Source organism: Arvicola amphibius, chromosome 2 (assembly GCF_903992535.2).
Source record: "Arvicola amphibius chromosome 2, mArvAmp1.2, whole genome shotgun sequence".
In the NCBI taxonomy this organism is placed as follows: Eukaryota; Metazoa; Chordata; class Mammalia; order Rodentia; family Cricetidae; genus Arvicola; species Arvicola amphibius.
In genome coordinates, this window is record NC_052048.2 from 185,833,127 (window position 1) to 186,308,973 (window position 475,847).

General features: G+C 44.9%; 3 protein-coding genes, 2 long non-coding RNA genes and 1 other non-coding gene across 9 annotated transcripts; 2 read left to right on the forward strand and 4 right to left on the reverse strand.

Annotated features, from left to right (window-relative positions):
* Nucleotides 1-99,678: 99,678 nt before the first annotated feature.
* Nucleotides 99,679-266,711, forward strand: Tbxas1 (thromboxane A synthase 1). Its single transcript, XM_038318530.1, has 13 exons — nt 99,679-99,921; nt 128,669-128,762; nt 132,563-132,615; nt 165,314-165,410; nt 186,881-186,997; nt 201,421-201,509; nt 204,620-204,768; nt 205,798-205,928; nt 211,021-211,335; nt 257,375-257,466; nt 263,257-263,394; nt 264,964-265,126; nt 265,535-266,711. Exons 1-13 carry the CDS (start codon nt 99,833-99,835, stop codon nt 265,610-265,612), a joined length of 1,605 nt encoding a protein of 534 aa, XP_038174458.1. The 5' UTR covers nt 99,679-99,832; the 3' UTR covers nt 265,613-266,711.
* On the reverse strand, nt 266,585-307,800 carry Parp12 (poly(ADP-ribose) polymerase family member 12). Its single transcript, XM_038318529.2, has 12 exons — nt 307,328-307,800; nt 302,472-302,607; nt 299,429-299,729; nt 293,800-293,901; nt 290,368-290,491; nt 285,596-285,791; nt 282,466-282,607; nt 278,435-278,531; nt 272,070-272,145; nt 271,031-271,161; nt 269,280-269,431; nt 266,585-267,746 (listed from the first exon to the last, which is right to left on the reverse strand). The coding sequence occupies exons 1-12, from the start codon at nt 307,663-307,665 to the stop codon at nt 267,421-267,423; spliced, it is 2,121 nt and encodes a 706-aa protein (XP_038174457.1). The 5' UTR covers nt 307,666-307,800; the 3' UTR covers nt 266,585-267,420.
* A 171-nt stretch (nt 307,801-307,971) lies between these two features.
* Nucleotides 307,972-338,674, forward strand: LOC119806666. Of its 2 annotated transcripts, none has more exons than XR_005284253.1 (4): nt 307,972-308,333; nt 317,836-317,945; nt 318,380-318,450; nt 338,356-338,674. It is a non-coding gene; the product is annotated as an uncharacterized LOC119806666 (long non-coding RNA). The 2 variants fall into 2 exon arrangements; XR_005284252.1 differs by lacking the exon at nt 338,356-338,674 and adding an exon at nt 320,325-320,584.
* On the reverse strand, nt 331,581-433,409 carry Kdm7a (lysine demethylase 7A). 3 transcript variants are annotated; one of them, XM_038318527.1, is made up of 21 exons: nt 433,331-433,409; nt 409,136-409,220; nt 369,042-369,127; nt 361,487-361,604; nt 358,699-358,859; nt 356,638-356,779; nt 356,107-356,293; nt 354,836-354,998; nt 351,531-351,618; nt 350,053-350,159; nt 344,594-344,685; nt 341,730-341,819; nt 340,109-340,318; nt 338,295-338,407; nt 337,955-338,106; nt 336,752-336,849; nt 336,137-336,285; nt 335,796-336,004; nt 334,405-334,490; nt 333,213-333,486; nt 331,581-332,506 (listed from the first exon to the last, which is right to left on the reverse strand). In XM_038318527.1, coding segments are annotated over exons 3-21 (2,535 nt in total). In that variant the 5' UTR covers nt 369,043-369,127; nt 409,136-409,220; nt 433,331-433,409; the 3' UTR covers nt 331,581-332,411. The 3 variants fall into 3 exon arrangements, with proteins under 3 accessions (XP_038174455.1, XP_038174453.1, XP_038174456.1); XM_038318525.1 differs by lacking the exons at nt 409,136-409,220; nt 433,331-433,409 and adding an exon at nt 392,100-392,403; XM_038318528.2 differs by lacking the exons at nt 409,136-409,220; nt 433,331-433,409 and adding an exon at nt 387,278-387,389.
* A 22,328-nt stretch (nt 433,410-455,737) lies between these two features.
* LOC119808524 lies at nt 455,738-455,846 on the reverse strand. The gene has a single exon (XR_005284461.1). It is a non-coding gene; the product is annotated as a U6 spliceosomal RNA (small nuclear RNA).
* Nucleotides 455,847-470,964: 15,118 nt separating this feature from the next.
* LOC119807838 lies at nt 470,965-473,319 on the reverse strand. Its single transcript, XR_005284360.1, has 2 exons — nt 472,793-473,319; nt 470,965-471,115 (listed from the first exon to the last, which is right to left on the reverse strand). It is a non-coding gene; the product is annotated as an uncharacterized LOC119807838 (long non-coding RNA).
* Between the last annotated feature and the right edge of the window lie 2,528 nt (nt 473,320-475,847).

The following is a 475,847-nucleotide window of genomic DNA, read 5'->3' on the forward strand; positions in this document are numbered from 1 at the left end:
TTCTCACTTGAATGTTCACCCAGTAAATTTCTGTCTCCTGCTACATCAAAGATGATCTTCAAGCTGAACTCCTTGGTTTTCCCAAAACATAATCATCTAATCCTCCATTCTAACATTTCCTTTTCTGTTAATAAAGTATTTATCTAGATGCTTGGTTCCCAAACTGTGGATTTACCTTGATGAGTCTTCATTACTTCAATAGGCAAAAGATACACTCAGTATGATAGATTTCTCCTTCCTTTAAAATGTCTTTTTAAATTAAAAGTATTTAAATAACCCTATAAGGCAAAATGTCTCTTGCAATCCATTCTTTAATCCTGTTCTTTTTGCCACTCCCAAGTTGAAATTATTACTTTTCTTTCTTTTTCTTTTTTTTCCCTCCAGACAAGGTTTCTCTGTGTAGCGCTAGCTGTCCTGGAACTGCTTTGTAAACCAGGCTGTCCTTAAACTCAGAAATATCCGCCTGCCTCTGCCTCCCAAGTGCAGGGATTAAAGGTGTGCACCACCACCACCCAGCTAAAATTATTACTTTTCAAAAGTAACCCTAAAGTAAATATAGGAACCTGATCTACCTGAATGATCTTTAATGTGCCTGTATCTGGCCACCAGATCTGTCTTACTTCGGAAACCTCTGAGCATTGTTCCTCTGTCCAAAAGCTTCTTGTGACGCCTTAGTTTTCCAGAAGATAAAGTTGAAGAGACAGCATACATCTTGATCCCAAACTCCTGCTAACTGCATCTTCAAGCACTGGTTTCCCAGAAGTCTCAAATCTGAACTGGTCCCACTCATCTTCCTAGAAGAGACTGCTATGTACTTGCTTCTTTCACTCTCCAGCACATGTGCCTTCTGGAACAAAGTCACTGCTCTTCTCCAGTTTAGAGCCCCAAGCCTGAGTTTTTGAGACAAGTCTCATATAGTTTCAGGCTGCCCTCAAACTCACTATGTAGCCAAGGATGACCATGAACTTCTGATCCTCTTGCCTCCATCCTCCCCAGTGTTAGGATGTGAGCCACCACATTTGACAAGTAGTTTCTCTCTTACATTATCTACATGTTTAAGCCATTGTTTCCACAACTAGACTATATTCTGGCACCAAGGACTACAGTTATACCTCACACCTCTTTGCTTTTGTCTCATACTTCTTGTGTCTTCCCATAGCAGGGCCAAATTTAGAGTGCATGGTGACCACTGCTAACTGAAAAAAGTCAGTAACTGCCAGTGTCTTTCTACACAAATAAAAGATTTTTAAAAAGCAAGAAGGAGGGCCGTGTATGTATGTGGTCCATGACTACACTTGCAGTGTGTGGAAGGTAAGACAGAAGAATTGAGAATTTGAGGATATCCTGGGTTATATAGCAAAACCCCGACCCAAAACAAACAAATCTTTAAACTCTAAAATGAAAAAACAAACAAGCAACAAAAACCTACCAAAGCAGAGCCTAGTCAGCGCCTGTCATGTGGAGCCGTGCTCTGCTGTGCTCTGACTTCTTAGAGGCAGGTCCTGCTCCAACCCAATCCTACTCTAAATTCGCCTTTACCCATGACAACAGAGACTTCCCTCTGGTTTGAAAGCTGACTCCAACCTTGACCTGGGTACTATGACTAATATGCCTGTATATGTCTGACATAATTATTGTCTGACATGATTATTTTAGTTTGTTATACAATCATATTGTCACCTGATTTTTATGTCAATATCTTCCTAATACTACAAGTAGAGAAAAGTATCACTTAATGTTCATATAGTTATAAATGCTATAAACCAGACGTGTCCAACCTATGGCTCACAGAACTCATGTGTTCCAGTACAATCTATGAATGTGGCCCAACACATTTTAGATGACATTTTGTTACAATGTCTAAAGTTTTGACATCCTTGAAGCAGTAGAGGAAAGAACAGTCCTTGGCTTTTAGCTACCTGTCCCTGGAAAAGACTACACAAAATTAACATCTGGTTCAGCTTCTGTCCCTTGAGTGTACCTTGCTCCTCTCTCTTTAAATTACTGCTAGAAGAAAAGAGAGGAGGAGGTGAAGGGAGAAATAAGCTGATCACACACAAAGCTCCGGAGGCATTGGTCCCTGTCCTCGCTGTTTCACAAGTTCTTGGTGGAAAGGCCACATTGCAGAGTGGAATTTTACAAAGGGGAAGAGGGTAGCTTATGACTTATTTGTTATTGGGATGATAGCCAAGGGTCATAAAACTGTGGAAATCATCACTGGCTGCCTTGGGTGACAGATGCCCAGGATCAGCAAGAAGACCTGCATGGCTGGAACCTCCCTGCACCCTTCACTGTGGCCAGCTGCCTCAAATTCTGGCTGTGGCTGCTGTGGCTACTGCTGAGGTCAACTGTCACTATTCCAAGAAGTAGACCTAATATTTCTAACAAACTTTTTACCTTTGTTCTACAGCACAGTCCATTTTCCTCTGGGAAACAGAATGCTGAAACAAAATAAAGCTAAAGAAAGATATTAATGATGTTTTTTAAGCCCTAAAATCTTTATAAGAAATAAAACACTGGTATAGTTTCATTTTAAAATAATCTCACAGCCACAACCAAACTTATTTCCAAACATTTCTCCTTGAAATGATTTTCTGGAACAAACCTTTCTAATTAGTTCAGATTTCTGTGAGTCAAGCTTACAACCTTTGCCACTCCATTTATTTAGATCCCTAAGGCAAGGTACAAGGAAGAGGGTGGGAAGACCTGTATGTTTTCCACTCGAAAGGAAGTGCTAAATGTTTCCTTTCATTTCTTTATGGTCTGACCCCTGTACTCTTCAAGGACTACTGGAAACACAAAATAGTAATAGTAATAATTTCCCCCCCAAAAAATGGCAGGGGCTGACTGAACATTTTCAGCTTGATCCTATTGAAAACTTCAATCTCTGCCCCTCCTCTTTGGCTTTTAGAAGAAAAGGTAGATTTGTCCCTCTTTAGTGGGAGGGTAGGTTTTAACTCCCTGGAGGGCAGTGCGAAAGACCAGGAAATAACACAATAAATCTGCAATAACTACACCTGCTCCTTAGAGGCGTAACCCACCCAGACCTCTCTGTAAAGCCTTGGTGGCCTCTCAAGATAAACCATACCCAATGCATTGATTGCTGAGACAGAGAGCGGAGCATCTACAAAGGAGTATTCTTACTCCCATGCTACTGGCTCTTGAGCAGGCTAAAATCAAGGGTTGGCAGAGACTTGACTCTAGAGGGGTTCCCAGGTGTCCAGGAAGACGCCCCCAGCTAGTTCCTTGGGCAGCTGAGGAGAGGGTGCCAGAAATGTCCAGATCCTATTGTCATACTCATGAATATCTTGCATATCACCATAGAACCTTCACCTGGCATTGGATGGAGAAAATGACAGAGCCCCACATAGGAGCACCAGACTGAGCTCTCAAGGTCCTGATGAGGAGCAAAAGGAGGGAGATCATGAGCAAGGAAGCCAGGACCGCGAGGAGTGCTTTTACCCATTGAGACAGTGGGACAGATCTAACGGGAGACCACCAAGTCCAGTCGGAATGGGACTGATGGAACAGGGGACCAAAACCGGACTCTCTGAATGTGGCTGACGGTGGAGGAGGACTGAGAAACCAAGGACAACGGCAATGAGCATGAACTCTACAGCATGGACGGGCTCACTGTGAGCCTTGTCAGTTTGGTTGCTCACCTTCCTGGACTTAGGGGGAGCTGGGAGGACCTTGGACTTAACATAGTGAAGGGAACCCTGATGGCTCTTGGTCTTTGGAGAGGGGTGGAGTGGGGGTATGGGTGGAAGGGAGGGGAGGGAAGGGGGAGGAGGAGGGGAGGAGATGGAAATCTTGAAAAAAAAAATGAGATAAATAAAAAAAAAATCATGAGCACTGAGCACCAGCTCTTTCCATGTTGTAAGGCTCATGGAAAAACTATCAGTAAAAAAGATTTATTTACAAAGTTGCTACAAATTAAGTCAACTTATGTCACACAATAAATTCTTTGCTGCATGACAAATAAAAAGAAGTGCCTATAAATCTGATTAAAAACAGTCACAACAGAATTAAAAGTGCATCATTTAAGTCATTCCTTATCAATACAAAACGACAGACTGCCTCATACGCAAAGTAACCCAGGTCACACAAGTTTAGAGTGTGTTTTGATAGCTTGTATGTTTAAATGATGAAGAGTAACTGTTCTTTTTTAGGCTTCCCTCCACCCAAAATGCCCACTTTACATCAAAAACATATGTAAAAGTCTGTATTTCAAAATACTATTTTTCAAAGCATTTGCCTTGTAGCATTGGCCTTTATATGGAAGCCGTGTATGTCCACACAATGCTATCCCACTCAATTTCAACCCCTATTTAAAACCATGCACCATTCTCCAGGTTTTAAATTACCAAATACCCAGTCCACACCTGACTCTAGGCGGGGTGTCTTTGAGGCAGGGTGAGTGAGCACCTTTGCCTGAGACAGCCTGGTTAGCATGGCATGCTCACCCCATTTACACATGTCCTACACAATCTCATTCTCACAAAGCTGAAAACTATCAAGTCAGAGGATGGTATAGGCTCCTAGAATAGGGAGCAAAATCAGATGTGATCTGACTTTCAAGCCTACATAATTCTGTGTGGCTCTTTGTTTTTCTTAATCTTCAAGGTTCAATGAGAAAATTCTTTTTTCCAGAGTTATACACAACCTTTTTCTGGCATTTTGAGACAGGATCTTCCTATGCAGTCCAGACTAGCTTCAAGTAGGAGCATTTGCCTTGAACGCCAATGCTGGGATTACAGGTGTTTGTCATCATGCCCACCTAACTTTCTTCATTTACAAAAACAAAAAAACAACAACAAAACCAAAAACAAAACAAACAAACTACAAGAAAAGGTAAGATCCTTCATGATCTTGAGTTTTTAACCCATTATTTTTTAAAACAACATTTTTTGGAAGATTGTGTCACTTAGTGTATTTTTCCTAACATGTTTGCTTCATTTCTTCATAACTTTTTATTTCACAATTGGATGAACCGAAAAGTTGCTTCACATATGAGTACATTTCCTTTCCATTTCACCACCCCAAATTATCTACTGGAAGATCAGACTCTGGCGAAACTACAGGGATGAATGAAGGCTCAACTATATGATTAATTTTTTTCATTGAATTAATTTCACTGAACTTAGCAAAGCTCAAGAGAAGGAATTATAAGTAAAATAGGCATCATTTTATCAGTATTTAAGGTTTAATTTAGGCCTGGCAGATGTAAAATAGACTGCCACTCAGAATCCAGTTATAGTTAAAGAGTAGAGTCCAGATCACTGTAGAGGTACCAACTTCCTCACTTCCTAAAACCTTCTGGGCATACATTGACTGAATAATGAGCTTCTGATGGAAGCTACAATGTTATTTTGGTTTCCCTACAAATACAGAACTCAAAGGATTAATTCCCATACTTAACAGAATATCCTGTCTTCTATATCACATTTTGTACATAAGATATGGAATAACTTAAAATAAATCAGTGTTAGAAATATATATATCTACAGTCGGCCTTGGTGGAGCATGCCTTTAATCTCAGCACTTGGGAGGCAGAGGCAGGGGACTCTATGAGTTTGAGGCCAGTCAGGGCTACACAGAGAAACCCCATCTCAAACCCTTCCCCCCAAAGAAATATATATCTAAATGGAAAGTTTTAAACCCCTAGAGTAGGGTAAATTTGTATAACCCTTGATAAACTTGTGATGATTTAATGCCTCCCGAGGATTGAAAAGTATTAGAAAAATTCTTCATTGATATACTACAAAATATTCATAAAATTGTAGCAATTATTCTGTGTGTCAAGTCTGTATTTTAAAAGAATGTGAGGCAATTCCAGGTTAGCCTGTTTCTAAATGACAGATTTTCAAAACAGTGTGTACTAAATATCTTTGGGGCTTTTATATAATGTTCAATCAGAAGGTGTTTATCCACTAGTTGTATAATGTTAAATATATGATACAGTTCTACCAGAGTAGTGTAGAATTAACCACAAGCTCTAAAGAATCCCTTTTTTTATAATGACAGCAGAAAAACTATTGCTGTAGCACTGAGCATTTGAAAAATAGAATAAATCATTCATCAGATGTGTATTACAGGTCCTCTATATAAAAAAGACCAGCATGAATTAGAATGAAAACACAAAAACCATCTATGGCATCACCATTAGCTGGGCATGGTAGCACATGCCTTTAGACACTCAGGAGGCAGAGGTAGGCATTTCCCTATGATTTGGAGATCAGTACAAAGTAAGGATCCCATTTGTGTGCATGAGGGGGGCATCACCACTGTCCCAAAGGAGCTTAAAAATCTCATAGCTTCGTTAAGTCCAATGCCAAGGACAACTGGCAATTGTAGCCAACATAAACAACTGCCAAGGTAAACAGCATAGTTGAGAGCAGGATTCACCCCGGTTATAGTCACGCAAGATTTTACAAGAGATGAGCTGTGACTAAAAAGATAGATGACCTTTTGAAAGGTGAGGCTGGCCTTCCAGATCCTAGTAGGAGGGTATAATTCGATCAGTCTCACAATGGGGAGTAACCATCACTGTTGTCTCTGTCCTCAGGAAGCTTCCGCTTTGTTTGGAAACAACGGAAGCCCATTTGCATATCAGTAATATATTAACAAACGCTAAGGCAATAATTAACCTCTAGTAGACATTGTGCACACCAACTGCCAGTTTACCTAATTCTAGTAACCCCAATAGTCTAGAAATAATTCTAGACATTTGAAGCTGGTGTGATGTCCCAGCTGTCTCCTGACCCACCTTTGGCATTGACTCTTAACTTTCATGACCTCTCTTGCTCTTTTCTGGACTCCAGGTGCTTATTCCTCAAGACTGTGCAGGAACATGCATTTCCCCTACTAAACAAATGGGTAGATACGTTTTAGGGAGATGACATAAGTTGCCCAAAGTCAATTTGCTACTATCAAGGTTGAGTTTGGAACTGAGGTCTGCCTGGGTCTCAAATTCATGTCATTACTCAAGCTTCTGCTTCATTTGTTAGGTTCTTAGATTAGAAGCATCGAACATGAGGCCAGGCAGAATAGCAACCATGGACAGATAAAAGTAACAAAAAAGAGAACATAGATCTAAACTGCAAGACATAGCTGACTACATCAACCGTGGCAGACACCCACAACAATGACCATGGCTTCTATTTCTTCTGTCTCCTCTGGTCAGGATAACAACTGAGAAATGCATTAAAATTATTTTTTAAAAAATGTATCTCTTTTAAGAGGCAATCATCTCCTTTTTAATGTACAATGGAACAGTGGCCAGAACACTGGTCTTGAGTAAGAAGACTTAGACTAAGTGACCTGGAAAGGTTGCATGGCAAACAGGAAGGCTGTCACAAAAGCCCAGAAGATCTGAACTAAGAAACTATCTGAGAAAACAGAAAGTAAGCAGCAAAAATATAGGGCTTCACAGAGAAAAAAATAGTAATACAGTGACAGGTTTCAGAACATACGGGCAAAAGATGGAGAGGAATCAAATACATCTGAGAGATGCAAAGAAGTGGGTCCACAGGTGGCAGCAGGGGAGGCGGAACATGGTGTCAAACATTTTTCTTGAGAAGAAGAGGATGGAATGAGTTTTCAACAAGTTGAATGCCAAGCACTGACAGGATATCTATGCTGGAATGTACAATCATTACTCCTACTAACACACAGAAAAAATAATTGCTTGATTGAAGTGAAGTTAGTGTCAAGGGTTGCTGGTGTTTGACAAGCAGTAGCTAGTACTTTTGTGCAAAGTTTGGTGTGAGTGTGTTTGTGCATGTGCTTGTGCATGTTTAAAACAGGGACAGAGAGGTGCGTCTGTGTGTGTATAGGCCAGCAGCTAATGTTAGGTATCTTTCTTAATGGCTCTGCACTTTATTTTTGTGAACAAGGCTTCTCACTAGACCCAGAGCATACCTAATTCAACTAGATTGGCTGGCCAGCAAGCTTTAGAGAGCCTCCTGTCTCCACTTTCCCAGTGCTGGGATTGCATGTATCTGCTCAGCTTCCTAGAGAACACAGGTTCTCATGCTTATGCAGTGGGCACTTTACCAACTAAGTCATCTCCAGTCCCAGGTTGACTCTTAAATGAAGATAAATCATTTTGAAAAGAGAATGGAAACTGATAGAATGGGCTGAGTGGGCACAGGATTAACCATAAGGAGAAGAGGGCAAGGTGGCCCTAACCTTATTTATATATAAGCCAAAAACAATGGGATAGGTCCAAAATATTCAAGGAGAGCATGTAGGCAAACATCTAAAAGATAGAAACTGCAAGGAAAGGCTCTTCTGTTAAAGACATTGAGAGTCACTGCTGACTGTAAGAGTCCAGCCCAGCTAGGGGACTGTACTCAGAGAAGGTTCTTGTTAGGTGTCCGGAACAACAAAAGGCTACTTACTATATGAATCAAGACAAAACCCAAGTGAGAGAATGGGCAAGAGGTTGCTACCTTGAAGAAAATGGAATTCATATGAGTAAAGCTGTTTCCCAGGAGAACCAATGTAGAAAGCTGAGCAGATGGTAAATAAGGTAATCTTTGGAGGGCACAGACAGTGCGTCCAACAGTATGAGGAGGACTCACGAGCCATGGGAGATGCCAGTGTGAGGTGAGAATAAACACAATGGGGACTGATCCAGGAGAACGAGAAAAGAGGAGGAGTGGTGAGAGTGTGCCTGCAGCTCTCCTTTCCCCCAGAGACCAGAGGAAAAAGAAGGAGTATCCTCCTGGGAAGACAAACAGACATACCACATATGCCCCTTGCTTTTCCAAGGAATATAATTCTCTTAAGAACTTTCAAAGCCTTTTATATCATCTGTCATAAATTGTGTTTCTTCAAATTTTACCATAAGCTGTGTTTAATTCAGAAAACATCTTTTCCCTGCTATTTGAAAATTTCTTATACATCTACCTACCTACTGGTTCACTATTTGTCAAAGCCAGCCCTTGTCAGTGTTCAAACTCTCTTCTCTTTTTGAAAGTTGTCAACCTTGCCAACAACTCCAAGCCTCTCTTTAGTGACCTCTTACAACTCCCCTGTATTGGACTTGCATAAAGTCAATGTCAATCCAAGCCAGCACTTCCATACAGTAGATTAGTACCTGTAGTCTAGAACGATTATCTCTACAGTGTTGGTATTTGCAAGCAATCTGAATACTCTCAATTTGGCAAGGCCTAGGAAGACAGCTCAGAGACAGAGCACTTCCCTACCATGTGCAAGACCCAGATTCCATGCCCAACCCCACGAATACTAATGATACAACCCCATCAGTACACCCAACCTGATGCTGCTGAAGTAAAGAATGACTGCTGATAAGATACACACATTTTTCAGTTTCTACAATAAATAGTTGGCAATAGAGAAAACAAGCTGGTAAAAAATAATTCCAAAATACTTTTAAAACTAGAGTTGAAATAATGGAGACCCATTTAAAAACAAACAAATCCCAAGAATAATAAATAGTATGTTTTGCTTGAGACAGGGTCTCACTATGTAGCCCAGGATAACCTAAAACTCGAAATTCCCTTTCCTCAGTTTCCTAGAACTACAGGCATGGATCACCAAGCCTGGCCAACAAACAGAAAGCCAGTAACTGCTGAACATAGGCAGGTTCGCCAGCTACAGCTCTTTAACCAAGCACTATGGCAGGCTGCTGAATGGCTTCTATCTCTAAACAAGGTCATATTCTGAAGTCCTAAGGGTCAGGAATTCTATGTATGAATTTGGGAGCACACAATTCATACTGTAACAGTAAGTTTAAGAAGGCCAGAATCATTTTACTAAAGTATAATTTTGTCAGGATGTCATGATATACACCCTTTGCTTTTTTTCCTTCGAGGTAATGTTTCATTTTGTGCTTTCCCTAAATCCTGCCTTAAATAACCTGCAAGTATATTTCAGTTGTTTCACACATATGGAAACAACTAAGAGTAAAGTAGTTAGTTATACCAAACTATGTTCTGCAAACTTAGTTTGTCACTGTGCTTCTGGAAATGGCCATACAAAGATGCTATCTGTGCATGTGAAGAAAGCACTGCAGTCACTTGGGTATCAAGGACAATTGCAAGAGGCAGGTTAATAGCATCCAAATGAGGGTTTGGGTTATGAATCTGAATATGTGGAACAAGTCTGAAGTCACCTGCATAAAGAACCTCAAAAGGACAGCTGTTAGAGCTGAGTGTGGAGGAGGCTGAGGCTGGGAGGAGCTCACCTCATGCCCACTTTGGTGTTAATGATAATGAGCCTCTGTTAATGAATTCTCACCTGTTACCTAAATTGTCCTTTTTATCCAAAGGTTAGTAATTTTTTTTTCTAGTCTTGTATTTTATTTCTAAGCAAGGATCTCAAAAAGCTAACCTATCAAACAAACAAACAAACAAACAAAAACAGCAAACACCCACAAACTGTTAAAAAATAGAGTAGCTACAGCTCTGACCTCAAAACAGATGAAACCCATTTAAGTACTGGCCCCCAAACTCCAGACAGACTGGCCCCAGGATGTTCTAAATGAGAATGGTCAGACTTGCAGCGGGCTCCTTTCAGGTGCTGAGTCACCTGTCTTCAGGAGTTTCCTCCCTGACCTCTTCAGCCCCTCCCTGCCACTTGCAGGTGGTGTACTGTCCTCTGTGTGCCAGCAGCTCTCAGTCCTTAGTGACCACCTCAACAAGCCAGACTTGTAGCAGTCACTGAGGAGGCTGAGTAGTTGGCTGGTAAGTAAGCCTCACATGAATTATGCTATCCCTTAGAAATGTCTTATAAAGCATAAACTAAGATTCATAAACTGGTGGACTCTTATTTCCCTTGTGAAGAAAATCAGATATCCCCAGATGCTTGCTTATTCCATGCCCAGTCCACTACTGAGTTGTTTATCCAGGAAATCTGACACTCAGAGACAGAGCTCGTTTACCATTCCCATGTGGGGTCTTACACTATGGTAAATTCTTTCCATTACGACCAGTTCATCAAAAGGGTGTATAGAACTCCCAGCCCCAAGCAGCTATCTATGAATATGGCCTTCTTTGGAAACAGGGTATTTACAGGTGTAGTCAAATTAAGATGAGGTAATCAGGTGAGTCCTAACCCAACCTGACTGGTGCCTTTACAAGAGGAGGAAATTCCACAAAATGACACAGACAGGAACTGAATGAAGCTGCAAACCAAGATACCAAAGACTGCAGACCCACAAAACCCTAGGAAGAGAAGAAAAGGAGTTCTACTTGTTGACACCTTTATTTCCCACCTCTGGCTACAGAACTGCAGAAGCTTTGGTTTCTGTGGTTCTCAGCCACCTGGTTTGTGCTACTTTGTTACAGTTGCCCTAGGAACCAAATAAACTCTTTATCACAATTCAGGGTGTATTTCATTGAAAAGAAAATGCCTACACTCAAACTATGACAAAATATTTTTAGCTATTGAAAAGACACTATTCAATACTTAGCTATTGAAAAGCTGCCAAATGGCAACTTGTCCTCATGGCCTCACAGCCTGTATTTGTTACCTATAGACTGAAAAGCTGTAGAGGCATCCACAGCCTTCCTCCCACATTCTCAATCCCATTCCTCTCAGGATGCTCAACAATTCCTCCTTGATGAAAATACGCCAGTGCATCATGACTAAGGTCTGATTTAGAACAACATGAAGCCACATGAAAATTCACTTTGTCTTCACTGGGGATACCTAGGACATAGACATCAGCAACACCACCTCACCTTTCCCAACCTCAGCTTCCTGCTATCGTAGAAAAAGGAACCAGAACACAGGATCTGCTGTTAGTGCTATACCTGCTTGCTGCCTCTTGGCCTCCCTTCCATGTGCATCTCTGGACCCTTTCTCAGATGCTGCCCGCTAACTGCTCACAGAACTGTGTGCAGACTGTTGCTTAGACACAGTGAGTCTGATGATGGGAAACACACAGGACCCTCTTCCCCTAAGCTGTCTCTCATTTTACCTTCCGTCTGAGAATTACAACCTGCCACCCTTGCTGCTTTATGTGACAACCCTATTTGCTACAGCAGCTCTACCTTCCAGCTTTTATTCTCTAGAGAACTCTGCCATTCACCTTAGCTGCTTTCAACTGACTAAGCTCAGTTGCAGGAAGCAGAGGAAGTGTTACCTCTGTGCTGTGACTGAAAGGAAAATGAGCAGGAATGAGGAAGATAGAGGGAAAGAGTTAGGGAAGGAGAAAAACAAAAGAAAGGGTGAGAAAATAAGAACCCCCATATCAGGAACACACTCAGAATAATAAAGAAACATTGCTATGCACCTTGGAAATTATTAAGTGTAATAATGCAATGTGTGGTAATGTGTGTGGATTTGTATGTGTGTGGATATGGAAGTCAGTTGGAGTCCCTTAATCATATATCCAGCAGTCCATGCTCAAATGGGCAAGTTGAAGTAGTTTCTGTGGTCTTTTGCAAGGACATTATAATACTATGAGTTGTTGTCATTGAACCTAACCCCTGAAATTATTACTTAGCAGCTCCATTATGCTAAGTCACTTATCCCATTTGCTGGCAGAAGTGCCTACTCTCACACGAGTCCTTACCACTGGTATCTTCCTCTTAGGTCATGGCTGAGATGTCTGATGGCATTCATGTGTACAAATGTGGAAGACAGGATGGCTGCTGGCAATAACAGCAAACTCCAATTGGTCTGTGCTCTGGGCTCCAAGGGCTTGTTTTAGATCATTTTTGAGTTCCCAGCATCTATGTCAAAAGCAGTTCTACCTGTATGAGCACAGCAGGCCACTTAAGCTCTTGGTGCTCCAATTGCTTCATCTAGAAAGTGGGAGTAATTACAGTTTGTCACAAGGGTTCTGTGTGGGTTAAACAAGTATATATATTTTCTATGTGTGCAACTCTAGCACACAGTAAACTCAAGAGGGTGGACAGCAAAAAAATGAGGAGAGGGAGGTTGGCTAGCTTACTGTGGTTATCTAACACATGAGGGTATGATGCACTAAAAACTGGTGCTCACAATACACAGTGCCATGCCTGGCAAAGGGGAGGGGTGCAGCATGCTGTGTTTAATGAGTGGGCAACAGAAACAGAGACAATGAGATGGGAAGAGACGTGTGTTGGAGGAAGTGTACAAGTAAGTGTTCCTTCCCTCCAGTACTGTTCCTGAAGGAAGGTAGGGTTAGTCCACAAGATTCTGAGGAGGGCAGGGAGACTTGAAGAACATACAAGTTTTAGGTTCAAAGTATATTTACTTAATTTCATTTCATAAATTTTGTGTTTCTCAAAAGCATTATTCATGGTCACAAGTGAGACCTGGATTCTATGTGTGATGTGCACACTACAGGTTTGTATCTATCATATAAACTGATCTCAACTTTTTTGATGACATACTTTAGGGAAAAAATGAATACCCACTCCTGAGATAGGCAGTATTTATCCTTATAAATTTTATGTCCTCTGTTAATGCCTACTAAAAGCATAAAATAGAAAAGTCTTAGAAAAATATGAATGTCTGGATTTTTCCCCTGAATCTTAGTAACTTTTCTTGAGCCTTCCACTCAGAAATCCCCTGCTAAAACTCAACCAACTCAAGTCATACAATATAAGAGTTAGGGATGGCACTGAGTAAAGCCTTAAGCCAGCAAAAAAATGAGAGGCATTGCTTCTGGTTCAGAACTTAGAAGCCAGTGTGACAATTTTGTCCTCTTTACGTATACAAACAGCCCTGATCCAGGGAGGAGAGGCTGTGTGGCTTGAGCAACTGAAGGAGGGCTGAAGGAAGTGAAAACCAGTGGCCCGAAACAGAGCATGCATGTGAACAGTCTGTTGCCTCCACATATCAAACCCATCTTAACCAGCACTGTAATTTTCCTTAATGTTGCCATTAAGAATGAATGTGATTATGTCTTGAATGCACAAGATGCTTACCCATCAAAACCAGAGCACACGTTTGTCAGGATGACTTTAAAACTTCTAAGTAGTTTGATCCCTTTCTTCCGTATTTTTATTTTAATGTAAGAATGCTTCAACAAGGTTAGGGTGTAAATATTGGGATTGCATGGTCATTATAAATGTTAGTGACTTCAAGTATACACACACCAATTACCATCTAGTAGTTTTCTGAACAAGTGGAAGGTACAGGATTGTCTTTAAAAATGCCTTCTGTTTGGCCTGGAAACTTTGAGGCAAATCAGCTTCTAGTGACTAAACAAGAAGCTATTTTCCAAACTGGCCACAGGGAGTGGGCACTGCTGATCACAGGCCTGAGTCCCCTCAGGGGACTATCTGTTTTTATCATGTGCTGGTGTTTGGGCCTTCTCATCATGCTCCAGTTGCATTCCTCAGCTCCATGATGCAATGGTTATCTTTCTGGTGAAGAATATTCAAGTTCTGACATCATGGTAGTAAGGCTATTACTCACAGTGTGCTCTCAAGTCCAGCAAAGCACCCTCTGTACCCTCTTTATCACTGAAGTCAGCAATAGGTTTAAAAATAGTGTTGCTTACACACCCAGAGCACCACTGATTCATTAATAACTGAACAAATACTACTCTGAACTACTAAATTATACAGAATCTTGGATACAGGATTTTGAGACACGTGCATTTTTCCTTGCCCTAGTAGGAGTATTATGTTGTAAAGACTTACAGATCTTAAGGGAATGAAGCCTTAAAAATCTACAGATTCAGGATTTAACAAATCATCTGATTTCTGACTCCAGATTACCAACCTAAAGTGTAATTAATGGGAATATCCATAAATTTGCAACCCCAACATATGAAACATACCAAAATAAAGGCCTTATAAGGATAACTGACAGTGGTCATGGTGACATCTAGAAGTAAGAGTCTGATTTCCCGCTGATAAAGGATCTAGGGGTATTGGGTTTTAGAAATCTTCCTCAGGTTCTTTAAAGACAAACATTTCCTCTACAGCAGATGTTCTGCTTAGACATACAGATGCCTTTTGCTTAACCTTGTGCTCAATGAGCACCTTCTGTTCTCGAGATTCCAGAAAAGGCCTTGAACTATGAGGGTGCCCTCTTGGTTGGATGTTAAGATTATCTTACTTTAAATGATCCAGGCTGAACAACTAACCAGCCTTTTAGAAGATTAATTAGCTTGATCCAGACTTTCAGAATCAAACAATCCTAGAATTTGTGGTCAAATTTGCTAAACTAAGGATTCTATAGGCTATGGTGAAAAGCCAAAACTATCTGCTGAGAGCCTACGATGTGCAAGCAATGTGGAACAAAAGTACTGCTTGTTTTTAAAAAGACAAGCACACTGTCGGGCAAGACCAGAAAAGATAACCAACCACAGAAGGCAGCTCGCCAATCAAATGTCACTGACTCAGAGAAGGAAACACTCCCAGTGGTGGGTGTGATACAGTAGAGAGCGGCCCAAGCAGAGCTGAAGCATCAGGGCTAGGGACCTCGCCTTGTGGTGAGAGAACAGATTGGATCTATTTTTATTTAAGATTTATGAGTTACCTATCTTCTATAGAACCAGGAATGGTTTGCAGTATAAAACTGAGATGAGATGACGCAGGACCAAACATCTACAGGGAATACAGGGAAGGATGCAGATGCTGACCATAGCTGAGCTCTTGCTAGGACAGCAGAAGATGGATTTGGAGAAACAGGCTGGTGTCTTTCGCACCTGGTTTCATTCTATTCTGGAGGCATAAAGGATATGGTAAAGAAGGGAGTTAGATCTCTGAATGGGAAATGGGTGTATATAGCTAAAGCTTGATGGCTGTTAGCATCTGGAGATGTCTGTGTGTGAGGATGATAGGAGCCTGTATAAAAGATGGTGCTGAGGGGCTGGAGATGGCTCAACAGTCAGGAACACTGGTTGCTTTTCAGAAGACCTGGGTTTGATTCCTAGCACTGATATGGCAGCTCACACTGGCAATTCTGCTGGCCTCTTCTGACCTCTACAGGCAGCAGGCATGCACAGACACACGTGTAGGCAAACCACCCATACACATATTTTAAAAGAAAGATGATGCCCCAGAAAGGTAAGGCCTAGCCAGAGACAGGAGAGTGTGGACCTGTCTACAGCCTTGAGACTGGTGGCAGGAGAGAGCAGGCTAGAGAAGACCCAGGCTCACATGGCCACTTCAGGCGAAGCAGCTGGAAGAAGAGGGGAGGGCATGCCCTGGAGTTCAGGTGCCAGGCTGAACAAAGGCACTCTATGCTACCACCACAAAGAGATGAGGCACAGCAGTGTCCAGTTAACTGAGGTCCCTCCCTGGGGGAACACGGGCAGCAGACTGTAGAGGACATACACTTCTGGCCAAGCTTCCATCCAGTCTGCCCTCATTTTCCAAGGCCAAAGTTGATTGGAAACTAAATCAGCTTTCATCCTGGTCCCAGGAGTTCTGATGACCATGTTCTCAGTTAAAGCCAGGAGACAGTAAGAAAAGGACATAAACATCAAGTCCCTAGGTGGGAGTGGAATTTAAGGGGGACCATGGTCCTGAAGGGGAAACACACAGCAACAAGTCCCACAGGGTGAATCAAAACAATGTGCCATTCTGGGTGCCTCTGCTGCCCATAATATAAGGAAAGACATACAAGTCTGTGTTCCAACTGACAGTGGATACAGAGGAGGCAAGTTGAAATGTCAGTGCTGTCTTGTACAGTACCCGGGTGGTTCTCACAAGCTTGCTCTGGAGCCCTGCGCCTGTCAGCCCAGCCCTTCCGTTCTATTCTACTTAGGTACAAATGAGTTATAGGCTCCATTCTCACTCTCCCTAAAGAAACCCCGTTCCCTTTTCTGCCCTGACTCAAATGAAATGGTTCATGCACGAGTCTGGCTGATTTCTTCAGTGACCCTTACCTTGTTAAATAGTTTCTTTTCTAAAAATTGCTAAATCAAAACAAAAGGTGGGAATAGGTATGAGAATGCATTCTAAAGAGAAATAGAGGAAAGAGGAAAGAATATACATGCTGATGTGTCTAATTTCCAAGCTTTTACTCCACAAAATCCTAAAAACTGGGGTAAGGAACTTCAAAGGGAAAGGTCAGCAGCCCAGGAATCTATTTCCCACAGTATTCATCCCCTTAAAGTCCCAGGAAGTTGCCAGAACCCTTTACCATGTCAGTTAGTTCTAGAGTAGAAAACTATTTCTGCAGGTGCTTATTTTCCTAGCTCTCTACCCAAATCATGGTAGAAAGCTGCTGGGACTGCTTCTTCCCCTAGACTGCAGGAAAGCAAGCTGCCAATCAAAGGTCAAATGACAATGGCCAGGTAACAGGCAGCCCAGGCTCCTATAATCTTTCTGTTGTTTGAAGTTATTTCCAAACAAAATATTTTTAACTAAAGATTGTCATTTATTCATTAGCCACTGTAACCTAGCAGGGTCCCACTAAAACTTAGCTACAGGCAGGGATTGGCACCAAGAACTGAACAAACACCATGGGTCAGAGAGAACCTTCCATGCTCCCCCTCCCCCACTGTACCCTCCACATCCCCGTATTGTTTTTCCACCTGGCTCCTCTTTACAGTGGACAGAATCAATGCTTGTTCCTTCTAGGACACACCTTACCCTCTTAAAATATTCAGTTTAGTGGTTTCAAATAGAGCTATGTGACTGTCATCACTAATTCTAAAACATTTTCATCACACTCTGAACAGCAATCCCACACCCATTAGTAGTCACTTCCCATCTCCCCTTCCCACAGGCTCTGACAACCACGGATCCACTTCCTGCTCTGTGGACTTTCCAATTCGAGACATTTGGTATAAATGGAATTATACAACTTGTGGGCTTTGTTGTCTTCTTTCTTTCACTTAGAAGTTTTTAAAATTCCTCCATGCACATGTCAGCATTTGATTCTCACTTACTGACAAATGAGAGTCCACAGAATAGCTACGGCAAAGTTTGTTTCTCCACTCCTCAGCGATGGACATCCAGCTGGGTATTTGTGCTTTCTGACTGTAATGCACAATGCTGCAATAAGCTAGAGCCCAAGTCTGTGTGAACAAATGTTTTCATTCTTCTTAAATTTATCTGTACAGGAGTGGAGTTGCTGGGTCACGAGAGAACTCTATGTTTAACCTTTCGAGGAACTGCTACCTGTTTTCTAAATTAGCTTTCTGAACTCTCCAAGAGTCCCAACATACATGCTTCCAGGCAAGACACACGGAAAGCAATTCCACAGAAACAGCTGTCCTCCTGACATTATAAAAGATAGTCTAAATTCAGAGCAGGAGTCAGGGTTTCTTCACCTCAAGGTAAATGAGCAAGAGAAGCTGTGAGGCACTGGTGTCAACAGTACATCCAGCCTGTATCTTCCAAGAGCCTGCCAGCACCTGGCATGGCAGTCAAGGCTGGCACAATATGCACCGGGCTGCCAGCTGAAGAGGTGCTCTTTGTAAGGAGCAGCTGCAGCAGGATGGAAACTGGCATGTTCTCACTGTCCCATCATACGCCACTGGTCAGGACCTTGGTGAGCTATTTACCCTTTTACTCTCGATTATACTCCTAAAGGTGCCTGCTGAGAAACTAGAAGAGAGAAAGACAGAAGGGATGAGGGGCAGGAGAAAGCAGAAACACAGTAATCCAAGGCAAGTGTCAGGAAGACTGGTGCTCTAGAGTCCTGGTATATTCCAGAGTGAATGAAGAAACTGTACCCATATGGTCTGGTGACCAAGGGAGAGGCCAAGTCCACCACCAGTACCAGACAATTCAGTGCTGTTCCTGGGTCCTCTCTGAGCTGGCAGTAAGCAAATGCCAGAGCTAGACAAACTGGGGTGGGCCAGGCTGGTGAGGTAAGAAAGACATCCTCCCAACAAGAGAGAGACTAAGGACCTGTGCATCGGCGAGCACCTTTCAGCTTCTGCGCAGTCGCTGTACTGGCCCCACTCCTGTGCCCTCACTGCCCTGCTCTTCTGCAATGCTCCATTCGTCCTTCAGCCCACTCTCCTCAGGACAGACTTTATTAGCAGGCCTGCTTTTAAATTGTGTTCCAAAGGCACCCTGACATCTCAAGCACATTTTTACCGGTGGTGGTAAAGAAAAGGGAAGGTGGCTTGTGAGCTGGAATTTGTCCCACCATATACAGCTAGCTGTTCAGCTGGCCCCAGATAATCTGCTCTGCCCTGTCATCCCTTCTGTGTCACCTCCAATCCCATGAGTAGCTGCCGCTTAGCACAGCTCTGCACTTCCCTAGGCAGTCATACTAGCTGGTGTGCATTCGCTTCAATACCATGCAATACACACCTACTACAATTACCTTCGCCAGCTTTTAACATCTGCAATATGCTCAGCTTTTCAAGTTGCAGGTTACTGAGCTCAGCCCTGATATGATGAAGAAAGTCAGAGGAAACAAAGAATGCAGTTATGATCTTTATAGATACGCTCTGATCCAATCCTCACAGCACCCCTGGGAGGTTGTCCTTGCCATCAGTCTCTACAGAAGGAACAGATTCAGGGATACCAGCAGGCCTACCTGCCCAAAATCATAAGCTGGCAAAAGGACAGGGAAAGGCTTCAAATGCTTTACAATCTCACTCTAATGCCTGTGTGTATTATTAACACTATAAATGAAGATATGTTTTAAAAATAATTTAGCTGGCTCATACCTGAGTTCCTAGCACTTAGGAGACTAATATGGGAGGATCAGAAGGTCAAGACCAGCCTGGGCTAAATGAGGCACTATCTGGAAACATAACAAATAAAACTTATTCCCTTATTCAAACATAATGACTATATATTCAAACATGATGGCAATAATCTGTAGCAACAGAGTAAGAGTTAAGAAATGTAGTTCCAAGTTTGACTTTATGTTGACTTCAAACAAGTCACTTAATATTTCCAAACATAGCATAGTTTCCTTATGTGTAAAGGAGAAAGAGTTTCCACAGTGTGCTTAGTATCCTATAGGATATTAATACTTATGGGGGAGGGGTGAAAGGAATTAGGATCAAATAGTTTCTGAAATGTCAGGCTAAATAAAATTAAGCTACTGCCTTTACTGCAGAACTTCATAGAGCTGTTAATATTGTTGTGCTCACTGTGAATCACCAAGAGAGCCATGCAAATATACCCCATGGCCCAAATTTGTTTATCAAAGACACACTTTTAAATATACGCAAATATTTAATACTTTTTATGAGGAGAAAAGATTGGAAAATAATGGATTTGGATTACAATCCTTTGTAATCCCTATCCCTAATATCTAGATGTCCACAGCACAGGATGGAGGACTCTCTGGCACAGTTGCAACAACAACAGAAAGCTGTACAATTGCCCTGTAACCCCTCCATGTAGAAACTGAGTCTGGTAGCAGTTCTAAATGAATTCAGCCAGTCAGCATCATATCTTGCTGCTATGAGTTTGCCTTGGACAGTATATAAGGTGAAGGTTTAAGATGATTCAGGATCAGGAAAATTAGTCCTAGAAGTTACCTAGAAGCTTACAGATCTTTATGAGAAAGCTGAGATGAGGGGCAAACATAGACTGAGGGTCTGTTGCAAAACCCAGGCCCACTATCCACAACATACACAGAACTCTTACAACTCAACAACAGAAAGACAAATACCCAAATTTCTTAATGAGTAAAGAATGTAAAAAAGCGTGGTGGTGGTGGCACACACCTTTAATCCAGGATTTGGGAGGCAGAGGCAAGTGGATCTCTGTAAGTTCAAGGCCAGCCTGGTCTACAGAGCGAGTTCTAGACAGTTAGAGCTACACAGAAAAACCCTGTCTCAAAAAACAAAACAAAACAAAAATGTATTATATATTTCTATAAAGAAGACATGAAAATTACTAAAACATATGTACACCATCATTAGTCATTAGGTAAATATAACCCAAACACAATGAGATGTTAAAAAATTTGAAAACGTTATGTCCACACAAAAATTTGTACACAAAAACATTTAAACCAGAATTACACATAATAGTCCCAAAGGAGAAACAACTGGACAAACAAACAAAATGTGGAACAGCTATAGTATAAAATATCACTTGGTAATGAAAATCAAAAGAGCACTGATATATACTATAATTGGAGAAATTGACAATATTGTGTAAATTGTAGCACAGAAGGCTATACTTCCATTTACATGCAAAATTCCAGACAGACAAATCCACAGGGAAAGTAGCTTAATGGCTACCAGGGACTAGGAGCCATTAACAGGAAGTAAGTGTGAATGCAGAGGTTTCTTTGGGGGATGATGATGAAAATGTTCTGGAATTACACAGCGCTAATATACAACTATGTGAAATAGTCTAATATTCAGTAAGTTAACTGTATACCTCAACGGGTGAACTTCATGATGTATGAACTAGATCTCAATAAAGCTGTTGTAAAAGTAGGCCACAAAGTATAGCAGCCCTCCCAATCTGCTTCCATAAGCTATGTTGTACCAAGATCTGAAAATATTAAATATAAAATTCCAGAAAGAAGCAATCCACAAGGCTTAAACTGTATATTATCTTGAACATGACAAAAATCTCGAGTTGTCCTGGTTCCAGTTCTTGCTCAGTGTCCTCACTGTATATACTACTTGCTCTGCAGTCACATGTCAAACACTTCAGGCAACATGACTGTGCTCATGTTACAGGAACTCGGGGTGGGGGGTGGCCTAATGCTTCATCAAAGGGTCATTCACCTCACTTCAATTCATCAGGTAAGCATCATATAATCTTACATTATAAATATGTGAATATGATACAGTGATATTTTGCGAGAGAGGCTATATTCATATGTCTTCATTACAGTACATTGTGAGTATTATTTTATTATCAGTTTTTTACTGATGAACACTTATTATAATAGCATACATGTAGTAAAAGCATCATCATGTGTAAATTCAAAGCTGTCTACAGTTACAGGCATCTATTGGTCTTGAAATCCTGGGTCCTCTGTGGATAAGGAGAAATTGCTATAGTGCCTGGTATACAATATCTCCAATGATCCTGAAATTCAGGTCATCACCCATTTTACACATGAGGAAACTTGAGAATCGATGAGGAACTGCTAATTGCCAAGGGCCACAATGGAGCAACATTATAGACAGATGGACAGACAGACAGGGTGAATTTAAACTAGCTTTGCCAACTCCTGAGGCCACATTCCATTTACCTAACCATGCTGCTTCTTGCCAAAATAATAAGCTACTGTGGAATGACTTGCTGAAAAAAAGATTACTCCCTAAACAAAAGATCACTGAGCAATATAAAATGCTAGCGTTAGAAGTCACATTAAAGGACATCCTTGCCAAATTCCTTCATTTTCCAGATGAATAAGTAAAGAGATCACTGAACTGACTGTCCCAACCAAAGTAGCGAGACTGGTAGGCACACCCCTCCTCATGTCACAGAAGCAAGCAGCTGTATGGCTCTCTGCAGTTAGCTAAGAATTAAAAAGTAGCCAGAGTTCACTGAATACTGCACACTACTCACCAGGCATTCCCAGCCTTCAAATGGGTCAGCCTTGTCTCCAGGCCCCCACTAGAAGACCACTCGGGTGGTTATAGCTGTGCTGCTCTGTAGTTATCCAGAAATTCTTCTTCCAACCCCAGGAGTGCTCTGAAAAGTCCCACTAGGGTGCAACTGTTCCAAGGATCCCTCAGAGCCTTTTTAACTATTTAGTAGAAACAGGGGGTTTTAGATTTAGCATTCAAGTGCAACAGCAAAGGCCAGGGAGACAGAGGAAAAAATGTCTCTCCCTCCAGATTAATACGACTTGAGATTTGTTGGGGAAGCACTTACAAGGGAGAACCACTTAAGATAGACTGGGAGGAAAAACTGGAGGCCTCAGAGCTGGAGTTTTTGTTTAGATTTGTTTTGCTTTTTTTACTATCTGCCTATTGTCACCATGGGATGTCACATCTCAAACTTCAAAAGTTCCAAATCAAGCATAAAGTCCCCATGCTCTCATTCCACAAGCCTGCTCTTCCTGTCATTTCCCCTTTCCCCAGTCACTTCCTTCACTCTCCAAAGGCCCAAGTTGACTGCCTAGGCTTACTACCTCCCTCATCTGGCTCCTTCCACCCCAACTACTGATAAGTCTGAGGCCCTTTGATAACTACCTATCTCAGTAGCCATTCACTACAGTCAGAGTCCTGTAGACACAATAAATGCTCATTCTACCCAGAAGTCAATCCTGTAGACAATTAAGCAAGACCCTGCAAGTCCTAGCCAAAATTATTTAAACATAGAAGAGATGGATGATCTCATGTAAGCAGGTGACAGCAAAGTTATTAAAGCTCAGCTCAAGCCCGGGAGCACAGAGCAGATGGGGTTGGGGGCTGCCCTCGGTGTGTATCCTGCTGGGACAAAAAGGCACATGGAGACACTAAGGCTGCCAACTGCAGCTGTGAATTATTCATTATTTCTGTGTGGTCCCTTTGAACTCTCCATCTGTGATGGCTAGTTCACTCAAATACCTACATTCAAGTGAGAAAAACCTGTGACCAAAAACTTGGTCCACTCATGACAGGCTGGATGCTCACTGTCCTATGACCATTTGAGGCAAACATGGGCTCCACTGGTCACACATCTTTCAGAGCATCCCCTGGACACTTGGGACTCAGGGCTTTCTCTTTGTGCTTTTTGACACTACTCACTGTATATTACTTGGCATCACTTCATGTCTTTTGTTGATTTGTTTAATCTGTCTTCAATGAGCTGATAAATTCTTGGAGAAGAGAGAATCTGTACTTAGGTAGACTGGTGCATGTAAAGCAGCATGCTCGGAACCCTCTAGGCACACTGCAAGCACTAACTAGATAAGGACTACCTACTCTCAGCTATTGTTATGTATTGATGTCTCCCAGGTCCCCCAAGCATAAGTGTCCAGGACCAAAGCTGCTAAACTTGAAAGCAGCTTTTCTTCACCCTCTTCTCCCTTTCTAACCTCTTCTAAAAACTAAAACTTCTGCCCCGCCCAAGACCCGGTGGTTCTGGCTGAATACCATCTCTTCTGGTGCTCCTTCCAAGCCATCTCTCTGTTGCCTAGAGTCCACTCTGCCAGATGGGGTGGGGCCCAAGAAGAGCAGGTCCCTCTCAGATACACAGCATTTCCAAATGGTACTCTAGCTGGTCTCAGAGTTCAGAGAAAATTTAAGACTTGAAGAGTTATTTGTTTCTATCTGGATCAGAATGATAACTATGTAGAGCAGGAAAAAGAAGCAATTTTTAAATTATACTGGGCATTGAGCCAAAGCCAGTAGAGATACAATGACAACAGTCATTTGTCCAAGATGGCCAGAACAGTCACAAGGATTCATTCTTTTTCAGTGTGAAACTGCATTTAATGATGCCCAGTTGGGATTCCATTTTAGATTCTGAAATATCCCACATGCAGTCTATGCAGCAGCATCCTGAACTTATGGGCTGAGGGAGGGGAGTGGGAGTGGGGGAAAAAGAAAAGCAGTCCCAGATGAGTTTCAGTTCAACGCCACCTCAGGGCACAGCAAATCTAGTAGCACAGACACTACAGGAACCTGCTGAGAAGTGGTCCAGTTGCATTTCCCCACCTTCCTAACACACTGACACCAGAGGCCCCTCAAAGCACATCAGGAGCTGGCACACAAACCCTGAAAAGAAACAGCTCTGTCTACGTGTACCACATGCTTAGCCCCTCACTTCTCCAGTCTGCCACTTTACTTCATCTCTCTGTGAAGTAGTAAACTGGCCTAAGACAACTTGGACTTCGAGAAGGAACAGCAAAGCCCCATATTAAATATTGTTTTAGTAAAGCATTGAGAAATTTTGCTTGTGTTGTCTCCTTTCACTCCCACCATCTCCTGTACCCAAGGGCAATTCTGCACACATGTCAGGCAAGGGTGAGTCTAGGTGACCTTCTCAAGGACTCCACAAAGCGTCCAGGCACCCTGGTTCTCCTTGGCCTTATGCCATAGCTATTTGTATGTTTTAGATTAGAAACACCTAAGACAGTAGCCATTAGCCATCAGTGGTTATTCTTAAATTAAATAAAATGAAACATTTATTTCCTTGGCTCCACTAGCTACATTATTTCTAAGCACTTTGGTGGTAAGTGGCTACTGTATAAGAAAGTGTCGATCCAGAATTCTAGTATCACTGCAGAAAGTTCTGTTACATGTTAGTGTTCCAGATGGTAACATTTAAACTATAGATGGCCAATTAAAACAAAACAAAGCTAGTCAGGTATGGTAGCAAACACCTGTAATCCTAGAAGCTGAGGCAGGGAAGAAATTTCAAGTTCAAAAGCCAGCCAAGGCTACAAAGCAAGAGCTGTCTGTTTCCATTCATTCATTTGCTCACTTAAAAATCTCTGTTCCTTGTGGTCTTGAAGAAAATATATTTCCATCTCTAATGAACAATACTGCTTTCTGTAATGAGGTAAAAGGTCACCCCAGAGCAATGTCCTCACATAACAAGCACTTGCATTCTTCAGAAGCTGGTCTGTTAGTCTGGGTTACTCCTTTCTACTTCCTGAACCCTCAGTCCTACATCCAAACTCCCATGCTGCAGCGGAAACTTTAATCAGGGCACATCAGGGGCTCTCTTTTCTCTTCTGGAGTTTGCAAATTACTATTTCTCCAGGGATCTGGTATTAGTCTGCAAAGGCTGCACAAACAATACTAAGAACTGGGTGCCTTGAGCAACAAGTTTTACTGCCTCACAGATGTGGAGGGTAAAAGTTCAAGATCAAGGTGTTGGCAGGACTGTTCCTTCTGGGGCTGTCAGGGATACTATGCTAGGTCTCTCTCTCTCTCTCTCTCTCTCTCTCTCTCTCTCTCTCTCTCTCTCTCTCTCTCTCTCTCTCTCTCTCTCTGATAACATTTGGTGTTCCTTGGTGAATAGACGTATTGCCCCAATCTCTGCCTTCATGTTCATGTGACATTTTCCCAAATTTCTCCCTTTATGAGGACACAAGTCATACTAGATTAGAAGCTTATCCTACTTTAGTGTGACTTCATCTTAACACAATTGTATCTGAAACAACCATATTTCCAAATAAGGCCACAATCTGCAGTGCAGGGAGTCAGAACTTCAGCAATTTGCCCCATAACAGGCCCTCAAAAGCCTAAAAGAAAAGCGTTCCTCCTGGCACACCATCTGCCTTCCATTATTCTATTAATATGAAAAGAACTGTACGGAATTATTGGCTACTCACTTTGTAGGAGCAGGTGGTGACCCCAGGCAGAAGCTTATGCCACACAAGGCTATTTCCATTATACGTCAAGCAAACTCAAGCCTATTATAGTAGATTAAACAAGGTCCAAAAACCAAAACCAAAACCTGGACTTGAATAAAAGAGAAAGAAAAACTGTCACAACCAACAGTCACAGTCTTTGTGAGTCCTTCCATGTCCATCTTATGGATCTGGGATAGTCTCTAAGCAAATGAAACAAACACAAGTGGGAAACACGCCTCCTGAGGCACATGGAGCTTGCCACAGTCCTAATGTAAATTACTGCCTGAGCTCATCCAACAAGGTCACAAAGACAGAAGTCACCCACCAGTACTGTAAGCACCAGGCACTATTTATGTAGTAAGCTTCTAATGAGGACGTGGTGAGAAAGAGTTGTGACTTCAGCTTTTCATCTGCTGTGGGGATGTTGAACACCCTGCCGGCTGTCTGAATCACTGCTTCCTAGACATAGCCCATATGCAAACTTCAGCTGAAAGGGGTTAAAGGAATGCTTGTTTCTCTTGAAATCCTGTGTCTCTTCTCTGACGCATATGGCACAAATGTATCACAAGGAAAAGGAGAAGGATGTTGGCAGGTAACAGGGAAGACCAATAGGCTCTAGGTAAGGAAAAAAAATTTAGTTTCAATCTTCTTTGACACTTATCAGAAGAAAGATATTGGACAAACATCGTTTTGTGCAATGTTGTGAATGAAGAAACGAGCTTAGAGCCTAGAACCAAGTCTCTGACTGGAAAGCCACAGACCTGCCCATTTCCTGACATTCTCAAAGGAAGGCAGTGGAGGAGCAGTACCTGGGCAGCAGGGAGTCCCTTTCCACTAATTCTGCCTCTCTCTTCTACCTATACTGTATAATGGTCCACGCTGTGCTTGCATTGGTCATCCCAAAACCCTCACAAGGACAGAAGGTCATCAAAAACTCATTTAGATTAAGTAAGTACTCTGTCAGGATACAACCATTGTCTCCTCCGACATTTGCTGAACCCTCTTCCATGCCTCTTACCCAGTAACAGTCACAGCAGCTAGACGCCTGCCATCCCAACTCACCTGCCTTTGTCTCCCTGTTCATTCCCACCCTTGTTCACCCTCTGCTCAACCCGACAGTCTGGCTTTTGACTTCTGTACTCTTTTTAAATACTTGGCCTGTATAGAGATGGCAACGAGGCATCTTAGTTATGGCTCCATGGTTTTAACAGTTAGACTTCGTCCCCAGGAGTGGTTAAAGATAGACATTAGCACAGTTTTCCACCCAATTATCCTATTTACAAAAATAGAACTCTCCTCTGTGAGTGTTTCAAATAGAGGCCTTAATTCCTAGAGATGTCAACCATACCAGGTCAATTCCTAGACTCAATCAGTGAGCTAGCAAATAGCCTGGTGGGCAATGGAACCTCATTTTAAATAATCTCTCACATACATTCTCATACGCCTGTGCATAGATGCATATTCTCCAGTTCTAGGGAAGACTGTGTGACAGACATGAAGCAATCTTGCAGATGTAGTGGGGTCCTAGTGCATAGACCACCATCAATAGAAGACCAAAGATTGTATTCAGACCTTTAATTTTCAAGTTCCAGAAGATGAAATTTGCTGAGGTACATTCTGATGCTGTATCTTGAATTCCCAATAAAAACACTATGAAAGAAAGACATTCAGGTTTTTAATTTGCTAGGGGGGCAGTGAATACTACTTCCTAGATTAAGGTTCACATACAAAATCCAGTGAAAAAAGAGCTAAAGAAATCATTACTCTTTTTTTAAAAATTCTTTTTAGTTCATGTATCTTTTGTTTTGTCTTTACAAATGTCTGTGCACTATGTGCATCACCACCCTCAGAGGCCAGAAGAGGGTGTCATATCCCCTGGAACTGGGTTACAGAAAGTTGTGAGCTGCCATGTGGATGCTGGAAACTGAACCTAGGTCCTCTGGAGCAACCAGTATTCTTAATTGCTGAGCTATCTCTCTGGCCCCTCACTTTTCTTGAATGGCTGGTGTGTCTTCTCTAAAAGTAGAACTTACAGCACTGACCACTCTGGCCTTTTATCTCTAATGCCATGAAGCTCAGGGACAATGGGAAGCTGGCTAAACATCCTTACAGTTTGTGTGTCTGGGATTCTTTTCTCTCCTGACTTTAATTTGTATTCTGATTTTTCTCCTAAATGCCAGGCTGGGCATGCAACTCAAGTCTACTCTCTAAGAAGGCAGAAGAGAATGGGTAGGGCCTCAGGGAGTGTTTTCTTCTTTGAAGGCTGCATGGATGAACAGACAAACACAGGAATGCTGAGCCAACTCACGTATATTGATTTGTTTCATCACTGTGTGCTGCTACAAAACTACACTTTGAGAGATACAGACAAGGAGCAATGAAGGCCTGGAGAAGGCCTGCAGGAGCTGGAGCCCTCCTCAAAAGGTGCCTCAGAGATGCTTTTCTCCAGATTCTACCCAGAGTCATGGAGGTGGGAGCCTAAAAAGTTCATCTCTGAAAAACATTACTTGCAAAAAGCTCTTACTCTTCTATAAAAGAATTCAAAAAGAAGGTTGGAAGGGAAGAGAAGAAGTGAGGGAAGGAAGAAAGAAGGAAAGCAGGCGGCCTGGACAGAACAGCTTGGCTGCTCCATTTCATAATATACTCCATATCCTCTCAGGATTAGAAAATTACTTTCCATCTGTAATTGCAATTGGCTCAGAAGTCACCAACAATTGACTTATTTACCTGGCTTTTTTCTCTTTCTGAGACAAGTTCTTGCTACGTAGTCCCTGCTAGCCTGGAACTCACTGTATAGAGTAGGGTGGCCTCAAAGTCACAGAGATCCACCTGCCTTGACTGCTTCTGCATCCTGTGCTAGGATTAAAAGCATGTATCACAAGGCCTGGCAGCCTTTCTTCTTCTTAACGAGAAGCACTAGGCACATATGCACACACATGTACAGATACGCCTGTGGCTGAACAGCAACTGAACTCCAAGCTGCCCACTTCATCTCCCAGCTGCCACTGCACTTACTTCAGAGGCCAGGCACCACCACTTATGTCTACCTTCCTCTTGCTACCTAGGAACATCACCTAGACATACAAAACGCAAAATCACAGATGCATTAACTCCCTTATTCATGGTGAATAAAGTCATGCACTTTCACAGTCTAGCCACCCCCGGCTGCTGGACTCGGCAACCCTCCCCCAGTGTTCCACCTCTGTCCATGCTTACTCATTACTTGTGGTGTCTACTTGGAACTTCCGCACCCGGCTCTCTCCCTCTGCACCATGTCAGGCCTATATCCTTCCAAGAAACTGAAAACCAAACTCTTCCTGAAAGCAGGGAAGGGCATTTCTTGGGTTTGGGCCCATTGTCCCTACTGCTCACTCAGTGCTCAGAACTAAAGACTTCTTTTCCCTTTGAGGACAGTATTTCCCACTGTCAGCTTCAGGAAGCATGTCCTGCTTTCTGCTACTCCATCAGAGGCAGCAGAAGACAATCAAACAATTCTATGCTGAGGCACCTGTCCTGCTGAAAGGCAGGTGCTTTCCTTCCAAAGTTCCAGTTTCACTCCTAAACTTCCCCCACTTGTCCTGAACTGCTATCAGCTGGAGCTATGGACATCAGACCTCATCTCAGAGTGGACTTATGTGACAAACAGGAAGAAATAAGCCCAAGTTGTCCTCACTACCAGGAAACCAACTCCAAGGGTAGCCTCTTGGCTCGGAATGCACAGGTGTGCAAATGTCCCAAGGCTCTTCTGTGACTCTTTAAAAGTGACTCAAGAAGGCACCATGGGTTCACTAGCTTATTCTCAGCTGAACAACTACCACAGGAATCCACATACAGTGTGCCTTAATGCAGTTCAGAAACTGGCTCCTGAAAGTGAAGTAACAGAAGTTAGCTGGCCTTTGTGGAGCAGAGGGCAGCAGAGGAACCAGAATGCCCTTGAAAAAGACTGGCTGAAGTTGAGTGGTGGGTAAGAAAAAGCCAGGTTCCCAAGAGCTCAATGGAAGGGGCTGGCCAGGCAGCTGCACTGTAATCAGGGAAGACAGTAATCACTGGAGACTTCCTAAATGTCATGCTGTTTACTGAGAACAGCACCAACTCTAAGGATGAATATAACATGGTACAGGCCATAGCACAAGTGCCAGAGGAGGGAAGAAACAAGGATATGGAAAGATACCCAATGTCATATGTAATAGAGAAAATCCCCACCTGGGACCATAAAGAGAATATATTTCAACACAGCATGTAAATTTTTCCAAAAAGGTAGATAAAGCTTTATGTATCATCATAGCCCAATTGCTTAGAGAGACAGACAGATGGATGGACAAATGATGGAGTAAGAGAGGAAGGGGGGGAATGAAGCATGTTGGACATGTAGGAAAATGCAGGAGAGCTTCTGGAGACCTACTGACTATTTAGTTCTTGTTGAATGACTTTTCAGAGTGGAGAACTGGTTATCTGTACACACGTGTAACATGTATACTACCCCAATAGGCACTGGGCCACCTACTGTAATCCAGTACACTACAAACAGCTTAAAAAATACAAGTGCACCTGTCCCTTTAACTATGCCAATTGTGGAATGGGGAAGGCGCCAGTGGAAAAGGCATTTAAAGCAGATTGCCCCATTTAGGGAGATATGATTCTTGGAAATGAAGACTGGCGCTTTTCCTAGACTAAAGGTTGCACAGAATAACCAAAGACAAGGGGTGCAACCGCCTCACCTGTGGGGCTTCCACCTGACTTAAAAGGCAGGAGCCACACAGGAGCCAGACATGGAGAGCCAGAGAGATCAGGGGAAAACTCAAGGCCCTAGGCTGCTCTCTGGGGTAATTCAGGATACCTGATATTTGAGGTATTCAGGATTTAAAAAAAAAATTCATGTTTGCCCAAGAGACACCCTTAGAAAGAGAACTGGGAGAGAATACTGTTAAGCTGTCATGCCTGAAGACAAAGAAAAAGGAGAACCTGTCCTTCAGGCCCTCATCTTTTAACTGCAGAACTATTTGAAGAAGGTTAATTATTTTATCTAAGTCTCCAATGGCGGAAGGTGCACAAGTAGTAGATGATCTGCAAATATCTAGCTTAGTGTCAGGGAAAGACAACTCATGAACCATTCTGTGTCAGTGGAGAGTGCAGCTGGCTATGTTCTGACTGCTTTGTGAAGTAGTGAGGTAAGAGCTAGACCTGCACACCAGACAACTCTCTCACAACATGATTACAGCCATCAGAAGGAAAGGAGAGATCTACCTGTAGAGTAAAAAACCAGCTCCATCAAAAAAGTCAGGTCAGAATGTACATACAGAATGTATGTGTGCAAGCATGTACAGACACATGGGAAGGGTACATGCTAATAAAATCTATAGCTGCTCAGCTATTCCTGGATTACTGAAAGGGCTGGGGCTGAAGTTCAGTAGCAGATAAGTTGTCTACCAAGGTTAGATTCCCAACACTGAAGAAACTAACAAACAAACAAGGAACTTAAATTTTTCTAAAAATGAGCCAGTTATAGTAGTGCACATCTATAACCTCACACTTGGAAGGCTTAATAGGAGGCTCTCAAGTTTGAAGTCATGCCAAGTCACATAGCAAGACTCTATGACAATTAAAACAAAACAAAACAAAAAAACCAGCTGCTGGGGAAAAAAAGGCAAAGGTGTGGGGGAGGGGGGACAATAATGGAGCTCTAGAACCTGAGGGGACCAAACACTCTCACTGCCCTAGACAGGAAACACAGATGAGAGTTTCTTGCACGTGGAGTCTATGGTTCTTTGACTAGAAATGAATGGTGCACATGGGTGATGTAATCAAAGCACAGAGGCATCCCTACCTATGCAAGAGCAGTTGGCTGTGGGGATCACTCTGATCAGACGGGTGCTCCCAGCATTGTGGATACACAGCCTGATTGGTTTGAACCCACTGCCTTTGCTGTTATCTCCTGACTTAGGACTGACATGTGATAAGGAAGGTCTGCAGGAGCATCTAGAAAAGGTGTTCTTGCTGGTAAAAAGGTCTAACTAGCAAGAACTATTATCTCTTTCATATGAACATTAAGTTTGGATATGACACCTGGATGGCAGCAGCTATCTCCAAAACACATCTTGGATGGTGAAGTAGATTGGAAGGAAAAAAAAAAAAAGGTGGTTTTTGTTTGTTTGTTCTTTATAAAAATTTTTATTACTATGGCCAGATATGGTGGTATGTGCCTTTAATACTAGCACTAAGGAGGCAGAGGCAAACATAACTCTGTGAGTTTGAGGCTGGTCTGGCCTACATAGTTGAATTCCAGGCCAGCCAGGAGACATCACAAAAAAACAAACATTATTATCAGCAGCAACATCACTATTATTATTGTGTGTGTGTGTGTGTGTGTGCGTGTGTGTGTGTGTGTGTAAAATATGGACAGACAAATGGAAATCAGAAAAGAATTCTGTGAAGTTGGTTCTCTCCTTTATGAGTTCCAGGAACTGTATTCGGGTCATAAGTTTGCAAGTGCTTATACCTACTGAGACATCTTGCCAGTCTAGTTCTTTATAACTAACTCCAGAATTGACCACATCAGAACACCTTGGTAGTAGGACAGTGAGCTTTCCTTTATGTTAAGACTCTGAGTATGGTTTCTGTTCCTTAAAATTAAAAGCACCCCAACCACTATTCCAAAACACAGCACAAAAAAGCCAAAACAGAACATTTTCTACCACCCTACTCGTCTCTAAAAAGATATGCCTAACCAACAAGGGAGCCATGACTCTTTTCTCACTTCTTCCTGTCTTCCTGGCAGAGAAACATTTGGGGAGGCTGTCCCCTCAAGTGATCTGTAGAGGTCACCTAGCCCACCAGCTCCTTTATGCACCCAAAGGTGCTCATTCATCTTGAACACCTCCAAGACCAAAATACGCTTCTCCTCGGGGCCCGCTGTTAAGAGATTTCAGCATGGTGCCCCAGTTCCAGTCTGATGAGATACGCTTCCTGTGGCTTTCTAACCCTTGGTTCAGGTTAGACCCACAGGTAATCCTTCTACCTATCTGACCTTCAAACACTGCTTCTCTCCTTGTTACTGTCAGACAAGGATTTCCTGCAGTAAACACAGGAGTCATGTTTTACTCTTCTCAACTCTCAGGCCAAGACACTTTAGGGAAATCAATTTGTCTCAGATAATCAATGAATGAATGATCAATTAATCAATCTCTCTCTTCTTCCTTCCCTTCTTCCCTATTTCCCTCTTTCCTATCCCAAGGCAAACATGCCTAATGAGTAATAATCATGTTTACACTCATATATTTTGAAACAAAATAGAATATAAGAATTTAAATATAAATATAAAAAATATAAGAATCTAACATTGTATATCTTTTAATCTTTGGACCATGTCCAAAAGTCTTTGCCAACCTCTGCATACATATAATTTGACCTAATCAAAACATCTTCCTTAAAACATTTGTATTTTTAAAACATTTTTATATTTAACTATTTCTCTTTCTTACAAAATACATGTATTTCAGTTATGATCTCTTATGTTCTTTAGTCTTTATTTTTCTTTCGTGTGTGGGTGTGGGTGTTTAGCCTGCATATGTGCATGCAGGCCAGAAGAGGGCACCAGGTCCCCCGGATCTGAGGGCACAGGTGGTTGTGAACTGCCAGAAGGCAGCTGAAACCAGAACCCAGGGCTTCTACAAGTTCAGCCAGTGCTCTTAACTGCTGAGCCATCTCTTTAACCCTCTGTATGTTCTTTAAGACTAGCTTCACACCCAAATCTTAACTGGCATCACTTTTTCTATAACCACCTTACAAAATAAATTTAGGGAAAAAATGCAGAAAAAACTTTGGAGGGGCTGGAGAGATGGCTCAGAGGTTAAGAGCACTGACTGAGGTGCTCTTCCTCAGTCCTGAGGTCCTGAGTTCAATTCCCAGCAATCACATGGTGGCTCACAACCATCTGTAATGAGATCTGGTGCCCTCTTCTGGCATGCAAGCATACAGGGAAGGAATGTTGTATACATAATAAATAAATAAATCTTTTAAAAAAAAACTTTGGAACAGTTCCTGGTAATCCTAGGACTTCTGAAATGCATACAGCTGGTCAAGCTCATTCAACACTCCCTATTCCTAACCCCAGAACAACACCTTTACCCAGTTTCTCACTTTTGGTTTTTTGTTTTTTGTTGTTGGTTTTTTTTTCCTAGCAACTTGTTCAGTACCCACAGTCTAGTAGCAAAACCATCCTCCGAAAAGATAATGAGACTCTCAGACATATGTATCAGCAACTCACAGTCATTTGTTTTAATGTAAGAAAAAGTAATGTTGATTATCACAAACCATACATCACACAAAATTACTTTTGCCAGGCTGCTGGATATTACACATGACTTTCCCTGAGGAGAAAAACAACCCTCCCTCTAATTATGTTTTGCCTAGGGAAAAACAGAAATTAATTTATATGCTCTAAAATATATTTTAACTTTAAGAAGTAGAGTTGGCCTAGAAACATAACAAATCCAATCACTGACTCAATAAGCATTTATTAAATACCAAATATTTGCCAGGCACTGTGTCAGCATTGTGGCTTTAGAGTTGAAAGCCTGTTCTCTACCCTTATGAAATCTCACCATGTGAATTACAAGTGAGAACTAATATATAGAGAATCGGGGTGGGGGAGACAGCTACACACAATGAGATATTACACACAAGAATAGCTAACATAAAATGCAAACACATGCTACAACATGGGTGATGCCCAAGAACATTACGCTAAGTCAAAGGAGCCAGCTGCAAGAGACCACACGTTTTATAACTCCATTATAAGAAGTGTCTAGAACACCGAGCAGATCAGTAGACCCAGGAGGGGGAGGGTGAAAGGAGAATGACTGCTGATGAGCACAGAGCTCCTTTCGGGGATGAGAAAAATGCAAAATTTCAAAGTAGTTATGGACACACAGTCCTATGCATATACTAAAATTCATTTAACTATATACTTTACATAGGTGACTTGTGTGAATCTCAATAAAGTTGTCAAAAACGTACACAGAAATCAACAGTCTAGCTATGCAAATAACCAATTAGAATAAGAAATTCATTATTTGCAAAAAGTAGATTGAAACTTACGTAGGCTATTAAAATAAAACTTTCAAAATTATTAACGTACACAGGAAAGAATCCATGGGGAAAATGGCATTAGCTGGGAAGACTCACTTCAGAAAGATATTGGTCCTCCTAAGTACTTTCTGAATTGAATGTGATCCCAATGGAAAGGTTCACGGTTTTACTTTTTCCTGGAATCAGGCTATGTTGATTCTAAAGTTTTAACGGAAAAACACACATAGGGAGGAGCCAGGGCTACTCTGAAGAGGAAGCACAATGAAAGAGAATGAGTCTTTCCAGACACTGAAAACCACAGGCTTCAATAATCACCAGTCAGTGGAAACAGAGTCCAAAAGCAGAACCCCAAACTTACAGATATGTTATGACAATACGATACCATGGCAAGAAATATAAACTTTTAAACAATGGTGTTGGGACAGCTGAGTACTGGGAAAATGTAAAGCCACATTCAAACCTCAGGACATATACTTTCCTAGTTTAAAAAACAAACTAACATATAAATGGGAAAAAAATCAGATTTAAATAATACTTGAAAGGAACTTAAAATAATACACAGGAAAAAGTCTAACTCAAAATACAAAAGTAATTTTTAAAGAGGTAAATTTGATTACATTAAAGAAATTTCCAATGAGCTAAACATCACAACTAACTAGAAAAACTTTTACAGCTCATATAGAGAACAATTAGAAATAAAGAAGTAAAGATCAACAAAATATTGAGAAAATGTGTAAAGTTCAAAACATAGTTTATATAAAACATAAAATGCCAGTTAAATATATGAAAACATACTTAATCTTATTTATGATAAAATAAATATAAATTGAAACTAAATTGAAATGTTATGTCTCACTACCAACAAAGCTCCAAAAGTTTAACATCAGACAATGTGGGTGATATCTCACAGAAATACATACTTTAATGTATTGCTTGTGAGCGTGGAATATGGTACAACCATGTCATTGCCAATTGTGGGTCTTTTCAGAACTACAAAACCAGCTCTGGTGTGCTCTAGTCAGCTTGACTCTAACAAAACCTTGTGCATAGTTAATTAGGGAATAAAGAAATAAGCTCATCCCCCCTCTACAAGAGACTCATCCTGCTCACTGAGCAGGTGCAAGGGTCTACCCAGCAATTGCTGTGTTCTTTAACAGGAGACTGCACAGGACTAAGGGATTATAAGGAAGTTCACAACCAGACACAGGACAATATCCTATAGTGAATGCTGATTTCAATGTATCAGATTCAAAAGACATTTCAATTATGGAAATACAGTATGAATAAATTATTAAATAAGATAAGCTTCACTGGGGCTGGAGAGATAGCTCAGTAGCTAAGAGCACTGGATGCTCTTCCTGAGGTTCTGAGTTCAATTCCTATCTGTAATGAGATCTGGTACCCTCTTCTGGCCTGCAAGTATACATGTAGACAGAACACTGTATACATAATAAATAAATAAATCTTTTTTAAAAAGATAAGCTTCACTGAAACATAAAGTTAGCAGAAAAAAAGCAAAGTTTGAAATGATTAACATTATTTTATCTAAAAATAAAACTTCACATTCCTATTTATAGAGAAAGACCTGAAAAGTGTAATTGTGGTAATAACCAGAAAGCATGGATGTAAAAAGCATGACGGAATCTGTGGTAGCAGGATGGGAACATGCGTTGTATACAGCTTGCTTATTTTATAGTGTTCTATACCACACAGTGTTTTAAAGGAGTTAAAGCTTCAAGATTCCCACTAACCTACAAAGCCCACCTGAAAAGTAATTATCTTCCTGGTGGCATGCAGGATTCTTGGATAATTTAGAATAATCTCCACATTGGAACACCATTGTTTAGATCATTCTCTGGCAAATCAAAGATTTCCTTCCTAGATGGTATGATTTTAATAAAAATCAAACATCTACCAATTGAAGCCTAAGAGGGATAAAACTGGAGCAAAGACAGTTTTCACAGGGCCTGATGAAATGCGTCCACAAGCACACTTCGCCTCCACCTCCCCACCTGAAAACCTTGCCATGAAGTCCCCAAGGCTGCTGGGGGAGGGGCACTAGCACACTTCACACAACACTCCTGTCTAGAAGAGAAAGCTTCAACTAGGTAGGCTCGATCTGCCTCAGTCACCCTTTGACAATAAAGTCACACCTCCTACCACTGACATGGTGAGTTTTGTTTTGAATCATCACTGTACCTTCTCTACAGAAGCAACATATAAAATGTGTGTGAACACAACTATATTGCATGATTCTTCACTGACTTAGCATCCATGCAGTGTGTACTTGTAATATGGTGAAGACCACAGAGATTGCCACAAACGTATTCCTCTCCTAGTAGATCTTGCAACCTCCTGTAGGAATGTGGAAAACTGGGTCACCCAAACCAATGACACCTGAAAACTTTACATGCTATGAATAAAAACAAACAAAAAGAAAGCAAAACAGCGTGCTCCGCTTTGAAAATCAGCATGTGATTGACAGTGAGGGCCAGGGAATGTAGGAAGTGACATTTGGACTCTGACTGCGGAGTGAGTAGGAGCTCAACAGGCACTCCTTGCAGAGCAAGAGAATCAGGGTGTGACAACTAGAGGGGACACTGGCATCAAAGGAGAAACAATCAGGGAACGCTATGGCCTATGCTATTCAGAATCTGGGACTGTACTGCAAATGGATGGGAAGCACTTGCATATCTGAATGACAGAGTGACTAATGTACACCTAATATCACTGTGGGACATGCTGGAGAAACTCAAGAATGGGCATGAAAGGGGTATGGTGGCACAGGACTTTAATCCCAGCTTTTGGGAGACAGAGGCAGGCAGTGCGTTTAAAGCCAGCCCAGTATACATCACAAATTCCAGAATAGCCAGGGCTATGTAGAGAGACCCTATCTCAAAAAAAAACAAAACAAAACTTAAAAAAAAAAAGAATGGCAATGAGGAGCCAATTTAGAAGACCAAATCATGGGGCTGGGGAGATGACTGTCTGTAAAGGGGCCTGTGGCACAATCATGAGAACCTAAATTCATTCCCAGCACCCACATAAAATGGGTACAGTGGTGCATCACAGTGCTGGAGAAGCTGAAATAGGCAGAACTTGGAGATCACTGGTTAGCCAGTCCAGTCTGAAAATCAGTGAGTTCTGTGGAAAGACCTTGTCTCAAAAAATAGAATTGTTGAGGAAGACACCTGACATCAACCTCTCATGTCTACCACAGGCACATACACTTGTACACACACACGACAGAGTACAATGGGCTAATTTAGGTCCAGCCTGATACCCAATGCAGCACAAAGTTTAATTTTGTAAATAGAATATAGCCCAACCTGTCCAGTATACAGTCTATGTTGCTTCCACATGGCAACTACAGAGCTGAGCTACTATGGTACACACAATGTGGCTCAAAGTCCAAGAGATATATTATCTGGACCTTTATGGAGAGTTTGCCAGTCCCAGGGTAGGTATGACAGTGGAGAGACCTGGGTTCACAATTCAGTCCACCTTCCTTACTCAGGATTCTGTGCTGTGAATTCATCTACTCACCATAACTCATTTGCAACCCCCAAATTAATACTCAAGGAACTTCTGTCTTTCCCTTGTGAGAGCAGAACAGCTGGGTGGTCATGCTGCCTTCATACGTGTACCTAGCTGAAGCTCAGCAAAGTGATGCTCTGCCTTCTTATTACAACTCTGACATCATGAACAAGTGTCCTAAATACCATATATTTGATGCTTTATGTTTTTTCATCTTTGTGTGTATGAGAGTATGTGTGTGTGTATTTTATTTGGCAATTTTGCTGTTTATAATGGCTGAGGTTCTAAGCACTGTGCTGTGATACTCATATGAGCTCCAAGGTAAAAGAAAGCTGTGGCATTCCTTATGAGAAAAAACAAGCCAAATGATAAGCTCATTTGGACTTCTGTAATAGCACTGTGGGCTGTGAGTTCAATCTTTGTCAACAGAAAGACAGCAGATAAAGCAGTTGTCACAAACCCTGGTAACCTGAGTTCAACCCCTGTAACCCATGTAAAGGTTACATGTAAAGATAGGAGAGAACCAACTCTACAAAGTTGGCCTCTGACCATACAGGAGCCATGGCATACACATGCCCACATATATATGCATTCCTCCTCCTTACCCCTCTTACACACACACACACACACACAGAGAGAGAGAGAGAGAGAGAGAGAGAGAGAGAGAGAGAGAGAGAGAGAGAGAGAGAGAGAGAGAGAGAGAGAGAGAGATTAGGTTGTCTGTCAAGATCTGAGTAAATTGGGAGCATGGAGACCATGGGAGAGGGTTGAAGGGGAGGGGAGAGGCAGGGAGGGGAGCAGAGAAAAATGTAGAGCTCAATAAAAATTAAAAAAAAATTAGGTTGTCTGTAAGCAGAAACATATAAAAACATTGCTATACAAATTTATAAACACATAATATGTACTAACATATAACATCATTACACAGATGTTATTGATGCCATGTAGTGGTCAACTGATGAAAATATGACCAAAAACTCACAGAAAATTATCTCTATATTTTCCTTACCAATAATGGCTCACTGTTCACAAATTTAGTGTTCACAGAACATAACTATAGCTAATAATGAGAATGGCTACACTAAGGAAGCAAAAAAAATCAATAAAAAGTGGTGATGGATTAAATACAAAGTAAACAAAGGCATGGAAAATTCCAGTGTTTCTGAAGTAAGCTGCTGTGTGGAAGGTACCATGTAGAAACAAAGCATGGAACACTAGAGTGTACCTCACAGGGTGACCAAGACTTTTTCTTTAGATGTGTTAAAGTTGAGATGCTTATGAGATCTTTGTATTGAGATGTCAAGTAAACTGTTGTCTTCATGACTCCAGAGCTCAAAAAAAAAAAAAAAAGTCCAAGTACTGATGGAACTTTGAGAGTCACTGACACAATGAAGCAATATTGAAAGTCTGGCTGGGACTTACATGTCACTCAAGAGGAAAAAAAATTAGGGAGCAGGATGCAGGCCCAAGTGCATCCAGGTACTCCTTTACTTCCACAATAAATAGGAGGGATCACTTAAATCTTTATCCAGGTACTTTGATTTGTTTAGCTTGAAAGGGCTTTGAGGAAGAAGTTAATCTAGTGGTATATGTCTAAAATATGACCTATGTTCAAATCCCTTGACCTGGTAAACATAATTTGGACAACAGATCTTAAAATTCAGATAAACTTTAATGTTACAGAGAATTATTCTGAGGAATAATTCATGATGGCAAAGCCAGAAATAATCGTAACATTTGGGGAATGTTTACTCTGACAATATTAATGATATTTTCCTGTGATTTCATCTATAGATTCTAATCTTAGAAATTTCAGCCTTTCCAAGGATTTAATAAATGTCCTATTTCCTTCAAGCTCAAAACAAAACCAAACAAAACCCCAAATGATTATCCACTTTCACTCACTATAACACAAGCTGCACCAGGGTAGACTTTTATCCATTTGGCACAATGCTGTCCACTAGGCCCCTCAAACACAGCGTGCTGATTGTGCATAGTTGACTTCAGTTGAATCTCATGCTTTAATCACATAAGATTTATAAGAATGTGTTGTAAAATGATGTAACTTGTCAATCTGTACCATTCCATTTGTCTAACAGGCTTTCCTCTCCCCATTTTGAGGCTCCTTCTCCATCATTTGTTAAACACTCTCAGGCAGCAGAGTCTGAAGTCTCGTTCACCTATTCTGTTCCACAGATAGAGATGTCCTATGGCCTGCTAGGGGCCAGCTGGGGCTGTATCTCAGTGGCAGATCATTTGCTGAAAATGTGGAAGGCCCTGGGTTTGATCCCAAGCAACATCCCCAAGCACATGCATACATGCATATGTGTGCACATGTGCATAACACTTATAATGTGACAACACAAGCCTATAATCCCAGCACTTGGGAGGCTAAGGCAGAGGTACCTTGAGATCTAGGCCAGCCTTTGTTACACAGAGAGTTTGAGGCCAGTACATAGTTATAGGCTACGTAGAGAGGCTGTTCCAAACAAACAAAAAGTCATACTAAATGAAGTGAGTAGTATGATTTGTTTTTGCACTGGGTTAACTATTTCCTTTCAGGTCTGAATTCTATGCCTGCCACCTTATCTTTCAAGGAAAGCAACATAAATCTGCATGGACAATTTTAAAATACTCAGACTTTGACTGAAACAGAAGTCATTTATATCTGGAGAAGAACCAACATATTTATAAATTCCACCTCATTATCTACAAGGGTAGTGAAGTCTCCACTACATAGCCACAACTTGATGATAAAAAACATCAGTTGGCTCTAGACTGCTGGGGTTGGCCCTGTCTTTCAGGGTGGCCTGCCTCGTCTTTCCATGTCGTCTGTACAACATACTAACAGTCCAGTCAACCCTGAAGAAATGCCACGGGGAAGCAGTGAAGTCTCACAATGCAACAGGCAACCTCACAGACTTGATAAGTCTTTTCAAGACTCATCTCCTTGCTCAAAGTAGGCTCATGGCTTGGCTGCCCCATACCACACCCTCCTCCATGCCAGCTTTACCATCACTACCTTGTCTGGCTTGGCGATGAAGAACATTTATGTTAGGAAGAGTAACAACCCAGCACCAATGGTCTCAGCTTAAGTTATCTCTTTTTAAGAAGGATCCTAAGCCCTTGTTGTGTGTTGTCTGGGCCATTCCATTCTAACAGCCCTGTGAGAAGGAGGGCAGCCTGCATGTCAAGACAAGAGCAGGCTGGAGTCAGGTGTACACAGGTTTAAGCTCTGGCTCTACCATAACTGGTCAGAAGGCTTTGAATACATTATTAAATATTGCTAAGCTTCAATTTCCCCTTCCATAAATGGGAGAAAATAACAGAGCTCTTAAATGTTAGCTAATAATAATATGTTACTGTGTAAATGATAACTGCCCAGTCTGTTCCAGGGTCCCAGGGCCAAACTACACCACTACAGACTAGCCGGCTGTGGAAGGCCCAGAGGAAGTAACTCCTGCACTTGCTGACCTGCCAGAGGAGATGGGAAGGTTTGTGAGGGAACAGAGGCAGCCTCTGCACATTCCTGAGCTTCTCGTGGCCTGCCAGTCATGCTAATGTCAAGTCCCTCCCCCAAACATCTAAGAAAGGCTTCATCAAAATAGCTATCTGACTTTAAACACACTGGCTCTTCGCACGCCTTTAATCCCAGCACTCGGGAGGCAGAGGCAGGCGGATCTCTGTGAGTTCGAGACCAGCCTGGTCTACAAGAGCTAGTTCCAGGACAGGCTCCAAAGCCACAGAGAAACCCTGTCTCGAAAAACCAAAAAAAAAAAAGAATGTAAATTTCTCCAAAACAATGACTTTCCACGGGAGATGCAACTGAGGCTGACCACAAACTTCACAAATGAGAAACTCTAGGCGTAGGGTCACATGTTTTGGCAAGCACTCTAGGTGACTGGTAGTCCTCCAAAATAGTGCCTCACATAGATATACTACACAGAGTTCCATGACATCCCTTAGAAGGCACAAACATGCCCAAGATGCAGAGAGTCAGAAAAATAAATAGGTAGGCAGAGGGGCCCTGTGGGTAGATAATAAGCAGTTAAAGTGGAGAGGAGAGATGCTGTCAAGCATGAGCAGGAGGGGAGGCCCCAGGTGCCAGGGGCCAAAACTTATATAACAGAGTAGCTATCAGATTTCTAGGTCTTCCATGAAGCTTCACTGGTGGGAGGAACATGCTGACTATTGGAGCAACCTTAGCCGCTCACAGGCCATGGGTCAGTTTCATGACTCCCATGTTTTACAAAGCAACTGCAAGTATGAGATGATAGAAGAAGGGAGGGGAGAATGACAACAGAATAGGAGGTGACACAATTAACAGCTGTCATTTGTGCAACAAGAAAATATTTCAAGTAGTCTTCATTTCTGAATTATTTGAAACACAAGGTAGCCCCCTACTAGCAAGGTAGGTCCCTACTTTTCCCCTTTCGGCAAGATTCAAAGAGCCTAGCCATCCCACTCCATGGCTGAGGAGGCCCTGGAGTCAAGGTGTGTGCCCATCCATAGGCTGAGCATCTGCTGTTTCCCATATCCCCAGGGCTTCAGGGCACCCTGTCCATAGATCTCAAGCCTTTCCAGGGTCTGCGGGTGTGTATTCAAAGGCACAACAGGCAACCTTGGGATACCCCAGGTCCAAGAGGAGATAGGATGCTTGCAGCTTGGACTCACCAACCAGAAAGGCAGAATGGAGTCTTGTAATGAGCTTGCCCCAGGATCCTGCTAATGTAAGCCTGTCCTTAGGTTGTGCTTTTAGCAGTGTTAAAGTCTGTGTTCAGAAGTCACTCAGCAGGACGAAAATTCCTCCAAGCCAGGTCAAAACCAACACCACTGCAAGTGTACTCACAGGTCCCATGTGTTGTTACTGAAAGCAGTGGCAAGTCTCAAGTTTGTGGCCATGTCAAAGGGCAAGAATGACTCAAAACTGAACCTTAGGAAGACAAAATTGTTTTAAAAGTTGTTTAATGGCTTAAAAGTGCTTTGAGGTTCTGTGAAACTAATCATGATTGTACTAGTCCTTTGCCTGTGATTTTCTGCTTTTAGTAAGAAGCTCATAGTGACAAGCTGCAAACTTGTTCAGGGAAACATAAGGGATGAGTTCCTAACAGAAAACTAAAAATTCTAGAGCTGAGGGCTCTGTGGCCTTGCTCTCCTAGAGGAAAGAAAAACACACCCTTTAGGTGCTGGCCTCTGTGTAATACTACAGGCTTTCAGGCAGCCCAGGAGGCCAGAAGTCAGTAGCTGCCCATAGGTTGGGGACAACAGGATGTGGCTCTGGTGAACCCTAGGAACCTAGACACTAGGGCTATGCCTAGCAGTGCAGTCCAGTGAAGCTGTCCTCAGCATTCTAGGCTGTTATGGGCTTCTCCACACCCCACCCCTACCTTGGCCTCCCTAGTAAGAGGCCTCTGCAGCCTCTTCATTGATCTGGACTTTAGGATCCTCCTGTGTCAGAGGTGGAACACTAACTCATGAAGGCCCTACCAGGTTGTACTATGGTCCAAGAAGGCCCTGTACAATGTAAGGAACCTACAAAAATAGAGATTCTTAAAGGAATAGAAAAAAAAATGTTTTCTCCAAACCAGCTAGTCTCCTGATCTTAGATCCCTGCCAGAGATACAGGAGGGAAACAAAATAGAACAAAGACTTCTTGAACCACTGGGCCAGACACCACTGACAAATACTCTCTCTGAATGTACTCCTAGGCAACCCAGATGCCCGGCCCAACTCCAGAGTATTCACGCCTCCAACCACAGTACCCAGCTCCCTGGCAAGCTCTCCCAAGTTCCCTCCCTCCTCCTATTACATCCAGGCCACTAAAAATTACCTGGTTCAAGTATCATTTTGATACCAGTCCCCTTCTCCACACCATAACATGTCTCTTGAATTGGAACCCCTTTTAAACCTTTGACAACTGATCCAAAACACTTACTGTCCTCATCTGCTGGTCTATTTTGTGCTTACCACTCCAGCCAAGCAAAAATTACTTTGCAAATGAATCCCATTATACACTCTGCTCATTCACCTTGTTAAGCCAGCACAAGAGCTTTGGCTGTTTCTGTTGTCTTTATAAAGGACTACTTCATTTACCCAACTTCCCTTGAAATAGGCTGATCCACAAAATTGATCTACATAAATTAATTTTCTTCTCTACAGAAACTTAACCCTTTATGTGGTCTTAAATCCTTTTCAGAATAAGTCATGGTATAACCAAATCAAACTTTATTTTGAGCATTTTCATTTCTGTAATACATCAGAAAGCCTCCCCATCTCAGTAAGCAGAATATAATGAATATCAATTAATCATTTCCTTATGGTGCAGGTCATACTTAATGAGTAACAGTAATCACTCCAGGCTGTGGCTGCAGATATGAACGGTCCAGACTGAAGCCGACTACATGTATGCATTCTTATGTGCCCTTTCACTCAGATTCCCTGAAACTTCCTTCCCGTCTGAAGTCCCTGCTCTCAGTGTGGATTTTAATGACTGGATCAGGTACACAATGTGGAGGGTAAACTCACTGTCTTCCTGCAGAATCCCAGGAATTTACAGTTTTGTTTTTGTCAGAGCGCTCTAAGTTCTTTATTTGGGGCGGGAGTCTGAGGGAACCTTCCACAACTAGCAACAAAACAGCTTTCTGAGTCTTTATCATGTGATTTTTTTTTTTTTACAGGCTGTAGGTACAAAGACCACAAAAAAAAAATGGACTTCTTTAATAGGATGATGCCAAAGTTCTACAGAGAACTGGCATGACGGATTTTGACAAACCCTTGGAAAAGTCACTTTATAATTGAAGAATAATTCACAGATTGAATAGGAAATATTGGTATGGAGGGAAATGCCCAGTTTACACAAAAAAAGCCTTTTAAATCAAGATGTGATGTGTGACTGTATAGAAGTGCTTTTTTCACCCCACATTATGAAGCGCTTCACAGTGATTTCTCACTGTAGATGGACAGAACCAGCAGGGGAGGGGGATGCCCTTGTTCTATTATGTATGAGATGGCATTCTTTCTGTGACAGAGGATTTTATAATGTCTACACATTAGCACACACAAAAGAGTCAATCAGTCTTAATTCTCTTTAAACATGGCACTTAATTGATCAGAATGTACTAGAGCAAAAGTAGTTAGGCAAGAATTGTTAAACCAGAATACTACCTAAATCACTACAAATCTGTTTGGTATTATGTTCACAAATATGTGAGACCACAAAATTAATTTTCAGTTATGAAGGTTTGCTAATTTGTTTTATTTTGTTAATGATTTCCCTAACTTTTTTTTTAAGAACAGAGTCATCCATCTGAAAATGACCCAGTGGCAATGACTGTCCATTATTTCTGTGTTCTTTCTGCTGGCTCCAGACTGTCAAGAGGGAGGATACTCTGTAAGCTGGCCTTGTAACCGCTCTCATAAACACCTGGCTCACTGACTGGTAAAACAGGTATGGCTTTCGCTGACTCAGAATCTATCAAGAATCTGACACACCGTCCTTTCTAACCTGGGTGAACTAATATTACACCGGAACATAAAGACACTGCGCACTCTTTCTTCAGTCGAGTGCAGTGCAAGTCATGACGCTTTATATGCTCTGCGTTCTGTCTGCTCTGCAGCACGTAGTTAAGAGAGGCCCCAAGAGCTGGAAACAGGTGGACAGTCAACCAGAAGGTGGCAGCTTGGTAGGGGGTGAGGATGTCAGACAAGAGTATAAGAAATATTCAGGGGGTGGACGGGAAGGCATGGTGGCACATACCTTTAATTCCAGTGCTCTGGAAGCAAAGGCAAGTGGATCTCTGTGAGTTTCAAGCTAGTCTGGTCTATGTATTGAGTTCCAGGTTAAGCAGAGCTATATGGTGAGAGCCTATCTCAAAGAAATAAAAAAATAAAAAAGACTCAAGACCCAAGTGAGTTCTAGCAAGAAATGAATCTTGGGCTGCTGTAAAGTATTGCTTAGATGACATTAAAAAGAACAGTCAACCCTAAGAGAGACATACATGGATCTAATCTACATGGGAATTAGAAAAGACAAGATCTCCTGAGTAAATTGGGAGCATGAGGGCCATGGGAGAGGGTAGAAGGGGAGGGGAAGGAGGGAGGGGATGGAGAAAAATATATAGCTTAATAAAAACAAATAAAAAACTTCGCTTTAAAAAAAAAGAACAGTCCATGCTTTGGATGTTTATAAAGTTCCTACTAGGGTTAAGGAACTGCACAAGTACAACCGGGGTACACACAAAGGTTCTGGCCCTCCAAAAGTACCCCAGGAAGTCAGAGCCCTAAAGTCCCTTTTCTTGTATATTTCATACTAATAAGAATATTATTAAAGAATTGCCCTCAGATTTGATTAGCACCATTTTTTAATTTTCTAATAGAGAGAAACTAGCGAGTTCACAAACAGAAAAAGGAGATGTTTCAGAGACAGAAACAAGTTCTGTGGCGAAAAAGTAGAGTACAGTTGTTATCTTCAAGTATATGAAAGGTTTTAGAGAAAAAAGTAACAGAAAACAAGTTTGACTGAAAGCAGACGAGATTTCCAGCAGGTCCAGGATCTCCGGACCATCAGATTCACAGAATATTAGAACTGATTAATGAAGAAGTTGCTAATGTTCTTTCCTAGATAACAGCTACCAGTGAGTGAAAGATTTCAAGTCAGGGCAAAAGTTTGCATTCATTCTTAGTGATGCCTTCCCAGGAACACAGCTGCAGCCCCTCAAAATCTGTTTTAGGATCTGTGTGCATATTTGTAACGCAGCACAGAAGTGTTGCTACGGAAGAGGCAGTCTCTACCTGAAACGAGCAGAAGCTCGATGAGAATGGACACTCTGGAAAGGTCACGGGGTGGGGGGGTCCTTTCCTCAGAAGCCATAAGGGGAATAGAAAAAAGTGTCATCTAATACATGATCAGACAAGGGTATATCCCCCTACCCCTGACCCTGGAGATTCTGCTGAAGGCAGGGAGGCAACTATCACTTCTCAGAGGCTGTTGCTCCACGGCCCTATGTTCCCCAAGGTAAGGGTGCAGCCAGGCTTTTCCCAGAAGGACCTGCTCCTGGGAAAGGCCTGCCAAAAGCTGCTGTGTGACTGACTCTTCCATCTGTGTCCTGCCAGCGAGTGCCCACCACACGACTATCTGGAATATAAGTGAGCCCGTGAAGCCAGAAATGAATTCTCCAACAGGCACACATGGATGGGGCACAACAGTCTTCAACTCTAGACGTAGAAAACAAAAAATGCCCCAGCAGCATGTGCATGTGAGAACTGCATTTGTGTTGATGAGGATACACAATAAAAGTTAAATAACGAAAGAGGAAAACAGCATTCTATGCAAAAGAGATACTAATATTTAAAAAATTCTAAGGAAATCTGTAATGAGAAGCTTTGAAATTCACACATAATTCTTTTAGTTCAACTAAAGAAAACATTTTCAAATAAAAGGGAAATTGGGAATCTTCCCTTTACACCATAAGAAAACAAAAGTGTGTAAGAACCGACACTCACAAAAACAAACAAACAAACAAACAAGCAACCATTGCATCTGGGTCAGACACACTCCCCAGTGAGTCTGTACACCTTTAAATATTTTGACTTTCACTTCCTCTATTCCTGAACTCCTAGAGGTCAAAGGCCAGGTCTTTGTCATTTCTCCAAACACAGAACCTGCCATGAGGCCCCGGACACAGAGCCTCTGTAAATGTTTGCTCACTGAAAGCATGAAAGATGTACCCTGGTCTGCAGAATGAGGGAACAAACAGGGAGTTCAGCATGTAGAGAGTGTAGAAAGTACATGACCCAAATCACAGTCTAAGTCAGAATCACCATCACCAACCCCTATCATTCTCAGTTTCTTTTAAAGAAAAAATAAAGATCTTCCTGTACTCTGGGTTTTCAGTTTTCTAGGTTTTTTTCTCCCCTCCTTCAACAAGGTATTGTCACATGAAATGGAGCTATTATGAGCTTGGGCCTTTCAAGTTCACACTCTATTAGTGGTTACACAAAGTCTGCTAGTATTATTCTGAATCCAGCCTTTGACTGCAACCCCAAGCGGTTGAATCGTCATACTAAGGCTACCAGAAAGCACTAGCAAAGCATGCATTCAGAGAACAATAAAAAAATGCACAAATGTCCTACCCTCTGATCAGCACTACTTTGTTCCGTGCAAACCTCAAAGGTAGATCCTTAAGACTGGTCTCTATGCAAGAAAGGAAGAAAAAAATGAAGGAGCACGAATCAAAAAATATGAAGAATGTAAGCAGCTATAATTTACATAAAGCCCCAAATTTTCTTTGGTAAGAAATTCAGATTTAATGCCTAGTAAGGCAGACCCTGGCATGTGGCTGAGTAGGAGCTCTCCTCTAAGAAGAACCAGTAAGTAACCACTGGGGACTCCTTACCCAGCCTGCCGCCTTGTATAGTAGTGGGTCCTTGCTAAGGGCAAAGGTTGCCTTTCATTCTTAGGGATGCCTTCCCAGCAACACAGCTGCAGCCCCTTAAAGTCTGTCTTAGAATTTGTGTGTACATTTGTAATATGAAAGAGGCATTCTCTACCTGAAACCAGCAGAAACTTGACAGGAATGGACAGTCTGGAAAGGTCACAGAGGAGAAAAAAAAGGTTCTTTCTTCCATAGCTATGGGAGTTTATTGTTGCTGCTTCCCAAAAGGAATAGTAGATTAATAATTGAAATTGAAATGTTGCTATTACTGATTTTCTAAACTATTTGTGGGTTACACTTTCCCTGGGGATGTCATGCCTGTAAACAACTCAGAAGACAGGGGGATTTAACACATACTAAGGAAATGCCTATTCTAGGCTGGAACTCTACTAAATATCAGGTTCCTCACACAATCTAATAAAGGCTAAAAGTTCTGAAAAGTAAGATACCAAGGTCATAAGCTTGATCCAAACTCCAGCTTCTCTGATTTGAGTGTCCTGCCATCCTGTCCAGTATTAAGAATAAAACTAATGAGTTTTGCTTCACTATTCAAATGTAGCAACAAGGAAAACAACAGCTATACTTACTAACTTTAAAAACATAAAATGTAAACACAGGCCAAGATATTATAGTTGATACGTCATAAAATTCTTTTGAGGGAAGATGACTCAGTTTGGTGACCCACCTGATGAGGGACTTCAGTGTTTACAAACTGAATGTGAAAGGTTTGGTTTCCTCCATGCTCACCAACAAGCCACATCTCAGGTAAGTGCAACATAGTTAACTTGGAATTTAAGTCCCTCTAATTGGAAACCCATAGGGATACAGACCCCTGTGGTTGACCTTTGTACTGCATACTGAAAAGGGCTTGGTAAGCACACTGATGGAGAAATATAATCACAAGGCAAATGTTTAACCTTCTAAAGAAAATAAACCCCCTTTTTTTTACGAGAAGTTTGACTTGATCAGTATCAGGCCACTGAAAACTAGCATGCTGCTTATAACGCTACTCTTTAAGAAAGTCCTAGAAGACTGACTACATTTCGCCACTTATTAATTTGTATTATCAAATATGCTTTGTTGCAAAAGCAGCATGCCTGTCTAAATTTCTACATTCCAGCCTTCACTCAGTATTCTGGTCACACTCCATTTGAGAAATTCCAGCTAAAAAGTCTCATGTGTCATTAGACTTCTGAGAAGAATCATGTGAACTATTAGGGGGCAAAAGCCCTCTTCTCGGAGAAGTCTGCGGAGAAGTCTTGCTCGTTTAAGACACACACATGCATAAGCGCACGCACAAGCACACACCACACACACACACACACACACACACACGACACTCACACATGCACAGTCCCTGGGTTTGGTTAGGATATAATTTAAAAAGAATCAGGTTCACTGAATCCACGGATTGTCACTGCGGGTCAAGGGGGAGGTCACTGTAGTCTTGGACACACACACTGTGAGTGAACGCAGATCCCCAAAGCACAGTCCTTGACTGTGGAGGTCATTTATCAGTCTCACAGCACGCCGAACAGTCCCTCACAAAAAGAGCAGGCCTGAGCTTTGGACTGAGTGGTTCTGGGCTGGCAGAGGAGAAGTGCTGAGCAAGACTAGGCAAAGAGTGATGAAGATGGACAGAGAAGAAAAAGCTACAAACAAAAGAACAGTTAAGAGAACGCACAGCAAGATTCAAGAAAACCCAGGGTTGGAAGGGGTGGCAAATTAGGCTGCCTGGAATGAGAGGGTTGGGAAATAAAACTACAAACGGAGACCCCCAGATCCACAGTCCTACAATGCGGCACCTTACACACCTGTAATTCTTTATCTGACATAACCACAGAAATAACAAAGTCATAGGACCAACCATACTAGGGCTTGCATAGCCCCCCCCCGGGGGGTAGCCCACATTCCTCATGGATTCCAAATGAAATTAACATGATAAATGCAGTCCCTAAGGTGGCTTTGTACAAAGTTGACAAAATACACTCCAACCCACCTACCCAGCCCCTGGAAGAAGAAGAAAAGCAGCCCTCTATCACAGTTGTGAATCCAATGCCAAGTTCCTTCTAAAATGCTCACCCCGAGTGTCCAGCAGAGGGAGTCTCAAGGAGGTACTTAATAAAGAAAAAACTGTTTCATTTTAGCACTCCAGACAGTGGGAGCTTTGACTGCAGCCCCCTCCCCTAGAACAGACGAACAATGAATGGCCGACATGGGCTCTCCTACGTGTTCGCATACCCATTGGCATGCTCCTATTCTATATGGTGGAGTGACCAGAAATTTTGTTTTGTTTTGTGGAACGGTTAAATGGACCTTGTGTTCTTTAGAATCAAAGAGGAAAGCCCCTGGAATAACATTTCTCTGTTGCTTTCTAAACAGCCCCTTTGTTTCTAAGAGACTCTGGAAAAAAATATTTACAGTCCATAGGTTATTTACAGCCTCATTATTCAGAGTCGGGCTGGTAACTTTATTCCGTGCAGAAACCTAATTCATTTGGAGCCCTGGAACTAATAACAGATTTTCTTCTCAGATAAGTTTTTTTTTTTTTTTAAATCAGCCTCTCCTAACAGAGATAAAACTATTAATGAGATCCCAGTTTCGCTCGGCCCCACAGTTCCCCGGGTTTATAGGATTACAATCTCCCCTCGCCCCTCCTCTTGGTTCCTGGCAAACCCGTTTCCCTCTCATTTGCGATTTCGTCCACCGAATATCTGAACAAAACCGAAAGAAAGCCAGATGGACCCACGCTAAAAAGTATGTAAAAGGCTGCTATTTCAATGATTTCACGAGACAAACATTTTCACGACGAAATAACTGAAAATGCAGGCACACTTTGGTTGAAAAGCCCCCGTACTACAAGCACATAAAAACACATAGAAGTGTAAAAACTTAGTTGATTCGGGTTTGATTTTTCTCGCTGCAAGCTGACGGAACTGACTGAAGAGAACCGAAAGAGTGTGCGAGGCAGCTGTATCGCCTTACCTTTTCTTTCTTATGAAGGCAGCCAAACGGGAAAAAAATCAGCCAACGCCAGGTGAAGGTGCACAGCACACAGATCCACCCAGGCCGAGCCAGAAAACCTTCTTTCGTCCCCCTCGGCCCCCAAGCCAAACTACATTTTCCCTGCCACACGCTAATTGCGGGGAGATTTTGAGCCAATTTCATTGTTCTGCCTGGGTCTGAAATGGACTTTTCATCTCTACCCTCTCTCACCGCTTGGCCCCTCACAATCGGATTCCACAGCCGCCGCCGCCACCACCACCACCACCACCCCCCCCCCAAAAAATCGGAGGCTCAGAAAGAATAAAGGAGTGTGGGGTGGGAGTGGAGATGTTTGGAAAAGGGAGCAGAGAGGACGGACAAGTAGGAAGGAGATCATTTAAAGGTACTGGGGGAGGATCGCATCACCTTCATTTATCACAAATAAACAGAAAGCAGTCACGGATCCGTCTTTTCCCACACGCCGCCCCCATTTCTTTTCTTTGGGCAGCAGCCCACCCGGCACACACCCCCCAGCCGCCTTCTCTGCCCTGGAAATAAGATCCTGCTCCAGGCCGGCTCCGGTCCAGTCTGGGCCCGGGATGGGGGCACCGGGGAGGGTCACGAGCCCCCGTGGCCAGGGCCCGGGGCTGCGGCCGGGGGCTGCCGGGCGAGGGGCCGCGGGCAGAACAAAGCTGCGGGGGCCGCGGCCGGCCGAGCAAGCAGGGGATCGCGGGCCGGACGCTCCTTACCTTCGTACACGGGGGCCATCGGGGCCGGGGTGTCCGCGGTTCATGGCAACGGAGAAGGGAACGCGGCGCGCGAGCTCGGCCCCCTCAGCCTCAGTGGGAATCTGCCATCTTGAGCCTGTGTCTCCGCTCTCGGCTCAGCCCAGGCCGCCAGCGCCCGCATCACCGCCTCACTTGGCCGGCGCCGGGGGAGGGGGCCGGGCGGGCGCGTCGCCGCCACCGCGGCCGCCGCCGCCGTGGCCGCGGCCCGGGCCCTGCGCGGGGGGCTCGGCCGGCCCGGGGCGGCTAAGGCGCCGAGGCCGATGGCCGGGCGGGTCCGCGAGGGCGGGAGCCGGGGCGGGCTGCGGCGGCCAGGGCCCGGGCCGGAGCTCAGCTCCGCATGGCTGTGAGGCGGGGGCGCCGGCAAAAGTTGCCCGTGAGGAGCAGGGGGAGGGGGCGGGGGCGGGGCGGCGCGGCCGGGCGCGAGCGGGCAGGCGGGCAAGCGCGAGCGAACGAGCCGGGAAGAGCCCCAGGGAGTCCGCGCGCAATCGAGCGCCGATGGCACGGATGCGAGGCGGGGAAGGCCGAGCCGAAGGACGGAGCCGGGCGTCGGCGGGGGCCGAGCGCGGCCCGAGGGGAGCCGAGCGGCCGTGCGAGCCGGGCCCGGCGAGAGCGCGGTGCGCTGGCCCGCAGCCGCCGACCGGAGCTCCGCGGTGGAGGCGGCCACAACTTTGTGTGTGCGTGCTTGGGAGTGCGCGCGTGAAATGTGCGCGCGCCGGCCGGGCCGGGGAGCGCGATCCGCTGCCGCCGACGGCGGTCCCGGGGCCGGGGAAAAGTGTCTTGGTCCCGGCGCGTGCGGGCTCCGTGCTCGCCGACACGCGAGGGGAATGAATGGAGGGAGTGGGCGCGTAGTCCTCTCCGGAGGATGCCCTGGGAGCCCCCTGAACGCCCGGGGAAAGGCAGCGTCAGGATGAACGGCTGACCCCAGCCGTTCCGAGAGCCCTCTCCTCCATCATCCGGGTGGGAGGGTCCCACCTAGCGGTTCCAGGGTTTCCTCCTCTCTACGCGCTCCGATCTGAGCGAAACGTTCTTTAAACTCTTCCAGCCTGGAGTCCTGCACTGGTTTGCCTCTCCAGCTCGCTCCTGAATGTCTGCACAGGACGCCCTGCCATTGCCTCCAACTTAGGAAAACTTGTTGAGTCCTGACACATGACTTATAAAACAAATTTATTATATAAAACAAATTTAGTGGGTGGCAACATGCTTTTGAAAATCCAACAAATTATTATCAGAATCCAACAAAAAAATAGTAGTGCTAATTGCCCTTAGAAAGGTCAACTGTTGTCTCATAAACCCTTTGTTTTCACGTATAAATACTAGACACCTGAAGTTATTTCTATTATTTCCTACCTGTGGATCATAGGTCAAAACAGTTTAAAAGCTATCTCAAGGGTGGGGGTGTAAAACGACGGCCTCTATACAACTTTAAAAAAAAACATTATTTTATTTTTAAACCCATAATTTTCTCACTGTTCATCCATCCCACCTCTGTACCCCGTGTTCATCAGCTTCCCCGAATAAAAGGCAAGCTAGCTCCTGCACAGACTTAGCTTGTTTTGTTACTGGAAAATAATTTTCTTTTCAGCTTGGGATGGTCCTTGACGGCCATCTTCTCTGCCTCAATATTTAAACCCTGCATAAACTAGTGCTTCATTTAGCCTAATATCGTTTACATTTGGAGACTCATAAACTGCCTTTGGTAAGGGGACCCTCAGAGATCATCTGGGCCTGCCATGTAGTTGGAGAAAAGAAACCCACAATAGTAAAGGAAATTGCCCAGTGACACAAAGTATCGAGCCTTAACCTTAGATCGCTAGGCCCCGTGCTGATCTTTCTTCACACCCTCATTCATCCCTTTCTGTCTCCTTAATCCTTCCTTAACTGGTCTCCCTAGCTTTGTCCATGGATGCTTGTTCCTAAGTACTGCTGCTTTCTCACAGTGCATGGTTCTGGCCACTCCATTCTCCTGCTTCCATCCTATAAAGACTCAACCTCCTGTAGTGCTAAGTTTCTTAGTTCCTTGGCTTTTAGTCAAGACAGGCAGGTTCCAACTTACCTCTCCTAGGACATGATTTCAGCAAATCGTGGCCTCTCCCGCCAGACTGGTTTGCCTGTGGTCCTTTGCCAGCCTTGCTCATCTATGCCTTTGCCCAAAATTTCACTTTCCCACCAGGGGTGCCTTTTCTCTTTAATTTCTAACTGTGAGTTGGCTCATTCCCATCATAAAACGACCCAAACAGCACGTGAAAAAGACAAGCCTGAGTTCAAATCTCAGTTCTCCCATTTGGCAGGTGTGTGAACATGGCCTCATTGTCTGACCTCACCAAACCTTGGTTTCTACATCTTGATTAGAATAAGAATAGCAGTAGCAATATTATGCTCCCCCGCACCCATCCGTCTCTACCACGCCTTTACCAATAGATACTCTGCTTATTGCTTCCTCTGTCCCTTTCCATGCTGACCAACAACAGAGCTTTTGGCCGTGTCGGTGGTCTCCATCCACTTGTGAACACTGAACACACGATGAAATGCAGCTAGTCTGACGGAGGACCTAAACATTAATTTTAATAGACACACGTGGCTAGTGGCTACCAGACTGGGGAGTGTATTTCTGTCTGTAAGCTCAATGAAGGCAGAAACCACGCAGGTCTTGTTTATCTACCATCTTATCCCTAGGCAGCGGGTGATACAACAACTTATTCCATCCTCACTGCTGTCTGCACAACACTTAAGAACTTGATTTCTTTTGTAAAGATAGTTCATATAGTTAGTTCTCCCCACAGTTTCTGAGGTTAGAGTCAAGAGAAATCACTTAAAGTGTGACTGCATAGTATGGGTTCAAGAACAGGTAGTTATTACTATTCCAAACACCTCCCTGTGACCAGCCCCGCTGATTTTTATCTCTCCTTTCCCCGGGCTGACTCTCCCTTTTTGTGTAAATGTTCTGCCCCACACCTGCTTTGGCAGCTCCTTGGGGCAAGCTCCCCCAGCGTGCTTTCTCTGTTAGCCCTTAGCTCAGCATTTGTTCCTGATTAGTAATGGCCTCTCACCTCATCTGAGATGCTGGTGAGAAGCAGATAACCTGGGTAGCCTTATTCTCTGGAATGCTTCACACACGCACACATGCACACAATGTGCAATAAAAATGAAAGTGGCTTGTATTAGCTGAAAACATCTTTATGTTCCTTCTCATGGGAATGCAGACGTAGTGGGCAAAGAAGTGAAGAAGCTCTCACTAAAGAAGAGCATGAGGGAGCCATATTGGTAAGACACCTGCCTCCTTTTCAGGCCACTGTGACCATAACTGTCCCTATGGATGCAAAACTTCAGTTAAAAAATTCAGTCGTGCTAACATTCTTGCTATCAAACAGATGAAAAAAGCTGTTATTGAAATGAACTTCAATTTGTCTTTTACAGACTGCCAGGCTGAGGAGAGCTAATTATCTCCTTTCCCTGTGGTGACTGCAGTCAAGTAGGCGCCAGGCATAAGCAAACTGCAAAGGGCCACTGTGGGGAGGCATTAGGGCAGAAGGGGGATGGTCTGAGATGATGGGCTGAGGAACACCAGTGTCTAAACAGTGGGAAGAGGGGAAAGAACTGCCGTGGATCAGAGAGCAGAGAGACAGGTGCACAGCCGGGCAGGGAGGACATCAGCACCACAAAGAGCATCTGGACAGGCAGAGTGAGTTGCCGCACTGCCGTCCCCAAGAGTCCCTGTGAGACGAGACAGAAAGGAGTGTATAAATTCATTCCATAGACACCTTAGTGCTCTGCATTCTGAGGAGTTTATAACTATTAACTCATTTAATAAATCAGGCTTTTTATAATTCATAGAACTCCAGGTGGCCCAAAAGCAAAGTAACTTCAAAATGTTTAGAAGGGGGGAAAAAGGCAAGAAAACTAGCAAGGAGTTGGCAATCATCTGTGCCAAATACATCTTTTTTAAAAGAAATGTTTATTTTATTTTATGTGTATGACTATTTTCCTGTGTGTACACCTCATCCCTGCCTGATGCCTGAGGATGCCAGAGGAAGGGGGTCTGTATTGGCTAGTTTTTTTTTTAATATTTATTTATTTATTATGTATACAATATTCTGTCTATGTGTATGTTTGCAGGCCAGAAGAGGGCACCAGACCTCATTACAGATGGTTGTGAGCCACCATGTGGTTGCTGGGAATTGAACTCAGGACCTTTGGAAGAGCAGGCAATGCTCTTAACCACTGAGCCATCTCTCCAGCCCTGTATTGGTTAGTTTTATGTCAGCTTGACATGAGCTGGAGACATCAGAGGAGGGAACCTCAACTGAGAAAATGCCTCCATAAGATCATGCTGTAAGCTAGCCTGTAGGGCATTCTCTTAATTAGTAATTGACAGGGGAGCGCCTGGTTCATTGTGGCCGGTGCCATAGTGGGGCAGGTGCTCCTGCGTTCTATAAGAAAGCAGCTTGAGCAAGTCATGGGGAGCAAGCCAGTAAGCAGCTCTCCTCCATGACCTCTGCATCAGCTCCTGCCTCCAGCTTCCTGCCCTGCTTGAGTTCCTGCCCTCATTGTTTTTCATGACCTGTTGCATGGAACTGAGTGAAATAAACCCTTTCCTTCCCAAATTGCCTTTTGTTTCATAACAGCAATAGCAATCCTAACTAAGGCAGGGTCAGGTCCCTGGAACTGGAGTTATGGATGATTGTGAGCCACCATATGGATGCTGGGAACTGAACCTGGATCCTCTGTAAGAGCAGCGAGTGTTCTTAACCTCTGAGCTATTTCTCCAGCCCCCAGCTACCGCTTCTTCATTCACCTTTCTCCAAATTGGAAGAAGCCCTAGCTCTCTCAGGAACTAGTAAATGTGGACAAGCCTTGGCCTCATTTCTGTGTCCTTTTGTTTGCGTGACAAGTGACAAACGGTCTCTTTCTGTATTTGGGCCTCCAGTTGTGAAAACACCTATCGCAGAATCTTCAAGACCACTGGGTAAGGAGGGTAGTCTTTAGGGTATATGTTTTAAGGGTATGGGTCTTGTTACCCCCACCCAGGGTGTTTGGAGCAGGGTGTCTGTATAAGTTGTATCCTATTTTGACTTGGTGTTATGATTCTTGTTTTCCTGAGAGCTTCTTATTTCTGAATCTGAGCCTGTGGTCTGTCTATTAAAAATGTGCCTAGAGGAAGCAGGTCACATTCTCAAGTTCTCGCTCCCAAAATCACCTCTGTGAGCAGGGAGATAGCTTTTTTTGTAAAATGCTTGCCTTGCAAGCATGAGGATCTGAGTTAGATCCCTGGGACCCACAAATAAAAAGAAGCTCATTGCAGTAAGACTATTTGTAAGCTGGTCAGCCGGGTCCCTGGGGCTCACTGGCCAACAAACCAGTCTACTTGGTGAGTTTGTCAGTAATAAGAGAAGTATCTCAGAAAGCAAGCAAACAAAGGTGGAAAGAAGGGAGGGAGGGAGGAACAAAAGGAAGAAGGACTTAAAAATTGAGGTAAAGTAAGGTAGAAACTTCTGAAGAATGACACTGGAGGTTGTCCTCTAAACACACAGTGGGCAATACCCAGACAGAGACACACAAGTCAGATCTCTCCTTTGGTCTGATTTGTCTCTGTTTTCCTTCTGACATTGTGCCCGTCTTTCTTTCTGTCTTTTCACCCATTCTTTACTTCATCAGCTTCGCTTTTCTGTTTTGATTTCTGCTTCTTAACAAATCATAATAGAGCTGATTTTGTTTTCACTATTGTTTTACTAATTTCTCCTCAGTTATTCTTAAGAAATTCACTTTTATTTCCATTTTTGCTTGGCTTCCAGGATCTTTTTTTTTTTTTTTTTTTTTTTTTTTTTTTTTTTTGTCAGAGAGTGGTATTTAATAGTGACAGTTCAGTGACAAATATCACAGGCACAGAGGATTTGAAAAGAGTAGATAGTGCATTCAAATGAGGAACAATAGCAGCTATAGCTTTAAGGGCAAAGGGTAGAACAGACCAGAGGCTTGGCAGGGCAAAGGGAACACGACTGTAAAACAGACATGCACGTAACCTTAGCGGACTTGCATGGACAAGGCCAGAACGACAGGGGAATAGCATTCATTTTCTGCTTCTGTTTATAGAAAAAAAAAATAATCAGACACCTTGGGGGGGGGGGTGTCGGTAGGCAAGTTGATGCCCCAAGAATACTCAGCTGAAAAGAGTTAGGGAGAACAAAATTTCAAGATGTAATCCACCAATGCAATGAAGGCGCGGATAAGGCAGGGTGGTTTTGCTGGAGGAGGCAGGACTGACAGGCTGGGGTGATTTGTCCCTAAGAAGCCATTCTGGGAAGTAACCAGGCCCTGCAGAGGACTTCTGTGATCACAGAAAGGCAGGCAGGAGCTCCTTGCCTACAGGCAGCTCAGGCTGAACATGAACAAATTAGGTAGAGAGGGTACACAGAGAACTTTGGAAGGACATAGCAAGAGAAGGAGGCAAAGGCGAGCGGTTTACAAGGCCAGCAGGCCCCGTGAAATCAAGCCAGCCTGGCCCAAGGATGAATCAGAGGGCCTGAGCATCGCTGTGTATCATGCTTATATTGTAAGTTTGCCCCTGCTGACATGAGCCTGCCCCGTGAGGCAGGTCCTGGAGGGGTTGGCCCGTGTGGCCGAGGACTGTTGGGCTGACACGGTCCTGAAGTTGTTAGTGACCTCTTAGATGCCAATCCCAGTGTCATTTCTCAGCTTCTCCCCCACTGGATCTCCTAGGCAAGCGTCACTTAGACACTGCCATTCCTCTTCAGTCATTGCCCTCTCTCTGCAAACTGTTTCAAATTGCCCTTCAACTTTCCTGGTCATTTCCTTCTTCCTTTCTCTCTCCCTCTTTCCCTCCCCTAGCTCCTCTTTCCTCTTGGGAAGTTCAATTCATCAGCTGTCCTGTGACTGCTTATTTTGTGCTAAATTCTATAGCAAGAGCTGGGAGTATAAAAGCCACGGCCCTGGCTTTTGAGGTACTGAAGTTCAAAGGAAAACCATCAGCAAAAGAACACAATTCAATGGACGAGCACGGTCATGACATGGATACTTGTGGTCTAAAGGTAGCACAAGGGGATGAACGGTAAGGAGTGTGTTTGGGAGCAGAGGTGATGGCACGTCTGGGGCCAGCCTGGGGATTCTGGGAAAGAACAGCAACATAGAAAAGTCTGTGCATCCAGGGTCTGGACAAGAATACTTCGGGAGGCTGTGGTGGAGGAGGACACTGGGGGAGACTATGCCAAACTGAGGAACCTGTGCTTTATCCAATTTGCACCAGGTGTGGGGAGAAAATGAGCTGGATTCTGAACACACTGAGTTCAAGGTTTCTGAGATATTCAGACAGGGGTGCTCAGCTGCAGGTGGGTGTTAGAACCTGGAGTTCAGCCAAGAGATTTTCAATGGCGATGGGCTGCTTTGAGTCATATGTGTATAATATGCTGCTGCTAATCCACCAGGGGGTCGGGGTGGGGGGGTGAGATCACACAGGGAGGTGATGTGGTTGTATTTCTCAAAGTGTGGTCCTTGAGACACCTGCATCAAAACCCCACGGGAGATTGCTAGAGACGCAGGACCAAGCACCTAATCCACTGACTCAGGGATCTAGGCGTGGCACCTGTGTTAGCATTTATTCCCTCTGGCATAGATTTACATAATGATCTTCTGGAACCACTGTGATCTAAGGGGAGGCTAGGGGCTGCTTCCCCTCCTTGCCCTTGATGGTCTGTGTCTTTCTAAGCTCTCCCTGCTGTTTGTGCTCTCCTGACAAGCTCTTGTCCATGCCTTTTAGGCTGATTGTGGCATTGATGGAGTGGTCCTAGATCTGGTCCCACATTCCCAATAGTCTTCTAGAAACCTCTAGCAAATGGAACTCTTCTGCTTTTCTTCAAGAACCAGCATCCTCCTGTGCTTCCACCACCATCTCAGATCCATAGTAATGCCCACTGTTTCTCTTCTTCCATCCCCACCCCTAGTTCATATTCCTCCCTCTCTTGGCTACCAGTGTCCAATCAGCCCTGCTTAGCCAGATACCCTGACTCCAGTCTTTTTTCTTGAATGCATGTAACTTGTTGATAAAATTGTCTTCCTGCAGCCACCATTGCTCAGAGCTGCTGAGTCACCACCACCTTGCCTAGCAGTAAACCTTAATCACCTTGACCATTGCCATCTGCCCCAAGCCGACCTTCCAATCTCGTTCCCCACGCTTGCCCCTCCTGCATCCTGAGCAGTGGCCACACCCCTTAGTCCCTGTGTTCATCTCCCATCTCTCTTCTCCATACTTTCAGACCCAGCCGAAGTTCTTTCAGGAAGCCCTGCCTGACACCCCCCACCTGCAGAAGTTAGTTATCCTTTGGTCTCCTTGAAGCGCATCCTGGGTCCATTTTTTGCTGTACCATCCCACATAGGATTAAAGTTCTTTGTTCAAATGTTTTAATGTTTTATCTTCTCCTCTTTAGAAACAGTTGAACAGGAATGGAACGTGGGAAATGTAGGTCTCAATTCTATCGCTCCCAACTAGATGATGATATGGAACTCATCTAAGTCTCAGCTTTCTCCTCTGTAGGATAGGATAATGATGTCCGCATCATCGCTAGAAATCAGCAGAGCACACAGGCATGTCCAGCAAGTGAAGTGCTGTGACGTCAGATATGAAGGAAGAGCTTAAAAGGCACACTGATTGGTGAAAAGGGATGTTTCTGAGTAATCTTTAAAGTGTGACCTGGGAGTACAAAATGTAAGTGACTGAATGAAACGTAAGGAAGAATTTAGTCTTGGGTGGTTACCTGCTTTTAGCTTAGCTAAGATTCATATATTTCCATGGCTTCAAGTTTCCAGATTCTTTTTGCTTAGATTCCTGGAGCTTTCGCTCTATGGAGCAGACCCATGAGGTATGCAACTTGGGTTTTATTTGAACAGCAGCGTGCCTGCCCCAGGAGTGATAGTCTAAGTCAATTTGCGATAAAGTAATCAGTTCCTGTGGCAACTGTGTGGTGGCCTGCTCTAGCCAAGGAGGTAAAAGGTGTATTTGGAGCTACAGGGAAAGTGGTTATTTTTGATAAGAATATTCCATAGGAACAGATCACTGCCACCCCCCACATACACACACCCACTCTTTCAGCCTGTTACAGTGCATGGGATATTTGAAGTTGCAGCTGGAGGCTTGAGGAGACAGAGAGAGGTGGGGGTGAGGAGGAGACCCAGCCATGGAAGCACTGACCTCTGATCTGATTGACAGAAGAGACTTCTCCATGAACATAGCTGTCACAAGACAACCCATCCTCACAGCTAATAGCATCTTAATTTAGTTAGGAAATCAATTTTTGCCACTTCTTGATAGTATTTTTTTTTATCACAGTTGACATGTAGCTCTTTAAAAATATTTCTACAGCCTCAAAGTGTAAAAAAATTTTTTTAAGAAACAAAGGATCCTTTGTCACATAATCCTGAGGATTTCCACTGTATGTGTGAGAAGAATTGGAATTTTAAAATAATTTGCAATATGGCAATATCTTCCATTCACATTCCATTTGCCCTGGGTGGTACTTAATCAGCAGTCAGAGTTGCCAATTTGCTTATCTTTTCCTTAGGAGACAGACACTGCTGTCTGATTTGAGCTAGTTTATTTTATCTCCTTGAGTCGGATGCTTAAATAGAAAGCAGAACAACAAAAAGATCTCTTTCTTTCTCCCCAACACACACACACACACACACACACACACACACACACACACACACACACACACTGCCCTTTTGACAGTATTTCATCGATTCCCAACGTTGACTGCATGTGATGGTGTACACCAGTAATCCCAGAACACAAGAGGCAGAGAAAGAAAGATCAAGACTCTAAGGCTAAGACTGGGGCAGTGACTCAAAGGCAGAGTGCCTCATAAGATGGCCTAGCTAGATTCAGTTCCTAGTACTGTCCCCACCTTATCCCCCTCCCCCCAAAAAACTGAGGCCAGTCTAAACTACGTAGAGAATTCCAGGTCAACCTAGACTACATAGTAAGATCTTATCTCAACAAAGCATAAACAAGCCTTTGAATGCTAAGTACTTTGAGAAAGGAGAGCAGTGGGAGGTTTTCAGGACGAAACAGGCAGGCAAACAAGATGTCACCTCTGGCACACCTGACTCTGAGCATTAGACAGAGCCAGGCAACAGTTTGAGGATGGCCAGGGAGAGAATGTGCTAGAAACTCACAGCCTTCTCTGCCCTCCCCACTTGACAGTACAGCCTGTTTTGTCACCTCTGCTATCCTCTACTTGAACCCATGTTTCTTTTCCTACTATTTTGTTTTGAGAGAAAGGGTCGCAGATAGGAGGTAGTCTTGAACTCTGTGTAGCTAAGGGTAACTTTGAGTTTCAAATCTTTCTGCCTCCACCTCCTGAGTACTGGGATTACAAACTTCCAAGAGATGCTTATACGTGAGGGAAATAGGGTTGCAAAAGAAACTAAGTGTATTGAGATACAGTTACTAAGTATCTGTTTATTGATACACTTAAAGAACAAGATTTAATCGGAAAATCCAATAGCTACAAAGTAGCAATGAATAGAAACAATAGTTCAAGATACTTGTAATAGCTGCCAAAAAGAGAGAAAAAAAGTCTGATATTTCTGGTAACAATGTTACAGTTGCTGCTACATTCAGGCTTGAGGTTTTAAGATCAATAAAAGTAAAAATGTCCCCCAATCCCTGTCTGTTCAAGTCCTCAGGTCCCCTGATCACAATCTTTGAAAGAATCCTTGTGGATCTGGGACTCTAAGACTTCCCATTGGGGTGGGGGTGAAGGGGAGGCTCACACCTTTAATCCCAGCACTCAGGAGGCAGAATCAGGCAGATCTCTTGTGAGTTCCAGAGTTCCAGGACAGCCGGGGCTGTTACACAGAGAAGCCCTGTAGCGAAAAGCTAAATAAATAAATAGATAGATAAATAAATAAATGAAATTCCCATCCTAAGACACAGCGGCACACACCTACAATCCCAGCATTTGGGAGCAATAGGATCACTTTGTGGTCAAGACCAGTCTGGGATACATAGTGAATTCCAAGCCAGTCTAGCAAAATTCTGTGTCAAAAAAGAAAAAAAATCCTATTCTTATCCTATTTCCCTGGTTTTTATTGGTGTTGTTTGCTTGTTTGTTTGATTTATTTTGTTTTATTTTGTTTCCATAGACTTGATAGTCTTCTAACATAAATTATTTACTTATTTCTTGTTTTTAAAGTTCATTTTTTATTGTTCCTATTAAGATGGAAGTTCCCTGCAGCACTTGCTGTTTTGTTCACTGATATGTATCAAGAGCCGACTTTTCCTAGGGGCTTCCTCAGTGCTAATTAAGCAGCAGAAGCCAGACTGTACCAGCGTGGACAAGGGCGCCGCCACTCCCGAAATATTCTCTAGCTCAAGAAGTATTTAAGATAAAGCAGATTCAGACCTTTGCCCCAGGAGTTTGGCAGTACCTGGGCAGTTACGAAGGGTGTGACTTTTGGAGCTAGGCTAATAAAGTAGCATCTGCTTCTACAACACGGTTGTCGGATGACTATACGCATATTCGCTAACTGTTGTGTGACTTGAGTTTTTATTTCATTTGTTGTGTGCCTGTCTTATTGTACAGTTTCTTTTTCATTTATTAGTCAATCGTTAGAGGGTTTACTACATGCCTGGTCCTGTGATCTGTTCCAGTGGGGAAAGAGACAAGTAAACACGAGTTACAGCCAAGATAGTGGGATCATGCTCTGAGGAACCAATGACAAGACACAAGATGCCTGGGACTCCGGAGGAACCCACCAAATCTAGTCTTAATATACTGCCACAGTCAAGAATAAGACTTCAAATAAGTCCCCTCTCTGTCTCTCTGTCTGTCTCTGTCTGTCTCTTTCTTCCTCTCTTCTTTTTTCTTCACCTCTCTCTCTCTCTCTCTCTCTCTCTCTCTCTCTCTCTCTCTCTCTCTCTCTCTCTCTCTCTCTCTCTCTCTCTCTCTCCTTTTTTTCTCCACATCTGGAACAATACCAAGGAGGCTCTAGATTCACAATATGTGCCAAGAGTTAGAAAATCTCCTTTCTTCCACCCTCAGTTTTCCCAGGGCTTCCTCGTGTAGATTAAATTAACCTCTTCCCTTCTTTCTAGGGGTGAAGGAATTGGCAAACGGAGTAAGGATTTCAGGGTTCTCTTTGGTGGTTAGTAGGGGAAAAAAGACTGTGGCCACCCTCTTGCGCTGATTTTGTCCACACCTAGTAGCATACCGGATAGGGACATTGTAAAGGAAGTGACTTAAAAAACCAATCCCCTAATGTTAGAAAAGAAAGGTAGTGCCCCCGGCAGCATCTGTGGAATGAGAGGTCACAGCACTCAGCTGAGGGACATTCAGTCTGCCTAGAGCACAAAGGATGACCAGGAAGCTGGGGAGAGAGGCCAAAGGGAAAGGAGGAAGGTCAGGGAAGTGTATCAGGCAAGGCCTCCTAAACTGCATCAAAGAACTGGGATTTGCTTGGAGCTAATGGGAAGTTAAGGCGCCACAGAATCAGCTGCAGGTGGTGGGGAAATACTTACTGGCTATAGAGAGGCCCACAACAAAGAGGCAAAGGGAGGAGGCCATTGCGATAGGAAGGGCAGTAGAAATTGCTGGTTTCAAGAGACAGTCCAGATTCGAAGTCTGTAGAGTTAATAACTAATGGTGTGTGTGTGTGTGTGTGTGTGTGTGTGTGTGTGTGAAGGTACACTTAAGCTAGACGTCAACCTCAAATGTTGTTCCTCGGGAGCTGTTACTGAACCTTAAAGCAGGGAAGTGTTACGAGCTTTATCTTATTTATTTTTATTATTGCATATAATGTAATATGTGTGAACACAGGCATGCACATCACAGAATATGTGTGAATGTCAGCGATCAATTTCTGAGAGTCAGTACTCTCCTTCCTTGGTTCAGTCTGGGGATCGAACTCAGGTTCTCAGGCTTGTACAGCAAGTGCCTCTACCCCCTGAGCCAACTTGCCAGCCCTCTTTCTGTATACTTTGAATCATTTCTAGGTTCCTGGCAATCCCTAATACAACGTAAATGTTGTATAAGGAGCCATTGTATTAGACTGCTTAGGGAAAATGATGAAATATTCAATACAGATTCAGTTAAAAAAAAATCCTGGTCCCTCAGGACCTTCAGACGTAGAAGGCCGACTGCCTTCACACACAAGGCCGTATGACACACGGAAATACAATGCACTGGTACACTCCTCCCCCGCAGAGAATGAGCCTCCCTCTGCAACTCCATATGCTCCAGCGACCAGGGGTGCAATACAGAAACAGGCTTAGCACCCCCAACGTTCTTTTTCTTGCTGCAGAACTGCCAAATACATGTACCCAGAACTAAGGACAGTAGAACCAGAATCCATTCTTTCATCCTCTTCCTTCTTTTCCCTTCCTCCTCCTTCCCACCTTCATTTTTTATATATAGAGTCTTGCTATATAATGCAAGATGGATTCAAACTTGTGATTCTCCTGCCTCAGCTTCTTGTGTACTAGGATTCCAGTCATCCACTACCCCATCCAAAAAGAATAATCATGTTCAAAGTGAAGTCCAAGGGCTTCTTCCTACCTCAGAAACTTCAGAGATGGCTTTCAAGACCATGGTAGTAGAGTAAGGGCACAGTCTCTTAGGATGGGAATCTTGTGCCCTTACACCCAGGAAGCCACCTTGCCCAATCCACTTGCACTTTAGAGGGGTAGCAAGACAGCTGACTCTATGGAGGAGGACTGGGATGCTGATCCCAGCATGCAGCACAGGATTGGCTGTAGGAGAGATGAGAACAAACTAGGAGGAGGTAGTGACACCGTATTTGTATTTTAATAAATAAAGCTTTTCTGAAGATCAGCATGCAAAGCTAAACCGCTAGAGGCCAGGGAGTGGTGGCGCACACCTTTAATCCCAGGATTTGGGAGACAGAAGCAAACAGAGCTCTGTGAATTCAAGGCTACCCTGGGCTACCCAAGATCAATGTAGAAACAGATCTAGGAGGTGGTGTCTCACACCTTTGATCCCAGCACTAGGGAGGGGGAGACAGGAGCAATATGGCTGGGCAGAAAGAGGAGTGTAAAGAGGAAGAAACAGGAACTCACTGGAGTGTGGAGTCTGAGGATTCATGGAGACAGGATCTCACTCTTTTGGTCTGAAGATTTGGTAGAGGTAAAAGGTCTCTTTAGTGGTTGGTTACCTTGCTTCTCTGATCTTCAGCTTGAACCCCAATATCTGTCTCTGAGTTTTTATTATTCAGGTTACAGAAGGATTTAGGGGTTAAAGCTGGAATGCAGGAATTAACATGGCACCCAAAACCCATGCCCACAAGATGACCCTGCCCAGACAGCAGACAGCTCTTAGGCAATCATGGGTGCGCAATAGGACTAGATAGTTGCACTGGCCCTGGACTTGGGAGACTGTTTAGTGCTAGGCAAAGGTATTTAAATCTAATTCAACAAAGCAACAGAGAGACAGTGAATATTTCTAGCAGGGATACAAGTTGAGAGAGATACAAAACTGGGAAGGAAAGGTTGGGAAACAAAAACTTTAATGCTTTAAGTCTGAGTAGGTGGTCGGTTTATAAACTATCATCAAAAGTGATGTCCGACCCATTCTCTACTTTTATGTATGTGACAGCCACTATGCTCATCAAGGGTTCTGAGGGGATAATGTGCTATTCTCTGCTGGCTCAGCACCCAATCAGTCATGTAGACACCTTTTGTGCTTTCTTTTTTAAAATATAACATTTTTTTTATTCTTTGATAATTTTATACAATGTATTTTGATCAGATTCACCAAAACTCCTCCCAGGTCCACTCCACCTCCCTGATCACTCCCAACTCTGCCCCCCTCTCCTCTCAATAACCCACCAAATCCTATTCATACAGCCCACATACTCATGGGCACAGGGCTATCCACTGCAGGATGGTCAACCTACCTGGGGCCATACCCTTAGAAAAGAATAAGAAAACTCCCCTCTCCCTCCCCCTCTCCCTCTCCCAGAAGCCATCAATTATCAACAGCTCCTCAGCGAGGGGTGGGGCCTTGTTAATCCCTCTCCCAGGCGCTAGAATGCTAACTGTCTTGATCCTATGATCTTGCACTGTATAGAGACTATGGGTTCATGAGCACAGTGGCCCTCTTATGTCTGGAGGATCCTGCTTAACTCTGGTCCTCCTCACCCTCTGGTTCTTATAGCCCTTCCACCCCCTTCTTCTGCATTGGTCCCTGAGCCTTACTTAGTAGGTGGTTGTGGTAATAAAGATGTTCCATTTGCCACTGACACTTATTCTCTGGTCACTTGCGTGTTACCATGTCAACTGTTATCTGCAGCACAAAGAAACTTCTTTGATGAGGTCTGAGGGCTGCACTCATCTAGGGGTATAGACATATTAGGGGGCAGTTTGATGCTATATCCGTGTAGGAAAATGATAGTAAGTTCACCTCTGGGGGCCATGGGCACTCCATCTTTGGAACTTTATAATAATTTGAGAACTCACACAAATGCCTACAGTTTTAGTGTGCTTGATATACTAGTAAAACCTACGACCCAGTGGCTGTGATTGATGGTTTCTTTTGTATATCCTCGAGTCGTGTATCCTAAAGTGTGTGTGTGTTTTTTTTTTCTTATACTATTTTTTTTTTTTTTTTGGTTTGGTTTTTCGTGACAGGGTTTCTCTGTGGCTTTGGAGCCTGTCCTGGAACTAGCTCTTGTAGACCAGGCTGGTCTCGAACTCACAGAGATCTGCCTGCCTCTGCCTCCCGAGTGCTGGGATTAAAGGCGTGCACCACCACCGCCCGGCTTTCTTATACTATTTTTAGGCCTGGGTCAGTTTCTCCATCAAGCCATACTGAGCCTGACTGTGGCTGTGGATCTGAGCAGCTCAGTTGGTTAGGCCCACGGACAAAATGGTAAAATCTCTTTATCACCCCATGTTTCTTCCTTACTCCTCCCCCCCCACAAACACCTCATGATTGTCCCCTCTTGTCAGTCATACCTGTTACCAAGTGATGATCTATCCTACCCAAACTGCTTCATCAAGATCTTGGACAAGTCCTGCTTATTTTTTAAAATTTCCTTCTCTTTCACTTTTCCAACATCTTTTCATTTGTTCTTTACCCCCACCTTTAAGGGCAAAACCAAAACAAGCAACAAGCCAGGTGTTATGCCTGTAATTCTAGCAATCAGGAAGCTGAGGCAGGAGGATAGTCATGACTGAAAGGCCAGCTTAGTCACACAGTGAGTTGCAAACCAGACTATATAGAGCTGAGAGTCTGTTTCAAAAGTAAAAGGGGAAAACCCAAACCACGAACACAACCAACCAACCAACAAATAAACAAAGAGCCCGTTAAACTGAAATAATTATTTCAGAAGTTTCTACTCCCATTAAATAACAAAATCTGTACCTTTTATGTGATGACTTGGGGACAAAGAACAAAAGGATGGCTCTCAAGAAGAAAAAAATGGGCCCTTCAATTCTTAGACAAAGGAAACTAAATTTTCACTTTGCTTAAACTGGATGAGGTTCTATATTATTGACTAAACATCTGGTTGTCAGGCAAACGTTTTTATTCTTGCTCTTATGTATTTATGTTCATAGATAAGTAGCTGGACTCCAGATTATATTTATATGAATTAGTGGATCCTACGAAATTGTGTGACAAGTGACTACCCAGCTGACTGATATACAACCTGGATTTTAGGTTTGGTTATCTGTTTAAAGCGACAATGAAACAGCGGTATTTAGTGCGACAGTTATCTCAGCGAAACGACACACGCTGCCGAAGGAGATAATTCAAACGGCGGTCGAACACAGTGCGAGTTTCTGGTTCCCACAGCAGACCAGTGTGGGTGTGGGTGATCCTCATAGCGCTTCATTTCCAGCAGGCAGACAGGAGAAGAGAACAAGCCCCCTTCCGTGGGCGGACTCCATGGGTCAGGCCTAGGAGTGGCATCCTATCTTCTGTCCACACCACATGGGCGAAACTCAGTACTGTGACTCCATCTAACCACAAAGGCAGCTGGGGGAATGATCAAACATGATATAGCTTCTAAAAATAATGAGTTTCAACTATCTCTGTTGACCAAGGGGAAATGTTCGTGATATATTAGTGATGGAGTAAGTTCCACAGTAAGATGCATAGTATGATATTTATAAAAGGCATATGAGATTTCCTAGGGGTGTTCTGTGCCTTCACATAAGCCCAGTAGGAAGTGTGGAAGACTGCAATACACCAGGCTCTGCCTAGCTGTCTGTTGGCAGGCAAGGAATAAGGATGCTGGCAGAGATATGGCACTCTGAATCTTTCTTTGCACGTCTCTGAGTTCTGGCTTTTGTTTTATTTCTATTAATGATCATACGCTTACTTTGGACTTTTTAAATATGTGTGATTATAAACTGGATGTAGTGGCAGACACCTTAATCCTAGCACTCAGAAGGCAGAGGCAGCTGAATCTCTGGGAATTTGAGGATAGCCTGAATGGTGTACATAGGAAGTTCCAGGCTAGCCAGGGCTACATAGTGAGATTGTGTCCCAAAAATAAAAAACAACAACAACAAAAATACCAAAACAAAGAAGTATTTTATAATGGCTATGTAAGTCGGTGGTGGGCTCTGTGAAACACAGTGAAAAGAAGCAAAGAGGAAACAATGTATCTCTCTCTCCTCTCTCTCTCTCTCTCTCTCTCTCTCTCTCTCTCTCTCTCTCTCTCTCTCTCTCTCTCTCTCTCTCTCTCTCTGTATGTGTGTACAGGACAACATTTGTCCCTCTAGGAAGATACATATTTTTTTCTCCCCAAAGTAGAGCAGAGTATCTTCATGTATCAGGCTACAGTACACTCTGGAGAAACACAGGATTCTGATTCCACATATTGCAAGTTAATTCCTCTCCCAATATTTACTGTATTAACTTCTGCTATATCAAAAGTTACTAAGTATTCTACACCTAAATATTAGGATCCTAATAGAATTGCTCTCTCTTCCCCCACCTCCCTCCCTTCCTCCTTCACTCCCTTCCTCCCTCCCTCCCTTCCCCCGGTATATTATTATTAGTCTGATTTTGAGAAGAAAAATAATCAGTTTGAGTCTGTGGCTCGGATGGAATGGATCGACTTGTCAGATCCTTGGTAACCCACAGAACAGATTTACCTAGACCTCAAGGCTGAGACCTGGATCCTCCCCATGCCCAATACTCAAAGATTTTTCTAAAAGTCAACCTTTAGGAGGCCTAAAGAGCTAACAGGCCTCATCCACAGCCTGGGTGGTGACTTTTTCCTGGCCACTTTCTTGTCTGTATTTCCTCTGTAGATCTCAGAAGTTAAAGACTGCATATTAGTCCAGGGTGGAGATAGAAGAGCCAGAGTTCAAAGCCATCCTCAACTAAATAGTCAATTTGAGGCCAGTCTGAGCTCCAGGAGATCCTGTTGGAAAACCATAAATCAATAGCCTGGTGAGATGGATCAGAGGGTAGGGGCATCTGTGAGAGTAAGAGGACCAGAGATTAAATCCCTCATAAAAGTGGGCAAAGGCTGCAAGTTTCTGTAATCTTAGCATTAGGGTGGTGGTAGATGAGCAGAGGTAGGCAGATCTCAAGAGTTTTTGGGCCAGCCAGCCTAGCCAAAAGGTTGAGTTCAGTAAGAGACTTTATCTGGAAAATGAGGTGACAGGAGACAGAGGAAGATGCCAAAGTCCTCCTCATGTGGGCATAGGCACCTTCATATACACACCAACCAATCAACCAATACAAACCAACAAGGTTGGGATTCAGAGGGGGGTTTTGTTGGTCTGTTTCGAAACAGAGTCTCAAGTAGCTCAGGCTAGCCTTGAACTTGCTAGGTAACAAAGGATGAACTTGAATTTCTTATCTATCTGCTTCTTCTTCCCACACACTGGGATTGCAGGTGTATAACACCATGCCTGGTTGTGTGTTTGTAAAATTTTTATTTCATTATATTTTTATTTTAGCATTCATGGGGGGGGGGGTGCACATGCGTACCATGGCATATGTGTGGAGCTCAGAGGACAACCTGCAGAAGCTGACACTCTTCCCACTGGCCTCTATCACCACCCTTCAGTCTCAGGCTATGCATGAGTGCATGCACACCTGCATGCATGCACACATGCATATGTGGGCAAGCAGGTAGGGGAAGAGGCACATGGGTCGAGTTTCAGGGGATTTATACTCCCTTAAAAATATTGCTTTTCTAGGTCAGAGTTGGCTGGTACAAACATATATATCAATGTTTTAAATATATCTTTATATTATTTTGTCTAACATATGTCTCACGAATAGATAAAACTTGAGGATAGAACCATTTTAGAAAGTTCCTGTATCTCTCAGTTCTCATCTATATCAGGCTATGGTAGATCACAAAATAAGAACATTGATAAGAACATTGATTAAAAATAACTGTACAAACAAACTATAATTTATCCTTACCATCTAATATCATCCAGGGACCAAAGCAAGCGAGAAAGGAAGCCAGCCACAAACAAAGACACAAAGGGAATTTCTGTGAATGCTGCATCTAAGAGAAAGAAGCCAGCGTGAAAAGGCAAGCCACTAGATCCTTCTAACTGTGACATTTTAAGACAATCAAGGATGTAGAAGCATCAGATTGCTGATCCTCAGTTGCCAGGGCTCATGAGTGGGGAGGAGGAAGGGGTAAACAGGTGGGGCACAGAGGACTTTTTAGCACATTGAAACTATTCTGTTTACTGTAATAGATCCATCATTGTAGATTGGTCAAAACTCCAGAGCATATATACCACAGGAAGAATGAGCCCTAATGTAAACAATGGGCTTCAGTGAATAATACTCTTGTCAATATTGGCTCATTGGTTGTAACAAATGCACAAGATGTTAATGACAAAGGTAAAAAGTGCATGAGGCTGCCGGGCGGTGGTGGCGCACGCCTTTAATCCCAGCACTCGGGAGGCAGAGGCAGGCGGATCTCTGTGAGTTCGAGGCCAGCCTGGTCTACAAGAGCTAGTTCCAGGCCAGGCTCTAAAAAAAAGCTGCAGAGAAACCCTGTCTCGAAAAAAAAAAAAAAAAAAAAAAAAAAAAAAGTGCATGAGGCTGGAGAGTGGACACGAAGGGCTATATGGGAACTTTCTATATTTTCTGTTCATTTTTCTAAAAAAAAAACAAAAACTACCACTAATCTAAAGATTTTGATTGTAAACACTAATGACCACAAGGATAAAGAATGTTCTGTCTTGAAGTGCTGGCTCATATCTGTAATCCCAGCAGTTGAAAGATGGAAGCAAGAAAAGCACCGTGAATCTTGGACTAGCCTGGGCTACACGGCAAGTCCTAGGTAAACCAGGGCTCATTCACACCCCCTTAAAAACATTGCTTTTCTAGGTCAAAGTCAGCCCCGTTTCAAAACAAAACAAAACAAAGCAATCCCAAACTAAAAAAGAAAATATGTTATATCTTCATGGAATCATCGGTGTGTCTACTGTTTAAACTCACTTAAACTTGCTGCTTGGTAGGGTCTTGATACAATACAATATCCAGGAGTTCAAAATGAACCGAATGAATTGGTAGAAAAGTATACAAAAGAAAGATACATTCTCACCATACAGGTTCTTTCCTATCCCAATGCTGAAGAAAACCTCAGCATTTAGCACACAAATTTTAATAGGGAGAAAATCCATTATAATATGATCATGGAGTTCTACCATCAGCAGAAAGAGAGCCTGCACACATTTGTCGTTTAAAGGCTTCCTTCCTTCCTTCCTTCCTTCATTCCTTCCTTCCTTCCTTCCTGTCTGTCTTTCTTTTTTCATGGGCATGCACACAGGCATGGGTGTGGAGGTGAGAGGCCAAAGTCAGATGTCCCCTCAGTCTCTCTCCATCTATTATTTTTAGGGACTCTTATTAAACCTGACTTGGCTAGACTGGTTGGTAAGCCCCAGGGATCCTCTTGCTTCTGTCTCCCCAATATTTGAATTACAGATACATGCTGGCTTTCTGTGTGGGTGTTGGGGGGTCAAACTTAGGTCATCATGTTTGCCCAATAAGCCCTTCACTAATGAAGACTTAGCCCCAGCCTGAGACTTGAACGTACTATGTATCTAAGGATGACCTTGAACTTCTAATATCCTGCCTTTACTTCCAAGGGTGCTCATCTACGTCTGATTTCCTGTTTGCTAGGCAAGCACTCTACCTACTGAGCTACATCCCCAACCCCCATGCTTGTTTTTATATTCTTTTGTTGTTGTTGTCATTTGGTTTTGTTTGTTGGTAGTTTTGGTTTTTGTTTGCTTGTTTGTATTATTTTGTTTTGTTTTTGTTTTTGAGATGGGGTTTCTCTATGTAGTCCTGGCTGTCCTAGAACTTGCTATATAGACCACACTGGCCTTGAACTCACAGAGATCCACCTGTCTCTGCCTCCCAAATGCTGGGACTAAAGGCTTGCATCACCATGCACAGCCCTGTTTTTTTTCTTTTAGTCTTAATAGATGATCTGAGGAAAAGCCATATCTACTTAGAATGAAATGAGTATCTGAAGTCATAGGCAATCAGCTCCGTTATTAACAGAGCCCAGTTCACAGTGTTGTTTTCAACTTTGAAAGAATATACTTAAGATAACTGACCCAGGAGACTTCTCCCCTGGGACTACACCTGAACTGTTTGTTCTCAACCATCTGTAGCCACAGCTTCCACATCTATGAATTCAACTGAGGGTCAAATTCATTCCTTAAAAAATCCATCCATACTAAACATTTCCAACTTTCCTGTCATGATTGCCTAAACAATGCAACATAATCGGATGACTGTTTGCCTAGATTTTCACACTGTGTTGGGTATTGTAAGCAACCTAGAGATGATTTTAAGTAGACAGAAGAGGCATGGGGGGCACTCTGATGTCTGAAGGCTTTAGTGTCTGCAAGATTCTGGAACTAATTCTCTGAGGATATCCAGGAGTGACTTTCGGGGTCAGGCGAGGATTTGGACCCCAGAGTCGGCCATTTCCCTCATGTAACCTTGAGTGGGAACTAATATCATTTTGTGTGACAACTAAAATGGCTGAACTGATGGATAAAACCATCCAAGTCCTTTACTCTCCGTACCTTGCCTAATAACCATGGAGAACCCAGCTGGCTGAGAGGTTGCTCCATTTTTAGCCAGGAAGAGAAAGGCTTCCCCCTCCAGTTGGTCAGTATTTTCTGTACCAACTAAACAGCACCCACCAACTCCTACCTATTCATGAATCCTTTGTTTGTTTGTTTTGTTTTGTTTGTTTGTTTTTTGAGACAGGGTTTCTTTGTAGTGTTGGAGCCTGTCCTGGAACTACCTCTTGTAGACCAGGCTGGCCTCCAACTCACAGAGATCTGCCTGCCTCTGCCTCCAGAGTGCTGGGACTACAGGCATGTGCCACCATCACCTGGCTATGAATTCTTTGTATTTGGAAGGGAGGCAGAGAGACAGGAGTGTCAGTAAACAAGGTATCAAATGTTACTGGTCACTCTTAAGTGTCTACCTGCAGCAGAGACTATTCAAGCACCATAAAAGGGCTGTTCCAGACTCCCAGAATCCCCCTAAATCCTGAGCATTGGTCTGGTCTCATGAAGTTCATTCGATTCCATCCATTACCTTCTCAAATAATTATGAGCAGCGTGTTTACCAACTAAAGCAAAGAGACACTTGCTTAAGCTCTTCCCAGAACACTCATGCTCAGCATTCCAAGCGCTTAGCCTGGGGGTCGCCATTGTGTACACACAATAAACTCAGTGTACTGGGAATCCAGGCAGTCAAGAAGCTCAGGGAGGGCAGTCAGACAACGAGACTCAGGCAAAGAACGTCCTGTATCTCTGAGCTGTGTGGGGGCGAAGATGGATGAAGCAGGAATTCTGAGAAAAATGACAAGAGGCAAGCCAGAAAGGAAAGAAGTTGGTGAAGAGGAACAGAAGAAGGCACTGAGCTAAAGAAGAGTGAGGGATGGAAGTTCATGTGTGTGGAGAATGGGGGTCATCAAAAGGGGAGGTGTACCGGGCAGAAACCTGGGAGCCCTGGGTGGGAGGAGCCAAGCTTCCCCTGAGGGAAAGCAGGTACATTATTCTTCAAACTGCATTACCTGCTGCCTGCCATCTGGCTGCCGAGGTGCACGAGGAAAGCTAGAGCAGAAAACAGAATACCAGTCAGCGGCCCTGGCAATAGAAAATTGTCTATAGTGGAGATTGGCACCTTCGTAAACATCACACGTTGAAGCTCAAAGAGAATGTTTGGCTACCAAATCTTCATGGCTCCATTCTAGACAGAGTTTTTAACGCACCTTCAAAAAATTCACTGAAATGTGACCAAAAACAAACAAACAAAAAACAAAAACAAAAAAAACTTGAAGGAAACTAATTTTCAAAGAAAGCTTGATTGTGTTAAGTATAACAGAGCAGATGCTGTGTGCATGTTGCTAGACCCAATCATCATCATTATCATCATCATTTTCTGGTACTGGGCATTAAACCTAAGATCTGGCATATGCTAGGCAAGTGCTCTACCTCTGGGCTACCCTTAAAAAACCCAAAACCATCCGGGTGGTGGTGGCGCATGCTGTTAATCCCAGCACTCGGGAGGCAGAGGCAGGAGGATCTCTATAAATTCGAGGCCAGCCTGGTCTACAAGAGCTAGTTCCAGGACAGGCTCCAAAGCTACAGAGAAACCCTGTCTTTAAAAACAAACAAACAAAAAAACCCAAAACCTTTACATTTTGAAGACAGGGCCTTATAATTATCCAGGATGGTCTTAAGCTTGTTATGCACATCAGGTGATCCTCCTGCCTCAGCCTCTCTAGAACTATAGGCCAAGGAAGAGTGAGTCAATTATTTGAGAATCAGACTAATCCTTGCTGACCTAGGATGTGGTCCATTTGCCAGCCAAGCTGGGTCTAACACTTTTGTTCTGACCCTAGAGGGACAATTGTCATTGGGTGTTTGTACCTGGGAACCTGGCTACCACTGGAAGCCATGACCAGGGCTGGCTGCCACCCCTCTGCCTGCCATCTTCTCTGACATCAGCTTTATCATCTTCCACCCTCCCTTTGATTCTCACTTTTTGACCCCCATATCCCACCACCTTTTCTTCAGATTATCTCTTAGTTCCTCCTTTGCTCTTCTCAGTTCCCACAACATTATTAGCCTCACTGTGTTCATCCTGCACATCATTTAGAGAAATGTTCTAAGCACAGCTTTGAGCCCTAAAGTCCCTGAGGTCCCCCTGCTCTCTATGGCAGGAAGCCTAGCCTGCTTCACAAAACTCAGACATGAGTTTGCAGAGACTTGGGATCATTTCCCGGTCTTCCTTAACCGGTTCTGTAGATTGTACTTCTACAGTATTAACTTGCCCCCGTCCCAGCATCTCCATGATTACGCCCTTCACTGGGGCTTACCTCACACCTTAGGATAACTACAACCTACTCCCCACTCTTCTTCATCCCTTCCAACTCATTCCCCACACAGTGGTCAGAAGTAATCTTCCAGGACAAGTCGGGTTGAACCATCCTGTCGGTGTCTTCTCATTGCACCAGAAGAAAGTCCCAGGTCTTTGTCAGAACCTCCGGGGTCCTGCCCAGCTCACTGCCTGCCCCCCTCTACCTGGACATCTGCCACCACTGTTCTGACTTCCTGTCAAGTGTGCAGGAGAAGCATCCATTGTCTTCCTTCTTCCTGCTTCTTGGCTGGCAGAACCCCCTCACCTCTCTGGTCTTGGGTGCGCATCTTCAGAAAAGTCACTTTCCACCACCATTATTACTGTTATTTGTCTGTTTTTTGAGACAGGTTTGCTCTGTGTAACAGTTCTGGTTGCCCTGGGACTTGCTTTGTAGATCAAGCTGGCCCCGAATTCATGGAGATCTGCCTGCCTCTGCTTCCCAAGTGCTGGGATTAAAGGTGTGTGCTACCATCACCTGGCCTTATTACTATATTTTATTCCTTTGTCCTTTAAAAACATTAAACTTTTTTTTTTTTTGAGGCAAGGTTTCTCTGTGTAGCAGCCCTGGAACTCACTTTGTAGACCTGGCTGACCTTGAATTCACAGAGATCCACCACCGGCCCAGCCAGAGTGTTAGGATTAAAGGTGTGCCACTGCCACCCCACCCGGGCTCCTTTGCACATTTTAATCACTATCTGCAATTGTTTTGTTAGTTTCCTTGTGTCTAATCTGTCTTTTCAAAGTCAAGAGGCTTGAACTCCTGAAAACCCCCCTTTATCTCCTAGCAGGAAGCTCACTTTTACTGTTCTTCATTGGTTCCAATATTCTCACACTCTCCCTTCTACCTCTGGTTGCCTGTGTCCTTCTTATGTCCTCTAGAACTCTCTGTAATGGTCTATCCTGTCCCTTTAAGAGACAAGCCCCCCCCACCCTCCACTCCCCCACCAAGCAGATCTTCCTTCTGCTTCCAGCCTGAGTTCCTTCCTTTCAGTCTCTCTCCCAAAGAGGCGGCTTTTGCCTTTCTCCCTTCTCCTCACTTCTCCCCTTCATCCTCCTCTCTCTCTGTTTCTTTCTCTCTCTACCTTTCTCTGCTCTTCTCCCCTTCCCTCTTTTTCCTTCCTTTCCATAACCCACTAAATAAATATCTAACCTCACTCTGCATGGCAAGCCTATCATCTGTCTGTCTCTCACCTACCATGGCTGCAGCTCCTCGTGGGACTGGCTGCTTTCATGGCCCTCCGTGGTCTTGCGACCTGCTGCCTGCTGCTGACACTGAGGAACCTGCAGCATTTTATTTTTGCCATAACACTCCCTCTAGTTGACTGTCCTAAATTTTCAGTGTTTTCCCATTGGCTGATTAATTTCTTCTTTCATTCATTTCATTTTATTACAAACAAACAAAAACCCCACACCAAACTATCGATTCAATTCAATCATGCTTCTTCTTGTATATATAGGAAAATATATTTTAATGTGTGTGTGTGTATGTGTGTGTGTGACTTGTGTGTGGGGGCACACTTGGAGGCCAAAAGAGGACATCATATCTCCCAGGAGTACAGGCAATTGTGAGCTGCCCTACATGGGTGCCAAGAACTGAACTCCAATTACCTACCAGAGCGGTAGAGCCATCTCTGCAGCCTGGGCTTCCTCCTCTCACAGAAATCTGCTGTGGGAATTGTCTTCAGCTTGCTGTACTTTCTCACTTCCATTTAGTTCTTCCTGTACTCAACTTCTTCCGGTTTCTTTATTATTCCAAATTAATTTCAGAAATAGTTTTAGCAGCCTTCAAAACCAACCCTATCACACTAGCATTGAGGGGAGAAGGCAGAGTCAAGTGGGTCTTTGAAGACCACTGGTCAGCCAGTCTAGCTGAACTGACCAGCTTTGGGTTCTGTGAGGCACCCTGGGCTAGCCTTGAGCCTTGCGCTAGCAGATAGGGAAAGAATGGTTTCCGCGATATACTCGGTCCAGACCCTCTTGACGTCAAGAGTTCGGTGGAGAGACAGATAGGACGTCAGGGAACTATAGGTGGAGAGCAATCAAGGAAGACATCTGGTGTACACTTCTGACCTCCATTTGCCCATGCACGCACGTGCAGCCTCACACACATCTAACTCAGCCTCACAGCACATCTAACTCAGCGTCACCCTTGGTTCCTGCCTCCAGCCCAGCTACCTACCCTCCAGCTAAACAACCTCGCCCCAACGCTCCTCCCGCACTTCTGCAAAGATGTTCTCTTCCCTCCTCAAGTCCTTCAAAACCACAGGCTCCGGGTTTCTCAACAGGCTCTCAGAGGGCCTTGACCTCACCCATCCTGTGGCCGCTGCCTTAGGTTCCCAGCTTCCTGCACAGTTTAGGGTTCCCTGTCCAAACTGGCCCTGCCTGCTGGTAAATGGTTGTGAGAGCTGATCTTCATTGGCGCCTTGATTGGGTTCAGGACTGAGTAGGAAGCACAATTGAGTGTACGAGGGTTTCCAGCGGGGTTAAAATGCAGCAGGAAGCCCCATCTCAAAGGTGGGCAGCAGTATCCCATGGGCTGGGGCTCCAGACTGAATCAAACGGAGAAGCCAAAGAGCACCAGAGCTCACCTCTCTCCTCACTGCGGACGCTACGGGCGGGCGGCTGCCTCATGCCTCGGCCACCACAATTACGGCTGTTTTCACCACCATGCCTTCCCAGCCGCAATGGATTTTATCACCTCAAGCTATGAGCCCAAACAAACCGTTCCTTCCTTCAGCTGCTTTGGTCAAGTATCCTGTCGTAGCAGCGAAGAGAGGTGACTAACAGCGGTCTTCCCCACAGGAGAAAATCCTTGAGACTTTGCACTTCCGTTTTCACTGATGAAGATTCTACTATCGCGACCAGTCTTCAGTGTAAGCACGGCGTACCTGTCTGTGGGCTTGAGAGAGGGGGACAGTAGCCACCATTAGCTAATATGTCTACCAGGTTTGACAGACCTAAGAATATTCCCCCCGGAGCAGAGATGATCATACAAATGTAGTAAAATAATAAATAATAAAAGAGTTTTAGTATTTATTGTCTTTACTTCTCCATTTAATTATGCATTTATACAGTTTAATTTTTAAAAATGGCTACAATTAACAACCAGCGGGTAAGATTCCAAAACATATAGCAATTGTCCCTCCTCAGCCTGTTCTAGACAAACCGGTATGGCGCTTCTCACCTCTAACCCGGAAATCCCTGGTCTCTGATGGTCATTCTGCCCCCACTGGGATGTGCCCCTCTCTCATCCGACAGAGCTCTCACAGTAGTGTAGGGACAAGGGCCTGACGTCAGAGGCTCTGTCTCCTCTGTGCCATCCCAGTTCAGTTCTTGACCCGTGCACAGTGGACACGGAGTGAGCGGGTGTTTTCTGTGGGCAACATTCTTCCTTCCTTATCGCTAGTTCTAATCACTATGGAAAACTGACGCACGATGGAACCATGCACCAGGCATCAGTGAAAAATCAAACGTTGGGGATTGGATGAGGGGACCAGGTGAATAGAGCATTTGTAGGGAGGAGCAGTTTACTTGTATCGATTTGGAGTAGGGCAGGGTACGCTCACCCAAGTCGGTTTCTAGACATGAGGTCCTCATGCTCATGCCCATCTTGACTTAGGCTACAGAATTCAAACTCATTACAAGTGGGAAACTGGTTGTATCCGACAGGGCTCTCCAGGGAAATGGAGTCAAGTGTTTGGAGGCTGGAGGGATGGATGAATGGTGGACAAGAGGGCTTTACTATGAGGGTTGGGTCACATAGCCATGAAGCTGGAGAAGTCCCATGAGAGGTTGTTGGGAACCTGGAGTTCCAGCAACGCCAGTAGTTTGCTCAGCCCAACTCTGAAGATTTCAGAAGCAGGGGACCTTGTGATATAAATCTCAGTGCAGGGCCAAAGGCCTAAGAACTGGAGTCAGGTAGGGGCAGGTATTGAGTCCAGAGTCTAAAGGCAAAAGAGCTTGGGGTTCTGAACCCAAAGGCTGGAAGAAAGAGTCCCGGCCCTGAGCTAGAGAGTGCACCCTTGCTTTTCCTCTCTTAGGCTGTATGGCAGACTGAAGACTAGAGCAGACTGGTTGGCCTGCTCACATCAAGGCAGATTCTTCCAGCTCATTTCACCCACTCATGTGCCAGTGTCTCCTGGGCACACCCAGAGATGATGCTTCAGTAGCTAGGCAGGTATGTCTTAGCCCAGTCAAGCTGGTACCTTTATATATATATATATATATATATATATATATATATATATATATATATACACACACACACACACACACATATATATGTATATATATATTTCCCAACACAAGAATCAATTAAGGTGGTTATACATCTGATGTTATATGGTAAGCTAAGCAGTGGCCTAGTCTCTTTTACTGAATGAAAATTAATTTCTTCACTTTATGAAGGACAGAAAGCCAGGGTAGCCCACCAGGAAGAGTTAGTTAGCTAATGGACAGAACAAAAAGCCGTGATTGAGCATCTTTGGTGTGGCAGGTGCTGTTAACTGCTGCAATGGGATATAACTCAAAGTCTTATTGATATCAATGGGGTGCTTGTTTTTATGGTGACATAGGTTCTAACTTCCAAGCCTTTTTCAAGAGATTCATATTTCTGCAGTCAATTAACTGCACTGGAAGGTGTCTTTGGCTCCTAAGTTGTAACGCATCTTACAGAAGAGCCCAGATCTTACCAGGAACAAGCCGTAATGTACCCGCTAGAGTTTTTCCCCCTAGAATTGTTTTATCTCTTACAAGGACAACTCGTTTACAAAACAGAATCTTCTTGTTTTCTGAGCAGATTCAGCAGTTCCATTAAGCAACAGCTAAAGTCCCTACCGCTTCTCCAGAACAGATTTCAATCTTAGCAAGATTTATATTTCACAGATAAATATTTAAAAAACAAGCCATAACAGAGCTAAAACTCACCACACCACATATCCTCAAACTACGCCAGTTCGTCTAGGCTCGGGTCTTGTAGAGATTGTGTGTTACTGAAACCTGAGAGAAGCTGAAGTTTTTCCTTAAAGAAAAATTTGGGGTCTTTAAGACCCTATCTACAAATGACTTCAGTCTGAAAGGCAAAATCCAAAAATAGATTTTTTTTAAAAAAATATTTCATTCAAATTTCAGTTGGTAGAATAAAAAAAAACTTATTTGAGGGTTGGATTCAACCTTATCCAATTTTTATTTAGATTTCTTAAAAATCTCTGTTTATGCATAACTATTACTTCTTGCTTATGAGAGGTATAGATCTACATGTTCTCCACATTCAGCCATGTTTTGCCAGGCTCAGCATTGGGTCACTTTTGTGGTTAGCAGACATTTCCCAAGAATCTTAGATTCCTGGGCTGGCAAGATGGCTCAGTGAGAAAAGGCCGAGTCTGATGACCCAAGTTTGATCTCCAGGGCCCACAAGGCAGGAGAGAACAGGTTTAAGAAAGTTTTTCTCTGACTCCCACGTGTGTACCATGATACATGCACGCACACACACACACACACACGCACGCGCACACACACACACACACACACACACACTCAATTAAATGTGATATAAAAATGTAAAAAGGAATCTAAGCTTCTTATGCAGAGATGATTTGGAAGAGTGGAGAGCTTACCCAATTAGACTGTATATTTGCTTGCATATGTATGTATGTTATAGTATACACACAAGTACACATGTACCACACAGATGTGGGTGGACATGCATATGTGTGTCTATGTATGTAGAGACCAAAAATGATATTCTTCTCTATTACTCCTCACTTTATTTTCTAAGACCAGATCACTTCCTGAACGAACCTGGAACTCACCATTTTGGCTGGTCTATGTAACCAGCTTGCCCATGGACTCTTCTGCCTGCCTATGTCTCCCCAGTGCTGGGCTTGCAGGCAGACCACCACATCAGCCCAGCTTTTATGTGGGTGCTGGGGATCTGAACTCTGGTCCTCACATTGTTGCAGCAGGCCCTTTAGCCAGTGAGCCATCCCCCTCTAAGTGTTTACTGTTTGAGCCCAGGCTGCCTCGAACTCACTATGTAGCTGAGGATGACTTTGAACCCCTGATCCTCCTGCTTCCACCTGCTCAGCTCTGGAATTATAGAAGTACACGGCTGGCTAAATGAGATTGTGCAGAGCTGTGCACCCCCAAATTGTCCTCACTGGAGAAGTCGAAAGAGAATGAGCAGGTTCTCCTGTCTTTGCGCTATTGCTTGGGAGGATTATTTGGGTCTAAGCTTGATGACTGTAGGCTAGGAATGAGTCCATAGCCTGGCTGAATCTCTTGAAAAGAGACATTGTGGAACTAACTTCTGAATCAATGTCTAGACACATTGTAAAGATTGAATTGGGTAGGAGAGATGGCTTGATGACTAATAGCACATGTGGCTTTTTCGGTTTTTCGAGATAGGGTTTCTCTATGTTGCCCTGGCTGTCCTGGAGCTCACTCTGTAAATCAGACTGGCCTCAAACTCACAGAGATGCCCCTGTCTCTGCCTCCTAAGTGCTGGGATTGAAAGTGTGTGTTACCACCACCCAGCTTGCATGTGGCTCTTATAGAGAACCCAGGTTTGGTTCCTAGAACTCACTTCAGATGTTTCATAACTACCTGTGACTCCAGGGATCTAGCACCCTTTTGGCCTCCTTGGTACCTGTACGCCCATGGTACACACACACACACACACACACACACACGCATACACACACACACAAACAATGTAAAAAGCAATACTCAATCTTTCAAAAAAAATAAGAAAGATGGTGTAACAAACAGAGGGGAAAAGAAGGACAAGAAATAAAAATTAAATAAAATAAAAAGGACGGGCTGTCCCATTCGGACAAGAGTCATACAAGGAGTCCCTCTAAGGGCAGAAATTGCCAGAGCTTCTGGCAGGGATGTTCCAGAACAGACGAAGCAAGGTGGGCTGATCTGTAATCTTGCGGTGTCCTGGAATATGCTCTATTATGATGAGAAAGGCCTCCTTCAAAGTAAGTAAAGCCTGAAATTGGGCCACATGACTCCATCTCTAGTAGGTGGGTTTTATTTTTATTTTTTCAACCTTGTGCTTTCTGGCTTGTACCCTCCAGAGCAATTGCCTTTCATAAATTTCAGGTGCGTGCCTGAAGCAGATGGTTGAAATGTAGGAATGGTCATAAATCTAAGCCCAGTGGCTTCCAGCTCTTATATTCCAGGCTCTCAAACGCTGGCCTTGATATAACCGGAATTCATGTCACAGAACAGTCTTCTACGGGTGGCAGTTCAGTGTGTTATACTTGTTCCTTATTGCCATCCTTGAAAGCGGTAACACACGGGAATGCCAAAATAGCTGATCTCTTCCTCTGGACCATAAAAGGCGAGTGGGCAGCCTCTCCAAAGCAAAGGCGATCAGGCTGAAACACGTGGTCAAGGCTGAATTCCTGCCGAGCAAGCACGCATGGACACAGAGACATGATATCAGCCCCACATTGTGGGGTGACCTTTCCAGTCAGCGATGGGGGAGGTACAGCCCCAGAACATTCGTCTTCAAATCAGGTGCCTTGACCCAGATCAGAAGATTTTCCAGACCTCTCTTCCTATCATAACAGTAATACATGTGAGGGGCAGGAGAGAAGGCTTGGTCAGCAAAAAGTTTGCCCTGCAAGTTTTAAGACCCCAGTACGCTACCCCGCAAGTCAAGTGGGGGGATAAAAAAGCCAAGCATGGTGGTGTGTGCTTGTAAATCCCAATGCTGGGGAGGCAGAGGCCGGCAGATCTTGGAGTCTTTCCGACTAGTCAGCCTAGCCTAGTAAATTCCAGGCCAGTCAGAGACCTTGTCTTAGACCAGTGAACAAACACAGCTAAGATAAACGGTATCCGAGGAATGACTGCAAAGGTTGTCCCTTGGCCTCTGCATGTAGGCACACACATGATCACACACCTGGGCCCTTGCCCCTATAGGAACATACACACACACACTCATACACACATACAGACACGCAAAGCAATGCATGGTCATTCTAAGACAAATATGAGGAAGAAAACACCTTTTGTTTTTGCTGTGTGTGTGTGTGTGTGTGTCTATGCATGCGCACACATGTTTGCATGCACATATGCGCACACCAAGGTGTCTTTTACCCTGTGTGGGCTGTGCACAAATAAAGAATTTTCTCAGAAAACAAGAATAGTAGGACGAGCAGGCAAGAAGAAGTGGAGGTGGAATAAGTCCGTAATCCTGACTCTACCCTCCCACCCCTGCTGGGAAAGAACAGAGAGTTGTAAAATCCCTGTGCGGGTAATCAGGTGCCTTCTCAGCCTCCCAAGAACAGTGGATAGCCAAACCATCCCCACCCCTCCAGACTGCAAGTGCTTCCAAGGTGAATCCCCTGGGGGAGGTCCTCATGCTATTTGAAGCAAATGTGGGGAAGAAAGAACATGAGTTTGATGCCAAACTTGGCTACATAACAAGACCCTATCTCAAAAATTAAAAACAAAAACAAAGAACCAGGGCTGGTTGTGGTGGCACACCACTTTAATCCCAGCGCTCAGGAAGTGGAGGCAGGTGGATCTCTGTGAGTTCAGAACCAGCCTGGTCTACAAAGGGAATTGCAGGCCAGCCAAGGCTATGTAGTAAAACCCTGTCTAAAAACAAAGCAATTCTCCCCAAACAAACAAACAAATAACCCCAAAGGAACCAAAATATGTTTGTGTCTCTGGTCTAGGGTTGGTGAAATCCATTCTACTGAACTAGTTATGGCTTACTGAGAAGTGCTGAGGAGAGGGGCAAATCCAGGCTTCTTGGGTTTTCCAGAGGTTTCTTTCTTTCTTTTTTTTTTTTTTTTTTTTTGGTTTTTCGAGACAGGGTTTCTCTGTGGCTTTGGAGCCTGTCCTGGAACTAGCTCTTGTAGACCAGGCTGGTCTCGAACTCACAGAGACCCGCCTGCCTCTACCTCCCGAGTGCTGGGATTAAAGGCATGCGCCACCACCGCCCGGCCAGAGGTTTCTTACTTAGACCCTATTTCTTGGGAAGAAAGCCCACTACAGACTTCCTATAATCCTCAAGCTGTCCAGACACCCAACTGGGGTCCCTGCTACTGTTTGTCTGTGAGTATGCTCCTGAAGCCATCTTCCCTGTGCCTGTGGACTCCAACAACTCCATCACTCAAGGACTCAGAATTATCCATTGTGACACTCATTATTCACATTAAACTCTAATACTAGGTTTTACAGTGAAAGACATAGAATCTATACTTTTTTTTTCTTTTTTCATTTTTTGGTTAAACCTGTGCCATTTGGGATCTGCTCCTAGTGGAACCTCCTGGTTTCTGCCTACTTCCCTCTCACCAAAGAAGTATGTGCTTCCTTCCTGTTGGCTGGGTCTTGCTTCCATCCCCATCTGACTCCCTTTTGGATGGGTGTTTCTTTGGGATGGGTCTCAGAACTCAATGCTGCCTTTACCAGCATCTCTGTGTTTCCTGTCTGGCCTGGAGGAAGCTCTGCTCAGATATCAGTCCCTTGTTGCTGGAAACCAGGTATCTCGGTCCAGAACGTTGAAAAGCCATCTCCAGGCCAGTGCTCTTGTCTTGCTCACTCAGCCGCAGCCTGGGATATTGGTTTGTTTTTCACGAAGGTTTAAGTTTGGAGCACATGGCCCCATCTCTCTGTCTCTTCCTTCCTTTCTTTCTCACATGTGTTGGGGTGATCACCAGTGTGCCTGACGTATTTGGGCTCTGACTATGCTCCCCACCATGACAGTCATGATGGAGACTGTCAGGCCAGAGGCAGCAACACTTTCTAGCCTTGTCTTCACCTAGGTCACTGAGCGGATCTGCTAAGAGCCTGGCCGAGTGCTCTTTCGGCACAGCTGTGCCTGACTCAGGAGATGATCAATACTGTCGGACCAGAGGACAAATGCAGACGTTCTAGTACAAGATGGCACAAAGGGCTTGCAGAGGCCCAGGGAGAGTCCCGGGATCTCACCGACTTAAGGTCCTGGGGAAATATGACACAGCTGTCAAGGCTGCTTTACAAGGAAGGACAGCCCCAGGCTTGAAGGAATTCAAGCAGAGAGTTGGCAACCTGGTGTGGGGGGATGCTATCTGAGAATGGACTGACTTAGTGCTCAGAGTGTCTGTGTGGTACCCAGATGTCTCTCAAGGATGCCGTTGTTGCCCCTACTCCATGTCCTCACATGGTTGTTCCATCCTGGGATCTCCATTTGGGTCTGATGTTCCAATCACTGGGTCTTCTCCTAGCTCTGTCCTTCAGCCTGCCACCCAGTGGACACCCCATGGCAACCTAGTTAGGTGATGGCATCAAGTCCTTTGACCCCAGATACAAGTCCAAGTCCTGACTTGAATCCGCACTGCACTCCTGATCTAAGGCTGTGAGAGACTCACAGGGGCAGAGTAATGGGGACCGAGCGGTGTGTGTGAGTGGAGAGTGAGCTTGATTGATTTTGCGAAGCAGCCCTATGAGGCTCCCAGACCTCGCCGTGGCAGTTTTCCTATTTTTAGGTAGCCTGACCAAGCAGACAGAATAATGTGGTCAATTCCACAGGGGAGACCATGTCTTCTAACATGAATTATTCTAATCGACAGCTTATTCCAACCAGCAAACGCAGTTGAGTTAACACACCCCAAACTGATTTTGTTGGCAAACATTACCCAACTGTTTTCTTATTAGTTTACCTTGGCAACACCTCTCCATCATGCAATTATGTGGGATTTTAGACCCATATTTACACCCATCCCACACACACCTTATGTTACCTCATCTTCCACTAGCATGTTGAGAGAAAGGACACAGTCTTAGGTTTCTGCAAAACTTCATATTAATGTTATTGGGGAAATGACAAAGATACTTGTTCTAAGGAGAAAAAGCCTGGGACAGCCTGGGCTTGGGGAGAGGCTACCTCCCCCAAGAGAAAAGAGAAGGTGTCCCTTGGAATCTGTGGGGGAGAAGAGCGTCTCTAGGCCAGGTGTTTTTTGGACTTTGATTCAGTTGCTGTAAGCACCTCATACCATGACTCCTGGGAGACAAGAAGGGCTGAGAAACACTGTATCCTCGGAGGAGGGCCCTGTTCATCAGCAGCAGCGCTGGGGAAGCTGCTAAAAATGTAAATTCTCAGGCCTCCAATCTAGATCCACTGAGTCACAAGCTCCACGGTACAGCCCAGATATCAATGTTCCACTTTGCAGGGGTGTCCCACGAGATGAAGTTGGAGAATCAGCGTGCTGAGAACTTCAGATACTCCTCTTAAAAGCAAATGTCCCCAGAGCTGGGGATGGCTCAGTGGGTGAAGCACTTGCTGAACAAGCCCCAACAACTTGAGCTGGGATTCTCAGAAGTCAGGTAAAGCCAGACCTAGTAGTGCCCACATCCAGAATCCCCACACCTTCGTGAGGGGAGGAGCCAGGGCAGTGCCAGGGAACCCTAGAAGTTTAAAGGCAGCCGGCTTGGCATGTATAGTAGCGAACCCTGTCTCAACAAACAAGGACCTACCTAGGGTTGTCCTCGGACCCCCACATGCATGCCAAGGCACACACTCACATGCATGAATGCGTACTGTACATACAGGCACACATCAGACCCTGCTGCCTGCAAAAACCAGGGGTACCCGGCCTCCATCTTTCCTATGACCCTCAGAAGTCCCATCTCTGGCTCCTGCATCCTGCCTTAGAACTCTGTGGTCTCCTCAAGATGGTGTGTTCTCACGGGGGCGGGGGCAGGGGGTGGGACTCAATGCCACAGCATTCCGCCAGGGGGTAAAGAGGAAAGGCTCCATTTTCAGTGCCTAAAGTTGAGTTCCACGAAGCCCGGAAGACCTGTCTTTCTAATGTGCCAAGAAGTCCTGTGTTTTTATCATTTAACATAATGTTCTCTTTTATCCCAAAGCCAGGCCTCTTGCTGGGCACCCTTTTCTCCCCATCCTTCCCTATTGGTCTTCAGCCTCTACAGTTCTACCTAAGGAACATCTCAGAAGCTGCCCAAGATGGCTGTCATACATTGCCTCCTTGAGCAGCCCCAACCCTATTTATGAGACTCTGGCTGTCTGGGTCTCCTGTCTGTGAGTTTCTCCCTATAGCCCCCAACTTCTTAGCATGACACCAGTCAACCCCTACCTAATCCCCTTTCACGTATATTCTTGAACACACGCATACCTGCCTACCCACACATGCACAAACACATGTGTGCCCCTAAGAATCTTAACCAGGAAGTCTGATACCTTCAGGGTAAAGTCTGCTCCCCAGCCTGGTATTAGAGGCCTCTGTCTGCTGCACCTCCCAGTGTCTAGCCTTATCTCTCACTAACCCTCTTTGTGAACCCTGCCCCCGTTGTAAGGGTCTGCTTGGGAATCCTCGATAAGATAAGCAAGAAAACTAGACGGTGAGCCCAGACCGTCTGCGGGCAGCTCCTAAGGCTCGCATTTAGAACAGATTCACTTGGGTCTTTGAGTTGGATAGTACAACCTAGAGAATGTTCTGTCAAGAGAGATCTCAATGGCTCAAGAACTCAGTGGTTCTCTGTTTCTTTCTAGAAGGTTCACCCGTTCTAGCTTTCTTAGAACATCTAGTTTGAGTCGTCACTCTATGGCTCTTGTCTCGGGAACGTACCGGCTGTTTGGGTTGTGGGGACACACCTCCACTCCTCCATGTACTAGTTCAGGTGTGCTTAAGGGCTAACCCCCCACCCTCATAACCCAAAGAGCACTGCTGCCACCTGGTGGCAGCTACCTGAACACAGGCAAGGGTTCATTTCATTTGCTCCTTCACTCATTCAGCATTGTGTGACTATTTACTGAGTGACCAGCAGGCATCTCTTGGCCACCGGGGGTACGTCATTGGGTCAGATATAGTCCTTTTAGAAAGCTAACTCACGCCTGGAGTTGTAAGTAAACATATATATATATATATATATATATATATATATATATATATATATTTATATATTTATATATATATATATATTCCTGAGAAGTGAAGCTGTACAGGAAGGACCTCTGCACATCTACCAGTACAGACAGGGTGGGGATATATTCCCAACAAAGACAGGAGCCTGGCAAGTTCTCTGTATGAGGGTGACTTCACAGTTCTGAGGGTGTGGGGAACTGAGCCTTGATTCAGACAGTAATCACATCCTAATAATCAGGGAGGTAGGCTATGAGAAGGTCACGTGCAGATAGCCCCAGAGTCCCTGTGGGGCCCCAGGAGCAGGTTCTAGGCAATGGGATAAAATGGAACCTAGATATCAGCCCAGCCTCTAGGTCAGTGCTTCTCAACCTGTGAGTAGAGACCCCGCTGGAGAGGTCAGCTAACCCCTTCACAGGGGTTACAAATCAGACAGCCCGCATGCCAGACAATTACAATTCATAACAGTAGCAAGATTACAGCAATAGAATAGCAACAGGATTCATTCTATGGTTGGGAGGGGTCACCACAACACGAGGAACTGTATTAAAGGGTTGCAGCGTTAGGAAGGTTGAGAAGCACTGCTCTAGGCAGTTAGGAAGACTGGCCAGAGGTTGACACGCCAACGCTTTAGGAGCTAGTCCCTTTCCATGCCTGTCCCCTGAACTGGCTATGCAGAGGTAGCTTTGGGGAGGCTTTCGCTGCTAGCCTGTTCTAATGGCTTGTGCCCATTAGAGAAACAAGAGTCTCTGGAACTGCATGTTTAGCCCGTGGGCTCCTTTCCAGTGGCAGGAATGCTCTGTATCTCCCAACCTAATGACTTTTCCTCCTGGGGGGCCTGACTCCTTTCCCAGCCTCCTTTGCAGGTAGGCGTGGCCACGTGTCTAAATCCAGGCCAAGGCAAAGCGCCATAGAGCATTTAAACTACTTTCAGGCCTGACTAGCCAAGCACCACCTCCCAACATCCTCACAGGATGCCTTAGTTTGGACCGTTATGTGAGTGACAGCTTCATATCTGCTTCCTTAAACTGCTAAGGGTTAGCAGATCATTGTTATATTCTTTTTTTTTCAAGACAGGGTTTCTCTGTAGCTTTGGAGTTTCCTGTCCTGGAACTAGCTCTTGTAGTCCAGGTTGGCCTCGAACTCACAAAGATCTGCCTGCCTCTGCCTCCCAAGTGCTGGGATTAAAGGCTGCGCCACCTCCCACTTGGCTGTTATATTATTCTTTCTATTCTTCTCCCTAAACCTAATTCCAATTCCCAAGTCATTCTAGGGCGGGTGGGGACAGCAGGGCTTTGAGATTTTCTTGGTAGTAGCCAAACTTCTAACTAATAACCCATCTTATGCTCTGTGAGTTCTCCTTATTGGTCCTGTGTAGATACCATGGTGCCCTCTCTACCCTGCGGTGTGCTGCCCCAGTGCTGACAACTTCAGGAAGGCCAGTTGTGGTCCTGCTGTCAACCTCGGTAGATTCTGCATTCTGCTTTCTGGGCATGCAGTCTGTTTCCTCAGTGCCTGGCTTGCCCGGTGACTGGGAGCTGACAAATGACTGTCCCAGGCTCTAGCTTGCCAAAAGCTCCCCGACCTGCTGTAAGGCAGTGGAGCCATCTGCTGACTCTGCACGTTCGGAGGCAAAGCTGTGTCTCATTGTCAACATGTGGCTACCCTCAGCCGTGAGGCGTGCCAGAAGAGACTCTCCGGCCATTTAGGAAGCGCCAGCAGTCCACGGGCTGAGATCGTTGGTGACATAAACTGATGGAGAGGCTGGACTGAAAAGGAGGCGGGCTCAGCCGTACCTGGAGAGCAACGTCAAGAGCAGCCTGCGGTTGATAACACTGTCTACTGCCTTCTGATGACACACACACACAGTCACAATCTAAATGATCATGTCACTTCAGCCTCCCTGTGTGATGGAAGGACCTATGCGATGCTGACATATGGATGTTGGAGTATCATCTGATGAAACCAGATGGGATACAATTGGCCTAACGAGCACCTCCTCGCTGCCCTGCTTGAAGCTCTTTAATGGTTCCCCCACTCCTTAGAAGAAAATTAGCTACCATCTCACATCTCTCTACACCATCCGGTCCAGTATCACGCCTTGCTCAGGACCGCTAGCATTCTCTACATTCTCCAGGCCCACAAAGCAATGCAGTCAATACCTTGTACAAATCCAACACGTCGTGGCTGAGAGAATGAATGAGAAGCGGGAGGCCACCTAGAGATTTGCAAACTAGTAAGAGGGCATGGAGGAGAGAGTTGGTAGAGGAGGAACGGGTGGCTCTCGAAATACAAGCACAATGGGATCACAAATCTTGTTCATCCATCAGATCAGGATTCTCACAGCCTAGGTTGCTGTCTGACATGAGCAGAAACCAATGGCACGAACTGCAATGGATGAAGGGGGGGGTGGTCTGTGGGCGTAATGAGAGAGACTTGCCGTGAAGACGTCACAGGGGCTGGTGAGAGGCGGGGGGTACAGGAGGAGGCAAAGGCCAAGGGTAAGCCCAAGTTTCTGCTCGGAGCTCCGGAGACAGAGCGTAGGTGAGGAGCAGCGAGGACGGGGGTGGCAGCAACGCATCTAGTTTTAGGTGTTTCCAGTCGGCAGCATCTGAGAGATAACTGTCAGAGGGGACCCAGTGGGCAGCTGGAAATGCGAATCGAGCTGGAGAGAATAGACCGGGGAGTGATCAGCCTGAGGACGCTAAGGAGAACCAGAGAGTAGAGGGAAGGCAATGGCAGAAGGGTTGCACAAAGAGGTAGAAAATACGGTCCCTGCCCTCACCACCAATACAAAAATCAAGATTTGACATAGACCTTAAAGCTGTTTATGCACCTGTCCACGTCTCCATAGCAACCCCAAAGCAAAGAAAGAGCTCTGCCCTTATCGCAGGCAGGGAACACACACAGATGGTTACCGTCTTTCATAAATCTACAAGTGGAGGTTACATCCCACACCGCGCCAGCCACAGGTAGTGGCTCCTGGTCCAGCCTTTTCTCAGTCCACTTTTCCCTAACTCTGACTCTCCACACACACACACACACACACATACTGCTCCCAGGCCATCATAAGGGTGGCCACAGTGACCCAAATACCAAATTCTAAGACACTTTGGGAGCCACCACATTTGGCCTTTCTGAGGCAGCCATTCTGTTTTTGTGGCTTTTTGGTAAAGACAAGCAGACATTGCTTGCACCGAGCGCTTGCTGTGTCGAAGTTCCACCAAGCCAGCCACACGGCACATGGCACTGTCCCCACACCCCTGAGCATTGGGAAAACTGGGATTGGGAGGGGTGATGTAACTTTCTGAGACCTTCTGAGTTAGGGCTGCGCTGTAAAGACTTGAACTCAGGACATTTAGGAACAAAAAGGTTTGTGTCCTTCAGCATCGAACATGGAGGTTTGCTCCATGGTTTTCTTGTTCTTGGGAGTCTTCTCTCCTCTATTCTTTCCCAGACTTCTCTCTGTCCTTCGCCCTTTCCTGCAGGTTTGCCCTCTGCCTTCAGTGTGTGTGTGTGTGTGTGTGTGTGTGTGTGTGTGTGAGAGAGAGAGAGAGAGAGAGAGAGAGAGAGAGAGGGTCAGAGGTCTGTCTTGGGATACACTGGTCTCAGAGACGGGGTCTCTCACTGGCCTGGCACTTTCTCAGTAGGACGTGCTGACTGCTCAGCAGGCCTAGGGGATTCACCTGCCCCTCCTTTCCCAGCCCTGGGATTTTATTTAAGCTTGTGCCACCACAGCTGTCTCTTTTGTGTGGGTTCAGGGTATTAAACTCGGATCCCCTTGTTTGCACAGCAAGCCTGTTGCCAACTGAGTCATCTTCCGGGCCTTTCTTGTCTTACTTGTGTTCTTTCTGGTCCATTTTGCAACACTGTCTGGGTTCTGTGTGATCTGGGGCTCACCATCCCATCCACATACAAATGACTCTCAAGATGGACACCACTCTCCTGCCTCAGATTCTCCTCCCTGTTAGAGATCTGCTACTTCCTCAGCCTTGTTGCCTGTGGGCCTGCCACCCAGGGTCTTCTGATTAGCAGGCAAATACTGGTGCCATTGCCATTCATTGCTCAGGCTCCTTCCTGGACCCCCTCTGAAGTGCCCCCCATCCTCACTGTGCTGCATGACACCAACAAGGGCTCATTAGAGAAGCCAGAAGGTCAGGGATTACCCTCAACACCCTTCATCCCCCATCCGACACACAGAACGCTATCCATTCTTCCTCTCCAGTGCCCTCAGAGCTAAGCCTCCCCACAAGTTTCCACGCCTCCTGGCTCAGAGCATCATCAGCTCCCACCTTGATGACCCCTGGCTGGACTCCTCCTCAAAGGTATAAACCATCCCCTCTCCTCCAGATGGATATTTCTAGAAGCAAAAGTGATCACATTGCCACCTAACTTTGTATCACCTGTTGCAGGTTATCTCTGACCCCAGAACGAAGTGTAAATTTCTTGGTTGGCCCACAGTGGCTTGTGTGATCTGGCCTGACAGAGGATCTTGCTGTCCTCCCTGTTCAGCCTCAACTTCCAACACCTCTGACTCGGTATCAGCCTTGCTCCTCTGCTGGGCACACCTACGATGCTCTGGATGCTCACCCCAGTCTCCATCCCTCTGATGTCTAAGCCCTCCATGCTCTGGATGTATTCATGTCATCAAAGCTGTACTGCTGATGGAACTTAGGCATTAGGGTCTTCTCGCTCATCCACAGAGATGAATCCCTTGATGGCAAGACCTGGCTCTTCTTGTATGTTGAGATTCTACTCCTGGTGCGTAGTGATTATCAATATGTTCTCCAAAACTGGACAGAGCATCTCAAATATTGGGGGACAACGAGGAGAGGGGACTGAGCTGGGACAGCTGAGGTTTCGCGTTTTCCCAAGGGGACCCATTGTCTTCCGCAAGGAGGAAGAGCAGGCCACTTTCCGTAACTGCACAACCTTGCATTTCAAAGAAGCCAGTACCATACAAAGCCAAATGTCTGACCATGGACTTACTGCATGCACAGTGAATATGCTAAGGCCCAGACTGGATGTTAGTTTCAGTGGAAAAAGAAAGAATCCCTGATGGACATAGAGTCAGGAGACCAGGGCTTGAGCCTGGCTTCTCAAATGTATTGAAAATCTCATTTTCAGACAGTACTGGGTCAGGTCTGACGTCACTAACACACAGTTTCTGCAGCTTGGAGCCCAGGAATGAAAAGCGTTATTCACCTCCTCGTGGGGTTGCTCTGAGGTGATGTGTAGAGGTGGTTACACAGTACTAAAGGGGTACCGCACCCCTTTGCTCAGGGCTTGCCTGGCAGTGAGTGTTCCCTGAAGACGTCTCTCTTCGCCTCTGCCTTGCTTTTCTGTCAGAGATGTCAAGCTTAGCCGAGCAGCTGGGAGCCTTCCACTTAGAAGGAAGGCACGGCTTAGACATCTACACATGCAGTTTTTAAACACGGGGAATACGGAGGAAATATAACAGGATCTACGGAGGGAAGCTTTAAAAAGAAACACAGGCTTTCGTCAAAACAGTTGACTCAACTTTGCGGAAATGTCTGCCTTGGGGCAGGAGGGAGAGAACACAGACTCAGAGGGTAGAGACAAGAGACGGGCTCCTCACTATGTGGTCTCAGTGGATCCCTTCGCACACAGTTCTAGGGATGAGGGGACAGGAGGCCACACTGCTTGGTCATAGGGTAAGTCTTCCCGGCATTTTTGAAACACTTGCTCTTGCACCCAGCAATCTCACTTCTAAGGGCACATTTGCAGTCAAGAAAACGGGAAACAACGTAAACGCCACTCAATAGAGGATCGGCTAATTGACTCCCAGCATATCCATGGAGTAGAGCCATAGTCGTCATTGATATCTTTCTTTGGATGTGGAAGTGACAAATACATCCCAGCAGGTAAAATGATACGGGTATAGGAACTTTTTCCCACGTGGGGAAATATATTGATATTCAGGCCTGTACTTTAGTTAAATGGAGTGTCCCTGTATTGCTCCATTAACTTCAGAACTGTACCAAATCCTTAATTATGCTCCTTGCCCACCGAAAATCCTTTAGGTCACTTATTTCTGACCTTTCCACTCCATCCTGGTTAGTGTATTGCCTCGGTCCTTGGAGTATCATCTCTGCCCCGCAGCAGACATAGAAAGGGTATGGCTACCTGTCTTAGTTTTCTATTGCTGTGTTGAGCACCATGACCAAAAGCAACTTGGGAAGGAAAGGGTTTATTTCATCTTACAGTGTGTAGTGCATCATCCAAGGAAGACAGGCCAGAAGCTAGAGAGGGGAGCTGATGCAGAGGCCCTGGAGTTTACTGACTTGTTCTCCATTGCTTGCCCGGTCTTTCTTAGAGAACCCAGGAGCACCACCCACAGCGAGCTGGGCCCTCCCGCATTAATCACTAAGCAAGACAATAGTACCCCCACAGACTTGCCTATAGACCAGTCCTATTGGGGCAATTTTTAAATTAAGATTCCTTCTTCCCAGGTATGTTTAGATTTGTGTCACTCTGACAGAAACTAACCAGAACACCATCTCTCATGTGTTGTTTCTGCAGGTCACACATCACTTAGGGAGACTACCAAGACTGGCACAAGGATGGTCACATGAACTCGGTGTCCCTAGGGGAATAGGTAGCCCCTCAGAAAGCTGGAACATCTCTGGGCCGGCCACTTGGCAATGAGCAGTGGGAAGAGGGGTATGCCAGGTGTGAGCATGCCACCCCCACAGAGTGACGTGAGGGACACATTCAGGATGAGATGGGTGACCTAGCTTGTATCATGACACAGCCATGCGACCTTAGTCTAGAAAGTCTTCCTTTCTGAGCTTCTGTTTCCTCCTTTATACTTTGTTGCAATCAACATCTCTCAAAGCAAGTTCGTTAGTGTACTCCATCCAGGGTATGTTAATAAAAACACCTCTGAAGGAGGAGTCTGTGGTCAAACGCACTTGGGCCAGGATGCTTGCTTGCCACCTTCCATCCCGACATTCCCAGGGAACACCAGCAGCCTCACGGCTCTGAGCAGTTCTACAGTAAATAAACTTACTTATTGATATTTATACCAGCCTTTCTCACATTTATTTCACCTTGGACTCCTTAGGGGGAAACACACACACACACACACACACACACACATACACACACACACACACACACACACACACACACCACACATTCTTCGCTGAGTGTTGGTCTGACACCTGCACTGAATTCAGTTGTATCTGAGGTCATCCCTCCTCCTCCTCCTCCTCCTCCTCGTTTGAGTCCATGGCCATGAACTTGCTGCTGCTACACAGCGCTTGCTGTCACGCTGCATGGTAGCTCCTTAAGTTGATAGCAGACCATCTGGCCCTGTGGAGGAGAAGCCTGCTCCGAGAGAGGAGAGAGAGAGAGAGAGAGAGAGAGAGAGAGAGAGAGAGAGAGAGAGAGAGAGAGAGAGAGAGAGAGAGAATAGAGACTGATGGAATGGGACACAGCGAGGAAGCGAGTCTAGAAGTGTTGGGACATCTGAATCCAGATGGGCCACTGGCGCTGGGCTGGGGCCACAAAACAGGCATCCACGATGAGAAGGCAGAGAGTTCTGAGAGCCGGGAAAGGACTTGTGAACTGTACTCTTCCATTTCCTCTAGGAATCCAGCGATCCGACTGTCATCCAAATAGCCAGGGTTGTATGGATGACTTCCACATTCTTGAATATCATCACCTGATGAAGAGGTTTTGAAGTCCCATACGAGCCTCAGTTTATTCTACTGTAAAATGGGACTAATCCACAGGCTCACCCCGCTAAGCCTGAGCATGAGGATTGAGGAATTGAAACACATGAAGGCTTGCGGACTGGCGACAGGCATACAGCAGGCTCTCCCCAGCTGGTGTAGCAAGGGTTGACTATTGCGGTTTATGTTCTTACCGAAGTTCCGTTCTGACTAGACAGTGCTCACACAGCCCTGAGCATCTCCACCGTACAGGACCAAGATAAAGCTAAATTTCCCTAGTACTTTTCATCATGCCTAAGCTTTGTCTGACTCTGTATGTCACCACCCCCACCTGGAGCTTGCACGAAGAGTCTGGAGGTGAGAGGTGGTGCCTCCCACTCCCCTTTCACATCGACCCACCCAGATTTTCTGCAGTGCTCACCCCCAAGTCTCTTCCCATCCATCAGCTCGGTTCCAGCTCCGCAGTCTGCACCAAGCTTTGTCTCTGGACGAAGGTAGCGAGCAGTCTCTGAAGTGACCTCTCTGCTTTTCTCTAGGACTCTTTCAGCTGCAGTTTAAAGGACCTGCGGTGAATGAGGTGCGGGAAATAAAGTGAGGCTTCCGGCTGTGGCACATTCACAAATGTGTGACCTCTGCGGACACCCGCTCCTTCTCTCAACTACCTCCCCAGTGGGTCTGTACCCCAGGCTCATGGGTCTTGCTGTAGCCCTTAAATGGTAGGAAGACTTCCCGACCGTCAGGCCTCCATTCGTGTCCTCTTTATACATGGCTGGTGCTCTTTCTCAGGCAAATCTCAGCCCATAGCTTTCTCTCAAGGTTTCCCACACTATACCCGTCAGCAGGCTGCCTTGCAGCTCCATTTTCAGGACCTTCCCAGCATGGTTCTCTACTAGCAATTATTCCTTTATTTGTAGGCATGTTTACTGTTCATCCATCTGCAAAGAAAATTCTCCAGGACTGGGTGCCAGCACCATTTGTGAGTAAGGCAGACACTGGCCCCATCTACGCTGTATGAGTGGTCCCCTCCTCATCCTGCCTCCTATCTAGTCTCAAACTGAAGCACACTGACTAATGAGCAAATAAAACCATCCAGTGGCTTTTATCAGATCAGCTCAGAGCTGGAACAATCAACCCACGCACGACCGACCGTGTGAGCTTTTAGACAACCAAGAAGCCCGCCGACTCACGCTAACAGCGCCCACCCGAGGCAAGATCCCTGCTCTGCGCCAGCGCTCTGAGCACGCTCTGAGCACGCCTCTGAGCACGCTCTGAGCACGCTCTGAGCACGCCTCTGAGCACGCTCTGAGCACGCCTCTGAATCAGGGGCTTCCTCTTGATGACCTATGAACTTTGAGGTAGTTGTCTGCAAAGCAGTGTTTTCTGTGCAGCTGCTGTCTTGGCCCTCAGGTTCTCTGGGACATCCGGAGTGCCCCGATTGGTATCATCCCTGTCGGTATCATCCCTGACGTATGGCTTGACAACGGTGTCGAGAAGGAACTCACAGAGGAGTCCTCTCCTTAAGGAATGCTTATTAGAGCAGCAGTCGATGGTTCCAACCATTTTGCTTCTCGGTGAACACGGGGGGCCCCCGTCTGTCTGCTGCTGTTTCCAGGGAAGCTAACATAAATGTTTATTGACAACACAGTCATCAAGAAAATAAAGTCGCTGATTCATTGCCTTGCCCCGAAACCCGTTGTTTCTCTCGCTGCTTCCTTCCTCTTTATAAAGACACACTCGGGGGAGAGCACATTTGGGGGACCCACTGGATGTGATGTGTCGCTGGCTACCATTTCTTTCTCCACCACCTACACACAGATCAGGACTCCCATAAGGGTAGCAGATCAAGGTCCTCTTGCCTCCAGAGGACCACCCCTCCGGGGTCTCAGAGAAACAATGGAAGTTTTGGGGTTTCTCAAGTGGGAACCGAGCGGCACCGTGGTGACTCTGACCCTGTCCGTGGCTCTCTTGGCCCTCCTGAAATGGTAAGTGCAGCCCACCCTAGGGACCGTGACATGGCGAGAAACATCAGCCTGGAGCCTGTGCTGCCAGATGGGGTGTGCGGGCATTTGTTTTTCTTCTTGTCTAATCTAGAGGGGGTTGAGTGTTAACACCGCTTCAGAATTAAAAGCAAACAGCCAGGTTAATCTTTTGCTAAAATGCGTGAGATCCAAGTGTCAGGAAACGCCGGTGGTTCAGCGACTGAGACGCCACACGTAATTAAGTCTGAAAGAGGCGGAAGGAGAAGAAAATTGGACAGGCATTAGAGATGGCTGAAAGTGTTTCCTCCAACCCTGTCGTATTGTCTCACCTTGCTTTCTGAAATCCTTTCTTCATGTTGAGTTTACAACGGATTCGGCCCCCTGGTTCACAGCATATTAAAGACATGCAAGCTCTTTGGCCGACAGACTCTGCAGCAAGCTGGTGACAGGGATGTCTGCAGGTTTAGGGACAAAGTGACAGAGTGAACGTCCTAATTTTCTGCTATGTTATAGAAGGGAACACATTCCAAACGAGGTGCCAGGTGCAGTGCCCAGGAAGCTGGAGGTCCTGAAAGAATCTTAAACTTGAGCTACACCGCCTCTCCCCTGCGGGTCTGTTAATTCAACAGCAGATTTCTTAATCTGGCCCCAGTGATATCTGTAAAAGAAAAATCTCACAAAGACCTGCGTTTGTGTCTGCCCGGCCTGTCAGCTACCCTCCTTAGCGCTGCCTCTGTATTCCCAACCACCTGGATTTAGCTCTCTCTGGGTTTTAAGGGGAAAGTGGAAAAAATAATAGAGCTGGAAGAGAGTTTGAATTTATGTTTCTAGGGGTAATAAAGCCTCCTGTAGATTAATAACTGGGAAGGCACTTTGAAAAACATCAAGCATTATGCAAATGCGAGGTATTATTCTTCTGGAATTTGCATAGTCGAAAGTGGAATGTGCGTTTGATGTTCTCTGATGATGAAATGACTTCTTGGAAATTGGCTCTGAAACCCGGCTTCAATCCCAGTGCTCTTTTGCTTTTTAACTGGTTTAATTATTTTTTGAACTTTTCTGTCTCAGCATGGCTTATCTGGCACGGAAACCAGCCACACGTAAAGACAAGAGCAAATGGTAGCCACTCACCCCCAAGCCTAATCATCCACTCTGGTGTGCTTTCCTGCTCTGTGGAATCAAACACACAGTCTGTGACATGCAGTAGGAGCATAATAGATGCCAGCCGCTGTGATTGACTCCTGCCAGTGTAACCTAAAAGCAGAGGAAAACATGATTGGGGAAGATAGCTCAGAGGAAGAGCGCATGAATAGCATGTGGGATGTCCTAGATTGGAACCCCCACACTGTAAAAGAAAAGTCTTTAGTGGATGGCTTTATGCATATTCTCATTTCTTACTATTGTTCTGATTATGGGCTGGGGAGGTGGCGGCGGAATCCCTGGCGCCACCTAAATACTGGGTGCGGTGGCGTAAATCTGTAAACCCCCCCCCCATCTGGGGAGGTCGAGGCAGGAGGATGAGAAGTTCAAGGTCATCCTTAATCAACCCAGACCACGTAAGATCTGGTCTCAAAAAAAATAAGAAATGTTTATTAATGCTACTCTCCCTTCATCAGCTGTGTTCTGTGGTGCTCAAATCCTTACTCACGTGAGTCTTCCAGGTGGTCCTGCAGCATCTATGCCTCCCTGCACACACTTCTACATCCCCTCTCGGTGCCTTTTTCATTTCTGTATTCCTAACTCCCAGCTCTGCGTCTGACATATAGCATGGCCTCGATAAATGTTTGATGGGCGAGTGAGCAGGCCGCATATGTTACCATTGCTCTGATCGTGGAGAGGGCCGGTGCCCTGCCTGATAAGCTGCAGGGCTGGGTGTTCCCAATCAGCTTTCTGCAGAGACTCATGGATACCCCATCCGGCACGGCAGCTGTGTGTGCGTAATCTACTCCCAGGCCCTATTAATAGCTGGGTTCAAAGACGCAGAGTGAAGACAGAGGCGCAAAGCACAGGTGGTGAATGGGAAGTAAGAGTTTAGCTTCCGTTTGTTATCACAGAAATATTTATCGACCTGTTAATGTGTGCCAGCATGGTGGGAGGCCCCAGCAGAAGGTCGGGGGGAATGGGAGATCTGGATCAAATGAGTCAGGGAGGGGGCAACATGGCTGTGGTGGGGGTGGGGTGGGGGTTGAGCTCAATGTCTACAAAGGTGAAAGATGCTCTGGGAAGAAGGTGGCCCCCAGTTTGATTCTGGCAAGGCTTCCAACCCTCTGGCTACATTTCCCATGAGCATCTATGTATATATAGGGGTTGTGCCTCAAGGGGAGGGGATCAAAGGCTAGGAATTTGAGGTACAGAGAGACCCTCATGGTCATCTTGTACCCAAGAGCAATTGTAGAGAGTGGTGTGGTCTAGTGGGCTATCTACCAAGGGTATCCACCTTTTGGTATTGACACCCAACATCGTCATCTATAAAGTTCACAGCTGACAACTATGCAACCAAGTTACAAAAGAAAACCACATGCACATGCATGCGTGCGTGTGTGCATGCACCGCACGCACACACACACACACACGTGCGCACGTGCGCACGCGCACACACACACCTCATGTTTTAAGTAGTGGCCCATGCCTTTAATCCCAGTACTAGGGTTGTAGAGGCAGGCAGGTCTCTGTGAGTTCAAGGCCAGTCTGGTTTACAAGAGCTAGTTCCAGGACAACTCAGTGAAACCCTGGCTGGAAATAAACCAACAAATAAATAAATAATTTAAGTAAGTTTAAGGTTTTGTGTTGGGCTGAATTCATGGATATCCTTGGCCATGTGTGTCCCGTGGGATGTTGTTTGGAGGCACCGACCTGACCTCCTTTAGGCGTTCCCTCTGACCAGTCCAGGGGACACTGAAATGGGCAGCCTAAGTGCTGAGCAGATAGAGGCACCAGGGACCCCGAGGTTGCATCATGTCCCCTCCAGTCCGTGAGTTCTTCAAGGCTTGTGCAGGATCTCCGTTCTCATTGCAATTCTGCAAGCATGGAGCTCGTGACAGAGGACTCCTAATGTCTGGCCTGATGAGGTCAACTTGACAAGTCTATTTTCATCAGCTCCAGATTCCCAGAGTGGCCTCTGTCTCTCCCGACAGCCTGCACACTGGTCACACTCAACTGTGCAGTGCTGCGAATGGCAATACCCTTTCCTCTCTTCTTTCCTTTCAACACAGCTCAGGGGTGTGATCCTGGTGGAGCATCCCTCCAAGACACTGAGAAGCCTACCTCTGCCTGCTTCCTATGCCCGGCACATAGATGTCTGATAAATACCGACAGGAGGCCCCAAGTCTACTTTTGCCTTCTGTTAGACTTCATGGTTGCACAGAAATCCAAACCTTCTGCCATGAGTCTCACTGGCTTCCTAAAGACCTCGTGTGTGTGGTGTGAGGCAGCCTGCCTTTATAATTATTGCAGCTTGACTATTTTGACTGCCCTGCTCACCTTGTACAGCCAAGACGATGGCACATTGGGTGCCTTCTTATATTATTCCCTACCTTGAGACAGGGTCTCTTTCTGAGCCTGAAGTCCACTGATTCTGCCATACCTGTTTTCTTACGTCCGATGCTAGGGATCCAAACCAGGTCTTCATGTTTTGCCCACGGAGCCATTGTCTTATCTGCATCAGATGAGAGCTCCCTTGTCATCTGGCGGTACAGCTAAGTGGCAGAGCGCTTGCGTGGCATGGACAAAACCCTGGGTTTCATACCCACCTCTGAGATGGGAGTGGGGGAGAGATGTCACTTTTCTGAATAGAATTGTTTGAAACTCTTACTCCAAGAAGTAAGCTGAGTTGAATATTGCTTAAGGCACCCTTAAGTACTAGTGTGTTTCAACTTTCAAGCAATGCCTCAGGTTTGGCAGCTGGATTCGTGGGGTAGATAAAGATTTCTTTATCCTGTTAGAAAGAGTGTGAGGAAATATTAATAATAGGTTTCTTTCAGTGGTGGTGAGGTTAGGGGAGATTTTTTTCTTCTTTTAGCCTTTCTATAGCTTTCCTATTTCTTTAAGGAGTGTGAATACTTAGCAAAAAAAAAAGAGTAATTTCGCTTTAAAAAATGTAGGATTGGGAAATCTTTCAACAAGTACAGGGCACACAGAAAAAAACTGTGTACTTTGGGCACAGAGGTTTGGAACCTGAGGTGTCACTGTTTAGGGGGAGGGATTGGAAGGGTGGTGTGATCAGGTGTGATCAGCATGGAAGGCGGTATTAAGATGGCGGGCAGCACAAGCCCTGAAACATGAGCATGGTGAGGGGGAGGGGGTCTACCTTGGGTAGGTGGAAGGGCTTTTAATGCCAGGTTTAAAACTCTGGTTTCAGGCCCAGAGGTGTGAGTTGGTTCAACATTTACATAGGAATCTGAGTGAGGTGGTGTGCTGATAAATGCTTCTAAGTCTAGTTTCAATTAAAATGTGTTTGAGGATTATTAGGATTTGAGATTATCACGGAACACCCCACCCCTGTGCTCAGAAGTTTCTCAGAAGAGAGCTTGCTTTCTGTATGGGAGACCGAGTTCCATTTCTAGAGCCTTATCTACGGCCAGGACATATTTAAGATAAAACACTGGGGTAGAATGTGGCTGCCAGATAAGCCCAGAGCATGGCAGAACAAGAAAAATATTTCAGTCAGCCCTCTATATGGGTCTGTATTCGTGGATTCAACCGACCTCAGGTTAAAATACAAAAACAAAATAAAACAAATGTGGTAGAAACTTCAAAAAAAAAAAAAATGGGCTGGAGAGATGGCTCAGGGGTTGAGCCTATGGTGCCTGCACCTCTAATGAACGTGTGTGGATTTTACGTCACCATCATTCCCGGAACAACACAGCATAGTATTTACTTAGCACGTCCTCTCGTCACCATGGCTATTCTAAGTCGTCTAGAGGTGATTGAAAGCACAGAGGGAAATGTGTGTATACAAAGCCTGAATCATTTTCTGTAAGGGACCAAAGAATCTTGTGTTTTGATGTCTGTTGGGGGGTCTTGAAAATTAGGCCATGTGGATACCAAGGGACACTTGTGTTTCCTGATACAATCAAAGATAGAGGAAAAAGTGGCCAGGATCACAAAGTCAGTATTTACAGACCGAAGAGCAGTTTTGGGCACCATTCCCAGTTTTTTGTTTCTGACAAGATTTGGAATGTTAGATCTGAGGTAGGCCCGCCCTTCTTGGAGATTCACAGATCAAAGGCCCTGGAAAATGCCGCAGGAGAGAAGCCTATTCAACTTCATTCACTCCTGGGTGATGCTGTGTGCAGCCATGGTGGGAGGGAAGTCAAGCCCTTTCCCTGGGAAAGACAGCTGGATGCGTCCACGGGCTGCTGGAAAGGGAAGATTGCTACCGAGGGACTGAAAGAGTCAAGCTCCCCTTTTGAGACCCTCAGGTTCCAAGGGTGGATGTGCTGTTCCCTATGGGACAAGAAAGCTAGGGAGCCTAGTGGCAAAATTAGGGCTCACAATGATTTCACAACATCAGAGGAGTGGCAAGCAGCACATTGGTTCAGTCGGGTGGCAGGAACGCTGCTGTGGGAGTGACTCGGTGCCCTTGCCAACCAAGGCACTTGGGCATAGTGTAGGCATCATTCCTTTTGTCTGGACACCCTACTCATTCTAAGTGGCAGTCCTAGGACCTGACAGAGTGCCCCAGAAGCCTGGAAGTACACCCCAGAAGCAGTGTGGGGGCCCTCACTGGAGCCTTGTGAATGACTCTTGTTTCTCAGCCTTTGCTTTTGTTTTTAATTTTTCCTTTCTGTTTATGCATGTTTTGTGCATCTATGACTGTGTACTACCTGCATGCATGTATCTGAGGAGGCCAGAAGAGGGAGTCAGATACCCTGGGACTTGAGTTATGGAAGGCTGGGAGTGACCATGTGGATGCTGGGAACTGGACCACAGTGCTTTGGAAGAGCAGCCAGTGTTCTTAACAACGGATGCCTCTCTATGGACCCTTAACCTTTAGCCTTTGTTTTTATTGCTGCTGTTTTATTTGTTTGCAAAGACAGGGTCTCACTACATAACCCTGCTGGCCTGGAACTTGCAATTAGAGCGAGCTGACCTCAGACTCATACAGATTCCTCTGCCTTTGCCTCCTGAGTTCTGGGATTACCAGCATTACACACTTCCACGTGTGACCTGTTTTCATTCTTTCGAGACAGGGTCTCATATAGCTCATGCTGGCCTCTAATTCACTATGTAGTCAAGGATGACCTGAAACTTCTGATCCTCCCACCTCCGTCTTTTGAGGCATGACAGCTGTGTACCCCTATGCCTGGCTTTACACAGTCTTGGGGATTCAACCTAGGACCTTGTGCGTGCTAAGTAAGCACTCTTTCAGCTGAGCTACGTCTCCAGCCCTGTCAGCCTCTCTGAGTCACCGCCAGTCACCGCCGACTCGACTTTGCCAGCAGATGGGCCTTTAGCTGGGGCTTGACACGCAGGGAAGAACGCAGTGGGCAGTTTAGACGAGGAGGACTATCTCAGGTGGGGAAGGATCCCAGGCAAAGGCCCATTAGAGGTGGTAACTTCCAGGGAACAGCACATTAAGAGTGTGGATAATAGGCACTTTAGAAATATATTTCAAAGGCCGTGGATAATTCCCAGTGCCTCGGAGCCCCTAGAGAAGAATGCGCTCTGCTCCCCCTTTTTGCTATTTTTTTTTTTTTTGCATTTTTGCCTGGAATACAATGGGTACTTCAGTTTAATAAGGCACTGATGAGTGGGGAGATAAAAACCACGCCTGCTTATGAAAACTAGGTCTGCACTTCCTCCAGGACTATTTCCACAGAATATTACGGGGTTTTTTTGGCTTTGTTTTGTTTTCTGTTTTCAATAGTCATGCCTTCTCTGTCCTCCTCACTTTATTGATTTTCCAGAACTAGAGTACGAGGTGCGACTGTAAAGCAACGTGACTGATTATTTTAGCATACACACCAGAAGTTATACAGCCAGATGTATTTTATGACCTTCAAAGGCATTTTCCTGATAGGCTGAGCCCTCACGGCAGATCCACCTCGATCAGGAACTATGTCCTTAGGACATAAGGTGTCTAGATGTGGGCTCGGGAAGCCCCTGGGCACAGTGTCTTTGTTGAGAGAGGATTGGTCCTTAAAAATAGCTCCCAATTTGGCAAATAGGTGATTAAGCTGGCTAATAGTTATTTGCTATCCGAATAAAAGGTGATTATAAACAATAAAGCTTTCGGGCACTATTTGTTCATTGAGCCAAATGAACCAGTTGTGGAAGACTTTGAATTCTGCCTGAAGGCCAGATTCATTGGGCAGATGATCGTTGTTGTGGGTTTTTGTATTTTTAGTTTTTAAGGAAACTGTGGCAATATTCTTGTTCCTTATGGTCATTCCTTCTCTCTGTGTGTGTCTTATTGTTCTTGTATGTGCATATTAGCATGTGTGTGTACACACATGTGGGCATAGAAGCCAAAAGGTCAAAAATCAGGTGTTTTCCACAATTGTTTCTCTGCCTTCATTAAAATAAGAAAATTATGTGTATGAACATGTGTCTGGGTGGGAGTGGCAGATGCCCTTGGAGGCCAGAAGAGGACATTGGATTCCCTGGAGCCGGAGTTACAGGCAGCAGTAGGTTTCAGATGTGGGTAACAGGAACGAAACCGGGATCCTCTGCAAGAGCAAAACATGCTCGGAACTGCTAAGCCATCTCTCCAGCCTTTCCACCTTTTTCTTTTCTTTTGAGACAAGAATCTGGAGCTCACTGGTCGGGTAGGTTGGATAGCCAGAAAGTACCAGGGATCCCCTGTCCCTGCTTCCCCCAGTGCTGGGATTATAGGCACACACTGGTATATCTGGCTTTTTATATAGGTGCTGGGAATCTAAATTCAGGTTTTCATGCTGTGTGGGATGCATTTTCCTGATAATTTCCCATCCTTCCTTTCCTTATCTAGAAAGGGATTTGGGCTTCTGGTGGCATCTAGTCTTGAAGCAGGGGTGTCAGTTGCTTTTATGTTGTATGACCACCCCACTTAAGGGGTGGGAAGGTTTACTTCAGTTCATGGTGGCCCCAGGACACCTCAACCCATGGTGATAGGAGCTTGCAGCATGGCTACTTCCCATCTTGGTGGATCAGTAAGCTGAAACCCAGGCCAGAACCTGAAGTGGCTATCACTTTCCACGTTCACCCCCAGCCACCTACTTCTGTTAGCTAGGCCACAGTCCCAAAGGGTCTACAAGTATCCAGAATAGTGCCCACACTGGGGACCAGGTATTCAAACACACTAGCTGTGGAGCCATTTCCCATCAAGAGCATAACAGGCAGAAATGAAACAAGAATCTCACTTCTTACAGCAATGAAGCAGGTGTCAGTTTTATGCCTGTGCCTACCTGAGCTATTCAGGTACCTGTTTGACGTCTGCTGAGGAGGAAGTGGAGGTGGCTTTCCCAGAAATAGAGCATCTGAGTGTTCCCTTCCCCCATCCCAGATACCCCAAGAGCAAACAAATGGGCTATCCTTTGCTATTTAAGGTACACACTCATCTTTGGGGACCCTGGTAGCCTTTCAGGGACTTGTTCCTTGTGGCAGGGATAACTTGCAGGAAAAGTGTCTTTGGGGAGCCGAGAGATAAAGGGCAGATGATCACGTGGTCATCGTCTCAGTTACTGGAGGCCTCATGGCTCCTGGCTCATCAGAAATGTGTGATATTGTACAACTTCCTGGTAGGAGGGGTGAGGAGGACTATGAATTCAGGGTTCCTCTAGAACTCCTGGCATTTTTGGTTTGTCACCAACTTAAACAGAGTCCAACTCCAAGCCATACTGACGAGCTACCCCATCTCTCTTAGACAGCCTCACACTAAGACAAGCTTCTGAAGTTTCATCTCTAGGGATGGCCGGCTCCTGAATGAAGTCCCAGAAGGAGGCTGCCACCCCCCATTTTTCAAAGGATTTGGGAAAATGGTATCAGAGATGATCCAAAAAGCTAAGCCAGCCTCCTAGAAATAGGGGCTTCTCCTCCACCCAAACCTTCCTTCCTGAGGATGGCACAGACATCCTGGGGAGAGAGCCAGAGAGGGCCAGCACTGCAACATACCACACTAGCAACTGTCTCCACATTCTGCTCAGAGAGCGCCCTAAACTCTTTCTGTGGTACTCTTCTGCCTGGCACACAGCACCTTCCTCCCCCACAAGCCCTCCTGCCAGAAAGTCTCCCCTGGCTGTTACATTACACCCTGTCCACCCTTCAAAAGCCTGCCTTAGAGTTCTTCTTCTATGGAGGACTCTTTGACCAGGCCAGTGTGCAATGAGCCATGTCTTTTTGCCCCATTCTCTCTAAGTGCCACAACATTATCGTGTTGCACGTTACTATCCTGTCTTCCTGACCGTATGCCCTGATGGAAACATCTGAGTTAAAGTCACAAGTGTCCCGTAGTGGCTCAGTAAATGTCAGCCACCGTCCTGATGCCCACCTAACCATTACAGCACCATTGCTTCATGGGATACTGTTACAGGTATGGCCGAATGTGCACGTGCGTGTGCAAGGGAGGGCGGGATGAGGTTCCCTCCCATGGGCCCACTGACGCCACTGCATTTCCAGCACCTGGCAAAAGACCTTGAAAGAGTAAATAAATTCTCTGCTCATTCAAGCAGTGAAGGGTTTTCTCGACAGTGTCCTGGTCTGCCTCGTGGCTATGCTGTGGGCAGGGTTCCCATGACCTCAGGGAGGTAAAGCATTCAAAATGAGAGAACAAGTCTAGGAAAGATGATGGGATGGAATGCAGATGTGGTAGCAGAGGTGTTGCGTGGTAGAGCATCCTAACCCTTGGGGTGGGGAGAAGAGGCACGTGACCACCTGTAGAGCAGGAGCAAAGAGCGGGCATTGCTCTGCATTGTCCTATTGATCACCAGCCCTGTAGTGTAGAGCATTGGCATCCAGACTCTTCCCCAACATTCACTGTTGATATGATTGTCCCCATAGGTTCGGTGCTCCATTGTCCCCTCCACAATGTGTGTTTATGTAGAAATTGATTGATCTCGCCCATTGTAATTATTTAGCTACGAACCAATTGGAAGCCCTGCCAAGGAGCAGAACTGATCAATGAGATAGCCAGCATCTGTGGGCCCAAGTTATCATTCTGCTCCAGAGCAAAAAGACTTGACATTTCGGCTAACCTGCACTCTCTTACTGTCAATAAACGCACAATTTACATCAGACTCCCTGAGATGGAGGAAATACCGCACACACCATTCTCCCACCTTCACAAATCAATGGGCCACGGGCTGCAGAGCGCTGAGGAGGGACCACAATCCGTTACACACCTCACCCCTCTCTGAGCACACAGGCAACGGGCACTTTAGCAACCGCATCCCCTGACAGGAGGGACTGCAGAGATCAAGGGTGGGAAGCTCTCAGGAAACGCGTTGTGCGCTGGGAATCAGCCAGACCTTTCATTTAGGGAGCAACGATTTCCTGCAGAGTGATGTTGGGCAGGTCACATTTCCTTTCTCGTTTCCTGTGGGTAAGGGAAGGTCAACAGCCCCCCACTTCTCTGTACACACACTTCCACCTTGCCGCTCATGGCTCTTTAGGACTCTGTCTTGTTTTCTTGTTTTTTTTCCCTGTCTCTCATCCCTACAGCCAGTCATCAATTCAGCCAGTCTACATTCCTAGGTGGCCCTGGACCCTGTCCCTTTTCTATATGTTCTCCTCTGGCTGAAGACACCTAGAGAATCTGAGGCTGGGAGCCTCCCCTGCTTGCTCTGTCCCCAGTTCCTCAAATTCACCCTATACCTGCAGTCAGGAGACTCCACAAGCAGCTAACTGCACCCCAGTGTGAAAAATAAGCCTTCCCTGGACCTCCTTCCCTCAAATCAGCTCCTCCTGGCTCAGCTCAGGAGGGCTCTTGGGGACCTGTCCTTGCCAGTGCCTCTCCTGTCACCTCTCAGCTGTCCCCTTCTTGTCCCCAGTTCCTCTGTGTGCCACTGCTCACTGCCTAGTTCCTGTTGTTTGTGGTAAGTTGGCTTCTTTGCTCAGCTGACAGCTTCATCCTTTGCATCCCCAGGCTCACCTCACACCTGCTACCTTCTCTCTTCCTGATCCCCCAGCAGCTTCCCCACCTGAAGGTGGGTCCCCCAAGGGCAAGGGCAGGTATTACTCGCTTTAGTTGGAATTCTCAGTATTCCCAAGCACTCAATACACTCCTATTGGGCAATAGGCACTCAGTGACCTGATCGACTGCGCTGAACAAAAAGACACAACCTATAGGACTTTTTGGGGGCACAAACGAACACCCAGTGCACTGTTCACTGTTCTTTGACACTGTGACTGTCACCTTAGGGAATACCACTCAGTTCTGGATGGATACCGCTGGGACCAGCCACCACCCTCATCTGTTAGAGTCGTAAGAGATTTTCCTTTGTAAGCCGTGCTGTACTATAGTGTGGGTTGAAGTCCATCTCTGTCCTGCTTACTAGAGCAAAGATGTGAAGCACCACCAAGTGGGCAGCTGAGCCCACTCAGGAAAACAATACACTCTCAAGGCATTGGCAGTTTGCCAGTCCATAGACACCTTACTTGTGTCTGCCTCTCCCACTTTCTATATTGGCTCAGAGCTTGGACTTTGTGATGACCTGGGTTCAAATTCTGACTGACCTTGACCTTAAGACCTTAAACAAGCTAGGTAAGATACTGTGACTCAATATACCCTAGTGTAAAATGTGCACACACACACACACACACACACACGGGAAGGCAGGCAGTACAGGGGTGCCATAGGTAATTTCACCACGGCCAGAGCGCCACAGCCAGCTTTGAACCTCAGACCTTTGATTTTCCACATGATGCAGAGGAGGTGGCCATATTTTCTTTGAAAGTGGGGGCGTTTTGGTCAGTTTGCTCCTACAGCAACATATACTATTGTCAACCCTTCGTCCCTATCAGCTCTTAATTAGTTCAGAATCTTCCTTGAAAAACTGCTTTGCAAAACAGTCCCCTAACTCCGTCTACTTCCTAGAAAATGTTCACGTTTTCCCATGTCACACTGCCACTCGTCATCCGTCTTGGAGGGAAGAGCGCCATCTCTTTCTGTGTGGTTGCTGGTTTCCTTGCCTTTGGGTTTGAGAACTTGAAGTGTAAATGAGGTGTGGCAAATTGGCACATAAACCCTGTGAAGCCTTCTTCCTTCCTCTCCTAACTGGAGGCTCTGCGTTTCCTGCTCACTGTAGCCCTAGCCTAACTCTCCCCACCCTTTACCACATCGCCAAGTGAATAATGCAGTTAGCTAGCCAATAAACTAACCAACCAACCAACCAACCAACCAGCAAACTAACCCAATAATGAGCCAGCTAGCCAAAGAACCCACAACCCACCACTTACCCCTCTCTCTCTCGACTATATAGTCTATCCGCTACCGCTCTGTTCTTTCTCCCCATGCCAGTGAGTGCTCACGAGGACCCCACACTTCCCAGCTTGCCTTCCAGCTTTTGTGTAGTTTGCTTTCTGTTGCTATGATAAAACATTGACCAAAAGCAACTGGGGAAGGAAAGGGTTTGTTTGACTTATAGGTTACAGCCCATCGTGAAAGGAAGTCAGGGCAGGAACCAAGGCAGGAACAGAAGCAGAGCCCATGGAGGAGTGTTGCTTACTGGCTTGCTTTCCATGGCTTGCTCAGCCTGGTTTCCTATACTACTCAGGACCACCAGCCCAGGCTGGGCATCACCCACAGTGGGCTCGGCCCTCTTACATCAATCCTTAATCAAAGAAGTGTTCCACAGGCTTCAGTGGTGCTGGCCTCTTGTTAATAACAGGTGACTCTTCTGCCCCAGCTGCCCAGAAGTCGCTGGTTATTAATCAGATGATGCCACCAAATGGCCCTGCTAGAGTCTTTTAAAGGCTCAAACTTCCCTCTGAACCCTCACAAACCAGGCTGCATCGCCTACACCACTTCCAGAGTGAGTTTACAAGCTGCCACAGAACTCTGAGCAGCGAGCAGCTTTCCCAGCCCAGAGTTCCAGACTCTTTCCACAGTCTTGCCCGAAGGAACGTGGTCATACCTTACCATCCTGGTACCAACTTCTGTGTGGGTTACTTTCTGTTGCTACGGTAAAACACCGTGATCAAAAACTAAGGAGTTCATTTTGGCATATGGTTCTCGAAGGACGAGAGTCCATCATAGTTGGGAGACAGGGCAGCAAGCAGGCTTGGCAGCTGGAGCAGGAAGCTGAGAGCTCAAATCTTCCATACACAGGAAATGGTGAAAGCAAACAGGAAGTGGTGTGAGACTGAAAGCCAGCCCCCAGTGTTGTGCTTCTTCTAGCAAGGCTCCACCTTCTACAGGTTCCACAGCCTCCCCAAACGGGGCAACAAGTGCCAAGATCCCCAAGCCTGTGGGGGACATTCAAACCACCCCAGCTTTGCAGGGACTCCGGAGACTTTCTCACCATAACAGCTCACCATATATTCAAGATTTTGTTTGTTGTTTGTTTGTTTTATGTGCATTGGTGTGAGGATGTCAGATCCTCTGGAACTGCATTTATAGACAGTTGTGAGCTGCCATGTGGGGGCTGGAAGAACAGCCAGTGCTCTTAACCATTGAGCCATCTCTCCAGCCCCCATGTCCCAAGTTCTTAACCTTGATTAAAATATTCCGGTCCTTCTCTGCCTCTAGCGTCTGCAGTCTTAATCCATGATACATTTAGTCTCTGGTACTGCTGAGGCTAATACCACAGTCATTATTTGTGCATCACGAGTAAGAAGGCTGTGCTTATTGATTTTTGATCCAGTGGTCCCATTTTATAGATGCAGAATGAAGGTCTAGGGAAATTAAGCAAATGTAGCTGTATCAGTCAGCTATTGCTGTATAACAAAGCCCCACGAACTCAGTCACCAACAATTACATTTAGTTTTCCCATGGTCTATGGCTTAGCTGAAGTAGCTCTGTTCTGGGCTGAGAGTGGGGTCTGTGTCTGCTCCTTGTGGTTGTAGTAGCTGAGGCTTGAGGAAGCTCTGTTCTGGATCATCACAAAAACGCGGAACACAGAAGAGGAAATAGCAACACTCCTGTTGACTCAGCAAGTTGCAAATTGAATTCTGATTTGAATGGATTGAGGAAGAAGACCACATGCCTGTAGTGGGAGGTACTGATCTGGCCCGAGTCAAGAATGCTGCTGTGTGATTTTGATACAGAAAATTCTTGAAGAATTGACAGCCTTCAATTGCTCCACATTCCAAGTCCAAGAGCAGACATTTTGAGTCTTATCTCTGGCAAAACAACAACAACAACAACCAAAAAATAAAACAAAATAAAGCAAACAAACAACAAAACCCACTTAAGGCTAAGGCACATTTGGATTTTTATTAGAAGTGAAAATAGTGAATCTAAGTAAACCAGACACTGAGGAGGACTCTGCCAGCTGAGACAGTGACAGGGGTATCATGGCAGTTCCTGCTGTGAAGAGATGAGCTGGCATCAAGAGTTACTGAAGCATAGTCCAGAATTCAGTGCAGGACTTAGACTGGACCTGGGCCTAGGAATTTCCAGCCAGACAAAGGACTGAGGACAGGGCCTGGCTGATGGTGGATGGGGCACACTTAGTTCCAGTCTTGGACAGCAGAGTGAGGGAAAGCGTGTCTGGTGTCTGAAGGTAGAGGCCTGAGGAGACCTGGGTGCAGCACGCTTGCCGTGTTTCGAAACAGCAACCGGTGCAGACCCTTGCGGACTGTGAGCTGTGGTGGAGGACGTGTTCCTTTAACTGTCGGGCAGGAAAATGTATGGATGCAGTTATGCCAAGAACTGGCTGAGATACAAAGTACCAGAGATGCTTCCATAATCTCATGGGTGCTCGAGCGTCCTGGATTACTAAGGGAAAAAAATGTTTATTTCTTGTAACTACCTCTGGGTGTCAGTTGCTGGCGTTTAGAAGAAAGGAGGCATTTTCTTGTCCCAAGCTTGTGGTACACTGAATTTTACGTGGGTTTCAAAGATAGAAAGACTTTCCTGTCACACTGCATGTTCCTCCTTGCCATGTGTGTTGTCCCTTCTCCCTGGGGACCTGAGGGGAGACTGCACACCAGGACTTTGTTATCCAGGATCAGACAGGGGCTCCACTGTCTTTTTTAACTCTAACGGGGTTCTGACTAAACCACCGGAATATAGGTTAGTGTTGTCATAATGTGCAGGAAAAACACGAGAAAACAGGAAAAGCAGGACACTCAGTGTGAGCCCAGAGCAAGAAGGCTCTGGAGGGGGGCTTCTTCTTGCTTTTAAGTACCCGTTGACATGAATTCTGTGGCTTTCAGAACCCCACCCCAACCTGGCATTGGCTTCCTCGTGGCTTCAGGTATCCCTGATTTTTTAAAGGCGGCTATGCTGTGAGGTCTAATACTGCAGCAAATCCACTCTTTCCCGGGCATTTCTTGGTGTTCTGCAGAACTGACTTGGCCCCCAAAGAACCGGAGCTGGCATCTGAAGTGTGACCAGAAGTCAAAGGACACCTGAGCTGCCCTTGGCCCCAGAAGGCGGAAGAAGGGACGATGTAACATGTCCTGAAGGCCTTCAGGAGCCCAAGGGAGGTTTGTCTGAATGTGAACAGGACCTGGGGAGACATGGCCTGGAATTGGATAATTAGTTGGAAACACTGTCAGGAGGTTGGTTTCTGGGGTGCCATCTGGGAAGGCTGGCTCAGCAGCCTGGGGAAGGAAGTTCACTTTGCTGGTACTATAGAAGTCAAGTTCAGGGCAGGAGGAAGTGCTAAGGGGGACATTAGAAGCCAGCCGCTGTCACTAACTTCCCCAAACCCAGACAAGGCCACTCTGACCTCACCATCCACTAAAGTCTCTAGAGCCTTCTCTGTGGGCGTCAGTGGAGCTGGGGACTTGTCTTCCTCGCTCTTGGGAAGTTTGGAAAATACCTGCTCTACCTGCTGTGCTCATGAAAATAAAACACGTGAAAATGTGTGCCCGAGTCCTTTGATACATTAATTAAGAGCCCTGTAGCGTCCTTGTTTAACTGAGGATTGCTACCTCACCTGGGGTTGTTAGCAAAGCCAGAGGGCCTTTGTTGAGCTTGACAAAGTGATTAATACAGACTCTCGGTGAATTTTGGCTTCTCAACAGCTTTTTGATGTGCTAAGATTCCCCAGTGAGGACAACACCATCAATTACCTAAACAAGCCACTACCTCCAGGCCTCCTTTCTGTGGGACTAGCCTGCTAATTGGCAGACTGAGCGAGAAATGAGAAATGGCCCCCAAGGCCACGGCCTTAGCCCTGACCTTTCTTGGAGGAGCAAGGCTCTTTAAGTGACTCTGTGGAGATGCCACCTCTGCCCTGAGATGGCTGCATCATCCTTCATTTTTGCAAAGCCTTGTGTCCTGCTTTCTGTCCCCAGCCCACTTTGTTTGTCCAAGGCTCTGTCCCCTTGGCATTTTCTTTTTTTTTTTTTTTTTTTTTTTGGTTTTTCGAGACAGGGTTTCTCTGCAGCTTTTTTAGAGCCTGTCCTGGAACTAGCTCTTGTAGACCAGGCTGGCCTCGAACTCACAGAGATCCGCCTGCCTCTGCCTGGGATTAAAGGCGTGCGCCACCACCGCCCGGCCCCTTGGCATTTTCTATATGGGGTTGTGTAACTCAGGGCCGGGTGTGTGGGGGGTCGAGGGAGGTCTGAGTTCTTGGAAATTAGTCTTCCTCAGGAGCTCTTCAGCTCCCGGAATCAGCCAGATGCAGCCAGAACTGCACATGGGCCATTGTGGGACATCTAGACTCCTGTCTGCTGACCGGTGCAAGAGGTAGCTTTTAAAAAGCAGGGCCTGGAGAGATGGCTCAGGGGTTAAGAGCATTGGTTGCTCTTCCAGAGGACCTGGGTTCAATTCTCAGCAGCTCGCAACTGCCTGTATCTCCAGTTCCAGGGGTTCTGACACCCTCACACAGACATATATGCAGGCAAAACACCAATGCACATAAAAAAATAAACAAATATTTTTTTTTTAAAAAAAAAAAAGCTAAATGCAGGGACTAGAGAGATGGCTCAGCAGTCAAGAACGTGTAGAACACTTCTAGAGAACCCACGCTCATTTCCCAGCCCTCCTGGCAACACCCCTCACCGCCACAGGCACCCCCCACCACACACACACTTCTAAAAAGTTAAGAAAAAATTCTTAATTTTAAAACTATTTAAGATGCTTGCATTTATACATTTAGGTAAGTCCTCCCTCTTGGTTTTCTTAATCCTCTCAATCATAGAAGAGATACGTTGGGAAGAGGCTTCCTACTCTATCTCTATATCTATTGGGTATGTCTGACCTGGTTTTTAAAATACTATTATAGAGGCTGGAGAGGTGGCTCAGTGTTTAAGAGCTTACACCGCTCTTGCAGAGGACCTGGGTTCAGTTCCCAGCACCCGTGTGGAGACTCACAGCCGTCTGTAATTCCTGTTGCAGGGGATCCCATGCATTCTTCTACTTCCGCACGCATGTGGTACACATGGACTCATGAAAGAACATACACATACATAAAAATAAAAAATGCAAATAGAATCATAATTCACTCATACAATGAAGCACCTTTCTGGGCTGTGTGTGTATGCACACATGAGGGGGAGCTTTTGTAGGTGCACACATGTATGTGCATCCGGTGGCCAGAGGACAACCTGTGTCATTTTTCATTCCAGAAGTGATGGCTAACCTTTTAATATTGTAAAATGTTTTCATCTACAAGGTCCCCACCTGAGTACCACACAATTGAGTTTTAAAAAATCACAAAATAACTCATATCTCCTGCTTTAATGATATCATAGAGAGAGGGTCTCCTTATAGGATTTGAGTTATTTTTGTTTTTTTTTTCATTTTTTTCCAACTATGCTTTTTTTAATTGATTTTTCTTGAGCTATACATTTTTTTTCTACTCCCCTCCCCTTCAACCCTCTCCCATGGTCCCCATGCTCCCAATTTACTCAGGATATCTTGTCTTTTACTGCTTCCTATGTAGATTAGATCCATTAGATCCGTGATCTCTCTTAGGGTCCTCTTCGTTGTCTAGGTTCTCTGGGATTGTGATTTGTAGGCTTGTTTTCTTTGCTTTATGTTTAAAAACCACTTATGAGTGAGCACATAAGATAATTATCTTTCTAGGTCTGGGTTACCTCACTCAATATGATGTTTTCTAGCTCCATCCATTTGCCTGCAAATTTCAAGATGTCGTTATTGTTCTTGACTATGTAGTACTCCATTGTGTAAATGTACCACATTTTCCTTATCCATTCTTCAGTCAAGGGGCATTTAGGTTGTTTCCAGGTTCTGGCTATGACAAACAATGCTGCTATGAACATAACTGAGCTCATGTCCTTATGGTATGATTGAGCATCCTTTGGATATATACCCAAAACTGGTATTGCTGGATCTTGAAAAAGGTTGTTTCTTAATTTTCTGAGAAATCACCATACTGACATCCAAAGGGGCTGTACCAGCTTGCATTCCCACCAGCAATGCAGAAGTGTTCCCTTTTCTCCACAACCTCTCCAGCATAAGTTGTCATTCCAACCTAGTTTTTATAAGAAACAACTTAGCACCATTTACTGTATTTCCTGATTCATAACTCAGTAGTGAGTAGAAAACCATAAAAGAAATAATAGATTTCAGCTGAGGATGAACCCTGTGACCGGGGCCACTTCTTTGCTGCAAGGCTTGGAACACAAATGCTTAATTCACTTTTTCTATCTGTTGTTGAACTTGTCTAGGCTGTGAATGCCTGGGCTCAGGATGTGATGCTGGTGATCTCTATGATGGCCTGGTACCCAGGCCCTGGCACCATGCTGGGAACACACAGGGAGCCATGAAGGGAGCAGCTACCAGCATGGCAGCTCTCTCCATTCCTAACATTCCTAACACACGGGCCCTCTTACACTTCCTGAGAACAAACCACAACCGCAGCTTGGACTAAACCCGAGGTCAAGCGCCAAGCAGCACTTTGTGGTAGCGACGCTATGATGGCACATAGAGGTTCATCCGGCCCAGGCTACCACACCAGCTTCGAGAAAGGACTGAGGTCTCCTTTGCCAGTCTCGTGCCATCGGGTCAAACTATCAGCCAGGCCACACCACAAACAGACCACATTTTACACTGTGCCTTGCTTGGACCGACTTTGAGAGTCCTGTCTTCCCAACAGGGGCTGTGGACCATGGCTGGCACGTGAGGGTCTGATGCCTGCCTTAAGTCCATCACCGTGAAGAACTTACCACCACTTGTCTTGTTTATGAAAGTCGTCCTGGTTTTCACTTAAGGCCATAAAAAAGGGCGTGTTTACAGAGGTAAAAGGAACCGGGAGGTGACCATACTGGTCAGACACAGGCATGGAAAAATTTTTCTCAGGTGTCACACACACGACTAGCTTTGGAAGAGTGCAGTCATCAAACTCGTGGGGCGTATTGGTTCCGTTGGTTTCCCCAGCCTGAAGACTAGTATTAAAACGAAAAAGTAGCTTCCCTCTCTGGACTCTCATAACCATTAGTTGAAGACGTCTTTTTAAAATCGTGATAGCTTCTGGAAAGCGCTTACCTACTTGGCTGTGAAGGCCATGGGCGCGAAAGCAGGTTTGTGCTGCCAGGGCAGAGGCCAGCTCTGGAGGGAGCAGCCTGCTGGCTTCTTGCCACTGCCCCGCAGCTTGCCATCTGCCTTGAGGAACCTATGATGGTTCACGGTTCCATTCTCATCCCGGGCACTTCTCCTTTACAGCGCATCCAAAGATAATGCCTGGCTCTATCTAAATAGGGGTTGGCACAACCAAAGTTGTCCATGTCTTACCCCATGAATGCCACCGTAGATGGCAACTAGGGGTTGGAACTATAATTCAGTTGAGAATCTTAAGAAAGAGAATATTCTAGATTATGGGGGTGGATCTAAAATAATCACAAGACTTCTTTTATTACAAGGGAGGGAACTCTAGGCTTTGGGTGTTTTTTTTTTAGATTTATTTAAATTTATTTTATGAATGTTTTGCCTGCATGTATGTATGCAGACCAATGTGTGCTTGATGCCCACAGAGATAAAAAGAAGACATTGGATCCCCTGGAGTAGGATTTATAAATGGTTGTGAGCCAGACCTGGGTTCTCTGCAAGAGCAGCGAGTGCTCTTAACTGAGCCGTCTCTCCAGCCCTGCTCTGGTCCTAGAAGGAAAGATTTCCGTGAGAGACGTAGAAGGTCACTTAGTCAGCACTCCAGAGAGATGTGGAGGTGGAAAAGCAGCTCAGTAGCCTCTGTGCTATGGGTTTAAAGACTGTTTTATGAATATTTATGAGGTAGGTGGAATATTCATGGCACAGACCCTTTCCCACACTCAAGTCATGAAGGGCAAATCCTCTGTTTTTAGAGTATTCCCCCCCATAACCCTCTAGAAAAGCCCACAAAGTGTGTGTGTGTGTGTGTGTGTGTGTGTGTGTGTGTGTGTGTGTGTGTTGAAAACCACAGTGCAAAAAAATTATAAAGAAACCGGGTGCTGGTGGTGCACGCCTTTAATCTCAGCACTCGGGAGGCAGGCGCAGGCAGATCTCTGTGAGTTTGAGGCCAGCCTGAACTACAAGAGCTAGTTCCAGGACAGACACCAAAGCAAAGAAAACAAACAAACAAACAAACAAACAAACAGAAATCACCATCTTCAGAGGCTGCAGAGCCTTCATTAGGGACACCCTAGTTTCGGATACAGGGGGATGAATCTAACTGCAGCTTCAAGAATTCTTAACCACAAGGGCAGGTTGACCATCCAGAAATACAGCTCCTGAGATGTAGTCCTGCCTGGTCCGCTCGTCTCTGACCCCTTGTCCACTTACCACAGGGACGCAGAGCTCTAAGAGAGGAAGACAGCGAGGAGTGGAAGCATAGGCTGTCCTTGTCACCAGTCCGGGAGGCTCCAGAAGGAGCTGGGCCTGGGCTTAAAGACTTTAAAGGTGTTTGATAATTTGGACTTACAGCCTCTAGAACCACAAGATGGTAAATTGGAATTGTTTAAGCCACTACGTCTGTGGTTATTTGTTATATCAGCAATGGGAAAGGACAGTTGGGAAAAAAACCAGTTTATTTTTAAAAATAGCTTAAATTTCTGACTTGAAAATGGTTTCAATTTCTGACAGGATTCATCATAATGTTTACCTTTCAAAGAAGGTACCACCATGCATGTAAAATAACTTTAATTATAGGGAGCTCAATTAATGAGTCTCTAAGTCTACTGCGGTTTTCAACAGTGGGGGGAAGCTCCAAATATGGTATCAGAGGTCAGTTGGTTCACATATTCTGAAGGTGATGCTAGATGCCTGTATCATTTTGAACTCATGAATTTAAACATGTTTGATATTTTGGGTCACTGCAATTATTACTGATTTGACTAAATTGTTCGTCTGAGGCATAGCTGTGCTTTGCTGGTCTAAAGTTTAGGTGTCAGCTGAGCTGGCAGCTTCTGGAGGCCTTGCTTCTTGCCTGGTTGGGATGGGGACTCAACACTCCAGTCTCGGTGCCAATCACCATTTTGCCTGAAGCAAATGGGATGGGGATGGCTAATATCCAGTTAGGAGGGGTAGTCACAGCCATGCAACCTACCGGGTCTCTGAGATGTGTAGCTTGTACCATTGGTGGACTGAGGTCACAAGGGCTGGAAGCAACTGCTTTAGAGAGAAAATGGAAATTGCTTAGCTATTTTATTTAATGTTTAACTATAGTTGCTTTATCTGCTTTTCTTATTGCTGTAACTGAATACCTGGTAAAGAGCAACTTAACAGAGGAAGGGTCTAATTTGACTTGAGGTTCAGGGGTCCGACGTGGTGGGAAAGGCGTGTTTGTGAGAGGAAGCTCGCTCACATACTGGAAGGAAGCAGGGGTGGGGTACACTCAGCTGGCTAGGTTTTCCCCCTTGCTATTCAGTTCTGGGATCGACGGAGAATCTTCCCGCCTCAGCTAATCTCTCTAGGACCCCTCACTGACATAGCACAGCTGGATCTCACCAATGCTTGGGTGTTCCACAGTCTAATCAAGTTGACAATAGAAACAGTTAAATTTGATAGTTGTGTTACTTACGGCTCTGTTGCTATGATAAAATATCACGACCAAGAGCAACTTATAGAGGGAAGGGCTTTTGTGGGCTTATAACTCCAGAGGCAATAGGAGTCCATCAGGCCATTGACTCTTGGCTACAAGTAGCAGGCAAGGTGGCAGGAACAGGAAGCTGAGAGTTCACCCCACAACCACGAGTACAGAGCAGAGAGAGGGTACTAGAAGGAGCCTGAGGCTTTTAATCTCAAATCCTGCTCCCAGGGACATACTTCCTCCAGCAAGTCTGCATCACCCAAAGTCCCCTAAACAGCACCACTAACTGGGGACCAAGTGCTAAAATGTGAAGACCGTGGGGGACATTTCCCATTCAAGCACTACAGTAGTCTGTGTTTCAGTTGCTGAGTGGACACTTAAAATGTGCAGTTGTGTTGGGAGCTGGATAAAGAGGGGCAGGGCTCAGTGGAGAGAATGGAAACGTAGGAGTGTTGACTTGTTGGTGGCATTGACAGTGACAGGCCAGCAGAAGGAAAGAGGCCAGCAGCCCACAGGCTAGAGGGGTGGCTGACATCCTGGAAATAAGGAGGAAACAGTGTTCCCAAAGTTCTCAGCTGCATGCAAGCACCATGGAGAATTCAAGCAAAGAGACTGGCGGGGGATCATGGGATTGACAATGATAAACTCATCAATGACCTTGACAAGTGCAGTCCTTTCCCAGGCCAGCTTAGCTGGGACAGACAGAGAGAGGATTAAAGATTCAGAAGGGGACAGCACATCTCCATTTCAAGAAACTCTGCTGGAAGGTGGGAAGAAAGGCAGGCTGTGAGTGGACTCACAGGCGTTCGCTCCCATGCTTTAAAGCGGAGAATGCAGGACCTATTTGCATTGTGGTGGGAATGGCAAGCGGAAAGGAAAGATCAATGCATTAGAAAGAGGACTGGAGAAAGTAAGCAAAGGGCAAGGCGGCTCAGTGGCTAAAGGAGCTTGCTGGTGAACTGAGTTCAATCCCTAGGATCCCGCGGTAGAAAATCAAATCCTGCAAGCTGTCCTCTGACCTCCAGCTGTGTACCGCGGCACCTAGGAGCATGTGCATACACTAAATAGATGAATAAAAATAAATATTAAACAAGAGAATCACAAGACAGGCGAGTAGAGATGAAAGGCAGCCCCCAGATACCTGTCAGGTCGTTGGTGTCTATGTTTATAAAGCTTGCACATTCTGAGCATCCCGCTTTTGCTCACAGCATGCTGTCTGTGCAATCTCCTATCGCGGTTGGCCCACAAATCCTTAGCCTGCAGGACTGAACAGGTGAGCAGAGTGGGTGAACCATAACACCTGCTTGAAGAGAGCCTGACCTGGTTTGAACTCTGATTCAGTAGCTGAGCAGCTCTGGTACCTTGGGTACACCATTAAATGTCTCTAAACTTAGCACTCCTAACTAGCCGCAGGAAAATAATACTAACTTCTACTTTCAAGCGGTTGTTGGAGACGGTATGTGAAACGGCATGTAAGCCACAGTGCCTGGGATGTAGGAAGCAATGTGGCCTAGAGTAGATGATAACAGTAATGACTGTATAGCTCTCCCGCGTCAGTGTAAATGTCAAATTGTTTTCTTTTTTCCCCCTCTGATAATTTTTTATTACTTTACAAATAATAGGAATCAAAATTTCCACTTCCTCCCCTCCTCCCACTTCCCTCCCACTCCCCCACTCACCCTCCCTCCTCCCCCTTCAGTCCTAAAAAAGGGCAGGGTACCCTGCCCCATGGGAAGTCCAAGGCCCTCCCCCCCTCCATCCAAGACTTAGGAAGATATGCATCCAAATAGACTGGGATCCCAAAAAGCCAGTACTTGCAGTAGAGACAAATCCCACTGCCATTATCATTGGCTTCTCAGTCTGCCCCAATTGTCAGCCACATTCAGAGAGTCCAGTTTGATCCCATGCTCGTTCAGTCCCAGATCAGCTGGATTTGGTGAGCTCCCATTAGTTCATGCACACTGTCTCAGTGGGTGGACTGACTCAAATTGTTTTCTTACAACAAAACTTTTCGGGCTAATGACTGCAATGGCCACATGTTTTGTGGTGCTTTTACATGACTGGGAGGAAGAACTCAGATCATCCATTAGATGCTATTTACACCTGAGGATCAGAGATGTATTTCTGGGGTAGAACATGCATGGTAGATACATGCATGGTATCGATGCATTCCTGGATTCTGTCCTAGCACTGCAAGAAGGAGGGGAGGAAGAAAGAGAGGGAAGGAAGGAGGGAAAGATGAAGAGAACCAGACACAAGGTACTGAAAGGAGCAATGAGAGAGTCTCATGCACACACTTAAGATTTTATAATTTTCCCACCAGAAATATCCGTGTTAAAACAAGATTTAAGTTCTTTCTGCTCTTGTGCCTCTCTTGCTCTGGGCAGAGAGGAGCTACGCAAAGAATGAGAGGACAATAGGATGGAGATGCAGCCAAGGCTGCAGGTCGCTATTTTCTAAGTGAACAGAGTGAATGAGCCACATTGCTGGCAGAACCCAGATGCAGCATCAAAGAGAAGGTGGTTTTCATAGCTGCTTACCACACGCTTGAGAGAAGCCTGCAGACCAGGCTGGTCTCTGACTGGCTTCTGGTATTCTAAACCTCAGTCCATTTGACCTGAACCTATCAAGCATTCTCCCAGGCCTGGGAATGTAGCTCAGTTTATAGGGTACTTGCCCGGTGCACAGAAAACCCTGGGTTTCATCCCTGGCATTGTGTAATCAGGTGTGGTGGTAAACACCTGTAATCGCAGCGGTCAGGAGGTAGAGACGAGGGTGAGGAGTTTTAAGTCTTCCTCAGCTATATAACATACATACATACGGGGCTAGCCTGGGTCTCAGACAACAACCCCACCCCACTCCGGTGTCCCTCAAGTTACTTCTTTGCCTAAACAATGGGCCATAAATTCTGTGTAAGTTCCATTAAGAGAGTGACTAGTCTTTGAGGACAATGAGAGACTGGGCAACTTGTCACCTTTAAGATTTAGCCTTATTGTGGAAACAATGTATATGGTTTGGTTTACTTTCAGAAGGGACACCACAAGTGTCACCAGTGGCACTGCAAGGTTTGTATCCAGTAGCATGGAATGATTGCCTTAGACGTGAAAGGAAAACCAAAGGATTTTATGTGGGGCAATATGTAAGTCTGCTGTCATTTCCTGACTTGCGTCTCCTTACTATAAACAACGACAGCTGTCCGGAGTGGTAGTGGTGGGCATATTTGCATTAATTCCTGTCAGAGGAAAGCTGTTCCACATGTCACAACACAACGATGGCAGAAGGCTGCATGGTACCTGCTTTCCACAGCCCCAGCCAGGCCACCTGTACTCCCGTTGGTCGGTACAGAACGTCATGACACAATCCAACGTGAAAGACAGATTTCTTTTACAATGACAGTGTTAAAAGTGACAGGAGGAAAAAGAAATTTAGAATATTTTCATCGACTGCCTGGAATGCTTTGGGGAGCACCCTTGTTCTCAGCTTCCATGGCTGCTCTATTTGGGGACGGGTTGTTTCCCAGGTCTAGGAGCTGGAAGCCTGAAGTGAAGCTATCAGAGGGGCCAGGCTCCTTTGGAACCCTGCGGGATGAGCCCTTCCTTGTCTCCTCCTGTTAGAAGTTTGTTGGTGACCTTTGACTCCCTTGATTAGCAGCAGCATTACTCTGGTCTCTGCTCTCTGTGTGTCTGTCTTCACACAGCCATTTTGTCATTGTTTGAATGCGAATGTCCCTCACAGGCTCAAGCCCTTGACCCTTCATTGCCCATCTGCGCCGCTGTTTGTTTTGGCCGGTTGTGGGACTTTAGGAGGCGGAGCCTTTGGGAGGAGGAGCCTTTAGGAGGCGGAGCCTTTAAGAGGCGGGGCCTTTAGGAGGCGGAGCCTTTAGGAGGCGGGGCCTTTAGGAGGTGGAGCCTTTAGGAGGCGGGGCCTTTAGGAGATGGAGCCTTGCTAGAGGAAGTAGGCCATTGGGGTAGGCCTTGAGATTTCCACTTCCTGTTCACACTCTGCTTCCTGACTGTTCTGCCTCCCTGCTTTCCTTTCGAACTATGAGGCATGTAAACAGAGACTGAACTTGCTTGCCTTTCCCGGATGCCCAGACCCAAATAATCACACAGAAAATATATTAACTACAACACTGTTTGGCCAATGGCTCAGGCATATTCCTAGCTAGCTCTTATATCTTAACCCATTTCTATTCAATCGCAATGAGGCTGTGGCTTACTGGTAAGGTTCTAACATTCTTCTCCTTTGGCAGTTACATGGTAGCTGCTTGACGCAACCTATTCTCTCTCTCTTTTTTTTTGGTTTTTCAAGACAGGGTTTCTCTGTGGCTTTGGAGCCTGTCCTGGAACTAGCTCTTGTAGACCAGGCTGGTCTCGAACTCACAGAGATCCGCCTGCCTCTGCCTCCCGAGTGCTGGGATTAAAGGCGTGCGCCACCACCGGCCAGCTAACCTATTCTCTTTTTATATCCCTGTTCTGATTTCCTGTCTGGCTTTACTCTGCTAAGCCATTGGCTGAAAAGCTTTACTCATCAACCAATAAAAAGCAACGCATGTATGGAAGGCTATCCCACATCGGGGCCGGGTGAGCCTTCCTCCTTGGATTTCCTCTTCTCAAGTATTTTGTCACAACGGTGGAGAAAGTAAACACTATGGCTGTCTTCTGTCAAGGACCCCAGTACCTTTGAATGAGAGGCCCCATTGACTTCAATATGATCTTATCTGAACTAACGACATTCACGCTAACCCATCTAGAGTCATGTTCCGAGGTCCTGGAGGCTAAGACTCCAACTTGTCATTTGGAACTTACCACCCCATGGCTGAAGGAATCCATGGACTTGGGTGTCTGGTGAGACATTTGGAGATTCGCCTGAGGCCCCAGAGACCAGAGCACATGAGAACAACAGGTTATAGAGAAGGAAACAGGCCAAGCACAAAATCGTGCCTGCATTGCAGCTCTGCCCCTTACATTGGTAGCGGTAATCTCACACTACAGATCTGGACTCTGACTGATGGTGGTAGCCCTACCTGGTGACTGAAGATGCCCACATTCTGTACCCGAGTCCAGGCTGGGAGTGAAATTTGTGATTGTGCACAGGACACTCTCTGCCATATGCTTGGAAATGTCTGAATTTTGTGCAGAGACACACAGGCAGCCTTCTCCTAAGTGCAGTTACATAATGAGGGCATGGTCTTGCATAATAATTAGCATGTGTAATTAGGCACAGACTTCTTGTCCTTTAATTAGACAATCAAGACATCTAATTACTAAATTAAGATGTAATTACGTGGCCCAAGATCTTCATATTTCTTTTTATCCATCAGAGATTATATTTAGAAAATAATTTGCAAAAACTGATGGAAAATCTCCGATTTAAGAGTGTTCAAGGAAGTGTTCAAGGAAGTGTTCAATAGCTGTGATTCTCCTCTGGCCTTTCCATTTGGGGATAAAGGGAGGCTTTTAAAATGCCACCACTTGCTTGAAAGACTACCTTTGCCAAACGGGGCTACTGACCTTTGACACACATACTAATGAACAGGAATGTGGGCGTGGCTAATCCATGGAATTCACGCACGGCTCTAGCATGTGCTTCATGATTCTCCTCAACTGTGGACATAAATGTGATGTTCCGGGAAGTCATTCAAGCCAGCACTCCTCTTAGACGCTGGGAGAAGCCCTGCTTCCTGCTGGGACCTGCTCTGTGCTTCCCCATGACTGTTTTAGCCATAAGCACAATGCTGTGTCATGTAAACCATACTTAAGAGGCGGCTCCCTTTCCCTGGATATTGGAGGCTTTGCTGAACTGTTCTCAGGTTGGAGAATAAAGCATCCTTCTCACTGCAGAGGGTTTTGAGCTCTAGTATTCATCAGAAGCCAGACTGGAGTGCTATTCTGTTATTTTTTTCCTTGTTCCTAAATTGGGATTTGGCTGATCTCGGCATGATGCTAAACACCCAGTTTGACTCAGTAATTTTTCTGAAGCAACTGAACTTTTGACCTAATTGTCTGCCTGGGTGGATTGGGGCCATATGGCAGGTTTGCCCAGGCCAGCTCTGACTCTAACGGTGTCAACTCTCTGTTCCCGTAAGCTGGAACATCCCCTCAACCCAGTGTTTGGACAGCCAGACCAAAAGCAATACAGCCTCTGTTGGACCACTTTTTCTGGTTTGGGATGGAGAGAACATGCCTCCCTCTGCGTTTAGGCAGGACGACAAAGTCTTACAAAGGGTGTAAGAGGGAAGAAGGGCAGTCTCCTTTCCCTGAGGGGCCTCCACCTCTATTTTTTTCTCAGTGAGGTCATGGCCATGGAATGTGATGAACAAGGAGTTGTATAAGAATAGGGGGTTGGCCTGGACCCAAAAAGAGATACCAGGGAGCTTATGCTCTGCCACTGGGCGGTTTTGTTTTGCCCTCTGGGGTGTAGTTCACGATAGATCTAGAAGGTGAGGAACTGAGGGGCGTGTGTGGAGAAGACTGACGGCGTTCTAGTGGAGGACGGTATCAGACTGCCTTCCTGAGGTGCCCAGACTGCGAAGTGCCTCCCCCATCCGGAGGATGTCCTTAGACACGTTCATTGGGAACTTCTCTCAGCCTCGCTAAGAGAACTCAATAGTTCTGCATTCTAACAGGCCAACGACATGAATATAATCACCAGTTTCTTGGCTTTAAATTTTCTCTTCTCCGTCCACCCAGGTATTCCACATCGGCATTCTCAAGACTGGAGAAGCTGGGCATCAGACACCCCAGGCCCTCTCCTTTTGTTGGAAACTTGATGTTTTTCCGCCAGGTGAGACTCTGGGTCTTGCACAAGATTTCCCATGGGGCATTGCTTCTGTTTACACTTTGGGAGTCAGGATGACCTCCACGTGAAGAATGTGTGTGTGGCATGTTAAAGAGTAGTTTCTTAAGACCGAACAGGGCTTACTCAAGGAGTGTAGGCCTTGAAAAGCAATTAAATATAACTCGCTACATTAACACGTAAAGGAGAAGAGTATATACACCTCAACAGATGCCAAGAAATATTTAATAAATTTTAATAGCCATCCGTGATATCAAATCTTAGTGGACTAGGAATAAAATGTCATGAAATGTGCTGGACAGTGGTGGCGCACACCTTTAATTCCAGCATTCAGAAGGTAGAAGCGGCAGAACTCTGTGAGTTCAAGGCCAGCGTGGTCTACAGAGTGAGTTCCAGGACAGCCAAAGATAGATAATGAGACCCTGTCTCAAAAAAGAAAAGAAAAAAAGAAAGAGAAAAGAACACACGTGATGCGAAAGAACCTTATCCACTGAAATGGAGTTTCCTCCCTCCCTCCCTCCGCAATGAACCTTCATCTTCAGCTTATGTTTTAATGATGTTCATCTGTTATGATTCATCAGTATGCATTCATTCAGTCATTCATTCATCCACCCACCATTTGTTGAGTATTTAAATATACCAGGTTCTAGGAAGCGGAGTAGAAGGTACACTCTCAAGGTCACCATCCAGCAATGGCGTGTACCATCAGTTGGGAGGGGTGTGTGCCAAGTACTGGATTGGGAATTGCAGCTAGCAGCCGTGGCTCTGCTTCAGGGAGAACCTCCAAGGAGGGGTCATTGTGGAGGAGTTCCTAGAGAAGGGGTTCCCGCAGGAGTTGCAGACAAGGACACACACGCCAGGGAGAGAGCCCTGTGCACAAAGAGGGCAGCCTTATGGGAATGGTGGCACCGGTTGGTCAGCAGCCTGCAGGGACCAAAACTAACAGGGGACCCTGTAGGATGTAGCTGTGTGTGACACACGGACTAGAGATTCACTTACAGATTGAAGGTCAAGCCAGGAACCCTTCTAGGCCACCGTTGTTGAGGAGAGGATTGGCCCTGAAAAGGACTATCTCGCAAGGGACAAGAGTTGAGATCAGGGCTGCAGGATCCATGCTGTGGCCAACATCAGGGCTGAAGGGACAAGGGCTTAGTGTGGGGAGATGGTGGCAGTCTGGAGAAGAAAACAGTTGGAGCAAAGTAAGGACCCCACTGACTCCCAAACTCAGAGGATTCAGGGGAAATGAGAGAACCAGCAGTCAGAAGGTTGAACCTGCAGCACAAAGACAATGGCCACGGGGAGACAGAAGGAAGTGGTTGGGAGGGGAAGCGCGGTCAGGGAGAAGATATTTTAAGTGTGTGGTCGTCAGCTCACCAGAATGACATGGCAGTGGGGGTGACCAGGGCATTTGTAGATAGGGACCCGGTATCTATTTTTGAAGGTTATTTTTTACTGCCATTGGTTTTTCTCAGAAGCCTGATTAGCTTGTGGGGACACGGCCTCCAGTTCCACAGCAGGCGCCACCAGATCCTGCACGGGAATTGCCATACAAGGGCAGGAAGGGCTAATTTGGGCCAACCCTGATAGCAACCCTCTGAGCATGCTGGGATTTCCCCACCCCTCCCCCTGCAGGGCCACTGCTTCACCTCCTAGGCAGAGAATGACCTACATCTGGCCTTTTGCCTGCCACTTCTCAATTTCCTTTCTCTTTCTTTCTGCACCATTTGTTGCTGGCTTTTCTATCTCCCCTGCTTGGCAAACACCCTCTTCTCTCATCCCTCCCTCTGGGGTGCCCGGTTCACAACTTTTAAGCCCATGAACTATCGCCCCAACAGGCCTCCTACACCCTCTTGAAGCAAGTGTGAAGGGAGCTAAAAGTGTCAAAATAGAACAAACAAACCATATAGGAAAGTGAAAGAAAATAAATTCCACACGTTGGAGGGTGGGGGAAATGACCAGATATAGTCATTGAGTAAAATGTATTTGTTATTAACATCTGGAAGCAGACAGAATAGCCGTCATGTAAGGAGACCCCTGGCTGGCTGGCTCTGGAGAATGTCTACATCAGTTCCTCTCAGCCCATTGTCCCTGTGAATATAAACTCTCGTGCTCTCTCTAGAGCACAGCAAAGGCACAGATCATTCCTTGGCGTATGCTGAGCCATGTTTGCTTCACAAATGCTGCCACACTGTGCCTCATTCCCTGAACTGGGAAGTCAAATCATTAGAGAGGTTTATCAAAACGTGGACGTACTAATCTCCTGCACACCCACCTGAGGTACTTGTATTTTTGTTTTAACTAAAATATAATTACGTCATTTTCTGCTTTTCCTCTCTCTATTATCTCCCATATGCCCCTGTTGTTCCCTTTCAAAATCATGACCTCGTCTTCTTTCGTTTATAAATAAAAATGTGTAGACACCACTTGCTCAGGCCATTTAGTGCTACCTACTTGTTTGTGATTTCAGCACTGTGTAACCAAGTAGGGGGTTAATCCCTGGGGGGTGGGATGACGACTATTTCTCCCTTCTCTGCATTCCTTCATGGAATGTAGTTCTCTGTCTGTAGGTGGGGCCCTGAATTTACCCTCTATTCTTGTGTTTGTCCAGGCTTTTCTTGCTATAGTCCAGGCTTTCACTGTGAAGTGCAGAGTTACTGAGAACAGGGCATAGTTCCCGGCTGGACATGTGCTTTCTCGAACCCACAGCTCTCTGACCCTCCATCCCTATGACTCAGATCTAGCATTTTCTACCCATCTCCTTCTCAACACATGCACGTTTTCACATATATGTCCTTCCTACCACATCTCACTGACAATGCCTGCCCACGTGGCAGCCTATCACACCTGCTTATGCTTCCTGTCTATTTCATATGTATTTTAATAAATAAAGCTTGCCTGAAGATCAGAGAGTAAAACGGCCCCACTGGTCAGCCTTACAGACCAGACAGCAGTGACACACACCTTTAATCCCAGTAGCCACACTAGTTTGCCATAGAAACTGGGCAGTAATGGTACACGCCTTTAATCCCAGTCCTAGAGAGGGATATAAAATGAGAGGAGCCAGCGCTCAGACACAGTCTCATTCTGAGGATTTAGGAGGCAGGATCGCCATTTGGAACTGAGGTAGAGGTGAGAGCCCGTGGCTGGCTGTTTTGCTTTTCTGACCTTCATGTTGAACCCCAACATCTGTCTCTGGGTTTTTATTACTCGTGCTCCATACATTCATTTCTGCTGCATCCCTACAGCAGAAGGGCTTAGCGTGTTCTGACCTCCACCAATTTCAGGTACCCTAAAGTTTCAGTCTATGAAAAACCATGCTGAGGGCCTTTGTTTCGGAATCCATTGTTTGACACTTACCTCAGATCATGGGAATTTGGAATTTATGGTCATTTGGGTAGATTCAGAAGTTTACACACATGAGGGTCATGGAAGGAGACTTGGCAAACATGAGCCACGTCCGAGAGGGACATTGTAGACATAAAAGCAAATAGTTTTCAGATGTGTGAGCAGCAATTATATGCAGATAGCTGAAGTGCTTGTGGTCTCCTCTGTCCATTAAATAGAGCTGCTGAGAGCTTTACTCAGCAATATTTTTTAAAAGCCATTTCTTTACTCAATATTCTATAGTAATCCAATGCAGTACAATGGTGATCCTTCTTTTATTGTTTATGTAATTGTGTTCTTGCTGTTCTGTTTTTTTTTCCTTTCTGAATAAGTTAGAATCATTGAAATATTGCTCAGTCTTATTCTTACCATGGTGCTGCATTTTTTGTTTTATTTTTCTCCAGGGTTTTTGGGAGAGCCAATTGGAACTCAGGGAGCAATATGGACCTCTCTGTGGGTAAGGGGAAAATTCAGATTCTCTTATACATGTTTTTACTTCTTGTGTTGAACTGATGTGGAAGTCATGACAATACTAGGACTGTCATGAACATTTGAATGTTATTTTTGAAGGTGCCAAGGAGGATAAGTACACTATAGTGCACACAGACACAGAGATGAGGATACCCAAGGAGGATGAGTATACTATAGTGCACACCCACACAGAGATAAGGATACCCAAGGAGGATAAGTATACTATAGTGCACACACACACACACACACACACATACACACACACATGATGATGATGCCCAAGGGAGATAAGTACACTATAGTACACACACAAATGAGGATGCCCAAGGAGGATAAGTATACTATAGTGCACACACACAGATGAGGATACCCAAGGAGGATAAGTATACTATAGTGCACACACACACACACACATACACACACACACACGAGGACAACCAAGGAGAACAAGTACACTATAGAGAACACACAGATGAGGTAAGCCACCAACAGTGATACTATTGTCAGTTAACCTGGTACACATTTGGCACTGGGAGCAAGCTCTGTGAACAATGACATATATAACAACAGTGTTACCAAGCCTGTCCTGGACACACTAGGACACCTGATCTCCTTGCTCACAGCCACAAAAAGTAATATAGTCCTTCCCTTTACTTTTCATGGATTTTTTTTCTCTTTGCTGTCTTTCTTTTTTTCTTTCTCTTAAAAAATATTTGTTTTTTAATTTATATGTGTGTGTATATAGGTACCAAGTACATGCAGGAGTTTATTGAAGCCAGAAGAGGCTATCAGATTCTCTGGAACTGGAGTTACAGATGGTTGTGAGCCAAATGTGGGTGCAAGGAACTGAACCCAGGTCCTCTGCAAGAGCAGCAAATGCTCTCAGCTGCGGAGGCACCTCTTCAGCCCCTCTTTTAAACTTTTTATGACTCAGGATGTGTTTGCTTAATCTTTGCTTATATCATTTTCTATAGTCAAGTTCTGAAAGACTTGATCTTTTTGCATTTCAGCGTGGGTCTATACCCACCAGGGTCCCCACGCTTTTCAGCATGGGTCCATGCTCACCAGGGTCCCCTCCTTTTCAGCATGGGTCTGTACCCACCAGGGTCCCCTCCTTTTCAGCATGGGTCCGTGCTCCCCAGGGTCCCCTCCTTTCAGTCTGTTTTTACATGGCTCCTCCTTAAGCCACTAGGTGACTTTCAGCAGCTTTTCCTAGATCTTCAGGCTAGCAGTCATTTCCCTAGGTGCACAGAGATTTTGTGGAATTGCTTTGCCTGTTCTGACAAGTTCGGTTGTTTGTAAACCTTTCTACCGCAAAGCTCCGTACCTGCATTCTCTCAGCGCTGCTTTGGAAAGGTACTGGCCTCAAATCTTTGTGGACATGGCTCTACCCAAGACAACAAGCGGTTACCGACTTTCTACCCTCTTCTATGGCCTTGAGAAAGTAAAAAGTTACTTGTCTGTTATTGCTGTGTAATACACTACCCCCCAAACTCGGGGACATAAACAACTGACTGTTTCACACTGTCTCACGTTCATCTGAGAGTTGGCTGAGATTTGCCGCCCTGAGCCACCTGGCTGGATTTTCTGGCTTCCTGTGTCAGCCGGGAAGGGGGCTGGGGCTGCTCTTTGCAGCTCTGCCTCTCTCGGTTCCCATCATCCCTCAGGCTAAAGACGCAGGGTGCTCTTGTGGGAAGGCAGGTACTTGAGAGAAAGGCACTCTGCTGAGCACACTTGCCGGCATTCTTCCTGTCAAGTTCAGAGCTGGATCAGGGAGCATGCTGTGGCCGCTGTGAGGTAACAAAGTCCCTTGGCCAAACTTGGTGGTGATGGAGCTTGGAGGTATGCTCCTCTCATGTGGTGGTGGGGAGGCAACAATTGTCTTTAAATAATAACACCCCCTCCTTGGCCCTGCCTTCTTCTCTGAAAGTGTTGCTTTTCATGTGTAGCTTCTGACTCTAAGCAGGATACTCAGTAAAGTGTCAAGGGGCTGAATTGTTTGCCATTTTTCATACCCCGGTGCTGTCTTTTTACCTTTTCAACCTCGTTCTGCAGTGGCCTTGACCCTGACCTGGTGACCACCTGTTTCTGATCCAGAAGGATGCTGTTTCGACCAGAGTTAGAGAAGGGTCTCCCTGATTTTAAATTCTAGAAACTACTTTATTGGAGAATTTTTTTGTTTATGTTTTTAGCATAGAAGCTTTGGGTACATAAGAATTATTTTTAAATGTCAGGTGAAGAGTATAAAGGACGAGAGAGAGAGAGAGAGAGAGAGAGAGAGAGAGAGAGAGAGAGAGAGAATTGGTTTCCTTGACAACAGGCTGTCCAATCAACTTTTCTTCCCAACTTAACTAAGTTCACACAATTTATCCTTTTCATTTCCAGAAAACTTAAATCACAGAGAATGATTTCAAATGAGGTTGTAAAGATCAAAATTGCAGTATCATCTCTATTCTTTGTTCCCACCTCTGGTGAGAAAAGGGAAATGATGGAATAATCTCTTCTCACAAAGCCATCAACCTTTTCTCCTGCAGAAAAAAATGATGGGCCTGCTGCCTCTGCGGGTCCTCTCCCTAAGACACTGCCTGCCGCCTCTGCGACGGGTCCTTTCCTGGTCCCTCAAGTGTGCAGTCGAGTAGGCATGGTGGTGTTGAACCGTCCTCTATCTGAGCTGTCATCAAACCTGAAAGACTCGTCATGATCCTTACCTGTAGCATAATGAGCTCCCTGATTCAGACGTCAGAGGGCTGTAACTGGTCAATGAACTACAAAGACCTCTCTCTCTCTCTCTCTCTGTCTCTCTCTGTCTCTCTCTCTGTCTCTCTCTCTCTGTCTCTCTGTCTCTCTCTCTGTCTCTCTCTCTGTGTCTCTCTCTCTGTCTCTCTCTCTGTCTCTCTCTCTGTCTCTCTCTGTCTTCTCTCTCTCTGTCTCTCTCTCTGTCTCTCTCTCTCTCTGTCTCTCTCTCTCTGTCCTCTCTCTCTCTCTCTCTCTCTCTCTCTCTCTCTCTCTCTCTCTCTCTCTCTCTCTCTCTCTCTCTCTCTCTCTCTCTCTCTCCAGGAAACAATTCTATTTAAATGACATTGATTTTTAGGTTGCTTTTATGGCTAGGAAATGGGGCCTATCATGGTCCTCTTAACAGCTTGAAAAAAAATCCAGTAGGTTTGACTCCTCACTGAACAAGTGAAATCTCACTCTATGAGTGCTGGACGGAGCAGCACCGAGCCCTCCCATGACAGCACAGCCTGTCTGTGGAGAGCGATATGTGCAGCAAAATGCCCAACTGCGCTGAAAGTTAATAAAGCCACCCATGGTGGTAGTGGTTAGGACCCTTACTTACCTGTCATAGCCGCTTGGTCAGAGTCTGGGACTCCTTAAGTGGGGCCAAGGAAGGCAGGAAGGGGAAGACATTGCTGGTGAAGGATGCTGCCAAGAGGGATGGATAGCATCCGTGTTTGTTATGGCTGCCATTGCTATCACTACCACCGCCATTAAGAAGAAATGTTTTCTCCAAGTATCTAATTATGTTGGTGGCTTTGCTGAGTCTGTGAAAACTACATCCTCCTTTGAACTTGAGTATAAACCAGGTAGCCTGCTGTGCACACTTCTGGGCTTCTAGCTCTGGTATTCGGTCCCTTCTGAGTTGCCCTGTACAAGCAATTAACTCACTTTTGGCCCATACTCACTTTTGGCCTGAGGATCTGCTCCAAATCATGTTCCGTTCCAATGTCCTCAAAAATAATATCAACGTCATCACTGGTGATTAAATATAAACAGGGTAGAAATCAGGTCCCACCAATTTTTGCGACAGACTACGCAACGCAAGAAGGAAGGACGCACCGTGACTATTCCTTATAGATACGCGGGCCGTAAGTTCCGCTCATTAGCGATGACTAAAGGCCTCCATCAGAAGCCCCCTTTCCCCACCTCATCCATCTTTCAAGCACTCGCTCTGCAGCTCTGCTTTCAGTGAGACTCCCTCTCATTTCCTCTGGCCTCCACATCATTTTAATTTCGATGTCGAGTGCAAACATTGCTCCCCCTCGTTGGAACGTGCGGCTCATTCCCGGCACCTGATGCCTGGTCCGATGCACCGGTGTCCCTCCATGAAGCCAGCTTTGTTGCTTAACCTCCTGTATTCCCGTAAAAACACGAAGTTATGAATAGGCCAATGTGATTGCTGCGTATCGTCCACAAAGCACGAAGGAGCGTATGGAGACACGCCGACCTGGGTCTATGTTGTACTCTGTCTCCAGCTTCTGCCGTGTGCGTGGAAGGACTGCTCTTCCGGTTTGCTGCGTTTATTAACGGTCTTCGGGAGGACTTTCTCCTCCAACACACTCCTTATTAAATGCTGCGTTATTTTTCAAATGATTTAATTGTATGGAAGTATACTAACTCTAAAAATAATTTCTCAGTTGAGCAATGCCTGCTGCTTTCACAAGCAATACTGCAGTGGAAGTTCTCAAATTCCCGCCATTACTCTCTTGTCTGAGTGTGTCTGTAGGATAGATCCCTGGGAATGGAATTTTTTAGGTCAGAGACTATCTACATTTTTTTATTTTGATATTAGTAAATTGCTCTCTCTAGGGCTTATATCAACTTCTGCGCCAACAAAAAAAAAACATGAAAAAATTGGATTCTTCACATACCTGCCACTAAAATAAGTGATCAAGAGTTTATTAGCATTTGATGGCATATTGCCGCTGCTTTAATTGGTACTTATTTACCATAAGCAACTTTGAACATTATTTATGTATTTAAAATTCATGATGTTTTGCTATTTCTTGCCACTTTGTGTTGAGGTAGTATTTTCCTCATTTATTTGTAAAAGCTCTTTACATATTAAAGAAAGTAGCCCTTTATATTTAACATATGTACAAGGTGTTGTCCTCAGGGTGATGATATTGGGAGGTTGTGGAGTCCCCAGAAAGTAGGACCTGCTGGGGATCCCCTAACCTCCCCCTAGGCACTCTCACAGAGGACTGTGGGACTCCAGTCATTGCCTCTACTCTTTCTTCCGGGTCGCAAGGTGACCAGCTCTCTTTGCTGTGGTCATTCTCTTACTCCTATCCAGCCCCTCACTGGACACTTGAAAGCCATGAGTTATCTGAACACAGACTGAAACTCTGAAGCAGTGAGAAAAAGAAGCCTTTTCCCTTTATAAGTCAAGTAGCTTAGGTATTTGGTTACTACATCAGAAAGTTGACTCATATAAGATATACACCTTGATTTTTTTTCCAGAGGGTTCTCCTGGAAAATCCATCCTTTTCCAGTTGATTTGGTGCCATGTTTTCACGTCTCATCCCTTCAGGATGCCTGTATGTGTCTGACGCCTCTGCCTTACTGGCCTCGCAGATTGGAATGCCTCATGTGAGACCCCTTGTGTCTAGCAGCACCTGGTGTTCCAAGTGCACCTGTGCAATTCTGAGGACCTGAAGCCATCGGTCTCCAGGGATCTATGGGTCCTCACGCTGGAAAAAATATCAACATGGCAAGCAAATATGGCTTTGACAGGGACAGACTGGCAGGTGACCTCAAAGTTCATACCACAGAAAGGGGAAGTGTGGCCTATGCTTCTACATGGAGGGTTAGGACCCTGATTTAATAGTTAGCATGGGGAATCTGATGCCACCTTGTCAGGAGGCAGGGAGAAAGTGGAGAGCTTTGGGGATGCATTGGGACAGAGTATGGCATTCTAGAAGAAGCCTGAAACTCAGATTCCATGGTGTTTCTTAGGAGCATTTGTGCTCTGAAAGTGACTGATGGGTGGTCAGCTGATGCAAGAGCCCTTAACTACTGTGACCATCCAATAGGTGAGGGCCGCGAGTGGCAGAGAGATGTCAGCTCTGTGCAGTCAAAGGGCAATAGCACCAACTTGGGGGAGAGTTCCTGTCTGACTGCCGTGGAGCAAGAACACTGGAATTTGAAAGAATTGGAAGGGCATGACCTGCTGGACTGGCATTGTGGTGGATGATGGTTTTCATACAGACAGACAGACAGACAGACACACACACACAAATACACATAAACACGCGAGACATCTGAATACACTGGGTTTAAAAATGTGACCAAGTGGGTAGGGAGAGGGGTGAAGGGAACCTATGGCCGAATACACAAAGAAATATGTCTTGAGACGGCAGCCGAGCTCCTGGGGCCTGGAGACTGTCCTTGGTATGAGGCTGGCCGGAGCTCTACCAAAAACTGCCGAATAGTGGTAGAAAACAGGCCGTGTGGGTTTGGAACCAGAGTGAGTGTGAGACACAATGACCTTGAGGCCATAGCCACTGGGCGTCACCTCATAAATGAAATCCCAGCGTTCTCATGGGCCAAGATGGATTAGTCACAAACACTAGGCCTATAAGTTCACAAGTTGTAAGTCCCTGGAATTTTTAAACTGTTATTGCGTATGTACTGGCTAGTTTTAGAGCAACTTGACACAGCTAGAGTTATCTGGAAAGAGAGATCTGCAACTGAGAAAACACCTCCATTTTGGCCTGTAGGTAAGCCTGTAGAGTATTGTCTTGTGTTGACCGAGGTTTCTGTCCCGTCTGGTCCCACAGCCGTTCAGTCCCAAAGAAACATACAGAGGTCTACATTAATCATAAACTTGGCCTATCAGCTCGGGCTTCATATTGGCTCTTATAACTTCTATTAGCCCATAATTCTTGTCTGTGTTAGCCACATGGCTTGGTACCTTTTTCAGCGAGGCATTCTCATCTTGCTTCCTCTGCGTCTGGGTGACGGCTGCAGACTGAAGACTGAATCTTTCCTCCTCCCAGAATTCTCCTGTTCTCATTGCCCTGCCTCTACTTCCTTCCTGGCTACTGGCCAATCAGCATTTTATTAAGCAAGTACAAAAACAAATCTTTACAAGGTAAAACCATTGTCCCACAGCAGACTTGATTAATAATTGGTGAGGGACGACCCATCCCACAGGGCAGTTGGTCCTGGTGTGTATATGAAAACAGGGCTAACCAGCCATAAAGAGCAAGCCAGTAAGTAGCACTCCTCCCTGGCCTCTGCATCAGCTTCTGTCTCCAGCTTCCTGCCCTGTTTGAGCTCCTCTGTGATTCCCTCAGTGCCAGACTCAGATATGGAAGTGTGAGCTGAAATAAACCCTTTCCTCCCTGGGCTGCCTTTGGTCCTGGTGTTTTGCCACAGCAACAGAAACGCTACACAAGACAGAATTTTAGGGACCATTGTTTTATCAAGTGCCCACCCTGACAGAACAGGCTGATGTAGGAGACCCTGGAGAATAGGAGGAAAGTGTCCAGCAAGACAACTTCTCCAGGCCGAGGGCATGGCCTGGGAAGTAAACAGTTATCCTCAGACCACACTTCCCTTGAACTTCTCTGAGTAGATTCTCCACTTGCCCTCCAGGGCCATAGCTTCTTGTTATCCCTGGTGCAGACTCACTCCAAACTCCTGTTCCTCTTTATGGTGTGGACCATCTTGTCTCCTGGTCTCCACGCACAGGTGGGGCCCCTTCTCTCAGCACATTTATCTCCTGCCATTCACCACTCCTCCCATCCCCGCTCTGTAACAAAGTAGGGGTGCTGCAGACATTTTTATTATAATATTTAATTGTATAATTTATAATATTTTAATAGCATTATATGTTATATATTATAATATTAATTGTATATAAATATTTATCATAGTATTTATTATAAATATTTTGTTAGCATACTAAATAATGAATTTTATTCTGACATTTTTATGTAGGTGTATCGTTACACCTGTACATATTTGACTAACTATCCTCCTACCCCTCTCCCTCTTCTCAGTATTTTCCTTCCTCCCTTCACATAGTTTCCTCTCTGCCTTCACACCTCTCTCTTACACACACACACACACACACACACACACACACACACGCGCGCGCGCGCACACCTAGATGCTACAGATACGTGTCTCCCTTCCCCCACCAATCACCCTGAGTTGTTCCCTTTCTCGCTTTTTTTGACCTCTCCTCTCATCACGGCCCTCCTAATATTTATATTTAAATATAAATTCCATGAATGAGAGAATATTTTTCTTTGTGAGTCTGGTTTAGTTTGCTTGACATGATGATCTCCAACTCCACAAGTTTTATAATTTCATTGTTTATGGCTAAACGAACTCGAACGTGTGTGAGTGCAAGGGGGGGGGGAGAAATATTATTACATTTTATTTATTCATTCAGCTTTTGCTGGGCATCTAGGTTGATTCCTCACAGCGATAGTCATGGAGCATGCTTTGTGTTTTGATGACTACTGTGTCCCAGCTTTTGTGACTGATTCTCAGAAGGAACAAATGTATACTAATTCATTCTTGGAGTAGAAGTACTCAACAGAATATGAGGGGTGTGTGAAAAATCTCAGTTTCTACTCTTCCTAGCCACCGCTCGTTAGCTTAATGGATTTAGGCCAATCATTCACTTTCCGTCTGTTTGCTTAGAGGTAAATGAGAGGTTTGGACTGGATCAGTGACCTTGACACTGTTTATTATGAACCTCAGTAAACAGAGATTGACCACTGTGATCCAGGACTCAGGCCTGCGTATGGGCACGTGTGAGCACTCACACACAGAGAAACACTCAGAGGAAATGGGAGTTTTGTAAAACGCTGCCTTATTTACTCTGTAAGAACCACTGGGAATGCTTCATGAAAAAGAAGATAAATGAGAGCCGCTCACGATTCTCTAAACTGATTTTATAACCACTGCATTATCCGGCGTCTACTGCTGTGATCAGCACCATGACCAAAAGCAACTTGGGGAACAAAGGGTTTATTTCTGTTAACAGTTTCCAGACCATCAGAAAGGGAAGTCAGAGCAGGAACTCGAGGCAGAAACATGGAGGCGGGCCAAAGAGGAAGGCTTCTGAGCACCACGCCCCCCGTGTCTGCCCTCTGTGTGCTAGAACCCAGTTCGTGAGCTTTGGGAAAGGGGCTGGAGGTTGAGAATACACACGCAGAGACAGACCAACACACAGACCTTCAAACACTGATACCAAAGCCCCTCTTTATTAGCGCCACGTAAGCTTAAATACACTGCAGTCAATGGCCAACAGGTGAAAATCCCATCCTCTGATCCTCTAAGCTAGGCACAGCTTCTAGTAACGTTAATTAGAAGGTTCTAGGAGGAAAGAGCAGCTGAAGGCCAGAGCTCATTAGTCCCAACATCCAGCTGAAGGCCAGGACTCATTAGTCCCAACAGAAGGCTGCTTCCTGGTTTGCTCAGCCTGCTTTGTAATACCACCAGGACCACTTGCCTAGTGATGGCTCTGCCGGTAGTGGGCTGGGCCCACACCACAGGCATGCATACAGGCAATCTGTATGATATGATATCAATATGATAGAGGCAATCCTCGGTTAGGTTTCCCTCTTCCCGGATGACTCCAGCTTGTATCAAGTTGACAAAATCCAACCAGGATAACCACTAGTGTGTCAAGACCATTAATTCAAAAGCAAAAGACCAGGTGATATCCAAAAGTCCTTTCCAGGTAGGAACTAGGCAACCTCCAGCTGATGACTCTTTTCGGTTTATGTTAGAAAAAAATGTGTCTCTGTGTGTGTGTGTGTGTGTGTGTGTGTGTGTGTGTGTGTGTGTGTGGTGTTTACCCCTAGGGATTTAAGATTCTGAGAAAGTTCAGGCAAAGTTAGCAAGAGTCCACTGTGGCCAGCTGCAGCATACCAAGCGCCAGCGTTGGCCCTCTGGAAGGGGCGCTCACACACCTGGGCTTAGAGCCCTGGGCTTAGCGCCTCCTGCTGGACAGCATCATCCTCTTCTTAGTCTTCCAAACCACACAACTCAGCTATTATCGAAACTGCTTTCCAGTCCTAACCCAGAATCTCTTAAGCTAAGAAGTTCGCAGAAATAATGTATCAATTGATGACTTAGGACATCTAAGCTATTTTGCACTAGGTAAAGTTAGCTAAGGAATGCGGGTGGCTTTCCTGGCTCAGTGTAGTATGACTAAAAACTCTCAAGGAAAGGGGGCAGCAAGAGAGTGACCCCTTTCAGCGGGGTGGGAAAGAGTTGAGGCTCTGGACAGGGAGTTGGCTCCAGCCGACGGGTAATGTGCAGTGTCCCACGGGTGTCCGACCTTTTGACATTACAGTATGACACTAAGGTTTACAACTGTGCCTGGCTACATGCCTGAGGACACACACAGCCTGTGGACTATAAGTTGGACATACGTGGAGGGTAAGAAGTAGAAGCTCCGTGTTCTAGCAAGCACTGGCCACAGTGGAATGGGCAGGAGAAGGCTGTCCCTAGAGAAGGAGGTCACTGGACAGGAGTCGGGTGACCAGGCACGCAGCCACCAAGGAAGCCTGTCTTGGCCATTAGGACTCCACCGAGAGGCCTCTGTGCCCGAGAAAGACTGCTGGTGGGAGCATAAGCTGGGCTGTGAGCCCAGGGATGAATCACGTACCAGACTCAGTTCTGAGACTCAGAGCACAGTATCGGCCCGAACTCCAAATCCAGCTCTCGTTCCTAGTACCACTTGTGAGGAAAATGCCCATCCTTTCAGGGCACATCCAGACCAGGGGAACTGGTCTGCCATTGTGTTCCTGGGATCTGACACATGGTAGGGCCTGAAGGTAGGGATGGAGCAGCCTGGAGGGATGAGTGGAGCACCATGAGTGGGAGGATGTCAGTTACGGGTTTTCCTGTTTGTCCTCCTTGATGCCTCTGCACCCACATCTACAGCACAGCCTCACGCACCAGTTTCGAGGTGGGAGGGAGCGAGCTCCTCCAGCGGTGACAGTCAGAGGTAGCATCAATAACTCCTTTATCCCCACATGACAAGCTGCACAGATGTGTTCCCAAACAATAGACTGGCTCACATTAGAGTTTTGTAAAAAAGCTCCGTCTCTAGTTAATCAGTTCAAATAAAAAAAATTCCCCATTTAATTGAATTGTACCTGCAACAAATCCAAGTTGTTCAACCCAAAATGCATAATAGAGTTACATAACACTGTCATGAATCACTGTGACATTTGTCAAGGCTTCTCTCTTCTGGAAGTGAGTCCCGAGATTACCGAGCTTTATGCAAATGTCTCCTGTCAAGAACTCCTGCGCGTAGCCTCGAGTGTCACACATATTTACCCAATTCTGGTAGCTCTTAACTGCAATTAGCTGAGAAATTAAAGAGCATTTCTATTCTATCCAAAAAGATGGACAGATCATCTTTGCTTCCAGAATAAAAATAAAATCACTTGTAAATTAAAAGAAACAGAAAACACCTGATCACATCGAACCTAATTTCCTCTCTGATCACTATTTTGTGAGCAGAGAATCTTTTTTTTTTTTTTTTTTTTGCTTCTCTGAAACTCTTGAATAATCTAGCCACGATAGCATAGAATTTGTAATCCTAGCCCTCAAGAAGCGGAGGCAGGAAAATCATGAGTTCAAGGCCAACCCAAGCTGCGGATGTATAGACTCAGTTCCAAATCTGTATCGATTTCCCAGACCTTGGAATACTTCCTATGCTACCACCAGGCCATGCCTCCAACACAAAACAGCAAAACAAAATAAAACCCTCAGAGGCAGGGGAGGAGGGGGCAAGAAAGGAGTGGGAGGAGGAGGATAGAGAAGGGAAGGAAAGGGGAGAAGGAGAAAGAGCAAAGGAAAAGGGAAGAGAGAGGGAACCCTTAAATGATTAAAAAAAAGTTTGAAACTTTGTCCCTTACCAGCAGAAAATGAACTATAGAATCTCAATGTCTAAAACCAAATCAGCTCCGAGCATTGGCCTAAACACTCAGACACATAAGGCCAAATGCCCTCCATCACACATGTGTGAAATTCTAAATTCTGAACGATCAGAGTTCTTCATTAAAATGGACTGAGTCCTCCTTTCTTCTTCAGGACCCTTAAGTCTTGGGAAGTCTGAGTCGTTTGCCACGCACTCCAATTATTCCTGATCATTCTTATGTGTAACATTTCCACAGCTATGTGCACAAAGCAATTCCCAAGCAAGACACCACCGAGTTTTATGACGCTTCCATGCCTAGGGCGGATAATAGAAGCTTAACTACTAAAATAACTTCCTTGATTGTTCTTTGCATCTCAAGACCCCATTCCTAACAACATCTCCTCCATCTTGTCTTCCAACTGCAAGAATTTTGCAAGCCACAATATGAGGCTTTTCTGTCCCGGGTTCAGTTGTTAGTTGATGGGTCTACCTATAAAGGTTTGGATCTCTGACACCTTCTCCAGACCCCACATTAACCACTAGGGGAGCACTGTTAGCTGGTGGCCCTATTCTTACCTCTTCTAAGGAGGAACCTAATGTTTGCCCCAGATCAGTGGCTGGCAGACAGCCTGTCGTTGTGTGTGAGGTGGATGTGCGGATCGTGGGGCAGATTGTGGTCTTTTGAGCTACGACATCTGTCATCATCTCTAGGTGCCACTCAGTTGCAAGGGGATTAGGCAGTTTGATACTGTGTGGAAACTACCTTTCCCAACAAGTTGACGGTGGGAAGGATCTCCTTCCCCCACACCCCCACCCCCATGCAGCATTTTACATTGTTAATGGAGTGCCTGGTACATAGAAACCACCAAAGAGGTGGTGAATCTACTTTTCTTTAAAGGTTGCCTCTGACTCTTCAGGGTCCTATCTCTTCCTTACTACCAGTCCACAGCCTTGTGTCCAATGTCAACATAGCCCTCAGATTCCTCCCGCAATCAGCCAAAAAAAATGCTCAGGTGTTTCCCTTGAGTCTTTGTATTCTCTGCTAGAGTTAGGTTCTTCAAATCGCCCATGGAGAAAACAGTCTCTCATCTTTGTCCCCCCTCAGCCTGGAGCCTAATAGGATACTTTGTCTCCCTCCTCAGCATCCTGAATCCTGCCCTTCTCCACATCCGAACCTGCTGATAGCTGCCAGAGCTTTGGGACCCAAGGTGCCATAAGTAGCTCAGAACAATGGTTTCATCTGAGCCCACAATTGATCCGGAGGATTGGCTGTTGGACTGATGGCCCCTGCTTCACAGACAAAGCCAGATACTGAAAGTCACACAAAGGCCATTTCACTAAAGGACATTTCTTATTGTGATAAAGTGTATACAAGACAAAATTTACCACCTTGACCATTTCTCATTACAACCCAGCGCTGCTAAACACGTTCACAGAGCTGTGCGGTCACCACTGCTCATAGGCACTGGGGCTTTCATCCCACAAACTGAACTGTTGTCCCCGGCAAACCCTGCCCTCCTCTTCCCCCTCCTTCCCTGGTGCCATCACTGCAGGTTCTAGTTCCTTAACAGAATCACACGCTATTTGTCTTTGTTTGCTCAGAAAGATGTCCACGGGGTTCATCTGTCTTGTACCATGTGTCAGAATTTCCTTCCTCTTCCAGAAAAAAATAATAGTACCCTGGATATATCCTCCTTATTTTGTTGGCCAGCCGTTGATGAACACTGGCTTGCTTCTAACATTTGACTGTGGTCAATAATGAAGACATATGATCATGGGTGTACACGGATATAGCTAAGACCCTGCTTTCAGTTCAATGAGGCAACATGATCACTGGCACGCAAATATTTCTTAAAATTCCTGTTTTCCTTTTTTGTAGTGTACATCCTAAAGGGAGAATTACAATATCAGATAGAAATTCTGCTTTTATGGGGGAGGGACACTTTCTGTGCTGTTTTCCGTAGCAACCCCACCATTTTACCTTTGGAGGATATTTTGTAGCATTGCCGTAGCCTCCCCTTTCCGCCAAGATTAGATGGTAATCATCGCTGTTGTCAGACCTTGAAGATGAACTCCAGATGAAATATATGCTCTTCCTTGCAAAGAGCCCTGGAACCCAACTGGCCAATGTGAACCCTGCATTTCTGATTAGAACATAAGACCCAGTGATTTCCCCTCCAAACGTCCACTGACTGTGAACTGGCTAGCACTTGAAAAAAAACAAAATGAAGCTAGCCCCATTATCAACCAGCACTGTGTGCTGCTGTTTATTCTGTTCGTTTAATCAATTCCCAGAAGTCTCCACTCCAAGTCCTTCTCCTGTCTCCTCTTGGCCAAACTCTTTACGATGTATGTATCTCCTCTTCTATTTTGCCTTCACCTCTTGAAGTTTCCTCAACCCCAGGAGCTCACTGTGGTCTTTGAGTCTCACTCTGTCAAGGGCAGGTCTGGAAGCTTGCTAATGCAGCCTCCGAACTGTTCCATAGACACTTACTCCAACTTTGAGACCATTTGCTAGAGGAGGCAAGGGAGATGCCCCTTTGTACTCCAGAGACCCCGCACAAACATAGTCACCAAGAGAGACTGTCTAGTTCCACATGTTCAAATGCAGCGGGGCCCACAGGGAAGCATGTACCCAGGCACCTAAGCTTTGGAAGGGGTGTAGAGATTTGGGCTAGGATCGAATGGAGAAGAGCAGGCAATAAGGGTATGCTGGGGAAATGCAATATTGGATATTCATAGAGAACATTCTATTAGCCTTTGTGAGAAAACAGAGGTTTGAATCATCAGAAACGGGGAAGAAAACAGATGGGAAATTTTACATACGAAATGTTCTGTAGGAAAGAGAGCAGAATTGAGCAAGGCTTGAGTTGTAAGAACAAAGTGAATCCTCTTGAGACATTGACGTCAGCTTTGTGAGGGTGAACCCTGATTGTCACTGGGCCTAATGGGGCATCGAGAATCTGTTAAGTGAGGAGGGCAGATTTAACACACCCTAAATGCAGGTGACTTCATCCCATGGCTTGGGTTCCTGGAGTAAATCATAAACAAAAAGGGGGTTGAGCACCGGCCCTTCCAGTCTTTGCTTCCTGACTGCCGGGCCTATGCAGCGTGAGCGTCCTCAAGTTTCTGCTTCTCTTCCTGACCTGTAGCCTCAGACTGTGAGCCAGAACAAGCCTTGCTTCCTTAAGCCGTTTTCTGTCATAGCCACAAGAAAAGTGACTAATTCCTGTCCTTAGGATAAAACAGTGACACCATGCACATGGCAAAGGGAGAAGGATTTCATGTCACCATAGCCAGCTGAATTGACTATGTCATAGTCTACCCAGGCTGCCGTTACAAAACATCAAACACTGGGTAACTCACAAATAAGAGAAATCTACTTCTCATGGTTCTGGGGTACGGGAAACTCAAATATCAGGGCACCAGCAGGTCGGGTATCTGTTGGGTCTTAGATTTCTGGTTCATGGGTGGCCCCACATGGTGAAAGACATCAAGGAGCAATTTTGGGATCCTTTTCTAAAGGCACTAATCCATTTAAAAGGGCCCTGTCCTCATGATATAATTACCCCCAGAGGGCCCACCCCCCGAATATAATTACCTAAGGGATTAGGATGCCAACATACAGACTTTGGGGTGCAAACACTGAGATAGTAGAAGAGTTCTTGATGACAGTAGATCCTATGTGATTTAGGAATGAAACCCTCTAAGGATCACATTCGACAAGAGGAAAGGGAAAGGAATGATGGGAGTTCCAGGGTGTGTCTGGACTCTGGAATCTTCTGTCTCTTATCCCTGGATAGTCTAATGGGCTCATTTCTCAAAGCATGTCCTTTGGACCACTTCCACCAACAATAATGGTCGCTACATGGAAAATAAAAAGGAAGGGAGCAGAGCCCAAGGAACACAGCCTTCGTGACTGCGATATCTCAGTGAGCTTCGTGGGATAAGATGCTCGGAAAGTCTCCAAGGGAGAAACTCAGGGCTCACTGCTTATTTGACCACAGGACTCTTCTGTGTCCCACGATATCTTTTGGGGGTAGAATATGGAAAACAGGCTTTGAGTGGAAACAGAGACCTAATAAATGGTAAAATTCCATATAAGACAACAACCTCTAGTCAGACACGGTGGCTCGTTCCTGTAATCCAAGGCAGGTATAGATGGACCAAGAGTTCATGGCTATCCTCTGCTGCATAGAGAGTTGGAGACCAGCCTGAGCTACATGAGATCCCGTTTCAAAAACAAAACAAACCAAAAAACTAAGCAAACAAACAACAGAAAAATATTGACAAGACAAGATTCATTTCCTTGCCATTGTGAATCAGCAGGACAGCCAGTGGGTGCTACTATCTCTATTTCAAAATGCCCTGGGTAGGAGGGAGCATGTCTGTTCTGTCTACAGTAGAGAGGCTGGGGCCGCACTACTGTGTGCTCTGCTTGTGCATTGCTCCCTTCGACCTTTGAACCTCTCTGCTTCCCTTCCTAAGCCCCAGGAGCCAGCCATCCCAGTATTTAGTGTGCATGTTTGCATGGCTGCACAGCCTATTGTCATTTCATGCATAGCATGTGTGGCCACTGTGACATCATAGGTCTCATGCTGGGCCTTAGGCCTTTGTGTTTTTAAGTTCCATCATGTTGCTGTGCTCTTATCAAACCTGTTACGTTTCCCTGATGCCTAACACCTGAGTCTTTACCTGCCCACTGTCCCAGGGCTTCCAGAAAACCGTCCTCTGGACATCCTTTTATAGACTCTTTAAGAACCTATGAGATAACGCTGTGGGCTACCTTTTTTGCTTTTATGACTGTACGAGATGCTTCTCATTGTTCCCAGGGTCCATCCACATATCAAACGTTGTAATTTAAGAGTAGGATACATCCTTCCAGTATGGTCTCTCCTGTAACCACCCAACAACACACTAGCGTCTTTAAGATGAAAAAGGGCATGAGGCAGTAAGCAGTGTGCACCGGATTATATGGTGTATTAGTTTGCTGTCCACTGCTTTGACATAATGACAGGAGAAGCATCCGAGCGTATGGTTTCAGAGATGTGGTGGTTTGAATGAGAAATGTTGCCCATAGCCTCGTGATGTAAACACTCGATTGGTGGCTCTGTTTGGGGAGGTTAAGGAACCTTTAGGACACAACGCCTTGCTGGAGGAAGTACGTCACTGGGGATGGGCTCTGAGAATTGGTAGCCTCGATTTACTTCCAGTTCACTCTCTCTTTCTCCTGTTAGCAGCTGAGGTATGAGATAGGATTTCTCAGCATCCTGTCTCTGCTGCCCGCTGCCATGCCTCCCACAACATTATGGACTCTACCTCTGGGGCCATAAAGCAAAACAAACTCTTTCTTCTAGAAGTTGCTTTGGCCCTGGTATTTTAATCACAGCCACAAGAAAGTAATTGATATAAGAGGTTGCCGACCACGGTGGCCAGTTCTGTGCTGAGGCAGCACACCGAGGTGGTAGCAGGAGGCTGATTATCTCATGGTGGTCAGGGAACAGAGTGAAGACAGAAAGGGTCCAGGGAAGTATATGCCTTCAAAGACATATTTTGACATTTTCCTCAATGAAGCCCTACCTTCTGTAGTTTCCGCTACCTCCAAGTAGCCTGTTAAAACTTTGAATCCATAAATAGATGAAGCCATCGTGAAGACAGAGCCCTCGTGGTGCAATGGCAACACCCAGACCCCCTCCCCAGGTGCCTTATTAATCTAGGCATTTCTCAACACAATCAAGTTGATAACCAGGCTCTACCATTATAAAATTATTCATGGTATTTGCAGAAAAACACATATATCTATCTAGAAATCATTATAGCAAGTGAATCGGTCAGACTCAGAAAGACAGTTGCAGCATGTTTTCTCTCTGGTGGAACCTAGACTTTATATAAGTTTGTAAATATGTGTGTGTGTGTGTGTGTGTAGGTCATGAAACTAGAAAGGGGATCTCAGGAAAGGAAGAGAAGATCTCAAGAGAGGTGAGAGATAGAGAGGGTGATGGAATACATTTGATAGAAAACCAAAAGAAAGGGACAAATGGATAAGGAAAGGCACCAGCTAGAGAGAGGCAGTCTGAGTGTCTGAGCAGGCAGTCAATGGAAACAAACTATAACAGCACATATGTATGAAGATGCCAGGATGAAGCCATTACAGTTTTTTATTTTTGTTTGTTTGTTTGTTTGTTTGTTTATTTTTGGTTTTTCGAGACAGGGTTTCTCTGTGGCTTTGGAGCCTGTCCTGGAACTAGCTCTTGTAGACCAGGCTGGCCTCGAACTCAGAGATCCGCCTGCCTCTGCCTCCCGAGTGCTGGGATTAAAGGCGTGCGCCACCACCGCCCAGCCCATTACAGTTTTTTAAAAGACCAGCCACCATATATGAATCTCTTTGTTAATCTGAAGCTCTCTTCTTCCACAATAAGCAGTTATCTCTTGCCCATCCTGTTATTCCAAGCACCTAGAGCACTGTCTGGCACATAACAGGTGCTTATTAAATATTTGTTGACTGACTAAATGAATTGCCTCTTGGTACATATTTTTTCACAATAAACTTATCCCTAAGGAAACCTCAAATGTTAGGAAGATCTTATTTTCCTCATTTGGGTAACTGGTATCTTCTAGAAGACAAAGGGAACAGGGAGAAATTGCTCTTAAAGTTAAAGCTTAGAGGAAGCTGGATCATGATTGTCCTGATCAGGAGTTAGCCTATTAAAGTACAAATTTGTTGTATACAGTGAAGGCCATCTGGGGATGAATAGAGAAAATGTGTATTTGTGGAGCTAGTGGGCCCCATCCACACAGGGCATTGGTAGGGTCCTTGCTGGTCTGCCACCTCACTCCTGCTCCCAGGTTTGCCATTGCCTGTACCCTACCTCCCTAGGGTCATCTTAGGGCACCAGAAAGAACACGGGATTAGAAGCCATCATCTGGTCTTAACCCAGCTATTCTTAGGAAGTCTCACGAATCTTTCAGCCATTCGGCCACCTTTACAACATCCCTGAGTACCTGTCTCTATCACAGGTCCAGTGGTGTGGGCCTCGGAGGTCACTCCGAGCCCCCAAAGGATCCAGGAGTCCAGCTGGCCTGACTTTCAAAGGCTTTCTTGTAGTTAGTTGGCATCTTGGGGGAGGTCATACACATCAGGAACCCTGCTCAGCTGTTCAAGGGGTTGGTCCCTGAGTCCCTGCATGCGGGTATGTGGGTCCTCTCATTTTTGTGTCTCTAGAGAATCCCTGCCCTGCTGCATCCTCCTGAGTGAGGGGTGTTCTCAGGAGATGGTGCCTCCATCCAGTTGTCTCTAGATGGGATTCCAGAGAAAATGTATTTACTTCCTAAGCTACGAAATGTGTGCCCGTGCGTGCACACGCGTGTGTGTGCATGTGTGTATGTACTGTGTACATGTGTGAGTGTGCATGTGTGAGCACATGTGTGTACGCATTGTGTGCATACACGTGCGTGTGTATGTGCATGCACGCGTGTGTGTGCATGTGTGTGCGTGCATGTGTTTGATCATCTTGAAGCTTACTTCCATTTCTACAAACTATTTTTTTGTGCTTAAAAATTCTCCCTGCCCTTGTTTTTCCCTGGCTGTGTCTGGATCTCTTATTAAAACTTCCCTTTCTTGCTGTCACACATCTGGGCTTTCTAACACCCAGCTCGGGACAGCACATCCCTCGCTGGCGCTGGGTTCTTCTTCTGGCTTCATTGTCTTCGCAGAAGTGGCAATGGCCTTACCAGACTCTCTATTTATATTCTGAACCTGTGTGGCAGGTGATTTTTGTAATATACTTTCAAGTAAGTGTATATTCTATATGTGTCTACATACACAAACACACATACACACACTCCCTCCAGTACCCAAGACTATGCCTGGGTGTAACGTATAGGCAAAAATTCTCAGGGACAGCCAAATGACTATTTTAATGTTCCTTTGTCCCTGTGGTACCATCCAACTATTTATTTAGTAGCTTGATGCTGTTGGCATCAACAACTTTGCCTTATAGGCTGCTTTTCATGTTTATGATTCTTACTGTGAAAAAAATCGCTTGCCTAACATCTGTTCTGAATTTGTTTTTTTTCTTTATTTTTATTTATCTATTCCCGATTGAATTAAATTTGCACAAGGACACTAACTTGGATTGGAATCTTCAGTGTCCTTCAGGATTTCTACACACTTCAATACATCTCTTAATTACTCTTTTTTTTATTGTTATGAGATATACATGCATACCCCGCTCACACAGGCAGATTGGCTTGCAGCTTACCTCTGTCTGTCCTCCTCTGGGGAATACGTTTTATTAACTGAATAAATTAAATGGGCGGGTATACTCAATAGAGGAGGGAGGTTTATCGTTATAGGTTTTGTTTCAAATATTTTTCCCCCCTTTGTTGCCCAATTCTCTCCTGTACCCATCACTCTGCTTTTGGAGAAAGATTTACTATATCATAATGTAGTCATAACTCATCAGGATGTGGTGGGTGGGGGGGGCTTCATCTTTCAGATGAAGACTCTGAGGGCTGGAGCCAGGGAGGCTATCTTCCTGCCTACATCCAGAAACGATGGAGAACAGCCACCTCTCAGCCACAGACTCAGAAGTAGATCATTGCCTGGACCTGTGACTCCCAGCAGACAAGTTTAGGGCCTTTTTGGAAACACAGGCAGCCCCCTGAGGAAGCCTAGACACTATCCACACATTATACCATTGTGGCAGTCCCAGTCTCCCAGAGCAAGCCTCATCCATGTTTCCATGGGCGCCGATGGGGTGGAGTGGTTAGGAGAGCATGCAGAAGGTAGAGTGAGCTTGGTCAGCACAGAGCAAATCATAATGGTGCTTCCTCTTCTTGGGGCCTCCCCAGGTGGATCCGTAGTTCTCTGGCCATTTCTAGGGAGGCTTCATATGACCACAGACACCATGAACCCCCTGTTGTCTCTAATACTTAGAAACCTACCTAGAGACAACATGCATATTCCGAGCAGCCAGCAGGAATGTTTTCAAGAGGGCTGAAAACTTGCTTTAATCCAAGACTTGTGACATCTACCAGATAAACAGACAGTGGTCTAGATACTCTGGGGGCTTGCCCGGTGTCTCCAACAGATCCAACTGCAAGGGTTTCTACCCTGAATTGTCTGCTAATTATTCTGAGATAGGACACCCACTTTGTGACCTCTCCTTGACTCTTCAAGTATTTTGCCCAGATCTCCCAATGGCACAGACAGAGGGGGAAGGGATGGCTATCCCACCTCCATAAGTGCTCCCCATTGGCCCGTCTTTAGGTGTGGTCTACTTGGCGGTGATATCTGTCTGTGTGTAGCGCTCAGCGGACAGTGGTGGCAGAGGCCACCATCCATCCCCACAATCGAGTTTCATTCCTGTCTCTCTTCTCCAAGTTAACATCTAATTTGGAAGGAAAACACAGACGCCGCCCAAGGAGCATGAGAAAGCTGGGTAGGAAGTGATAGTATTCACGCAGTACAGGAATGGAGCATGGGGTCCACGTTGTGAAAGCTGAGAAGGCTTCTTGGAGGAGGTGGTACTTGTCTATGGCCTCGTGGGGAGCATAAGAGAGCACAAGGAGAAGGTGCACTCCACTTGGTAAGAACCATTAGGGAAAGGTCCTGAGGACAGGGGCAGTGGGGAAGGAAGTAGAAAGCTGGAGAAGACAAAGATGGGTCATAGCTCATCACATAATTGGCTTGGCTCCCGACCTCTGAATGTTGCTGGTTGTCCTTGCTCATGGCTATGGGGCTGGTTAAAGCAAGTCTTGCAGGCCTGTTTCCTGACTGACAACGAGATGGGCTTGGGTACAGCATGTTTGCTGGGAACTCGTGTGTGTGATGAGGAGGACCGCAGCTGTCAGGGTCATCTCCCGACAAATGGTCAGTTACATGCTCTGTCATTGGATGCTGACTTTCAGGTGACAAAGCTTCCTGCAGCTGAAGCCAACACACAGGGAGTCAATAGCTGTCTCTGCACTGGACAGCAAACCGTTCCCTGAGGAAATCTCTGGGTAACACATCTCAGCGTCACCACAACATGGAAACTGCTGGAGATGATATTTTGGCAGAAGCCTTGGTTTGAGGTCAAAGGCGATTTGAGGGCTCTGTACATCCAACTCCCCACAGTGACACTTTGTCCAACTAGATCTAGGGCTTTTTTGTATGTTGGCCACCAAGATGAGGGGTACACAAGCTATAAAGGCAGTCAAGGGGTCCATGGAAAGGGTGTCCCCAAGTATTAGAAAATGGTCGGGACTACCCAGCATCAGGAAAGTAGGATAGAGTTCAGTGAAGAGAACTGAGCTCAGCAGTATCGCATCTTCTTCAGGTCCTCCAGAGGTAGGAATATGGGCATCACAGAGACCACGTGATTTCCTGAAGGGCCTCCACAAACCATCCTCATAAACCATAAACCTCCACAAACCATCCTCATACTTCCTCTATGGGCCTGAACTCTGCTGGCTTCTTGGGGATTCCAGAAGAAAAAATAAGGCAAGGTTGTGTCCTCCAAGAATGTGCAGAACAGTGAGGAGCCAATAGGTATGACATTGGTGTGATGTGGTGTGAGAGAGATCAATAGAGGGATTCCCTGCTCGCTTAAGAGCTCCGGGAGTTACAGCTGAAGACACTATGTACTTCGGTCATGGGACATGGAGAAATGAAATCAGGGCTAAGTAGGAAGCCTCTCCCATGCTGCCTAGCTCTCACAGTACTGGAAGGTGCTATGTAGGTTGCTGAGTAGGGTGGGGTGATTATCAAGTCTTCCAACCATGAACCCTGTGAAATGTAGTAATGACCAGCATGGCAAGACATGCCTGTGAGTGCAATAGTAGCAGCTCAAATGTTATGGAGATAACCAACAACTTTATGTTTAGATTAAAGGCCTACTCCACAGGATGAAGTTCATGCTTGGTACTGTAACTCTGGCCAAGACCCCATGATTAGGGAGTTCACAGGCTCCAGGGGTGGGCGGTGGGGTGAACCTTCTACTATCCTTCTGCTTAAAGAGACATCGTTTTAAATTTCCTTCTAAGGTTGTATCTTTCCATTTATAGATTCATGAGACTTTTAAACCTTATCAGAGAAATTTCATGCTGTGGATAGTGATTAACACACAAATTCACAAATGGCCAAAGAGTAGAAAATGTCAGCGGAGCGCTTAGCCACAGATGGGGATGATCCACCAAAAGCTCAGGGACTATCAAGGAAGAGGTAGCAGAAAGACCTTAAGAGCCAGAGTCAGGGAGGACTAGAGAGGAACAGCATCTTGCAGATATGACAGGACTCTGTCAGCTCACAGAAGCTATTGCCTGCACAAGACATGTACAAGATCAAACCAGTCAACATTCCATCATGGAGTTTAAGAGACATATGAGCCCCTCCTAACAAATTATTGGCAGTTGATGACTTCCGGAGGAGGGAGGATCAGTTTTCTTTGAGGTTGTGGCCCCAGTAGGTTGACCACAGTCCAGTGCATGGTCCCATGCCTGCGGGTAGATGGGTAGCACAAATTAGACTTAGGGGGCCGTTTAAAAAGAAGTAGATATGAAGTTGGAAAGGGTCTAGGAGGAGTTGGGAAGTGGGGGTGGAGATGATAAAACACGTTACGTGAAATTCTCAAAGAGTTAATATTTTTTTTAAAGTCAGCTGCAGGAGTGAGGGCCCCAAGAACAGGGTGGGTGGCTGCATGCCTGTAGGGTATCCCAGTGCTAATAATTACTTTGGAGGGGGAAATCTGCACAAAGCAAAGGGATATAAAGACTGAAAATCTAGGAAACCACAAATAACTTTCTCATAAGAAGAGTGAGCGACTGTAATTCTCAAACTGTGTGCTGAGACACCCCACGATGCCACAATTAATCCATAGGGTCATCCTTAAATATTATAAATGTTTATTGAAAAAATACAGTGACATCTATTGGTCGCTACAAGAATTGCTTTCAATCTTCCATATCTGTCCACTGAGTGCAAGAGTACCTCTGTGTGTGTGTTTAAAAGTCCACTAAGTTGTTAGAACATGAGTACTTATTGTGTACATGAGTACCTATTTGCTAACCAAGAACAAGAGTGTTAAGTAACCCTTTAGACCTATAAGATGCTATAAAATGTAAAATAAGGAAAATGTGAACTTTGGTAGAAAACAGAAGAGCCAGCGGTTAAAGGTTAAGAAATTGAGACTTGTTTCAAATAATAGAAACCCGGGGGGGGGAGGGAAGGGGGAGAAGGAGGGGAGGGAGGGGGGAGGAGGAGGGAAGGAGATGGAAATTTTTAAATATAAAAAAATAAACCATGAGAAAAAAATAATAGAAACCCATCAGAACTTATAGTGAGTGAGGTCACATAGTTACCTTCTGTCCCCAAAAGGTAGGTTTGGCCCTAATGGAGCTTAGCTTTGGAGACACAACCCCCCCCCACCCCCCACTGAGAGCCGCTGCAATAGTTTAAGTAAAAGTGGCAAGGCCCAAACACAGTTGGCATGAGAGGTTAAAATGGGATTCCAGCACCCCCCAGAACAATATGGAAACCACAGCTTCTCTATAGCATTGTGGGGGCCTCCATCCCAGGGGCCATTAGCCCAGGAGTTGACTGCCAAGGAGCAGCTGCTAGCCCGGGAGGAACCACTAGCCCGGGAGGAACCAGTAACCCGGGAGGAACCGCTAGCCCGGGAGCCACTAGTCCACAAGGAGCTGCTTAAGCTAAGTGTTCGGGAACTGCAAATCATCAAGCTAACTTTCTCTGAACTTCTTGGAATTTGTGAGTCTGGCCACTCGTCATAGTCCTTGCCAGAACACACAGCCCCCTTTCCTGTGACGCTTCCTGACACTTCCATATGCAGCCAAAGGTGAGGTGTGAGGGCAGGAGAGCAGCTGCCCGTGGCATCTTCTACTGCTGGGAGGTGAGGCCGTCACTGAGGCACCGAAGCCTGATGTCCAGTGGTGTCCAGCAGGTCCCATGTGTTCCCATGGTGTCCGTCATGCATGTGTTCAGATTCCTTCTGCCGATGTGGGGGTGTCAGGCTTCCATCGGGAACCTCCTAATCCCCCCCACAGGCACCTCTAAGTTCATTTTTGATAGATGAGGCTATCACTGTCCACGAGCCCCAATGACACACAGTTCAGGGCTGACAAACTTCCCATTGACCTTCACCGTGACCTCTTTTCTCAAAGAGGCAGGCTCACGATGAGCACGATCTGCCCAAGGTGGCCCGGCTGTTAATTGCAAGCAAGGCCTGGAACTGAGTCCCCAAGATTCCAGTTGCCCATAGACACAGCACTGTCAGCCTCACCTTGGGACCCCTGACAGCCTTGGTAGGCCAACTCAGTGACAAACCCTTCTACGTCTTCTGTAAGTCACACACTCACTGCGGAATCCTGACACATTACAGGACAAAGTGGAAAGAAGAGCCCACAGCTCCCCGCTTCACATACACACCCAGTGCACTGTCCTCCAGACTTCTTAGACTCTGTCAGCTGGATGCCCGGCGGAGTGTGTGCTTGAGAAATACGTCTTCAATGCACCAATTAATACTGGGCTTGACTATTATTCATTAACAGAACCACGCTGCTTCTTTTTACAAGGTGAGCCTACATCCAGCTGTGGAGCCTGGATCTTTCTGTGTGATTGTGAGTGGCAACCCCCCACTCCCACCCATGAACGAACAGTCCCATAGTTTCGTCACCCCTGCCGAGGGCAGGGCCTTCTGGAATAGGGCCGGGTGGCCCCCAGGCTAATGCCAACAGTCTTGCCTGTCATGGTTCCCAGAAAGAAGGCAGCTGTGCTATTTTAGTCAGACTGGTCAGTTGTTTTGTTTTTTTTTTTTTTAAGAAAGAAAGAAAAGAAAACCACTAATTAAGCAAGTCAAACAAGTGTTATTTTTAACTGCACAATACTTCACCGATTCACCTACATTTTCTCTTCGACCAGGTGCTTTGGGGTTGAATAAGCAAATTATTCTGTGCATAAATAAATATAAATGAATAATTGGTTATGAATTTCTGGCCCCTATAGTAGTCAGTGTGCAACTTGGATTAGCAGCGAGCAAGACCTCACCCCCTTAATTAGGCTGGGGGTTTCTGGTCCATTAAAGAAAGAATCTGCTCTCGGTCTGCACCTTTAAGAGAGACAGTCCAATGCGGAGGGAAAAGACACAGACAGTGTGGCTGGAGCGTGCCTGGGCCCTTTGTACACCTGCTTGCACTGGATTTTACAGACCAGGCCAGCCAGCCTGGGAGGAAAGGCAAGGTTGGGCATCTCGGAGAAGGACAGCTCTAGGCAGGGGTCGGAAATTCCTTGTCTTGGTCAAGTCTTGATTTCCTGTTCCGGAAGGGAGTAGAATGGCTTCTTCTTACTTACATGCAGTGACAGGTACTGTAGGAAGCTCAGCATGGCAGGGAGCAAACACTGGTGCTAACCATGCTTACTGCAAAGGTTTTGAGAAGGACCCACGACCTGGGCACACATCACTGACCGGTTTCGTGGTTTGGGCTCTTTCTTTGCACCCCATTGGCTTAACTTTCAAGAACCAGAATTTCATTTCCTTCTAAATTCATAGAATTAAAGCTACAGTGAATTATGTTTACCTTAATTTCAGCCCCATGTTTCAGCCGAAGCATAGAGAGTCTGAGGAATCTGTGTCTAAACTGTCCCCTGCAACGGGACGGTTGGATGAGGAGCGCAGATCGCACCTGCTGAGCTCCAAGGCATGCTGTGCCCTACCATCTCAGGAAGCCAGAAACAGGGAGCAGGAAAATACACACCAAAACACTTCAGCCTGAATGACTTACAAAGAAGATAGGTTTCTCCAACTCACAGTTCTGGAGGCTGGGAGGTCCAAAGTTGATGAGCTACATTTGACTGGAGCCTCATTTGGATGAACATTCCGTGTAGAGTCCAAAACATCACACAACAAGAAAAGTACATCCTGGGAATGGTACCAAACTAGCCTTTTAACAGATCTGCTCTCGAGGTGACCCACTGATTCATCCATTCTGAGGCCGAGCCTCTGTGGCCTAATTAGTCCCTGAAGGGACCACCTGAACACACCTCCGAAGGCTACCTTCCTCCCAGGGAAGATTAAATTACAGCAAAGGTTTTGGTAGAAACATTTAAACCAAAGTACATACTAAAATAACAAGACAGAGAGCATATTTTTTTAAAGGAAGTTTCCTGGAGGCAGAACAACACTGTACTGGTTCAGATTTTGTGATTATATATGATAGAAACCCAAGTCAAACTAACACAATAAGCCTGTGGGATCCAGTGAAGGGCCAGAGGCTGAAATTTGAAATTGTGCTTCCTAGAAAGTCTCTTCCTCCCCCACCCCGTGTGTGTTTGTGTGTGTGTGTGTGTGTGTGTGTGTGTGTGTGTGTGTTTTAAATCTCTGCGGGCATCTCTCAGTTCCTTCTGCAGAGAGGTTCCCTCCATGCAGAAGGAAAAATGATCCCCACATCCCCAGATTCATATAGTGAGCTGAAGTTTTGGCACTCCAGGAGGAAGATGGCACTTTTGTGCCCCAACGTCTGGAAAAATCCCAGTGCATGCTGGATGATGTGTGCAAGCCTTGGACCAGTTACCAAGGATGGGATGCTATGCTCAGCCAGGCCCGGATGATGAAATCCATCCCATGAGCTGAGGGGCGTGGCTCTGTAACCTTGCCTTCAGAGTTACATGGGCTGGGAGGATAGCTTCCCCAGGAGAAGAGGCTCCCAAGGTTCACATGGTGGAGTCATCCCAGGCTATGGGAAGGAAGGCCGCACCTGCGTAAGTCAAATGCATTTTTCCTATTTAAGATCTTGCCAGGAGCTCCTCAAACTACAGATGAGCATTTTTATAAGCATAAATTCACAAGATTACACAATTTACATGTAAAATGGGGCCAGTTTTCTCACGAGGTTCATAAAGCAGCTCTGAGGCAATTCTAAAGGAATTGTTGCAAGATTGGTTTTAGCATTAGTAATATTACTAGAAAAATACAGAAAGACTCCCGTGGCGACTCCTTCCACCAGAATATACAAGTATTATTTTGCTTTTTTACAAAAATCCAGAGGGTGTACAAAATTATTTTGATCATAAGAAACTCGATACAAATATCTTGCCAAAATATACATGCCTCCCATAGTTTAAGGATTTGAGGAAATGAAAATGGGCGTGCCCTCTGCTCAGACAGAGACCAAGGTTTGTAAGGTGGGGCCTCGATGTGTCCACTCTCAATGGCATCAGAATCCCCTGGGAGCTTGTTAAAATAAGCGGGTGACTGGTCCCACCCCTGTCTGAAACCCAGGCTTGTAGGCCTGGGTGGGGCCCATCCTTCCTTGAATGCTCCATTTTTGGCTTTGTCCAGCTGCTGAGGTTTGGGCCACTGTCTTAGGAGGGTGGCCCATCTTCTAGCAGCAGAACCTGAGAACTAGTTGCTCTGTAGGTTTCTGGGGCCCACCCAAGTCTGGTAGGACAGGCTTGTCTGGGAATGGGTCTGTGTCTTTAAAGTTTATTAATTTCCTGAATGAAACGTTACCTTAGTTTGAAATAATTATAGATGCACAGAAATTTACAAGCAAATAAACAAAAAACGCACAGGGAGGTTCAGCGTCTTCATCTCTAAGTTTACCCTATGGTGATCTACACCACATGCAGGTAAAATTGCAGCATGTTATCAAAACCAGCAGGCGGAACCTGATTCATGCACAGAGATCATTCAGATTTTCTCCAACTATATATGCACTTACGAGTGTGTATGTGTAGAATACATATGTATGTATCTCTCTCTCTACCAATATCATGGTTTCAACTGCTACAGTCAAGTTGCTAGTATATTCGTTTTTCCTGCTACGTTCTTCAAGAAAAAAAAATCGGTTTATTAAATCTTTTGTCTTCTCGTACGGATTTTAGAGTAAGTTTGTCCATGCTTATGTTAATTCTTTGTAGGATTTTGATTGGGAATGCATCATGTTTATGGTGAGTTTAAGTAGGATTGTATCTTTATAGTGTTTTTCACCCATGAACATGGTTTGTCTCCACATTTACTTAGGGGTTCTTAGATTTCTTTCCTCAACAGTGTGTGTGTGTCTGTCTGTGTGTGTGTGTGTCTGTGTTTGTCTATGTGTGTTGCTGTCTTGCTTTGCAATGACGGGAAATGAATCTAGGAGCCCATGAGTTAGGCAAATGTTCTATCACTGGGTTCCATCCCTAGTTGGTTCTGTGTGGGTTTTCCCTAAACTTTTAAAATTTTTACTTGCTGTGGTAGTTTGGGTGAGAATAAATTTAAAATTATGAATTCCAATTTTGTGGTCATAGGTTTTCGTGGTCATTTTTGCGGTTTGGACTGTTACTATATTTTTCTTTTACTAATATTCTTATCAGCATGAAAAGGAATGGGCTCCATGACAGCATTTCCACTTACACTTCCTTTATCTTCTGCCACTCCCTTTCCTGTCCTCTGTCCCCTTCTTGCTGCTCTTCTTTTTCTGTCTATTTTGTGTGAGTATGTGTGAGAGTCTGTGCAAGTCATAGGAGGACCTCAGTCTCCCTGGAGCACTTACATGCTTGGGAGGTGCCAGAGGATGTTGGGAACAAAACCCAGGTCCTCTGCAAGAGCAACAAGTGTGCCTAAGAGTCGAGCCATCACACACTCTATTTTTGTTTTATTAAAATATTTCTGTTATTTGTGTCATATCCTTAGTAGTTGCAAAATATGCATACATAACTTATCTTGGTCTATGGGTTGAGTGTGGCTGCCTTACCACTCTGAGTGACTATAGAAGCCTTCCACATGGCTTTGCCTCCTTACATCAGAATGTAACCATCTCCAGCTTTTCCTCCAAGTGTGCTGATCACAGCTGGTGAGGTTTTAGCTCTGCTCCAGCCATCCAGTATCCTTAAAGAAGTTATGAGCAGAGGGATAGATAGCTAACTGTGTTTCACCTGTGGTCTTTGTTTTACGAAATTCCTTCTGTTATCATTCCACTTCTCACTGGAGAATCTCCTTTTAGGTAGATCTACTAGTGATAAATTCTTTTAGTTGTTCTTAAAACCCAATGTTTAACCTGTTTCCTGAAAGACACATTCACCAGGGAGATATTGGAAAATTTTTGCCTGTACCAGCTAAAATATGCCAATTCCTTCTGACCTCCAGGATTTTGGCTTGTGTATGTAAACATTTGTGCATATGTATGTGTACATGTTTGTACATGCGCACGTGTGTACTTATGTGCATGGAAGTCAGAGATCAATGTTGGATGTCTTCGTCTATCTCTCTTAACTTTGTATTTTGAGACAGGATCTTTCCCTGAAATTGGAGCTCACTGTTTGGCAGGATTGGCTGGCCAGCAAGGGACAAGGGGTCTCCCATCTCCAGTGTTAGGATAAGAAGTTTGTGCTGCCATGTCCAATTTTTTCCCCCCATGAATGCTGGGAATTTGAACTCAAGTTCAGCAGCAAGCAGGTCAACTGAGTCATTTCTCCAGTCCTCTAGTTTCCATTCTCTCTCTCTCTCTCTCTCTCTCTCTCTCTCTCTCTCTCTCTCTCTCTCTCTCTCTCTCTCTCCCCCTCCCTTCCTTCCTCCCTCCCTCCCTCCCTCCCTCGCTCCCCCCCCTCTCTCTCTCCCTGTTTGTGTGTTGTTCCTATGTCCTCTCTGTCACTCTCCATCTCTCTCCTTTATGGCAGGGTCTCTCGCAGAGCCCGGAGCTAAGCCATCCCAGCCACCTTCCTGACTCCACACACTGCGATTATAGAAACCCTCTGCCACACCTGGTTCTGGGGACTCTCAACTCAGCTCCTCTTGTTTGTGCAATTGCTCCCACTGTCTCATCAGTCTCGGGCCCCATGATTTCTGATGAGAAATCTTCTGTCCTTTGAACTAATTCCTGACAAGGGCCATGCTAAGACTTTTCTTCTTTCTTTCTTTCTTTCTTTCTTTCTTTCTTTCTTTCTTTCTTTCTTTCTTTCTCTCTCCATTTTTCTCCCAGAAGCGTCATTGTGACACACCCCGCTGTGTGTTCTTTGTGTTTGAGGTTCATTTGGCTGCCTGAATTTTTTAACTTAGTCTTTTTTCAAACTGGGGGATTTTTCAGCTAGCGCTTCTTCAGATGAAGGTGGCTTACAGCACACTTCAAGTCTAAGAGCCCTGTTTCGGGCAGAAGCAAGGGGTCCGCACCCTTCTCAGTGTAGACAGAGTCTTATAAGTGTTCTTTCTTCTGGGTTGGGCATCTATAGCCTGGTTCTCTCTCTGGTCCTCAGAGGACTCCGCGACACCTGCCACAGACTTTATAAAAGTGTTGGTAATGTCTGCACTGGGTTATTTTCAGTGTTCTTGGTTAAAAACAGTAAGGAACTAGTTGGTGGCCTTTCTTTCCTTGTACCACATCTGTTGAATTCCTGTGGTCCAAAGACTTCCCTAACAATTTTGGAAAATATGATCAGTTGGATGAATATTTTATGAGTGCCTAATAGATGCCAGATAAACCCTTTTTCTTTTTCTTTTTAAAAAAAAAGAAGTATGAGCCGGGCGGCGGTGGCGCACGCCTTTAATCCCAGCACTCGGGAGGCAGAGGCAGGCGGATCTCTGAGTTCGAGACCAGCCTGGTCTACAAGAGCTAGTTCCAGGACAGGCTCTAGAAACTACAGGAAAACCCTGTCTCGAAAAAAACCAAAAAAAAAAAAAAAAAAGAAGTATGTATGCATGTGTTCTATGTGTACCTCACTCAAGTATTGTGCACATGTGTGGGTGCGCATGTGTGTGCATGATGTGGAGGCTAATGTTGGGGGGCACCTTTAGTCATTAGTCACTTTCCACTTCATCTTTGGAGACAAGGTCTTTTGCTGAACCTGGGGCTCACAGGCTGGCCGGCCAGTGATTCCAGGAACCCACCATCTCTGTGACTCTCTCCCGGCCCTGGGGAAGCACATGGACACAGACAGCTCTCTTTCCATGACTGCTGGGGATCTGAACTCAGATCCTCAAGGTTGGGTGACAGGTGCTTTGCCAACCGGGCCATCGCAACAGCCCCTTTCTTCTTGTTTTTCCGCATATTTGGTGAAGGGAAAACTAATTTTGAAATGAACATCGTTTTGGCTTACGAAAAGCTGAGTTAGAATCCTAGGGCAAACTCAGCTCCTTTTTTTTTTTTGTTAATGTGGTTTCCCTTTTAAAATCTGACCCACGATGCTCTGAACAGGCGGCACCAGCCAGCCAGTTACACCCAGGAATGCGTCAGCTCATCTGGAAGCATGCCTGACAGCGGCCCCATCATTATTTAGCTTTGCCGTGCACATTTAGTCCGTAGTCACAGTGCTACCAGAGCAGGTGGGGGTGGGGATGAGGGTGGAGGGGTGAGGGCGGGGAGGGCAGGGGGCAGGATGGTGAGGGCAGGGGTGTTGGTGGTTTGGGTCCTCGGTACCTTCATAAAGATAAACCACGTCTGTAAGCACTCCCTCTGGCCAGAGTTCACCAGCAGCAGGTGGCTGGCTGAGGCTGTCCTCCACCTCCTGGATGCCCTCAGTTTCTGCTGAACTCCCTTGTACAGAGCTCAGCCTTTCGGAAGCAGGGTTAATCATTCCTGTGTTCTCCCTGGCATCTGCTTATTCATTCAGCGTGGAATTAGTATAAATGTTTTCATTCTAAAATGCCAACCTCTCGTGTCTGGGAAACTCTTCCATTTCCCTGCCATCTCACTGCTGGATCTCAGGAGCCCTTGTTAGTGCATTGACGTTTACCGACCTGCCTTTTCTCTCAGCCCATAAGCTGCCTGAGTCAGGGACGGTGTCTTATCTAAATCTCCAGTCCTGGGACAAGGTGGCAGTTTGCAGGTGTTGATGGGAAGTGCTTTGGCGACACTTTATCTTGAATCTACTATTGCTCACCATTGGAGCTTGTACTCTCCCATCACTGCGTATTTACTCCCCACTAATTGTTCACCCTTCATTCTAAACCACTATGAGTTCTTTTATTGTGGGGGAGGTGGGGAGACACGGGTAAAAGAGCCATATTTTAAAAGCAATTTGTTTGATCCTTCCTAGGTACTATCTTGGTCGTCGGATGTATATTGTCATTTCTGAACCAGACATGATCAAGCAGGTGTTGGTTGAGAACTTCAGCAACTTTTCCAACAGAATGGTACGTAGTTCCTCTCGGTGTATGGATAAATGGGGGTGGGGTCATCCTAAAATGTAAGAACTTACAGGTATGGAGGGGTGGCTTGCGATAGTTGACCTTGGTTGATAGTTTGACACACTTATGAAGTGGGAACTCAGCAGAAGAATTACCTCCATCAGATTGGTCTGTGGGGCATTTTTTTTTTTTTTTGATGGCTAATTGATGCTGGATGCCCCAGCCTACTGTGGGTGGTACCATCCCTAGAAAGGTAGCTGACCATAAGCCAGTAAGAAATGTTCATCCATGGACTCCGCTTCAGTTTCTGCCCTGGAAGCTGTGAACAAAAACAAACCCTTTCCTCTCCAAATTGCTTTTGGTCATGGTGTTTATCACAGCAACAGGGAGTTCGTCATTTTGTTGCTGCTGCTGTGATAAAATGTCAAGTTCAAAAGTGACTTCTAGAAGAAAGAGTGCGTTTGAGCTTACCGCTCCAGAGGGATTGGAGCTCACAGCAGAAGTGGCAGGCAGTGGCCAGAGAAGGATGCAAACACAAGGTGGAAGGAAGCAGGAAGTGAGGTGAGGCTATAAACACTCAAAGGTTCCACAGCCTTTCCCACTGCACCGGTGACTGGGGACCAAGTGTGCAAATCTCTGCGCCTCTGAGGGGCGTTCTCATCCAAACCGCCACAGACAAGAAGCAAATTACACAGGCTTCTCGGGGCTGAGGTCTGCTCCCCTCCAAACTTAGCCTCCCCGTGAGCATGGGCTTTTGAGAGACGCCCAGAACGCTGCAAAGATGGCATTTACACCTAAGAAACACTCCAAGAAAGCTAGAGCAAAAGAGAAACGGGAGCCAGTAGAAATGCAAAAGCCAGAAGAGTTGGCTAGAGCTGTGTTCAAAGCTAGAGGATCCACAGGGCTCACGCCACGTGAATGAGAAATACTGAGAAATACCGAGCAAGGTTAATAAAAGCCGGTGGGAGCGTGAACTCTGAGGGTCTGCATTTATGTCTTCCTCCGGAACTAGGAAAGCTAGAGAGAGCAGAGAAACACCAGCAGTAGGGAAATTAGTCCCCAAGTGTTAACAGCAGGGCCCATAGAGGACCCAAAGCCAGCTCAAGTCCCCAGTCCACTTCTTGCTTTTTACCTTTAGTGAGAAAGATTCCAAATAAAGGGAATGACAGTGTTCAGTGCTGCCCATGTTTTCCCAAGGTGAGAGACAGAAATTATAACAAAGAAGGGTAGTGACCTTCATGTTAAGTCTTAGGAAGAGTCTCAAGAGAATCAATAAGCAGATACTTGTGAGAATTTGGACAACTATGGTATCTACCATTTTCTACAGGATCAAATTAAAAAGTGTGTGTGTGTGTATGTTTGTGTGTAAGCATGTATGTATGCACGTTTAAGTGCATATGTGTGAGAGCATGTAGGTACAGTGTAGGTGTAGAGGTCAGGAGACAATCCTGGGTGTTTGTCTGTTCTTGCCTTCCACCTTTTTTAGAGAGTCTCCTGTCATTGGCTACAATGTATCCCAAACTAGCTAGCTGGTGAACTTTTAGGACTCCTCCTGCCTTCCCCTCCCATCCTGCTGTGGAAACACTGGGATTGAAGACACCTGCTGCCAGAGCTGACTTTACAGGGGCCCTCACATGCGGCAAGCATTTTAGCTGCTGAGCCATCTCTCCAACCCCAAATGTCCCTTACCATTCTTCCAGAGATGGTAGGTAATCCTTCATTCTTTGGTTGACTATTTAGCAGCCCTGTGCAGACCTGCCATAGGCCAGACACCCCAAGGGTACCAAGTGTAAGGAGGAGAAGACAGCATTGCGTCCTCAGGTCTTGTGGAGCAAGCAGTCCCGTGGAAACATTTGCAGCACACATGGGGAGGCCCCCACTGTGGGAAGTGCAGGATGTTCCACGGTTCAGGCGGCAATACTTAACTGCATGACGCTTGGGACAGAGCGATCAAATGACAGGCATCCTCCGGCATCCTATGCTTATTGAACAACAGAGTGGGTTTTTGGTCATTACAGAATACATGAGGGGTGGACAGATGGCTCAACATTTAAAAGCACTTGCTACTCTCGCAGAGGACCTGGAAATGATTTTCGGCACCCATATGACAGTTCACGATTTCCTGGCATTCCAGTTCGAGGGGCTCTAATGCTGCTTTCTGGCCTCTGTCGGCACTGTGCCCATGTGTTACACAGATGTACATTCAGGCAGACACTCTACACATAAAATTTAAAAAATATATAAGATTGGTACAGAGAGCCTGTCCATTTCACAGACAAGGAAACTGAGGCCCATAGAGGTTACATGGTCAGCCCACTCACAGACTAACAGGGATGGGCAGAGGTACAAGGGCCACCTCCCACTTCAAGCCCAGCACTCTCTTTCCTTTGCTACCACAGCAGGTGTCTTGGGGGACATTTAGATGTCAAAGTCTAACAGAGTCATTGGCCATGCACCCTAAGTCCCAAATGTGCTCATCTTCTAGTTCTAGAACACTGTGCCCAGTTCCTTACCCTACATGCCACTAGAAGGAGGTGACTACCTGGCACCCTGTCTCCGTGTGGAGTGGCCAAAGGAATCAGCAGCTCAGCTGCTTCCTGCTGCTCTCAGAGTCACCATCCTTTCACCCTAAGAACCCTGGCAGACTGCGCCCTGCGGGGACCTGACAGTTCAACCAGGCTTGTGAGCTAAGAATGTGTGTCAAGGGCACAGACCACCAAGGGTCACATCCAAGCAGGCAGCGAGGGAGCCCTGGGTTCCTGCCATGCTTCCTGAGCCCACCAGAGCCCCTAGAGGTGACATGGGCATCATGGTTCTGAATCTCTGACTTCCCACCCACCACACCGGAGATGGCAGGAGAGTACGAGAGCTGGCCCCAAGAAAAGCTGCACTCTGGTGGATCTGCAAGGTGCAGACAGGCCCAATGCGCATGTTCTAACAGAGGCCACTAAATAAAGTTGCCCTTGGCCTCTATCAGCTTCTCCCCCACACTATTTTTTCTACCCCCTTTAATTCCCGCCTCCAAATTAGGCCCTGGCTTTAATTGCAGACTCTGGTTCATAATTCCTTTCCTCTTCCACTTAACAAGGGATGAAGCACTCAGCTCTTGAGGTCTTCCCACAAGATGGAAGAGCCTCCGTAACTCAGAGACAATCCACGTTCCAACCTGACCTCTCACCGCTCTCCAGCACAAGGTGTCCATCCCTCCATCACCCTGGCCTCTATAGTCATTTTCCCAGCTTGCCACCAGATCTTTGCAAATGCCAACAACTCCTAAAACAAGACAGACTATAACAACAGGGCTTGCGCTTTTTTTTAAGCAATGTGAGCTTGAGTAAATCTATCTTCTGAAAGCCTGTGTCCCTCTTTTGGAAACTGGGCGTACATAAGCTACCTTAGGTGAGGCTGTGGTTGAGTTGGACGGGGTCGCTCACGCGAGCCGTGGCCCCTGCTCCATACCCATTGGCTGCTTTCACCTCTTCTGCTCCTACTCAAAGCCTCGCTGTCCTTCAAGGCTCTCGTCAGGGGTTCCACCTCCTCCGAGAAGCCTTTCTGCCTCCACCCACATCTCCCCTTCTCTGCACCCTTATGCTTTCACCCATGTGCCTCATTTGCCTTTGCCACTGACCCCACTGGGACTTCTGGCTTTTGTCCTGTTTTTCAAGCCTGGGGACTGTATTTTCTATACCCTCGTTATGCTTTGTGGTCCAAACACATAATGACTGTCAGGGCGTGGGTGAGGGTGAAATGTCTCCCCGCGTGCTCTTGTGTTTGGACACTAGCTCCCCAGCTGGTGCTCCTGTTCTGGAAGGCTGTAGAATTTTCAGAAGGATGGGGCTTGGATGATGGAAGTGGGTCCCTGGAGAGTAGATCTTAGCAATTCTAAGGTCTGTGTTCTCAGCAGCCTATCTCAGCTTCTGGTCTACCAAGATATAAACAAGCAGCTCCATGCTCCGGCTGTAACCCCAATGAGCGGCTGTCACGGCCGTGATTTCCCCACTATGATGTACTGTATGCTTACACCATGAGGAAGAATAAACCCGTCCTCTGTAAGTTACCTCATGTCAGGTATTTGGCCATGATAATGAGAAAGGTAAAGAGTACAATGTCTCTCATGAATCCAAATGGAATATCCAATGGCCATAAGCTTGACCTTCTCCACAGTATGGGGTAGGTCTGAACTTGGAGATTCCATATCTACTTCCCAGCAAGGTCATTCTCAAACATGTAAGAAGACCCATCATAGATTAGATCTCTAGGAAACCCTGGAGATAATTTTCATTCTAGAATGACTGTGCTTGTCTTCTGCTTTGTTTATGGTCTTTAAGTCAATTCCATATTCATGATAAAACAGCCCTAGTGACTCGATTAAAGAAAAAACAGTCATTAGAGTGGGATTTTCTCACAGGTTTTTGAAAGTCAAATTAAACCGGGTTCTGTGGCTCCCTCTTTCCATATGCTTATTTATCTGCTCAAAGAACTCAAGGAGATTAGCGAGGCGTGATTTCCCCTCACCGATGCCACGCCAGCCTTCCCTTTAATAAGCCGTGTTTACTTAAGTGTTCAGCTTTATTATACATTCACTCGGTAAACATTAAACGCTTACTCCATGCGCGCGTCTACCAAGAGGTCCCCTGTGATACAGAAACACTTCAGCATATTAGTTTGATGCATTAAATGAAAAGGAACTTAAATAACACATAGCTTCATTTTCCACCGTTGAGAGCCCGTCGCTGCTCGTGCATCCCATTTTGAGTCGTGCAGACTCAAGGACAAGTTGGTAGAGAACGGCCGTGTGAAGGTCTGGAATCTGATGTGAGATGTGACCGTCTCATCTGAACGTCTCATGGAGCACAGGTGACACAGCAGGGGACTCTCTAACACAAATCGGTTCTGAGTAAATATTGAATCAAAAGCTCGTTGAAAGAAGTGTTCCTTGGCAGCTGGGAATGGAGGCACACACTTGTAATCTCTGTACCAGGAGACTTAAGTGGGATAGTTCGAGGCCAGCCTGAGCCATATAAAGAGACTCTATGTCAAGAGAAAGGGGTGGGCAACACAGTATTTCTTTTTCAAACTCCAAAATGCTGGACTGGATAGGTCACAAACGCTCAGCTCTTACTTCACACTTTCCCTCAGATTTTATGAGGAATGTCTTGGCTCCATCTTGTCCCTATCCCTCCTTCCACCTCTCTGACACTCCTTGAACCCAGAGATGACCATGAAACTCAAATCAATCTTCTTATTGTTTGTAGACACTCCGTCATTCCAGTAGTTTGGAACTTAGGAATTTTTACTCACATATTTTTCATTCCTTCTTCTTGGTTATCATGCACGCAATAAACTTGAGATATTTTAATATCTCTGGAAACTGGGGCTGAGTCTACATGAGTTGGCAAAAATGTGCACAACTAGTGGATGATTTACTCTTGGGAGGGGTGAGGAGGGGTGGGCGGGTCTTTAGCCTGTTTGGTTGGTCCAGTTGGATGCAGTTATGAAGGAGATGTGTCAGATCATGGAACATGCTGCCTAGGTGCTTAGTTCTTTCCCAAAATGGTAGCATGGAGAGGTGAGGACTATAGGCACGCTGGTTCCTGTCTTGGCTGCTTGGATATGGAATAGAGGAGGAAATTAAAGCCATTGAGCATATGTGTGGAGGGGTGAGTACCAGCCCTTAGGCCCTTATGAATAGTTCAGAGACCACCTCTCTAGGGACAGGTTGAATCACAACAGTCTCATCTAAAGCCATGTGATTGATTCGGTGAGAGTCCTGGCTGCCCCAGATTTAGCCTCTCAAAGGACCGCCTCATCCACTCATCATGTGGCTGTTGGAATCCCAAGGATGAGTCACCATGAGACCACAACTCGGCCACAGAGATGACTAAAGTCAGGAGGCAAATTAGTCCCTTGGAAGCGTTCTACTTCTACATCAAAGTAGTGCACTGTTCAGAGAAACCCAGAGGGCAGTGGCCCCTTAAAGCGCTCACAGTCCAGAAGAGCACCAATCAGAGACCCCAGCAGGTCAGACCTGCCTGTGCTGGGGCCTTGGCGATGCCCGGTCCAGTCTCTACTGATCATAAATTGCCCTCTTTTAACCTGTCCCTACCCCCACAGCTGACACCTTTCTACCCACAGCTTTTGAAAATTCATTCAGCTGCTCCTGATCCCTGTCTGTCCCTTAAAGGAAGCAGCTAGGAAAGAAATAGGCTCTCAGTTCCCGTGGTGAGAATGGTTGTTGCGTGTGCCCCGTGGAAGCTCTTGTCACTTTGGCCAAGCCTGGAAGGTTTGTTTGTTTGCTTGTTTTAAATAATTTATTTATTTTTTATTTTATGTGCATTGGTGTTTTTCTGCATGCATGTCTGTGTGACGGTGTCAGACCTTGGAGTTACAGACAGTCATTAGTGGCCGTGTGGGCACTGGGAATTGAACCCGGGTCCTATGGAAGAGCAGTAAGTGTTCTTAACCACTGAGCCATTTTTTTTCCCTTTATTTCTTTCCTTTCCCTCCCACCACTCATCTCTCCTTGTACGTTTCTTAAGAAAGGTCAACCCAGGCAGAGGTGGTGGTGCACCATTTTGATCTCAGCGTTTGGGAGGCAGAGACAAGGTGAATCTCTGAGTTCGAGGCCGGCCTGGTCTACAGAGCAAATAAGAATAAAAAGAATTAATGAAAGAAGGGAGGGAGGGAGGGAGGGAGGGAGGGAGGGAGGGAGGGAGGGAGGAAGGAAGGAAGGAAGGAAGGAAGGAAGGAAGGAAGGAAGGAAGGACAACCCACATGACAGGCCCACAACTCTGAGCTGACAGTTCTTCCTGACAGCTCGAACCTCCAGAAAGACCACTGAACACCCCAAAATGTGGAGGGACAACCTTGTCTGCACATCTCCCTCTCTTTTGAGGCAGACCTCTGTTTTATGTAAGCACTTGACAATGAGCAGAGGAGTTTGCAGCCTGAGCTGGAAACTGCTCATGCAGACTGGGCTGCCCACTGGGCGTTCTGCCCAACGAGTGGCCTGCTTATTACCTGTGAACTTCCCATCTCATAGCTTTCCTTGGGAGCACGGCTGGTCCTGGAGACAGCTGTGATGTGGGATTGCAGTTATCTGTATCTGTAAAATACACCTCAAAGCAGGTTTTCAACACCATGCGTTGGTTTGAACTTTGACATCTTCTTCCTAGGGCCCAAGTGCCGGTGAGGCCTTGGGATGCAGGACTGGACCAGGCTGAGTGGTATTGATCCGGATGCTCGAGCTTTTCTCTAACTCATAACACTTCTTTCTGAATTTCAAAATGTTGTTGGAGGAGATTTTATATTTTCCATCTTAGCAAGTTCTTTCTTGTTGCGTGTATTTACGTGTGTGTGTGTGTGTGTGTGTGTGTGTGTGTGTGCGCGCGCGCGCGTGCAGCTGGGGTGGGGTGAGGGGTTCTCACAGTGCACGTGTGTCAGAGGAGAACTTGCAGGAGTTAGTTCTTTCCTTCCATTGTGGGCTTCGGGGATTGGCTCAGCCCCAGGCTTGCCAGCGGTGCCTTTACCTGGTAAGCCATCTCCCCAGTCTTGCATTTTTGGTGCTACTTCTTGACTCATCAGAGAATCGACTTTTTAAAAACTAAATGATTAAAATCTTATCTGTGAAATCATGCTTTTTCCCCCACTGACCTTCTTGGCTGTGGAAGTAGAAACCGGTGTGTCAAGCAGGAGATGAATGCCCAGAATTTGGGGGACACATTGTAAAGGCGCCCCAGACGCAATTCAGTCTCACCGCAGCTGTATCCTGAGTATCCATGCAGACAGCTTGGACTGCTTACCTTCCTCATGGCTGGGACAAAGTGTCCAGTAAAAGCAGCTTAAACAAGCAGAGATTTGCTCCTGCTCAGAGTTCCAGGGCGCGGCCCACCGTGGGGGGGGGGGGGCATGGTAGCGAGAGCTCGAGGCAGCAAGTCACTTCGTATCTGATGTGCTCGGCTCACTTTCTCCTTTTTATGCAGTTTGAGACCCCGGTCCATAGGAGGGTGCCTCCCATATTTAGGGGGGGGGCCTTCCTGCTTGAGTTAACCCAGTCTAGAAACTCCCTCACAGCCGTGCTCAGAGGTTTGCCTCCTAGGTGACTCTAGACCCCGGCAAGTTGACTGCCAGTGTTAACTGTCACACAACTCATTGTACAGGCAAGGACTGACCCCATTCCCCCACCATGATTTCCATCTTTGTACCAACCTCTTTCTCCCCACATCCCCGCTTCTTAGTCGTCTGCCAGTGAGCTAAAAGCCTGGGTTTAAATTTATTACTGGTTTTTAGCCGTGTGACCTGTCAGTGTTCTGACCTCTCTGAGACTCAAATTTTTCCTATATGAGTGGCATTAGGATGACTGATTAGTAAAGTCTGCAACAGAGACAGGTCCCCTGAAATCCTGCCTGCACCTCATGTATCCACCATTCTAAGCTCTAAATACAGGGACAAGCTCTCTCCCTCCCTCCCTCCCTCCCTCCCTCCCTCCCTCCCTCCCTCCCTCCCTCCCTCCCTCCCTCCTTCCCTCCCCCTCCCTCCCTCTCTCTCTCTCTCTCTCTCATCCTCTCTCTCTCTCTCTCAATCTCTCTCTCTCTCTCTCTCTCTCTCTCTCTCTCTCTCTTTCTCTTCCCTTAAGAAAATGTTGTCCGAGCTGAGCATAACAGGTGCTGTATCACCCATCTCTGATGCTATTCTATGGAAAGGCTCTGCAGAGAACTATAGAAAACGTCCCATAGGAGGTAGGATTTGACAAGTCCCAGGCTCCCTTCCCATCTCAGGAAGGGCCCTTGCTGTCAGGTGTGGGGCTAATGGAAGATCTAAGTGTATGGCTTTCTACCCCAATATATAAGCCATACTTGGTTCAAATCTTTACATAGATCACAGTGATAGTATTTTTATAAAATCACTTCAAGCAGAGAAATTGGAATAATTAAAGTGACAGGATTCTCAAAAGCTTAATTGACGGGACTCCAACAAGTGAACACGTCAGAGGTTTCAGATAACGGAGAGGAGCAGACAAGCCCATGGAGAATTTCTTCATGGGTGTGAGGTTGTGTGGGATTCAGAAAAGTTGGTGGCAGTAGCAATCATGGCAAACTACATATTGTTGGTATTCTGTAAGCAAACTGACATGCCTAACACGAAACCAGCTGGCAATGCTCAAACAGTGACCACCTGAGTGACGTGGCATCCCTTGGAGTCCTCAGCCCTCATCCCTCTGCTGCCCTGCAACCCTCTTCTGCTTCCTGCCTCTTTGCCTCTTCTAGGCTGAGAAGACACAAGGACCTATATGCTCCAAATAGTGGCCACACCTCAAATGAGGATATGTGGTCCCAGCACTGCCCACTGTGAGCCTGCTGGGAATCCATGTTAATAAGTCAGCTACCTGGACTCCAAGGAAACAAGTGGGAGAGGCAGGAAGCTAGTGTGACTCAAGGTCGGGGAGACCAGCAAAGCCCCGTGAGAGATGAACTATTACAACCCAGGGGACAACCACGTGGTCACTGAAAGGTGGCATCCTCAGCCATAGGCAGAGGATGGAAAGTCTGAGTCAGAATACAGTAACACAGTGGGAGAGTGCTTGTCTTAGGTCTACTCTGTATCATAAAGAAAACATTTTAAAAACCTACTAAATTAGCCAAGGGAATTCTGGGAGGAAAGGATGTTCTTAACTTAGCTCTTACATTGTGGTCCATGTCTGAAAACCATCACCAAGACGACGAGGTCTAATTCTATCACACGTCACAGTGGACACTTCCTGAGACTAAGCAGGGCCCTTATCAGTGGGCCAGGCTTCCTCTCTCCTGCCAGGGATGGCCCAGCCCATCAAGTTTATTCTTGATTAAGGCTTTTTCTATGAGAATTACTGTAGGTTATTCCAGCTCCGAATAGCTCTGTTTAAATGCAACCTGAGGCCTTCCACTTCCGTATTTTGATTCTCATTTTGGTGTTTGCCATCACTCAAGTCCTACACAAATTAAAGATATGTGGCACAATATTGTCTTTTGTTGTTTTGGTTTGGGGTTTTTTGTTTGATTTGGTATGATTTTTTTGTTTTTCTAGACAGGGTTTCTCTGTCGTCTTGGCTGTCCTAGAACTCCATTTGTAGACCAGGCTGGCTTCAAGATCGGAGATTGCCTGCCTCTGTTTCCCGAGTGCTGGGATTAAAGGCATGTGCCACCACCGCCCGGCTATGGATCTTGTTTATAAAACCCAATGTGTTTTTGGGTGTGTGTGCACTCACGTGACTGACAGCCAGCTCAAGTGCAGAGCAGAGCCCATGTTTGGCGGGGACCCCTTCTCTGTTTTCTTTCCAGTTCTCTCCTTCTTACCACTCAGGGGTGACCACTCCTCTGGCTTCTGTTCCCACAGATGTGTATTACCCATTCTTGAATCTTATGTAAATGATAACTTACGGAGTGCATCATTTTGTCCTGGCTACATTTTTCTCAGTGTGTCTGTAAGATGTATCTATACCCGGGTACTAAAATGAATGCAATCTGTCTTGTTTATTGCTGTATAGTTCTCTTATTTACACAAGATCATTTGCTCCTCTGTTGATGGACTCGTAGGTAGTTGCTAGATTTTCACTATTCCAAGGCAAATTGTTAAGAGCGTCCTAAGGAAATGCATTTAGGAACAGATTCCTGGGATCATAACTGCTCAGACACAAGAGCAGGTGTGTGCCTGGCCTTCCTGTTTACACGGATCAGTTTTCAAGGTGGCTGAGCCTGCTGATCCCCTTGGCAGCCTGAGAGACTCTCCGTCGCTCTCCATCTTCCCCGCTCTTCACCCTCCACTGTTTCCTTTGTCTTCTGGCTGGGTAGTGGCATGTCATTGCCATTTTAATTTGCATTTATGAGATGAATAATGACGGTGAGCACTGTTTCATATGCTCACCTGCCGTTTGAATGTCCTCTTGTGCGTGTAAGGTCTTTGCCCATTTTTAAAAAGGTGTTTGTCTTTTTTTCTGATCAATTGATTGCTATCCTTATATGATCTGATATATACAGATATATACACTGGGGATTTCTTCCCCTTGTCTGTAGAATATTTTTTTCTTGTTTTTCAAGACAGGGTTTCTCTGTGGCTTTAAAGCCTGTCCTGGAACTAGCTCTGTAGACCAGGCTGGCCTTGAACTCACAGAGATCTGCCTGCCTATGCCTCCTGACTGTGCCACCACCACCCGGTTGTCTGTAGCATTCTTGATGTGTGTGTGTGAGCCTGGTGCATTCAAACAAAGGACAGTTTTATCTTACACTCAACAGTCACACTCAGTATTAATTCAAAGAGTGTGTTGCAGACATTCCTTGCGCTTTCTATGCTGTTCCTCCATGCCCTCTATAATAAGTACAGTTTTATTTATTCTGTGCAAATTTCTATGTATTTCATAGTATTTTTGTCTTGTCTTGGTGGTTTTTCTTTGTTGTTGGTGGTGGTGTTTGAGACACGGTTTCTCTGTGTAGCCCTGGCTGTCCTGGAACTTGCTCTGCAGACCCCAGACTAGCTTCAAACTCACAGGGGTCCGCCTGCCCCTGCCTCCCGAGTGCTGGAATTAAAGGTGTGCGCCACCACCGCCCAGTTGGTTTCATGTCATTTTATCCATAGTCCATTAGATTTGGTATCATGAATGGCTATCAAAATCTACTATTTCCTGGCATCTGTTGAGATTGTATACATTTTTTCCTTTACTGTGCTAATGTAACGAATTCTAGGTGGTTGCTTTTCGAGGCCCACACTCCTGGAGTAAGTCCCATTTGGTTTTGATAAATTGCTCTTTTAGCATGCCACTGGATCATACTAGCTAGAGTTTTGCTTAAACGACTTTTGGATCTGTGTTCATGAGAAAGTTTTTCTTTCTTGTAAGTTTCTGACAGATTTTGGAATCAGCTATTGTTGGCTTGGGCAATGGTCTGGCTTAATGTTCAATTGTGCTCCTCAGAGCATTAATCTCAGCTTTGATTACTGCAAATCAGTAGTTTATTATGGCAATAACAAATAACACATGCAATTGGATTAGGCTCGGTGTAGAAACCTATGGTTTTCTGCTTGACTCCAGATTGGTAGAGTTTATCTGTCTTTGTTCTGCCAGCCATGAAAACACCCCAAAGAATTATTTACCCACACATTATTTCTCTTCCTTCTCCGTAAGAATGTCCTTGGAAGTAAGTCATAAATGTTCTGTTTCCTCCGTCTACAAATCAGTCCCGCCAGGAAAACAGAAACAGTGAGGTTGCTCTGGTGCCACTCGCTATCCATGAACTTGAACTGACTCTTAAAAGCCCTTCTTCACAAATCCCTTCAAAAAAAAAAATTCTGGCTTCTATATATAAAAGCCTTCCAAAAGTGGGGATGAAATGTATTCTCTACACAGGGGCATGGGAACGAGGTCTAGGCAATGGCGCTTCCTTTGGGAGGTGTTTTCTCGGCTGTGTTCACTGTGGGAACTAGAAGCGAGTAGACAGACGAGCAAGGGGCTTGAGTGGGACCAAGAGCTCCAGGTAACGAGATGAGCTGCCGGGAAGGCTCAGAGCCATGGGAGAAGGTGACGATGGTGCTGACTCAACGATCCCGGATACTGCATGCCAGGGATGTTCTAGGTGTCTTGCTGTATCAATGCAATCCTCCCAGCTGCTCAGTGTCTGCTTTTGTTGTCTTTTTCTTTTAACTAAGGCTAAAAGGCATAATAAGGGCTGGTGGGTGGTTTGTTGAGTGAAAGTGCCCGCCCTTCAGCCTGAGCTCTGTCCCATCCCTGGATCCCGCGTGAACATAGATTCCTAACTTCACGTGCACTCATACATGGCATGTTCACACAATAAGAATACAGTTTAAAACGTAATGATTCCGCATCATAGCGAGGCATCCTCACGCTGTGTGATGTTCAAGGCAGGTTAATCGCTTCTGTTTCTCCCTCATCTGTCATCTTCACGGTAGAATAATACAATATCCTTTCTTTTAGCTTTTGAAACACACAGTCTATGGCTGTCACCCAAAGTTGGCATGCGGCCGTCCACAGAGCCTCCTGCTCCTGCCTGGCTATAGCTCAGAACCCCTCGACCAGCCTTCCTGATCCCTCGCCCCTCCTGCGGTAACCCCCAGTTGACTCTCCAGTCACAGGAGATCAGCTTCCACACGTTGGGAAGTTCCTGCCTGCAGTGTGCAGAATGGATGGACGTGACAAGGCTGGAGGCGGGGCAGACAGCTGGGGCAGAGATAAGGGTGACTGCAGCCAGGGTGGTGGCCATGGTGATGGAGGGAGCTGACTTGGGCTGATCAAAGAGATTTCAGAGTGGTGATTGATAGGCTTTTAGTAGAAAGAGAAGATGACCCAGAGGCTTGGGGTTTGGATTAAAATAGGCTTTTCAAGCTTTCTTGATTAATAGTAAGAAACTGGTCACAACCGACAGTAAGAAATACATTTTTGCTGTTGACACCTACATACACACATAGATACACAAAAACACACCTATGACAAATGAGCTAGACAACAAAATCCCAACCGTTTATGAAATACTTAAGGCTTCCTACTTTATTTCTTGTTTCTCTTTATCCCCTTTTCTTTGTTTTCTTCCTTTCCTTCATTTTCTGTATTTTCTTTGTTGTGTGTTCTGGTTTTTGTTACTGTCTTAGCCTCGTTCTCACACACCTCCCCTGGCTTCAGTCTCCCAGTTTCTGGGGTTATAGGCATGAGACACTACAATTGACTCTTTCCTATATGCTGGTTGTAATTCACTACCCAGATATTCAGTGGGTTCTGGCCTGTAATCTTCACACACCTGGCCTGAAAGACCTTGGAAGCACCTCCACGGACACTCAGCGTACATGGCCAGACCAACAGACAAGAGTCTAGAATGTTCTGTGTCTCTGGAGCTTCTTTCTGAAGACCCAGTCTCCCTCTGCCCAGCCCGTTACCCTTTACTCCTTCAAGGGCCCTCGAGACCTTCCAGGACCTTCCTTAGTAAAGCTAGTGGGAGCAATGCATAGGCAGACTGAGGAGCAAGGGCACGGTCCAGCAGGTCCAGCCGCTTCAGGTTTGCATGATGAAAATCCTTCTGCGTTCCAAGTCAACACAAAGCAGGGGTTTCACATCAGTGATCCTCCATGCGTGATTCACGGTGACTACGTTACAGAATTACATAGCCAACAGCAGAAGGAAGAATAAAGAAAAGGTGATATTTATCCACAACAGAAATTTTTTTTAGCCATAAAAAAAGAACAAGGTTATATTATTTTCAGGATGCAATCAGAGATCAGCACACTAAGCAAATTAAACCTGTCTCAAAAGACAGATTTTTTTCCCTCTCATTTGTGGTTCCTAGATTATAAACAGATACATAAAGCCATGCACATGTGTACAGCATGAGATTAGATGCAAAACTGCCCTGGGAACAAAGGATCAGGCAGGGTGGGAGTGGGTAGCAGGGTATGGAGGTAAAGATGCTCTATATTCAATACACGCTTATATAAAAATGCCCTATGTAACACAGTACCATGTATCCATGTATTATGAATAGATAGATACACATGAGAAATTTAAATATAAAAGAGATCGGTGTGGGTGATGGTGGTGTGGTTGCCTAACAGTATAAAAGCATTTAGCAATGCACTAAACATTTAAAAACGGGTTAATTTTGCATATGTGTATTCATTTTTCAAAAAATATTTTTAATTTTTTAAAATCATGGTTGCCCCATGCTTGTAATTCTAGTGTTCCGCAGGCCAAAGCAAGAAGATGGGGAGCTTGGGGCCCACCCAGACTACACAGCGACACCCCATCTCTAAACAAAATAAAACAAAATGTCAACTGTCCGGAATGATGGTCTGAAGACGAATCCTCAGGTTGGGAGAGTTCTAGAAGGCCATCTAGGTCCCATTCCCCACTCAGGGGTCAAACTTCCGGAACTGTGTTCCTAAGAAGCTGCACATCGTCCGTCCTGGTAGTGGGGGCTCACTACTGAAGGCAGGTTGGCTTGCCTTTGATTCAGAATTTTGATTAGAGAGCTTGTTCCCCTGGAGACAAGTGTGATTTTCCTGTGAGCTCCTTCCAATTCCACACGTCAGGGTCACAAAACACAGTCTAAACACCCTTTCTTGTGTAACACGAATAATCACTGGGCACATGCCAAGTTCCACGGCCTGTATTTTCAAGTTTTTTTCTTTTCCAGATAGACATACTAGAATACGACAACTGGTTCCCACCTGTGTTTTTTGTTTGTTTTATTTTGTCTTGTTTTATTTAAAATGCCCCATGACATGCAGCTCATATTTTTGGATATTTGGTGTTGTTTTTGGAGATACTAGAACCTTTAGGAGGTGTGGTCTAGCTAGAGAAAGTGGTTCCCTATAGGCCTTGGGATTTATATCCCAGGTCCATTTCCTGTTGCTTTTCTACTTCCTGAACCCCTAGAATGTGGACAAGCATCTCCCAAGGCCACAAAGCCACCTTCTGCCTTGCTGTCCCTTATTCTGCCAACATAAGTAAACTCTTCCTTCTATGAGTCACTTCTTGATGGGTATATGGGCACAGTCGCTTCTTGTTGGGCATATGAGCACAGCTGTTTCTTGATAGGTATATGGGCACAGTCACTTCTTGTTGGGTATATGGTCACAGTTGCTTCCTGTTGGGTATATGGTCACAGTTGCTTCCTGTTGGGTATATGGTCACAACCACAAGAGGAAAAGCTAATATAGTAAACTAGTGCTGAGAAGTGAGCTGTGGCTATGACCACATGACCATGTGGTCCATAGGCCTTTAGAACAGGCCTGTGGAAAGAATGTGGAAGAGTTTGGAGTGATGGACTAGGAAAGCCCTAGAACATAGTAAACGGAATATAATGGGTCGTTCTGTTAAAAGTTAGGAAGATCAGCATGCCAACAGAAACATAGAGAGTGCTGTCAGGTTTATGGAGTTTCTAGGGAGAACAAGATGTTGTATTCTAGCAAAGAATATGGCCGCATTACATCTACGTCCTGAAAACAAATGAAGCAGAATTCAAAACTATTACATTAAACTGTTTGGTGGAGGAATTTTCAACATGGCGTAGCATCCAGGCTGTGGCATAGTTATTGATCACTACTTATAGACAAGTTTATAGTGTGAGAAAGCAGATGGATGTGAAAAGATGTAGCTTGGTAAGGATAGAAACACAAAGTCAGTCAAAGTTGCAGACAGGGTAGGTAAGGAGGGCTTGGATGAAATGGCTTGAATTATAAAAGAGATTAGCAGAATCGAGGAGAAAGGACAACAGGAAAGGGACGTGAAAGCAAGATCCTATCCACTGGCTGCTTCAGGGTGTAGCAATGCAAATGTATTTGAAAGTCTTTCATTTGAAAAGAAAGTGCTCAAGCCAAGAGAACCTATGGGGCATTCTGTTTTGGCATGGCCATCTAGGGAAGCTTTTCCCACATCTAGTCATGAAGGCACATGGAGCCTGGTGCACCTGTCGCCCAAGTGGGCTAGGCTACATCTCCACCCAACAGAAGAACTGGATGACTATTCAACACTGTATTGGTCTTTTAAGCATGTGGAAGCCAAGCATGACAGGGTCATAGAAGCTTGCACCAAGGTTCTAGAAAATAGCAAAAGCCAGAGAACGTGTAGCAGAGTTAGATTCCCCACATGAAGCTCTTGAGAAGACGGTGAATGAAGCTATCGAGTTGGAGCCTAAGTTGCAGTGGAGACCCCAGGATGTTTGTTGGAGATGCCAGAAATAGGAGATGTTCACTGAGGAAAACATCAAGTACTGGGAGGAACTGGCCCTAGGGAGAGACCACGTGTATTATAGACAACAGAACAAGAGGCAGGACTTCGCACGTCCTTTGGAGCACTGGTGATGCCATCGAAGTCCCTGATATTAGACACAGAGCTGTGTTGTTTAGTGTTTGCCTTGCTAGGTTTGGGTTTTGCTTAGAACCAATCTTTTGTTGTTGTGCTCCCGTCCCTCTGTTTTGCAGACAGGAATGCTTACTCTGGGTGTCGGAGGCATGCAGCTTGTTGTTTGTTTTACAATGTCTCACAAACTTGAGTCTCAGAAGAAACTTTGGACTTTCGAACAGTTAGAACCGTGAGGCTGGGGGAGCCTTTGAAGCTAGGCTGAGCACATATTGCATTAGATGACCACAAGCCTATAGCGGCCAGAGGCTAAAGGCTTGGCTGTGCAACCTTTTCCTTGGACTCATGCATCTGAACACCTAACCTCAGTCGGCGGCGCGAGTGTGGGAGGTGGGGGAAGCTGCAGGACAAAGGGCCTCACTGGAAGAAGTGGGTTGCTGGAGAACATGACCTACTTTCTATCCCCTCTCTGCTTCCTGATGTACTAAGATGTGGACAAGCAGCTGCCACACACTCCCCCCACTACCACAGAGCCACCTGCTGCAGGCCTCTAGCACCACAAAGAACTATATCCCCTCAAACCATAAGCCCAAATAAACCCCTCCTCTCAAGTTGCCTCTGGTGAGGTATTTGGTCAGAGCCGTGAGAAAAGTAGCTAATACACTTGACATTAATTCCTTCTTGCCATCATATGAAGCGACCACCTTGGTGTTCTTTTTGTTCTAATACATGTTTACACATGAAATACCCCTGTGAGAGTTACCCCTGACTTTGACAAAGAACCCTAAAAGCAAAGCCATGGAGGACTCCAGTAGATCTTTCTAGTCTAAAGCTATAGGAGGCTAAGGGGGTGAGTGGAGAGTCTAATGACATACTGCATGAAGAGTGGGGTAGTTTCCCTTTAAATACAAGATAAAGGACATCAAGAACCCGGTTCTTAGTTGTCTATATACAGGTGCACAGGAGTGTGCGTGCGGAGGCCAGAGGTCAAACACAGGTGTCATTTCTCAGGTGCTATCCACCTTGGCTTTTGTTTTGTTTGTTTTGAGACAGGATCTCTTATTGTCCTAGAGCTTGCTTGCAGAGTAGGCTGGGCTGGATGGGCAGCAAGCCCCAGAGATCTTCCCATCTCCACATCCCCAGTGCTAAGATTACATGTGCATGACCACATCCAAGTTTTTTAATGTGGGTTCTGAGGGTTCAACTCAGGGCCTCAACGTACAGCGGGCATTCCGCTAGCTCCCCAGCCTCCCATTTCTTAAGTCTTAAGGATGGATCAAATCCAGTCAATCTTGACCCTGACTCAGCAACGGAGTTTGTTTTAGCAGAACCATATAAACCTGTGTCTCGCTTTTTTCCAAGTTAAAAAGTCTTAGCAGTGTGGCACAGGCTGGGGCTTTGGCACTCTATAAATATCCATAATGTATGATTTCCTCCTTTGACTCTGGAACCTAAATAAACAGATTATGTTCCAAAAATTCCATAAAACCGTAATTTAGTGGCCACGGCACTCCTAAAGAATCTCATTCTAAATATAGAGAGGTGTTCCTCTGCAGAAAAATATCCCAGCAACTTGGTTCTAATATATAATTAAATCCTCTAGATACTTTGCAGTTATGTTTTACGGCTTATTTTGAGTGTTCATATTTTATCAGAAAATTATAATTTCCCTCTAAATAGGAGTTTTTACAAGGCATTTGAATTATGACGGCTGGCTTCGGGCTTCAGCTATAATTAAAACCATGAAAGGAAATAGCAGAGCCCCATGGAACACATGGTCCTGCGGAGTCCTCGGTCCTGGAATCCCCCTGCATCCTCAGAGCTGGGGGCCACACTGACGAACAGTGAGGGCATCGTTTGTAACCACAGCTGCCATAGGGTGGAAGAGAATGGATTGAGGGAGGAGGGGAAGGAGAAGGTGACCAGGGAGGGAAGCCTCGTTTCTAAACGGCTTATCCTCGGGCGTCCTGACCAAGTAGACCCATTACATGCCCCCACACTCAGTCTTCCCCTTGAGAAACTCATTTTCTCAGAAACTGCGATGATATTCGTCACTTTCTGCTTCTCCACTCGACTGTCAGCCTCATGAGGGCTGTGCCAGTCAGTTCTTTGTCAATTTCACACAAACTAGAATCATCCAGGGAGGAGGGAACTTCAACTGTGAAAATGCCCCCATCAGATTTGTCTGTAGGTAAGACTGTGGGGCATTTTTAAAAATCTATGATGAATGATTGACATGGGAGGGTCCAGCCCACTGTGGGCAGTACCATTCCTAGGCGGGTCGCCCTGGGTTGTATCAGAAAGCAAGCTGAGGAAACTATTAGGAGCAAGTCAGTAAGTAATGTCCCTCCAGGGTCTCTGTCTCAGTTCCTGACTCCAACTTCCTGCCCTTTTCTCCCCAAGCTGCTTTGGGTCATGGTCTTTGTCATATCAATAGAAAACAAACCAATACAGGGGCCAAAGGCAAGTCTTTCCTGCCCAATACTCTCTCCTTCCAGCTCCTGAATATTCCATGAGATTTCTAGAAAGACCACAGCCGAGGATCTTACACTGAGGGACTCACACACAGAAATACGTTTTGTCACAGTTCTGGACAGGCTGGAAGTCTGGTGGGTGCGGGGGTGACATCTTCTGTGACCTGTCCCCTTGGCTTAAATGACTGTCTTCTGCATCCCCCATGGTCTGTGTTCTAATCTTATAGAATATACAGATACCGAGCCCACTAGACTAGGGCTCACTCACCATAAGGGCTTTATTCATTTTAAAATCCCTATAGACAAATACAGAGTTCTAGGGATCAGGATTTTGATAGATAGTGTTTCTGGAGATACAGTTCAAGCTATGATGCCCATATTAGACTTTTAACAAATCTATGCTGATTAAGAATAAAACAAAGACACCCACAGGCCTACCTTCCAACACACGACTGGCATACATAGAAATGTAGATCTCATCCTTTGCTTGATAAATGTATACCTCACCCTTCGTCAAATAGGTTTCCTTTTGTAGTCAACAGAGACCATTGCAGACAGCCACAACCGGTCAAAACCCAGAGAACAACTGACCATGGGGTACCCAGTTCCAGTTGACACATCTATAACACAAATTTATGCACCTAAGCCTTGGAGAACACTGAAGGAGCTGGGATAGAAAGACTGTAGGAACTAGGGAAACCTTTTTGAGATAGTCTCTTCCACATGACAGGGAAGGTGAGTCCAGGAACTCGCAATAATATTGTACCTACACAGGCTCTGAAAGTGGCAAGACCTTGGGAGGAGTAATGGGAGCAGAAACCATAATCAAAAGGCATTGTATGCAAGAAACATATTTTCCCAATAAAAGAAAAATAGAAAAACAACAAAGGCTAAACAATGACACCAGTTGACGCACCAGCATATGTAGGGAGATCTCACAAGATTCCATCCTAGATGAAGAGCTACAGGCAGTCAATAGTTGCAGAAAGAGAGAGAAGCAGGCTTCTCCAAGGACAAGACGCCCAGCAGGTTATCCGATCCCAAACAGTCAGCTCTAAACGCATCTGAGCAATACTAAATGAACTCAGCAGATTGTTCTTATAAACTTAGGCATGTGTGTATTTATAATTGACAAGCAAGAGATCATGAATTTGCGAAGGAGTCAGCCGGGGTGGGCATGGGAGGAGAAGGAGGGCGATGATGTAAATACAGTACTCATAAGTGGAATTTTCCAAATTAAAGTTAAAAAAAAAGAAAAGAAAAGAAAAGCCCAAATGAATGCTAGAGCATAGAAGCATCCCAGCAGATGCTCTTGGAAGCCTCTCTCCTGGGTGCCTCTGAAGGATACTTGTTCAGCAGTCCTTTCTGTCACCTCCAGCATCCTAAGAACACGGATATATAATTCTGGCATCTCGGAGCCAAACTCAGTCAATTCAGATAACTCGAATCTCGTGCCGCAACATCCAGATGTGACCTTCAACCCTAGGAAACCCGCTTTGGTCATCGTCAGAGGGCCTCACAAGGGCCTTCAGGGCACACAGAGGCCACTGTGTTATTTTGATAATGTCCACCCTGTGACAAGTCTAGTAGATCTGTCCATCTGTCGCCTGCTGGCGTGGGTCTTAGATCCTCATCCACGAACATTGTAATGCTTTTCTGTGTCCTTGCACGTGAAATCGAGGTCTGGGTTATTGGCAGAGTTTAACAGGGTGTTTATCATGTCCTTCCATGTTTATCATGCCACCATCCTGGTTTCCTTCTGTCTGTGATGAAACACTCTGACTTGGGGAAGAAGGGTCTGTTTGGGTTGTATTTCCAGACAGATTGCAGTCCATCTGTGATCACAGCCAGGGCAGGAACTCATAGTCTTGAAGCAGAAACCATGGACGAATGCTGGCTGCCGGCTCATTCCTTGGCTCATGCTTATTATAAATCCCAGGACCAGCTGCCTAGGGAATAGTGCTGCCCACAGTGGGCTGGGCCCTCCTCTATCAATTAGCAAACAAGGTAACCTCCACAGACAGGCTCACAAGCCAATCAAGATCTGTCCAGTTCTTCAGTTGAGACCCCCTTCTCAGATGACTTGATTGACAGTTAAGGCTAACTAGGATAGCCACGAAGGTGGCTTTGGCTCCCTCGGTGCTAACCCTCTGCTTGTCACTTTCCATCAGGCCTCGGGTCTGGAACCCAAGCCGGTAGCAGACAGCATCCTGATGTTGCGCGACAAAAGATGGGAAGAAGTCAGAGGTGCCCTGATGTCTGCATTCCGTCCTGAAAAGTTGAATGAGGTAAGAGACAGGAAGCACACACTCTTTCCCTTAAGGAACAGTCTTCTCTCCAAAGGGAAGCAAAGAGTTGGACCAGGTGCAAGGCTTGCCCAGGTGGTACATCAAAGTGCCTTGCCCACCAGGCACTCAGTCTATCCATTATACAGAAGGCAAAGCATCTTCCACATCCCTGGTGTCCCACATGCTCAGATACCATCAATCAACGGTTCAAACTGCATGCCTGGCTCTGTCCCGGGATGCTGCTTGAGGCACTTTGAGGCACTCAGGAGAAACATAGAACAGTGTTTCTCATACTTTCCTGTATAATTGATTGGGGAGCCTGTTCAAATGCAAATTCCCATCCCGGAGGTCCTGGCCACATCTGAGATGGTGAACTTCAAACTACATGTTGGGAGAGGCTGTTTTCTGAATGGTGATGCACTGTCCAGGGCTGAATCACATCTTTGGATTGGAAGTGCTGGCCACGAGTGGCCAGGGAGAGCTCTGGGTGGACAGCCAGGCCAAGGTCATCTTTCAGACAGATTCACACAGGCTCCATCAGGCTGCGCGAGATGTCACAAAATCTGAAGTCTCGGGAGTCCCCTTTCTCGACCCAGGGACACTGCAGGAGTCCTCCCTCCCCTATCAAAGCTGATGTGTGCTTTTCCTCCCAGAGTCTCCAGCATCCATCCCTATCTGCTTGTGGAAGAGGGCCTGGGAGATAACAGACAGGTCAGGCTGCCCAAGAACTGTGTCCTGACTACCTCCTTCCCCGCCAGATGTGACCCTGATGGTTTCTAGATGCTTCCTTGGCCTTTCTCCTCTAGTTCATTGATTCTCACTATGGGACACGGGGTAGATTACAATTTGTTGCCTATAATCCCAGCATTCATGAGGCGGAGGCAGGAGGATTACAAAGTTGAAGTCAGCCTAAGCTACATCACGAGACCTTGTCTCAAAAAAAAAAAAAAAAAAAAAAAAAAAACAAATCAAACAAACAAAAACTAGTTCTTCTTGGCTAATCCAAGTCCCATGGAATCAAAATATCAAGGTGCCTGAGAACCTGTGGGTCCTCCATGGTTCTGCTATAGCCTGAATGGGGCAGCCCCAGGGTGCGAGTGTTCTGTTTGGTGCCCCCCACTTCACTCTGCCTCCTGTCTACTGCTTTCCCAGGCCTTCTCTGTCTCATTTCTCTCTGGGACTCTAAGGATCCATTTAGTTCATGTATTTACCGCGTCTGCCGTGCGTCTCATCCTGCTACATGGATGTTTCAGGGGACAAAACTTTTCCTTTTTCCCGGCACAACTTCTTTTGAACTTTGAACTGCACTCATAAGGTGTATGTATAATAGGTACTCAGTAACAGTAGCTCAGGGGATGGATGAAAAACCAAAGAACTAAGAAACTTTCTGTCTGTTTCAATGAATGCTGTGTGACAAGAAAAAAAAAAAGTCAAAGGGAAGTCATTTTATCAAGAAAAAATTAAGGGACTGGAGAGACGGCTCCATGGTTAGGAGTCCACATGGCTGTCATGGAGGACTCAAGTTTGGTTCCGGCACCCACATCAAGTGGCTCACAGCCCCCTAAACTTCAGCTCCAAGGAATCTGATGCTGCTGGCCTCTTTGGGCGGCCACACTTGCACACGCATAGCCACACACAGACACATACACAGAATTAGAAAAGCAAAGGCTAAGCAAGAGGATGTTGCAGATTGCTGGCTTTCTCCTCACGAACTCACAAGCTGTACACATGAAGGTAGAAAAAGGAGTCATGAAGACCACAGAAAACGAGACGGTGCCGGGATGCTGAGCCCAGGCACACGGCTACCTGGAGAGAGCCACGAAACCTCAATATTTCTCGTCCTTCCTGAATAAAAAGCTTTGGGATTTTAGCCACCAAACTCCAGGGTTTATTATCCCACTCCCAGGGTTTATTCTAAATGAATAAATAAAGAGTCTGCTTTTCTTTGGAATTGTGAGGCTTTTCCTTTGGCATCTTAGAAGCTATGCTCTTCCCCACCTGCACCCACATGCCACGCACCTCCTTTCCCGGCTCCCTGTTGGTTTCTGGAGGCCTTCTTATACTTTAACCACCCACCGGCTTCATCTCTTAGGTCAGGCTGCCTCAGTCAATAGTGCTCAGAATTATTTTACATACACGCGTGTGTGTATGTGTGCGCATGTGTGTTTGTGTGGCTTTTGCTTGTTTGTTTGGAAAAGCAGAGAGTCAAGTGAGGTCACATTTTCATTTAAAAATAAATTGCTTTTGGCTTTAGTCTTAGTGGGGATAATATAGAGAGGTAAAGCCAGAGCAAATATGATTGATGCCTCCCGCTTCAGGAAGAAGGGACCAGCGGCCTCATAGCACGGAGACAGACTAGTGATTAGGATTTATAGGACAGATTACCGAGTGGTGCTTAGAACATAACTGATTTTCGTTGTTGTTAGAGAAAATCTTGCCTGGTTAACTTGCCAGATTCCCCACCCATCCTCCAAAAATGTTTGCGCTTTTAAAAGGGCAGCTGGGAGATTTATTTAGGCCTTGATAGTTTTCACTAGACTCCTTACCAAAGGCTGTGAGTAATCCTGGAGCCGTGTGCAATTTTATTGTGAACCAGGAAGTAAACGGGTTTAATTTCAGGAAACAAAATTGAAACCAAATCCATACTTCTCCAACGGAAACACATAAATAACAGGATGCCCTCCAGGGCAGGTTAGTGCTTTTTTTCATTTTTAAATGTCATAACTAATCGCAAAGAGGGAAGATAGAGTGGAACCTGCATATCTGTGTTTCTCTCCAAACTCTTCCAGCTTGAAGGACTTTCACAGGCTCCTCCTCAATGCTCTCTCTCCTGTTGGGTACCCGAAGGTCACCTGCTACTCTTCCGCTGACTCACGCAATCTTACAGGAGTCCGTGAAAGTCCTCGCATAGATGTGATGATGAGTTGGGCTCCCTTCTATGGCTGGGGTCCAAAGGCCTGTCCCTAGCGTGGCTCTACTGGGAGCCGACAGGAGGTGCCTCCCTGGAAGGGGACTGTGGCATCCTAAACATCTCAGATCCCTTCTCTTGCTTTGTGGCTGTGCCGGCAGAGGTTTTGCTCTGACCCAAACCCTGGTCACAATGTGCTGTCACACCATAGGCCTGGCTGGTCATGGACTGAACCTTCCAAAAATGTGAACCAAGAGAAACCGAGTCTCTGTATAAATTGCTTGTCTCGGGTGTGCTTTCCCGGTGGTGAAAGCCGATCAGTTCAACCACCACGGAAAGGGGTCTGAAAGCACTGAGGATGAAACAGCCTCGGTGGTTGAATAGCTCGATGAAGTACTACCAACTGTTAGATTCGCCACACGCTTTAACACGTTAAGAAGACGTTTAGTTATCTGTTTAGCTTTGTTTATTCTGGACTCATGGTTTTAAAAGGGTAAAAGTCTGGGGAGTTAACGGCATTGTGTGCTGTTGAGCAGAACGGTGCTGTTGGAGAGTGGGTCTCTTCAGTTCCCACTGTGGGCCTCATTTTCCAGGGCTTCAAGGACAACGACCCAGCCTGGCATCACATTAGCCAACTTTGCATTGCTACAGTAAAATAGTCAAGCAGATAACCTATCGAGGTAAAATATCTAGTTAGCTTGCTCTTTAGCAAAGTCAAAAGTCCAAAATCAATGATTTCTCCTGGCTTGGCCTCCAGTGAGAGTGGCAGACTGTGGCACGCTGTGACAAGCGCCTGCTGGAGCAAACACTAAAAAACTCACATCTAGACTCAGACCAGGGTCCCACAATCCCCTTCAAACGCACGCTCACATCTAGACTCAGAGCAGAGGTCCCACAATGCCCTTCAAATGCACGCTCCCTGTAGCCTACCTATTAAAAGTCCACAGCACCCCCTAATGCTTCCGTCCTGAAGACCAAACCTCTACACATGATCTCTCAGTAACGGTGTTCGGTCCCTATCAGGCAGCTTATATATTCTGTCCTCAGAATCTTCTATCAGTGGTGGGCATTTGCTCCCTCGCCCAGATAACCAAGGATCGACCAGGGACTGGGAAACTTCACAAGCGGGACCCTAAGGACGTCGGTGTCACCCAAGAGTGAACAAGCCACTCAGAGAGCAGTGCACGGATGAACAATGTGACACACACAAGGAAGGCTGGCGTCTTGACAGCACCAAAGGCTGCAGCTCTTGGCCTAATTTTTCACTTTCATCCAGATGTTTCCTGTTGGGAAGGCATAGTCAATAATGTATGGGTCTTGTAGACAGGGGCATATGTGCTCATTACTCCCCATCGGCCTTTCCTGCCTGGGAGAAGATGTATGACCCAAGAATGAATACAATTTTAAAAAATTCACGTTGATACAGTCAGCTTATGAGTGAACGCGTGACTGGGACCATTTCAATATGAAAGTCTCTGCACAATTACAGTCATCATTGTGGCTTTGGGCTTTGTTTGGCCCTTAAATTCCCCGCATAAACTCTTCAGGCAGTTGGTACGGGGGGCTTCTACGGCAGAAGAGAGTTTTTCGATAACGCTGGAGCAAGCAGCTTTTACTTGGCAGCATCCCTGCCGGCGGTTTACTTTTAATATTTGCTTTTATTTCTTAATCCTTCCAAACAATAAAAATAAAAGTCATTATAAACCAGAGTAGCTGTGGCAATAAATACTTCAGAGTCCAAAAATACATTGTCCCTGTCTGACCAGTTGCCCATGTTCCAGGCTGTCTGAGTATTTATCTAGCAGTGTGAGACCATTATCCTGAGACTCAGTTATATCCTACTGACACCTAATCTTCTAATTAAAATCAGAATAATGATATACTGTTTAAATTCTACTTTAAAAAAATGTTCATTTTCCATTTGCATTTAAAAGAAAACACACTCCTCATCACCGATACCCCATCCTGGGTTATAATTTGTCTTTCTTTGCTGGAATCATAATGTCACTCCCAACTTGCCGCTGGTTAAATGGAAAGGAGCATCTAAAAGTGCTTTACAGCTTGGCTGTTGCTTGGCAACAGCAGCAGCCGCCTCCTCCCCGGAGTAAGTTCTAATTGGCCACAACCCTTGACGAGAGTCTCTGACTTATTGGAGACGACCACTTGACTATTCATCTAGGTGGCTCGAGCTGCGGCACATCAGCGGGGGACGGTGCATAAAAATGAGTCGCGGATGTTTTTCATATCTGGGTGGCTTTTAGCGGTGGGGTCGTGGATGAGGGAAGTGATAAGTTTCGTTAGCTAGAATTAAGTTTTCATTTCTTAGTCAACAGAGCACTTCAAGGTGTTCCTTTTTAAAGCTGTCTCGGGCAGCTCACCCTGATGCATCCAGATGTTCTTCCCCCCCCCCCCCAACTTCACGTCTCCAACACAGATGCCCTCAGGCCTGCTGGGTTAGTCAGTGGTGAGTTACTACAGCAAATACCAGAGATGATCCCTGTACCAAAAGAAAAAAAGATACTTTATCTCAGAGTTCCAGGGATTCTAGTCCTCAGCCGATGGGCATACTGTTTTGGAGTCTCTGCTCAGGAAAGGGGACAGCGGCGCATCACGGAGGGAGCACAGGCAGGTCACAACCTTTCCGCTGGAGGCCAGGGGCAGAGGCCACAAGATTCCCTTCAAAACCACACTCCGAGTGATCCTCAGGGCTCCCATCAGGCCCCGCCTCTCCAAGTCTCACCACTTCCCAATAGCACCCTGGACAAAACCATTAATACAGAGACCTGCGGGGGCTGTTCCAGATCCAAACTGTGGCACCACACAGGAAGAAAGGTTAGCCTTCAGCATTCATTGATTTCAATCTTTTAAGAAATTTATAGCGTAGGAGTGCAGCGAGATACATAAACACTGCATAATAACCAAGTGGTGGAGGGCGGTGATGGAACCCTTGTCTTGTTTGGAGGCTCACAAACTACTTTGGGGAAGGGGTGCAAGGAATAGTCTTGCTACTAGGATCACTGCAGTCAACGTTAGGAAGAAGGTTATGAGACAGGTACACAGGCATCTGGACAGAGCAGTAGAGAGCTTGCTCAGAGAATAGGGGAATTCGTTTAGGCTGGAACACAGCATGCAAGAAAGACACCAGGGGGAGAAAAAAGAATTGCAAAATGGGTTGAGGCATGCAGAGGTCACGGCCCTGTACCAGGGGAGCCAGGGCTGTTAAACATTTGGAAGTGGAGGAGTGACTTGCTCAGAACTCCCTGGTGGGAGAAAGCACTCCATTTTGCTTTTTCGCCTTCAAGATGCCAGATGTCCCCAGACATATGAGGCAATCTTTCTGGAGCAGTCGAGGAGAACTGTAAATGATACATCTGGTCTCTCTTGTATACTACCTAGCCAAGGGGTGAGGGCAGATTCCCAGAGTCCGGGGATGGGCAGCTTCCCAGGGTCCAGGTGTGGGCAGCTTCCCAGGGTCCAGGTGTGGACAGGTTCCCAGGGTCCAGGTGTGGGCAGATTCCCAGGGTCCAGGTGTGGACAGGTTCCCAGGGTCCAGGTGTGGGCAGCTTTCCAGGGTCCAGGTGTGGGCAGCTTCCCAGAGTCCAGTGTGGATATGTTCCCCAGGATTCAGGTGTGGACAGGTTCCCAGGGCTCAGGTGTGGACAGGTTCCCAGGGTCCAGGTGTGGGTAGCTTCCCAGGGTCCAGGTGTGGACAGGTTCCCAGGGTTCAGGTGTGGACAGATTCCCAGGGTTCAGGTGTGGACAGGTTCCCAGGGTTCAGGTGTGGACAGGTTCCCAGGGTTCAGGTGTGGACAGGTTCCCAGGGTCCAGGTGTGGGCAGATTCCCAGGGTCCAGATGTGGACAGGTTCCCAGGGTTCAGGTGTGGACAGGTTCCCAGGGTCCAGGTGTGGACAGGTTCCCAGGGTTCAGGTGTGGACAGGTTGTTTCCCAGGGTCCAGGTGTGAGCAGGTTGTTCCCAGGGTCCGGGTATAAACAGGTTCCCAGGGTCCAGGTGTGGGCAGGTTGTTCCCAGGGTCCAGGTGTGGGCAAGTTCCCAGGGTCTGTGTGTGAGATCAGGCACAAGCCTCTACTCTGTCTTTCTTAGTATTTCTCTACACTTGGGTAAATGACTAACCAAGCGGTACACCATCAACATGTGGAGCTCATTGCTTTAGCAATGTCATATAACTTGAGACCCTTTCTTTCCTACTCCCTGAACAGGAAATACTTCCTCCCCCAACCCTCAATGAGATGCCATCCCCCAAACTTCTAGATTCCAGAGGCTTTTAAGTGCTGAGGTCTTTTTTTTCTTCTTTCATTCTTTCATCCTTCCTTCCTTCCTTCCTTCCTTCCTTCCTTTCATTTCCTTCCTTGTGTTCATAGTATCAGCTCTGTAGAGAGTGAAATTGTAATCTAAGAATAGATATATTGAGGGGCGAAGGAAATATGGGACCTGCTAAGAAAGTAACGGGAATCAGATGTTCTGATATTCTTATTCCCATGTTCATGAAACTCTTTGAACACAAAAATAACCAGGTTCCATCACCATGAAATTCTGAAGTCAATGTGTCAAAGAGATGAATTTCTTTATAGATAGGATATGTCACTTCAAGTGGATGGGCTTAATGATATGACCTTCTACAGACCCAAATTTAGAAGATGGCTGCTTTTTTTCCTATGGTCCCCAGCAAATTCTTAACCTGTATTTTTATAGTATATTAGTTATGTTTTGCATTACTGTATCAAAACATCAGACAACAGCAACTTAAGAAAGGAAGGATTTATCCTGGCTCACAGTTTAAGGGAAACAGTCCATCATGGCGTGGAAGGGACAGAGGCAGAGGCAAGAGACAGCTGGCTACATTGCATCTGCAGTTAGTAATCAGAGTCCCACCCCCAATGACCTACCTCCATCAGGATCCTACTTCCTAAAGCGTCCAAAGCTTCCCAAAACAGCACCTCCATTTAACCAAGTGTTAAATCATGAAAGCCTACCGGCAGTGATGGTGCACACACCTTTAATCCCAGCAACTTGGGAGGCAGAGGCAGGTGGATCTCTGTGAATTTAAGGCCAGCCTGATCTACTGAGTGAGTTCCAGGACAATAAAACCCTGTCTCAAAAAAAACAAAAAGCAAAACAAGATCAAGGGTTAGAAGCAGCATTCCATGAGACCAAACATGTGGGCCCAGTGGGAGCTGTCCATGAAGAAGAAGAGAGGTTCAGAGGAAAGTATTCCCAGTGTTCAAACAAGCCTGGAGATGGATCCTCCATAGGACAGGAGCCATGTTTGGAGCTCTTGATTGTGCAAGGTCCATTACATGTTTTGTTTCTAATCATTGTTATAACACATCAAGGGAGGCATCATTATCCCCATCCTGCAGGTGAAGATATGAACTCACCAAGTTTCGGCCTTTGGCAAGAAACTACGAAGTTCCAGGGAATGGAGTTATAGCCACTGGCGATGTCTTTGAGTGTTTTCTCTGCTTGGAGCCAGTGTGAATTACCCAAGTCAAATTCTTCCCCCTCAAGAAGAATGCCAAGAGTGGGATTTTGGAGCGATGTTGGAGAATGTTCCTCTAAGCAGGGGATGCCTTGCCCCTCCCTGGCTATCTCCCTAAAGGGTGCCTTCTCTGTCTGCTCCTAAAGATTGGAGTTCACCACTTGCCTTGTGTCTACACTATTCTTCAGAGACAGGTGGTCAAATCCTTTGAAAAACACTGGGTGCTGAATTTATATAATAAAGTCCAAGCTGAGCAAGAACTTCCTTCCTTGGGGAATTTTCTTCCCAAACTGAGGATGATACTTTACTCTCAGCATATGTGCCTTGTCACCAAACAACCACCCAGTCCCATATTCTGACTCACTCCTCTAGGGACAGCCCAGGCTTGACTGTTGGACTGTCACCCTGGCCTTAGCCAACTTAGACTGTAATAGCAAAGTACTATAGACTGGATGGCTTAAACAAGAGATAAGTGTTTTCTCTCAGGCTGCAACTGGAGAACAGGGTCCAGGCAGTAGTGACTTTAGGTGGCTTCTCTTTTGTGGTTTTTAGGGAGCCACACATTTTACTATGTGCTCACAAGATCCCCTTTTGGAGACAGTGTCTCACTGTGTGGCTCAGGCTGGCCTCAAATTCACTATTGTGGCGCAAGCTAGCCTAGACATCCTAATTCTTCTACCTCAGCCTTCTGGATGCTGTAATTACAGGCACACACCATCACCCCTGGATCAAGGTCTCTAGCCTTAACATTTCACTTGATGCTAATTCTTTCCTGGGAGGCTGTATCTCCAATCCAGCTACACTGGGAATTAGATCAACAACATATGGGTTTCAAGGAGGACACAAGCACTCAGTCCACAGCAACCCCCAGAAGAAATCCATTTTTAAAAACCAAGCGGTATCAATATTTTATGAGATTAAAAGTACAACATATGTGCATCTTGAAAATGTTGGGTAAAACAAAAATAAAAATCACTCAATGTCCTACAAAGACGAAAGACAACAAAGCAAAAGCCTTAAGATGTGGGTGGAAGAGCAAGGGGTTCCTTCTGGTCTCGTGGCCGTACATCTGCCACATTCACCTGCTTGTCTGGAAACTCAGGGAAGGAGCTGCGGGGCTCTTTCCACAAGCCCAAGCCACCGAGACTTGGCTTGTATACAGCCCATGTAAGAGAAGGCGTTCTATAGCAGCGGTACATAGCACAAGAGGAGAAACGGAAATGATGGCTGCCAGCCAGCACACAGATCATGCTCCACTCTCTTGTCGTATGTTCTCTGCATTATTTCTTAAAACACTTTCATATGGCATGCCCCATCTCATACCACATTAATCCAGATAAAAACGTCATTATCCATTCAGTTGTGACTGATAGCAGGCATGGCATAGTAGGAAATTGCAACCGCATCACTCAGCAACAAAGCATTTTAGTTAAGTGCATGTGGGAGAAGCAATGGTAGGCAGCTGGCCGTGGCTCCTGAGGAGAAGTGATGGTAGGTGGCTGGCCGTGGCTCCTGGGGAGAAGCAGTGGTAGGCAGCTGGCCGTAGCTCCTTGGGAGAAGCAATGGTAGGCAGCTGGCCATGGCTCCTGGGGAGAAGCGATGGTAGGTGGCTGGCCATGGCTCCTAGGGAGAAGCGGTGGTAGGTGGCTGGCCGTGGCTCCTGGGGAGAAGCGATGGTAGGTGGCTGGCCGTGGCTGCTTGGGAGAAGTGATGGTCGTGGCTCCTCTGAATTACCCAGGTCTGTACTTGGATTCCGTGTAAGAGAGCTCTCCTAACACACAGGGCATGCTTCTAGCCTCTGAGTCGTTTGTATAAGTCAAGTTGTATATTGCATCTCTCTTACTAGCATAAGGATATTTAAGCTTGATGTCTAGGGAGACTTTCATTCTGACAGGTTTTTATGGGTGGTGGTTTGGTTTTTTTTAATGCTCCTCTGAAATACATTTTAAAAAAAGTTTTCTATTTTTAATATTTTATTAAAATAATATTCACTTGAAAAACTAAGCTTACTAGGATAATTGAAGGAGCTACAGTGGCTTAGCAGGTAAAGGCGCTTGTTGCCAAGCTGACTAGTTTCTTCTCTGGGAGCCACAAGGTAGAAGGAGAAAGCCAGCATGTGCACACCCACGCATGCATACTGAGTAAATAAACAAATGCCTTAAGATAACTTGGGAATGGTCACCAGAGAAGCTAGCAAGAGAGATGCAGTTTAGATAACAATGAGTTCTCCAAATATTAAGAAAGTCAGATTTCGCTGGGCGGTGGTGCCTCATGCCTTTAACCCCAGCACTCAGGAAACAGAAGCAGGTGGATCTCTGTGAGTTCGAGGCCAACCTGTCTACAGAGCAAGTTCCAGGGCAGGCTCCAAAGCTACACAGAGAGGGAGAGACAGGGAGGGGAGCAGAGAAAAAATGTATAGCTCAATAAAATCAATAATTAAAAAAAAAAACTACACAGAGAAACCCTATCTTGAAAAACCAAAAGAGAGAGAGAGAGAGAAAGAAAGTCAGATTTCTCGGGAGTGATAGTCTGGGAGACATTTTTAAGGAACCCATCTACACGCATTCCTGTACAGTGGATTATTCAGAGGAAGGTTTGTGAGAATTTAGAAAAGAATGCCTCAGTCATGAAGAGTTGATACAGAGTCACCAAAACCAAGTCAGATTCACTTTGAGCATTTCTTTCCTGAAGGGATGTAAGGACAGACAGCTGGGTCAATGGCTCTCCTGCTTCAGTCAATCGCTGACAAGGCCTCCTCCTGCCAATTATTGGGAAAGTGGTACCAGGCTGAGTATTTACTTGGGTTCATCCAGCCTGGCAAAAGATTTTAAAAATTTGTGCAGATACCTGAAGCTACCGTCCAGGGAAGGGTCCCAGGTCTGCGCTTGAGCAGGTCGTTACAGCCATGAAGTAAAAGTTGGAAGACGCATTGCCAAAATTGCGATGGAGCAAAGAAGGAGTGGCCACTGTCCCGCTCTGAGTTACAGGAAGCCCTCGGGCTTCTCAGACCAGCTCCCTCCTATGGGCTCCCACCCCAGTGCAGGGAAGGAAGCCCTGGAGTCATAAGTCTGTCCCCACAGAGCATATGGGGCCAGCTGGCAGGTAGCCGTGATGTCAACGGGAGGAATCCAACACAGCCATGCTGTCCCCTACCATCTCAACATCTGCTCAGACTGTCCCACCGTGCTCAGGGTTTTAGGGCAGTTTAGGGAGTTGTTCTTCCCAGAACTGCTGAAGACAACTTTTTATGGAAATAAAGGCAATAGAAATGCAAAGCCTGGGGCTAGAAAGAAGGAGCGATGGACCAGAGCGGAAGACCAGGTCTTCCAGAGGACCTGGGTTTAGTTCTCAGCACCCACATGGCAGCCCACAACTGTCTATAATTCTAGTCCCAGGGATCTGACACCCTCTTCTGGCCTCCTCAGGCAGTGCACACCCATGGTTCATAGACATATATGCAGGTAAAACACCCAAACAGATTAAACTTTTTTAAAATACAGAGGAAAAAAATTTTTTTAAAAAAGCCTTTCTAATGAACAGACCCTAAGGGCTAATGCAGTTATGATTCATGGGAAAAGACCTCGTGACTTTCATTGACCTGAACCTTGATATTTGTTTGTGGTGTGTGTCTTCTGCAACAGTCAACATAAACCTGACCTTGCTACTGGCTTACAATGGGAAGATCACAGAAAGTGATTAATTTACTATTTACTAGATAGTGTCTGAAGTAGGACCGTGCTCTACCTATGGGTTGCTATTCGAGAATAACTTATTTTTTCTTTCTTTTTTTTTTTTTTTTGGTTTTTCGAGACAGGGTTTCCCTGTAGTTTCTAGAGCCTGTCCTGGAGCTAGCTCTTGTAGACCAGGCTGGCCTCGAACTCAGAGATCCGCCTGCCTCTGCCTCCCGAGTGCTGGGATTAAAGGCGTGCGCCACCACCGCCCGGCTCTTTTTTTTTTGTTTTTGTTTTTGTTTTTCAAGACAGGATTTTTCTGTACAGCTTTGGAGCCTGTCCTAGAACTCGCTCTGTAGACCAGGTTGGCCTCAAACTCACAGAGATCCACTTGCCTATGTCTCCTGAGGGCTGGGATTAAAAGTGTATGCCACCACCGCCCAGTATAACTTTTTTTTAAAAAGAGAAGCAGCAAGAATAGAGACAGGTGTACAAACCTTTGAAACCAAAGAGGTAGTTGTAGCACACATGAGTCTGCTTCCCATCACAATAACAAATACTCATAACCATCAACTCAAGAGAAAAGTCACTATAATACAGCTCACAGTTTTTAAGGTTTCAGTACATGACTAGTCAGATCCCTTGTACTGGCTCTCTGGTGGCCCATGATGGCAGCACTTGGCAGAACAAAACCACTCACCTCAAGGTCAGAAGTAAGAGAGAGAATAAGGAAAAGGCCAGGGCCCATAGTCCGCTGAAGGGCACATTCCTAGTAGCCTAGAGAGCTTCCTCTAGGCCCAGCCAGCTAAGGGCTTACCACCTCCTGGTCAAACTGTCCTATGGGAATGCTTACTGTCCAAACTGCAGTAGAGGGGGCTGAATTTTTCCTCGATTCAATAACATATCTGACAAGTAGATTAACATTTTATGAGTTCTCCCCAATATCTTAAGATTTAAAGAGCAAAAAGCAGATACTGCATAATCATTGAAAGTCATCTATCTGCCCATCCATCCATCCAACACAGAATCGCATGTGCCAGGTTCTGTTGCAGGTTCTAGAGATTAAAAATATAAATAGAACAAACAGACAGAAACCTCCCCTGACTTCTGGCACTTCATAGTCTAGCATCAAAACAATGACAACCAGATGTTGGAGAGACGGCCTAGGGTTAAGAGAGCATATTGCTCTTGTAGAGAGCCCATCCTTAGTTACCTGTGCCTATGTTGTGTGGCTTACAACCTCCTGTACTCCAGTTCCAGGGGATCTGCTGCCCTCTTCTGGCCTCTGCAGGACCAGGCAGGCATGTGGTGCACATACACACAGGCAAAACACCCATGCACATAAAATAAAATAAACCCTGATTTCTTAAAATTTAAACACAGCTTTAAAGTTTCTTAATAATAATAATGAAAACTAAACATTAGGCACCATTTCAAAGTATGATTTCCATAAATGTGCAGAAGAACCTACAATAGCATGTTGCCTCTGCTATGATAGTCTTCTAGAATGTGCGCCAGTTCAAATGATCCCCCTTGACAGTTCAAGCATGACCTCTCAAATATACAGGAGAGGGCAAAAGACCATAAGGAATTCTACCCATCTGATCTGTTGGAAGTCAAAGTGATGGGCAGCCAGACCTGCAATCTAAATGTGTTAGAGCCAGTGGGCACTGCACAGGTGTGCACAGCACGGCTCTCTGGACCTTTCTCTTGGTGATAGAAATTGTCCCCAATCAAGTATTTTAATATTAAGAAGCCAGCGATTGCCTTGTATAGGCCAAAATTTACCCTGTCTTGGAAGGAAGGCTCAAGCAGATGAAACACAAATGAGAAACCATTTCTCAGAAATACCATCCAGATAACTTCTGAGTTAATTAAGAAGTTCGAATGGCTGACCCTGAGCTCCTCTGGATACTGTTCTATGTTCTGCTGGGAGATCTGAAAGCTTCACTGGAGCAAACACGCCTAGAGTTGGGGTAGTTCCAGGGCCAGGACATAGGGAGTGTGGTCTACTTGCTCGCTAATACTAACCACATGTCGGGAAGCTGAGTGCTGATTCGACGTTTTGTCTAAACAGTGATCACTTTCATAATTATTACACCAGATTTACTTTTGAGCCTTTCTTCTTTTGTGTTTCTGCCACAGAAAGCTAGCTTAAGCTTTAAATAGGTATTTATAGACACTGTATTTACAGATATTGCGGGTACTTCCTTAATCTTAGCCTTACGAAAAGTACCTTTGAAGTACAGTCTGTTTTTCTAGAAAGCACTGTGTGTAACCTTAGCCATCATCTGCAGCTGATTTAGGCATGATGCCCTAATTACACCTCTGCCCTCTGTTGTCAGATGACACCTCTCATCAGCCAAGCCTGTGAACGTCTCCTGACTCACCTAAAACGCTATGCGGCATCCAGAGACACGTTCGACATCCAGAGGTAAGGACCCCCGTTACAGGTGAGGAGTCGCAGCCCTGAGTGGCTGGTTCTTGTGACTGTACATAATTGCTGGACAATTATCTTGGGAGTAGGAAACTGGAATTGCCAGGCATTCCCAACGGCACAGATGGGCTGGTTAATGAAAAGAAACCCGCTTAAACCATGACACAAAGCAACTGGAGCCAGGGATGCCGCCCGCTGAGGAAAATCCCAACAGGCAGTGCTTAGTCCCTGAATAGACCTGTCCTCTGCCTCCGTGGACATGGTGGGCAAGACATGCCAGGGCAGAAAGGGCAGGGACTTTGAGCAAAGTTCCTGATCTCTCACATCAAGAAAAATTGTGAGGCCAGCTGCGGTGGGACACACTTTTCATCCCAGCACTTGGGAGTCAGGAACAAGTAGATCTCTGTCGGTTTGAAGGTAGCCTGGTCTACACAGTGAGTTTCAGGCAATGGCTGCACAGTGAGACCTGGACTGAAAAAAGTGAGTCTTGAGGTCGAGGCTGTAGTTCAGTTGGTAGAATGTTTGCTTGGGATGTTCAAAGCCCTGGGATTAACTCCCAACACCACACCTTACTACACACCTGTAGCTCCGTATTCTGGATACTGGCTACATGGGGAATTCAAGGCTTCCTGAGATACCTGTGATTCTGACTCGAAAAAAAAATTAAAATTATAATAAAGTAAGTAAGGCATATGATCTGACCTGCTCAGGAAATGAAGGCAGGAAGATCACGAGTTCAAGGCCTGTCTGGGCGACTTAGTGAAACCCTATCTCAAAATAAAAAGCTAAGAAAATGGAGAGGTGGCTCCGCAGTTAAAAGCACTTGTTGCTCTTCCAGAAGACCTGGGTTCAATTCCTATCTCTCACATCAAGTGGTTCACATCTGTCTGTAACTTCTGTTCTGGGCATCCAATGCCTTCTGACCTCTATGAACAATGCAGGCATGTGGTGGTATACATACATACACTCAAGCAAACACATATGCACATAAAACAACTAAATCTCTAAAAATTATAAATAAATAAAAAAATAAAAGTGGGGGAATGGTTCAATATATAGTTCAATAGAATAGAGTATTTGCCTAGCACGTGCAAGGCCCTGGTTTCAATTCTCAGTTGAGCTAAATGGATTAATAAATAAATAAGTAGTGGATCATTTATGCATGGCAGCCACAGTTCTGTGGCGGGCAGGAGGGCAATGTTAAGTATATACAGCTGGCAATTCAAGTGACTGACTTTTCTCCTAGCAGCCTTTAGATGCTTTATGCTAAATCATGGCTGGCAGCAGCCTGGGACCAGGATGGCTGCAGATCAGCCCCAGCTGACTCAGAATTATCACCGCTAATAAAATCACAGCGTAGTCGACGCCAGCATTTCCGTGGTGCCCAACTGTTGACAGAGCTTCTCCACACGCTCTCAGATTGCGCAGAAGGTGGAAGAAGATAAGGTGGCCTTCTCGGCTAGCAAAGCAAAGCAAATCGTTCTTCAATCCTGGGATCATTAAGTATGAGGGGCTGGTGGAAATGCCTTCAGTAGTCATGCGTAGTTATTGCCTCAGTAGGGGAATCTGTGATCGATTGTCAGAATGTTTTCAGTAAGAGCAGTCAAAATTTTAGAGTCATCAAGTCACGACACCCATTCTCCACTGACAAGCTGGTGACTGCCGAACTCGTGCAGAAGAGGATCTAAGTGTGTCTGTATCCATGACACACACAGACGTTATAATTATAGAGGAATATTAATAACCCAGCTATTAGCCTCCTTCAAAAGACCTTAAGATGGCAATGCCTGAAAGAAAAGGAAAAGGGAGCTGGAGAGATGGTTCAGAAATTGAGAGCATTGGCGGCTCTTCCAGAGCTCCTGAGTTCAGTTCCCAGCAACCTCATGGCGACTCACAACTGTCTATAATGGGTTCTGTTTCCCTCTTCTAAGGACTGGTGAGGTGGCCCAGAGGTCAAAGGGAAGCCGGGAAAGCTTAGTGATCCAAGTTTGATCCTCAAAAACCACACAAAGGAAGAGGCCACCTGACCCCACACAAATACGTGCTGTTTCGATGTGCCAGTGACAGAGATGACAGGGTGGGAGGTGGAGGAAAGAACCAACTCCACAAAGTTGTCCTCTGACCTTCACATGTGATGTTCACTGTGGTGCCATGCCCCATCATGCACGCACGCACACACACACACACACACACACACACACATACACCATGCACAAACGTACACAGTATCAATACATGCATACCATTTTATGAAAGAATAATGTAGTTTAAAATGGCCTTTGGGAGGGACGGGCCTCCTATCCTGAGGTTAAATTTTCTATGGCCACTGGAAGACACAGTTCCTTTTGTTTGTTTGGAAAAGGCAATGTGTGTTTTCAGTAATAATATAAGTAGATCCTGAAAGCCTGCCCAGAGTTTTCTTCCACCCCACTCGAGTGAGAAGAACCCTTGCTTTTGTTCGCTTTGTTTGCCGCACTTTCAAAAGCTGCAAAGTCACCAGGCGTAGTGGAATAAGCCTTAGTCCCAGCGCAGGGAAGGCAAAGGCTAGCCAGGGTTACAGACGTCTAAAGAAGGGAGGGGAAGAGGGAGGTGGGGGAGGGAAGGAAGCCAAAACAAAAGTCTTCCAAATCATTGGAAGGGAAAAGGGCGGGGAGTAATGAGTTAATTGGGGTCATTCATCAATGCCCGTTTGACAACTGTCAATTAATTATTAGATTCTGACCTGAGAAGAGCTGTGCACACATGGGGGTGAAAGCCCCTAGGTTTGGGGGCTCCTATTTCCCTCCGCACAGGAAGGCCCCCTCCCCTGGAAGGTACGCACCTTGATATTCAATTCAGTCCTAAGGCTTGAGAAAGTGATGCCCTCACCTCTCCTGTAACTCCTCGGTAAGGCTTTCCCTAGTCCTCTGCTGCTGCAGGAAGCTTCCCTCCCACTGCCCAGCTCAGCTCTGCTGGAAGTCCCTCTGTGGTGCTTAGACCTGCCGTGCAGACCACACAGACCACGAGGGGTGCACTCTGGGAAGGTCAATAGGGTATCTTTCAAATGCCAGTCTCTCTCTCTCTCTCTCTCTCTCTCTCTCTCTCTCTCTCTCTCTTTCCCCCCACAGGTGTTACTGCTGTTACACCACAAACGTGGTGGCCAGTGTGGCTTTCGGCACCCAGGTGGACTCCCAGAACGCTCCAGAAGACCCATTTGTACAACACTGCCGGCGTTTCTTTGCCTTCAGTATCCCCAGGCCCCTCCTGGCTTTAATCTGTGAGTGCATCCCCTACTCAGGGTGGTGAGGCCAGACTCTAACTCATGGAAAAGCTTGCAGGGTAGAGTCGTTCCCCCCCATCCCCCCCCAGCTAGGAAAGGTTCCTCAGGAGTCTCTGAGAGTTGACTTGCAAAGACACTGTCTTCCTGGTGACTTGCCACCAACACAGGTAACCTTGGTCTCTGTCACACCAGGATCAGAAAACTGGTACATAGGAAGGCAAAGCCAAGACTAGAACTCCAAGTCTCTCGTTTCCTACGGCTTTTTGTTTTGTTTTCTTATCTCCTCACTCGAAATCCCGTCTTGGCCGGGCGGCAGTGGCGCACGCCTTTAATCCCAGCACTCGGGAGGCAGAGGCAGGTGGATCTCTGAGTTCGAGGCCAGCCTGGTCTACAAGAGCTAGTTCCAGGACAAGCTCTAGAAACTACAGGGAAACCCTGTCTCGAAAAAAAAAAAAAAAAAATCCCGTCTTGATCCAGGGAACCCTGTCCTAAGGACCCAGGCTGCAATATTGCAAGACAGGGGAGTGTCCACAGTGGATGGAACCATACCCCTGCCAGCAGCTGCAGCAGCATGTCTTAAGGACAATTCCAGTAACTGCTATGGGGACACCGATTCCAGAGAAAGACAAATAACAAATGGCCAGAAAGTTAATAAAGTTGATGTACTTCTACCCTCTTGTTAAATCTTGACACACTGTCGGTCACCTATTCTGTCCCCCAATCTCTGAGATTGGAGATAGCGATTGCTAAGTGCGAAATTGGGTTTGCAAGGCCAGGTGCACATGAGGACTGACTTTATTGCACGAGCATTCAGTGAGGGCTTACCATGCGTGGGGAATGGGACAGAGAGCAGAGCTCAAGTCAGCTCGAGCCTTGCTTGCTATGAGCAACGCTGAGTCTGTAAGGAAGACGGGCTCCCAAGGACACCGGTTCAAGACTGGCACTTGCTTCTTAGTGACAGAAGTCTAATGGCCCCGGTTCATTATCACTCCCCCTTCAACGCCACTTTTGTTTTTCTCTTTCAAGTATCATTTCCATCCATAATGGTCCCATTGGCCCGGATTCTGCCCAATAAGAACCAAGATGAACTGAATGGCTTTTTTAACAAACTCATTAGGAATGTGATTGCCTTACGGGACCAGCAAGCAGCAGAAGAGGTAACTATCTTAATAGGACGCAGCCTGGAAACAGAATGGAGCCTAATTTGGCATCACTCTCTCTTTTCTTTCTCCACCCTCCCAGCCCCTCACATCGCATGGGCCCATCCTTTATGAGTCTCCCGTTCTGAGCTTTCCGGGGCCAGTGGAAAGCAATAGGTATCAGGGAAGGGAAGAACAGTAGGCAGAAGTTCCTATCGATGTGCCTATTCCTGCTGTGAACTATCGAAGAACAAATGCCAGCCCCTGAACCGTCTCCCACCATCTAGACATTACCCCAAGCACAGGTTGCAGTAGCCCCACCCACTCCCAAATTTTGTTAAGTAAGAGCCTCATGTAATTTTCATGAGCATAGTCTTTCTGCCGAAAAATAGCAAGATGGGGATTCATAGCATGAATAGCATAAATATTAGCAAGACGTTTGGGCAACTGTCAATCAATCTTTCAACATGAAGATTCTTGCTAGAAAATTTGTGGTTGACGCCCCTGCTCAGTTTAGCACGTTCCTGGGTTTCCTCTTTCCCTTGCAGGCTTACCCTCTGCTTGGCACATAGTAAGGATAAGTAAATATTGGTCAGACTTGACTCTGAGTGGAATGCCATTGTTGGTGTGATAGAGCATCTTTCACCATCAGGAGATGCTCCTGCCCGTGGTAGAGCTGTCCATTAAGGGATTCATTGCATTAAAGACAGTTACGAAAATGAAAAAATGGGCTAAAAGGGCTTTTCCTTCGCTGCCTTGAGCAAGATGGAGCTTTAAAAGGGTTTTCTCAAAGACAGTGGCTCAGAGGGATTCATGAGGCCTGATGGTTAAGGCATTGGCCTAGAATGAAATCCAAGTCAATTAGTAGTTTGATGCACTTAGCAGCCTTGGGCAGCAGCCTGTCCTACTCAGCTACACGCCCTGGGGACGTGTAGCAACGTTTCTCTGCATCAGAAAGGTGTGGGGACAGATACGAGCTCTCAACCCCTTGGCCCACACCACCATCAGCTCCACTTGAATGCCCTTAGAGGTGGGGGAAATGGGCCAGCTGGTCTATCTGGCCCCACTAGAAAGCAAAGAGAAAAGACAGGACAACTTCATTCAAATGGATGTTTCTGGGCTGTGAGGAAAAAGCCTGAAGGACAAGAAATAACCATTTTCAGACCTCACGATTGCTGCAAAGGACTGTGCTATGAGAGCTTACACATATGCACAGCCATACACACATGCACAGCCATACACACACACACATGCACACCATACACACAGCACATAGCCATATACACACACATAGCCATACACACACAGCCATACACACACAGCAGCCATACACACACACACAGCCATACACACACACAGCCACACACATACACACACACATAGCCATACACACACACAGCCATACACACACACAGCCATACACATACAGCCATACACACACAGCCATATACTCACACAGACACACACACACAGCCATACACACACCACAGCCATACACACACACAGCCATACACACACAGCCATACACACACACAGCCATACACACACAGACACACACACATAGCCATACACACACACAGCCATACACACACAGCCATACACACACAGCCATACACACACACAGCCATACACACACACAGCCATACACACACAGACACACACACACAGCCATACACACAAGCCATACACACACACAGCCATACACACACACAGCCATACATACACACAGCCATACACACACACAGCCATACACTCACACAGACACACACACACACAGACACACACACACAGACACACACACACAGCCATACATTACACACAGCCATACACTCACACAGACACACACACACAGACACAGACACACACAGCCATACAAACACACACACAGCCATACACACACACACAGCCATACATACACGCACACAGCCATACACACACACAGCCATACATACACGCACACAGCCATACACACACACAGACACACACAGACAGACACACACACAAGACACACACACAGCCACACACATACAGTCACACACAGACATACACACAACCACACACACATATACACACACAGACACACACACACAGCCATACACACACACAACCACACACACAGACACACACATATACACACACAACCACACACACACAGCCATACACAGTCACACACACACAGCCATACACACACACAGACACACATATACACACACACACAGCTATACACACACACAGTCACACACACACACACACACACACACACACACACACACACTTGCACCCAAGCCTGAAACCCACTGGCTGTAGAACCAGGCTGAAAATTCAGAAACCGTTGTACTGAGTGACTAAGAGGTGAGAGGTTATTAAAGAGCCAATTACTGGGATTGCCTCAAGCTTTTCCTTCCACAAACTTTACAGCTATTTGTTTCAAACAATGAGTTGATCTGAGAAAAACCTCCCAACCACAAATCCAGGGCTGCCTGTGTCAAGACAGAGCTATACAGTTACTAAGAGCACTCACTTAGAACCCTTCTGAACTCTGTATACATTCCATCAAACAGATGTGTGTTTGCACAGCGAAAATGCCGCACAGATGTTAAAAGGTAAATATTTTTCTAAGCTCTAGCCGATGGGCGGATTAGATGCCTACATCTATCAGGGCATGTATTTTCCTTGGATATAACCGTAAACCAGCCCTGTTTCCATCCTAAATGGGCAGCTTTCGCATGGCCTCCGCGACGCTCTGGGAATGGAAGAGTCCCATCTGCACTCATGTTCCTCTCTAGCTCATGGGCCCTGGAGAGCGGCCCTTTCCCCTGGCCTCATCAGCTGGCAGTTAAGACAGACTTCTGCAAGACTTCACCAGCCCTTTTTGCAGTCTGGCTGGGCTTGCATAGGAGGGGGGAAATGCCAGCCGCCATGCTGCTTCTGGGAAAAGACTTGGTGTGGCTATGGCGGGGAGCTGCCATCACTCGGGTTCCACCCAAGAAAAGCGACAGCCGAGCCTCAGGGGCTAGGAACATGTCACATCCAGGCACCCAGGGAGCCTGGGGTGTCACGTTCCCCTGAGCCATCTTATTCTGCCCCCCCCCCCACCGTGACATGTGGGACCACAACAGCCACCCGGATGTTGACCAATAACAGGACAGCAAAATGAGCAGGGTCAGGGAACGGTGAGGAAACCCAGGCTTAGCTGTTTCCTCTGCTATTGAAGTGGGAACAGCCTGGTGGGAAATGGAGACCTTGCCTCCTTGGCCTCAATGTGTGTTCACCTGTAGTGGTGAGAGCCCTGCCAGGCTCCCGGCAGACACCTTTGATGGTCCCTACCTGTTCATCGGCTCCCAACAGCAGCTGAACAGTTGAAAACAAACCCACTGCTCCCATCCCCCAAGGGCATCTGTTGCTTTACATTCTGATTTGAAGAAGATTCTATTGCGTGTTTAATATGTGCTCAGCATAATACTTGGCCCAGGTGGGGGAAAAGGGAGGGTCTCACCCTGGGGTTGCTTTGCATCTCCCGGAGCAGAAAAAGTAGCCACACGTGAAATGCCAACAAAGTTAAAAGGTGGAATGACATGCCGAGGTGTGGGGCATAGATTATTCATGCAACAGGGGTTCAGAAGCCAACGAATTGAGAAAAAACGTCACACAACTAGGGAAGTCCTTTGAAATTATAATATTTTCCTGTTGGAAGTTCTGATACTCTCCTCTTGCTGTTTTAATCCCATAAACCAGAAAAGAGCAACATCCTGGTTGTTATTCTTCATTTAAAAAAAAAAAAAAAAAAAGAACATTTCTAAGAAAGGACATGCTGGGAACACCCTTCGCGAATGCCAGAGCAGTGGGTAAACACTCTGTGGTCAGGATTAGTGGTGGTCAAATTGTAAAGGATATGCAAATTACTGATAAGGAAGGTGGGGGAAATGATAAGGAGCCTTTAACCACTCAAAGGAGATTGAGGATTACTGGAGAGAAAAAAGAGATCCCATAGGAAGCAGGCTGCCAAGTCTGGGATCTTTGAAGACAAGCCGGCTCCTTGCTACGTGCCGCCATCCCGTCCTGTTGACTGTCTACTGTAGGAGAAAACTTAGAGCCGGCCACTGTGTCCTTGCATGGTAAACCGTAGACATGTGCTCTGATTTAAATCTATCAGGTGTTTTCTCACTGGAAATTCAGCCAGTAGTACACACGTTTAGAAAGTGCTAATCAGAACTAAAAGACTTGGCTTTCCCACCTCCTTTTGCTCTAGGGATCGGACTTGGCCAATGTTACTACACGTGAAAGATGCACATACGTCTCTAGGTTGTACACTTACTGTTTTTAGGGAATGAGATCCCACTGTATCTGCTGCTCTAAAACTTGCTTTATTTTAAGCACATTTGGGGGTGGGGTAGGAATCAGCCTGGCTGGAATGGCCTCATCCAGAATAGACGAAGGGAGCATGAGACATAAACACAACAGAATACTATTTAACCTTATAAAAGAACGGGATCTATTGGTTTTCAGCTACATACATGGATAGAAACTGGAGGGCATTATGTTAAGTGCAAGAAGCCAGGAACAGAAAGACAAACACAGAATGCTTGTTGGGCCTGTGGGAGCTGAAAATCTGATCCCAGAAATAGAAAATGATTGTCAGTGGAGGCTGGGGAGGGGAGGGAGGGAAGGGAGGCGGTTGGGTACCCAAACCCTGATGAGTAAGAGTTCTCCAGCTCAGCAGGAAAATTACATTCACAGCTAGGTGTGGCTGTTCTGTACATCTCCAAAAGGAGAGTTTGAAGATTCCAGACCTACACAGCACATACATGATATGGAAGACTCTGCTCTTGCCATCACACGTTGCATGTATTAAACTGTCCTACAGTTGCTCCGTAAGTCTGTACAATGGCAAAGAGGACAATAGCCTCATCTTCCATTGGAGAATCGGTCTGCCCCTCGCTGCTGTCCTGAGGGTCATTCTGGTGACCCCCAAGCTCTCACCATCTCAGATAACCCAGTGACAAGAACCTGCTCCTCCTGAGCTGTTGAGAAACTCCACCCAGGAGTCTCCGCCCTGGTCCTCCAGCCTCACTCAGTGACTCTAATGTGCCGTTTCCTCTCTTGTCCTCAGAGGCGGAGAGACTTCCTACAGATGGTGCTGGATGCCCGGCACTCCACACACTCTGTGGGCGTGGAAGACTTTGACATGGTCACAGAAGCCCTGTCCTCTGCCAAGTGCACAGTGGACCCTCCCCAAAGAAGCCGCCCTACACCCGTGTCTAAGCCTTTAACCACGGATGAAATTGTGGGCCAGGCCTTCCTCTTCCTCATCGCTGGCCATGAGATCATCACTAACACACTTTCCTTCGTCACCTACCTGCTGGCAACCCACCCTGACTGCCAGGAGAGGCTTCTGAAAGAGGTGGACCTCTTCATGGAGAAGCACGTGAGTAGGGCGGGGTCCAGGCGCCCGTGCACATCCACACGGCGGTGGATTCGGTGAAATGTCGCCTTAATGACTTGTTAAAATCACATTCTAAGTTTGTAAGATAAAATAAGGTCACACGCACCTTCGCCATCTCTCTGGGCTAGCAAGTAAAATGGGGTGTTCAGAGGAAAGTAAAGAGCCTGTAAGACTGGCTCCGGGGGCCTGCAGAAACCCAGGAAAAAATGGGGGGGGGTGTCAAAAGGCAGCCATAGGGAAGGAGTCTGTTTAAGGCATGCTTTGACTGTGAGCTACTTCCTGAAGAAGACAGGAGAGGGGAGTCAGCAAAGAGAGCCACGTCTGGAGAGGGATGCATCCAGAGACAGGTGTAGACAAGGGACACCAGATAAAGCAGGAAGGAGAGGGCAGAGGAAGAGGCACAATCCAGACAAGAAGGTAGGATGTGGCTGGGAGCCCCAAGCACAGGTGGAGTCTGGGGTGTCTTTGGAGATGAGGCCCCTCTGTAGTAGATTGCAGCAACCTTTCCTGGGTATTGTGCTGGGCTGCTTTCTCACCTCGTGGTTTTCTCGGGATGCTGCTGTGTGCATTGCCTTGAATCACTTTAAAAGTCCGTACTTTAACTAAGGAAATCCCCACAATGGAGTCTTGTCTGTTACACCCTGACGTCATTAGTCAGCAGTCACAAGTTTGGGATGGAGCTTATTCTGCTATTGGAAGCGTTAGGATCCAGAAACTAATTCTTAGACAAGTTACTTTGTCCTACCGGGGAAGTAGAGGCAAACTTAGTCTTTCTTCTCCAAGTCACTTTATAAATCTTCGGAACTCGAATAACTGCTACTAAGTGCCCCAGGATTTAACTCCATGTGAGCCTGTGTGGTCAACTTCAAGTTCTTTGATGTTATGATAACTGACAAGCTGGGTCTCCCCAATACCCTGCTTATACAGATTGATCTTTTGAGCCTAAATGCATGAGTTTGTATTTCTCCTTAACACTGTTTCATTCAGTCAAAATAATTTTAAGTCTTGATTCCACCATCTGTCATATTAGGGTTTCCTCCTGCTCATGCCTTCTGAGACTTGCTAACCATGTCTCCCATTTCATCCAAGTCATTGACTAAAATGTTGAACAGGACAGGGCTTCCTCCAGACTGACATTGATCCATTAATCAATATTCTTCGAGCATGGACTCTAAGCAAGCCATGAATCCAGATAACCCTACCACCTGGCTCCGTCTGCTTTATAGGGAGTTATAGAGCGTTTGGTTCCAGTTGAGTGGCAGGGGAGAAGAGAGGTCAGAGATGATGGGGTACATCACAGTGTGTGTATCTTATGACATATTTAGTACCAGGTAACAAAACTCTGAGTCAAACTGATTTCTAGCAAAAACAAACATTTGTATCTGTGGGTACGTAACCTTGCTCCATTCAGGAGTGAATGAGACTTCAGGAGTGAATGAGACTTCAGGAAAATATTTAGTGAAACCTCAAAGACACCCTCAGACCTTAGTTTTTCTGACCTCAGTTTTGACTGTTTCTTCCTGTTGGCCCCATGGTTGACTACACTATCCTTGGGAAGCCATAGGAAGCCTGCCCAGAGTGCCTGGGACCACATACTTCCTCACTCCTTGCCTCCAAAGAGGATCTGTGACTGCGAATTCCCTGTGAAAGTCGTGAAGGTCGCTCCAATCAGAATGCTGAGGTCACGGTCCACCCATGGGCCAATTATTGTAGTCAGGGCATAGGGACACAAATATGCCTGAGCAAACTGACTTTAACCCCAAGATCAAGTACGCGGAGTCCCATGGCTGGGGACTGGGGAAGATGCCTTCCTGAGGAAGGTGGCAGAGGGAAGTTCAGCCCATAGTCTCAAGCCAAAAGGCACGTTAAAAGAAGAAGTGGATGTAGAAGTATCTGCAGGGTGCCCTGTGATGGGGTACATATGAGAGAGGCCTGGGGAAGGCGCAAATGCTCCAAGAAGTGGGGTGGTTATCTTCACCCCGAGGGGGATTAAGAGCCAAGAGTCTATTAAGCAATAGCCCTTCCAAATGACACCTTCCAGGGCCACATAGATGTGCATAATTAGTTCTAGACTGTTGTGTTATAGACAGTAGCAAAGCCCTGGGAGTCTGCCAGGTTCATCAGCTACAGCCTGCATCAGGTCTGGGTAGGGAGCTGTGGACATAGCCAGGCTCCCAGGCAAAACCCGGTGACATTGCCCTCACCTCTACCCTGACCCAAACTGGCCCTGACCTCAAGGAAGGTGATGCCAATTCACCAGACCCTGGCCTCCTTCAACCTCTGAGCCTAGGATCAGGACTTCCTTCCCTAAAAGGCCACCTCCCTTGGGGCTGTGCTCAGTGTCCCCAAGCCATGGGAAGACCCATGGGCACACGAACTGATTGCACCAGGTACGGGTTTTCCATCCTCTGAGAATGGTGTGAATTGCAGACTCCGGGGCCCTGAGCAGAGACATTCTGATTTTGCTACAGGCTGGGAGGGGATTGCATCAATGATCAACAGTCCCACAGGTGCTGACGCACTTGGTGTTCATTTTGAGCCTGCAGCATCAGACACTGGCACCTAGAACCATCTCCCAAGAAAATATGATCTATCTACCTGTGTAAGTCCTGAGGGTCATTTTCTTCCTCTGGACAATATTTGGGGTCATTTTTTTTAATGTCTCCAGGCTGGTTTTTTTTTTTTAAATAAACAACAAAAAAAAAACCAGTAAGTAAGATAGTTGGAGAACACAGTGCCCTGTGCAGCCTCGTTCACAGCACCCACTCCGTGAATACTTGTCGGTTTCTTTTTCCTCTCCTTCCTTCCTCCTCCTCCTTCCTTCCTTCCTTCCTTCCTTCCTTCCTTCCTTCCTTCCTCCTCCTCCCTTCCTTCCTTCCTTCCTTCCTTCCTTCCTTCCTTCCTTCCTTCCTTCCTTCCTTCCTCCTCCTCCTTCCTTCCTTCCTTTCTTCCCCTTCCTTCCTTCCTTCCTTCCTTCCTTCTTCCTTCCTCCTCCTTCCTTCCTTCCTTCGTTCTTCTTTCCTCCCTTCCTTTCTTCTTTCTTTCTTTCTTTCTTTCTTTCTTTCTTTCTTTCTTTCTTTCTCTTTCTTTCTTTCTTTCTTTCTTTCTTTCTTTCTTTCTTTCTTTCTTTCTTTCTTTCTTCTCTCCCCAGAACTCTGTTAATATAGGCCATCTGTCAGGACATGAAAATGCAGATTAGCTGTTCACACATTATTTTCCCGAAAATATTCCTGAAAATTTGCATGTAAAGTATGATTTGTTATAACTTTCCTGCTGGTTTCCACTCAACAGCTATCTCCTGAGTGCCAGTTAATGCCGACTTCCGTGGCTGCAGGCTTTCCCTGTGCACAGGGGGCTCTGGCCTAGCTCTAGAGGGCAGGACCCCTTTGGGTGACCTGTCATTCAAGTGGCTGGATCCTGGCTCTTGTCCCTTCCCCCAGCACCTTCTCTCCTCCAGTAATGCCTTTTGGGGATGTAGTGAGAGCCTCCACCCTCCTCTACAATTGAAAAAAAAACAAAAAACAAAAAAACAAACCCTGTGTCGTCTGGGACTGCTTCTTGCAATGGTAGAAAATGTCACCCCCAATGGGCAGTCGAGAAGGTTCAACTGGTAAAGCCACCTTCTGCCAGTTTGATGAAAACTGGCTCAATCGTCCTCCACCAAGCTATACTATAGAATGAGAAAAGCAGACCTCACACTACCACCCGACAGCCACACTCTAGCGGTGGCACCTCTACTCCTCCCCCCACCCCCGCTGCACACAATAAATAAATATAAACAACAACAATGAAAGCAGGTAGACCCCAGGGCACAACAAACTCCAGAGGCTGCAAGTGTTCCAACCCTGTGCCCGGTTGCTCTCTCTGTCTCTTGGTTTCAGTCCCTTTGGGCACACTCGTCCTTCTGACTCTCCCCTCGCTTCAGGACAGCCGTGTCACCTGGAGTTTGAACAGTGTGAATTAAGTGAGGTCCATGAGAAGGTTTTGTGTTTTCTCCCGTTATTACTTTAAATGTACTCGTCAGTGTTTCCTCACGTGTGTGTTGTATGTGCGCGCACGTATGCGTTCACACACGTGTGAAGGCCCAAATTGGCCCTGGGAGCCTCCCTCCATTTCTCCCCATCTCATTCAGTGAGGCAGTGTCTCTCAGCTGAGCCCAGAGTTTCTGTATGGATAGTCTGTCTAGCCAATTCGCTCTGAGGATTCCCCATCTCCACCTTCTGAGAGCTGGAATCATGGGTAAGCTGCTACGCCCAAGCAGCCTTCCACGGGTTCTGGGATCTGGACTTGGATCTTCACACCTCTGCAATGAGCTGCCACACCTTGCTTGCATATAGAGGTTAGGGTCCTTTGCTTGTACAGCAGGTACTTTATTGACTGGGCCATCCCCCCAGCCCCTGGCTGAGAGTTTTAAGTATGAGGTTTCCTGGAACTGTGAGGTATTAAGTACCCATCTCTAGTCTGCTGAGTCGTGATCCAGTGAGCTAGCAGTAAATCCCTCTAGCACTGAGCTGCATCTGCACAGCTCTGACCTCTATATTAGGAAGACGGGGGCAGCAGAAAGCAGGTACAAGCCCAGCATGGAGAAGCATGGTTCTCCTGCTGAAATGCTCACACAGAAGCCCATTGCTTCTCAGGGACAGATCCCTCAAGCAGCCACTGGCAATGAGAACACGAGGGCCTGATTATCTTAGACCCAGGTCACCTGTCCATCTCTGCAGTTAAAGAAGGTGGGTCTCACCCCTTCCTCTAACCTTTCAGTGGGGGAAGGGTAGATCCTGGGTGTGGGGTGAATAGCAAAAAAAAAAAAAAAAAAAGCCCGTTCAGCATTGGGCATAGAACCCATGGTCCCCCAAACCCACAAATCCAAAGCTGCAGGATCTCCGTGACACAAAGCAACAATAGGATGTCCAAGAGGCGTCCCAGTGAGGGCCCAGTATCAAGGGTGTAGTAGAAGCCAGAGGCCTCAAACCAGACCAATGACTCATTGCAACGAACACTTAGAAGTAAAGATGTATGGACTAAAGGGTGCAATGTGTGACTCACAGGCCACACTACAGCTCCCGTGCCAAGATTTGTTTTATTTGGTTTTTTGTTTGTTTGGTCTTACCTTTAAATTTGGGGGTTTCTGGGGGCAGGAGGGCAGGCTGCAAGGGCAGAGGGTAGAAGCAAGGGGATGGGGGGATGAGTGGCATCAGGATGAATGATGTGAAATCCACAAAGAATCAATAAAAAGTTTTGTTTTTGTTTTTTTAAAAAAGGATCCATGGTCCCCCAAATAAGAAGTTCCCTCTCTCAGTTTCCTTCCCTCAGAACTTCTCAGAGCAGAGTCACGGAACCAGGACAGGGACGTGGGTCCAGCAGTGCCCAGGCCACCTGGCTCCGTGCATTTCTCCTAAATGATGTGGCTGCTTCTTGTGACTTCCTCGGGGCACCTGATGCTTCCGACTGCTTACAGTGGAGCCCAGGTTGCCAGCTGCCAGCTTCCGTGTGCATCCTTTACCAATCTAGAAGAGACTTATCAGCCATGAAAGTCAAGAGTTTAAAGCTTCACTTTTAGCAAAAACAACTTAACTCATGCGCTGCCCCCTTCCTGCCCTCAGCTCCTGCTCCCACCCCGTTGTTGGGGAATCAACCCCCGCTTCTGCCTAACAATGCTCTATTCCTTGCTCCTGACTCTGACCCATTTGGCCTCAGCTGCCTCTCTCCTTACAGGGACCAGGTTTCTGTTCCAGTGTAAATCTGCCCAAAGCTCATGTCTCCAGCCTTCTTTCTAGACACACATATTTTCTTCCAAATCATCTGTCTTGAGAATTTTGCTCAGCCTCTCTTCCTTTTGCTTAGAGCCTTCTCTCAGTCTGTTGCTATAATAAAAGACTTGAGAATAGACAAGATAAAAGAACAACTAGCAGAACATTTCACTATCACTCTGGAGGCTGGTGTACCAGAGTCTGCTGGCGGGTGGCGAGGGCCTTCTTGTTGCTTCGTGATATAGCAGAGAGTGTCACGTGCTGAGACAGCATGCATGCTAGCTTGGTCTCTGCTTCTTTGTTTTTGTTTTTGTGTATGGTTGTCTACATGTATACACACATGTACACACATGCACACACATGCACACATACATGCATGTACACACACACACACACCTATGGAGGTCAAAAGTCAGTGTTTTGTGTCTTCCTCCACTCTCAGCTTTATTTTTTTGACACAGAGTCTTTCATTGAACTTAGAGGTCAATCCAGCTAAACTGTGGCCAGTGAGTCTTGGGGACCCACCTGTCTCTGCCTTCCCACTCCAGGATGATATGTATGTGCCACTGACCCCAGCTTTTTACGTACATGCCTGGCATCCACACCAGATCCCCATACTAGCATGACAAGTGCTTTACCAAATGAACCACGTCCCAGCTCCTCTGCTTCTTTCATCATAAAACCACTCGTACCATTTTAGGCTCACTGCCCTCATGACTTCACTTAATCCTAATCTCTCAAAGGCTCCACCTTCCAATACCGTTGACATAGAAAATGAGAGACCAAATCCCAAGACATGGATTCTGGGAGCTGAACCACAGCGTTGCCCTTTTCAAATCACTGGGCCTTGTGGAGAACTCGTCTTTCCGCACCTAAGTTGTCTTGGTCAGTCTGAAAAGGGGGTACACTCATTCACTAGTAGCAGAGGAAGGCTTCTCCCATCTGCACAGTTTAGGAGACTGCAGAAAGCACTTCAGGATTCTAATCAGGCCTTTGCCATGAGGCTGTGCCATTGTTCACTCCAATGTGTAATTTTTTTTCCAATGTGTAATTTTTAAAGGGTGAGAGAGAAAATACAACTCGTTCCTTTTCGACTGTTTTGCTATAGCTTTAGCACTTCATGTTGAGATTATTGACTTTTGATCTGGCTAAACCATACTCCTTCTTCCTCTTTTGGTGCTGGACTATGCCAGCCAAAATTTATGAGCCGTTTTCCTTCTGCTTAATTGTTGATATAAATCTGCTCCGCAGAACCCAGTTATAAATTTATCACAAACTGGACGACAGTGATATACAGCCCCTGTTCAGGGTAGTCTGAACACAGCTATGACTTAGAAGGACGATCAACTCCCTGGAACTCTCCAGCAGCTACTTTGTCACATTATAAAGATCTAATTAAAACACATCGTCCTCTTCCTATTTCTCTTAAGGATCAAAGAACATCCCACGCTGGTTTTTTCAGCTGATTAGCTCATGCTGCTTAATGTGAGCAAAGTTGGGAGTTTGCTCCTTGAAGCAGCCAGAGGATCTCAAAGAGCCAAACATACCCCCATGGTTACAAAAATAAAATAGCTGTTAGCCACCAACAGCTATTCCATACATACATGTGTCCCTTTGTCACAGAGGGGAGCCCTGGGTTGAAAACTATTTAGACAGACTAACATAAATTTGCCCTCACTTTGGAGGAAAAAAGGTCTCCCAGCTAGAATCGCATCCAGGGTCACGCAGGAAGAAAGATGGAGCTGAAACTGGGCATGTGGCTCTCGGTCAGTGGGGGTTCCTCCCCTTGCCCAAGTCTGCTGGAATGCTGACAGAGCTTGGGCGCTCTCTGTCAGCTCCATAGCAAGCCACACAGTCCCCACGACTCCTTAGAATTCCTGCTTCTCTTTGGATCTCTCAACAGTGCTTCTGAACATAAAGCAGCCATGTAGAAGAGAAGAAATAAGAACACCTTAATATCCAAGCATAAAGGCAAGAACCAACATGGGGGCAGTGTGAAGCAGGCTCAGGCCATAGCACTAGCAAGAGGCTAATGTGTCTCTGGGGAGATGGCTCAGTTAGGAAAATGCCTGTCAAGTCAGCATGAGGGCCTGAGTTTGGATCCCCAGCACCCATGCAAAAATGTAGGTAGGGTAGTGTGTGTCTATAATCCTAGCACTGGGGAGGCAAAGACAAGAGACTCTGTGGACCCGTTGGCTGGCTAGCCTTGCCCAGTTGGTTAGTTCAAGGTTTATTAGAGACCCTGTCTCAAAAAACAAGATAGAGCTGGTGTGGCGGCGCACACCTTGAATCCAGTTCTCAGGAGGCAGAGGCAGGCAGATCTCTGTGAGTTTGAGACCAGCCTGGTCTACATGATGAGTTTTAGGCCAGTCAAGAAAGAAAATAAAATAGAAAGCAACTGGCTAGCACAAATGTCCATCTCTGGCTTCTAAACATACATACACACACACACACACACACATACACACACACACACCCCAATAAGCACACAAATTTAACATGCATAGGAACCGTGAGGCTAAACTTCAGATTCCTGTTGGACTGAACCTGGGTGGGGCTCCATGTGCATACAGTTTCCAGGGAGCATTCTCCAATCTGAGGTCTGTCGGCAGCTCGCAGGGTAAGAGCCAGGCCCTTCAGTTGCAGATCCTGCTCCTGTCGTGATGGCCTGCAGCCAGTGTGTGTTTATTCCTAATGATAATGAAGGCCTCGAGGAGGATCGACAGTGGCTCGCCTTTTGTGAATACATTTTAATGGTTTCTAGATTATTCCAGCGATGATGCCAGTCACTTTATGGATGGGAGATAAAGTGTGGAGGGATTCATTCCATTCTAATCCATCTTGGAAGTCCGTTAGTCCTAAATGTATCCTACAGTCTTCTTGCCTCCTTAAGTAGATCTCCGATGGGAAGGGAGGGCAAGCTTCTGGTTGACTTAAAGCCATGTTCAAAGCAGACAAAACGGTGAGCAGGAGGCAGTGTGCTTGCATAGACATTCATATTCAACATGCACCCACTAGGTTGTCCCCCTCAAGCAGGGTGCTCTATCTGGTCCTGAAGCTTGCCCAGGATTGTCTTGGTCACCTGGTGGCCCTGCCCAAAGTGTTGTTGACGAAGGGAAGTTCCCCTATACCATTTCTCTGCTGTCACGTGAAAAAAGGGAGTCTTCGTGAGGGGGTTGCTTAGAAGTGAACCTCAACTTGCCTACTTTCCTGTCCTTTCTGGGAGCTTTGGACCCTAAGACATAGCACCCCAACAATGACTGCTAGGTGGGGAGTCTTCATATGTATGAACGGGGGTCTCTCTAGAGTGTGCCTGGGGCTCTCCCTGCCACCCACATGACAGTTTCTAGAGAGAAGACAGACAGCTGACACTTCTGTGTGGGCAATTAATGAGTCCCTAGAGCAGAGTGGCCAGTAGACCAGGATCCAGAGAAACCAGCCCCATGGCTTTTACACAAACAGACGGGAAGGGCAGATGGTACCTCTCAGGGCCTGTCTGGGCGGTGAATGGTCACAATCTCTCTCTGTCACCATCCGGGACTCCTAAACCTTAATATACAGATACCCAGTGCCTACCCTTACAGTGCTCCCTGGGAAGTCTGACCAACCCTGACTGTGACCAGCCTCCAGCCTTCCCAGTCCCTTCCCCCCTCAACCATCTCCTTTCCCTTCTCCTACGGTGCCCACAGGACTGTCTTCTCTCCTTCCCCCTTCATTCTTGCCCTAGCTCTGTTCCCCAGATCCAGAGAGATCCAGAATCCACCCCCCTCTCCCGCCTTACCTCCTGGCTCGCTGCCCACTAGCAGCCCCAACCATCAAGAGACCCTGTCACTGGACACTGAGGTAAGGAAGACAGGGGGAAGATTGAAGGACAGGAAAGATTGAGGAGCAGCTTTTCCGAGCTGCCCCACCTCAGCAAGCATAGCACTTCCATTCTTTGGATGTTTAGCAATGAACGCTCCAAGTCCAGCCCACCCCACCCCTGCTGTGTCCCTGCAGAACACACGGAGAGGAGAGGTGACCTGTGATGGAACAGCTCTCCCCGGACTGCCCCACACCAATCAGCCTGGGATGTGTCCCTTTCCCATGACAACTTAGAGTGCTGTATATTCAATATCCGGGGCCCTAGAGGATTCAGGCTTTGCTAAGAATGTTAGATGGTAGGGTGAGCTGCAGGCCGGCTGCCTTCCGCCACCCAGCTCCCGGCCGTCTGCTAGCTTTTGCCCCGAAATAACAACACACAAATTGTATTCTTTTAAAACACTGCCTGGCCCATTATTTTCAGCCTCTTACTCACATCTTGACTAACCCATATCTAATAATCTATGTAACACCACGAGCCGTGTCTTACCCGGGGAAATATTCAGCATGTCTGACCTGGTGGCTAGCTTCATCGCATCTGTCTCACTGAGGAGAGGCACGGCAGTCTGACTAAGCGATCTACCTCACTTCCTTCTTCCTGTTCTGTCTACTCCACCCACCTAAGGGCTGGCCAAGGCAGTTTCTTTATTAATTATCCAATGAAATCATCAGATAGATAGAAGACACACCTACATCATTTCCCCCTTTTCTGTTTAAACAAAAAAGAAAAGCTTTCACTTTAACATAGTAAAATTACATATAACAAAACAGTTATCAAGCAAGAATTACAGTTACAATATTTATATCTACTTTATCTTTTATCGTATCTAAGGAAAACCGTAACTATCTATCTATTCTTCAGCTCCATCAAAGACTCCAGAAGGATATAATATTACCTAAGTAAACAAGAAATAAGCAACTTCCAAAACTCTATAAATGACCAAGACATCTTGCTGCCTGGACAGTCACCCAAAGTTCTTTTGTACCATTGGGGCATCCATCTTCGGCCTACAGGCCCATAGTATCCAGAAGACTTTTCCATGAAGCAGGAATTTTCAAAGGCAGTTCAGTCACTATCTGCTGTGTCCTGCAGAACGTCTCGCAGACTCTTTCATGAGTCAGGAATCCCAAAGAATCATCTTACATTTAGGCAAGTTCAGCAGTCCTCTCTCTGCGGGTTCTTTGTGTCCAGTCTATGCATCAGTCCAGGCAAGAGCAGTTTCTTGCCCAAATGGCTACCAAACTCCATAAGGAGCCTCTTCGATGCCCATCTTCCTCTTGAAGTAGATTGGTGCTGCCAGGAGCAGATGTGTCTCATTGTCATGAAAAATCTAAGTTATTAAAACATTTAAGTGGAATATTCTGTAGTCTTTAGCGGAAGGAGCTCCTGCAACAGTAGGGTCAGTTCACAGCAACCCAGAAAAGCAGGAATTCAAAATAAATGTGAGCAAGCCAGAGCCACAGGTGGAACTCAGCGTTCTGCGGTCCACTTGGCTTTGAGTTACACTTGAACCAAGTGGTTCTTAATTATTGTGCACACCAAAAAAAAAAATGGATTTTGTTCCCTAGAATTAGCTTTGGAAGTAAAAGAACAAATGGAAACTTGGTGTTTTGACTTCCCTGGACACCTTTGAGGAATGCCATTTTACACAGAAGTTTCCAAATAGCTAAGTCTGGTGAGAATTTAAAAACCTGTGGTTCTTAAAAGACCTCCTGTAAACCCACTGCCAGATTCAGAACGCCACCGTTTTGTCTCAACATATTATCCACTATTAACCTGCACTTCTCCGGCAGGGGCACCAGAATCAAGCCCAAGCAGGATGCCAGCCCTATCGGCATAGGAAATCACATCTGCCAGGCCCACTGGTCCAGCCCAGATCCCACAACAGCGCCCGGTTCACACCAGGCCTGTGAGATGCTGGTGCCCAGAGGAGCCATGCATGGAGGCAGTGCCCTCCTCCTCCAGCTAGAGGCAGATCTGAGTGAAGATCTGGGATAGGGTTGGCAGGGACGCACACCGGATAAAATCCAGTCGGTTACTGCCTACTGGGAGGGTGAAGTTACTCAGGACAAGGGCCACAACTGAGGGAGAGGATGTAGGCTGAAGAGTCTGCGCAGGGTGGGACCCACAGTCAGACAACTATGCTCTCACAGGCTCCTGTGGAGCCTCACACAGAACTATCAGGTGATGGCTAGAACCTTCCGAACAAGGGGAACCTGGGCTGTGGCAGTGACACACCCAGAAGGACAGATCTATGACAGTAGCTCGTAGGGTCAGGCTTGACGGTTCCAAAACAAGGGACTTTCTACTAGGGTATGAGTTTCCCCTAGAAACTAACGCAGTTTTGGCCTGGGGCTCCTCTCGGGCTCTGTCCAGCCCTTCAATACCTTAGAACCAAGGGGAGGGGGTGGGGGTGTCAGGGAGGCACCACAGAAGGAGGGGCCTCTCCAGAGTGTTTGTGTTGCAGACTTTCTGGTAGTCTGCTCCTCCCCAGGGCTGTGAGCAGCGTTGTGTTTTGTGTTGTGCTGTTGTCTGCTTGAGATGTTTCGTAACTGAACATGGCATGTGTGAAAACGCCAACTAGATGAGCATGCCCGTCCAGGCCTATGAATATTCCAGATCAGAGGGATGCTCCACTCTCCAGTGAGTGGCAGTGTGGAAGGTTTATGAAGTTGAGCGGTTAGAAATCTGTCTTTTACGTTTAAATATTTAGATTGGGTCTCTAGGACTCAGGAGGCAAAGCCCCGTTCCTCACTTGCTTAATTTGATTCCCCCCCCCCCCCTTTTGGTAGCACAAGTTGTTTTTCAAAGGCTCATTTCTTGAATGTTCCCTATAGGAAGGATGTAATTAAACTCCGCTGGCCTCCTCCTGCTGGGACCAAACTGGGGCAGGAGCTGTGGGGAGCCCACCACAGACCCCCTGCCAAGGCTTCTTGTTATGGAGATGAGAAGGGAACACGTTTCCCCCTGGCTATGAACAAGGAGGGGTGGAGAGCCACCCAGACTCCTGTCACCTTGTGACCCCTGTCCTAGACACTCTAGTTAGTTGGTGAGGACCAGGACGGTGAGGAGGAGAAGGGAGGCACCGACTCCTGTCTTCTCTGTGGCAGGCAAGGATTTGAATTACCTGAGTAACTGACACCAGTGTCTGGCACGAGGTGAGCCGGGTCAGGAGTGGCGGCGCGCACCTGGAGCCCCAGTACTCCAGATTCGAAGGCAAGAGCATCTTGAATTTAAAGCCAGCCTGGGTTAAGCACTGGGAACTTGTCTCAAAAATGCCCCAAAGTCAACCAACCAAGAAGAGATGGTCCAGGATTGCTGTTCTTTAAAACATAAAACTTTTCCCTGAAAATGCATCGTTTGGGGTCCTGGCCCTCCCTCCCATCAGTCACTGGGTTTGCAGTCCACCCCTCTCGGATCTGGGGTGCAGCTGTGTCATTGTTCTCAGCTGGCAACAGGGTGAAGACGCGTAAGTTGTACCACAGGCCCCCAACCACACTCCACCAAAATGGACCAGAGCAAAGAGTGAGCCTTCCAAGCTGGGGGGGGGAGGGGAGGAATGGAGGACAGAGTGGTGACCATCACTGGATCTGTGACAGGACACACCTTTTTGTCCCTTGGTTTTCCTCTCCCTAAAATGGGGATAGGTCCATATTATAGCTCATAGGTTGTCACGGAGCTGAGTTAACACACGTGTGATATTTGTGACAGCATTAACAATACATGAGTCGGCTGTTATCACCTGTTCTGTGCCTCAGTTTCCTTATCTGTAAAAGGGAGGGATTGGAATAGATGGCATCTCTGCTGTCAATAACAATGGCATTGAGTGTTCTCAGGGAAGACCCAAGCTCCTGACTTTGCAAACAAGCACTAACCTGGTCCTCGCAAGAACGTCACAAAGTCAGAGCTGTCACGGTGCCTCTGGCATTGACAGGGAAAGAAGAGCCAGAGCGAGAGAACCAAGACAGAGCGAGGCTTATTTTAAGGAGTTGGCTCACGCCGTGTGGGGGCTGGCAAGTCTGAAGTCTGTAGGGCAGGCTGGCAGTTGGAAGCTCACACAGGAGTTGATGCCGCCGTCTGGAGACAGGGTGGCTTCTCCAGGAAACAGCAATGTTCACTCTTCTGCCCTCGACTGAGCAGATGAGGGTCAACCCGCCAGCCCAAGGTCATGCCCTTTATTTAATGTAGGATAGACGCTAATACTGTGGGGCAGACTATTCCATAGAATACATAGTGGGGGGGGGCACAGCCTAATCAAGTTTTCAAAAGACTTGTCATGATAGAGAGAACAGCATCCAAAGATAAGGGTTCCATTGGGAAGGACCCACCCAGGATCCTTCTGGCTTTCCCATCTCCTGACTTGTACCAAGGATGCTTATCAACACGTATCTAATGTTCGGGGTTCCATGGCTGCTCCTCTGAGCTCTGGTGTTTCTATTGACTAGGTAGGTGGTAGTGGCTCTAAACATACTGGAAAGGGAGGACTTCAAGACTACCTTCAGAGGTGGAGCTTGGGGCTGTATGTATTTCTGTTTCATGGAACCACGGAAACGCCAGTTGTCCAGGTGGCAGGGGCATCCCTGCCCGTGCTCGTCTGTGGCGAAGGAGCCCAACCCTGCATCAGCCCCTCCACCAGCACCATCTCTGACCCGTCATCCTGTTTCTCAGGACCGCGGAAGGTCTTAGGTTTATTGTGATTTTCCTGACTTCATGGTCTACTCGCTGAGTTTCTGGGTTCTCTTTCTGAGTGGCCTGTAATGGTATGAAATGAATGGCACTTAGGCAACTTCACCCTCCTGGCCCTAGGTACCTGGATATTTCACCCACACCCACAAAAACATCCTGGAACCTGAAAACTCAGTCCTGGGGCTGCTTTCTGCTTCAACAGACACTCTGCCTGAAGCCTTTCTTGGTCATCATCATCATCATCATCATCATCATCATCATCTTGTATATGTAACTTTGTCGTGTCTCTCTCTCCTTCTGCATTTATGTGGTTGTGCTCAGGGGTGGGGAGTCACCAGGCTTGACACGCACCTTTGCGTGTTGAGCCTTCTTGTGGGTCCCCTTTCTCATTCTCATTTGGAGATGGTATCGCCTCATTCTTTACAGAACATTCTCTGGCTCTCCTCCACCTTCTCTTCGGGGTCTGCCCCACTGGAAGTTTACACTCTGGTTGTAAACTGGGCATGTAGTTAAATCTATTAGGCATATACAAGAGACACTTGGCTTGTGGCCACATTGGCTCTCCCACCCCCGGGGCCCACTCCCTACCCAGCACTGCACTGCTCTGCCAGAGCCCTCCCCATCCTCTCTCCTGGGTACCAATCAGAGGCCACCTTCTCACCGTCGACCCTGCCCTTGGCTGCTGCCGAATGCTGTTTCCTCTCAGTGTAGAGAAGGCCTGGAAGATGGTTGGAAAGGGAAGAACGGCCCAGAACTCTGAGACTGTATTCCCCATCTTTCTACCCAAAAGGATACAGGACCTCCAGGCCTTACCAAGTCTCATCTAGATTCTCTAGATTCGCTGGTGTTTGTCACAGTTTGGCAATGAAGTGGCCCCCAAAAGGCTCATGTGGAAGGTTAGCTTTCTACCTGACAGTGCCCTATGAAGGTGTCTGGACCGTGAGACTTCTGATGGATCCATCATTCAGAGGGCTTGCTGGGCAATGGTAGAAACCAAAAGTGAAGGCTGTTTGAAGGAAGCTTGTCACTGAGAACAGGTGTCTGGACAGCCTCCCCCTCCTGCTCCCCTTTCTGGCTGCCTTGTGCGCAGCTTTCCTCTGCTATGCCCCACCATGCCTTGCCACCATGTTGTGCCCTACCGTATAGGAAACCACAGAGTCCAGTGAGCAGGGACTCTAAAGTCTCTAAAACCATGAGCCAAAATGACTCCTTCCTGCTTTTAAGTCCCTTCTTACGGATAACAGCGACAGGAGACTACCACACCTGCTCTGCACAGCCATTCAACACGGTACAGTCTGACTTGAGACAACTAGCAGCCCAGGAGGCTTCTCCCCACTCCAGCCATTGTGCCCATATGCAAATCAAGACCCCAGAACAGCCAGAAACTTCCATGTCCTCAAGAGCTATAAAAATGGCAGCGATTGGGATCCACTTCTGACTTAGTTGGTCCAGAGTGAGTCCCGGGTTTCTGAAAAGACCCTGGGGATCTCAGATGCAGCTCGGGTGAAGGCTTAGTACCATGGGTGCTGTGAGGAGTCTGCACCAAACGATCTATGTGACCCAAAGTCACTGTCAACCTCAGGAGTGTTTTTTGTTTGTTTGGTTGGTTGGTTGGGTTTTTTGTTGTGGTGGTGGTTTTTTTTTTGTTTTGTTTTGTGTTTTTTCAAGACAAAATTTCTCTGTGTAATAGCTCTGGCTGTCTTGGAACTCATTCTGTAGACCAGGTTGGCCTTGAACTCACAGGGATCCACCTGCCTCTGCCTGGGATTAAAGATGGGATTAAAGTGTTGGGATTAAAATGCTGGGATTAAAGGCGTGTGCCACTACTTCCCAGCTAGGAATGGTTTTATAAACACCCTGTGGGGCCTGGAGCTGCTCATAGCATTTTAGAAAAACCTCAAGTCAAGTTGCTAGGAAGCAGCAAACTTTCTGAGACAGTGTGTTGGTCACACCCAGTTCCTCTCACTTAGCTACAGTCCAGAAAGGCCTTAGAGATGGCTGGTTGCTCCGGCAGGGCCAGCAGGTGTACTTATCTGAAAGCGTCTCGCAAAAATCACATCAAAGCCAAGACTGGGAGGTCACCTGGTCTGTGACCGACTCTAGGACTGGGAGGCCCATTTCTCCCTCTTATCCTCAAGACAACTGGAGCTCAGGGGTATCCCTTCACAGGTTCCCACCCCAGCTAAGAAAGAAGAGTAGCTAAGTGTTCCGGTGTGGTGTGGAGGGGTGAGCCAGCTCTTTGTGTCTCTCCCACCCTCTCTCTCTTTCCACCTTGCACTGTAAATCTCACTTGATGAGTCCCCAGCTTGGCTGCAAATGAGAGATTTGTAGATCCGGAAGATGTTAATGATGGTTCCTACCTCCTGAGTAACGGTAAACATTTATGGAGCATTATAATTAGTCATAATCACTTTTATGTGCTAAATAAATCTGACCTTGCTGTAAAGAAGTCGACCCTACTAGCCAAGAATCCTGGGTAAAATGAAGTCTCCTAGAAGCACCTAATGCAAGAGACTCTCGCTCAATAATACAAGAGCCAGGTAATCCTAACAACCAATTCTATGTTTGGGCTTCATTTTAATGACTAAATCAAACAGCAGCTTGGAGGTAAAGTAACTAAACTAAGTTAGCGACAGAGACTTAATTTGAACCCAGAACAACCATTCCCTGGTACCATCTTGGGAATGGCCCCTAAGTCTGGGAGACACTGTCCCGTAAGAGCAGATGTCAAAACTGGGGGACCTGTAGTCAGATGCACATATGACTTCTGTTTTGTTACCATTGTGGCAGCCAAGTTCATGGCAGGATGTTGGAAGTTCCCAGAGTTGTTTCTTCCTCTGCCCCGAATGTCCCCTTTCTGCTGCCACCAAGCCTCAAAGGACAGTACTAGAAAAAAAAAAATCACTCTTTCCTTGGCAACAAGGAAGTATCAGTAAGTTAAGATGCATTTGTTTTTACCAGTAAGAGATTGATTAATTCAATAATTAATAAACTAATCAAACAAGTTAAAAAAAATCACAGCAGAAGAAAGAAAAAGGAGGGGCTGGAGAGACGGATTGGTTGTTAAGAGCCCTGTTCCCAGTACCTGCGTCAAGTTGCTCACAACTGTCTGTCACAGAGGAACCAATGCCCTCTGGCCTCCAAGGATGCCCGCACACTTGGTGCATCTACATACATATACACATAAATAAAAAAGCAGATTTTTAAAAGCAAACCTAGGTTGATTAGAAATAGGTTCTCTTTGCTTTGCATTTAATTTACATTCTCCTTGTCTACCCTTGGGTCTCTTAAAATTAATCTCTATAGATATCTCCATGTATTATTAGCTTTTATCCCTATGTAAAATCTTCCCTATCAAGAATTCCTCTATTCTTTCTGTCCCTTGGGTTTCCGGCAGACAGTTTCTTCCCGTTGGGAATAATTTATGTGTTAAGCCTGTCAGTTGTCACTGTATCTAGTTGTATTTTTCTCCCTGTCCCTCAAGTTTTTCCTTAAATCCTCCTTAATAGGGCCCGTAGTGTCTGTCTGGAATTCTGTGACGTGCTGAGCTGACACAGACCCTAATTTAGCAAAACAAACTCAGGCTATGTCTGGCATCTACGCAGTAGCCCGTGACCTTTCTATCCTTCTGTATCTTCCCCAAAGTTGAGAAGAGGAAATGTGAATGTCACCCCTGCCCCCTCTCCCGCCTCTGGCCTCCTATGTCAAATTTCAAAGTTCCGCTGGTACTCCTCCAGATTCCGTCTTTCATTTGCACGTGGACCAGCCATAGCCAGAAGAGGTCCACGAGTATAGCCTGTCCTTGCTGGGGAGGCATCTGGGATCCACATTTCCAGAAACCAGCACCTTCCCCTTGCTCAGGCCTTACCCTCTTGCTTTTAACTGGCATAGCCCATGACCAAGCAAGTCACAGACTTCATACCACACACACACACACACACACACACCTGGAACATTTCTGCCTCCATCATTTCAGAAAGGAAAGAAACTCCAACCTTAGAAGTTTCACATCTCATCCCCTCGTTCCCTAACCCTCATCCCCTCCCACTCCTGCACATCTTCTCACAGGTAGGAGCCTCTTCTGCTTGTGCCCCCTGGGCAAGCCTGACTGTTCCATCACAAGTGCAGGGTCTGCCATGGTCACCAGTGGCCAGGTGTTGCCAGGTCCTTGGCATCTTAGTCAAATAACTGAAATAAAGATGCACACACATTGCAAAATAGCAAGGAAACTTTATTCAAAGCAGTGCAATAGAGCAAGTTGGGAAGAGAGACAGATCACGTACATTCAAGAGTGTCAGCAGACCAGACCACATGAGTGACAACAGATCACATGAATGAGGGAACTCTAAGGACCCTGCTACTGTTTGGGACCTCCTTTTATGGGGTTTAAGGAAGAATTCGATAAATCTCTGCTCATTGAGTATGTCCCTTCCCATGATGCATCTGACTTGAATCACAGGTGTGCGTAACTATGGTAAGTGGGGAGATCTCCCTAAACGTTCACTCAGAGGATACAATTTACCTGACTCTGCATACACTCAAAAGCAATGTAAACCACACCGGGCCACTGCCTTCCATGCCCAGACACATTCTGGTACATGTTTTAGTAGAAACTGTTCATGAAAGGGGAGGTTTCAATCCTTGTCCAGGGGAGGAAGAACCTCTTCCATGGTTTGGAGTGAGGTGGACATGCAGCCTGATAGGTCAGGAGGTGCATTGTTAGGAAAGGGATATGTGCTTAGCCCAAGCCAAGGAGAGTCGCAGGTTGCTAAGCTAATCCCTGTGCTTGTCTGCCTCACCACAGCCAGACATGGATGCTCAGCAGTAGTCAGTGGTGGTTGAGAAGGTGATAATCAAGGGTGGAAAACAGAGATCATTCACTCTAATCCCCCTTTGAACCTACGAGAGAGAGAGAGAGAGAGAGAGAGAGAGAGAGAGAGAGAGAGAGAGAGAGAGAGAGAGAGAGAGAGAGAGAAACTATAGGAATTCAATTCAGGGTTTTACACAAGGTAAGGCAAACACTCGACTACTGAGCTACATGCCTTTGTTTTGTAAGTAAGCAAATGGGGAAAGGACATTAGGATACAGCCCAGAATCACACTGTATTATAGATTATAGTTTCCTGGCCAAGACCCATGCACACTTGTCTGTGTGCACTGAGAAACCAGCATCCTCTCTAAGAAGGCCAGTGGAGTCTGCCAGATACTCCCAAGCTCATGCACCTTTAGAGCAGAGAGGGCCTGCGTCTGTAGGATGGCAAGCATCAGCACCCCTGGGAATCCCTGGGACTGCTCCTCAACATTCCCTGCTTTCCATTCCAGATCATTCCAGGTCCTCTTAGCGGCCTTCCTCCCTATAGCTTACTTCCACCAACAACCATTTTCCAAGCCAGGTCTGGCTTGCTGCAATCTCCTGAAAGCCATCTGGCTTCCTGTCCTCCAAGCTTTACTTGGCACCAGGTTAATGGAGGTCACATTCCCTTTGCAAAGCTTGACCCTCCCTTCCAGAACAGAAAGGGGCACCTCCTCCACAAGCAGTGCCTCGACTTTAAGAAACAGTCCTCCAAGTGTAGAGGTTCACCTGAATCCAAGCACCCAGGAAGTAGAGGCAAAAGGATCAAAAGTTCAAGGTCATTCCCAGCTACGTAGCTAATTCAAATCCAGCCTGGGCTATATGACATCCTGTCTCAAGGAGTGGGGCAGGAACGGAAGAAAAAGAAAAGAAGTTAATTTTAAAATGATGGGATATACCGGGAACCTTCAGGAGGAAGCGATAAATGATACAGTCAGGTGTATTTGTGTAAGAAGACCTAACGGCATGATGTCACATATGTCTGCTTGGATATTAAATTAGCCAGCTGGTGGGATGTCCTTCTCCTTTGGTATGACCGCTCCAGGACAGAATGACAGAGATTACAGATAAAATCCCTCCTTCTGGCATGCCCTGCAGCTCGTGCACTCACTGCCAGAAGGTGCCATTCTTGAGCAAAGGGCAGGGCTGTGTGTCACCCGACAATAGAAACCACCACTCCCGGGACTGTTCTTCAGGGACTTAGACCAGAAGGAACTCCGTGAGTCACTTTCACAAGGACCTCTTGGGAGGGGTGGCCACAGTGTTCAGTCACAGGTAATCAGCTGCACGAAAATGCAGAGCAAAACTCTTATCAGAAGATGTCATTTCTCCCCTAAATGTCATATATATAATTTTTACTGGGGCGTGATGACAGAGTGAATAATTTAACATAAATTTGCATAATGCCATACAGCTGTTAATTTATGCTCATATTAAAGCACAAAGTTTTTTAGTTGGAGGCATTTTAAAGTCTTAATCTTATAACTTTCCCTCCTATTTGCTCTCTGCTTATAACTTATTTAAAGCTGTCAGAAAAAAAAAAAAAACAGGTATCTGGTTAAATTTGAATCCAGATAAATAATGACTATTTTTTTTATTGTATCTCATTCGGTATTTGGGATATACTTTTACTGAAAATGTAGTTGTTGTATTCTGATACTTAGTTAACTGAGTGTTTCTGTTTCTATTCTAAATTGGGGGTGTCTGCACTTAAGCTCAGGGATGGCTTAACCCCCAGGTATTTGCTGCCAGAGCAGAGGGAACAGTAACCAAGGACAATGCCCACTGTGGGGGACTTGTTTCTATATGTTGTGAGGGAGGCTGGTCCTCTGAGGAGTACTAATAGAGAAATGAATCCAGCTCTACAGGGGTGTCCGTGAAAGTGGGGATACTGAGGCAAACAAGATATGTGGGCATTCCTGTCAGCACCTGGGTGTTACAGCTTTGGGTTTCAAACTTTGGTTCCCATCATGAAAAATGTAATTTATAATTCAGTCTGGTGTTCATTTGCCAGAGCACACTCACTGCATAACAGGGACAGAAGTTTCACAAAAGGACATGTAACTGTCTATATGTGGTCTGCTCTGGTCTACTGTGCATGTGCATGCGTGCATGCATGTGTGTGTATATGCATGTGGCGTGCATGCATGTGTGTGTCCATGCGTGTGCACACTATGCCCTGCATATATTCACTTATTTATTCATTTATTTATGTTTCATATTTGCTGTGTTTCAGATTTATTTTGCTTTGATTCAGACAGAATATATATCCCTGGCTGTTCTAGAATTGGCTATGTAAGATCAGGCTGAGTGATTCTCCTGACTGTCCCGCCCTCACCCTCTAGTGACAGGATTACAAGTGTGTACCATCATGCCTGGCTACCACATCAGTCTAAATTTTGGCCTTCACCCCTTAAATTGAATGTATAGACCCCTAAAGGATCACAGCCCCTGTTCTGAAAATCACCGAGTTCCAGGGTTACCATCCAGGAAAGTGAATGGGGAGATTAAGACAGAATCCATGAGGTGGAGAGATGGTTCAGGGAGTGAGAGGGCTTCTGTGCAAGCATGGGGACCTGGGGGTGGGTGCCAGAGCCCACCTACAAAGTGGGGAATAGTGCGTGCACCTGTAACCCAGCTCTGTGGGAGACGGAGACAAGAATCACTGAGGCTGGCTTGTTGCCTGTGAGAGACCCTTTCCCACATGAAACAGGCAAGACATCAGAGGTCCTCCTCTGCTCTCTGCATGCACAAGTACATAAACACACGCACACACACACACACGCACACACGCACACGAATCCACTTTACAAAAGAGGAAATATATCAGAGCAGTTAAGACTTTATCCATTTGTGCTTGTTTGTGACAAAGAAGGGGCTAAAACCTTCAGAGTTGGGGTTCCCTGCAAAATAGTCCCTTACCCAGCCACTCTGGGGACAATATAGACCCTTCCTGAGCCTATGTCTCCATCTGTTAAAGGGGACTGCAACACACACACACACACACACACACACACACACACACACAGCAACCAGTCCTTCCTTTGCCACTGTATATCATGCCCTCCTTATTACTGGGAACTTTTTCTACTCTACTGCTCTAAATCTGCCTCTGACCTCCCATTTTCTCAGGACGTGATTTCCTTCGAGCGGCCAACAGAACAATGCTTAAATCAGAGCATAGGTGGAACCCACCCACCGGGGTTCCAGAACCCCCTCCTGGGTCTGTACTAGAGATGGTTCTGCCCACTCCTGCCCACTGTACCAGGAATAAGAAACTCATCTCTCCCTGGGGGGAGGGACAGCTTGTGACTGGACCAAGCCAACACCCTTCCACCTGTGGATCGAGCTCCCCTAAAGAGGCACAGACTGTACCTTCTGGCATTGACAGTCTCTCCCAGAGTAGCAGGATCTCATGTCTCCTGCCCATCTGTGTCTGCCGTGACTACCTATATCCCTCTGGAAGAAGCAGCAGACCCCATATGGGATGGCGTGATGCAGAAGCTAAAGGTTGCTTCCATGATCCCAAAAGGTAGAAATGAGAATTATCAAGTCACCAATGTATCTGTCTAAGTTCATAGCAATTATTGTGACTGTGTGTCCTGAGAAGCCCTATACATTTATGATACAGGGAGTGAAAAAACACTTCCTTTATTTCCTCCCTAAATTAAGTCCTTCAGGTATTCTGGTATTTTGTGAACAATTTTCCATGTACCTCCCTCAAATCTTCTCTTTAAAACATCTCATTCTGTGCCTCTGCATTTATTGGCAGGAATCATCCTCCACGGGCCAGAAGCTCCATGGTGGAGCAGGGCAGGGCAGGACACCTACTCAAGCATCCCCAATGCCCAGCACAGTCTGCGGTATCATGAGCTTCCTGATGGGCCATCTACCACCTATATCCATACTTCCCCCATCCAACTTCACTATATTTCTATGTGTGCAGGGCAATCAAGGGTTCTCTACTTGAGGTGCTGATCAGCCTACTTTCTAGAACCTGTTCTCAAAGTAGACTTATAGAGGTCCCCCCCTCCCCCACTTGTAGTGAGGGTGTGCGGTGAGCATTTGAGTAGCCTCTTCAGAAAGAGAGCAAATTCAAGGTTTGGTCGGGTCCATCTACAAAGGTTGCCTGAAGGGAGGCAACCCTGGTAGGACACGGGGAGGCTGAACAGAAGCGAGTGTCCACTGCGCTTTCTTATGTAGACATTATTTTCTGAGCTACCCTTGAATGGAGACTTGTGCTGACACAGCTCCGAGCAGCGAGGCCGGCGTGGCTCTCTTCTGCTGGGTGAGAAACTGCAGCTGCCAAAGTCGGCTCAGGCCGCACAGCTGGCAAAGCCATGAAACAAATTTAAACTCACTGTGCGCTTCTAGTGTTCAGTACCGGCTCCTGAGGGGGAATTTGAAGTCGAATGCAGGAAGCCCTGGGAGAATTTCCCTAGCAATCTGTAAGAACTAGTCTCGGTCTAGGATGAGGCTTGGGAGCTTAGACTGACAGCGATGGGCGAGCCCTCACAACGCCAGCCTCACAAAAGGCTTCCCATCCTTGGTGACAGCCTGGACTCACCCTGGGAAGCCTGTTGCCTACGGCTCTCTGCAGCTTCTGTGTCTGTAGAAACTGGCCTGTGCACTGGCTCCCTCATCTCCCCAGGCACACTCAAGAATGGGAACCTCCACACAAGGGGAAGCTGTCCCTTCTTCCTGTCCACCTGAGCTGGGGTCTCATTCCTACACTCCCCTCTCTGAAACCTCGTCATGCAATCGCGTTGTGCATTCCCAGTATCATTCCTATGTTTGGGGGCCCCTGAGCCTAAAGCCATCATGCGATTATAAAACACGTGTCTGATGATGGTGGAATCATTTCTATGGAGACCGCTCATCAGAAAGAAAGGCAGCTCCAGGGATGTAAAGAATCCCTGTGAAATTAGTTCCAGACAGTTTTGTCTTTGGTCTGTGTGACTTTGAAAAAAACAAAAACAAAAACAAATAAAACCCTACTTTTGGACACACTCATCTGTGGATCCTGAAAAGGAGAGCAGGCAGACATGGTCATCCTTGCCTTGACCTCTGAGGGTCATGAGAGCCTCCTAGACGCCACAGAGGGGCGATATGCCTGAGAAGGACTGGCATCTTCCTAGCAGGTGCCTCCTCATTTTCTAAGATTCAACACCTAAACCAGAAATCCACCCACTTGCCAAGTCTAAGTTTGGGGAAAGAATGTTATTTTCTTAGCCAAGTGTGGAGACAAATACCACAGCATCCTAGGGACTGGGCCAAAAGCGAGCAGACATCAAATGATACAGCAAGGGCTGCCCAGCCCACAGAATCCAGTCAGTCACCCCTGGAGGACAGGGGTCAGCGCAAGGCGGCCTAGTCACTGAGTCTAACTACAGAGGTATTGGTTTAGCTTTTAAAAATGTACTAATTGCTGAATTTAGGAAATTAGAATTCTATAAAAATCTAGATGCTCGCTTTTTCTTGAAGCAGCGGAAGCTTAGACTACCTTCAGCCCATCCCTTCCGGCAGCATCAGACAATGGTGCGCCCTCAGTGTGCCTTGAGTAGCTCCTGCCTACAGCCAGGCCAGATGCTGCAGCCCATCCCTACCACACCCGTGCCCTCTGGACACCAGCTTACAGAGTCCCGGTGCCTCCTGGCTCCACGGGCATCTGGGTTTTCATCACCCTCTGAGCTATGTGATCTTACTCTTGCCTCCGCATCTAGACTCCCAGAGGCAAAGGCAAGGTCACAAGCTTGTCTCCTTTTCTGCTCCGCACCCAACCTCCTCCAGACAAAACACCTCTGCTTGCCTTTGCCCTCTACAACCTCCGAAGCTTCCTCTGGGCCTTAGCACAGGCCATGATGACCTCTAGAATACTTACGGTGCTGGCATGGCCGACATGGAGTTCTAGAGGATTCTAGACACCAGCTCATAAGCTTGCAAACCCAGGGTGCAGGCCAGAGGGCAGAGGGTTGTGTGGCAGGCTGTGTGGCAGAAACAGGGATGTCTTTGCTCAGGGGTGTACAAAGACAGCCTGTGGTGGCTGTCCCTGCTTGTCTGGCTGGCAGGGAGAATTGAGTTTGCTCAGCCATCTGTTCCAGGGCAGTGTGCCCACCAAACTAGGACCAGTTAGTCATGCTTGGTGACCTATAAGAAGATGAATGAAGGAGGAACCTTTAGAAGAGGCCACTGATGTCCCTCTCCTGCTCTCATTTGGGTCCATTTCCTCTGGCCCTGCAGACCCTGAGCAGAAATAAAGACAGTATATAGTGTGCTATTTTCACTGCTTCCCAAGTCTGGCTGAACCTCTGAAAAGTGACCCCTGTTGGCCCAGGGACAGTTCTTTGAGGAGCAGCTGTGCTAGCTGAGGTCACAGAGAGGATGAACACATTGGGATGGGGTGTTCCCACTCCCAAGTTAGATTGTGAAAATAATAGGGAGGGTAATTACCATCCATGTGAACGCCACACCAGAGGAATCTGCTGATATCCAGGGGGGCTGAAGTTCAAGGCTAAGAAAACCAGAGCCAAAGCCCCACATAGCTAACCACAGAAGCAAGGGCTGCAGAATTCCCAAATGGCTTCCTGCCCCTTCCAAGCCAGCTGCCAGCCCTGGGCTACCTGGGACCTGCCCTGACCAGCCAGAACAGGCTGTCCCATGCCTTGTGCTGGTCCAAAAGGGAGAGGTCCTAGATTATCTTTGTGGTGGCTTCTACAGCGGAGGGAGCAGAGAACCCACAGCATCTTTCCTTCTCTTGGCCATAGTCCTGCTCTCTCCTACTCACCTTTAACCTCCCTGACCCCGAAGACCCTGGTCCCAAGAGGGCCCTTTCCTCTGCTGACCTGGTTTATGTTCCATCCTAAGAAGCATCCACCACAGACTGCCCTCCTGTGTCCTTCTGTTGTGCCCGTCACAGGCCTTGGAGTCAATGTTTGGTCTGTATTCACTCTAGAATGCTACATCCCTCATTTCCAGATGCCACCATCTGTGCCTACTGACCTTACACACCAATCCCGAGCCTCGGTTCCCTCATCTACAAGCTACACCTCAGTTTATACCCGGCACAGGCGAAAGTCATCCACAGAACACAGCGAAGCCTCTCGACAGGCCTAGAACGTTCCTTTCTCATAAACGATGTCATTGGTTCTGCTCCCACGCCTCCCCCAGGCTAGGCATCTCTCCATCCCAACCCTACCCTTGTTATAGCCACATCTCCCTGCCCCTCGCTCAGAACCAAGGTTCTGAAGGGCGATCCTACAAATGCCTGGGAAAAAGGGTTTCCCAGCTTGTGGGGTGTGAGGTGTGAGATACGCTTGTCCCCCCAACACCTCCTCCTTTTTCCACTCCCCGCAGCAGCTCAGACTTAGAGGTGTGCATCTCAGCTCGCCCCCTGCAACAGCAGCCCTGCAGACCAGCAACCTGTCACTGACATGTGACTCTTGTGTTTGCTGAAAATTCATCCTACATCCTGGTTCTGACCCCTGGGACCTTCCGTCTTGGTCCCTGAAGGGATCTAGCTCAGCTGTGCCCACCCGTCAGGATCGCTGCCCTGGCTTCTTTGACCAGCTGCCCCCACACACCACTCTTCCTTTCTTGCCCTCTCTACCACCCCATCTTCCCCATCTCTGAGTGCGTGGTCCATAGACTTGACCTCTGCTTTTGGCTGCCTGGACCTTTGATCCTGATGGGGAAAATCCTGCAGCCAACAGGCCCTCCCCTAAGGGCCTCCCTGGAGTGACCTGGAATGTCACCTCCCATATCTTCCCAGCCACTCTGACCTTCATGCTTAGCTTTGCCCCTGTGTGCAGTAGGAATACTCTGACAGCCTCAGAGCCAGGCGTCCACGCGTGCACGAGGCCCAGAACCCGGGCAGCAGGCAGAGAGACAAAAGAAACATAAGAGTCTAAGATCCCCAGCCAAAACAAATTGCCCTCATTAACACAGGCCTCCGCCACCATCTCTGGGCTGGGACCAGGCTGAAGTGAGGCAGAAACCACAGAAGAGTACGTGCCAGTAAAATGGCAATAAACATGCAGCAGCGACGGAACACGGTGCAGCGTTGTTCCAAAACCTTGTTTAACTGCTTTTATTGTTTCTGTGTGAAAGAACACAAATGTGTTTGGAAAATTGCTTCAGCATCGGGCTCCTGTTCTCTGGGGAAGGCTTCCCCGTGTCCCCACCCCCATCCAAGGCAGATCCTGACCTTCACAGTGTCCCGTGAAGGCCAACCCTCACTTCCTGCAGTCACTAGAATAGCCCTGTGCCCTTGGCCCCAGGGACTGTGCCTTGGCTAATCTCTAGCCATGTCTGCGTGCAGAGCAGGTGCAGGCAGCACTCTGCCATAGGGAAGGTGGGGCACAGACCTGAACGGTCTCGTGGGTAGCTAAGGGGATCCTTGTGAGGCAGATAAAATTATTGTTAGGGGAAAAGAGGGGGTTATTTCTAAAAGAATCCATCACTGAGATCAAAGCATAAAAGCACTAAGAATCTTTTGTCATATGAGACCGTGGGACGACTTGTTCTCATGGAGTCACAGTCACCCCTGTGTGGTTTTTCCAACATTATAACAACCCAGTCATAGAGATAAGAAAACCAAAAGAGTGTACCCAGGGCAGGACCCAGAGCTGGGACTGGTAGAGGCCTATGCCAGGAAGCTTGTAAGAGGCCTATGTGGGAAGCCTTGGGTGCCATAGGTCCAGCTGACCCAGAAAATGAGGAGGGGCTTTTTCTGGGGCTCTGAGAAGAGGGAGGGGAAATCCTTCCCATTCCATGGAGGACGAGAAAGCAGAGTTTCTCCACTGCTCCTGCAGTGCCACGCGGGTGCCACACGGGAAGGAGGAGCGGGAGAGTGTACTAGGGGCCAGTGTCTCCCCAGAGCCCACTGTGATTCTCCACATCTCTGGCAACATGTCGTGGGGAGTAGAGGGGACCCACAGTCCCTCTGGACAGGCCTGGGGGTTCTATGGGCAGAGCTGCTGGTAGCCCTCCCCCATTCACTGAGGCTCTGCCTGAAGTGGGGAGTCTGAGTCCACAGAATGGCTACTTTGGGCAGCCACCAAACTCTCTATGCTCTATGGGCAACGACTCCAAGGCAGGGGCTGTCCCTGATTAAGCTTGCCGCCCCAGTTTAATTAAAAACCTCACCATAGGCATCTACTTCCAGCTGGAGAAGGGGCATGCCATCCTTCTAGCTGGTGCCTTTGTGCACTGAGTTTTGCTGTTGCAGAGGCTACTCTTGGCAAGAAGTCCTTCTCACGGGAGCCACCAGCTAAAGAGAGAAACCTCAAATAGCGCCAGGTGGAAATGGGGGTGACTGCAGTGTTGACAGAGGACCCAAGCACTGTGGAAACAGGTTCAGCCCCAGCTCTCCCATGCCGTCTAAGTTCTTCCCGTGGGACATGAGCAGCGCCTGGGGAGGCTGTGTTGGGTTACCTCACTGTTGCTGTGACTTAGAGTTTATTCCGGCTTACAGTTCCAGCAGGAGAGTCCTTAACAGCAGGAAGCTAAGCGATGACAGTTGTATAGGCAGTAGAGAGGGGCAAGGTTATGGCTCCCAAAGCCCACCCCCAGTGACGTACCTCCCCCAGCAAGGCCGCACCTCCTAAAGCTCTACGTCCTCCCCAAATTCATGACTAACAGGAAACCAAGTATTCAAAATCCATGAGCCTCTGGAGACATTACTTGTTCAAACCAACAGAGGCTTCAGTTGTCTTTGAGACAGGGGAGTCACTAGCCTTACCCAGGACCTGTGGGTAATAAAGTACCGTGGATGGAAAGATGTGAGACCACCATGGTACTCCTCAGGAATACAGGGTTGCAGACAGCAAGGAGCCCGGGACCAGAACCGATCATGAACTTGGGAGCACTGGAAAGATTTCCCACAACCAACTGACCCGGAGCCAGGAAATGATTGGACCTAGGTCCGTCTGGCACACTGAGCTGCAACCCTGCCTCATCTTGGAGGATTTACCCAATAACACCTACCATCCTCCTGCCACCAGAGAGGACCTCCTCATAGCCTCTCCCCCAGAACCCCCACCTGACATGGGAGTTCATCCTTGGTACAGCTGTCTCCTATCTGAGCTAAGATGGAGCTGGGTTCTGTGGAGTCACAGGGCCTGAAAAACAGCCTTTTATATTTGTGTGCTCATTCCGTGTCCAAGGCAGAAGAACCAACCACAGCAGTGCCTCTTAAGGAAACTTACAACCAGCACTTAAGAGGGCAGCCTGGCAGTGACTCTTGAGGTTGCCCCATTTTCCACACTTACAAACGGAGTCTCAGTGAGGCCAGTAACTTCTCTGCTATCTTCCAGCTGGATCTGCTAGACTCACAGTGGCTCAGAGATTCTGTCAGCCAGTCATGAAAAACCTCTAAGTATTCATAATAAAAGAAAACACAATGAACTACTCTTTAGACTTCTGGTGTGTATGTGTGTGTGTGTGTGAGAGAGAGAGAGAGAGAGAGAGAGAGAGAGAGAGAGACTGGTCTTCATATGTATCTCAGGTTGGCTTTGAACTTGAGATTCCCCTGCCTCAACCTCCTGAGGGCTAGGATTACAGGCCTGCCACATCATGTTCCATTTCTTTGGCAAAAACAAAACAAAACAAACAAGAAAAACATCTTAATAACGTACTTGTAACTGTTGTAACTGGGGCTGGGTATATGTTAAAGAGCAGCTGATCCCATAGTGTTTTTTTCCAGAAAGCAGTAAATAGACCTTCTGTGTGAGCAGCTACACAGTAATGCAGTGGGGTGTCTGGGTTGAACTTAAAGGACCTCTGAGTTTCCTTCCTGTTTTTTCGTGCACCTGAGAGCATTGATCCAACCACATAGTTTTCAACTTAGCATGGTAAGAGCCCTCAAGCTGCCAGACTGGCAAGCAAAAATAAAGATATCCAGTTAGATCTGAATTTCAGATAAGCAAAGAGAGCGTGATATTCTTATATCACAAGAATGTCCCGTGCAATATTCCACACATACACACAATCAAAACAAAAAGCATTTTTGGTCCTGACTCAGGTTGCTGGAGCAAAGTCACCATAGGCTGGGGACGGATGGGGACAACAGATAGCACTTTCTCACAGCTCCAGTGGGAAGTCCTCAGAAGCACCCGATACCTTCTCCCTGTCCACTCACATGGCTGTCCTCAGTGCCCCCCAGAGAGACAGGGAGGGCCAGTGCACCTGGGTTTGTCCTCTTTCTTCGTGCCTAGGGTGTTAAGAAATGCAAATACTCAAGTTCACCTCCTATTTGATCTAGAACAGGCTCCACGTCATTCCGCAAGTGCATTGCTTTCCCTGGGGTTTCTGTGGCCACTCCAGAAGGAGGTGCCGCTGCACTGACTCACACTTGGGCACTGAGAACTGGAGGTGTGGCTCAGAGACAGAGCACTGGTTCAGCATGCCTGAAGTCCTGGGCATCTTAATCTCTAACACTGCCAAACAAGAAAGGAAGAAAGGGGGAGCAGGCAGAACAGAGAAAGCACATTCAATGTGTGTAGTTGTTTGTTTTTTTCTACTTTTTATTCTTTACTCTCTAGGGGGCCCACCACCCAGCTCCCAAATAATCACACAGAGACTTATTTTTCTTTCTTATAAATGCCTGGCTGTAGCTTGAATCATTTCTGGCCAGCTTTTCTTTCTTTCCTTCTTTCTTTCGTTTTGATTTTTTGTTCTGGTTTAGTTTGGTTTTTTGAGAGAGGATTTCTCTGTGCAATAGCCCTGGCTGTCCTGGAACTAGCTCTTGTAGATCAGGCTGGCCATGAACTCACAGAGATCCACCTGCTTCTGCCTCCCGAGTGCTGGGATTAAAGGCATGAACCGCCACCACCTGGCTATACCCAGCTTTTCTTAATTTAAGTCATTCTGCCTACCATTGGCCTCCGGGCTTTTCTCTTTCTCTATTCTATATACCTTTCTTTCCTTCTTATTCCATGTCTGATTGTATGGCTGGCCCCTTCTTTTCTTGCTCTTTGATCCCCTATTCCCAGAGTTCTCCTCCTATTTATTCTCTCCACCTGGCAGCCCCGCCTAGCCTTTCTTCTGCCTAGCTATTGGCCATTCAGCTCTTTATTAGACCATCAGGTGTTTTAGACAGGCACAGTAACACAGCTAAACAGAGTTAAACAAATGCAACATAAAAGAATGAGAAACATCTTTGCATCATTAAAGCAAATGTTCTACAGCATAAACAAATGTAACACATCTTTAACCAGTATCCTAAGGTAGTGGTGTGGCTCTGGATTTTCTTCTCTGGTTTTTGTTGTTTAATGCATCCATCTCTAGCACCATCAGCAGAAAGCATACTGTTGAGCCATGGTCTACTGGCCTATAGTCTGATGCTGCCTCTGCCCCTCACTTGTTGAGTACTTTGAGCAAGCTGCTTCACCTCTCTGACCTATGGTTCCTCATGCAGGGTTACATTTCTTGAACCTAGGTATCTCCTCTTTCATTTTTTTTTCTTTGAAGTGTTTCAGGACTGATATCCAGTGTCAGCAAAACACTAACATCTAACTCTCTTTTCTCCTAAGCTGGCGCACAAAAACACCTTTGGGGCTGGAGAGATGGTACAACAGTTGAGAGCACTGACTGCTTTGGCAGAGGACCAGGTTTTAGTTCTCAGCACACATGGTGGCATTTAACTCCAGTCCCAGGGAATCTCCTGCCCTCTGCTGGCCTCCACAGGCACTGCATGCAAGCGGTGCACAGATGAGCAGGCAGGCCAACACTCATACACATAAAATCAAAATAAATTAATAAAATACTCCTAAATTTTCAGCAGTCCTTAAAATGTGGTCCCAGCCCAGACACAATTTAGGCCTCTAGATATCATTCTTGGACAAAGGAGGATTTTTTTTAATGAGGGAGGGGGATTTTCTTCCAGCTTGGGCGCGGCCCTCCCTACTTACATCCTGTGCAGTCAATAGGAATTTGAAGATGAGTGTGTGTGTGTGTGTGTTGTTGGGGGGTGGAGGCGGGATCCTGCTACAATAAATCACATCACAGTGGAGATCTTTTTCCAGAAAATTCTGAACCCAGACAATGGTGCATTTATTTGAAGCAATATTCAAAACAACGGAACTCTGGGTCAACAAAAGGATTTCTCTGGATCTTAGAGTTGATTGCAAAGGGATTTATGCCACATAGAAAGAAAAAAAAGGAGAAGAAAAAAAAAAAAGGAGCCATTCAATGATAGATTCCAGGCAGGTGGAAGGTGACCTTGTAAACCCAGATGGTCTGCTGAAATGCTGTGACATCCCGATCCCCTGGGGTGCAGCCCACCTAGACAGTGTGAGACAGAAGCCCGGGAGCTCCGCCTGGGAGGATGTTTGGGTAAATATTTGGGCAGCCTTTGGCTGCTGCTGCTACACTGGCGAACTGAGCTGGAGACCAGAGGAAGTGGCTCTTGTCTCCCAGGACCTCCAGTGATACATTCTGATAAACATCCAGACAGGCTGACTCTGGCCCAAGCCCTGTGAATACATTACATATTCCACAACCAGCAGAGGCCATGCTGTAGGCATGGTGGCAGAGAGGGGGCAGGAAGCAAGAGGGCGGGAGGGGTCTGGAACCGGCTGTCTAAATTTAACCCCAGTGGCTTTTAGTCCAAGTGGATAAAAAAACAAATTCCAGTGCTTAGAGCTCTCATCTTTGTTTACCATTTCTCCAAACAAGGAGTGACCTGAACTCTGACTCTCAGAGTAGATTATCAACAAAAAGTACACAGGAAGTAGGGTGGGCAGGGGGGTAAATCGTGGCCCACTCTGCCTTCCCATGGCATTTACTTGTTCTAAAATGTGCTGGGATCCCAGAGCTGTCTTTGAGCAGATGAGGTGTGGCCCTAATACGTCAGACCTCGAGGTCACCCACGTCACCCACCCATCGATGAGGGGACATCTAACAATATCCTCTAGTGACCTTTACAATACCCAGGGAGCCACACAGCGTTTTTCTGTCACGTAAGTTACCTATGGCATATGACACACTTTTGTTTGTCCCCTGTGTTTGACCTGTCCCTAGTCCTTCCAGGACACAGGACACATGCTGTGTGGGTTTCACATTGCCCCGGTCTCTCACTCCTCTCTATCTTTGTCCCAGGGGTGTCTGTTCTGACCCCTCTCCTCCCCAAGCTGTCAATGCATTAGTCTTCCCTAGTCCTTAACCCCTGGACCCTTGATGGGGGCAGGGGTGACCCAAGTACCAGTCAGCTTTCTGTCACTACAGCGAATACCCGAGACGATCAGCTAGAAAGGGAAGAGGGTTGTAGGCTCATAGCTTTGAAGGCTTCCATCTTGGTTGTAGGTCTTCGCTGCCCAGAGTAGGCAGAAGCCCAGGCGCTCTGTGGTCGAGAGAAGCCTTTACCTCATGACCGAGATGTTAATGTAACAGAAGAGGAATAGGCTGTGGATCCCACTCAAGGTCAACCCCTCCAACGACCAGATGACCTCCTCCCCACTAAGCCCTAACTCTCAAATGTCCCCCACTTCCCGAAAGCACAGGATGGTGCTTCCCATGTGAGCCTTTAACACATGGACCATGGGAGCCGCTTTAGAGCTGTGGTCCAGAGTCCCTCACTTTCCAGTGACCCAGCCACCTGTGCAGAAGTGACGTTTCAGTCCCTTAATCCCCGAGGGCATGGTCACTTCTGTATGACTGTACTCCATTGGCCCACTTCTAGGCACAAGTTGCTGTTGGGGTGGGAGTGGGGGGCTCCAATACAGATCTTCAGATGCCGAGCTCCTACCCCACACCGCGGATGGATCCTGTTTCCATCTTTTTTTCAGTCGCTAGCAGTAAAGCCGGGGACTGACTTTAATCTCCCTTCCCCTTAGACCCTTACATCCCAAGCCTCCCCTTCCCTCCCCTCTAATCTTTCTTTATAACAGTGCTTGTGATATCCAGGCTACACATGATCATCCCTCAGGGAGCTTGGGAAACAACACGGATCCCTGTAGCCATTCCAAGCCAATTGAATTTAAATGTCTTGGGATGACCCCACCCCATCCTAGCACCAGCAGGAGGTACCAAGATGGAGGCACAGAGCTTACATTCTCAGGCTGTGCCTGGAGCTCATCGCTTCTGCCCCCGCCTGGTTCCCCAGTTCCTCCTGCTCCATCTATTCTTCCATTCATTGTCAGATCACAAAAATACCATTTTCACTGCGTTACCTCCACTCTTCAAAAGCCCTCAGCGGCCCCACCATAACAATAAATCTTTGAATGAACAAATGAATGGCTTCCCCGATACACAATGAATTCCATATGCTCCGGGATCTCATCTTATCTCCCCTTTTCTGCCCTCCCCACCTCCCACAGGCTGCTAAGCAATGCCCGTCTGTGGAATGAGTGAATAAATGCATTTCCCCCCGCAAATCAAATGCAGTCCACTCTTCCTCCACACAGCGAGAGCAGGCTGGGTGATTTAACTATCGTTTACGAAAGGGCTTATTTCTCTAAGCATCAAATACAATCAACTGTGAATGATTCATGCTAATGGAGAGAACAGAATGCTAAATATTATAAAAACAGCAGCTAATTCAAAAACGTAAATTTGCTTGATGCCAGAATACATTTTTGCTCATGAGTGCTTGCATCTGATAATTGGGACGATTTTTTAAATTATGCAATTAGACATGTCTTATTTGTTCCCATCCCTACCTCCCTACACCCCCCTCACGCTATCTGAATAATCCAACTCCTAAAATAGTACCCAAGTTTGTTCCCTCAACCCTTTCCCGGGATAGTTAAAATTGCTAGACTTCAGAATATCAGACAGATAAAGGAAAGTCATGGGGAAAAATCTGCACTTGGAGGAAAGAGAGAAAACTAAGATGTCAACTTGCTGCTTTTTGATGGATTCATCCCCAAAATTTCAGGCAACACAAACGATCTGTAAAGCTGTCTGAAATATCTCGTACAGCTGAGCCCATCCAGCCCTTAGGACCCTCGAGTCTATTCCTAGACACATTCCCCAGAAACCTGTGTACAAGCTCACCCAAAACCATCGGCAAGAACGTTCACGGCAGCTTTGTTCTTGATGGCCCCCAAGCTGGGGGCAACTCGAATGTCTGCCCACAGTGGAAAGGATGGACACATGGTTACACATCCGTGGTAAAGTCGTCACACATGAGAGTGCGCTTAATAGTGGCACCTCGGACCAGGATGTGCAGTGCCCTGGTTTCCATCCCGAGCACAAAGGAAAGAGAAACAGCAAGAAGAGGAAGCATCGGAACTCCAGCACACTCGTGACAGACCTCACATGACACCGAGCGAAGGACAGCAGATGTGGAGCCTGCTTACGGGCTAGCTCATTGACAAGCACGCAAAGGGAAAGGGCAAAGCCACCTCTGTGTCACACGTCAGGTTCTTCCGAAGCAGCTGTGACAGCAGTGGGCACAGTCACTACAGAGTTCTGGAACGTTCTGTCTTGGTCTGGAAACTCTTACAGCAGTAAAAGTTCATTGAGCTCTACACATCGGTGTGAGCTATGTTTTCTGTAGGATGCTATTTTTCCATACAATGTACAAGAGGGAAGCAACGAAGAGAAGAAGGAGGGAAGAGGGGAAGAAGGCAGGGCTGCGTAGCAAGTAGGGAAGATAGAAAAGGTGTGACATCTGAAGGCCTGGGCTTGGTTCCACGTCTACCTTTTACTAGACGTGTGACCTGGATCTTTAACCTCTGGGACTCTGTGGGGGAAGGGGAGCCATCCATTACAAGATGGACAACAAAGGCTGCCCTGCCTCTCTCAGGGTAGTTATGGGGACTGAGGGTATAAAGATGTGGACTCTGATGAGCAGATCGGAACTGCACAAGATGAAAGCCTGCAAGTCTTCATCTCTATGGGTAGGACCCAGCAGAGGGTTGGCACAGCTGATGCCATTCACCCTGGGGCCTTAGGTGGAGAGGACTAAGGAGGAGGGTGTGTACGCATGCACACGTGTGTGTGTGTGTGTGTGTGTGTGTGCATAAGTGTGGTGGGGTATGTGTGCATGTGTGTGTGCACGTGCGTGCACATAAGTGTGTGGTGGGGTGGACGGGGTGTGTGTGCATAAGCATGTGGTGGGGGTGGATGTGTGTGTGTGTATACATAAGTGTGTGGTGGGGGTGGATGAGTGTGTATGTGTATGCATGCACACATGCACATAAGTGTGTGGTGGGGGTGGACGGGGTGTGTGTGTGTGTATGTATTATCTTCTTTCATTTGTTCCCTCAGCTAATCCCTTAATGGCCTGGGCCTCTGAGCCCGGCACACCTGAAAAATAATCCCTTTGTTTGTGTGAGATGAATCCTGACTCTTTTCTCTTCATGTGGATATAAATAGATGCCATGTACACGCTCCTCGTGGCTTCCTCTGAGCTATGAATGGATTTCTGCCTCTAACGCTGCCAAATTCTCTAAAACTAGCATGCAGTACTCTCGGAGCATTGCTACGTAAGCCAGGAAACTTGAGAGAAGATTGCTCGTGTGTGTGTGTGTGTGTGTGTGTGTGTGTGTGTGTGTGTGTATGTCCGTGCATGCAAGCACGTGGGCACACCACACACACACACATTCAGGCCCTTGTGGCTTCTCATTCAAAATCTGAAACAGCTCACAAAACCCACTAAGCTCCTGTGAAATCTCAGAAAAGAACCCTCAATGTTGGAAGAAGTTAGAGACCCAACCTGTGAGGAAGCCAGTAACATCCCAGGCCAAGTAGTGAGACCCAGGCCAGGCAGTGAGACCCCAGGACAGGCAGCCAGACCCCAGGACAGGCAGTGAGACCCTGGGCTATACACCTCAAGGAAGGCTTTGCTACCCAGTTTTTAGTCAAAAGGGCAACGCTAAGGTCACCACATTTCCCACAAGCCAGTCCCATGCTATGGTCTGTGCTCACTGGAGAAGCCAGGTGCGTGGAGCCCTTTTGTCACCTGTGTCTGTTGTGCCTGTGTGTCCCCACAACTTTCCCTCCCCTTAAAAGATTTCTAATTCTCTGCTTCTAGAGAGAAAGGCGACATCGCTAGGCTCTGTTCGTACAACACAGAGGCAGCACTGGGGTGGGAGTGAGGGAGGCCCTATCCATGCCATGTGAAGCTACTGCAGCAGAGGGGCAGCAGGGAGCCGGCCACTTCTAGTCCCTCTGACAAAACAAGAAAATCTTCATTTTTCTATTCGGTCTCTGAATCTCCAGAAGAAAAATCTTTGCAAACCAATGCCCTTTTATGTCCTTATTTTTATTTACACTCCAGGTCACATCTGTGCACACACCTGGTGTGTGGATTTATGCAGGTCTGTAAGTGTGTGTCTAGCTTTCAAAGAACATGATACACACACATACACACACAATGTAGAAACACAGGGCTACTATGAAAGGGAAACACTACTTCCCACTTAAAAGATGCATCAATAGCCTGGGTGTGATGTTATACATCCAGCACTTGGGAAACTGAGGCAGGAGGATCCCAAATTCATGGCCACCTAGGGCTCCAAAGTAAGAGCCCCTATCTCCAAAAAAGGGGGGAAACAAATCAAAACAAAAGCAGTGTTTAATAATGTTTAATACAGGGAGCTAGTGAAATGGCTCAGCAGTTAACAGGGCTTGCAGAGAACCTTTTGTAGAGGACCCGGGTTCAAGTCCCAGCACACATGTGGCGATTCACAACCATCTGTTGACTCCAGTTCCAGGGGATCCGACACCATTTTCTGAACTTGTAGGGGAGGGGAGCAGGCACACACACTATGCACATGTGTACATGCAGGCAAAACATACACATAAAATAAATGTTTTTTTAAAAGGCTAAGAGGCCAAAAATCTAAGAAATAAAAGTAGAATTTCCTGCCTTGTAAAGATCAAATATAAATGAAGCTCCCTGGAAGTCAAGGGAGCCTGACGTGAGAATGTAAACACAGGGCAGGTCCCACGCACATTGTTCATTTCCATTTTTCCTGATATTTCATTCTCTCCTTTCTAAGAGCACAGAAATTCATTTCATGAAGCAAATCTCAGCTGAAATGACTTTGGTCAGCCCTGGGAATGGCTTTTTTCCTAACACTCTTTACAGAGGACAGATGTCTCCTTGGGAGACCTGCCAGTGGGCGTGTCCCAATAGAAGTGTCAATAGTTTGTTGCTATTTCCAGAAACTGCCATTTTCATCATCCATTTGCCCTTCCTGTGAATTGGGGTGGACATCCAAGGTGACCTGTTGATGGTGCCCTGCCAACTGGGCCGCAGCCGTGGCTACTGTGTGATCCCCTCAAACCTGTGCCCTATGCTTGTGGAATATGGTGGCTCCACAAGGAATGGCCAGGGACAGCGGGACAGACGAGGCTACTTCAAGGGAGAGAGGTGGGTTTCGGGTTCCTTACAACTCCACTTCTAAGTCTGGAGGTCGCGGAACCCAGGTGACTTCGTAATGTTATCTTTTGGAAAAGGAGAAGCTTGACATGTCGCCTGGCTTGTTCTGTTCTACTCAGTCCTCAGTTTTCCCAGCCCTCCAAGCCAAGCAGACCACACCCTACTACCTTAATTCTCCCGCTGCTGCCCTCTTCCTATGGACAATATGAAAAGGTTAGAAACTGGGCCAGCAGCCTGAGGCGGGCCAGCTAGAGCTCTGTGCTGGCTGTTGCTCTAGCCCCTCCCTCCCACTAGCTAGGTAGGCATGTGTGTGTGTGTGTGTGTGTGTGTGTGTGTGTGTGTGATTTGCATACATGAGGGCATGCTTACTCATGTTCGCACATGTGAAAGCCAGAGGTCAACATCAGGAACTTGTCATTCCCCACCACCCCCTCTTTTATTGAGACAGGGTTTCTCATCAGACTGAGAGCCTACCATGTCCACTAGACCATCTTGTTAATGAGCCCTGGGATTCTCAGTCTCTGTCCCCAGTGCTGGGGTACAGAGTGTGCTGCCATGCCTAGTCTTTATATGGGTTCTGGGGATCTGAATTCAGGTTCTCGTGCTTGGACAGCAAGCACTTTGCCCACTGAGCCATCTCCCTGGCCCCAACAGATGCAGAGTAAGCCTCCAGCCTTTTCTTCCAAGGACGCTTTCGTGTGTGTGTGTGTGTGTGTGTGTGTGCGCGCATATTTTATCTTTACAAAACAGGGTCTTTCACTTAACCTAGAGCTTGCTTGCTAACTCAGTTAGACCAGCTGGCCACTAAGGATCCTCCTATCGCTTCCTCACTAGTGTTGGGATTACAGGCACGTGATGCCAGTTGTAGGATAAGCACCTCACAGACAGACAGACAGAGCATCACCACAGCACCTCACAGACAGAGCGCCACCACAGCGCCTCACAGACAGACAGACAGACAGAGCACCACCGCAGCGCCTCACAGACAGACAGACAGACAGACAGGGCACCACCGCAGTGCCTCACAGACAGACAGACAATGCCACCACAATGCCTCACAGACAGACAGAGCACCACTGCACCGCCTGATGGACAGACAGATAGGACACCATCGCAGCGCCTCACAGACAGACAGGGCACCACTGCAGCGCGTCACGGACAGACAGACAGAGCACCACCACAGCGCCTCACAGACAGACAGACAGAGCACCACTGCAGCGCCTCATGGACAGACAGACAGACAGACAGAGCACCACCGCAGCGCCTCATGGACAGACAGAGCGCCACCGAAGCACCTCACAGACAGAGCACCACTGCAGCACCTCACAGACAGACAGACAGACAGACAGAGCACCACCGCAGCGCCTCATGACAGACAGGGCACCACCACAGCGCCTCACAGACAGACAGACAGACAGACAGACAGACAGACAGAGCACCACCGCAGCGCCTCACGGACAGATGCTTCCTTCACCAGGCTTCTCATCCTTCCCTTTTGTCAAATGAATCCCATCAACAACCGCAACAGCATACACCACTTTGTGTGTTTCTAAATGCCAAAGAAAACCTTCACCTAGAAGGCCCGCCGTGTGCCACACCCTCTCACCCAGCAGTTACCTGCTACTCTTTGGCATCTTCTCTTGGAGCAAATGGTACCCAGATGGGACTCCTTTCTCCCTCCTGTGCACGGCACACTGTCACCCACCCAGGGTCCATGACCCCCACTTGTCAAGCCTGCCAGAACCGTCTTAACTCTTTGCACCCCCCACCCCGAGAGTTTCTGTAGTCAGCCCCACTCACTGCTGCAGGGCTCACATTTTTATTTGGCATTTTAACTTTTTATTATGGAAGACTTTACTAGATACAAATTAGAAGGCTAGGGGCTAGAGAGATGGTTCAATAGTTGCCTATCCAGAGAACCCAGGCTCCGTTCCTAGTACGTACATGTTGGCTAACAACTGCCTGTAACACCAGTCCAAGAACATCCAAAACCCTCTCTGGCTTCTGTGGACACTGAACACACATAGGGCAGAGACATATATGCAGGCTAAACACCCATACATACAATCTAAAAATGAACTGCTAGGCCACCGGTGGTGGCCCATGCTTTCAATCCCAGCACTGGGGAGGCAGAGGATTTTTATGAGTTTGAGCTAGTTCCAGGAGAGCCAAGGTTACACAAAGAAACCCTGTCTCAGAGGGAAAAAGAGAGAGAGAACAATGTCTGTAAATTACAAGGTTATTTAAGAGACGCCAGTGAACCTGTCACCCACTTCAACAAGTACTATCTTGTGGGCCATTCTGGAGTCACCATTTACCTAACTATTCTCCACTCGCAAGATGTCTTTTAAGCCCCATATTCCCTCTTCATGTCACCTGCAAACATTTTCGTGTATTTCTCTAACATGGTCAGTGTATTCTGTCTGTTTCTAAAACTCAATCGCAATGTTATCATCACACTAAAAGCAAAACAAACCGCAATTCTTTCAAAACGAAAGAATCCCCTTGGGCTCAGAGTGCCCCAATTGAGCTATCTTTGGGCTCAGAGTCCCCCAATTGAGCTATCTTTGTTTCGTCCCAGCGAGAAGCCCCATCCCCACCCCCATCCCTCCACACACCTGACTTTATGAAGGTCAGTGGGAGCGTGGCTCCCTCCTGGCAGCTGTCAGGTATGTGTGCACCTCTCCCGTTCTCCCATCCTGCCCTCTCCCACTGGCTTAGACCCTAGCTGACTGAGAGCTCAGGAAGGTGATGGGCTGCTACTGCGGGGTGGTGTGTCCCCTGTGCTTACAGCCTGGGTGAAGAATCGGGCGGTTTCCCAAGCCGAATGGGCTCTCTGTCCCTCCCAAGCCTATTCCACAACATCGGTGACATTCAGCTTTGTGATTTGTTAGATATGTGGTTCCCCAAAGGACAAGCCCTTGTCTCCCTGGGTCTCTGGCATCAAGCCCAGCAGCATCTGAGGTGTTTGTTCGCTGTTGGAGTGTTGGCTGCAGGAGTGCTCAGAACACCCCTCAGCAAGACTCCCAGTTCGGCGACAGCCCTTCTCTTTGGGTCTCGGCTTTTTTTTTTTTTTATTTTCTCTCTCCTCTCTATCATGAAGAAATCAGTCACAATGATTTCTGAGGCCCCTTCCAGGAACCAGGGAGTCCCCCATTCACCATACGCTTGCTGCCCTCTGCTGGCAGGCTCAGCTCAGGACCTTTGTGTCGCTGAGATGCCGGGAACAAATAGGGATGAGTCCACTGCTCTGTGAGACAGAGCTTGCGATTTTGTTGCCTGGCCTGGATTTAACTTAGATGAAGTGTGTGTTTCTCTTCATCGCATTGGCCTACTCTTCGTGTGTGATGGGCACCTGAGGTTCCAGGAACCAGGAAAGCTCTGGAAAACCCCACCACAGGCCATCACGTCCCCAGAGAGTGGGCCCAAGTGCCCACATAGACTGAGAACACTGGGCTGAGGTGATGGTCACTGGCGCACTTGAGTCAAAGTTTAGGGGTAGTGGAAAGGCCATGCAGAGAAGAACAAATGAAGGGATTGGCTTTAGAATGAAGGTGCCACTTAGCCTGCCTAGTGATCTTCTTGTTTGACAGATCCTGACAGTTTATAATCCACACAAGTTTACCAGCACCCCTTACCCATCAGGGACGCAGCTCCTAGATAACACACTCACATACACACACACACACACACACGAGCACACACGCACGCACACCCCCATGAGCACACACACACACACACACACATGCACACGCATGCACGTACATGTGCACACAGTTCTAGACTGTGGTATAGTCCCCACGTCCCTCCCTCCCTTCCTTTCTACTTCCCTTCCACATTTTTACAATTGTTGGAACACCTGCGGTTGCAGATAGCAGGATTCAAAATGCCAGTGACTTTGTCCAGAGGTGAGAACTTGGAGCAAATGGCAGTGGGAACTGGAATTCTAATAGGCACCAGGAAGTGATCTGCGTCCTTTGCCCCCTGCTTCTCTCTTTATGTGTCATTGGTTTCTTTCTTAGAACCGACTGGTGCCGGATGGTGGTGGTGGCAGTGGTGGTATATGCCTTTAAGATCCCAGCACTCAGGAGGCAGAGGCAGGTGGATCTCTGTGAGTTTCAGGCCAGCCTGGTCTACAGAGCAAGTGCCAGGACAGGATCCAAACCTACACAGAGAAACCCTGTCTCAAATAAATAAATAAACAAACAAAGACCAGCTGGTGCTTTGCACTCACTAATCCATGAGGCAGAAGGTGGCCACCAACAGTGCATGACTTACCCTCCCACAACCTCTGGCTCCTTTTTCTTTACCCCAATCCAGATTTCTATACTGGTCCCCTTGAACCAGCTAACCAAATCCTGCAGAGCCGACCATATAGTAGGTGAGTCCCAAAGCAAAATGCAGACACTGGACTCTACTCAAAGGGCAGGAGGAAGTGCCTACCAGGCAGGTGTAACGCTACTCCCTTCTCTCCACATTCTCTTGGTGGGTTTGTCAGGATGCTGTTTCATTTCTACTCAGTGTTAGCCTTAGTAAGGAAAGAAATCTAAACTTCCAATTATTTACTTGAATTTTCCCCATCTTCACATCATGCAAAGTCAGTTACTGAAGTCGCATCAGAACCACTGAAATGCACACTTCATGTTTTGTGAACTCGATGGCCAGAGGACACAAATACAAAGTGAACCCCTGAAGATGGAAAGCAGAAGAGAAATTGTTCCCAGAGCCCCCAAGCTCCCCAGACCTAGGCTGTGCTGAGGGAGGCCAGATCTTCACAGCATCCTGAGCCCGAGTCCTAAGCCTGGATGAGAGGTGGGGAAGGATGAGAGCCGAGTATAGTGGTATATTATTTGTGTTTTAGGAAATAAAGCTTGCCTGGAGATCAGGGCAAAGCAGCCACACTAGTCAGCCATACAGGCTGGGCAGTGATGGTGCACACCTTTAATCCCAGCTCTAGAGAGGATTATAAAATGGGATAAGACAGGTCTCATATCAGTCTCAATCTGAGGATTCCTGGAGGCAGGATCACCCATTTTCGGTCAGGGGTAGAGGTAAGAGCCAGTGGCTGGCTGCTTTGCTTTTCTGACCTTCGGATTGAACCCCAATATCTGCCTCTGGGTTTTTATTACTTGTGCTACAGCTGGGGAAGTTGGTCCAGGTGTCTCCTTTCCCATAGTCCCCACGGCAGACTGATATTTCCAGGAGTCTTGAGTCGCTGTGCCTTTGGCTAGGCCCTCCACTTACATACCCTATGCTCCTCCAGCTTGAAGATAAGACAGCCACCATGGTCACCCCAAGATGCTGTAACATATATGAGCCCCATTCGCACCCTCTGTGTCTGTGTCCTGGAGGCAAGACAGCCACTGAGAACTCATCCATGGGAGGAAGCCCAGGGGGCAGGGATTAGAGCCCCAGAACACAAATATAGCAGTGAAGTTGTTAGCAATCTCAAGACAAGGGCGCAGTCACACACACAGGGCCTAGGATGGAGGTGGAAGTGTGAAACCAAGAGCCTCAGCTAGGAATAGTTCCCCAGCAGAGGTGGGAAAGGGCTGGGAAAACCAAGCAACAGTTGACATTTTATATTACAAAGTGCAAACACATCCCTTGCCTTCTAAACACATTCACAGACGGATTCGACTCAGCCTTACCGAAGCCTGACTCTTGGTGGGCCATCACTAGCGGCTGTGTTGAATCTAGTGGCTGAAGCATCATAGATGAGCTTCAGTATTTAATATGGACTTCAAGACTCCAGGTGCCCTGACCCTGCCTCCTCTCCCACCACTGGCTTTTCTGTATTTATTGCCATTTCCCAGGTAACATCGCTGTGGCCCCAGCTCACGGGGGTGGGGTGGGAGGGGGAACCAGTTGTGCCCCACCTAGCCATGTGGCCTGATGGTCACTCCTATTTATGAGCCTCTTTCCTGCAGGGCGAATGAAGTCACCTGACAGCCAGCAGCAGGATGAACTTGGTCACGGGGCTGCCTCAGGCTGCTCTGCAGGGGGTAGGGATGGGGCAGAAGAAAGTCCTCCCCCAGGTTAGGGATTCTGCTAGGATGGCTGTCAGTAATTCATTGAAGGCAGCCAGGCTGTTACCCGCTATGCTGTTACTTTTCCCGTTGCTATGACAAGGTCCCTCACAGAAACCACACTTAGCAAAGGAAAGGCCGCTTTGACTCACTGTTTCAGAGAGTTCAGTCTGTCACTGTGGTGGCGTCGCAGGAGCTGCGGCGCTTTGCTCACCATAAGGACCTTCAAGGTCCCCCTCTAGTTACCTGCCTCTGTAAGGCTCTAAATAATGTCACCATCTGGAGAAACAAGCATTCAAAGCAAGAGCCTATGGGAGCATTTCAGAGACAAACAGCAACACCTGCCCAAACAGAACAAACCCCACCCCGACAAGAAGCGCAGTGGCAGGCTGGGAGTGCCTGGATCAGACCCTGGCCCACCCACGGGGTACCCACAACCTGCTGACGACACACACCCATCTGTCCCTGTTCCTAACCAGGAGATGTTAGGAAACCTGACAACTGCACTCCCCAAATTTAATCCGTCTTTTCCAACTTCTTGTCTGATGTGAGACTATTACTATTTCGCAGCTTTTTCTCATCTTGACTTCTGTTCCTCCTCTTGGGTTTTGCCTTTTCATACCCTCTGACAGCTTTTCGCCTGAGCTGTCTCCCCTTGTTGGTGTATAATAGCTTTGGGGGGGGGGGTTTCTTAACTGTTCATCCTTGCTAACCATTGCAAGCGTTTATTCTTTGCGACTTCTCTCTGTCTTTTTGCTTTATTGCCATACCAATTACTATGCAGGTGACAGCCAGCCTGAGCCTCAGCTTCCTCATTTAAAAGACGAGGAAATACCTGCCACCTCGGCTTGCTGGGAGGATTAAACAAGCTTGCATACTTAGCCATGCCACCTGCTCCTCACTGTGATTGCCGGGGTTGCTCAAGCTTCGGCCTTTGTTGCTTTTCCTGTGGCTATGGTAAAATACTGACAAGACTTGAGGGGAAGCGTTCATTTAAGCTCACAGATTCAGGTTTACAGCCTGTCACGGTGGGGAAGTCAAGCCTAAAGCCGCCAGGTCACAGCCCTATGAGAGCAGTGAATGCACGCATGCCAGAGCTCAACTCGTTTTCCCAGTTACGCAGCCCAGAATCTCCTGCCTAGGGAATGGCGTCACCCACAGTAGATGAGTCTTCTCCCCTCAGTTTACCCTGTCAGGATTCTACACTCCAAGCTCATCTCCCAGGTGACTCTCCCTTCTGTCAAGTAGACAATATAAACCATCACACCAGATCTCTCCATGTTACACCCAGAGATTCCCCAAGTCCCGGGCTGCACTTCCTTGTCTTTGATAATGAAACAGAGCAAGCAGAATATGCTGGGGGAGAGGGGTAATGAGCCGGGGAGGCAGCCACGGAGAGGCCATCTGGATGGGAATTTCACAGAAATGTTTGCTGAAGTTGGAGCAAGAGCTCATGAAAACAACCAAGAGCCGTGAGAATCCTAACGCAACCTCCGTTTGCTCCCTGCCTCAGCCAGCCCCTGAGTACTGCAGCCTGCAGGAAGGCCTGCCCTATCTGGACATGGTGATTGCAGAGACCCTGCGGATGTACCCTCCGGCTTTCAGGTATGTCCGCGGCCCCTTGAACGTCACTGTTTGGGGCCTTTTCACTGATCCCCCGTCTATGGCTGCCTCTCCTCGCACATGTTCCTGGGTTTCTTTGTATCCCCTGGAGCACCAGGTCCTTTCTCCCGCAGGTTAACTATCTTTACCGAACTTCACTAGCCTTTCCTACCATGGCCTTCCTCCTCTGCCCTGTCCCTTTGGCCTCTTAGCCTTTGATGGAATCTGCCATCACCCCTGCCCACTGATTCATTCATCCATCCATCCTTCATTCACCACCTACATAGTCAGTGCTAAGCACTAGAAAATTAGCCGATACCTAAAGCAGGCTAAGGCTAAAGGCCTTGCCCTGGGAGGCAACATTTGGCAGAGGACCATCTAGGGCTAGAATGTTCTGGAATGTTAGTGTCCAACAGCCCCTGCTGGAGCTCTCGCATTAGACTTCATAGCAAGGGTTTCTTTTTTCAAAGACTTGTGTGTGTGTGTGTGTGTGTGTGTGTGTGTGTGTGTGTGTGTGTGTGTGTGTGTGTGTGTGTGTGTGTCCAGCACTTCAGGCTGTGACTGCACTTCACATTGCATTCTTGACACGTCTCAGTACTCACAACATCACACCAACCTGCAAATCAGATCAAGAGCCAGGTCTGCTTCTTTCAAATTCCTCCAGACCAAGTGCCCCATGGGGAAAGGCATCTTAACCAGGGTCCCTTGAGGGCAGTGAACTAGCAGTCACAGAAGTGGCAGGAAGTATTTAATTGTGTCTCCACTCATCACTTCTTCCCATACCACATGGATCATGTGGAGATACCTTTTGTCATTTTCAAGAGAAAATGTGATCTGAGGGTAGCTCAAAGGGAGTTCCAAACCACAAACATGACGGGGCATGTGTATAGCTACAATCCAAAATGTGCTGGCCCAGAAGCAAATATTCAAAGTTGCTGTAGTGTGAGCTGAGGGTCTCTTGATACAGATCAGCTCATTAATTCAAAGGCTTCCTTGTTGCTCTTGATCCTGGCAAAAAAAGACCCAAGTGTATGGCCCTGCTGTGGCATTCTTAGAAGCCACAAGTAACCTGATGTCCAATCCTTTTTCCTTCTTCATGATTTATATCCAGCTTTCCTCCCAGGGGACTTGGCAGGCAGCTGGTATGCACTGCAAAGTGCAAATTCAAAACGAAACTCAAGACTAAACACTCAGTAGTAAAACAGAACAAGGCTACTTCAAGGACCATCGCCAAGTCCCAGCAATGAGTGATAATGGGGTCAGGTCTTTCCATAGTCGCTGAGATTCCTGGGAAAGAGGGAACTTTCTGAGCTGAACAATGGTATCTCCCCAGGAGGAAATTAGATAAACTGGTCAGTTCTCTGTGAGTCCCAGGACAGCTAGAACAGCATAGTGAGAGCTTATCTCAGATTTTAAAGAAAATGGTTCAATGGTAGTTGACATGCCCCTCCATAACGAAATAATAAACAAACCCAACCTCACTGTGGCAGTGTGAATTTAACTGGTCCCCATAATCCCAAAGGCAGTGGTACTATTTGGAGGTGTGGCCTTGCTGAAGTAGGTGTGTCCTTGTTGAAGGAAGTGTATCCCTGTGGGGGTGGGCTTAGAGGTCTCTTGTGCTCAAGCTTTTCTCAGTGTGACAGACACTACACGTCCTGTTGCCTTGGAATCAAGATGTAGCCAGCACCATGTCTGCCTGCATGCTGCCATGCTCCCTGCCATGATGATAATGGACTGAACCTTTGAAGCTGTAAGCAAACCACCCCAATTAAATGTTTTCCTTTATAACAGTTGCTGAGGTCATGGTGTCTCCTCACAGCAATAGAGACCCTAACTAAGATAGCAGTTGGTACCAGGGACTGGGGTATTGCTGTAATAGGCCTGACCATGTTTTTGTTTGGTGGGATTTGGACGTAGGTACTTTAGGTTAGGAAAGCGGTGGACTGGTTAAGTACTCTAATGGGCCTTACTGTTGGGAGCATGGAAGACAGTGGAGCTGACTGTGATCTGATGAACAGTGGGGGGTGCTACCTCAACAGGTTTCAGAGGAGACAAATTTTAATATGTTGCCTAGAGATCATTCTAGTGATATTTTGGTGAAGAATGTGGCTGTTTTTTGCCCTTGTCTGAAGAGTCTGCCTGGGGCTAAAGTAAAGAGTTTTAGATTAATTCCATTAGCAGAGAAAAATCTCAAAACAGCCTGGTATATGTAGTGAGGAGCAGACGGGCTGCGTGCCTGCTGCCCTGGCTCCCGCACGGCTAGCTTTACACGTGAAATATCAACACACAAATTGTATTCTTTTAAACACTGCCTGGCCCATTATTTTCAGCCTCTTACTCACATCTTGACTAACCCATATCTAATAATCTTTGTAACACTACGAATGGTGTCTTACCGGGAAAGATTCAGCACGTCTGACCTGGTGGCTGGCTTCATCGCATCTCACTGAGGAGAGGCACGGCAGTCTGCCTAACTTAGGAGAGGCGTGGCATCTGACTGAGCCATCTACCTCACTTCCTTCTTCCTGTTCTGTCTACTCCGCCCACCTAAGGGCTGGCCAAGGCAGTTTCTTTATTAAAACAGAAGAACTCTCCCACATCAGGTATAGATTCTGTCATGTGGTTATTAGTGATAACTCTAATGAAGGTTTATAATGAAAAGGAGCAAGCTGTGCAGATAAAAATACAACAGGTACAGATTGAGAAAAAGGGTACCAGGAAGTGGAAGAGTTAAATCCTGTGTTCAGTATGAGAATTCTGTCAACTTCTAAGTGTATCTATTCCAATTATGGGAATATCCTGGGAATATGGAAATAACTATGGGATGAGTTTAGGGACCTACTGTGAGTCAGACATCAGCTAAAACTCCATTAATCACCTGACCTCCATAAGCCTCTGCTTTAACTGGAGGGCCACACTGTTTCTTTTTTTTGTTTGTTTGTTTTGTTTTGTTTTTTCGAGACAGGGTTTCTCTGCGGCTTTAGAGCCTGTCCTGGAGCTAGCTCTTGTAGACCAGGCTGGTCTCGAACTCACAGAGATCCGCCTGCCTCTGCCTCCCGAGTGCTGGGATTAAAGGCGTGCGCCACCACCGCCCTGGCTCCACACTGTTTCTTAGAAGCTCCTGGAATCAGCATCAATTCAGAACTAGTATCCAACACACTCTGATTGTTCCTCTCCCCCAGTCTATCCTGCCCTTGTAAAAGGCCTCTCAGGTCCCTCTGGGGAAGAACTGGAGCAGGGCTAACAGTAAACCTTTTAGGTGTTTTATCAGGATCTTTCCTCGGGGCAAACCCGTCTTGCAAGTTGTAAGAAACAGAGTTCATTAAGTAATGGTTGCTGTGAGAAGTTGGGGTAAGACAAGACACAGAACTTCCAGAAACCAAGGACCATCATCATAGCCAGGCTCGTAGTGGAAAGCCAGTGAAGGTGGCTCAGAAGAACGGGCTCTGGTCTCAGTCCTAGCGCCACACACCATGCAGCCAGAGTAGGCAAACACCTTCCACTGTAGGAACAGCTTCCACTCACCTACTCATGGTCTTAGTCCCAGGTACCCATCCCAAGCTAGCTCTGCCTACTCCCTGCTCCCAGCTTCCTGGTTTCTGATCCACTCTCTCCTCCTTGTCACAGCTTTATTTCATGAGATACAGTTGCCTTTGTCAGGATTCTCTAACAGAACAGCTAACAGAATGAAAATACACACATATGGAATTTATTAGCTTATCTTACGGTTGCGGTCTGAGCGGTCCAGCAATGGCTGTCTCTTGAGAGAAAGGCTGAGGATCTGGGGGTTGTGCGGTCCATGAGACTGGATATTTCAGCAGTCTCAATCTGGTGCTGGAGTCCCAGGGAAGTCCTAAAGAGCTTAAGGTTTTCAATCTGCACTGGAATCCTGAAGAAGCAGGTTCTAACACCAGCGAAGAAATGGTTCATCAACAGCACAGATGACCTTGCCAATGAGAGTGAGGAGAAGCAGGCAAAAAGCAAAAGCTTCCTCCTTTCATGTCCTTTTATGTGGGCTGCCACCAGGAGGTATGGCTCATATTTAGGGGGTATCGAGGTTTATATTGGGGAGTTAATCCCCTTAAACCTCTCAGGGTTCAGAAGGATTGCTATAGCAGGTGAAAACCTGACTAATAAGGTCTGAGGGTAAACAAAATAAATGAGCTCCACGAGTCTTTTTATCACGTCCCATTTATTCTTTCTATGCTCTCTCTAATGCTGTCTTGATGTTTCCCTTTTGATGTTCTTCCTCCATGTTCCTTGCTGTTCTTTTCATCCCACAGGGTTTCCAGTTTATATACCCACAGAGACATACCTAACAATTCTCTGGTAAATAACAATGATCCCAAGCAGGCTTTTCTTAGGGCTAACAGGTTGGCGAAAAGACTGACAAGGTATGTCTCAGAAGGGGCGGGGCTGTGAAGCTACCCAGCAGACACTGGGAGGATTAGGATGGAGCTCGGCCCCCTGGGCTGTATCCAGTGCCACCCAGGTGAGAAGGGATTTCTTTCTCTGGGGCTGATTTAGTGACCCAAGGTTTTTTCCTGTATATTTTAGGGGTAAAGGTACCAAACAGTTAATTTCCTAGATCTTGTGTCAAGTGAAAGGTGAAAGTACAGAATATTAAGAGCTCGTTAGGGTAGAGCAAAGGACAGTAGGTCATCCTCTCCTAAGTTGGCTGTTAGAGAATTCAGGGCCACCCAGACCTGTTTATCAGTAAGGGCAGACATGCTGTCTCTCCTGCTCAGTGCCTCCTGTTTAGGGCTCCTTTCAATAAGGATAACTCTGGGGGACTAGCTTTATGTAAATTTGACTATGAGAGCAAAGGTTTGGCTGAGTGAATGCTTTCACACGGGGGGCCTCACCGTGTGGGAGAAGGTATACAGTTGCCAGTACAGGAAAAGTCAGGTTTAAAGAATGATTTATACACTGCTAGGATACTTTGGGATGAATCCCATTATGGTAGGAAGAAACGTCATGATTTCACAAGACTTCTACAGAACTGAAGAGTGGCTACCCAAAAGAGTGGCTACCCTAAGCTTTGCAAATCGGGTTCCTCATTGGAGCACACTCCCGTGAGTCTGTCTAGTGATCGCTCAGCTGTACTTTTACTGTATAATACTTGTGGCTCACATCAAGGGTGGGTCTCCGTCTCAAATAATCCAACCAAGAAAAGTCTCACAAGTGTGCCCAGGTGCTTGAGTTTTAGTTAATTCGGATGTAGTCGTTAACAATCGAGATTATCCATTAATTAATTAATCAATGGCATTATAAAGGCGAAGGTGTAGGTTGACAAGTCCACAGGATGGGCCGCCCAGTGTTTTCAGGATCTTAACATGAGAACAGTCCACGGAATGAAGAGCAGAGGGCAGAAGCCAGACAACAGGGCTATCCTACCAAATGAGAGGAGACCAAGTGAAAGGGAGGATGAGGGTATTAGAGGAGGCTTAACTGTGAGCAAGAAGACATGAGAGGGAATAGCTGAAGAACAACCCTTAGCTTAGCCAGAATGTAGCCCCTGGAAGCCACCTCTGCAATCCCCACATACGTGGAAGGCTCCCCAGGGCTCAGCCCATGGATGAGGCATTATCTACAAGGGCCACGCACATCACAAGGGCCTTGAGATTGAAAGGAGTGTATGGGACAAAACCTTGGTTTCTCTCTGGCACACCCTGGTAAAAGGGCTAGTCCCCGTCTCTAACCTCACTCCACACCCCATCTTGGGTCCCATTAACACCTACAGCCCTATCCACTGGCACAATGGCAAGCCTTCCTGCCTCTTATCTCCCACAGATTCACTCGGGAGGCAGCACAGGACTGTGAGGTACTGGGACAGCACATCCCTGCAGGTACCGTGCTGGAGATAGCTGTGGGTGCCCTACACCGTGACCCAGAGCACTGGCCACACCCTGAGACCTTTGACCCTGAAAGGTAAGTGAATTCTGTCTAGAAATGGGTCCCTGAGGGATGTGAGTGTATGGGATAGAATTTGCCATAGAAACAGCAGCTAGGAGTCATGGGCAAAGTCGACCCCAAATGAAGAAAGATCACAGTCATTCAGACAGACTGGGAGGCACCATTTCCAAAGGAAAAGCTGAATTCAAAGATCTAGCATGACAGCAATAACGCACACAAGAATCAGTATCTTTTATTTGTCCAAGCCAGGACACAGGAGGCAGAGTTGGTTTTTGTTTGTTTTTATTTTTTTAGATTTCATTTCTAATTATGTGTAGCGTGTGTATGTGTGTGCATGCGGGCATGCATGCAAGTATGTGCATGTGAGTGGAGGTACCCAGGGAGGTCAGAAGAGCATCAGGTCTCACAGAGGAAGCTATAGGCAAGAGTGAGCTGCCCAACATAAATACTGGGAACTAAACTTTCGTCCTCTACGAGAGTGGAACATGATCTTAAGCACTGAACCATCTCTCCACCTTGTGGGGTTACATTTTGCGCACAAAAAAGCAACAAAGCCCATCACTTTCATTCAGTGCAGTTGTATCAGCTAGCATAACTGCCCTTCAAGCCTAAATTCATGCGATCCAATAGACCTGGATCTGCTTCTTTCTGTGGACATGGATCTACCGCCAACTTCATTTCTAGGCGAGGTGGTATAAGACGCCTGGGCATCGCTCACACCCTACCCTGACAAAAGCAGTCACTTCCCTTCTGCGGCTCAACAGGGGAGGCTGGTTAAGGAGCCACTGCGCTCCATTTACTGACTCCATCTGAACCCAGCCCACGTCTACAACCTGCTCAACGGGAGATTGTAGATTGCTCATGTGAGACTCAGATAACTGACACCCTACAGTTCAGCAAGTCCTGTGAACATGGTAAAGATTCATAACCAGAAGCAGCAGTCGTGGGGGCTCACAGCACGATAAGAAAGCCCGGAAGTGGAAGAAGCAAGCTGGCCATCACAGATCGGTGACGGTCACCTAGCTCCACAGAGCCAGGAAATGAGAGAGGCTGTGTGGTCCGATGTGAGGGGAGGGGAGGCCTGACAGGGTCAGGGTGTGCTGGTCAAGCCTTAGGAGTTTGGATCATCTCTGGGCTTCACATACAGGGATAATAATGACTTCCTAGACGAGGCGAGAGGGTACACTCAGCTGACTGAATGAAGCCGTTTCTGCGACGGGGCAGGGCAGTGCTGAGGAGAGGGACCGAAGTATGGCAGTCAGAGGCCACTAGCTACCCAGAACCTTGAGGACAGTCCTGGACACAGAAGCTTCTTGTCCCTGATGGAGGGAGGGGATTTCAGAAGAAGGGGGTGACCCAGCCAAAAACGAGACTTTAGATCAGTGGTTCTCAACCTACATATCACACATTTACAGTATGATTTATAACAGTAGCAAAATTAGTTATGGCGTAGCAATGAAAATAATCTTATGGTTGGGGAGAAACTGTATTAAAGGGCTGCAGCATGAGGAAGGTTGAGAACCACTGCTTTAGATGGATGGAACAGCTGTTTCAGGCCAACTGTAACCTTCCCCTGACCTGTAGGTTCACAGCTGAGGCCCGGTTTCAGCAGAGGCCCTTCACATACCTGCCCTTTGGAGCTGGCCCCAGGAGCTGCCTCGGAGTACGGCTGGGGCTGCTGGTGGTCAAACTGACACTACTCCAGGTCCTGCACAAGTTCCGCTTTGAAGCCAGCTCTGAGACTCAGGTGAGGGTCTGGTACTCCAGGGTGGTGCCCACCCTGTTTCTCTGCCCCAGAGTAGGTCAGTCTCTGCCCGTGAGCCCGGGCTGGCCCCTCTCCTCCCAGGGATGCCCCATTTCTTGATCAAAGTGTGTGATTAAAATCTGCAGCTCCATCTCGTCCCACATGTGAAGGGAGATGAATGCTTTGCTCAGCTAAGTATCTGCCCATAACTCCGTGATGTTTTCTTATCAGCATCACATAAAGCTGTCATAACTGCCCCTGAAGGGTTTGAGGTGCTCAGCTTTTCCTGCAGAAGCCAGGAACCCTTCCTCTGGCTTCTGACTCCTAAGGTCTTTTCTCTCAGCCCACAGATTTTCACGGGCCATGCTTCGGGTTAGGTTCTGACAAATATTTTAATTTACTCTATTTTAGGTTCCACTTCAACTAGAATCCAAATCTGCCCTAAGTCCCAAAAATGGAGTCTACATTAAGCTTGAGTCACGCTGCTGACACAAAAGGCAGTTGGAAAACAGAGCCCCTGGTGATGATGACATCTGCGAACCATGTTTGAAGGGCACCCGGGATGCAAACAAAGGCCTCATGTGGAGACAGAAATGTTTAAGGAAATATATATAGACAATATCTTAGGGTGATTAAAAGGGTATATGGCATGCAAGCATGTTATTTATGCCACAGTTCCTGAATGTTTACTGTCTGTCAATTTTCATTTTGACAGTGGGGTTCCAAGCATGGTTTTCTTGGGACTGAGGTTAAATAAGAGAAAGGTCATTTTGATTAAACTGAGTATGGTGTCAAAGGAGGTCCTGGCCTCAGGACAGTAGAGGGAAACAGGGACACTTGGGTGAACAGGTCCTGATGACACTGGTATGGGCTTTTTCAGCTTCTCATGATGAATGGGTTTCAGAGAATGTGTATGGACACTCAGCCTCAAAGTGGTTCCACAGCCTCATTATGCTTTGACTAAGTTAGGGCAGAAGAAATTAACTGGAAGCTTCCACAGATGGAATAATCCAGGCTAAAGGATCTTTTTCTTTAAAGAGCACCCTGTTGGCTCTCTTCATGCTTGGCCCTGGGGTCCAGACAAAACCCAACATTCCTGGAGACCTGCAGGCCTACAGACCTACTCCCCTGACAGCTCTCCCAGTTTCTGAGCACTCATCGGCCACTGCAGGAGGCACAAATAAGCATACAGACCCTGCTGAAGGAAGAATCCAAAGCCGGTACGGGAGGGGAGTCCTCTGATGGAGGTGGCAGAATGATGCCTGGTGCAGAAAGGGTACAGAATGCAGGGCGAAAACACGGAGATGCCACCGATCAGAAGACTCTTTGGGGACCCAGTGGGGATATAACTGAAGATTCTGTGCATATATAATACGCTTTATTAGCCCACAGGACCCAGGAAAGGGCCTGCTGCCTATCCAGTTCTCTTTATAAACAGACACTGAGGAATGAACGCCAGCCTTCATCTGCTTCAGAGAGTCTTTTATTTCCATACTCTTATGTGACATTTGCAGCACAGGTCATTCGATCTCATTGGGATATAAAACCCACACCTGGAAGGTGTCCGATACTTACGGGATTTGGGTACAGGCACTCATAGGGAGGGAGGGAGGGAGGGTGAGCACACTCATCCATGTCTCCTGTCAGGGGAAACTGTGCTTCACTTACACCAAAAATGCCTGGGTTGGTGCAGAATTGACAGCGCGGCCCGAGGCCTTCCCTGTAGTCTTCTTCCCCAAGGGCTGACAAAAAGGACCCTCCAGAACCAGAATTGTCATACAGGCGTAAATTCTTAACAATTAAAATCCATAAAATAGTATGTAGGAATTCTGTGCTTAGCGTTAATAAACATCAAAGTCAGCAAAGAGTTAAAAATACAGTGCCTAACATTACTAAAAGACAAACTTGGGCTCATGATCACTACTGATGAGATCATAAGCCAACCTGAAAGGACCTGAAAACTAAAACTGTTATCAGCCAAGGATTAAGACTGTAGCTTCAAGTCAGGCCTGAGAGCATAGGCCTGGAATCCCAGCTGCTCAGGAGACTGAGGCAGAATGTAATTCTGCAAAACTCTGCCTCATAATAAAAACATTTTAAAAGGGCTGGGGGCATAGCTCAGTGGTAGAGTGCTTGCCTAGCAAGCACAAGGTCCATCCCCAGCACTAGGGGAGAAAAAAAAAAAAGAATGTAACTTCACTGAGAAGCCACATTAAATGAGAGTTCATTAAAAGTTTTGTTAATAAAAGACTTTCCAAACAGCTCCACCAGAAAGGTCTACTGCATCCTGGCCACACTCATTGCCGGCTGGTGAACAAGGAGCCCAGGGTAACAAAGATAGAGGGGGAAGCCAGGGGCTTGGAGGAAGTGGAGTATTGAATGAGGTACTCAGGGTAGACTTGATGCTTCTCAAAAACCACAAAGATGGTTGGGTCAGACATGCTGTTTACACAGCTGTCATAGAAGGCATTGCTCTGGCCTTCCTTGGCGGGAGGGCGGACGAAAGCAGCATTGCCCCTGGTGAAGTCTCCCACCAGCACCCGGGCCAGGAACATGGTGTGGGAACTTGAGTCGGATTTGCTGTAGTGGTGGGAATAGGCAGCATCTCTCGCGAAGTAGCTCCCTGAAACGACACACACAGGCTGCACAGGCTACAAGAGCACATCCTGGCAACATGGTGCCAGCAGCCTCTGCTCTTTCAACGCCACACCCCTCTTCTACTCCAGTTCTCTACCTTCTTCATCAATCGTGAGGCCATCGACACCTCTTGATGTGGCAGGGCACATAAGGACATCACCTAACTCAAACTATCCTCAGCTCTGAATCCAGCGAAAACCTGGTCTGTGAATACTTAGTCCTAGACTTCGGTTTCTCATCTATATAGTGGGCTGTCCTACTCAGCCTCAGTGGGTAACATGGAAAATGAGTAACATTCCTCTTACTGAACCATTCTACAGACACCAGTAGCCCAACATATAGAACAATGATTCTTCTCAAATGGGAACCTGAACTAAAAGCTGTTCCCTCTACACAGGGTTTACAAATCTATCATCAGTCTGTCCATCCCACAAATGTCACCTCATCAGACTGAAACTGGTAATCAGGCAGTTCATGAACTTAAAGTCATACAAACATTCTTTTTGGGTTCTGCTTGTTTCTTGAGATAGGGTCTCTCTCTGTATAGCCTGGCTCTCCTGGAACTCATGTAGCCCAGAATGGCTTCAAACTCCAAGATTCACCTGCCTCGACTCCTGAGTGTTGGGACTAAAGGTGTGTGCCACCACACCTGGCCAATGAACAGATTCTTGAATTTTCTAAATTTGGTTACCACACACGAGAAGCCCTCTTCTTAATGAGTGTTGGAGGGTGAAAGGGAATCCAGATGCCAGCTACTTGAAAATAGTTCAGAAAAATAAAAAGATGAAAAAAGCCAACATGGCATCAGGTTAAAATTGAGGAATGTGGAATCAATTTATGCAAGAATCATACATACATGTGTATATAAATATATAAACACACAGCTTGCAACTTTACTGTGAGTTTGAAATTACTACCAAATAATATTTTAAAATAACCAAGAGAAGCTGGGCCGTGGTAGTGCACACCTTTAATCTCCAGCACTCTGGGAGGCAGAGGCAGGCGGATCTCTGGGAGTTTGAGGTCTGTTTGGTCTATAGAGCTAGTTCCAGGACAGGCCCTAAAGCCAGAGAAACCCTGTCTCAAAAAAACAAAACGAAACCAAAAATAACCGAGACAAAAATGCCTGGAGAAGTCCTATGTGTGAGATGGAACGACACACTCTTTGGCTCCTGTTCTAAGGATGTCATTAAGGCCCAGTCTAGGGTGCTCAGCAAGGTGGGAAAGGTGGTGCTCTCCTCTCCCAACTCTCACTACCTCTTAGAGCCTCCATTCTACCAGAAACAAGACCCAGTGAGCAGGACCGCCTGCCGTAAGCTGATTGAGCTCTCGATCACGTATAATAATGGAGCTATCAGTAGCCGGATTACTACAGCTCAGGGCTGAGCTGTCCCCACAGAGGCCATAAGGCAGTGCACTTGTCACTAGCAGCGTGGACTACTGGCCAGCAGCTCCTGCAGCCTCTGTGAGGCTGTCTTCAAGCAGTTCCCAGCTCCTGGTGGAGGTCACCCTGCCTTACCTTTGCCATAGGATGTGCCATGCAGACCACAGACCCGCCAGTCAAAGTTTTGTTGGCAGATGGCATCCACGAAACTGGTGTTGGTACCGTGGAACAGTTGCCTCTCATCTACTTCCTTCCCCCCGTTTTGCTTCTGCATCTGCCCTTTTTGCCTAGAATGGTAGAAACATGCATGCTGAGGACAAAGGTGTTGACCAAAGAACAGCCTCCTGAACCCATTTTCTTTAAAAAAAAAAAAAAAAATCACATGACCAGAAGGTGGCTGTGGCTTCCCTGGCCAACCCCTGAAAGCTTAAGCCACAGAGCACAGAATGGACATAAGATGGATTGGGGCCTGGTCAAAGAGCAAAAAGAAAGCTTCCCCTCTATGGCAAAAGGTTCTAGGAGCTAAACAGCTTAGAGGAAGGCATGGGTCCTTCTTCCATCGAGCTCCTTAGTGGAGCTGAACCTGGGAAGCTGGAAGGAGAGAAAAGCTGCGAGGCTGGGGAGCGACAGCCCACCTCCCTCTCTACGAGGACTCGCCCACCCTCCCTCTCTACGAGGACTCGCCCACCCTCCCTCTCTACGAGGACTCGCCCACCCTCCCCTCTACGAGGACTCGCCCACCTCCCCCTCTACGAGGACTCGCCCACCCCCCCCTCTACGAGGACTCGCCCACCCCCCCCTCTACGAGGACTCGCCCACCCTCCCCTCTACGAGGACTCGCCCACCCTCCCCTCTAGGAGGACTCGCCCACCCTCCCCTCTACGAGGACTCGCCCACCCTCCCCTCTACGAGGACTCGCCCACCCTCCCCTCTACGAGGACTCGCCCACCCTCCCCTCTACGAGGACTCGCCCACCCCACTTTCTACGAGGACTCGCCCACCCCCCCCTCTACGAGGACTCGCTCCACCCTCCCCTCTACGAGGACTCGCCCACCCCACTTTCTACGAGGACTCGCCCACCCCCCCCTCTCCGAGGACTCGCCCACCCCCCCCCCTACGAGGACTCGCCCACCCTCCCCTCTACGAGGACTCGCCCACCCTCCCCTCTACGAGGACTCGCCCACCCTCCCCTCTACGAGGACTCGCCCACCCCCCTCTCTACGAGGACTCGCCCACCCTCCCCTCTACGAGGACTCGCCCACTCCCCTCTCTACGAGGACTCGCCCACTCCCCTCTCTACGAGGACTCGCCCACTCCCCTCTCTACGAGGACTCGCCCACCCCCCCCTCTACGAGGACTCGCCCACCCTCCCCTCTACGAGGACTCGCCCACCCTCCCTCTCTACGAGGACTCGCCCACCCTCCCCTCTACGAGGACTCGCTCCAGCACTGCAGAGTGCTGTGATGCCCCAAACATGGGAAGCCAAGTCAGCAAGCCCTAGACCGCCATGGAGGGCCATGACGAATTTCTACCCTGTGTGGAGAAAAGCTGGGTGGCCATGAGCATGCGGGTCCTCATGGGAAGAATAAACAAACAAACAAATGCGGCCACCGCACTCTCTGGCTCAGCTGTAAATTCGCTCTGCCCCACTGATCTTCAGGAAGTCAGAGTAAGAGTGGAGTCTGGCTCTGCTAGTCACAGTGCGAGCAGGATCTGGCCAGTGAAGCTCCGGTCCCTGCACCTTTACACAGGGCTGCCACATCACACAGACAGTTCACAGCACACAACAGCCCTGGGTGAGCATGCCGCCTCGGACTGTCCTGGAAAGGCAGGGATGTTGGTAAGCAGCTAGCAGGGTGTGGAAGATAGTTATCAGTCACACATACCACTGGTAGACTTCCCACAGGCCCAGGTTCTGGATCCGCTCGATCTTTTGAACAGAGTAAAAAGGCAGTGTGCGGTTGAAGAGGTTCCACACCTTCTGGTACTCTTCTGAGGAAGAACTGAGAAGAATCTTCTACAAAAGGAAAATAATTTCCATATGTTATTGTCATATGATGCAAATACATGAACAGTTCCTGAGACCCCTGGGAACCTCTATAACGTCAAGATAAAGCCAAAGAGTGTGATGTGGCCTCTTCCCTGAGATGCAGTCTCTCCAGAGAAGGAGTATTTTCAAAGTATAGTAATTTCCCTCTGGTGGTACCTAATACACCCATCTTAAGTGTCTCCAGGGTGTCATTTTTTTTTTTTATATCCCACATAGGCCAAAACCAAAAAAGAGCACATGGCCTGTGAGAATTAGAATTAGCGAAGGTGTGTGAGCTCCTCTAGCCCTTCACATGCTGCCTCCCGCTACTCTGAGTGCTCTGTGCTCTGTACGAGACATCCCCCCAGGACAGGCTCCATACTGGAAAAGTCTGTCTTCAGTGTTTGGCATGTTCCTAGCACTGGGAATCAGCCAAGGTGCCTCATACTGATGGAGCAATAAGGACACTGGTTAGCACAGCGTTCTGCTCAGCCCCACTCCCAGAAAGTGGTCCTCAAATGAGCTACTAAATTGTCCTCCTGTCCACTGCTGTCTAGTATCTTCCCCTCTAAAAGTCCCTCATCACACTCAAATAGCCCCCTTGTTTCTTTTTATTACTTAGTAAAATAGATGAACTACCCCAGTCGTGCTTGGAAGCTCTCCATAGCAAAGGTCACAGTTCATCTTCCCCTACACTAACCACCTCCTTTCACGGAGACTGTCAATCCACAGCCACCCAGCCTTAAAATCCCCAAGACCTACAGAAACAAAAGAGAAAGCCCACATGCATCTCTACCCTCTGGTGCCATGAGCCATAGTTTTATAGTAATCATTTCACACTCATCTGTCTTCATAGAACCCCTTCTGTCCAGTTCCAGGGTGTGTGAATCCCATACCTTAAATCCTGGGTCCGGCAGGGCTGCAGGGTCCCAGTAGTCTGGGATGTTCCTTGGGCCTTGTAACTTAGTATTGCTACAAAAGGTAAACAAAACCATTTACTCCTTAGACATATGAAAATCCTTCACAGGTGATCTCTACTCACCAACATCACCAGTCCTGAGTCTTAGTGTAATATATTTTAAAAGAGAAAATATTTTAAAAGATAGCAGAATATCTACAACACAAGAATATTCATCACGCCTGCCAGCCAACCCACAAAGCCATCAGTCCCGAGAGACGCACTTTCACCTGCATCCCACCACCCACACAGAAAGGACAGCACTCAGGCAAGCGGTACACACGGGCCCCAGCCTTTACCCAAGTCTTGAAATTCAAAGACACCAAAGACTTTTTTGAAGCCTTAATGATATACACTTGACATAGAGAAAATATTTTTTAAACTGTAAAATTAGCCCTCAAATCCACTTTGTAACAGAAATTTGAGTTAAGAAGATGAAAAAGGTACTTGTGGTCTGTTGTTTGTCCTTCTTAAATGTGCATTCTTTTTTACAATACACACACACACACACACACACACACACACACACACACACGCGCGCGCGCGAGTGTTAAATTAAAAGGTATCATATAACAGACACATTACATTACCTTCTAAAAATATAAACAAATAAAAGCAGTCGTAAAAACCATGACTCAAAGGGCTTAGGACCATCACTGTGAAAACTACAATCCAATTGATTGTAGTTAAATTGAAACCTCCACTGTCCTTCCTACAGCAGATCTACCTTCTATTTCTGCTGCAAAGGGACAGCTCTTCATTCCAAGCCTCCAGCAAATCCCACAAATAATTTTCCTGGGAAAATGTCACAGTTTAAAATTAACCAAGAAGGATCCATCAGCAAGAGCCAGCCACAAGATTCTTAGTTTCATCTATTTTACCTATTACGATGGTAAAATTATCAGATTAGAAATCAGCATTTATTCTTCTTATGATTAAAGAAAACACTTGGAACACACATGTCAGAAAACCATAAGATCTTCAAGAACCTAACAAGAACCAAGCAGAGCTGCTAGAAAGATAAAGTGAATCCTCGACAATAAAAACTTGATGGTTACCTCACAGCTTCACCCACCTCAAGAGTGAAGTGAGATGTAAGATACGTGGAATGAAAGCATTCAGAAATTGGTCCAGAGAGCAAGGCGGTGGGAAATGTGGGAATCCAATCAGAACCTCAGGAAGCTCTAGACAGAACAGAACTGATGAGACATACCAACCACAGCTTTAAGAAGCCCAGACTCTCAGGCAGAATAAACATAAACACATGCCTAGACACAGCAGAATGATGTACAGTCTCCAAGACCTTTAAAATTGGCCAAAGGGGTGGGGAGAGAGTGTGATAGCTTCAAAAAGTACTACTTTGACCTACAATGCTACTGCAAAAGCTACTGGAAAAGGCAGAAGACAGCAGAGTGTAGCTTCAGCGCTCTAACGAACAGTAAAGCAACTACAGCCTAACAGTCTACACCCAGTGAAAGCATCTTTCAGACTAACTAGAAACAACCACACCTCTCTTCTCTTTGAAATCTTATCTAAGGAATTTGAAGAAAAGTAAAGATTAAAATGTGAGTAATTTAATGAAGCCTTCACAGTAAAAAACAAGTGTCTCTTAAAGTTAAAACAAAACCAACAAATACCAAGAGGAGAGTATGAATCCTTACAGTAGGAAAGCAAAGACATCCATTCATTTGTGCCTAAGTGAAGAACCCACAGAGTTTCTTACATTGTCTCTAACACAACGAACAACTTCCAAACTAGTAGAGAGGAAAACAAAATATATATATATATATATATATATATATATATATATATATATTTTTTTTTTTTTTTTTTTTGGTTTTTTCGAGACAGGGTTTCTCTGTGGCTTTGGAGCCTGTCCTGGAACTAGCTCTTGTAGACCAGGCTGGTCTCAAACTCACAGAGATCCGCCTGCCTCTGCCTCCTGAGTGCTGGGATTAAAGGCGTGCGCCACCACCACCCGGCCAAAATATATTTTTTAAAAAGTCAAAATTTTTTATTTTTTCTTACATTTGTGTGTATGCATGTGTGCACATATGTGTGCATGCACAAGCACTTGTGCCACAGTATGCATGTGGAAGACACAAGAAAATTTGTTTCTCTCCTACCACCACATGGGTCCAAGAGATTGAACTTGGGTGTGTGTCAAGTTTGGCAGCAAATGCCTTTACCCACTGGGCCATTTTACCAGCCCTGGATTATGTTAACTGAAAATGTATCCAAATGCAGTTTTAAATTTTACATTAAATGATGCCCCTACAGACTAAGCTATGTCTCATTCGTGCCCAAACAGCCATTGTAGCTATAGCTATAGTTACTAGGTTACCAGCTACTGTCATAAGGGTTGAGGAAGGAACTAGGCACCTTTCCTGTATGGGCAGGATGCAGGACACAGCACTCAGCTCACGGCACACTGAAGAGTAGGACTTGAATCATTTGTACCTTATTTTGTATTTGATCAAAATAACTACTTTTTTGTGGTGTTAGGAATCAAAAGCAGGACCTTGCCTTGCACATACTAAGCATAAGTCTGCTTATAGTCCCCTAAAAACTAAACTAGAATGATGACACAAGAAATCCAGAAAAGCCGGGCAGTGGTGGCTCACGCCTTTAATCCCAGCACTCAGGAGGCAGAGGCACGTGGATCTCTGTGAGTTCGAGGCCAGCCTGGTCTATAAGAGCTACTTCCAGGACAGGCACCAAAGCTACAGAGAAACCTTGTCTCAACAAACAAAACAAAACAAAAAAATAAAAAGAAAAAGAAAGAAATCCAGAAAAGAGAAAGAAAAAAAGACTTCTAAATTTTGCTTAGGGCAAAGAATAAAAAATAAAATATCCCTGGCATAGGGAAACAATAAAAAAAAAAAAAAAAAACTTCATGTAATGTGATGTAGGACCATCACAATCAATCACAACTAAACCTAGAGGCAATACCAAAGAGATTGGCATTTAACCAAAACAATAAAGTTAGAAAACAAACAAAAAACAATTCTAATGAAAAATACCTTATGAATACCAACAAAATAAAGCAGGTAACAAGCCAGAGGATGTATCTGAAGTTTACAGAAGCAGTCAAGGGCTGAAAGGCCCTAACAGATGAAGAAGCTCTTGGCGCTGGAAAGCTGTTTCCTTCAGTAAAGTGCTGGTGTGTAAGTGTGAGGACCTGAGTTTGAATCCCAGGCACCCATAATGGAAGGAGGGAACCAGCATATGCAAGTCTGTTTTCACACACATGCATACATGCACACAATCATAATAAATAAAATTTAAATAGTAAAAAAAAAAAAAAAAAGACTCAGGCAGTGGTGGTGCATGCCTTGAACTCCAGCACTCAGGAAGTGGAGGCAGGTGGATCTCTGTGAATTTGAGGCCAGCCTGATTAAACAGCGAGTTCCAGGGCAGCCAGGGCTACACAGAGAAACCTTGTCTTAAATAAACAACAACAACAACAACCAACAAACAAAAAGACAGTCCACAGATCCACAGAGGGAAAAAAAAGGAGTTGGAGAATCACCCCTATGTTTTATAAAATATATATATATATATATATATATATATATATATATATATATACTCAATCTCATTCATAAAGGTAAGCAGACTAAAGACTATTGACTATTGAGGACGGTAGAAACCCAAGGGCTTGATGATTCACTAGAGGCAAGGCCAAGAAAAATCAGTAAATTGTGATCTTGCTGGATGGTCATAGTGGTACAAGTTTATGGAAAGGAATTCAGTTTGACTTCTGGCTATGACCTGACAACCAACCTCCAAATACACCATAGGGTTCTCCATAGCATTGTATTTCGTAATAGCAAAATATTGAAAACACAAACATTCATGAAGGGGAACAAATTAATAAAGTATGTTATATACAAACACTAATGAATCACATGAGCAGAAGCAGATTAAAGAGTCTTCAGTGCGACACTACATACAATACACAGCTCCAGAGAAGTTAGAGCCTCCTTCGGGTAATTAATGGAGCCAGATGCAAAGACCCACAACCAAGCACCAGGTCAAACTCAGGGAATCGAGTCAAAGAAAGGCAAGGAGAGAATACATGAACAAGTGAGATCAAGATCACGATGGAGAAATCTGCATAGGCAGCTGAACCAAGCTCATGAAAACTCATGAACTCTGGACAAAAAGTTATGTAGCCTCCACTGGGTCCAAACCAGGTTCTCCGTATGTGGGAGTCAGTCATGAAGCTTGGGCTAGCTATCTGAGGGGCCCCTGGCAACAGGTAATGAGAACAGGAGAATTCTGGGAAGGAGGAAGTTGATTCCTCCCACTCCTGCCCAGACCACCGAAGCAGCAGGATGTGATCTGCACCATTGAAAAAAGGTACTGAGCCACATGGCTAACATAGATCAGAATAATGGGTTAATCAAGTTGTGAGAGTTAACCAGTGAGAGGTTAGAGCTAATGGGCCAATCAGCTTTATAACTTTAGAGACCTATGTGTGATTTTCTTTGGGACTAAACAGTTGTGGGGTACCAAGCAGGACAGAAACCCAAACAAGCAGGCCTGGCCCATTCATTGTTACAACAGGACTAGGACCTATCCCTGGTGCAGGAGCTAGCTTGTTAGAGACTATGAGGAGATGCCATACTCAGACTTAATGCAGAGGGGAAGGGCTTGGCCTTGCCCCAAATTAATGTGCCAAACTATGTCAACACCCCATGGGAGCCCTTACCTGTTGGGAGGAGTGGATGGGGGTGGTTTGGGGGGGCAGCGGGAAGAGGGATGGGAGGGTGAACCTTGTTTGGAATGTAAAATGAATTAAAAATAAATGTTTAAAAACAAAAATCAAAAAAAAAATTAGGCAAGTTTAATTAAAAAAAGAGAAAAGAAAAAAGTTTTCAGTGATTTGAACAGAGCAATTACACAGGAAGTAGGCAGATGTCTTTATGGGTACCTGTGCATATATACACACTATTTTATTTTTGCAAAGATAAACACAGAAAGGGCAATTAGAAGCAGACAAAAATGGTTACCACAACTGGAGCAGGGTAGTGATAACACAGGCACAAACAACTGAGTATACTGTGTTACAGAGTTGGACTTTTAAACACGCACATTTTTTACATTTCATCAAAAGTAAACTTTAATTATAAGAGAAAAAGGAGGGCATGTTCTCAGGAACTTACATCGTTGTATCTGACTCTCAAGGCATTGCTAATGCACATTTCCTCTCACTTACACCAGATCTTTAAATGACCTCTCTGTTTTACAAACATATCAATAAACTTTCCCTCTGAAGTTTTCAGAGAACCAATAAAACCAAAGGGACCCCGCTTTGGGGCTAAGAAAGCTTAGGCAGCTAACAATATTGTTGTCTGAAAGTCCCGGCATGGCCATGGCAAACGGAGACTCTTAAGGGGAATTGGTCATCTTCACTATCCAGGCCATCTTCTAGTACACAGCTATGTGGTTTGGCTAGCTCCAACACATCAATCACAACTGTCCAAGACTAAACTACTTTTGTTTTAAAGAAAATTTGATCAGTGCAGAGCAAGAATTTCCCATTAGCTGCAGAAAGTCTCCTCTATTGTGTACTGCCTATGGGTTCAATTAGATGCTCTTAGCAGCCAACCTGTGACAAAGAAACCCACTGTGAAAGCGAAGCTGGTTTGCTAATGGCTATTATACCAGAAGTTTCTTTGTTTTGGTTTTCTTTTCAAGACAGTTTCTTTGTGTAGCCCTGAATGTCCTGGAACTCACTTTTGTAGACCAAGCTGGCTCTGAACTCACAGAGATCTGCCTGCCTTTGCCTCCTGAGTGCTGGGATTAAAGGTGTGATGTTACATACCCAACAACTTAAACATTTTTTAAAGATTCAGGTCCATAACTCAATTATCACATTTAAAGACAAATGATAGCCTGGCTTCAAATCTAGCCAGGTTTGCACATCCCAACAGTTTTGTGATTTCTTTGAGGAAACCCACAATGCTAATCTCACTATGGCTCACACACTTTCCCAACTCGTTTGGGTTTTGCTTTGTGAAACAGGGTTTCTTTGTATAGATGTGGTTGTCCTGGAACTAGCTCTGTAGATCAGATGGACTCGAACTCACAGAGATTGCTTGCCTCTGCTTTCCTGGTGCAGGGATTAAAGGTGTGTGCCACCATGGCCCGATTCCCATAGGTTTAATGACAGTAATATGCTAGCCATGCATGTCAGTCAGTACCCTTTCATGTAATCTGAGAAGCTCTTGTTTCTGGCAGCAAAGCATTCCTCAACTGAAACCTACACCAAGTAAGCTCACAAATGCTACTTACCAGGATTGCTTCATTTGGACATCCTGGGGAGACACATACTTGGGTCTGCGACAAACCTTTCTGACAGTGCCATACACAAGGTTTTTCTGCAAAAAGGCTGGAAAACAAACAAACAAAAAACAATCTAATGAAAAAAACCACATGTGTATGTGTGCGTGCGTGCGTGCGTACGTGTATGCACAGCAGAAATGTTCTGTAAACATAAATTAAATGGGTTGGACAGATAATCCAACATGTAAAACCCAAGATCAGTTTTAAAAATAATGTGATTTTACACACTTCAAATAGTCATAAATAAAGCTGGTATCCTTAGGAGACTGAGTTTAGTGAATAGAGAAATGATTAGTAATTGGTATATCAATTACGCATGAATGCTTTTGAATTGTTCTTTCCAATAATATTTAAATTATTATTTTGCTTAGCAATTTTTTCCAGCTTGGATGTAAAGTTTCAGCCAAGCCTGATACCAAATTACCACATCTTGAGTTAATACAATTTATAGGTAATAATTTTGTCCTTATGACTTTTCTTAAATTTGAGTAAGCAGACTCTACAGCAGTGTTTATCAATCTTTTCAAATCCATGTGCTCCTTAATAAACAAAACATTTGACCCACCCTCAATCTCAATCTCAGGTTCATCCCAAGAATAGAGGGTGAATATCCATCCACATTTGCATTGAAAATGACAAATATCTAGAAGTTATACTACCTATTAAGAAAACCCTATCAAGTGCTACTTTTATATCTAAATATATAAACCAATTTTTATTTTAATTTTAGGAATATTTTAATACTAAAGCTTATAGATGTCTGAATTTACCTGCCTTTGAAGGTAAACTATGTAGTAATTTGAGGACGTGCCCCTTCCACTACAGCTGTCCTCACTGTCTTCTGGAGTCCACACTCACTTAGCTTCCTTAACCTTTCTGTCACTCGTCATTCTACATGATGCTTTGCTCATGAACACACTGGCTTAATAACCATATATAATGAATCTTAAATGACATTTCAACAGTAAAAATGGCTATTCAGCACATATGGAGTAGTTAAGCATTTGTTAGACAGCTTCTCTAATCTTTCATTGGGAAAAAAAAGAACCCCCTTCCCTAATAACTTTGTTGTTTCCTTAACTTACCCTGGGACACATCCCTAAATGAGCTTGCTGTGGGGGATTCTGCTGTTGACAGTCAGGGAACAGGATGTCATTGCTCTGCTTCTGGAAACTTGGCTATCACTTTGAGTTACTCTTTCATGAGAAGAAATCTTACCAGAGCTGGTCATTTGGGCTGCTATGTAACATACATTTTGAAAGTGTTTGCTTCCTCATAATCAGTAAGTGTAAGTGGCAGAGTTTGGCGTGAGACTCTGCTTCATTGTACATAGTAAAGACAGTGCAGGTAAAGCCAATGACTTCAATCCTTTTCCTTTACAGATACTATTATCTACCAAAAAAAAAAAAAAATCAAGCAACAGGCAAACTGTGATCACTGTGAGCATGCTTTTTCTAGCTACATCCTTGTACTGAAAGTCTGCTCTGTCTCCAGGGACTGAAGTCCAAGTTGAGAACTAGAAAGGTATGTTTGACATTTTCCAGATATTTAAAAGAACTCAAACTGTGGTTAGCAGCAGTCAGGAGGAGTGAATGCTGCAGAAACTGGGTCTTCACGGCAGTCCTGCCCTTTCTATCCCCCTGTACTCTTCTACACACTGCCATCAATTACAGTGACTGGCACTTGGGACACTCCTGGCTGGTTTCCTCCAGTAGAAGTCATTCCTCTGGAGAACAGAAGAAACTTCTCTGAGGGGCAAGAGCATCAGGGAGTCTTCCTTAAACAAAACCATAAGTGACATAAAACCCTAAGTCAAAAATAACTGAACAGTTCCAATGACTTCGTAGCTGCTAATGCCCCACTGAGGAGTCAGAGTGAGAGGCCATGGTGCCTGATCTGCGGGACCTGCTGACACTGCTCTGCACTGCAGGGCACTGAGCTGCTTCCTGATGCTTGGGACCCACACAGCCACACTGCAGTGACTACAATTTTCTGCAGTCTGAATCCTGCTTGCTTTGGAGTCAAACTAGACATGCAGACCAAACAGTCAACTGTTTTAAACTTTGGGACACAGAACTCATTTTGATTAAAATATTGACCCTCAGAACTAAGACCTAAACTTTCCTCTTAGGGGAAGAAAGACTCAAAATAAGGAGTGACTGAAGGCCCTCTTCACGTAGAAAGGGAGAGCCTAAGGGCTTGACTGACAGTAACAATGCCATTGGACTCTCACCCATCAAAAAAACTTGTCTTTTGATTAGAATGGGTTTAAGGAAATTGTGATATGTCAAATTGTGGAATGATTATTAATTCCCATTCTAGAATTATAGTATTGACTTGGTAATGTTTGTAACTGCTTATAAGACACTGAGAAAAGTTTGACATGCACTATAAATGCACTATGGATTTAATGCATATGTTAAGAGTTCTAGATTTTTATACAGTGTAAAATTGTTAAGAGGTGCTCTAGACCAGCTGAAGAAAACATTTTCAACTCAGGTGCTCCTCCTCTCCTTTAACTAGGCGACTATAGCCTTGAGGAGCATGATTATTCATAAAACATTATGATCTCTCCTAACAAGAAAATATGGCTCTGAGACACAGAGCCCAAAGGTATTTCTCTCCCTTAATCTCTTTTGTTTCACAGAGGTCAGCAGTCAGAGACAGGTTTGAAGCTTCTTCTCCCCAGATACCTAAGACAGGAACTTGCATAATTAGAATGCCTGTTCTGAAGACGGGTAAGTCTGGGTAAATGAAGGAGTCTCTGCGTAAGACAGATGCAATCTTCTGTCCTGTTGCAGAAGCACAGGCTTTATTAAAATTAATAAAAAGTGGGGAAGTGTGGGGGCTGAATTATGCAAGTCCATATTCCACATTGTCTGGCGCTCAGAGAATGCTGAACAACTTCCAAAGTGCAATTTGCCCCTTCCACACAGGAGGTGGTTGCCTAGCTCTGTGGCCGCCTAGCTCTCTGATAGTAAACAACCTGACACCATCCTAACAAGTGGTCAGGATGTGCTAATGTCGTTCTGCTCCTTCTACTGTAAATTAGGAGGTCACCTGGGGAAGAGGTGTTTTCAGTCTGCTGGACACAATAGGCATGGACAGGACGTGGCCTAAGTCATCCCCTGCTACCTAGGGAACAATGCTAGGAAGTTTGTGTTACCTGCCCCCCTCAGTTTATCTTGATATAAAGATGTTTGGAAAATAAATGCAGATGATCTCAGGATATGAATGATTCCTGAACTCCCTCCAGGGAAAAAAAAAAAAAGTAACTGCCGAAAACAGACACCAAGTGGTTTTCGGAAAATTTGCCAATGGCACCTTGCTGCTTTCCACACAGAGCAGGGCGGAGACACTGCACCAAGGCAGGTCCTCTGACTCCCTTGAACATGCTGGACTTGTGAGTGTAAGGTGAGCTGAGCAGAGCTGGATGAAATGTTTGCATGGAGATGGTATGAAAAATTATTGTGCAACTAAAACTTGAAGCATTCTCACAAATCAGCCACTGAAGAACTGGCCAATGGGTGACTGCTCTGCTTTTGTCTGTTAAGATACATGGGGGAAAAAAATCACCTCAGCTCCAGCTTCTAGACACTAACTAAAAGGACAGAACTTTTAACTAGTGTCCTAGAGCATCAAGGCTGAAAGTACCTACAGAAAATGCAGTAGCTTTGGTGCTATGCCAGGAATAATGAGATGACACCTCATAGTAGAGTCATGTGGGCCTTGGAGAGCCAGAGGTTAACCTTCAGATACAGAACAGCCACACTGTATTCACTGGCCCGATCCCTCAATGTCCGAAAAGCTCCATCTCCTAAAACCCTCGAAGCACATCTCCTTGAGAGTGCAGGGCAGTAAGTATCATCTGTTGATGGGTCTGACTGCCTTTTGGGATAGACACACCCTCCTTTCCTTGCTTATACCAGCTAGGCCCCCAGGTTAATATGGGAGGGCTCACTCCACAAGAAAAGGGGTACCTTTGAAGTCTAACTCGTAGTTGTGCTTTCCAGCCTGGAACTTCAAGGTAGCTGCCTGGGAATCAGCCCCTGGGACACAGAATGCCAGGTAAGCCTTTTCCACGTCACTGCTGCTGATGGTGGTCACAGGGTGCATTGTGCCCTGTAAGGGGAAACCCAAAGATGTCAGGGAGGCAAGAGGTTGTGGTGATAAACAAAAATGCTGGTCAATCCAGCCCCCATTCTGGACAAATGATCCTGTTATAGGGAAACAGGAGGTGCCAGGGAGCGGGGTGACAGGATGGGGGTATGGAAGGGAAGTTATATGACTCTCTTGAAGCTACTATAAATAGATGATGGTACATATAGGTCCTGCTAAGTAGGGTAACCAGGATGCAAGCAATAAAAAAGCAAAAGAACAGCAAGATGACTTAGCAAGAAAAGGTACTTGCCACCAAGGCAAATAATCTGAGTTCAATCCTTAGAACACGTAATAGGAGAAAGCAAACTGCCACAATTTGACCTTTGACCTCCACATCCATGCAGTGGCATGAGCACACCCATATATATACATACATACAAATAGATAAACAAGCATTTTTAAAATTCTTCAGACTAGATGTACAGCTATACAAATGATGGCAAACTATCAACGGCTAATTCACCTAGGCCACTTAGCTGGTCAGCTCGAGAAGCACTACCTCTTCTACAGCTATCTCATTCCCTTAATCCTCCAGTCAGGCTTCAGTCCCTTTCTGTGATTTTCTGGTCTCTTGGAGGATCTCCCCAACGCCCCCCAGTTATTTATTTCAATTCTCATTTTCTCTGCAATTACCTACTAGATAATACTTGGGACTGGATGAACTAAATTTGAATTCTGCGGCTTTGCTATGGCTTAGATGTGGTTTGTCTCACAAGGATTTATGCTCTGAAAGTATAGTCTCCAATGTGAGGCAGAACTTTAAGAAGTAGGACCTGAGGCTTTGTAGGGATGGCTCAGTGGTTAAGAGAACTTGCTGCTATTGCTGAGGACCCAGGTTTAATTCTCGGTACCCACTCGGCAGCTAACATGTCTGTAACTTCAGTTCCAAGGGCGTCTGAGGCGTCTTCTGGCCTCTGCAGGCACCATATGCATATGACGCACAGGCAAACATGCGGACAGAACATCCACATATGTAAGATAAAAATAAATGTACTCTTCACTAAGTCACAGTTCTACAATTTAGGGACAAAACATTAAATAAAACAGAATCTGTCCCTGCCTGGGAAACAGTACAGCAAAAAGGGAGGGAAAATAAAAAGCAAGCAGTTAAATCGATACATCATGCTCAAACGTCCCACGGGGCTATGTGGGTGACACAGAAGCTACAGGCAGACTAAGTGAGACACAATCCAGCAAAGTTTCCTGAAGGAAAAGAAGCATGAGTCAAGGCCCAACCCCGAGAAGAATGGCTTGGCTCTATGAAGGCGGTCGGAGAAGGGGTAGTAGGTATATGGTTTTGGAAAGAAGTATTTTATGGTTTTATAATAGTGCTTAGTTTCTCCTTTTAAACTCTATCATCCTTCAAAACTAAATTATTAGGTTAAAATTTGGAAGAATGAGGAGGTGGTATAAAAATCACTTCCAGACAGTGAAGGGAAAAGAAGATAAAACAGGAAATGAAGGAAAGAATCAGCAGAAAGGAGACAGAGTCAGACATATAACTCAAGCCCCAGCCCCAACCCTTAAGGTGAAAAGCCCTTAACACAGGTTATCACAGGGAAGAGAATGAAGGCAGCCAAACAGAAAGCAAAAACGAGGGACTTTGGCTGTAGTCTGGAGAAACCAGTGGTTAAGCTGAGGAAGCCCAAGATTAGCAGCACTTGGAGAGTGACTAGTAAGATTTGAAGGAATGAAAAATTTCCATGTGTTCTAAGGCAGGTCTGGTTGATTTTGACATTAAATTTTGGGGTACATTCTAAACTCAGAAACAAAGCTTTTCTGAAAATCAAGAGAAAACTAGTCTGAAACTGGAAATTAGAAAAACAAAAAAACCAAACAATCCTAAAGAAAAAAAAAAACAATTATATGAAGGGAGAATGATCCCAAGGCTATACAGCTAACACTATAAAAGGAGACCCCAAGAACTCATCAAGTACACCTATGTCTCCAAATCCTTGCAGCATGTGGGCACACCAACGGCGTCCACACGAAGTTCATGTCGAGAGATTCCCAAATTGTCCTAAACAAGTTTATAGACTGCAAACAAAAACATACACAAGCAAAGTGTTGGCGGTTGGAAGAGAAAGTCTCCACCCCTGAACTTGACGGGTGCAGTCTGGGAAGACTTCTTTTGCATGAGTGCTATCAGAGCTCTTTGTGTTACATCAACAGGGCTGCCCCTGTCTCCCCCTAGAGCCAGAGGGATCATCAAGTAAAAAGTGACTGTTGCCTTTGGTAGCCATCTATTTCTGAAGAAGCCGCAATATATCATTCTAAGCATGGAAGATGCACCCATGGAAAAAGAGAAATGTCCTGTCCTTGTGGAGCTTACATAAAAATGTGATCAGATAAGGGCATTCTGCATATAGTTAAGAACAAGAAACCCAAGCCTCAACACAACCTCCAACAGGTCAGGGAGTGCAAGTACCATCAGGTCCCCAAGATAATTTTCACTGTTGAAAAGGATCTCTACATAAGTGACTCTCTCCACATACTTTATTTCTGTAAAGTCCCCAGATCTCTTGATCCCAGCCTTTGTAGACATCTTCATATAAGTGACAGTGAGTTACCTGATTTGGGTTCCAAGTCAACTGCTGATATAAGTCATATTCTCATACATTGCTATCTTCTGAAATTGCAGAAACAGGCAAGAAAGGCAATTTGAAAGCCTTCAACTTTATACTACAGTTTAGGCACTAGCTCCAGAGTTTTCTATTAACTAATAAAAATCAATGAAGAAAGCCGGCATCATCACAGTTATTTAACATTCAATTCTCATGAGCTAAGATATCTAGTCATTCAAAGACAGGATTGTAAAGATGCACTGTCATCCAGGTATCTGGGGATCCTGATGTCTACCAAGTACACTCCCTGGCATCTTTGTGCTTCTGTTTAGAATAGATGTTTCATCTTATACAAAATTGCCATCCTTTTTATTATCACACTTACTTGTCGTCCATATTCCTGCCAAGAACCAAACTCATCCATCCAGTACCAAACCCAGTCAGTAGTGAGGATGAAATGCGGGGGTTTGGTGACTGAAGAAGCGGTGGAGAGTCTGCGAGCCACAGTACTACCAAACTTCATGGAACCAAAGTCTAAGTTAACAAAGTGTAAGCCAGCAGCTGACTCTGTGTACACTATCCTGGAAAAGAAAATGAAGAGCAGATTAAAATTTCACCAATTAAACAACACAGGTGATTCTGCTTCCACCTATGAGAATATAGGATGTGTGAATAGTAAATGTGTCGTACAGTTTTAGAAACGTTTCCAGAGGCAGGGAAACCTGTGTTACAAGATTGTCACCTCTGCTCTGTGAAAGTCAGGATGATACAGAAGACGGGTTATCATGAAAATCCTTTCACTGTAAAATTCAGAAAATTTTGAATCTTCTTCAAAATAATTAAGACTGGAGATGTGGCTAGGGAAGAGCATTGGCCTAACATGAACAGGCCAGTTTGATCTGCAAGGGTTTGATCTCCAAGACTACAAAAATAAAATGCATTCCTAAGCTGTTTAAAAAAAAAAGAGAGAAATCCTTAGAAAACAAAAGCAACAATAGTTAGCATATACTGAGCATTTGCCAGCCCATGCATAAAATAATGTATAGCATAGTCAATCTTAACAGCCCTATGGGATGAGGCTAGTATCTCCATGCAACAAATGGAAAAACAAAAGCCCATGAAAGCTAAGAAACACATCTGAGCAACAACAGCCAGCAGACACAGGATAAAGGAGACAGTCTGGATGCATAGCCTGCATGGCTAGCCACAGTCCAGGCTCCTTTCTAAATGTGATACTGCTCCAAGACCAAGGGGAGTAAGAACAGGGTCAATGACTAATGACATATTATTAGCAGCTAAGGAAAGGAAGTGGGGGACACATGCAAATGCAAAATCCGGGGAAGAAAGGAGGCCAAATCTAAGGAGAGATTTTTTTTTCTTCCTTCTAGATACTGAACCGGGGATTTCACAACATTCCTCAATTGAACTATAACCCAGCTCTCTCTTCATTTTGAAGTAGTCATTAAGTAGCAGGCAGGTCCTGAATTTGTGATCATCCTCCTGCCTCACCTTCCCAACTAGATGGGATTACAGATCTAAATCAACTCAGAAGAGATACTTCTAGCCAGACCTGGTAGCACACACCTGTAATCCCAGTACTTGGGAGGTCTAGACAGGGTCAGAGGTTCAAGGTCATTCTCAGCTACATAATGAGTTTGAGGTCAGCCTGGGTTACTTGAGAGTCCATCTGGACAAGAGAGCTGGCATGTGCTAGAAGGAAAGGACAGAGAAGAGAGAAGATAGACAGATTTCTGTATAGCTAGGTCCCAGGAATATGCCATGCTAAGGCAGTCAGGAAGGACATTCACCTGTATGCACACTGGCTTTGGAGAGAAGAGGAAAACTCCCTCAGGACTCTCAACCAGTCAAGCCTCACACAAGTTTTAGACTGTTTCATACTTCTTTGTCAGAATTAGCTGTAAAGATATTGGTTTCCAGAAAAGCGAACATCAATTTCTTGGAGGAACTCACCTCACAAAAATTTCCACATATAAAGTTTCATCAAACATATCTCAAAATCAAATCAAACAACACATGTGGGAAAAGACTCCATGAGAAAATGTAGCTGACCAAAGCAAATAGAATCAGACTACTGAGGCTATCAACTAGATTCTAAGATACAAATATGTGTAAAGTGGTTCTTTTTAGCTAGTTATCAAAAGTCTAAGTTAGAATTATAAGACTAAAAAAAATTGATCAGGTAATCTTGATGAAAAACAAGAACATTTGAATAAGTAATATAATATAGATTTTAAAGTCACAGACGGACTCACTGGATCTCATATGGGGCTGACTAGTAACCTGGGACTCTGAAAATTCCCCTAAATGCAGCAAAGAAATGAAAAGTAAATGAAAGAGATGGTAGGAGAATAAAGGGTAAAGTAAAGAACTCTCAGTCTACCACTTCATCGGGATCCCAGCAGCTATTCTAGAGGAGACCAAGGATCAGAAAGTGGGCATGTCTGCATAAAAATTATAAAGACATAATTCTCCCCAAACTCACAACAGTCAATGGAATTTCAAATTAAAAATACAGCAGAATTAACTGTAAGCTGAAGAAAAATTTAAATTCCTAAAGACCAAAATGGCAAGAACTAGAAGCAGAAGCAGCAGCAAGAGGAAGAGGATGAGGAGAGTAACAGGATGAAGAGGAGGAGGAGGAAGAGGAGCCTTTGTCTTCCCAGATACCATGACTTAGTATTAGGCTCCAGTGGGTGAAAGAGACAGTGTGGGACTGCTTCAGACAGACACTGACCAGAGGCCGGAAGTAGACGAACACAGTGCCACCACAGGGGGCACTGAAGACGAATGTAGAAAAGATAATATTTGACAACAAATATCAAAATGAGCTGAAATGAGCTAAGGTGTGTTAACATTTTACCAAATTTGGCTCTCTTCTGGTGGTTTCAAAAATAAACTTCCAGAAATGAGTAGTCATGAGCTTGTATAATGAGCATACTCAGCAGTTTAAATTTTATGGCAAGTATTTTAATCACGAGCAAATTAATTAAAAATTTTCAAAGTAGGTATTAAAGAAACTGGTGATTCACCTAAGAATGAAACTGAATTCAAATTTAATCACATAAAAAGAGAATTTAAATATAGTGTTATACTTAAAATGTTCACTTTTACAAGAAAACTCAGGAGAATTTTTTTGTTTTTGGAATGAAGGATTTCTTAAGATATGTAAAGTACAAAACCATAAAGGGAAAGGTGGATAAATATTTCTCTGCATTAAAGGCACTATCAGCTGACTAAAAGAGCTGATTTTTTAACTCACATTTAATATGCAGAAATGTAAAGACTGCTTCAAAAATAAATGGATAGGGGAAAAACACGGCTCTCTTTATTTGCAAATACAATTAAGGATGAACACTGCACAGCGAATGAACCCAACGGCCAACGGACACGTGGAAATCATGGCTATACAAACTGAGAACACATTTTACACTCTTGCCTGGTTAGCATGTAAGTAGTCAACAGTACCAGTATCGGGGGACACATCATTAAATACTGCTAAGGGACTGGGAAGTACTATGATCACCTGAAAGACAACCTGTTATCATCTGACAAAGCCTAGGACAAACACAGCCTATCTCCCAGGAGATCCCTTTGGAAATTCCCCCAATAGAAACACATGTATGGTGCACAGAAGATTGGCCCAACACAGTATTGAACTGGTATGGTGGTACAACCCTGTAATGCCAGCCCTTGGGAGGTGTTGGCTAGACTGACAGTTTATGGGCAGCCTTTGCTGAAAAATGAGACCCTGCCTCAAAAAGGAAAAGAAAAGAAACCACAGTGCTGTTAGATTCCAGGCATTTCAGCACACAACAAACAGTTCAACTTTTAGGTCCAAGAACTAACAAAACTAATCTAAGGTGAAAGAAGTCAGTGAAGACAGCTTGGGAAAGTGAGCTGAATGAAGAACCTTCTAGAGTGATGAGAAACTGTATCTCAATCAGACTACTAGCTGGCTACACAAGCAAATGTATTTGTCAAAAGTCACTGAGATGTATACTTAAAATATTTATGCACAACACTGTCTAAAATTTTCTTCAAGTAGGAAGATTATGGGTGGTATGTGAGCTATTTAATCTTCCTAAAGAGAACAATTTGTTTCACAATTTTAGTCAATAGCAATTTGCACATATGCACTCTAAGTTCAAAATCGTTTTAGACATTCAAATCCTCTTTTTAGGAGGCTCAGCGGTTAAAAGCACTTACTGCTTTAACAGAGGATAAGGGCTTAGCTCCCAGTACCCACAGTGGGTAGCTCACAATTGCCTGTAACTCTAGTGCCAGGGGAGCCAATAATACTCTTGTGACTTTTGCAGGCACTCACATGCACATACATACAGACACAACACACATAGATATAAACAATAATGAAATAAATTCCAAACCCTTTTTTTCTTTTAATAAAGGTTTATTTATTTTTATTTCTCGGGCGCAGTATTTTGTCTACATTTATTCAACACATAGTGCAGTGTCTAAGGAGACCAGAAGAGGGCATCAGACCCTCTGCAAGATCAAGTGGGTTACCAAGTGGGTTCAGGAACCAAGGCAGGGCTCTGCCAGAGCAACATATGCTTGCTTACCTACTCGGCCACCTCCCCAGCCCATGCCCAAAATAAGATTTTTTAAACTATCTTTTTAGCAACATATTGCAGCATGTTCTAACACAAACTAAGGTTAAATATTTAAAAGAAGGCTATCTGAGACTTCTGTTTTCACTATGAATTGGCTGAATGAAAATGCAAAAAGGAAAAAAAAAACTTAAAACATTCAGGTTAAACAGTTTAGCTGTGACTTTCCGGAAAAAACTAGAAATTCACAAATTATCATCTGGATTATCTGCAATAATAAGTAACTGTTTCTGTGATCAATCCTAGCAGCAACTAAGTGAAGTTACCTGGTCTTGGTACCACCTTCTTTTCTCACGGCTCCTTCCTGAATGGAGGAGATAGAACAGACAAACCGATTGCCAGTATAAACAAAGGCTTCCATCCCCAGATCAAACTTATGTGATGGTGCCTGTGTGTCTGCGTGCACACATACATATGCATGTTCATAGTACTGTTTAAACTAAATCCCTTATGCTGCAAACAGGCTGGGCACAAAGTCTGGATGAGGGCAATGTTTTCATTCTCCTACCTCTCTTTACTGGGATTACTATATGCCTCTTCAATAAGCTCCATGTTGTCCAAATCCTTCCATTTGCCTCCATCCAAGAACTGCCACCGATATGGCAAATGAAAATGAACTCGATAGCACTTATCTAAAATAGAAACATAAAGTAGTAAGACACCCACCCTAGTAAACACTGTCCCCACCCTTCAACTGTCAATGGGAGTGGCCCTGGTCACTGACCTGAGAGCATTCTGGGAAGTTATGAGGAAGCTGGGTTTTGTTAGTGCAGCTCCACCTAGACATTTACATACTATGGTTCTTACTAAGTGTGTCTTCCCTTTAAATGGGACATTACAATGATGTTTTAAATTAAAAAATGTGTCAGTCTAGAATGTCAGATTCCAGATTTCACTCCAACAGGAATCCATCTAGCTTGATGGCTGAGGCCTATAATCTCAGCTACTTGGGAGGCTGAGGCAGGAGGATCACAAGTTCAAAGTAAAAATGGAGTTGGAAATACAGTTCAGTGACAAAGAACTGTATTAGACAAAAACATTAGGTCCAATTCCTAGGAGGAAGGAAGAGAAGGAGGGAGGGGGGGAAAGAGATGAATCCATTCAACCTCACACATTCCACTGAAGGTGGCTTGGGTGCTGAGATATCCTCTGGGTATCTGCTAAGAGACCCACCTTATCTTCAACACACCCTACCCATGTCTTCACATATATTACTCTGTCCACAGTGTCCATGTCCTCCCCTCTAGTTTCCTGTCTTCTAAGTGCCACAGGGCTCACTGCCCTCCATTTCAAGCCCTTGCATGCTGCTTCATCTTGGCTTATGCTGGCTGGCTCTGACACTTCCTTTCAAAAGCTCTGTGAGTTTCTGATACATCTGTACAGAGATGGTGTGTGTGTGGGGGGGAGTACTGGAAGGAAAAAAGGCCTAGGCAGTTCACTGCATTCTGACATGGAGGTATAGCCAAGAAGTAAACTATTAGAAAGATACTCATCCAGGTGCAGAATGTTTCTATATACAAACTAGGAGACAGAGAGATTAGTAGTATTCCAACTATACATATGCAGTATTTTTTGTAGATGAATGAGAAAAGACTTCCAACATTTTGCATGTTTCTAATTGAGTATTAGGCATACGTTATGTAGTCTTCAAAAGCAAGCAGCGGGGCAAGTGAAACAAGGAAGGTCCAAGTGTGCTAGCGCTATGTACACATGCACTTAGTATAGAGACATGCACACCAGTACATGTGTAACATCTTTCTAGATAAACACCCAAGCACCAGGAAACCTTCATTTGTTTTTAGAGGACCTACCTGGCTGCTAAGGAAAAGGTGATTAAGATTCATTTCTTATTAACTGCAGCTAATCCATTTTAATTTGTAGTTTACAATAATGAATTTAAGCTAATTTAACACTTAAAATATTAAAATTTCCTAAAATCTGTACATTCTTTCTCAATGTCAGATCTTTCCAAGATTCCATAAAAAGTACTGTGGTGGGGGAGTACACAGAGGAACATGCTGACATTGCTAGGGCTTGTCAAAGAACAGGCCAGGAGCTGTGCAGGCACAGCAAAAAGGAGCGCTAGGTCAAGAGGCCTCAGAAAACAAGCTGGGGGTGTCCAGGCAAGGAAATCTTGTAAATTCAACAAGGCAGGACATGGTCATCTTGGGGCCTTGCAGCTCCCTGACTTGTACAGAGTCTGGCCTTATATGACTCATACCAGGCTCAGAGATCTACTGGATTCTTGACAAGGAGTGGACCTAACAAATCATGAAGCACTGGGCCAGGCTGAAGTTATGGTAGAGGTTGTGGCCAAGTCAGAGTTCCTATTCCTTCCTTGAAGAGCACTAAAGGAAATGATCAGAAGTGAGCAGAAAGCACCCAAGTGTTGAAATGTTATGTTGATAAGCTCCAAGTACAGGCAAATCTTGGGTGGCCCAAAGAAAAACTCCCTGGAAGAAATCACTTCCTAGGGAACAGTATCTTCCTCGTGCCCACCAGACTGAGGCCTCAGAAAGGATCCAGGAACCCAGGGCTGTAGCTAACAGCAAACTTGGAACTGGATGGACAGGCCAGGATTCTCATAGGAGGATGGAGAGGCCACCTTGACCACAGCAGCTGGCGAGAATTTTGTCACATTAGTAGGAGCAGAAAGCAACCCTTCCATGGTTATCTTCCCTAGTCCTCCACCCTATTTATCAGCTTTCTTGTTTTTCTTCTAATGTTCTCCAACTGACGGAAATCCAGGCTCTAGGCTTCCCAGGTGAGTTACATAAATGGAATCAATTTGGAAAGCAAAGCACCCACATTCACCTCCCCTCCCTCTCTATATCTCTTGGTACAACAGGAGAGAGAAAGGTAAATGTAAAACGTAATTGGAAGCAATGAAAAGTACTACAAATAAAAACAGGACCATTTAAGAACCCTTAAAGCACAAAGCAAGCAGAATAAAATGTAAAGAAAGAGAGAGGAAAGCTAAAAATAAATAAATCTTTTAAAAACAAGAATGAAGGGGCTATAGAGATGACTCGGTGGTTGCTCTTCTAGAGGACCCAGGTTTAATTCCCAGCACTGATATGGTGGCTCAAAACCTTCTGTAACTCCAGTTCCAAGGGATCAGATGCCCTCTTCTGGCCTCCTTGGGCACCAGGCAAAAACTAGGTGTAGAGACGTACATGCAAGCAAACAACTCCATCCACATAAAATAAATAAATAAAATTCAATTTGAAATAAAGTATGTAAAACAAGTGGCACAACATACAGCAAGTGCTGACCATGAGGGAAGGATGAAGGGGATGGAGGGCTTTCTGCTCTGCTCTGTATTCTCTAACCCCTTCACAAAGTGAAGATATTCATGAACTGCTTGTGTGACATCTAAAGACTAAAAATGGAACACAACGTTTTGGTGGCTGCAGTCACAGAAGCTGAGAAAGAATCTTCAGTCAAAGGCTAAGCTGTCAGTGAATACAAAGCTTCTGTGAAAACACTAACCCACATAAGAATTACTGTTTGTGGTAAAGGGTAGGCAAAGGTCCCAAGCAGAGACCACTGGCCTAATATGAAGCCTGAGCAATCCTCCAAGTGCTAACACAAGTATTTCCTCCTCCTACTGCAGTCTTCCCAGTTTCTGAGACTCCCCTAGGCCTACTGTCACCCTTGAGAAGTAGTAGTTGTTTTGGCTTCCACTAGATTGAGTGGCCCTATTTCTGGAAGTTCTATGGTCACTTGACACTCACCTGGTTCAGACCCAGATTGCTATATTCCCAAAAGCTTATCTACAGCTTCATTTTCAAAAATTCAAATAATTCCTTCCATTCTCAACAGGACAGATTCAAAACTAGTTTGGCAAGACCCCTGCTCTCTTTAGGGGTGCCTCAAAGCAGTTCCAGAATGAGAAGAGTCTCCCTCCCACGAGAGGGGAGAAGAGCCTCTAACTTACCTTGAAAGCTACAACTCTTCCGAATGTGGTACAAGCAAATCTGATCACTCTCCTCCTGACTAGGAGCGCCTGGTGACACAGAACCTGAACTTTCTTTTCTTTCTACAAAGAAAAAACATGAAATAGGTCGGCGTCCATTGATGCTTTTCATGTAGGATTACAGTACTTCATGGCAAAAAGAAAGAATCGGTTCATCTCTCCACACACTACCAAAGTGGTCTAGACAAACTGACAGAACCTACCCTTAAAGGATAAAAGTACCCTGATCACATAGGTAGGCACCTGACTTTTATGGTGAATCCTAGAACACTCAGTCATACAGCTTTTTACTAAATCCAGAACATCACAGAGTGGTACTTTTTTTTGCAACTCTTACTATCCATCCAAGTCACTTGGAAAGGAAAAATATAAGGGCATTTTAAAAATTATATTTAGTTCCTATAGTAAATATTTGTCAATGAAGTCTTTAGAACTGGGTACTAACAAGAAAAAAGGTAATATATGGAAAGTTTTCATCTTCAAATAAAATATTCTTAATTTTAGTTTACTTATAAGCTCTTAAGACAGGCATGCTAAATTCTTTCAACGTGTACATTTCTCATTACCACACCAAAGGGTCCTTACCTATTACATTTATCCCATCCACTTAACACAAATAAGAATAGAAAAACTCCGTAACAGCTTTTCCTCATTAACTATCCTATCACCTGTCACTCTGTTATCCGCATCTTTCCTTTTCATTTTGTAAACTCCCAGATATTCCACAGGCTGGACCTCAAAACCCACACCTGAGAGGCCATGAAGTTCTCCTCTCACCAGAGAAGTGACTGTTTGTAAGACCTAAGTCACCAAGAAGTGAGTCCTCCCCTCATTTTTAATAGTTATAATCCAGATGATGCTCTAAACATTAGCTAAAGTGAAACCTCTGTATATCCGAGTATTAACCACCACAACAACAAACACCTGAAGAGACTGGTATGACAGATGCGCTTGCCCTGCAGGCTTGAGGACTGTAGAAGGAATGGTGGAGGGCCGCTTCCCGCCACCCGGCTAGCTTTACCCAAAATACTTACACGGAAACTGTATTCTTTTAAACACTGCCTGGCCCATTAATTTCAGCCTCTTATTGGCTAATTCTCACATCTTGACTAACCCATATTTAGTAATCTGTGTAGCACCACGAGGGGTGGCTTACCAGGAGAGATCTTAACCTGCGTTCAACTGAGAGAGGAGAGGCATGGCGACTGCCTATGGCAACTGCCTATGGTGACTGCCTAAAGCATCTGCCTTCCCTCTCCCAGAATTTTGTTCTGTCTACTCCGCCTACCTAATTTTCTGTCCTATTAAAGGGCCAAGGCAGTTTCTTTATTAACCAATGAAAGTAACACAAACAGAAGACTCTCCCATATCCAAGGACCACAGTTCTGTCACCCAAACCCCACATTTTTAAAAATCTGAGTGGGTCTGGAGAGACGGCTCAGCAGTTAAGGGCTGGCTGTTCTTCCAGAGGTCCCACATTCACTTTCCAGTATTCACATGGTCTCCCCATAATTATCTGTGACTCCAGTTCAAGAGATCTGACATCATCTTTTGGTCTGTGGGAAACAAGCATTCAAGTGGTGCACAGACAAGCAAACAGACATACACATATAGTAAATTTTAAGCCAGATATGGTGATACATGCTTTTAGTCAAAGCATTTAGGAGGGGAAGGCAGGTGGATCTCTGTTGAGTTCAAGGCTAGCCTGGTCTACATAGAAACCTTGCCTCAACAAAACACACACACACATACACACACACGTTGAAGCTGGGCATGTTGAGTGTGCCTACAGTCCCAGGGGAGGTAGAGATAGACAAAGAGATCCCTTGGGGCTCACTGGCCGGCCAGCCTAGTCTATCTGGTGAGGGCCAGGACAATGAGAGAGTCTGTCTCAAAAAAACTAAGATGGGCAGCACTTGAGGAGTAGCACCTGAGGTTCACACACACACACACACACACACACAGAGAGAGAGAGAGAGAGAGAGAGAGAGAGAGAGAGAGAGAGAAGAAAATACAAAGGAAAGCTACAGGGGCTGGAGAGATGGCTCAAAGGTTAAGAGCATTGCCTGCTCTTCCAAAGGTCCTGAGTTCAATTCCCAGCAACCACATGGTGGCTCACAACCATCTGTAATGGGGTCTGGTGCCCTCTTCTGGCCTGCAAGCATACACACAGACAGAATAATGTATATATAATAAATAAATATTTGAAAAGAAAAAAATTTAAAAAAATAAAAAAAGAAAGCTAGAGGCAGCAAGAATAATGTTTAACTATGACAATTAGATAAGATTACCGTGGTCAGTATGCTTGCTGGCACTCTTGGCACTTACCTGATATTTTAGGAAAAGTTCTATTAAAATAGGGTTTCTCTCTCAACCTCTAAATGAGTGGGTGGATAAAAAGGTGTGCTCTGTGGAGGAAGCCTGTTCTCATGTTTATAAAAGGCTAACTAGGGCCCAGGACAGAGACCAGCACATAGCAAATTCTCAAAGTTACTGTAAGAGCAGAGAACCAGAGTGGCCAGCCAACAGCATCTATAATGAAATCCAAACGAAGCAAGTTTTCATAAGCTCCCTCAAGGGCCACACTATTCATCCACATACAGCAGGTAGTTAAGAAATGCTTATTAAGTAAAAAACCTTTGGCCAGGCACAAAAGTAGATACTTAAAGCCCCAGCTACCAGGGAGACTGAAGCAAGCAAGACAACTGTGCCAAATTTGAGGCCATTTTGGAGAAAAAGGGAAGATGTCACCTCACAAAGGAAAAATAAGTAAAATCTTGAATGCATTTTAGCTTCAAATTTTTAGAATTGTGTATTTAATCTGGAGTGTCTATAGAGATCAGGAAACTAGAAGGGACACATAAGGAAGAGAAAAAGACATAAGGCAGCAAGGGGTTGGAATACAAGTAGATTAGGGAAACTCTAGGGGTGAAAGGTTTAAGCAAGGATGGGGCTAGGAATAGTGGGGAGTAAAAGGTGGGGTGCATTTTTGTTTTTTTGTTTTTTTTTCGAGACAGGGTTTCTCTGTAGCTTTGGAGCCTGTCCTGGAACTAGCTCTTGTAGACCAGGCTGGCCTCAAACTCACAGAGATCCGCCTGCCTCTGCCTCCCGAGTGCTGGGATTAAAGGCGTGCACCACCACTGCCCATAGAGTAGGGTACATTAACTGAAACTAAGGCTCTACTGAAAAGGGCTTATAGAAACACACCGCTTTATAAGGTAATTTTAATATGTAAATTTTAAAAAAGGAATTTGAGTAAAGGTCCACTGCATGGATGGACAAGTCTTTCCCCCAGAACACCCGAGTTACTAAATAAAAATCTTAGTCCCAGGCATGGGACACCTGTCTTTAAGAGTCATTGGTCAGGGAGGCCCCAGAGGAACCCCAAAACAACACAGGTTATTGTTCTTGGCTGCTCAGCATTAAGTAGACAGTGAAGACACAACATACTTTGGAAAACAGAAATCAAACTGAAACTAACCCGAAAACATCCTCCCTGCTGGCTAACTTTCACAGTGGTAGAAGGCACAAGGCAGGCCACTGGAGGAAAAAAGTCATCAACAGAATACCCAGCACTGATTGGATTCTGCAGGCTACATTCTGCCAGGCAAGATATGTCTACTGATATAAACACATCAGGGGCAACCAACTGCTTCTGGTTGATTTGGCTTGCTCTATAGGAGGAAATTCATGCTTGGTAGTACAAACCAACCAAAAGTCCATGGCTGGAGAGATCACAGGCATTAGACAACCTACTGCTGTTGTTCTGCTCAATGAACATGTTGTCAAACCACCTTTTAAATATGCATTTTATACCCATATATTAGTGCTGCTTTCAACCTTGGTTATAGAAGATTCTTTCTGCAGTATAGAATTATAACTGGTCAAAGTGCCAAAAATAAGTGACTACTAAGTGTTTAGTATTATATAAAACATTTGTATCAACGCCCCTCAAGGACAAGGGAACAGAAAGAATGAGAGCTGGAGGATGGGGAAAGTACTACGAAACGCTGCCTTCTAGACAAAGGATGGCCACTGCACGCATGCATTCACAACAGCTATGGTTTACATGCACAAGATTAAGCCAGTCAACATTCCATTATGAATGGGAGAGGGGCTTATGAGGCTCTACTCCTAGTCATGAGCTCTTGGCAACTAATTACTGCTTTGGAAAGGGGAAGTCATCTTTCTTTGGTGAACAGGTTGTTCATTCAAGTGGATGACCCCATGTCAACAAGCATGCAGGTTGCACTAATGAAATTCAGTGGTAAGAGAACTTGCTGCCAAGTTTGGTCCCTGGGACCCACAAGGAGAGAAAGATTTCTACAAACTGTCTTCTGACCTACAACGCATGTGCTATAGCACAAACTTGTGCGTGCGTGCATGCATGTGTGCGAGCACTTACGCTCACACACACACACACACAAATAAATGTTAACAACTTTTAAGATGATAGCATGAGGGATCTAAAGTAATGGGTCCGTGGTTAGGAATGTTTGCTGCTCTTCCAGAGGACCTGAATTCAGTTCAGAGCACCGACATGGAGGCTCAAAACCATCTACAAATTCAGTTTCAGAGGATCTGATGCCCTCTTCTGACTCCTACAGGCACTTACATATCCACAAACACACACATACACATAAATAAAAGTAAAATAAAATCTTTTTTAAAAATCACATAAAGTTGGAGAAAGTATTGGAAAGAGTAGGAAGGGGATTTGGGTTGGAAATGATTAAGAAAAGTGTATACATTACGAAATTAGCAAAGAATAAATAAAAATTATTTTTTAAAAAATTCTACTAGAGGCTAAAGATTGCTGAGCAGTTGAGAGCATCGGTTTCTCTTCCAAAGGACCTGGGTACAATTCCCAGCATCTACATAGCAGCTCACAACCATCTGCCAAGGACTCTAATGCATTCTCCTGACCTGTGACCTCTACAGGCACCAGAAGTGCATGGTGCACAGACACACATAGGAGAAAAAAAACCTATGAACGCAAAATTATAAAATCTCAACTGAGAAGTCATCTACTTGTCACTAAGCCTGACAGACACTTAAAAAAAAAGATCTCATGCCTACTCACTCATGTTGACAGGCCAAGCACTGTCTAGATGCCAAAAAGAGTTAGGGAATAAGGCAAAAAAAAAAAAAATTAACAAGGGGGGAACATCTGCTTACTCATGGCTGGAAGATGGACAAGGCCAGTTTTACAAATGCCTTCTTGAATTCTTCTGCTATATAAAGAATACCACCTAATGGTTGGCCCTAGAGCTGTATAACCAGCACCCCAACTCTAGGTCCCTCACTGAAAGGAAAAATTCTCCAGAGAGTGGGAAGGCAATTGCAGAGGAGAGCTGACCTCACTTCAGTGCAGACCCAAAGCCTCTAGGGTACCCACCCCAGTTCACATCACCTAGAATGCCTTGTTTGACTAAGCCTAGACTTCAACTCATCTTCAGAACCTGAGATAGGAAAGATCAATGACTGTTACTAAAGAAGTTTACAATTGCACCAAGTCATATTGTATTTACCAACCAACAAAAACCCAGGTCACAAGCTCAGGGCCCACAGCACTTTCCAGCAGCCTTACCAGAAGTTCCCGGTGAACCTACAGGAGAAGGGGACACTTTGCTGAGAGCAGAACCCTTATTCTTGATGTCATATGCATTCCGGTAAGCAGAGAGCAGCCTGCTCACCATGTCAGAACTTATACCCAGCTTCTCCAATTTCTGCAGATTCTCAGAGTTAGTGATCTCGTGGGACCTCTTACAGCCAGCGCCAAACTTGCACTCTCCCTGTAAGTAGTACTGGCAGATATGGAGTTTAATGCATTGCTTTTGAAATGAGCAAGAGCCGAAGGGTCCATCGCCTTTGTTGTAATGTAGGCAGATCTGTTGACAAAGAGCATAAAAGACATCATCCCATGAACACTTTACACAGCACATCTCAACAGCCATGCCACGGTGAGAAGGGGCCTCAGAGCCAATGTATTATTTCACCATTCACATGGGCCAGAGAGGTCACCTTTCACTTAAGACATGGATACCAAAATGCTCCCTAAAATAAAATACACTCCGAACAAGACCCTCCCCTAGGAAGAGCCATACAACTTCAAAGGAACAGGAGCAGTGGCAGTCTCCTACCTACCCTTACCCCCAACAGCCGCAGCAAACCAAGTATCTCTTACTAGTTCATTTCTCCCAATTTTCCTTTTTAAGTTCAAAGTCAGAGAGGTTATGAGGGCTAATGTATCTCAGAAAAGGCCAAATACCACTGCCTCATTGTTGTGGAAAATTATTTTAAGATGTGTTGCATTTGTTTAACTCTGTGAAGCTGTGTTGCTGTGCCTGCCTAAAACATCTGATAGTCTAATAAAAAGCTGAACAGCCAATAGCGAGGCAGGAGAAAAGGATAGGCAGGGCTGGCAGGAGGAGAGAATAAATAGGAGAAATCTGAGAAATGGAGGAAGAAGGAGCAAGAGAGAACAAGGAAGATTCTAGGGGCCAGCCACTCAGCCAGTCACAGAATAAGATATACAGAAGTAAGAAAAGAAAAAAATCCCAGAGGCAAAAGATAATAGGAATAATTTAAATTAAGGAAAGCTGGATAAAACAAACCAAGCTGAAGTTAGGCATTCATAATTAAGACTAACCCTCCATGTGTGATTTATTTGGGAGCTGAGTGGCAGACCCCCCAAAAGCAAAAGAGTTTAAAAAAAAAAAAAAAAAAAAAAACCTTCATTTTTCAATGGAACTCACAAACTCCAAAGCTCAACAGCCAGGCCCCACAGGTAAAGGAGGCACCGGCTGCTCAGGCCTGAGGTCTTGACTCAAACACCAGAGTCATTGTTAAGGTAAGAAGGAAGAACAACTCCACAGAGTTGTCCTCTGACCTTCACACTGTGGCACACTCATACTCACCCTTGTACACATGTGTGTTTATGCCCCACTCCTAACAAATTTAATAAATTTTATTAAAATTTCATCAGCTGGCCCCAGTCACACAGCTAGTCACTGCATCTGTTGTTTGTTCAGCTGGGTTGCTGGCAAACCTCAACCTTTTTCTGGTTTATTGATACAAGGTCTCCCATAGCCCAGACTGGCCTCAACCTACATAACTAAAGAGAAGATGAGTCCTAGTCCTCTGTCTTCACCAAGATCACAAAACACGCACCACAATGCACAACTACAGACGGGAAGCCTGACCCCCATCCGCTGCTCCTTTTCTACATTTCAAGTACTTCAACATGGACACTGGCCCACCTACTTGACTCCTAGGCACCAAGTTTCATAAGCTGTAGAAAATCCCTTGAGGGCTTCAGAAGCAGGACTCGGTTTTCCTTCAAGGATTCCACCCACGGGAAAAGCTAGACGTCAATTCTGACAGATGCCGTGTGGACAAGCCACTCATCAGCTTTGAGACTCCAATGTTTAAATCTCAATGTGGCAGAGTTGCTGTGATTACTAGACAGGAAAACAAGGAAGTGTCCAACAGTGCCGGCTGGCACATCAGGGGCCAGACTGCCCTGCCCTCACTCATTTGTCTTCCAGCACAGGACAGGGCTCATCACCCTGAAATCATTCTGTGACCTTCTTATCCTACAATCTGATTTGCTTCCTCTAAGGACAAAGCAGGATCTTTTATCTCCTGATCACAGTGCCAAACCAAAATGGATACTCCCGAAAGCTTAGCTGAATAAAATCAATATGAATTTTCAAAAGGCAAATATAAAAATATATTTATTATGTGCCACTCACGATATGCTACCGTTTCTCAAATGGGTGACACTGTCTAACACGGAAATATCTGAATTAAAATATGCCAATCTAATTTGTTAGATCAAACCAGTAACAGTGTCCAAACATCCCATCTAACCTGTCCCATCCATGAAAAATACCCCACTCAGATCTGCTGGAGAAACTCGAGGCCAGAGACGACCTTTAAAGCCAGTGTCCTGTTCACACTGAGGCCTTGCCCAGCACGATGGCTCACGGCAGATCCAAATGCAAGCCTCATCTGGTGAGTCACAGCAACCCTCTAGCAGCCCCTGGAAGCCTGGCAGAACTGCTGTCAGACACAGGCTACAGTCAGTCAGTCTCCTACTCAGCACCTTCCTTCCTCCCCTGCCATGAATGTCATTCCTACCTTGCCACGGTCTAAAAGTCCTCTATATGGTCCCCTGCGCCTTACCCAATAAATCTGTGCTGTTAGTCCTCACCTACCAAATGATAGAGATAATGCAATAAGCTTACACCATCTGAGAATGCACGTCAGCTAATGTTCAAACTCTCCCGGGTAAAAGGAGTGAGCAGTGAGAGTACTGACTGTCAAGAAGTCTGGAAGACGTCACCACAGACAATACCCAACGCATTGGCCAACCTCACTGTCAACTGATAGGGAAAGTTTCAAGAGATGCCAAGGCTGGTCCAAAATCAGAAGAGCTAGATATTAAATCCAGTATATTTAATTAGTAGAGCTGGATATTAAGTCTAAGTCTTCTCCATGCAATGGTTCTTGATAAAATTGGTGTCCTCAGCTCCCTCTGGCACTGAGTTATCTATCTTTCAACCATCTGGCTTCTCCACTATTATTTGCAAATAAGACCTCAACCCCACCATCCCTCTGGCACTCACTTCTGGTAAAAGCCAGGGGTCATTTTGAACCAAGAGTTGGCAAAGCTCACTATAGGTGAGGTGGTCAACACCATGAGTTCTCAGCACACTCAGGTTGTGATCAGTCTTCAAGCTGTGACCATTCCTACAGTTCTTCCTGCAAAGAAGCAGAGATGGTGTTATGGGCTAAATTTGATCTCCCCCAAACTCTCCCATTAGAGCTTCAACTTCTGGATCCTTAGGATGTCAAACTGCTTTTGGAGATAGGGTCATGAGAGGGGTAATTAAGTTAAAATAAGGTCATTAGAGTGGTTCCAATCCAACATGACTGATGTCCTTTAATAAAAAGGAGACTAGAGCAAAGATCCACACAGAGGAAAGGCTTATGAGAACCCCAGGAAGAAGGTGGCCATCTGAAAGCCAAGGAAAGCAATCTCAGAAGAAACCAAACTGCCCAACACCTCATCTCAAAATTCCATCCTCCAGAACTGTGAGAAATAAATTGTTGTTCAAGCCTCCTGGTCTGTCGGGTATTACGGCAGACATTTGTAATCCCAACACTCAGAAGCTGAGGCAGTGGGATCACAAGTTCTAGACTAGCTGGACAACATCACAAGCCCCTGTGAAGGAGGGGGAGGCAGGAAAGGGAAGGAGTGTAAGAGAGAAAGGGAAGAGAGGGAGGACGGAAGAAAGGTCAGGCCACCCAATCTATGGCACTTATGGCAGACTTACAGAACTGGTAAAAATCATTCCTCATGGCAAGTTTTCACAAACACTTCCTGACCCTACTTATAAGCAGCAGAGAAAAAATAGCTCTGCATGAAATATGACTGGGAAGAGATGGCACTGGGCAATGTATAGGGCCCAGACAACCCTTCTCAGCAAGTATGTAATGAGAACATCAGGGCCATCATGCAAAAGGTCTCATAGCAGACTGGCCACTCAGTAAGCACTTACACATGTATTAAAAACCTGAGTAAGGCAGAAAGACAATTATCACATGTACTCACTTAAACATAAAGCAAAGAAAGCCAGCCTACAAACCACAAGCCCAGAGAACTTAGACAACAGTGAGGACACTAAGAGAGACTTACATAGATCTAATCTACATGGGAAATATAAAAAGACAAGATCTCCTGAGTAAACTGGGAGCATGGGGACCGTGGGGGAGGGTTGAAGGGGGAAGGGGAGAAGAGGAGAGAGGAGCAGAGAAAAATGTAGAGCTCAATAAAAATCAATTAAAAAAAAAAAACCTGGGCTGGAGAGATGGCTCAGAGGTTAAGAGCATTGCCTTGCTCTTCCAAAGGTCCTGAGTTCAATTCCCAACAACCACATGGTGGCTCACAACCATCCGTAATGGGGTCTGGTGCCCTCTTCTGGCCTGCAGGCAGACACACAAACAGAATATTGTATACATAATAAATAAATATTTTTAAAAAACCTGAGTAAGGGTAGGGCATGATAGCACATGCCTTTAATCCCAGTACTCATGAGGCAGAGGCAGGCAGATTTCTGTGAGTCGAGGCCAGCCTGGGCTACATTGTGAGTTCCAGGATAGTCAGGGAGAGACCCTATCTCTCTCTCTCACACACACACATGAGAAAAAACAAAAGAAAAAACTGAGCAGGGGGTAGAGTGATGGCTCAGTAGTTAAGAACACTATACTGCTCATCCAGAGGTCCTGAAGTCAATTCCCAGCACCCATGGTTGGTGTCTCACTGACACTCTCTTCTGGCCTTCGAAGGCACCTGAACTTATGTACACAACTCCCTCCACTCTACCCCCACACAGAAACATAATTAAAAATAATAAAAGTAAATCTTTTTTTAAATGCTAAGCAGAGTGACTCATACTTTCAGGTATGTGTACACATAGATACACACTCCTGGGTCCAGTCCTCTTGCAACTCCCCTCCTCCATACTTCCAGCCGACAAGCATACTAATCAATCAGGCACTGGTACTCCACCCTAAGAACTCAGGGACAAATCTTCAAATGACTGTCTTGGTCACCTGAAAAGCCAGGCAAAGCAGCATCTCCTATACCTTATTTTACGTCTGTAATAAACATCTTGAGAGAATGCCAAACTGCTAATCCATTCCCAAACCCTATTCTCCTACTAGCTCCCCTGAAGATCAAAAACCACAAAGTCATCCTTGACTCCTGTCCCCCACCTAGGGGATGCAATAAAAAAGAACTCAAATATGGAGCACAAAGTCCGAGGTCAGCTGTAGTAAGAAAACAGTGGCCTAAACAGAAAAGGGCAGTGCAGAGTCTGGAGTGGGGAGAGAACTGGGGAGTAACCAGAAGAGGCCCCTGAGAGGTACAAAACAAACAAGCCAAATACTCAGAGGGTTAGGAAAAAGCTGACAAGAGGAGAAGAGAAAGTAAATTGGTAATGCCAACGCCAAATATATCAAATAACTGCAATATGACAACTAAAGCTTGCTGAGCATTTTCTATGCAACAGGGGCTGCGTGTCTCATGAATTAACTCATTCAGTCCTCAGTGAGCCTGTGAGGTAATAATCTCAGCATCCTTGAGGGAACTGAGATTTAGCCATAAAGCCACTTGCCAAATACTAGCCAGCAAAGAGCAGAGCTGGGTTCAAACAAGGTGACTAGCTCTGGATCACCAAGCACACTGCCTGTGGAGCACGGGTCTGAAGTCAAAGACAGTGTTGTGACATTTTTGTTTGTTTCAACAAATAAAGCTTGCCTGAAGACCAGAGTGCAGAGCTCAGCCGCTGCAGGCCAGGGAGTGGTAGCACACACCTTTAATCCCCCTTAATCTCTGTTAGTTCAAGGCTACCATGGGCCACGCGAGGTTGAATCTCTCAAAAGAGAAACAAAGCTCAGACAAAGGTGGTCCCAGCACTAGGGAAGTGGAAACAGGAGTGCCACGGCCAGGTGGAGAGAGGAATGTAGGGAGGAGAGAGAAACTCACTGAAACGCCCAGAGAGAACCCTGCCATCAAGAAGACAAAAGTCACAGGAAAGTACAATTAGTCACACTCACTTTCTATTTCCCATGGGGAAAAAACGTTTGGGGTAGTTTAGTAAACTATCTAGTATAAAATCATGGGATTAGACAAAGGTGAAAAATGAGGAAGAACCTCAGTCATGTTGGCCAGTAAATATTACATGTCCAGATTTCTAGTACAAAATTTGAACCCAAATTTTGGGAATCTGCGTAAGAAGAGATCTTCCATGATTATCTTACCAATTAAGCACAATTATAAAGTTTCACCAGGCGGGTACAGTGGTGCATAGCTTCAATCCCAGAAGCAGGAAGATTTTCGTGAGTTGGAGGCCAGCCTGGTTGCATAGTAAGCTTCATGCCAGTCAGGCCAACATAGCCATAGCGAGGCCGTCTCAAATTCACGCGCTCACAGCCACCACTTGTTACACACCCTCTTTCTCTGGGCTAGCAGCTCCTCTTTCAGCCTGGAGATCTCATTCCTGCCTGGCAGATTATTCCTAAAGCTCCACTATCTCTGTAGGTTCACCTTCTCAGATCAGGTCTGCTCCTGTGACTGGGGTCACAGGATTTACCACCTAGCAGCTTCCAAATCAGCATCTAAGGGTTCAGTCTGCCTTTTAGATAATAGAACGGAAGCCCTCTTCTGCCTTCAGTCCCCAGCGGGAGCAGTAATCATTTCTCCACAGCCTCTCTCCAACCTTCTCCTTCAACCTCCCCAAATGTCTCTCATACACATTCTTTGTGAAGTTCTAACCAAGATTCGAAGCAGGCATTCTCAGCATCCTCTGCTAACTCAGCATCTACACCATTACCCAATCATCTTAAAATGCAAACCCGATAGCTGCCATCCAACAGGCCTGATCACCGTCAAGGCGAGGCCCAAATCCTTCAGTATAAACAAATTTCACTAATCACCAACTATATGCAGATGCCAGTGGAGAGCCAGCCCAGACTAACAAGGGCGGCGGCAGTAAACAGCGATGTGGAAGAGTGAAGAGGAAGCGCTCACAAAGAATATAATCTTCCGGTTGCTGCCACAGGCACTACCCAGCAAATCAGGAAGGGCATTCCAGAAAGGGCAACGCCACCAAATGAACCACAGCTGGGGGTGGGGTGTGTAGAAGGGCACCCAGGAGGACTAGGAGATGGCAGGAATCAGTCCCCCAAGTGTTCTGGTAGAAGCTTCACCCCAGCCCCTGGCATCCGTTTACCCAAAGAGTCTGCAATGTTCTGATGGAAGTTCCACCCCAGGACCCCTCCCCCATCTCTCTCCAAACCCTGCCTCAGCTCAGAAAGCTCGCAAATGACCACCCTCCCCCCAGAGATGTTCACAGGGTCCTTAAACTGTCCCCCAGAAAACAGACAGACGTGGGGTTTTTCAGTCTCTCTTTCCCGTCTCCGCTGGGGTGGGGGTGGGGATGGGCGGGGCTGGAAAATCATCTGGGAGCGTAGTAGTCATTAAAACCTGGGCCTTTTCTAATTCGGCTTGATTTGGTCTGATGTGGATTGCTGCATCAGCGGAGAGGCTCCTCGGGGGTGCAGACACTTTGCACTAAGGACCTTGAAAATCTTGAGTTCCGGCTTCTCAGCAGGCAAACAAGAGTTGAATGGAGCTTTCCAAGCTTCCTTACAGCTCATTTGCGAGCCTTGCTGCCTGCCCCTCAACTTCCCTCCGGGAGCCATAATGCCATGCTCAGGTGTCCCCTCCTGGTACCACATCCTATCTAAGCCACTCCATCACACAGGGCCAGGAACTAAGCAAGTGGTCAGTAAACGCTCACTGAGGGACAGGCGAGGCTGTAGAGCAGTCCCCTAGCTGTCTACCCCAAACTCGGGACGGGGGTGGGGGCCCGGGAACGGAGGGGCAGGGGCCTCCGCCCGTCGCCGGCGTCCTTACCCGGTCCTCGGGAACTTGCAGGAGCCGTAGATGAGGAACTTGCAGAGGTGCAGTTGCGCGCAGAGCCCGGAGCAACTCGGCTTGGGGCCCTGGTGCGCGCGGCACAGACGCAGCGACGACACGGCCAGCACCACGCGCTCCGAGGCCGCCGCCGCCGCCCGGCCCGCGCCTGCCCGCGAGGCCACCACGAAGCGCCCGCGGTCCCGCAGCAGCCGCTCCAGCACGTCGGCGCCCGGGCTCGTTCGCAAGCGGCGCCGCAGCTCGCCTAACTCCAAGGCACCGCCGGCCGCGCACAGCACCTGGGTCACCTCTGCCACCGCCACCGCGGCCTGAGCCATGGTCGTCGGACCGAGGCTAGCGCGGACGACGACGGCGGCGGCCGTCAAGAGCCACGACTCCGCGGGGGATGGAGACGCCGGGAGGAAACGAAACCGAAAGCGGGCCCCGGCGGGGAAAACTGGAGTCGCGGGGCCTTGCCACGCCCCCGGGCCGCAGCTGAGGTGCCGGCGCCCTCGCCTGAGGGCCCGCAGCTGGGGACCGCGCGGCTCGACGGCCGCCCGCGCGCACTCCCCGCGCGGGCGCGCGCACTGAGCGACCCGGCGCGCCTTCGAGGCGTCGCGCGGGCCGGATCCGCGGGTCCTCACGGGGCCGGGGCCGCGCCCGAGGGAGAAGGGGCGGCTTCCTTCGAGAGGCAGCGCTCTGCGGGGCGAGACGCGCCCTCAGCTAGGCCGGGCTTCAGTCAGCGACCTCGGCCTCGAGCGGCGGAGAGAAGTTTCCAGACGACTCCGGCCCGTTGCGGCCCGTTGGCGGAGGCGCGTTCGCGGGGCTCAGAAGTCACCCAGGCAAACGCGATCTCCGCTGGCGGACCACGGAAGCGGGACGACGGACCTGGTCCCACCTCACCCCGGAACAAATGGAAACAGTCGCTCGGGATTGAGAGACCGGCCCGCATGTTACTGGGGCGTGTCAGCCTTTGTGGCGGATCCCGGATTTCCTTCAAGAAAGGGTAGGTATGGCCGTGAAAAGGGCAGGTCCCGCTTCCCTCGTCCCTTCTGAATAAAGGTTGTGCAGATATTTCAAGCTTCTTCGCCGGAAAGGACTTTCCTGTATGTGGCCCTGCCAGTTAAACGTTCTTGGAGTAAGTGAATGGGAAATACCTGTTAAAATCAGGATGACCTTTGGCAGCCCCCGTTTCTTCCTTCTGGAATCTTCCCAGAAATAAAATCATCAGTAAATCGCGTTCACAAGATAGGACAGAGTACTAAGGACAATATAACTGTTTTCAGACCATACAGCTTTAACAAGCATGTTTTAAATTCTGTCTTTGACCTAGAAGGTCATCCATATGTTGTGAGAAAAGATCGCCAAATCCCAGAGGCCTGGAGAGATGGTTCAGGAGTTAAGAGCACTTGCTGCTCTTGTAGAGGACTCAGGTCCCAGCACCCACATGGCAGCTCGCAACTGTAACTCTAGTTCTGGCAGGGATCCAACACCCTCTTCTGGACTCTTTGGACACCAGGCACACACGACATACATACAGGCAAAACATTCATACACCTGAAAATAAAATTAAACCAGGTGTGAAGAGGTGCACCTTTAATCCCAGCACTTGGGAGGCCGAGGCAGGTGATCTCAAGTTCAAGGCCAGCCCACGGTTGAGAGTGTACCAGGAGGGTGTTTTTGAATGAACTTGGTTCAACACTTTGGTTACAGCAGAGTGTAGGAGGGGAGTGGGAAAAGTAGAGTTGAAGGAGATGAGTACTTACTAACTTAACTTAAAATGAGTATAAAATTCTAAGTATGCCAGGCAGTGATGGTGTTAATCCCAGAACTCAACGGACAGTGCCATCTCAGGAATTCAAGTGTTATAGACAGACCCAGCGCAGCCCTGAGAACCTCACAGAGACCAACAAGACCTGGAAAGCCCTGCAAGCTATCTCCTGTGGCACTAACGCTGATCTAAGCTCCTCTGGAGACCAGCCTGGTCTACAGAGTGAGTTCCAGGACAGGCTCCAAAGCTACAGAGAAACCCTGTCTTGAAAAAACAACAAACAAACAAAACACCCTAAATATAAAATACTACAAAAAATGGTGAACTGAGGGTACAGCCCCTGAGTTCAATCTTCAGGAAGGTCAGGGAGTATTACTACAAAAATGTAAGAATAAAAGGAAGTGGGGTTAGACCAGGCAAGCCCCAGGTTCCAGAGATCCTGTCTCAAAATAAGATGGGAACTAGAGAGATGGCTTAGCAGAGCAAGGTGCTTGCTGTACAAACCTACAAAACACATGCATCATATATACATACACACCATAAACTAAAATAATAAGGTGGATAGCTCCTGAGGAATGACACCCAGACTTGACCTCTGGCCTCCCACCTCTACACATACATGCACACACCATAATTAATAAAAAGGGCATGCTGGGCCTATAACTCAGTGGTAGGCTATATAAATCTTGCAACATTAGGCTCAATGCTTCCCCCCCTCAATAAAAAAGTAAAAAGGATAAAGAAGACTAGATTGTAACAAGAACAAATGAAAATGGATTAGGGACCGGGGTGAAGGGCATTTTTTTTTCTTGAACTAGTTTTTGATATGATATTTCAATTGTTAATTTTTTTTGGCTTTTTGAGATGGTTTGTGTGTGTGTGTGTGTGTGTGTGTGTGTGTGTGTGTGTGTGTGTGTGTGTGTAACAGACCTGGCTGTCCTGGAACTCACCCTGTAGACCAGACTGCCTCTGCTTCCCAAGTGCTGGGATTAAAGATGTACCACCACCACCCAGTGTTTACTTGTACTTTTGACATTGCTTTGCAATAATGTCTTATTATTTTCAATCTGCATGTCAAGCAAGTACTTTTCCATAAAAGTTTCCCCATTTTAATATCGTGACTGGGAAAATGTAGTGAAGGTAAAAACAGTGAGTCCTTCCATAGAAGCAGTGAAGAAGCTGGGAGATGCTGTTAGTTTTTCAAAATTCTGGAAATTAACTAGAAGCTTGCAGCAACTCCTCCAGAGTAAAAGCAGTCAAATCTTCAGAAAAACAAAAACAAAAACAAAAAAACTTGTTTTCAGAAAAAAAAAATTGTTTTCAGAAAAAAAAAAAAGCAGCCAAATCCCATCAACCTTTGTAGCATTTCTCTGACTCCTATCTTTTCCCCTGAAGCTCTTTGATACCTATGAGAAATGACAACCGCATTCCTAGTATCTGTGCCAAGAGAGCGGGCAGGGCTGGAGCTCTTTCAATGGCTCATCTTAAGGACTGTGGAGAACCTCCTTAAAAGGCATGTCTTTAGGTGATCTCATTGGATGCCCACATCCTCGCAAGAGGATACAAATATCAAATATTTTAACATCATGGCTGAAGCAATGGATAACTGTTGTAGGCTGGGTGTAGATTCACACGGGTCCATGGAAGACAACACAGGGCACTTTTTTCTCCCCCACAGGGCACTTTAAGGATGATTTTAACCTTTCCAGCTGCAGGGGGGCTCAGCCACTTGCATGGACTGAGCCACCTTCCCTTAAGCCAAGGACCTTTTTTATTGTTCTCCAATTTACACCTTTTGAAATTGATTTCCATATACCGGAAACATCCTAACTAAACTTCCAAAGGGATAGTACCAAATGCAAATTCTTGATTTAAGAAATAACCAATGTGTTGAATTTTTCCCATAGACTTTGCTTAGACTTTGTACCCTCAGGGAAACTCTCAGACAGGATTCACATTATGTTAAACAGAAGATGCTGAAGACAAAGGGCAGATTAAGGCTGCGTGCCCCATGTGCCCCCATTCGGCCCCAGCTGCCTCTGTAGGAGTTCTCCCTACTGACAACAGTTGAGGAAAGCCATAGAGGACCAACCAAAGAAATGAACAAGTAAGGACCTTGAAAAGTGTCAGCGTACTGTAGGAACTCACACAGGCACACGCATGCATAGGACCACACAGATGCTCAGAAAGTTCTACCTGACACTCAGGCTCTGTGCAAGCAGGAAGCAAAAGCTATATATACTTGGAAACTGCCTGACTATGAAGGCATATACCAACATAGTCATAGAGCTCCTTGACAAAGACTAAGATGCATACTGGCTCCTGGTGCTTAAGGTAATCTCCATCTAGTCACTAGCTGAAGAGGTAAGGTAACCAAGTAGAGACTTTAGTCACACACAGTGCTGATGCACACTATACAAAATTAAATCGTAAAAGTCACTAGACAAACACAGCAACTAGTTCAACAAGCAACAATAACCCCAGGAAGAGAAGAAAATCCGACTTTGGCAAGTAAATTGTGAAGAATGTAAAGAAACAAAGTATGACCCATACAAAGGAAGTAAAAGCTAGTTATACAAACAGCTATTAGGTGCTAGAAAGATGGCTCAGCAGTTAAAGCACTGACTACTCTTCCACATGGCATCTAATAACTCCAGTACCAGGGAATCAAATGTCTCTCTAGCCTCCTTGGGTACCAGGCTTGCACATAGTACACAGATGTACATACAGGCAAAACACACCTAAAAGAAACAGCTTCTGACAAAGCCAGATTTGGACTTTAAGCTTTCAGAGAAATGTTCAAAGAGTTCAAACTCTGTAAAATATGAATGCATGAGAATAGCATCTCATCAAACAGAGAATATCAGTCAAGAAACAAATTATAGCCTGCAGTAGACTTCAGGCAGGTCCAGCCTGCAGCCCACAGTCCTTCCTGTGTCCCAGGAGACCTGTGGCTGTAGCCCAGTGCTTTGGTGAATAAGGCATGTTGCAGTGTCCAGAGACTGGGCATCTTTACTGTTGATCTTCCAGCAAAAGTTATGTGAAGTATGTAAGTATTGATAACGTATTGCTTGATCCCAACTCTGTTACTGTTCAAGAACAAATGTTTGAACCACTAAGATGATTCTATCTGTAAAGGAACTTTTGCCAATAAAAGCTCAACGCAGAGAAAAAAAAAAAAAAACAGAAGAAACAAAATTTTAAAGAACTGAATAATTTTGTACAATAATTGAATAAATTGAGAAGCTCATTGGTATTTAGCAGTAGATCTAAACAGAGCAAAGAAAGGATCAGATTATCTGAAGATAGGTCAATTAATTTAAAAGGGACAAAAAATTTAAAGAATGAGAAAAAAATGAACACCACCCTAGAAGAAAGGGGGAAGAAGGCTATTTGAAGAAATGGCCAGAACCCTTTAAAGTTGATAGAAGTCAATACATATCTAAAGTCTATATGCTCAGGATAATTAGACAGTTGAAAGATAAAGAAAAACCTCAAAGTAGTAAAGGAGAGGCAACTGATTCACTGTGTGCAGGGAGGCCTCAACAGCTGATTTGTCATCAGAATCCATGCATATTCACAGGTAATGAGATGGCATGTTCAGAGTGCCAAGAGAAGGGGAAAACAGTTCTATATTCAGTAAAACTATCTTTCAAACATGAAGTCAGACATCAAGGCATTATCAGATAAAATCTGACTGAGTGGGCTGGAGATGGCTCAGTAGTTAAGAGCACTGACTGCTATTGCTAAGGACCCAGGTTTGATTCCCAGCACTCCCATGGCACAGCCACTTGTAACTGCAGCTTCAAGGGATCTGATAACCATATACACACACATTAAAAATAATAAATCTTTTTTTAAAAGGCTGACCTAGTTGCTACTATTCCTATACTAAAGGGAGTCTTTGAGCTGAAAGGCATTAAGCAATAACTTAGATTCTCAGGAAGAAATAAAAAGCACCAGCAAAGGTAGTTATGGATAAATGAAAAGTTTGTCCCTCTTCCTTTCATCTAATTATAGAGACAATAATCACAAATACTGCAAATTATAAATGGAGGGCTGGAAAGATGGCTCACGGATTAAGCTGGTCTTCCAGATGACCTGGGATTCAATTCCCAGCACCTACATGGTGGCTCACAATCATTTGTAACTTCAGCCCCAGGCATTCTGATGCCCTCTTCCTGCCTCCTTACTCATACATAAAATAAAGGCTAAAGGGTTTACAAATGATAACAATGTACATATCATGAAAAGAATGTTCTCTAGCTTCAATGGAATGAAATTAGAAATCAGCATCAGGTACAAATGTAGGGAATTCACAAATGTGGAACTTATACAGCATGCTCTTAATAAGTTAAGGGAGAACAAAGGATGTGAGGGCCCACAGATGTGAGCCTGTTCCACCCTGACTACAGGTCAGAGAGTCTGAGCTTGTTTTTACTTTCAAAGTTAACAACAGGTGTGGCTACACAAGATATCCTGACCTAGGTTGTGGTTACTTGGTGTTTTGACATTTACCTAGCCTATAGAGGTGGATCCCTTCCACCCTGACCAAAGGTCAGAGAATTCAAGCCCATTCCTGCTCCTTCGTTTTAAAACAGGTAGTTTGACATAGGGAGTGGATGCCTACAGGATACTTGATACTTTGTCTAAGGTATATTTGCTGCACATCCTGCCCAAAACATCAGGATCCTTAACTCAGGAAATGGTGGCTTGATGTCTCAAGTCCTGAAGCAAGTGACTGTTCTGGTTGTCCTTCGTGTCATGTTACAGCAGTCTTTGCCTTCTCCCCCCCTTTTGTATTGGGTATATAAGCATATGGAAAATAAACAAGGCCGATTCAGTACTCACTGAGTTGCTCTCCTGGTACTATGTCTCTGTATTTCTTTTGTATCTGTCTATTCTGCCTAACATTTCTAATCCACATGCGCCTACTCTGGAGCATATGAACCCATCGAGGCTGGATCGTGACAAATGTCACCTCAATAAGTGACCACGACAAAAGGAAGTTAGAAAATAAGATAAATACAAAAAGGGTTGTAGAGACAGCTCAGACATTAAAAGTATTACTGCTCTGGGGCTGGAGAGATGGTTCAGCGGTTAAGAGCACTGACTGCTTTTCCAGAGGTCCTGAGTTCAATTCCCAGCAACCACATGGTGGCTCACAACCATCTGTAATAAGGTCTGGTGTCATCTTCTGGCATGCAGGGACACATGCAGGCAGAACACTATATACATAATAAATATAAATCTTTAAAAAAAAAAAGCCAGGTGGTGGTGGCGCTCACCTTTAATCCCAGCACTCAGGAGGCAGAGGCAGGTGGATCTCTGTGAGTTCAAGGCCAGCCTAGTCTACAAGAGCTAGCTCCAGGATAGGTTCCAAAGCTACAGAGAAACCCTGTCTTGAAAAACCAAATAAATAAATAAATAAATAAATAAATAAATAAATAAATAAATAAAAAAAAAATGGGTATTGCTGTTCTTCTAGAGGACCCAGATTCAATTTTTTAGCATCCACATGGTGGCTCACAACTATCAATGACTCCAGTTTCAAGGGATCCAATGCCTTCTGGCCTCTGAGGACACTGCATAGACATGGTGAACAGACACACATGCAAGCAAAACACCCATACATACCAAATCACATAAATACTTGAAAAAAAAAAAACCTTGTGAGGTGTAGTGAAAACAATGTTAAGGGGAAATGAATAGCTGTCAATGTCTACACTGAAAAGATCTCAAATCAATAGCCTAATATCCTACCTTAGAAACTAGAAAACTAATAGCCAAAAAAGGAAATAATACAGATTAGAGTAGAAATACAATAGAGACTAGAAAAATAATATACGGAATCATTAAAACTTAGTTCTTTGAAATTTAAAAAAAAATATTAACAAGTCTTTACGTAGAATGACAAAAAAGACCAAAATTATTAGCAACGAAGAATAAAAGGTCACTCTTACTGAACTCACAGAAAAAATAACTTATGTTTTATAGCAGTTGTAGTTTTTATTTTTTTATTTGTTGCTTTGACCACTGACTGTGGACAGACAGCTCACGGTGGGCTGCCTTCCACTCGCAAAGCACTGATGTGAGCTGACTCCTGCAACCACCCCTTTCCTCTCACTACCAGGGCAGTTATTTCCCTTTAAATTGCCCCAGGTCCAGGTTTCAGACATTGAGAGAGCCAGCTCTTGTATTCCTCACAGGCTGGTGAAATTATTCAAATTAGCCTATCCTAACTTTCCCTTCATCACCTGTTCTTAAGGACATCACTCACAATAAAGGCTCTTTCCCCTGCTCTCTGCCTCCTGCCTTACATTGGTATCTACCTGTGTGTTCCTGAATGGCACAATGTGCTTATTATAGAGCTCTCTCAATATAAAAACGTCATTCATGACAGTCCTGTCTTGTCATACTAAACAAAATGAGTCCTGAGTAGTCTTCTCAAAATTTTAATTACACTTATTTAGTGTGACTGTATAAGGGCGCACACATGTCATGACACGTGGAGGTCAGAGGACAGCTTACAAGAAAGTAAGTTCACTCCTTTCACCATGTGGGTCCCATGGATTAAATTCAAGTCATGAGGCTTGGCAGCAAGCATCTTATAAAGTGAGCTGTCTTTGTCTCCGCGAGTAGTCATTTAACAGCTTAGGAAATATTTTTGGGTTGTTTTTAAATAATTTTTAAAATTATATCATTTGCCCCTCCCCCACTTTCTCTCAAATTCATGGCCTCTATTTGTGTGAGTGTGTGTGTGTGTGTGTGTGTGTGTGTATGTGTGTATTTGCAATAGTACCAAAACTGGTTCAAGGGTATAATATGCTTTTTATATATTCAGATATTCCTAAATATATAAATACAGCCTGCTCTGTCTATATAGTGTTACTTAGATGTCTATAATTTTAGGGGTGACTGCTTTGCATTGGATAACTAATGGTAGGGGTGTTCTTCCCTGGGGAAGACCATTTCTCCTGCTCACAGAAGTTCTTAGTTGACTATAGTGACTATGCAAAGTTTTAAGGTAGAACAAAAGAAAACCATAAAAAGTCCAAGTGGAAATGTCCAATAGGCACTTGGATCTGTGAGTCTAGCATTTAGAGAAGAGGTTAATACTATAATTTTGAAAATACAGATGACATATGAATCCTTGGGACTGGATGAGGTCATCCCAGAAGAGAAAAAAAGAATTACAAGAAGCTGCCCCTTTAGTGGAGAAAGAAGAGACTGATAGAACTATGAAGGTTTAGGAGAAGCTGGTGGGATGAGAGAATAATGGAGAATATGGGGTCATGAGAGCCAACTATCTAAACATTTTAACATAGGATAATCAAATACATTGAATAATATCAAGAGATTAAAAGAGGATAGAAATATATATTGCTGCACAACAATCACCCATAAGCTTTGGAGTTAATACCAAGTATTCTTTTTTTCTTCAGAGATCTGAGTTGACAGGGCTCTCTTGGGTAGTTCTTCTCCTGACACATTTAGAACACTGTGACTGCATTCAGCTAGGATTAGATGATCCGCAATTTCCCCTCTTCCTTCAGCATCAATCTCTCCCCTCTCCTCTCTTACCACTTAGAAGCCTAGCCTGAACTTCTTTAGAGTTTGCTGGTGGCTGACAAGAGAAGAAGCCTCATGTGCACGTATTTGTTAAGTTTCTGGGGTTTTTTTTTTTTTAATAGCAGTTTTTGGCTCTGCTCTCAGCCATCCTTTACCAGAAATGACTCATGAGGCTGGGCTGGGCTAAAGAGATGGCTTAGGCTCCATTCCCACCTATGACTCCAGGTATGAACATACTAGCCTGCGTGTGTGTGCATGCATACACACACACAATTTAAAAATAGCCATAATAAAAACAAATCTAAAATAATGGCTCATATTAGCACCTGAGCAAGTTTCTCAGTCCACTTTCCATAAGACATTGAGAGCCAAGGAGACTAAATTCTAGCACTCTATCTTTTTCTGAGCTGGTACAGTTTAGGTTTTCTATGTATTGAGTTATAATCTACTCCACTAGACAAAAGCCACACCCATGGCACTTTTTGAAACAAGTCTTTCTTTACTTTGACCTTTATGTCAAAATACCCTTCAGATTCTATACCACTAGCTACTCTGATTTCAAATGTGAGGCTACATTTCACCAACAGGCCTTGTGTACTGGCTAAGGCCTGAGGGGAAGGGGTAAAGAGACAAAAGTCCCCAACTCTTCTTGCTCTCTTTACCTACAAATGGATAAAGTATCTGCAGAGGGATAAGGACAGCCCTCTAAAGATGCAGGCCTTTGAGGCAAGGCTCACAGACTGTTACAGAGACAGGATTAAAAGGACCCAAGTGGCAGTCAGGTAGAACAAGAAGTATCTATTTTGTGCCCCATGTTTTATCATAGGAACATTAGTGACAGTTCCCATGATGAAGCTTCTCACCAGAGCTTCATAACAGGCATAAGAGCATATTATCCCCTTGACCCAGCTTTGGTACTATTGCAAAGTACATTGTGTATTTCCTTAGCTCTTCCAGGAGAGAACCTACCTGGTTCCTTCCTGTTACCCCACCCAGAGCCTTCGTAGCACAGTACCCAATATTCAGTAAATATTTGAGGAAAGAATAAAGGCAACATGTCACTCAGTATTACCACCCAGGTAAAGCTCAGAGTATTAACCCCTGGATATTTTCTCTGGAAATGAGCAAACTAGAATCTCTTCATCCAAATTTCACTTTGTTTAAGGGAAAGTGTTCATCCTAAGAACCATGGACAGGCCGTGAATCTGTAAATTGTTCCATCCTTCAGTATTCACCACAACTGTGACCAGGGGAATCAATACTGGCAGTATACTGGTAAGAAAAACATTTTTATATGGATTTATAAACTATACTAAGAATTGTCTGAGGAGTATGTGTGTAAGGGTGTATTGTATAGGTATTCTTAGAAGAGAACTTTGGACACAGGCATGAACAGAGGAAAGATGATTTGGAGATACACACAGAAGATGGCCATCTACAAACAAAGCAGAGAGGTTGAGAATAAATATTCACCTCAAGGTTATCCAAGCCAACAGTCTTGCTATGATGGCTAATTATTTTGTCAACTTGATGGGATTTAGAATCACCATGGAGACAAACCTCTAGGTATGTCTGTGAGAGATTTTCCATATTAGGTTAATTAAAAATAAAGACCCACCCTAGATGTGATCAGCATTGTCCTATGGGCTGGGGTCCTAGACTGAATAAAAAGAAAGCAAGCTATGCAGCTCTTCGCTTCCTCACTGCAGGTGCAGTGTAGCAAGTGCATCAAGATTCTGCGTGATGACTTCCCCATCATGATTAACTGTAACCTTAAATGGTAAGCCAAAAGAAACCCTTCAAATTGCTTGTCAGGTATTTTGTTGTAGCAACAAATAACTAATACATCTGTAGATATTTTGATCTTATACTTTTCATCTTCAAAACTGTTGCAAATAAATTTCTTTTGTGGAAACCATTGCAATGCCCAGCCTAGACAAACTTATCCAAGCAGTGAACATCACATACCATCATTGATGCCCCAGCAATGCTTAAGCATGCATGGGCAGCCTGTTTATGGCGGTTCTCCAGTTGGTCCTATCCAGGACAGTCCTAGATGCTTATCTATTATTGTTATTGTCATATCACAGTCTTCCTTTATGCTGTCTATCCAGCATTTTTTTGGGGGGGGGCTTCCTCTTCTCCTTATCCCAATGCACTCCTCCAAGCAGTGCTATCTTCAGGTATCTCTAATGAATGCACACCCCCTCCCCCAAGAAAAACCCAACAGAATAGTCACGTTCTCATGTTGGCCTCACATTGACAAGAGCTGAGAAAAAGCCAGTTTTTGGAGTGTCAATCCCTCCTGTTTACAGGTTAGAAAAAAAATACCTGTACCCTTTAACCCACCCCCCAGTGTTGTTGTGCTTTGCTAAGTGGTTCAGATTTAGGAATTGCTGCACACTATTGAAGAATGTACATTGGGGTGAAGTTGTCTCTGTACAAGAGCTGGTTTTCCAAAAGGGGGTCATCATGGGGATTTTTTTTAAAGTAGGGAGTTTGTACTAAATAGTTTGTTTGGCTCCATTGGTCATTTTCTCTTCACTTGAAGCCTGTTCTGTGCTTTTAAGGACTGATATTCATGGTTGTAGATGGAAGTTTCTGTCCTGCCTGTTCCTCTAACTGTTCAGTCCCAAAGAAACACACAGAGAGGCTTATATTAATTATAAACTGTTTGGTCTATTAGCTCAAACTTACTAACTAGCTCTTACAACTTAAATTTACCCATAATTCTTGTCTATGTTTAGCCATGTGCCTTGGTACCTTTTCTCAGTGAGGCATTCTCATCTTGCTTCCTCTGCGTCTGGATGGTGACTGATTCTCTATCTTTCCTCTTCCCACAGAATTCTCTTAAGTTTGGTCACCCTGCCTATACTTCCTGTCTGGCTGCTGACCAGTCAGCATTTTATAAAACTAATACGAGTGACAAATCTTTATAGTGTACAAGAGCATCATCCCACAGCACATGGTTCTCAAATGTCCAGCTTCCAGGAGTATGCCTGGAAAAGTACTAAGAGAGGTTCAGAGAGCCAGAAGGGGCAAGCTACTGTTGGCATTCCCTGCATGGTTACACTATACTTGAAGCTAAAGTCCTATGCACTCTGGTAATTCCTTCCTTCTCTAGCAGTAATGGCCCCTCTTCTTTTATTACTAACCCCAGGATGCCTTAACACCCCTTTTTGATAGTTACTTTATTAATTTGGTAACTATTCGATTTGAAAAGTGCCAAGTGCATCTTCAAGGAAACTCTATAGATGCTAGGCTGGAGAAAATATCAGTAAAGGGGTCCTAAAGTAGAAGCAAGAACAGGAAATGGAAAATTTCTGAAAATCGTTTATTTTCCTTTGGTATATGAGGAATCATCATATTGAATAGAGAAATTAAACAGTTTCTCTCACTACTTTCAGTGCCTAAACATTGGGTTAATACCTGTTGGTATGCTTGGCTTTTTGTGTGGTGTCTGAGGAGCTTAAGTGATAAATAAAAGGACATAAAAAGTGTGGCCTTTCTCACTTCATCACTATGTGATGGTAAAACCATTTCCAGGGCAGGGCACAGAGGCATCATACTGATCTAGATGAAGATCTGATGTATGTTTAAGTGGGTACCACTCAGCGATAACTAGACACTGTTAACTGGTATGCTTCATTTCAGGAATTGAAGCAAGTGCCAAAGTCTGGGTCAACTCAGGAGAAGATATAAGGCAGACATCAGTACCCCAAATAAAACACAGCCCAATGAGATGATAGCGAAAGTTGATTCTGTAGTAATATAAACATTTGCATATGTTTAAGACAAAGACTCGTGTCATAATCTTTAAATTCAGGTAACTGAGGATGATCCTTCTGCTGGGCTTCATGCATGCAAGTACTCTACCAAGTAAACTACATCCCCAGTCCTGTAGTAACAACTAATAAAAGCAGTGGCAATTTTGTTCCCAGTTCTCATGGTTACTCTCATGTAACTAAGAAGAAGGTAACAAACTTGGAGGGAAAGTATTTCTACATTTATTGAATATATATACGCCAGCCAGGACATGTTTCATATGGATTACCTCAGGAAGGACAGACAGAATTGGGGAAGAGGGAAAAAGTGTAGCTTCATCCTTGCTCCTACTGGGTGAAGATATGAGTCATCATCTTGGGCCATAAGGTGGGAACCACATATTGATAGGTCGGCCAGACAGATGTAGGTCCTTGACTAACTACATGAAGCAGCCAGACTTGCAGGCCTGCAGGGCCTTATTTCCAGTGTTCTAAGCCACTCCTGTTTTGGATTTTCTCTGTCTGTAGCTGAATGTGAGGGTTTTGGTCAAGGTGCTAAGAGCTTCCATGAGAGCTGAAGGGAGAATGGTTGGTGGTAGCAACAATAGGTAAAAGGGAAGCTTGTCAAATTAACAAGGAACATGTTTGCTCTTCTGTTTATTCAGTGTATCTTTAGTAATACTTAGTATCTACAAGTTCTACAAGAGGTACTGATGATAGTTCAAGGCCCTGGTCCTAAACTAGCTTAACAGGAAGAACACAGATAAACAGAAAATCAAGTGAGCAGTGCAGCAGGGAAACCAAAGTGAGAGAACTTCTCTGTAAAGCCTTAGAATGTTCTGCCCACCCATTCCACAGATGACCTGCGGAGGAGCAAGAGCACGGGTTGTGCATAGGTATGAGCAGCATGTGTTGAAGCAACCAATCCACTATTCCATTGAGCAGTGGTTCTCAACCTTCTCTTTAATACAGTGCTTCATGTTGTGACCACCAGCCATAAAATTATTTTCACTCCTACATCTTAACTGTAATTTTGCTAGTTATGAACCATAAATATCTGATATACAGGATATCTGATATGCAACTCAAAGAGGTCACACAGGTTGAAAGCCACTACCATAGAGCATGCTTGTCAGATTTCAAAATTGTTACCTGGGTTTGAAAACAAAAATCAGTTTGTACGTGTGCGTGTACCAAAGACTCCAACCTTGGTGATATTTCCTTCTTCCCATCCTACCCACAGGTAAACTAGCCACTATGCAGACTTGGGTGCACTGCTCCAAATGCTGAAACAAACCTCAGGATTCTCAGTCCAGATCTCAGGGCCTTCCTATATTCCCAGGGTTGGGTTTAGCTTTGGCTGCCTGCCCCAATGAGACCCTTGAACTCCTTAAGCAGCTAGCCTTTGTCTTTCGTATGCCTAGTTTTGCTCATGCTGCTCAGATAAGCATATTAGATGGCACCATGTCAGTCTTGGATTGAATCTAAGAAGTGTATTATGAATATACATGTGTATATATGCATATGTTGCATGTACACAGTGGTAGTGCTGAAGCCTGGGCCTTACACATGCCAGGCAAGTATTATACCTCTGAGTTACACTCCCAGCTTAGAGACTGTTCTGAAAGTTTAACAACCAGTGTCTTGTGTCAAGCACTGTCCTAATTGCACTATGGTTTTTTTTGTCTATTTAATACCTTCTATAATCTAAGTGAGATTATGTTACTAAAGAGGAAACTGAGACCCAAGAATATATAACTTATCCAAGACCAGTTAGAAAGTAACAGAGCTAGTATTTAACTCTGGCAATAATCTGTGTTCTTAGCCCTGGAGTTTACAGTTAGAATGAAGTCTTACAAGGTCAAAGGATAGTCTCCAATACTGGTCCTGTTTTTCACCTGACCCCAGTGTTCAGAGTATGCAAAGGTGCAAGGCATGGGAGGTTTGGTATAATTCAAAGTACTCAGTAAGTAAGAGCAGGTTTTATGTTCTCAGACTCTCCACAGATCTGAAGGAACTTGGCCAGCCATATGCAGTCTCCTTTTCCTAGTAGAAGTTGATCTCAGGAGCTGTGCAGAGCAAAGGCCAAGGTTGGATTGATGCAAAAGGATAACAGTAAAATTTTGCATATTTGCAATTGGCTAGGAAAACTCAAACTGGAGGTCTAAGTGTCTGGGCCAGTGGATTACAAGGGGCCATCATGTGTGACAGATGGTACAGTACAAAGTGTGCAAAGAACAGCTTACTCAGCTTGAGTAAATCAGTTAACACTAGGTTTGTACTATTAAGAATCATTTTCCCAGTTTAAATTTGCTTTCAAAACTACCCCCCCAACACACATATATATTTTGGAATACACACACACACACACTGTTCATAGAAAAAAAGTTTGGCTAGGTACACATCTTTAGTCCCACCACTCAGGAGGCAGAGACAGATCTGAGTTTGAGACCAGCTGGTAAATTCCAGGGCTACACAGGGAAACCCTGTCTCAAAAATGAAATAAAATGAAAAATAAAAAACTTTTCTTTTCCAAAGCATAAAATGAGCTTGAAATTATAACAGAATTAGCACTTTTTAAAAGCTGAAGCTGGAGAAGTGGAGTCTGGTGTTCTTGAAGAGGACTGGAGTTTGATTCTTATCCACCCGTTCAGGCATTTCACAACTGTAATGCCGCTTACATGGGATCTGATGCTGTTTTAGCCTCCATGCACTACAACTGCCCTCACATGCGAAAGTTCCCCCCACCCCCACCCAACACTATCACATAATTATTTTTAAAAATCATGTACAAGATTTGGGGGAGACAAACTGGGAATAGTCTGCACATGGGGAGCTCAGGGGTTACAGAAGAGGAGGTGACAAGGCTCTGGATGGTAGAGCCCGGACATTGAGATAGGTCTTTGCTGTTTCCTTCCTGATGTGTGCTGGCCCACTTCTGGAGCCGAGAAACAAAGTGACAGAGGAGTAGACGTCCACGCAGGAGGAGCTGCCAAACCAGCCATCAGTGCTCTGGGCTGTTTGGTGGAGAGATGCAGCAGGCATCCTGTTCATCCTCTAGTTCTCAACTTACTGAGCTCATGTTTTACAACAATGTCACTCGTCCATTGCCTGTTTTCAGCCCACCTTCTACACCAGAAGGTGAGATCAGTCGTGAGCACCAGTGCTTGCAAGTGTGTAGAAGACACACTATGAAATCAGGTGAAAAATAAAACTTCTACAAGAAACTCACTCTACACAAAAATGTTTGGAATAAAACCATTCCTACATCAAAGACCATGTAATTCCTCCTTCATAATTCAAAATACAGAATAAAAGCAACTCAGAAGCAAGACTTTTAGTTGGACAGACCTTCAGTTAAAATCTTAGTTTTTATGATGGTGTGTATCTGTGTGTATACACAAGAGCATATGAATGCATGTGTAGGGATTAACACTGGGGATGTTCCTTGATCATTCTCCACCTCATATATTGAGGCAAGGTCTTTTGCTGAAACTGGAACTCACTGATTCAGCTAGTATACTTCGTCAGCCTGCCCCAGGGATCCAGTCTCTACACCCCAAGTTTTGGTATTACAGATGGTTCACCCCATCTGCCTAGTATTAATATGGGTGCAAGGGATCCTAACTCAGTTCCTCCCACTGAGCCATCTCCCCAGCTCCAAGTTCTTAATGGTAGGTGAACTTGGACACAACACTTACCTTCTCTAAGTTTCACTGTACAGGGGATAAGGGTTCCTATCTCACTGGGATACCATAAGAAAGAACAACATCCTCTGTACATAGTGAGCATTCATGATGAAGTAATGTAGACTTGTGATCCAAATCCTGTCTGCAGCAAAGCACCTAGTTCTTCCCTTAATCCAAAGGAGTGCAACACCAACAGCCCCTGGGATTTATGTCCTAGTCCCACAAAATCAGGATGAGTTTGTGAAAATGAGGTATGCTCATTATTTCATTGTAGTATGTGACCATTAGAAAGGGTATCTCCTAGATCTATAGTTTCCAAAGAGCAAGTTCCTGTACTTGAGGTTTCCATCATCCGTCTGAAAAGAGACTAGTCATTACATTGGACATGCCCAAAGCACTGGGAACCACAGTAAACGAAGCTGCAGTGCTCCTGCCCCTTCTCTTCTGTAGGTGAGAGGAGGTGCCAAGGATCCCAGGTCTTCTGCTGCCTTGGTTTCCATGAGCTGCACTCATCCTGCTTCTTTGGGAGGCTTCCCTGCTGCCTATGAAAGCACCGTCTGCAGTGTTTCTTCTTGATTCCACTCCCTCCCTCCAATGCAAGAACTTACCCTTCCCTTTTTAAATTTTATTGGTATTTATTGAGCTCTACATTTTTCTCTGCTCCCCCCCCTACCTCCTTCAGCTCTCCCCCAATTTACTCCCCATGCTCCCAATTTACTCAGGAGATCTTGTCTTTTTCTACTTTCTTCTTCTCATGTAGACTATATCTATGTAAGTCTCTCTTAGGGTCCGCATTGTTGTCTAAATTCTCTGGGGAACTTATCCTTTTTTATGTCATCCCTGAACCACACCCACCTTCCCTCCCAGTATCTGCATTTAGATGTGTTTCTTACTACAAAGTTGAGCCTTGCTGCCCTTACCTTTTTTGTCTACAGAAGCCCAGAGGCCTAGGCTTAGTTTTCCAACCTGGTAATACTGCGGCTACAACAGTGCCTGGCACACTGTAGGTGCCTAATGAACACTTGTGATGTGCCCAGATGGGAACAGTGCTCTTAAGAATTCATCCATTGGGCTGCAGAGATGGCTCAGAGGTTAAGAGCACTGACTGTTCTTCCAGAGGTCCTGAGTTCAATTCCCAGCAACCACATGGTGGCTCACAGCCATCTGCAATGAGATCTGGTGCCCTCTTCGGGCCAGCAAGGATACAGACAGACAGAAGAACACTATACATAATAAATAAATAAATCTTTAAAAAAAAAAAAAAAAAAAAGAAGGGCTGGAGAGATGGCTCAGCAGTTAAGAGCATTGCCTGCTCTTCCAAAGGTCCTGAGTTCAATTCCCAGCAAACACTTGGTGGCTCACAACCATCTGTAATGAGGTCTGGTGCCCTCTTCTGGCCCGCAGGCATACACACAGACAGAATATTGTATACATAATAAATAAATAAATATTTAAAAAAAATAATTCATCCATTAAAGAGGTAAACTATTTTTAAAAAACTAGAGAAGCACCCATATAGTGGCATTTCATTTGTATTTTGGTAAATAAACATTGCCTAAGGATCAGAAAAGTTAAACAGCCACACTGGCCAGCCTTACAGACCAGGCTGCAATGACACACACCTTTAATCCTAGTTTGCCATAGAAAGCAGGCAGTAGTGGTGCACATCCTTAAAACCAGAACTACAAAGAATTATAAAAAAGGGACAAGACAGCTCCCAACACAATCTCATTCTGAGATTCCTGGAGGCAGGATCGCCATTTTAGACTGAGGTAGAGGTAAGAGCCAGTGTCTGGCTGCTGCTTTTCTGACCTTCAGGTTGAACCCCAATTTCTGTCTGAGTTTTTATGAACCATGCTTCCCACTCACATCTGTCTCCACTCTGCTGTCTCATCTTAACAACCACTCAAGAGTCTTCACTCTTCCCCAGCAATACCTCTGTTAAGACATTAGTTTCCACATTTAGATCCTCAGAAATAGTAAGAACATAACAGTTTTCCACATTCTAGTACTTGAGATTCAGAAAAAGGAACAGAAAGTCAGAATTGGATATAGAATTCAGATTTTTTCTTTCAGAGACACATTTTATACAACTTTCAACATTTATACTTTTAAACAAAATGAGCAAAAAATACACTGAGTGCTAAAAAAATCAAAACAAAAGTAATACAATTTTAATTTCAATATTTAAAAATACACAAATTAGGAAGTAAGAATTCTAAGTACAACTTTAAGCAAGTCACTTGTCTTCCCCTATAATAATATAAGCTACTTAAAGACTTACAAATTCAGAGTGAAACAGAAACAAAATAAATACTGTACACTTTCCCTGCCTGCAGGCAAAAGATGGGAAATACTGTTCTGAATAAAAACAAATGCTCTTAAAGCTTCGGCATCCCACTCCCAGCCACACCCCATTCCATTGTCACGCATGTTTCCGTAGTCCAAGGACACGCGCACACACTGACTGCCTACACACAAATGAGACACTACTCTGCACACAGCCCAAACAAGAAGAGTAACAGTCACCAGGGACCATGGACATAAAAACCAATAAGGAAAGTCAGGCTAGCAAAACATTACTACAAAACTAGTAAGTACCATAGCCAACAATTGTCCTGTTTTCAAATTTCACAGAGTTAAAACCCCTAAAACCAATACTACCCCCTCCCCACTGCCACCCTCCAATACCCCAAAAGAAACTTGCTGAAACACTGGTAAAGTTAGATGTTTCACCATAAATGTGAAAGTTCATACTATATAATCTCTTAAATGAACTTTTTCATCCTTTCCACAGCGTGAAACTGTTATGGCTTAATTATATTAAAAGTAGAAAAGTCTTTCCCAGAGGAAATACAGTCTGCAAAGATGCACATGCATTTCCTATCAGTGCTATGTCATACTTAACAACTGCATGACTCACCTGTGCAGTCAAGAGCTGTTTGTGGAAAAACTGAGGTTACAGCATTTGATTCAGTCTAACCATAAACTGTAAGGCCCTTAGTTTGGTTTAGGATTCTTTTGCAAGATAAAATAACCTTGGGGTTCACTTAACAAGTTACACCTCAGGTCCCTGACTATATTGTTTAAGTATATGCATGCTTTGTGAAAATGTTACTTATGAATCTTAAGAGGGAAAAAATTATTATAGGCAAGGAATCAACTCTACAGTTAATGTTGGCATTTCTTATCAAACAAAATCCACCAAAGAAATATAAGCATATTTCTTGGTTATTTTATTCCTGCAAAATAGTACATTTTCTAGCACTTATGATAATTGTTTTGGTAAAAAATATGGAGGGAAAATAGCTGATTACTGTGAATAGAAACAAAAAATACTATTGAAGACAAACTATTCTGATTAAGTTATACTTATGACTGCTTTCTGTAATGAAAAAAAGTGAATCTAGAGTATCTTGCATAGGTAAACTACTTGGAGGTCAAGGGCTACGTGGTAGCCAGGGTTTCATTAATGAATAGTGCAGAGCAGGTAAATTTGTGTGAAGAATCATTGGATACATCTTTAAAAGGTTTTAAACAAAAAGTGTAATGTCACAGTTAAGACAAAGCCTTAAGAAACTAGAAGGGCACCAAGGGTGACGGGGGAACCTAAGGGCTTCCTTCTCCAGTGAATGTTGTTTGCTTCTCCCCAGTAAAGAGAGAAGACTTACTACAGAAGAATAAAACCGTGGTGGTGAATATATGCCAGTTGCTTTGGAAATACATATTTGCTTTTTAAAAATCTTTTAAAAATGTTTATATAAAGGGTATCGAATATTTATTTCACTTATGGCATGAAAGCAAATAAGGGAAGGGTATTGGTAGTAAGGCTACAGAATGAAGGTTAATTATGCTGAACAGCAATTTAGGGAGTATACTAATTATTTTTTCTGTCTAGCTCCAAGAACATATATGGACAGCATCTACAAAACAACCAAAAAAAAAACAAAACAGGGTCTGTGTAAAGAAAAAGTATCAGAAATCCCAAAGCCACTGTGTGTCCTTAGGCAAATCTCTATCCTATCTAAGTTATATTGGTCACCCTTAATGACTAGCTTTCCCTAGACAAAAGATACGATGCTTAATTTTTTTGAGATTGCATTAAATAAAAGTCTAGGGTACCAGTAACAGTCTGAAGGCTGTAGCTCCTCTTGTTCTTTTTGTGGTGCTAGGGATAAAACCCAGGGCCTTTTACATATGAAAGGCAAGACCTTCTCTCTTACATAGGAAGCAATTAGTTTAATACATAATGGGAAACGAGTTTTTGAGAGACAGATTTGCATTTCTTATTTCTCCATGTGAAAACTGAAAATGCACACTTGCTATGATCCTTCTTCCTAACAGCAGTATACTAGGCCATACCATGATTCCTACCAGCTCTCAGGAAGTCTCTCACCATTGCAGAGCATCTTCTGAAGCAAGCCAACAGCTGAGCCACCTTTCTACACTACTCCCTTAACTTCTCTCTCTAGGCTATTAGTACCTAACCCAGAGTTGTCTTGGCAGAGTTCTTTTTCCTAGTCACCTTATGTTTTCCCTAGTCCATGGGTAGCTAACTCATTTTAAATTCATCACCTCTTTTAATCATTTGTACCTGAAGGGTTTGCCAAATCCTGGAGAACAGTACCGTACTAATTCCTCTTTGAAAAAAACCTAAAGCTAGCTTTTCTGTTGTGCTAGGTAATCATCACTGACTTTGATGAAAGCTCTTACTTCAAGCGTAAAATCTGATTCTAATTCAGCACCTTGTTAGAAATTTTTTCAGGTTTTTAGGTAGCATGCTCTGGGCATATATTAGATATCAAGTAAATATAATGAATAGAAGCAGCTTTCACTTACAGATTTCTCTAAAGATGTACTCGTCATCAGTTGTAACTTATTAATTCACTGACATAATAGCTGAAGAAAGTTGGTCTTCACTGAGTATCATTAAGCATTTTTATCCAAACTTACAAATAAGAAAACTAGGACTTAGAAATAAAATTCAGGGTTGCTCAGTTGACATAAAGGGCAGAATACAGACCAAAATGCAGGTCTTTTGATTCCTTCCAAGCTATACCATACCCTTATATTACCAACAGAAATGACTAACTTGTAGAATTTTTCTTAAATGTTAAAGAACAGAGACCATTTAAAAAAAAAAAAAAAAACTTCCACTTCTACAGTGGAACATCTCAGCTGAAACAAATGAAGTTAAACTGTTTTGCTCTGTTCTCCTTACAAAGAATGGGTCATCTTCTGCTTAAGTCTGCTTAGAAGTGAGAACTGCTGTAACACCCTGGAGAAGACACCGTTACAGGCAGACAGAGACTGAAGCTGATTCCTCTACAGGCTAACTAGGTCTGGGCACACAGCAGATGTCTCATAAATACCTACTGGTCTCATTTGAATAAATACAGTAAAATACATTAAAAAGGAATTAACTAGGATTAGTAACACAGAATAGTATTCAACTAGTATTTAAGTATTAAGCTAATTATTTGACTAGCCATATAGATGAACTTATTTCCTCTGAATTTGTGGTTTCAGTAGATTGTTCAATTTTATGTGCTTCAAAAATGAACTGTATTTATGAATTTCAATGTATTCCAAAGATCCTGAACTACTAAGCTGCCAGTTTTGTATTCTTAATTATTTACCAGTATTGGAGAGCATAATATTATATAATATTGTGATTTACAGTACAGTAGATTCCAGGTTAAGGGTCACTTAGTTGAATTAAAACAGGATCACTACTGCTATTAAAGCTGCACATGTTAGATCATTAGTTCTCAATTTTACACACTTAGCTTATAAGTAACTAAACGCTATCACTGCTGCCTTCTTACTTAAGCTGTGGTGTACTGCTTATAGATGAGACTACCTATTACTCCAGAGCCCAGATCCCAGCAGTAATCACACCTCAAGGTCCAGCATTTCTATGAGATAGAAGGACACATCACAGTTGGGGAACTATACAAGAGGTTTCACTAGAAAAGTCACTGGCTGTGTGGCTGAAATTTTTCAACTCAGAAAAAGATATATGGATTCTTTATTATGGGTTTTAAATGATCAAAAATGAATTCACAGTACTGTTATTTAAAAATTTGAAATACTGGCAACTCAAAATTAGTGTTTTATTAGCCTAAAGACACAGGGTGGATACTGGCCACAATTTTAATTCATAAAAATAAATTGTTTTAATTTTTATGATCAAAAAATAGTTAAAATACTTAAAAGTTGTAAAAAAAATTCCAACCCATTATAACTGGAAAAAGATGTGTGCCCTAACAATAAAACAGAAAACAAAGACATTACAGTGATATATTGTAAGAAGGCGAGGGACCAGTCAATCCAGAGTTTGGTATCTTGAGATACAACCTCCAGATGGACTGCCTTCTTCTCTCTACTAGTTATGGCATAGTGCAGGCAGGGGTTGAGGAGGCTACTACAGATACTAACAATTTCATAAAAATCCTTCTTCCTGACACCCAAAATAAGAGCGAAACTTTTGTCCAGACAATCTGGAACAAAAAGATCAATTCATAACTTCTTTATCCCATGAAATATTGTAAAAGACAGAGTAAGAAATATTTCTCTTTGGAAATATATGTTTTGAATGCAACTATGAAAGATAATGGTACATAATTCTTTCCTTACAACTTAATGCTTAGTGCAGAAGGAAAAGTCTAGCTACCTTGCTGAGTGAAAAAGACAAATCCATTATACAGCCATACTTCTCCATAAAAATAAATCTCACATTATCTGCCTATATTGTCTTTATAGGAATTTGTAAAATATGATACTATCAGACCCCCAGTATTATTTTTATGCCATGAGGGAAATTAGGGAGACTAAAAACTATTACAAGCAACTGAAAACTTGCATTTAGTAAAAGTTGTACATAAAAGAGATAAATAATTATTTTAACTAAAATTCAACCAGACACTTAAACCTCCATATGCTACTAGCCAAGACAGATGGAAGAAACTGCAAAAAAGCACCCATTTTTCTCCAAGTCTGTATTGAAATAATTCTTCAGAAAATTAAAAAGTAAAACACACACATACACACACACATGCACGCACACACGCACGCACACTCCCCATTCCAACATGCTTGCTTCTATACAACTTAATATAGTATAATCTTATTGTATTACGGCTTTTATGCAGATTTGAACATCCTAAATCAAACTGTATTTCTAAAAAATTATGTGTAGTTAATAAAAGCATGGGAAGATATAACCTGTGGTAGATGTTGGCTCTTCCAACATCAGCAGTATGAAGAAGGCCCTCTGTAATTATAAAGGTTTTTGGAAAAACTACGAACATGACATTTTAACCAAACTTATACTTTCCCCATAGGAAAAAGATATTAAAGCTGTTCTCTTTGGGACCCAGATATCATCAGGAGAAATGAAAATGAAACAAGCCTGTTTCTTTACATGTAGAAGAAAACCACAATGTCAAAAGAAATGAGAAATGAGGACTCTTTTATGTGGTTCTTAAACATTGGCTATGAAGGTGTTTCCCTGCAAAGAGAAGAGTCTTGGGTCATCTCAATATGTTGGGGGAGAGGGTGCAGTGGGAAGGTGGGGGACGTAAGGGAATCAATCAACCTGGATAACAGTATGCACCTTGGATGTTAGCAAAAGCGAAGCTAATAGCTTATAAAAAACACATGAAATATATAAAATAAAATGATTTCATATACATCTTAATTTAAAATAATTAATGCATCAAATCCCTGTTTAAGACTTTAACCTGAATATCAAATTTAAGAGTCCAGACTAGCTACTGTTACTGTGGCTCTTCCCACACGTAACACACACACTATCAAAAATAATTTAAAAACCTTCACATTCTTAAATCTAAATTAGTGAGATATTTCTCCAGAAATCTTCCAAATAAATAGCTTTAAAAAAGAAAGAATTTAAAAGCTGTTAACTTTTAAAAAAATCTGTTAAATAAATTATTGATAATTCTTTATCCTACTACTGAAAATAAATCAAGACACTACCAACAACAAACTTAAATTCAAGCCCTGACAAGAGACCCCTTTCCAGTTCAAGGCCTCTTTTTAAGGTTCTACCCTCCTTCTTCCTCTCCCAACCAGGTCCAAAGGGTTATTGCTGAGTGGGTGTGGCACAGTGAAGATGCAGCATCAGGTCCATTCTGTTCTTCAGGCAGTATTCTTACTGTACACACAAGCTGCTCCAGGCAGGGGACGGTGGACGGTGGAAACGCCAGGCTTCCACATCCCAAGACTGGCCTCCAGAAAGAAGAGTGACTGCAAGAGCAGCTCTGTCACACAAAGAAACGTGCATGGCCATTTCTGTTCAATTTAAGGATTTTCCCAAGACGTTGTTTGGCTGTTGCCATTCCTTTTTTTGGACGTTTACCTATAAAACACCAGCAACACTGTTAATACTCACAAAAAGTATATTTGGCATATAACACCTGGAAGACTTAAAAAGGGAGAGCTTCATAGAAGTTTGTTGGGTGTTCCAAAAGTAGTCACATCTCTGGACTTCGTATCTTAAAAATCTTTCCATGCTGGGTGGTGGTGGTGCATACTTTTAATCCCAGCACTTGGGAGGCAGAGGCAAGTGGATCTCTATGAGTTCAAAGAAACCCTATCTCGCAAAAAAATCAAAAAACAAACAAAACCTTCCACACATCACGCAAAATAGAAAGGCATTGTCCTCCTAAACTAGGCTTCAGCAACAAAGTACACTGTAACTTAATGCACTCCCCAGGAACCACTGCTCTTCTGTGCCTCAGGTCATGCTCTCTCTGTTTTCATTGCTATTTCTTCTGTCACTTGTCTCTTAACTCAGCCTAGTAAATTCATTCTTTTTAAGGCCCTACTTCCTCCTGAGCCTCAGAATGCCACTGCTGTCCCCTAAGACTGGCTTAAGTGTCCTCTCATTGTTACTATAGTACCTCAAGCCCACTGCTATTATGCTACTGGTCATAATGGAAGAGATGATGAGTATACAGCAGCAATTCTCAACCCTTGGGTCACAACCCCTTTGGGGGTCAAACGGCCCTTTCACCTTTATACAAGTCACAAAGATACCTAACCTGCTAATGTATAAAAGTTACCTTTTGTTGCCTGGTTGCTGATAGGTGGTGGGTTTGATGCAGGTCTCTTGGTGGGGTGAAGGGGCACTGAAAAAGAAGTTTCACCAATAGGCCTTTCTGGACTTAGACTGCCATTAGCTATTTGGCATGGCCCTGAAACCAAGCTGGGATTCAGCATGTACTTTCCATTTTGAATGCTTGAGTTACTGCTGTCCACACAATGCCTGCTTTGTGCCTTCTGACTGATTTCTGAAGAGCTTTCCTTTTTGATGTATTTCTGGCTTCTACTTAAGTCCTAAAGAAGAAGAGAAAGGAAAGTAGTTACATTTTTCAAGATTCAGATAAATGAGGTATTTTGCTCTTTGCATTACCAAAATCAACAAAGATGAGGAAATGAACTACTCAATTTTGGTTTTTTCCTTCTATATTATGTTTCATAGATAAAAAGAGTGTGTGTGTGTGTGTGCACGCGTGTGCAATGCCTGTCCATACATCAGGATGCTTATGTGGGGGCCAGAGGACAACTTGTGGGAATTGTTTCTCTCCTTCCATCATGTGGGTACCAGGTATCAAGCTGAGGCCATCAGTCTTAGTGGCAAGTGCTCTTAATCAGTGCTTAACAGTACCTACCCTTCATGATGGTCAGTTCAGTCCATAAGAGACTTAAAAGTTTGGAAGATTAGTTCTTACTTATTACTTGAGTTTTGAATTTCACTGGGTCAAGATCAAACAAGAGAAGTGCTGCCTTCTATCCAGAGACTCGGGAGGAAACTGAAACAGAAGCAGTGAACCCAGTTTCTCTGCTCATCATGGTTCTCATGCAGTGTGCTATCTTTCCACCATGTGGGCCCAGGAGTACCCAAGTCCTTAGGCCTTGTAGCAGGCACCTCTAGCAGCTGAACCTTCTTGCTGGCTCCCATTAGTACCTCTTTTCAAATACAGCTAGTATAAGTTCATCTCTACTATCTTTGTTTCCTAGAAAAATTCCAATATCCAGACCTAAGCCTGATTTTTCTTTTAACTAGAAGTACTCTGAGTCTCTTACAATAATTAGGTCAATTTGTAAGGATTTCCTTAAGTCTTGAAATTAACTGAGGTCATGAGTGACATCAAAAGAGAAAGGAACCGAATAGACACATGAAGTTTTAAGCAGAAAGCAAAAACAATATTGAACATCCTAAATCTCTTCTTTATATTTCCATTTGAAATATACCTGAGGATTAAATCTGGAAGTCCTATCAAACTGTTTAGTCCAGGAAGAAGTCCTCAAATCTTGATCTGCAGTCTTGTCATGGTATCCTAGAAAGTAGTTTGGATTAAGTTATCTTTGCACAAACTTATCTTAAAACTAACCCAGTACTCACAACTGAAAGCAAATGTATGCTGACATTTCATTTATATATTAACTATTTATTCACATACCTTTTCTTTTACTAGACTCCTTAAAACAAACAAAAATCCCACAGTTAGCAACTCTCAACCAAACTTGCTATGACAGGCTTTGTGCTAGATGCTAGAAGACCTACGGCACTATGGCCATATATTGTTGATGTGATGCAAACCAAATGCAATACACATCTCTAAAATGACATTTTCCATCAGGACAAAGGTATATATTTCCCTGCATTAAGGGACCAAACAGATTATAGGAAGGCAAAACGGAGCAGAAAATGGCAGGCAAACACAGATTTAAATTTGAGTTCTTCCAAATACCAATGCAACTTTAGACAAGCTATTAAAGCATTCCAAAGTTCAGTTTGCTCTTATACACTATGCAAAGATTTGGGGATCAAGTGATCCTGGGTTCAAATTCCAACAGATTTGAATAATACCTGTGTGAAGTGTGTAAAATTAAATCTTATCAAATCATATTTCCTTTTCATGTAAAATGGAGGTCAAGGTCCTGGTACATAGATGACCCTATTTATTTGGGACTAAACACAATTGCTACATGTCCTTTTCTCAATCCTAAGATTTTGGGGAAATAATATTTTTCTCTCTGAAAGCACAGGGGAGAAACACTAGGTGGCATTACTGACATGCTGTTTCTGTTACTTCCTTTTCAAAGAGTTTGAGAAAGCAGTCTCAGCCAGAAAGAAATTATGCAAAACTTATTTCTCCTCCCCAAAAGGAAAATGGACTGACTCTGCAGACCAATCAGAATATTTCCACTCTGGGAGCTCTTACAGTTGGGGACAAGAAAACAAGACTATCTTTGCAAGACGACAGAAGTACGCCTGTGGACACAATTCTCAGTCCCATGTCATTTACATTTCGAGTTTTAACATTTGAATTACATTTTAATTAATTATTGTGTGGAGGTCAGTCAGGCAACAACTTGTAGGAATTGTTTCTTTCTTTCGATTATGTGGGTCCTAAGGATCAGACTCAGGTCATCTGGGGATTGGCAGCAAGCCCACTGAGGCACCTTGCTGACCCACGTTTTGAGTGCTTATGCTTGCATCTTACATGACTATATAAAAAAGCATTTCTTAATGGTAAACAGCCCTTATTCATATAATCTCTAACCTCAACTAGGATCACAGCACTATTAAACTGGGAGTCATATATTACTTTTTATAAACTGATATTTGTGTTTCTTACCAAATTCTACTGGTTTATCACAGCGATACAGCTGACTAAGCTCAGGGTTACCGGTGTGGCAGCTGCTGGGATCCTGGAGAGAGTTCTTCTCACCGCTGCAGTCTGTGCTTTGTATCTGCCTCTGTAAACACGTGGAGTAGTGCAACCCTGCCATAGACAGCATGCCCTGAATAGCTTCTTCCTCTGTGCTCGTCGAGGTAGGACATTCCCTAAGGAGCAGGTGGTCCAAAACATAACAGTGTATTTCTTGTGATTAAATATTCAGTAAAACATAAAACTAAAGGTGTTTTCACAGCATTTACATCACAATACAAAACAACTACTACCACCCACAAGCCTACCTTTTAAATGGAATTTCATTTCTAGATGGCTTCTGGCCCTTTTGAAGGAGGTTCCTCACTACATTGGATTCCTCCTTAAAGTTTGATGTTATTTCATGTTTCTTTTCATCACCTGAACTTTCAGAATCTTCAGTGGCAAAATTAATTTTCTGAAATAATAAATCATTAAATGGAAACAAAGCTAAAAAGAAATTGACCAAGACTGTACAAACTAATTGAAATTTATCTGTTTAGAAGTTAGAATATGAATTATAAAATTATTTTTTTGTTTCACATCAAAACCTAAAACTTTGTAGTAACTACAGTAACCTACTAACGGAATACAAAACACAGTTACACATTTTAAGGTACAATAAAATATAACCTGTGAGAACATAAACCACATAAGAGCTCTGTGTAAGCAGATGAATCTCTGCCTCCACCCTTACCAGAACCTAACAAAAATTGCTTATGAATGTGACCGGGCACATGATGGTGTATACACACAGTAACACCACGGGAGACTGTGCTGCAGAGCCCAGAGATAAGCTTTGGGAAATCTATTATCAACCTTCTTCTACATGGGTGTTCATCATCCCACCAAATGACGCAGGAAGCTTGGGGTTCTGAGCATACCAGTGCAGTGCAATCAGGTCCAGAGTCTTCTGAATCAGAAACATCAGAATATTCTGATGTTCTATTCCTGAGTTCTGATTTCACACTTGTAAAAATTCCTGAAGAATTTGTAAAGAAAAGAAAGGACAAGAACCAGTCATTCAAACTTTGGGGCAAGGAGAGTAGATGATCTCTCAAGTCTACCCAGGTTCACGATGTCTTTCCGTCTCCCCTTTCTCACTGCTTTTCTTTCCTCTATAACTGACAAGACATACACTGACTAAGTGTATCCTTAGAATATCTGTGATATTTCTTTCCAGGAAAAACAAAACAAATCTTTAAAACTAAAATGAACTATAAGCTGCTTCTGACTTTCCCTTGATTTTGTTCTCTTTAGAGAACAAAAAGGCAGCTCTCAAAGCTCACTGCATTCACACTGGGCCGTTCTCTTCCACAGGCACAGCTGCACAGCCACTGTCCCGTCAGTTCTCAGTGACACACTGTCTTGCCCTGGCATGTGAACAAGACAGTTACCAACCACAGAGGACCAGACTTACTGGAACTAGTGGAAACAGATATTCAAAATGAATCCAATAGTACTCATTATGCAGAACACTTACTCGTCAAAAAATACTGTTTTTAATTACTTTTTAAATGAAAAGGTATATGCTGTTCTTGAAAACTGTCCAGGAATTAAGATTTACTCAAAGAAAAACTTCAAGGAGAAGATGATATTACTACAGTGTCTGATATTCCTATTATCACTTCACTTGATGACAACCAGTTATCATACCAGTAGGAGCTGCCTGTCAACAGTCCATCAAATAGCACCACACTACTTGGATTCCCACTAGCTGCAGATCACCCAACCACATGTCTCTTGATTATGAGAACCAAAGACATATTAGCAAAAGCCATATGTGAAATGAAGTTAAACTTGAAACTCACTTTGGGGAGTAGAAGCCATAAAGTACATGAGCTTTTTAAAGACAGGGAAGCTATCTGGGTCTTGCTGACCATCACATAATCCTTCACTGGTAATCTGCCCCTGGCTACCACACCTTATTTTGGCATTCATATTCAGCACTTTGATGATCGATGACCTATTTAAAAATACTTTAGATTTTCCAGCAGTGTTATAAATGCAAATGTTTTCAATCCTACAACAATTCAAACACCAGTGAGTTGCCCATTACCACATAGGTGGAAGAATGAAAAACATACTGTTTAGTGGTTTTGGAGATCCTTCACTTTCTGCCCCCTCTCTTCCTGAGCTCTCTGTTTTTATGTTTGCCTTCTTTGTTGGTTTCTTGTCTTCTTCATTTTCACTATCAGCTGTATAAAGACTCCGATCTGCAAACAGCTGTCTCTCATCTCTGTACCATAGAAGGAAAAATTGCATCAGAAATAGCATAAGGCTCTGTGTTCCCTTCCCCTCCATTCATTCAGACACAGTAGAGAATTGAGACCCTTTCACCTAATACAATTGGCTGTCCAATAATGTAGAGTGATTAAGTGAGATTCACTAAAAATTAATCTGGTAGTTTTGATATACTTTACATACTTAATTATTCTTCCATTTGTAAGCAGTAATCGTAGATCATTCTCTTTTGCTCTCCATTCAGGTACTGTAGAAGATGGCTGGAGATGTTTGTTGAATTTTCCATTCAGTATGTCCTTAAAAGTACAAAGAAGAACTGATTTACTCTCCACCTTCAGAAAGTCCTGATCAACTGAAAAAAGACTGCATACTGCTCCTCCTTCCATGGTCTTGCCGTGTAGAGGGATGGGCAGCTGTCTAGACTTGGAGAGATCTCAATGACCCAGAATCTAGAGTTCCTCGTTCCAACACATACAAATTGCTTATCTTTCAGCAGAGCCATTAGCAATAAAATCATTTTCTAATGTACGATGTAAAATCTGCATAAAGTAAATCCAAACACAGGCCTTTCTCACTGGAATCATATGGCCTTAGGCAAGTATCACCCTCCTTGATGAGTCCAGCTGTGGGGTTGTCTCACTCACCCTAACCTGGACCTCATTCCTTCCCAAGACTGTCTACTTCCACAAGGCACAAGAGCCATCACTTTATTAAAAGACATGATAGGAGCTGTTTTCTTTTTAACATATAAAAGATCCTCTTTGAGATCTTCTCCTTATTAATAGAACTTAATATAAGCTTTTCAAAATAACTATGGGTTAAGTAGGTTCAGTACCTCAAAACAGCATAATAGTATCAAATATAAGAACACATAAAATAATGACAATGTAACTTCTTTTAGTATTTTAAATCAGCAATAGCTCTATCTTACTTTATATTACTCATGTCAATCCTTTACTTAAGATGTAAAATTAAGGATGATGCAGATTTTATCACAAACTCAGTAGCATGATTTATTGAGGTGCCACTATACCACATACTCTTCCTGATTCTGTCCAGTACACCAGGACTTCAACTTAAATAGATTTATTCTTTGTTTTTTTTTATTGCACTATACATTTTTCTCTGCTCCCCTCTCCCCTTCTACCCCCTTTCTTGTGACCCCCACGCCAATTTTGATAGTTGAACTGGTTCTATTGGCTCAAGGACAGGCTTTCTGTGTTTGTCCAACTTACTGTAGTGCCTGGCAATACTAATTCAAAGCTGTGTTTTCATTTGATTTCTTTTTTTGAGACAAGGTTTCTCTGTAGCTTTGGAGCCTGACCTGGAACTAGCTCTTGTAGACCAGGCTGGCCTTGAACTTGAGTACTGGGATTAAAGGCTTGCGCCACCACTGCCAGGCCTTCATTTGACTTTTGTTAGTTAAGTATAAATTCAAACATCAACACCTGTAAGGCACTAAGCAAAGTAGCCAGCCTCTACTTCCTTGCTACCCTATTGTTCTGGGTCCCCTCAAAATACTTAGCATTAGAAACATGTATTTTGTTGCTGCAGTTTGTTTGAGAAAGGGTTTCACTGCGTAGCTCAGGCTAGCCTTAACTTGCAGTAATCCCCTTGCCTCAGACTCCCAAATGCTAGAATTATAGGAATGTGCCATCATGCCCAGCTTTAAATATTTTAATCTATGTCTCTGTCTTCCAACTTAAATTTTGATAAAACCTACATGGGTAGGGACTCAAGTTTGTTTGCTCTGAAACAAACTTTTTCAGAAACCAGAAAAATATGATATTTGGATACTTTTTAATTTTATTTATTGAATAATGAACATATTAGCAAATGAATGAACTCTAGGTATCTTAACACCACATCACTGACTAGAAAAATGAGATTCATGGCCCCTCACAGACAAATATTAGTCTCTATAAATCCACAGCAAAAACTAGCTGAATTGCTGTATGTACTACCCAAACACTTTTTGAATCCTGATATATACTTGCCTCCTCCCACGGACACATCTCTAATCTTCTGAGGACTTCCCTTGTATGGAGCTCAAGGATGTCTAGGTTAGAAGGAGTTCGGACATGATGATCTCGAAGTTTCCTCATCTTTCGCCGGGAATGATATGGTGAAGATGCTTCATTTGAAGGCCGTGAAACTGGACACACAGTAGGAATTCCCTGAGATTTAATTGGTTTGCCATTTTCTTCCTATAAAAATCAAATTCAGAGTATGTTTTATGGTAAGGCTTCTATACATATACCTAACTAAACAATTAACCATAAAAATACTTTAAAAAACAAACACATCCTATTCAATCATTTAAGACAAAGTTAAATCAAGTCCTCAGCTTTCCCGAGCTCTTTATTCCCTTCTCCTCCATATACTTTGTGAGCAATGCATTTCCTTATTTTATCTGAAGAAGATTTGGGGTAAGGGGAGCTGATTCAGCTTCTCAAGTGCTAGGATTACAAGCATGTACCACCACACCAAACTTTCATCTTAAATTTGTAATATTAAATCGGAGTTGACATTTTCAGAAATGATACTTCTGTTACTAAACTATCAATTTGGTTTTACTGTGCATGAAACACATATATGCACATATATGTCACAGATAATAGGTCATATATTGTATATATATTTGATAAAACTTTTGATAGAAAACTCATTTACATGTCATTACTATCACTCTTTAATAAATTTTTGCTACATCTGAAAATACATGAAATAGTCTATCCATTGACAGTAAACCCAGCATAGTGATCTTCCTTAGAGGTTTAGAGATTTAGTTCAGTAGTAGAGGGAACTTGCCTAACAAGCACAAGGCCCTGGGTTCAGTTTCCAGTACCAAGAACAAAAAGACATGATTGATATTTCTTAGATGTATACTACTTTCCATTCTTGACATCCTGGTTGTGCACCTAGCCTGTTACTGCTGAATCATGTCTCCAGCTCCTCTTCCCTTTCTACAGTCCTAATGTAAGATTAGGATTTATGTAATTTAATAAGTGTAAATGTAAATTACCTAATGATTATCTACCAGGTGGCCTCCATTCCACCGGTAAATTTCCTCTTATTTCAAACTAAACACTAAACAAGCAAGTTAGTTTCCAGAAGAACTATTTTAATGAAAACCCCCGTTTTTCAATACTGACATCAGCTCTTAAAAATGAAAACATTTCGCCTCATATATGGGCTTTTATCAAAGGCACTGACTTCTCAAGTTGCTCCAGTATTTTTGGTCAAGGGAGTCCCTGATATTCTTTCCAAACCAACCTCGCTCCCCTTACTGCTTTATCCCTTCCTATAACTACTTCACTTACATTCATCTCTAGGTAATTAAAACTAAATAGATCTAAACATCATAATGTGACTTTTGCTTTAATTTTTGGAGGAACTTAAGGAATTTACAGTAACTGGAACTATTCCTTTGCTATTTTATTATGCAACTTTATATTTTTCTGTAAGACATTAGAAGCCTATAATCTGTAAAGCTAACTCAGCTCACTATATTCCTTCACCAGTGTGAAAGTGCTTTCAATATTTACAGCAAGGTGGCAGATCCATTTGCTTCTCAAGGCAGATAGCAAGCAGACATATTTAATGATAACTTCTTACCTCTATTGCTCGAATTACTTTAGAAAGTTCCTTAATAAGATGTCCAGGTCTAACATTGTCTGGAATTTCAAAGGCATGTTCAGATACAAGCTGTATTTGGAGTAATAAAGATAGGAAAACCAAAGTCAATTGAAATTTAAAGCCCAACTTATTTCATAAAGTTCTCTACATTTTAAAGACTTGTTGATGTTAAGCCATTCTCAAGAGTTTATGTACTTGGTGGATTGATACCTAAGAAAATCCACATATCAAATAAAATCCTCTTATTTGTCTCACAGTGAATCTTATTTTATAATGCATTCTACACCTCAAATCCCACTGTGATCCTAAGTACAACTATTAATAAAGAAATTAAGCCTAACATTTAATTCAAAATGCGTAAGGATTTTTGTAGGGAACATTGACATTAAGTAATCCTTGTTTTTCATGGAAAGTATACTTTGAATAAATTTGAGTTAAAAGTTTAATAGTCAAAAGCAAATAAAAAAATACCATTAACAGGAACAAGAAATAAATTAGTAAGTGAGTATATCTACTAACTAAAAACTAGTACCATTATTTGTATGTCTATTTACAAATTATTTCTCTCCGTATCTAAGGACATTTGATTTTTGGACACAAACTAGTTTCATTTTTGCTTTATTACTGAATTGTTTTTAGTATAACTTGCAGAAACTTGTTAGCAACAATAACGTGCAATAGTGTTAATTCTGTATTCTGATACTGTTAAGTGCACTTGGTAAGCACGAACTCACCCTCATTATCAGGGTGACATGGATACTTCAAGCTGGATATCCCTCATCTGAGAAACTTGGGATTAGATACATTTTAGATTTGGGGGCACTTCAGATTTCAGACTGGAGATGCTCAGCCTTTTACAGGTTATGGATGAGTATTGCCATACTACAGCTGAGGGAACTGAAACACTGACATTATGTAATAGATTCACAATGACACAGCTGACTACCAACAGAGATAGGATTTGATTCTGAATATCTGACTCCAGAACCCAAAATTTTAACCAGTATACTGAACTGCCTCTTTTATCTTTGAACAAAATTACTAAAAATGTAGAAATGTTTTGAAATACACTTTATTTACAATGCCTAATAATACTTGTAATAAAACTAACTATGCACAGAAATCATGTATGATGTTTTTAGGATGAATTCTAATCTAGGGCTATTAAAACCAAACTCCCAAGCAAGATGCAGGGACTTTATTTTTAAAACGTTCTCAAGGCAATGCTAACACACATCTGAAGCACCCATCCAAAGCCTCTACCAGGAGACAAAGGCACACAATTTCTACAGTTTACATTTCATCATGTTACACAGCTGTTAACTTGCTTATGCTTTTCCTCCTCACACACATGATAAAATCTGACAGTGGAAGGCATGTTTTTAACTTTCCTTTATATTTCTATAGCACATTGCCCTAATGGATTTGTAGCACTAATCCTAAATTAAAATCCTAAAGTGAAATTTCCTGGAGTATAGGCTAGTACTTACTGTTTCCCAGTATTTCCTTTTAAAAATTTGTATTATTATTATTATTATTATTACTGGAGAGCGAGAGAAAGAGAGAAGGGGGGGCATGTGAACTTTGTGGAGTTTCCTTTGACCTTTACATTGGTTCCCTGTTCTCAGGCTTACACAGAAGGTGCTTTCTAGACAGTAAGTTTCTCGTTGGCTCTCCTCATTTCCCTTAATAGCAAGAATTTTATTTTAAATGGATAGCAAGCAAATCTGGAAATCATCAGCACATATATTTATCAATCATATTATTTAAGATCATGTGTGAAGCTCCATGGAGTTGAAATAAGAGTTCAAAAGCTTAGTGAAGAAAACATGCATACATTATGCACATTAGTTTTAAGTCTAAGTACATAAGAACGTGCTACAGAAGCAGAAGGGAAGTAAAAGTAAATACTTTTTACTTTTAACTCCAAATGCAGATTTGGATGAACTCTCAGAAAAAGCCTGGGATAACTGAAAACTATTCCTTTCTTTCATTTTTTTATAAACCTACCAGTGGCAAAGAGTGGGACTTTTTATCCTAGCCCCACCAGTTCTTACTGTGCAACAATCCTTTTCTACACTATGGATATGAATATGTCAGCTAATAAAAAGCTGACAGGTCAGTAATTGGGCAGGAAGTTAGGCAGGAAGGTCAAACTGAGAAAGATGGGAAGAAGGAGGGCAGTCAGGAGAGACACCAGCTAGCCATTGAGCAAGCAGGACATGTAAAAATGAGGTAACAAATTATGATAACCCTAACCATGAGTCACGTGGCAAAGCACAGATAGAAATATGGGTTAATTTTAAATATAAGAGTTAGTTAGTTAGCCTGAGCTATCAGCCAAACATTTATGATTCATATTCAGCCCCTGAGTCAGTTATTTGGGACTGGGTGGTCAGGACAGGAAATGTCCGTCTCCAAGTTCTCTTGGGAAAATTACTTAAATGGGGACACCGCAGCACCCAGACCCCACACGCAACTCTAAAGACTAAACGAGGTCACACATGTAAAGACAAAGCACAGTGCTTGACTGCTTGACATGCTAAGAGCTGAACATGGCTTGCTGTTACTCTAGATCACCCTGCTTGTTTCTTAGTGTCAAATACACTTGCATTTTGCTTTTTCAAAAATAAAGCCAAAGCTCTTGATTCTCTAACCAGAATCAGTACATCTGTATATAGTATGTCAGAGTACAAACTGTATATGAAATACAATTTCATTCCTTTTACAACTAGCATGTGAAGGCTGCCCACACAATAAAAGGACCATTTTCATGACTTGCCACAAAAACCCAAATAAACAAACAAACAAACAACAACCCCCAGCACAGCACAAACACTTACTTCTTTTCTCACCCACGCTTTGAGGGCGGTGTGCAGCGCCTTCACTCCCTGCACTAAGTAGGTCTGAGGCTGGAACCCATCTTCTTTCAGTTCTGTTGGGATGAAGTAAGGGAGGGAAGGAAATGTCCTAAAGTTTATAAAAGGATATTTCGAGTATCAAACTTAACAGCACCCAAAACAGGACAGGAAATAATCAATTCAAAAGGCAAGAAAGAAAAAGAAATTGAACTACATTAAATATAATGACACTAAATGTTTTTTTAAACAAATAAAAATACAGAAAAGTTTAAAATAAAACAGTATGAAAATGATGTTAAGTTTTGAAAAGAAAGTTGAGATAGCTGTAGTAATATGTCATCATTAATAAAGCATCATTTCAACACGTTCAAAAACTCAATTCACTAGGAAAACATTTAAAATTTCAAGCCTGAAATATATAAAAAAAGAAAAAACAACAAAATACAATAAGCAATTTCACAATTATAGTGGGATATTTCTAACATAAATAGTAAACAGAGTGGACTGAAAAAATAGGTAGACAGATAATTCAACTCAAGCAATATAAAATCTGGTTCAATATTCATAAGCAGGATACTGCACCTAGAAATTGCAAAATGCACATTTTTCAGACATACTCATTACACTTACAAAAATCATCTGCACTGCAGGGACAATAACGAGGCCTCAACAAATATCCAATGATCTTAATCACTTAGATGCTCAAAAGCGCAATTAAGCTAGAAATCAACACCATAGATAACAACAACAGATAACAAATGATTAGAAATTTTAAATTACAGGCATTAAGAAACATATAAACTAAAAGATTTTTTAAAAATTGTTGGGGCCAGAGAGATAGCCTAGCAGTTAAGCGCACTTGTTACTCTTCCAGGACTGGGGTTCAGTTCTCAGTACCACATCAGATGACTCAGAACTACCTCTTAACTCCAGCACCAAGGGATCTGATGCCCTTTTCTGGCTTCTGAAGACACATGCGTGCATATACACACATTTAGACATAAAGACACACATATACGACAGACCCACACCCTTTCCACACCAAAATAAGTAGATAAAACATAATTTTAAAGGCCATAGGATAGTATCAGTTTGAAATTATATGAAATTTACAAATAGAAAATATTACTGCCATTCAAAACATGGGTGATGAAACTAAAGAAAAGGATTATTGCAGAAGTGAAGACAGTAGTTAACTACAGAAGAGGAGGCAGATGGAACTTAATTATACTGTAGGGGTGGTACCAAGACCTGCTTGGATGAATGCCCATGATGATGGCCAACATATATATATATATATATATATATATATATATATATATATATATATACACATACACATGTGTGTACCTAGCTTAAAGAAGGCTGTTACTCAGGTAATTGCTACTCAAGTTAAACAAAAATAACTTAACTGATGTTTTGAAAAACGCCTGTTTAGCTGGACAGTGGTGGTGCATGCCTTTAATTCCAGCACTTGGGAGACAGAGTCAGACAGATCTCTCTGAATTTAAGGACAGTCTGGTTTATAGAGCTAATTCTAGGACAGTTACAGTGACATAGAGAAATCCTGCATCAAAAATCAAAACAAACAAACAAAAAAATCCTGTTTCAGGACTGAGAGTGTAGCTTAGTGGTGGAACATTTGCCTCGTACAGAAGGTCCTGGGTTTGTCCCTACCACTACTATTAGGCTGAGCCATGTGGAGTTGCCATTGCCAGTATTTGACCATACTGAAATATGAAAACAATTTTACATGACTCCACCATGGGACTATTATAAAATAGTATGCTATATTTATAAAAGCACTAAAATGCAAAGTACCTAGGAATAAATCTATCAAGATATGTAAGTGCAAAGTTTACAAAACTTCAAAAGACATTAAAGAAGACAAGACTCAAGACGCTCCATGATCATTCTTCAGCAAACTCAGTGGTGACCAGGTGTGGTGATACATGCTTTTAATTCCAGCACTGGGAAGGCAGAATCAAGCTAATCTCTTGAGTTTGAGCCAGCCTAGTCTACATAGTGAGTTCTGGGTCAGACTCACCCTGTCTAAAAAAGTAAGAAAAGGGAAAGAAAAAAAAAACTCAATAATGAATGTCATAGACCTCAGTATTTCTGAACCGTTTTTTTTACATGATGTGACAAAATACTAGTTATTTCTAAGAGTAAATTGGTGCTACAATTTAATGAGCAACAATATTTCAAATTTCAGATAAACTTCTATTTTGTTCTAAAAGGCTTCTAGGCTTCTGAGTAGAAAGGATGTGTGGGGATGGGGGAAGACAGAAACAGACAGAATGAGTATGAATTAGTAGAGCTTCATCTAGCTTCATGATACAAACTTTATGTCCCTGAGTCAGAGTAAGAGAAAAGAGGCAAGAAAAAGAACTACCAACCAAATGTAGAACTTTAGATTTCTTAACTGGAAAGTTCAGGAATTAAACTTTATTTCTAAAACAAAGACACTTACAGCTACTTTTACAAGCGTATAATACATGTTCCTGCTGTTCTAGACTTGAACTTGGAGACTATGTTCAAGGGAAAAATCAACAACAACAACCTGGTCACTGAGAAATGGGTACAATCCACAGCCATCCCTTCAGCCAAGAATAATAATAGAGTCAGAGATTCACACTAAAGACTCATTTCTAGAGCACAGGTTGTTCCTGTATGGTCTTCCTTATCTGAGGGGCCCTAACCTATTATACACATACTCCTAAAACTGCCACAGCATCTCTCCTGACACAAGGACTCACTGTTCTCACCTTTCCGTTTGAAGTAAGGAGGTGTCTTTATAATGGTTTCATTCTTTTTCATCATTTTGTATGTGTGCAAGCTGAGAGGACAAACGCAGAATTGGTTCCCTCCTTTCAACTCCTATGTGGTTCCAGTGTTCAAGTTTAGGTGGTCAAGCTTACAGCAAGCACTGAAACACTGAGCCATCCTGCTGGCCCCCCTTTTTTCTTAACTTTGGAAGGAAATGACCCCAGAGTTTTACTGCATGCGCGCGTGTGTGTACACATACACTATACTACAAATTACCTTTAGTTTGTTACTTTTTTCATTCCAACTTTTCTTCTTACATAACTGTTAAATATATAAAGAAATAAATGTCTAGATTTTAGACCACTGTACATCTATCTAAGAGTTAACTGTAACAATATTATTATTTGGGACTAGAGATGGTAAAACAGTTTAATAGCACTTGCTGTTGTTGCAGAGGACCCAGGTTCATTTCCTATTACCCACATGGAGGCTGTGGTGGTGTGAATGTAAGTGACTCCCATAGGCTGCTGATAGGGAGTGATACTATTAGGAGGTGTGGCCTTGTTGGAGGAAGTGTGTCATTGGGGGTGGACTTTAAGGTTTCAGAAGCAAGCCAGGCTCAGGGTCTCTCTCTTTCTACTACCTATAGATCCAGAACTCTCAGCTACCTTTCCAGCCCCATGTCTGCCTGTATGCCTTCATGCTTCCCACCGTAACAATAATGGACTAAATCTCTAAACTGTAAGCCAGCCCCAATTTAATGTTTGCTGTCCTCATAAGAGTTGCTGGTGGTCATGATGTCTCTTCACAGCAGTAGAAACCCTAAGATAGTGGCCATAACTACCTGTAACTCCTGTAAGTTCTGAGCAATCTCATGTCCCCTTCTCTTACCAGGTGCACACGGTGCCCAAACATACAGAGACAAACACTCATACACATAAAATTAAAAAAAATATGTAAAGAGTATCACCATTTGCAAACTAATTAGAAAAACAAAACAAATTATATTCTTACTAGCACAGAGAATGAAAAGCAGAAAATTATGGATAAAGTTCCATTTAATCTCCAACTTGACTGGTCAAACATTAAGTCAAAATACAAAATTTTCAAATTGTACCATGTAAAAAATATTTCCAAGTATAAATACAACTGGGTTTTTTAAAACCTTTTTTTTTTCGTGTGGAAGTAGGAATTGAGTCTAGGGCCTCATGCCTGCTTATCAAGGGGCTATATTATCTCCAGGCCTCTTACTTTGAGACAAAGTCTCATCAAGTTTCCCAGTCAGGTCTTGAACTTATAATCCTCCTGTCATAGACTCTCAAATAGCTGAGTGGAATTATACGTCTGTGCCTCCAGGCCAAGCTAAAAATGTTTTTCTTCAATTGGGATTGTATGCTAACAAGTGAATTAAACTAGATAGCATAATGGTCATATTCAAATGATGGAAGAACAAACATCCAATGATTTAGAACACACAAATTGTTTCCCTATTTTCTTTTTAAAAGTGTACTAAGATGGGGGGGGGAGTCTCACTACATAACCTCAGCTGGCCTAGGACTCATTATGTACCCCAGGCTGACTTCAACTCAGAGAGGTCTGCCTACCTCTGCCTTGTGAGCACTGAGGTTAAAGGCGTGTATCAATCACCATGCCTATCCCACACCACTCTAAATTTTTAAGCAAGTGTTTCAGAACAAGTGTTAGGTAGTAGTCTGTCTAGGGACACAAGCTACATTGTACAGGCCATTCACTCTTATTAAATGAAATGGCTGGGGGCTGGAGAGATGGCTCAGAGGTTAAGAGCATTGCCTGCTCTTCCAAAGGTCCTGAGTTCAATTCCCAGCAACCACATGGTGGCTCACAACCATCTGTAATGGGGTCTGGTGCCCTCTTCTGGCCTGCAGGCACACACACAGACAGAATATTGTATACATAATAAATAAATATTTAAAAAAAAAAAAAAAAAAAAAATGAAATGGCTGTTTCGGTATTTGGGTCCTGATTTCTAAGAATAAGGAGGGGGTCACTACCTCGGGATCATGATCCCTTTGGGGTCACATACTTGATATCTACATTATGAATCATAACAGCAAAATTACAGTTATGAAGTAGCAATGAAATAATTTTATGGTTGGGGGTCACCACAGCTTGAGGAACTAACTGTATTAAAGGGTCACAGCATTAGGAAGGTTGAGAACCTGCTCTAACTGCTAAAAAGATTCTTAGCAGGGGAAAGAAATACCTACTTTTTTAAAGAGGGGAAGCCAGACTGGAGAGATGACTCAAAAAGTTAAGAGCATCTACTATTCTTGCAGAGGACCTGAGTTCCCAGCACTGTGCTCACATGGACAACTCCCAACATACATTCACATAATTAAAAATAAAATAATTTTAAAAGTGAGGGTGACAGGGCTGGAGAGATGGCTCAGAGGTTAAGAGCACTGACTGCTCTTCCAGAGGTCCTGAGTTCAATTCCCAGCAACCACATGGTGGCTCACAACCATCTATAATGAGATCTGGTGCTCTCTTCTGGTGTGCAGGCATACATGCAGACAGAAACGCTGTATACATAATAAATAAATTAAAAAAAAGGGAAATCTAGCAAAGGGTCCCTGAAGGAATTTGCGAACACATATCTTATCATACAACAAAGTATACAAATCACTCATTACCTTTCAGGGTTTCCAGCAAACTTTTGGCTACAAACCAGCATATGGCTTCAAAGAAAGGGAATTTGAAAAGATCTGGTGTTTTTAGTCTTTTCTCCATCTCATAACACCTAAATGAATAAAATTTGAAGAACAGTTAATATTAATACTAGCATTTCAAAGTTAAATAAAGGTACTCAACTGAAAATAAACAGGCCATGATAAATATGTTTCCTTAACAACACTACTTTTTGATAACACTGAATTGTGATCTTATGCAAGTTCTGATCCTGACCTTAATAAATTTGCTAGTCTACTTAAGAATTACATTGGGTACTGTAAATAACACTTCTTGGGATTTGGATCCTAATTTTAACAAAAAAGGATCTTATGAGGGTTCCACTAATAAAATAGTAGGTTCAAAGATCAGTTCCATATGTTGGACAACACTACCAACAACACCCATAAATGTTCTCTTTAGGCTCTACAAAGCATTCCAGATCAATACTTGACACCAGTCAAGGTATAAAGAGAGGAATCACAGTTTGCACAATACTGGTCTTCTGTCAGAGTCCTAACAACACATGTAGAAGAGGCCATCTCTTTTCCAGAAATAGCTAAGGTACAAAAAGATTAAAACTTATATCTGGCAGGCACACAACCTTCCATAGCCCCGTGCTCTTTAAGAACCACCACCTCCTTTTTTAACTGCAAGGACAAAGCATCCAGGGCTCCCATGCAGAGTTACAAGAGTCACCACATTTGGGGGAATACCAATGAATGATACTCGGCCTCCCAAAAGGCATTTCCCTTTTCTCAGTCCTCATGCAGGGTCCATCAAGAAGCAGACCTGCCATATGTGATGTGGCTGACCCTAATCCTTCCTAGGGACAGTAAAGGAACAAAGCTCATCAAAAGGGGAAGAACTGCCCTACAACAAAATTCAAAAGCATTCTGATAGCAATCCTGACTCAAGGATTTTTCCAGCCCCAAAGGTTATACCCAAATCTAATTAATTTAACTCATTTTCACGTTTGCAGACTAAGAAAGGCATAAATACTTTATAAAAATTTGGTATGCGGGAGGTATCATCAGATTGAACAAGTTATCTATTTTACTTTAGATTTGAAAAGATCCTCCAAATAATCTTTTAAAAATATTTTTTGTTAAAAAAAAGTTCCCATTCCTAGCCAGGTGGTAGTGGCACACACCTTGAATCCCAGCTCTCAGGAGGCAAAGGCAGGCAGATCTCTTGAGTTTGAGGTTAGCCTGTTCTACAGAATGAGTTCCAGGACAGCCAGAGCTGTTACACAGAGAAACCCTGTCTCCCAAAAAACAAACAAACAAACAAACAAACAAACACCCAATCCTAATCATTCATTCCTTAAGGCCTATCTTCACAGGATCTCAAAAAAATGTAGTTTTTTATAGGAAACAAGCAAAAATGCAGAAGTGTTATAATTAAGAACAAAAAATCCTTTCAATATTAGTGACACACAAACCTGAGCTGCATGCCAATGTTGAGATTGTGTAGAAAGTTACCCCCAAAAGCCATACAGTCCTGAGAAGTGAGCACAGCATGAATCCACCCTGAAACACACAAATCAATGATGGTTCAGTTTCTAAACTAAACAGATGTTATGCTACCTCTGAAGTAACTTATATACCAATATCAATTTACTTCATACACCAACACTAAAGAAGTTGATGCTTATTACAATTGATTGACTCATCCACTTAAGTATTTATTTAAAAGCCTATCATATACTAAAGCTTTTTGATGAGCCTGAGGGGGTAAAGTGAGGGTTTGAGATAGTGACCACCCATACTTCTTTCGTTTTATTTTGTTTTAAAATAAACACCTTTACAATGAAAAATTTTATTCTGAGATCAGTCAAATCTGGTTTGAATTAGGAAATAACGTTTTCCATTAATGAATATAAGACTGGGTGAAACCGGGTAGTGGTGGTGCACACCTTTAATCCCAGCACTCTGGAGGCAGAAGCAGGCGGAGTTCGAGGTCATCCTGGTCTACAATGTGAGTTCCAGGACAGCTAAGGCTGTTACACAGAGAAACCCTAGGGGGGGGGGGGGGGGGGGAAGATTGGTTGAGGAATCTGCTTCCCAGGTGTCACCATGAAGGAAGTCCCCTGGAAGGAATATGGGAATACGCAGGGAAAGATTGGGAACACAATGTGACACCCTGCTCCAGCAGAAGAAAAGGCAGATCACCCACATCTAAATGGGTGGAAATTGGGCCTATGAACATTAAATGCTGCTGATTAAATATTTTATTTCCATTACAGTGTTTGCAAAACGAGAGACATTTCTAACAGAAGATGTCTAACTTTTTAAATGTTAGCAGACTGAATGAAAAGCCATAAAAATACAAATTCTGCTGGGCATTCATATAGGTAACAAAGCATGTTCAATAAAAACCAGGACTAGAAACTAAAACTCCATTATTTAAACAACGTACTTATACATGGTTTTATAACCATTTCCATTTAATGTACTATTGTGCACATTAAAGAAAACTAGAGCGAAGTTTGTTTAGAAAGTTGCTAATCATCTTGGGGAAAATCCCATTGCTTAGAGCAGTCCCAATGCAGTTCTCAACCTAGCACCATCAGCAAGCAACCTGTTTGAGATGCAAATTCTCATGCCCATCCTGCATCTACTGAATGAGAGCCTGAAGAGAGAGGCCCAGGAGCCTGTAGTTTACCAAGCCCTCCTGGTCATCCCCATGCTCCATGAAGCTGGGCAGGCCCCAAGCTACACCAATGCTGATGAATTTCAGCCGTCCCTGGCTCACACATACTGATCCGCAGACTCATGACTCTTAACACTGCTGTGAATACACGCACATAGAAAAACCGCATTTCTTCATTACACATTCCAGTAGGCCACTAAAACTTTATAAAAGTTTAATCTATGAATTTTAATTTGATTTTTAAAAGGATACAACAGAAATATTGTACTAAATAGCAATAGGAGAAGAGTTAAAGGCAGCCTTTCAAAAGTCAGACATAAATCTTAATACTTCTAGATAATGATTCATTAATTTACTCAAGCTTAATTATTCTACATCAGAGGCAAAGTAGAAAAGTAGAACATGTAATAATAGCTCTGTAAATTCTATAACCATTAGGTCACCCAAGCCCAGAGAGGATAGCCTGCATATTCATTCACACTGCCAACCAATGTATCAATACTTATACTTGAGATATACAGTACAGAGAAGTTTGGTAGTCCTGAAAGAATTAACTATCGTTAAGTAATGCAACAAAGCAATTCTATTTGGTACATACTCCAAAGAAATCAAATGAAAACATGCCTCTATATAAAAGTTTGTACAATTGTTCAAAACAGCACTATTCATAAAATCACAAAGTGGAAAGGACCCAAATGTCCATCAACTAATGAATGGGTAAGCAAACTATTGTATATCCTGCAAAGGAACATTGTTAGGTGAAAAAGATTCAGCAAGTATGTGTGCTGTGGTGTAGATGAGTCAAGAAAATGTGGTAAGCGAAAGAAATTACAGCTGGGGATGATAGCACATGCCTACAATCTCATCACTTAGGAGAGGCAAGTTTTAGCTACACTGTGTCTTACAGGCCAGCCTGGGCTATGAGATCCTGCCTTTATAAAAAACCCAAACAAACAAACAAACAGAAGGGAAGAGAGAAAAATAACACAGAGGGAAGTAGCTAGACACAAAAGGAAACATATTAAGTGTCAAAATAGGCAAATGCATAGAGAGTATACTAGTCATTGCCAATGGGTCAAGGAAGTGGGATGGCAGCGTCTGCTAAAGGTATGGACATAATGGAATGATTCTCCACTTAGATGGCAGAGATGGTTGTGTGATCATACTAATCTATTAAAAATCATGAACTTGTACCATTTAATAGGATGCTGATCAAGTTCTCTAAGGAACAATTGAGTCCGTAGTCCTTCTTAGGTAAGGCCCTCAAAGCTGTTTTATTTAACACATATGTTAAAGTCAAAGTTGGTTCTAATTACAAGTTGACTCCAAGTGACTCACTATCAACTAACCTAGACCAGCAGGTTCTTCAGTGACAGGGACCTAAATTGGAGGTGGCCAGGAAATGAGAAGGTAAAGAAAACAGAAAAGGTGAGGTTAGGAGATCTTGTACAAGCTATGTCTTATGCTAAGCAAGCTTATTAAAAAAGTACAGCAAGTCACCAGAAACTATCATACAGCAGAAAAAAGTCAGTGGAAAGGTAATCAAACAATATTGCAAAAGGGTATCTCAAGAGTTTTATAGACAGAACACACGGCAGCCTTGGGGCTGCCTTTTAAGGTGGCAAGAATTGGGTTCTCAGGATCTGAACAAGCTACCCCAAAGTCTCAGCCCCAGGCTACTACTGGCTCTGTCAAGCATGTTCCTGGTTTTAGAGAAGGGACTGTTCTCCATACATTAGGGCCTCAGGGAAAGGCTCCCAAGACCCTAACCCCAGACTATTACTGGCTCTGTCAAACATGTTCCTGGTTTTATTTTATTTTATTTTTTTGGTTTTTTTTTGAGACAGGGTTTCTCTGTAGTTTTGGTGCCTATCCTACTAGCTCTTGTAGACCAGGCTGGCCTCAAACTCACAGAGATCCGCCTGCCTCTGCCTCCAGAGTGCTGGGATTAACGGTGTGCACCGCCGCCGCCCGGCGTGTCCCTGGTTTTAGACGAGGAACTGTGTCATGTTCATTCATCAAGGCCTCAGGGCAGCCTTGTGTTAGCCCAGCCTTCAACAACCAACAATGAAGTAGGGTGAGATTAAACCTTACCTGTAGGAACAAATAAGGTATGTCCCTGCTTTACCACACATTTGTAGCATTTATCTACTTTATCTCCAAAGAACACCTCACTCTGGGTCACAGATGAACTCCACGATTCGTAGAGTGCCAAATTTTCATTAGTTGGCTTTATCAAATAAAAAATCTTCTCACCCTAGAAGGAAGTAACCATACCACTTTGAAAAAGAATACCCATTCTCAGCATGGCCTACATTGGTACAATTTCCCAATAAAAGCATCTAAACAAAACTTATGAGATTTTGTTTAGGTTGAAAAATGTCATATATTTGATCAATTCTCTAATCAGCAAGTTCAAAGGCACTAAAACTTCTCCCACCTCCAACTGACAGAGTCAATAAAAGTCCCATCAAAAAAAGTACTGCAAGAGAGGAAGATAAAGAACCACAAACGGAAGTAAATTATGTTAACAGGCTCTCTGGGTCATAGCATAATCATCTCTCAAACTTCATCTTTAGAACCATGGCTAACCCAGTTACCCAGTTGTGGGTAACTGATAGGTTTTTATTGAATTAAAAACTTGTAAATAACTTCCTTTAGTGAACTTTTGGCATCCTCAGAGAACAAGACCATATCTCAAGGACACAACAGCATCAACTCTAGTCCTGAGAACTGCACTGGCACAGGAATCTGAATCAGAACAGGTTCTTGGCCAAGCAACATGTAATCCAATGGTGACAGAATTGGTTTTTTATATTCTTAAATATGTTATGTCTCCAGTGTAGAAGTTATTAGCTACATGTAATATAACTAGTATGAATGAACTCAATTTTTATTTAGACTAAATTTTAATTATTTAAATCTAGCCACATAAGGCTAATGTTTATTAGGCAATGTAGTTCTAGATAAAGTAGAACAAATAAAAACTATAAGTTTATTTTATAGAAATTTGTGATTTATACAACTTGTTTTCTCATTTTCATCTTAAGGCCAGAAGCAATTATCACTATAATTTTGCTCCTTCTTAGTCATTTGGTTCAGAAATTAATGTGAATTAACTAAGAAGAGAAAAAAAAGACAAAAGGCTAACAAAAATCAACCTAAAACACAGAAGAAGGAATCTAAAATTAAACCAGAAATTTAAATAAAAGGAAAAGAAAAAAGAAAGCACCAAGGCATAAAATGTTTAAGGAACAGAAAAATACTTAAATGTTTACAAATGTTACACAAAACAAATGAATGTCCTACCAGAAAGATAAGGCATGCTTTCATTAATAAGAAAGTAAAAAATATACTATTCTTACCCAAAGAACATGGTACCAGACAGAAGTCCCACCAAAGTCAATGTGGAAATCTGTATAGCTATCCTGAACTCCCATTAAGCAGTATTTCTGGACAAAGGGCTTAGGGAAGACTGAATCATCTGGCCAATAATTTTCCACCCAGGAAAGTTTTCTGGCTATATCAGGGACCTCCACCAATTCAGACATTCTTAAAAAAGAAAAAAGAAAAGAAAAAACATATATATACATGTATATGTATACACACATACCAATTTAATACAAATTAAAGACTTCTTAAAACTGTTCTTCCCATGCCAACCCAAACAAAGCAATTAAATGGATTAACAATACTTACACATTTAAAATACATTTTATGTCATTATTATCAATATTACTATCATTATTATCATTGAGACATGGTCTCACTGTAACTCACACTGCTTCCAATGGATAGCTATAAAAGTCACAATTGCTTATTAAAACAAACATTATCATCAAACTACACTTAGCTAAAATTGAGACTGCTAAGGCAAACTGTCCAGAGATACTCACTTTGTATCTGAAAATTCAAGGCTGATCACATTTAACACTTTTGGTCTGTTAGGATTCATGAAGTATTTAACATAATTGTGAAGTGTCATTTTGCTGTCTGCCTGCCTTGCCACATCAATGACATCTATTACTTTGTCACCACCTGCAGAGAAAAATTACAGTCTTATTGTTAACCTTTAAAGTCGCATAAGCAGATACTCTAAACAAAAATACTAAAATTCATATTTGTTTATTATGATAAGTAAGCCAACTATAAGACTGCATAGACTACATTAAATTGGGATATGAAAATTGTTCACTATTTTCTGGGTTTCAATTTCCTTATACTGGGAATAGTAAAAACCCAGAGACTGATACTGGGGTTCAAGCTGAAGATCAGATAAGCAAATCAGCCAGCCACTGGCTCTTACCTCTACCTCGGACTGAAATAGTGATCCTGCCCACAGGAATCCTCAGACCTGTCTCCTCCTGTCTTATATTCCTCTCCAGTGCTAGGGCTAAAGGCAGCACCACCACTGCCTGGCATTTATGGCCGACTAGTGTGGCTGCTGGGGTCAAAGGTGAGCACCACCACTGCTGCTCTGCACTCTCATCTTCAGGCAAGCTTTATTTACTAAAACACAGATAATATACTCTATATTCCTCATGCATAAAAGAGAAGATTGGCTCTTCCCTTTAATTTCTATAATGCTTAAGAGTCTAAATCTGTTGCTTTAAAAAAGGAAGGCACTGGGGAATTATTAAACATGTCATCAGGACAAATAATTTTTGTTCCATTAGTAGTGTCTTCTACAATTCACCTTGAAGAACAGTGGTCATCAAGCAAAAGCCAATTCATGTTAGTGCAGTCTAAGTGCTCACGTTCTAGGTTGTAAGTACCTTGCGGTTTTCCCTGTAAAACCACAAGGTAAAGCTTGCAGACCTCTGCAAGTTAATCCTTTTACAATGGATTAACAGAATGAGTTAGGATTCAAAATATGGCAACAGCTACCAATCTGAAATAGGAAATTTAAATGTTCCACTCTTATGCCAATGTAACATCATATAGGCTAAATAATATTGCCTCGATTTCTTTATCTTTATATAAACATAATATTTCTACTACTGTTATTTTAACTGAAGAGCTTTGCAGTACTAAAAGTTAGTAGATAAAACAGTTTGAACAACTTTTTCTGTAACTTACACTATTTACTTTAATAAAGGCAATTAGGTTTAAGTTAAATCTATGTCTTATTCCCTAGTTGATCATATTTAAATTTAGATGAGTGTTTAAGTCAGGGCATTTAACTGGACTTTTCTGAATGCAACAATTAATAAAAATGAATAAGGAGACAAGTTCTTTAATATGACATGCCAAGGTAATAATGCATAGTAGTGGACACATAATTTTGAGACAAGGTAGATTTGGGTTCTGATTCTCAAATAACACCTATCTTTTGTTAGCAAATGGCAAATACATATTGCTAGTTTTATATATAAACTTTATAATGAGAATAAATGAAAGGAATGAAAATGACAGTCTGGCAATCGGTAATTTTTGCCTTAATTCTTACTTTCTTAGGTCTCAAAATCACACCAGACCAGACATCATTAAATGGCAATACTGGCCAAGTCATTAACATAAATACATGTTTGAACTGAATCTTCTCTCTTTACAGTTCCTCCTCTAAGAGACAGGAGGTCAAGAGGCAGGATCCAGAAGACTAGGCTCAGACTGATACCCTCATTCTGCAGATGCTAGAACCTATCCAGTTTCTCATGTCTTCTCAGAATCTGTGGCAGCCCTTCGGTAATGACTTTACCTACACAAATATCAAATTTAATAACTAAGAGTGGTAGAATAAGCTGATAAAATAAGAATACATAAAATGTTTCATTCTTTTCTGACCATTGTAGGTCTGTGCATTCAACAAAAGCACTACTGAATTTCACTTTTCCTGACCTTTATGAAATATCCAGCACAAAGAATTGATATATTCCATTCTATATCAATACCTTTGGGATACTATCATTTATATATTTCCATGTTTTTACAAGTATTTAAAGGAACCAATTTCGTACCTACATAACGTTCCACATCCATCACTGAAAAATCAGGTGAAGGGAGCCTGAGACCAAGGTCCTCTAATCTAGGGACCATAATAGGGACATCAAATCCGTGTTTCTCCAGGTATCTTTGTGTCAGCTGACTGCCATGCATCTTTACAATGATTTCATCGGCACTAGAAAAAAACGTAAGAGTAAAATGTCATTTTTAATCATAAACTGTTTATAAAAGTCCTGTGGTAATGAGTCAACATGGAGAAAGAATGTGGAAGTATTTATATCAGTGGTTCTCAACCTAATTCTCCTCTTTAAATAACTTTAGAACCTCCAAAGTAAAATTCATATATAAATAATAAAATAGATCGTATGGGAATGTAAAATATTGCATGCAGTACAATAGTTATGGAGTGAGGCAAATTATGTATTCATATGAAAAGGCACCTATAATATAGATTATAAAAGTAAATTATGTAATACCATTCATAACAAACACAATCACATTTTTTTCTTTTTTGAGACGGGTTTTTCTATGTAACAGCCTGATATAGGTGGGTCTTCTATCTATCTGTTGGTTTCATTGGTTAATTAATAAGAAAACTGCTTGGCCTGATAGGTCAGAACATAGGTAGATGGGGAAGACAGAACAGAATGCTGGGAGGAAGAAGGCAGTGAGACAGTAGCCATGAAGCCAGCCACCAGGTCAGACATGCTGAATCTCTCCCGGTAAGCCACCACCTTGTGGTGCTACACAGATTATTAGAAATGGGTTAAGCAAGATGTGAGAGTTAGTCAGTAAGAGGCTAGAGCTAATGGGCCAGGAAGTGTTTAAAAGAATACAATGTGTGTTATTATTTCAGGCATAAGATAGCTGGGTGGCAGGATGCAGCCTGCTGTTCCTTCTACAACAGCCCTGGCTGCCCTGGAACTTACTTTGTAGACCAGGCCTGCCTCTGTTTCCCAAGTGCTGGGATTAAAGGTATGTGCCCCTACCACCCAGTTTAAAAAACAAAACAAACAAACAACAAAAAAAACCCAACTCTCTTTTTTTTTTTTTGCTTTTCAAGACAGGGTTCACAATCACTTTTTTAAAGAATTAGACATATATACATTTATAAACATCAATGTTTTGATGTAGAAAAGCTCAAAAGACATTAAGCCTTACAGAGGGAATTATGAAAACCTACTCAATTTATTTTATATACTATGTAAATGATATCAACTATATTTAATTCAATACTTATTGTTATTTTACTATAGTTTAAATAATAAAAAAGCTTATGGAATTAATTAAAAATAGCCCTTTAGCTTGGCAATATTGACACTTGTCTTTAATCCTAGCACTTGGGAGACAAGCAGATCTCTGTAAGTTTGAGGCCAGCCTGGTCTACAAAGTGAGTTCCAGAACAAGACTGTTACACAAAAAAAAACCCTGCCTCTGAAAAAATAAATAAATAAATAACAACCTCGACATTTGTGATCACTCTAATGTATTCTCTTCTGTGTTTACTCTGGCAGAAAAGCGTATAAATTACTAATGATTTGAGGGTCGCAAATCTTGAAAGAAGTGAAAGCCATTATCTCCTCTCCCTGAAAAATGTATACCCACAGACATTAACTTGCATAGATGATTTTTTATTTTTGAAGAACATAAACCGCCTCTGAGACCTGTAAATAGGCCCAAACTAAAAATGTAGGGCTAGGCCCCAAATAAATCAAGCATTGCTGAGTAAAAATGAAAACAAGTAGCCGGGCAGTGGTGGCGCACGCCTTTAATCCCAGCACTCGGGAGGCAGAGGCAGGCGGATCTCTGAGTTCGAGGCCAGCCTGGTCTACAAGAGCTAGTTCCAGGACAGGCTCTAGAAACTACAGGGAAACCCTGTCTCGGGAAAAAAAAAAAAAAAAAAAAAAAATGAAAACAAGTAAACTTTCTCTTACAACTTGGAAACTGGTAAACTACAGCTTGAGAACAAGAATCTAATTCAGCAAACATCATGTAGAAACACTGTTTCATGTGCTTTCTATTCTCAGCCAACCTGAGGGAAGCAAATGTGGATGGTTTTTCATCCTGTTTCTGTTTAAGGACTAAAAGGTAGTGAACAGAGCAGAGAACTCTAAAGACAGGGAAAATTTCAGGGCTTTCACTTCAGTATCTGAAAGTAATTCCATAACAGGCTGAATGTGATACTGTGATTTAAATTTAAATTGTGCTTCCTCTCTTTAACAAGCTGAGATAAGATCTTGTGTAAAGCCTATTAAGCATTATCTCTTTAAATATATGTCAGGCAGTGAGTAGGAAATGACCTGAATTAGCATGATTAAATGTTTTATAATGCTTTTGATTCTCTCTTAGCCTAGACAACTCAAATATACTTGATTATTTTTCAGAATCAAAAAGCTCAGTTCTGATGCATCAGAGGCTAAGCAATGGTCCTGCATGCTTCTGGTGGACCCAGGGAACAGGCAGTGATTTAAGAAACAGTGATTTGAGAAAAAGAGGCGCAAAATAGGGAAAGGTAAGAAGAAAGAAAAAGAGAACACATGGGCTACATTATCAGAAGGAGTCAGAAATGAGAACTGCTTCAAATGAGTATATTTCAAATTCTGGGGATGAATTATATGGTGACCCAGTATGCATACACAAAACCTAAGTACTGATAGTTTTACTTCTTTTATAGGAAAAAGTGAAAAGACAGCTGACACCAACAGCATGGTGCCACCTAAGTTTGAAAAGACCACTTTAGGTGACCCCGCTTCATTAGCCAATGCTGTTAAATCTTGTCTGAACCAGAACAAGGTTCCATACCTTGGGAAGACTCGAGACCGCAGTTCTTTAACAAAGGCCCTAGTTCCGGCTTGCACAGGTTTGGAGCCATCATCCACTTCTGTGTAGTCATGCCTGTGCCAGTTCCTCCTCTTTTTCACTGAATTTGTAGAAAGTCAGGAAAAGAAAACATTTTTTTTTTTTTTTTTTTTTGGTAACTGGTAATGCTATGGACTATCTAATTGCTATAGTTACCTAATAAGAAGTAACAGCTATAGGTATAAGGAAATGCTTGCATGCTTGCATTTTTAATGCATTCCCGATCACAAAAGAAAATTTTACAAAAGCTAATGCTGTAATTATAAATAATTAACTGTAAAGTTTTAAAAGCCTGATCATTTCATTCAAAATAATTTAAAAATTAAATAAAAGAATTAAAAGCATCAAATGAAGTCTTTACTTACTCACATTTAAACATTTCCAATTATGTAAAATCAGTTTATTAGAACACTGAGTCAGTCATACTATGATTAACCACATCATCCAAATTATCTCTCAGGATAAGGCATTTTATCACATACCAAAAATCCATCCAAAACTAAACCACCACTCTCTTTTATGTTAAGATTTAGTCTTCAAATAAGCACATTTATACTGACATAAAGAACAGAGATCAGTTCACCGAGACATAATTAAAGCAAGACCAGTGCTGTGATTAAAAAACTTCAAGGTTAGTTCAGATACTAAATTCCTATGGTTCTAAAGCTGGGGGTGGGGAGATTATCTTAATTAGTCCTAACAATGAAAATATTTAATTCTTAGTTCACCCATCAACTTCCTCTGCAACCTTGGGAAGGTCACCTGACACCTCTGGATCCAGATTCCTCAGAGTGAGACTGAAGGCGATGGGTTAGTATGATTTTGTACACCTAACACACCCTTAAGAAAGGGTAAGATGGTCAAAGGAGAACATGGAGACCTCTCTCTTACGTGTTGCCGTATATGTAGCTCATCTGTGTGATAGCAATGTAAGATTTCACTGTGTTTGTGTGCATGTTCCAGGAAGACTCTGACCATGTAGCACAGCCTAACCTGGAACTCATAATCCTCCTGTTTCTGTTTAGATTGTAAGTTTCAGTTTCAAAAGAATCCTCTGGAGAGATGGCTCAGAGGTTAAGTGCACTGGCCGCTCTTCTGGAGGAGGCGGGTTCAAGTCCCAGCACCCACATGGCAGTTCACAACTGTCTGTAACTCAGCTGCAGAGGATACAACACTATCATACAGATGACATACATGCAGGCAAAACACCAATGTACACAAAATAAACAATAAATAAATAAAATCTAAAACGGTTTCTGTTTAGACTGTAAGTTTCAATTTCAAAAGAATCCTTTTTAAAATCTAAAATGCTCAACTCTAACTCTCTGGTGCTGGTGTCAGCACCTTAGAAATGCATGTGAGTGGTAGGCTGACTGACAGTGGCGAGACTGCACAGAAGGGAGAAGTGAGCCAGTGGTGGAAGACGACACTGCGAAAACTGTTACTCCCTGTAAAATACTTTAGCTGTTCCTGTACGTTCGGACATTTCCTCTTTTGTTGTTGTTTCTCTGTGGCTTTGGAGCCTGTCCTGGAACTAGCTCTCGTAGACCAGACTGGCCTCGAACTCACAGAGATCCGCCTGCCTCTGCCTCCCGAGTGCTGGGATTAAAGGCGTGCGCCACCACCATCCATGGACATTTTCAAAACAAAATGTTATAGAAAAAACAACTATGTGATTTCAAGATATTTTATTATTTTTGAGGCAAGGTTTCACATAACCCAGGCTACATGGCCTTAAATTTTGATAATCCAGACACTACTTCCTGGAGTGCTGGGATTATAGGCATAGCAAGCACATGACCATACCCAGTTTTATGTAGTGCTGGGAATCAAACTCTGGACTTCATGTATGCTCTACCAATGAGTTATGCCTTAGCCCAATTTCAAGTTATTTTAAGTACTTCCCTTGCCAAGTTCATAACACTAGGTCTCTTAAGAAAACTTGTGAATTACATTTGAATCTTCCTAAGAAATTCCACTAATGTATCCCTTGTGTATTATTTTTTTTCTTGTGTATTATTTTTTCTCATTTGAAACCATTCATACAGTAGCTAGAGAGATGGCTCGGCCAATAAGAACACTTGTTGCTCTTGCAGAACACTAGAATCAAGTTCCCACCATCTAAATCAGGTGGATCTCTGATGACCTCTTCTAGCCCCCTAAGGCACCCACACATGTGCAAACATATATACAGAAACACAAACACACATAAAAATAAAAACAAACCTTTAAAACCATTCCTATAGTTCAAGAACATCCTAGTGTAGGTTTTCCTCTACTATATACAGATATACTTATTTCCATCTGGTATCATATGTTTTTATATTATTTTCTTGTTTTATGGGCATTTTCTCCTTATTAAATAATCAAAAGCAATTTAAAAGCAGACAACAATTTTAAGGTGTAGATGTGTCATGATATAATTATTTTGATTCTTAAGCACAGTGGTGATTTGAATGAGAATGGTTCCCAGAGGCTAATATATTTGAATACTTGGTTCCTATTTAGACTGTTTGGGAAGAATTCAAAAGTGTGGTCTTGTTCAAAGAACTGTGCCACTGGGAGGCAAGCTTCGAAATCCCACAAGACTATAATTCCCAGTGCACAGGTTCTCTCTGCCTCATGGTTGTTCATCCCAATGTGAGCTCTCAGCTGTTCCTTTGCTCCACCATCATGGACTCTAACCCTTTTAAACTGTAAGGCAAACTAAATACTTTCTTCCTAAGCCGCCTTAGACATGCTGTTTCATTGCATTTGCAGGAAAGTAACTACTACAAGCGCTTCGTTTGTTCTCAATCTTTCTTCATACGACTCTATAATTAACAACCATGAACATAAAACTGTTTCTGTGATTAACTCAAGACACATTTGCAGAAATGCTAGAAGACAGTGTGCTGATTTGACTGAGAATGGCCTCCAGAGGACCATATATTTGAATACTTGGTCCCCAGTTGGTGGCTGTTTGGGCTGGATGAGGAGGTGTGGTCTTGTTGGAGGAATATCACTGGTTTCAAGCCTCCCACCATTCCCAATGCACTATCTCTGCTTCCCGCTTAGGAATATAGACTGAGTTCAGCTGCCTTTCCAGCCACCTGCTGTCATGACTTCACTCCGCCATAGTAAATGCTAACCCTTGGAACCATAAACCTGATTAAACTCCTTCTTTTGTAAGCTGCCTTGGTCATGGAATTTTATCACAGCACAGAAAAACTTATACAAACAGCACTTTATTTTAAAGATATGTGTTATATATACTGCAAATACATACTGCCTCAAGAAAAGTGGGAGTAATTCATGTTTTTATCATACAGGTAGCCTAGCTCAAGGCTCTGTGTTAACAGGCATTATCATTTAAAAAGCAAAACAACAACAAAAAAAGCTGTCCATTTGCTAAGTGAACTATGATGTTGCTTCCCTCCCTCTCCCCTGCCCCCAACAGGGTCTCTCTACATCGTACTGGCTTTCCTGGAACTTACTACAGAGACCAGGCTAGTCTTGAACTCACAGATATCAACCTGCCTCTGCCTCCCAAGTGCTGGGATTAAAGACATGTGACATGTGCCACCAGACCCAGTCAGATGTTCCAATTATTTATTTTAATTTTTGCAGAGCACATTAATCAGTAAAGTATACTCTATGATGTGATAGCTATGGGTCCAAACTACAACTCTGATGAATAACTACTTAATATTTAATTAGATACTTTCTCTTATATATCATATAACATTGTTGCACATACTGAAGGGGATAATATAGGTCAAGTATTTACTCACTATAGAATCTGGTATATAATAACCTACCAAAATACTATAACTTCCTCTAATGTGCTAACCTATAGATTAAGAGAAACATGCAACTGTCCTATTTGACCAACAAGTTTGAAACATAAAATCATCCACTACAACAGCTGACTGAACTTTTTTCTTTTTTTAAGATTTATTTATTTATTATGTATACAATGTTCTGCCTGAATATACACCTGCAGGCCAGAAGAGGACACCAGATCTCATTACAGATGGTTGTAAGCCACTATGTGGTTCCTGGGAATTGAACTTAGGATCTCCGGAAGAGCAGCCAGTGCTCTTAACAGCTGAGCCATCTCTCCAAACCAGCACCCTTTTTAATTTTTCTTAAGAGAAAGCCAGTGAAGGGATAATTTAAGTAGTGGTCACAGGGGAGAAAATGTTTGCTTTGGTTGCGTGTGCCTGAGGAACACACAGAATATATATTCAAATGCTGAGCAGCTTTCTGCTTTTTAAAATAGGTTCTTAATTCCCAACCACAGAGTATAGTCTAATGAACCTTATTAAGTAGGAACTGTAATATCTCGATTATATCTACATTAAAGACATCTGGGATATTCCGACAGGAACAGGAAACCCTGTGTTATCAACTGGGATTACCCAACTGAAGCAGGTGTTGAAGTATGAGAGAAGGTGAGCCTTAAATCAAGACAAAACAGATTACTGCATCCTGGGCATCTCCCCTCTGAGTAGTCAGAGTTGGATGCTTGCCCAGAAGATAGCCAATCCCTTCTCAAAGAGAAGAGGGACTTGAAGGGTCAAGTAATAGGCAAGTTTCTCTCTGAAGCATCATTATTCAAAGTGTAGGTTACAATCCATTACAGTCTGTGTAATCAGTTTAGCAAGTGTTAAGATTTTTAAAAGATGACATCATACGGAAAAAAAATGTATCCACCCCCCTTCAAGTAGTACTTCCTCTTAGTAACTCAGTATTTCATACAAATAAAATTTAAATCATTTCATTTGGGGAATAAATATTTTACACCAAAACTGATATAAAATTTAGTTGTTTCAATGGAAATAATAATAATGTATTATTTACTGCTTCCTTATTCTTGGCCAAAACTTACTTAACTTATATACAACATAAACCAAGCAAGATTCATGTAACAATTTTACCAGGTGTCTTAATTTTAAGTTTTATGCTGTATACTATGAAAACAGGTAACCTATATTTGACATAAACTATTCTTATGCAATACTACAGCTTAAATTCCTAAGTATCTTATAAATCATAAGAATTATTAATATTTCTAATAAATGATGAGTCTAATTGTTACTAAGTCTTTTTGCATGTTATTTTCATATAACAAAGTTTCTACTTAGAAGAGTACAAGGGGGCAAAATTCCATATTCAAAACAGAGAGACTATATATTACCTACATACCACCCACAGTTTATCAAATCACCCTCAGTCAAAAGTTCTTTCTTTTTTTAAGTGAATTTATTTACTTTATGCGCGTTGGTATTTTTCCTTCATGTATGTCTGTGTGATGGTGTCAGATCCACTGGAACTGGAGCTACAGAGCTGTGAGCTGCCATGTGGGTGCTGGGAATTGAACCCTGGGCTTTTGGAAGATCATCCAGGGCTCTTTTTTTTTTTTTGGTTTTTTTGGTTTTTTTTTTTTTTTTGAGACAGGGTTTCCCTATAGTTTCTAGAGCCTGTCCTGGAACTAGCTCTAGTAGACCAAGCTGGCCTCGAACTCAGAGATCCGCCTGCCTCTGCCTCCCGAGTGCTGGGATTAAAGGCATGCGCCACCACCGCCCGGCTGCATCCAGGGCTCTTAACCACTAGGCCATTGGTGCGGGAGAATTGTCTGTATTCTGTCAATCATGTTTTTGTGGTGCGGAGAATTGTCTGTATTCTATCAATCATGTTTTTGTGGTGCGGAGAATTGTCTGTATTCTGTCAATCATGTTTTGAATAAACTCTGATTGGCTAGGCAGGAAGTATAGGCGGGTCAACCAGACAGGAAGTAGAGGTGGGGCGATGAGACTAGGAAGCAGGAAGCTTCCTCCCCAGTCCTTCCCAGACCACCAAAGAAGCAGGATGTGATCTGCTCCGCTGAAAAAGGTACTGAGCCATGTGGCTAACATAGATAAGGATAATGGGCTAATATAAGTTACAAGAGCTAATAAGAAGCCTGAGCTAATGGGCCAATCAGTTTATAACCTTATGGAGACCTCTGTGTGATTTTCTTTGGAGCTTGCTGGCTGTGGGGTACCCAGCGGGACATAAACCCCAACAAGCTATCCCTCATGTTACAGGCCATCTCCCTAGCCCCCCAAAGGTTCCTTCTTGCTTTGTTTTGTATGTTTTTGAGACAGGTCACACTATGTAACCCTAGCTGGCCTGTTATGTAAACTAGGTAGTCCTTGTCTGCCTCTACCTCCTGAGTGCTGGAAAGGAAAGCTGGAAGGACAGGCTTTGATTATTTGGGTGCTGGAGCTTTTGTCTTCAATGGCTGAGCTATCTCTCTAGCCATTTCTAGTTTAAAAATAAAGTTTATGGTCTCCCTTTAATTTTATGAACACAAAAATTATAGTTTGCAGTCAAAATTTTGTAAATAGCTATATTCCAAAGGCATTTTTTATTTTTATTTTTTTAAATATTTATTTATTATGTATACAATATTCTGTCTCCGTGCATGCCTGATGAGGGCACCAGACCTCATTACAGATGGTTGTGAGCCACTTTATGGTTTTGCTGGGAATTGAACTCAGGGCTTTTGGAAGAGCAGGCAATGCTCTTAACCTCTGAGCCATCTCTCCAGCCCTTCCAAAGCCATTTAAATATGACATCTTAATTTAGTTTTTGGAAGTATCTGTAAAAGACCAAATATCTGTAAAAGATGAATGTTGTTTTGTTTCTAATGCTGGTCTACTCCAGACTAGTGGAAGAAAAGGATTCCAGCCTTTACCTTGTCCTCTCTGAAAAGGACTGCCATCAGAGATTTGCTCTGACCTTATCCTCATCTCTATCTTTCCATGGATATCAGGGGTGGGAAAAAAAGAAGTTTTAAGCAGATACTCTTTCACGACCAAATTCATAAATGCATGCAATATTTTACCTATCAATATCCTAATTTTTTTCCTAAATATACAATGTGCATCTGCCCATGAGAGTCTAATCTTAACTCTGCATACTGCTTCAATACAACATGATTTTATAAGTCACAATATGTTTACAGAATCAGGCAAGTTGTTCTTTGCCATGGTTTGTAAATTGCAAGGTTTTTGTTTTGAAAGATGTACTTAAAATTTGAAGGCTCTCCATGAACAATTAAAAACGTACTTTTTCTTCCTTGTTCCTGTGACATATTTAATAATTCAAACAAAGGCTTATTACACCTGGAATCCCAGCACTCGGGAGGCAGAGGCAGGGGATCTGTGAGTTCAAGGCCAGCCTGGTCTACAGAGTTCCAAGATAGCTACACATGATACACAGAGAAACCCTGTCTCGAGAAACAAAACAAAACCAACTAAAAGAAAGGAATTTGGGGCCAGTGTGGGCTATCTAACCAGACTGCCTCAAATTGTTAATTACTATTTTCAGAGAAAAATTGTATTTTCAGTGAAATCTTTCCTACAGTTCTTAGTAAGTATTGTGATATTTACTAGAGTATCATAAAAATACCATCATATACATGCTAACTTTCAAACATTTAATTTTTATTTAAGCATCTAGTACTTACTCAAGGAAGAACCATGCAGAAGCGCACAGTTGGGGCAGTGATATAAGTCAATGTCAACAGCATGATGCTCTTCTACACCAACACAGCTAAGATAAAGACAAAAACAAAACATGAATGGAAACTCTTTACTTAATTATAAAGAAATGTTTGGACTTGAGGTGAGAAATGTACAATAACTCAAATAGCAAATTTAAAACACACACAAGAATAAATTTTATTATCCTCTCCCTCCATACATTTGCTAATAATTGTGGGTGAGAATATATCCAAATGAACATAAAGCTATTCACTTCTAACAGCAGTGGAAACACCAAACATAATGTAATTATAAGCATGAAACCCTCAAGCACTATGAAAATGGCATCTGTTCTGAAATTATTATCAATAAGATGAGTCAAAGGTAAGTCATAATGAGATTCTGGACATTATTCTCATCTTTTATGAACTACATAGTGTAATCTGTGGGTTGTGGAATTTGCAAACAGAAATGTATATCCTTAAGTGAACGTGTTTGAAAAAGGAAGACTGGCATTACTGAGCAAAGCATAAACAACTCAAGATGTCACCAAGAATATCAAAACAAACCCTTAGAACACAACGACCATCAAAATTTTAGTTTCATTCTTCACAGAACTAGAAAAGGCAATCCTAAAATCATGTGAAAATATAAAAATAATTCTAAACTGAAGAGCAATGCTGGAAATATTGAGATGCCTACTATCAACTTACACTACCTAGCCACGGTAACAGAAACAGCGTGATAGCCCCAGAAAAACAAGTGGTGCCAGGCAAACAGAATGGACACTGGTGCCCATCTCTCTTCCAGCGTGAGAATCACTTCAAAACGGACAAAGATCTCAAGTAAAGACTTCAAAATTTGAAACTGCTGGAGGGAAAAATATGCGAAGCACTCGAACTAGGCACACGCAAGGACTTTCTGAAAAAGGCTTCTAATAGGACAGAAAGGAATCCCAAGACCTGGCAAATGTTTCTGCATGGAAGTAAAAAGGAAACAAGGCTCAGCAATTAAGACCACTGGATGCTCTTCCAGAACACCTGCGTTTGATTCACAACAGAAATATTTCTTTTTCTAAAGATAAATAAATCTTTTTTTTTGTTTTGTTTTTCAAGACAGGGTCTCTCTGTAGCTTTGGAGCCTGTCCTGGAACTAGCTCACAAGAGATCTGTCTGCCTCTGCCCCCTGAGTGCCTAGATTAAAGGCATGTGCCACCACCACCCAGTTCATAAATAAATCTTTAAAAAATTCTTCTGAAAATGACTAATAAAATTCAATTTAATCCCAATCAATGTGTAATCTCACAAGATGATTCTAAAACTGATGTCAAAATGAAAAAAGCCAAGAATATACAAGATAGTCAGATTTTCTTAAAAGAAAAAAAACAAAGTTCTACTACATATGAAAATTTATTTTAAAGGCCACTCAGAACACATGTCAGTGCTCCCAAAATGCAGAGCCATATTTTACATAGGGACACTTATGCATAACATAGGAGGGTCACTAAAGAGTAAACAACAGGACAGACTTTTCAATGAAAGGCTCTACTGAGATACATTTCATTTAGTCATATAAAAAAAAGAAAAAAAAATCTTACAATTGTTGATGCAATGTAAAAATTTATTAGTAATTGCCAGGCACAGCAGTACACACCTTTAATCCCTGGACTTGAGAGAGACAAAAGCAGGTGAATTTCTGTGAGTTTGAGGTCAGCCTGGTCTATGTAATAAGACCCCGTCTCAATAAAAGGCAAGGGGATTTTTTTTTTAAAGATTTATTTATTTATTATGTATACAACATTCTGCCTCCATGTATGCCTGCACGCCAGAGGAGGGCACCAGATCTCATTACAGATGGTTGGGAGCCACCATGTGGTTGCTGGGAATTGAACTCAGGACCTTTGGAAGAGCAGGCAGTGCTCTTAACCTCTGAGCCATCTCTCCAGCCCAAGGCAAGGGGATTTAAATGAGATTATAAACCTAAGTACAAACAAAAGAAAAATACACAAAAATGTATACAGCATAATACCGAAAATATGACTTTGTGGTAGAAAGCTTATCTTAAAGCACAGACGCACCCACAAGGGGAAAAACAGCTATGTTAAAGTAATTTCTGTGCATTAAACTACAACTTATGATAAAGGGCAAAATAAGTCAAGAGTAAGGACATTTCAATGTAGATACTCAAAGAAATTATACCATACCCAAAATATAATGAACTCCTCTATAAATCACTAAGAAGAAAGCCATGTGGCAATACAAATATAAACTATGAAAATTCATAAATAATGAGAACTATAAATTAAAATGACAAAAATTTCCATAATATTCTACTATACCAGCTAAAAAATACCAAGCGTAAAGATATTAAATGTTGAAGAATATGGGGAGTACTTAAATAAATTACTGGCAGAAGTGTAATTAAATACAGCCGTTTTAGAGAACAAAACACATGCAATGTACACCAGAATACCTTACCTAAATGCAAATGGATAATCTATTTGTAACAGTGTATCAATAAAAATATAGTATATTCTCATAATGGAATTCCACACAGAAATAAATATTCAATGAAGAACTACAGTCCTACACAATGAACAAATAAATCCCACAAATTAGAAGGTTAGAGAGATGGCTCAGCACTTAATAAGATAATGTGTATTGCTCTTACAGAGGACCCCCAATTCAGCTCACAGCACCCATGTTAGATAGGTCACAAGTGCCTCTAACTCCAACTCCAGAGAATCTAACGTCCTTTTCCAGCCTCTATGGGCACTGCATAAACCCACATTCAGACACGTAATATTTTTTCATAATTTTAAAAATTAACCCATTAAGTTTAAAAAGAGAAAAACAAAGAGGAAAAGACACAGGTGTCATGGCACACACCTGCTATCCCAGTATTAAGAGGATCACAAGCTCAAGGACAATTTGGGTTATGTAGTGAAACTGTTTTAAGAAAAAGAAAAATTAAGATATTAAAAAAAAGAAAGGTGGCTGGGCGTGGTGGTACACACCTTTACTCCCAGTAGTCAGGAGGCAGAGCTAAGTGGGTCTCAGAGTTCAAGGCCAGTGTGGAAAACAGAACAAATTCCTGGAGAGCCAAAGCTGCGAGGGCCCAGGCTGTAAGCCTGTTTCAAGGTGGGGCTACAAGCTAGAAACCCTGACCTGAGGTGCGGTTACTTGGTATTCTGGACATTGAGATGGCCAGAGAGGTGGATCCACTCCACCCTGACCTCAGGCCAGAGAATTCAAGCCCATTCCTGCTCCTTCATTTTAAAACAAGAAATTTGACATAAGGAGGGGCTGCCTTCACGGCATTTCCTACCCAAAATATCAAATGCTTTACTCAGGAAGTAATGGCTTGATGCCTCAAGTACTGAAGCAAGTAACAGTTCTGGTTGTCCTTTGTGAGATATTAAGGTAGCCCCCCCCAACCCGCCACCTTGTACTGGGATATAAAAACACATGAAAATTAAATGTGAGCAAATTCAGTATTCGTTGAATACTCGCAGTACTATTCTATGTCTCTGTGTTTCTTTCATATCTCTGTTTTCTCCTACCTAAAGTTTCTAATCCACACGCCACCACCCTGGAACATATGAACCCGTAGTAGCTGGATCGCAACAGAAGTCATCCCCAGCGTTTAACTAACAACACAAAGCTACACAAAGAAACCCTGTCTTGGGGGGAGGGAGAAATGGGGGAAGCTGAATAGCTGGCTCTGCAGTTAAAAGCACTTGCTGTTCTTTGAGAAGATCCAGGTTCAGTTCCCAGCACCCTAACAGTTGCTCAAGACCATCTGTAACTTCAGGCCCAAGAGATCCAATGTCTTCTTCTGACCTCTATGGGCAGCTGGCATGTATGTGGTACTCATGAACACACTCAGGTGAACCCTAGAGCTTAACTCAACTGTGAGAGCAGAGCATAATGGTGCACACCTCTACTCCGGACACTGCAGAGGCAGAGGCAGAAGGATTGTCAAAAGTTCTACGCTAGCCTAGTCTCTATAGCCAGTTCCACTATCTTACCTGTCTTACACACACACACACAGAGAGGGGGGGGGGGGGGAAGCTGGTGGACATAAAAGATCACTGTAAATAAATTATATGTATGTGACTTATCTCTGCATTCAGTGCAAGAGCTCAAAGCCAGATTACCTGGATTTTGAAAATGAGGTTCATTAAGTATAGGTCCTCTCTCCCTTTCTCCCACCCCCGCCACCGTTTTTTCTTCTTCTTTTTTTTTAAAACAGGGTTTCTCTGTGTAACAGCCCTGACTCCCACAACACTCCAGGAAAAAGAGGCAGCAGGAATATTCCAACTAGTTAAAGACATTTAAGGAAAAGCATGACTATTAATTCTCAAAGACCCATGAGTCTCTAATTCTCCAGCTTCTAATTCTCACTACCACCTCACCTTATCTGTCTGCTTTACTCAAATGCCAGTGAGCTAGTGCAGTGATGCACTAACACTAGCATCAACACAGTTGAAGGGAGGAGCAAGATCATCCTCGATACACATTGAGTGCAAGGCCAACCTGGGTTACCTGAGACTCTGTCTCAAAAAAAAGCACAAAATAAATTAATATATATTAAAACATAAAATAAAATATGCCAGTGATGCCTTCTACTTTTGGCAATTCTCATCACCTAACACACCTAAAATTATAGTTGGAGCGGCAGGCTGCTTCCCAGCTGCCTGGCTAGCTTATGCCCTGAAATAACAGCACACAAATTGTATTCTTTTAAACACTGCTTGGCCCACTAGCTCTAGCCTCTTATTGGCTAATTCTCACATCTTGCTTTAACCCATATTTAGTAATCTGTGTAGCACCACAAGGTGGTGTCTTACCAGGAGAGATCTTAACCTGCATCTGTCTCGGAGAGGAGAGGCATGGCGTCTGACTGAGGCGTCTGCCTGACTCTGCTTTCTTTCTCCCACAATTCTGTTCTGTCTATTCCACCTACCTATGTTCTGACCTATCAAAGGGCCAAGGCAGTTTCTTTATTAACCAATGAAAGTAACACATGACAGATGACCCTCCTCCATCATAAAATGATTTAGAAACTTCAACACTTAGCAAATTCGGTAAATCAAAAATAGTCAATTTGGGTGTTGGAGAGACAGCTGGGTTAAAAGCACTAGCTGCTCTTGCTGAGGACCTAGGTTTGGCCCCCAGCATCAACACAGAGGCTTACAACTATCTGTAACTTCAGTTCTAGGGAATCTGACACCCTTTTCCTCTGTAGGCACCCACGCATGTAAACAGTATACTTTCATACAGGCAGGCAAAAACTAATACATCTAAGATAAATGAGAATATCTTTACAATAGTAAATTTGGTAAGTGAATAAATCTGGAAAGGCCCATTTAAATTAATCATACAAAATATAACTTTAAAATTAAAATGTCATGTTTCTTAACCAACGCACTTTTCCATCAAGCATAGTCTATCTACTCCACCCTCCTCACTGCTCTCTAAGAGACGGTAAGAGAAAGACAGCAGGACGCGTGTGATGCACTGCTCTGGAAGCAAAGTTTTAAGGCTGTTTTTTAATCTGGCACAAAACCGTTTAGTCTCTTCTCTATTTCTCTTCTTAAACTTACCTTCCCATAACAATAGCTTTCCTAACAGCAGAGAATTCACTGTCTACTAGACCATTGTGTGGGGGGGTCGTCTTGTGGGGTGACAATGTGACCTTTGCTGAACAGTTTCCATCAATGAACAATTTCACTGCCATTTGGTGAGTGGGGTGATGACAACTTTAGCGCTTTCTATTGTCTTATCTTCTGAAATTGTTGCTTAGTTGGCTTTTGGGCGGTGGGGAAGGGCACTTGATGTGAACAGAACTGAATGAACGACTAACCACGATCCACCAGGATCTGCCAAACATCCCCCCTTGACGACGCACCCATTTCCATTCTCTACTCTTGGAGCTGTGACTGAACCACTACCGTGGACTCCATCAGACGGTACTCTTTTTCAAATCCTCTCTTCATTTGTCACCAAGTAGCTTTACCCTAGCCACCTTCAAAACCCAGAGCAAATTCTTCCTCCTGAATGGAACATCACATGAGCATCAACAGAACAGTCTTCCACATTTTCCGACTCACTTTCCATTCATTCAGGACCAAGCTATTTCCTAAATTCAGTTCCCAAGATTTTCCTCAGTACTATGTCCACAATGATCCCAGGAACATTTGTTATTAACTAGTCACAGATTCTATCCAAAAGCCAAAGTTGTAATAGTTTTTAAAACTTCACTCAATTTGATACTAAAGGCAATAAATTGCATAAAATCAAGGATCCTTCTACGTAAATAATCAATGCTTTCATCTTTCTTCAGATGATAGAGGTTGTGGTAGAGAAATTTATAACTTTAATTTTTTTAGTTCAGTACAAGTTTTCACCTGGATATCAAAGGTTCAACAGCCCTGGGGCTGAAGAAATGAGTCAGCAATTACAAGTGCTTAGAGCTCTTGCAGAGGATGGGTCAGTTCCCAGCATCCACATCCAATGGCTCACAACCACATGTAACTCCAGTTCTAAGGAATCCAACGTCCTTTGACCCTGTGATGGCTATTCCTGGTTGTTAACTGTAGTAATGAGAGCTGCAGGCCCGCCACTTCCCACCCGTCTAGCTTTACCCGAAATAATTACACGGAAACTGTATTCTTTTAAACACTGCCTGGCCCATTAGCTCTAGCCTCTTATTGGCTAACTCTCACATCTTGCTTAACCCATTTCTAATAATCTGTGTAGCACCACAAGGTGGTGGCTTACCGGGAGAGATTCAGCATGTCTGACCTGGTGGCTGGCTTCATGGCGACTGACCTAGAGAGGAGAGGCATGGCGATTGCCTCACTTCCCTCTTCCTCCCAGCATTCTGTTCCATCTACTCCACCCACCCAAGGGCTGGCCTATCAAATGGCCAAGGCAGTTTCTTTATTAACCAATGAAATCAACACAAAACAGAGGACCCACCTACATCAGTTAACTACATCTAGAATTAACTAAAATCCAAGTGGCCATGTATACCTATAGGGAATTTTTTTTCTTAATTAAATAATTTGAAGTGGGAAGATCATTTTTAACCCAGATCTTTTGAGATGGGAAGATACCTTTAATCTGGGCCACACCTTCTGCTGGCAGCTTTTATAAAGAACATGAAAAGGGAAGTTTGCCTGCTTGCTTTCACTCTCACTGAAAACTGAATTCTTTTTTTTTTTTTTTTTTTTTTTGGTTTTTCGAGACAGGGTTTCTCTGTAGCTTTGGAGCCTGTCCTGGAACTAGCTCTTGTAGACCAGGCTGGCCTCGAACTCACAGAGATCCGCCTGCCTCTGCCTCCCGAGTGCTGGGATTAAAGGCGTGCGCCACCGCCGCCCGGCGTGAAAACTGAATTCTTCCACTGGCATTACAGCCTGCTTCTTTGAGATTCTGGCATATACTAAAGACCAGCCAAAATATCCAGCCTTGTGGACTGAACAACTACTGGATTCTTGGACATTCCATTAATAGACAACTATTGTTGGACTAGCTGGACCATAGCCTGTAAACCATTCTAATAAATATCCTTTAGGTAGGTAGGTGGGTAGGAAGGAAGGAAGGAAGGAAGGAAGGAAGGAAGGAAGGAAGGAAGGAAGGAAGGAAGGAAAGAAACAAGGAAGGAAGGACTGAGTTATCCCACGCCCCTAAAGCCCCCACACTAACATCAACAGAAGAAAAGAAATAACCTTTGTAGTCAATCAACTCCACATTATAGAAGATCCTTTACAGTTTCATCTTATTTCAATTCTGGAATCAGGTTAGGTCTTAGAACAGTTATGGGCATACTGCAAACTAAACTCCCATTTCACAATTTCTCAGAATATGAAACACTTCCTTACCTTTAACAGCTGGGTTCATGTTTCCAAGTGTCCCACAACTTCCCAACTAGTTACAACCATCTTCACTAATGAAGGTGATAAACAAAAGACAATATAAAAGGAAACGACAAAGAAAATGAAAGAAAATGTGTGTGTGGGGGGGTGAAAAAACAATAAATGAATTTTGATATAAAATATTCTCTTAAAAGCTGAAAATACTGCTGACACAATTCTACTGATATTATTCTATGATGAGTATGTGACAATAGGATGATTCATATGTTGATACCTTAACTATTTGCTTGTTGAGCATGAAGAATGTGCTGCCTGTTTGGTTGTCTCTGTATGGCACTGAGCGCACAGACCAACCAATACAACTGGCAATGGAGCTTATGAATAAACTATTCTCTATGAAGGTAATAATACCCATGCTCCAGAGGAGGAAACATTTCCAAAGTAGCCACAAAGTTCTACTGCTTTTCACAGCCCCGTCGTCTTCCCACTAGTCATTCTACCCCTTAAGCTAATAATCCTCCCTCTGCTTTAACCATGGTCACAGTGAATGGAGAGGATAGTTAAGTCATTAACAGAGATATGAATATAAGAATCTCTTACATGTTGGTATTACAGTGCAAGAAATGTTTTGTAGAGCAGATTTGTGGTATAATTTACCACCTGTCCTCTGCCATCTTCTGTCTAACCCATCTCTATACACACCTCCTGCAATAACATAAAGTAAACAACAGAGCCCGAAGGCTGAAAAACCTTGTTCATAACTGATTCCGCCACAAGATGCCTCTTTCATGCTGCTGATTTCATACATTTTAGTATGTTTGGTTTTGGTTTTTGGTTTTATGTAACTGAGATAAGATATGCCCTGAATTCCTGATTCTACATTTATCAAATTCTATCTGGGATGGTAAGCAGGTGTCTATAAGCTCAACTCCGTTATGTGTTTTTAAATATAATTATTTAAAGATTTTACATGTATGGGTATTTTGTCTGCATGAGTACATGTGCATCATGTGTGTGCAATGCCTAAAGTCCAGAAGAGGGCACTGGATTCCCTAGAACTGGAGTTAGACAGTTGTGAGCAGTAGGAACCAAAACCCAAGTCCTCTGGAGGAGCTGTAAGTGTTCTTAACTGCTGAGTTATCTCTCTAGCCCCTAATTTCCATTTTTTCCTTGTGTGTGGTGTACAAGCCTGTAGAGACCAGAATAGGGTTATAGTAGATATTATTTGTGTTCTAATAAATAAAACTTGTCTGAAGACCAATGCAAAGCAGCCAGACTAGTGAGCCATACAGTGGTAGCACACACCTTTAATTCCAGCAGCCACACTAGTTAGCCACAGGGGTTGGGCAGTGGTGGTGCACAGCTTTAACCCCAGCACTAGAGAGGACTATAAGGCAGGATGAGACAGGAACTCGCTCTCGATCAGTCTAAAGATTTAAAAGAGGTAAGAGCTCTTCAGTGGCTCGGCTGCTTTGCTTTTTTGATCTTTAGGTTGAACCCCAATATCTGCCTCTGGGTTTTTATTACTCGTGCTACATAGAGTGTCAAATCCCCTGGAGTTGGAGTTACTGATGATTATAGCCACCTTGGGTCCTCTGCAAAAATAGCAAGTGCTCTTAACCTCTGAGCCCCTTAATCATGTTTTGTTGTTGTTTTTGTTTTTTTGAGACAGGGTTTCTCTGCGTAGCCCTGAATGTACTGGAACTTTTTAAACCAGGGTGGCCTCAGAACTCACTGATATCCACCTGCCTCTGCCTCCCAAGTACTGGGATTAAAAGCGTGTGGCAAGCCGGGCGGTGGTGGCGCACGCCTTTAATCCCAGCACTCGGGAGGCAGAGGCAGGCGGATCTCTGTGAGTTCGAGGCCAGCCTGGTCTACAAGAGCTAGTTCCAGGACAGGCTCTAGAAACTACAGGGAAACCCTGTCTCGAAAAACCAAAAAAAAAAAAAAAAAAAAAAAAAAAAAAAAAAAAAAAAAAAAAAAAAAAAAAAAAAAAAAGCGTGTGGCACTACTGTCCGGCCTCGATCATGTATTTTTTTTATATTTATTTATTATGTATACAATAATCTGTCTGTGTATATGCCTATAGGCCAGAAGAGGGCACCAGACCCCATTACAGATGGTTGTGAGCCACCATGTGGTTGGTGGGAATTGAACTCAGGGCCTTTGGAAGAGCAGGCAATGCTCTTAACCTCTGAGCCATCTCTCCAGCCCCCGATCACGTATTTTTGACTGATCGTTTCCACCTAATCATTAGCAAGAAAAGAAAAATATAAAAGTTTGTATAAATCTAGAAATTTACAAAATGCTTAATGACTACAGTTCCTTGTGAAATTCAAGATTTAGGGAATTAACATTAAATTAAAACAAAACTGTTTCTAACTGCTATAACCCTCACACTGTGCCTCCTAACGCCCATAACCCATTAGAATCCCCTGTGGATCTTTTCCAATTGCCACTAGGCAGCCTTTCCAAGGAAGACGTTCTATAGGAGACATGAGATCTCTAAGAAAAGCAACAAAATCAGGTGCAGTCCTACTACGTCCCCACACCTGTGTGTGTGTAAGGATCTGCAATAACTGATAGCAGTTCTGAAATATCTAGAAGAGAAAATCGGATGGATGTAGAATGAAGGAGGAGAACTACTTTTCACTAAGACAGCCTACTGAACTAACACTTGCCTATGCACTGCTTATTAAAAAAAAAAAAAGAAGGGGTGGGAGATAAGTATGTGAAGTGCTTAACATGCAAGCACGAGGACTGGAGTTAGATACCACCACCCCAAGAACCCAGGTTTACAAAAAAGGCTAGGCACCATGGCACACACTGTAATTCCAGTGCTGAGGGGTGGAGACAGCCACCCTAGGGCTCACTGACCAGCCAGTCTAGTTGAACTGGCAAGCTCCGGTGAGAGAGCCTGTCTTAAAAAATAAGAAAAGGAAGGGTTGAGAATGATACCCAACATCAACAACAGGCACAAACACACAGAGAGACATACACGAACATGTATTCACACATACATACATACAGAAAACCACATTCCTAAGCCCCACCTTCAATCTACAGGGGACAGTTAATTGGTAGGCCAATAATCTTTATTCTTAACAAGGTCCCTAGGTGATTCTTTTGCAGCCAGTTTGGCAGGGAATGGCACTGGGGGACTATTAATCTAAAACTCTACCAGAGTGGTTAGTACAATGTCTATTCACAACCACTTTCTATGAAAACTGTAACTATAATTAAACTTTAGGCTCCATACAGCTAATATTTTTTATATATAATTCAGCATTCCCTACTCAGATCTATCTACACAGGCCCCACAGTCAATCCCTACAAAATATGTATCAACTGAAACAAAGCAGACATGTTAAATAGATTAGGAGGTGCTAGGCTAGACTACCATCCTAGATCAAGTTTAAAAATGCACTGAGCTAGGTATGACAGTATACACCTGGAGAGATGGCTTAATAGAAGCATGCTGCTCTTTCCACGTTCAGTTCTGAGCACCCACACTGGACTGTTTACAACCACCTGTAACTCCAACTCCAGAGAAACCTCACCCCCTCTCTTGGTCTCCTTGAGCACATACATATATATCATACAGATACAGAAATACACATATATCTATTTAATAAGTAAGTCTCTTTTTTTTTGAGACAGGGTTTCCCTGTAGTTTCTAGAGCCTGTCCTGGATCTAGCTCTTGTAGACCAGGCTGGCCTCGAACTCAGAGATCCACCTGCCTCTGCCTCCCGAGTGCTGGGATTAAAAGTAAGTCTTTTTTAAGATTAAAATTTAGGCTAGTTAATACTAAAGTTCACATAGAAAATTAAATCTGTAAGGAACAGTCCATTGAAGACAAAGAACTATGAGGACAAGTTTGGCCTTAGCAGTCTTTAAAACATACTATTAAAAGCCCTTATAATTTGAACAGTTTTTTGCTGGTCCAGAAACAAACAGAACAGTGGAATAGGATGTATAGAAAAAGAATCAAGGGGCTGGGGAGATGGCTCAGAGGTTAAGAGCACTGGCTGCTCTTCCAGAAGTCCTGAGTTCAATTCCCAGCAACCACATGGTGGCTCACAACCATCTGTAATGAGATCTGGCACCCTCTTCTGGCATGCAGGCATACATGGAGGCAGAATGCTGTATACATAATAAATAAATAAGAATCAACCATACATGAAATTTTCAGCCATATACATTGATTGGCAAGGATTTGGGCATTTCAAACCACTGAGGTCAATATGAACTTTCTAAAAGATCTATTTGTATATTATTTGTATATAATATTTGTATATTATTTACTTGTTTGTTTGTTTTATGGGTATGTGTGAGTGTATGTATGTATGTATGTATGTATGTTTGTTTGTTTACCACATGCATGCCTGGTGTCCATAGAGGCCAGGAGAGGGCATCAGATCTCCTGGAATTACAGGCAGTTGTAAGATGCCACAGTGGGGGCTGGGAACTAAACGCTGGTCCTCTGCAAGAAAGGCAAGTACTCTTAATCACTGGACCCATGTCTCCAGCCCCAATATGGATTTCTTAAAGCTTTGTTTTCATTATTTTTAATTATTATTTGTAGGTGTGAGTGTGTGCATGTGAATACAGGTGCCTGTGGGGGCCAGAGGTATTAGAATTCCTAGAGCCAAAATTATAATGGTTGTGAGCTGCTTGACATGGGGGCTTGGAACAGAGCTTGGGCCCTCTGGGCAGCAAGTGATCTTAAGAGCTGAGCCATCTCTCTACTCTCCCAATATGGAGTTTTAAATTAACAATTTAGAAAAAAATTAAATTATAGTATAATTTTATACTATTGATACCAAATATGCTTGGGGCATACCACAGACTATTTTTTATTAAAAAAGAAAATCTGAATGCTTAAAAAAATTGAACTAGGGGCTGGAGAGATGGCTCAGAGGTTAAGAGTATTGCCTGTTCTTCCAAGGGTCCAGAGTTCAATTCCCAGCAACCACATGGTGGCTCACAACCATCTATAAAGGGGTCTGGTGCCCTCTTCTGGCCTGCAGGCATACACACAGACAGAATGTTGTATCCATAATAAATAAATATAAAAAAATTGAACTATACAGTATTAGAAAAGAAAAAGTAAAAATTCTTTAACCTTGGATAGAAAAAGGATAACTCAAACTCCAGAGCCAATTAAGAGAAAAGATTGTAACTACATAACTTAAACCTATGTTTTCGTAGCTCGAAAAATCACCATAACCAAGCACCAGACAGCTGAACACAGGAAGAGGCTATTCATAACTGCCACACAGGACTAATACCCCTAACATACCAAGAGATCTTAAAAGCAGGCAGAGGCCAGGCATGGAGGCACATACTTGTACTCTGATAGTCAGGATGATCTCAGTTCAAAGTCACTCTGGGCTAAATAGAGTTTTAAACTAGTCTGGGCTACACAGTGAGACCCATACACAATGCTGATGATCACTAGGAAGGAGTGAAGCAGTACTAATAAACAATGTACGCATTATTTTCTTGGGGATAGGAGTGATGGTCGTGGTAGTATAGCATTGAGGATTGAACTCAGAGCCCACCTTAGTCGCTTTAAAAATTTTGTTGTTTTGAGAAGAATCTGACTCAGTTGCTCAGACTGGCAACCTTGATCCTGCTTCTGCCTCCCAAGTAGCTGAGATTACAGCTGTGACTCCATTTACCATTACTGACAATCTAACTAAAGAAATATCTCCAACAACATAAAAACATACATATGCACAAGGTTGTTACTGTAGTAGTGTTAGTTAAAAAAACACTGTGAAAAACTTAAATGCCCACGTACAACAAAGAAGTAGAAAAAGAACCAAACGATCCACATAAATGAGTTACGTGGTCACAGAGATTTAAAAAATAAAAAAGAAACCCCCTTCAAACTAAACATGGAAACTTACACTGCAAAGAAAAGAAAAAGAAAGAATGAATGAATGAAAGAAAAAAAGCCAAAGAACAAAAGAACATGCACAGTATGTACAAGACTCTGGCTTGATTCCAAGCGTGTCAAAAATAAAATGAAACAGGGCTGTAAAGGTGACTCGTGTCAAGGCCTCAAAAGCCTGACCAACTGAGTTCAATCCCTGGAACCCACATAGTGGAAGGAAGAGAACCAATACCACAAGTCATCGGATCTCTGCAGGCATGCTTACACACACCAGGGCTGGAGATGTTGCCCATTGGTAGACAATAATGGGTTTTGAATTTGTGAAGCCCTAAGTTCATTCCTCATCACAAGCATGCATGAATACAAGAAAGCACATCTTGCATATCACATGCAAAAAAGATAAACCAGGGTTAGTGACACAGCTCAGTTAATAGAATGCTTGCCTGGTATGTGCAAAGCCCTGGGTTCAATCTCCAGCACCACCTAAACCAGGTGTGGTGCAGGTGGAGCTAGACAGAACAAAAGTTCAAAGCCATCTTCAGCTACATAGTAAGTCTGAGGTCAAACTAGGACACATGAAACCTTCTCTTTAAAAAATGAGGTTGAAATGTGGCTCATCAGTTAATAACACTTGATACTCTTGCAGAAGACATGAGTTCAGTTCCCAACACCCACATAATAGCTCACAACTGTTTACTCCAGTTCAGGGTAGAGGGGACCACAATGTCCCTTTTGGCTTCCAAGGGACCAGGCATGCAAATACATACACATAGGCAAAACACTCATACATATCATATACATAAAGTATAAAAAAAACCCTTTATAACCAATTTTAATATCCTAGGGCTGGGAGTGATAGCATATACACATTGGAGGGTTGGGGTGGAGCTCACTATGTATCCTTGGTTGGGATTGAACTAATAGAGTCCACCTGTCTCAGTTTCCCAATTACTGAGATCAGAGATGGATCTCCATGAGTTCAAGGCCAGCCTGGACTACACAGTGAGACCCTGTCTCAAAGGAAAACACAAAACAAAGTGACTTCTTACAAGGGTGGCTAGGAAAGGATTAGAAAGGAGAAAGAAATGAAAGAGTTAGCAATATTTCTGAGTTTATCTCTCATATAACTCTGACTTCTCAGGACCTTTTAGTAATGTTTTCCATGGGGCTGGAGAGATGGCTCAACGGTTAAAAAGACAGGCTGTTATCCCCAGAGGTCCTGAGTTCAATTCCCAGCAACCACATGGTGGCTTACAACAAATGAGATCTGGTGTCCCCTTCTGACATGCAGGCATACATGCAGACAGAACACTGTATACATAATAAATAAAAAAAAATCTTAAAAAAATTTACATGACTAAAAAAAATAAAAATAAAGCTATACAATATTTTTCACTACATGTTGTGAAGCTAAAGGCAACTATATAAAAAAATGCAACCTAGCAAATATCTCACAGAGAAATCCTGTCTCAAAATACACACACACACACACACACACACACACACACACACACAAAGTTGTAGATAAGAACTGAGCTTCCCACTATTGGACAAAAAAAAAATTAAGACTGGAACAGGAAAAAAACTAAAAGGAGTCCTGTGCTGTTAGTCTATAAAGCGCCACCCCGAAAACTTGTGGTCTTTATTGTATATAGGCAGGCAGGTCTAGAAATAGAGGTTCACATATGTGGATGATGTTGTATTTCCTAGTTATGTCCACGAGAAAGCCTAGACATACTGTCAAGTCTACAGCCAAACAGGCCTTGATTTCTAAACATTATTCTCCATAAAAATGGGACCAGGGTACTGGCCATGGTGGCACTCAGCTTTACTTCCTGCATGGGGAAGCAGAGGCAGGCTGTCACAAAACACTAAAAATAAAAAAAAAATAAAAAAAAATTTTAAAAAGGAGGGGGGTAAGAGGGGAGACCAGGGATTACACAGAAACATAAAAATCATAAATCAGCATTAAATCTAAATCACACTATATTGGATATAGAAGGTGAGCTATCTTTAATAGAAAAGTAACGATGACTACAGAAATAAAAGGCAGTGTCTATAAAGAACTATAAAGCCTTAACAGCCAGACTGTAGAGCAGCACCCACCAGCTGTTCAAAAACTGTGCAAACAATCCAAGTTTCTGTGCCTGAAATTACCAAAGCTCTTGTTGGCAGACTCCTGTACACCTGTTCTGCCCTGTCTCAAGTCCTCCATTTCACTTCGAAAAGAAAAGGAGCAGAAAACTCAATTTAACCCCAGAACACTGGAGACTAAAGAGTAAACAAGCAGAAGCCAGCCCCACGCTAATAGTTAAAACAAACCCAATAGGGTTAATGAGAAAAGTCTATCTATCTCCCCTATGACTAAACTGTCCTATCAAGGAAAGGAGTTGCCCTGGCACTCAGAAGGCTACAGCAGAAAGATCATGACAAGCACAGCAACACCTTGTCCCACTCCCACCCAAAATGAAGTAAAAAAAATCAAAAAGTGGCCAAAAAGTCCAGTAATTTGGCTTTTGTCCTCTTATGGGGAGATAAACCCTCACTTAGGTTTATATTAAACCAAGACTTCATCATTAAGATAGTGTCTACATAACAATTTTTAAAAACAATTCCAATCCCTATTTTGTGAGAGGAGGCACTTAGGGAGTAGGAGCTGAGACAAAGTCTAACGTGGCCAGGCTAGCCTTGAATTTAATGCCTGGTGATAGAATTATAGGTGTAAGCCACCATACCCATATCCCCAACCCCTAATTTTCTTTTTGGTGTTTTTTTTTTGGGGGGGGGAGGGGGTAGAGACAGGGTCTCATTATGTAGCTTAGGCTAGCCTGCAACCAGGCTGACCTTGAACTCAGAAATTCACCTACCTCTGGCAACTCCTATTTAAAAAAAAAAAAATTTAAAAGCTAAATATTCTCCAAAAAGAAATTAATTTATAAAAACTAAAAGCAGAGTTAAATGAGGAAAGCTTCCAATATTTTGTTAATAGTCTGTCCCCAAGACATTTACAATTTTAACATATTTCACTTAAAAATATTTTTTTTATTTGTGTGTGTGTGTGTGTCTGCATGCAAGTGTGTAGGGATGCCCAGAAGTCAAACCCTTGGAGTTAGAGTTATTAGACAGCTGTAAGCCATACAACACAGCTACTAGGAACCTAACGTGTCTCCTTCAAGAGCATGAGCTCTTTACCACTAGAGCCATCTCAATCTTTTCTTAAAAGAATCAAGAAAGGGGCAGGAAAAATGGCTCAGAGATTAACAGCAGTGGCTGCTCTTTCCAGAGGTCCTGAGTTCAATTCCCAGAAACCATATGGTGGCTCACAACCATCTATGAGGTCTGGTGACCTCTTCTAGGCAAAACACTGCACACATAATAAATAAATGAATGTATGAATGAATGAATGAATGAACGAATGACAAGCAAGTAAGTGAAAGAAAGAATCTGGTGGTGCAGGCATACATTTAGGCAGCACACTGTACACATGGATGGATGGGTGGGTGGGTGGGTGGGTGGGTGGGTGGATGGATGGATGGGTGGGTGGGTGGATGGATGGATGGGTGGGTGGGTGGACAGAAGGAAGAGAGATAAAGAGATAGAGATAAAGAGAGAAATGCAAGAATCAAGAAAGTAAGATGCCTACAGGTATCTCCCTCTGGAATGTGTGTGTATTCCATCACCAGCAGAGACAAACCTGCTCCTGGACTATCCACAGCCACAGAGACAACCTAGGACTGCTAGTGACCCAGAGCTATGTGAGATCAGATACTATTTCACCTTGTTGTACAATCGTGGGAAGGTAATTTAACTCTCTATCCCTTGGATTCCTAAAGTGCAAAATGGGGGACAATAATAACACTTATCCAAGGTGTGAGAATTAGATGGGTTAAAGGTCTACTGTAATCAAACTGCGAATAGGACTGATTAAAACCATCCAGTATGTTTCTGGTGAATTCCTGAGGCTCTGTATAACATGAGAACTGCTCATTCAACCATATTACCCAATAAAATTCTTCTATTCTCATGTACAAAGTTCTCCATTCAACATCAAGGGGAAAAATAATCTAAGACATTTATTATTAAATAATAATAAAAGACAAAAATAATATAAGACTCAGGAGGCTAAGGCAGGAAGATCACAAGTACAAGGTTTGTCTAGGTTACAAAAAAAAAAATTCAGGGCTAGCACAGGCAACTTAGTGAGACCCTGTCTCAAAAAGTAAAGAGGGCTGGGGATATAGATTATGGTAAAGACTTGCCTTGCATGGCCAAGGCCTTAGGTTCAGTCCCCAGTATCCTTCCCTCCCTCCCCCCCCCCTCACACACACACACACACAAAACACTCATATATTACTCAAACTGACTCAACCATGTAAAGCATGCTATTTATTATTACAAGAGCCTTAGTAGTCTCCCTAGCTTTACCTTCACCCACCTCCAGTCTATTTTGATGTACAAGCAGAATCATTCTCCTCCAGAGCAGGGAATCAAATGCAGGGATCCTCAGATATGCCCAAGACCAAGAATAATCCTTATAAAAGGTTGTCAACTTCCTCGATACCTCAATCCAAAGCAAACCATTTGTTTAAAAGTAAAATCAAAGCCAGGCAGTAGTGGCGCATGCCTTTAATCCCAGTGCTCAGGAGACAGAGGCAGATGGATCTCTGCTGAGTTCGAGGCCAGGCTGGTCTACAGGAGTTTCAGGACTTCAGGACAGTTAGGGCTACACAGGAAAACCATGTATTAAAAAGACAAAACAAACAAAAACAAAAGTAAAATTCAAAGTACTAGACCTGCCTACAAAACCAGGCAGTGATCTCTTCTACTCTCCAAACGGGTATTCTGACTCTTCCTAGATTTCGCAGGGTCCACACTCAGGATATTGATTGGATTCCTTCCCTCTGAATCAGCACTTAGTCAGTGTCATGGACACAAGGCTTTCCACATCACAGGGAAGCAGCATTACCAACAACCTGAATGTTATTTGTCACCTGCCAAACTGGACAATTCTTCACTTTAAAAACATTTTGTTGTACTTTTGTTTGAGGACAGAGTTTCACGATTTGCCCTGACTGGACTGGAACTTGATATGTAGACCAGTTGGCCTACAACACACAGAGCTCTGCCCGCCTGTGCCTCTCAAGTGCTGGGATTAAAAGCAGAATTTATTTCATTTCTACCTTTTTACATTCAACTCTATATCTGTGAGTTTCGTCCATGTTGTATTCTTTTTATTGCTGAAGTGTTATTCTACTTTATTAAAATACAAAATTCGTGCAATTTACTGTTAATATTTGGGTTGTTTTAGTTTGAGGACAGTTAAAAACCATTTTTTGCATACTATTTTTTGGTAAGGATTTTTTTTATCTTTTTGTTTTGTTTTTAGACAGTTTCATTAAGTAGACTGGACTAGTCTCAAATTTGTGTTCCCCTATTATCTATTAAGCCCAAGGCTTTTTTAAGTAATATTCACTTATTTACAAATTGCCAAAGTTGTTTGTTCGATAAAGAAAGTAACACTTTATATTGTCAAAGACACAGGGAACTAAAACGGGCACTGGTGAAGAAAAAACTGAGTAACATTTCAGAATACAACCTGGCAAAGACATTTCAAAAAACAACTGTGCCTTCTAACATCAATTTTTTTCAAGGAATTTCTTACTGAATACTTAGCATAAGCCAGGTTGTCTATTTGAGTTAATCTAAGGAAACAGAAATATCCACAAAATTTTGGTTAAAAAGAGTATAAATCGTATCACCATTAATAAATGCAAGTAGTAAAAAAGTAATAACAACAGGAAAATTACTTTCAAATGTTATGATTCTGTGGAATTAAACACTACATGGCAAAAAATACTATACAGCCACTAAAAAAATTTCAAATAGCATTAAAAATATGACAAAAATTACACACTAGTTAAAAATGTAACAATACATAAAACAAATTCCAATTTTGTTTTTAAAAAAATCATACCTCAAACATTAAATACTAGTTATCCATGAAAGATAGGGACTCTCAAATTATTTATATTTCTCTATGCTTTTTAATTTCCCGTAATACACTGCTCTTGTAAAATCTAAAGAATTATAAAGATATATAAGCGATTATAAAGATATATAAGCGTTTAATTCTAAACAAGACACACCATTTTGGTACAACTGACCCAGAACAATGATGTAGTTTTCGTGGGATGCTTTCAAAGCATTATTAAAGTCATGGAGCAGCCCCAGGAGGACTTCCATCAGGACTGCAGGAAGAGCCTATCTTTAAATTTGAAAGAAATTCCCTAGGAAAACCCTGCCCATCTCTCAGCTCACTGACCCCAGGGTATCTATTATACATTACAGCCTGATAGTTAAGCATCCTCTTATTCTCTCCCTTGCAAAAAGGCTTGGGCTGGCTAAGGGATGGGAACTCCTGAACCAAGGATGCATCAAAGCTCAACGGTCTCAACCTGAGAGGAAGCTGTTCTAGTCGCCTTGCAGCCTAGCTGCATCAAGGAAGGCCCTTGCTTCTTTGTCAGAAGAAATAAAGACAACTTTTGGGGTCCCCAGACAATAGATATGCCTGGTAAAGCTGCTTGCCATGCAAGCCTGACAGTCTGAGTCCCACCCCTAGAACACACACATCATAACACACAATAACAACACATTTTAGAAGAGATAAAGAAAAATAGAAAGAAATCACCCATGTAAAGACTCTTTATCTTCCTCCCTCTTCAGATGGACCATTTTTGGAAACCTGAGGGTTCTTTAGGGACCAATTCTCATGTACAGAAATGCTCAGTAATTAATACGTAAGTAACACTTCACTGTGTTTAAAAATGACTAATTAGAATAAATATCAATCATAGGAAAGGCAAATATATTCTAAATTATCAGTATTTAAAAATTAGACTTACTAAAAAGATACCACTTTTAAGGGATGTGGCAGTATGAATAACTTTTTTAGTTAGTCATGTGAACCACTTTAACGTATCGAAAGATTAGTGGTCACCTGAGTCACCTCCACAGATGAGATTCCACATATGTGTGACAATGAGAAGATACTTGCCCTCTTTATTGCCTCTTCAACTCCTGTTTGCAAATTGGTACTTAAATGTGTAACATAAATGGTTAGGAAACACCTTAGGTTTATCATGCTCTAGCATTAAGACACCTAATTTAAGACCAAAAAGTGCAGCTGGACATGGTGGTACATGGTTTTAGTCCCAACATTCAGGAGGCAGAAGCAGGCAGATCTCCAAGTTGGAGGCCTGATCTATGATGCCTCCAGAATAGCCAGGTCTATACAGAGACTCGCTGTCTCAAAAAACTGGCGTGTGTGTATGTGTGTGTGTGTGTTTGTGTGTGTATGTGTGGTGGGTGTGTGTGAGTGCTTGCACACTTGCAGCACAAGCATGAGCACCTGAGGTCGACTCCCCAGCACACACCTTACAATAACATTAGCTTTAATAACTTCAAATCTATAACTTATTAAGCTATCAGATCCATGAATTACACAACGGGGCATATTTTCCATCAAATCATCCCCTGGAAACTTCAACCTTTCAGAAATTGAAACTAATTCTTTTTAGAATTTAATGTTGGATAGTCTTCTCTGGTTGCTTGAAATGTTGTAGAAGTGGAGAATGTAGGCATAGATAGACTCAGTAAGGTCTGATACCTACAAATTTCACCTTTGTGAATAATCAAAATATAGGAAAACATTTATTAAGAGGCCTGACAATACCCTTCACCTTTTGTCAGACTGCTCGAGTTTGCCTTTACACAAAAATGAGTACGTTACCCTTCTTTTAAAGAGGCAATTTTGTGTGTGCTATCTATTGTTAGGGACACCTAACTTTAAAACTCAGTAAATTTAACTGTACTTGAAAATTAAGTCAAACTCTACCTAGTAGTTAGTCATCACCACTGAAAAGAACCCTGTAACATCAACGGTTTTCTCTCCCAAGACCAGTAGAGGGAGACTAACGCATCTGGCCTGGTGGTGCAATGTTTCTGTAAAATTGGGGAGGGGGAGCGGGGGTTGTATTTAAATGCCCTCCTGTCAATCAAAGGATACTTCCTACAACCACAGTCACCATATCAGCGATAACTCCCAAGCGGGCTGTTGTCAAGATACAACATCCTACGGCGCCCAGAAAACCTGCCTCACCTAAAGGTGACCGCAGGCTTTGCCACAACACCCAAATAAGGACTTTGGGAGCCCAACCCCAACTAGTTTCTTTGTTTAAATGCCTGCGAATCCCTCCCACGCCGGAGTCAAGAGGCTGTGGCGCCGCCCTTTATTAGCCTCACACTTTGATTACAAAACACACGAGTCGGCGGCCTGGCTGCGGAGGCGGCCCGAGCTCTCCCGAAACGTCAAACCCGCGGCGCGGCGGCGGCGTCCGAGGGCAGCGTCCGCCACCGCACCGCCCCAAAGTTGGCTGGCCCCGGCGCCCGGGCCACCGCTGCGGGCCGTCCCGGTGTCGCCGGAGACCGCACTCAATGTAAAGTTTGAGGTGCGACGCCACGGCGACGCCGGGGAGGATCTGCGGCGACGTGCCCCGACCCGGGTCGCCCGCCCCCCGGCCGCAGGGGGGTGTGTTGCGGGCTGGGCCGGCGGCCAGGCAAACTGCGCCGTGACGGGGCCCCGCACCTCGCGAGCGGCGAGTGCCTCCTCATCTGTTGCTCTGTTTACTCGCCGCCCCGCGCCGTAGTCCCGCCGCCCCGTCCCGCCGCCCGAGGAAGTTTGATAAAGAGAGAAGGGGGCGCGACGGGACCCGCGGCGGGGGCGACGCGCGGCCGGACCGAGCGGCGGCCGCCCGGAAGCGGAGCAGGCGCGGCAGCAGGCGAGGGCAGGCGCGGGGCGGCGGGAGCCCGGGACACTGCGCCCGGCGGCAGCCAGGGCAGTGGGGGGCGATGAGCTGCGGGCCTGCCTGCGCTCCGCCGTCACCAGAGCCGCGCCGCCCGCCGCGTCCCCTCGCCCGGGCTTCCCCTGCCAACTTCTCCGCTGGCCCCTTTGTTCCTGTTTGTTGTGGCGACTCTTCGCCCGGGCCGGCCGAGCCCACCGGCTCCGCTCCGCAGCCTGCCCGGCAGGCGGGGGCCCCCCGCTCTCGCCTCCGCCCGGCCCGGGGACTCAGCGCCCGGGTTTCGGGACGTGGGGCGCGACGCGGCGGCCCAGCCCGAGGGAGGCACAGGCGACGGCGGCGGCGGAGGAGGCTGGCCGGTGGCCTCGGGCGACGGCGGCGGGGCTGAGGGGGTTTATTTACCTGCCGTGGAACCAGTCCTTGCAGACATCGCACTCGATCATGAAGCGGTTCACGTCGTACGGCTGCCGGCACACACAGTACACGGGCGGAGGCGGAGGGGGCGCCGAGGCCCGACCCGGAGCCGACACCGACCCCGCTGCCGCGGCGGCTCCAGCTGCTGCTCCCGCGGCCACCGCCGCCGCCGCTCCGGCCATCTTTAAAAAACACACACACGCTCGCTCGCTCCTCCGCTCGCCGACTGGAGCGAGCGCAGCCGCCAGCCAGCGCCGCCTCCTGCAGCAGCCGGAGCAGCAGCCCCGGCGGCGGCGGCGGCGGCGGCGGCGGCGGCGGCGCCTTAGTGCGCGCGCGCGAGCAAGGTCGCGGCGCAGGGGCGGGGGCGGCGCGCGCGACGCGCGAGGCCCGGCCGCCTCCTTCCGGCGCTCGGCGCGGGGCTGTGCGTCTCGCGCACGTTCTCAGCCGCGGCGCGCGCTCCCGGCTCCTTCCGCGGCGACCCGCGCGGCGACACCGGCAGAAGGGCTGGCGGGTCGGGGAAGGGGGGGGGGAGACGCCGTGAGGACACGCGCGACGGCCAGGGCGGGCGCGAGGCTCGGGGACGGAGGACGGCGGCGGCGGGAGCGTGCGTGGAACGGGGTTCGCTGTCGCTGAGAGAAAGCCCGGGCTGGGGGCGGCGGGGGAAGGGGTCCGGGGGGGCGCAGTTCCTGCCGCGTGAAGACGGGGAGACGCGGTGGTTCTGGTCCGAGGCGGAGAAGCCAGGAAGTTTCAGCCTTCCAGGGTCGCCTCGCCTCACGTCAGTTAGCAGCCGCCCACTGAGGATGCCACCCCCGTCTTGCGTGGGCCCCAGCCGGGGTGACACGTCAGGCAGTTGTGCCTCCCGAAGTGGAGGAATGCCTTCTGAGACGCACTCAAACTTCCGAGAGCGTCGCGCTCAGATTCCCAGGGAACGACTCGGAAATCAGGGTGTTGATTGGAGTCTCCGGGAGGAATTCCGTTAGTATCTGTCGCCAAGGGGCGGGCGGGGGTGGAGGACAGTCTTGAAACGGGGTTGGTGAGAGGAATGAAGAACCGGTGGTTTTATAAATAACGAGGCTTGGCTGTGACTGCTCTGCTAATTGGGAAGGTGGGGAGAACATGTGAACCGTCTTTTCCCTGGGAAAAGAGATGCTTAAAAAAAAAAAAAAAAAAAAGGTCGTTGAAGTCTTCGGTGCACTACAGGCCGTCACCGATTTTCAGTGAAAGATGATGCCAAATTAACTGTCAAGTGATAAACTGAAGAATAAAAGCATCTAATAAATAGGGAAAAATGAACAGTAGAAAGAATGTTAAGGATTATCACATGGAGTGTTGGAAGCTGAATTTCTGTGAACATTTGTATCAGGGAGAGCAATAAAACTCCCTAGGTAAGTTTTGTTTGGAAAATGGGCAGGCAGCAGTCGACTCACTGTCCCCAAGCAGTAAATGTCCTTGGTCTAGTCTAGTTCCTCCCCCCCCCTTTTTTTTCCAAGTAGAGGAAAACGAATAACTTGCTACAGTCTCAGAACTGGAACTAAATTGTTTCTTCTTTCTACACCGAGTCCTTTCTGTACTGCACTACTGTTTCTCACATCACAGGAAAAGCCTGAAAAATCATACTTCACACAAACTCAATGAAGTTGAAGCATATGTAACTTTAGCATATGAATCATTGACCAATTCCCCAAAGATCTGATAAACATTATGGCTATTAATGCCTTCCTTAATCACCTCACTGAGGCAAAAGGAAAAGAAAGAGGGAGAGGATGAAGAAATATAAAAAATGAATTTAATGTGTTTTGTAGCGTTTGCATGAGGTCAAAGGACAATACAACCAGTAAGTGAAAGGCAAAGGCAGCCAGAGTCATCTGCTAAAGCCAGAGGCATCCACGCAGAAAGCAGCCATTACAGTGTTCTCTGAGGGCACAACTGGCTTTGGGAGAGTTAACACTTGGTACACTTTGTACAGCGTGTTGGTTCAGTAGGTAATTATAGTAAGCAAAAGGAGAGCCCAGTTTCTCCTTGTTGAAAAAGAGTTACATATATGTAAGAAAACTAGAAAACCTTTCTAGTAGGCTAGTAATAACGGGATCAATCTCTATTTGTAGAAATATAAGTATGTTAATACTCTGTCCCTTGAGAGGATCTGTGAGTGATAAAACAATGAGTCCAGAGTTTGGCTTCTAAATACAATTCCCCATTTTTCTTAGCAAAATAGTTGGTTCCAAGACTGGAGGAGAAAAAAAAATACAAGATGAACTTGGAGCCTTAGTTTTGTCAGATAAAAGAATTTAAGCAAAAACTGCCAGGTGTACTGGTGCACGCCTTTAATCCCAGCACACAGAAGGCAGAGGCAGGCAGATCTCTTGAGTTCAAGGACAGCCTAGTCTACAGAGCAAGTTCCATGACAGCCAAGGCTACACAGTGAAACCCTGTCTCAAAAATAAAAAAGCATAAACTAATAAAGCGGGTCAAAAGGATATAGACCAACTTGCATTTCTTGGACTTTATTGAAAATAAATGAGCTTCATGTGAGAGATTGCACACATGCTGTGGGACGTGTGTACACACTTGTGGAAGACAACTTTCCAGAGTCAGTTCTCCTTCCACTGTTCATCTGCAGGTGGGGCAAACTCGGGTCCTCACGCTTGCGTGGCAAGCACCTGCTGAGCCGACTCTGGCCCAGAGCTTCATTTGTTAATGATAACGAACTACAGCCCATCAAATAGCATATGAAATTTCACAGGTATAAAGTGTATGTTTGATAAGGATTCTAACAATTTCAAATAAATCCCCACAAAACTCTTAGTCGTTATAAAGGGAGGGCTGGGAGTGTAGCTTACAGGAAGAGCACTTGGCTAGCATGTCTGAGAGCCACAGCTAAAACGTAGCAGAGAAAACTAGACAACTTCATGATTCTGTGGAGCCCAGTAGACAGCACCTGAGACCCCATCTTAGTCATCCGCTCACGTGCCACCAGTGCTGTGGCGAATGGACACTCTATTCCACTAATAGACCTCATTAAGGAAAGCTTTACAATAAACCCCTGTATTCGTGTTTGGTCTACTGGTTGAGTCTGAAAATGAAAATGGTTTTAAGGGCACATGAGAAAAATCAGGCTTAAGAACACTATAAGGATAAAAATCTTTTTAAAAGTGGGGGAGATAAGCTGTGCACACAAATGTTCAATGCTGAGAAAAAAGGGATGCAGGGTAGAACTCTGGATAATGCCAACGTTTTAGTGGCAGCCTCCAGACATAGCAATTACGTACATGGGTTTGGATTCTGCACCCTACTATCTCTATGACAACTTATGCATGAGTTTTAGTTTCTTTTTTTTTCATTTTAATGAGAATGATAAGAATATCTGCCTCAGCTTAGGATTCATTAAATGAGATAACCAACTGCTGAGTACAGCTTAGCTCATAATAAGCCATATAGCTGTTAACTGTAATTATCCATAATTGTTTGGTTATTAATAGTATTAGAGAGGACAAAAGAGCAGCTAGAAAATTATCTCAAATTAGAGTCTGAATTTTTAAAAATATGGATGGCAGGATGGCTCAGTGGGTAAAGACGCTTGCCCCCAAGTCTGACAATCTTGAGTTCTATCCCAAGACATAAGTGGTAGGAGAGAACCAACTCCTGCAAGTTGTCCTCTGATGTGTGCACACATACACACAATTTTAAAAGAATTAAACTAACTTGCAGAAAGACACCTGCCTCCACACAGGTGTAAGAATTCTATGAGGCCCCTCTGTCCAGGTCGTGGATGCTGCAGGCCTGGCAGTGGACCTCTGAGCTGTGCATGTGTTTAGTGCTCATCCCCAGAAACTGCATTTCTCCAACATAGCAATTCTGTTTATAGTACTGCTGGCACTTTCCTGTCTCCATAAATGTGTCGGCTAGTTTCTTGGGGAAAAAAATATGCTTTAGACTTTAAGCTAGTGTCATGCACTAATTGATAGTGATTTTTTGAATTTTTAATATTTTTTAGATTTATGTGCATGAAAGTTTTGCTTGCATGTATGTATTGTGTACCACATGCATACCTGATGCCTGTGGAGGTTAGAAGGGTGTCAGATCTCCCGGACCTGGAGTTACAGATGATTGTAAACCACCACGTGGTTCTGGGAACTGAACCTGGGTCCTCTGCAAGAGCAACAAATGATCTTAATCACTAGACCATCTCTCCAGCCTCATGATTTGTTTTTTATAGCACTTTCTATTACTTGATCCTCACAGTGGCTCATTGTATTAACCCAAGAGACAGAAAATATCCTCACACCCAGAAGACTGGGAAGTTTTAATTTTATGAGATGGAGGGAAACTGGTAAAGCAAAGGACTGCATCATGGGTGCAGAAAAAGAAGGAAAACAGAGTCACAGTGAAAAAAAAGACCCAGTATGCAAAACTAGCAGCTTTGTTAATAGGGTGATTGACTTTGTTTCTAATCCAGGAGCTAGGGAAATTCTACACTGATGGTCCATATTAGGATATTAAAGGACCAGCTGGTGGTGGCATATGCCTTTAATCCCAGCTCGGGAGGCAGACACAGGTGGATATCTTTGAGTTCAAGGCTGGCCTTGCTTACAGAGTGATTTCCAGGAAAACCAGAGCTACACAGAGAGACCCTGTTTTGAAAAAACAAGACAACAACAAAGATTATAATTGAAGGAGTCAGTGAGATCGCTAATGAGCGAAGGCACTTGCTGCCAAGCCTGACACCCTGAATTCAGTTCCCAAGACCCATGTGGTTGAAAGAGAGAACCAACTCCTGAAAGTTGTCCTCCGACCTCCACATATGCAGTGTGGCTGCATGTGCCTCACCACCCACCCACCTCCCTGCACCCCACATACACTATATAAATAAATGTAAATTTGTATTCCTCATTTCTGTCTTATCAATCTTTTTGCCCATGGAAAGCTCATTTATGCTCTAATAAATCTGTAAGTCTGATTAAATTGAGAGTCCTGTCTCAATTTTATTACCTCAGATTTATTCCTTTATAGTTATGAATTAGGACAGTACCATTAAATCTGCAGGGGTTTGAAACCTTTTGTTTTCTAATTACATGTAAGTTGTAAAAGATGGAGCTGGGTCAATGGCGCCATTGGTGAAGTGCTTATGCAAACCTGGGAACCTGAACTCAATCCCTGCACCTGAGTAAAAAAGTCAGGTACAAAGCTCAGCACTGGAGAGATGGAGATGCTGGCCAGCCAGGCTAGCCACATCAGCTCCAGGGTCAGTGAAAGACTGTCTCCAAAAATAAGGTAGGAAGTTGTTGAGGAAGACACCCAGTGTCAGTCTCTGACCTCTACCCACAAAGGCACACATACATGCACATAGAAAAACAGTTTTTTGAGACAGGATATATAGCTCTGACTTGCCTCAGACTCACAAAGACCGACCTGCTTCTGCCTGTCCTGTGCACTGAGATCAAAGGCATGCACCAGCACACAGGGCAAAAGTTGTAAACTGTCACTCAGTACATTGCCTCACAGTGTAGCAGACAGAAATCAGAATTTACAGTTATCTTTTTTATTAAGTACTCCAAAAACAGTCATATAATCAGATTTAATGTTCAGGACTTGTTAAGGTTAAAAAATCTATCTCCATATGTTTGATAGATACATGGTTTTTTTGTTTTGTTTTGTTTTGTTTTGTTTTTGAGATTTCACTATGTAGCCCTGGCTGGCCTAGAATTAAGTATATAGACCAGGTTGGCCTCATTTAGAGATCTATCTGCCTCTGTCTCCCAAGTGCTGGTGTTAAAATCACATACAACCGCACCTAAAGATTCTTTTAAGCAAAAGCACTAAAAAGTGACTTTAGCTCATGTAATGAAAGAAAGTTGACTTACTAAGAGCTCACTATACTTGGTAGAACACCTGCATGGTGAGGCTCTAAGTTCAGTCCTCAGCACACCCACCCCTGCAAAAATAAGATTTTACAATGCCATGAAGAAATGGAAAGGAATATAAAAAATATCTCTTGCTTTTAAGAATATAAGTCACAGGAGTGAAGAAGCCATGAGAGAGGAGTTAATGAGTTCCTCCAAATCCAAGATTGTCACTTAGAGAAAGGGACATTCAGTCAAGGACAGATACAGAATTGTGGCACACATGTGTATGAAAGGTGTTAGGAAGATTAAAGCCAGGATGAGCTTGGCCTTGCCAAAAATAAGAACAACTGAAAGCACCCTTTATATTTAGTACAAAAAGGGAACATGTAGTCACAAATTGGTGGGGCAGATGATGTAATATGGATGTCTGATAAAGCAAAATTGTTCAGCCTCTTTTGCTTTTGACACCCTTATCCAGGTATATCTCTAAGCTGAGAAATACTGCCTACAAAAAAAAAAAAATGGACAAGATCCTGAGAATTGATTTGACCCATTTCTTTGTAGGAGAATTGGATTGGGTGACCTAGAAAAGTTCCCTAATTGAATCTAGACTGTTTTTATTTATTTGTTTGTGTGTGTGTGTGTGTGTGTGTGTGTGTGTGTGTGTGTGTGTGTGTGCGTGTGCATGTGCACCATGTGTGCCACAGGAGTGGCTTATGAAGGCTAGAAGAGGGCATCATGACCTCCAGGACTGGAGTTGCAGGTGGTTGTGATCCACCAAATAGGTCCTCTACAAGAGCAGCAAGTACTCTTCACTGCTGAGCCACAGTCCTAGGCTGTGTTTCTTGAGGCTTCAAAGAGAAACATTCAAAATGTGAAGGTAAGTAGACATGAGGCTAGAGAAAGGCTGATGTAGGAGGGAGAAGGTGCGACAAAGGGAAGAAACTTCGCTATCCAAGAGAAATAGAAAACCTAATGGGAGCAACACAAAGAAAGCTGTTGTCTGTGAAACCAGAGGCAAGCGAGCAGACTAGAGTAGAGCAGGTCTTGTGTGCTAGGAGCTCTTCCAGGGGCTAGTACCAGAACATAGAACATGTTCTCCCTTTGATCTCTAGATCCTTCACGTGAGTAGCCGCTGGCTCTTCTAAATGTGGCAAGACTTGACTTGCCTGCAGGTACATTCCTAGTGACAGGAGCAGGTGAGATTTGTCTGTAGGTCTGCATTACGTCACTCCATCTCTCTCATCCATATGTTGAAGAGGGCACAGTCACATAGAATCCAGGGGATAATAAACTCAAGAGTCTGATGTGTTTGCTGGCTTCAAGGACCTCTAAGCAGATAGGACCCTCCACGACAATCCTCTCTGGGTAAGACGATGGAAGGACAAAGGAACTAAGATTTGGGGAAAACAAGTAAGTGCAGTGCTCCAATTCGTGGTGATAGTTTCACAGAATGTGCCTAAGACTGTATGCATTAATGTGTGCAGTTTATTATATCTCAGCTGTATTTCAGGAAACTCGGGCTGGTGTGGGCAAGACGACATGGTGGCAGGTTGCTCACTGTGCAAGCCTATTCATCTCAGTTCAATCCCTGGGACTGAATCAAAACAGGAAGGAGAGACTCAATTCCACAGAGCTGTCCTCTGACCTCCACAGGTGCAGTCACGCACCTTATACATGTGGGCACACACACATGCACACAATAACAATAAGAAGTAATGCAAATTTAAAAACAGAACAAAGTAGGACGGCTCTGAATTCTCCACCAGCCTGCCTTATCTTCCTGGAGTTATTATCGTGTAGCAGTAACATGCCCAGATAAAAGAAACTTGGTTTTGTTGTCTTTGAAACAGATTTGTGTAGCTAGTGTAGGCTAGCCTCAAAGTTGCTATGTAGCCAAGGACAGCCTTGATAACCCTCCAGTCTCCACCTCCCACATGCTAAGATTATAGGCATGTGCCACCGGCCCAAGCCCTTTGCTTTTCATGTTTGAAACAGTAATGTATGTGCTCTAACCACTACCTAGGAAAACTAGATTAAAAAAAAAAAAAACAGAATAGAGGAGTTGGAGAGATGGCTCAGAGGTTAAGAGAACTGACTGCTGTTCTGGAGGTCCTGAGTTCAATTCCCAGCAACCACATGATGGCTCACACCCATCTATAATGAGATCTGGTGCCCAGAACACTATATACATACTAAATAAATTTTTAAAAAGTAGAGGCTCTGACATTGTGATACATGATTTTAACCTCAATTCTCTGGAAGAAATGACCGGCTGATCTCTGTGAGTCTGAGGCCAGCCTGATCTACATAGCAACTTCGAGGACAGCAGAACAGCAACATAGTGTGATTCTGTCCCAATAATAATTAATAATAATAATAATAAAGCCAAGTGGAAGTGGTGCATGCCTTCAATCCCAGCACTTGGGAGGAAGAGATAACCTGGTCTACAGCGTGAGTTCCAGGCTAGCCAAAGCTTTATAATGAGACCTTGTCTCAAAAAAACAAAACAAAAAAAAAACAAAAGAAAACTAAGTAAAATGAATAAACAAACTGATGCTACATTGCTAGTGACAAAGTAACCAGGCCTAGTGGCCGAAGCTTTCACTCCCATTTACTGAAGAGGATAAGGCAGGTGGATAACAAATTCAGGGCTTGACTGGGGCACAGAGTGAGTTGAAGGCCAACCTGAACAATTTAGTAAGGTACTGTTTCAAAACAAAAACTAAGAATAGACCGAGGATACAGCTCAGTGTGACGGAGTGCTTGCCTGGCACGCATGAGGGCCTGGGTTTATTTATTCAATCCCTAGTACTTTAAGAAGAAGAAAACAGATAGGTACTATGCCTAAATTATCTTGACTATGCCAAAATAATGACCTATTCACAGGAACTGGGACCCAGGGGCAGGAATCTGAAGTACAATTCAAGGAAGGGTGATTTATGCCGCGCTACTTAAATACTTCCTGCTACGATTCATGAACCTGTGAGAATAGAAAAGCCAAACCCCAGGACAAGAGCTGAGCACAGGCACAGAGAACAACCTCTTAGATCTGACAGGAAGAAGGGCTGCTTGGAAGATGAAGGTTTCTGAAAAGAAAACAGAGATCGAAAGGTCGTTGGAAATGCTCCTTTAACACTAGAAAGAAAACAGCAGGTATGAGAATGAGTGTGTCTCATGCTCATCTGGGTATTTTGGAGCATGGGGTGGGGCGTTCATGAATAAACACTTAGAAAACTATGCAAGTAGGGAAATAAGTCGCCTTAACTTCAGAGCAGTTGGAGCCAGAAGAGGAAGGAAGCAATCATAGCATGCTGCAAGCTTTATGTACATCTCACTTAAACTCTGGCTATTTATTTAAACCAAAATGAAATAACTATTCTCAAAAGATAGCCTGAAAAAAAATTAAAAATTAAAATAAAAAATTTAAAAATAATTTTTAAAAAAAAGCTTGCCTGGGCAGTGGTGGCCTGCGCCTTTAATCCCAGCACTTGGAAGGCTGGATATCTCTGAGTTTGAGGCCAGTCTGGAAAGTTGAGTTCCAGGACAGCCAGGACTACACAGAGAAACCCTGTCTCAAAAAACAAAGTCAAAAAATGTAAAGAGGCTCAGCCAAGAAAGCTACTTGCCACAAAGCCGAAAATTCCGAGTTTGATTCCAGAGACCCATATAGTGGAAGAAGAACCCTAGTCCCCAAAGTTATTGTCTGACCACACAGGAGCTGTGACAGGCATATGTGCGCTCGCTCTCTCTCTCTCTCTCTCTCTCTCTCTCTCTCTCTCTCTCTCTCTCTCTCTCTCAAAAGAAATCTCAAAATATTTTCAAGATGGATAAAGAACAAGGAGGAGATAGAACAAAGGAGTTAAGTCTTCAGTACCAGGAAGTCAACAGCTAATGTCCAAATTGTTTTTTTTTTTTTTTAAAAAAAAAGCTATATATAAGTTTTTATTTAGGAATGTGTCAACAGAAAAATGACTAAACAGTCAAAATAGCTGCCAGTAGTTGATGGGTCTGGAAAACATTCAGTGAACGGGGGGGGGGGGGGGGGGGGCGTAATGTAACTAACACAGTCTGCTTTTGTCATTAGGGAATTAGGAACTATCTCTTACTGCTTGATATTCATGATGATTAATTTTAATTCCCAACTTGATCAGATTAAGAAGTATATCATAGGACAGTCCGGGGAGGTGGCTCCGTGAATGGCTACTCTAGCATGAGGACCTGGATTCAGATCCCGGAAGTGACGTAAAATTGGCCATGGTAGCCGTAGCACACAGTTCTAATCTTCACATACATACACAAGATAAATTCTTTTAAAATGTAGACGCTAGGGGATTAGCAAAACATATAGTTACCACTGGGTATATCGGTAAGAGGGTCTCCAGAATTGTTTAACTGAGGAGGGAACATGGGACCCCACTCTCCCAGTCACACCCCAGACTGAATAAAAGAGGAGACGGAGAAAAGCCCGCTGAGGACCTGCATCACTTTTCTCTGCCCTGATCTGTCCATGGCTGAGAGCCACTCCCAGCACCAGGCCTTCCTCAAAGTAAGGGACTCAAGCAGTGAGTTGAAATAAAACCCTACTCCCGCAAGCTGTTTCTTTTTCTTTTTTAAAGCAGGAATCGGTTACATCAAGAAGAGTAGCCATTACAATACATGCAACATATCTTTGTGTTCTCATGATAAAACTGCTACTTGAAAAAAAAAGCATTTAGGACTTGATGTTTTAATAAAGAAAAGAGGAATTCTCACCAAAATTCATTGTGACTCTCACTAAAAAGGCCCCAGAGGCCTCAGAGGAACCAAGAATACCAGCCACCAGGCACCCTGCCAACTGCCACAGAACCCAGGGCACGTGGGTGGGGGTAGGGGTGGCAGGGGCAGGTGGGGGTGGGGTGTGTTTGCATCACTGAGTCTGCCTGAGCAGGAGTCCCAGACTGCTGAGCTCCACACTCAGTGTCCGTGGGTCTAGGGTGGGGCAGAGAATTGGCACTGCCCAGTTCCCAGTCGTGCTGATACTGGTCTGCAACCACAATGAGCAATGAGCTCTTGGTTGAAGGTAGGGTTGTTCTCTGAAGAAACCCAGCAATTTACTTAAGGGGTACCAGGCCCTGGGGGAGGTTGAGAAGGGGGTAGCTTGACTGAGCTAAGACAACTCAGACCTCCATAGCAGACACGGAGAGAGGAAAAGCAAAAGACAAGGATGCTGACACACTAAGGCTCCAGTCTTCCAGATTAGTGCCCTCTTTCTCAGAAATTGAGTTCCCCGACTGACTGGTCTCTGGCTGCACACTGAAACAGACAGGAAGATGACTGTAAATACTCCTTGCTTGCTTACTTAAACACCCCCAATGGGGGTGTCAGTTTAGAGAACCATGACAGACTGCCGGAAAAAAAACCAACGCAGCACATAGTCACACACCCAAACTTCTGTGAAGACACGCACAAAAGGCAGGGAGGAAAATCAATAATGTTCTAAAGGACTAACATGAAAAACCAACACAAACATCCTGGAAAAACTTGTTTCGTGCTGGGTGTGGTAGCTCAGGTCTTTAATCCCAGCACTGGGAAAGCAGAGGCAGGCGGACTCCTATGAGTTCAGGCCAACCTGGGTCTACACTGTGAACCAGTCAAGGCTGCATAGCGAGAGACTCTGCCTGAAAACAACAAAAACAAACCAAAAAAGAAAAATGAAATAAAGCCAGGTGATGGTCGCATGCCTTTAATCCCAGCACTCTGGAGGCAGAGACAGGTCTATTTCCTTAATTCTAATGAATAGTCTCAGAGAAACTTGAGAACCAATTTCCAGCAACATGTGGAAAAGGCACTTACTCCTCAGCTCCCTCATAGGTCCTTCCTCCAAGGCGCTGGGGAACCACAAGTATGGTGGCCAAACATTCTGCTTGTAAGCCGGGAGTGAGCTCCCTAGAGAATGAACAGGGCGCTCTAGGCCGAAGTGCGTGTTTAGCATGAACAAAGGCCAGATTGAATCCCCAGAACTGCCTACACCGAGTGCAGTGACTCACGCCTGTAATCCCAGCACTGTGGAGTGAAGGTGGGAATATCGGACACTCAAGGTCGACCTTGGCTGTGTAGATTGGACTAAAATAATCCCATCTCAAAACAAATAAGTAAAATGGTGATTTGGAAGAGAAAAACTTAAAATGTTTTCCAGAACAAAATTCCAAAGTGGAAGAAATGGAAAGATAAAGTGTGACATGGTAGGGGCAGTGTAGATGGAGCAGCGGGGCTGCATACCACCACCCGGCTAGCTTTACACCCGAAATAATTACACAGAAACTGTATTCATTTAAACGAATACTTGGCCTATTAGTTTCAGCCTCTTATTGGCTAATTCTCACGTCTTGCTTTAACCCATATTTAGTAATCTGTGTAGCACCACGAGGGGTGGTTTACCAGGAGAGATCTTTTTTTTTTTTTGGTTTTTCGAGACAGGGTTTCTCTGCAGCTTTAGAGCCTGTCCTGGAACTAACTCTTGTAGACCAGGCTGGTCTCGAACTCATAGAGATCTGCCTGCCTCTGCCTCCCGAGTGCTGGAATTAAAGGCGTGCACTACCACCGCCCGGCTCAGGAGAGATCTTAACCTGTGTCTGTCTCGGAGAGGAAAGGCATGGCGTTTGCCTGAGGCATCTGCCTAAAGCATCTGCCTGACTCTGCTTTCTTTCTCCCACAATTCTGTTCTGTCTGCTCCACCTACCTATGTTCTGACCTATCAGGACAAGCAGTTTTCTTTATTAATTAACCAGTGAAACAACAGATATACAGATGACCCTCCTCCATCAGGGCTGAAGAGACGGCTCAGTAGTTAAGAGCGCTGGTTGTTCTTCCACAGGACCTGGGTTCCATTCTCAGCACCCACATGGAAGCTCCCAACCATCTGTGTCTCCAGTTGCAAGCAATCTAGTGCCCTCTTCTGGCTTCCACGGGCACACACGTGCTGCACAGACACACATGCAGGCAAAACACCCACAAACATAAAATTTCTGAAGTTTTTTAAAGTTGAGACATAGAAGATAAAGAAAGGCCAGCATGATTGAGATCCTACAAGGGAAGCAAATAGGAAAAGGAGTGAGATGGGGATCAGTGGAACAGGAATATGGGCTGGGGAGACAGCTCAGAGGATGTAGTGCCTGTTGCACAAGCACGAGGGCTTGAGTTTGGATTCCCAGTATCCGAGTTAAAAAGTTATACACACACACACACACACACACACACACATACACACACACCTATATGCATAAGAACATAAATACATACATAAAGAAACAAGGTACCTAGTAAAAAGGTCTAATGGTAAGTAGGTCCCTATGATTACGCATAAAATGAGTAATTTTACTGTGAATGGATCTTCTGCATGTCAAGAACAATGTATTGAGACCACGGCTAGATTAAAAATTCAAGACTATAAAAACAAACTGTAGAGGGCCATTGAGATGACTTGGCAGGTGAAAGGTGCTTGAACAAGCCTGCCAGCCTGAGTTGTCTGATCTCTTTGACCTCCAGCACTTGATACACATGCATACCTGAAGGCACTCCTTTCATACTCATAAAATAACTCTTTAAAAAGAAAGAAAAACAACTTTCAGAAATGTGTAAGGAATCCCAGAAAGAAAGAAGCATGCAGTTTCGGGAAGCAGCGGCACAAAACCAGGCATGGTAATCCCAGCATCTGGGAGGTAAAGTAGTCATCAGTGGCTACAGAGAGAGTTGAGGCCAGCCTGAGCTACATGAGATCCTGTGTGAAAGAAGGGGGGGGGGGAGAAGATAAATGGAATCTGAGAATGATCAAGAAATAAAGGCAGATAAAAAGAAAACAGGGGGTTTGAGTGTGGTGGCTTACTGAGGACGCTGTGGAGGCTGAGGCAAGAATGACTCACCTCTGAGGTCAGCCTGGCTGAGGGGACGGCAGGGGCAGGATTATTGCTACTGCCGTGTCCTGTTCTCAGGCTTTTTCCTAGGAGTTATAGATGATGCAGCAGTTAACTTTAAGTAAACTGAACTTGGAGCTCTTTGTGGCTCTATCCTTTAGCAGGATATACGGGGGGCTTACAGTAAGTAATCTAAATGTGCAGGAGATGCACATGTGCATGCATAACATTGCCAGTGAAACAGGAGTCTAACACTGTGCTACCAAAAGCCCCCAGACTTCACCAGATCGCCAGACTGCCACTTTTGGCCATGGGCATTGACAAAATAGGAATCATGACTGACCTCTATGGCACACACTTATAATCCAGCACTGGAGAGAAAGAGCTGGAAAGACGGGGACTTCCTTGTTGTCGTGGCTAAACGATGTAGGCTAGCCTGGGCTTCACTGTTACCAGTGGTGGTGCTGGGAGCACAGAAAGGGTGTTTTTCTTTTTTCTTTATTTGTTAAGGTTATATTTTAAAGTTACCCCCTCTCTGTCTCTCTCTCTCTCTCTCTCTCTCTCTCTCTCTCTCTCTCTCTCTCTCTCTCTCTCTCTCTCTCTCTCTCTCTCTCTCGTGTGTGCATGCACACGCAAGCGCCATAGTATAGTAGAGACAAGAGATAACTTACAGGAGCCAGTTCTCTCCTTCCATCATGTGGGCCTTGGGGACCAAGCTCAGGTCCTCAGACTTGTCAGCAGGAGCCTCTGCCCACTGAATCTCACCAATCCAACAACGTATGTTTTTGTACTAGCTGTGTTTATTTTCTGCTTGTTTGTTTCATTTTGTGAATATTATTGAAAGAAATTTTGTCCTATATAAAATAATTTTTTGAGTATCTACTTGGAGCTGGGGAAGCAACTCACTTGGTAGCATGCTTGTGAGGGCATTTCTCTGTTTTGATTGCTATATTAAGGCATATAATCATTTTTCTACTGTGCATATCCCGTCCCATAATGAATCTGATTTTAATCATATGCACACCCAATTATGCACAGGCATAAGATCCAGTTATGCTTTACTATGCATGCACCCAAAATCAGTTCAGGCTGGCTTAGCCTCTCCACTCTTTGTACCAGGAAACATTGAGAATATATTTGAATAGAAGCTGTCTAAATTTGTTAGGGGTATAGAAACTTATCCCATTGTTCAGAGAGGGTGTGCTCAGAGGCTGACCAAGTGCTGAGTGCATTGTTCAGAGAGGAGTGTGTGCACACCATGCGCAGCTAAAGGAGCCGGACTGCCAAGCGCATTATTAGAAGAGTGAGGTGTGCATAAACCAATCCAAGCAGAGTCCCGGATTACTAAATATTCGCTGTGCTCGCCTACTTCAACTCGAGACCCTGTTTCAAAATAAAGAAATCTCATTTGAATGTTTAAGTAGATCATAATTTAAGTTCTGGGAGTTCTAGATGATTTGTTTGTGTATTTGATTTTGGCATCTCTAGAGATCAAGGCCAGGGAAGGAAGAAGGAAGGGGAAAGGAGGGGAGGAGAGGGAAGTAGAGAGGAGAAAAGAAAAAGAAGTATCAGATTAAGTAACAAAAGCGTGTACCAGCTTAGAAAGATAAAGGAAGTCAATTTGGGAGCCAGCAAGACACTTAGCCAATAAAGGCACTTACCGTCCACCCTGACAACCTCAGTTCTAGCTTCAGAGCCCCAATGATGGGAGAGAGGTAACTCCTGCAAGTTGTCCTCTAACCATGACACATGCACACACGCGCGCACACACACAAACACAAATATTTTTAAGTCAAATTTTGTTGGCTACATACTTTTTTGTTGCATTTTCACATGGCAGGTTTGCATACCTTTTGTGAGGCCAGGGGTTTTGCTATGATGTCCAGCCTGGTATCAAACGCACCCTTTTCCTATCCCAGCCTGACAGTTAGGTGGGAGAAATACTACTTTTTATGGGGGAATGGCAAGGTAATTCAGTCCTTATACTATGCTTGATTTTTTTAAAATTATCATTTATAACTTAGAAAAGTTTCGATTCCACGAATCATTAGCAGTAACATTTTATAAACATTTATGATTATTGTTAAATTTGGAAATGGCTCTACTTAGCTGTTTCATATCTTCATATCTGAGCGGTAAGGAAATTCCAGTTTTCTTCTGGGAGAGCTAATTGTAATTGCTCTAAACTAAAGACATACTATAACCAGCCCTGTACTATCATTTCTCGTGGTCTTTATTGCTGTCATCGTTAAACAGGTTTCCTAATGTGCTCATGTGACTCACTCTTCTCTGACTGAGGTATCAAAAGTTTGAAGTTATCCTTTATTTCCTTTGAAGTGTATCCCTTTTTATTTTTAACAGTGTGTGTGTGTGTATGTGTGTGTGTGTATGTGTGTGTGTATGTGTGTGTATGTGTGTGTATGTGTGTGTGTATGTGTGTGTGTGTGTGTGTGTGTTCAAAAGACAGAAACTTGTGAGAATCGTTTTTTGTTTGTTTCATCCACCATGTAGATCCTGGAGATGGAACTCAGAGCATCAGACTTGGCAGTAGGCCATCTTGCCAGTCCATATTTACATATGTATGTCTGTGTGTATTTCTGAACAGGGTTTCAGTGTTTAGTCAGGCTGGCCTTGAACTTGATATTCTCCTGCTTCAGGTCCCAAGTGCCGGGAGTACAGGAATGCACCACCATGCTTCACTTAAATACATTCAAAGCCGACAGATAAAAGCAGCTTTCATCTATATGCAAATTAAGATTCTATAATGTCTTGCTGTTTATACTGAGATGCTCAAAGCATTTTCTAAATTACAGTCAAAATAATATATTCAAGGACTAAGGATGTAGGTCATTTGGAGGTAGTTCCTAGAGCGTACGAGACTCTGGATTTGATCTCTAGCACCACGTAAACTGGGCATGGTGGTGCGTGCCTATGGTCTTGTCATTCAGTAGGTAGACGCAGAAGGAGTTCGGTCATCCCCCAGCTGCATGGTCCATTTGAGGCCATCCTGGACCATTTGAGATGCTATCCAACCCTCCCCCATGAGATATATTTAAATTTTATTAAAATAGCCGCTCCCCTCGGTAGCAGGCTACCACCAACGAATTATATCAGTCTTCTGAAGTTCACACCCTTCTTCAGTCCCTTCCTCTTAAGGGCCAGCTGGCCCCAATGACTTCCAAATGCTCTAAACTAAAAGGCTACAGCAGAAATGATAGGACACCATTTCTCATATCCGGGCACAGAAAGCTTACTGCTACATCATGAGCTGCATCACGGGACAGCCTACCTGACAGTGAGGAACTGAGGAACTCCAGCCAGCAGTCAGTGAGGAACTGAGGTCTCCAGTCCAGCAACCCAAGAGGAACGGAATCCTGCCAACCAAGCGATTGCGTGAGTTTGGGAAAGAACTTGCTTCCTCACCGTATTGGGACAACTACAGACAAGCCTAGCTGGTACCCAGCTCCACCAAATGATGGAGTAATTTATAATGTAGCAATCAATAACAACTATACCATCAAAAATTTTAGTAGGAAGGCATGAATAATTTTAACGTTGAACCATCCTCAATTACCAAACCCAGTCTATTCAGACAAGAAATTTTATTTGACTAGACATTCATAAGAATAAAATTCTCAGCCGGGCGGTGGTGGCGCACGCCTTTAATCCCAGCACTCGGGAGGCAGAGGTAGGTGGATCTCTGTGAGTTTGAGACCAGCCTGGTCTACAAGAGCTAGCTCCAGGACAGGCTCTAAAGCTGCAGAGAAACCCTGTCTCGAAAAAAAAAAATTCTCTGTGTTTAAAGTTACCTGAAAATTGAAAGAATCTATTACAAATTAGTTTCAGTTTCCCCAATTTTTAAAAACCTCGTTTCACTGGGTATGGTGGCACACGTCTTTAATCCCAGCACTAGCACTAAGCAGGCAGAGGCAGGCAGATCTCTGTGAGTTCGAGGCCAGCCTGGTCTACACGGCAAGTTCCAGAGCAGCCAGGACTAGGTAGAGACACCCTGTCTCAAAACAACAACAAAAACTTGTTTCTCTTTCGTGGTTCACATAATTCACTTCAAGTCCCTCACTCTTGCCCTACACATTCATTTCATCAAATAGAAGAAATCATCAAAAGTAAGGGGGGGAAAGGAAGTAAAAGAAACTGGTCTCTACTGCAGCAGTGCCCCACAGCAAATTCGATTTTCTTTCTATTTAGTATGCATGCTACAGCACATATGTGGAGGTCAGAGGAAAACTCTGCGGAGCTGGTCCTCTCCTTCCTTTACATGGCTTCTGGGGATGCAGCTCCCGTCACCAGTCCTGCACAGCAAGTCTTTTTGTCATTTTGTTGTTATTTATATAGTGCTTTATGTATATGTGTGCTTGTGTGTATGTATATATACCATGTGCATGTAGGAGCCTGTGGAGCTCTGGAAAAGTGCCAGCTCCCCTGGAACCAGAGTTCCAAATGGTTCTGAGCTGCCTGCCATATGGAAGATGGTAACCTAACCCAGGCCCTCTGCAAGAGCAGCAAACTAACCACTAAGCCATCTCGCCAGCCCATGATCCAGCTTTTTTACTTAACAAGTTGTCTTGATGACTCAAGATTTCATCAAATTCATGAAACACAGTGGTTAAAATTATCAAGAGTTTGGGGAGGCAATTATTAAACACTATCATTTAAAAGTTTTAAATTATAGGCTTATAGCTGGGTGGTGGTGGCACACTCCTTTAATCCCAGCACGAGGGAGGCAGAGGCAGGAAGATCTCTGTGAGTTAGAGGTCAGTCTGGTCTACAGAGCTATTTCTAGGATAGACTCCAAAGCTTCTCAGGGAAACCCTGACTCGAAACCTCCCCCCAAAAAATACATTCTTATAATTAAGTTATATAAAAGATGGAAACACTTCCAAATTATTTCCCTGTCTTTTACTAGACTTGTGCTCTTAGCTTTATTTACTTCTCTTCTAGAATGGGGATGTTACAGAATGGTGTGCTGCCCTTCCTACCCCTCGGTCGTGATATCACAATGACAGTTTGGAACAGTCCATGGCAGAACTATTCATATCACGGGAATTGGCAAAGATTGGCAAACCTGATATTAAATATGTATTAGTTGTCTCTGTTGTCTGCTCTGTGATAAAACATTGATCAAAAGCAACTTGAAAAGGAAAGCATTTTTTTTTTTAAATAGGGTACAGTCCATCTTGAAGGGACGTCAAGGCAGGAACTCAAGGCCGGAGTGAAGCAGAGGTCATGGAAGAACGTCACTCATGGCTTGCTCCCTCAACTTGCTCTTTTATAACATCCACAACCAAACGTCCACGGGTGGCACCACCCACAGCAGGCTAGACCCTCCCACCTCAATCAGTATCCAAGAACACGTCCCAAAGGCCAAGATGGAGGCCTCCTCTCAATAGAGGTGCCCTCTTCTCAGAAGACCCACGCTTATGTCAAGCTGACAACTAACCAACACACTTGTCTACTCCCACCTGGTAACCATTACTGCTCTGGGACAGCTAACAATAGCATAACTATAGACAGATCTGCCTGCACACTATAGAAACGTGTAACACAAAACCCAAACAAAATGACAGTTGATCCAGATGTTCTCAGCTGGATGTCAACAATCTTTCGTTACCCATATCTCACTCATCCGTGGGCTAGGTGTTGTGGAAAGGGAGTCGGAATGGAGTTTTCCACAATTTCCATTCAAGTATGTTTGGGAACAATTTCTTTTTACATTTTATTTAGAGAGAGAGAGCATATATACATGCATGCATGCACACACAAGTCATGGTTTGTGGGTGGAGGTCAGAGGACAACCTGTGGGAACCCGTTTTCTCCTTCTAACATGTGGGTCCCAGGGATCTCATGTCCTCAGGCCTGGTGGCAGACACCTTCACCTGCTGATCCATACCTCCAGTCTAGAAACAATTTTAAGTGGCACAATGTAAACACGTTGCTAGGCCCCACCGAAGGCACTAGGAGGTGCCCCGGGAAATCTAGGGCCCGGACAACTAGATTTCTCTTACTTCATAGTACACCTCTCCCTGTTCTGGAACTTCATGAGCTTCTACTGATCCCTCCATGGTTCCTGAAGGAGTGGGGGCACAATGGGTGGGAGAGAGCTTTGCTAGACACACTTCCCTGTGTTCACATGGGTGGGCACTCAGTGTATACACGCAGGAGGACTTTGTCTTTCCCCCTCCATTCCTCCTTGTGTTGCTATGTGAACAGAACTGCCCCTATGGCTTGTCTTTCTCACCCTGACAGGCCCTCATCCTTCTTAGAGACTATACCTCTTGTCTTAACATTAATTTTAAAAAAATTTTATCTTATGTGCATTAGTGTTATGCTTGCATGTATGTATACGTGAGGATGTCAAATCTCCTGGAACAGGGGTTACAGACAGTTGTGATTGGCCATGTAGGTGTTGGAAATTGAACCCATACCCTCTGGAAGAGCAGTCAGTGCTCTTAACCTCTGGGCCATCTCTCTAGCCCAAAGTTTTTGCTTGTTTGCCTGCTTGCTTTGCTTAGTTTTAGTACTAGGAAAGAACCTTTTTTATTTAACAAGAAAGTAAATATAAGCTGGGCAGTGGTGGAACATGCCTTTAATCTTAGCACCCGGGGAATGAAGAGGCAGTCAGATTTCTGATTTCCAGGCCAGCCTAGTCTACAGAGTGAGCTCCAGGACAGTTAGGGATACACAGAAAAATTCTGTCTCAAAAAAAAAAAAAAAAAAAAAGTTTTTTTTTTTTTTTTTAGTAAGATGATGTCCAGGCCCATGTCTAAAACTAGTTTCAATAGCTCTAGCCAATGTTTTACTTAAACAATGTCAGAACAAACTGCCACTCAAGAGCTACTACATATCCTAGAGCTATTGTTAAGGACTTTTCCTTTAAATTCTTATCTAGAAAAGATCTGACATGATTGAAAGATACAACAAAAACAAAACTTCCCTAAGATCCAAGATTTGAAATTAAAGAAAAAAAAACCCCTCCAGATCTCAACATGAAATGATCCAAAATAGGCAATATAATTTTCACGTCTTTTGGAAAAGTACTGAGTCATATTGCCCACCCACATTTTGCAGAAATAACAGAAATTCAATGATTCCAGCAAGACACACTCTGTCATTGTCTGAAGCAAACACTTGAGTCATCCCGGAAAATTAGGAGCAAAGTCTCTTCAGCGACAAAGTTTAGATCCCATGTCCCGAGGACAATTTTGCAATGAGCTCCTAAAAGGAGTTGAAAGCCCAAACGTATGTTTTTCTTGTACCACAGATACCTCAGAGCCAGATAGTGTCCTCTTTCACGAGGACAACAACTGTCATGTGTTGGACAGACTATGGTGAATGGGCTGTGTCATTCATTCAAGCAAAGCACAGCTAAAAGTCTGACCGGCAGCGATTAGGACTCCATCAACAGCCCTCAGGGAGCAGGCCCAATAGCCCAGGACAAAGGATGGGAAAGGCTCCTACAGGCCCAGCAACCCGCAGGACAGATGGGGGCCACACCTCCTTGCTCTGGCAGCTCCCCTCCTCCTGCTGCCGGGCCTCCTTTCTATTCCCCCACAGCAGCAGCATAGCCCTCCTCTTTGATTGTTCTTCTCTCTGCCCTCCTGATCCCAGGAGCTCCTTTCTTTCTTCCTGCAGGCTGCTCGGAGGGGGCGGGGGGGGGGGGGGACTGTACATCATTGCTTAGCTGTTTCTGGTGGCAGAAACAGCTCCCTTCATGGTCGTCCTATGGAGAAGGAATTCTGAAGAAGCCATCCCCGAGCCGGTCAGCACGAAAGGAGCAGACCTGGCCCTCTCTTTTCTTCTGTGAGGAACCCTGGGACCTCCGCTTTTCCCCCTCTCCTTTGCTCTCCAACCCCGGTGTTGTAATTTGCCTCATCTGGATGACTCCCAGAATGTTGCCAATTGCCTCCTGGCTACTGAACGAGGCTCGCTCTCAGTGGCCCCAGACAGCAGTGACACCCATTCTCTTAGAATACTTGGTTGACCGGCATAGTACACCCTCATTGTCTCTGCATTTATCACAGCCCGTCGGCCAGGCCTTTTCTCTTCATCCCCTTCAGCTGATGTCTTTGCTGACTCCTCCCCAGACAGGAACCTCTTTGACCTGCCAATTAGCTGGCCTAAGCATGTGTGTCTACCTATAGAAAATGCTCACCCCCACCCCACCCCTCATCTCTCTGTCGCTTAAAGTCTCTTAAAGGAAAACTCAAACGCCAGCTCCTCCATAAAACCCTAATGAATTCTTCAACAGGGAGCTCTAATGGTGACTTTCCGGTGTTTCTCATCTTACCTGACCAACTGGATTGTCCTTGGCCCTCCTGGATAGAGACCTCTAATTAATTTTGCTATCCCTACGTAATCTTTTCAGGTAAGCTTCTGCCTCTGAGCTATATCTCCAGCCCCAGGCACATAATCGTTCAGATCTGATCCTGTGCTTGTCATTTAATCTGGGTCATCTTTGTATGTCTTTAATGTCTGTATCTATCAAGTTCTTTCTTTCCTGCACTTTTGAGCATATGAAGTGTATTTACTATAAAAATTTACTTTATTAATTCTGGGTCTGATTCTACTGATTTTTTTTCTCCTCAATATGGGTCATAATTTCGTGTGTGTGTGTGTGTGTGTGTGTGTGTGTGTGTGTGTGTGTGTGTGTGTTTCTTTGCCCGGTAATCATTTTTGTTAGGAGGCTAGACACTGGCTTTTACCTTGCTGACTGTTAGGACTCACTGTTTCTTTTATTATTTTTATACTTTGTTCTGAGATGCAGTTAAGTTACTTAAAAGTAGTTTGAAATCCTTTGAGGCTTGTTTTTATGCTTTGTTTATTATTTTTCTTTTAAAAAAACTGTTATTGTGTGTGTGTGTGTGTGTGTGTGTTTTACCTGCATGTTTGTCTGTGCACTATGTTCATGTCTTGTGCCTGCAGTGCCCAGAAAAGGGTGGTAGGCCCCCAGAAACTGGAGTTACAGACAGTTATGAGCTGCCATGCGGGTGCTAGGAATCTAAACTCTAGAAGAGCAGTGCTCATGACCTCTGAGCCATTCTTCCAGCCCCTGACTTTTTGTTTAGCAGGTTCAGAATAGCTTTATTTACTACAGAGGTACCACAGCCCCTGCCCTGACATAATGCCATTTTAAGGCCCCTACTTAGTGGCCACACTTCCTCTCAGGCAGGCAAAAGCAAAAACTGAACCAGTTCCAGTTCCCAGTTCTGGGGCTGGTTCTTCCTCTTTTGCAATGATTTTCACCAGACTTTGGATGTTTCCAGGACTTTCACAGGAAGAGTCAAGGGAAGCCCTCTACAGATGCCGTGATCTTCAGAACACGTACACAGGTGCACACACGCAAGCACACACAACCTCATTCCTACACGCATGAGGCTTTCCTCTCACCATTATTCAACTCCAGTGTTCCAGCCCAGATTCCAGCATGTCTCAAATCCCCAAATTCTGGAGGCAGAGGCAGGCAGATCTCTGTGAGTTCGAGGACAGTCTAGTCTAGAAAGCGAGTCCCAGGACAGCCATGACTGTTACACAAAGAAACCCTGTCTCGAAAAACCAAGTATGTGGGGGAGGGGGGCAGAGGGGTGGACAGCTGGAGAGATGGCTCAGTGGTTAAGAGCACTGATTGCTCCTTCAGAGGATGCGGGTTTGATTCCCAGCACCCACAGGGCAGCTCGCAACTGTCTATGACTCCAGTTCCAGGGGACCCGACACCCTCACAGACATACATGCAGACAAAGAACCAATGCACATGAAATTAGAGGGAAAAAAAAACCCGAAGGGGAAAAATGTTTTATAATGGAAAGAAAATCCGGCCACTGGCTAGAAACAGAAATGTATCTTTTGTGATGTTATGAACGGGTGCTCTAGCTCATTCTGTGCAGTAATACCAGGATGGGATGGTGAGACAGCTCAGCAGGTGAACACTAGCAGCACAAGCCTGAAAGTCTTGCTCAGGTCCCAGAACCCACAATGGAAGCAGGAAAGGAACACCTTCACATGTATGGCATGGTACACGTATGCCCACACACATACACACATACAGACAGAGATTAATGGGTAAATTTAAATTTAGAGATAAATTTTCATTTTTCCAGTTTTAAAATTAATATACTTGTTACAGAAAATAGCTACAGAGAGTTTATACAGCCCTCAACAATCTGCTGTGCAATATTCCTCTCTTTATGAAAACATGCATAGAAATACATTTATTATTATTATTATTATTACTTCCTGAATGTGGGCTGAAGTTGTTTAAGTTTTTGGTTTTTTTCATATTTTATTTCTTTTTATTTATTGGCTTGTTTGTATTTTGAGACAGGATCTCACCTTGTAGCCCTGGCTGTCCTGGAACTCACTATGCCAACCAGGTTGGCTTCCAACTCAATGGAGATTCCCCAGCCTTGTTTTGTTTTCTGAGATAGAGCTGAACTCACTATGTAGCCAAGAATAAGCTTGAACTTCTGATCTTCCTGTCACTTCCCCAAAATTCTCAGATTCCAGGCAAACACTACCATACACAGTTTACGCTACCATACACAATTTACGCTGTGCTGGGAATCAAACCCAAGGCTTTCTGCATGCGAGGCAAACACTACCAACTGAGCTACCTCCCCAGCCCATGTCTGTTCTTTGATTAGCATATAACAAATGGGTTTTAGTTTGACGTTTCCATGGCTGTTTTGTTATTGCTGAGCCTCCTCAATCCCCTTCTACTCCCAGCAATCCCTTTTCCACTTTGATGCCACACGTATGAAGTGTATGAATGATTTTCCTGCATCCGTGTGCGCTATATGTGTGACCAATGCCATGGAGGTCAGAGGATGCAGCCATATCCCTTCAGTCCCATAAAACTGGGGTTGTGAGGCACCGTGTTGGTGTTAGGACCCAAGCCAACAGCAAGCGCTCTTCACCACTGAGCCATCTCTCCTGTCCCCTCGGTCACATTAAACAGACACTTGTAGTGAATCACATTTAACTGGTGCGGCTGAGTTAGGAACCACACAAGAATTCTCAGAGAATTCCCTTTTCTCTTATGTGGGAAACCAGAGCCACTTAGAAGGTAGAGGGAGCAATTCACACCTGGTCTTTGAGAAGTTCCTTAAGGAGTTTGGACAGCCAAAGCCTGGGGTGTAAGTTCAAACCTGACTGGTTTCTGAGGAGTGTGCTGTCCTGAGTTGGTAGACTGTAAGGCCTCTGGGAATTCCCAGAGTAAGATGACTGGCAGGCTAGATGATGCTGGAGAAGGAACCTGGTCACACCCCACTGACTCTAGCAGGAGAAGGGGATGGTCTGAGGGGTTGTCCGAGCCGACCTCCCTGATGCCCTGTCATACCCACCATGGTGGGGACGGAGGCATTGACAGATCTCCTCAGCCTCACTAGCAAAATACCGAGTGCTCCTTCCTCGCTCTGTGCCCACTCACCTGAATGTATGAATACCGTGAGAGGATAATTACTAACTAGTAATAGAAGATTTCTGAGAGGCCAGATCTTTTTCTGGAAAGTTCATGCCTCCATGATGAATTTGCCTTAGCAAAACATTTTGGGAGTGCTGCTCACATGGGGACCTGAAAAAAAATGTGGCGGCTGCCTGTGTAGTAGAAGTGGGAGGGAATGGAAGAAAGTTCAAGAGTTAACTGAGCAGTAATAGAGGAAACTGACTTGTGACAAAAAGCAATGATTTTCTGAAAAGTATAGTAAAGAGAGAAAGGGAAGGAAAGAGAGAGAGAGAGGGAAGGGCAGAGGGCAAGCCGACTGGAGGGGAAGGAATGAATGAGAGGACACCATAACCTTCTGCACTAAGCACCAACGGCCCTAGGGCTGGAAGGACACAGCCAAGTGGCTCAAATCAAACAGGTTCAGTCAAAGAATGGAGAAAACCTTAAACTGATAAAGCAGGCCTTCATTCTTACTGACGGAGCAAAGCCTATTGCTTCCTGCATGCATTCTCAGTCATGGAGAGCAGCCAGGATGCTCCAGTGCACAGGCTTGGTGGCTTCAAGACTAGAGTTTGCATCCCAACCCTGACAACTGACTTCAGTCTGACCTTGAACTGGCAAGGTTGGAGCAGCTCTACATCCTAAGACTGGGGGCGTAGCTCGGTTGGTGGTATGCTTGCCTTCTATTCCCAAAGCCCTCAAGTTTGATTCCCCAGGGCCACGTCAACCAGACGTGGTAGCACACACCTGTAATCTCAATACTTGGCAGGTAGAGGCAAGAGAATCAGAAATTCGAGCTCACCCTTGGCTACATCGTGAGTTTCAGGCTATCATGGGCTAAAATGAAGACACTCTGGTTGGAGTTGGAGTCCACGTGCCTAGCGTGTGCCAGGCCCTGGGTTCCATCCTGGCAACGCTCTCTCTCCACACACACTGATGATATGGTGATTGTACTGACTGGGCACAAGCTATAGCGCTATCAGAGGAAGAAGCCAGAGCTGAGGAAATGCCTCCTTGAGATCCAGCTGGAAGGCATTTTCTCCATTTAGTGATCAATGGGGGAGGGTGTTGCCCATGGTGGGTGATGCCGTCCTGGGCTGGCAGTCCTAGGGTCTGTAAGAAGGTGGGCTGAGCTAAGCCAGGGGAAGCAATCCGGTAAGCAGCTCCCCTTCATGGCCTCTGCATCAGCTCCTCCCGCCGGGATCCTGTCCTGTTTGAGTTCCTGTCCTGACTTCCTTCAGTGATGAACAGCAATGCTGAAGTGTAAGACAAATAAACCCTTCCCTCCCCAGCTTGCTCTTTGGTCATGGTGTTCCATTGCAGCAATAAAAACCCTAACTAAGAAATGATGATGAAGCAATTATTTTTGGGGGGGGGGGGAGAGAACATAAAGACTCAATTTTTTTTAAAAAAAAAAAGGAATGTATTTCATGGGACATGTAGTAAATGCCTTTATTTAGCATTATTAGGTATTGAACTCAGGACCTAGCTGCGTGCAGACAAGTGCTTTTTATTTTGAGACAGTCTCACGACGTTGCCTAAACTCATAATTCTCCTGAGCTCCCAAGTGGCTCAGATTACTGGCCTGTGCCACCAGCCCCAGCCCTAAAATATCGGTTAGCAACTAAAGCAGTGGCTCTCAGCCTTCTAACGCCGTGGCCCTTTAATACAGTTCCCCATGTTATGGTGACCTCAACCGTAGTATTATTTTCATTGCCACTTTATACCTGTCATCTTGCCACTGTTATGAATCACAAACCTGTGGTTTTCTATATGGTCTTAGATGACCCTTATGAAAGGTCTTTCGACCCCCCAAAGGGGTCTTGACCACGTAGTCAAGACCTAAACCTTAACCTAAAGTCACTTTTGTGTTTGGACACCCTGAAAGGTACTACGTAGAACATTTTACCTGGTAAATGTAAAAATACAGCTTTGCTAGCATCTTTATGCACCTGTCTGTCATCTGACTGCACAGATTTCCTTCCGGTTGTGAACGGAGCTGCAAGGTGCTGAGAATCTTAAGTGTCATATTTTGCCTGTGGTCCTTCTTTCGTTTCTGTTGCTATGATAAAACACCATGATGAAAAGCAATCTTGGGGAGAAAAGGTTGCCTTTAGCTTATAATTCCAGGTTATACTCACCATTGTGGGGAAACCAAGGCAGTAGGGACTTAAAACAGCTAATTATATCACAACTGCAGTAAAAAGCAGAGAGAGAGGAATGCACGTATGCTTTCTACTCCGCTCACTTTTCAACTCTCACACAGCCCAGAACCCCCCAAAAAAACAGGGAATGGTGCCGCCCACAGTGGACTGGGTCTTCCCAGATCAATTAATGTCATCAGGACACTCTCCCAATAGACACGCCCACAGGCCAACCTGATCTAGACAGTCTCTCACTGAGACGCTCTTCCCAGGTGATACTAGGACGTAGCAGGTCGACTGTTAAAACTATGGGCCTGTAAGATGGCTCAGTGGGTACAGGTGTTTTTCACCAAGTCTGACACTTGAGTTCGAGCCTAGGGCTTAGACGGTGGAGGGAGAGAACTAATTCCCATAGGTTATCCTTTGGCTCTCATTTGTGAGCCTTGGCACACACTTACTAAACACACACACAAAAAAAAAACACACACACACACACACGCACACGCACACACACACGCACACACACACGCACACATGCGCGCAAGACAGAGAGAGATTGGAACTGGAGAGATGGTCCATCAGTTAAAGACCCCATGTACTGCTCTTCTAAAGGACCCCAGCTGGGTACCCAGCCCCCATGTGGAGCTGCTAATAGCCACCCACAACTCCAACACCACTGACCTCTCTGGACACCTGCACTCATGTGCACCTACCCATACACAGACGTTCAGAAACACACGTAATTACAAATAATAAACTAAATCTTTTAAAAGAGACGACGACTCAGACAAAATAAGAGCTGGGAGATGAAGTCAGTCTCACAGCATAACAGCAAGGGTCATTGTGCCCTTCCTCTGAGGTGTCCTCGTTGTACAAGTAGATACAGAAAGTTCTGGTTTCTAAGGGGAAAAAAGCCGAGAATTGGATGAACCCAGATTCACAGAGAACGTTCTTTTCTTCTTGTCTAATCAGTCTTGTTTTGTGTGCTGTCACTAGGACAAATCTCTCCTTTTTTGCTTCATTTTTATCACTCTGAAGGAGTTTAAAAGAATGAAGTTTTGTCCCAATTAAAATTAACTGCCAAAAAAAAAAAAAATGAACTGCCCTATCTTTCTCCTGCTAGATTATTTCTGAAACAAAACGTATCACTTTCTTCTTCGCTCAACAAGCATTTGTGAAGGACCTCCAGTATGTCAGGCATTTGGGGGACACAAGGACACATAGTCCTGTCCTTGAGGGGGTTTTACAGAGAGGCGGTTGGTCCAGGTAAAGAGGCTTACGCCTGGAATTCTAGTACTTGGAAGACTGAAGCAGAGGGTTAGTGAATTCAAAGCCAGCAGAGACTATATAGCAAGTTCCAGGCAACCCTAGGCTGGAAGGGAATATATATATATTATATATATATTTAATATATATAATATATATATATAATAAATATATATTATATATATATATATGTGGGGTAGGAAGAACAAGAGAAGGAGGGCAGCCGAGGAAATGGCTCCGTGGGTAAAGTGCTTGCCATGCAAGCATGAGGACCCAAATGTGGATTCTCAGCAACCAGACCAAAGCTGGGCACGACTGTGCACATTGCTAGCCCTAGTGCTAGGACAGAGAAAGGAAGGGGGTGAGAGCTTCCTGGGCAGCCAGTCTCACTGAAATGGTGAGCTTCGCATTCAGTGAGAGACTTTCTCTCAAAGAGTGAAGTGGAGAACAGCAGAGGGAGACTTCAGACATTGACCTCTGTCCTGCACCTATACACGCACACGTGACCACGCCCATATGTATGCTTTTATACACACACACACACACACCCCACAGAGAGAGAGAGAGAGGAGAGAGAGAGAGAGAGAGAGAGAGAGAGAGAGAGAGAGAGAGAGAGAGAGAGGAGGAGGAGGAGGAGGAGGAGGAGGAGGAGGAGGAGGAGGACGAGGAGGAGAGGGAGGAGGGATAAGCAGGTGGTGACAGCAGAAAGAGGTATAGGCGTGGTACCCAGCTGTAGAGAGGAGGGTGCTGGGGTACAGTGCCCATCCATGGAGAGGAAGCTAATTCTTCCCAATAGCAGTGGGTCAGGAACATCTGGGGTCATCCCTCAGTCACGTTTTCTGCACAGACCATCATTTTTTTCACATTCTGTAAGACTTGGAGCCTCTAAGATGGCTTAGATGGTAATAGCGCTGGCTGCTCTCCCAGAGGACCCGGGGTTCAATTCTCAGCAGCCACATGGCAGCTCACAACTGTCTGTAACTCCAGTTCCAGGAGATCTGACACTCTCACACAGACATACACACTGGCAAAACACCAATGCACATAAAATAATAATAAAGTATTTAAAATCAGAAGCCACTACTTACAAAAACCTCACCAAATCATGGTGGGAATATTTTCACAATCTTGAGATTATATCCCCATGTTATCTGATAAGAACCATGAATGGGCCGGGCAGTGGTGGCGCACGCCTTTAATCCCAGCACTCGGGAGGCAGAGGCAGGCGGATCTCTGTGAGTTCAAGGCCAGCCTGGTCTACAAGAGCTAGTTCCAGGACAGGCTCTAAAAAAGCTGCAGAGAAACCCTGTCTCGAAAAACCATAAAAAAAAAAAAAGAAAAAGAAAAAGAACCATGAATGGAAGCCCTTGGCCAGCCCTCCAGAAAGCCACTCCGCACCTGCTGAAGGTCTGCATGTTGCCTGGGCAGCTAAAATGGTGTGATTTTATTTCTGTTTCTGCCTTTCTTCCTTCTTTACTTCCTTCCTTCCTTTCTTTCTTTCTTCCTTCCTTTTTTGGTGTGTGTGTGTGTGTGTGTGTGTGTGTGTGTGTGTGTGTACGTGTGTGTACGTATTCACACAGGTACAAACTGGGATTGCACATATACAGGCATGTGTTTGTATAGGCCAGAAGTCAACCTTGGGTATCATGGCTCAGGACACCAGTCATCTTAATTTTTGAGATAAGGTTCCCTCAGTGGCTTGGAACTCACCAAGTGGCTTGGCGACGAACTGGCTGGTGAGTCCCTTCCAGCTCTGCAATTACAAGTGACAACATATCACCACACCTAGATCGTAACATGTTGTGGTGATCTGAATAATAATGGCCCCATAATCTCATATATTTGAATGCTTAGTCACCAGAGAGAGGTACTGTGTGAGAGGATTAGAAGGATCAGGTGGTGTGGTCTTACTGGAGAAGTGTGTTGTGTCGCTGGGGTGGAGGTCTTTGAGGTTTCAAGAGCCCAGGCCAGGTTCCATCTCTATTTTTTTCCACTGTCTGCAGATGAGGATGTAGAACATGCTGCTTCTCCAGCACCATGTCCGCCTGCATGCCGCCAGGTGTCTCTTCACAGCAAGAGAACACTGACTAAGACACCTATTCTGGAGCCCAAGCCCAGGCCCTTAAGCTCAATATACATTTATTATACAGTGATCATGTTGCCAACTGAGCTGTCTCCCCAGCTTGTGTGATTTGATTTTTATTTTACTGTTATTATTGTTAGTGTGCATGTGTGAGGGGGATGTACACACTTGCCATGGTGGAGGTCAGAGGACAATTTTGTGGACTTGGCACTCCTTCCATCTTTGTGGGGTTCCAGGCATTGAAATCAGGTTGTCAGGCTTGCTCTCACCTGCCGAGACATCTTACTGGTCCTTGGGGTTCTGGGGGTGTGGGTGGATCTTTTGTTTGTTTTTTGAGACAAGTGCTTACTATGCAGTTCTGGCTGTCTTGGAACACATCTCAGTAGACCAGGGCGGCTTTGAACTCACAGAGCTCTGCTTCCCGCATGCTACCACATCCCATACGACCTCTTCTTGAGGATGACATCACTCACATGGCTTTTTAGGGGCTGACAAAAGATTAAGACAAAGAGCTTAGTTCCAATAAAGCAGGCTCTGTCGCAGAAAGGGTGTTGATCAGAGGCTGAGGCTACATGTGGACTCAGGGTTACAGAGCAGGAAGTTGGTGAAGAGAGAGAGGGGACAAGAAAGCAGGCCCAGGGCTGGAGAGATGGCTCAGAGGTTAAGAGCATTGCCTGCTCTTCCAAAGGTCCTGAGTTCAATTCCCAGCAACCACATGGTGGCTCACAACCATCTGTAATGGGGTCTGGTGCCCTCTTCTGGCCTGCAGGCATACACACAGACAGAATATTGTGTACAGAATAAATAAATTAAAAAAAAAAAAAAAAAAAGCAGGCCCCTCGCTGTCAGGGCTCATCACCCTCCTTGAACTCCTGAAGCACTGATAATTTACTACATCTTGTCCCCAGGTTTAGGGACAACAGACTCTGACTGAGACAGAGACTGGCTATCTGGAAATGTCCCTTGCTGTCCTGTGGGAGGAGCCTCAGTTGGCCTTGGGGTATTCAAAACTGTAAAGGCCCTTCAAAATTGTTCCAAGTGGGAGGGGGGAAAAGGGCCTGTACCCATCTCCTGACCAATCATGGGATTTCCTGGAGAAAAGAGATGACCTGGATCAAGGGCACAATTCCTGGAAGATTCAACTAAGAGCCGTCGCCCACCAAAGCTCCTAACATCTAGGGAGCCCACCGCCCAGAAGACCCCACCAGACAATTATGATTACATACTAAAGGATCAACCACTGTCTGTTCTTCTCATGTTTCATGTTAGCAAATAAAACCATTGAGGCAGAGATTTGAATTTCCAACCTCTCAGAGGCCCCCCTTTGAAAGTTCGGGGTAGCCAGGCAGCCAACAAGGAGGGTGTGGCGGCACGTACCTGTCATCTGAGCACATGAGAAACTGAGGCAGGAGTCACAAGTTCAAGGCTAGTCTGGGTGAGTTCAAGAACAGCCTGTGCTTCATATCATCAGACTTGGTGTCAAGCACCTTTATGCCCCGAGTTACCTTGCTGGCCCCTTCCATTGATTGCTGGAAATTCAAATTTAGTTGGGCGTCTTGAATTCTGGATGCTACTTCTTTGGGGGGAAAAAGGCACCCCTTACTAAACTGTCTTAAATAAACACATTCTTTCCTACTGGTGAGCTGCCAGCGTCACAAGCAGAGATGGAGAAAAAGGCTCCCTGCCCTGGGAGCCCTCCTCTTTCTGCGGTGTGGCAGCTGAGAGCGAGTGTCTCTTAAACCCCAACTCCCTACTGACCCAGAAACTTCATCGCCACGGCTGTGGGGGTGATGTGACAGACATGCAAATCCCGTCACACACACCCTCTCCACCAGCCCCACACAACGAAAACTTCTGGTGGGGGACAGTTTCTAGTCTTGCAAGCTCTCCAAGACCCTAGGCTCGCAGGTTTGAACAACATGACTTTGGAAATGGGGTGAGCTGGTGGGCAGTGGGAGGATAGCTCCAGAGTCACCAAAGGCGAGACACAGGCACAGAAGGAACGACTGTCAGAGGCCAGAGTGATCCTCAGAGACACACCCTGGTGGAGGGATGGGGAAAGAAGCCAGAGGGGCTCTCTTGGCCAGCGCTTGATACCCTAAGATGAGGTGTGAGGATGTACATTGAGAGGGCCATTGACATCCCTCCAGACTCTGGCTGTCCTCTCCTTATTTTAGTTGAAGGAAGGTGCGGCCCCTTGCATTCTGGGAAAAACAACCTACCCATGTGTGCAAAGGAGACGTGAACCAGTCTGGGGCTTGGAAAAGTAGGGCCTGTGAGGGCAGGCCTGGGGCATGGGGAAGGCCTGGAGCATGGGGAAGGCCTGGAGCATGGCTGGGTGGATGAGGAATGGGGATGGGGTAAGGACCTGGGAATGTCAAGGGGCTGGCTAGACAATGTAGAAGGAACGGCAGGCTACCTCCCGCCACCCGGCTAGCTTTACCCAAAATAATTACATGGAAACTGTATTCTTTTAAATACTGCCTGGCCCCTGGCCCGTTATCTGTAGCTTCTTATTGGTTGATTCTCATATCTTGCTTTAACACATATTTAGTAATCTGTGTAGCACCACGAAGTGGTCACTTACCAAGAGAGATCTTAACCTGCGTCCATCTCGGAGAGGAGAAGCATGGCGACTCACTATGGCGACTGCCTGGAGCATCTGCCTCACTGCCTTCTACCCAGCATTCTGTTCTGTCTACTCCGCCTACCTAATTTTCTGTCCTATTGGGCCAAGCAGTTTCTTTATTAATTAACCAATGAAAATCCTCCATCAAGACAAGAACCTGGAGGACTGAAGACCCAAGAGGAGGGGTGCTAGGGAGATGGGGCTGAGAGAATGAGAGTCTGGGGGGGGGGGGCTGAGGGCCTGGGGGGACATAGGCATGGGCAGGGTGAGGGGCTATGAGTAATGCCAACCACAGGCTGCAGATAGCTCCGGACAAAGATGGAGGTGGCTCCCCAGGTACAAGACAATCTTTCAATTCTTCACTTGCTCATACAAATGAAACCCGCAATTCCTGCTGGAAAATTCTAGAGCCTACTTATAGGAGGGCAGATAGGCTGGTATGAACATAAACAAATGGCCCCAATGGGTATGACTGACGTGTTTTGGGGGCTCCATGAGCTGCTTGCCTGCTGCGAAGGAACATACTATGGAGACTGAGGGAGAACTCGCCATGAAGATGACAGAAATATGGAGCAAAAAGCAGGAAGGAGGAAAGGGCACGAGGAAACAAGAGGACAGGGTATATAAGGCTCTAGGAGCTGAAGGTGGAGGCAGGGTGGACAGAGAGACAACAGACTTCCTGAGAGCGGAGAGCTCAGCAGCTGAGCCAGGTGTGGCCTCAAGGTATCTAGCACAGCAGATTCAATCAGCTGACAGATAAAGCCAGTCAAATTAATTTCAAATTCAGCTAAACAGTGAGTAGCAGTTAGTTTAACATGTCCCAAACATTGCAGGATAGGGCTAGGGATCTGCATTGTTAGGGTGCTTGCCAAGTAGTGCAAGACTTTATTCTGAAGTGTTATCCACTGATTATTTGAATTTGTAAACATTTTATGTTTATCTTTTTTCTTTCCTTCCTTCCTTCCTTCCTTCCTTCCTTCCTTCTTTCTTTCTTTCTTTCTTTCTTTCTTTCTATTGGTTTTTCAAGACAGGGTTTCTCAGTGTAGCCTTGGCTGTCCTGGAACTCACTCTGTAGACCAGGCTGGCCTCGAACTCACAAAGATTTGCCTGCCTCTGCCTCCCAAGTGCTGGGATTAAAGGCATGGGCCACCACCACCCAGCAAACTACATTTTTCAAATCAGGCAACATCTCCCCTGCAATCAGTCCATCTATAGTTTCCCATTCCATCATCAGTGTCTCCTTATGAAGTAGGTTTCTAACCACCATCTCCCCATGTTGCCCATTGCTACACAAGTACTGAATATCTTTCTACAGTCTGCCCCTAACCCAGGATAGGAGCCAAAGTCTAACTCTACCATCCCTAGCCATGGGACCTTCAGCAAGTCACTGAGGATCTCTGACAGACACCTGGGTTCTTTTTTTTTTTTTTATGGTTTTTCGAGACAGGGTTTCACTGTAGTTTTAGAGCCTGTCCTGGAACTAGCTCTTGTAGACCAGGCTGGCCTCGAACTCACAGAGATCTGCCTGCCTCTGCCTCCCAAGTGCTGGGATTAAAGGCGTGCGCCACCACCGCCCGGCGACACCTGGGTTCTTTTGCAGGGTAAGAATTCCTGACTTAGTGCTTTGTGAGAATTAAGTAAGGTGACTGAACAAATTGAAAGTGATCAATACATAGTAATTTGGTGGTGATGGTGGTAATGGGGATGTTAGTGGTAGCTGTTGTGGTGATGATAATGGTGCTAATGGTATTGATAATGGCTACTGTGGTGGTTTGGAATAAAATGGACCCCATAGGCTCACAGGGAGTGGCACTCTTAGTAGGTGTGGCCTTGCTGAAGGAAGTGTGTCACTGGGGGTGGGCTTTGAAGTCTCAGATGCTCAAACCAGACTAGTGGCTCATAGTCTCTTCCTGCTGCTTTTGGATCCGGGTGTAGAACTCTCAGCTACCTATACCTCTCAGCACCATGTATACCTGTGTGCCACCATCTTCCCACCATGATGACAATGGAGTAAACCTGTGAACTGCAAGCCAGCCTGTGCTGGTTTGAATAGGCATAGCCCCATAGACTCATGTATTTGAATGTTCGGCCTATAGTGAGTGGCACTATTAGGAGGTGTGGCTTTGTTGGAGTAGGTGTGGCCTTGTTGGAGGAAATGTCATTGTGGGGGCTTTGAGGTCTCATATGCTCAAACTATGCCCAATGTGGGACACAGTTCACTTCCTGTTGCCTATGGATCAAGATGTAGAACTCTCAGCTCTTCCAGCACTAAGTCTGTCGCATACTGTCATGCTTCTCACCATGTGATAATGGACTAAACCTCTGAAACTATAAGTCAGCCCCAATTAAATATTTCTCTTTATAAAAGTTGCCATGGTCATGGTGTCTCTTCACAGCAATAGAAACCCTGACTAAGACAGAAGTTGATACCATGTGTGGGATGTTGTTGGGATAGGCCTGATCATACTTTTGTTTGGAGGAATGTAGACTTTGGGACCTTGGAATAGAAAAGCAGTTGAATGCTTTAAGTGGAACTTTATGGACCATCCTAGCAGGGACATGGAAGAGAGTGGTGCTGAGGGTGATTTGAACTATGGAGGCCTAGCTCAAGAGGTTTCAGAAGAGAAGAATTTTAGTATGTGTCCAAGAGACTGTTATTGTAATATTCTGACAAAGAATGTGGTTGTTTTTACCCTTGTACAAAAAGTTCACCTAAGGCTAAATGGAAGAGTTTTGAATTAATTGCATTGGCAGAGAAAAAATCTCAAAACAGCCTCGTATTGACTCTGTGCTGTGGGCTAATGCTCCTGTACACTGTAAAGATTTGTCACTTGTATTAGTTTAATAAAATGCTGACTGGCCAGTTGCCAGGCAGGAAGTATAGGTAGAGTGACCAGACTAAGAGAATTCTGGGAAGAGGAAGGGTAGAGACACAGTTCCCAGCCAGATGCAGAGGAAGTAATATGAGAATGTCTTACTAAAAAAAGGTACCGAGCCATGTGGCTAAACATAGGCAAGAATTATGGGTTAATTTAAGTTGTAAGAGCTAGTTAATAATAAGCCTGAGCTAACAGTGCACATAAGTCCTTGTGTGTTTCTTTGGGACTGAACCACTGCAGGGCCAGGCTAGATAGAAACTTCCTTCTACAGCTCTGTCATATGGTTATTAGTGTGCACTCTTACAAAAATTTATAATAAGAAGCTGAACAAGGGAAAATAAAAACATACAGTTCAAAGAGAAAGGGAGTACCAGGAAATGGAATGGAGCTAAATCCTATGTTCAAGGAGATAAACAGATTAAAGAATATCTTTATGTTAAATGGAATAAAGAGAGTGGTGACCTCAAGGCAAGATCCCACCCAGCTATACTTCCAACTTATGAAAAAAAATTGAAGAAAAGCTTAAAGCAGGGTATAGTGATACATGCCTTTAATCCCAGAATTCTGGAGGCAGAGGCAGGCAGAGATCACTGAGTTTGAGGCCAGCCTGGTCAACAGATTCAATTTCAGGACAGCCAAGCTTAGGCAGTGAAGAAGACCATCAAAATCAGAAAGCTGGTGAAGATGTAATTGAATGAGGAGGCCATGTTCCAGCCCTAGCAAACAGCAGAACCCTGGCAGCTTCAGCCACATGGTTCTGGCTTTAGAATCAGGATAGAAGAAAAGTGTTGTAGAATCTCCCTCCATGGCTAAGAAAAGCCAACTGAGAGCAAGCATGTGTCAGGGGTGTCCCTGAATGGAGACCTAGAAAGACCATTGTGTCAAGCTGGGAAGTTAAAGCCTGGATTGCCTTGGAGATCCCAAAATACTGCAGATGCCAGAGCTGTGGGATATCTACCATGGAAAGCTGCTAACAGGGAACAAAACCAGCCCTAGAGAAAGAAGTGTGTTGCAGTCAACAAAGCTGAAAGGAGTTGGAGATCTGAAGAGCGTTTTGACATTAGACATGGAAACATAGAGTTTGGAGTTGGCCCAGCTGGTTTTTGGTCTTGTTCTAGTCCAGTATTTCCTCACTGTGCTGCCTTCCCTACATTTTGGAATGGTAATGTATATCCTGTGCCTGTATGTGTTGGAAGGATGTGATCTACCTTTTGATTTTGATTTTACAGATTATTACAGTTAAAAAAATTGTATGAATCTTAGAAGACACTTTGAACTTTTATAGGGCTGAGACTGTTATAGACTATGGGGACTTTTAAAGTGGGGATTAGTGCATTTTTGCATTATGATATGGCTGCAAGCCTATAGTGGCCAGGGAGTGGTATACAGTGGTTTGAAAGAAAATGGCTCCCGCCGGGCGGTGGTAGCGCACGCCTTTAATCCCAGCACTCGGGAGGCAGAGGCAGGCGGATCTCTGTGAGTTCGAGACCAGCCTGGTCTACAAGAGCTAGTTCCAGGACAGGCTCCAAAGCCACAGAGAAACCCTGTCTCGAAAAACCAAAAAAGAAAAAAGAAAAAAAGAAAATGGCTCCCATAGGCTCACAAAGAATGGTGGCTCTATTAGTGGCCTTGCTGGAGTAGATGTATCTTTGTTGGAGGAAATGCGTCACTGAACGCTTTGATGTCTTAGATGCTCAAGTCAGGCTAGTGGCTCACAGTCTCTTCCTGCTGCCTTTGGATCCGGATGTAGAACTCTCAGGTACCTCTCCAGCACCATGTCTGCCTGTGTGCCAACATGCTTCCCACCGTGATGACAATGGAGTAAACCTCTGAAACTGTAAGTCAGCCCCAGTTAACTGTTTTCTTTATAAGAGTTGCCATGGTCATGGAGTCTCTTCACAGCAACAGAAACCCTAACTAAAGACAGGCACTTTAAATCCATAAGACACAACCATTTATGATACTACAGAAAAAGAGGACCCCTGGGCATGCTGGGCTGGCTTCTTCCACCATCACATGCCTGCCTCCAACCTAGTATTCTGTCTGCTCTTGGCCCCCCAACCCTGCCCCAGCCACTTCTCTCTCTCCTTTGAGACAAGGTCTTATTATGTAGCCCTGGCTGGCCTGGACTCACAGAGATCTGCCTGCTTCAGCCTCCCATGTGACTGGATTAAGGGTTTTCACCACCCTGCCTGACTGTTCCTTTCTCTAATTTATCTCCTGTTCCTCTCCATGGGCACCAAGCTGGCACCAGCCCACCTGCGTCAGAGGCTCCACGTCTGGACTATGGGAACTTCTGAGTCCCAGGTTTCTTACTGCTGGCATCTGGAGTGGGCTTCCCAGACCTCTAGGTTAGGGTTCTGCCAGGAAGCCATAAACAGTTTTCCACTTACTTGGCCGACAATGCCTGAAATCACAGCCCAGATGCTCCTTCCCCCTAATTCTTGCTACCAGCAGGAAACGAAATCCAGCACACTGAGCAGTCTGTGCCCATCTACAACCATGTGTGACGAATGGCTTCCCTTCCCTGTTACGTAACAGCCTAGTTCTGACTGCCAGTATGCCCGCTCTGACTTACTTTCAACTACGCATCCACTGAGTAAGATCAAGACAGAAAACACGAGTTAATTAAGTTCCATTTTAGTCATTTCCTGCCTTCTCAGGAAACAATTCTAGAGACGTCTTGCTGGTCCCTCAGCTTTCCTGTGCAGTCCTCTCTTCGCCCCAGAGCTACAGAGCAGTGGGGTGTCCCCAACCAGTTCCCTCTGAGCTAGAGTGTCCCCTAAACTGGGTGCAACTGGGAAAGATCTCTATATAGTACTAAAATAGCTTAGGCTTCTGTTTTGTTTAACACAGGGTCCCAAGTACCCTGCCTGGGCTGGCCTTGAATTCACTTCGTAGCTGATGATGACCTTGAACTTTTGACACCCCCCCTTCCTAGGATTGCAAGGCTGTTCCACCCTGCTGAGTTTTAGACCTTGCTAAGGATGGAACCCAGGGTCTCAAGTCTACAAAGCAGAGCAAGCATTCCCCAAATGAGCTACAGTCACAGCTCCGGAATATTTAGTCTTGACAATTTTTTTTTAACTACCAGAGGTAGAAATCCTGGCTAGCAAACTGAAGAAGAATGCATGGCAGTTCTCCTGTACTTGCCTTCATATCCTGGAACAGAAAGAGTTTGTTTCATTTTTCTACGGCCATGGCCAGTATCCTTTTGGGTGTCTGACCCTTGATCTGATCTCTGCAAACTTCATCTTAGACAGTGTGTTATGCAGGATGAATAGGATGGATCTAATAGAGAAGGCACCAGGTTCTAAATCTTACTATAATACCCTTAATCTCTCCTCCTCCACTCTTCAGACTTCCAAGCGCTCTCTCTCTCTCTCTCTCTCTCTCTCTCTCTCTCTCTCTCTCTCTCTCTCTCTCTCTCTCTCTCTCTCTCTCTCTCTCTCCCCCCCTCTCATCATTCTGTAGGGAGAGGTGCATATAAATTCAGGTGTACACTGAGGCCAGAGAAGGAAGCTGGATCCTTCTTTCAGGGGCTGAAGTTAAGGGTGGTTGTGGTCGCCTGGTGTGAGTGTTGGGAATTAAACTTGGGTCTTCTATAAGAACAGTACAAGCTCTTAACTGCTGAGCCATCACTCCAGCTCTGGCCTCTTTTCAATTCTTATCTTGCCTTTCAGAGTCAATGACCTCTGGTGCTGGACTTGCCACCAGGCTGTGACTAAATCTGTCCCAACTCTGTGCCTACCTATCCCACCTATGTGGCCCACACGAGATCCCAGACTCTCCCAGGCCTGGTGCTGAGCCTTGCCCCAAGACCCTCAGCTGCCTTCCCCACAACACTGACAACATGCAGAGTCCGGCCATCTGGCCCTCATAAAGTGTCCCAGGCTGTGTGCCAAGTTGCACTGTAGATTGTGTGGCCCTTGGTTCCCTAGGAAACCAGAGGGTGGACTGGCTGCCAAGTTAATGGAGGATTTCGGTCGTGTGTTTGGCCACCTGGGCAGAAGCCTGGCCTCCTTATCTGGCATGTCTCCCTCCTAAGCCTGGGAACCCAACCCTATCTGAGTCACCTAAGCTGTGAAAAACCCGTTCCTGTGAGGCCTTAGCCCTTCTGGGTCACAGGCACCTCAGCTATCTGATCATGTCCGGCCTTTAATTTTTCTTTTATAGTCTTCCTGGTATTGCTCTTGGGTCCGGCAGGCCTGGGAGAGCTGCGCTCTAAACCGGTCACCGTGTCCTCACAACCTAAGTCTCTGAGTCACCAGAATCTTGGCAACCTCTTCCAGATCAACAACACCCCGCAGTTCTATCAAAGTCCGGCTTTCACTCGCTGCTGCTGCTGCTCTCTCACCTACTTTTTCAACAAATATTTGTGGAGTGTGTTTGGAAGCCATAACGCGTCAGCTGGTTCCCAACCAGGAATGTGCAAGCTCGGCCGAAAGAGGTCACAGCTCAAGTGGAAGGCACCAAAGTAAATAATTTGTTTCCAAGTGTGAAGGGCCAAGTAGGCAAGTTCAAGGTTCCAGGGAAACACCTGCGGAGGACATGTGAACCGTGCCCCACGAGGGTTCAGGAAACGCCGCCCATGGTGGGTAATAGGAAGGGTGAGGTACAGATACAAATTAGCACCCAGAGTTGTCAGTGGTCGTGGCAGGGACAGAGTCCACGCAGGGAAAACCCAATGGGAAGAAGAACTGAGGTGGAAACCATAAACAAGGACACGAAGAAGGTGGAGAAGTGGGCGGGGCCTGCCACAAAGAAGGAATCGCTGGGATCTAAGAGCCCCTGGGAAGCCACTGAGAAGTTCCTCGCAGCAGTTGCCTTACCTACCTGCTCTGTTCTCCGTGGGGAGTTCTACACCCCAGGAAACTCATTCTGCCTGATGATGGAGACTGACTCAGAGGGAAGGGCACGCGCAGCAGGGAGGGGTAGTGGCGGGGGTCCAAGGAGATGCTAACGCCTGAAGCAAGGGAGTGGGGAAAACTAGGGATGTGAAGTGATGGGTCCAGGTGCAGATCTTACCAGGAAGTTCAAGTGGAAAAGTCTGGGCTGATGGACAGCCTGGAGCACACTGGTGTCGTGAGCTGTTGTCCGGAACAGAGTTAGGACAATTTTATAGTGGGCGGGGCGGGGCAAGGCCTTGAATGGAAGGGCAGTATTAACCGGCAAAGGGTCATCCTCTGAGGGATGGAAATAGGTCCCAGAGGCACCAGGGAAGCCAAGGCTGATGCTGCAGCCCAGGGAACATTAGCGTTAAGAGACAGAGATTTGGGCAGGGGAAATATGGCAATATTTCCCTGCTGCACAAACAGGAAGACCCGAGTTCAGATTCCCAGCACCCATGAGCAAGAGCCCGGTTGGTTTCAGGAGCCTGTAACCCTGGCACGGGGGAACTGTAGACAGGGAGATCCCTGGAGCTTTCTGGCCAGCCATCCTAGCCAATCAGTGAGTGTTCGGTTCAGTGAGAGAACCTGTCTCAAAAGGGAAAATGGGAAACAATTGAAGGAACACACACTAGATGTCAACCTTTGGCCTCCGTGTGCATGTATTTCGCATAGGCAACACAAGCTCCTCAAAAAGAGAGCTTTGCAGAACCTCAGTGTGCCTCCCATCCGTGACCCAGTTCATCCTAAAGAAAGAAGCAGCCCCACGGCGGAGCAAGCTGGCAGACACCACTCCTGAACCATCAAAGCCAAACTCGACAGGAAGGGGCAGGGGACATCAAGTGTCTCCCGGTAGGGTTATGAAGCCACACAGCATTTCTGTAGTATTTCCTCCCCGAGTGTATAATCTGAACCTCGTTCTGGGAGCATCATACAAACCCACATGGAAGGACAAGCCCCCGAATTAGTGTCCTGTGCTCTTCCAAACGCCAAGGAAGGCCACGAAGGACAGGTGAGTGAAGGGGAGGAAAGAACAAATGTATGGATCTCAGCACGTGGTCCTAGACGCGACTCTGAACCAGAAAAGGAAAAACAAAGCAAATAACGGCAAAACCTTTTTCTCTTCCTGCTAGAACTGTATCACAGTCATTGGTAAATACTGAAATAAAATTATTGCTTAAACCACAGTACTTTATCAGTGCTGTTTCTCTCAATGAGGTCATTATACTAAGTTAAAAAATGCACTTTTGAGGAAATACAAATTAAAGTTTTGGGGGCGTAAGAAAATTAAGTCTGGAGTCAGTGAGCTGCATAGGTGGATAAAGGCACCTGCCACCAAGGATGACAGCCTGGGTTCAGTTCTAGAATCTTCATGGTGGGGATTCATGACTCCTAAAACCTGTTCTCTGACCTTCATGCATGTGCCACAGTGCATATTCTCTCCCCCCCCGCACATAAGTAAGTAAATAAACTCATAATAAAAATATATAAAAGTGCACCACGGTGTGCAAGCACACAAATAACAGATTTCATATATATATATATATATATATATATATATATATATATATATATATATTAAACATAATCTGTTATTATGTCTATAATTTATTGTCTACTCTTCATTAAAAAGCCTGCATGATAGGAAGGTGGTGAGAAAGTAGACTTGACAAATGTTGACATTTGCAGACTCCAAGGATAGAAATACTGGAATTCTTTCTAGCATTTTCCCCAGTTTTCTATATGTCTATAATTATTTTTGAGGTGTGTATTATATCTTAAATATTTACTAAGTGGATTGAAAAACAACTTGTCAGCTGTTTCTTTAAGAATTTCAGCTAGGCAGTGGTGGTGCACGCCTTTAATCCCAGCACTTGGGAGGCAGAGGCAGCAGGTCTCTGTGAGTTTGAGGCCAGACTGATCTACAAGAGCTAGTTCCAGGACAGGCTCCAAAAGCCACAGAGAAACCCTGTCTCAGAAAACATCCCCCTACACACACACACATACACATTTTTTAAAAATCTCTTTTTAAAAGGTTAAAAAGGAAGTGGTAGGGCTAGAGAGATGTCTCAGTGGTTAAGAGCATTGACTGTTCTTCCAGAGAACCCAGGTTCAACTCCCAGCATGCCCATGGCAGTTTACAACTCTCTGTAATCCCAGTTCCAGGGAACCTGATACCAATACACATAAAATAAAAATACTTTAAAAAAAAAAAAAAAAAAAAGGAAGCGGTAACCTAGAAGGCAACAGAAAGACAGGCCCAGAGGCGAGAGGGGAGTCAGAACCTGGGTGTGAGGATAACTAAGGGGACAGGGTATCCCTGAGTGCCACTACACCCAAGAAATCACAGCCTCCAACCTATCACCCCCGCAGAGAGATCACAGAAGTGCAAGATGACAGACACGGTCATGGGTGAGCTACCCTAGAACGCATCTTCCCTGTCCTTGCAGCGAGAGCACAGAAGAAGACAGACATGGGTGAGCTACCCTAGAAAACATGCTCCCTGTCCTTCTGAGGGAGGGGACTAGAACATCCTTTGAAACCACTGCTACCGCAGAAGAGCTGGCTTCAGACGTGAGCTGCTGTGCAGGTGTGTCATGCCGGTAGGGTGTGTCCAGGGAGGCTCCCCTGCCTGAGTCTCCTTGGGTATGAATTAGAGGCGCTGAGTTTTTACATCTGATATGATGCAAATCAGACAGCTCAGCAACCCAGGGGTGACTCAGAAATGAGGACATCATCCCTAGTTTAGAGGGAAAACCGAAAGTTTAAAGACGCACGCCTGCCCACGTGCCCTCTGAGGTGCGGGTCCACAGATACCTGGGGATGGCTTACCCTTGTACACTGATCTTCGCTCTGTAACAGGATGGACCAGGCACAGTTGGCCCACATGTGAACTAAAATTGCTTACTGGGGTTGCCGGTGACCACGGTGGGAGTGGCTGTGGTCTGAGGCTCGGCACAGCCCAGTTCACAGTTCCTCACAGGTGGGTGAAGAGGAGAGGCCACTGGGGAACGGAGACAACTTGGTCAAGGTTCTTAGTTATGAAGAGGGAAGTCATCTGCCTAGAGGTGAAAGGGAACTTATTTTGAGACAGTGAAGACATCAAAATCCGAGGCTGAAGAAATGGGGAACAGTGAAGTGGAGAAGATTCAATACATAGGAATCCATTACCATCATTGGGGTCTGGCTAGCTCTTTTCACTTGCACACTGCCAAGAACACCAACCTACCGTAACCTACCCTACCCTCCTGCCCACCCCTACCCTCACCATCATTTGACCTCCAGGGCCCAAAATGTGTCTGGGTTTGTTTCAGAGACAGGATGCTAACTATTATACTTACTTTATTTTTGAGACAGAATCTCATGTATCCCTGGCTGGTCTCGGACTTGTCATGTAGCCAAGAACAACCTTGATCTTCTGATCTTCCTACCTGTCCAGGCATGTGCCACCATGCCTTGTATATGCGATGCTGGGGCTCAGACCCAGGGCTTCATGCAAGCTAAGCAAACACTACCAACTGAGCTATGTCTCCAGCCCCAATTTTATTTTGAGCCTCAAGAATAAATTGACTGGGGCTGTAGAGATGGCTCAGAGGTTAAGGGCACTGGCTTCAGTTCCAGAGGTCCTGAGTTCAATTCCCAGCAACCACATGGTGGCTCACAGCCATTGGTAATGAGATCTGGCATCCTCGTCTGGTCTGCAGGCATATATGCAGATAGAATACTATACATAATAAATAAATCTTTAAAAATAAAAAAATAAATTGACTGAATCACTAAGATTCAACATCTCTTAACCTTCTATATGGCATAGGATGCCATGACAAATGGGTAAAATATTGTTATTATTGTTGTTGTATACATGTGCACACTGTGTGTGTGGCAAGGGGTGTATGCCATGGCACAGGTGTGGCGGTCAGAGGACAACTTTGTGCAGTGGCTTCTCTTCTTCCACCTTAACATGGGTTCAAACTCCCAGTAGCAGACCTGTACAGCCAGCATATTTCTCCACTGAACCATCTCATGACCCTGAAGGTAATGCTTACTCAAAGTTGCTATAACACTGGCATTTGGGTGGTAAGGGAGAAGATCAGAAGTTCAAGGTCAGACAAGGCTACATAGCAGCCTGGGACCAACCTCAACTCCGGGAGATCCTGCCTCAAGAAAATGGTTCCTTGTAATTCTCACAGCAAACCTTCAGAAGAGGCATTCTGATTCCTGTTTCATAGATGAGGAAGTTGGGGCTCAGAATAGTACCAGGTAAGTTGCAAACAGGGAAACCAGTTCTCTGGCCTTTTTCTCTGCATGTATGCCCAACACACTGCACATGCTCCAAGACCCCTATGATTGAAGATCAAAGTGAAGTCACAAACTTATTTAAAATATCACAAGGGATGGGCAGATGACTGTCAGCATCCACATTAAAAAAAACAAAACAACCCCCCCCCCCCCCCGCCACAGTACCTGGCAATAATCCCAGTGCTGGGGAGGTGGGGATGGATGGGTCCCTAGCAGGGATAGAGGTGACAATGACCAGACCAGTTAGCCTAACTCGTGGGCTTCAGGTTCATTGAGAAACTGCCTCAAAAAATAAAGTAGAGAACAATTGATAAGCACATCCAGTCTCCACATGCTTGGTGTTTGCATACGTGTACACACACACACACACACACACACACACACAAACTCCAAGATATTTGGGGGGGGTGTTTGTTTTTGGAAATCACCAGTTTATTATAAAAGGGTGGCATGCAGATTATTTCCAAGAAACATTTGAGAACTTTAGTGGAACAGGTAGCTTCATATGAGGGACTTCTATTGTGATTGTGGTCTATCTACTTCCTGTCAGGTGCCAGCCTCGACAAAAATACCTTTCTCCAGAGTGGAGGTGTGGGAATTTAGAGATATAGTAAAGATTATGAAGACGCAAACGAAAATAATAAAAGGCAGAAACTTGTAGGATAGTATCCGGAGGGAGTTTCAGTGAGTACTGAAAATTTGTCCGTGTTTTATTTTCCAACAGCTTCATGTATCCCTGACTTCAAAAGGTAGAAGTAGAACAAAAGGCTGTATTAACATACAAATTGAAAGTCGTGGGCTACATTCACTGCTGGTGCCCACCCTAGACCCCCCAAACACTGTGTAGGCAAACCACTCCCTGGGTGGAATCCCAAGTTATTTCCATAAAGGGAACTGAAACTTAGTAGGATCCTTAGACTTTTGTTTTAGGTAGGAGCCAACTACTTCCCTGTTCCAGGAGCAGGAGGCCTGGTGACTAGTCACACCTGTTGAGGAGAAAGTCTTGAGGGAGCAGAACTCTGATTTACAACTAGGTGGGGCCTTTGTTAGAAGCACAATAACCTTGAATGAACTAGAAACAAGTCCCAGACTCCCTGACCTTTGGTCCCTTTGGGCCTCCAGAACTTCCCAAGAATACCGCACTCTCTAGATAAGTAATCCCTGTGAGCTAGACCAGCCTTGCTGCCTCCTCCTCCACCTCCTGGAAGAAGAGCACGTTCTCCCAGTTTCCCGAAAACTGGTTGACTTTCTCCGCCCAGTCTTGATCCTGAAGCTACTACTGTTACCTGCGATACTTTTCCTTGAGACTTTTCAGGAAGCGTAGCGCCCTGTTTGTTCAATTTTAGATTTGCACCAACCCTCCATCAAAGAGCAGAAGGGTCCCCCTAAATGATTGTCTTGCTATGGCACTCACCGCAGGAACTAGGACTAAACTCTGGTCCATAGGGCAAGATGAGAGCCTCAGTCTGACCTCAGGACACAGGAAAAGGCATGTCGGGGTTTGTTTTTGCTTTCTGGAGTGGGTGTGCAATATTTAGAAATTGATTGTACAGTTCTCTAGTGTGAACTTTGTAGATGACAACAACGTCGTCATTGTGATGTCAAAAAGTTGGTCCCCTCCTGGGCCTTGGGGGATATATTCTAAAGAGAAGGCTGAATTACAAAAGTCTGACCAAGCAGTCGCCAGCCGCCTACCTAAATTTTCACAATTTTAGAAGTGTGTCCCTTTGTCCCAGGAATGATGAACCTACATAACCTGCCCAACTCGCTTCTCCGGAAACCCAGAGCCTCCCACAGCCGTTCCAGCACGCTGGCCAGTTCTCCCAGCGACACTCAACACCTGTGGCTCCTCTCACTTCTCAGCCTGCGCTCTGCAGTAAACCCTCTCTCCCAGGGGCTGGGCTTGCTCTTCCCTTCCCCTAGCCAAGATCCATATATACCTCAGCCATTTTGGCGGCCCAGCTCTCTTGGTCTCTTGGTCCGAACAAACTCTCTTAGTCAGCTGCACCTCTCTTGTTCTCCCTCCCGTCTCTCCTCTCATTGTCTGGCTTACTGTGCTGGCTGTGTTCAGCCTAGGCTCTTCCCTCTGCTTTCTTCCTAATGTCAACAATAAAGTCTCCATACCTTAGGAGTAGCCATGTACTCCCTTTTCAGTTTTTTTTTCATTCACATATAATTTTACACTTAAAAAAATACATATGAGGGGGCTGGAGAGAAGGCTCAGAGAGATGCTCTTACAAAGGTCCTGAGTTCAATTCCCAGCAACCACATGGTGGCTCACAACCATCTGTAATGAGGTCTGGTGCCCTCTTCTGGCCTGCAGGCATACACACACACACACACACACACACACAGAATATTGTATACATAATAAATAAATCTTTAAAAAAATACATACGAATGAGATGGGTGGTCTTATTTATTTTACATAAAGAATTAAATCATGCCTGAATATTTGAATCAGGGAGCTACAGAACATATTCAACATTTTCAGAATCAATTGATATTTTCATTTTAAAATAATTAATGAGGAAAATGATGCTTTATATAAACACAAAGCAAAAAATGGCAGGACTAGAGAGATGGCTCAGCAATTAGAACACTGGCTGTTCTTTCAGAGGACTCAGGTTCCATTCTCAGTGTTCATACGGCAGCTCACAAATCTTTGAAACTCCAGTTTCATGGAATCCGATGCCCTCTTCTGGCCTCCATGACACCTGGCACATGTGTGGTACACAGACATACATTCAGGCAAAACACTCATACATGTAAAATAAATTAATATTTAAACATTTTAAAAGGCAGAACTATGTTTCAGGCCATTTCAGAAACTGTCAGAAATTCTGTCCTCATCATAAACCAAAATCCATAATCCATTTAACTATTTTTTTTATGAATCTCAAGTCTAAAAGCCAGCTTTTTCATTTTGTTTATGTCTGTGTTTTTCAAGAGTTTCTCTGTGTGGTCTTGGCTGTCCTGGAACTCATTCTATAGACCAGGCTAGCTTCAAACTCAGAGATATGTCTGCCTCTGCCTCCCAAGTGCAGGGATGAAAGGCGTGCACCACCACATCTGGCTAAAACCCAACATTCTGACATACATAACACAAAAGATATGATCTTACATGAGTGACAGCATGCCAGTAGAAAAATACTGAAAGTCCTTATTTCCTGTATTAAACCATTTTGTTTCTATAAGAGCAGAAATTTTATATGTTCAGTAAAAAATACTACACTCACACAGCAATTTCTTGTTTTGTTGAAATATTCTCTCATGTATTCTAGTAAGGCCTCTACCTTACTACATAGCCAAGGATGGCCTCAAATTTCCAATCCTTCTGTCTGCTCCTCATGTGGATGGAGATTACAGACATGTGTCATCATGCCCAATTTTATGCATGCTGGAGATCAAATCCAGGGCTTTGTATGTACTAGGCAAACAGTCTACCCACAGCACTATACCACACAATAGTCTTGAATCTAAGCAGAGATGTTTTGGTCAGTGACCATTGTATTATGTGATCTGAGAGCATTCACAGTGCACAGTGCTCATGTTGTATGCCAAGCACCAAGACTGCAGTGAGGGAGGGCCCTAGGATGCGGCAAGGATGTGATCGTTGCCTTAATTTTCAACAAATTCTTCATGACTTTCCATGTTTCAAGATGTAACCCCATATGGTTGGCAACTCTCAGTTTAAGAAACTCGGCTTTAAACCGGGTGGTGGTGGCACACGCCTTTAATCCCAGCACTCGGGAGAAAGGGGCAGGTGGATCTCTGAGTTCAAGGCCAGCCTGGTCTACAGAGTGAGTTCTGGGACATCCAGGGCTACAAAGAGAAACTCTTGTCTCTAATAAACAAACAAAAGGAAACTGGGCTCTAAAGTCCTCATCCACCGCCAGCCCCTAAGTGTGGACTGAGCTTTACCCCACCTTGCTAAGTCAATCAAACATCAATTTCTATAGGAGTAAGTTCAGAATTGCTGCTTCTCCAGCTATTCACAACCAGATACATAACCCTGAGGTCAATTCATCCTGGACCTGTGATGAAGGAAGTCATCCACCAGGGTCTATGTGTACCAACATGACGAGCAAGAATTGCCTATCAAAGATCCAGATAAAAGGATATGGGGGTGGGGTGCCAGAAAACTAACTCCTCTTCTACCATGTGGGGAGTGATGTCCCAAACAGAAAATCCGTGGGTGTGGTGGTGTTCTGGAGGCTGAGGCAGAAGGATTGAGAAGTCAGTTCCCACCTAGGCAACTTAGTGAGACACGGTCGGTCTAAAAACAGAAAGCAGAAGGGACAGGTAGGGCTGTAGCTCAGCAATAGAGAACTTACAAGTCACTGCAGGCCCGAGGTTTAATTTCCAGCATTGCAATAAAAATGAAAACAAAATCAAGAATTTAAGATTAGCATATTATTAGCATAGTAATATTAGCTTATTATTTAGAAAAATAATAGCGCATACTAGAAAAAAGCGACAGAGTTGAGAAGCAAAGAACGACTCTAATTTTTTAGGCTGTTACGTATTTAGTCTATTTTATTTTCTAAATTAGATGTATATACCTTTCCATACGAAAAGTCATTTTTACACGGAACTCATCATCTTAGCCTCTGTAGGGCAATGTTTCTAAAATTTCAAGCCCCTCTCCCAGTCAGAACCTTCCTCAGAGTGTGGTCCCTGTGTAGTGCATGGACGGTCTACCATAACCCAGTCCCAAAGCTGGCTGGTTCTAGGACCAGAGCCCAGCATCCAGGATCCTGGTGTCAGCAGTCAGGCGGCCTCTGTGCTGTGAAGGTGAATCTGCTCGAGGCTCTCTGTCTGCTTCTGAGGTCTGCTGTCAACCTTGAACAGCTCGTGAACACTCATTCCTGTCTGTCTGCTTTCACGTTCACATGGCCTTCTCCCCGCACATACCCTCTGTGCCGTTAGGAGACCAGTCATAATGGATTAGGGACCCAACCAGCTCCATCTGGTATGACCTCATCTTAACTAGTCACATCTGCGATGATCCAAATTCCAAAGCATATTTGAAGAGGTTAGGACTTCAGAATATGAAGACATAATCAACACATAACACTGTAAAGCGTGAGGTATCAGCAGGTGGGGTGTTGCAGGAATTTAATCCCAGCACTTGGCAAATAGAGGTAGGGGGGCAGACGTTCAAGGCCATCCTTGGCTGTATATTGAGTTCAAAGCTAGCCTGAGTTATATGGGCACCCTTCCCACTCTGGGAGGGGGGTACAGAGGAGCCTGGCACAGTGGCGCCTGCCTTTAATCCCAGGACTCAGGAGGCAGAGACATGTAGGTCGCTGAATTTGTGGCCAGCCTGGTCTTTACAGGGAGATTCTTCTTTGCCTCTCAGGCTGCTGTGATAAACAGCATGACCAGCAGCAACTTGGGGAGGAAAGGGTTTATTTAGATTATACCCCCAGGAAAGAAGCAATCCACCACTGAGAAAAGTCAGGGTTGAGTTTCGGCAGTAACTGAAGCAGAAACTACCTTTCTTTATTTGAAGATTTTTTTTTATTTTTTTATTTCTTAATTATGTGTGCATGTGCCAGACAAGTACAGGTATCCAAGGAGGTCAAAGGCATCAGATTTCCCCTGGAGCCAGAGTTATAGGTAGGCGTGAATCAACCGAGATATGGTTGCTGGAAATTGAACTTGGACCCTCAGTGAGAACAGTACACAGTGTAACCGCTGAGACATCTCTTCAGTTCCAAAGCCACCTTTCTTATACAGGCCAGGCTTACCTGCCTAGAGATGGTACTGCCCACACTGGGCTGGGCCTTCCTACATCAATTAGCAGGAAGGCAGCTCAGTCTACCAGTCCTCCTGCGACTCCTACAATTCACCTGCCCTTGGCCACACTGTCCCTCACTCTGATCATTTTTTTTCAGCCTTAACATGTCCAGAAGACAAACTCTCTACTCCAAAGAAACATTGTTTAGGGGGGAAAAAAGTTTTAAAGCTAGGCATGGTGGCACATGCCTTTAATTCCAACACTCAGGAGGAAGAGGCTGAGTTCAAAGCCAACCTGGTCTACAAGAGTGAGTTTCAGGACAGCCATGGCTACACAGAGAAACCCTGTCTCAAAACAAAACAAGACAAAAATTTAGTAAATAACGTTGAAATGTGAAGACAAAGTCAGTTACACTATCTGTGTCAGTAAAAACAAAACCCGCATTCCATTCCATTCCGCTCATGGACATCCAAGCGGCCTGCAGAGAGCTGAACAGCTTGCCTCTGATAATATTCTCCAGTGGGCAGGAAAGAACAGATAAGAGTCTAAGAGCCTGTCTCTATGGGAAGGCATTGTAAAGAGCGTCTAGGAGCATCTCCAGCACCAGGTGGAGGCTCCCCAACCAGAGAAAAGCCAAACCCTAATCCACTGCTACCAGAAAGCAAGCTCTGCTTGCTTCCTCTGACTCTGGTAGGGTTTTCCACAGCCGTAAAGAGAACATTTCAGCGTCTACGTGCAATAATAAGAGTGACACACCAGGGCCGGAGAGGGAACTCAGCGGTTACGAGCCCTTGTTCTTGCAGATCAAGGTTTGGTCCCCAGCACCAATGTGGTAGCTCATAACCATCTTTAACCCAGTTCAGGAGATCAGCAGGAATGCACCTGGTGCACATACATGCATGCAGGCGATAAATACATTTATATAAATAAAGCAAAGTAAATATAAAATATTTTTTTTAAATGGTGCAACAGCTAAATGTGCTCAAAGTGTGTCCCAGGTCCTGATGTAAACGTTTTGTATGATTGGATTCATTTAATGAGCCCAATTAATGCTCAGTTGAAGAAGAAGTGCAAGGAGTCAGTAGTTTCTCCTCCATAAAGTGAGGACAAGTAACCTCATGATTACTCTGAGGACTAAATACAATAGCGTAGGCAGAGCTCTTCAGCCTGAAGTTTTCCATTGTAATTTCCTGGACACAAAGAAATTAGTACATTTGAAAAATAAGTACTGAGTTAATGAAATAAAAAAAGGAAATGGAAAAGTTTGAGATGCTTTCGGGTATCTCTCTCTCTCTTCCTCTTTGACATGTACATCATGGTGGCGGTGAACTTGAAGGGATGATTGATCTATTGGTCCTGGTCGCTAATCTCTAATAAGCCTGGCTGAAGTCACCGCCACATCAAAGGGGCCACAGAGACAACAGACTAGTGAAGTCAGGAGAACCCAAATCCTGCCTACACTTCAAAGAGAGCTGCTCTCCCCGAGGTTGTTACCGGCTTCCCTTTCAAGGAGAATAAACAGCACAGCCCAGGGAAGGCCCAGCAAGATGCAGCACACCAAACCTGGGCATCCTGAGCACCGTGCCATACACGCAAGACCTAAAATCTCTCTCCAGAGAAACCCCAATCCCTACCACATTTCTAACGTCTACTTCTCACGACCAAGCAGCCGGGAAAAAGTGCCTAGAATGGAACAGGCTGTGGTGGGTCAGGCCTATTGTGCCAGCACTTGGAAGAATGAGACAGGAGGATTACCATGAGTTTGAGACCATCCTGGGCTCCACAGCAAGTGCCAAGCGAGCCAGTGGGATATATAGCAAGACCCTGTCTTAAAAAAAACAAACATCTAGCATTGAGCAGGTGGTACCGGCCTGCAAACGCATTTCGTGGGCCGCCCTCTTCGTCCTGGGCGTCAAGCCTTCGTCTGTTTGTAAACCACAAACAGAAATAAACATTTTTCCACATTTTGGCTGAAGTTGGGATGGTGGAGACCGCCGAGAGGTCTAGAAGGAAGATCTGCTTTCTTCTGAGCAGGTGCTCTGGACCCAGCCTTTGAATTAGCCACTCTGTGCCCTTGGCGTTGTCGGTGGTGGACCCGCAGATCAACACTCTCCACTTATTTAAGACCCAGTGTTTAATGAGAGGGGTGCAAACAGACGGGTTGAGGGTGTTCCTGGGGCTCCTCTAATAGCCCAGGAAGCAGCAGCAGAATAGACAGACCCCACTGTGGGTATCGGGTTCCGGGAGGAATTCTTTCAGCCAGCGAATCCTTCTCCCAGACCCTTGCGCATCTCGCCCCACCCCCCACCCCACTCCTGCGCGTTCACACCTCTCTGCGCACCCCCACCCCGCGCGCGTTCACACTCCAGGCCTCCTAGCAGCCCAGCCATCGGCCACTGTCCTCCCCCCCACCACATCAACCGCGCGCGCGTGCCCCGCACCCCCACTGGGAGCAGGGAAACGTGCGGCACGTGCGCTGCGCGGTGATTGGCAGCTGCGGACCTGCGGCTCCGCGCCTCCACCCCGCTTCGAGTCCTGCTGGGGAAGGGGTGTCCGGAGCTGCCGCTGGTCCACCCAGCCAGCTTTCCTCTGTTCTGAACCTAGGAACAATAACATCTTGATGGGACCAAGAGAGGCGGGAACTGGGCCAGTGCTCCTGAGTCCCGGAACCGCCTGAGCTTGCTTTAATGGGGCACGGATACTGTTTTTGATGGGGTGAAGTACTTTCTATAAGTGCTGAGAATGTATTTTCCACAGTTTTGCCTGGAGCCCAGGGTAATTTAACCCCAGTATCTTGAGAGACCGAGCCAAGAATACCCTCCCAACCCCGGACCCTTCAATAGGCTTAAAGGAGTTAGGAAAGAGCCTGAGAAAATGACAAAGGCGCAGCTCCTGAGCGTAGCGAGGGAGAGATGCTCCGCCTCATACAGGACCAGAAAGATGTCCATGAAAGGATCGCGTCGACTGCACAGGGAAAGCGTCCCAGAGGAGGCGACTTGACAGAGGTGGTAGGGACCGAGCCTGAAGACTTGGCAGAAGCATAGCTGCAACCCTCAAGGAGTCCCTGAGAAGGAACAGCCTCCTGTGGGCTGCCCCAGAGTATGAGGGCACTGTGATCCTCGGACAAGCAGTAGCTCCTGGAACCCAGCGGCACCAAGACAGGCGCAGTAGAAATCTGCCTTCTGTAAGGGACTGACATCAGAAACCTGGAGACCGACTAAGAGCCTTCCCTTGGAGACTCCTTGCAAAAGCCGGGGATAGGTGTGTGTGACGTCCCAGCAAGTTCCTGGAGTCTGTGAATTGGATCAGAGCGCGGGTCTTTGACCTCCGCCACACAGCGGCTAGTGGAGGAAAAGGAAGAAGACCAGGTTGTGCTATGTCCTGTGTCCCTTTTTCCTGACGCATGTTTAGTGCTTTATTGTTTCCAGTCGCTATCCATTGAATTATTTCACTCAGCTGTATCACTATAACCCACGGGGCAGGTATGAGTAGGCACATGGGAGCTGTGATAAGTCGATCCACACCCAGTTAGTGCTAGTTTGGGGCTGGAGTGCAGGTGTCCTGACTGGAAATGCAGAGCGATTTACATCAAGAGACCACGCCTAGTTAGGAGCCTCACAAGTGCAATGAAGGAATGGGTTCGTCGCTCCCTCAGTCTTGCCGCTTCGAATTGTCTCCATGGTACAGGAGTGTGAGAAGATGATTCCGTGACCCACTGCCGGGAGAGCCAGTAACGGAAGAAGACTGGCGAGCGTGAGGGCAGGCTTCCTCTAAGCATCTCCCCTAACATGCGCTTCAGGCCAATCTGAGACCTGGGGTCCCCTCTGGCTTTTCTTATATTGGTCCTTTGTAGGTCTCCCCCTTAGCTACCGCAATTCCAGCTCTGAAAAAACAAATCCCCCAACCCTGACTGTTCATAGGGCTGTCTGTTATGTGATGTTTTCGCTCTTACTCTTTTGGTTTTTTTGAGGGGCCCGCCCCCCAGCTCCCAAGTAAATCACACACGGAGGCTTTTTCTTTCTTGACCTTCACTTGGCTTGTTTCTTACCAGCTTTTCATAATTAACCCGTATACCTTTTTGCTCTGGGCTTTTATCTTTTTTACTTCTGTATATCTTGCTTTCCTTCTTAGTCCGTGACTGGGTGTCTGGCCTCTGATGTCCTCCTCCCCTTGTTCTTCTATCTTCCTCCTCCTCTTTCTCATTTCTATTCTATTTATTCTCTCGGCCAGCTCTGCCTATCCTTGCTCCTGCCTTTTTATTGGCTGTTCAGCTCCTTATTAAACCACCGGGTGTTTTAGACAGGCAAAGGATCACAGCTTCACAGAGTTAAATAAATGCAGCATAAACCAAAGTCACACACCTTAAAATAACTGTTCCCCAACAGCTGTTACACCGGGGATTTGTCAGTCAGGGACACTGAGTGTCTCTACCACAGTATCAGAAGTCTCTAAGCTTTCACAAAGACTTTGACAAAGAGGTGATGCTAAATAATTCTCAAAACAGGGCTAGGAAGATAGCTCAGTGGTTAAGAGTACTGGCAGCTCTTCCAGAGGACCCAGGTTCAATACCCAGCACCCACAAGGCAGCTCACAACAGTCTGTAACTCTAATTCCAGGGAATCCAACACCCTCATACAGACATACATGCAGGCAAAACACCATTGCACATGAAATAAAAATAGATTTAGAAATTAAAAAAAATAATTCTCAAGACTATATGTTCTGCACAGTCCCCCATTGGGCAATGCATACATCACCCTATGTATCTGAGATTCCAGAAGTCTTGCTATTATTTCTCTAATGAAGAATCTAAATGATGATTCTGTCTTGCAGACATCACAGAGTGTAACACATAAACGGAAAGAGCTACAAACTTCCCTAGGCAGTGCAATTGTTTTCCTCTTTTGAGACAGTATCTCACTACGCCCCTCCCACCTAGGCAGTGTCCTCTAGCAGGTGTGGGGCTACACCACAGGTGTATGCCACAGATGCTGGCTTAGGCAACATAATCTTTCTTTGTTTGAGACAGGGTTCCTCTGTGTAGCCCTGGCTGTCCAGGAACTTGATCTGTAGACCAGGCTGGCCTTGAACTCAGAGATTCTCTTGCCTCTGCCTCAAAAGTGCCAGGATTAAAGGCAAGTGCACCACGACCACCTGGCATAGGCAACATCATTATGTATCTCTGCTAGTGTCATGGCCACATGTTGGGGTGATATCTGTCATGTCCCACGTTGGGCGGCATCTGTCATAGTCACACATTAGGGTGGTATCTGTCGGGGTCTTTTGTATCTGTCTGCTCTACCTAACATTTCTAATCCACATGCTCCTATCCTGGATTGTATGAGCCCATCGAGGCTGGACTCCAACAGATGTTGCTTGGCTATAACACTGTAGCCCATGTCTCCACCCTTCTCCTTCCTGTCATTCTTAGTTTGATCACCCAGCCTATACTTCCTGACTGACTACTGGCTGATGAGCACTTTATTAAACCAATTCAAGTGACAAATCTTTACAGAGTAAAAGAGGATTATTCCACAGCAATTAACCTTAACTGTTGCTTTGCTTGTTTTAATATTGCCAGTAGAGCATCTTAATAGCGCTGTGATGGTGACAGTTGCAATCCCTCCATTCTGGAAGCTGAGGTAGGAAGAGTGCTATGAGTTCCAGACTAATCTCTCAACTACAGCCTGATAACTTGTCTCAAACAAAATGAAACCAAGGGCTGGAGGGATGACTTAGTGAGCATTGACTGCTCTTCCAGAGGATCTGAGTTTGATTCCCAGCACCCACTTGGTGGCTTACAACTGCCTATAATTCCAGTCCCAGGGGATTCTAGGCCTCTGGCCTCACACATCCTCGGGCACTGTACTCACAAACACATACCCCCACATACACACACACACACACACACACACACACACACACACACACTTGAAAATAATAAAAGTAAACAAAAAAAATTTTAAGCTGAAAAGGGGGTCAGCAGCACTGTCAAGATGACCCAGCATGTAAAAACGCCATCAAGCTTGACAGCCTGAGTTTGGTCCCCAGGACCTGCATAATAGGAGATCCACATGACATCCACACAGATGCCATGAATCCAAGCCCCCCCCAATAATATATAAACATAATTTATTTTACATATACACAAATCCAGGTTCCATGGAAGTGTATGCCTGTAAGGTAGCTAAGGCTAGGTGTGGGCCAGCTGGAAGGCAAAGGGGTGATACCAAGGGCCCTGTAACCAGGGTTGTGAGAGACTTACTGCTCCCTACCTGTGGGAGACTTACTGCTCCCTGGATCAGTTTCACTCACCCTGTTGTGCTTGGCTTCTCCTGCTGTTCTGATCTGTCAAATACTAACTCTGCAAGGAGTTATTGCTCCATTGTTCCTGAATATTCTGACTTTTCTGCATGTTGCAGTTAGGGACTTTCCTCATGACCAGTTAGTTACCCATATACACAAGGAGAATTTCCTCCTTTCCCTTACCCTGTATTTACCTGAATTATTCCCTTGAATAAATGAGACTTGATCAGAATCCTGTCTTGCCTCCATCTCTTGTGTCTCTTGTCCCATGATCACTGTTTTACTTACCAAGGTTCAGAAGACACACAGCAGGCTCCTGTGTTTCTATTCCTCTTCAATGTACTTCACTTTATGCATGCCTCTCTAAACAGCATTCTTCACTGAATCCTCCGTGCTCGAGCCCCACGTTGGGCGCCACTTTGCCCCGGCCTACACTTTGTCCTGGCCCATGGGTAAGTCAACGGAGACCCTAGAGGGGAAGGGAGAATGGGATGGGACATCCAGGTTTTATTATTAAAACCAATTAGAACCCACGCTACAGTATGAGGGAGGCGCCATTACAATGAACAAATACGCGATGGAGAGACAGAAGAGAGAGGAAGAACTGGAGACATGATGGAGATGCCAGGTGAGAGAGAAGGCTGAGGCTGACATGCTGCCATTGCCCAGCAGGGATGCTGGCACAGATGGCAGCCTGGAGCTTGTGCAGATACTGCCTGGCTGCGGCACCCCTGGATCTGGGCAACGATGTAGGCCCAAGGTAAGGAAAATTTTCCTTTCTGGATTGGACCTCCTCGAAGGACCACCATTGTCTGTGATGCCACCAGTGGCCTTACTTATTTATGTCTGTGGTCCATGCTGCTGCCCCAATGCCGGTGGCCATGTCAGAGGAGCAGCAGGGGGCAACTGAAGTTCGAGGTATCAGCCCACAAGGAGGTGAATCCCTGATGGGTAAATGGCAAATAGGCAAGCCTCTGAGACCACAAACCCCAGAAGGCCTTTTGCTTCTGCTGGGCCCTCATGTTTATACTGCTCCTGTCTTTCTCTGGTATCTGGCATGGTGTGAAGGGGCTTGGAGATATCCCTACTACCTATAATGTAACATGTTTATCTCATGGAAACATCCCGTTCTACTGGGCATTTTTACCCGTGGATTATTATGAAGATGATTTCTTCCTAAGTTGTACTGTCTAGCTGATAATAATAATGTTAGTTTAAATAGAGTTTTAATGATAAAACAAGAAGTTTCGCACAACTCGAACACATAAGTTTCTTTTGGGGAGCCTGGGTATGAATGTACGTGGATTCTTGGGATAATTTGTTCTTCATCTGTAATATGTAAAATGTTTAATCGTGTTAAGGAATATAGAAAACATGCTGATTTTTTAAAACTAGTATTCATTGTAATCATTTGCTTGAAAAATGGAACGTAACCACATTGTAATTTTTATACTGCCTGAAAGATTTTGCTGGGATATATAAGCTGTAAGGGGGAAAAAAAGAGAAGTAGAAGGAAAACATCAAGAATGAGAAAATTTGAAGGAAAACATCAAGAGAGACAGAAGGGAGATTTCTGGACAGAGATAAGAATACAGAATGGCCAGGCAATGGTGGCACATGCTTTTAATCCCAGCACTCTGGAGGCAGAAGCAGGTGGATCTCTGTGAGTTTGAGGCCAGCCTTGTCTACAAGAGCTAGTTCCAGGACAGACTCCAAAGCCACAGAGAAACCCTGTCTAAAAAAAACAAAAAAAGAGAATGGAAATACAAAAGAAGAATACAGAAAAGGTCTGAAGGAAACCATCAAGAGAGTATATGAGTGTCTTTTCCCTTAACCCCTCCCCTCAGGTGAAAAAGTCATATACATAACTCTGTGGATTCCCTTAGAGCCCTGTGCTGCTGGAGGCTGCCCCCACTCTAGGCAGCAAAACCCCAGGCCATAGTGAAGCCTGAATGTATGCTGCCTGATGATGCTTTAGTGATACCTTCCAGTTTTGCTACTTTGTGGGACCATACTGATGTGAGCAGCCTGTGTAGCCACCTGAGGCCATGTTGAGACCCATGGCCATGCAGCCAATGAGGGCCACGAGTGGGTCAGGGGTCCTGATATGGTCAAAGTCATGTTGACGCCTGCAGCCTGTGCCACCACCAAGGCACATGAGAATGCCCGTGGTCTGGGCTGCTGGTTGTGTTAATGCCTTAGGGCTCGGGAGAGCTGCCCTGCCTCTCATCAGCATTGGCAGTGGCATGCACTTGGGAGAGCTGGTCCTGTCCCTTTCTGGCAGCTACAGGGTGGTCCTGATGGTGACTTGAGTGCAGGAGAGCCATCCCCAGTCCATGCATGGGGAGGATGCCATAGGCAAGGGAGAGCCGGCCCCAAGAGTGGATGCTGGAAAGCTGGTCCCTCCGCACACTAGCCCACAGCACATGGAGGCGGGAGGTAACCTAGTCATGCCACAGCTCACCTGGACCCTCTCGGACTTTCCCCACTTGATGGCTTCTGGTATGGATATAGGCAGAGAAATACGCATCCTTCCTTGGGGTAGGGGGCTTGCTGGCCACTAGGAATTTAACCATACTCCAGTAAGTATATTTTTTCTTTCTTTTCATTTTTCTTTTTCTCTTGAGGAGGGAGGTCACAGGGGAAGAGGGGTGGCAGACATCAGAAGACTAAGAGGTGGCACGATGGGGGGCTGGTGATACAGCTTAGTTGGTAGAGTGCTGGTCTAGCATGTACAAAGTCATGGGTTCAGTCCTCAAGTAGGAATGTAACTTGTAACATCAGCACTCAGGAAGTGGAGTTGGGAGAATCAATACAATGTCATCCTTGGCTTGTAGTAGTTCAAGGCCAGGCTGGGCTCCATAAAACCTAGAGTAGGAGAGGGAGCCATAGGAAGAAGGGGGAAAGAGGGAGAGAGAGAAGGATTACAAACATAGGCATGTGTCAAGACTTATTCCATCTGGACAGACACAGGCCGACACGGAGAAACATCTGTTAGTAAGGAGTCAGCGTCTCGGTTCAGGCTTCATGAGCTTCACTGTCCTGAGCTAGAAACCATTTAAACACTCTGCTTACAGTTTCAGAGAGTTAGGTCAGGGGAGTAATACAGGAATGTGTCTCCATGGGTGGCCCGATCATAGACCTCATCACCCTAAACTGAGGTCAGGCTGGCAATACAAAGTCTTGGAGGCTTCAGCTGTCACCAGAACCCTAATGACTCAGTGAGGGATGAGGATGCTGCGGCTATGGGTTGTGTTCTTTGAGGCTGCTGACAGGGACAGGGCTTCTGTTCATAGCGCTTTCTGTTGGTCCTCGGGAGAGTTCTGAGCAGGGAGGACAGGCTACCAGGCTGCCTCTAAGGTCTGGGCAGCCTTAGATCATCCTCATAGACTAAAGCTGGGCTCTCCGAATGTGGTTCTCCTTAGACTGGCTGCAATGCATTGCTGGGAATTTCAAACACCGGTCTTGTGGAAATCTGACAATGTGGGTTCCCACTGGGACTGCATAGGTTGTCCCGTAATAGCTAGCAGTATTGATTTTTGATTATGTATTATGTGTTTACTCATTTCATCCTTAAAATAACCCTTGAAGTTTGACACCATCTGTTTGTAGACGACAAAACCAGGACACAGAGAATAAGTCTTTTAGGTCCCACGAGGGATCCAAGATTCAAACACACATCCACCAACTCTAGGACATACTTTAGCACTTCTCCCTTGAGCTAGGGTTGAAGTCAGGGCAACACTGCCAGGGAACACTTCATCTTCCCCCACCCTCTGGGCCGTGTATAACGTGGTAGAATGCAGATCTGCTGGGGTGATAGACAGTCACTCAGGGAGAGCCCCGAGGCTGGCCACTGTGTGGGTAGAACAAGTCTGCCCAAACCCAGAGGTCCAACTTTTGACTCTAGCAAAGAAAAGGAGACTAGCTGGACAGATATGTGGCTGCAAAAGCTGGGGTGCCTCTGCAACTGGGGGTCTGTCCCCCCAAAAACAGGGTTCACTGTCCTGTGCCTCAACAGTTGGTTTTTTCTCTAGACCTCCGGCTTCTCTGGGATCTTATGAATGCTATCGAAGAAAGCTACATTTAAGGTTCAAAGGCCAAAGAAAAGAGATGTGGGATTTGGGGAACAGATGAGTTCGAAGTAGATGATGAGCTGGCACACAAACCAGAATCCAAAGAGAACTGAGAACCTGGTGGGTCAAGGAGCGTGTCGAACCTGGGGCACCAAGTTGAACCTTCATCTAAGACCACTTATGGGGTCCAACAGGCAGGACCCTGAACCTCAAGCTCCCAGGAAGGACTATATGTTTTGCTGGCTCATACAAAGGCACTGTCTGCTAAGTTGCATCTGCTCAGAGAAAGGACCCCAACTCACACGGGCTCCCATGTGCACAGGGGGTCCTGAGTCAAACTTCTCCATCCCCCCCCCCATCCTATTTTGATATCTTTTCATCTTTTTCACCGTAAGAGTGCAGATGAGATTTAGGAGTCCCTGGGTTCAGCTGTGGCTCTTCCACCCCATCCCCACATAGAGCCACATCCTAAGGTGACATTTCAGGCTGAATTCTTATTTCTTTGTCTGTTTTTTGAGCCAGGGTTTCTATGTGCAGTCCTGGCTGTCCTGGAACTCGCTCAGGAGATCAGGCTGGCCTCAAACTCACAGAGATGCCCCTGCCTCGTCCTCCCCAGTACTGGGACTAAATGGGTCCATGACCACTATATTCTGGCTCAGGCTGAATTCTATGCTGGACAAACAATCAAGGCTGGGGAATGCAGGAACCAGAGGCTCACCCGCCTCACACACACCCACAAGCTGATAGGGCTCCAACAAGGAAGAGAAGGGAGGTCAAGTAGGCCAGGGCTGGGTTCAGCTTCCTGCACCCAGATCTGGAGAATAGCCAGGAGAGCCAAGTACAACCACCCCAAGAGCAGGAACTGGGAGACCAGGCCACATCAGGGCCCCAACCAAGCCCTTAACAGCTGTTCCCGGGAGGCAAGCCAAGCCAGGTCGGGGTGTGGTGAGCCTCCTGCCCTTCCAGGGACAGTTTCTTCTAATCCTCCTTCGAGCCTTGTTTACAGAGAAGGAAACGGAACTGCGCGCGCTAAAAACGGACCAGAACCAGGTCAAGGTCACCCAGCTGGTGTAGAGAAGAGCTGGCTGAATCTTGGTAGACACTGTGACCTCTGCAGGGGTTCCCTTGGGGACTGATGGCAGGGCACAGCCAGTCCCTCTCCAGGAACTGCCCTGCATGAACAGAGGTACCAAGGGCAAAGTTGGTCCCCTCTTGGGGCCAAATCCAGATCAGCTGTGTTGCCATGAAAATGAGGAGCCGGGGTGCAAAAACCCAGCTTTTGCCTCCAGCACTTACTCCAGCACTCCTGTGGAACGGAGAAAGGCTTTGCTGTTACTGTTGGTTGTGTTTTTATTTGTGTTTTTTCTTTCTTTGTTTGTTTCTTTATACAGTCCCATACTGTAACCAGGCTAGGATCAAATTCACACCAGTTCTCCTACATCAGCCTCCAGAGAACTAGGATCGAGCTACCACACTGCTAAAGCCAAAACTTTTGTCACAGTTGCATTTCGGTTCTTTCTTTCTTTAATGTGAAATATGGGTTGGTAATGAGATAGGTCTTTAATCCCAGCAGAGGCAGATGCGTCTCCGTGAGTTTCAGGCCAGTCAAGACTCAATAGTGAAAGTTGTTATGGAAAAAATAAAACAGCACCATTCCAGAGTGACTTCAGCGGACAGTGGGCCACGAGGGACAGTGGGTCCCAGGCAGGGAGCCGCGTGGCGGGTGAGAGACAGAGACCTATTGGGCATACCATGCAGATAAAGTGGGTATTTATTTAGTGGGTTATGGAGGGGAAAGGGAAAAGGGGGAAGGGGAAAAGGGAGAAGAGCAGAGAGGCAGAGAAAGACAGAGGGAGAAAAAGAGAAAAAGAGAGAGAGAGAGAGAGAGAGAGAGAGAGAGAGAGAGAGAGAGAGAGAGAGAGAAGGAGGGGGAAGGAGAGAAGTGGGGAGAAGGGAGAGAGGCAGAAGCTGCCTCTTTGGGAGAGAGACTGAAAGGCTGGAAGCAGAAGAAAGATCTGCTTGCCTCAGCGGACATGGAGGGAGTGGGTGGTGCTTGTCTCTTAAAGGGACAGGTCAGATTATTACAAAAATAAAATTGATATTTTAAAAGTATATGTGTATGTATATATAAAACATCAAAAATGTGTGTGTGTCATCCTTGCACAGAAGCCATGCTAATTTTCTATGTATTATTCTAATTTTAGTATATGTGTTCCCAAGTCGGGCATCATTTCATTTCGGCTCCTCCCTCGGCTTCAGGCCATCCTCCCCTTTCTCAGCTTGTACCAGTCAGTCCATTTCCACAGTCAGCTTTATGCACCCAAATCTCAGCCCTCTGCTTGGCCTTTTGGGACTCCTTCCTAGAAGGTTCCACGAGCCCCACTTTGCATACTCCTGCCTGTATTTAACTAGGACAGAATAGTCAAGACTCCAAAGGGAGTCAAGAAGACCTCTAAGACTGTTATCAACCAGCAGTACTGCCATCCCTAGTGGGGCAGAGCGAGGATACCTCTGCATCAAGTATTATCCAGGGAAGTGGGGCCCAGCCAGCCTGGGAGAGAAAAACAAGGAGGTACAGCAGTCCCTGCTGAAGATACTGTAATGATCTGACCTGTCCCTTTAAGAGACAAGCCACGCCTACTCCTTCCCTGTCCACTGAGGCAGGCAGATCTTCTTCCTCCTTGCAGTCTGAGTCTCTTCCTTTTCTGTCTCCCTCTCAAAGAGGCAGCTTCCATCTCTCCCTTCTCTCCCTTCTCTCCTTTCTCCCTCTCTCCCTCCTTCCCTCCCTCCCTCCCTCCGTCCCTCCCTCTCTCTCTCTCTCTCTCACTCTCTATCATTTATCTATCTGTCTGTCTGTCTGTCTGTCTGTCTGTCTCTCTATCTATCTATCTATCTATCTATCTATCTATCTATCTATCTATCTCTCTGTCTCTCTGTGGTGTGGGACCATGGTCTGTATTCTGTTAATTATATTTTAAATAAATGCTGATTGGCCAGTAGCCAGGCAGAAAGTTTAGGCGGGACAACCAGACAAGAAGTAGAGGCAGGTCGATGAGAACAGAATTCTGGGAAGAGGAAAGCCAATTCCTCTGCAGGTCTGACCAGACCACAGAAGAAGCAAAATGTGACTGCCCTGCTAAATAAGGTACTGAGCCACATGGCTAACACAGATAAGAACAATGGGCTTAATAATGGGCTAAATAAGTTATAAGAGCTAATAAGAAGCCTGAGATAATGGGCCAATCAGTTTATAACTAATGTAGATCTCTGTGATTTCTTTGGGACTTAACAATTGCAGGAATCAGGCAGCACAAGGACCAGGTGGGACAGAAACTTAGTCGACATCTCTGTTCTTCTCCCCTTCTCCCTTTCCCTTCCATAATCCTCTAAATAAATATTCAACTTCACTCTGCATGGCGTGCCTATCTGTCTGTCTCTCGCCCACCATGTGGCTCCCTACCCAGGACCAGCCACCTGCAGTGTGGTTTCATGGCGTACCCATCCATCTTTCTTTCCTCATGGTCTCATGTGCCATTCCTACCTGGAACTGGCTGCTCTGGGACCCACTGTCCTCTGCCTGCCCCCGCTCGGGGACCTGCGGCATGGTCTCATAGCCCACTGCCTGCTGCAGCCACTTGGGATCTGTAGCATTTTACTTTTACTATTACAGACACCCTGAAGTCAAGGGCAGTGGGACCTGGGCTTCCCACCTCCTGTGTCTTAACTTCTAGTGGCAGGAGATGATTTGCAGCACATGGAGTTGATGCCTAGGTTTTGAGACAGGAAACCCAAGGACAATTAGTTCCTCACTCCGTAGTCTGGCTAAAGCCTCTAAACAGTTGAGACTCAAGAAATGGCTCAGAGGTTGGGAGCACTGGCCGTTCTTCTAGACGTCCTGAGTTAAGTTCCCAGCAATCACATGGTGGCTCACAACCATCTGTAATGAGATCTGGTGCCCTTTTCTGGTGTGCAGGCATGCATGCAGGCAGAACACTTATGCTTAACAAAATTATTATTATGCCTAATAAAAAAATCTTAAGAAGAAGAAGAAGAAAAAGAAGAAGGAGAAGGAGGAGGAGGAGGAGGAGGAGGAGGAGGAGGAGAAGAAGAAGAAGAAGAAGAAGAAGAAGAAGAAGAAGAAGAAGAAGAAGAAGAAGAAGAAGAAGAAGAATTCCAGCCTAGGCCTGTGAATGGATCCATGTCTTTAATCCCACCACTCCAGAGGCAGAGGCAGGTGGGCCAAGTTTAAGGCCAGCCTGGTCTACAGAGTGAGTTCCAAGACAGGACAGTCAGGGTTACACAGAGAGATCTTGTCTTGAAAAACCAACCAACCAAACAAACAAACAAACACATAACTAAAATCTAGCCCAGGGCAGGAGAAATAGCTAAGTAGTCACTTACTGTTTCTGCAGAGAACATAGATTTGGTTCTCAGCACCCACATGACCATTAACAACAATCTGTTACTCTGGTTCCAGGAGATCCAGGGCCCTCTTCTGGCTCCCATGGGTATTGCATGCATATGGCACACATACATACTAGCAGGTACATATTCATACACATAAGATACAAATAAATAGACCTTTAAAAATAATTCTAGCCCAGGAGAGAGTTTCAGTGATTAAGAGGCTGTACTGCTCTTGGGTGGCTCAGAACTGCCTGTGGTTTGAGCTTCATGACACCTCTAGCTTCTATGGGCACCTTGCACTTGGGTGCACACACTCCACACACGAACACAATTAAACATAAACCTTTTCATAATAAAAAGAGAAATAATTCTAGCCAGGTGGTCATGGGGCATGCCTTTAATTCCAGGTAGAGTTCAAGGTCAGATTGGTCTATAATGTGAGTTCCAGGACAGCCAGAGCTACACAGAAAAACCCTGTCCTGAAAAAAAAATTCTATCCTGGTTAAGAATATTTAGTATGAAGGTTACCACCAGACGTAATATTTCTTTTATATAGAAATGTTTTCAGAGATGAGTGTTAAGCTAGAGATAAACCTGGCCTAGGGCCTGCATGTCTATGACCTCAGGTAGGGCTTTACTCCTCTCCTGGAATTTTTTCTTGGAATCCCACATACAAAACATATTATATTATATTATATTATATTATATTATATTATACAGATCTGAGTTCCATCAACTGGACTAACATGGTGGAAGCAGAGAATGAGTTCCTTCAAGACGACCCCTGACCACCTCATACATGTGCAGAGATATATACACCAACATATACACACACAGTCGGTCAATAGTTTTAAAAACACTATAATTCAGTGACTCATCCTAACTTCTTGCTTTCTTATGTCTATGTTTTGTGTTATCACGCCCATGGAACCATCCTGAAATCTTTTAAGTTTCTTAGCAAACTGCGCCGGTAACTTCAGAAACAAATCCTACACGCAGCTATTGTGAAGACAACTGTGGCTCTGCTCTTTGCCCTAAGCGCCCCTCTTCCTATCAGCCCTTTGTTGTGTGTGAATAGAAATGGCCCCTGTAGACTCTTGGGTCTGAATGCTTGGTCCATAGGGAGTGGTTCTATTCGGAAGTGTGGCCTTGTTGGAAGAAGTGTATTGCTGTGCGGGGTGGGTTTTGAGGTCTCATATGTTCAAGTGCAGTCCACTTGACACACAGGCTACTGCTGCCTGCAGGTCTAGACATAGAACTCTTAGCTCCTTCTCCAGCACAGTGTCTGTCTGAATGCTGCCATGTTTCTCAGTGTGTTGATAATGGACTAAACTTCTGAAACTGTAAGCCAGTCCCTGATGGGGGAGTCCCTCCGTATGCTATGAATATGTTTTATTACCATTGGTTAATGAAGAAGCTGCTTTGGCTAAGGTTTAGCAGAGTAAAGCCAGGCGAGAAATCCAAACAGATATATATAGAGAGAGTAGGCGGAGTCCAGCAGACGCCAGCCAGCTAGCCACTGAGGGAGCAGGACATGTAGAAAATGAGGTAACGTCATAGTCATGTGGTGATGCATAGACTAATAGAAATGGGTTAATTTAAAACGTAAGAGCTAGCTGAAAATATGCCTGAGCCATTAGCCAAGCAGCGTTCTAATTAATATAGTTTCTGTGTGGCTATTTGAGTCTGGGCAGATGGGAAAGGAAAGTGATACTACTAATTCTACTAAACAACATTACTTTATCCATACATAGTCCTGATCTTGGTAGCCTTTTGACTACCCCAATTACAAGCCCCAGTGAAATATTTTCCTTTATAAAAGTTCCCATGGTCATGGGGTCTCTTCACAGCTACAGAAACCCTAAGACACCCATGTTCTCAAATCTGTTTAAACTGTCTTATAAAAAGGCTGCAGAGATAGTCTGGTGGTGAAGAGCACTCACTGTTCCTGCAGCAAATCAGAGTTCAATACCCACACACAACTCACAACAGCCTGTAACCTCTAAGAGATCTGATGCCTCCATTTTCTGAGGGCACCTGCACGCATATGCACCTATCCAGAAACACATAATCAAAGAGGAAATAACTCTTTTCTGAAAAAATTGCCTTTTTATAAACTCTGTAAGGTATAGAGGCACGCACCTTTATGCCAGACAGGGGTACATAGTGAGACCCTGTCTCAAAAAACAAACAAGTCAGTGCAAATGGTGAGGCTCTAGCTGTGGCTTGGTTGGGGGAGTTCTTGCATAGACTGCACAAAGTCCTGACTTTGAATTCTATACCCCAGAAAACCAGACATGATGGTTTACGCTTATAATTCCAGCACTTGAGAGGTAAAGAAAGGAGGGTCAGAAATTCAAGGTTGCCCTCCAATATGTAGCAAATGTACTGATAGCCTAGGCTACATAAGACCCCATCTCAAATAAAATAAACCAGCTCCAGCTCGGCTTCATGTTGTCCTGCTGTGTAGTCAAGTACTGGGCTTTCCCTGTAGCTGCTCTGGCTGCTGCAGCTGGCTGTTGGTGTGAAGCTGTTTGCAGTCCCGCACTAGCACTAACAGGGATGGAGTAAACATTACAAACAGTAAGCCAGTGTGGGGTCTATGATAACTCTTTTTATCGTCATTATTAATGTTGTTATTTTTTTGGTTTTTGAGAGAGAAAGGGTCTCACTATGCTGCCCTCGGTTGACCTGGAACTCACTTTGTAGACCAGGCTGACCTCCAACGCGTAGAGAGCCGCCTGTCTCTGCCTCCCGAGTGCTGGGATTAATGGTGCCCGCCACCTCAGCCGCTTTCTTTGTTTGTTTTGAGACACTCTGTTGTATCCCTGCATTCACAAAACAGCTGAGGATGGCCTTGAGCTCATGATCCTCTTGCTTCCACATTTGAAGATAAAATGTTTAAAAATGGAAGGAAGAATTGTCCTCTTACTGATAAAGATGCTTATACACCCTGAAACCTCCTCCTCTCCACAGCTGCGTGAAGGTCTCCTCGCTGAGCCTGCGGGCTTCCTGACTTCTCAGGGCAGCTTCCCCTCTGCCCACGCCTTTCTGTCTCCCTCCTCCAGGCCAACCTTGACTGCCCCTGCTGTCTGTTTTCCTTGATTCTAATACCTTGTGAGTTCCTTTCTATACCCAGTTTTTAAATTATTTTATCTATGAAACTAAGAGCCGGCAAGGGGAGCCTGGTGTTTCCTGGTGACGGAGATAAGTGCACACAGCAGGCTTTGTCCACAGTTTCTCCTGGATACCTGTGAAATGTACAGTACTCACTGGGGCAGAGGGTGGTTGTGGGGCAGGGCTGCGGGCGGAGGGATATGGCTGCATGGGGTTTATATCCCCACAGGGCAGAAGGGAAGAAAGGTCCCTTGGCCTGCCCCTGGGAAAGGAATCAGGTCACGATGGAGAGCTGAGGACCAAGAAGCACAGCCTAGCTTCTGGCTCCAAGGAGTCCAAGCCCTAGTTGAAGACAATTCTTATCAGCTGCCACCCATTTCCCATGGTCCCCTAGGCTGAGACCTGGGCTGCAGGGACATCTGCTTCCCCTTAGTGTCACCCCTCCCCCCACCCTGTGACTCCCTGGAAGAGCACACACTGCACCTCCTGTACTCATTCGGGCAGTTCTCATTGACTTAGGGAGGGAGAAGGAAGGGGGAGTGGGGAACGCCAGAGACATGGGGTTCTGGCATGAATGCTAATTACTAGAAAGCCAGAACCTTGCTGAGACCCTGAGGTTAAAGTGGGGAAAGAGAAAAGGGGTCAAGGGCAAACATCTGTGCTAAGCACCAGGGAACAATTCCTGTTGGGAGCGGGCAGCTCTTTCTGGTTGAGATAACAGTCACTGCCTGTTGAACCTGGGACAGTTTTAGACCCTAGGGTCTTCACTAGGAAAAGCCTTCTGCAGGAAGGGAGCATTTGAGCAGATCAGAAAGGGAGCCCTTTTCTCCAGGAGGTCACAGCCTCCAGCTTGGCCAGTGTCTGGGCTCCCTCAGCACAAAGACTACCTGGGCAAAAGCACAGATCCAGAGTGGTGATGGCACCCCCAACTCGCTCACCCCACTCTCCTACTTCCCCTAAGAGGTCACTTACTCAGACTGCTGGAGTTGATAGCCGCATGAAGCTAGGGGAGTTTGTTTGTTTGATTATTTGTTTTTGTTTTTCAAGACAGGATTTCTCTGTGTAGCTATCGTTGAACTCACTTTGTAGATGGGGCCGGCCTCAAACTCACAGAGATCCGCCTGCCTCTGCCTCCTGAGTGCTGGGATTAACTAGGTGGCCCTGCTAAACTCTCTTTTCAAGGAGGCCTGGACCTTGGCCTTCATCCTATTGGTCTGCTCGTCCTTTGGTGTCTCTACCCTGGACATCTGATTGAGTTGGTAGATGCCAGTGTTGTTTCGCTGACGGAGATCACCACCATTGGTAACGAAACCCCAGACACCTCAGCAAGAACTCAGGCAGGTTAGCAAGAGTCCGCTGATCCCTGATGCTGTCTGTCACTAACCGTCTGTCTGCTGCCACTTCACTCGACCCTTCCTGTCCTTGCATTTGCAGCCTGAGTTCCCTCCCATGTCGCTATGACCCTGTTGCTATATACTTAACAATCTTCCTGTGCAATGGTAAGTTTTTTCCCTAATAGTTAGATTTTTTTTAATGAATAAAAATTTAAATCAGCCACTATAGTGCACTCCTGTAATTCTATCACTTTGGAGGCTGAGGCAAGAAAAGCCCAAGTTTGGTGTCAGCCTGGGTTACAAGAGGTTGTCAAAAGCTAAAGTTGGGGGTGGCTTGTGTGTTTTTAATAGTGGGTTAGTTGGCTGAATATGTTGGTGCACATTAACCCCAGAGGCAGAGGCAGGTGGATCACTGTGAGTTCAAGGCCAGCCTGGTCTACACAGTGAGTTCTAGGTCAGTCAAGACTACATAATGAGAACCCCTCTCAGATTTAAAAAAAAAAAAAAACACTAAAAAAAAAACTAAAAAAAGTACTTTAAAATAGTAGGTTAGTTTAAATAAATGAAATCAGAAAGGACTTATAGACAAAGGGCAGGATGAGAAGGTCATCGGATGGGAAATTACTAACAGAGGACATCAAATGAATCAAATACTTTCATGGGGTCTTGAAACAAAAAGGAGGGAAACCAGACCCATGGGATGGCCCGACAAGTAAAGGCACTTCCTCTGTCTGAAGAGGTCAGTCCCCAGGGTCGGCATGGTGGAAGGAAGGAACCAGTTCCCACACCTGTCCTCTGACCTCTACACACATGCCATGACACACAGGCACCATCCCATGAACACACAATAGATAAGCGTAACTATAGAAAGGAAAAAAAAAAAACGCATTTTAAAAGCATGGGTTCCTTCCTTTCTCTTGAGACCGTATCGCGTGTAGCACAACAGGGGCTTCTCAAACTCACTTTGTAGCCGAGGCTAACCCTCCACCCCTGCCCCCACCCCTGCCCCAAGTACTGGGATTATCGCATGTGACACCATGTCCATCTTTATTAATTTATTCGTTTTTATTTTTATTTATTTTATTTGAGACAGGGTTTCTCTGTGTAGGGTAGCCCTGGCTGTCCTGGAACTCACTTTATAAACCAGACCGGCCTTGAACTCAACAGAGATCTGCCTGCCTCTGCCCCTGCCTGAGTGCTGGGATTAAAACCATGTGCCACCACCGCCCAGCTCTTTGGCTTTTTTATCTGTTGTTTTCTTGGAAACTAAGGATGAGATCCTGTGTATCTTCTTCTGCGTCTTCTTTCTTCACTTAGGCTGCCATCTGGGGCCGAATCCGTCGGCAGCCCTCACACGGGGTCACCGCTACTGTTGGGCCTGCGTTTCCTACCTGGCACAAACTTTCCTTTTGCTTTTCCAGGAGATAGATATGGTCCCACCTTCTGTGTGGTTATCAGTGTGTGTGTCGCTGATAACCCCATCCTATCTAAACCCAGGAGGCCATTTAGACGTCGCTTTCTTCTCTCTTGATGGTATCCTAGAGGCCTCCAGCCTCCCGGACCTTACTCCTTCGTCTTCCTGCTTCCTGCATTTTGATTTATTTACTCCTTCATCCTCAGGAAATATATCAAACAGTAGTCACGAGAAAAAGACTGCCTTTGAGATAAAAGTTATATTTTCTGATAAAAAGTCTTTGTCTACTTTCACGCTTGTATGCGCTTTGGATGTGTGCCGATCAGACACACATTATCGCTACCCTGTGTAAGGACTCTACCCAGTATGGTGGTGCACACCTGAAACCTCATTTGGGAGGTAGAAACAATAGATCAGGAACAGGAGGCTATCTCCTGCTATACAGCATTTTGAGACCAGCCTGGGCTACATAAGATCTCGCCTGGGTTGGGGGAGACTGGAAAGATGGCTCAGCGGTTAAGAATTCTTGTTGTTCTTCCAGAAGACTAAGGTTTGGAACCCAACACCCAAATCAGGGGCCTCACAACCACCTGTGCTCCAGTTCCAGGGGATCCGACACCCTCTTCTGGTCTCTGTGGGCACCTACATGAATGTGAGGCACACACATACACTCAAGTACACACGCACATACACATAAAATAAAATTAATAGGCTATGTGTGGTGCGTGCTTTCAATGCCAGCTCAGCTCTCAGAGGCAGAATCTAGTGATCTCTGAGTTAGAGGCATGACTGACATACATAACAAATTCCAGGCCAGCTAGGGCTATATAGTGAGAACTTATCAACACACACACACACACACGTTAAAAAAATCTCTCTCACACAAAGAACTCTGAAGTTATTCTTTCAGGGATAGGGTGAGGTGTGTATGCATGTGTGATGTGTGCCATGTAGTATGTGTGCCACGTAGAATGTGTGCCACGTAGAATGTGTGCCACGTAGAATGTGTGCCATGTAGTATGTGTGCCATGTAGAATGCGTGCCTGTAGCATGTGTGCCATGTAGCATGTGTAGAGGTCAGACCATGTGTAGGTCCTAGGGACTGAACTCGGCTTTGGTGGCAAGTGCCTTCGCCCCTCTGACCCATCTTACTGTCCCAAAGCATCGGTCTGGCGTTACATCCCAGCTCCCAGGGCCACAGTTAGAATAAAGTCGTTCCAGTTCCCGCTCCTCTGTCAGCCCATTACTCATGGTTACACAACTCTGTGCCTTAAGACACTCAAACCCTTTGCTCTAAAAATACATAGCCTTCCTTTAGAAAACATCTTCTTGAATTATTATTCTCTGCAATATGACTTTCTGTTTTCCATTCCCCACTCCTCCCTCCCTCCCCTCTCTCTCTCTCTCTCTCTCTCTCTCTCTCTCTCTCTCTCTCTCTCTCTCTCTCTCTCTCTCTCTCCTCTCCTCTCCCTCTCCCTCTCCCTCTATCCCTATCCCTATCCCTATCCCTATCCCTATCCCTATCCCCATCTCTATCTCTATCTCTATCTCCAGGATAGTGTCTCACTTCACTGCCCAGGAAGGCAGCCAATTCATGTGATCTTGATCCTTCAGCCTCCTGGGTGTTGAAATTACAGGTTTGAGTTGCCATACTTGTATTCTATTCTCTTTCGATTGTGTATGTGTGTGTGTGTGTGTGTGTGCGCGCGCACATGCCCGTGGAAGCCAGAATTGTGTATCAGATTCCCAGGAATCTGGAGCTGAAGTTATATATAGGCTGTTATCAGCAGTTCAGTGTGGGAGCTGAGAACTGAACTCAGGCCCTCTACAAGGGCAGCTGAGAGCTGAGGGTCTCTCCAGCCCCTCCTATTCTTTCTTAATGGAACTCTATTTGCTCAATTGCTGTTTGAAAAACCTCTAAATTTATCATCTTTCTTCATTTTGTGTTTTGTTTGGGTTTTGCTGCTTTTTTTGAAAGATTTATTATGTATTATATATATGATAAACTATATATATGTATATATAACTATATATATATAGTGTTCTGTCTGCATGTATGCAGGCCAGAAGAGAGCACTAGATCTCATTACAGATGGTTATGAGTCACCATGTGCTTGCTGGGAATTGAACTCATGACTTTTGAAGAACAACAGCCAGTGCTCTTAACCTCTAAGCCATCTCTCCAGCCCCTGGTTTTTGCTTTTTCAAACAATGTCTTACACAGCCCCAGGCTGGCCTGTAACTTCCTACAGAAGCTAGCTTTGAGCTTTGAACTCCTGATCCCACTGCCTCCAGCTCCAGAAAGCTAGAATTACAGGCTTGCTCCCCTCCATCCCATTTCCCCCCCGTTCTGATCTCCCCAATGCCCTTTCTCTCCCCTTTACTCTCCAGTCACTTGCTCGATTTCTACCGTATCAGCTCAACCTTCCAAGACTTTCTCGACTTTTCATTAAAGAAGCGATAGCCATGGAGATCCAAGTTCACGTTCAGGGAAGGAGAACATGCTGACTCCACTCTCCCTTCCATACTGCTTGTCTCAGTTGAGGGCTGCTGCTTTACTTCAGGACACACCCACCCACGGAGAGCCCAACAACTGACCAGCCCAGGGATAAATACACGTGGCCACTTGGGATCCACTAGGCGCTGCTTTGGGTCCATGCCTCCTTCAGTACACCTTACGGGGCTGGCCAAAGCCTCCTCAGGCTCCAGCACAGTTTCACTCCCCCTCCATCTGTTCCTGCCTCTTCCCTTGCTATCCAAATTTGGTTTTAGCATCTGCTCCACTTCTGCCGAGCTCCGCCCATGACTATCCTACTCTTAGTCTCTGCGGACTCTGCAATCTGCTTTTATCTCGCTGAGCATATTTATACTGGGCTTTGTTTCTTAGGATTTCTGGTGCTGCCTTTTTCTGTCTGTTTTCCCTTAGCACCCCCCCCTTCTTTAATTGAGACAGGGTCCAATGACTATCCGATTCCCCTACCTCCGCCTCCCAAGTGCCACCATTACCTGCTTTAGTCAGGGCTGGGGATGGAACCCGGGACCTTGTCATGCTAGGCAAGCACTCCACCAATTGAGCGACATCCCAGGCTCCCCCTTTTATCTCCTTTATTTTTCTCCTTTTTGATTATGTGTATGTGTGGGTGAGCATGTAGTGCAGATGCCCGCGGAAGCAAGGAGTCAGAGCCCCTGGAGCTGGGTTACAGGCAGTTTGTGTGGGTCCTGGAAACAGAACTCAGGTCCTCTGCAAGAGCAACAAGCTCAGAGGCTAGAGAGATGGCTTGGAGTTTACGGCAGTTCCGCTCCTGCAGAACCACGTTTGGTTACCAGCACTCATTTGGTGGTTATAACCATCCATAATTCCTGTCTTAGATGCTCTGTTCTGATCTCAGGCACCAGGCACACACAGTTCATATACATGTGTGCAAGCAAAATATTCATACACATAAAATAAATAAATTGAAGGGGGAAAAAGAGCTATAAATAGTCTTAACCACTAAGAATATTAATAACCATCTCCTCAGCCCCACAATTCACACAATTTTAAGCCCAATTTCCCAAACTACTTTGGGCTTCTGTGGTTGGCTCTACCTTCTCACTAAAAATAATGGTCTGACCAGAGTATGTGGAGTGGGCACACACAGTTCAAACTCAAGCCCCAGCCTTGTTCCCTCTGAGGAAACACCAGTGCCCACACAGGGAAGGTCTCCCTCCCTCCCCGGCCCTCCCCCATGGAACAAACAGGAAGGTCCCAGGGGCCTGTGGTCTTGGGGCTGTCATCCACGCCTCTGATTTCTTCAGACCTTTTCTGAGAACCTAGTTATTGCAACACTGTGCCCAGCACAAGAAAGGGCCTTGCTGTGGTGTGAGGTTTGTGGTCTCCAAACTACATCTAGGTCAGCAAATTCAATTCCACAGCACAGTTCCCAAGTCTAGCTCCTTGCACCTTAAGGGCTGGCTGATTTCACCCTCTAGGCAGGGAATCTTTTGGAAACTTAGAAAACAAGGCCTCTCTGTGGGTGATTAAGGCACCAGACTGTCGGCTAAACCACTGGATGGCACGTGTCTCAGCCCAGCATATTACATTCCACACCAGAGCTCGGGGTACGCAAGGACAACGGCACTCAAACCTTGCAGTGAGACATGTGTACATATTAGGACAAGGGAAAGTTTGGGTTTGTGGCTCAGGTGCACCTACTGCTTGTGTTTCTCTCCCGTTGTACCCTGATGCCAACATGAGCCAAACCCTTCGTTCTTGGCTCTCTTTCATAGATGTTTGTGAGAATGGATGGGTTATGATCTGCCAGCAAACTTTGAGAAGGGAAAGCCAGAGAGCCGTGTTCTCACGGGGCTGCCTGCTATAGTGTTTCCCCAGGTTCAGCTATCCAGGCTACTGCTGGCTGCTAAGAGGAGAACACCTGTTCAGAGAATGGACCCTTCTTCCTGTACTAACCAGATTATGCAGGGAGCAATAACTGGAATTTTTTTTAATAAGCGGGATTTTATGATCACACTCAAATCCACGGATAGAAATGTAGAATAATAGAAGAAGATGGAGAAGTAATAGTTACCTATGGTCATCTGCATGAGAACTGCCACCACACAGTAGGCAGACGTGGGTACACACTCAGCATCATGGGGGAACTTCAGGAGTATACCATGCTGTGTCCATGTAGCAAATCCAAATACTATCAGCTTTCTCCCTGATGAGCCCTGATGCATGGCTGTTATTCTAAGACTCTTCCCATTCTTTGTAACTGTGTTGGGTTGGTTTAGAAAACAGCGAGCCCAATGGTTTGTCTAATTATAAAAGAAAGAAGAAGAAGAAGAGAAGAAAGAAAGGATGATTACACAACAGATGGATGGTCCATCTGGTCTACCTACCACTGCCTTACAGAAGAAGGCAATGTCTCCCTGGACAGGGCTCACCCCAGTTCAGATGCTGGGTTCCCGAGTGACACTGGCTAAAGCCCCCAGAGACTGAATTATGTTAAATTCAAAACCAACTTAGCAAACATTTATTTGAGGGTCTGCTGCTTTCCAAGGCTTTGGAATGCAGTTATGATAACAGGGCTCACTGATGATAGCGGGAAAACCAGCATTCTAGTGGGTGGTGGGTTTTTGTTTTGTTTTTTGCTTTTGCCTACAAATACCTGTTTACCCTTCTCCTGGTCAGAATATCTGGAGCTCAAATCTCCACTTTGTGCCTTCACTGGAACCAAACATCCTTCCACCTAACACAGTAATACAGAGTTGGGCATATGACCTAATCCAAGCTGGGCTATGACTGAGCATTCTGCTGATGGATATAGGAACTGTGGGGCTAGGGAGAGGGCTCGGTGATTAGAACACTTGTTGCTCTTGCAGAGGACCCAGGTTTGTTTCCTGTCACGCACATAACCCATCTATAACTCCAGTTTCAGGAGACCCATTGCCCTCTTTTGGCCTTCATAGGCACCAGATGTGTACACGGTACACAAACATACTTGCAAACAAAATAATCATACACATAAAACAACTAAGTCTAAAAAATTCTTCTTTTTCACAGATACAGGGACTAGGAGTTGCTCACTAAGACTGCTCCCAATAAGTTGCTTGTTAGTTAGATGGAGTTGCCTACCATTGTGATTGAAGGTTCATGGAGTGGGTGGGAAGTGTCCACTAAATCTACACTCACCCGGATGAGAATGGGATGGGCTTTGAAAAGAAGATCTTTGAGGCTATGATTAGTCTCTGCTCTTCAGATGAAGTAACCTAGGCTAGAGACAGGCCCTAAGTCTACATGTCCTTACACAGACACAATGATGCAGAGACCATGTGGAGAGAGATAGAGGTTGGCCTTATGTTGTCATAGCGGAGGAACCCAGGGCCACATAAAACGAGGAAAGGCACTCATAGGACCTGCAGAGGGCTCACGAGCCTCCACTTCCAACTTCTCATCTCTGAAACCTAGCGGGCCACGTGTGGTGGCCCACGCCTCTAATCTCAGTACTCTGGAGGCAGAAGCAGGCTAATCTGTGTGAGCTCACAGAAACCACTGTGGTCTAGCTGGTCTACCCAGCAAATTCCAGGCCAGCCATGGCTATTCCGTGAGGACCTGTTTCTAAATAAAGAAAGGATCTGTGAGTATGAACTTTTAAACCACCCAATTTATGAACGTCTGTCATGGCAGACCCAGGACGGCAAATCACTGAGTACGATTTTGGTGCCCATATGTGTCTGAGGACGTCCTGGGATGGACACAGCAGCACACGTCTGACAAATCAGTACTGAGCAGGGTAAGGCCAGGGGACTGCATGTGTGTGCAGCCACATAGCAAATTCCAGGTCAGGGAGAGCGACACAGCCAGATCCCGTCCTCAATAAACAAGCAGGTGGCTTTGTTTGAGCTTCAGAGTAAGGGGTCAAGGGGAATGTAGAGAGTAGTCCAGCAAGGCCAACATTAGCGCCTCACTCAACAGGCTCAGGGTAGAAACCGAGAGCGCTTGTCCAGGGTTAGTCTTTAACTTGGTTCATAGCGACCTTTACCCTGCAGAATCTGCATACTTTATACAATCAAATATATCAAGGCTCTTACGGCTTATGTTTTTTACATTTAAAGACATTCTATTTCCTTGTTTTTAGGTCGAGTACTCCACATTCTGGAGTGGGGACTCCGTCTTTGGTGTCTATCTGCCCCACTCCTGCCACCTCCCCTCACCGTCAGTGTCCCCTGCCCTTCCGACAGCACCAGACGCCAGCATGACACCCAGGGCTTTCTGTCCCGAATCTTCTAAGAACTCTGCTGGGATAAGTGGTATTCTGCCTATTTTTCAGGGGAGGGAAACATGACCCAGAGAAGCTGTATAAATTACCCTTGTGAAGTGTCTCATGGCTCCTAATTGCAAGAACAAGACGTGTTCGTGCCCACTCTAGCCAACTGAGAACACCTCACCAGCTCCATCTTAGGAGACTCCATGCCTCTCAGCGCTCACCTTGTGGCTAGAATAGTGTAGTCCTCAATTCAGCCTCATAAGATTAATCTATTTGTATCTCATAGGGTGAATAACTGCAATAACTTTATTGTTTTGCTTTGTGGTTTAGTTATAAAATATAGCTTTATTAATAGCACGGGACTGATTCTATTCTGAGATGGGTGTAGCCCAGTGGTTCCTGGTCAAGTCTGTCCCTACTTGCCGCTCTCTCCAAGGTGTATGGTGTCCTCCAGTGGCCAGTTGGTTTCATCCTCACTGCGATAAAACACAGAAAAGTTTGAACTCAACCACCTCTAGACCCTTCTTCCTCTTCCCATGGTAGAACTGAGTCTTGCTTACTCCGTGTAGACAATGGTGAAGTAAGTTTTTTATGTGAGAAGAAGCCCAAAGCACATGGCTTCTGTACCAGAAACGTATCTTCTCAGAGTGCTGGACTCTGGAACTCTAAGATCACAGGTCAACAGACCGCCTTTTTCCGAAGCCTCCCCTTGCCGTCGAAGGTGGCCATCTTGTGTCTTCTCATCAGTATACGTAACCGAACCTAGGGGGTTCAGTTCTTGGTGAAGGTCAAGCCAACACAGGTATGACCAAGGAGAGTTAAGACAGGCTTATTACCTAAGCTCTTTGTAGGCAGGCACATCTCTGACCATGCTCAATTTTATAATACATTATTGAAGATGCTCAGCTTAGGGTTTTAGTTCAAGGAAAAATGAATGACACAGCCCTGGATATGCACAGAATAATGCCATGGAACACATATGTAAATGGTTTAAATGGTGTGGGCTGGAGAGATGGTTTAGCCGTAGGAGCATTCATTGCTGTTCTGGAGGACCTGAGTTTGGTTCCCAGAACCCACATAAGATGGCTTACAACTGTCAACATCTGTAACTCCTGCTCCCAGGGATCCAACTCTTTGGGTACTTGCTCCCACATGTACAAACCCATAAACACACAAATATACATAATTAAAAATAATGAAAATAAGCCAGGCATAGTTGTGCACACCTTCCACCCCAGCACTTGGGAGAAAAGCCTGTGGATCTCTGTGAGTTCAAGGCCAGCCTGGTCTACATAGTGAATCCCAGGCCAGTGTGTGTATTCCTTGAGCCTCTTAAAATAAAAGGTGTTTGTTTGTTTGTTTGTTTGTTCCCAGACCTAACATTATTCTCCTCCAGGGTCTATATCCACTCATGAACTCTCTCAGAGTAGCAAGGGTCCACTGAATCCATCCTTACTTCCAGACATTTGTTGTTATAAAAATGTCCAAATACATTAAAATGTTGAAGTTGGGTGTGGCTGTACGTGCCTGTAATCCCTGCACTTGGAAGGCGGAAGCAAGAGGATTAGGCATCCAAGACTGTCCTCAGCTACTGAGAGAGCTGGAGGCAGGACTTGGGACTCCTCAGCATCTGTAACAGTGTGCACCGGTTCTATCCAGCCAGCCTCTTTGTGGACACACATCTTACTGATTCTCTTTTCTGAAAAACCCTAACAATTCAGAAGCCATGGGATTTACTTCAAACTCAGGCCTTGGTTGAGAAATTAAGTCTCAGATTAATTTTAACCACTTGAGGCAAGAATGCTTCACACTCAGTGATGTCAAACAGACAATAATGCCTTGGAGTCCCTTTACAGATGATGCTAAGTTGGTCACCTCATCACAGATATTTATTTTATAAAGTCACTTTTTTCCCCCTGGTGGAATTTTCCACTCAGGGAAATTTCCAAAATTCAACTTGGATGGAATTTTGGCACCATGTAAATGTCCTTCCTCTCAGTTCCTCTTCCCCCAGCAGCTTTGGTACTCATTAACAATGCTTGCCTGAGTCATTTCTTTCACTGGGTCCCTCCCAGTCATTTAAACTTCTGAAAGTTCACCCCTCCATAAGATGACAGCGTATGACTAGTTGGCCATCTGCAGCAAATACATACATCAAGACGAAGCCAAAGTCTTCATCCTCAGAAGACTTCCTGTGTCCTATAGAATCTTCTCATTACTGATTGCTCCATCAGTAAAGACAGAGCCTGGGGGCTTGGGGCCAAGAAAGTAAACTTGGAGAGCGTTTTGGTATCTACAGCTGCAACGCTGAAAGCAAAGAGCAGAACCATGTAGGACGCCAAGGGGAGATCAAGGTGGCAGAGCTCAACGGCATCAGGATCCATGGGAGGAAGTGCCCGGGCAGAGCTGCTTCCTATTAAGGGGAGGCCCCAGCAGAGGCCGAGACTCTCCTGGCATTCTGAGTTAGTCCTCCAGGATATCCCTCTGTTTTTCTCCCAGACACCTGCCAGAGTGGGGCAGAATGGGGGCTTTGTGCGCAGGTTTATTGGAAAGGTTAAGGGGAGGACAAATGAGATGGAGGATGCAGCATCCTGGGGTCACCCCAAATTCCAGCCCAGCAGACAGGAGAGGGAAGGGCTTCTAGAGGCCAAGGAGGTCAACAATTCACACACCAAGTTAGAGGTGGCATTCTGGAAGCAGAAGCAGGAGGACTGCTGTTAAGTTTAAGGCCAATGTCCTACACATAGAGTTCTAAACCAACTTGGGCTACAAAGCAAGAGGCTGTCTCAAAATAACAACAGAAAGCATGGTGAACACCTGTAATCCCAGCAATCTGAGAGGTAGAGGCAAGAGGGCTTCTAGTTCAAGGCCAACCTAGGCTACAGAGCACATAGTAGCACAGGCCTATAATCCCAGCAACTGGCAGGTGGAGACAAGAGGATCAGAAGTTTAAGGCCAGCCTTGGCTACAAGTGAGTTCAAGACCAACTGGGGATATATGAGACTTTATCTCAAGAAATAAAATAAGATAAAAATAAAGCGAGGGATGCATCTTGGTAGGCAGAGTGCTTGCCTATCATGAGACTATGGATTCCAATCCCAGTATGCCTGTAATCCCAGCACTCAGGAGGTGGAGGCAGAAGGATTAAAAACTCAAAGCCAGCCTGGGCTACATAAGACTCTGTCTCAACAAACCAGAAGAAGGAAAAGTAAAACAATGGGTGAGGGGAACGGAGGTAGTCAGTACCCACAGAACTACACACTGCATTCAGAGGGACCATGAGTTGTTCTAGAAAGAATCCCGTTAACACCTGGGACGCAGGAAAGCGGGCTTCTGTGTGCAGGTCCCCAAGTAGGGCTTCCCAGGTGGTTGGCAGTCGCCCCGCTCCCAGCACAGGGACTGCTTTGCTGGAGCTTGGAGTCCCGCAGCGCAGCAGGCTGCCTTTTAGGCTCCACGTGACTCCTGCCCCTTCCAGGGCCCTCTTCCGGTGGCCGCCAGCAACTTCGGCAGCGCCTCCGCTTCCCCTTTTCCCTAGCATCTGGGCACCTGGAAGAGATTAGACTCTGGCAACCCTGCAGGGTTCGTTGTGCATTTCCTCTTCAATAAGGTTTGGGGGGGGGGGATCGGAATAAGATCAGTTCCAGCACTTTCCCCCAGAGATCCATGTAAAACCGACAAAGAAGTGTCCATTTATCTCTGCACTTTCCTGTTTTGAGCCTGACCTGTTCTTGGCAGACTCCCCTCTCCGGTTTCATCACACTGAAAGACCAGGACGGGCTTAACCCTCTCTCCTCCCACTCCCAGAGACTCCCTGCCCTGCTCCTGAGGGTAGAGAGACGAGAACGGGGATCTCAGTCCTCCGGGACAGGTGAGGAAGGAGATGACCAAGCCACTTGTAGTCCCACCCTCTGCCCCTACAGTCCGGGTCTCTGCATTCTCACCCTCCCTCCCCCCTTTCCTAAGTGACTTTTGGCAGAGGTGGTGCAGGGAGAAGCAGCCACCTGCTTCAAGCCTCCCCCGGTGTTTTCAGAGGCATGGGCTGTGGGTTACAAAGGGCTGTCGGATCAAGTTCAAACAAACACCTGGCCCAGCCTGACCAGCTCAGGAAATCAATAGGGGGACAGGCCATGAAATGAGAGACTAATGACACTTCCTGGTTGCCCTGCAAAACCGATGGGGGTAGTGACAAAGCTCATTTCAACTTCTGCATGGTTAACTCGTGATTATACCCTGACCACCCATAGACGGAACAGTGCCTCTCCCTGGCCCCAGTCCTCATTGTGGCTGTATTTGGAAACAGGTCCTAGAAGGTAAAAAACCAAAAGCCAAAGAGACTGGAGAGATGGCTTAGCGGTTAAAGTGCTTGCTCCTCTTGCAGAGGATCTGAGTTCAGGTTTTCCAGAGCCCACTCTGGGTAGCCCACTACGGTCTGAAACTCCAGTTTCACGGGATCTCACATCCCCTCCTGGCCTCCTATAGTACTTGCACTCACATGTGCAAGTACTTGCACACACAGACACACACATTGGTGTTGGGTTTTGCTGTTGTAATGTTTGTTTTTGAGAGAGGATTTCTCTGTGTAGCTGGGATTAAAGGTGTGTGCCACCACGACCCAGCACAAACAAACACATTTTTATAATTAGGATCTGGAGAGATGGCTCGGTGATGTTAAGAGTGTTTCCTGCTCTTGCAGAGAACCTGAGTTCAGTTCCCAGCACCTACATGGTGGGTCTTACAACCATAAGTAACTCCAGTTCCAGGGGATCTGATGACCTCTTCTGACCGCCCAGGGTGCCTGGCATGTAGGCAAACAATTATATATATATATATATATATATATATATATATATATATATATATATATATATATATATATATAAACAAATGTTTAAATAATAAATAAGGAAACCAAAGCTTTTGTTCTTAAAAACTTAGCTGATCAGCTGCCAGCCCAGCTGGCTGGCGTAGCTGCGCGGAGACTCGCGGAACACGTGTGACCAAGGCGGGGCGGGGAACAGGCGGCAGCGACAGCAGGTTAACGGCACAGACACAGAAAACAGGCATAAAGCTTTATTAAAGGAGAGAGGGGGAGAGAGAGGTGGGGGGGATAGAGGAGAGGATATATAGAGAGAGAGAGGCGAGCGTATAGCTCGATATATCTGAGATGAGACGCATCTTTGATATCAGTTTTAGCTCTCTCTCTCTCTC

What these genes read in the sequence shown, in the direction of transcription:
- Tbxas1 (XM_038318530.1), top strand. Translation starts at nt 99,833, where the DNA reads ATGGAAGTTTTGGGGTTTCTCAAGTGGGAACCGAGCGGCACCGTGGTG. An exon ending in ATGTACCCTCCGGCTTTCAG is followed by an intron (nt 257,467 to 263,256) that starts GTATGTCCGCGG and finishes TATCTCCCACAG; the next exon opens with ATTCACTCGGGAGGCAGCAC. An exon ending in GAGACCTTTGACCCTGAAAG is followed by an intron (nt 263,395 to 264,963) that starts GTAAGTGAATTC and finishes CCTGACCTGTAG; the next exon opens with GTTCACAGCTGAGGCCCGGT.
- Parp12 (XM_038318529.2), bottom strand. Translation starts at nt 307,665, where the DNA reads ATGGCTCAGGCCGCGGTGGCGGTGGCAGAGGTGACCCAGGTGCTGTGC. An exon ending in AGGTTCACCGGGAACTTCTG is followed by an intron (nt 293,902 to 299,428) that starts GTAAGGCTGCTG and finishes TTTTCTTTGTAG; the next exon opens with AAAGAAAAGAAAGTTCAGGT. An exon ending in CTGTGGGAAGTCTACCAGTG is followed by an intron (nt 269,432 to 271,030) that starts GTATGTGTGACT and finishes CTACCATTCTAG; the next exon opens with GCAAAAAGGGCAGATGCAGA.
- Kdm7a (XM_038318525.1), bottom strand. Translation starts at nt 392,293, where the DNA reads ATGGCCGGAGCGGCGGCGGCGGTGGCCGCGGGAGCAGCAGCTGGAGCC. An exon ending in CGGTCTCGAGTCTTCCCAAG is followed by an intron (nt 358,860 to 361,486) that starts GTATGGAACCTT and finishes GTTTTTTTCTAG; the next exon opens with TGCCGATGAAATCATTGTAA. An exon ending in AAGCGTGGGTGAGAAAAGAA is followed by an intron (nt 341,820 to 344,593) that starts GTAAGTGTTTGT and finishes CTCCAAATACAG; the next exon opens with CTTGTATCTGAACATGCCTT.